Source organism: Staurois parvus, unplaced genomic scaffold (assembly GCF_062004578.1).
Source record: "Staurois parvus isolate SC_StPar_1 unplaced genomic scaffold, SC_StPar_1.0 ptg000257l, whole genome shotgun sequence".
Classification (NCBI taxonomy): Eukaryota; Metazoa; Chordata; class Amphibia; order Anura; family Ranidae; genus Staurois; species Staurois parvus.
The window spans coordinates 1,180,341-1,757,056 of record NW_028318053.1 but is presented as its reverse complement, the minus strand read 5'-3'; the positions used below and the strand labels follow the sequence as shown (position 1 = coordinate 1,757,056).

Sequence of the window (576,716 nt, the reverse complement as noted above, 5' to 3'; positions counted from 1 at the left end):
ATCCTTGTGATGAAAAGCACAACCATCCACATATACACACAGCAGCTGTTTACAGTATTCTTCATCATAAACCTTGTAGGGAGAGAACAGTTGTTCTTCCAGAAAGTCAGTGTCCGGGGCCTCCATAGCAGGTGTAGCTGCGGCGCAATCATGGAGCTCGGCTAGGCCCTGGGCTACTGGACTTTCCTTGTTCTGTTTGTACCGAATTTCAAGAGGCCACCCTTGCAAAGACAAAGTCCAAGCAGTGATGCGACTATTAGACACATTTCCTCCCTTGATACGTTCACTCTTTAAATACTGTAAAGGCTGGTGTGCCGTTTCAACAATGATTCTCTCTCCCTGAATGTAACTGCGAAAATTCTGTAATGCCCACACGGTGGACAATAGAGCTTTTTCACAGTCACTGAACTTTACTTCAACCGGGGACAAAGTTTTACTGGCATAGGCAATCACCTTACTGACATCATCACGTTTCTGGTAAAGAACGGAACTCATACTTACCTGCGTAAACCCTGTCTCTAGATAGAAATTTTTACCCCCTTCGGGATATCCTAGACACGGCGCTTGTGTGAGACGTTCCTTTAACTCCTTCATGGCGTCCTCCTGTTTCTTACCCCACGACCATCCGACATCTTTCTTCAGTAGGTGAAGCAACGGCTTGCTTATCTCGGCGTAATTATCAATAAACTTACGCGAGTAGTTTACCATACCTAGGAATGATCTCAATTCTTTAAGGTTAGTAGGGACCTTACAGTTCAGAACCGCCTCAACCTTCTTCTTTTGTGGGTTCAAACCTTCAGCAGTAACTTCATGGCCTAGGAAGTTCACCTTCGTGCGACACCACTGGGCTTTTTGTAAGGACAGTTTAACTCCTGCTGATTTCAATTGGCCCAAAACATGCCGAAGTTCTGTAATGTGTTTGGCCATATCAGTACTTTTGATCAGGATATCGTCCACATATGCCAACGTCCCCCTTTCGAAGGCGTCTGGCATGGCCTTGTGCATGAACACAGCAAATTCATGTCCGGAATTTATGAATCCGAAAGGCATTCTCACCCAACAATATTGTCGATTCCCAAAACTGAAAGCCAATTTGTATTGGTCTTCCTCACTCACCTTAATGGTCCAATACCCCTGTGCACAATCCAAGGCTGTAAAAACCTGGGATCCTTGGAGCTGGGCTAGACACTGGTCTATGTATGGGACCGGCCATCCTGACATGTACACACGTTTGTTCAGCTGACGGAGGTCAGCGCACAAACGCCATTGTCCATTGGGTTTTAAAATACCCAGGATCGGGTGGTTATAGGAGCTGTGGATGGGCCTAATTATACCCCTTTCATGTAACTTCCTGATAATCTCAGCTAGAGATTCATAGGAAGCTAATGGTAACCTATACTGTCTTACGAATACTGGTGGGGCATCTGGATCTGTTTGGATCCTAGCGATGTGTAGGTCAGTAGTCCCACAATCGTAAGAATCCTTGGCAAAGATCTCTTGGAATTCAAGGAGAAGCTCTCGGAGCAATTGTCGGTCGAGATCACTGGAACACGCATCGGCGAGGGCCACCATCTCTTCCACTAACTCCTTGAATCCAGGAAAGCTTTCCGGCTGACCTATCTCATATGCCTCTTCAAGTTTTGTGGTGAGGTCATTGGGTATGTGATGTGTGTGTGTGTTCTCCTGCCATCCAGGTTCTTTGGGGTACTCTTGTTCTTTGATTGGGTGATCAAAGACAATTGATGTCTCTTCGATTCGACAGGTGCCATCTTTAGAATCGAATGGATAAATGGACTCTATGGTGAAAATACCCTCTGGTAATGAATGGAATGTTTGTTCAATTAATTGTTCCTCCGACAAATATTCATCGGGGATGAGTCCAATCACCTGGTTAGTGACCCCAAAGGTGTAATATTCAGTCTCTACCGCTAGACCAATAAGGGTCTCTTTGGGTAAGACGATGTCCTGATTGGACAGATTATGTATGTAAATGTACATCGGGGATTGATGTGTGTTGACTAGGGGCGTGTGTGTAATGTTCAGTCCCTCCCCCTGCATTTTATGGGAGAGGCATACTAATGCATCTGACCCCTTCAGTCTATGTCCCTTTTTAACTTGGATGGGGAGTATGAAATTATTTATGCCCTTAGGAATTGTAATCTTTTGGGCTACCTGGACTTCAACAGCATAAGGCATCTGTTGCTGGAATTTTAAAGCTAAGTCCAGATTTTGGTATTTTTCGGGGTCCCCCTTTAGTCGACTCCATAAACAGTCATTAATTAGGTCAACTTGCATTGCAAATCGATGTAACACATCGTTGCCAAAATAAATTTTAGTTTGGGGATTATCCAAGACTAGGAACACATGGGTGGCTGTTTTGTTTCCTACAGTGACGTTTAAGAGACACCTAGCCATTGAATTGTGATCATCAGAGTCATCAATGGAGTCTGAAATCCAATGACGCTGAGGTGTGGAGAAACAGATCATTTCCATTTCGGTCAGGTGTTTTATCAGCCCATGGCTTACAAAGCTGTGTTCCTGTCTCAAATCTAGTTTGGCATACTTTGACCTATTAAGACCATTTATCCGGATAGGGATAAACAAGTCGCTGTTAACCCTTTCAATACCTGTCAAGAATTGGGTGTGATCTCCCCCTTTTCTTGGTTTATCCTCCTGATGAAAAGATATCGTAAGGATGTCATCTTGGAGGGAAATATCTTTTATTTTGTCTTATTTATTTTGGAATTCTAAAAATGTGTTTCTCATCTCTTCTGATAGGGTTATAGTCATCAGGTTTGATAACCGTTACATCAGGAAGTTGACTGTTCCTGAAATGGATTTCTAATGATCCAGGCCTTTCTTCCACCAGGTGGCAGTGTTGTCGGGAATGGGGAGTTTTAAGTTTCCCATATTTAATCGGGGTATTTACCTGTGACCACAGTACTTGGTTCACACAGTCAACTATTGTGTTCAGCCTTTTTAGGAAGTCCATCCCAATTATCATGTGGTGCTGGGAGATGCTGGCAATGATTATGGGGTGTCTCAGTTCCTTATTACCCAGTTTCAGTTTAAGCCAGGCGGTACCCATGACTTGTAAAGGGTCTCCACCTACACCAATCAATGAGCTGTCAAAACTTTTAAGTCTCGGCTTGGTGGGCATGACATTCGCCACTTTATCAAAATGTTCCTGTGACATGATGGTTGCTTGGGATCCAGTGTCTATTAGGCCGACAATAGAAAGATCACTGGCATCCTGCACCTGTACTGTGGCATAATATCTCCCATCAGATTCAGTCAGCTCACACATGAAATTGGTGTGGTTGAAGATCTGTGGGCCCTTCAATGACATATGACTGGTTCTTATCTCACCGCATGTGGTGGACACATCACCCTTATCCTCCCTGGTGGGATTCTTGGACTGTCTCAAGACAGAAGCACAACTAGAAGTTGGTGCTCCGTCTGGCTTGTCAATCCCGACGACTTCCGATGCCGCGACTATATTAGGGGCAATAGATGGACACTGAAAAACAGGAGAATCGTTAATAACCAACAACTGGTCCCCCTTTGCCTGAGAACTAGATTCTCTATTGGTAGGCGTGTCAGGGACGGTACACACATCTCCTGTCATTTGACTCAGTGTTCTCCCCTGTTGGTGTAAGTCTTGGTTGCCTGTTAATTCTGTGACCCTTGGTTGGTCACAGGAGCTGCTCCTAAAAAAGGATTGGATGGAAATTGAGTGACAAGCCTGTCCATTTGTTCAGCCATTTTGCTGACCTGTGCCTCTATTTGCCCAATACGCTCAGAGGAGTCATTTTGTTGATTCTCCCTCTTCCTATACTTACGCTTGTATTTTGGACGGGACTGGTAATGAGACTCAGAGTCAGAACTACTGCTCTGGTCCCGACGCCATTGTTCTCTCTGAGGTTTTGGGGTCTCCCTGTCATTAAGGGGAGCCTGGGGTACTGTATCCCCCCTTTGAGCTTGAGGGTGTTCTTGGCGTGGAGGAAATCTTTGGAAGTCGGAGTTCTTATTAAAATTGGGATTCTTATTGTAATTATGGTTCCTATTGAAATTGGGGTTCCCATAAAAATTCCCATGTTGGTTTTGGCGAGGATAATAGAACCTCCGAGGATACCATGGCCCCCTTTGATTCTCATCACTGTACTGGCCCTTACCATACTTTTTATTCTTCTCACTTCCACTACCGTAGTTCCCTGGCTTTTGTCTATCCTTTCTCACCCACTGGTTTTGGGGTGCAAAGTTATGGACCTCCTTCACTTGCTGGGTTTGAGGTACAAATCTAGGGGAACCATTGGTTTTACCCCCACGGACTACTTCCGCATATGATTTCTTCTCTGCCTGCAAATTTGGATTCGGAGGGGAAACGGTAGTGGTTGCTACTATCTTGGGGCTATTTTTGGGTTCTCTTTTTATCCCGCCCTCACTAGACTGTTGGATTGAGAATAAATAGTCACTCTCTCTCACCAACCAATCAAGAGAGCATCCCTTTCTGTAATCCTTTGCAAGTCCCAATTTTATGTAAGCAGGTAATGCTTCATAGAATAGGGTCTTGAATTCTGGCTGGTTAGGATTGGGATCCTTTTCAGCCAGGAAATAGGCATTTCTGAGGACAGCCAAAAATTCTGCAGGGCTTTGGTGAGGACCACACTTTAAATTGTAGGCCGCAGCCTTGGCAGAGGTGACAGTTTTATAAGGCCCAAATTCCATGTGGCACTTATGTTTAACCTCTCTCCAGGACTGATTGGAATAGGCCCTCAAAGTATCAAAGAATTGCCGGTATTTCTCTTCAAATACCCATGGCAGCAATTCTATCTTGGTGTGGTCATCTCTAATGCCCAGAATTTCTAACGTCGATTCATATGTTTTCATGTGTTCAGTGATCTCAAGGGACCCTTTCTTAGTAAACATAGGAACAGTGTCCTTCAGGAACTTAATGACCTTTGGGGTGTCATATCTCCTGAATGACCCCTGGGATTTCCCTTCCTGCCTATATGAAACCTCATACTTTTCTTCTGAGCGCTCTGGAGTGTATCTTAGAAGCCTAGGAGGCGACCTATATTCTGACCCTGCCTCACTATCAGATACTTCGCTGTGATGCGGGTATCTCCGCTCATCAGCCTCCGGCTTGACTGGGTTGGTCCGGTTTTGGACCCCAGAATTTATTTGGGCCATCAACCTCATAATCTGCTCCTCCAGAGTTTTCTGCTCAGATTTTATCAAGGTAAGTTCTGACTGGTCATGCTTATCCCCTGGGTGAACTTTAATTTTAACAGGAGATAACCTTTCTGATCTGAAGTACTCCACCTCATCTTTTAAGTCCTGATACTTCTCTTGAAGTTGTTTTAATTCCTGAAAATTTCTTTCATACAGGTCCTGAGCACTTCGAAAGTCTCTGACCAATCTATCATAATTAGAGATGAGCGAAGAAATGAAAAATTCGATTCGACTGATTCGGCGAATTCGTGGACAATATTCGATTCGAGTCGAATAAATTCGCTGTGAATTTAACTTAAAAAAGGGTGTTTCTAGGCTTCAGAGAGACTTAATATTAGTGCAGAACACTGTACCTTTAATTTAAATGCCCTTGGAGTCTGCTGGGGAAGAGAAATAATACTGTCTGTCAGTATGACATGCAGATGAGTGCCGTCGATCTTAGAATCACTGCACACTTCACTCCTTTGGCCAGTCACGGGGCCAAAACCAGTGTTTGGAGCCACAGTGTGGCGGTGGAGGCAGCAGCAATGGGAGGCCATACAGCAACCTATGACAAAATGGAAACCAGCAGGAGCGTGAGGAGACCTGAAAGTGGCACATGGCAGAGTGGGAGCAATGGGAGGCGGTACAGGGACCCAGGTCACACTGTGGGCCCAGCAGCAGCGTGACCAGGCGGTACGGGGGCCCATGGCCGATATGGGGCTTGGTGGCACCTATGGAAGGCCTGTAATCTGCCAGCAACCTATGACAAAATGGACAACCGCAGGAGTGTGAGGAGATTTCAAAGTGGCACATGGCAGAGTGGAAGCAATGGGAGGCCGTACAGGGACCCAGGTCACACTGTGGGCTCAGCAGCAGCGTGACCAGGAGGTACGGGGGCCCATGGTCGATATGGGGCCTGGCGGCACCTATGGAAGGCCGCTAATCTGCCAGCAACCTATGACAAAATGGACAACCGCAGGAGTGTGAGGAGATTTCAAAGAGGTACATGGCAGAGTGGAAGCAATGGGAGGCCGTACAGGGACCCAGGTCACACTGTGGGACCAGCATCAGCGTGAACAGGCGGTACGGGGGCCCATGGCCGATTTGACCTCATTCATCCCATAGTCCTGCCGACTCACGAATAGCGTGGCCTCCTCAAAGGGCCTGAGCAAGCGCAGGTGTCACACATGAGCTGACAATGGCTGACATCTAAGTTACACAGGGAGTACCTTTATCCGCTTTTAACATCAGGAAATCTGTGATGGCCTTTAGCTGTTCGTAAAGGCGGTCTAACATATGTAGGGTTGAATTACACCTTGTTGCAACGTCACAGCATGAGGAGTCGGTACGGGGGCCCATGGCAGATTACATGTCTGGCAGCAGCAATGGGAGGCCCGTAATCTGCCAGCACCCTATGTCAAAAAATTAAACACACCAGCAGTGTGAAGAGACCTGAAAGTGGCACATGGCAGCAGAGTGTGGCGATGGAGACAGCAGCAATGGGAGGCCGTACAGGGACCCATGAGAGACTCTGGACTTGGCAGCAGCATGAGGAGGCGGTATATAGGGGCCCATGGCAGATTAGGGGCCTGGCAGCAGCTATGTGAGGCCCGTAATCTGCCTGCACCCTATGTCAAAAAATTAAACACACCAGCAGTGTGAAGAGACCTGAAAGTGGCACATGGCAGCAGAGTGTGGCGATGGAGACAGCAGCAATGGGAGGCCGTACAGGGACCCATGAGAGACTCTAGACTTGGCAGCAGCATGAGGAGGCGGTATATAGGGGCCCATGGCAGATTAGGGGCCTGGCAGCAGCTATGTGAGGCCCGTAATCTGCCTGCACCCTATGTCAAAAAATTAAACACACCAGCAGTGTGAAGAGACCTGAAAGTGGCACATGGCAGCAGAGTGTGGAGATGGAGACAGCAGCAATGGGAGGCCGTACAGGGACCCATGAGAGACTCTAGACTTGGCAGCAGCATGAGGAGGCGGTATATAGGGGCCCATGGCAGATTAGGGGCCTGGCAGCAGCTATGTGAGGCCCGTAATCTGCCTGCACCCTATGTCAAAAAATTTAACACACCAGCAGTGTGAAGAGACCTGAAAGTGGCACATGGCAGCAGAGTGTGGCGATGGAGACAGCAGCAATGGGAGGCCGTACAGGGACCCATGAGAGACTCTGGACTTGGCAGCAGCATGAGGAGGCGGTATATAGGGGCCCATGGCAGATTAGGGGCCTGGCAGCAGCTATGTGAGGCCCGTAATCTGCCTGCACCCTATGTCAAAAAATTAAACACACCAGCAGTGTGAAGAGACCTGAAAGTGGCACATGGCAGCAGAGTGTGGCGATGGAGACAGCAGCAATGGGAGGCCGTACAGGGACCCATGAGAGACTCTAGACTTGGCAGCAGCATGAGGAGGCGGTATATAGGGGCCCATGGCAGATTAGGGGCCTGGCAGCAGCTATGTGAGGCCCGTAATCTGCCTGCACCCTATGTCAAAAAATTAAACACACCAGCAGTGTGAAGAGACCTGAAAGTGGCACATGGCAGCAGAGTGTGGCGATGGAGACAGCAGCAATGGGAGGCCGTACAGGGACCCATGAGAGACTCTGGACTTGGCAGCAGCATGAGGAGGCGGTATATAGGGGCCCATGGCAGATTAGGGGCCTGGCAGCAGCTATGTGAGGCCCGTAATCTGCCTGCACCCTATGTCAAAAAATTAAACACACCAGCAGTGTGAAGAGACCTGAAAGTGGCACATGGCAGCAGAGTGTGGCGATGGAGACAGCAGCAATGGGAGGCCGTACAGGGACCCATGAGAGACTCTAGACTTGGCAGCAGCATGAGGAGGCGGTATATAGGGGCCCATGGCAGATTAGGGGCCTGGCAGCAGCTATGTGAGGCCCGTAATCTGCCTGCACCCTATGTCAAAAAATTAAACACACCAGCAGTGTGAAGAGACCTGAAAGTGGCACATGGCAGCAGAGTGTGGCGATGGAGACAGCAGCAATGGGAGGCCATACAGGGACCCATGAGAGACTCTGGACTTGGCAGCAGCATGAGGAGGCGGTATATAGGGGCCCATGGCAGATTAGGGGCCTGGCAGCAGCTATGTGAGGCCCGTAATCTGCCTGCACCCTATGTCAAAAAATTAAACACACCAGCAGTGTGAAGAGACCTGAAAGTGGCACATGGCAGCAGAGTGTGGCGATGGAGACAGCAGCAATGGGAGGCCGTACAGGGACCCATGAGAGACTCTGGACTTGGCAGCAGCATGAGGAGGCGGTATATAGGGGCCCATGGCAGATTAGGGGCCTGGCAGCAGCTATGTGAGGCCCGTAATCTGCCTGCACCCTATGTCAAAAAATTAAACACACCAGCAGTGTGAAGAGACCTGAAAGTGGCACATGGCAGCAGAGTGTGGCGATGGAGACAGCAGCAATGGGAGGCCGTACAGGGACCCATGAGAGACTCTGGACTTGGCAGCAGCATGAGGAGGCGGTATATAGGGGCCCATGGCAGATTAGGGGCCTGGCAGCAGCTATGTGAGGCCCGTAATCTGCCTGCACCCTATGTCAAAAAATTAAACACACCAGCAGTGTGAAGAGACCTGAAAGTGGCACATGGCAGCAGAGTGTGGCGATGGAGACAGCAGCAATGGGAGGCCGTACAGGGACCCATGAGAGACTCTGGACTTGGCAGCAGCATGAGGAGGCGGTATATAGGGGCCCATGGCAGATTAGGGGCCTGGCAGCAGCTATGTGAGGCCCGTAATCTGCCTGCACCCTATGTCAAAAAATTAAACACACCAGCAGTGTGAAGAGACCTGAAAGTGGCACATGGCAGCAGAGTGTGGCGATGGAGACAGCAGCAATGGGAGGCCGTACAGGGACCCATGAGAGACTCTGGACTTGGCAGCAGCATGAGGAGGCGGTATATAGGGGCCCATGGCAGATTAGGGGCCTGGCAGCAGCTATGTGAGGCCCGTAATCTGCCTGCACCCTATGTCAAAAAATTAAACACACCAGCAGTGTGAAGAGACCTGAAAGTGGCACATGGCAGCAGAGTGTGGCGATGGAGACAGCAGCAATGGGAGGCCGTACAGGGACCCATGAGAGACTCTGGACTTGGCAGCAGCATGAGGAGGCGGTATATAGGGGCCCATGGCAGATTAGGGGCCTGGCAGCAGCTATGTGAGGCCCGTAATCTGCCTGCACCCTATGTCAAAAAATTAAACACACCAGCAGTGTGAAGAGACCTGAAAGTGGCACATGGCAGCAGAGTGTGGCGATGGAGACAGCAGCAATGGGAGGCCGTACAGGGACCCATGAGAGACTCTGGACCTAGCAGCAGCATGAGGAGGCGGTATATAGGGGCCTATGGCAGATTAGGGGCCTGGCAGCAGCTATAGGAGGCCCGTAATCTGCCAGCACCCTATGTCAAAAAATTAAACACACCAGCAGTGTGAGGAGACCTGAAAGTGGCACATGTTTGAGGCATGATTCATGGCGGATTTAGTCAGTTGTGTCAGGAACTGGTGGTTTGAAATCCAGACTAATCCACGCCTGATTCATTTTCACAAACGTGAGTCTCTCCACACTTTGGGTGGACAGTCGTGTCCTCCGCGGAGTTACAATACCTCCTGCCGCACTAAACACGCGCTCCGATGCCACGCTACTGGCCGGGCATGACAGCCTTTCAAGGGCAAATTCAGCTAGTTGGGGCCAAAGGTCAAGTTTCGTTGCCCAGTAGTCAAGGGGATTGTCTACCTCGGTTGGCAGGGTGCTGTCCAAGTAGGCCCAAGCCTGTTGTTTGAGCTCCTGCTCCAGGTCCACCTGATGCTGCTGCTGCTGCGGCTGGTTAGTAGTTTCCTCACTGCGCTGGTGAAGAAAGCTACTCATCATCGACTGCAGACTGAGGCAGCCGCTGCTGGTGGAGCTGCCACTGCTCCTACCACCCCACCCCTCCCCTGCTGCCATGCCAGCGGAACGCGAGCGCACAGGGCCCACAGTGTCTGAGGATGGACGTTGGCGGAGAAAGGCAGAGACCAACTGACTACATAGGTGGTTTTTATAGTACGTAATTTTGGCCTCCCTCTCAGCAGGTGTGAAAAAGGCCACCATTTTGGACCGGTAGCGAGGGTCCAACAAGGTGGACAGCCAAAAGTCATCCCTCTGTCTGATGGTTATTATTCGGCTGTCGCTACGCAAGCAACCGAGCATGCTATGGGCCATTTGTGCCAAGGAATGCGAGGGACTCCCTGCCTCCATCTCCACAGCATACTGCCACGGTGCGTCTGGGTCCTCTGTCTCCTCCTCCTCCTCCTCTACCAGATGCTCCTGCTCCTCCACTCCTGTCCGCTGAGTGGAAAAACCACCCATTTCACTCAATAATTCCTGAGCACAAATGTCCTCCTCTACCTCCTCCTCTTCTTCCTGTCCTGCCCCCACAGGGGTCATGTGGCGTTGAGATCTGTGCGCCACGTCTACCGCACCCTGACCAGCCATTGTTAACAGCATTTGTTCCAGGACGTGCAACAGAGGAATGACGTCGTTCATCCCATAGTCCTGCCGACTCACGAATAGCGTGGCCTCCTCAAAGGGCCTGAGCAAGCGGCAGGTGTCACGCATGAGCTGCCAATGGCTGACATCTAAGTTACACAGGGGAGTACCTTTATCCGCTTGTAACATCAGGAAATCGGTGATGGCCTTTCGCTGCTCGTAAAGGCGGTCTAACATGTGTAGGGTTGAATTCCACCTTGTTGCAACGTCGCAGATCAGGCGATGCTGTGGAATTCCGTTCTGCCGCTGCAGCTCAATGAGGGTGTTCTTTGCGGTGTAGGAATGGCTGAAATGCATGCACAGTTTACGTGACATTTTAAGGATGTCTTGCAGTGGGATGGTGGATTTTAGGAACCGCTTGACAACCAGATTGAACACGTGAGCCATGCATGGCGCATGGCACAACCTTCCTTGACGCAGAGCAGACACCATGTTCTTTCCGTTGTCAGTCAACATGGTTCCAATTTTTAGTTTGCGCGGAGACAGCCATCTGTCGATTTCTCTGTTCATTACACTCAGCAGTTCCTCCCCTGTGTGACTACGTTCGCCAAGGCATACCAGGTGCAGCACAGCGTGACACCGTTGCGCCCTGCACATGTGATATGCCGGTCGGGTAATGGGACTTGGCACGGGGGTGGCGGCTGAGGACACGGCGGAAAAAGAGGTGGTAGAGGCGGACATGCTTGCTGGACCAAGGACGTGCAAACGTGGAGGCAAAAGCGTCGTGACCTGTCCAAGTTGCTGGTGCGGCTGTGCCGGCACCACGTTCACCCAGTGGGCCGTAAATGACATGTACTGTCCCTGACCGTAGTTACAGCTCCACACGTCGGCGCTGCCGTGCACTTTGGCAGAGACCGACATGCTCAAAGACTGGCCCACCATCTCTTCTACATGTGAATGCAGGGCTGGCACTGCCTTTTGGGCAAAGAAATGACGGCTTGGCACTCTCCACCGTGGCGCGGCACAAGCCATCATTTCTCGGAAAGGTGCTGAGTCCACCAGTTGGAAAGGGAGGGACTGCAGCACCAGCAACTTGGACAGGAGGACGTTCAGCTTTTGCACCGTCGGGTGCGTGCTCGCAAACTGTTGTCTCTTGGATACGGATTCCAAGAAAGACTGTTGACGGAATCCGAGAAGAGGAGTAGCAGGAGAAGGAGCATCTGAACGAGCGGAAGATGCCAACGAGCGACAACTCCCCTCAGCAGAGGTGTTGGAGCCTTGACTGGCTGATAGAGGGCGATTGACGACGTCGGGTGATGGAGCAAGTAACGGAGCGGGTGATGGAGCGGGGGCTGGGGCAGGCAGAACCGCCGTATGTTTATCACGGTTTTCCCAGGCCACCGAATGGTGACGCTGCATATGCTGACGCAACGCTGTAGTCCCAACATGGGCCCCCTGGCCACGCTTGCATTTCTGGCCACATAGTCGACATACGGCTACGTTTACTTCCTCGGGCGGCTTGAGGAAAAATTGCCACACCACCGAGTAGGAAACTTTGCCCCCGCTACTCTTCACTGGCTGACTGCTACTTCCTCCGTGCGCACCGGCACCACTACTGGCCGTGGTGGTAGGCTGCAGTGGAGCTGGTGCTCTACTCCGTGGACGTTTGGCTCCACTGACACTGATGCGACCCTGCTGCTGTCTCCTGGGCAACCCACCGACTGTTTTGCTCGCTGCCAAGCTGCCACCCTCTTCTCCTGATGATGCGGAAGAAATTGCCTGATGATGACGAGGCTGCCAAGTGCGATCAACCTCCTCATCATCAAGTAGGGTCTCCGCCTCACTACTAGCCCCCTCGGCTGCGTCTGGGTCAGGAGACAGACCTGTCTCTAGACCGGCTACCGAGCCACTCTCCTTGCCAGTACTTGTTCGCTTGGCTGCTGAAAAGGCCGATGTCTCCCCCCGTTCCTGACCGCCCTCTGTTAGCTCTTCCTCACTGTACAGTGGGGCTGAGCCCACAGCATGCGATACTTCGCTTGGTGAGGGAACAGCAAAGGACAGGGGCAGGTAGAGGACACGTGATTTCAGTGGGCTTGCTCCCGGGCCATGCCAACTAACGGTTGTGTCTGACGTACCCACCGACCGTTGGCTGTAGGTGTCAGAGGTGACCTGGGAAGAGGAAGACGACCGAGCCAACCAATCAATGACGGCAGGGTTGTCGGTGGAGACACGACCGCTGGATGACACCGGGAGCACTGGCCTCTGGCTGCGAATACTGCTGCCTCGACCCCTTCCTCTGCTGCCACGTCTGCTCGCTCCTAAAACATTGCCTCCTCTGCCACTCCTCTGCATGTTGTCTGACATACTATTTAATTCAACGATTAGGTGTCCCTGAGTAACAATTCTCTGGCACTCAGTAACAATTCTGTCTGTCCCTGAGTATGAATTCTGTGGCCCTGAGTAACAATTCTGTGTCTGTGCGAGTAACAATTCTGTGTCTGTGCGAGTAACAATTCTGTGTCTGTGCAAGTAACAATTTTGTGTCTGTGCGAGTAACAATTCTCTGGCACTCAGTAACAATTCTGTCTGTCCCTGAGTAACAATTCTCTGGCACTCAGTAACAATTCTGTCTGTCCCTGAGTAACAATTCTCTGGCACTCAGTAACAATTCTGTCTGTCCCTGAGTATGAATTCTGTGGCCCTGAGTAACAATTCTGTGTCTGTGCGAGTAACAATTCTGTGTCTGTGCAAGTAACAATTTTGTGTCTGTGCGAGTAACAATTCTCTGGCACTCAGTAACAATTCTGTCTGTCCCTGAGTAACAATTCTCTGGCACTCAGTAACAATTCTGTCTGTCCCTGAGTATGATTTCTGTGGCCCTGAGTAACAATTCTGTGTCTGTGCGAGTAACAATTCTGTGTCTGTGCAAGTAACAATTTTGTGTCTGTGCGAGTAACAATTCTCTGGCACTCAGTAACAATTCTGTCTGTCCCTGAGTAACAATTCTCTGGCACTCAGTAACAATTCTGTCTGTCCCTGAGTAACAATTCTCTGGCACTCAGTAACAATTCTGTCTGTCCCTGAGTAACAATTCTCTGGCACTCAGTAACAATTCTGTCTGTCCCTGAGTATGAATTCTGTGGCCCTGAGTAACAATTCTGTGTCTGTGCGAGTAACAATTCTGTGTCTGTGCAAGTAACAATTTTGTGTCTGTGCGAGTAACAATTCTCTGGCACTCAGTAACAATTCTGTCTGTCCCTGAGTAACAATTCTCTGGCACTCAGTAACAATTCTGTCTGTCCCTGAGTAACAATTCTCTGGCACTCAGTAACAATTCTGTCTGTCCCTGAGTATGAATTCTGTGGCCCTGAGTAACAATTCTGTGTCTGTGCGAGTAACAATTCTGTGTCTGTGCAAGTAACAATTTTGTGTCTGTGCGAGTAACAATTCTCTGGCACTCAGTAACAATTCTGTCTGTCCCTGAGTAACAATTCTCTGGCACTCAGTAACAATTCTGTCTGTCCCTAAGTAACAATTCTCTGGCACTCAGTAACAATTCTGTCTGTCCCTGAGTATGAATTCTGTGGCCCTGAGTAACAATTCTGTGTCTGTGCGAGTAACAATTCTGTGTCTGTGCAAGTAACAATTTTGTGTCTGTGCGAGTAACAATTCTCTGGCACTCAGTAACAATTCTGTCTGTCCCTGAGTAACAATTCTCTGGCACTCAGTAACAATTCTGTCTGTCCCTGAGTAACAATTCTCTGGCACTCAGTAACAATTCTGTCTGTCCCTGAGTATGAATTCTGTGGCCCTGAGTAACAATTCTGTGTCTGTGCGAGTAACAATTCTGTGTCTGTGCAAGTAACAATTTTGTGTCTGTGCGAGTAACAATTCTCTGGCACTCAGTAACAATTCTGTCTGTCCCTGAGTAACAATTCTCTGGCACTCAGTAACAATTCTGTCTGTCCCTGAGTAACAATTCTCTGGCACTCAGTAACAATTCTGTGTCTGTGCGAGTAACAATTCTGTGTCTGTGCAAGTAACAATTTTGTGTCTGTGCGAGTAACAATTCTCTGGCACTCAGTAACAATTCTGTCTGTCCCTGAGTAACAATTCTCTGGCACTCAGTAACAATTCTGTCTGTCCCTGAGTAACAATTCTCTGGCACTCAGTAACAATTCTGTCTGTCCCTGAGTATGAATTCTGTGGCCCTGAGTAACAATTCTGTGTCTGTGCGAGTAACAATTCTGTGTCTGTGCAAGTAACAATTTTGTGTCTGTGCGAGTAACAATTCTCTGGCACTCAGTAACAATTCTGTCTGTCCCTGAGTAACAATTCTCTGGCACTCAGTAACAATTCTGTCTGTCCCTGAGTAACAATTCTCTGGCACTCAGTAACAATTCTGTCTGTCCCTGAGTATGAATTCTGTGGCCCTGAGTAACAATTCTGTGTCTGTGCGAGTAACAATTCTGTGTCTGTGCAAGTAACAATTTTGTGTCTGTGCGAGTAACAATTCTCTGGCACTCAGTAACAATTCTGTCTGTCCCTGAGTAACAATTCTCTGGCACTCAGTAACAATTCTGTCTGTCCCTGAGTAACAATTCTCTGGCACTCAGTAACAATTCTGTCTGTCCCTGAGTAACAATTCTCTGGCACTCAGTAACAATTCTGTCTGTCCCTGAGTATGAATTCTGTGGCCCTGAGTAACAATTCTGTCTGTGCGAGTAACAATTCTGTGTCTGTGCAAGTAACAATTTTGTGTCTGTGCGAGTAACAATTCTCTGGCACTCAGTAACAATTCTGTCTGTCCCTGAGTAACAATTCTCTGGCACTCAGTAACAATTCTGTCTGTCCCTGAGTAACAATTCTCTGGCACTCAGTAACAATTCTGTCTGTCCCTGAGTAACAATTCTCTGGCACTCAGTAACAATTCTGTCTGTCCCTGAGTAACAATTCTGTCTGTCCCTGAGTATGAATTCTGTGGCCCTGAGTAAGAATTCTCTGGCACTCAGTAACAATTCTGTCTGTCCCTGAGTAACAATTCTCTGGCACTCAGTAACAATTCTGTCTGTCCCTGAGTAAAAATTCTGTGGCCCTAATAACGTTTCTGTGGCCCTAAGTAACAATTCTCTGGCACTGAGTGAAAATTCTGTCTGTCCCTGAGTATGAATTCTGTGGCCCTAACTAGCGTTTCTTTGTCCCTAAATAACGATTCTGTGGCCCTCATTAACAAGTCTGTGTCCCTGAGTAATGGTTCTCTGTCCCTAAGTAACTTCTCTCTGTCCCCAATTCTCGTTTCTGTGGCCCTAACTCTGTCCCTGTCCCTAGTACAGAGCGGTCTGCCTCTGTTCAATGACTGCAGGCAAATGAAGATTTCCAAAATGGCCGCTATATATACCTCGACCATTACACAGTGCTGGCTGGCTGGCTGCTGATTGGCTGATGCGATCACATGTCGTTGAGGAATGCATTATGGGGCAGCGCGCCTTGTCTGCGCGCCTTCCCCGACATCCCCGCTCCGTCGCCGCACATGTCAGCCGCCATTTTCGGAAAAATTTCGATTCGCGCGTCCGAATTAGGCTGTTTTTCGGATTCGGCACGAATCGAAATTTTTCCAATATTCGACTCGAATTCCACTTCGGATACTTCGATTCGCTCATCTCTAATCATAATATTTCTGGGATTCGTCTAAACGAATACCGGCATGACCAAGCTTCCCTTTCAAAGACTCAATGTCCTGATTTCTGCTTTCTAACAAGAAGCGGGCTTCTGATAACTCTTCCCTTAAAGTTATGGTTCGCTGGGCAGCTCCAGCGGTCATGAACCATAACATGGGCCAAGCTTCTAGGAGAAGTCTGTCACGGCTTTTATCACTTTCTGCTCCAGCAAATGCTATTAAAAACCCAACAACCTGGCCCTTTTGGTTGAACAGGTCCTCAAAGGTGCTCATAGCCTGTTTTTTCTCTTCATCCACAAATTCATTATTGCTATCCCCCAAACTTAATCTCTTGCAGAGGTAATCTATTACTCCACATTCAACATACTTCTGCCAAGCACCGGCAGCTTTCCAAGCTGGCTTCGGAGTTTCTTCCTCAATACCTTGAGCCGCCATATTTTCCTCGTTATGCTTGGAAGAGGTGGATCCGTGATTACTGGATGCCATTTTGATATAAAATATATGTTTGACAAAGTGTACAAATATACAATCACCAGTGTGTTTTGTATTATGGTACGATTTCTATGGATCTCAGCAGTGCCTCAAAATTTATCCTGTGGTGGTTTATGTAAGGATATATTCTACTTATAAAGGGCGTGTCCCTTTCCCTTAGATGAAATATTACAGTGCCTCCAGCCGTTAAAATACGGCAAATATTTAGTAAACCAATCATTTGGACACCTTGATAATTTGATCACCACTTATTATTATACCTTGAATTCTTTTAGCCAGTATGATTTCGTACCATACACACAAAATTTGCCTTATAATAGATAAATATAAAAATTTATTTATGTACAAAAATTATATATATATTAACACAAAACGCAAAAGACTGGTGATAAATGAATATTGGTACACACAATCAAAGATATACCCTACCAATGTAATACACAATAATAAGGTTTCTAACTAATTACATCAATATCACAATTTCTAAATGATCTGATTAAAATTAAATTTATTAATAACTAATAACTTCGAGTATCTCAAAGGTTATATTCTCACAAACTGTGGCCATAGGATTGAAAGAAGATATTCTCTGATAAAATATACTCTAATTATTAATATTTAATAAATTATGAAATATGAAAAAAAATTATAATATGGCACCAAACAATTTTTAACAGTAAAACAGGATCTCTTTACATATATATAACTACCCAATATAGTTGTAATACGCTAAGGTAATTCTATGACTCTACACAACGGAGAAAATAGGCAATGCGAAATTAAATTAATAGTCTCACCACACCCGGAATTCAGACTATGAAACTCTCCCGTGGATCAGCTGGCAATGGAACGCCTTTAGAAATGATATTATAGGGCAAGTGATAGATATTTAGTATGGGAGAATGTAGGAAGTTAGGAGTACAGAGGTTTAGCAATTTAGTAAAGTTTGGAAGTTTGAAAGGATGGAAGAGGGGTTATAGAGAGGTCTCTTCAGATGTCTTCAGATTCTTCTCATGAGGTCTTTCTTCAGTCAGGGTTTTCTTTTGATGAGGTTTTTCTTTTGATGAGCCTTTTTTTTTTTCTTAAAGGTACAAGGGCTTTTATACCAACTAATCCATTGTTCTAAGATACCTTCCCACCAGGCTTCTTGATTGGCTAGTTGAGAAATGTGTGTACATAAGCTATTTCTCACCTGCCCGCCAGATGGCAGTCTTGTACCATAGAACAATTTGAGTATTTGAGATGACTCATACCTCGGGTGGAATTTTAAGGTAATTTCAGGGATTAAATATACGTCTTTTTCCAGATATATAAGTGATCATACCTATAGTGTTCTAAATAAGAACCATGGAATATATGTGTATATTCAGTTATTCCTCCCTGAAATACAAGCTTGTGTGAAAGCATCTATTTCCTGATGAGACATACCACTGATGCTAACTCACCATATATCTTACTTTTTATCATCTCAATACTCAAATTAGTGATATACAATTCCCATTGCTGAATATTTGGTGTTGTGTGAAACCTTTTCTTTATAACATCTTTAGATACTATGCTTTTGTAGTAATATCTTTGTAGTTAGATACATTCAATTTTTAGTCTTAAATGTCCTGAATTTAACTTCTTTGTTTTAGAACCACATTTTCTATGGGTAGGGAAAAACTCTCTGTTTGCCTGGCTCTTGTATTGGAGTCACAGTAAACAACTATTAATACTTTCACCCTTGGTGGACAATAGCATATTGTGATAGTTTGAGAGTTCTGTTGGTTTATCACACTCTGCAAGGTTTGGGTAAGCTCTCAGGCAATCAGTTGGGTTCCTCTATTGTCATGTCCAGACCTTGTATATGTTTACCTGCTATTGAAGTCTGAATAATGGTGTTTGACCACCTGTAGAACTTCAAATAGTATATTGTCTCTAGGAGGAAAAAAAAATCCCTTCACCCATCGTTTACATTTCTCTAGCTAGATGGTCATTCGACTTTCCAACCAAGACAAATTAACCCCTTAACATCCGGCTATGCTGAGTTGATGTTATGTAGGATTACGTCTTGATAAAATCATGTTTTTGAGACATAATTTCAAAAGCCCACAACAAAAGACTGGTTACCACAAAGCTAATAAGGGGAGAGTCATCAAGTTGGTACAATAAGGTAATTTTAGCTTCCAAATGAAAGGATAGGGGGTTGTGTGTTCTTTCTTCCATCATTAACCACTTGCCCTCCAGAGGATTTACCCCGCTTCCTTAGCAGGCCATTTTTTGCTGTTCTGCACTGCGCTATTTCAACTGGTAATTGCATGGTCGTGTAATGCTGTACCCAAATGAAATTTTATGTCCTTTTTTCATACAAATAGAGCTTTCTTTTGGTGATATTTGATCACCTCTGCAGTTTTTATTTTTTTGCACTATAAACAAAAAATTACCAAACATTTTGAAAAAAAACAATATTTTTCACTTTTGGTTATAAAAAATATCTAATAAACTCAGTTAGTCATAAATGTAGGCCAAAATGTATTCTGTTACATGTCTTTGGTAAAAGAAAATCTCAATACATGTATATTAATTGGTTTGTGTGAAAGTTAGAGTCTACAAACTATGGTGTATATATATATTGGAATTTATGTAGCTTTTACTTTCTGACTGCCTATCACATTTCTTGAGGTGCTAAAATGGCAGGGCAGTACAACCCCCCCCCTCCCCAAATTACTCCTTTTTGGAAAGTAGACACCCAAGGATTTTGCTGGAGAGGCATGTTGAATCCATGGAACATTTTATTTTTTACCACACATTTTTTGAATGACAATTTTTCTTTTTTTTTACACAAAGTTGTCACTTTAATGATATATTGCTCATGCATGCCATGGGTATATGTGGAATAACAACCCAAAACATACTTCTTCCGAGTATGAGGATACCACGTGAGAGACTTTAGCAACCTAGCTACATACAAGCCCCCAAAATCCAATGACCACCTCCAGGCTTTCAAAGGGCCTATTTCCTCGTATCACTTTCCCACTACCTATGAGTTTTGGAGGCTCTAAAATGCCAGGATAGTACAAACAACACCAAATGACCCCTTTTGGGAAAGTAGACACCCCAAGGAATTTGATAAGAGGCATGGTGAGTATTTTACAGATATTTTTGTCACAGGGTTTTGAAAACGAAAAAAAGAAAAAAAAATTTTTTTGTTTTCTTTCTTCGTTTTCCAAAAACATGTGGCAACAAATGAGATCTGCAAAACACTCACCATGCCTCTTAGCAAATACTTTGGAGTGTCTACTTTCCAAAAAGGGTCATTTGGAGGGGTTGCTTCTACTATCCTGGCATTTCAGGGCCAACATTAGAAGCTTATGCCACACATCACCCACTCTTGAAGACCAAGCCTTTTCTGACACTTTTTGTTCACATGAAAAAACAATTTTTTTTGCTAGAAAATTACTTTGAATCCCCAAACATTATATATTTTTTTTTAAAGCGAAGGCCCTAGAGAATAAAACGGTGGGTGTTTGAAATTTTTTATGTTACATAGTATTTGCGCAGCAAATTTTCAAATGCAAATCTTTTGGGAAAAGTACAGTTTTTAGAATTTTGATGCACAAAAACACAAAATATTGCCCAACTGTTTGATAAAATATAAAAGATGATATTACGCTGAGTAAATAGATACCAAACATGACATGCTTTAAAACTACGTATGCCCGTGCATTCACAACAAAATACATACATAAGGTGATGCTTTAAAAGCCTATACAGGTCATCAATTTATATTTACACAGCACTCTAGATATCTCCTCTCTGAGAATGCAGCCGGAAGTTCTGCTTGCTGACCATAGAGCTGGTCAGAGACCAGAATAACTCCAATCATCGCTATAGTCTAATAAATCGGAAAACTACAAGCATTTCATCACTACAGTTTCGCAGGATATAAACAGAGCCATTTGTAAATTGGGAAAGCATCTGATCATACTGACCTTGGTGAGATTAGATAATGTCCTTACATGACATTGACAGAGGATCTCACTGCCACTCATGCCACCTCCATGTCAGATGTACAACGCTCCATGTCAGCTCTGGTGGCTAAAGCAGATGATGCAGAAAATAGACTCTGCAGCAATAACGTCAGAATCCTGGCACTCCCAGCAGGTGAGAGGCCAGCAGAGTTTGCATAATCTTTTTTTAAGGATCTGCTGGATCCGCTTACTATTTCATCAACCTATGTGGTGGAGAGGGCTCATCGGGTGCCCACTGGGCGCAACATCCCAGGGAATAATCCTTGTCCCTTCATGTTATGCTTCCTGAATTACCGGGATAGAGATACTATCCTGTCTGTGGCCAGACAGCACCCTGTACTACAATTTGGTAATGCCTCAATCCTGTTATTCCCAGATTTTTCAGCTGACTTGCAGAGGAAGAGGAAAACTTTTACAGATGTTCACAGATTGTGAGAAAAATATCAAGTACAGTATGATCTACCCCAGCCGCCTTCGTGTCCAGTATGAAGGGTCATCCCGCTTTTTTGATTCACCTGTGGAAGCAGATGGCTGGTTGTCTACCTTGTGGTGAGCTCAGTGGTCCCCTAATTTAAGCTGCTTGTCTACTTGATCACCTCAAACTCTGCCAGGGCTCCCTGGACTTCCTTGCTTTCTCCTTCCATTGAGAATATGGTTTTCTTTCCGAGCGGGTTTTTCCAGCAAATCGTTCTGCTCCTATCGAGATCCGGATGGTGGTCTCCGGTGGTCTGCCCACTGCTGTGGGCAGCAAGTGTTTGTTATGCTAAACAATAAAATCAAGCGGTCTTTAATGTTTAGGTTCCTTCAATCTCAGAAACTGCATGTCTTTTTTTGCAGGAGACCCATTTCTTAGGCAATAAGATCTTGTCTCTCTGGAGGGGTTGGATGCAACAGGCTTTCCACGCCATGTAATCTAGTTACGCGAGTGGAGTCACTGTGCTGAGATACTGTACAAGGTACAGGAGAAGTTGGCACTGTTACAAGTTGCTGAGGTTATTATTGCTGGGGACTTTAATATGGTACTCATTGTCTCCTTAGACTCAAACCCTAGAAGGACCACTGGTCCTGATTTGGAGATTTGGTCTCAGACCTTTTGGTTTGACTGAATTGTGGAGATTTCAACATCCGGGGGACCGTTATTATTCCTGTTTCTCGGCAACTCATAAGTCAGCCTCCCAAATAGACTTGGCTTTGGGCTCCAGTTCATTATTGGGGCTGATGCACAGGGTCAGATATCTCTCGGCAGGCATTTCGGACCATTTTCCATTAGAGCTTACCTTGGAACTGGGGGGAGGGAGACATCCAGGATGCAGGAGATTGGATCCTAAATGGATTCGTAGATTCAGAGTTATTGTCTGAGTCCCTGACCCAGTTTTGGGAAGTTAATGATTAGTCTGCCTCCCCTTTTAGTGTGGGACATGTTCAAAGCTTTTATGCGTGGCCAATATATATTGGCTATTCAAACAGCGAGGAAAGAGTTTGCTATGGGTATCACAATGGCAAAACTTGGGGTCACTACAGCGGTTTCGGAATTTGTAAATTCTCCCACAGAGGATAATTATGCTAAATTAGCAGGGACTCGTAGGGATTCGGTGCATCATCTCACATCTCTGGCCCACACTGATGCAGCTGCCCTTACGGGCACATTGTTTGAATCCGGCGACACAAATGGCAGACTGCTGGCGAACCTAGTGGCGGACTTTACACGTTAATTCCACAACTGCTGTCCTCTACTAGCGAACTCCTCTTGGAACACTCTTGTATACTGCAGGAATTTAGGCTTTATTTCCATTCTCTTTATAGCCCCTGCCCTTCTCCAGTTCCTTCCACTTTAGTGGACAGGCTGCTGAGTCTCTCATTACCCCAGTTGTCAGAGGAGGAGGCCATGCTCTCGATGGAGAAATTTCGGTCTCTGAAATTGAATCTGCTATTCATTCTTTCCCTTCCAACAAAACCCCAGGGCCTGACGGTTTGCCTGGGGACTGGTATAAATTACATGTTACTGATCTGGCACAACATCTCTGTAAAGTCTTCAAGGAAAGTTATACCCAACGGGCCCTTCCACCATCTATGTATCAGGCACATATTGTATTGATCCTGAAGCCTGGCAAGGATCTCCTGCGCTGTTCCTCCTATTGGATCTCTCTTTTGAACTATGATCTCAAAATTTTGACTAAGGCCCTAGCGTGGCGCCTGATGAAGCTCCTTCCTTCCCTTATTAGCATCGACCAAACAGGGTTTGTCCCCAGAAAATCGACTGATATTACCCTACGACGGGTTTTGAAACATATCCAATTCCCTTCAACAGAGTCATCCTCTCATGTCTTAGTGCTGTTAGACGTAGAAAAAGCGTTTAACTCTGTTGACTGAACTTACATGTCTACTGTACTGGAGGTGATGGGATTTGGCCAGTACTTCTGTTCTTGGATAAACATTTTGTATAGTTCTCCCCTAGCACAAATAAAACTAGGTGGTGATCTTTCAGACTCCTTTCCTATAGGCAGGGGAATGAGACAGGGGTGCCCTCTCTCACCTACCCTCTTTGCTTTGGTCATGGAGCCCTTAGCACAGGCCTTACATATGTCCTCTGAGATTAAAGGAATATGGGTGGGTAATATTATTGAGAAAGTAGCTCTATACGCGGATGAGTTAGTGTTGTTTCTTCATGATCCAGGATTGTCTCCTAACTAGCCTTCAGGGCACTTATACCCCCTTCCTGCCCAGGCCAATTTCCAGCTTTCAGCGCTGTCACACTTTGAATGACAATTGCGCGGTCATGCAACATTGTACCCATATGAAATTTTTAGAATTATTTTGAGACAGCTTTCTTTTGGTGGTATTTAATCACCTCTGGGATTTTTTTTTTCAACAAACCAAAAACCACTGAAAATTTTGAAAAAAAAATGTTTTTTCTTAGTTTTTGTTGTACAATTTTGTAAATAAGTGATTTTTCTCCTTCACTGATGTGCGCTAATGAGGCTGCAGTGATGGGCACTGATAGGCTGCACTGATGGACACTGATAGGTGGCACTGATGGGCACTGATGAGGAGGCACTGGTAGGTTGCACTGATAGGCATTGACAGGCATTGACAGGCATCATTGATAGGCACTGAAAGGCAGCACTGATACATGACACTGGTATATGGCACTGATGGGCGGCACTGATAGGCAGCACTGACTTGCGCTGTTAGGCGGCACTGACTGGCACTGTTAGGCGGCACTGACTGGCACTGATAGGCGGCACTGACTGGCAGCACTGATAGGTGGCACTGATTGGCATTGATAGGTGGCACTGACTGGCACTGATGGGTGACATTGAAAGGCATCTCATATGGGCACTGATATGTGGCATTGATGTGCACTGGTATGCACTGATATGTGGCACTGATGTGCACTGGCACGTGGCATTGATGGGCATTGGCACTGATGAGCACTGACAGGTGGCACTTCTGGGGCCACACTGATCATCAGTGCCCCGATGATCAGTGTACATGTCCCCTCCGCAGAAAGCCGATTACCAGCTCTCCTCTCCTCACGCTGACAGCTCGAGAGGAGAGAAATGCCGATAACCAGCATTTCTGTGTTTACATGTGATCAGCTGTGATTGGACACAGCTGATCACATGACCGAGCCGACATCTTCGGCTCTTTCCGTGGTCCGCTGTGTCCGAGGGACAGAGAGGACCAGCGATCGCCGCGCTGCTCGCTCCCTGAGCATGCGCAGTGAGAATGGTAGGACGTCATATGATGTCCTATCAGAACCAGAGAACCACCTTGCGCCCGTCATTGTACTATAGGGCGGGCAGAAGGTGGTTAAAGAGGCCTTGTCCTTGGTTTCCGACTTCTACCAGTTGTTGGGACTGAGAGTCAACAGATAAATCTCTTATCTTGCCCATTGACAAGGATGCTAGGGCCCTGGCTGATCCTGACATTCCATTGCAGTGGGCTTCAGAAGTAAAATATCTAGGTATTATGATCTCATCGAACCCCTTGGATTTCTGTAGGCTCAACCTCTCGCTGTTACTGTTGACGGCGAAACAGTGTATGGCTGCTTGGACCAATCTCATGCTTTCCTTAAAATTAATTTAATCATAATGAAGCTGCTTCCCTCCTTGCTTTATATGCTCCGCCATACTCCGGTTTGGATCCCGCAGAAATATTTTAAACAATTTGATGCAGTAATTGTTTCTTTTTTGTGGGACTTAAGGCAACCGAGATTTAAATTAAAGGTGCTACAAAGGCCATGGACCGGAGGGGCTGGCTTGTCCGGATTTGTACACATACTATATTGTAGCAATGCTCTCCCATGCTCATAACTGGATATTGGCAGATGAGACTAACACTGCTGTGGTTTTGGAAACGGCTTTCCTGGGCTTTTATGAAGCTCTACGTAATCTTTTGTATAGGGGCCTGTCACGATCCGCCTGGCGGCGTCTCTATCGGTCCACAGTGCGGAGTTCCTCAGGGCGCGAGGTCTAAGTCCCAATCTGCTTATTCACCAGGGCCCCTGATGGTGGGGATGGACTTGGAGCAGACTGAGACCAGGTCGCGACCCCTGAGTACGTCCGACAATGGTAGAGAGCACCGTCAGAGGAGTGCGGGGTAAGGAGTCTGATGTGAAGAGGCTGGCAGACCTGGTAACCAGGAACGATCCCTGCGGGATGGATGGATAGTCTGGGTGGCTGGAAGCGTAGTCGGGCAGGCCAGGTCAGCAACGTGAGGGCAGCGAGGTACCGGAGGAGAAGGCAGAGAATGGTCGGGGTCACAAGCCGGGTTCAGTAACTAGCGGACAGCGCGGTACAAGGAGTCAGGCAGAAGGATGGTCAGGCAAGCCAAGGGTTAAGTAGGATACAATCAGCAGGGTCAGGTACAATGCAGAGGTCGGCAACGGAGTAACACAGGATCAGGTATCAGGAACAGAGCACAAAAGACCAAACGGCAATTTGACATACCTCTAGTCCCATTTAAATAGCCCGCCCTGCACTGTCATTGGTGCCAGGCGCGCATCCACGATTGCGAGTGCGCATGCGCAGCCATCGCGATCGCCCAGGTCTTGCTGCTCGCTGGTTAGGACGCATCGGTGTCCTGCGCATGCGCCGCCCGGCGCATCACGGCAGGGACACCGATCCCTGACAGGGCCATTTGGCCCCATTCCCTATCACAATGTTCATGAGGGCACTCCTTAAGGCATGGCATTTGCAATTCCCTCCTGAGCCCCTGGTTTGGTCTCTCCATGCCCCTGTAAGGGACCGCCCGGCGGTACCACTAGCACTCCACTGGTCGGATGTTCCCAGCGCACGGAGTCTAAGCCCCAGGGTACTTGTTCACCAGGGCCCCTGATGGTGGGGATGGACTTGGAGTACCCCAGGACCAGGTCGTGACTACTGAGGACACCCGTCAGTGGTAGGGGTATTCGCCAGGGGCTCCCACGGGAGAGAGCCAGGTATGAGGAGGTCTGGAGACCCCGTAGAGAGGGACGGATGGATGGATGGATGGATGGCTGAGCAGGAGCAGGGTCATACAAGCCGGGTCGGTAACTATGGGGACGGTGCGGTACAGAGCAGCGGGCAGAGAATAGTCGGGTCACACGCCAGGTCAGCAACAGCAGGTCAGATCCAATAGGGGGCATACAGGAGAGAGGTCAGGCAAGCAAGGGTCAAAACAGGAGAAAACAGCAAGGTCAGGGCACAATCCGGGTCAGCAACTTACTTCAGACAGGTTCACAGGTTCACAGGATACAAAAGACCAAAAGGCACTGAATGACAGCTCAGGGCCGTTTAAATATCCCGCCCTGCGCTGTCATTGGTGCCAGGCGCGCGCCCGCGGTCACTACTGCGCATGCGCGAACCTGATTGCCGCGGTCGGCCAAGTCCCGGCGCTCGCGTACAGGGAGGTGTACTGCGCCTGCGCCGGGACCAGCGGCGCGACGATCCCCGACATTGCCCCCCCCCTACGGGCAACCTCCGGATGCCCACCCGATCTCTCCACCACGGGTGATCACGAAGAAACTCCCGGACTAGTCTAGGTGCGTGGACATTATGAGCCGGTTCCCAGGAGTTGTCCTCAGGACCATAGCCCTTCCACTTAATTAGGAATTGGGTCTGGCCCCCCCTTCTTCGGCACTTAAGGATCGTTTCCACCTCAAATTCCTCTTGTCCTTCGACCGTTATGGCATCAGGGGGTCTGGATTCTCGTTCTGGGAAGGCATCTGGGATCACTGGCTTCAGCAGAGATACATGGAAAACTGGATGAATTCTGAATGTGGCCGGAAGGATCAGCTCATATGCCACTTCGTTGACCATCCGCTTTACCTGAAAAGGCCCCACAAATTTAGGTCCCAATTTTTTCGAAGGACAAAGCATCTTTAAGTTGGTTGTGGCCAACCACACCTTCTGCCCAGGCCGCAACGCCAAATCCCCTCTTCGTTTCTTGTTAAACTCCTTCTTATTGTCCTCTTGGGCCCGAGCGATGGCTTCCTGGAGTAATTTGTTATTGACGGAGAAGAAGGTCAACGCATCCTGCGTGGCTGGAACTGGGCATTCAGAGACCAAGTCAGGGAGAAAGACAGGGTGAAACCCATAATTCGAAAAGAATGGGGACTGCCCCGTTGCCGAATGGCTTGCGTTGTTATAAGCGAACTCCGCCAGGGGTAAAAGAGACAGCCAATCATCCTGCAGGAAAGACGTGTAGCAACGCAAGTATTGCTCCAGGGTCTGGTTCGTCCTCTCGGTCTGACCGTTGGTCTGAGGGTGGAACGCGGAGGAGAGGGACAACTTGATGTCCAGGGCCTTGCACAGAGCCCTCCAAAACTTAGATGTAAACTGGACCCCTCGATCAGAGACGATGTCCTCGGGTACTCCATGAAGTCTAACGATCTCCCGGATAAATATTCGCGCCGTCTCAGTTGCTGACGGAGTCTTTCGTAGTGGCACGAAGTGAGCCATCTTGGATAGGCGATCAATAACCACCAGAATTGCTGTGTGGTCTTGTGACGGTGGGAGCTCGACTATGAAGTCCATCGCGATCTTCTGCCAAGGCCGTTCGGGAATCGGCAAAGGTCGCAACAGCCCCCAAGCTTTGCTCCTTGACGGTTTGCTCTTCTGGCAGATGGTACAGGATCTCACGTAGCGCTTGCAATCCTTAGCCATGTTTGGCCACCAAAACGAGCGCCGGAGAAGCTCCAGAGTCTTGACTGGGCCAAAGTGACCCGCCAGCGGGTGATCGTGGCAATGCCCCAAAACCAGGGTCCGGACTTCCTCAGGTACCATGATAGAATCCTCCTTCCACAGGAGTCCCCCTTTGTTCTGGAGGGATACCCCAACTGGGGTTGGTGTGGCCGTAGATGCTTCTATTAACTTGGAGCGAAGGTCCGACTGGAGCGCCAAGAAGTTCCCTGAGGACAAGATAGTGTCGGGTACCAGTTCTTCTTCGGAGTCCTCAAACATACGAGATAGCGCGTCAGGCTTCGTATTTTTAGATCCGGGCCTGTAAGTAATATGAAAATTGAATCTGGAAAAGAACAGGGCCCATCTTGCCTGCCGTGGGCGTAGACGCTTGGCAGTCCTCAGATATTCCAGATTCTTGTGGTCTGTGAAAATCAATATAGGGTGTGAGGCACCTTCCAGCAGGTATCTCCATTCTTCTAGCGCTGCTTTGATAGCCAGCAGCTCTCGATCCCCGATATCGTAATTCTTCTCTGCTGGGGTGAGTTTCCTCGAGAAGAATGCTACGGGATGGAGTAACTCTTTGGTGCCTTTCCGCTGAGACAGGATGGATCCTACCGCATTCTCCGATGCATCTACCTCCAAGATGTAGGGCAGGGCCGCGTCCGGGTGGCCCAGGATGGGTGCCGAGGTAAACAGCTTTTTCAGAGCTTCGAAAGCTTTTTGAGCCTCTGGTGTCCATTTGAACCGGGTTCCAAGTTTGGTTAGTTGGGTAATGGGGGAGACCAGACCCGAGAAGTTTTTGATGAACTTCCGATAAAAGTTCGCGAACCCTATAAACCGTTGGACACCTTTTTTGTCCGTGGGTTCAGGCCAATCTAAAATTGCAGAGACCTTCTGGGGGTCCATCGCGACCCCCGCAGTGGAGATAATCAGGCCTAGGAACGTGATGCTAGATTGCTCAAAGCAACATTTCTCCGCCTTAGCATATAACCCATGCTGCCGCAATCGCCCCAAAACTTTCGCCACATGTATCCTATGATCCTCTAGAGAGGGTGAAAAAATTAGTATGTCGTCCAAGTAGACGATAACGAAGACATCCAAAAAATCCCTGAAGATGTCGTTCACAAAGTGTTGGAAGGTGGCTGGTGCATTGCACAGCCCAAATGGCATGACCAAGTATTCAAAGTGGCCAAACCGGGTACGGAAAGCAGTTTTCCACTCGTCCCCCTCTCTTATGCGTACCAGGTTATAGGCCCCCCTTAAATCAAGTTTTGTGAATATGACTGCAGCCTTTAGGCTCTGAAACAGTTCTGGTACCAATGGCAATGGGTAACGATTTTTTATCGTGACCCTGTTCAGCTCCCGGTAGTCAATACAAGGTCTCAGGGTTTTGTCTTTTTTCTCCACGAAGAAGATTCCCGCTCCTGCTGGAGAAGTGGAGGGGCGGATGAATCCCTTCTGGAGGCTGTCCTCGATATATTCCTTCAGGGCCCCCAATTCAAGCTCAGATAGGGGGAAAATACGCCCAAAAGGGATTTCAGAGCCTGGTAACAGGTCGATTGGACAGTCATACGGGCGGTGGGGGGGCAGAGTGTCGGCTCCCCGCTTACTGAACACATCCAGGAACCCATGATAGGCTGCGGGAATAACCTGTTTCAAGTCGGAGTCTCCTTCGGAGCAAAGGAGAACTCGGGGCCCCGCGGGGCCCGAAGTGCGACAATGTTCCCGACAGTATGGGGAAGGGAACGAGATTGACCCGGTCTCCCAGTCAATCTGGGGGTTATGGGCCCGTAACCATGGGAGCCCCAGAATGACTGGGAAAAGAGGTGATGCAATAGCGTCCAGGCGGAGGAACTCCTGGTGCTGGTTGGCAATGATAGTGGCAATGGGGGGAGTTTCCTGATTAACTACCCCCGATTTTATCTGGGAGCCATCAGCCAAAAAGATGTTGAAGCCCTTCTGTCTGTGTTGGAGAGGGATACCCTGTTGGTGAGCAAACTCTAGATCCAGGAAACAGCTGCATGCCCCCGAATCAACTATGGCTGTCACCTCCACGATCTTTCCTGGGAGCTGAAAGGAGAGGGGCACTACTAAGTATTGCGAAGGACAGGTATTGCTAACAGACAAGGAAGAAAAACGGGTGCACTTACTCATTTTTTGAGGGCAGGATCGCACCATATGACCAGCTTCACCGCAGTAAAGGCAGAGGTTCTGGGCTCGTCTGCGCTGGCGTTCCTCCGGTGATAATTTAGGCCGTGCCAGACCTAGCTGCATAGGTTCCGGAACATCTCCTGGTGGTGGGTTCTGGATGCTTTGTCGGGTTGGTGGGCTGGGGCCTAGGAATGGACCCCAGGTATTTCCGCGACCCTGGCCGGACCTCTCAAGCCTGCGTTCCCGCAGTCTTCGGTCAATCTTAATTGTCAGGGCAATAAGGTCTTCTAGAGACTCGGGAACCTCCACCCGGGCCAGCTCATCTTTCAAGGGATCGGAGAGTCCCATACGGAACTGGTGCAAAAGAGCGAACTCATTCCAGCGTGTGTCCCCCATCCACCGCCTGAAATCAGAGGCGTATTCCTCTGCCGCCCGCCGGCCCTGTCGGAGCGCATATAAGATCGCTTCGGCAGAGGCTGCCCGCTGTGGGTCATCATACAAGATGGCCATTGCTTCAAAGAAACTATTGACCGATCCCAGGTGAGGATCATTGTTTCCCCTTAGCCGGTGGGCCCAATCCTGGGGTTCACCCTGTAGTAGTGAAATAATGAATCCTACCTTCACGTTTTCGGTCAGGAAGGTACGGGGTTGTAGCTCAAAGAACAAGAGACAGGAGTCGCGGAATGACCGGAAGCGTGTGCGGTCCCCGTGAAAACGCTCCGGTAGGGGTACTCGGGGTTCTACCATAGGGAGCGGGGCGGAAGCCCCTGAGGCTGGCTCCTGAGCTACCAGGGCCGGGGGTGCAGAAACCGGGGCCTGTGGGGCAGGATCAGACATAGAGCCAGTCTGGATGCGATTCTCCAGCTGCATGCATCTGTCCTGCAGGACCGTTACGGCCTGCGTCAAAGTAGCTAGGTGCCTGCAAATTTCCTCTAACGGGGAGGGCCCTCCTCTAGGCTCAGTCATGGCCTTTTGGTACTGTAAGGGACCGCCCGGCGGTACCACTAGCACTCCACTGGTCGGATGTTCCCAGCGCACGGAGTCTAAGCCCCAGGGTACTTGTTCACCAGGGCCCCTGATGGTGGGGATGGACTTGGAGTACCCCAGGACCAGGTCGTGACTACTGAGGACACCCGTCAGTGGTAGGGGTATTCGCCAGGGGCTCCCACGGGAGAGAGCCAGGTATGAGGAGGTCTGGAGACCCCGTAGAGAGGGACGGATGGATGGATGGATGGATGGCTGAGCAGGAGCAGGGTCATACAAGCCGGGTCGGTAACTATGGGGACGGTGCGGTACAGAGCAGCGGGCAGAGAATAGTCGGGTCACACGCCAGGTCAGCAACAGCAGGTCAGATCCAATAGGGGGCATACAGGAGAGAGGTCAGGCAAGCAAGGGTCAAAACAGGAGAAAACAGCAAGGTCAGGGCACAATCCGGGTCAGCAACTTACTTCAGACAGGTTCACAGGTTCACAGGATACAAAAGACCAAAAGGCACTGAATGACAGCTCAGGGCCGTTTAAATATCCCGCCCTGCGCTGTCATTGGTGCCAGGCGCGCGCCCGCGGTCACTACTGCGCATGCGCGAACCTGATTGCCGCGGTCGGCCAAGTCCCGGCGCTCGCGTACAGGGAGGCGTACTGCGCCTGCGCCGGGACCAGCGGCGCGACGATCCCCGACAGCCCCATTGTGGTTAAATCCTTCCTTGTCAGAATTTTTTCTCTTCCCGGACTCCTCAGTTTGGGCCTCTAAGGGCATTAAGTATTTACACCAGATATGTGAGGGAGGTGTGCTTAGAACGTTTGATTCCTTTAAAACTCAGTATGCTCTTCCCAACTTGTATTCCGATAAATCCAACTACACCATGCCTTTCGCCAGCAGTTTCAAGGTCATCCGCTTCAGCTAGTGGTGGCTGGAGTTGAATCTCTGCTATGGGATGAATCTCTGGTTAAACCGCTCTCCTCTATATATGGGGCCTTAAGACCATCTATTCATGAAGGTCTGGATAGACTTCTCTCCACATGGCGTGCCGAGGTAGCGGAGCTAGATTCAGAGGATTGGGAGGACATTTGGGAATGTCCTATGCATCAATTGGTCTCCACTTGGGACTGATTGATTCAGTTTAAGCTACTTCATAGAATCTATTATACCCCCCCAGAGGTTGCATAGGATATTTCTGGAGCCGCGTGGACCCAGCATCCTTTTTGCATGTTTTATGGAATTGTCCTATTATTCAGATTTTTTGGACATAAGTGGTTGATAGTATTTCCTCCATAACTATGATCTCAGTACCATTGTCTATTGAGGTTTGTCTATTAGGTTTGGTTCAGGCATTGGCCATCTCTCGTGCAATGCAAACCTTGATTAGCTTCTTCTATGCTCGTAAAGCTATTGTCTTGGAATGGAAGTCCCCCCCGGGCCCCTAACTCTGGTTTTTGGAAACATTTGGTTAATAAGGCCCTCCCACTTTATAAACACACCTATGAATCTAGGGGGTGTCCTTCAAAATTGTGTAGAACATCTGGACGGAATCCGGAGATTCTGTCCACTCTACCTCAGATTAGAGCTTATCAGTGTTGCTCCTTCTTCCCATAAGGGGTCCCCTGCTAGCTTTGTCATCTTATCTTCATGTCTCCCACTGAATGAGATGCATTACTGCTGGTTATATGTCCTGGGAATTTTTTGGGTGGAGTAGCCTATTGTTGGTTGGTTGTTGTGTGTGTTATTTTCTGTTTTCTCTTTTTGTTTTTTTCTTTTGTTGTGTCTTGGTTCTAAGTCTGGGTATGCCCAATAGGCTTTGTTTTGTATTATTTTTTAACCCAAACTTTTCAATAAAAGAGAATTTGCAAAAAAAAATTATGTAAGGGACGGGGTCACCTGGGGACATCACGCATGTGACCCCACCCCATGTGACATCAATGATGTCAGATGGGACGGAGTCACTCAGATGATGTCCCCGGGTGGCCCCGCCCCTTACATATTTAAGAACTGTCAAACCACTGGAGCAGGCAGAAGGCTGGAAGCCATCGTCGGAAGTGGAGCCTTTTTTTTTAAATTATTTTTTCGAGTCGCCGGCGGTCATCATGATTGACGTTGGATCTGCTGCAGGGGACATTCTTTTAGTTTTTTATTTTAATAAAGGACTTGTCAAAGACTATGTCCTGTCTTTTTTTCACACTACACTTTTTGTTTTTTTGTGAATGAGTAGCAGTACCATGTACCCCATACTCATTCACATGGGGGGGGCTGGGATCTGGGGGCCCCTTTGTTAAAAGGGGCTTCCAGATTCTGATAAACCCCCTGCCCGCAGACCCCCACTGGCCAAGGTTGTGGGGAAGAGGCCCTTGTCCCCCCTGCCCCAAAGCACCCCCCCCATATTGAGGGCATGTGGCCTGGTATAGTTCGGGGGGGAAGCTCACACTCACTCGCCCACCCCTTTCCTGACCTGCCAGGCTGCATGCTCGGATAAGGGACTGGTATGGATTTTGGGGGGAGGGGGACCCCACACCATTTTTTTTTTTTTAATTTTGGTGTGGGAGTTCCCCTAAAAATCCATACCAGACCTGAAGGGCATGGTATGGATGGGAGGGGGGGCCCCATGCCATTTTTTTTATTTATCATGGTGCCGGTTTTTAAATGTAATTGCCACTTTTTTTTTTTCTTCACTATAGCTCAGAAATTCAACTGTCACTTTCCCCCCAGCTAAAAAGTTTTCTTTTAGTTTATTTCCCCGAGTTAAGAGAAACAATGTTTCCTTTTAGTTTCTTAAAAGAAACAAAGTTTCCGTTAACTCTGGGGAAAGTGACAGCTAATTCTGTGAGCTATAGTGAAGAATTAAAAAAAAAAGCCGGCAATTGCATGTAAAAATCAGCACTGACATACACTTCGTATTGCAAAACAAAATTGTAAAAAATTTGTAACCAAGGCATTTATTTTCAAAGGATTTGCATTCGTAAACCGAAAATGACATTAACTGAGACATTTGTAAACTGAGGTATTACTGTACTCAGTTTAGAGGACTAACTACTGTCATTCAACTACTTACTTATTTAGGTGAGCAACTCTAAGCTAAAAGTTAGCTATATTTTGAATACTTGCTGAATTATTGATACAGTATCTCTAGTTTGGAGGACTTACCACTCTTTGCTATTTCCAGTATCCCTTGCCAGGATTAACCTGCAGCTACTCTTACATCATGATTAGTGGTAGAATGCATGGTTTTGTGTGAGCCCAGGCTGTGTTTTACAATTGACACTGATTCCACTTTTTTTTTTTTTTATGGTGGGCTTTAGGTATACTCCTATTACCCCCTTCCTTTTTGTACAACTACACTCAGTTCATGGGAGGTGTAGATTTGAATGACCAAATTATGATGCACTACCTAGCAACCAGTTGAACCAATCACTGGTATAAAAAAAAAAAAAAGTGCTCATCTACTTATTCCAATTGGCCACTCATAACACCTATGTCCTTTTACAGAGCCACAGGAAGACATGGCTCTTTCCTAAAATGCCAAGAAGAGGTTATAACAGCCCTTATTTATCAGCAAGCCCCGAGACCTGAAAACCTTTGTTCTTATGCAGTCAGCAGGCTGCATGAGAGACACTTCCCTGCCATTATCCCTCCTATTACATCAGGCCAAACAACCCCCAAAAAAATTTTGCATATGCACCAAATATGGAGTAAGGCATAACACACATTACCATTGTCCCCAATGTCCCTCGCAACTTGGCCTCTGCATAGTAGAATGCCTCCATTACTACTATACCTCACTACGATGTTAGTGAAGGTATAGTAAAGGTGTTTCTTCTACGCCTGACTATGCATTTTCTGTATCTGATGTCCTTGTGCCGACAATTTGCCTGATTTCTCAGCCACTTTTCTACCTGCTGCCTGGACCAACCATTTGCTTGCATACTGACCATGCCTGTACCTGCCTCCTGAACTGGCCCTGGCCTGTTTAATGATCATGTTTCTGCCTGCCATCTGGACTGTTCCTTTGGCTATTTGCTGACATGTCTCTGCCTGAAGCCTGCCTGTACTGACCATGGCCTGTTTATCGACCAGGTTTCTGCCTGCTGCCTGCTGCCTAGACCTATTCTTTGCATGTTTGCTCACCATGTCACTGCCTGCCTGACATGGTCAGCAAACTATCAGCAAAGTCAGGTCAGCAAAGCACTAGTCCAACCCATCCTCTACAGACAAATGCACTAGTGGAACCAGGGCTGGGAGGAGGCATGGGCGGAAGGTACAAGTGCCCAGTCTTGTAAGTGGGGTACTGGATTACGGGCTGCATTATGCTCAGTACCCCCTGATTAAACAAGCACAATCAGTGCTCAAGTCCACAGTGAATAATAATTTCACAAAGCAGGTGAATGGATGGCTGGAAAGGTGGATGAGAGAAACACACTCTATCCAGCAGCTCCTAGCTAGTAGATCTGGGTAATCCCTCACAAGCATACAAAGGAAACAGAGCAGGGCGCTAGATTTACTCTATATTAGACATTATGTTTAATTTTTTTTTTTACAACGCAATTACACATAAGACACTTTACTACTACCAACAATTACAATATGGTTGTGATTGTCTCTGGCTATCATAATAACTACCATACACACCTAATACATTATAAACAAAATATATACATTTAAAACAAAAAAAAATCATATATTATATCTCATTAAGTTTAAACATTCCCTCATTCTTCTAATTATACTATCGATACCTCTGTATATGACCAACACCATTTCCCCTATAACCATATTAACACTTTTGACCTAAATATAATTTTGCGCTTTATTCAGGTATTACTAATATACCATATTTTATTATCCCATACCTAGTAACCTCTCTGTAACTAATTGTAGAGGAACATCTCTGTAGTATTCAACCAATTGTCTCATATTTTTATACATTTGCCTGGGTTGCCTCTACGTTGGTATACCATATGTTCTTTTTGTATGACTTTGTTTACTAGGTTAACCCACAGGGAGTGAGTTGGGGGGGATCTTGGATATCCATCTTTGCTCAATAAGTTTTTGTGCTATAAACAGGTGAATAATCGCTGTGCAAACCTGGCTGTCACACCAACCCATGCCCTAAATTCTGCTACAGCCCACACACTGAGTTGAGGTTGTCCCTGTGCACACTGCACTCTTCTCTGCAGGTGCAGTCACACCAATGTCTAGACAGGAAAAGAACGATACTTCTCAGGTTTGACTGCTGTCAAAGTCTGCCTGGCTGGATCAAGGCTTGCACGGTCTGAGCAGCAATAGAGGTGGGGAGAGCGGGAAGGGAAAATTGTTCACTCTGCAGCGCCGATCATTGTCTTGCCTAGCAGTAACCAGAGACCAGGCCAGTTCAGAGCAGCTCACAAGCTCTTGATTCAAACCATGGAACCTGCCATTAAGGTACAAAATGTATTTGTACAACAGGGTGAATCAAAAATACCAGATTTTTTAAACTTCCTGTTTGTCTTAGTCTGTAACTGGTGCCTGCAGATTACAGATTTGTTATCAGTATCCAGTAATTTGGATGAGATCATTAAAAGATACCAAACAAGTTTTACAGGATATCCAAAACATAGCTATTAATCCCAACACATTTTTGGTCACAGCAGACATGGCTTCTCTGTACAGCAAAATCAAACATGATGATGGTTTGGAAGCTGTCAGGTATTACCATCCATCAAGACAAACAACACTACCATCAGTCCCACCCCTCAAGCCAGAGTACTAGGTGTCAGCCTAGACTCCAATCTGTCCTTGCAGCCTCAGGTCCAATCGCTGACAAACTCATGTAGACTTCACCTCCGCAACATCTCCAAAATATGAATGTTCCTAACCCCGGAAACCACTAAGCAACTCCCTTATTATATCACTCCTCAACTACTGTAACTCCCTTTTCATCGGCTTACCTCACCGCAGGCTATCTCTGCTTCAGTCTATCTAGAATGCTGAGGCCAGACTCATCCACCTTACTAACCGCTCCTTGTCTGCCACCCCCCCCTGCCAATCCCTCCACTGGCTCCCGATTGCCCAACGGATAAAATTTAAAACGCTAACACTGATGTATAAAGCTGTTCATAATACTGCCCCAAACTACATCACCGATCTTGTCTCCAAATACCACCCAAAACGTACTCTCTGCTCCTCAAAAGACCTCCTACTCTCTAGCTTCCTGGTCTCCTCCTCCCATGCTCATCTCCAGGACTTCTCCAGGGCTTCCCCCATCCTCTGGAACTCCCTACCCCAATCCATCAGACTATCACCTACTCTGCTCACCTTTAGGCGCACTCTAAAAACCTATCTCTTCAGGGAAGCCTACCCCGCCCTCAGCTAATTACTGATCTCCTCCTCTCTTCCTACCACTCCATCCCCCACAGCTATTTCCTCCTGTACCACTATCCCCTCCCTCCTAGATTGTAAGCTCCAAGGAGCAGGGCTCTCGAATCCCTCGTGTATTGAATCATATTGTTACTGTACTGTCTCATGTACTGTCTCCCACCATAATGTAAAGTGCTGAGCAAACTGTCGGCGCTATATAAATCCTGTATAATAATAAAAATAATTACCTCCGTGATATGGAAGAGCTTAGAGACCCTCATAAATCATTTATACTTAAGTTATTGGATATGGCTTTGTCACATAACTATTTCTGGTTTAATAAACAATTTTATCTACAAACCAGAGGATTAGCCATGGTGGCTAAATTTGTCCCCAGTTTGGTTAATCTTTTTATGGCCCAGTGGGAAGAAGACCTTTTATATAAGCAAGAGACTGGCCTGAATTAACGTTTTACAGGAAGTATATTGATGATATCCTCTTTCTCTGACAGGGAGATAAGGAATCCCTAGTCAATTTTATTAGCACTTTTAAATAACAATGCTTTGAATATTAGTCTTACCCACACTGCCAGCCGTGATGAAATCAACTTTTTAGACCTAACACTTATAAAGAATGGGGCTAATATAGTAACTAGATCTTTTTCAAGCCTACCGACAGAAACCGCTACATACCTACAGACAGCTGTCACCACCCACTTTGGTTGAAGAATATTCCCAAAGGACAATTTATTAGGATTATTTGTAACTGTCATAACCTATCTGACTTCCACCTACAGGCCAACATCCTAAAAAACAGGTTTCTGGAAAAAGGATATGCTAGTCACATTCTAGAGCACACCATCTCTCAAGTAGCAAAGGTTGGATAGGGCTTCCCTCTTCAACAAACAGACAACTAAATCACCAGGTCAAAACCATTATGTCCAAACATTGGAGAATCTTAAAGAGCGACCCCATACTGAAAGATTTCCTCCCACCCAAGCCAGAGGTTACTTCAGCAGAGCTCCATCTTTGAGAGACAAAATCTCACCAAATGTAGTCAATCTCCCACAGCAGATTTTTTTGTTTAAAGACCTGAAAGGCTTTTTTCCATGCAACCAATGCATGATCTGCCAACTAGATGGAGGGAGGCAATCTAAAATCACCTAATTTACCTCTAAAGTTACTGGTAGGACCTATAACATAACATCAATTCCTTCATCTCATGCAATAGTCTGTACATTGTATACCTTTTGGAATGTACCTGTAGTAAGCAATACATTAGAAGGACCTAAATAATAATGGTGTGAACCTCCTGCACTCCTAACTCAATACTGATGACATAAAAGACTCCTAATAGGAGGAAGCTGCTACCATCTGATCATATACCTTATGACAGCGAAATAACCAAAAATATAAATTGATGCAGCGCTACCTAAAATATTACTATAAATCATAAGTGAATAAGAATAATTAAATATACATACATATACTTATGAGTGATAATCATAACATAATATAAAGTGCTACCAATACATGTGTAAAACGTGACGTGATCCTCTAGGGATCCAATGAAAGAGAAAGAAAGTGTATATAGATCCACTAAGGGATCTAATGTAATATCAATAGCAAGAAAGTGTATCCACACATAAAGAAGAAACAATAATGTGAACGTGAACTGATCCACTCAATTGATCTACTAGTGATAATCTGATAAGTGATAATTTCAACCAATAAGTGAGAACATAAAAAACTAGTCCAAATGGGACTATATAATGAGCACCGTCACAAACAAACTGAAGACTGAAGGAACTACACAGATTTCAATGAAAAAAACTCCTTAATTGGATGTAAGCAGTCACATCACGCGAAAAAAACACGAAAAAAACACAAACGCACATACAAAATGTGTGACCTAAAAAAACATAGTGAAATTCAATAAATACCACCTGACAAAAAAAACAAAACACGGTAATGAACTGACCCACCGTGCTACACTAAATCCAAATAGATGTGCACATATAATAAACACATAAAAATAGGAATACAATGAAATGCATAAATCAAAGAAATTCAGCAAATAGTCCAAATTGATGTTGAACCACCATGTACTCCAACATATAAATCACTCGTGCAGGGGAAAAAAAGATGTGCGTGACCACGAAAAAAATCCACAAACGGCTGAAATGCCCGCTCACCTCCTTGCTGCGACCCCCAAGGGCCAAAACACCTGTAGGATCACCCAATTGGATCCTTCATGTATATGACTCCTCTGCCACTGCAAGCTTCTCCCTGCAGCAAAATCCCCTCCAGGTGTATGCGTTTGGATAGCAAGATCCTCTCCAGATAGGTTAAGTGTAGTATGGCCAATTACCCATTAAAAGACATAAACAGAATCTTCCATACTGTAGTTGGAAGGACCACTAGACGCATGAGGGACAGAATGAGAGAACATGTGCAACATCAAAAAAGGTTTTAAGGAACACTCATTGTCTAGACACTTTAGAGAGTGTCACCACAGAGATCCACAGGGCATTAAATTCACAGGGATTGACATTTTAAGCCCCCATTGGAGGGGGTGTAATAAGATAAGAGCAGTATCTCAACTTGAAACCATGTGGATATACTAATTATACTCCCTGATGCCCATGGGCCTCAGTGTAGAAATTGATTTGAATTGTTTTATTGATAATAGCTGAATTTATTAGATAATGTGTCTCTGCATGAAATCACCTGCTTTTTAAGTTGATCGATTTTTTTATTTATTCTGTTCAATTCTTACTTATTCTATTCATTTAACTAGTTTACCCATTTTATACATTCCTGTTTTCCTTTGTCACCATTTTTATAGTATGGGATCCACTCATGCATATTTTTGATCCCTTTTTTTTTATTTTGTGACATTGACATTCATTTTATACCCCATATAAGTTCTCATCCGGGTCGGATTTATCACCTTGTTCACACTCTCACAAAATCCCCCTTCTTTTTATAAAGCATATTTTGGTAATATGTTTTCTTTATATGCCTCTTTGTAGAGAATGATTCTGCCCCTTTTAGTACTTTTTTATAATGATCGTTTGTTCACAGCAGTTTTCTCCCTGTTTATATCGCTCTTTAGCAGTACATATGTCATCAAGTTTGTACTACGGGACCATGGCTCCTGCTATTCTGTGATCACTTCCTGTTTCCAACAAAATGGCGCTCACCAATTTAGATGGTGCCCTGTAGGATTTTTAAACAGAGTCTATCCATGATGTTGGCTAGTAAGTGTGCCCCTAAAGACATGCATGAGCACGAAACGTGTTAGGTGGAGCCTTATGTGCTGTCACGCCAGAGCTCGGGGCATTTTGGTATGCTTTTATGCATTTTACTCTTTGCTGTATCCACGTGGATTGCTTTTAACTATTTACAATAAATACTACAGTACATTGCCAAACCTTCGGTTCCTGTGTTGAGCTTCTCCCTCTAGGAGGATCCTTTGCTGGTTTTGTATAGCCCTGACCCTGAAGAAGTCCGGTCCCTATTTATGGCTTCCTGAGACCCCCCATAAGGATCAGCATTAATGCTATTATACTGGATCAGCATATAACGCTATTATACTGGATCAGCATATAACGCTATTATACTGGATAAGCATATAACGCTATTATTCTGGTGAGTGCACATCCATATAAGGTGGTAAATTCCTATGTTGGATCATGAGGATTCTTGAGCATCCTAGCTGGTATTGCTGCACCTTGTAATTCCACGAACACCTGGCATTGCTGTGACCTGTAGTGCCATGGACTATTTATAATCACCATTATTGCTAAATAAGCACACAGATATCACTTGGCACAGTGCCATGGACTATCCACTATTTATATTCAGAATTTGAGTTTTTTATGATTCTATGTGATCTGATTTATTTCACTAGAATATTGTATGAACACTTCTATTCACATAAGCACTTTATGATTGCATTTGTCACTTATGCTTTAGCGCTGAACTTACATTTGAATTGATTACTGTGGGTTTGTTACCTTGCCTTTTGTGCTAGCGGCTACCATATTATCTGCGCTCACCTCATATCTTGTGTTATATCTTTGATTTTGGGTAACAGGCTGCGTTTTAGTATACATAATGGATATTTTTGAAATGCGTTCTAAACATCCTGCTATTACGGATGACATATTCACTAAAGATGAAGTTGTAGATAACCTACATGGCTTGTTTTTGCACCTTCAGAATTTAACCACTTCAGAGATTCGCACTTTATGGGACATCTCCTTCCTTGAGAAATACATTAAGGAAGAGGTGGACCCACACTCTCTACACTGGGAAGTCCCACCAGAGAGAGATGGCAATAACGATATCGTATGGTATCTGTTTTTTAATAATGCAGGCTTAGATTTGCTTACATTTTTAATCTTACACAAAAAGAAAAAGCTGATGTATCTAGACATGGAGATTAACAAAACCTGAGAATCTTCTCCCTTTTGTAGAGAATAAGGATTATAAAGTTGTCTGACAAACTGCAACAGATGCTCACTAATACAGAGAATGAACAAAAGACTAAAAAGAGAGAAGTATTTATGGGATATTAAGGATTATATGGACACAGTCTTCAAGTGGCAGATACTGTCATGGCAATTTTGGGCCTACAGTAATTTTCACCTTCATGAAGGTTATTTGTGACAGTGGGGGATTAAACTGCAAAAGACTCAATGGAGCTGAGGGGGATGGAAGGCAACTGGAATTTCCTGTTCTTTCTTTTAATTAAACTGACCATTGCCCACTCATTGGAGGTTAAGATAAAGGTGTGAATTTAGTTGGGTGGGTGGGTCTAGGGATGGTCTTTTGGAAAGTGCATAAAACAGCTTTTGCATGGGAGACACGTTCTCTTTGTCCTTTTGTGCCTTCCGGAACCAGACCTCAGAAACATCAAGGTGTCTGTGTGTATCACATTGTCTTTTTCCTGCAACGTTCTTGTAGTTTTTCTTTGTATTGGTAACATTCGGTATTTGCATTGTAATATTAATACTTTTAAAGTTATACCGGCTATTTTTTATTTTGTCATAATTGATTAGTAGTCAGCTTCTTTTCTGTGTAAATAAATTAGATCTTTATTTTTGCACAGTTGTTTTTCCTTTGCTATTAACATTATTGGTAATAGCCACATCAGGATTGGCTAAATTCAGGTATAGACTCACTTATAATCACTTATTACAAATATAATCTGTATAGAACCAAGTAAATAAGTGTGGGGAGAGAAACCGCCAAAACAATACCTACTGACATGAATGTGGAGACTAACAAAAACACATAGGCCCTGATTTATGTAGTGACTTTTGGGGGACTATTTATTAAGAAATGATATTAATCCAAAATTGTGAATCCTGGCTGACTGTTATGAGTTAACATTCTTGGTTGAAATTCAAATGACCTTCTAGGAGGTTACAAAAACCAGTGAGTGGAAGAAACTTGTTTAAAAGACAATGAGACAAACACCACTATTTGAATTTCTACAGGTGATCAAACAAGAGTACCAGAAAAAGACAATGGTGGGATCTGATTCTGGTGATTCAAAGACCTTGCAAAAGTGTCATATAAACAGGTACCATTGTCTATGGGAAGCTAGAAGATACTTTGATAGCAGACTTAATTACAGGTGGTCAAACACCATTATTTGAATTTTTACAAGTGAACATATACAAGGTCTGAAAGCTCACACAAAACCTTGGAAAATGTGATGAACAAACCGTCTCCTTGAAATGTAACCATATGCTATTGAACTAAGGTTTTAACTACAGGCCAGTCTATTTACCTTAATTACTCAACAATGGACAAGGTTCTCCGTCACATTCCCATGAACTGTACATTCAGCCCAAGGTAAAATCTGGGTCAACTAAGATACAAAGAAAAATGTAGTTTATATCAATGGGATCTTATAAAGGGTATGTTTCTACACACCAAAATATATTCCACAAAGTTGGGTATTGCATACCACTCAATTAAGTGTGAGATGATGAATAATAAGATGATTTATGAATTGGTGTCAATTGTACATTTCCAAAGAAATCAAACATCTCAAAACAGTTTAAATCTCAGGGAAATGAGAAACCGAATGTATGTATATCTGTCTATGGTCCTTATCCAAGAATTAGTATTGAAATCAACTATACTTGGATAAGACATATATATTTAATGCCTAAAGACATTTTGGTTTCAATCAAAGCATGAGTCATTAAAACACAAATTTCTTTGGATGCCTAGCTGTCCCCAGTGGACAGGTAAGATATATCTTTATGTACACACACTTCTCGACCGGCCAATCAACAAGCCTGTTGGGAGGGTCTCTTGAAACAAAGGATTGTATGGTATAAAAAGGCCATACACCTCACACTTGAGGAAGCTGAAAAATCTACAATCTGAAACTTCTGCTAAACTTCTGAACCTCTGAACTTCTACACTTCTACACTTCTTCTATAACACTACAATCCAGGCTGCTATAACTTCCAATATATATCATCTATCCTATTGCTAACACCCACTGCATTATCCCTCACGTGCTACCTGCGGCCATTTTGCTGAAGGAGTCCAGCTGCTATTTTGTCTTGAAGACCATTTGAAGGCCCAACTGCATCCCACTGGGGAGGCCTCAAAATCAAGGTTCTAGGAGTGGTGAGACTGCTAGGATATTGTATTTTATTTGATATTTCCAATTTTCCAAAGACTTATAGCATTTGTATTGTGTGTTTAGGAATATTAAGATTATATACATAATTATCACTAAAAATTATTTGATTTGGTATTGAGAGTATATATTGCATATTTAACTGATTGGTAGTTTTGTTGTAGTGCAATTTATCAGAGATACTTTTCTTTTTTCTCTATGGCCACGAGAAATTTTAAATAATTTCTGAAGCACTAAAACGTTACAACTTATACCTAAATTTGATTTTTCCTCTATTTACTATTATCTATAAGCATCTATTGTTTGATACATAGAAATTAGCATATCATATTTTTGATTGTATGTACAAGTATACATTTATCACCAGTATTTTGCGTTTGTATTAATATATATATAAATTTTGTACATAAATAAATTTATTTATTTATCAAAAGGGCAATTTTTGTGTATATGGTACGAAATCATACTGGCTAAAAGGACTCAAGGTATATTATTAAGTGGTGATCAAATTATTAAGGTGTCCAAATTATTGGTTCATTAAACATTTGCCGTATTTTAACGGCTGGAGGCACTGCGATATTTTTTCTAAGGGAGAAGACACCGCCCTACGTATTTAGAATAAATTCTTACATAAACCACCACAGGATAAATTTGGAGGCACTGCTGAGAGCCAAAGAAATACCATAATACAAAACGCACTGGTGATTATATATTTGTACACATTATCAAAAGTATATTCTGTATAAAAATGGCATCCAGTAACCACGGATCCACCTCTTCCAAGCATAGTGGGGAAAAGGTAGCTGTTCAGAATGTTGAGGAGGAAACTCCTCAGAGAACTAGAAAATCCTGCGATGCTTTTCAAAGGTATACAGAATGTGCGGTAATAGATTATCTACGCCAAAGATTAGATTTAGGGAATAACATTGAGGAATTAGTAGCAGAAGAGAAAAAGCAAGCTATGAGCACCTCTAAAGGACCTGTTTAACCAAGAGGGTCGGTTTGTCATGTTTTTATTCGCATTTGCTGAAGCAGAAAATAATAAAAGCCGTGACAGACTTCTAGAAGCATGGCCCATGTTATGGTTTATGAGCAGTGAAGCTGCCCAGCAAACACCAGCTTTAAAGGAGGACTTGTCAGGAGCCCGTCACCTTTTGAAAAACAGAGATCAGGAAATTGAGTCTTTGAGGGAGAAGCTTGATCATGCATGTGTTCGTCTCAACGAATCCAAGGAACATCAAGCTAGCTTGGTCAAAGACATTCAATATGCTCAAGGCTTATATGAGGAAAGTTTTCAGGAACTAAAACAGTTTAAAAAGAAATACCAAAATTTCAAACAAGAAGTAGAGTTCTTTAGATCAGGAAGGATATCTCCTATTGAAATTAAAGTTCATCCAGGGGATAAGAATGACCAATCAGAACTTGCTTTTGTAAGATCTGAGCAAAAAACACTGGAGGAGCAGATTGTCAGATTAAATGCCCAGATAAATGCTGGGGTCCGGATCCGGACCAGCCCAGTTAAGCAGGAGGCTGATGAACGAGAATACCCATATCACAGTGAAGTACCTGATAGTGAGGCAGAGACAGAATATAGGTCGCCCCCTAGGCTCCCAAGATATACCCCAGAGCATGCAGAGGAAGAGTATGAGGCTTCATATAGGCAGGAAGGGAAGTCCCGGGGGTCATTCAAAAGATATGACACCCCAAAGGTCATTAAGTTTTTGAAAGACACTATTCCCATCTTCACAAAGAAAGGGTCCCTAGCAATTATCGAGCATATGAAAACATATGAACAAACCTTAGAAATTCTAGGCATTAGGGATGACCGCACCAAAATTGAATTATTGCCATGGGTATTTGAAGAGAAATACCGGCAATTCTTTGATACCTTGAAGGCCTTTTCCAATCAGTCCTGGAGAGAGGTAAAACATAGGTGCCACATGGAATTCTGGCCTTATAGAACTGTTACCTCTGCCAAGGCTGCGGCCTACAATTTAAAGTGTGGTCCTAACCAAAGCCCTGCAGAATTTCTGGCCGTCCTCAGAATTGCATATTTCCTGGCTGAGAAGGATCCCAATCCTGACCAGCCAGAATTCAAGACTCTATTTTATGAAGCATTACCTGCTTACATAAAATTGGGACTTGCCCAGGATTACAGGAAGGGACGCTCTCTTGATTGGCTGGTGAAAGAAAGTGACTATCTGTTCTCGATCCAACAGTCCAGTGAGAGCGGGATAAAAAGAGAACCCAAGAATAGTCCCAAGATAGTGGCAGCCACTACCGTTTCCCCTCCAAATCTAAATTTGCAGGCGGAGAAGAAATCTTATGCGGAAGTAGTCCATGGGGGTAAACCTAGTGGTTCCCCTAGATTTGCACCTCAAACCCAGCAAGTGAAGGAGGCCCCTAGCTTTGCCCCTCAAACCCAGTGGGTGAGGAAGGATAGACAAAAGCCAGGGAACTACGGTAGTGGAAGTGAAAAGAATAAAAAGGTATGAAAATGCCCAGTATAGTGATGAGAACCAAAGGGGTCAATGGTATCCTCGGAGGTTCTACTATCCTCGCCAGAACCAACAGAGAAATTTTTATAGAAACAACAATTTTAATAAGAACCCTAATTACAATAGGAACCCCAATTTTAATAGGAACTCTGACTTCCAAAGATTCCTTCAACACCAAGAACACCCTCAAGCTCAAAAGGTGCATACAGTACCCCAGGTTCCCCTCAATTACAGGGAGAACCCAAAACCTCAGAGAGCAAGGCCATGGCGTCGGGACCGGAGCAGCAGTTCTGACTCCGGGTCTCCTAGCCAATCCCGTCCGCAGTACAACCGCAAGTACAGGAAAAGGGAGAATCACCAGAATGCCTCCTCTAAGCGCATTGAGCAAATAGAGGCGCAGATCAGCAAAATGGCTGAACAAATGGACAGGCTTGTCACTAATCATTCTTCCAATCCTTTTTTAGGAGCAGCTTCTGTGACCAACCAAGGGTCACAGAACTGATAAGTAACCAAGCCTTAAACCAACAGGGAAGAACACTGAATGAGACGAAAGCAGATGTGTGTCCCGTCCTTGACACGCCCACTAATGGAGAATCTAGTTCTTGGGCCAAGGGGGACCAGTTGTTGGTTATTAATTCCTCTCCTGTTTTTCAGTGTCCATCTATTTCCCCTAATACAGTCGCGGTGTCGGAAGTCGTCGTGATTGACAAGCCAGATGGAACGCCAACTTCTAGTTGTGCTTCCGTCTTGAAACAGTCCAAGAGTCCCGCCAGGAAGGATAAGGGTGATGTGTCTGCAACATGCGGTGAGATAAGAGCAAATCACATGTCATTGAAGGAACCACAGATCTTCAACCACGCTAATTTCATGTGTGAGCTGACTGAATCTGATGGAAGATATTATGCCACAGTGCAGGTGCAGGATGCCAGTGATCTTTCTATTGTCGACCTAATAGACACTGGATCCTAGGCTACCATTATGTCACAGGAACATTTTAATAAAGTGGTAAATGTCATACCCAATAAGCCAAAACTTAAAAGTTTTGAGAGCTCACTGATTGGTGTAGGTGGAGACCCTTTACAAGTCATGGGTACTGCCTGGCTTAAACTTAAACTGGGTAATAAGGAACTTAGACACCTCATTATCATTGCCAATCTCTCAAAGCACCACATGATAATTGGGATGGACTTCCTTAAAAGGCTGAACACAATAGTTGACTGTGTGAACCAAGTACTGTGGTCACAAGTAAATACCCCGATTAAATATGGGAAACTTAAAACTCCCCATTCCCGGCAACACTGCCACCTGGTGGAAGAAAGGCCTGGTTCCTTGGAAATCCATTTCAGGAATAGTCAACTTCCTGATGTCACGGTTATCCAACCTGATGACCATAACCCTACCAGAAGTGATGAGGATCACATTTTTAAAATACCCCGAAATAAAATAAAAGATATTTCCCTCCAAGATGATATCCTTACTATATCTTTTCATCAGGAGGATAAACCAAGAAAAGGGGGAAATCACGCCCAATTCTTGACAGCTTTGAAAGGGTTAACAGTGATTTATTTATCCCTATCCGGATAAATGGTCTTAATAGGTCAAAAAATGCCAAACTAGATTTGAGACAGGAACACAGCTTTGTAAGACATGGGCTGATAAAACACCTGCCCGAGACGGAAATGATCCGTTTCTCCACACCTCAGCATCATTGGATTTCAGACTCCATTGATGATTCTGATGATTATAATTAAATCGCTAGGTGTCTCTTAAACGTCACTATAGGGAATACAGTTGTGACCAAAATTATTCAACCCCCAATGCTGTAAAGGGGTTTAGGGACTATAGTGTACATTTGGAATTGTATTCAGAATCAAATCCTACAAGGACGTTGTAACTACCCAAATGCAACTAAAATGACATCAATTGTTTATGTAATACAGTAGTAAATGGTTCTTATGTGGTTTCTTCATTGCCACAATTATTCAACCCCTTAAAGACTACCACTCTGAAGAACAGAGGTTCATACAGGTGCTTTCCATCAGGTATTGAAAACACCTGTGGATGTCACCGAGCAGCAATCAAGCATAATAAGCACCAATTAGGCAGCTTTAAAATGACTGTGATACTCAGCTCCTTCTAGACATTTACTGGTGTGGTTACAAACATGGTGAAGGCAAGAGAATGGTCCAGGAAGACAAGAGAAGAGGTGATTTCTCTTCACAGGAAGGGCAATGGCTATAAGAAGATTGCAAAGATGTTAAACATACCAAGAGACACCTTAGGAAGCATCATTCGCAAATTCAAGGCAAAGGGCACTGTTGAAACGCTACCTGGTCGTGGCAGAAAGAAGATGCTGACTTCGACTGCTGTGCGCTACCTGAAGCGTAGAGTGGAGAGAAGTCCCCGTGTGACTGCTGAGGAACTGAGAAAAGATTTGTCAGATGTGGGTACAGAAGTTTCAGCCCAGACAATAAGACGCACACTGCGTAATGAAGGCCTCCGTGCCAGAACTCCCAGGCGTACCCCCTTGCTGTCTCCAAAGAATAAGAAGAGTCGACTGCAGTATGCCAAAAGCCATGTGGACAAACCACAAAAGTTGTGGGATAGTGTTCTGTGGACTGATGAAACAAAATTAGAACTGTTTGGGCCCATGGATCAACGCTATGTTTGGAGGAGGAAGAACAAGGCCTATGATGAAAAGAACACCTTGCCTACTGTGAAGCATGGTGGAGGGTCAATCATGCTTTGGGGCTGTTTTGCTTCTGCAGGTACAGGGAAGCTTCAGCGTGTGCAAGGTACCATGAATTCTCTTCAGTACCAGGAGATATTGGATGGAAACGTGATGCAGTCCGTCACACACCTGAGGCTTGGGAGACGTTGGACCTTTCAACAGGACAATGATCCCAAGCATACCTCCAAGTCCACTAGAGCATGGTTGCAGAGGAAAGGCTGGAACATTTTGGAGTGGCCATCGCAGTCACCAGACTTAAATCCGATTGAGAACCTCTGGTGGGACTTAAAGAAAGCAGTTGCAGTGCGCAAGCCTAAGAATGTGACTGAACTGGAGGCCTTTGCCCATGAAGAATGGGCGAAGATACCCGTAGATCGCTGCAAGACACTTGTGTCAAGCTATGCTTCACGTTTAAAAGCTGTTATAACTGTAAAAGGATGCTGTACTAAGTACTAAGATTGAATGTCACTTGGGGGTTGAATAAAACTGATAATGCTGTGAGCACAGAAAAGACATTTGTGGTTATTTCATTATAACTGTTATGTTATATTTGTCTGACCTACAAGTGCCTCTTTAATGTAAATGTAAGCAAGATGACTGAATGATCAAAAGCAATGTCAAACTGGCCAAAACACTCAATTTCAGTGGGGGTTGAATAATTTTGGTCACAACTGTAAGACAGCCACCCATGTGTTCCTAGTCTTGGATAATCCCCAAACTAAAATTTATTTTGGCAACGATGTGTTACATCGCTTTGCAACCCAAGTCGACCTAATTAATGACTGCTTATACAGTCGACTAAAGGGGGACCCCGAGAAATACCAAAATCTGGACTTAGCATTAAAATTCCAGCAACAGATGCCTTATGCTGTTGAAGTCCAGGCAGCCCAAAGAATTACAATTCCTAAGGGCATAAATAATTTCATACTCCCCATCCAAGTTAAAAAGGGACATAAACTGAAGGGGTCAGATGCGTTAGTATGCCTCTCCCATAAAATGCAGGGGGAAGGACTGAACATTACACATACGTCCCTAGTCAACACACATCAGTACCCGATGTACATTTACGTACATAATCTGTCCAATCAGGACATCGTCTTACCCAAGGAGACCCTTATTGGTCTAGTGGTAGAGACCGAATATCACACTTTTGGGGTCACTAACCAGGTGATTGGACTAATCATCGAATATTTATCGGAGGAAATATTAATTGAACAATCATTCCATTCATTACCAGAGGGTATCTTCACTGTAGAGTCCATTTATCCCTTCGATTCTAAAGATGGTACCTGTAGAATTGAAGAGACATCAATTGTCTTTGATCAACCAATCAGAACAAGAGTACCCCAAGGGACCTGGATGGCAGGAGAACACACATCACATGCTCAATGACCTCACCACAAAACTTGAAGAAGCATATGAGATAGGACAGCCGGAAAGCTTTCCTGGATTCAAGGAGTTAGTCGAAGAGATGGTAGCCCTCGCCGATGCGTGTTTCAATGATCTCGACCGATAATTGCTCCGAGAGCTTCTCCTTGAATTCCAAGAGATCTTTGCCAAGGATTCTTATGACTGTGGGACTACTGACCTACACATCGCTAGGATCCAAACAGACCCAGATGCCCCACCAGTATTCGTAAGACAGTATAGGTTGCCGTTAGCTTCCTATGAATCTCTAGCTGAGATTATCAGGAAGTTACATGAAAGGGGTATAATTAAGCCCATCCACAGCTCCTATAACCACCCGATCCTGGGCATTTTAAAACCCAACGGACAATGGCGTTTGTGCGCTGACCTCCGTCAGCTAAACAAGCGTGTATACATGTCAGGATGGCCTGTCCCATACATAGACCAATGTCTAGCCCAACTCCAAGGGTCCCGAGTTTTTACAGCCTTGGATTGTGCCCAGGGATATTGGACCATTAAGGTGAGTGAGGAAGACCAATACAAACTGGCTTTCAGTTTTGGAAACCGACAGTACTGTTGGGTGCGTATGCCTTTTGGATTTATAAATTCCGGACATGAGTTTGCTGTGTTTATGCACAGGGCCATGCCAGATGCCCTCGAGCGGGGGACGTTGGCATATGTGGATGATATCCTGATTAAAAGTACTGATATGGCTAAGCATATTACGGAACTTCGACACGTTTTGGGCCAACTAAAAGCAGCAGGGGTTAAACTATCTTTACAAAAAGCCCAATGGTGTCGCACAAAGGTAAATTTCCTAGGCCACGAAGTGACCACTGAAGGGTTGAACCCACAAAAGAAGAAGGTTGAGGTGGTTCTAAACTGTAAAGTCTCTACTAACCTTAAAGAATTGAGATCATTCCTAGGTATGGTAAATTACTCTCGTAAATTCATCAATAATTACGCCGAGTTAAGCAAGCCATTGCTTCACCTACTAAAGAAAGATGTCGAATGGTCGTGGGGTAAGAAACAGGAAGACGCCATGAAGGAGTTGAAGGAACGTCACACACAGGCCCCATGTCTCGTGTATCCAGAGGGAGGTAAAAACTTCTAGAGACAGGGTTCACGCAGGTAAGTATGAGTTCTGTTCTTTACCAAAACAAGATAATGTCAGTAAGGTAATTGCCTATGCTAGTAAAACATTGTCCCCGATAGAAATAAAATTCAGTGACTGTGAAAAAGCTCTATTACCCACCGCAGCTATATTCAAGGAGAGAGAATCATTATTGAAACGGCACACCAGCCTTTACAGTATTAAAAAGTGAACGTATCTCGGGAGGAAATGTGTCTAATAGCCGCATCACTGCTTGGACTTTGTCTTTGCAAGGGTGGCCTGTTGAAATTCGTTATAAACAGAACAAGAAAAGTCCAGTAGCCCAGGGCCTAGCTTAGCTCCATGATTGTTCTGCAACTACGCCTGCTACGAAGGCCCCGGACACTGACTTTTTGGAAGAACAACTGTTATCTCCCTACAAGGTTTATGATGAAGAATACTGTAAACAGCTGCCGTGTGTTTATGTAGATGGTTGTGCTTTCCATCACAAGGATGAAGAACAGCTCCAACTAGTGGCAGGTATTGGAATCGTTTGGACCCAAGGTGTCACCCCGATTTCTGTGGGATACAAACTTGGAACAAAAAGCAGTCAGGTTGCTGAACTCACTGCAATCCTAAGAGCAGTTGAGATGGCTATAGAGTTCAACATTAAAGAATGTGCCATCATAACTGATTCCAATTATGTCAGGAATAGTTTTGTGGAATATTTCCCCAGGTGGAAACGAAACAACATGACCAAGAGCAATAATAAACCCTTCAAACATGGTAAGCTCTTTTGTCAGATCGATGAGCTGGTAAGGTCCAATGAATTAACCCTTTATTTCAAAAAGACCAAAGGCCACTCCAAGGTCCTAGGTGCTGAAAAAGAAGGGAACGATTTGGCTGATTCACTAGCCAAAGAAGGAGCAATCACCATTGACTTACTAGACATAGATCATCTTTTAGGTACCGTACAGATTGAAGCTATCACCAGGCAACAGGCCAGAACAGCTGGTGATCCTAATGTATTACAGTGGAGTCACGATTCTCCTAGTAAGGATTTAATTACTGCCCAAAAAGAAGAACCAATAATTGGCTTATTCTATAGATACAACCAAAATCCCATTAATCAGGAAATATGTATGTGGAAAGAGGATTTACGTATTTTAATGAAATCCAAATCCCAATTCGCTTTGTACCAGGGATTGTTGATACGAACCTCAAAGGGTGGTATCCAACAATGGGTCGTCCCACTTAAATTTAGAGGTCTAATGTTACAGCATGCCCATAATGCTCCTACTTCCGGGCATCGCGGAGAGAAAATCACATATGAGATCCTGAGATTATGCCTACTGGCCTCATATGTTACGTGATGGGAAGGCATACTGCCAAGGTTGCCTAATATGTCCCCAGTTTCAACCTACTAAACCAACTCATAGAGCACCTCTCCAGAAAAGGGGGATATGTATGCCTTGGTCAGACCTTCAGATGGATTTTATTGGGCCCGTAACAAAATATTCACGAGGAAATCGATATATCTTAACAGTTACTTGTTTATTTACCAAGTATGTTGAATGTATTCCAGCACCAAATAACAGCTCCGAGACATGTGCCGCATTGTTAATAAATCATGTCTTTTCACGTTTTGGTCTCCCACAAAGGATAGAATCTGACAGAGGATCGCACTTCACTAGCGAAGTGATGGCCAAACTGTGGAAAATTTGGGGGGTTAAAAGGAAATTGCATATCGCCTATCGGCCAGCCTCTAGTGGTGGAGTAGAACAATACAATCAGACCATCATTAACGTCCTTAAGAAATTTGTTAAGGAAACAGGTAAGGACTGGGTTATAAAACTTCCACTGGTCCTGATGGCTTTGAGGGCTACTCCGAATACAGTCACAAAAATGTCATCCTTTGAACTGATGACAGGTAGACGGATGGTACTGCCACAACACTTATTGTATCGCACTACAGATCAAAATTTGATCAATGCCACCACCACACACCAATACATAGAGGATTTACGTAAACATTTGCAATATGCTTTCGCCTTTGCCCAGCGAAATTTGGAAAAAGCTGCAACTAGTGCTAAGACATACTATGATCTCAAAACCTCCAAGAAGGAATATGAGATTGGTGACAAGGTCTATCTATACAACTTTGCAAGAGACCAGATCAAGGAGCGGAAATTCCTTCCATCTTGGAAAGGTCCATTCTCCATTGTTGACAAGATTTCCCCAGTGGCATATAAATTACATATTCCCCGGAATGGTGAAATCAGTGAGAGATGGGTGCACATCAATCAATTACGTGCTTGCCATCCAAAGTCTCAATTGCAGTTGTTGGAAGACTAACCCACCAGTTCCTACCTGGAGATATTGAAATCATTATTGAATTTCCTCTAAATTTTCAGTCACCTTTTGCTTTACAGGATCCAGTCATATAATATTCTGTGTATCCAGTACTGAAACTGTCCGTTTTCCATAATTTAGTAATGAAGGCCCAGACGATGACCAGCCCGGCGATCAGAGGTGGCAATGACCAGACCCTAGAAGGAAGCTCAGGTAGCTACCTGATGTCCTGTGGGAAAGACCAGATGCCAGAGATCGATCCGGAGATGACAACCTGATGTCCCAGGCCACTAAGGGCCAGTCCAGAGGAAGAAACCCGCCTATTAGACCGTCCCAAAGACCCGTCGTGCTGAGGATCCTATGGACCCTGATGTGGGTGTGCCCGCCAGGCCGGCCTCATCGCAAGACCAGGACCGTCATCAGGAGTGTTCGTCTGAGAAGCGCCCAAGTTCCATTCAAAGATCAACCCAGCATTGCTACTGCCATTTCCTTATTGAAAGACCAACGATCCCTCTAATCAAAAGTCCCACTCACAGTTTGCGATACAGACACCCATCTATACATGTCCGTACCTCAAAAAAGGGGGGTCTGTAGTGACTTTTGGGGGACTATGTATTAAGAAATGATGTATATGGGGAGCCATGATATTAGGGGCTGTGATGAGAATGGGGGGGACTCTGTGATATGAAGGTTTGTGGGGGGGAGTCTGTCACAGTCCCTATATATACAGTTGTGTTCAAAATAATAGCAGTCAGACATCACTAACCTGATCAATCACTGTGTTTGGTAGAAATTATATTTCTACATGCCAAATAATTTACTATCAGGTGTAGTAGGGTAATAGAAATCCAACAGACCCAACAGTCATAACATGCATGCTGCTGATTCTGTATAATTGAATCATTAATTGAAAGGGGCATGTTCAAAATAATAGCAGTGTGGAGTTCTATTAGTGAGGTCATTCATTCTGTGAAAAACAGGTGGCAATTATTGCCCTTATTTAAGGAAGGAAGGCAGCAAATGTTGTACATGCTGGTTACACTGCATTTCTCTCTGAAATTCTGAGGAAAATGGGTCGTTCCAGACACTGTTCAGAAGAACAGCGTACCATGATTAAAAAGTTGATTGGAGAGGGGAAAACATATAAAGAAGTGCAGAAAATGATAGGCTGCTCAGCTAAAAATGATCGCAAATGCTTTAAAATGGCAACCAAAACCTGAAAGATGTGGAAGAAAGCGAAAAACTACCATTCGAATGGATAGAAAAATAGCCAAAATGACAAGGGCTCAGCCAACAATCAGCTCCAGGAAGATCAAAGAAGGTCTAAAGTTACCTGTGAGTACTGTTACAATTAGAAGGCGCCTATGTGAAGCCAAGCTATCTGCAAGAAGCCCCCGCAAAGTCCCACTGTTGAAAAAAAGACGTGCTGAAGAGGTTACAAGTTGCCAAAGAGCACATTGACTGGCCTAAAGAGAAATGGCGCAACATTTTGTGGACTGATGAAAGTAAGATTGTTCTTTTTGGGTCTAGCGGCCGGAGACAGTTTGTCAGACGACCCCCAAACACTGAATTCAAGCCACAGTACACTGTGAAGACAGTGAAGCATGGTGGTGCAAGCATCATGATATGGGGATGTTTCTCATACTACGGTGTTGGGCCTATTTATCGCATACCAGGGATCATGGATCAGTTTGAATACATCAGAATACTTGAAGAGGTCATGCTGCCTTATGCTGAAGAGGAAATGCCCTTGAAATGGGTGTTCCAACAAGACAACGACCCCAAACACACCAGTAAACGTGCAACATCTTGGTTCCAGACCAACAAGATTGACGTTATGGAGTGGCCAGCCCAATCCCCGGATCTTAACCCAATAGAAAACTTGTGGGGTGACATAAAAAATGCAGTTTCTGAGGCAAAACCAAGAAATAGAGAAGAACTGTGGAATGTAGTCCAATCATCCTGGGCTGGAATACTTGTTCACAGGTGCCAGAAGTTGGTTGACTCCATGCAACACAGATGTACAGCAGTTCTCAGAAACAGTGCTTTTCAACTAAATATTAATTAAGTCATTCAAAGGAAATCAAAATGTTTTTTGAACAGTCTAATATTCACTTTTCTTCAATTTTTTTAGAGGAACAACACAAATTTGATATATTTTTCTTCATGTTTTGATTTGGAATAGAATGTGTAGTGTTCCCAATGCATTTGTGTGTATGGAAATAAAAGCTATTAGAAGGATTTTGAGCTTTATTCACTTTTTTCAACACAATGCTATTATTTTGAACACAACTGTATATGATAGAAAGTACCATCTGGAAGAACACATGGCAATTCCATTACACAGGAGGTAATGAGGGTAGTAATTATGTACATTCTAATCCATAGCACCATAGAATTAGTGGACAAAAACAATAAAATACTACTACAATATCTGTACTTTCTGCGATTCTGCATTGTTAAAAAGTGGTCCCAGCGGTGGATTCAGTCATTTACAAGCTTTCCGGAGTCATCAGTAAGCCCGGAACCAATTCAATGTGGCTGATGGCAAGGCAGAAAGTTGAAAATGCCTCCACTCTATACCTTGGAGGACTGGAGCAACGCCTGCCATCACTTCCATCTCTCAGGCTTAAAGAGATTATTTTTTTTTGGGGGGGGGGGGTTAAAGTCAGTTTCATTTTTTTTTTTTTTTGCTTTTCAGAGTAAATGAGAGATCTCCGGTATTTTTGACACCAGAGATCTCTCAATAAAGAGGACCTGTCATGCTTATTTACAGTTGTGTCCAAAATTATTCAACCCCCACTGAAATTGAGTGTTTTGGCCAGTTTGACATTGCTTTTGATCATTCAGTCATCTTGCTTACATTTACATTAAAGAGGCACTTGTAGGTCAGACAAATATAACATAACAGTTATAATGAAATAACCACAAATGTCTTTTCTGTGCTCACAGCATTATCAGTTTTATTCAACCCCCAAGTGACATTCAATCTTAGTACTTAGTACAGCATCCTTTTACAGTTATAACAGCTTTTAAACGTGAAGCATAGCTTGACACAAGTGTCTTGCAGCGATCTACGGGTATCTTCGCCCATTCTTCATGGGCAAAGGCCTCCAGTTCAGTCACATTCTTAGGCTTGCGCACTGCAACTGCTTTCTTTAAGTCCCACCAGAGGTTCTCAATCGGATTTAAGTCTGGTGACTGCGATGGCCACTCCAAAATGTTCCAGCCTTTCCTCTGCAACCATGCTCTAGTGGACTTGGAGGTATGCTTGGGATCATTGTCCTGTTGAAAGGTCCAACGTCTCCCAAGCCTCAGGTGTGTGACGGACTGCATCACGTTTCCATCCAATATCTCCTGGTACTGAAGAGAATTCATGGTACCTTGCACACGCTGAAGCTTCCCTGTACCTGCAGAAGCAAAACAGCCCCAAAGCATGATTGACCCTCCACCATGCTTCACAGTAGGCAAGGTGTTCTTTTCATCATAGGCCTTGTTCTTCCTCCTCCAAACATAGCGTTGATCCATGGGCCCAAACAGTTCTAATTTTGTTTCATCAGTCCACAGAACACTATCCCACAACTTTTGTGGTTTGTCCACATGGCTTTTGGCATACTGCAGTCGACTCTTCTTATTCTTTGGAGACAGCAAGGGGGTACGCCTGGGAGTTCTGGCACGGAGGCCTTCATTACGCAGTGTGCGTCTTATTGTCTGGGCTGAAACTTCTGTACCCACATCTGACAAATCTTTTCTCAGTTCCTCAGCAGTCACACGGGGACTTCTCTCCACTCTACGCTTCAGGTAGCGCACAGCAGTCGAAGTCAGCATCTTCTTTCTGCCACGACCAGGTAGCGTTTCAACAGTGCCCTTTGCCTTGAATTTGCGAATTATGCTTCCTAAGGTGTCTCTTGGTATGTTTAACATCTTTGCAATCTTCTTATAGCCATTGCCCTTCCTGTGAAGAGAAATCACCTCTTCTCTTGTCTTCCTGGACCATTCTCTTGCCTTCACCATGTTTGTAACCACACCAGTAAATGTCTAGAAGGAGCTGAGTATCACAGTCATTTTAAAGCTGCCTAATTGGTGCTTATTATGCTTGATTGCTGCTCGGTGACATCCACAGGTGTTTTCAATACCTGATGGAAAGCACCTGTATGAACCTCTGTTCTTCAGAGTGGTAGTCTTTAAGGGGTTGAATAATTGTGGCAATGAAGAAACCACATAAGAACCATTTACTACTGTATTACATAAACAATTGATGTCATTTTAGTTGCATTTGGGTAGTTACAACGTCCTTGTAGGATTTGATTCTGAATACAATTCCAAATGTACACTATAGTCCCTAAACCCCTTTACAGCATTGGGGGTTGAATAATTTTGGACACAACTGTATAGTACAAGGGATGTGTACATTCCTTGCAAAAGGAACAAGAGTGATAAAAAAAATAAAGGGACAGTAAAAAAAATCTGAATTTTGTTTTTATCACACTCCATCCTATGCAGAAGTGGAGGCATATGTAAGTCACACCCACATATGGAAACAGTGTTCACACCACACATGTGAGGGAGGCATCACCACGATTGTTTGAGTGAGAACAATAATTCAAGCCCAAGACCTTATCTGTAACTCTAAACAAGTAGCCTGTAAACATTTTTAAAGTGTTGCCTATGGAGATTTTTAAGTACCGTAGTTTGTCGCCATTTCACGAGCATGCACAATTTTAAAAGCATGACAGGTGAGGTATCTATTTACTTGGTGTAACATCATCTTTCACATTATACAAAAAACATTTTTTTAATTTCATTAAAGTGTATTTTTCCCAAAAAATTGTGCTTGAAAGACCGCTGCACAAATATCGTGCAATATAAAATATTGCAAAAATCACCATGTTATTCTCTAGGGCAGTAGTTCTCAACCTTCCTAATGCCGCGACCCTTTGATACAGTTCCTCATGTTGTGGTGACCCCCCAACCATAAAATTATTTTTGTTGCTACTTCATAACTGTAATTTTGCTACTATTATGAATCGTAATGTAAAGATCTGATATGCAGAATGTATTTTCATTGTTACAAATTGAATATAATTAAAGCATAGTGATTAATCACAAAAACAATATGTAATTATATATTGTGAAAATTTTTTATCACCCCCATAAAAATACATCTGCCCCCAATAATGATGATTACCCCACCCCCCCTCTATAATGACCTATCACTCCCATAAAAATACATCTGCCCAGGGGTGGACTGACAACTCATGGGGCCCCCGGGCAATAGGGGATCATGGGGTCCCTGTGTCCTTGCCCACACTCAAACCACACCCACAAAAGCCTATGAAAGGTATTAGGGGCATCTCATGGGGCCCCCTTCTTATCCCGGGCCCTTGGGCAGTGCCCGAGTTCCCAAATGGTCAGTCCACCCCTGCATCTGCCCCCCGATAATGATGATTACTCCACCCCCCTCTAGAATGACCTCTCACCCTCATAAAAATACATCTGCCCCCAATAATGATGATTACCCCCCCACATAATACCCTATCACCCCCATAAGAATACATCTGCTTCCAATAATGATGATTACCCCCCCACATAATACCCTATCACCCCCATAAGAATACATCTGCTTCCAATAATGATGATTACCCCCCCCCACATAATACCCTATCACCCCCATAAAAATACATCTGCCCCCAAATAATCTATTCCTATAAAAATGCCCCCCCAAATGATAATTTGTCTGCCCTTCTCCCCCTCTATAATAATTTATCTCCCCCAAAATTTATATATCTGCCCCCCATAATAATTTATCTGGGGGGGTACAATGAGAGCCCCTTCCACTGTACGATGGGGTAGGCACTAACCTGGATTTGCCCCCTGATCTTGTTGTGTGATCCAGGCATGACATCGGCCACTTTCAGGCAGTTCATGGGGTCGATCGGTCGGTCAGGGCCGGAAACTTCGGAATGATCGGAGCGGCGGGAGATCTCCGCACAAATCCTCCGCTTCAAACAGCTGCGCACGTCCCGGCACAAAGCCCGACCAATCAGGGACGGACCTTTTCTACCAATCAGCAAAGGCAGAGGGAGTTAAATCCCCCTCCCCAGAGAGGGGGGCATGCCTGGGAGTGATTGACACGTATCTGACAGCTGCAGATTGTATAGATTCTGGAGACGGATAGCAAAGCGGTGTCTCGGTTCCTAAGACCATCGAAAATATGTGTTTTCCAATGGTCTTAGGCGACCCCTGTGAAGGGGTCGTTCGACCCCCAAAGGGGTCCCGACCCACAGGTTGAGAACCGCTGCTCTAGGGGCTCTGTTGGGGCTCTAAGTAATTTTCTAGCAAAAAATACTGATTTAAACTGGTAAACAAAAAGTTCCAGAAAAGGCCTGGTCAGCAAGTGGGTAGGGTTGTATAGAAAAGTTGTTTGTCAATATGAAGTTCTATATACACCTATTTTCTCCTACTTGGGTGGGCAGATTGCTTAAGGTAAAGCTATTAAAAGAGGTTTAAAATTGATAATAAATGCAATGTATATATAGAAATTGCCTGTGTAGAATTTAAGTGCTGTATGTATTTCCTATATTTACTTGTTTCAGGGGATGTCTCTTCGTGCCTGCTCAAAGTTTCCAAAAAAAGTTTTCTACTTTGTATATCAGAATATTATTGTTTTTTTTTTTTTTAAATATTCAGTAATTGTATCAAAGATTACAATAATTAAATCAGTATATACACTCAAAGACAGAAAGTAAATCTCATCACATGTTATGAAAAATCCTTTTCAAGATTCTTCCTACATTTTGACTTTGCAGGCTTTGCATGTGTAATTCTTTATTGGTAAAGTGCCAGAATCATCTGTAAACTTTGCACATTGCTGATCAAACCTTTGTTGGCACAATTCACAGTTGAACATGTTGGATTATGAAATCATCAGGATCCTTTGGATGTTCCAACGCACTGCATGATGCCTCAAGATTTTTTTCTTGATTTAGTGAAATTTCTAGTTTTTCTAAAATGTTGGCTGAACTTTCCTCAATAACAGATAATTCACACTTTGACAAATGTTCTTTGTAGCCTAAGAGTCTATCAACATACGTTTGTAGAGTTTTTTTCTGGAGTCTAGACCGTTTACTTCTTTGTAGCTCAAATTTGTACAGCATGGAGTATATCCATGCTCTTGCTCTTGTACAGTTTACAGTGTTAAGTGAAAAGTTGCCAACAATTGCACATCCATAAAGGATAACGTAGACACCACAATCATGGCTGTTTCTTTGTTGGGGTGCATCGTTCACTGCAATTATCTTCCACTCTTCCACATCAGATACTTTTCCTGCTACAGTGTAGATGCATTCAATGATTTTCATCAGTCCCCAAGTAGCTTTCATTGCATTTTCTTTGCTGTAAACAGAATTAAAAATGAGCAATTATTTCTCATGCATGTCTCCTACAGCAAGAATCCAGTGATTTCCAGAACCTACAACATCTGTGTTGAAAGGAATGAGAATGACTTCATAGCTAAATATTCTGTTTGCTGCAATGAATTGTAACACTGGGCCAAATGCATTGTTTGGAGCTAGCTGGTAAATATATGTTGGCACACATAAACAAGTGAAAATATGCAGCGCCATAATGATAATGATGAGCAAAAATATGCATGTATGAATATATAAGAAAGTTGGTAAGTGAAACAATGGTATTCAAAACTGGCGTTTAACAATGCTAAAAGGTAAAAAGACCAGTCTTAGGTAAAATCCCATAAGGTGCATATAGTGACAATTGTGCTCTAGTCCGTATGATAAATATTGCGAATATCCGTGATTGCAGTGGCTGTGAGAATAGGTGTACAATGCACTAACCAGACAGCACAAATGATTGTGCGTTGGAGTATATAAGACCTACTCCTTGGTACTCAGGGAATGGAACCTTTACACACGGATGAAGTCGTCAAGGCAGGAACCAACCACCAGGTGTCATCCATCCAGGACAGGTTACCAGTCTCCAGTAGCACAGATCTCAGCCATCTGGACAGGTTAGCAGTCTCCTGCAATACAGATCTCAGCCATCAGGGGGATCATGCAAATATGCATAGATCAGGTATGAAGAAGCACATAAATCAATCCAATATTTATCATACGGACTAGAGCACAATTGTCACTATATGCACCTTATGGCATTTTACCTAAGACTGGTCTTTTTACCTTTTAGTGTTGTTAAACGCCAGTTTTGAATACCATTGTTTCATTTACCAACTTTCTTATATATTCATACACGCATGTTTATTGCTCATCATTATCATTATAGCGCTGCATATTTTCACTTGTTTATATTTTCACTGGAGGATTTTGAGGTTTCCCTCTTTATGCTGGCAGCTACCCACCCATACCGCAACCCAGCGCTCAGATAGCTTGTTCTTATATGTTGGCACACATGTCACACTGTGGGTTTTTTTTAAATGTGGATGAATGCAAGTAAAGATTGGTCAATGATCACATCTTCTAACCAAACTCTAGGAGAAAGGCTTTTGTATGTTTCTGGAATTGTTGACCACTCTGGAATACACACATCAGGACACAACCAAGGAGGAACTTTTTCTATTTTACATAATGCTGTACCAATATGTGACAGATCATCTGTGCTTTGGGCCACTTCATTATCAAATTCACTGGTTGAATCACAGGATGAAAGTGTAACATCTTGCGGGTTACTCAAAATTTCAGTCAAAGACTGCAAGGAATCGGAGGCCGGGGTGACAGAATAATCATAATCCTTTGCTCTTGGCTTTTTCCTTCCAGATTTACTTTCTTTCCCTCTAGCCCTTTTTCTCATCTGTGAAAGGCTGTATGTTTTCCTTGTGGAAGAGGTATATTTGTTGCCATCCTGTGCATTTTCCTGTGCTTGGACAAGAACACACCACCCCTTTGGATGTGTGTTTCACAACATACACATATTCATTGATCACACTTCTGACTAAAAAAACTTTTAATTGTGCATTAAAGCTAACAAGATCCATTTCTACAGAGCTGCATGCTAAAGATTTCTGGCTCATTTGCAAGCTTTGTGTTTTTTCGACAGTGCATGGATTTTCAACTGTTTGACTTTTCACACGTTTAACAATATCTTCAAGGGGAATGAAGGGTGCAATTTCTTTTTGTCTACTATTTTAGATAAAGGATGGCCTTTTTCAATTGTAATTACCCAATCCACAATTTGCTCTTTCAAATTCATTCCGAAAAAAAATTCTGCATGTAGTAAAGTGACAGAACCATTGCATCCACAGGGAGCTCTTTCCATTCATTTTGGGTTTTTATAATTTTGTTCATACTTTCACTGATGTCATTTGTTGCACATTTTCCTTTAAAAGCAGCAACGTTGTGAGTGATATAGGACACTAAGTGATATTGGATATCATTTTTCAAGTGTATGTCAAAATAATATTTGAATCTTTCAGTTCAGGATTTGCTGAATCTTTCATAATTATCATTGAATTCAATAGAAGTTTGTGAATCAATCAGTTGTTCGACATGGTCTTTTAAAACTGACATCATCTCGTCCACCCTTTTGATTTTTCACCCAATATTCAACATCTTTCAGCATGTGAACACGGCAAAGAATAATACTAAGATACTTAAAATAAGTTCTTTTTTAAAAGCCTTTATAGTGCCCTTTTCTCTGTCAACAATAATTGGAATTTTTTTTATATCTGTCTGAATTCATGCCTAATCTTCTCAACGCCTCTTGCAAAAATCTTTCATGATGGGTCGTGAATTTCCATTCATACAACATAAAGGTTACAGGGTAAATTTTCCTGGACTGTATTCCTTTGAACTAAAAAACTGACAGAAGTCACCCAGCTGAAATGTAGTGTCATAACTTACCAGCTGTGGATGGTTATGTTTTATTGACATTTCCAGCACAGAAGAAGACAAAGCTATAATGTCTGGTAGTCCAAGAAACACCATGTCTGGAAAAGTGGTAATGTTCCAAATGAGTCCATCAAGTTGAAAGGCAAGCTCGTGCAAACTGAATATCTCATCCCTGGAATATCTCAAACCAAGAGGCATGCGTTTTTGGTATTCATCACTTCCCTTTTGGATCAGTATTGTTTTATATATATTGATTGCATTATGTCCTGTATCATTTTAACTGATATAAATAAATACAGATTTTTTAGTAGGTAGGTAAGGCTTGGCAGTTTTAGAATTCCCATGTTTTGCACCAGTAAAGATCTTTTCATTTCCAAGGTAATGTATTAAGTAGTACTCTGACATAGTTTCACTTCTGTTTTTGTATGATAATACTTTTTTAAAACACTGTCTCCATATTTGCAAAGATTATGCATGTTTGATCCCTTTTGTTTCCAAGTATATTGGTCAAAATGAAAATCCATATTAGTTATGTCAGAGGCTGGTGCCTTGTATGTATCCCCTGATCCAGCAATATTACCAAAAGCAAATCAATTATATATCTACATATATAATTGATTTTGTTCTTGGTAATATTGCTGGATCAGTGGATACATATTCTTTATGTTCTTCAATGCATCTTAACATTGCTTTTGTTTCCTTCAGTGTAAAATCAGTACATCTTTCTCTAAACAATGACATTTTGTAGCTGCTGTTAAGTACAAACCTATAATAAAACTGTACAGGTGATTATCTGATTCTCTAGAAATGAGTGACCAGATGCAGTTCTTCAGACATCTCTCTAGCCCACAATGCAATACCCTGCTGGTAACAGTTTCATTTTCACTTTAGACTCAAATTTTTTAAAGGGGTAGAAAGTAAAATACATTAGTTACATAGAAAGTTTATTTTCTGATTTCCTTCTTGTAATTTATTCTGATCTCCATGTAAGCATTTAGAAATAAAAACAAAATACCGTATTTTCCGGCATAGAAGACCACTTTTTAACCCATGAAAATCTTCTCAAAAGTCGGGGGTCGTATTATACGTTGGTATACGGCGTACTGACACTTCTGAGCCGGTGTCAGGGCGGCACATTTTAGGAGGGTGGCGCTGCCGCCCCCCCCCTTCCAACAGAAGGGACACTAAGTACAGGGGTGAGCAGGGAGCTGCTGTTTCTTACCTGGCTCCGGTCCCAGTCCCACGACAATCCAGTCCAGGAAGCGCGGCTGCTCCTTCATTCAGTTCGGCTGTTCGATGTTCGCATGGCCGCTCGGCTCCGCCTCCTCACCAGTGATTGGGCACCAGAACTGTAGCTCAGGAAAGGCATTCCAGTACCAGATACAGTTGCAAGAAAAAGTATGTGAACCCCTTGGGATTCCGTGGAGTTTTGCATGAATTGGGCATTAAATGTGCTCTGAACATCATTGTAGTCACAACAAGAGAAGAACACAGTCTGCTGAATATAATACTACACAAACATTAGATGTTGCCATGGTTTAATTGCACATAACATGTAAACATTCACAGTGCAGGGAGGAAAAAGTATGTGAACCTTTGGAATTAATAACTGGTTGACCCTCCTTTGGCAGCAATAACCTCAACCAAACGTTTCCTGTAGTTGCAGATCAGACCTGCACAACGATCTGGAGTAATTTTGGACCACTCCTCTTCACAAAACTGTTTCAGTGTAGCAATATTCTTGGGATGTCTGGTGTGAATCGCTCTCTTAAGGTCATGCCAAAGCATTTCAATCGGGTTGAGGTCAGGACTATGACTGGGCCACTCCAGAAGGCGTATTCTGTGCTGTTGCAGCCATTGTTTTGTTGAATTACTTGTATGCTTTGGGTCATTGTCCTGTTGCATCACCCATCCTCTGCAGAGCTTCAGTTGGCGGACAGATGGTCGTACGTTTTCCTGCAAAATGTCTTGATAAACTCTGGATTTCATTTTCCCATCAATGACAACAATCCGTCCAGGCCCTGAGGCAGCAAAGCAGCCCCAAACCATGATGCTCCCTCCGCCATGTTTTACAGTGGGGATGAGGTTTTGATGTTGGTGTGCTGTGCCTTTTTTTCTCCACACATAGTGTTGTGTGTTCTTCCCAAACAACTCAATCTTGGTTTCATCTGTCCACAGTATATTTTGCCAGTAGTGCTGTGAAACATCCAGGTGCTCTTTTGCAAACTTCAAATGTGCTGCAATATTCTTTTTGGACAGCAATGGCTTCCTCCGTGGTGTCCTCCCATGTACTCCATTCTTGTTTAATGTTTTCCTTATTGTAGATGTGTCAACAAAAATGTTAGCATGTGCCAGAGATTTCTGTAGGTCTTTAGCTGACACTCTGGGATTCTTCTTTACCTCATGCAGCATTCTGCGCTGTGCTCTTGCAGTCATTTTTACAGGACGACCACGCCTAGGGAGAGTAGCAACAGTGCTAAACTTTCTCCATTTGTAGACCATCTGTCTTACCGTGGACACATAAACATCAAGGCTTTTGGAGATACTTTTGTAACCCTTTCCAGCTTCATGCAAGTCAACAATTCTTGATCGTAGGTCTTCTGAGAGCTCTTTTCTGCGAGGCATGGTTCACATCAGGCAGTGCTTCTTGAAACCAGTAAACCCAAAACAGGTGTGTGTTTTTTAAGGGCAGGACAGCTGTCAGCAACACATCCAATATCATCACACTGATTGGAGTCAAGGTTGGCTCACTCCTGGCTCCAATTAGCTCTGGGAGAAGTCATTAAGCTAGGGCCTCACAGACTTTTTCCTCCCTGCACTGTGAATGTTTACATGTTATGTGCAATTAAACCATGGCAACATCTAATGTTTGTGTAGTATTATGTTCAGCAGAATGTGTTCTTCTATTGTTGTGACTTAGATGACGTTCGGAGCACATTTTATGCCCAATTCATGCAAAACTCCATGTAATCCCAAGGGGTTCACATACTTTTTCTTGTAACTGTATATATATATATATATATATATATATATATATATATATATATATATTTGCGCTCCCATGGTTTTCACGCCCCTCCCAGATAGTGTCAGATTCCCCGTCAGTACACCACTAATCACATTTAACCCCTTGATTGCCAGGAACATGCTCATACACAATAAACCTCAATTGCTAGTATACTGTCTGAACGGATCAATATCTTTGATCAGATCAGCACTATACCAGCGTTCACGTTAGTATAGTGTCCACAAAAACACAGCGTTAGCGGGATCAGCCCCAGCACCTTCCAGCACCTGCATTTATCCCCTATGCTTACCCCTCTTCTCCCCCAGCAAGTGCAGTGTCAGTAGGTCACTGTCACTTGATGCATTGCACACAAAACCGCAGTGTTCGCAGAATCAGGCCTGATCTCTGTTAGCACTTGCTGGTAAATTTTGATGACTCTCCCATGCAGCAGAGTGCCAGTACTAGTGCCACTCTACCTTTTGGTGAGCTGACGAGCACCAGCGGCCTAGTACATCTTGGTCTTTCACATACCAACACTTTAGTATTGCTTGGTGACGTGGCGAGTCCCATAAGTGCAGTACAAGCTGGTGCAGTGGTGAGAACAAGTATTGTCCCACAATTACCAAGAATTTGCACACAGGCCCGTAGAGCCCCTAGTATCCTTCCGGATGCGCTTGCAAATCCCGATTGGCAGCCCACAAATTCTGCAGCACCCGTATTTCCCAATTTGCTAATTAGCTGCAGGATTGCTTTTACAAGTAGCGGAAGATGATGCCCCCCCTCCTCACTGCCTTCCACGGTCTTCTCGGGCAGTCCCTTGCCATCAGGGGAACCTGAGAATGCAGCCGGTGTTTCTGTCAGCTGACCATAAAGCTGATTGGAGACTGGAATGGTGCCAATCATCTCAATAGTCTTGACAAAGCTCTCAAGTCTTGACAAAGCGCATGCGCGCGAAACATATTGTTCCAGCAACCGGCCTCTTCCTTCTAAAGCTGCGGCTCCAGCAAGAGTTCCCCCCCTCCGTCTCTCCACATCGTGGTGACGTCATCCAGGACGCTGGGACGTCGGGTAAACGTGGTCCCTGCACTGACAGGCATTCTACTCCACTGCTTCCCTATGAGCGGACGGGCCGTCCATCTTGGAACCTGGCTTCCTAAAGCCACAGGCTGGTTATTTATTATTGTTTTACCATATGACTTATTAAAGGCACACCTCCATACAAGGTGTATTATTTCTATCACAAAACTACACAGCGCCTGGCTCCTGTTCATACCTCACATATATGGTATCCCCATACTCGGTACAAGTAGAAGAATGTATTTTGGGGTGTAATTCCACATATACCCATGGCTTGTGCAAGAAATATATAATTTAAATGACAACTTTGTGTAAAAAAAAAAGAAAAATTCTATTTTCCAAAAGCTTGTGGAAAAAAATAAATCTTCCATGGACTCAATATGCCTCTAAGCAGATAGCTTAGGGTGTCTACTTTCCGAAAAGTGGACATTTGGGGGTGTTTGTACAGTCCTGGTGTTTTAGAACGTCAAGAAATGTGATAGGCAGTCAGAAAGTAAGCTGTGTAAATTCCATTATCTATGCCATAGTTTGTAGACTCTAAAACTGCTTTAACTTTCACACAAAGCAATCAAACACTTATTTGGATTTTGTTAACCAAAAACATGTAGCAGAATAAATTTTGGTCTAAATTTATGAAGAAATTGTAGTTTTTTGGATATTTTTGATGACAGAAACGAAAAAATATCATTTTTTTTCAAAAAGTTTTTTTTTTCCAAAAATTTTTTGTTTATAGCAACAAAAATGAAAGGTGCAGAGGTGATAAAATACCACTGAAAGAAAGCTCTATTTGTGTGAAAAAAGGACATAAATTTCATTTATGTACCATATTGCATGACCGCGCAATTGTCAGTTAAACTAGTGCAACGCTGTATAGCAAAAACATGGTATAAATTGCAGTATCTATACTATAGTTTGTAGATGCTATAACGTGCATAAGATGCAATCAATATACGCTTATTGGGATTTTTTGCCAAAAACATGTAGCAGAATACATTTTGACTTAAATTTATGACTAACTTTGAGTTTACCACATATTTTCTATAGCCAAAAGTAAAAAATATTGTTTTTCTTCAACATTTTTTGCCTTTTTTTGTGCATAGCGCGAAAATATAAAAAGCGCACAGGTGATCAAATACCACCGAAAGAAAGCTCTGTGTGGAAAAAGTACGTAAATTTTGTTTGGGTACAGCATTACATGACCGTGCAATTATCAGTTGAAATAGTGCAGCACCGAACAGCAAAAAGAGGCCTGGTCATTAAGGGGGGTAAATCCTCAGGATAGCAAGTGGTTAATTACTTTTAGGATTTTTAATGACAATCATTGTTGTATTTACTTTTAGGGATAAAAACAGGCAATTTCTTATTTTTTTATAATAGCTTTGTGCTTTTATTTATTTTCCCTTTACACGGTTTCATAGTATCTGCTCGGGTTTGAGTATATAAAGAGGTAACTAATGTGGACAGGTTTTTGGTACACCCCGAAACATGTTGTCATGACAACCAGCTTGTAAAACACCTCTTCATACATGTCAGGCCAACCACTGGGACCTCTCAGTTGTACTCCCTTCAGTGGAGCTCCATCCAAGTTCTTCCACCAGTTTGTGCTGTCACATCTGGTTAGACGACTGCATCACTTCTGGCCCAAACATATTCTCATTGTGAGACTCGGGCAGCTACCAGAACTTATTGTATCTACATCCCAGATTGGGGCACTCTGCTGTTGCAACTCAACAACCCCTGGGACCGGGAATTGCGTACACCTAGTGCACATCTACTGTTGGGGCACCTGATATCTGAGTGAGTCCTGTGTTAACAGTCAGCTGTTGAATATTTTATCAAAAAATTTATTAAAACATATGTATTTTATATACTCTTGTTTTTTGGATGAATAAACTGTGGTTTCTAACAATCTTATCTGTATTGCCTGGTGATCTCCAATGGTGAAGCCTCTATACTATAGGTTTGTGGAATATGTGTGCACTCCTTACTGGATTCTATTTTGTAATGGCTTTAAAGTGTCACCTATGGATAGTAAAAGTATATGAAGTTTGTCACAGTTGTGCATAATTGTAAATCACCACATCTTGTATCTAATTACACAGCATAACATTAACTTTTATATTTTAACAAATGTTTGGGTATTATACTGTGTTTTTGTTGAATAAGATTCAAAAAGTGTAATTTTGCCCAAAAATTACACCCACCATTTTATTCTCTAGTGCCTCTGCTTAAAAAAAAACATGTTTGGGGGTTCTAAGTCATTTTCTAATTCAAATACTGATTTTTACATGTGAACAAAAAAGTGTCAGAAAAGGACTGGTTTTAACGTGGTTAGAGATTCTTTTTGGTGCAGAATTGTGCACCGTGCTGTACCCTAGACTAATACTCCACTAGTGTGTGGTAGCAATGGAAGCAGTCCTTGCAACAGATGCAAGTTGGCTAAGACAGGTGGGAAAAACATGTGTCACATCTCATTCCAAGTTTATTATAGACACAACATCTTTTTTTGGTGTGACTTTTGTGTTGAGGTACCTGGATGAACATCTGGAAAATGGCTCTCATGCATCTGGCTAACTGCATTTGGATTTGAGCTTTGGGACATAGTGCTTTCTGGATACAAAAGTGCTGAGATGATAGCTTCCTGAAATTTTAGGAAGGATCCACTTCTTCCAGCTGCTTTGTAAATAACAAAAGCATTGTATACAACCAATTGAAATAAACACACTGACATTTTTTATGCCAGTGTCTAACTCTGTTCTGTGAGTAACTTCACGGCTTCATCATCTGCTTGTTGAAGTTTACACTTCCCATATAAAGATTAAAGTCATGGGCACAGAGAGGCTATTTAATGGCACCAGATACTATGTTAAATTGGACTGTCATGTCTGCGTGAATGGAAGACAGGATGAGTACATCCCATTTGTCCTTCTGCTTCACTGCAAATAGTTGATCATTTTGTAAGCAGGCTTTCTCCCCCTTTCTAAGAGGGTTGTTAATGAGCCATTGGGGGAAGCCCCTGTTATTAGATTGCATGGTGCCACAGCAGCCAATTCCTAGATTGAACAAATGTCTAAAAATGGCATGCTCGCATAAAAGTTGTCCATGGACAAATATTACCCTTTACTGAACAAGTGTGACACTAAGCCCTAAACTATCTTGCCACTGTTCCCCATGTAGTCTTGGCATCCAGGGGGCTCCACTTATCGGTCTTTCACCTCATAAACTCTACATTTGTTTGTATAGCCTGTTGCTCTCTCACAGAGCTATACATTTTGACCAAATAACTGGCTAGCTTGCTGGGGAGAGATTGTTTTATTGCAAGCCTGCCAGTAAAATGTATGAGGAACTCGTCTATGCAGATGTTTTGTTAGGATATATATATCTGTGAACTTCTAGGAGAAGTAGTTTATGAGGGGCAGAATTTTGTGGAGCCAATCATAGTCAGGGTCACCCCAAGGATGACAGAGGGTATTGTTATTCAAATGCATAAAACGCGTTATATTCTCATATCTTTTCCTGGAGTTTTCCCAGAGAACATAGACATATGATGAATTGGGTCTGTGGACCAATATGACCACAATTCATTCTTTTTTGTAATGTCCATATTAATGTATAACTAAGGGAAAACTTTTTTTTTAAATTTTTGGACACAGTGGGAGAGATTAAAACACCGGTCAGTTTTTATGGTCTGTGCCTCCCATTAAAGAGATTCACCCTCTCTAGCCATGTTTATTGTTATCATTGAAGGTGTCCCCAGAAAAGTAATAGGGGAGAAATCTTCCAATGGGAACGCTACTTCTGGTGACCTCAGGGTCCCCAAGGAATTCCCTTAATTTGCAAGGATTACTTCTCACTTCCTGTTTGGCTGTGGTACAGGAAGTGAAGGGAAACCTATATAAGGATTAGGCCTAGAAAAGATTTACATTCGGAAACCACGATAGGTTTCCACTTGAATGGCCTAGCAAAAACTGAATTTGGGTTGGCGGTGATGTACTGTTGATCCTCAGTGAAAAACAGCTAAACAAAAATTAAAGGGCATTGTTAAGTTTGAAATTTCCACCTGAACCCCCTGCTGGGCTATGAATGGGGGGATATCGGCTGCTGAATCTGGGGGCAGCCTATTAGGGTTTGCTGTGCTTGAATTCTTGTTGGCTGCAGTTGCATAATGCTATGAGTGCTGGCCACTTAACCAGCTTGTACTGCACTTCTGGTGTCTGCCACTTTGCCATGAGATACTACAGTGCTGGTGTCTAAAAGGCCAGGATGTACTAGGCCACTGGTGCTTGCCAGATCACCAAAATGTAGTACTTTCACCCTGCTGCATATGAGCATAATTATGAGTTTCTAACACTTCAGCAACCTGGGGCCAGGTACGCCTGATCTTAGCAGGGACTTCTTCATCATCTGAGCTACCTGTCAGGGTGCCGCTGCTTCCTGCAGGTTCATATTCTGAGCTGGATTCTGACAGTCAAGGTTTTCCATTTGCTCTCATCTAACATGCTTAGGATCCTGTATGTCTGTTCACTAGTGTACCTTTTTTTGGACATTTTGGGTGCTAAATTTATAGGTATCTAGTGTGACTATGGAGAAAAAGAGCCCCTGGCTGTCAGAGACAGCCATTTTAAGATGAGATGCAATACAAATCAGATGGTTCCAAATTAATGACTTATCTACCTAAAGTGTGCAGACTAAGTCTTGAGAACCTACATTAACTACTTGCCGACCGCAGATAGCCGAATGACGGCGTAACTGCGGCTGGCCAGTTCTGGGAGGGCGTCATATGACGTCCTCCCAGAACACGCTCTCCTGCGCGCCCCGGCGATCTCCATAATCACTGTGTCCTATGGACACAGCTGATTACGTGATATGGTAAAAGGCCAATCACAGCGGCCTTTTACCACGTGATCAGCCATGTTCAATGACACACTGATCACTGGGAAATGCAATTGCCGGTTATCGGCTGCATTTTCCTCATGCTGCCACAGCGTGAGGAGAGTACTGCCGAGAACCAGCAGTTGTCAGAGGAGGGATCGGCACCGATCACTGATGATCAGTGCCCTGAGGATCGTTGCCCTGCAGTGCCACCCACAAGAGCCCAGCAATGCCACTAAACTCTGCCCAGTAGTGCCACCCACCTGTGCCCAGCAATGCCACCCACCAGTGCCCAGCAGTGTCACTCACCTGTGCCCATTAGTGCAGCCCAGCAGTGTCATCCTTCAGTGCCGCCCATCAGTGTCCAGCAGTGTCGCCAGTCAGTGCCCATCAGTGCCACATATCAGTGCTTATCATCAGTGCCAGCTCATCAGTGCGTCTATCAGTGCTGCCCATCAGTGCTGCCCATCAGTGCCACCTATCAGTGTCCATCAGTGCTGCCCATCAGTGCAGCCTCATCAACGCACATCAGTGAAAGAGAAAAATTACCTGTTTGCAAAATTGTATATTAGAAACAAAGAAAAACTTTCTTTTATTTCACATTTTTTGCTCTTTTTTTGTTTATAGCGCAAAAAATAAAACACCCAGCGGCGAGTAAATACCACCAAAAGAAAGCTCTATTGTGTGAAAAAATGATAAAAATTTCATATGGGTACAATGTTGTATGACCGTGCAATTGTCATGACAGCGCTGAAAGCTGAAAATTGGCCTGGTAAGGAAGGGGGTATAAGTGCCCTGTAGGCAAGTGGTTAATACAAAAAAAATCTTGGATTTGGGCCTAAGGCCCCTTTCACACATGCAGACCGTTGACCGTTGTCCATGAAAACGGACATCAATGCATCTCTATGGAAAAACGGATGTAAAATTCGTTTACATCAGCATCTGTCAAGACCTTTTTTTCTAAATGGATCAAAGCCCAGTTTTTGTTTCGTGAAAAAAATGGAATGGACACAAAACAGATGTAAACGGACAAATAATTCATTTTTGCATCCGTTTTTGCATTGGTAGTGGATGTAAAAAACCTGGGAAATTGTGTACAGCTGTGTGATGCTTCTGAATGTGCCATTAATCCAGGAACCATCCATGTGAATCCGTGCTTCCTTCATCTATTCCCTCCCTCGCTAGTTTACTTCCTTCCATCCTTCCTCCCTTTCTTGCTTCCTCCATCCATTCCCTCTCTCCCTTTTCTTCCTTCCTTTTTCCTTCCTTCCTCCATGCTTTCCCTCTTTGCCTTCTCTTCCTTCTTTCCATCCTCCCTCCTTTTCTGCCTTGTCTTCCTTCTTTCCATCCTCCCTCCTTTTCTTTCTTCCTTCCTTCCTCTTTCTTCTCTGCCTTCCTCCATCCATTCACTCCCTCCCTTGTCTTCCTTCGTTCCCTCCCTCCATCCATTCACTCCTCCCTTGTCTTCCTTCGTTCCCTCCCATCACTCTCTCCTTTCCTCCCTCACTCTCTCCTTCCATCCATTCCCTCCTTCCCTTGTCATCCTTCCTTCCTTCTATCCTACCCCCCTTCTTCCTTCTCCCATCCATTCCCCTCCTCCTTCCTTTTTCTTCCTTCCTTCCTTCCTTCCATCCTCCATCCATTCCCTCCCTCGTCTTCCTTCCTTCCATCCTCTCTTACTTTCTTCCTTCCTTCATCCATTCCCCCCCTTTTCTTCCATCCTTTTTTTATTCTTTCGTTCATCTTCCTTCTTTCCATCCTCCCTCCCTTTCTTTCTTCCTTCCTCCTCCTTTCTTCCCTTCCTTCCTCCATCCATTCACTCCCTCCTTTGTCTTCCAACCTTCCCTCCCTCCATCTCTCCTTCTTCCATCCATTCCCTCCTTCCCTTGTCATCTTCCTTCTTCTTTCCTTCCTTACTTCCATCCTACCCCTCTTTTTTCCTTCCCCCATCCATTCTCCTTCCCTCCCTTTTTCTTCCTTCCTTCCTTCCTTCCTTCCATCCCCGCCCTCATTTGTCTTCATTCATTCAATTCTCTCTCCCTTTCTTCCTTCCTTCATCCATTCTCTCCATCCCTTTTCTTCCATCCTTTTTTCATTCTTTCCTTCCTTCATCCCTGCACTCCCTCATCATCCTTCTTTCCATCCTCCCTTCCGCCCTCTTTCTTCCCTTCTTTCCTACATCCATTCACTCCCTCCCTCTCTCATTCTTCCATTTATTCCCTCCTTCCCTTGTCATCCTTCCTTCCTTCCTTCCATCCTACCCCTCTTTCTTCCTCCCCCATCCATTCCCCCCTCCCTCCCTCCCTTTTCTTCCTTCCTTCCTTCCTTCCCTCCCTTGTCTTCCTTCCATCCTCTCTCCCTTTCATTCCCTACATCCCTTTTTTTTCCTTCCTTCCTTACTCCCTCCTTCCTACCTCCCTCCCTTGTCTTCCTTCCATCCCTCCCTCACTCCCTCCTTCTTCCATCCATTCACTCCCCCCCTTGTCTTCCTTCCTTCCTTCCATCCTCTCTCCCTTTCTTCCTTCTTTAATCCATTCCCTTCCTCCCTTTTCTTCCATCCTTTTTTCATTCATTCTTTCCTTCCTCCATTCCTTCACTCCCTCATCTTCCTTCTTTACATCCTCCCTCCCTCCCTCCTTTCCTTCCTCCATCCATTCACTCCCTCCCTTGTCTTCCTTCCTTCCTTCCTTCACTTGCACCTTCTTCTATCCATTCCCTCCTTCCCTTGTCACCCTTCCTTCCTTCCACCCTACCCCTCTTTCTTCCTCCCCCATCCATTTCCCCCTCACACCCTTTTCTTCCTTTATTCCTTTTTTCCTTCCTTCCATTCTATCCTTCCCTTGTCTTCCTTCCTTCCCTCCCTTTCTCCCATCCTTCATTCATTCATTCCCTCCCTCCCTTTCCTTCCTTCCTCCATACCTGCCCTCCTTTGTCTTCCTTCCTCCATCCATTCCCCCCTCCCCTCTTTTCCTTCCTCCCTTCTTCCCTTTCTTCCTTCCTTCATCTATTCCCTCCCTCCCTTTTATTCCTTATTTTTTTCCTTCTTTTCGCATCCATTCCCTCCTTCCTTCCTCCATCCATTCCCTCCTTCCCTTTCTTACTTCCTCCATCCATTCCCTCCTTCTCCTTCCTTCCCTTTTTCCTTCCTCCCTTTCTTCTTCCATCCATTCCCTCCCTCGTCTGTGATGGGAGTCACTTTGGGTGGCGGGCTCATGGAACCCAGCTTAGTTTGCAGAGGTTGGGAGACCCCTGTCTCAGCTCCTCATATCCCTCTTATGTGCAAGTCACCCTGTGTCTCTTAGGGGCACAGGGTGACTAATGGATGCTGAGAATGCAGTTAGGATTACTTCAGATGGGACAGTAATATTTATCAGCCATATGAAGACTATTCCTGATTGCTGATTCTGAACTAGACATGTGAATTGAAGGAGCCGGACAGTCTGCTCTGCAGTGAGATCCTAATTCAGCAAACCATGGTCTAGGTGTGAATTCCCATTCACCTTTTGTTTCGGCCACCCAGCTAACTAACCTAATTAACTTTAGAGTGTTAAATCTATTTCTGTATATAGCTGCTTTTGCACATGATCATGTGATCAGTCTCAGTGTGTATTGTATAAAAAGCCCATTTGAGTTTAAAATAAAGAGTCCCATGTTCAGACAGACTGGTGTCGTCTAGTCTTGTATGGTTGGCTGTGGTGTCTGTTGTCAGTGTTCGGACGGGGAAGCGGTATTCTAACGGAAGTACTCAAGTGCAGTCTGGGTCAGTTCCTTCCTTCCATCCATCCATCCATCCATCCATCCTCCCTCCCTTTCTTCCTTCCTCCATTCAATCCCTCCCCTGTCTTCCTTCTTTCTTTCCTTCATCCATTCCCTCCCTCCCTTTTCATCCTTCCTTCCTCCATCCATTCCCTCCCTCCTTTGTCTTCCTTCCTTCCTTCCATCCTCGCCTCGCTTTCTTCCTTCCTCCATCCATTCCCTCCCTCCCTTTTCTTCCTTCCTCCATCCATTCTCTCACTCCCTATTCTTCTTCCCTTCCTTCCCTCCCTCCTTCCTCCATCCATTCCTGCCATTCTCTCTTTCCTTCCTTCCTTCCACCCTTCCCTCTCTCCTTCCCTCCTTCCTCCATCCATTTTTATCACTTTTCTTCCTTACTTCTTTCCTCCATCCATTCTCTCCACCCCTCCCTTCCTTCCTCCCTTCCTCCTTTTCTTCCTTCTTCCACCCATTCCCTCCCTCCCTTTTCTGCCTTCCTTCTTTCCTCCCTCCCCTCATTTCCTTCCTTCCTTCCCTCCTTCCTCCATCTATTCCTTCCCTCCTTTTTCTTCCTTCCTTTTTTCCTTCCTTCCTTATCCATTCCCTTCCTCCCTTCAGTTTCTCACTATTTCCTTCCTCCCTTCCTTCTTCCATCCATTCCCTCCCTCCCTTGTCTTCCTTCCTTCCATCCTCTCTTTCTTCCTTCCTCCATCCATTTCGTCCCTTCTTTTCTCCCTCCCTCCTCCGTTCCTTCTTCCATTCATTCCTCCCTCTCTTTCTTCCTTCCTTCATCCATTCCCTCCCTTCCTTCCCTGTTACCTCCTCCTTTCCTTTCTCAATCCATTCCATCCCTTGTCTTACTTCCATTCTCCGTTCCTTTCTTCCCATCTCCTTCCATTCCATCCCTCCCTTGTATTCATTCCTTCCTCCCTCCCTTTCTTCCATCCTCTATCCATTCCCTCCCATTTCTTCCTTCCTTTTTTCCTTCCTTCCCTCCCTCACTCCCTCTTTCCTCCCTCCCTTTTTTTCTTCCTTTGTTCCTCTCTTCCTTCCTCCCTCCATTCCCTCCCTCCCTTTTCTTTCTTCCTAAATAAATTTCCTCCCTCCTTTTTCTTCCTTCTTTTTTTCCTTCCTACCTCCATTCATTCCCTTCCTTTCTTTTTTTCCTTCCTTCCTTCCCTCCCTCCCTCACTCCTTCCTTCTTCCCTCCCTTTTCTTCCTTCCTTTTTTCTGCCCTTCCTTCCTCCATTCATTCCCTTCCTCTCTTGTCTTCCTTCCTTCACTCACTCCCTCCTTTCTTCCTTCCTCCATCCATTCCCCCCATTTTCTTCCATTCTTTTTTCCTTCCCTCCGTCACTCTGTCTTTCCTCCCTCCCTTTTCTTTCTTTTTTCCTCCCTTCCTTCCTTCCTTCCTCCATCAATTCCCTCCCTCCCTTGTCTTCCTTCCTCCATCCATTCCCTTCCTTTTCTTCCTTCTTTTTTCCTTCATTCCCTCCCTCAATCCTTCCTTTTTCCCTCCCTTTTCTTCCTTACTTTTTTCCTGCATTCCTTCTTCCATTCATTCCCTTCCTCTCTTGCCTTCCTTCCTTCCCTCCCTTAATCCCTCCTTCTTTCCTTCCTCCATCTATCCATTACCTACCTCATTTGTCTACCTTCCTTCCTTCCTCCATCCATTCCCTTGTTTCCTTTTCTTCCTCCCTTGTCTTTCTTCCTCCATCAATTCCCTCCTTCCATTTTCCTCCTTCTTTCCTTCCTTCCTTCCATCCTTCCTACCTCCTCCTTTCCTTCCTCCATCCATTTCCTCCCTCCCTTTCTTTCTTCCTTCCTCCATCCATTCACTCCCTTCCTTTTTTTCTTCTTTCCTCCCTCCTTTCTCCTTCCATTCCATCCCTCCTTTGTATTCCTTCCTTTCTTCCCTCACTCCCTCCTTCCTCCATCCATTCCCTACCTCCCTTGTCTTCCTTCCTTTCTTCCCTCACTCCCTCCTTCCTTCATCCATTCCCTCTCTCCCTTGTTTTCCTTCCTTTTCCCTTCCTTCCTCAATCCTTTCCCTCTCTCCCTTGTCTTCCATCCTTCCTTCTTCCATCCATTTCCTCCCTCCCTTGTCTTCCTTCCTTCACTCCCTCCTTCTTCCACCCATTCCCTCCCTCCCTTGTCTTCCTTCCTTCGGTCCATGCTCCCTTTCTTTCTTCTTTCCTCCATCCATTTCCGCCCTCCCTCTTCTTCCTTCCTTACCTCACTCATTCCTTCCTCCCTTCTTTACTCCATCCATTTCTTCCCTCCCTTGTCTTCCTTCCTTACATCCTCCCTCCCTTTCTTCCTTCCTCCATACATACCCTCCTTCCCTTGTCTTTCTTCCTTTTTCCATTCCTGTCTTCCTCCATTCATTCCCTCCCTCCCTTGCCTTCCTTCCATCCTCCCTTTCTTCCTTTCTCCCTTCCTTCCATCCTCCCTCACTTTCTTCCTCCCTCCATTCATTCCCTCCCACCATTTTCTTCCTTCCTTTTTTCCTTCCTTATTACCATCCTCCCTTGCTTTCTTCCTTCCTCCATCCATTCCCTTTTCTGCCTTCCTTCCCTCCATCACTCCCTCTTTCTCTCCTCCCTTTTCTTCCTTCCTTTTTCCTTCCCTCCCTCATTCCCTCTTTCCTCCCTCCCTTTTCTTTCTTCCTTTTTCCCTCCCTTCCTAACTTCCTCTCTCCCTCCATTCCCTCCCTCCCTTGTCTTCCTTCCTAAATCAATACCCTCCCTCCCTTTTCTTACTTCCTTTCTTCCATCCTTCCTTCCTCTCTCCATCCATTCCCTCCCTCCCTGACCTTCCTTCCTAAATCAATTCCCTCCCTTGCTTTTCTTCCATCCTCCCTTCCTTCCTCCATTCCTTCCTACCTCCTCCTTTCCTTCTTCCATCAATTCCCTCCCTCCCTTGTCTTCCTTCCTAAATCAATACCCTCCCTCCCTTTTCTTCCTTCCTTTCTTCCATTCTTCCTTCCTCTCTCCCTCCATTCCCTCCCTCCCTCCCTCCCTGGCCTTCCTTCCTAAATCAATTCCCTCCCTTGCTTTTCTTCCATCCTTCCTCCATTCCTTCCTACCTCCTCCTTTCCTTCTTCCATCCATTCCCTCCCTCCCTTGTCTTCCTTCCTAAATCAATACCCTCCCTCCCTTTTCTTCCTTCCTTTCTTCCATTCTTCCTTCCTCTCTCCCTCCATTCCCTCCCTCCCTCCCTGGCCTTCCTTCCTAAATCAATTCCCTCCCTTGCTTTTCTTCCTTCCTTTCTTCCATCCTGCCTTCCTTCCTTCCTCCATTCCTTCCTACCTCCTCCTTTCCTTCTTCCATCCATTCCCTCCCTCCCTTGTCTTCCTTCCTTCTTTCCCACACTCCGTCCCTAGTTCCTTCCCTCCCTCACTCCCTCCTTCCTTCTTCCATCCATTCCCTCCCTCCTTTTATCTTCCTTCCTTTCTTCCTTCCTCCATCCATTTCCTCCCTTTTCTTCCTTCCTTTTTTCCCTCCTTCTTCCATCCATTCCCTCTCTCCTTTGTCATCCTCCCTTTCTTCCTCTCTCCCTTCCTTCCTTTCATCCTCACTGCCTTCCTTGACTTCCTTCATTCCATCCTCCCTTGTTTTCTTTTTTCCTCCATCCCTTCCCTCCCTTTCTTCCATCCTCCTTTGCTTTATTCCTTCCTCCATTCATTCCCTTCCTTTTTTCCTTGCTTCCCTCCCTCAATCCCTCTTTCCTCCCTCCCTTTTCTTTCGTTCTTTTTTCCTCCCTTCCATCCTCCATTCATTCCCTCCCTCCATTGTCTTCCTTCCTTCCATCCTTCCTCCCTTTCTTCCTTCCTCCATCCATTCCCTATGCCCATTTTTTTCCTTCCTTTCTCTCTCCTTCCTCAATTCATTCCTCCCTCCCTCCATTCCCTCCCTCCCCTTGTCTTCCTTCCTTCCATCCTCCCTCTCTTCCTTCCTTCCTTCCTTCCCTCACTCCTCTCTCCCTTCCTTCCTCCATACATTTCCTCCCTCCCTTGTCTTCCTTCTATCCTCCCTCCCTTTCTTCCTTAATTCATCCATTCCCTCCCTCCCTAGTCTTCCTTCCTTCCATCCGTCCTCCCTCCCTTTCTTCCTACCTCCATCTATTACCTACCTCCCTTTTTTCCTTCCTTTTTCTCTTCCTTCCTTACTCCTTCCTTCCTCCATCCTTTTCCTCCCTCCCTTGTCTTCCTTCCATCCCACCCTCACTCCCTCCTTCTTCCATCCATTCCCTCCCTCCCTCTTGTCTTCCTTCCATCCTCCCTCTCTTTTTTCCTTCTTCCATCCATTCCCTCCCCCCTAGTTTACTGCCTTCGTTTTTCCTTCTTTCCTTCCTTCCCTCACTCACTCCTCTCTCCCTCCCTTCCTCCATCCATTTTCTCCCTCCCTTGTCTTCCTTACTTCCTTCCTTCTATCCTCCCTCCTTTTCTTCCTTCCTCCATCTGTTCTCTCTCTTCCTCCCTTTTTCTTTTTTCTTCTTTTCTACCTTCATCCATTCCCTCCCTTCCTTGTCTTCCTTCCTTCCTTCCCTCCCTCCCCCCTTCTTTCCTCCTTCCTACCTTCATCCACTCCCTCCCTTCCGTCTCTCCTTCCCTGCTTCCTCCATCCATTTCTTCCATTTTATCCCTTTCCTTTCTTCCTCCCTCCGTCCATTCTCTCCCTTTTCTTCCTTCCCTTTTCCTTCCTTATTTCCTTCATCCTCTTCCTTCCTACTTTCCTCCCTCCCCTCTTTTCCTTCTTTCCCTCCTCCCTTTCTTCCTCCATCTATTCCCTCCCTCCCTTTCTTCCTCCATCTATTCCCTTCCTCCCTTTTCTTCCTTCCTTCCTCATCCATTTTGTCCCTCCCTCCTTTCTATTCTTTCCTTCATCCATTCACTCCCCTCTTTCTTTTTCTTTCCTTCCTTCCCCTCCATTCCTTTCTCCCTCCCTCTCTCTCTTCCTTCATCCAATTCTTCCCTTTTCTCCCTTCCTTCCTCCATTTTTTCCCTTCCTTCCTTCATTTCCTCCCTCCCTTTTCTTCCTCCCTCCATTTCCTCCCTCCCTTTTCTTCCTTTCCTGCCTCCATCCACTCCCTCTCTATCTTCTTTCCTCCCTCCCCTCCGTCACTTTTCTTCCATCCTTCTTTTCCTTCCTTCGTCTATTCCCTCCCTCCCCTTCCTTCCTCCCTTCTTGTCTCGTTTCCTTCCTCCATTCATTCCCTGCCTCCCCTTTCTTCCTTCCTCCATCCCCTCCTCTCTCCTCCTTTCCTTCCTTCCTTCCCTCCCCTTCCTTCCTTCTTCCATTCATTTCTTCCCTACTTTCCTTTTCTTCCTTCCCTCCCTCCTTCATCCCTTTCTTCCTTCCCTTCCTCCTTTTCTTCCTTCCCTTCTTTCTTTCCTCCCCTTTCTTTCTTCCCTTCCTCCCTTGCCTCCCTTCCTCCATCCATTCCTTCCTTCCCTTCCTCTATCCCCTTACTTCCTTCCTCCCTTCTTCCCTTTCTGCCTTCCTCCCTCCCCATCCTTCCCTTGCCTCCCTTCCTCCATTCATCCATTCCCTCTCTCCTTTTCTTCCCCCAAATTTCTATCCTTCCTCTCCTCCTCTTTCCTATTTTGTCCTCCAGCAATAGCATTAATGAGTGCTGAGTTCTGATGTAAGGGGGACTGTGATATGGACGCATGATATAAGAAGGTATGGGTTCTGTTTATTCATCCCAATCTAATGACAGCCCAATATATACTAGTGCTCCCTGTTCACTCCCTACTGACACTATCCACTGCCCCCACAAAATCTTTGTGAAAAAATATTAGAAAAATAAATTGTAAAAAATAATAAACAAATTATATCAAAAAATAAAAAAATTCTGGCACCCACTCCATTGCTCTACTGACACCATCCACTGGCCACCCAAATGCAGATTGAAAAAATGATAAAAATAATAAAACATTACATTGTAAAAAAATAATAAAAGTGAAAAAAATAATAACAAAAATAAAAGGACCACTAACACCATCCACTGCCCTACTGACACCATCCTGCACATACTAGCCACCGCCATACACTCCTCTCCCTGTACATACTACCCACCGCCATACACTCCACGCTGTACATACCACATTCTGCACTAGGTAAGTCATCCCAGGCACTATTTAACCACACCCGTTTTAAGCCTCATCCAGTTTTAAGCACAATTTACACTTCTCCCACATTTCACATTTTTTCTTTATCACTGCCTAAGGCCCACTTTTCATCTTGCACAGGGGTCCTCTGATTTCATGATATACCTCTGCCCCACACTATTACATCACCACCACCTGCCTGAACCAATAATACAAGGCAGGATGGATCTATGCTTTCATGTTGTTTACGCCAAATTCAGACCCTACCATCTGAATGCCACAGCAACCAGTCTGCCCATTCTCCTTTTGACCTCCTGATTTTAACAAGACATTGTCATTCACGCAACTGCCGCTCACTTTTTTGGACCACTTTCTGTAAACCCTAGAGTTGGTTGTGTGCCAAAATTCCTGTAGATCAGCAGTTTTTGAAATGCTCAGACTAGTCCATCTGGCAGCAACAACCGTGCCATGTTAAAAGTCACTTTAATCCCCTTTCTTCCCCATTCTGATGCTCGATTTGAACTTCAGCAAGTCATCTTAACCACATCTACATGCGTAAATGCAATGCTTTGCTACCATGTGATTGGTCGGATTACCAATTTGTGTTACCAAGCAATTTAATGGCTTACCTAATAAAGTGGCCGGTGAGTGTAGATACCTAACATGTCATGTCTAAAAATTGCACACGCTCGTGGAATAGCACCAAACTACAGTACTTAAAAATCTCTATAGGTGACGCTTTAAAAATTTGTACAGTTTAGAGTTACAGAGGAGGTCTAGTGCTAGAATTATTGCTCTAGTGATAATTTTTGTGGCAATACTTCATGTGTGGTGCGAACACTGTTTAAATATGCGGGCACAACCTACATATTGTAATTGTAAAAAATGGCATTGTTTATATCCGCCATAAACAGGAAGTGACATTATGATGTCTCTTCCGACCTCCTAGATCATAGAGGTGACCAGGTCTCTCTTACCTCTATGGGCAGCCGTGCGAACTGCTTTTTGAAAAATGAGCTTTGTCGGTTGAAAATTTTAATGGGTTATGGCTGATAGATGCAACCATAACCCTGGTAAACTAATTCAAACCCACAACATATATGTACATTAGCGGGTCTGCAAGTAGCTAGACAAGCAATTTCCTGAGTACAAATTCAGTGCTATGAGCTAGTATTACATTAACTTTGAACATATTAGCTATGGTGACAGATTATGTTTAGGACTTGTGTAAGCAACAACTCCATTAACCACTTGCCAACCGCGCTATAGCAGAATGATGGCTACAGCGCGGTTGTCCATTTCTGAGTGGGCTTCATATGACGTCCTCCCAGAACGTGCCCTCCCGCATGCCCCTGGGGGCGCACACCCAGCAATCTCCATGAACGCTGTGCCCTATGAATAAAGCTGATCATGTAATGTGGTAAAAGGCTAATGGCTAGCCTTTTACCATGTGATCAGCTGTGTCCAATAACACAGATCACCGGTAAATACAGTTGCCGGTTATCGGCTGCACTTTCTTCACACTGCAGTATGAGGAAGGTACTGCTGATAGCCGGCAATTGTCAGGGGACGGATTGGCACAGATCATCAGGGCACTCATGATCAGTGCCCAGCAGTGCCACCCACCTGTGCCCAGCAATGTTGCCCACAAGTGCCCAGCAGTGCCACCCACCTGTGCCCATCAGTGCCTAGTATTGCCACCCAGCTTTGCCCAGCAGTGCCACCCACCAGTGCCCAGCAGTGCCGCCAGTCAGTGCTGTCAGTCAGTGCCACCTATCATTGCCCATCAGTGCTGCCTATCAGTGACCATCTTTGTTGCATATCAGTGCCAGCTTATCAGTGCCACCTATCAGTGCCCTTCAGTGCTGCCTATCTGTGCCACCCCATCAGTGCCACTTATCAGTGCTTCCTATCAGTGCCCATCAGTGCTGCCTATCAGTGCAGCCTCATCAATGTACATCAGTGAAGGAGAAAAATTACCTGTTTGAAAAATTTTATAATAGAAACAAAGACTTTTTTTTTTTCAAATTTCTTGCTCTTTTCTTGTTTATAGCTCAAAAAATAAAACACCCAGTGGCAATTAAATACCACCAAAAGAAAGCTCTATTTGTGTGAAAAAAATTATAACAATTTCATATGGGTACAGTGTTGCATGACCATGCAATTGTTATTCAAAGTGCGACAGCGCTGAAAGCTGAAAATTGGCCTTTGCAGGAAGGGGGTATAGGTGACCGATAGGCAAGTGGTTTTTTAAGAAAAAAAGTTGGATACATTGCAATTTGCTGCTCTGAATATCTAAGCCTAGTACATCCTTTTGGCTGTGGTAAAGAACTCTAGAATGTTCAAAGTACATCCTTTGTCCTTAAAGTGATATTAAACTGAAAAGCAAACATTTTTCTACATTGCAGCTTACGATATCTTCGATGTGGTGGCTGCATTCATTTGAAAATGTTAGGCTTTCTTTCTTCTGTTTTCATCTGGTGTAAGTCTGTTGTTTTTTAAAAGAACAAGCTCTCCAGCAGAATGTATTCATTACAGATATTGAACAAACCATTTAACACTGACAGGGGTGTTTAAAATGATCAGCATTTATTTATGTAAAACCTGTATCCCAAAAGGAAAAAAATGTTTGCTGTAACTGCTCATATTATTATTATACATGATTTATATAGCGCCAACGGTTTGCTGCCCTGCTCCTTGGAGCTTACAATCTAGGAGGGAGGGGTGAATGGTACAGTAGGTAGTAACTGTGGGGGATGGAGTGGTTGGAAGAGTAGAGGATTCCAGAATTAGCAGAGGGTGGGATAGGCTTCTCTGAAGAGATAGGTTTTCAGTGATCGTCTAAAGGCAAGTAGAGTAGGTGAGAGTCTGATAGATTGGGGTAGAGAGTTCCAGAGGATGGGTGACGTCCTGGAGAAGTCTTGGAGACGAGCATGGGAGGAGGAGATAAGGGAGCAAGAGAGTAGGAGGTCTTGCGAGGAGTGTACGGTTTGGGTGGTATTTCGAGATAAGATCGGTTATGTAAATTGGGGCAGTGTTGTGGATGGCTTTATATGTCATTGTTAGTGTTTTGAATTTTATCCGTTGGGCAACTGGGAGCCAGTGCAGGGATTAGCAGAGAGGGGTGGCGGATACAGAACGGTTCATGAGGTGGATGAGTCTGGCAGCGGCGTTCATGATAGACTGGAGGGGGGATAGCCTGCGATGAGGTAGGCCAATGAGGAGGGAGTTAAAGTAGTCAAGGCGTGATATGACAAGGGAGTGAATAAGTTGCTTAGCGGTTTCTGGGGTTTAATCATAAAGTATTAGCTGTAATTTGGCTTCAATTTGTTAGTGTATTTTATCAGCTAATACATCCAACACTCCCCTACTAGGCTGAATGCTGCTGTCCAAAAGTGACCCCTGTGCTCATTCATCCAGTGTGGGGGCGCTCTTATACAGAAGTAGAGTTACTGGCCAGATCACCAGATGAAAACAGAAGGAAAAAGGGCATAAGAAAAGCAAAACAGATTCAGCCACCACATCGAATGATTGGTAGGCTGCAATATATTACGTTTTGGGTTTACCACTTTAGCTGTTTGCACGTATTTAGATGCTGATGTGTGTAGAAAAATTGATGATAATGGGATACAAATGATCCTTTACTGTAGTGGTCTCCAAACGGAGGCCCTTTGTTTGCCTTTGCCCAGCCCTTCCTGCCACCAACACCAACAATGGGGTATAATTCCTGCCACTGACAACAAAAATGGAGAATTATTTCTTCAACGGACATCAACTATTTCTCCCTCTATTACCAAAAAAATCAGGCATTGTTTACTGCCACTGGACACAGTCTGGCCCCCCTGTAAACTGATCCTTGATTTAGAGAGTTTGGAGACCCCTGCTTTACTGGCTAACTGAATGCAACTATTCAAAATTTTTCAATTGGCTGAACCCAGTCTGACTAAATATGCAACAAAAACTCACAAGGTTTCTTTCTGGAAAATGCCTGAACAGTGAGAAATGTGCATTTTTGAGCATTTTTTCAATCGTTTTTCTCAAGCCTTTTTCAGATTAAACAGCAGCTCCCCTCCCCTTTTCTAGCATCACTGCACACCTTATAAACACACGTCTGGTGTTCAAAAATGGAGGAGAGCTTGCTGCTGGAAGCTGAGACCTTCATGGTCTAATTCATGGCTACCCCTGCATCTTTGATCCCAGGGATCACCTGAAAACGCAGAGCAGTTCTGCCACGTTTGTCGTGCAATAAATCGTGCTGCAATCGCCTCAAACCACATAGCAAGAAGCATGTTGCCCAAAAGAAGTTCAGGAACTTATTTTGGGTGAGACATTTCACGCGATGCAGCGCAATTTATCACTCGTCAATGATGGCAGAACCACACCGTGTTTTCAGGTGGCATTAAAATGAATGGCACCTGAACATGCAGTTCCGGGATTTGTCATTTTAGCAGAGCGGTTTGAAAATTTCCACAATTCAAAACACTCACATGTGAATGCAGCCAAACAGCTACACTGCTCCCCAGATAAAGGAGAAAGATACAGAACTTCTGTATACAGCAGCCATGTGCTTGATTCTGGTTTTCCTGTTGTATGTGCCTAGGACTTTTCTACAGCATTCCTTGCAGGCATGTCAGTCAGGCGTGATTTCCCACTGTTTTTAACTTCATATCTTGCTCTAGAACAGTTATGCAAACTTGCAGCTGTATTCTTTTCCAGAAGTGTGATCCAACCATGTGATCAGTCTTCTCCATCCTGTGTTGCCTGTGTAAAATCTGCCTAGAAGTGTTTTGCAACATTTCAGCAGCATGTTTTCCAGAAAGCAGAGCAACGTTATGTACTTGCACACTATGTTCATCCTCATCTTATGGCATGTGTATTGACACATATACACAGTTGTGCTTTTTTTCAGCAGCCCCTGAACTCTCCTTTATATTTTCCTATGTGTCTATGTACACATACTGTAGTAGTTTACAGTAGTGGTTGAGGTTACAGGCATTTTTTTGAAAACACAAAAATCACGTTCAGGAGTAGAGTTTACAGGCGTGTTTGCATTTAGACGTGTTTTTTGGGCTGGTCCATGTCCAGTGCCTTTTTTCTTCATCAAAAATGCATGTATTTCCATGTATTCAAATGGACCGAGTACACCAGTGCAGTCAGTTCCAGGTTTCACGTGCAGGAAAAAATGGTAGAACATGCTGCATTATGCTCATGATGGGATCCATAGTGAATACAACCAGAAAAGACAGGTAATCTCAAAACATACTGCTCTCCCTATTTTTCACAAAATGTCCTAAGGTTATCTTTTAAAAATTCTTCTAACCTCAACCACGCATAAACGCAATAGGTAAACGCGGCTAAACTGCCGTTTTTAATCTACGTTTTCTAGCATTCAGTTTCCAGCAGTCAGAAAACTTTTTCAAACGCCCCGTGTACATGAGTCCTTAGCTCAAGTGTGAATGTAGCCACATGATAACAACATGGTGCAACATTCTACTAAACAAATGTATCTACATTGTTACTTTTTCAAATATATAAGTCAAGAGAAAAGTTATATAATTTTATTGAAAATTTTTCAGTATGAATAATACAGATGGTAATTTGCAAATCTATAATTTCAGATATTAAACAAATGTTTACAAATACTTGTGATTATATTTATCAAGTGTTTAACCTTTTTAAGGTTATTTATTCAGCTCCTTGATTCATAAGAGGATGACTAGTAATAAAAATCAGTTCATTTTAAACTAAATCTATAAACAAAGAACCTTAACATACGCTTCTACAAATAGTACATTCATGTATGCTTTGTTTAGATGCACTCAGGGGTTGTCATGGTACTGCTTACCTTTTAATTGTTTAAAAACATATGAAATTAGGAGTCAGTGATGGCCTCTAGAGTATCATTTAGCTTAAAGGATAAGTTCACCTTTGGAACATGTTCCATACATTTTTAGGGTGGCACATGTAACATGTTCCCATAGCTGCAGCCGTGCTTGCAGCCCCCCTCCCTCTGACAGATAGTACGGTGAAATGTCTCCCCGTACTATCTGTCAGATTTGAAAACAGCATGGCCATGTGGTACTCTGCCCAGTGGCCGCATCACTCATTCACAGTGTGAATGAGTGCCTACAAGTCCCGACAGCCTTAGCGGCTATGGACTTGTAGTTTTCAATGAACTGCCACAGTGCTGTGGAGCGCCGTGGTAGTTTATTGAAGCTTCCTCTCAGTATATCTGCTTGCTCATACATCCCGTACGGCAAGCAGATATTCTGACAGGTCTGCAGGAGACCTGCATGGCATCAGTGATCTACTGATCGCTGGTGCAATGCTTTCCAGGCTCCTGTAGACAAAAATAATAAATGCTAATTTTTTTACCTGCAAAAAAAATGTGCATTTATGATTTTTGTCCAAAAGGTGAACTTATCCTTTAAAGCCAGGTGGCTGTCTAAATAATTATTAAATGTAGACTTACTTTTTTTTTTTTTTAAAGGAAATACAGAAAAGCTAATCCACAGCCCTCAAAATCATACTAATAAATATTTTGTGTCTGTGGTCTTCCTCTTTGTTCAGAAAAAAGTTTACCAATTTAATTAAAGTGAATTTAAAGCAGGGGTAGGCAACCTTAGAGAGGTTGAGATCTACCTGAACAACATGGGAGAAGTCCTAGATCTCCAGGCACAGTGTCCTGTTGTCAGGGCCAGTTCATAATGCGGTGCAGGGTAGGCACGTTCAATGTATGTTTCCTGCACCGCATTGAAACTCACTGCCTTTGCAGACAAAAAAAAAAAACCAGGCGAACTCAATGGACCATTCTCTTTTTTCTGCTGTCATTTTTCTATGTTTCTACGCAATCTGCTGTGAGTACCAATACATTGTTAACAGCACCCCAAATGCAGACTGCAAACGCAGTGCATTCGTCTGCACCAGATCATATGGTACCATAGTACCATGCAATATGGTCTGGTGTTATTTGCAGCCCATTTAAATAAATGGGCTGCAAAATCACACCTCACTGAATCACACAGGAATGCAGACCAGGCTCCTCTGAAAAGTGATCTACACTTGGATTGCATTACAGAGGTGTTTGACAGGTGGTGAGAAGGCGATATGTCATCTCCTCATTGCCTGATTTAAACCTATAATTGCCATACTGCCAAGCAATATTGCCTCCTCACCACCTGATGAGTTTGGGGGTGGTAAAACCATGTGATTGAGACATGCTTTTACTGCCCCAATCCTACCCTTTCAGTTGCAGAGGTAGCGACCAAAGTTGTACACATGTTGCGGCAGGAGTTATATCCGCTGTCACTTTTCTCAGACACTACCGACCACTGAGCACGAGCAATTTAAGTAAATGTGGCCACTCTGCAAGTGTCCTGCAACTGCATTCAATGCACCTGGTTGTGGGGTCCAAAGGGTAAAAGCAGGTGGTGAGGCAGCTGATACAACCTCTCCTCACCGTTTGCTTTAACCCTTGGTTGCTGTACTGAACAAGGTTGCAGGGTGCTTGCACAGCAGCCCCATTCACTTCACTTGAATGGGACATGCTTGGTGGGTGTCCCAATATTGAAAAGCACTGCACTAAGTGAAATGTACTGACCTAAACAAAATATAATAGAGTACACCACAAACCAGGGCTCTTCTCTGTTTCTGTCCATTACAACTGCTGCTATTGCTGCCCCAATCCTAACCAGTCCTAACTGCCAAACCAGGCTGTGTGCATCCATAGACACACACAGTGCTGACAAGCAATAGCTCAGCTCCCTGCTCACAGGAGTTTGACAGACAGCAGTGGAAACCTTGTGCTCTCAGTGTCTCTTGTGAGACCAGGAAGTGAGGGGAGCAGTGCTACAGCCAAGACAGGGGCAGTGACAGGAGTCAGGTAAATGTTTAGGGGTGGGTAGAACAGGTAGTGGGACATTTTTTACCTTGCTGCAAGGAATGCATTAAGGTAAAAATGGTTTGACTTTGGAATCACTTTAAAATAGCATAATTAATGTTTTTTGGCCAATTTCAGTACAAATCCTATTTGTTGGCTCTTTTTCTGAAATTAGAGTTTTTTTGGGGGGGCAACTATTTGGGTATATAAACTATTTGTGAATTTGCAACACACTAAAGAGTTTTCCAAGACATAAAGGAGTACATCCCATGTTAAAAATATAAGATTCTGTTAAAGGATACACAAGAGTTACGCCCATCCACTTCTAAGTAGAGTTTGAGAAGGCATTGAATAGAAACAATGTTCAGTTTGGCAAGTCAAAAATTTTCAAAGACTACCATTACTGTCTAGAAAAGTAGCCCTACAAAATTATGGATGGTAGGACCTGCCCTATGAACTGTATCAGGTTATTTTGACACCCTTTTTTCTCATTCCCGAGTGTTTTTTCTTGTTTCAGATTTCCAAAGCTAAAAAAGCAAACTACATTAATAAAGCACATAGTAATACCTTATAAATGTGCTGCAGGAAATGATATTAGTTATCCTGTAAATAAGAGTAGTTGTATGACCATTGTAAGGCACTATTCTATGCCAAGCAGATGGAGGAATCTCCTGCTACAGCTATTGTATTTTTACAGCTGGCCCTGCCCAGCTCAGCTCCTTTGATTTTTCAATTGAGGGATGACAGGTGAGAGGCAGCTGACCACGCCACCCACTGAGACAATTTCAGCCAAATCCTCATGAACTGGATGAAATTTGTAAAGTGTATGGCCAGCCTAAATCTTTCAAATGTTTGCAAGTTTTTACCAAGGATCGTTTTGCCAGCAAATTCTTAATCACATTATCTATGGGTATTCTAAAAACAACACATAATATGCAAATACTTTTTTGCTGCTGCATATACTTTTTATACAGACCCAAATTATGCACATCAATAGCAACAAAGTCATGTGAAAATTACTAACTTTTGTAAAATATTTGAAAAAGCATTAAAAGTGTCTACAGACAGAGGTGATATACTTGAACAAATAACAAGTAAAAATGGCATAATGTATTCATTCTCATAATCTAAATCAGTGGCTCCAAACTGTGGACTGTGCAGATGTGGCCCCTTGCTTGCCTTTTTCTGTCCCTTAGGGCACCATTTCATCCACTCACATCAATGATGGGGCACCATTGCTTCCACTAACACCAATTATGGGGCACCATTCCTCCCACAGACGTCAATTATGGGGCACTATTCCTCCCTTGAAAACAAACAATGGGGCATTATTCCTACCACTATAACCATGGATGGGGCAATTTTTACTCCCACTGAAGTGGGGCATTTTTTACCCCCACTGGCCACAGTCTGGTCCCCCTGAAGGACAGTACACTGGCCCTTTGTTTAAAATTTTTCGAGACCCCTGATCTAAATCAACAAAAATGCAGTAGCTACCCGAAATTATTTAAAATTATACATTTTACTGTGGAATTCAAATGAGTAGTCATTTTCCATGACTGGCCAGCCCAGAAAATTCAGTCCAAGTGCTGACCATTTGATGCTAATAGAGGTCTACAAGAACTCCAAAATGTCATTGTGGGATCTGCAGGTAGCTCTTGCAACAGTTGGAGTCATGCATCTATCAGAAAGGGATTGCACTAATTTAACTTGAAAGGAAGATGTGCTGTCTAAAAAAAGAAAAAAAAAAGAAGGAACACAAAAACAAAACTACAGTTTGCTATTGATTAGGCATCAGAAACAATGTGCTGTGGATAGATGAATTAGAGAGTTGTTTGGTCACAATAACAAACCTGTTTGGGATAAACTGAACACTGCATTTTAGGAGAAGAACCTCACGCCAACTGTGACACAAGGGGTGGAGGATGTTATACTTTGGGAATTCTCTGCTGGTTCCAGGCCTGGGAAACTTTCAGTCCTATGAAATCTGCAGCATCAAAGTGTATGAGAACGTGAGGTCATCAGTCCAAAAATGTAACTTAAGCTGAAAAAAATGGACCTTTTTAACAAACCAGGAAATCCATCAAGGAATGTCCCAAAAAGGAAGAAACAAAGGGTTATGGACGGTCCTAGCAAAACTTTAATCCCATTGCATTAATTAGGGGTGGGGATTTCAAATGGGCAGTTCATGCAAGGAAATCCACAAACATCTTAGAATTGAAGACATTTTGCATTGAGGAGAGGTCCAAATATTTTTAAGGAAATGCTGCTAAACTTTGTCTGGGTGTCTATATTTCAAAATCTCTGGTCACTAAAGGGTAAAGGACATTTGTTTCACTGCAAATGACCTCAAATGTATTTTTTTTATATTTATATCTGCTTTGGCCAATAGATATTTTTGCTATTCAGTTCATGAATAATTTCAGATCTTCAGATATAACATAACTTGTTAAATTCACATCAGAGGTGTTGCATTTGGAGTTCATTCATTGTATACAGACGTTTTTTTTTGTTTAGCTTCCAGTGATGAGTAGTTTAAAGTTCAAGCTGCTGAAGAGAAGACATTTTTTTCTATAGTATATAAGGTATATTATCTTGCTTTGTCATGTACCCAGATTGCCAGAGTCTTCACATTTGGGTGCTTGCATGTTAATAGTCATACAGTCACCTGTTCAACAAATTAATACAAAATTAACAAAGCATAATAAATTTGAGCACAATTCTGATGTACATGTACAGGTTGCAATTATGTTCATCCCATGTCTGGGTTCCTGATTCTAATATAAAGACCCTAAAATTTACTGCATTGCTAGGTTATTTTGTTGTTTTTTTTTTGTTTTGTAATTCCACCCAAACTAATATATCTATTTTGGTAGATGCTGGATAATTAAAAGGGAAGTATGGCTTTTTTGAAAAAAAAAAAAAAATTATATATATATATATATATATATATATATATATATATATATATATATATATATACATATACACACACTCATCTAGGTGGGTGAGCCCTCTGGCTCTGGACTGGGAACTGAGTGATCAAACACTGCTGATCGCTGAGCAGAGAACCGTGACTGTCCGCCTCCATCTCTCTTCTCTACCCCTCCAGCACTCACTGGAGCGCTGGGCTGTGGAGGGGCCAGGAGGGGCTGGCCCAGGCTCGTCAGATCGCTGAGAGGATGAGCAAGATGCCGATCCAGGCTTTGCGGTATTCCCAACCTTATGGCTGGGATCTTTCCAGGAGGGAGAAGAGAGAGCAGAGGGAAGGGGCCCCGCACTAAATATGCCAACTAATGGACTGCAGGTTGACAATGGCAATCATTCAGAATGAATCAGCGTCCAGGTGATTCCAAGATGGCCATCGTTGCCTCAAAGGGCAGTGAGCAGGAGCAAAGTCAGGAAGTTTGGCAGTCTCACAGGCCACCACACAAGCATGCACATGCCCGCGCATGCCCAGAAGCTGGCATCAAACCACTGAGGAGATGGAGTGTCACAGAGGCCCCTGGGAGCTGGAGGAGCACACGCTCCTGGCAAAACCGAGGCATGCGCTCAAATGCCTTCACATAGAGCTCCAAAGGAGCACGTTTGCTGGGGCTGGAGTCTACCCCCCACCCTACTAGCCATCACAAAGTTCACACCGGGCCTCCAGTAGGATGATGATGATAATTGCTTCAAAAGAAAAAAAGGAAAAAGAGATTATATAATGTACCTACATGAATGCAAATAACACCAATAAACAAGGAAAAAAAATGAAGGGGCAGAAAATAAATATAAACCCTACAGTATGGACCATACCAATGACCTACCAACCAGGATGGGTGCACTGTATGATCAAACATAGCCCCCATAGGGTGGGGATAAACATAACTATTGCATCTCCACCCTATGAGGGCTATGTTTGTTCCTTATTATTATTAGTATTATTATACAGGATTTATATAGCGCCAACAGTTTGTGCAGCGCTTTACAATATAACACATAGACAGTACAATTACAATACATTTCAGTACAGAAGGAATGTGAGGGCCCTGCTCATGGAGCTTACAATCTAAAGGAAGGAGGAGATGATACAAAATGTGATAGCTGCGGGGGATGATCTGGTGGAGGTGATTCAAGTACAGCTCATAGGTGGAGGTGGGGTAGCCTTCCCTGAAGAAGTTTTCAAAGATCGCCTAAAGGCAGACAGGGTGGGGGCTGACCAGACATGCTGTGGTAGGGAGTTCCAGAGGATGGGAGAGGCTCTGGAGAAGTCCTGGAGGCAAGCGTGGGAGGTGATGAGGGAGCTAGAGAGGAAGATAACATGGGAGGAGCAGAGTGGGCGATTTGGCCGATATCTTTGGATGAGGTCGGTGATGTAGCTAGGGGCAGTGTTGTGGATGGCTTTGTAGGCTGTGGTTAGTATTTTGAATTTTATACGTTGGGTTATTGGAAGCCAGTGAAGGGATTGGCAGAGAGGGGCAGCAGATACTGATCGGTTGGTAAGGTGTATGAGTCTAGCAGCAGCATTCATAATAGACTGAAGGGGGGATAGCCTGTGTAACGGTAGACCAGTGAGGAGGGAGTTGCAGTAATTGAGTCGGGATATAACCAAGGCGTGAATAAGTTGTTTTGTGGTGTCATTGGTCAGGAAGGGGTGGATTTTAGAAATGTTCCGGAGGTTGAGGCAGCAGGATTGAGCCAGTGAGTGGATGTGGAGCCCAAAGGAGAGGTCAGAATCTAGGATTACGCCTAGCACCCTGGCATGAGGGGAAGGACCAGTGGTTGTGCTGTTGATCTTAATGGTAGAGTCGTGAGTGGGGGATTGGGGAGGAGGAAATATTACAAGCTCAGTTTTTGAAAGATTGAGTTTGAGGTAGTGATGTGACATCCATGCTGATATGTCGCTTAGTAGATTTGTGATACGTGAGGAGATTGAAGGGGTGAGCTGGGGAGTGGAGAGATAGATTTGGGTGTCATCAGCATAGAGGTGGTATTGGAAGCCATGAGAGGTTATCAGTTGGCCCAGGGAGGAGGTATAGAGAGAGAAAAAGAGGGGCCCAAGAACAGAACCTTGGGGTACCCCAACAGAAAGGGGAAGAGGAGCGGAGGAGTTGTATGTGACACTGAAAGTGCGCTGAGAAAGGTAAAAGGAGAACCAGGAGAGAGCAGAGTCATGGAGGTCGATGGAGTGGAGTTTACTGAGGAGGAACGGGTGGTCGACTGTGTCAAAGGCAGCGGAAAGGTCAAGGGGTATGAGTATGGAGTAATGGCCGTTGGTTTTAGCAGTTAGTAGGTCATTAGTGAGTTTTAGTAGGGCAGTTTCTGTGGAATGTTATGGGCGGAAGCCAGACTGTCGAGGATCAGGAAGGTTGTTGTCAGTGAGGTAGCAGTTCATACGGTTGTGAACAAGGCACTCAAGAAGCTTGGAGGCAAACGGGAGCAGGGAAATGGGTCTTAAGTTATTCAAACATGTGGGGTTCAGCGAGGGTTTTTTGAGAATGGGGGTAACCAGTGCATGTTTGAGTGGGGAGGGAAAGGTGCCCATGGAGAGTGAGAGGTTGAAGATGTGGGTTAGAGAGTTTAGGATAGAGCAGGAAGGAGGCTGCAACAGTCATGAGGGGACAGGATCCAGGGGACAGGTGGTGAAGTGGGCCTTGGAAAGGAGATCAGTAACTTCCTTGGAGGTAACAGGGTCGAAGGAGGAGAGTGTTGAGTTTGGTGTTGGGCCTGGTATGTTGGTTAGAGGAGGAAGCTTGACACTGGAGATCTCATCACGAATTGTGTCGATCTTCTTCTTGAAGTGACTGGCAATCTCCTGTGCAGTAAGTAAGTTGGTGGGTGGAGGCAGTGGGGGGTGGAGTAAGGAATTAAGGGTAGAGAAGAGTTGACGAGGATTGGATGAGAGGGTCTTGATGAGAGTGTTATAGTAGGTTTGCTTAGCAGCATGGAGGCTGGAGTTGTATTTAAGAAGAGCGGATTTGTAGAGGGTAAAGTCTTTTAGGGATTTAGTTTTATGCCATGCTCACTCAAGAGTGCGGCTGCATCTCTTGAGACTTCTGGTGTCATCTGTTTGCCAGGGTTGAGACAGGCGAGGCCTGGTTCTGCATGTAGAAACAGGAGCAAGAGCATCTAGGGAGGATGATAGATAGTTGTTGTAGGCAGATGTGGCCAGCTCTGGGCAGGACAGGGGTGCAATTTCATCATAGTGGCGCTCAGTAGCGGAGTGAAGAAGGTCAGGGCTGAGGTGATGGAGGTTTCTACAGGTGACAGTTTGCTGGTTGGAGGCATGGGGGGTAGGAGGCAGGGAGAGTGTGAAGCTGATAAATTTGTGGTCAGAGAGAGGAAAAGGGGTGTTAGAGAGGTTACAGGGAGTGCATAGGTGGGTGAATACAAGGTCAAAGGTATTGCCATTGCAGTGGGTGGTGGATTGTGACCATTGCGTTAGGTTAAAAGAGGAAGTTAGGTTGAGTAGTTGAGAGGTGGCAGAGGTGTGAACATTTACTGGGATGTTAAAGGATGATGCAGGCACCTCAGAGGAGAGAACGTACGTTAGCCATGCTGAAAAGTCATCGAGAAAGCGTGATACTGGGCCTGGGGGCCAGTAGATACTGCGATCCTCAGACAAACGGCAGAAAAGACACGAATACAGTGCACTTAGAAAGAGCATGTGGACAGAGATGGGGGGGCAGGAAGAACCTGGAACGTGCATTGTGGGGAAAGACGAAGTCCGACTCTGCCCCCTTTTTGTCCACTGGTCCTGGGCGAGTGAGTCCAGAGGAGGCCGCCATGGGAGAGTGCAGCTGAGTAGGCAGAGTCAGAATCCTGGAGCCAGGTTTCAGTGATAGCAAGAAGGTTGAGGGAGTGGGAGAGGAAGAGGTCACTGATAGTAGAGAGTTTGTTAGAGGCTGAGCGGGCATTCCAGAGGGCACATAGGAGGAAGGGGTTGGTGCATGGAAGTAGGGGAATTGAGATGAGAGAGTGAGGGTTGCGGCTGTGGCCAGAGAGGGGAGGCTGCTGCTTCTGTGCGTTGGAGTTTGATGGTGGAGGGCCAGGGTTTGGAGCAATGTCTCCAGAAGTTAGTAGTAGTAGGAGGGTGAGGGAGGTGAGGTGAGATTTATATGAGGGCAATTGCCGCAGTGCTTTTGAAGCGGTGACATTATGTGGACCAAGAGAGAGCAGGAGATAAGTGCAGTTATATTGAGAGGGCAGGAGTGAGGGTGATATGTACAGGTTGTGTGGTGGGGAGGAGGGGTAAACAAGAGAGAGTTTGAGAAGAGAGGGTATTATAGCAACAAAGAGGGTTAGCAAGAGCATGCTGGAGAGAGGAGAGATAACAAAGGAAGGCTGACAGAGAGAGATAAGAGAGGAAAGAGCACATGCAATCAACTTGGGGTGCAGCACTATTGTTTGTACTTGCCTTAGTTAAAGTGCCGTGTTTAAAGTGCCAGATACTTAGCGCCGTAATGCGTACTTTGTGCAAGGAATGCCAGCCTGTCCCCTCGCCAGCCATCCACGGGAATGATATGAATAAATACTTGGATGGATAGGGGGAGGTTAGGCAATACAGTGCATACAGTGGGCCCATCCTGGTTGGTGATTTATTGGTTTGGTCTGCCGCTTCCTTCCTTCTTTCTTTTTTTCTTGTTCATTGGAGTTATTTGCATTCATGCAGGTATATTATATAATATATGTTTCCTTTTTTTTTTCTTTTGCAGTAATTATCATTATCCCACTAGAAGCCCAGCGTGCACTTTTGAGGGGTAGGCTTGGTGAGGTGGGCTGTTTGGTGCCCAGGGGCCACTGTGATGCTCCATCTCCTCGATGGTCCATTGCTGACTTCTGGACATGCTCGGGTGTGCGTGCTTGTGTGATGGCCGGTGCGGCTGCCCGACTTCCGGGCTTCGCGTCCGCGTCTTCATTTCAGTGCTTATTCAGTCCGGGTTATTTCCCTTGTCACCTGTGGCCCATTAGTGGGTTTATTTAGTGCAGGGCCCCTTCCCTCTGCTCTACCTCCCTCTGAAGTTTTGGCAGTGGCGGTTATACTATAGACAAGGTGAGCATACAAGCTAGGTCATGGGGTAGGAACTCTGCCAGAATGATGTATTTTTTGCTTTTAGAATGATAGATTATAGCTTTATGAAACTGTGTGTTTGTAGGACGATGGCGTGGCTCTGCTGAAGATTGTTTGCAATAGATTTTGGATATCTTCACAGAAACTAGAGAGAAGTTGGTGGCACAATTCCTTTTATGACAGGAGATCTCTTGCAATTTAAGGTAGGCTATATTGAGAAAGTTTCCCACTGGTTAATATATATATACAGTTCTTATATTATATTTATGCATCTATATTATAGCCCCCTTGGAGGGGAAAAGTATTACTCTACTTATGAATCTGCTGCTTTGGACCAAGATATAGTTACAGTATATACAAAGCCTTGAGCCTTCAGGTGGATTCTTTGAGTCTTGAAGGTAGGCTGGGTTCAGACAACTTCTCAAGTAGTATACTCAAGAGGAGAGGAGATTTGAGGACTCATCACTATGTTTCTTACATTTTAGATTTCTACAAGCATAGGATGATACTCTATTATTTTTCCTCTTTTGTCCCTCTGGAGAGTTACTGTATCTGTACATGGTAGCCACTGTCCCTACTCCACTGGCAGATTGACGGATGTTTTTTCAGGTAATGAATTTGAATAAGCCCTTCTATGAGTGTGAATATCTCAAAACAAATAGTACTACCAGTTACTTGGCTTAAGAGATAACGATAGCCTTAATTTACTTGCAATACACCAGTCCCGCAGGGGAGTATATGGGTGGGGGGTTTCCAGGTACTGTGGACCTTCACTAGGTGCCCCGCTTTTGTTCTGTTATCCCCCCTCCTTTTCCTCTTGGATGTCCCCTGGGTTTCCGTCTCCTCTCTTATATCGTCTATAGTGGAGTGCTGATTACACATTATTCTGTAAACTTGTATTAATTTTGAACATTGTTACAATTTTAGAATATTGGTGCATACATTGGCTCCCGAAAAAGTGGACTTTGTCCAAGAAGCATTGGGAGATTTTTTTGTATATTGTTGCTTGAATCTGATACACCATATGAATATCTTTTTATTGTGTAACGCTGTTGCAACATTTTATATGTATTTGATTATGTATTTTGCCTAACTACCTATTTTTTTTTAATATACGGATGAAATAAAATTGTATCTTTTATGAATAATGGTGTGACTCAAAAGTCCATTCTACTATTTTTTTGCATATTATTATAGCCTTAGGGAGGGATGTGGCAGTGGCATTTTTATTTTATATCTTAGATGGATATAAATATATATATATATATATATATATATATATATATATATACACACAGTGAGGAACAGACGTATTTGAACACCCTTGCAATTTTTGAAAGTTCTCCCACTTAGAAATCATGGAGGGGTCTGAAATTCACATTGTAGGTGCATTCCCACTCTGAGAGACAGAATTTAAAAAAAAAAATTCAGAAAATCACATTGTATGATTTTTAAAGAATGTATTTGTCTTGCACTGCTGAATATAAGTATTTGAAAACCTGAGAAAATCAGTGTTAATATTTGGTACAGAAGCCTTTGTTTGCAATTACAGAGGTCAAACGTTTCCTGTACTTCTTGACCAGGTTTGCACACACTGCAACAGGGATTTTGGCCCACTCCTCCACATAGATCTCCTCTAGATCTGTCAGGTTTTGGGGCTGTCGCTGAGCAACACGGAGTTTCAGCTCCCTCCAAAGATGTTCTATTGGATTTAGGTCTGGAGACTGGCTAGGCCACTCCAGAACCTTGATATGCTTCTTACGGAGCCACTCCCTGGTTATCCTGGCTGTGTGCTTCGGGTCGGTGTCATGTTGGAAGACCCAGCCATGACCCATCTTCAATGCTCTGACTGAGGGAAGGAGGTTGTTGCTCAAAATCTCACAATAAATGGCCCCATTCATCCTCTCCTTAATACAGTGCAGTCGTCCTGTCCCCTTTGCAGAAAAGCACCCCCAAAGCATGATGTTACCACCCCCATGCTTCACAGTAGGGATGGTGTTCTTGGGATGCAACTCATCCTTTTTCCTCCAAACACGACGAGTGAAGTTTAGACCAAAAAGTTCTACTTTGGTCTCTTCTGACCACATGACTTTCTCCCATGCCTCCTCTGGATCATCCAGATGGTCATTGGCAAACTTCAGACGCGCCTGGACATGTGATGACTTGAGCAGGGGAACCTTCCGTGCAATCCATGATTTGAAACCATGACAACGTAGTGTTCTACCGACAGTGACCTTTGAAACAGTGGTCCCAGCTCTCTTCATGTCATTGACCAGCTCCTCCCTTGTAGTTCTGGGCTGATTCCTCACCTTTCTTATCATCAATGATACCCCACAAGGTGAGATCTTGCATGGAGCCCCAGTCCGAGGGAGACTAACAGTGCATTTTAAATTGATGTGCATTTTAAATTGTTTTTTAAAACATGAACTTATCCTTTAATGTGTGCCAAGGACCTTTCCCTTTTTTGCTAATTACAAACAGATCAAAGCAGCTATTTTTGCTTCACTACTTGTGAAGTTTTTGTGTTTTTTTGTTTTGTTTTTTCTCTTTGATACAACATCTGAATGTATCTCGTCCAGTTTTATGACAAAGGGATAAAAAAATAAACCTTATTGGCACAAGATCATTACACGGACTGATGGACAGTCAATTTTGATGATTATTTCTCTACGAGATATACAGTGGGGCAAAAAAGTATTTAGTCAGCCACCAATTGTGCAAGTTCTCCCACTTAAAAAGATGAGAGAGGCCTGTAATTGGCATCATAGGTAGACCTCAACTATGAGCAACAAAATGAGAAAAAAAATCCAAACAATCACATTGGCTGATTTGGAAAGAATTTATTTGCAAATTATGGTGCAAAATAAGTATTTGGTCAATATCAAAAGTTCATCTCAATACTTTGTTATATATCCTTTGTTGGCAATGACAGAGGTCAGATGTTTCCTGTAAGTCTTCACAAGGTTGGCACACACTGTTGTTGGTATGTTGGCCCATTCCTCCATGCAGATCTCCTCTAGAGCAGTGATGTTTTGGGGCTGTCGCTGGGCAACATGGACTTTCAACTCCCTCCAAAGATTTTCTATGGGGTTGAGACCTAGGCCACTCCAGGACCTTGAAACGCTTCTTACGAAGCCACTCCTTTGTTGCCCGGGCAGTATGTTTGGGATCATGGTCATGTTGGAAGACCCAGCCACGTTTCATCTTCAATGCCCTTGCTGATGGAAGTAGGTTTGCACTCAAAATCTCATGATACATGGCCCCATTCATTCTGTTCTGTACATGGATCAGTCGTACTGGTCCCTTTGCGGAGAAACAGCCCCAAAGCATGATGTTGCCACCCCCATGCTTCACAGTAGGTATGGTGTTCTTTGGATGCAACTCAGCATTCTCTCTCCTCCAAACACGACGAGTTGTGTTTCTACCAAACAGTTCTATTTTGGTTTCATCTGACCATATGACATTCTCCCAATCCTCTTCTGGATCATCCAAATGCTCTCTAGCAAACTTCAGACGGGCCAGGACATGTACTGGCTTAAGCAGGGGGACACGTTTGGCACTGCAGGATCTGAGTCCCTGGCGGCGTAGTGTGTTACTGATGGTAGCCTTTGTTACGTTGGTTCCAGCTCTCTGCAGGTCATTCACTAGGTCCCCCTGTGTGGTCCTGGAATTTTTACTCACCGTTCTTGTGATCATTTTGACCCCACAGGGTGATATCTTGCGTGGAGCCCCAGATCGAGGGAGATTATCAGTGGTCTTGTATGTCTTCCATTTTCTAATTATTGCTCCTAAAGTTGATTTGTTCACACCAAGCTGCTTGCCTATTGCAGATTCAGTCTTCCCAGCCTGGTGCAGGTCTACAATTTTGTTTCTGGTGTCCTTCGACAGCTCTTTAGTCTTCACCATAGTGGAGTTTGGAGTGTGACTGTTTGAGGTTGTGGACAGGTGTCTTTTATACTGATAACAAGTTCAAACAGGTGCCATTGATACAGGTAATGAGTGCAGGACAGAGAAGCCTCTTAAAGAAGAAGGTACAGGTCTGTGAGAGCCAGAAATCTTGCTTGTTTGTAGGTGACCAAATACTTATTTCCCACCATAATTTGCAAATAAATTCTTTCCAAATCAGCCAATGTGATTGTCTGGATTTTTTTTCTCATTTTGTCTCTCATAGTTGAGGTCTACCTATGATGCCAATTACAGGCCTCTCTCATCTTTTTAAGTGGGAGAACTTGTACAATTGGTGGCTGACTAAATACTTTTTTGCCCCACTGTATATATATATAATCGAAAGAAATAAGTGTTCAATCCCCTGCTGATTTTGAATGTTTGCCCACTCACAAAGAAATGATCAGTCTAAAAATCGAATGGTTGGTGTATGGTAACAATGAGACAGAATAGCAACAAGAAATTCAAAATAAATGCATTACTAACAAATTATGCACTGATTTGCATGTTCATGAGGGAAATAAGTATTTGATCCCCTATTATTCAGCGGGATTTCTGGCTACCAGGTGTCTTTCATACAGGTAACAAGCTGAGATTAGAAACAGTCTCTTAAAGGGAGTGCTGCTAATCTCATTTTGTTACCTGTATAAAAGACACCTGTCCACAGGAGCAATCAATCAGATTCCAAACTCTCCACCATGGCAAAGACCAAAGAGCAGTCCAAGGATGTCAGGGACAAGATTGTAGACCTACACAAGGCTGGACTGGGCTACCAAACTATCGCCAAGCAGCTTGGTGAGAAGGTGACAACAGTTGGTGCAATCATTCGCAAATGGAAGAAACACAAAACAACTGTCAGTCTCCCTAGGTCTGGTGCACCATGAAAGATCTCACTTCATGGAGTGTCAATGACCATGAGAACAGTGAGGAATCATCACAGAACTACCACAGTCACCAAGAAACACCAAAAAAACAATTGGTAACACACTACGCCGACAATGATTGAAATCCTGCAGTGCTTGCAAGGTCCCTCTGCTTAAGAAAGCACATGTCCAGGCCTGTCTGAAGCCTGCCACTGAACATCTGAATGATGCAGAGGAGGACTGGTTGAAAGTGTTGTGGTCAGATGAGACCAAAATTGAGCTCTTTGGCATCAACTCAACTTACCATGTTTGGAAGAGGAGGAATGCTGCCTATGACCCCAAGAACATCATCCCAACTGTCAAGCATGGTGGTGGAAACATTCTGCTTTTGGGGTGTTTTTTCTGCTAAGGGGACAGGACAACTGCACCGCATCAGAAACGATGAACGGGGCAATGTTTCGTCAAATCTTGGGTGAGAACCTTCTTCCCTCAGCCAGGGCATTGAAAATGGGTCGTGGATGGGTGTTCCAGCATGACGATGACTCAAAACACGCAGCCAAGGCAACAAAAGAGTGGCTCAAGAAGAAGCGCATTAAGGTCCTGGAGTGGCCTAGCTAGTCTCAGGACCTTAATCCAAATAAAAATCTGTGGAGGGAGCTGAAAGTTCGAGTTACCAAACGTCAGCCACCACCTAATGACTTGGCAAGAATCTGCCAAGAGGAGTGGGCCAAAATCCCTCCTGAGATGTGTGAAAACCTGGTGGCCAACTACAAGTAATATCTGACCTCTGTGATTGCCAACAAGGGATTTGCCACCAAGTATAAGTCATGTTTTGTGAAGGGGATCAAATACTTATTTCCCTCATGAACATGCAAATCAGTGCATAATTTGTTAGCAACACAAAATTCAAAACAAATGCATGTCTATTCTGTCTCAGTGTTACAATACACCTACCATTCGATTTTTAGACTGATCATTTCTTTTTGAGTGGGTAAACATTAAAAATCAGCAGGGGAATATCTATCTATCTATCTATCTATCTAATTTCTATCTATCTATCTAATTTCTATCATATTTCAAACTGATTTTGTCTTAATACACAGCTTGATATTTTATTTAACATGTATTAACATTCTACTGTTGTAACAAACTAATAGTAATAATTTTGTAGGTAGCTAAAAATGGTGATTCTGGTCTAAAAATATCTGTTTTAAATAAAGAACTTAATATCAAATATTACATGTTCGTCTCTGGAAGGAAAGATCTGGGCCGCTCCTCTGCACCATCTGCAATCAAAAAGGAATCAACTGATCTGTTGCTGATACGTAATGGGGTGAGTCTTCTGAAGTTGTTTGGCGAATATGGTATCTGTACTTGTGCTCTTTGGGATGGGACTACTGTATCTTCACTGTACAGCCATTGTCCAAACTTCATAGGGAAATTTTGCTCCTCATCAGACGAAAATACTGGATTATCAAACCCTAAAATTTTAAATTGGAAAGTGTTTTGTTTAATAAGCCCAAGGACACAACATACTTATAATAAAACACATGTTACTTGCTATGCAGCTCTTTTTATAAAGTTAAGATCGTTAACAAATAGCAATTTTTTACTTTAAGCTTAATGTGTTTTGCTCTTCAGAAACTATAAACATACATAGGGGATAAGTTATGCTAGCTATACATGCATGAATTTCTCTCGTTCAGCCCCGTGGGCTGACCAGGGGCATCAGTCAGCTTCCTCAACCATGCTAAATATAGCATAGGTGGGGGAATCTGCACTGCTGGCTATTGTATCCAGAAAGCTGCAGAACTCATGGCTGCCTGAATACGCCCAATGCCCCACCCTACGCATTTCATCATCTGACATCCTCCAGGGGTGGATATGTCAGATGAGAAATGTGTAGGGAAGAGTATTGGACGTGACGGCACCACACACACTACTCATGGCCTGCCAGTTGAGACATGGTTGAATGCAAGTGTTTTGGTGTGCTATTATTGAATAAATGCTCCTAGATTGTAAGCTCGAAAGAGCAGGGCCCTCGTGTATTGTATTGTTACTGTCTTGTCTCATGTTCTGTCCCCCCTGCTACTGTACAGCGCTGAGCATACCCTTTGGCGCTGTATAATAATAATAACAAATGCATGAATGGTTTTACGCTATGAGAGGCTTTTTTCTCCTCCTTCAGATTATGTGTATGCAGTTGAACATTATGGAGCGCCAGTATGGAGAGTTCTTGAGAGAGACCTGTTAAACTGAGAGAAGGTGCAGATTCTGAGATTCTTACGCACTGTATGCTAGTTTTATACAATCACCAGCATCTTTCAATGTTGAGTTAATTTGGTGCATTTGGTGGTGGAATAAGGTGGAAAGGTGGAATAAGCGCTGAAAGGTGGAATAAGGAAGAAAAAAAAAGTTGTCTTTGAGAACTTACTATTTTTCTGTTTGCACGGGACTTTTTCTATATATGGGGCACGTTATGTATATAGATGACAACTGAACACTTTTTATTGGAATTTTTTAACATTACAGTTGCAATATTGTACTTCACTATACTTCACTAGCAAAGGTGATATATTTGTGTGTTTGATGTTTATGCACTTTACTGCTGGTTATATTATGCACATTTGCACTTTATGATATATGAAAACTATTTTTGCACTATAGTACCTTCAAACAGGAAGTAGTAGCGCTGTTCACTTCATATTCATTTTTCTTGATGCTTGCATCAATAGAATAGCAGCTGCTTAATAATTGTCCCTTAGAGAAACTGTGACACAGTTCTAATTGTTTGCTTATACTATCGTCATCCATGGGAGAATAGGAATCCTCAAAAATTGGAATACATTAAGCACTTTTCTTATGCAGGAAATTTATAGTAATCAAGTGGATAATACCCTTCCTTTTTCCACTGACCCCACCCAACAGCTTTCGAATGGATAAATAATGTAACTTGTATGTATGCCTTAAAACTGGAGTGACTAACCTATCAGCAAAGAGTATTTTTTTTTTTTAATCTGGGCAGGGTCGCTAACTACTCCTAAGCCTGAAACTTCAAGAATGGCTGCTTTTTAAGGTGCTGATGATTGTGGGCTAGCTTTTTAATGACATGTCACAAAACATAAAATTAAACACCCAGATTTCAACAAGGCATTTGATTCAGAATTTTTAGTTTATGGCCAAAATGCTGACTTTTGAGTACTGATCTTCAGTAGATAAGTGTTGAAAAAGTTTAAATATGAATAATGCTAGTTTATATATGTGAAGCCAGCTATGTATGATTTGTGGTAATGTTAACCTCTCCCACCGACTGCTGCGGGTATACAGGACATTCAGGATGGAGAGCTGGAAAAGGGGCTGGTAAATGTAATTTATCGACCCCTTCCTTTAGTGAATGAACACAGTGAGTGATTGGTACCGATTGCTCCTGTGTCCATTCATACAGTAACTAAAGCATAATAAACTGTGTTTACTATGCTTCAGTTTATGAATGTACAGGAGCCTCTGTCTTCTGTTCATTCATCTTCAGAGCTAATACGGTGTGAATGAGCAGTTTTTTTGTGTATCTGGAGCTGTCTGCATTACGAGAATGCATCAGCTGTATAAACACAGCCACAGGTCCTATTTTGATATATGTGCAGGTGTAGATAATTGGCCCCAAATACACACTGTCATTGTTTGGAGGCCATATACCTGCATTCACACGCCTGTCAAATTAGGAATTGCGGCTGTGTTCATACAGCTGCTGCATCCCCTTAGCGTAACATAGGCCGCCTGCACACATCACTAGCCACAGTTTAATAAAAAAAAAACACAATTCACATGCCACCACAGGCCATAGTATCTATATGAATGAGCCCCAAAACCTCATTTATATGTCATTTGCGGATTTCTATATTTTAGATTTAGCAGGAATTATTTAGGTTATGGCATGTTTGTGTCCGCTAATAATGATTTTAGTGTATTTTTAGTGAACATATCAGGTAGGCTTTATGGGCCCCCTGATTTCTAACAGCAGCCCTGCTTCTGAGTGTCCCTAGTTTTCAGTGATGCTGCTTATCACAGCAAAGGACCAGTAGAGGTAAGCCTGGATTCTACAGAAATAGTGAAGGTTGGCACACAATTTTATTTGCCTATATACCTCATCTCTGGGTCATTTTGATGTGCAGTTTTACGGAAGGTGAACTCTGCATATGCAATATTTGAATTGCATAAGATGCTAATTTTTAGCATTTTTGACAGATTCATTTTAAAACATTATACATGATGTCCTGCCTTATTGGTTTAAACAATATGATCGTTATTTTGAATTGGTCTGTAATCAGATTTATCCTAAGATATTTGACCTAAGTTCTGTTCTAAGTGTACCCTGTATTTACATGTGCTTTCTCCCCATTCCAATGTGCTAACATAGTCATGTATGAGCTTGATTTGTTCTGTATGATATTCTCTATTCAAGTATATACCTAATATTAATGTGCCCTATTCCTTTTGAATTCTATGAATTGTGACATGTGGAATAGACATTTTATTGCACATCTGCATTCCTAGAACCTTAATGGCCTTACAGGTCATGTGTGACTGCTTGACTGAGTTATTTTTTACGATAGGGCACAGGAAAGTGTTATTTCCTGGCAAGACCAATTAGCTGTTTACATCCTGGCCAGCTCTATGTTTTACTTAAGATAAAAGGTTCTTTTGAAGTTCATTAAAAGTTACAGCTACAAATTCCATAGCTTTCAGGAGGGAGGGGAGGAAGATCATCTCTCATGAAAAACAACAATGCGGAGACCTTAACAAGATAGCATGTCGTGTACAGCTCAATGTCTGTGTTGCGCACAATTGTTATACTGGGTTAATTTTTTTGTGCTATAAACAAAGACCGAAAAAATAATAATTTTTACTTTCGGTTATAAAAAATACATAGTAAAGTTAGTCATCAATTTAGACCAAAATGTATTCTGCTATGTCTTTGGTAAAAATAAAAATTCCAATAAGTGTATATTAACTAATTTGTGTGAAAGTTATAGCATCTACAAACTGTGGTATAGATACTGCAATTTAAGTCATTATTTGCTATACAGCTCGCTAGTTTAACTGACAATTGTGCAGTCATGCAATACTGTACATAAATAAAATTTGTCCTTTTTTCACACAAATAGAGCTTTCTTTTGGTGGTGTTTGATCTACTCTGGGTTTTTTTTTTTTTGCGCTATAGACAGACCAAAAATTTTGAAAAAAATTTTATTTTCTCATTTCTGTCATAAAAAATATCCAGTAAACTCAAATTTCATCATAAATTTAGACCAAAATGTATTTTGCTACATGTCTTTGGTAAAAAAAAATCCCAATAAGTGTAAATTAATATATAGAGTAAATAAGCGAGAGCTAAAAAATATTATGAATAGTTAATTACGGATAAAAAAATAGCTTCTGGAACTCAGGATATACAGTCCCAATGTAAATGTATCTGATAAAAGTGCAGCGCTATAAACGCATGAGACATAAATATCTTAAATCATATGAAATCAATAAAGTGCAAAGAAGTGCATAAATAGTGCAACTGAATGAATCAATAAAAGTCCGTGACGACCATATGTATCACAAAGCAGGCAGTAAAATCTGCTAATGTCCTTTATAATATGGCAATTAATCCAAGTGCAAACGTGCAATTATTCATGAAGGGAATCCACCGCCTTGGACGGATGTACACTCACCAGACAGCAAACAAAATAGCGCATCTGTTTATATCAAACATATGGGGGTGCAGTGGTATAATGACAGCTCCGGATTTATTCATGCAGCTCCATCCATCCACCAGTTGGAGCAGGTCCCCTTTAATTCTGGGGGTAATCAGCTCAGCCACAGGAGCCAGAAAGTGCTTATATAGTGTAGTATTTATTGATAAGCTTATATAACAATAAAATCATCCACGTGGAGTAAGTAAAATCACATTCATATACCAAGATGGCTGCTACTCCTTGGTAGCGGCGGCGTGACGTCAGCAATGTAGGCTACACCCAACGTGTTTCGTGCAACAGCACGTCAGCACGGCCCATTGCCGACGTCCAGTATTAGTCTCATTTAAATAGCCCACAAGGTGCGAACCGTGGAGATGCCGCCGCCATATTGTCGGCGATATTGCGGTCATGTGACAACCCGTGGCCATCTTGCCAAAGTATGGGCCGTAATCCCGCCCGTAATAGCAGCCATTTTAATGTAGCCTAAGTCGCAGTTGATCCGAACAGCTTAAACTGCGATGGGAAAAAAAATTTACAGATGGAGACTACTTATATAATTATTATTGTGATGATAACTGAATGTTTCTTAATGTAATACTTAGTGGGAAATATCACCATTGGGGTACATATATATAAGATATACATTACTTACCATATATTGGATTTATGTATATGTACCATATAATGTAAAACATTTATCTAAAAAATTCAATAGCAAATTTATTAAAAAAATCTATTTAAAATGAAAAAATATAAAATATGTTTAGCACCTTGCGGGATATGCAAATAAGTCAATGGAACATAGTTATCAAATACCGTGAATATCATGTGTTAATCACTCTGTACAAATAGCCTTATAAATACACAAAAATATACGAACTAATAAAAATATATAAATCTAAAATTACTACATGGTGTATAAATGTTTGAATAGATATATAATTTAATTATATCCTATTATCATTTTACCTAATATTTTGATCTATTACCATATAATGAACAAAGTTTATATAACTAGTGCAGATCTAACTAGTACAAATCTATTTAAGAAATATCCTTAATGCAAGTTGTAGTTGGAAATACCAAATACCGTGAATATCATGTGTTAATCACTCTGTACAAATAGCCTTATAATGTATCACAAAGCAGGCAGTAAAAACTGCCAATGTCCTTTAATTCTAAATCCTTTAATCCAAGTGCCAACGTGCAATTATTCATGAAGGGAATCCACCGCCTTGGACGGATGTACACTCACCAGACAGCAAACAAGATAGTGCATCTGTTTATATCAAACACCTGGGGGTGCAGTGGTATAATGACAGCTCCAGATTTAATCATGCAGCTCCATCCATCCACCAGTTGGAGCAGGTCTCCTTTAATTCTGGGGGTAATCAGCTCAGCTACAGGAGCCAGAAAGTGCTTATATAGTGTAGTATTTATTGGTAAGCAATAATAAAATCATCCTCGTGGAGTAAGTAAGTAAAATCACAAATTCATATGCCAAGATGGCTGCCGCTGCTCGGTAGTGGTGGCGTGACAGTCAGCAATGTAGGCTCCACCCAACGCGTTTCGTGAAACAGCACGTCTTCAGGGGTTCGCCCATTGCCGACGTCCAGTATCAGTCTCATTTAAATAGCCCGCAAGGCGCGAACCATGGAGATGCTGCCGCCATATTGTCGGACTATATTGCGGTCATGTGACAACCCGCGGCAATCTTGCCGAAGTCCGGGCTGGGATTAATAGCGGCCATTTTAATGTAGCCTGAGTCGCAGTTGATCTGAATGGCTTAAATAAACATACTATGTCCTTCAACTGCGATGGGAAAAAAAATTACCAATGGAGACTACTTATATAATTATCATTGTGGTGATAACTGAATGTTTTCTAATGTATTATTTAGTGTGAAATATGTGATTATTGGGAAAATAATGTGATATATAATAACAGTATGTGAATAAATCAGAACGATCATAAAAATACCTGCTGTATATATTAAAAACATATGTGTGGCATACTATCAAAAACCCACCATTGGGGTATATATACAGTACATGATATACATAAATCCAATATATGGTAAGTAATGTATATGTACCATATAATGTAAAAAACTAATACCATAAAAAATTCAATAGCAAATTTATTAAAAAATCTATTTAAAATTAAAAAATAAAAAATAAAATATATGTTTAGCACCTTGCGGGATATGCAAATAAGTCTCCTATGTGTAGGTTTGGAGGGGTGCGGAATAGGGTTAGCATTTTCAAAATGGACCCCTTGTTTCAAAACATCTGACTTATTAGTGTTATATGTTTGCCATTTGAATACTTTGCCCTCTTTATAATCATTAACATTCCGTTTTATTTTTTCTTCTTTTTCAATTCTTGTTCTTTCTCAGTAGTTTCCAGGATCTGTTGTAATCTGTCAGATTCAGTTTTATAGTCTTTAATAAAAGTTTTAGTTTTTTGGCGAACTTAAAGGCTTCTATCCCTGCAACAAATGTCCTATCTGTGTCTGGAGTGGTAGACTTCCCAAGATCACTTCCTTCCAGGGCACTCATGGGGCCCCCAGGCAATAGGGGATCATGGGACCCCTGTATCCTTGCCCAAACTCAAAAAAACCTATGAAAAAGGTACCGAAGGGGCATCTTATGGGGCCCCCTACTGACCCCGGGCCCTCGGACAGTGCCCGAGTTTCCAAATGGTCAGTCCGCCCCTGCTTCCTTCACCTCGTGTGTCACCAACAAAACGTATCAAATAGAGGCATTAATTACCTGTAACAGCAAACATGTAGTATATCTCATGGAATGTTCATGTCAAAAACAATAGATTGGGAGAACTACTAGGCGAATGAGATATAGAATGCAAGAGCATATCTACAACATAAAAAGGATACAAAGATCATTCTCTATCTAAACATTTTAGAGATGTTCACCATAGAGTTCCACATGAGATTAAATGTGTTGGTGTATATATATACTCAACCCACATTAGAGAGGATGCAGTAAAAGGATGATCTCTCAACTCGAAACTAAATGTATATATGAGATGAAATCACTTACTCCCCGAGGTCATAACGTAGATATTGACATCAATTGTTTTATTGACAAAAGCTAAGGTCATTTATACACATCAGGGATACTGGATAATTAGGGACCAGTAATATATATTTTTTAATATATATATTTTTTAATATATCCTTTTTTATACTATATGTGGAATTTTATTATTTTACATATTAGTTTACATATATATTGGGAATTTTATATATTGGTAATTCAGTGATACCTCTATTTATATATTTGAAATTTTTTTACACCATATATTTCCAACTACAACTTGCATTAAGGATATTTCTTAAATAGATTTGTACTAGTTAGATCTGCACTAGTTATATAAACTTTGTTCATTATATGGTAATAGATCAAAATATTAGGTAAAATGATAATAGGATATAATTAAATTATATATCTATTCAAACATTTATATACCATGTAGTAATTTTAGATTTATATATTTTTATTAGTTTGTATATTTTTGTGTATTTATAAGGCTATTTGTACAAAGTGATTAACACATGATATTCACGGTATTTGATAACTATGTTCCATTGACTTATTTGCATATCCCGCAAGGTGCTAAACATATTTTATATTTTTTAATTTTAAATTGATTTTTTTAATTAATTTGCTATTGAATTTTTTAGATAAATGTTTTACATTATATGGTACATATACATAAATCCAATATATGGTAAGTAATGTATATCTTATATATATGTACCCCAATGGTGATATTTCCCACTAAGTATTACATTAGGAAACATTCAGTTATCATCACAATAATAATTATATAAGTAGTCTCCATCGGTAAGTTTTTTTTTCCCATTGCAGTCGAAGGACATAGTATGTTGCTTATTTAAGCTGTTCGGATCAACTGCGACTTAGGCTACATTAAAATGGCTGCTATTACGGGCGGGATTACGGCCCATACTTTGGCAAGATGGCCGCGGGTTGTCACATGACCGCAATATTGCCGACAATATGGCGGCGGCATCTCCGTGGTTCGCACCTTACAGGCTATTTAAATGAGAACCCCTGAAGACGTGCTGTCGCACGAAACACGTTGGGTGTAGCCTACATTGCTGACGTCACGCTGCCGCTACCGAGGAATGGCAGCCATCTTGGTATATGAATGTGATTTTACTTACTCCACGTGGATGATTTTATTATTGCTTACCAATAAATACTACACTATATAAGCACTTTCTGGCTCCTGTGGCTGAGCTGATTACCCCCAGAATTAAAGGAGACCTGCTCCAACTGGTGGATGGATGGAGCTGCATGATTAAATCCGGAGCTGTCATTATACCACTGCACCCCCATATGTTTGATATAAACAGATGCGCTATTTTGTTTGCTGTTTGGTGAGTGTACATCCATCCAAGACGGTGGATTCCCTTCATGAATAATTGCACGTTTGCACTTGGATTAATTGCCATATTATAAAGGACATTAGCAGATTTTACTGCCTGCTTTGTGATACATATGGTCGTCACGGACTTTTATTGATTCATTCAGTTGCACTATTTATGCACTTTTTTGCACTTTATTGATTTAATATGATTTAAGATATTTATGTCTCATGCGTTGCATTTTTATCAGATATGTGTATTATTTATTGCTTAGTGTGAAAGTTATAGCGTCTACAAATGGCGGTATAGATATTGCAATTTACGTCATTGTGACGTCAAATTACATCACTTTGGATGGGGGCCCATGGAACCCAGCTCACTTTGGAGAGGTGGAGAGACCCCTATCTCAGCTCCCCATATCCCTCTTATGCGTAAATCACCCTGTGCCTGTTAGGGGTACAGGGTGATCTGTCCTAATATTGTGTGGGCTTTGTCGCAGACTGTGTAGACATGTTTAGGAGACAGGTGGGGGGGGTGTCTCCAGCAGCCCTCCCTCCTGATGGGACTGTCTGCTGGTGTGAAGTTTGAATACCAGTGTGTCTCTTGTTACTAAATGTAGATTGCCCCACCCTGTGTCATTATGCAGGGAGGGGGGATTGTCCCCTGAGTGTATATATCTTGTATCTGTGTTCAAACAAAAATAGTCTACCTCCTGGTTTACTTCAAGACTGGTGTCTAGTCTTGTATGGTCGGCTGTGGTGTCTGTTGTCCGTGTTCGGATGGGGAAGCAGTATTCTAACGGAAGTACTCAAGGGCAGTCTGGATTGGTTCCGTTACAGTCATTTTTTGCTATACGGTGTTGCGCTAGTTTCACTGACAATTGTGCAATACTGTACATAAGTTAAATTTATGTCTTTTTTTCACACAAATAGAGATTTATTTTGGTGGTATTTGATCACCTCTGGGTTTTATTTAGGCCAAAAAATGTATTTTACTACATGTCTTTGGTAAACAAAATCCCAATAACTGCATATTAATTGGTGAAGGTTATAGCGTCTATGGTATAGATGCTGGAATTTTACACAGCTTTTACTTTCTGACTGGCTGCATTTCTTGAGGTGCTAAAATACCAGGGCAGTACAACCACCCCCAAATGATCCCTTCTCTGAAAGTAGACAACCTAAACGATCTGCTGAGAGGCATGTTGAGTCCAGAGAAGATTTATTTTTTTTCAACAAGTTTTTGGAAAATTGCAAACTTTTTTTAACACAAAGTTGTCCCTTAAATTATATATTGCTCACACATGCCATGGGTATATGTGGAATTACACCCCAAAATACATTCTGCTACTTCTACAGAGTATGGAGATACCACGCGTGAGACTTTTTGGGAGCCTAGCTACATACAGGAGCCCAAAATCCAATGGCCACTTTGAAAGCCTGAAGGTGCGTAAATACCTATTACAGTTTCGGAGGCCCTGAAATGCCAGGATAGCACCAAAAAAACCCCAAATGACCATTTTTTCTGGAAAGTAGACACCCCAAGGAATTTTAAAAGATGCATAGTGAGTATTTTTTTTTTCTCACAAGGTTTTGAAAAATAAAGGAGAAGTAGAAATATGTTTTTGTTTTCTTTCTTTACTTTCCAGAATCATTGGCAACAAATGAGCTACAAAATACTCACCATGCTTCTTATCAAATTTCTTGGGATGTCTACTTTCCAATTTTGGGGGGGGGGTGTACTATTCTGTCAGTTCAGGGCCTGCGAAACTGTGATAGGTAGTCAGGAAGTGTAATTAGGAAATAAAGCCCTTTAAAAGCCTGAAGGTGCTTACTGGATTTTGGGATCCTGTACGTGGCTAGACTGCCAAAAAGTCTCTCACATGTGGTACCCCCATACTTGGGAGAAGTAGCAGAATGTATTTTGGGGAGTAATTTCACATATACCCAAGTCATGTGTGAGCAACATATCATTTAAGCGATAACTTTGAGTAAAAAAAAATATATATTTCCTGTCATTTTCCAAAAACTTGTAATTAAATAAACTCTATGAACTCAACATGCCTCTCCGCAAACAGTTTGGGGTGTCTACTTTCCAAAAAGGGGTCATTTGAGGGGGGCATTTTATGTCACACTTTTGTACTCCGTTTCTCTCCGTGTCAATATTTCAGTGCATTTGTTATGTCCTTCATCAACAGAACTGTACACCTTACTTTTTTTTGTCAATGAGCTTGTCTCTGACTGTTACTTTGTTGTTGTGCTGTCTATAATAAAATTCATTGTAAAAGAAGTTTATGCCACACATAACTCACTCTTCTAACCACCTGAAAACCAAGCCTTTGCTGACACTTTTTGTTCACATGAAAAAAAAATTGGTTTTTTTTTTTTCTTTCAAACGCAAATTTCTTGAGGAAAAAAACTTTTTTTTTTTTTTAACTTTTAATCCACAAAAACACAATATATTGGCCAATTGTTTGGTAAAATACCAACCACTGTTTACATACTGGCATGGGGTCAACGCTCGTGCACGCAGTTGCGAGCGCGGAGCAAGGGGGGGCGAGGGTGCTTTTTTTTTTTTTTGGATCACTTTTATTGCTATCACAGGGAATGTAAATATCCCCAGTGACTGCAATAGGCATTAACAGGAATACTTTGAGAAATCTGGGGTCTATTAGACACAATATATCTCCTCTGTCCTTACATCATCTGATCTCACTAAGATCGGAGTAATCAGATGCTTTCCCAATTTAAAAATGGCGCTGTTTATAACTTGCAAAACTGAGGTAGCTTCCGATTTTCTTATACTATAAATATTGGAGGCATTACAGTCTCCAATCAGCTCTATGGTCAGCTGGCAGAAACACCGTCTGCATTCTCCGGTTCCCCCGATGGCACAGGAGAGAAGGCAGCGGGGGAGGGGGGCATCTTCTCCCACTGCTTGTAAAAGTAATCCTGCAGCTAATTAGCCACTAGGATTGCTTTTACATGAAAGCCAATCGCCGGCTGCAGGTGCATCTGCAGGCATCATCCTGGTATAACCGCTCAAAGTCCAGTGATGTACAGGTACATCGCTGGTCCTTGTTGGGTATATATGCTATGGGTTTGTTTATGCAGCCTGTGAGCTGAATGAAGAAAAAAATCTCTGCCAGAAAGTGCGTGGTGTGCCCATCATTAGAATATACCACCCTGCATCCACCCACCTCTAATGGTGGGCACACACGAAAAGTTCTTTTTTTGTCGTTCAGCCCTAACCGATTCTATTCACATTGATAGATGTGGATAAAGAATTCTCTGCCAACAAAACTTTTTTAAAAATGCCGAAGTATAGGGGCCATCCACCCGCTGGTTACCACAGGCCCCCATGCTTGGGCATATATGCTCTTTTTTAACTGCAGATGAAAAATCTCATCCAACAGTGCTGCACACACTTATTTATGTATATTCTCAGAGCAAGACCCTGTTGCTGTGAGAATAAACAGATCGTATAATAAACAATATGATGTGTGATAGGCCAGGGATCAAGCAACAGATCCAGGTCGAACATCACTGGCCTGAATGTGTTGATTGATCTCTTGGGCAGCAAATTACTGTATTACTGCTATAGGGTGGACCTTAAACGGCTAAGAGTATTGTATGTCCACACACTGACATACCTTTTTGAAGTTTAAAGCTTATTTCCACCTTTACAGCCAGTTGAATATCACCTACTTTATTTTTGTTGCCTGTTGCCATTAACATAGCAAAAAAAAACCCCAAACACCTTGCCACTTAAATCTTTAGTTGTGCTTTTTACTTAAAAATACTACTTCGCTTTCCCCAGCTTTGTACTATTTAGGAGGGGGCTAAGGGGTTATGTTTAACATACAGTAAATAGCCCTGCCCTTACTGTGCTGCAGATCTCATCAACCAGCCTGACGGATTTCACATGCAACTGTTGCTAGCGGCTGTTATAGCCACTAGCAAAAATCACCGATTTCTCCCAACGGGGATGGGTTCCCCTGGCCACCCCGCCAACCTGCCAGGAGGGATTTCGCTGTCAACACTGTCTGTGTTGATAGAGAATTGAGCGATTATCTTTCCTGCAATCTGTCTATGGCCAGCCTAAGCTTTTTTTTTTTCTTTTCAGACAAGTATAGTCAAAATACAAAAAGGATAGCAAAAACATAACACAATACATTAACTGATAAGTACATGTTATATTTATAAATATTACCTGATGCAGGATCTACATTCCCTTTATTCTCTGTCAAGGAACTTAAAAACGTAATGCTGTGATCAAGCTGAGTGTCATATTCCATAGTTTCTTCTGGATCTAAATCTTTTTCTATATGGATAAAGCTTGCATTAAAGTTTGTAGTTAAAGTGTATGAAAACCCAATGAACTTATTTACATGCTTTTGATTAAATATACCACTGAAAACATTTTATAGCTGTTTGATATCTGATATCTGTTTTGATAAAGAGTTAATTTAGCCCTCCTAGTTGTTATCTTGGACGACATAAAGACTAGCTTTAGGATTTAGAGATCAGAGAATAGTTTATCAAAAAGACAATAGGTAGAGCTGACACTATTCAGTCCAGAAAAATCCTATAGGGCTTAAAGTGGTATTAAACCCAAATCCAAAATTGTATTATATTGCAGCTTACCAATCATTATATGATTACAATCTAGTGTCACACTTCACTAACAATAAAAAAACAACTTAAAACATCTGCAAATAAGTGTCCATGCATAAATATACTCTGTAGTTGTATATATTCACTGATGTATGAAGATTAAATGCTTCTTAGTACACCTCCTGCAATATATTATTTCAAGCCAATGTGTGAACCTCCACAAGTTGTGCTCTCACCTGGTGTATATGACCAAACCGCTAAGTGAGGTCATATATAGCGTGTGTCCCTTTAGTGGACTATGGTAGGATGGTTATGATGTTCAGTGGGTCTGGGACTCCTTCACTGTCCTCCGTAATCCTCCTTTATTCTTCGGCATGTCAGAGCGGCTGAATCAGGTTCTCTGGTGGGGGATGAGCTCACTGATCTCGTCTGTCTTGTAACTTGCTTCACCAAACACTCCAAACCGACCAGAACGACGATATCAGTGAGCTCATCCCCCGCCCGGGAACCTGATTCAGCTGCTCTGACAGCTTTGCACCATGCAGAAGAATAAAAGAGGATAACTAGGACAGTGAAGGAGGCCCAGACGCACTGGACATTATAACCATCCTACAATAGTCCACTAAAGGGACACATGCTATACAGTATATGACCTCACTTGGCGGTTTAGTCATATACACCAGATGAGAGCACAATCAGTGGAGGTGCACACACACTGGCTTGAAGTAATATATTGCACGAGGTGTACCAAGAAGCATTTAATCTTCATCAGTGGATATATACAACTACAGAGTATATTTATTTGTATATATATTTATTTTATTTATTTTATATTTATACAATTATTTGCAGACGTTTTAAGTTTTGTTTTTTGGTGAAGAGCGACACTAGATTGTAATCCTATTTTTTTTTTTTTTTATAATCAATCTTTCTTAACATTTTTGTATAATCTGAAAATGTAATCAAATACATTCACATTGGCCAGGCAAACAGACAAAAAATTAAGGCATTAGATATAAAAAAGAAATGTGGACCATAGGCCGTACATAAGCTGGGTACCAATGTTACCCAGGAACTCATTACTTAAAAAAAAAAGGGGGAGAAAAGAAAGGGAAAGTAAAAACAAACCCCCTGCCCAAAAAACAAACATCCAGGTGGGTATAAACAACAACATAGGGGTATACTATATATCAAATCTACAGAAAAATCTGGTATCTGTTATCTCTGAGGAATAGTACATCCATCCCTGACATTCGGTTTTACATTTCTTCCTTTGATTCCTAACCATTTTCACCCATTGCTCAGCTTCCATAATTGCATCCACTTCCAGTCAGAAAGTGTTGGGCAAGCAGATTGTTTCCAAAACCTAGGAATTAAGGATTTAGTTGCGTTCAGTAGATGGGGAGTGAATCTTTTTTTTTATGCAACTTCCTAGAAGATGAGGTCACGTGAAAGAGGAGGCAGAGGGGAGATCTTTCTATATGTCTTAATGTCAGTTTCTGGATCCAAGGAGTGATTGCGTCCCAAAAGACCACAATTTTGGGGCAGATCCACCAAAGGTGAAGAAATGTACCACATTGATCGCAGCCTCTCCAGCAATGAGCATTGGCAGTAGGGAATATCTGTGCTAAATTGGATGGGGTTTTATACCATCAAGTGAAAAATGTATAAGAAGACTCCTGGGTACAGGAACTGATGGAGGAGGTATGCGTCAATTTAATAATCATATGTATCTGAGGAGGGGTGAGTTCCAAGTCCAGTTCCTTCTCCCATTCCCGTATGTAATACGGAACAAACGTTGAATGCAAACTCAGCACTAGTTTATACATTTGGAATAATAAAAGTCTAGAGTTTTTGAGTCTAGTGCACATAGCTTTGTATGGCGTAAGAGCACATCTAGGTCGTAACTTAGGGTTCAACCCAGTTAAGAAATTAGCCAGTTGACAGTACCTCTAATCCGCAAGTGGGAAAGTCCAATACGTAGATTGTAAGGCATGGATAGGTGGGGGGGTACCCTGAGGGGCAAATTTAGCACAGGAAAAATCTCCATCCACTTCCCAGGAGTGAAAGAATCCAAGATCCTCTCCTGGAGGGAACCAAGGGTAACCCCCAGTGGAGCTAGTGGGAATGTCCCAGGAGCATACAAGCCGGACCCATTCAATCTATCCCAGACTGCCAACGTGGTACGAGTCAGGGGTGAAGTCCAGTCAGACAGTCCTCTGTAAGCAATTGTGATCCAAGGGGCACCTGTTATATTCCTCCCAGCCATTGTTTTCTCCAAGGAAACCCACAGATTAGTCAGGACATCATGCTGCCAGTTGAGAATATGCACCAGAGCCATGGCTCTATAATATAAAGCCACGTCAGGGAGTCCCACTCCACTATCCATCTTATGTCTACGTAAGATGTCGCATGCCAATTTAAGGTGTTTGTCATGCCAGATAAAAGTCACAAATGCTCTATGGAGTCACTTAAAGAATGTGTGAAGCATTTAATAGGTGTAGTATATAAAAAGTATATAATCCTTGGTAGGATCGTCATTTTTAAGACATTCACCCTACCAAACCAGGTCAAGGGGTGGATCCGCCATTGCTGTAAGTCTTTTAATATGCCAGTCAGCAAGTTGAGGTCATATAAAAGTTTTAGGTTGGGAGAAATATGAGTCCCCAAGTCCGATATAGAGTCCCTCCACCACATGAAGGGGAAAGACAGTTGCAGCGATTCAGCGAGCAGTACCATTCTGGGCCCAATGTAATATATGTAAAGCCCGGATTGAATTATCTCTGGCCTCAAGGCCCACCAGGAAACCAGTCTGATCAGGGTGAACTAGGTCCACAACAGGTCCCTGTAGGCGAACTGCCAGAATTTTGGCCAACAGCTTAGTATCAGAATTGAATAAAGAAATGGGCCTATAGTTAGCACAATATTGAGGGTCCTTGTCTGGCTTTGGCAATATGGTGATATGGGCCAGGAGAGCCTCTGTAGGCACTGGGTTGTTACTGGTGAGAGTTAAGATAACTACAAGAGTTAAGATAACTACAGAGTGGGCTGGCTAAGATTGAAAAGAATTTCTTATAATATTGACTAGTGAAGCCATCTGGCTCCTATGGAAGAAAACTATATTTGAAATATATTTTAAAAATATTCTTCCCAAATATATTGACATATATTTGAAATGCTACAATTTTGGCCATATTAAATATATTTCAAGATATATTTCAATAAATATATATATATATATATATATATATATATACACATACACACTGTATGTTCAAATGCATTTTGCAAAGTATACAAAACATATTTTTTTTAAATATATTTTAAATATATTGTATGTCTTTAAAAATACAAATCTACATTTTTGGAATGCATTTACAAATATGTTAAAATTACTTTTTTATATGTTAAAAAAAATCTGAAGAATATATTGTAGCGATACCCCCGAAGAGGCTGCTTACGTTTGTTCACTCCGTTACTCTGCTTCTCAACCCCAAGAATTGTCTCAGCCCCAACTGACACACCTGGCAATAGTGTAAGTGCAAGGACCAATGAAAAGCACACATGTTCTAATAAAACACAGAGCTCAGCTTTACTGCAAGACCTCTATGGAAAGTAAAACACTAACAACAGGTATAAGGTGAATCAAGAGAACAGCAAATACTGAGAACGAAAGCAATATAACTCACTTTTACACTCAGGCTGCTTTCAGGGAATTTCAACCGTGAATAACCCCAAGAGCAGAGTAAACATTTCAATGGCAACCTCAAAGTGGGTTTAACTCCTCTACATAAATTTGGCTCTATGATGTCCAAGCAGGAGGAGAGCAGTAGAATGACTCTCTGTTGTGTCAGACTTCTTCCGCCTAACCCCCGACACCACAAGCCCAATAGGCAAACACTGTGCACAACTGATGCTTAATAGCTACTTTCCAAGGTAAAGCTATTCCCTCACACACCATGCAATATAGAGGCCTGAATACGCATGCACGTGGTAAAATAATATTTGTAATCCTGTGGCAGTATTTGTATAGCAAAGCAAATATTGTGTCTGTTTAGCAGGGCCATCTACACAACCCAGTGCCTGGTGAGTATGGGCGAAGTGTAATGTATCTGTGCAGTGTTCTCATCATCTGCCAGTGGGCAAAATCCCTCTCACCAGATCCTGTGACTAAGGCCCAAACGATTGTCCTGGAAATGACAGGCTCCTCTAGTCACCTCACGATGAGCGCTTCACATTGTCAGTGTAGGCACTGTGTCAGTGTAGGCCACGTGTCTCAGTTTGGATGTTCCCCTGACTGATGCAGATAACTAAACATGCAGTGAACTGACCCTTGCTAGATCCAGACTGTTTCCTGCCACATGCAGTTTGCCTCCCCTCAGGAAAAACAAGATGGAGTCCTTCACTCTGCTCTCACTAAGCATGATGGTCTCTGTAGTTCCATTCCTCATATAAGCCTATCAGGCAGTTTCTGTTCAAGACTGCATATGCCACAATGCTTTGCAGCTGCATATCCTGCTTGAGAAAGTACCTGTCATTGGTTCCTTTAATGGCTCTTCTGATTGGCTCTCTCTCTATTACAGCCTGAGAGAAGAAGGGAGGGGCTGAAATCCCTCACTGCCTAAGTCTGTGCCCAGTGCAAGTGTCAGATTTCACAGGAGATGCAAGTCAGCAGGTTACAGCAGGCAAAGATAGGATTAATTTCCTTCGCTACACACTCCCCCCACCAAAGAACCTTTGGTCCTCCAAAGGCAGTAACAATCCTTGACCTGGTACATGCTTGATATATACACGCGGAAAAAAAACAAGTTAGTACACACAGGAAACCAAACAATTTACATTTTCATAAAACATTGGCAGTGGAACCTCCCACCAGTTAGCATAGGAGGGAAGCCACCTTAATTGGAATGGCCCAGCCGGGTGAGTCAGAATTGTTGACCATCAAATCTGCGGTGGAAGGATTAGGTGCTTCAAGAGTCCTTTTTGCAGTGAGAATGACCTCTTCAGAGCTCTCACCCATAGTATCATATGTTAGTCTCTTTGGCGGGTGAATAACCCTACGCTCTTGCTGTTCTTTAGGCTCTGGGGTTGCAAGCACACTGGTCTCTTCTTCATCCACCACCTTCTCATCTTCCTGCATTTTAGCTTCATCCCTAACTTTCTCTTCAATGAAGGATGGGAAGTCTGCAGGGCCTGCTGTCAGAAAAGAGGATTGAGAGTCTTCCAGCTCTTCAAATTAGTGGAATCTGAGGCACAAGCTCAGGAGCTTCTGGCCTTAGTAGCCCGGTGTCCGTCACCATGAAAGCAGAAGGAGGGATAGCAGATTCAGGCATCTGAGACGACCACAGCCAATTAATTGCCATCTCTTCATTTTCGCTGTCCCTATTTTCTGCAGGCTGGAGCATGGACTGAGACCGAGTCACTGGCCGACATCTCTGGGGGGCCCTGCATGATATAGTGGCACACAAACTGCTTCAACTGCCGGATCTGGTACACTGGGAGCCCCGGCAGCTGTTTGCAGACAACATAGGGCTGCGATTTCCACCGGTCAGCCAATTTATGTTTTCCAGGGACACCCAGGTTTCTCAGCAGTACCTTGTCACCCGGCTGTAAGTGCTGCACTCGCACCCTGAGGTCAAAGTTTCTTTTGTTTCTCTGTCCTCGTGCATCTGAGGCAGCTTGGGCCTTGTCATAGGCAGCCTTCAGACTTTTCCGCAGGTGGTCCACATATCCTCTGTGTGAGGTTGCAGAGGTACGATCTATGGATGTGCTGAAAGCCACATCTACTGGCAGCCGGGCCTCCCGCCCAAACATCAGACGATAGGGAGAGTATCCTGTGACATTGTTTGTGGTGCATTATAAGCATGCACAATAGCTGATATGTGTTTGCTCCAGTGCTGCTTTTTCTCAGAAGTAAGAGTCCCAAGCATATCCAAGAGGGTTCTGTTGAATTGAAGTCTCTCCCTTGATCACAATGGATGCATTGAGGTAGACCATAGTGTACAAAGAATTTCTACACCAAGATCTTGGCCAACGTGGATGCTTGTTTGTCTCTCATTTGAAAAGCCTGGGCATATCTAGTGAAGTGATTAGTTACTACTACGATATTTCCCTGTCCACTCAAATTGGGCTCCAAGCTCAGAAAATCAATGCGCACCAGCTCCATGGGTCCCTGACTCTGAAGGTTGCCCACTGGGGCAGCTCGGTGAGGCAAAGTCTTCCTTTGCATGCACCTAAAGCAGGAGTGACAGTAACCCTGAACTTCAGCCCGCATGCAGGGCCAGTAGAATCTGTCCCTCACCAGCTGGAAGGTCCTGTCAGGTCCTAAGTGACCATGACTATCGTGCAAGGCAGTTAATACTGTCTTTCTGTGTTTTTCTGGCAGGAACAACTGCCATATTTCTTCAGGATCACTAGAAGGGCATCTTCGGTAGACCACCCCTTGATGCAACTGCAACCGATCCAACTCCCGGTGTAGTAGACTAGCTTCCTTAAGGGAGTCAGTGAGGAGCAAGTCAGAGCGTTGGCTCTCAATGCCAAGCTACAGAGAGGGTCTTCCAACTGATCCCTTCGCAAGCCTTTCTTGGAGAGTTTTGGCAGGCCTTCATCCCCTACTTGGGTGACATTGCAGTAACATCTTGGAACACCAGCGGCTGACACTCCAATGTCTTCGGCCCTGGATCCTCCTCCAGCTTGGTGTTCTGCTCCTTGACATAAGGCTCGTACTCCTTTTGGGAGTCAGCTGAACCCATTCTTCAGGATAGTTCCTGGGACAATGGGGCATTCTTGACAATGCATCCGCATCTTTGTTTCCACCTCCCAGTCGATATTTCAGACTGAAAGTGAATTCAGATAGAACAGCCAGCCATCTGTGACCTGTGGCATCTAACTTCGCCGTAGTGAGGATATAAGTGAGAGGGTTATTGTCGGTCTTGATCACGAATTCAGCCATGTACAAGTAATCTCTCAGCTTATCCACTACTGCCCAATTTAGACCCAGAAATTCGAGCTTGTGTGTGGGATAGTTCTCAGTGGGTGCCAAGCTCCGACTCTCATAGACAACAGGCCGAAGGTGCCCATCATGCTCTTGATACAGCACCCTACCTAACCCGTCTCTGCTAGCATCAACATGCAGCTCGTATGGCTTGGTTGGGTCTGCATAGGCTAGAACTGGAGCAGTGGTTAGACTCCACTTCAGCTGTCTGAAAGCCTCTTCACACTAAGCAGTCCACTCTTCTTGAATGGACTCTCTGGTTTAGTCAGATCTGGGTCATTGTCTTCATCTTTGCTCTTCAGTAGTTCGTGGAGTGGGTGAGCTATTTTAGTGAATCCCTCGACTAATCTTCTGTAGTAGGAACAGAATCCCAGAAATGACCTAAGCTTGGTCACATTAGTAGGCCTTGGCCGGGAAGTGATGGCCTCCAGCTTCTGGGGGTCGGTGGCCACTCCATCAGCAGACACAGTGTGGCCAAGGTAGTTAACCAAGGGTTGATAGAACTGACACTTCTCCAGGGATAACTTCAACCCCTTGTCATGGAGTCTCTTCAGTACCTTCTCTAGATGCTCTTCGTGCTCTTCAAGAGTCTTGCAAAAGACAATGATATTTTCTAGGTACACCAATACCTCTATCAGGTTTCTGTCTCCCACCGTCTTCTCCATTAACCTCTGGAAAGTGGCTGGGGCACCGGACATGCCTTGTGGCATGAGGTCGAATTCAAAGAACCTCACCAGGGTAGTGAAAGCGGTCTTCTCCAGGTCTTCAGGGTGCATGGGGATTTGGTAGCATCCGTTCTTCAAATCCAACACGCTAAACCACTTGGCTCCTGATAGACTCTGCAAGGCATCTTCTATTCTTGGGGTGGTGTATTGGTCAGGAATGGTCCTCCTGTTCAGCGTCAGATAATCAATACACAGCCTCAATGCCCCATTCTTCTTCCGTACCACCACTATTGGAGAAGTGTATGGACTCCGGGACTCTCGGATGATACCTGCCCCTTTCAACTCTGCCAGTTGCTCACACAGGTCTTCCAAGTCCCCTAAAGGAATCCATCAAACTCTATCACTGAATGGCTTATCCTTCTTAAGATGGATTCAGTGTTTGGCACATTTTGCACATCCCACATTGAATTCATTCTTGGAGAATGCGACCTTCCATCCCTGAAGCTGAGCCTTGGCCCTTTCCTTCCATTCAGGTGGAAGTGGAGTACTTTTCAGATAGAATTCCTTGACAGGGATCCCATCTTTCTCTTCCCCTACCAAATCAGATAGTGAGAATGGGGTGGCTGGGTTAACTTGTCCCAACAACATCCAAGCTGGCATCTTCACAGGCAAGGGTGTTATTTTGTGGCCACTAACTGAGATTTTTCCATGACTTCTTTGTAACGCTTTAGTTGAAACAACTTCAGGAATTATCTCTACTCCCAAACTTTTTCTCTGGCCATCTGCTTCGATGATGATGAAAGGGCCTTGTTGTTTCCAGTTCAATTTGACGGAAGCTTGTAAACAAGCCACTTCACCAGGCTGTAACACCTTCTCTCTTTGGTCCAGACGCCAGATCTTCCCCACTCCCTCAGCTGGAGCCTTCTGTTCTTGTACCAGGAGCTGATAGACCTGTCTCAACATGGGGTGCACACTTATAGTTTGAAGTGCCTGACTCCAGAACAACAGGCGTCAAAAATCTTCTGACCAGATCAGTATTGTTCCTATGATGAGGGAACTCGTACTGACCCCTGGTGGGTGAGGACAGACCACTGCTAATGTGTCAAGTCTCAATTTTCCCAGCCACCGAGGTATCAAAAGTCAGCCTGACAGGTAAATAACCATCATAGGGGAAGTTCTGAGTTCTGATGTTCCTTATCTCCAGCTCTTCAAACTTCTACAAGAGCAGGTTCTTGTCATAGAAGTCTCAGTAGAGAAGGATCACTTGAGCTCCAGTATCCAAAAGGGCCTTAGTGTAGATTTCCTTGAAAACAACAGGATAAGGTCCCACCAGCTTGTCTGGAAGCTTGGGGGCGATGGGAATCTGAGTCTGTTTGGTGGCCTGAATCCGCACTAGTTCCTTGCGGAAATTCTGATCTGGTTTAATTTCCTTTGAGTACCGGGTATCTGGTGTGCATTGATCCTCCTCTGCTAGGCCGTATGTGCGGAAGTAAACAGGGCACTGGGTCACTCTGAGGCAACAATGGGAGCCCTCTGCAAAGGTTTGGACTTCCGCTGCTGTCTCCTCACGTCGTTTTTTAGGTAGCTCACTACCTCAGATGGGCACCCGGTTTGCTCCTTCACCTGGGCCTCCTGAAGTTTTCCAGGCGACTTTCCAAGAGACAACTTGCTCTCACCACCTCTGTTGTAAGGTCTGTCAGGTTTTCTTCATTTGGGCAACGAGCGATGAAATGTCCTACCTCGCCACAGCGATAACACTTCTTATCGGTAGAGGAGACAACACCCCTTCCTCCCTTAGTTAGGGTGGACACCATCTGCTTCACTTCCTTGAATGATTGTTGCATATCGGCATGGGCTTCCATCACTTGTCCTACTGTTTTCTGAATTCCACAGAATGTTTGCTGTAGAGTAGTTTGTGCCTGTGTCAACTGACCTATAGCTTGCATCAAAGTGCCCTCCATCTGAGCTGGTCTCCGATGCAGACCCGGATTGTATGATGTAAGCCGTAGCGCCATATTTAAGCCCCTCTGCAAGTCAGCAGGTTATAGCAGGCACAGATAGGATTAATTTCCTCCGCTACAATATTTAAATAATATATATTTTTAAAGAGATTTTTTTAAAAATATATTCCTCAGATTTTCTTTTACATATATTTTTACATATATTTGTAAATGCATTGCAAAAATGTAGATTTGTATTTTTAAAGACAAACAGTATATTTGAAATGTATTTTTAAAAATATTTTTCATATATCTTGTAATAAAACTCATTTCAACATACAGGCATTTTTGTTCCTCAATAATATGAGGGGAGTGCAGGGAAAGCAGAGTCCTGGATGTAAGTCTGTATAGTAGTAGTCTGAGTCACCTTATCCACAGTAGGGGGAGTGGTTGGGAAGTTGTAAAGAGAGGCATAGAACTGTTTAAACAGCCCAGGATAACATGAGTGTCCTCCACCCGTCCAGTCTGTATTGTCAAGCCATGAATATGACGTAAGGCCTGCTGTTTCTTTAATTGTCTAGCCAGGAGGCGACCACATTTGTTCCCATGTTCATAGAAGCGGTGGGCATAAAATTTAAGTTTGTCCCTGGCTCTACGGTCCAAGCACTGAAAGAGTGTGGTGCGTAAGGTTTATAGTGCCTGAACATCCGAAGGGTCAAAGTGTGTTTTATGTTTAATTTCTAGGGTATGAATTTTATCCAACAATTCCACAATCTCCCTCTGTTTTTCCTTTTAAATTTGAGAGCCATGGGCTATCGGTTCACCCCTGATCACAGCTTTGTGACCTTCCCAATTCACCTGTGTGGACACATCTCCAGAGGAATTTGTTTCGAAGTAAAATTGTAGGGAGCGAGAGACCGCTTCAAAAACAGCTGGGTCATCCAGCAGGTTCTCATTAAGTCTCCACTTCCTCAGGGTATATAGGATATACTCTGAGGAAGTCACGTTATCATGACGCAACGCGTCGGTACGCCAGTTCCGGTGACGCACTTCCGGTTGGATGCCATTTTGGATATGTTCTGAAGACTCATGCAGTACACCCATACTAAGCGGTGGCAATGCTGTTTTAACCAGTTTTTATGTGAGTGGGCAATTTTACTTTTATTATTTGAAGTTTAATAAACATATTACGCTACGAAGGATGTTTTTTTTTGCTTATGTTTCTGACGATATGGATCTGATGGGGCTGTGACCTGAGAGTATTATCGGGAAGGATCTTATGCAACATCTCTGCTTGGACGAGGCCTGTTTCTCTGGGATCGTGGTGAGATTTACAAAGCGAGTTGGCCCTTGTGGTCTCCGCTTGGAGGTGAGGAGGCATTTCTGCCATTTAGGATTCATGTCACCTGTTTTGAAGATCACCTTAACGCGAGCACCAGTATGTTGGCTTTCAGTTGTTAGCCTGTGTTGTTTGGACATTTTTATTGATTACATGCACCCGTGTGGTGGCATTTTGAGTGTTTGGTCATTCATTTCTTTGATTTTATGCATGTGTATGAATTTATTTGTATTTTGAGTTATTCACTACTGGCACTTGTCAAATTGTGTCGTGTTGTCACCCCCTGAGGGGTCACGCAATATTGATTATTAGTCCTCTGTGTGGACGGGGGGAGGTTATTGTTTTTTGTGTATTTTTTCCATCAGTAAAAGGGTTCACATTTTTTATTGCTACAGGTTTCACCTGTTCACTTTGTTAGATCCAACTGGATCATTACACTGAGTGTTCTTTGTACTGTCACGTCACGTGTCACACACATTTATTTGTTTATATGCTTCTATTTATAAGTCACCATTTTTTGTGTTCTTCACCTATTATTTATAGCGCTTCACCATTTTTTCTATCACTCTCTCAATCAACACTGACTATTTTTAATCCTTTTTCCACTAGCATTAGTAAATAGATAGGAAAGTATATCATATTTACCAGTTTTAAACTTTTTATTTTACATTTCTTCAGTTACTTGGTTTCCAGGCCTAGGCAAATGATGCCATACACCCCTGGAGTTTTCAGAAGGGGAGGAGGGTTTTCTTCAGTTAAGCGCACCCTCCTACTTGTATGCCTGGGTTAAGTGCAGATGGATTCCAGGAAGTTAATGCTACATGAGTCATCTTCCCTTATTAACAAAGGCCATGGCCAGAAATGCTAGCGTTGTGTTTTTTTGGAAAGTGAATTTGCAGCAAAATAAAGCATGGAGAAACAGGTAGATGGGCGAGTATTAAAAATTAATTAAACAATATTTTAGGTTTGTGGTGCTCAGATGCAGTGCAGTTCCACTGTAAGCAGTCTATCCCAAGAGAAATGTAAAGTGTCAGTAGATCTCATATGCAGAGTGAGCATACTACATATGTAGCAAGTGGTGAGACAAACTATAAAGTATTTAAAGTGGCAGCAGACCTCATACCATCCAAGCTGCAGGTTGAGAATACTACATATACGTGATGGAAGGCACATTGTTGAAACACATTATAATACCATTTAAAGTGGTAGTAATTCATAGAGCTCAAGGTACGGAAGCTTACGGAAGAATATTGTGCTATATATATACTGAATATATAAATTGTTATCTAACCCTCTATTATCTAGAGGACCATACAACAGGGTGAGCATTTTTCTATTAGACTTGGTGACTGTCTTTATGCATGCAAGTTAAACTGAAGGTGGCACATTATCATGAGTTTGTGGAAGCTTATGGACATATGCGGAAAACGTTTGGTAAAAGAAAGGATATATACATTTGTTGGTGTGGAACTAACATTAAGGAGAAACACTTGGATGAGCACTGTTATTATTTGGGGCTGCATTAAGGCCTTTATGTTATCTGTTTTTGTTGGATTGTTTTCAGTTTTTGGTTTTCATTTGTGTATACAGTAGAAGTAGGATTTAAATTTAGCGCTGCACCAATTATATGTTTGCTAGATAGTAGGAGGTGTTCACATTACCCAGACAGAAGCATGAGCACCCGAAAGAATATAGAAGACTAAGGACTAAGGAGCTTTCAACCTAGGTTTTTTTTTTTTTTAAATTTAGTTAAGGTGCAGCTACACTTTAAAAGTGAATTATCATCTTGGAGACGTGTGTAATAAATAGTTTTATTGTGAGTAAAATTAGCATATCTTACCATATACTTTGCTTTCATCTGGAATGCTTCCATTCTGCAACATATAAATACTGCTATTTCTCTGGTAAAGAAAAAAAAATAGGTGATGTTTGTATGGTTTCAAATGACATATATTTTAATTCTGTAAATCTTTGTATATTACAAGTGCACAATATATAACCTAATATCCAAATACAGCTACAACATTTCATTTTGTTTTGAATAGTGCAGAAAAGGTTAAAGCCTCTGTTAGATTTTATTGCTGTGTCCCTATGGGGGAAAAGGTTAGGAATGTCTAAAAAATATTTTATTGCTGTCTGGGACTTATTTTTTTTTTATAGCTACATACCACACATGTTGTACTGGACATGAGATAAAATTCCTCCACTGGAGTCACAGCAAAATCTAAAAGCTTGACTAAACAAAAGCACCTCTTCCCCATACTATGCAAAAACTGAACAAAAAAAATTATTTTTGATCAGGCTTTAAACATACTGATATCAAACTGAAGTAGGGTTGATAAGAGAAGGAAATACAATCCCCTTCATGTTCAGAGAATTATCGGATTTTGTCTAATTCCAATCCTTTTTTACCCATACAAACTTTGAAGCCTTGTTAATAGGCCTTCTTTATATTTATGAAAACTATATACTTTGAGAGCTGTAAGCAGTGCATACAATATTGTTAATGATATGTGTAACTTGAGAAGTGTGTGATGGGCAAAAAAAGTAACACAATAGTCATAATTGTTACAGCAATTGCTGCTTATTAATAAACAAATCATATGGTCTTACTCTTTGTCCTCGATCTCTTTTATAATTTTTATTTATATGTTTTGCTTGCTTGCGGCCAAATTTTGTTGACTTGAAAGACTCTAAGCGCTTCTTCATTGTTCTTTGAAATATCTCCTTAGTTTGTGTTTTATCTTCATCTATTGTAAGTTCATGACGACTATAAAGGTGTTTTTGCTGCAATTAAAAAAAAAATACATTGAAACCAAACTTTCTCACAAATTTTTACCAAACTCATGTTTCTGTAAAGCCTTATGGAAAAGAGCAGTAAGTAAATGAGTAATGGAAATATTTATAGTTCTTTTTGTAAAACAGTGTAACAGTAATCCGCTAAATATAAATCATTTTGTCTATAAAGGTTAATGCTTGAAAGACTATTTTTTCAATGTAGAATTTATTAATATATGCACATGTAGCCATGCATTTTTTGCTTCACAGTACTAAAAAATTCAGTCAGGTTTGACTTGACTGGAAACAACTAGTTACAATAGGGCTAACAGAGATCATTTGACCAGTTTTTAAAGAGGTAGTACTCAATTTAATCCCATAGTCTTGGCTGATATCAGACACTATGGGGGAGAAATTTATTAAAAAATGGAGCACTCAGAATCTGGAGCAGCTGTGCATGGTAGCCAATCAGCTTCTATCTTTAACTTATTCAATTAAGCTTTGACAAAAAACTTGGAAGCTGATTAGTTTCTTTGCAGAGCTGCACCAGATTCTGAGTACTCTAGTTTTAGCAAATCACCCCTATGGGAAGGGATTATGTCACTCCTGTATCGTGACAATACTTGGGCCTAGCAGCTGCTGCTAGATCTCAGTGATGTCATATGGGAGCAGGTCACCTACTCTACTTTTTCAAAGTGGCTAACTATGTAAGATCTTATAAGTCAGAGTGAAGCCAGCACTCTTGATCTTTTTACTTCCAAAATCAAAAAAGTGCACTGCTAAAATACCACTAATCATGTGATAATGAGTGCATCCTCTAAACAGATCAAATAAAGACATTTAAGTCTGAATATACTTAAATAAGCCACAAATTGTATAATTATGATAGGCTGATACCTCAATATCGTATTGGGGGTCACTTGGCTCTGGTAAGCACCTGCCTTCCTCACATGGGTGGTGTGTGACATTTTATTTTTAGGGAGTAAAATGCTTTCTGTGACCTTCATCTGCTGCCTTTTTGAAGGATCACTCATTTCTTCATTGATCTTCACTGGGACTCATGGGGGTTGATTTACTAAAGCACCTTGTCAGCAAATGGTCACAGTTCCTATTCAGTCGGTGCACTGCCCCGTCATATCTGCTTGCCATCATGGCAGAGAACCACAAGATTGTACCCAGAGGAAGTGCCTCGAGGAGATGAGCGGCGTGGGCAGGCGTGGAGCAGAGTGTGCTGAAGAGCAGAGGCTTGGAGGTCACCTTTGATGTCTGACAATGCATGCATTGATGGTCAATACAGAGTGGGTGAACGTATGTTTGAGCCATATTTGTGTTATGGAGAAGGTCTGATTGGCTGTTAATCGTCATCTTTGACCACTCTATAAGCTGATGGTCAAATATAGCTGGTAAGTCTTTATTTGAGCATGTAGTAAAGAAAATATATACGAGCGCACCTACAACAGTAGAATAGCAGCTGTGCACCAGGTAACCATAAACCCCATAAAACAATATAAATCAGAAGATGCAGCGCTAAAAAGAGAAATACTATAAATCAATGAATAAATAAGTATATGCAACAGTTCATATGGTGATATCAAGGTGACTTCAAGTGCTCTGATCTATTCATATCCTCCTGACAGTAAGGTGCTGTGCGGTATAGTGCTGAAGAAATGCACACTCACCAGAACGCACAGTTTATTGGGCGTTTGTAAATATAAATTTCCCTTGGGTTCGTCAGCTGATCAAGGTAAGGTCTGCGATGCGATAGCCTCCCTCCAGTGCTCCTGGATATTACTATTGGGACATCAGGGTGATCCCTTGGATGGTGGCCTGTGGACTGCTCCTTAGTAATAGTATGCGTTCCTTCCCCAGCAATGAGATGAATGACTGTGAATTGGTACTCCACAAAGGGAGTCACAACAGAGACATATCCATAGTGTAGTAGTTTTAAGTGGTTTATTTCAAATAAAACGAAGGTAATAAAAACAGCAGTATGCGAGAAAATACATGGACTAACCGTCCAATGTTAGAGATGGCCGCCGGAGCTCCACGATGCTCCGGCGGCGTGACGTCACGGCGTTCCTGGCTCCTCCAAGGGAGGAGCCAAGGGAGGCTCCTCCATAGTTAGCCACTTTGAAAAAAACAAGTCCATCCAGTTCAATGAACTTCATGCTTCCTTCCGGTCTTAAAATATTGAAACCAGAAACTGCCAGGCAACATTAATTTTCAGAAGAAAGTCAATAACGGCAACCTCTATATTTATCTTAGTAGACATTTATTTTATATGAATAGATCAGAGCACTTGAAGTCACCTTGATATCACCATATGAACTGTTGCATATACTTATTTATTCATTGATTTATAGTATTTCTCTTTTTAGCGCTGCATCTTCTGATTTATATTTATTTGAGCATGGAGTGGGGTGACATTTGGTCATCTAGCAATTGAAGATTCACGTTTGCACTTCTGATTTATTTTTTGGAATTGGGACTCACATTTAAGAACTTTTAGCACATTTATTTTTTACAGCATTGTATATATCCTTGTGATATTGATATGTAGTTTGATTATCATCACATTGAGTTTCACATGGCAATAGATAGAATTCCACATCCACATATCTTTCTTTTTTAGCGCTACACACACATTTATTTATATATATATATATATATATATATATATATATATATATATATATATATATATATATACACACACACATATACACATATATATATATATATATATATATATATATACATACATATAAATAAAATAAATGTATTCTACACAAAAGGAAATCTATTTGCATGTGTGGGAGCCAATGATCACGCAGAAAAATTAGTTATCACACAAATGGTGTCAGGACCAGCTCTCGGACAGGAATTGTGTCATCACATTTGAGAAAGTACGTTTGCTTTTGGCCAAGGAACTGACATTTCTTGGTCTATGGGTGCATGCAAACACACAGCAGCTGGAGGCAGGTGACAGTTGCCAAACTCAAAAACACAGGAACACCAAACAGGTTTTAACTGTGTGTATTTATTTATGCCAACAACCACTTCTGTAGCACTTTTTGCAATCATGGCTGAAGAAGAGGAAGTGCTGTAGCTGGAACTGGCTATGTTTGCAAGAGCCTTCTGCAAAGCAGAGAGGAGGCATGCAACCAAGTACCTTCACCAGCCACAGCTTTTTTTGCACCACATGTATACTTGGAAAACTTGTGGGACTCTTATGTCCATTACAGGTTTTGCTTAGGGAATAGACAATTATACACCTCTATGAGCTCATCCTTGCCCTCAAGGAGCTCATATTCATACCAGTGTCAACTAACCTACCAGCATGTCTTTGGAGTGTGGGTTAGAAACAGTCACAGGGAAAACATGCAAGCTCCAGGCACGTGGTGGCATGGTTGGGATTTGAACCAATTATTCTAGTGTTGCACACTAGACAGAAGTGCTAACCGCTATGCCACTATGTTGCTTTTAACATTAAGTAGAACCATGATTCAAGAATTAAGATATATAATAAATATATCATTCTAAGTACGTATTCTAAACAAAATTGAATTAGACAAAAATTGTTTGCCATATAACTGTCATGGATTTGAAGGGGAAACTCAGGACCAAAAAAAAAAAAAGTGTGGCTCCAGCCCAAAATCATTAACACACCCTTATCTGAGCACAATGAGCATTCAGTCCTGCAGGCCAGGAAACAGGGGTGGAAGAGCAAACCCTCCCCCCCCACACACACAAACAAAATTAGTTCAGGTACTTATATAGCGTTGTCAATTTACACAGTGCTTTGAATGTATATTTTACATACACATCAGGTCCTGCTTTCTAGGAGCATACAATCTAGAGTTCTGAATTTATATTCATATACTAGAGACAATTTAGACAGGAGCCAAAACAACTGCCAGCATGTCTATGAAGTGTTGGAGGAAACCCACACAGGCAGAACATGCAAACTCCATGCATTTAGTACCGTGGTTGGGATTTGAACAAATAACCCTAGCACTTCTAGGCAGAAGTGCTAACCCACAATGCTGACCATACTGTGGAGTATATAGTAGTACCATTATTCAACAGTTAAGATATATAATTATAAGTAGATATTAGAAGAAAATTCAAATTAGACATTAACAATTGAGTACTGTCCGTGAAATTTTTCTTATTTGCAGTTAGTACAAATAAAAAAAGTATCACAGACAGTACTCAATTGTTTCTGTCGCAAATGCACTAATACGGCTACAATCCCCTCAAGCAAATTAGACATTACAAATTGTTCGTCATATAACAGAGATATAACTGTAATTTTTAGATATATATTTAAAATTAGAAAATAGTATGCATTACTCTGTAACATTCATTAAAAAAAGCATTTTGTTTCCAGAACATGTAAAAACACTACAAAAGAAGAGAGTTGTTAATAGAATTAGCATCAAAAGAAGCCAAACAACATATCACAACTGCTAATTGTTTTACGCACGCACACACGCACACGCTCAATCTTGGCTTAATCCTGCACTCCAACACCCTCTAGAGACCAAGTTTAGCACTACCTACTATGTAAACACGACTGTGCTGATTCGATATTTACTAAAAGGCATTTTCCTATGTGAAGACGCTTTTCCGTTCATCACGGCAAGGTCTTAATTGTTTCAGTAAGGCGAAGTTTGGTATCTAACATCTATTGCTTCACCATATTCTTAGTAAATCAACCCATTGGTGTTTTCAATAACACGATTGCTATATATTATATATTTACCGCAATAGTTTTTTTACCACTATATTTTAATTTTGCAGAATTTACTAATATGTTTGCCTGTTTATACATACACACACACATACTTTCTGCACAGTGCTTATTCTCTTGCACTTTGATATACTGACATGTCAGCCTATCATAATTATACAAATGTTGGCTTATTTAAGTATATTCAATCTTAAAATGTTGGTATTTGGTCTGTTTAGGGGGTGCACTCATTATCCCTAGTTCTGATTTATATTATTTTAGTGCTGTACTTTTTTGGTTTTGGAATTGTGGTACTTTGTATCTGAGTGCCAGCTGCTTATATGTTTCTTAATGTGGGCCCTAGAGTGCTTTTTTTTCCTTTTGATCTTTTTACTTGTCTTAACTAAGACAGAAAGTACTGAAGCCACTGGATCAGCAACACAACCTTGGAACTAGTATTTCCAGGAGACATCAGTAATGTCATCCTTTTCTCATCACTACAGGTTTCCTTTAAAGCCTAACTGAACTTTCTTTTTGTTAAATTTAAACCAGCGAAATTTGTGGAAGCAGTGGTCTTTCTGCATAGGTCTGACACATCTTTTGATTAGTTAGAACTACAGCTCTCCAATCATCAGGAGGCATGAGTTATAATTCAGACTTAACAGAGTGCATGTTGGACCTCTGCAAAGAGACCACTGCTTCCACACAGAGAGCAAGTTTCATTCTTTATCGCATAATAGCAAAGAGGCTGTACTAAGCAAGGGGCTGTTTTCTAAAGAAAATAAACATTTGCTTTGATGCACCTGGAATATATTTAGCTGGCTTAAACTGAGAGTTCAGTTAGCCTTTAAAGAGACACGGTTCATTCATGGCCAAGTGACAATGTATTTCTAAATGCCTTGCCTCAGTTCTCTTCCATTACCAGTGATTCTGCACTGTTCCTGGTGAAATCATCCCTCTGTAATGTGACAATGTTGAAGTCTAGCAAATAACTGCTAGACCTGTACACTGTGGATGAAAAGAGGTCACAAACACCCTATACCAGGCTTTCTGTTCAGTAGCAGGAGAGGCCTAGAATCAAGGGTAATGTGAGTATAACTGAAGGAGAGGATATTAGAAACACACAGTTACTTTGATTTACAAAGACTGTGTCTCTTTAAAATGCACATGTGCCAAGGCAATGGGCATTAAAGTATTTTCAGACAGTCAGGTCCATAAATATTGGGACATCGACACAATTCTAACATTTTTGGCTCTATACACCACCACAATGGATTTGAAATGAAACAAGCAAGACGTGCTTTAACTGCAAACTGTCAGCTTTAATTTGAGGGTATTTACATCCAAATCAGGTGAACGGTGTAGGAATTACAACAGTTTGCATATGTGCCTCCCACATTTTAAGGGACCAAAAGTAATGGGACAGAATAATAAACATAAATCAAACTTTCACTTTTTAATACTTGGTTGCAAATCCTTTGCAGTCAATTACAGCCTGAAGTCTGGAATGCATAGACATCACCAGATGCTGGGTTTCATCCCTGGTGATGCTCTGCCAGGCCTCTACTGCAACTGTCTTCAGTTCCTGTTTGTTCTTGGGGCATTTTCCCTTCAGTTTTGTCTTCAGCAAGTGAAATGCATGCTCAATCGGATTCAGGTCAGGTGATTGACTTGGCCATTGCATAACATTCCACTTCTTTCCCTTAAAAAACTCTTTGGTTGCTTTTGCAGTATGTTTTGGGTCATTGTCCATCTGCACTGTGAAGCGGCGTCCAATGAGTTCTGAAGCATTTGGCTGAATATGAGCAGATAATATTGCCTGAAACACTTCAGAATTCCCCCTGCTGCTTTTGTCAGCAGTCACATCATCAATAAATACAAGAGAACCAGTTCCATTGGCAGCCATACATGCCCACACCATGACACTACCACCACCATGCTTCACTGATGAGGTGGTATGCTTAGGATCATGAGCAGTTCCTTTCCTTCTCCATACTCTTTTCTTCCCATCACTTCTGGTACAAGTTGATCTTGGTCTCATCTGTCCATAGGATGTTGTTCCAGAACTGTGAAGGCTTTTTTAGACGTCGTTTGGCAAACTCTAACCTGGCCTTCCTGTTTTTTAGGCTCACCAATGGTTTACATCTTGTGGTGAACCCTCTGTATTCACTCTGGTGAAGTCTTCTTTTGATTGTTGACTTTGACACACATACACCTACCTCCTGGAGAGTGTTCTTGATCTGGCCAACTGTTGTGAAGGGTGTTTTCTTCACCAGGGAAAGAATTCTTCGGTCATCCGCTACAGTTGTTTTCCGTGGTCTTCCGGGTCTTTTGGTATTGCTGAGCTCACAGGTGCGTTGCTTATTTTTAAGAATGTTCCAAACATTTTTTGTTTGACAGTATCTAAACTCTCCAGTAGGCAGCAGTATAACACAACAGTCTCTGAACTCCTGTGTGTTTTAATGAATGAGAAAGAAATACTTTATTGTCCATAGTCTGGGCAGAGGTGCACATAGGAACAAGTGGCTAAGAAGCACATGTGCGACAGCAACCATGATGGATGTGTGGTGCTGGAGCTACTCTATGAGCTCACTCATTCTGCCTCTCTGTCTGCTGCCACTAGTATCAAACAACCCAGGAGGCCCTTGCTTGGTCTGCCTGTAATGTTAGCCTTCTCTGTGGATAACATTGGGAAGCAGAAAACCTTCATCTCCCCACTACTGGAAAGGTGGCCTACTAGGAATCACAGCTGATGAATCCAATGTGAAACCCTCCTTTGGCCCTTCTGGAAGGACAAAATAGAGAATCTGATTGCCTGTCCGTGACAGTTAATTTCAGACACATCTTGATAGTCTGAACCACATCTAAAGTGTAGTGGTTGAAATGGAAGGCCAAAACAACTTCAGCAAAAACGATGGTTGAGGTTGAAGAACCACCTTATCATGATGAAGTACCATAAATGGCTCCCTGCAAGAAAGAATCACCAGTTCTAATACCTTTTTACTGGAAGTATTGGCAACCAGGAACACAACCTTTTGTTTCAAAAAAACTAAAGAAAGTCCTGTCCTTTTTTCAAAAGGCGATTTTCTGTAAAACTGACACCAAATTGGGATCCCACAGAGTTAAAGATGACCGGGCCAGAGGAACAATATGCTTGACAACCTGTACAAAAGGTAGGCACCAAAGGATGAGAAGCAATTGGCCTCTGAAAGAGAACTGCCAAAGCCAAAATCTGCCCCTTGATCATACTCAAGGCCAGTCGCATATTAACCCTCGACTGAAGAAAATTATTATTATTATACAGGATTTATATAGCGCCAACAGTTTGCTCAGCGCTTTACAATATAATGGGAAATAATACAGTTCAATACAAGAGGAATAGGAGGGCCCTGCTCCTTGGAGCTTACAATCTAAGAGGAGCCAAAAGTATTGCCCACAACATGCTTGTGAAGATGAAACTCACACAAGGCCACATAGGAAGTCCAGGTACTGTGGTAAATATTTCTTGTAGTAGCCTATCTGTCTCTCAAAAGGATTGGTAAAACTGCATAAGATACCCCTCTGTCCTTCAGGACCTTGGCTTCAATAGTCATACTGTCCAAGCCAGCGACCATAAAGAAGGATGGAAGATCAGACCTTCAGAAGAGGTCTGAGCGAGTTGGAAGAGTCCAAAGATCATCCACTAGCATGTTCATGATGTTCAGAATCACTATCATTCCCTCCACCTGAATCCTGAGGAGTAGATGCAGATTAATCTGTAATGGCGCTACTGGGTATCTGTCAGGGTCCGCCGCGGCTCCGTCCCCGGCGCATGCGCGATAGCGGCGGCTCACGCCGGGACACAGGCACCAGATCCCGGCGGGCCGCGGCTGACAGGAGGCCGCGCATGCGCAGTAGGAGCCGCGGGCGCGCCTCGGGCAACCAATGACAGCCCGGGGGCGCGTCCTGGGCGGCCAATGGCAGTGCAGGGCGCGATATTTAAAGATGCCCTGCACTGTCATAAATCGCCGCAAGGTCTGATCTGATACCTGTGTTTCCTGTGATTGTGACCCGGATTGTTTGACGTTCTGCCTGCTCCTGCCCTGACCCGGATTATCTGACTACGCTGCCTTCCCCTGTGATTGACCCGGATTGTCCCTGACTACGCTGCCTTCTCCTGTCCCGACCCCCGGCTTGTTTGACCATTCTGCGGACTGACCCCGGAACTGACCCAGCGTGCGACCTGACCACTCTCTGCCTACTGTCTCGGTACCACGCCATTTCCCACGGTGACAACCGCCGGTTTATCCTGCCAGGTCCTGCCGGCCTCCTCACATCTGACTCTACTCTGTCCTACTTCTATCCACGGAGGCTCCCTCTGCCACGGGTGGTATTGCTCGGAGGTCGTGACCTGGTCCCGGTTCTGCTCCAAGTCCATCCCCACCATCAGGGGCCCTGGTGAAAACGCAGACCGGGACTTAGACCCCACGCTCCGGGTGATTCCGCCTAGTGGGCTGCCAGAGGTGCCACCTGGCGGATCCGTAACAGTATCTACTGCAAGTGCTTAAGGATCCCCGGTACCAAAAACAAACTTGTCCAGTGTCACCTGAACCTGGACACCAACAAATCCACATGCACCATGTCCCACAGACAGTCAGACAGACAGAATGCTCTGAACACCTCAGGATGAACAGCCCACTACCCTGGTGACAACAATCAGCTGCTAAAGGAAGTCCGCCTGCCAATTTTTCATTCCCAGAATCTGACCTGTGGACAAAGCAGAGATACCACAATCCACCCAAGACAAGTTAAGGTCCACCTCCTCCTGGATAGCTCAGCTCCTGGTGCCCCCTTGACTATTTACATATGCCGTGGCTTTGGTGTTGCCCTACTGAAACCTTACCAGGAGACCAGCAGCTGACTTGACCAATGCAGGAGAGTCGGACAGACCGCATGTGCAGTTTAGGCACATTTAAACATTTAAAGGCAGAGACCTCTCTTGCGGAGACCAAGCTCGCTGCACCACATGGTGATCCAAAACTCCCCCAACCTGTCAAGCTGACGTCCATTGTCAGCACCTTCAAAAAATGTGAAGAAAAGACTTCCCTGCCTCTAAGAAACAGCATGCAGGGTACACACCGCTCAAGGCTGACCTGCCAGAGATCCCATGCTGCTGGATGTGTCTGTGTGCCTGCTTGGTCCACAACCGCAGTCAGTGAATATGAAGAAAGGAAGTAGAGGCACTCCAATGTACAAACAGCAGAGTTCTGTATTATTCAATCCATGAAGATAAAAAGACAGCAATACATGGCTCTGGGAACATGAGTAGACCCATTTCACACTCCTTTAGTTCATTACTGAAAGCTCCATGAACACTCCCTGTCCCTAATGTTTGTAGAGCTAATCACCAGTCTAAGAAATGAAAAGTGCTGGGATGCAAGGTCATTAGAAAGCAACAACAGTGTCCCTCTGCCTCATGACATCAGAACTTTCCATTGCAGGGGGTCAGAATGGAATAGAGCAAAGGGAACCGCGAATGAGGAAACCATCTTTCTCAAAACTCTCATGCAGAGACGAACTGAAGGATACCTCTGGGTCTTGAGACAAGTCACAGGATTTATTAATGCAAGGCACTCCTCTAGAGGGAGAACCACCTTTTCCTGGATAACGTACAGGAGTGGATCCAGATATTCCAACTGCTGGACTGGAACCAGTGCAGATTTATGGAGATTGAGGACCCAGACAAATCTCTTCAGAGTGCGTACTATGAAAGATACACTGCTCCAGACAATGAACAGATTGTTCCCTGAGATGCAGATCATCAAGGTACCCCAGAACAAACACCTCCTGGGTCATTAGGAGGTCCAAAATTGAGGCCAGAACCTTTCTGAACACTCAGAGGCCATGATTAGTCCAAAACCAGGCCACAAATTGAAAAGAATGGTCATCCACCACAACCTTAAAAACATCTGAAGAGGAGGAAAAATTGGGACCCATAGATAAGCATCTTTTATGCTCACTGATGCCAGGAAATTCCCTGGATGGAACAAAGCTACCACCATACATAGTGATTCCATTCAAAAAGTCCATACCCAGAGACACTTGTTGAGATCCAATACAGGACTAACATCACCATTCAGCTTTTGATCCTTAAAGAGGTTTGAATAAAAACCTTTTGTCCCCTGGAAAGAGAATGATCACTCCTTGAGACAGAATATAATCAAGAGTTTGCAAAAGCAATCTTTTTGGGGGGGATTCATAGAAACATTTGAAAGCATAAAGTGTAGGGAAAGATATTGTCATTCCAACCTGAAGGAGTGGGGGTTCCCCTTCATTCAGAGAGAATCCAATTTTGCTGGCAGGGAGGACTGGGACTTCTTACGGAACTGGGGTTGAGGTTTTGCTCTGGAGATAGAGGCCCAAGAGCACCAAAAAGACTGCCTCATGGAAGAAGGAGTAGAAGTAGTAGAGGGAGGGTGCTTACCCTGCTCCAAAGTGGTACAAATAGCTTTTACAACCTGGAATTTTCTGGAGAAATTTATTAAGGTCTGGCCCAAACAACCATTCCCCATGAAAAGTAAAAATTAGCTGACAGCTTCTTGCAGGGTAATTCTGCAGACCAACATTTGAAAGAGTCTTTGAATATGTATGCACAAAAGTCCCAAGCAGAAATTTGCCCTCACCTAGATCAGCCTAACTGCCTGGACAGACATCTTACTCCAACCTTAAATCAGTATAAAACCCAAAAAGAAAAACATACCATTTCTTAGTTGTGATGTATGCATTAGTTTTCCTTTTTTAGGCTTTCTTTTCTTTATTTTCAACCTGGTGATCCAGCCAATAAACCTGAGGCAAACCATGTAACACTGACAGTGGGGTTTACAGTAGTCAGCTTTTATTTATTTATATAAAACCTTTATCCCAAAAATGAACTGTAACTGCTTAAAAAGTTTTAGCTGGAGTTTGGCTTCAGTTTATTAATGTATCTAATTCTAATAGTGCATTACTCATTCATCCAGAGTGAAGCCACTCTAGGGCAGGGAGTGTGTTACTGGCAGGATCACCAGGAGGAACAAAAGCATAAAAAAGAAAACTAATGTAAGCACCACAGTGTTAATTGGTATTCTGAAATATTTAACATTTTAATTTTGGGTTTAATACAGCATTAAGCCATGTACAGTATGTTACTTATATGACATACTGTATGTTTGTTTTTTAAGATTATTGTCGCCATCTTACCTGCATGTGCTTCTTTGAAAAACTGTACTTTGTTCAAAAAGATACATTGATGAACATCAGCATATGCAAGATTATTTGTGATGCACACTACGTAATAATGGTGTAAATTCTCTTTCTATAGTCTCAACAAAGAATGTCAAAGATCCCCCTTCAATAAAAACTGAGATGCTGTTATTTGTGCTAATATTTATGTTAGTATTTGCATAACACAAACCATTTGCTGCATTGTTAAAGTGGTTGTAAATGATTTTTTTTAATTGCAAATATGTCTATACCTTACCTGCTCTATGCAATGAAATTGCACAGAGACCCCGAAACCTCCTCTTCTTGGGTACCCCACTGGCGCTCCTGGCTCCTGCTCTATGGCTCCCCAATAGGAAGCCACTTCCCATGGGGGTACTCGTGCGGGTCCGCTTCTGAGTCTCCTAACACAGACGGTGGGATTCGGCACTGGCCCCCTATGCCTTGTCACTGGCTTTGATTGACAGCAGTAGGAGCAGTTGGATTGACAGCCAATGGCTCCCGCTGCCTCAGCGAAAGTGAGTGGAGAGAAGAGCTGCAGACGTGCACAACACTGGATCAAATGGGGGCTTAGGTAAGTAAAACGGGGGGGGAGGTGCCAATACTGATGCTTAAACATTTTTTATCTTCATGCAGGGGATGCATTAAGGTAAAAAATGTTTAGGCTTTAAAAACTACTTTAACTTCAATAACGTCTCACAACTCCTTTTAATGCTTTTTTAAAGTATGAACCTATAGCTGAAACACAGGCAGTTAATAAAGACACAAATTGCTGCAACTCTAAAAATCCTTAATACACCATTAAATGCATTTTTTTCCAGCAGTGTACCTCAATCTGACCTGGTACGATCTTCTTCCAGTCCATGTATAGCAGAACTGGAGTGTGAGAGGAAGCAGTATAAGGAGCTAATTAGTTCATACCGACATAAGAAATCTGATGGGATTTAAAAGCAGATACAGTAAATACACTTATTATAGTGCTGCCTCTTCTTTGATCCAGTCAAAAGCTAAATCATGTTCATGACAGCCTGGGCTCAAAGGAAGTGGGCTGAATGATGCTGGTGTTCAGATTGAGTACATCTAACAGTACAGAAGAGATACTGCATGGGATAGCTCTGGATTCAGAGTGTAATTTGCAGCAAAAGTGTTTAATTTTATTTTGCAATATTAATTTTATCTTGTTATATTTGGCTAGAGTTCTGCTTTCATGGGCATGAATCTTTTTTTTCTATGTAACCATTCCAATATTGAAATACTGTAATCAAATAAGGTACAGAATATATAAAAACATTCACTTACCTGTTTTCTTGGTTTGTATAAATATTGTTGCAGAGTGTGGTGACTTACAATGTCTTCCAAGTCTCTTACACTTTTTCTACGTTGCTCCAGTGCTTGCATATCTAAGCAGACTGCACTAGCATTTTCTCTTCTGAAAAGCAGAGAGATTTAGAGATGTGCATGACAGAAAAATTAGTTTAGATTTAGTTTCATTCATTAAGTAAATCATTTCGTCCTAATCATTATGTCAGAATGATTCATTTTCAGAACAATTTGTTATTTTGGGAGAGTATATATTTGTTCTTCCTAATCAATTTTGTATTTTCGGAAGTTCTGTAATTCTTTTGTTATTTCGGAAGATTGGCTTTATTCATTTTAACGAGCTGCTGTCTGCCCTATAAAAAGATTCACTGTTACAGGAAGGACTTCCAGTGCAAAATTACATATATAAACATGATCACCGCTCCCAATGTGTTCACAGGCAGGGGGCGCGCGCCCCTGCCAGCACTGTGGTTTGGTACAGCACCGATCACTTACCAGATCCAGGCCAATGATGTTTGGGATTGATCTTCCTATCTTGTTGTACCGAATCAAAATCATCCTGTGCCTGTGTTTAGAGAACACAGGCACAGGAAATAGTTAGATAGTAATGTATTGTGATATATTCTTTCATAGTTACATAATTAGTCTGGCTGAAAGACAAAAGTCCATCCAGTTCAACCATTAAAAAAAAAAAGTTATAATCCTATACCCAAAGTTGATCCAGAGGAAGGCAAAAAAACCCAGCAAAACATGATTCAATTTGCTCCTGCAGGGAAAAAAATTCCTTCCTGATCTCCCGAGAGGCAATCAGATATTCCCTAAATCAACTTTACCTATAAATGTTAGTATCTAGTTATATTCTGTGTATCTAAGAAATAATCCAGGCCTTTTTTAAAGCAATCCACTGAGCTGGCTAGAACCAACTCTTGAGGGAGTCTATTCCACATTTTCACAGTTCTCACTGTGAAGAAACCTTTCAGTGTTTGGAGATTTAAATCTATTTTCCTCCAGATGAGTTGTTGCAATCTTCTCTCTCTGGAGCACATTCCACTCCAGAGAGAGAAGAAAGCAGATCCACGTGAGTCAAATAAGCACACTGACACCGTAAAAGCACAGTTAGGTGACATTTAACCCCCTGATCACCCCCAGTTAACTGCCCTGTCACCAGACAGATTTTTTTACTGATAACTCTATTGGTGTCACAGGCGACTTCAGATAGCATTTTAGCATCCCTTCCAGGTAGCATCAGATTGCCTGCCACTACATTATTATCACATTTAACCCTTTGATTGCCAGGAATGCACTCATGTACACACTATAATCTTCCATTGCTAGTATAGTGTCTGAACGGATCAATATCTTTGATCTGATCAGCACTATACCAGCGTTCAGAATAGTGTAGTGTCCCCAAAAATGCAGCGTTAGCAGGATCAGTGCCGACACCTGCCACCACCTGCGTTTAGCCCCTCTGACCCCCTTTCCCCCCTAGCAAGTGCAGTGGCGGTAGATCCCTGTCACCTGATACATTACACACAAAACTTCAGCGTTAGCAAGATCAGGCCTGATTTCTGCTAGCACTAACAGGTAAATTTTTTTTGTAGCGGTTCAAGCAGTGCCTGACAGCCAGGTGCTCTTTTTCCTGTGAGTCGCTCTAGGTACCTATAAAATTTAGTGGCCAAAATATCCAACGAAAGGTACACTAGTGAAAAGGTCTACAGGATTCTGAGCGTGTGAGATGAGAGTGAAGGAGAAGCCTCACTGACAGAATCTGCCTCAGAATAAAGACCTGTAGAGAGTAGCGGCACCCTGACAGATAACTGAGATGATGGAGTAGAGGTCCCTGCTAAGGTGTTAGAATTGCATGATGATTCTCATTAGCAGCAGAGTGCTAATACTAGTGCCGCACTACCTTTTAGTGAACTGGCGAGCACCACCTAGTACATCCTGCTCTTTTACATACCAGCACTGCAGCATTACTTGGTTACGGGGCGAGTCCCATAAGTGCAGTACAAGCTGGTGCAGTGGCTAGCACAAGTAGTGTCCCACAGGCCCCAAGAATTCAAACACAGGCCTGTAGAGCCCATAGTGTCCTTCCAGATGTGCTTGCCAAACCTGAATGGTAGCCCTCAAATTCTGCAGCACCTGTTCTTCCCCCATTTACTGCCCAACCCAGAATTCAGGCAGAAACAGCAAATGTATCTAAATTTTATATATATATGTGACTTGCGAGCCAAACCTACTAAATTAATTAAATGGATCGCCAACATTAAACACATAACTTCAACTGTGAAAATTAAATAATATACCTCTGAATGTAGCGCTCCTTATTACCAAAATACCAAAATAATATATCCCTCCTTTGATATACCACACCATAAAAAATCAATAATAACTAGTGATAGTGTTATATAATCAAAATATTGTGCCGTAAAATCAATTTGAAATTTTTTATATAAATAATATTAGTCCCATCAATCCAAAGTAGTCCAATATTAGTGATAAGGTGATCATTAGTCATCAACTTGTGACTTTCCGTGAATCCTCCAATTGATAAAGATGTATGCTCACCTCCTTTAATGCCTACAATTAGGCTATACACACTTGTGGTTCACCCTCCTTGGAACCTGCCAGAGTTATCTCTATATGAAGTAGTTGTAAGGTCCTTCCTTATGGATTAGTGCAGTTATCCTGTGTCAGCTGCTTATCCCTGCAGGGATTGATCCCTCCTTCAGCTGTTAAATATCACCTACTAATCCTCTTTATTCGTTCCTCAGCATGCAGAAAGAGAATGGAAACATGGTGCTTTATCCTTAAAACAATTTATTCCCACAATCCAGGTAATACACTCACATTAAAAATGTATAAAAAGCGCTCAGTGTCATGAAAGCCTGTGCTAGCCGCCGCAGCATGTACTTGCCGTCTGCCGTTTGCTCTCTCTCCTTCCGAGTAACGTTGCAGCCCCACCCCTATGCATTACGCCAATTTATCCATAAATTAAATGTCACTAATAAAACATGAAAGGTCAAAATCATTGTTCAATCCTCCTGGTGCTAAACTCCCCAGTTCATAAATCCAAAATGATTCTTTTTTGCTTATTTCTCAAATTAAATTATCACCTCTCCAATGTGGAGTATGTTTAACTATACCCCAAAATTCGATCTTTTCTACTTCTCGGTTATGATGTAGCCTAAAATGTAGTGGTAGATGATGATATTTGTAACCAATACTAATATTATGTATATGCTCCTTTATACTCTCTTTTAAACTTCTCTTTGTTCGACCTATATATAACAGGTTACATGAACATTTTAAGGCGTATACTACACCCTTAGTATCACAAGATATGAATTGATCTATTTTATACTGTTTACTGTTTGTCGGGTTAACAATTTCTTGTCTATATTTTGGGTTAGCAAAAGTTCTCCTGCAGCTATAACAACGACCACATTTATAAAAACCAGTGCCTTTAAAGAAACTTAGAGTGCTTGTAGGTGTAGGTAGGTAGGTGAAGGTATATATAACCTAAGTGGAATTCCATTAACTGAAGAGGAAATAAAAGTACTAGATAGAGGCCTGAAATTTGCACGTGCAAAAAAGCTGAATAAATTTGAAACTTATGTTAGCCTGCAGAAACTTGTGAGAAATTTAAATTTAAAGAAATATTTCATACAGAATCCCATTAAAGAAAGCAGTCATAGTATTGATAATATCCAACATAGTACATTAAAGAATAGATCATTGTTCAATCCTAAAAATCAGGATAATACATATATTAATATATAGAGCGTATAAAGGAGCATATACATAATATTAGTATTGGTTACAAATATCATCATCTACCATTACATTTTAGGTACATCATAACCGAGAAGTAGAAAAGATCGAATTTTGGGGTATAGTTAAACATACTCCACATTGGAGAGGTGATAATTTAATTTGAGAAATAAGCAAAAAAGAATCATTTTGGATTTATGAACTGGGGAGTTTAGCACCAGGAGGATTGAACAACAATTTTGACCTTTCATGTTTTATTAGTGACATTTAATTTATGGATAATATATCAAAAAATTTGACTGCATAATATTTGGGATTCTATGTATAATATGATTAGATATTTATTTTATTATATTTTTAATTTATGTTATTTTTATTAAAAAAGTCCTTTTGTTATAGTAATTTTATGGTACTTTTATTTTTAATATTTTTATTATTTGTCTGTTATGGATTTATTTGTATTTCTTTATTTTTTATATATATATCTGTATTTCTTATATATATTTGCATTTTTATATATATTTGTATTTTAAAAGTATAGAGTATTCAGGAGGGGTCTTTTAAGCCTGTGCAGACTGCGGAGCTATGTTACAATCTATCTTTCCGGGATGAGCGTAGTTATTCAGTAAGTTGAAATAAATGTGTCAAAGTGTGAGGAGAGACTGGCCGTATTTGACCCCAAAAACATGGCCGCCTCCTAGGAGTCTCCGGGAAAATGGCGGAGATGACATATATAAGCCAGCATTAGCGTAGAGACTGTCCTATCACAATCCCCTGATGAAGCCACGTGACCTATGGCGTAATGCGTAGGGGTGGGGCTACGACATCACTCGGAAGGAGAGAGAGCAAACGGCAGACGGCAAGTACATGCTGCGGCGGCTGGCACAGACTTTCATGACACTGAGCGCTTTTTATACATTTTTAATGTGAGTGTATTACCTGTATTGTGGGAGTAAATTGTTTTAAGGATAAAGCACCATGTTTCCATTCTCTTTTTGCATGCTGAGGAACGAATAAAGAGGATTAGTAGGTGATATTTAACAGCTGAAGGAGGGATCAATCCCTGCAGGGATAAGCAGCTGACACAGGATAACTGCACTAATGCATAAGGAAGGACCTTACAACTACTTCATATAGAGATAACTCTGGCAGGTTCCAAGGAGGGTGAACCACAAGTGTGTATAGCCTAATTGTAGGCATTAAAGGAGGTGAGCATACATCTTTATCAATTGGAAGATTCACGGAAAGTCACAAGTTGATGACTAATGATCACCTTATCACTAATGTTGGACTACTTTGGATTGATGGGACTAATATTATTTATATAAAAAATTTCAAATTGATTTTATGGCACAATATTTTGATTATATAACACTGTCACTAGTTATTATTGATTTTTTATGGTGTGGAATATCAAAGGAGGGATATATTATTTTGGTAATAAGGAGCGCTACATTCAGAGGTATATCAGCAAATGTATCTACTCCCACCTCTCCCACCCCACACGCCAAAGTCCTGGATGTCACCCTGGACTCCCACCTCTCCTTCCTACCCCACATCCAACTGCTATCTAGATCTTGCAGGCTCCACCTTCGCAACTTCTCCAAGATACGCACATTCCTCACCCCAGACACCACCAAACAACTCGTACACTCCCTCATCATCTCACACCTGGACTATTGCAACTCCCTTCTCACTGGGCTACCCAAACGAACGCTATCCCCACTCCAGTTGATCCTAAACTCAGCGGCCAGACTCATCCACCTCACCAAGCGCTCCACATCTGCCTCCCCCCTCTGCCAATCCCTTCATTGGCTCCCGATTGCCCAACGTATCAAGTTCAAGCTCCTAACCCTGACCTACAAGGCCACTTACAATGCCGCCCCGAACTACATAACTGACCTGATACCCAGATACTACCCTACCCGTGCCCTCCGCTCCTCACAGGACCTCCTGCTCTCTAGCTCCCTGGTCTCCTCCTCCCACGCCCAATTGCAGGACTTCTCTAGGACCTACCCATCCTCTGGAACTCCCTACCCCAATCCATCAGAATGTCACCTACCCTCCTCACCTTCAGGCGCACCCTGAAAACCCTTCTCTTCAGGGAAGCCTACCCCAACCTCCCCTAACACCCGACCTCACCTAACAATCAACCTCCTCCACTCCACCCACCACTCCATCCCCCACAGCCATCTCCTCCTGTGCCACCTTCCCCTCCCTCCTAGATTGTAAGCTCGAAAGAGCAGGGCCCTCGAACCCCTCGTGTAGTGTATTGTTACTGTCTTGTCTCATGTTATGTCCCCCTGCTACTGTACAGCGCTGAGCATACCCTTTGGCGCTATATAAATACTGTATAATAATAATAATACTCCCCTTGATTTTTGGAGCTGTTTTTCATGGAAGATCTGTATGGATTGATTGTGGACCAAAGCAATTTATACGCACATCAATTTATCATCGCCAACCCAAATTAATCCCTTGCCAGACAATTTGCATGGAAACATATTATGGTTTCCAAATTTAAAGTTTTTTGGGACCTAACCGTCAACATGAACATTGCTAAAAAGAATATGTTATATTGGTCCACAGACCCGATTCATCATATGCTTGTGTTTTCTGCTGTCATGGCCAGGCATAGATATGAGAATATAATGCTATTTATGCATTTCAGTGACAATACACTCTTTCATCTTCAGGGTGACCCTGAATATAATAGGCTCCACAAAATTCAGCCCCTCGTAAATCACCTTAACCAGAAATTTTCAGATGTACAGTATATAGGCCCCAACTAAACATCTGTGTTGATGAGTCCCTCATTAATTTTCCTGTCTGCCTTGCATTCAGTGTCTCTCCAGCAAGTGTACCAGATATGGGGTCAAAATATAAAGCTTATGCTCTGTGAGAGGGCAACAGGCTATAATGAAATTTTCAGATTTACAAGGGAAAAGATAGTCATGTGGTACTCCTCGGATGCCTAGACTACATGGGGAGCAGTGGCAAGATAGTTTAGAACTTGGTGTCACCATTTTCCATATGGGGTACCACTTATATGTGGACAATTTTCATACAAGTGTGCCACTATTTAAACATTTGTACAACCTTGGAATTGGCTCATGTGGTACTGTGAGACATAATCACCAGAGATTCCCCCAATAAATATCCGACTTAGGGGGAGAAAACCTGGTTGAAAAATGATGAATTGCTCGCAGTGAACTGGATGGACAAATGGTTACTGTTTTATTGTTACCCGTTGTTTTTTTTGCAGGAACATCATTGTTGCAGCACGGATCTGTTTATTGTGACAGCAACAGGGTGTGCTCTCAGAATATACATCAGTGCATGCAGATTTATCATCCGCAGTTAAAAAAAAGAACATATACTGTATTTCCAAGCACAGGGGCCTGGGTGGTTAGTGGGTGGATCGCTCCTATGCTTCGGCATATATTTTTTTTCTTTTGTATGGCAGAGAATTCTTCATCCACATCGATCATTGTGAATGGAGGAATCTGTTAGGTTCTTTATTTTCATTCAGCCCAGGGGCTGAATGAAAAAAAACATTTCATGTATGCCAACATTAGAAGTTGGTGGATGCAGGGTGGTATATTCCAATGGTGGCCATACCACACACTTTTTCTAGCAGATATTTCTTCCCACAAGCAGCATAAAAAAAGACCAACATATATGCCCAACAAGGACCAGTGACGTACTAGCACATCACTGGACTATGAGTGGTTATGCCAGGATGATGCCTGCAGCTACAGGCATCATCCTGGTATTGTTTTCTTCAGGCGGCGGTCAGCTTTCATGTAAAAGCAATTGAAATTGCTTTTACAAGCAGTGGGAGGGGATGCCCCCCTCCCATTGCCTTCCATGGCTTTCTCGGGCTGTCCCATCCCATCCGAGAACCTGAGAATGCAGCCGGCGTTTCCGCCAGCTGACCATAGAGCTGATCGGAAACCAGAATGGCTCCGATGATCTCTATAATCTAAGAAACCAGAACCTAAGAGCATTTAAATCCCTTCAGTTTCGCCAGATATAAACAGCGCCATTTTTAAATTGGGAAGGCTTCTGATCACACCGATCTTGGTGTGGTCAGATAATTTACATAAGGGCAGATTAGATATATAGGGTCTAATAGACCCCAGATTTCTCAGAAAAGAGTACCTGTCACTGCCTATTGCTATCACAGGGGATATTTACATTGCCGCGAACATCAGATCAAGGGCAGTAATTATTGCACTAGACTTCCTGTGTAAATCTAATGTGGTAGCCTGTAAACGCTTTTAAAGCGTCACCTATGGATATTAAAAATGTATGTACAGTTGCAAGAAAAAGTATGTGAACCCCTTGGGATTACGTGGAGTTTTGCATGAATTGGGCATAAAATGTGCTCTGAACGTCATCTAAGTCACAAGAGAAGAACACAGTCTGCCAAAAAATAGTACTACACAAACATTAGATGTTGCCATGGTTTAATTGCACATAACATGTAAACAGTGCAGGGAGGAAAAAGTATGTAAGGCCCTAGTCTAATGACTTCTCCCAGAACTAATTGGAGCCAGGAGTGAGCCAACCTTGACTCCAATCAGTGTGATGATATTGGATGTGTTGCTGACAGCTGTCCTGCCCTTAAAAAACACACACCTGTTTTGGGTTTACTGGTTTCAAGAAGCACTGTCTGATGTGAACCATGCCTCGCAGAAAAGAGCTCTCAGAAGACTTACGATCAAGAATTGTTGACTTGCATGAAGCTGGAAAGGGTTACAAAAGTATCTCCAAAAGCCTTGATGTTCATGTGTCCATGGTAAGACAGACTGTCTACAAATGGAGAAAGTCTAGCACTGTTGCTACTCTCCCTAGGCGTGGTCGTCCTGTAAAAATGACTGCAAGAGCACAGCGCAGAATGCTGCATGAGGTAAAGAGGAATCCCAGAGTGTCAGCTAAGGACCTACAGAAATCTCTGGCACATGCTAACATTTTTGTTGACACATCTACAATAAGGAAAACATTAAACAAGAATGGAGTACATGGGAGGACACCACGGAGGAAGCCATTGCTGTCCAAAAAGAATATTGCAGCACGTTTGAAGTTTGCAAAAGAGCACCTGGATGTTCCACAGCACTACTGCAAAATATACTGTGGACAGATGAAACCAAGATTGAGTTGTTTGGGAAGAACACACTACACTATGTGTGGAGAAAAAAAGGCACAGCACACCAATATCAAAACCTCATCCCCACTGTAAAACATGGCAGAGGGAGCATCATGGTTTGGGGCTGCTTTGCTGCCTCAGGGCCTGGACAGATTGTTGTCATTGATGGGAAAATTAATTCCAGAGTTTATCAAGACATTTTGCAGGAAAACGTACAACCATCTGTCCGCCAACTGAAGCTCCGCAGAGGATGGGTGATGCAACAGGACAATGACCCAAAGCATACAAGTAATTCAACAAAACAATGGCTGCAACAGCACAGAATACACCTTCTGGAGTGGCCCAGTCAGAGTCCTGACCTCAACCCGATTGAAATGCTGTGGCATGACCTTAAGAGAGTGATTCACACCGGACATCCCAAGAATATTGCTACACTGAAACAGTTTTGTGAAGAGGAGTGGTCCAAAATTACTCCAGATCGTTGTGCAGGTCTGATCTGCAACTACAGGAAACGTTTGGTTGAGGTTATTGCTGCCAAAGGAGGGTCAACCAGTTATTAAGTCCAAAGGTTCACATACTTTTTCCTCCCTACACTGTGAATGTTTACATGTTATGTGCAATTAAACCATGGTAACATCTAATGTTTGTGTAGTATTATGTTCAGCAGACTGTGTTCTTCTATTGTTGTGACTTAGATACGTTCAGAGCACATTTTATGCCCAATTCATGCAAAACTCCACGTAATCCCAAGGGGTTCACATACTTTTTCTTGCAACTGTATATTACATTTTTCTTTTTGGGTTTAATACTTCTTTAAATGTTACATACAGTATGTAAAGCCCTATATACATTGTAGGCGCTATATAAATACCTGCAAAAAAACCTAATATGTTAATGATATGCTTCTTGTAGAACCACACCCATTTAAAATATTACATACAGTATGTAAAGCCCTACATACAGTGAATATAAAAAGTCTACACAACCCTGTTAAAATGTCAGGTTTCTGTGATGTAAATAAAAATGTGACAAAGATAAATAATTTCAGAACGGTTTCCACCTTTAATGTGACCTATAAACTGCACACCTCAATTGAAGAACAAACTGAAATCTTTTGGGAAGAAGGGGAGGGAGAAGTAAACATAAAAACTAAAATTATGTGGTTGCATAAGTGTGCACACCCTCTTATACCTGAGGATGTAGCTGTGTTCAGAATTAAGCAATCACATTCAAAAGCATGTTAAATAGGACTCAGTACACACCTGCCATCATTTAAAGTGCCTCTGCTTAACCCCAAATAAAGTTCAGCTGTTCTAGTAGGTCTTTCCTGATATTTTCTTAGTCACATCCTACAGCAAATGCCATGGTCCACAGAGGGTTTTCAAAGCGCCAGAGAGATCTCATTGTTAAAAGGTATCAGTCAGGAGAAGGGTACAAAAGAATTTCCAAGGCATTAGATATATAATGTTACACAGTGAAGACAGTCATCATCAAGTTGAGAAAATATGGTGCAACAGTGACATTACCAATAACTGGACGTCCCTCCAAAATTGATTAAAAGACAAGAAAAAAACTGGTCTGGGAGGCTGCCAAGAGGCCTACAGCAACATTAAAGGAGCTACAGGAATATCTAGAAAGGACTGGCAGTGTGGTACGTGACAACAATCTCCCATGTTCTTCATATGTCTGGGTTATGGGGTAGAGAGGCAAGATGGAAGCCTTTTCTTACGAAGAAAAACATCCAAGCCCGGCTAAATTGTGCAAAAACACATCTGAAGTCTCCCAAAAGCATGTGGAAAATGTGTTATGGTCTGATGAAACCAAGGTTGAACTTTTTGGCCATAATTCCAAAAGATATTTTTGGTGCAAAAACAACACTGCACATCACTAAAAGAACACCATACCCACAGTGAAGCATGGTGGTGGCAGCATCATGTTTTGGGGCTGTTTTTCTTCAGCTGGAACTGGGGCCTTAGTCAGGGTAGAAGGAATTATGAACAGTTCCAAATACCAGTCAATATTGGCACAAAACCTTCAGGCTTCTGCTAGAAAGCTGAACATGAAGAGGAACTTCATCTTTCAGCATGACAATGACCCAAAGCATACATCCAAATCAACAAACGAATGACTTCACCAGAAGAAGATTAAAGTTTTGGAATGGACCAGCCAGTGACCAGACCTGAATCTGATCAAAAATCTGTGAGGTGATCTGAATAGGGCTGTGCACAGGAGATGCACAGAATCTTACAGATTTGGAGTGTTTTTGCAAGGAAGAATGGGCAAATATTGCCAAGTCAAGATGTGCCATGCTTATAGACTCATACCAAAGCAGACTGAGTGCTGTACTAAAATCAAAAGGTGATTCAACAAAGTATTAGTTTAAGGGTGTGCACACTTATGCAACCATATTATTTTAGTTTTTTTTTTTTTACTTCCCTTTACCTAAAAGATTTCAGTTTGTTGTTCAACTGAGTTGAACTGAAACCTGACATTTTAACAGGGGTGTTTAGACTTTTTTTTTTATATCCAGTTTACATTGTATGTGCTATGTATACTGTATGCCTACAAAAAAAATGAATAAGTTAATGATATGATTCCTGTAAAACCATGCCATTGTTAAATGAATGTCCTGCCCCTAATTAAATACATTCCCCACCTACAATGGCTTGCTGGACACATAGCAAAAAAAAAAAAAGGTGTCCCTGAAAACTTTTTGGAAATGTTGGCAACTATGCATATACAATGCAGTTATTCAGTCAAACCACACACAGTGCACACCTGGATGGATCTATTTACATTAAGCATATCACTGAAAATAATCAACTTACAAAAAATAGGACACAGATGGCTCTGACACAGATGGCTCTGACACAGAGGGACGAGGACTACTAAAATCAACGTTTGCCATGTTTTCCATGCTTGGTGAACGAATAAATGCCAAAGAACCTCTTCGTTCTCCCTAAAAAGAATAAAAGGAAATTACATAGGAGTTACTCAAAATGTTAAAATTTTTTAATTACATTGTTATCTTTTAATTCTGAAATGATTTTCAATAGTAGAAGATAGATAAATTGTAATTGTAAAAATTTTAACTTTTCTAACTATTGTAATTTTTTATGTAACAGAATGTATAGAAAAACGTGGACATTTAAGGGCTAGTTTACACTAGCAGTTGAAGGGCAGTAAAACCCTGTGGTTGGGCCATGATTTACCTCCTCCAATTCACTTCCGCATTATTTGTAGAGGCAGAGCATGGTGATGTACACATGCCTTGGCAGTGATGCTTTGCTTCACGGCCACAGCATAAACTATACTCCCTTTGCTTACAGCAGGCTTAGTGCCCACCAAACACGACCCATGTAAATTATACCACTCTGCAAGTGCAAGTGTGGAATTCAAGAAGGAGAAGATATAATGCCTGCTCACAACCTGTCAAACGCTCTCTGGGAGCGATCCAAATGCAGATTGCTCTTCAGAGATCAAAGCTAGTGTGAACAAGCCCTAAGCCTAGATTGATACTATTGTGGCTCTGTGTGGGGTGCATTTGTGTGGCCACAGCAGTCCATTCATTTGAATGGGCTGCTGTACCTGCAGGAAATGCATGGAAAAGGTCCCTGACCCTTTTTTCAAAATGCACCTTAAGTCCTCATGCACACTGGACATTTTTACAGCTGCTGTTTTTGGCTTTTGACGTTTTTTTCTACAGCTAGTAAACCCCCAGCACGTTATCCTAGGTATCCATGCACACATAGGCTGTAATCAATGTTTTTTGGCAGGGATGTTTTTTGGCTGGGAAAAAAACCCAGGATTAGTGGGTTTCTAGAGTAGTTTTTTAGATGTAAAAATGCTCTAAACTCAGAACTGGAAGGCTTACTATGTCTTGTCACACTTTGGATGCCACTTCTCTTGCGGAATTTTTCAAACCACCCTCTACTGGCTTTAAATTCTTCGCTTGCTGCTTGCTCTGCACATTCTGGTAACCTTCATTACCACTCTGCACTTTTTTAACAACATGCTTGCTCTGCACATTCTTGTCCCCTTTATTACTGCTCTGCACGTTCTGGTCACCTTCCTTACCACTCTGCACTTTCTTTTCAACAACATGCTTGCTCTGCACATTCTTGTCACCTTCATTACTGCTCTGCACTTTCTCCTTACCACCATGCTTGCTCTGAATTTTCTTTGGAGCCATACTGGATGTCCGGTACAGTACGTGCTAAAAAGCACACAAAAAAGCTTTACAGCAAGTGTGCACAGGGATGTTCAGTACTGTACAGTATGTGCTAAAAAGCTCACCAAAAAGCTTCTCAGTATTGTAAGTGTCTTCACAGTACACTTTCAGTGTCTGTCTGTGACTGCAATCTCGCCTACAGGAAGCCACGACCACGTGTCAGAGCTGGGAAGAGGGCCATGGCTCGTGTTCGTCAACCAAAGCAGAGTTCATGAACCAAAGCAAATTTTTGCAAACTCTTCTGTTCAAGAACCAGGTTGTTCGTGAACAGAAACGTTCATGAACCGAGATATCACTGTACAACGGACAACTAATCCTCTACAGTTTACCACAGAGCAGCAAGAACCACAAACAACTATTTGCATAAAACACAACATTCCTTCTCCTCACAGCCATGGAGGTTATTGCTGACACTGTTAACTGCATGTGAAGAGACTGCCTACAAGTTACATAACTCCTTTGTTGGTGTCAGGAAGCCTGCATGAATATGTCTAAAAGATTTTTACAAGTTTGCCATTGTTAAAATTCTGAATGACATTGTGTCTACTTATGCAGCAATTACAGTAAGAACATCCACTGCATTGCCGTAGCTTTGCGACTAATGGGTAGAGGTTTTTTTTTAAATGAATGTATAATATTTTATTAATTTTAATTAGCAAGCACAGCAATGGTCTATAGCAGTGATCGTCTGCTGCAGGAGGAGGCAAAACAGAGTTGTTCTGGCCTTTGGATTAATAGTAGGACATGTCCTGATATCTCATATATAATTTTCTATGAAAATACAATGTGGAAGCATTGTTCTCCATTGTGTTTACATTGATCTGCTACTTCATGTACTAAATGCAGAAGCTTTTTTTCATTTTACTATTTTATCATGTTGTTTAAATATTGACAGGTAAGAGAATACCAAGCATTTTATTGTTAAGGTCTTTTCCAAATTTCTAAGTTATTTCAGAGATACTAATAGACGTGCTGAGAGATAATGTGAATTGCCTGTTTGCCTTTAATTTCAATATTTTCTGAGAAATATAGTAAAAAAAAAAACCCTAATCCACTGATGTGGTTACCAATACCTGAGTAATGGTTTGCTGCATTTTTGAGGGACCTTAGCCAATCCCCAAAAAAAGGCTTGTCAAAGGGGTGGACTCCCTTAAAAGTGTTAGAGCCTCCTCAGTAGCAAGAGTGTGGTGGTGGGTGATGAGTGAGAAGCAGGAAGATGTGAGGCTGGAGGAGAAAAACTGCCTGTGAGCCTGGAGCTGGAAAGGAGGAAAACTCAGGACTCACTGGCCCTCTGAGAGAGGACCACCTGTATGGCAAGAAAGGAGCAGCCCTGCTGATAGGCCTGGTAGCAGCAGCCAGACTGCAATGGGTACAGGACACCCCTTGAGGGGATAAGTTAAGGAGCACTCTTATGGGAAACTAGATTAGCCCTCTGCTAGTGACTGTTACCCATTTAAAGGAACAGGAACCAGATCCCCTGCTCAGGAAGAAAGTCTCCAGATTGCAGGGTGAAGAGGAGTTCATCTAGGGTCTGGGGTAATACAACTGGAGCTGCTGGCTAGAACTCCAACAGAGACTGTGACAGAGAAGAGAAGCTGTGAATAATTCAGGAAGTTGTTCTCAGATTTTGGTTCCCTTGGGAATCCTATGCACCCCTTACCCTGTCCAAGTTTACTTCCCTCAATAAAATAACAAAAACAATGTTTGAGTCCTGATTTCTGTCTATGGATGAGAGCTTGTGTGGAAAATGCTAACTGACTGGCTGTGCAGGACTATAGAGGGACCCAAATTCAACAGCAACCCTTAAGGGGCTAATGCTACACATACCAAGCCACTTCTTCAGTTCATGCCTTAGGATACCTAAAGCCAATCACCATAGAATGTGGAAATATTGACTGTCCAAGAGGAAGATTGGAGGAGTGAAAATTGTTGTGCCATTCTGTCAAGTCACATAACACCTCTGTCGCCATCAAGAAGCCTGCAGAGCCATTAGTATGTTATTTTTTCCAAAATCCTGACACCAACAACAGGGTTTTGTAACTAGGTCAAGATGGCACAACAACTTTGGCACCTCTTATCCTGCTCTTGGAAATCAACATTTACACTGTGGTTGAATTAAGGTGGATGTCCTAAGATGTAAATATAAATGATGTGGTACTTACTGGAGAAGTGGCTTGGTAAATTATGAATTTCCTTCAACATTACAGAATAAGTCCAGTTGAAAATGACTAAATGACTAGATATACAAAGGACCTGGATAAATGAGAGCCTTTACAGACCAACAATGTTTATGTCAAACTTTAATTGTAACATTAGTTGTACGTGTGTTGTGATGATATTAATTTTAAATAGCACTCTAATGCTCTAATACAGTGCATCCAGAAAGTATTCACAGAGTTTAACTTTTGCCACATTTTGTTATGTTACAGCCTTATTCCAAAATGGATTAAATTCATTTTTTTCCTCAACATTCTACAAACAATACCCCATAAGGACAACGTGAAAGAAGTTCGTTTTGAAATCTTTGCAATTTATTCAAATACACAAAAAAAAAACCACATGTACATGCTGTAAGCCTTTGCTCAATACTTTGTGGAAGCCCCTTTAGCACCAATTACAGCCTCAAGTCGTTTTGAGTATGATACTACAAGCTTGGAACACCTATTTTTGGTCAATTTCTCCCATTCTTCTTTGCAGTACCTCTCAAACTCCGTCAGGTTGGATGGGGAGAGTCTGTGCATAGCCATTTTCAGATCTCTCCAGAGATGTTCAAGTCTGGGCCCTGGCTGGGCCAATCCAGGACATTTACAGAGTTGGCCCGTAGCCACTCCTTTGTTATGTGGGCTGTGTGCTTAGGGTCGTTGTCCTGTTGAAAGATGAACCGTCACCCCATTCTAAGCTCCAGAGCGTTCTGGAACAGGTTTTCATCAAGGATGTCTCTGTACTTTGCTGCATTCATCTTTCCTTTGATACTGACTAGTCTCCCAGTTCCTGCCACTGAAAAACATCCCCACAGCATGATGCTGCCACCACCATGCTTCACTGTAGGGATGCTATTGGCCAGGTGGTGAGCGGTGCCTGGTTTCCTCCAGCTGTATAATGGCATGCAAACATGCTGTGTGTTCTGTTGTATTAAGTAATTAATTTTAAGTGCCTTAAGGTGTTCAGTTAGCCCATTCAAGACGAATAAACTGCCTTAATGCAGCACACATTACCCTTTTAATGCCACCAACATACAGCATGTGTTGGCAGCAGTGGGGGGTTTACACACATTCCTGGCTGCCACAGTAGCTGAGAGTGTGTGTGAATATGAAAAGTCAACTATTGGCTTTCAGGTAGAAGTAATCGGGCGGCAAGGCAAGCTATACAGTAGAGCACTGCGTTAGTGCACGTGCATTAACGAAACACATAGGGGTTGATTTACTAAAACTGGAGAGTGCAAAATCTGGTAAAGCTGTGCATGGTAGCCAATCAGCATCTAACTTAAACTTGTTCAATTAAGCTTTAATAAAAAACCTGGAAACTGATCGCTTCCTACGCAGAACTGCACCAGAATCACCAAATCTTTTAGTAGAACAACCCCATAGTGTAAACTGGCCACTTTCAAAAGATCTAGTTGGATTTGCATCAACATCAAATGAACACTTCTGAAACATTTTCACATAGCAGTGATCTTTGACTGCAGGGAGAGGCAGAACAGAGCTGTTCTGGCCTTTGGATTAATAGATGTGTCCAGATATCTAATATGATATAATTTTTTCATATTTCTTTTGAATACACAGTGTAGAAGCATTGTTCTCCATTGTGTTTACAGTTATCTGCTACTTAGTGTACTGTAGCAAAAAGTAGAAGCCCAGGATCTCAATTGGACACTGACAGCTAGGGGTTCCAGAGCTGAGGTCCATCAGAGTCACTATTAATCAATGTACAACCTGCTGCATGCCAGACCTGAATTAGAATCTGGAGTGGAACATACATTGATTGCTGGGGAAAGAGGATGGAAGGGGTGATTGTTTAGCACCAGGGCCTCAGACCACTTAACATGTAATGTCAAGCCTGTGTATACTATTAATGACTTGCAAAATCCAATGTCAAGTTGGTATTTCAGTGGATGTGCCTTGTTGCCTCATAGAGGCAGAATAAGGGTCCTAGCTATTTTTACCAGAGAAAAAGTGCAATACTTAAAGTATACTGTATAATATGAGAACTACAAGAAAAGGTGTGTAGGCAGGTGCAGTCTGTGCTCCCCACTATAGGTGGCGCTGTGCTATAGTGGCAATATAGTGGGGGGGTTTGAGGGAAAATTATTTCCTTTATGATTTCCATGGGCACAGCTATCCAATTGGACAGGGTGCCCTGCGTGACCCTTAGGCAGGTCAGAGTTTGGCACACATGGTATGAGTGGGTAGTGTAGGGACAGAGTTCCCCTCTGTTAGGGACAGCACTAGTAGCAGGGAAAGGTTCCAGAGGAATAGAAAAAGCACAGGGACTACGCTATCGCCATTAAGGTAGGCCACATTCCTGCTCCTCGTTGCAGAAGCTGTCTGCATTGTTCAAGCTACTGCATTGCTACTGTGCATTCTGTGGCTCTGGGTGGACGTGTTCACCCGCCAGGCCTGCTTGCACTTTGTTGGAACATTTACAATACACATTTCATATTACTCGGCTTCTGTGTGATCTCTGGTGATGACACACCATACTGCACCCTGCTCACAAGTGTGACAGACATGTGACATGTGACAGACATGCCTTTAAGGACAGTAAAATGCACATTTTGGAAAAAGGCAAAGGTTTATTGGTGAATATTAATTTTGTTGCCACCAGGTCTCTGGGATAGGGATGTCATAAATCTGCTAGTAAAAAGCAATAATCAACTGATATTTTGGACCATATTGCTTCTAATAATAAAGTTCTTTTTGCAGTGATATTGTGTTTTCAAAAACACCTGAGACTCACTACAGTATGGCTATATTGAACCTTGCGTGTGCACAGAATGCAATAAAATTCACATAGAGAAGAACTGTGCAACAGAACTCATATGAGGAAATGCTCTTAGATTCAAAGAACCATTTCGATAACTGTGATAACAGTCTTATGATAGTACCGCATCTTCATGTCCTGCTGAGGCACGCTCTGGTATAGTAGTATTGAAACATACTGTATCCATTCACATAACGAAACTTGTTCCACTAAGCTTATGCCAAGGAATATTCTCAGATTCACAGAAGCACATAAACAGCTGTGGTGTAAAGGTGGATATTACCCTCATATCCCAGGTGTCTGTACTGGTGTTTCAGTGGATATATAGCAAAGAATGCTACAGTATTGTTACTCTCCGTGGTGCCCCACCAGGGTGGTCAGTTGGCTCAGACAGGATTCAAATGGCATACATGGACGATGCATTTCACCCCAAAGTTTTTCATCGGGACTGCCAAGTTTGTGTGCAACTTGCTCTGCTCTAAACTAAGATAAAGCTCGACCCCTTGCTTGCACCAATGCACAGATGGCTTTTGGGTTGACAGATGCCTGGAAACATAAGCCAGTGTGCCAGAAGGATCTAGGCTCAGAAAAATGTCAAGGCTGTATCAGAAATACAAGGCACACTACACGTAAAACAGGGGGCCAGTTCACTGACCTTCACACTGTTGGGGGCCAGACTATAGTTTGAAATACATAAGAACAAATTCCTATGCACAGCGCACATATCTTATTTGTTATGCCCAAATACTGGAAACACCATACAATATTTACAATGCACTGTAAGGCCCTGTACACTGTAATGCACTGGACACCAAAATGCACTGTACTCTGTAATGCAGTGGACACTGTAATGCACTGGACACCAAAATGCACTGTACTCTGTTGAATGCAGCACCGAATAGCAAAAAAAAAGGCCTGGTCAGGAAGGGGGGTAAATCCTCAGGAGGGTAAGTGGTTAATTTGTTTATATACCAGTCAGGCTGAGTGTTGTTCTGTCCTGCCCAGTGTCCATACCAGGTGCTATTTCCTATCCTCACCCCATGTCTAATAACCTTGATTCCATATGCACAATGATATCTGAACACTGAGTGGTACTCAGTGTACAGATGTCAGTGATATATAGGGAAAGGCACTCAGTGTACAGATAAAAGTGTTATATACAGTATAGGGAACAGCAGTCAGTGTGTACACATATTAACATATCAGTGTTATAGAACACGGATATCTGTACATTTAGTGTTATTCCCTATATAGAACACTCATATCAGTACATGGAGTGCTTTTCCCTACATATATCACTGACATCTGTACACTGAGTGCCACTCAGAGTTCAGATATCAGTGTTATATATAGGGAATAGCAGTCAGTGTACACATATCAGTGTTCTAAATATAAAGGAATAGCAGTTAGTGTACAGATATCAGTGTAGAGATATCAATGTTAAATGTAGAGAATAGCAGTTAGTGTACAGATATCAGTGTTATATAACACTGATAGGTGTACACTGACTGCTATTCCCTATATGTAACACTGATAGGAGTACACTGACTGCTATTCCCTATATGTAACACTGATAGGTGTACACTAAGTGGCACTGAATGTACAGATGTCAGTGTTTATATTTATATAAATATAGAGAGAGAGAGAGAGTGAAGGAAATAAGTATTTGATCCCCTGCTGATTTTGAATGTTTGCCCACTCACAAAGAAATGCTCAGTCTAAAAATCGAATGGTAGGTGTATTGTAACACAGAGACAGAATAGCAACAAACAATTCAAAAGAAATGCATGTCTAACAAATGATGACTGATTTGCATGTTCATGGAGGGAAATAAGCATTTGATCCTCTATCATTCAGCAGAATTTCTGGCTACCAGGTGTCTTTCATACAGGTAACAAGCTGAGATTAGAAGCAGTCTCTTAAAGGGAGTGCTGCTAATCTCATTTTGTTAACTGTATAAAAGACAGCTGTCCACAGGAGCAATCAAACAATCAGATTCCAAACTCTCCACCATTGCAAAGACCTGAACAAAGATGTCAGGGACAAGATTGTTGACCTGCACAAGGCTGGACCTTGCTAAGCTATTGCCAAGCATCTTGTTGAGAAGGTGACAACAGTTGGTGCAATTATTTTCAAATGTAAGAAACACAAAACAACTGTCAGTCTCCCTAGGTCTGGTGCACCATGCAAGATCTCACCTCGTGGAGTGCCAATGATCATGAAAACAGTGAGGAATCATCCCAGAACTACATGTGAGGATCTTGTCAATGATCTCCAGGCAGCTGTGACCACAGTCACCAAGAAAACAATTGGTAACACACTACGCCGACAAGGATTCAAATCCTGCAGTGCCCGCAGGGTCCCACTGCTCAGAAACGCCTATGTCCAGGCCCATCTGAAGTTTGCCACTGAACATCTGAATAATGCAGAGGAGGACTGGTTGCAAATGTTGTAGTCGAGGAGGAATGTTGCCTATGACCCCAAGAACACCATCCCAACTGTCAAACATGGTGGTGGAAACATTCTGCTTTGGGGGTGTTTTTCTGCTAAGGGGACAGGACAACTGTACCGCATCAAAGGGACGATGGACGGAGCAATGTACCGTCAAATCTTGGGTGAGAACCTTCTTCCCTCAACCAGGGCATTGAAAATCCGTTTACATCCACTAGTCCATAGAAATACATGGGTGTCTGTTTTTCATCCATAAAAGGACAGATGAAAAAAACAGACCCCCAATGTCTTTCACTAGGCCCCTTTCATAGAGGCGTTCCATATGTCTAATAGAACCTGTCACCTGCCCATGATATCTTGATGAGGCTTGAGTGTGGGCGGGGACACAGGGGGCCCCATGAGTTGTTATTGCGCTCCTGGTCCAAGGACAGAATGGCAACCACCTTCCAATCTTCCAAGAGACTCTCTCTCCAGTGATACAAGACAGATCTTTGGCAGACCGCTCCCCTCAGTCACCTTACTGTAGAACCAGGGTCACTCTTCATAACTTCAAGCCCTCAGGTTGCCCATCTGAGGTCCACATGGCAGCAAGTGCCAGGTGAGGCAAGCCTGCCTCCACCATGGCTTGATCCAATCCTCTCCAGGGGAAGCTATGTGCCCACAGAACATAAATACCACTCCGAGCATGCAATGGGCCCACCCTGCCCTGCAATTGGCCAGGACCGTATCCATATTCATGCTGCTCACCTGCATAGTTCCCTCCCAGGTTCTGGAAGGCTCTCATAGCTTCCGGAAGGTGGGCAGAACTCAAGGCAAACTCAGCAGCATCAGAGCATCACGCACAGATCTGTCTAATCCATCACAGCACTCACAGCACTGTTAAGCAGAGAGCCCAATGAGATGTTCCTAACAGTCTCTCTGTTAAGCAGAGAAACACAGCTATTCTTATCCTAGCTGTACCAATCCTAGCACCTAAAAAGGGGGTGTTACATATATTTGAGGCATTCAGACGCACACTACACATGAAAAACACCCTCATTCAGCTCATGTGGAAAGCATGAATTAAGACAAAATATCCATCTCGCCTCAGTTTTTAACAGGATTGTAACTAAATCTCATTTTCTCCTGTTAAAAACTGAGGTGAGATGGATATGTATTATTTATTTATTTATTACATGTACTTTGAAACTTTGAAAACACATCTTTCCTCAATGGGGAAAGATATCATGCTGGATATATATACTGATATGGACTGGGTAATGTGTTAGGAACATAAGAATTCTCCATCATTTGATGGAAATGAAACTTATCAACCTACAGAGGGCTGAATTCAAAGACACCTGAAAATCAAAGTGAAAAAACGATGAAGACTGCTAGTTCATTTTTCTGAAATTTCATTGCAGCAACTCAAAATGGTACTCAGTAGTTTGTTTGGCCCCCTCGTGCTTGTATGCATGCCTGACTATGTTGGGACATGCTCCTAATGAGATGAAGGATGGTGTCCTGGGGTATTTCCTCCCAGATCTAGACCAGGGCATCACTGAGCTCCTGGACAGTCTGAAGTGCAACCTGGTGGCATCAGATGGACCGAAGCATGATATCCCAGAGCTGTTCTTTCGGATTTAGGTCAGGTGAGCGTGGTGGCCCTTCAGTGGTATCAATTCCGTCATCCTCTGCGAACTGCCTGCATACTCTCACTACATGAGGCCAGGCACTGTCATGCACCAGGAGGAACCCAGGACCCACTGCACCCACTGACAATGGGTTCAAGGATTTCATCCCGATACCTAATGGCCGTTAGGGGTGCTATTGTCTAGCCTTGTAGAGGTATGTGCGTCCCTCGATGGATATGCCTCCCCAGACCATGGCACCAGTGGCGGACCTGCCAATTCTGCTGTTCAATGGCAAATGATAATCAAGCTCTATGGTGCCAGGCAGTGAGCACAGGGCCCACTAGAGGACATCGGGCCCTCAGGCCACCCTCATAAAGTCTGTTTCTGATTGTTTGGTCAGAGACATTCACACCAGTGGTTTGCTGCAGATCATTTTTTATGGCTCTGTCAGTGCTCATCCTGTTCCTCCTTGCACAAAGGAGCAGATACCAGTCATTCTGATGGGTTAAGGTCCTTCTACAGCCCTGTCCAGCTCTCCTAGAGTAACTGCCTGTCTCCCGGAATCTCCTTCATGCTCTTGAGACTGTGCTGGGAGACACAGCAAACCTTCTGGCAATGGCACGTATTGATGTGCCATCCTGGAGGTGTTAGACTGCCTGTGTAACCTCTGTAGGGTCTAGGTATCGCCTTGTGCTACCAGTAGTGACGCTGCCCTAGCCAAATGCAAAACTAATGAAAAACAGTCAGAAAAGATGAGTATGGAAAAAAATGTCAGTGGCCTCCACCTGTAAAACCATTCCTGTTTGGGGGGTGTCTCATTTTTGCTCATTTAGTGCACCTGTTAATTTCATTAACACCATAGCAGCTAAAACTGATTAACAACCACCTTTGCTACTTAACTGGTCAGATCAATATCCCAGGAGTTTAATTGACTTGATGCTATACTCTGATTAAAAAGTGTTCCTTTACTTTTTTTGAGCAGTGTATATTGTACATTCACATGAGTATATTTTGTCTCACGCTCTGCACATGTGCTGAATGAGGGCTTTACATATCTGCCATTTGTGCATGAGTAGTAATCTGTAGAGTGCATACACATATATACTGGTTGTGTATATAACAGGAGGCAGAGATGGTGATTTGGAGCATGGAGCAGCTAACAAGGTAATATAAAGGTTGGCAGAATAAAACTGGGCTTCTATGGGTCACTGGAAACATTTTAAAATGACAAGTAATCAAAGTGAAAAAATGATGCAGATGGCTAGTCCATTTTTCTGAAATTTCAGCAACTCAAAATGGTACTCAGTAGTTTGTACGGCCCCCTCGTTCTTGTATGCATGCCTGACAATGTCGGGGAATGGTCATAATGAGACGACGCATGGTGTCCTGGGGTATTTACTCCCAGATCTGGACCAGGGCATCACTGAGCTCCTGGACAGTCTGAGGTGCAACCTGGCGGCGTTGGATGGACCGAAACATGACATCCGAGAGGTGATCTATTGGATTTAGGTCAGTCGAGCGTGGGGGCCATTATAAATACTACCATACATTCACTTTTTTCCCCATCTAGAGAACCTGCCTTCTATCTTCCCTCCACAAGATGGCGATAATACAAAAGTATGTTCTTCCAGAGTGGTAGCCATCTTGGAAAAATATTATAAATAGATGGCCAGAGGGGGAAGAAGCCATTTTTATCATGTGGGAATAGTTTATCCCACCCTTATTTTTCTCTTACACTTTATGTTGGTGTTTTTGGCGGGCAGAGAATGGTTAGGTCACACGCCAGGTCAGCAACAGCAGGTCAAATCCAATAGGGGCATCCAGGAGAGAGGTCAGGCAAAGCAAGGGTCAGGATATGAGAAATTAGCAAGGTCAGGTACAATCCGGGTCAATAACTTACAGGGTACAGGTTCGCAGATTCACAGGATGCAGGAAAGACCAGAAGGCACTGAATGACAGCTCAGGGCCATTTAAATATCCCGCCCTGCGCTGCCATTGGTGCCCAGTGGACGGCCGCGGCTTCTACTGCGCATGCGCGAACTCGAACGCCGCGCCTGCGCCGGGACCATCGCGGCGGGGATCGAGGAGATCCCTGGCACCAGGAAAGGTGAGCAGAGAGATCCAGTACCACCAGACGAACCTGGATGTTGCCACGAGTGTCATCAGCTCCTGTACCTCCTTCACCTGCCAACATACCCACGCCCTCCGATTCAGAACAAATGCAGCTGGGACTCATACATACACTGCTCACCAGGGAGGAGAAACTGCATAGATGCCGGAATAACCTGTGCCTTTACTGTGGGGAAGCAGGCTACTACTTCCAAATCTGTCCTGTGAGGCTCTCTGTAAGTATTTTGCCAACTGCTCTGTGGGAAATCGAGAGAGGTGCAAGTGTGCTGACAGCTGGAGTGTTGGACCAGGCCGCGGGGCTAGAGACAGAGAGGGAGGAGGAGCAGAAAGTCTGCTAATCGTCAGTCTTGCCACACTGCACAGTGAGCCAATCTGCAAGCAGGAGACCAGACGAGACACCGAATCAAGGCCAGAGTCTGTGAGGGCCCCCATCTGCAGGAAAAGACAGAGCGCTAAGACCTGCCAGACACCATTAATCGGGTGAGAGAGTCCCATACAGCCACTAACTAAGAGAACATTGACAATCTATCTATGTGCTATCTACCTGCACATAGTTGCAGGCATCACACATAATTACCCCAGTTTGCAGCCTAGTTCTCTCAGCTGTCATTGTTGGAACACATTTGCAATACAGTCTTATCATCCAAGCTGACCGCAGGACATACAGTTGCAGGCCAGAATACAGCTGTCAGGGATCTCCTCGATCCCCGCCGCGATGGGCTCGGCGCAGGCGCACTGCTCCACCCAGCGCACGGGCACTAGGTCCGGGCCGGCCGCGGCGTTCAAGTTCGCGCATGCGCAGTAGAAGCCGCGGCCGCCCGCTGGGCACCAATGGCAGCGCAGGGCGGGATATTTAAAGGTCCCTGAGCTGTCATTTCGTTGCCTTCTGGTCTTACCTGCTTCCTGTGTTCCTGTACCTGTGCCTAGTAAGTTATTGACCCGGATTGCCTTTGACCTTGCTGATTTCTCCTGCCCAGACCCTTGCTTGCCTGACCTCTCTCCCTGGATGCCCCTTATTAGATCTGACCTCCTGCTGCTGACCTGGCGTGTGACCCGACGATTCTCTGCCTGCTCCCTTGTACCTTACCGTCCTCTACAATACCGACTCGGCCTGTCTGACTACGCACTTGCTCAGCCATCCATCCATCCATCCCATCGGGGTCACCCGACCTCCTCACATCTGGCTCTCCCTGGTTGGAGCCCCTGGCGAACAGCACTACCACTGACAGGTGTGCTCAGCAGAGGCGACCTGGTCTCGGGGTACTACAAGTCCATCCCCACCATCAGGGGCCCTGGTGAACAAGTACCCTGGGGCTTAGACTCCGCGCTCTGGGCACGCCTGACCAGTGGAGTGCTAGTGGTGCCGCTCGGCGGTCCCTCACAGTACCAGAAGGCCATGACTGAGCCTCGAGGAGGACTCTCCCCGTTGGACGAGGTTTGCAGGCACCTGGCTACCCTGACGCAAGCTGTAAACACATTACAGGACAGATGTCTGCAGATCGAGAATCGGTTTCAGGCCTGCACCATCTCTGTTCCTGTTTCACAGGCCCCGGCTCCTGCACCACCGGTCGCAGCAGTCCATGAGCCGGCTCCTGGGCCTCCCACATCACTCCCTATGGCGGAACCCCGAGTACCCTTACCCGAGCGCTTCCATGGGGATCGCACACGCTTTCGGTCATTCCGTGACTCCTGTCTGCTCTATTTTGAACTGCAGCCACGGACCTTTTTGACGGAATCAGTGAAAGTGGGGTTTGTTGTCTCCCTGTTGCAGGGTGAACCCCAAGACTGGGCCCACCGACTAAGGGGAAACAATGACCCTCACCTGGTTACGATCGACAGCTTCTTTAACGCTATGGCCATCTTATATGATGACCCACAACGGGCAGCCTCGGCCGAGGCCACATTATACGCACTCCGACAAGGTCGGCGGGTGGCTGAGGAATACGCCTCTGACTTTAGGCGCTGGATGGGTGACACTCGTTGGAACGAGTTCGCACTCTTGCACCAGTTTCGTATGGGCCTATCAGAGGCTCTGAAAGACGAGCTCGCCCGGGTGGAGGTGCCCGAGACATTAGAGGACCTGATTGCACTCACTATCAAAATTGACCGTAGACTACGGGAGCGCAGATTGGAGAGGTCTGGTCAGGGTCGCGGAAATCCCTGGGGGTCATTTCAGGGATCCAGTCAACATACTAGGCCAAGCACCCAGAACCTGCCGTTTGAAGATGCTCCCGAACCCATGCAGCTAGGCCTGGCTCGGCCTAAACTATCGCCTGAGGAACGCCAGCGCAGACGCTCCCAGAATCTGTGCCTGTACTGCGGCGAAGCTGGTCACATGGTGCGTTCCTGCCCGCAGAAACTGAGTAAGTTCACCTCATCTTCTTTATCTGTTGGCAATATGAACCCGTCCCAGTACTTAGTTGTTCCCCTCTCCTTTCAGCTTTCAGAAAGGACCGTGGAGGTGACGGCCATAGTTGATTCGGGGGCATGCAGCTGTTTTGTGGATATCAATTTTGCTCACCAGCAGGGTATTCCCCTCCGCCCAAAGGAGAAGGGGTTTCACATCTTTTTGGCTGATGGTTCCCGGATAAAGTCAGGGGTGGTTAACCAGGAGACCCCTTCCATTGTGACTTCCATTGCCGGTCAGCACCGGGAACTCCTCCGCCTGGATGCTATTGCATCACCCCTTTTCCCAGTCATTCTGGGGCTCCCTTGGTTGCGGGCCCATAACCCCCAAATTGACTGGGAAACTGGGGTTGTCTCGTTCCCTTCCCCATATTGTCGGGAACTGTGTCGAACTTCGGGCCCGGAGGTCCCCCAGGTCCTCCTGTGCTCTGAAGGGGATGACAGCCTAAAACAAGTGATCCCTGCAGCCTACCATGAGTTTCTTGATGTGTTCAGTGAACGGGGAGCAGATGCTCTACCCCCCCACCGCCCATATGACTGTCCTATTGATCTGTTGCCCGGTTCGGAAATTCCGTTCGGGCGAATTTTTCCCCTTTCTGAGCTAGAATTAGGGGCCCTGAAGGACTATATTGAGGATAGCCTCCGAAAGGGATTTATCCGTCCCTCCACTTCCCCAGCAGGTGCAGGGATCTTCTTTGTAGAAAAGAAGGACAAGACTTTGAGGCCATGCATTGACTATCGGGAGCTGAATAGGGTCACCGTTAAAAATCGTTACCCATTACCACTGGTACCTGAATTATTCCAGAGCCTAAAAACTGCAGTAGTGTTTACCAAGTTGGACTTAAGGGGAGCCTACAATTTGGTTCGCATAAGGGAGGGGGATGAGTGGAAGACGGCCTTCCGCACCCGTTTCGGCCATTTTGAGTACCTGGTCATGCCTTTCGGGTTGTGCAATGCGCCAGCCACCTTCCAACACTTTGTGAACGACATCTTTAGGGACTTCCTGGACATCTTTGTCATCGTCTACTTAGACGACATTTTAATTTTTTCATCCTCCCTGGGGGAGCACAGGGTACATGTATCAAAGGTGTTGGGGCGGTTGCGGCAGCACGGGTTGTACGCTAAAGCAGAGAAATGCTGCTTTGAACAGGCTAGCGTTACATTTCTGGGTCTGATCATCTCCACCACGGGGGTCGCAATGGACCCTCAGAAGGTCTCAGCGATCCTAGATTGGCCTGAACCCACGGACAGGAAAAGTGTCCAACGTTTTATTGGGTTCGCAAATTTTTACCGGAAGTTCATCAAGAACTTCTCGGGTCTGGTCTCCCCCATCTCTCAGTTAACCAAGCTTGGGACGCGATTCAGATGGACGCCCGAGGCACAGGAAGCTTTTGAAGCATTAAAAAGGTTATTTACCTCGGCACCCATTCTGGGCCATCCCGACGCCTCCCTGCCCTACATCTTAGAAGTAGATGCATCTGAAAACGCGGTTGGCTCCAGCCTTTCCCAGCGGAAGGGCGCCAAGGAATTACTCCACCCAGTAGCATTCTTTTCACGGAAACTTACCCCTGCGGAGAGGAACTACGACATTGGGGATCGCGAGCTACTGGCTATCAAAACCGCTTTAGAAGAATGGAGGTACCTGCTGGAAGGTGCCTCCCACCCCATCCTGATATTCACGGACCACAAGAACCTGGAATATCTGAGGACGGCCAAACGTCTACGCCCACGACAAGCAAGATGGGCATTGTTTTTCTCGAGGTTCCAGTTCCACATCACATACAGGCCCGGCTCGAAAAACACGAAGCCTGACGCGTTGTCACGCATGTACGAGGACACCAAGGAGATTCCAGTGCCCGACACTATTCTTCCTGCAGGAAATTTCTTGGCCCTTCAGACAAACCTTCACTCCGAGATCCTGAGAGCGTCCACAGCAATGTCCACCTCCGATGGGGCCCCCCTCCAGAACAAGGAGGGACTCCTATGGAGGGAGGACCGGATTGTGGTGCCAGAGGATGCCCGAACCTTAGTCTTGGGACATTGCCATGACCATCCACTGGCAGGACATTTTGGGCCGGTCAAGACCCTGGAACTTCTCCGACGTTCCTTCTGGTGGCCGGACATGGCCAAGGATTGTAAGAACTACGTGGGCTCCTGTGCCATCTGCCAGCGGAACAAGCCTTCAAGGAATAAGGCGTGGGGCCTGCTACGTCCATTGCCCATCCCTGAACGACCCTGGCAGAAAATCTCCATGGACTTCATAGTCGAGCTTCCACCTTCACTGAACCACACAGCAATTCTCGTGGTCGTGGACCGCTTGTCCAAGATGGCCCATTTCATCCCTTTACGGAAAACCCCATCAGCAGCCGAGACGGCGCAAGTCTTCATCCGAGAGATCGTTAGACTGCATGGGGTTCCCGAAGACATCGTCTCGGACCGTGGGGTGCAGTTTACCTCGCGGTTTTGGAGGGCATTGTGCAAAGCCCTGGATATCAAGCTGTCCCTTTCCTCGGCTTTTCACCCTCAGACCAATGGCCAGACCGAAAGGACCAATCAGACCCTGGAGCAATACCTTCGATGCTACACATCATTCTCTCAGGACGACTGGGTGCCACTCCTCCCTTTGGCGGAATTCGCGTACAACAACGCTTGCCATTCAGCAACTGGACAGTCCCCGTTCTTCGCGAACTATGGGTTTCATCCTGTCTTCCTCCCGGACTTGGTCCCGGAATGCCCGATTCCAGCGACACAGGATGCACTGACCTTCTTCACCTCCAACAATAGGAAACTACAGGAAGCCATCCGTCAAGCCCAAGAGGACTACAAGAGGGCTTTTAATAGGAAGCGAAGAGGGGATCTGGTGTTGCAGCCCGGAGAGAAGGTTTGGCTGGCTACGTCGAACTTGAGGTTGCTCTGCCCGTCAAAGAAGTTGGGACCTAAATTTATAGGCCCTTTTTGCATCAAACGAATGGTCAATGAGGTGGCCTATGAACTTGTTCTCCCTGAGACACTCAAGGTCCACCCTGTCTTCCACGTGTCCCTGTTGAAACCAGTAGTCCCTGATGCCTTCCCAGAACGGGAATCCAGGCCCCCGGAGGCCGTAACGGTTGAAGAGGAAGAAGAACTCGAGGTGGAGGCAATCCTGAAGTGCCGACGAAGGGGGGGCCAGACCCAATTTCTCATCAAGTGGAAGGGCTACGGCCCTGAGGACAATTCGTGGGAGCCAGCCCATAATGTCCATGCACCTAGGCTTGTCCGGGGGTTTCTTCGTGATCACCCGTGGTGGAGAGATCGGGTGGGCATCCGGAGGTTGCCCGTAGGGGGGGGGCAATGTCAGGGATCTCCTCGATCCCCGCCGCGATGGGCTCGGCGCAGGCGCACTGCTCCACCCAGCGCACGGGCACTAGGTCCGGGCCGGCCGCGGCGTTCGAGTTCGCGCATGCGCAGTAGAAGCCGCGGCCGCCCGCTGGGCACCAATGGCAGCGCAGGGCGGGATATTTAAAGGTCCCTGAGCTGTCATTTCGTTGCCTTCTGGTCTTACCTGCTTCCTGTGTTCCTGTACCTGTGCCTAGTAAGTTATTGACCCGGATTGCCTTTGACCTTGCTGATTTCTCCTGCCCAGACCCTTGCTTGCCTGACCTCTCTCCCTGGATGCCCCTTATTAGATCTGACCTCCTGCTGCTGACCTGGCGTGTGACCCGACGATTCTCTGCCTGCTCCCTTGTACCTTACCGTCCTCTACAATACCGACTCGGCCTGTCTGACTACGCACTTGCTCAGCCATCCATCCATCCATCCCATCGGGGTCACCCGACCTCCTCACATCTGGCTCTCCCTGGTTGGAGCCCCTGGCGAACACCACTACCACTGACAGGTGTGCTCAGCAGAGGCGACCTGGTCTCGGGGTACTACAAGTCCATCCCCACCATCAGGGGCCCTGGTGAACAAGTACCCTGGGGCTTAGACTCCGCGCTCTGGGCACGCCTGACCAGTGGAGTGCTAGTGGTGCCGCTCGGCGGTCCCTCACAACAGCAGTGCCAAATGAAACAATAAGTTCCTTTTTCAGCCTAGCGGGATGCCTCCTACTGTTGCCTTTGGCCTTTGACATCCAGAGGGAGTTGTCCTTGCCTATAAACATGTATGCCAGTTGTTACCCTTCACGATTTCAAGTCTGCCTTTTATCGACTGCCTTAAAGGAGACCCTGCACTAATTCACTACCAGCAAAAGGAAAAGTGTTAAGTCCTTCCCTTTTTCCTCATTATCTTTTTGTTACTGATTTGAGGAATTATCATCTATACCTTAGATTATCTTCACATCAATTTGGCACCAACTAGCGAGCATAACACTTCATATTTTTATTAAAGGGACATTGGTTGAATATAAATGAAAGCTCTTTCCATTTTTAAATGTACTCCTTGCCATAAGGTTCTGAGGAACAGCAGTGAGATTACCTGTTTGATAGTATTTCTTGCTCACTGGGGATTCAACAGTCTCCTCAGATTGGAGGCATTGGATTATTTCTGTAAGCAGGCCCACTTACAGTTACAGGTATTTCACTGTGAATGCTGTTACTTTTACTTAAAATTGACAAGAGTAATTATCTTTGCTTCATATACCCATATTATGCTGTTCTTTTTGACCAAGTTACATCCAATGCCAATATAAACTTCATATCGGTTCATACTACCCAGGAGCAGACTGACCATTTGGGAACTGGGTCAGTATGGGGCCCCATGAGATGCCCCTGGTACCTTTTCATAGGCTTTTTTGGGTGTGGTTTGATTGTGGCCAAGGGCACAGGGGCCCCATGATCCCCTATTGCCCGGGGCCCCATAAGTTGTCAGTCCGCCCCTGATACTACCTTGTGTGTGAGTCAATTTTACATTGGTGACTTATTTGGGTCACAAGAGTGTGGTGGTGTCAGCAGAGTTTAGGCTTTCGGAGAGAGGTCCAGACTGAAAGGGAACCCCAAAAAATTGCTAAGCAACCCTGAAGGGCATAGTGCTACACTGGTAAACTACGATGTGAGCATATACATGTGTACAGGCACGGATGTATTCACCTGAACACACCTACATCGGCGACTGTATGCAACAACTGTGACTTCTAAGCATAAAAGCACACCTGTTTTTTTTACTGTGTAGGGCAGTATGTATTCAGGTCCATGAGCCCTAAAAATCTTTGTGCTCTCTTTTTCTATATAGCTCTTGATCCTCAAAGAAAAGATCATGTGATATATCATATGTTGACAGTCTTCCTCTAAAATGACACTTTCTGGCAAATTGAAGCAAGTTCGCTGTATATACTGGTAATAATACAGCGGTGCAAACACTTTTTAATAATACAGCGGCGCAAACACTTTTTATACTTTTGTGTAATATGTTCCACATACCTCTGCGACATAAGTTATAGCATCCTTCATATTTAGCTCATGGAAAACACTGAGAATTCGATCTTGTGTTTTTTGGGCTGATTTTCTCATGAAAAGTTTGCTGAGATATTTTGCATCAAATTTTGCGAACCTAAGCAAAAATAGATCAAGGTTAAATATATTTGATCAAATGACACCATTTTCACAAAATGTAAAAATAATGATCCAAAAACTCAGTGAATACCTTGTAGCATAACAAACCTATAAAGAAATATTTACAAAGTATGAGAAACACGAAAACCACACAAACCCAAAAGTAAATATTTTGACAAAAAAAAACCAGAATACTGATTTTACCATGCATGTATGCTAGTGTATGGACATTTAGTAAAAGCTGTCTACTTGGTTTTGAAAGTTACAGGGCCAGTTCACAACGGAAATCACACAGGAATGTAATTCTGTAAGGTGCAATTTTAGTCCATTAATTTTGAATGAGCTGAAATCACACTGAAACGTGCATAGAACGCAGATTGCACCCCATTCTGGTGTGAACCAGCCCACATAGTCCAGTTGAAAACAGACATAAGTCTACTTAGTTCAGTCAACAGAAAAAAATTAAACAGAGAAAACCTCCATATACATAATCATCCACCGACAGTTGATCCAGAGGAAGGCAACTCCCCCACAATAAAACACGGTTCAATTTTTTCCAGCTTGGGGAAAAAAATTACTTCCTGATCGCCAAAGAGGCGATCACATCTTCTGAATCAACAATATCTAGTGTTATTACCTATAAGGTCTCATGCGCACAGGGCGATTGGTCTCTTCTGAACACATTTTGTTCCTTCCTGGCAAGAAAAAGCTGCATAAAAAATGCGCCTAAAGCTGCGTGTTGCACACATGTTTATGCACATTTAGGCACGTCCAAGCATTTGAGCGTTAATAGATTCCATTGGCCAGAATATTAATGTATGAATGCACGCTCAAGCACGCAACCCTCCCACCCCCACATCTGCTGAACACAGCAGAATGAGAATCCTAGTAACCGGGGCCCGGTCATCACTATGTGATCACATAATCACAATGACAACAAAGCTTGTATGAAGCAAAATCTTTGCTTCTGTTCCTGGAGAGCTGTGATTGGTCCACAGCTCTCACATGACACACAGGGCCAATCACAGCACCCTGCACCATGTGACAAACTTCAGCCAATCATAGATCACTTTTATGTTGAACTGTCACAACCTTAACTCATTAGTGACAGTTCAAAGCAAGCTTGATGTTCATTGCTCATGCAATGCAAAGTTTAAAAAAATAAAAAAATTAAAAATCCCTGATTACCCCCCCCCCCCAGAGTAGTACAATAATAGTAGTATGGTAACATTGCATTACTCTGATGAAAGTATTTTTTTTTAAATTGTAAAAAAGAGAAAAATAATTTAAAAAAAAAACATTTTTAAAAAACTGATTGAAATATTTTTTTTTTAACTACTTGCCACCTGCCAACAATGTGCGGGCAAGTGGCAGTTCTGGGCAAAGCGACATAATCTTACGTTGCTTTCTATTTCCGGGAGTGCGTGCGCAGGCATTCGCCCATTGCTGCCTCCTATGATGTCCAGGGAGAGAAGAACAAACACGGCACCGAGTAAAAGCACTACATTTTACACACACACGTTAGATTACCACATTTAACTCTTATATGTAGAATTCATCACTGTATCACTGCCACTAGCGACATCAGATAACGTCAGGGTCATTTAGCACCCCTCCCAGCCAGGGTCAACTAGCATTAGCTTGCTGGTTGCTGATAGTATAAGTTGCTAATCACTGCCATTACTAGTATAGGGTTTGTACGAATCAATATAATGATCACAAACAGAACTATACTAGTACCTCCTTTGTATAGTGTCCTCAAAAATGTAGTGTTAGCAGGATCAGCCCTGTTCACTGCAATACATGGCTGCCCACCCAAATTCAGCTCTTGTCAGACAATTCGCATGGAAACATATCACAGTTTCTGAATTTAAAACTTTTTTTGTTCTTACCCTCAACATTAGCATTACCAGAAAGAATGAATTGCGGTCATATTGGTCCACAGACCCGATTCATCATATGGCCATGTTCTCTGCTGTTACTTATATGCCCAACATGGACCAGTAACATACTGGTACTTCACTGCATTTGAGTGGTTATACCGGGATGATGCCTGCAGATACAGGCATCATCCTGGTATCATTTTTTTCAGCTGGTGGTCAGCTTTTATGTAAAAACAATCCTAGCCACTAATTAACTGCTGAATTGCTTTTACAAGCAGTGGGAAGAGACTCCCCCACCCCTTTCACCTCCTTTCAAGGTTTTCTTGGACTCTCCCATTCCACCGGGGAACCCAAAAATGCAGCCGGCAGTTCCACTGACTGACAATAGAGCTGATTGGAGACTGGAATGCCTCCAATCATCTCTATGGTCTAAGAGATCAGAAGCTGCAGGCATTTCAACATTTCCATTTCGCCAGATATAAACAGCACCTTTTAAAATTGGGAAAGCATCTGATCACACCGATCTTGGTGTGATCAGATGCTTTAAGAGCAGAGGAGAGATCTAGAGTCTAAAAGACCCCATATTTCTCAGAAAAGAATACCTGTCACTGCTTATTGCCTATATGATATTTTCATTCCCTGTGATAACAATAAAAGTGACTGAAGAAAAAAAAATTCACCCCACCCCTATGTTCGTGCGCAAAGGCAAATGCAAGTGGTGGTTCCATGGCAGTATGTAAACAGAGATTGCACCATCCATGTGAGGTATCACTGCAAAAGTCAGATTGAGGGCAGTCATTCTAGCACTAGACCTCATGTGTAAATATAAAGTGGTGACCTGTAAAGGCTTTTAAAGAGTCACCTATGGATATTACAAATTTACAGCATTTGAAACCGTTGCACAGGTGTGCGCAATTTTAAAGCATGTCATGTTTGGTATCCATTTACATGGTGTAACATCATCTTTTATATTTTACCAAACAATTTGACAATATATTGTGTTTTTGTCTATTAAAATTCTAGAAAATACAAGGTATTTGCTAACAAGCATGGTGAGTATTTTGCACATTTCATTTGTTGACACAAGTTTTGGGAAAAAGGAAAAAAGAAAACAAAAATGTATTTTTTATTTTATTTTATTCTTTTTCAAAACCCTGTGACAAAAATGATAACTGATAGGGTTCAATATTGAGTTGACCCACCCTTCTGCAACTATAAAAGCTTTAACTCTTCTGGGAAGGCTGTCCACAAGGTTTATGACTGTGTCTATAGGCATGTTTGACCATTCTTCCATAAGCACATTTGTGAGGTCAAGCAGTGATATCAGATGAGGCCTGCCTCACAGTCTCCACTCTAATTCCTTCCAAAGGTGTTCTATCTGGCTGAGGTCAGGACTCTGTGCAGGCCAGTCAAGTTCCTACACCACAAACTCGCTCATCCATGTCTTTATGGACTTTGCTTTGTGAATTGGTGTGCAGTCATGTTGAAACAGGAAGGGGCCATCCCCAAACTGTTCCCACAGAGTTGAGAGCATAAAATTGTACAAAATGTCTTGGTATGCTGATGCCTTAAGAGTTCCCTTCACTGGAACTAAGGGGCCAAACCCAACCCTTGAAAAACAAGCCCACACCATAATCCCCCTTCCACCAAACATTACACTTGGCACAATGCAGTCAGGCAAAATACTGTTCTCTGTCTGGCAATCCGATGGAACGTGTCTGGGTTTTGCAGTTGCCAGGAGAAGTGTGATTTGTCACTCCAGAGAACATGTCTACAATGCTCTAGAGTCCACTGGCAGCGTGCTTTACACCACTGCATCTGATGCTTTGTACTGAACTTAGCGATGTAAGGCTTGGATACAGCTGCTCAGCCATTGAAACCCATTCCATGAAGCTCTCTATGCACTGTTATTGTGCTAATCTGAAGGCCATGTGAAGTTTGGAGGTCTTTTGCTATTGACTCTGCAGACAGTTGGCGACTTCTGCGCACTTTGCGCTTCAGCATGCGCTGACCTCACTCTGTCATTTTACGTGGCCTACCACTTCATGGTTGCTGTTGTTCCCAGTTGCTTCCACTTTGTTATAATACCACTAACAGTTGACTGTGGAGTATTTAGTAGCAAGGAAATTTCACAGATGGACTTATTGCACAGGTGGCAACCTATCACGGTACCACACTTTAAATTCACTGAGCTCCTGAGAGCGACCCATTCTTTCAGAAGTGTTTGTAGAAGCAGTCTGCAGGCATAGGTGCTTTATTTTATATATCTGTGGCCTTGGAGGTGATTAAAACACCTGAATCCAGGCCCGGACTGACCATAGGGCCCACTGGGCATTTTCCCGGTGGGCTGGGGCGGCCGGGCAGCACATAGAGGAACTGGACTGTGCATTTCTCAGTTCCTCTATGTGCTGCCCGGCCGCCCTTCCTATCCATCTCCTGCATGCCGTGAGCTCTTGTATGCTTCCCCCGTGGCCACCCCCTTCCCTCATCTCCTGCAGCGCTGCCGCCAGGTTCCTCCCTCCCTGCAGCTGCTGCGGGGGATCAGTCTGCATTTACTTATATAAAACATCAAACAGCGCAAATAAAATATAATATATATTAAATGAAAGAAATAAACCAATAAAAACTTATATTGCATAAAAGTTCAAAATAAAGACAAAATTCTAAATTAAATAGAATAGTCCCACTCCAAATTATTTCACACAAAGCAATAAATATACACTTCCTGGGATGGTATAGGGCCAAGCACCACCTTCCATGTGAAAGATGTTCCTTATTGCTGCCACACTAGTCCCCAGTGTCACCAGATCAGTGTAGCCAGCAACAATGTTCCTGAGTACCGCCACACCAGTACAGTGTTGCCTCTGTCTGCCACTTGTAATGACCCTGGTCTGTTGACCCCATTTATGTCTGTTGCCTGGACCGATCTTCTCTTTGTTGTGTCTGCTGACCATGTCTCTCCCTGTGGCCTGAACTGACCCATCTGCACTTCTGACTAACTATGTTCCTGTAAGACAACAGAACCAGCCATTCCCTGTGGACAACTGCACTACTGGAACCACAGGAACTCTTATGTTCTTCCTTTCTTCAACCTCCTGTATTTCCTGGGCTTGCTTGGCTTATGGGCACTGAGAATGGTATAGGTGATATATGTCACTAAGCTATATTCTCTGACCACTCATATAGAAGCAACCATTACAGTTTTTTTTATACAATTGGTTGATTTGTGTGATACACAAGATACAATGTCTCGTGTATAATCAGCCTAGACAGTGAAAAAGTCTCACACATGTGGTATCGCCATACTCAGAAAGAGTAGCAGAATGTGTTCTGTGATGTAATTCTAAGTATGCCCATGCTGTGTGTAAGAAATATCTTATTGACAAATTGACAATGTGTAAAAAAAAAAAATAATAATTTTCTTTCTGCATTCTCCAAAAACTTGTGGCAAGGAAACAAATCTTCAAAAGACTAATCATGCCTCTTAAAACATACCTTGGGGAGTTTGCTTTCTGAAATGTGGTAATTTTGTGAATGTTTGCACTGTCTTGGTGAAATATGATAGGCAATCAGGAAATTAGATTTTGTAATTTATCTCCCTACAATGCCTGAAGGTGCTCCTTGGATTTTGGGCCCCTCCATGTGGCTACACTTTGAAAAATTCTCACACATGTGGTATCACCATACACAAGAAGGAGTAGCAGAATGTGTAACCTTTTGTAGTATTTTCATTTTCTTTCCTGAATTTTCCAAAAACCTTTGGCAAAAAATTACATTTTCAAAACTATTCCTTTCAGAAAATACCTTTTAGAGTTTTTGCTTTCCAAAATGGGGTCATTTTATGGGTGTCGCCACTGTCCTGGTGCTCCAGGGCCTCCTAAAATGTGATAGGTAGTCAGGAAATTAAATGTGTAATTTATGCTCCTTGAAAGCCCAAAAGTGTTCTTTGGATTTGAGGCCTCTATGCGTCTAGGCTGTAAAAAAAAGTCTCACACATACTCCATACTCAGGAGACATAGCAGAATATGTTTTGGGGTGTAATTATACATATGCCTATGCTGTGTGTGAGAAATAAATTGTTAAAATGACAACTTTGTAAAAAAAAAGAAAACAAAAAAAAAACCACACACTTTAATTTCTTAATTTTTCCAAAAAAATTGTAACAAAAAAAAATTACAACTTCAAACTCCCCGTGACTCTTACTAAATGTACCTTGGACTGTCTATTTTCCAAATAGGGGTCGTTTTGGGGGTGCTTTACTGTCTCAGCATTTTAGGGTTTCATGAAATGGGATAAGCAGTCAGTACATCAGGACTGATCAACTTTCAAATATATATACCATATATACCATAGTTTGTAAAGTCTATACCTTTCACACAGACTAAATAATAAATTCCGATTTGTGTTATTTTTTACCAAAAAAATTTAGCAGATTACATTTTGGCCTAAATTTATGAAGAAAGGTTATTTATTTGCAAAATTTTATAACAGAAACAAAGAAACAGTTTTTAAACAAATGTTCGGTATCTTTCGGCTTATATCGCAAACAATAAAAAAACAAACCAATGGTGATGAACCACTTGCCCTCCGGAAGATGTACCCACCTTAATGACCAGGCCATTTTTTGCTATTTGTCACTGCGCTATTTGAACTGGTAATTTTACGGTCATGCAATGCTGTACCCAAACCAAATTTATGTCCTTTTTAGAGTGTGAGTGGAGCGCACGCTGGCGTTCGGCGCTCTCAGGGGCCATCTTGCTTGAGGGTGATTCTTATGCTGTCATCTGTTGCTGACTGTGAGATCCTACAAAACCCTGGTGATGTGATGTTTTGGCTCCATTTAAAACAATAATTGCTGATTATATCTTTTGACAATGTGAGTGCTTTGATATTTAGAAATTTATCCTGTCTGAGTTTTGCAGTATTACACTATATATTTTTTTTTTCTCTACATTAATCATATCCTTTTTGGCAAGTGATTTCTGTTGATCCTGGAGGTTGGAGGCTGGTTTATATCATGGTTTGGAGGGCTAAGGCTTATATCCTACCTGGAGTAGGGGAAGTCCACGTTAAACCTAGTGATTGGAGGCTGTATTGATTGGGTCTAGAATCCCCAAAAAAACCTAAAAAGGCGTTTTTTTCACCAATATCTGGTGAGTGCGGTATGTTATCTGAGCACTAACACGGTGTTAACACGGGTCAAAGGCTCTTTGGAGAAGGACTTTTCAATTATATTTCATTCACCTTATTCTACAAACTATGGTATAGATAATGGCATTTACACAGCTTTTACTTTCTGACTGCTCATCACATTTCTTGAGATGCTAAAATACCAGGATAGTACAAACACCCTCAAATGACCACTTTTTGGGAAGTAGACACCCTAAGCTATCTGCTGAGAGGCATATTGAGTCCATGTAAGATTTATTTTTTTTTCCACAAGTTTCTGCAAAATGACAAAAACATTTTTTTTTTTTACACAAAGTTGTCATTTAAATGATTTATTTCATGCAAAAGCCATGGGTATATGTGGAATTACACCCCAAAATACATTCTGCTACTTCTACCGAGTATGGGGATACCACATGTGTGAGACTTTTTGGGAGCCTAGCAACATACAGGAGCCTGAAATCAAATGACCACTTTGAAAGCCTGAAGGTGCATAACTTCCTCATTTCACTTCCTCAATACCTATCACAGTTTTGAAGGCCCTGACATGCCAGGATAGCACCAAACCCCCCAATTTACCCCTTTCTGGAAAGTAGACACCCCAAGGAATTTAAAAAGAGGCATGGTGAGCAGGGGCGGACTGACAACTCATGGGCAATAGGGGATCATGGGGCCCCTGTGTCCTTGCCCAAACTCAAAAAAGCCTATGAAAAAGGTACCAGGGGCATCTCATGGGGCCCCCTACTGACCCCAGGCCCTCGGACAGTGCCCGATTCCAAATGGTGAGTCCACCCCTGATGGTGAGTATTTTGCAGATCAAATTTTTTCTCACAAGGTTTTGAAATATAAAAAAGAATAGAAAAAATATGTTTTGTTTTCTTTCTTCATTTTCCAAAAACTTGTGGCAACAAATGAAATCTGCAAAATACTTACCGTGCTTTTTATCAAATTCTTTGGGGCGTCTACTTTCCAAAAAGGGGTCATTTGGGGGGGTTAGGTGCTATCCTGGCATTTCAAGGCCTCCGAAACTGTGTTAGGTAGTCTGGAAGTGTAATGAGGAAATAAAGTCCTTTAAAAGCCTGAAGGTGCTTATTGGATTTTGGGGTCCTGTACTTGGCTAGACTGCCAAAACATGTGGTACGCCCATACTCAGGAGAAGTAGCAGAATGTATTTTGAGGGGTAATTCCACATATACCCATGGCATGTATGAGCAGTAAATCATTTAAGAGACAATTTTGTGTAAAAAAAAAAAAAACATTTGTCATTTTCCAAAAACTTGTGGTAAAAAAATAAATTCTTCTATTGATTCAACATGCCTCTCAGTAATTAGTTTGGGGTGTCTACTTTCCAAAAAGGGGTCGTTTTGGGGGGCAGGGTTGGTTTATGCCCAGCATTGGAAGTTTATGCCACACATCACTCACTCTTCTAACCACCTGAAGATCAAGACTTTTCTGACACTTTTTGCTCACATGAAAACAATCTGTATTTTTTGCTAGGAAATTAATTTAAACCCCCAAACATTATATATTTTTTTGACGCAGACACCCTAGTGAATAAAATGGTGGGTACTACAATTTTTTATGGCACGTAGTACTCGCGCAGCAATTTTTCAAAAGCAATTTTTAAAAAAAAAATACACTTTTTTTTACTTTTAATGTACAAAAACACAATATATTGGCCAATTATTTGGTAAGATATAAAAAATGATGGTATGCCGAGTAAATAGATACCAAACATGACATGCTTTAAAACTGCGCATGCCCCGTGCAATGGCGACAAACTGCATACATTTTAATATCCATAGGCAATGCTTTAAAAGCCTTTAAAAGCTACTATTTTAGATTTACAGAGGAGGTCTAGTGTTAGAATTACTGCCCTTGATCTGACGTTCATGGCGATACCTCACATGTATGCTGCAACCGCTGTTTACATACCGACACAGGGTCAACGCTTGTGCACACAGGTGTGCACGCATGGGAGGGGCGATTTTTTTTTTTTTTAAGTTATTTTGATTTTTTAAATTATTTTTACACTGTACCTTTCTTTTTTTTTATCACTTTTAATGCTATCACAGGGAATGCAAATATCCCCTATAACTTCAATGGGCATTGTCATATATTCTTTTTATTTATTTATTTCAGGTACTTATATAGCGCCGTCAATTTATGCAGCACTTTACATATATATTGTACATTCACATCAGTCCTTAACCCTCAAGGGGTGTACAATCTAAAGTCCCTAACTCACATTCATATACAAGGGCCAACTTAGACAGGATCCACTTAACCTACCAGCAGGTTTTTAGAGTGTGGGAGGAAACTGGCGTACCCGGAGGAAACCCACACAGGCACAGGGAGAACATGCAAACTCCAGGCAGGAGGTGCCGTGGCTGGGATTCGAACCAATGACCCTATATTCTTTTTTGAGAAATCTGGGGTCTATCAGGCTTTAGATATCTCCTCTGCCCTTACATTATCTAATCAAACCAAAATCAGTGTGATCAGATGCTTTCCCAATTTACAAATGGTGCGGTTTATATCCTGCGAAACTGAAGTGATGAAATGCTCGTAGCTTCCAAATTCTTAGACTATAGAGATGATGGCACCACTCTGGTCTCCAATCAGCTCTATGGTCAGCTGGCAGAAACACCGGCTGCATTCTCAGGTTCCCCCGATGGCACGGGACTGCCCGAGAAGGCCGTGGAAGGCAGTGGGGGAGGGGGGGGGCATCAAATCCAGCTGCTTGTAAAAGCAATCCTGCAACTAATTAGCCATTAGGATTGCTTTTACATGAAAGCCGATCGCCGGCTGAAAAAAACGATACCAGGATAATGCCTGCAGCTGTAGGCATCATCCTGGTATAACCATTCAAAGTCCAGTTATGTACCAGTACGTCGCTGGTTCTTGTTGGATGTATATGCTATGTTCTTTTTTTTTTTTTTGCAGCCTGTGGACTGAATGAAAAAAAGAGAAGAAATCTCTGCCAGAAAAAGTGTGTGGTATGCCCACCATTGGAATATACCGCCCTGCATCCACCCACTTCTAATGGTGGGCACACATTACGTCACACTTTGCCACAAGTGCCAGTTCCAAGATTGTACAAATGTCTAAATAGTGGCACGCTTGAATAAAAATTGTCCACGTATAAGTGGTACCCCATATGGAAAAAGGATGACACCAAGTCTCAAACTGTCTTGACACTGCTCCCCATGTAGTCTGGGCATCCGGGGGGCTCCACGTGACTATTCTATTCCCTCGTAAATTCGAAATTTAAAGTCTAGCCTGTTGTCCTCTCACAGGTCTTCTGCATCTTGACCCCATATCTGGCACGCTTGCTGGGGAGAAATTGCTTGAATGCAAGGCGGCCAGAAAAATTTATGAGGGACTCATCAACGCAGATCTTTTGCTGGGGAGTATAGACATCTGCAAATTTTTGGTTAAGGTGATTTGCGAGGGGCTGAATTTTGTGCAGACGGTCAAATTCAGGGTCACCCTGAGGATGACAGAGTGTTTTGTCATTGAAATGCATAAAACACATTATACTCTCATATCTATGCCTGGCTATGACAGCAGAGAACACGGGCATATGATGAATCGGGTCTGCGGACCAATACAACTGCAATTCATTTCTTTTAGTAATGCCCATGTTGAGGGTTAGGCCCAAAAAAAATGTAAATTCGGAAACTGTAATGAGTTTCCATGCGACTGGTCTGACAAGGTTTGAATTTGGTTTGGTGGCGATAAATTGTTGTGCATATAAATTGCTTTGATCCACAATCAATGCATACAGATATTCAGTGAAAAACAGCTCAAAAAATCAAGGAGGTATGTGAATGACCACGATGTACTAGAACGCTGGTACTTGCCAGTTCACCAAAAGGTAGCGTGGCACTAGCACTGGCACTCTGCTGCATATGAGAGTCATCAAAATTTACCAGCAAGTGCTAACAGAGATTAGGCCAGATACTGCGAACACTGCGGTTTTGTGTGCAATGTATCAAGTGACAGTGGCCTACTAACACTGCACTTGCTGGGGGAGAAAGGGGGGTAAGCGTAGAGGCTAAACGCAGGTGCTGGCAGGTGTCGGGGCTGATCCCGCTAACGCTGCGTTTTTGGGGACGCTATACTGTGAACGCTGGTATAGTGCTGATCTGATCAAAGATATTGATCTGTTCAGACACTATACTAGCAATGGAGGTTTATTGTGCATGAGTGTGCACTCAATCAATGGCAATCAATGGGTAATGTGATGACTGGTGTACTGACAGGCAATCTGACGCTATTTGGGAGGGGCGTGAAAACCAGGGGAGCACAAAGCATGTATGTGTATATATATACACACATACATGTGATTTTGTGCACCCGTGCTGCCCTGTAGCAGTATTTCTGCTATAGGGCGGTCAGGAAGCGGTTACAGAAGCGTTTGTGTTACGTTGATTTAACTGACAAATGCGCGGTCATGCAACAATGCACCCAAATTAAATTTACGTCCCTTTTTTCCCACGAATTGAGCTTTCTTTTGGTGGTATTTGATCGCCTGTGTGTTTTTTATTTTTTGCGCTATAAAAAAAAGGCTGACAATTTTGAGAAAAAAAAACAATATTTTGGACTTTTTGCTATAAAACATGTCCAGTAAAAAAATTTAAAAATCAAATTTTGTCATAAATTCCAGCCAAAATGTATTCTGCGACATGGCTTTGCTAAGAAAAAATCCCAATACGTGTAAATTAATTGGTTTACGTGAAAGTTATAGCGTTTACAAATGGCGGGAAAGATACTGGGATTTTTTTTTTATACTAATAATGGCAGCGATCAGCGACTTATGGCGGTGATCAGCAATTTATGACAGTGATCAGCGACGACTTATGGCAGGACTGCAGAGAACATTTTGACACTGGGGGGGAACTGACTTGGGGTCACTGACATCCCCAGTGATACCATTACAGTGATCAGTGCAAAAAAAACACTGACACTGTACTAATGGCACTGGGGAGGCGGGACTGCGGAGGACATTTTGATACTGGGGGGGAACTGACTTGGGGTCACTGACATCCCCAGTGATACCAATACAGTGATCAGTGCAAAAAAACCACTGACACTGTACTAATGGCACTGGGGAGGAAAGGGTTAACTTTGTTTAGGCAATTAAATGGTTAACTGTGTGAGGGGAGTGTTTTACTAGTAGGCGGGGGGGGGGGGTGTACTTCACAGGAACATGCTGATCCAGAGAGCTAAACTCCGCTCTCAGGAACAGCATGTTAGTACCTGACAGGAGCAGAGCTGCATTGTAAACAATGCAGCTGTGCTCTGTGTCACTGTTTGCCGGCAATCGTCGGGACCCGGCGGGTAAAGACCGGCCGGGACCTGGTGATTGACACCCGCGGCCGCGATCGGCGGCACTGGTAGGGCGGTCGCACGCCTCGTGCGTTCCCCCTACCTGTTTTGCAAAATGACATTTTGAAACATGATTTTGTGCAGCGGTGCCGCCCTGCAGCCATTTTTCTACAGTGGCTGGTCGGCAAGTGGTTAACTAAATTATACACCAAACTTTTTTGAGGTTTTTATCTGATTAATCAAAACAATAATCGGCCAACTAATCAATTATGAAATCAATTGTTAGTTGCAGCCCTACATTGTATTTCCTCGGGGAGAACTATTTGACCCATGGAGATGCATCCATTCTACAGAAAGAGACTATGCTTTCTTTTCCAAAGTTCATAAATCATACTCTAGAATAGACTATTTTTTAGCTGACAAATTCTTACTGCAAAAGGTTACTGATGCTCGCATACACAATACTACATGATCAGACCATGCTCCCATCACTCCAGACATTAAGCTTGGGCAATTGTACTTTAAGACCAACTTCTGAGAAGATTTCACACTAAACTCAGATGACTCAAAGGATGGTTTTAATGTATGGTGTGCCCATAAAGCCTACATAAGAAGAATATTACTTCAATTAGCTTCTCGTGAAAAAAGAATAACAGATTTGAGGAAGAGCATAAGAAAAGCCCTCAGGAAACTTTGCTGAAACAACTCAATAATAATAGACAGGATATGGGAGAAACCTTAAAGTGTTACTAAACCCACAACAGTAAAAAGAAGTCTGTGTATGCAGTAAAGCATGCTTGTCATACTCACGGTGGAACCTAAGGCGTTAATCCTCTGCATTGTGCAAAAAGGCAGTTTGATCCTGACTTCTCTGATCCTCCCCTTCTTCCAGTGCCCCCTCTTATCTCCTGATAAGACATATCACGTGGAGTCACTCTGCACATGCTAAGTTTGGTGTGTATTGCTTGAGTTTTTTTTTTTGTATCCTTGGGAGAGTGCATGTGATCAGCATAGGGCCAATCAGCACTGTCCAGACAGAGGTCAGGGGTTCTGCATCCTCCTAGTGCAGAATGAAAACTGCTCCTACAAGCTTTAACCAATGCTCGGCTGGACACTGATAGAAGTAACAAAACTGCTCTAACTGGTGATTAGAAAAGGTATTTAGCAGTTTATATTTACTAAAACAATTGCACTTCCATGTTCTGTGTACCGTGGGAGACCAGATATAGTGAATGCAGGGTTCTGGGTTTAGTAACGCTTTAATAAAATGAACATGATCATTACATTAAAAAAATTAAAACTCAATTTTTATTCTCAGGGTAACAGAGCAGGCAAATTATTAGCATCACAACTTCGTCAACATAGAGTTAAGTACATTATTACTAAAATGTCAAAGCACAAATCCAGCAAAATAGCCAGCAACCCTCAAGAAATAGCTGATATTTTTGGGGATTATTATGAATCCCTGTATAATTTAAAAACAGATTACACAACCTTTCAACCTAATTCTCAAATCATATCTGACTTTCTTGAAAAGATAAACCTACCCAAAAAAAGATAATACTTTGAATCAATTAAATAGCCCAATATCTCCCAAAGAAATTTTAAAAGTTATCAAGTCCTTGCCTAATCATTTATCTCCCAGTGAAGATGGATTATCAGGAGAATATTACAGAAATAACGCTGAAATAGTAATCCCACATCTAACTAAAATATACAACTTTGCACCAACAACTAGTACTTTTCCAAAAGAAATGCTCCAAGCCATAATTAATACCCTGCCAAGACCGAGAAAATACATTACTCAAGCCCAAAACTTTAGGCCCATTTCCCTTTTAAATTCAGACCTCAACATTTTTGCAAAAATATTAGCAATGCGTCTTTTGGAAATAACACCTATTTGATAGCTCCTGATTAAGTAGGAACTAGTAGGAGACAGGCTCCTGATACTACTAGAAGAATAGTAACTTGATCCAATGTGTGGAAATGAATAGAATGCCTTCTTTGCTCCTTGCTTTGGATGCCGAGAAAGCGTTCGATAAGATACATTGGGAATATACACTGCTCAAAAAAATTTAAGTAACACTTTTTAATCAGAGTATAGCATCAAGTCAATTAAACTCCTGGGATATTGATCTGGTCAGTTAAGTAGCAGAGGGGCTTGTTAATCAGTTTCAGCTGCTTTGGTGTTAATGAAATTAAACTAGATGGGCAACAATGAGATGACCCCCAAAACAGGAATGGTTTTACAGGTAGAGGCCACTGACATTTCTTTCCCTACTCATCTTTTCTGACTAGTTCATTAGTTTTTCATTTGGCTAGGGTCAGTGTCACTACTGGTTGCATGAGGCGATACCTGGACCCTACAGAGGTTTCACAGGCAGTCCAACTCCTCCAGGATGGCACATCAATACGTACCATTGTCAGAAGGTTTGCTGTGTCTCCCAGCACAGTCTCAAGAGCATGAAGGAGATTTCAGTAGACAGGCAGTTATTCTAGGAGAGCTGGACAGGTCCGTAGAAGGTTCTTAACCCATCAGCAGGACCAGTATCTGCTCCTTTGTGCAAGGAGGATCACGATGAGCCCTACAAAATGACCTCCAGCAGGCCACTGGTGTGAATGTCTTTGACCAAACAATCAGAAACAAACTTCAAGAGGGTGACCTGAGGTCCCGACGCCCTCTAATGGGCCCTGTACTCACTGCTCGGCACCATAGAGTTCGATTGGCATTGGCCACTGAACACCAGAACTGGCAGACGCACCACTAGTGCCCTGTGCTTTTGACAGATAAGGGCAGGTTCACCCTGAGCACATGTGACAGACATGACAGGGTCTGGAGAAGCCATGGAGAATGTTATGCTGCCTGTAACATTGTCCAGTATGACCATTTTGGTGGTGGGTCAGTGATGGTCTGGGGAGGCATATCCATGGAGGGACACACAGACTTCTACAGGCTAAACAATGGAATCCTGACTGCCAAGTTAGTTATAGGGATGAAATCCTTGGACCCATTGTTAGACCCTACGCTGGTGCAGTGGGCCCTGGGTTTCTCCTGGTGCACGACACATTCCTAGCCTCATGTGGCAAGAGTATGCAGGCAGTTCCTGGAGGATGAAGGAGTTGATACCACCGAATGACCCCTACGCTCGCCTGACCTAAATCCAAAAGAACACCTTTGGGATATCATGTTTCGGTCCATCTGAAGCTGCCAGGTTGCACTTCGGACTGTCCAGGAGCTCAGTGATGCCCTGGTCCAGATCTGAAAGAAAATACTCCAGGACACCATCCACCTTCTCATCAGGAGCATGTCCCGACATTGTCAGGCATGCATATAAACCTGGGGACCATACAAACTACTGAGTACCATTTTGAGTTGCTGAAATGAAATTTCAACAAAATGGACTAGCCTGCTGCATTATTTTTTCACTTTGATTTTTGGGATGTCATTGAATTCAGTTCTCTGTAGGTTGATAATTTTTATTTGCATCAAACGATGGGGCATCCTTATGTTCCTAACACATTACCCAGTCCATATCAGTATAGATATCCAGCATGATTTATTTCCCCATTGAGATCTGATGTGTTTTCAAAGTGTTCCTTTAATTTTTTTGAGCAGTGTATTTACCAAACCCTAACACATTTTTTAATTTAAACTAGCCCCACCCTCCCCCCAACCCATTTTCCCCATCCAGATCCTCCTTACTAATCTATATCTTCTATCAAAATTATCTATCTATATCTGACACTACTCTCTCTCAGATTCTCCATTAAGGCTCTCTCCTGACTTCTACTTCCCCCTCAACAAGTTCTGTGTATCTTTCAGAGGTTTTAAATTTTAACCAACTACACCACATTTTCCTAAATGTTTCCATTTTATTCTCCTCTATGTGATATAGCTCTTCCATCTTATAGATATTTTCAACTCTATTTATCCATTCGTTAATTCTTGGTGTTTCAGGAACCTGCCAAAACTTGGGAATCAGACCCTTAGCTGCACTAATTAAGTGATAAAGTACCCTATTTTTGTATAATTCCACTGAGGGCTCAAAATTATAAAATAAACACCTCCACAGGTCTCTCTGTACAGTCATCCCACATATTTCCTGAATATCCTGAATTGTTTCCCTCCAGTAATCCTGTATTTTCAGGCAATCCCATCATATATGTGCCATTGTATCCCTTTCTCCAACATCCTCTCCAGCACAAAGGTGAATATCTACTTGTTGTTTGTGAGCTACGTTTGGTGTAATATACCATCTAGCTAAGCATTTATAATTAATTTCTACTGTACTCATATTTGTCACCTTGTCTGTTAATTTAAAAAAATTATTCCTTTGTTGTGTATTTAATTCTGTTCCAAGTTCCTTTTCCCATTTTTCCAAGAAGGATCAGTTCCTTCCATAGCTATAAGGATCTTATAAATCCTAGAGGTGACTCGTTTTAGGGCTATTTTTTCATTTAATAATTTTTTAAATGGATACATGTCCTCCGACGTCCTCAATGGTTGTGGGAGCCTTGAAACAAAATGGTTTAATTGACAATACCGCCACTCATCAAATGTGATAAATAAATCTTTTTTCTACTTTAAATTTGAAAAGTGTGCATTTTCCCTTCATTCAATATATCCTTCAATAGTGCATTCTTTTCCTTTATCCATTTCCCAGAAATATTATCCTTCCCCAGGAAATACTCCGATCCCACCAAGGGAGTCAATATTGAATTATATTTCCATCCTTTTTGATTATACATTCTATCTCGTATACTCAAAACTTTCCTTGCCAGTGGACTAATGTTGACATCCAATGTGCGTAACTTGTGTGGTATCCATACAATCTTCTCTAACTGTGCCTTACTTGAAATCCCATCCATATTTACCATTCCCTTCCCTTGTGAATTAAATGTCCAGTCTACTATTTGTGATAAAATCACTGCTAGATAGTAATTACTCACATTAGGCAAACCCAAACCACCATTCCCTTTTACTCTACTCGGGGCCTTTTAACTGATTCTCGGTTTCCTATTTGCCCATATAAAAAATTGAGAATCATCTTCTTTATTATTTAAAAAAAAAGATCCTGGAATCCAGAGGTCCGTCGCCTGTCATCACAATCCGCTGTCATCCTGGCGGCAGAAGATTGATTAAGAGCACCAGGGGTCCTGCTGTCTCTTTTTATCATCAGAGGAGGTGAGCTGAGTGGCTCCGGCCCCTCTCTGGAGCATCACTGCCTACTGCGGCCTGGTGCGGCCTCGGTCTTTTCTGGTGCCGGAGACAGCCTGGGCTCCACCGCTCCGCTCCCGGCCCGCCTGGTGTACTGGTGGTCGGGTGAGGCTCTAGTGGACTGCCTGGTCCCCCGGTTGACCTATTGGGACGAAGCCTGGGAGCTCCATCTGGGGTGATACAGCCCCCACAAGATCCAAGGCCTACTTCTGGTTGCGACCACCAGGGCCTACTATGGCCACAGATGCACCTGGGGGTGGGAGTCCTGGTGACCCACAACCCTCCCACAGGACTCTGGCACTGGGGTCAGGATAGTGGCGGCTCCTGTGTCCTTTCCTTCACTGCGGCAGAGGCTGATTCTTTTCTAGAGTCCACAATTGAGCTAATAGGGCTCCCTAAACACCCTCTGGAGGGATCTGAAGTCAACACCCAGAGGATTCCATACAATACTGACCCTTGTGCCCTATCTGACCCTAAGATAGGGGTTGGTGCCTGCATCTAGATCTCTGGCCTTTAATGAGAGTGCCTACCACAGATTATATGCACCCCCCGCTCCACATGTTGATAATAATTTTTACAATATATAGATTATGTGGAGACGCCTGATCGCACCTATGTACCTATAACCCTACACTGCACTGGGCTCTATAGGTCCCCCGAGGTTATTATCATCCTTGGCTACACAAAAGTCAGTTGATCACCCCCAGGAGACTTCCTATATGCCGTCCACCAAGAAGAAAAGTAAGGGTAATGCTCAAAAATCCCTTACAACATATTTAATGAAAACGCACGAGTTTTGCAACATGTTTCAAGATAATACAGACCGAGCATCCCCATCCAGTCTCACGCAGGATACCGCAGCACACCCATCAGCTCAGGATAGTAAGTATGCACAGCAACTTACAAAGGGGGACTTGGAATCTTGTTTGGAGGCTATGTGCACCACGTTAGCTGCTAAATTCCAGTCAGAACTCCACAAGAGCACAAACATCCTCTTTCAGGAAATCGCTGCGCTGGGCTCCAGAACTAACCATTTAGAAACAAAACATGATGAGCTCAGCTTAGCTTATGGCAAGCTCTCCAGAGATCACGATCATCTACAAAAACGGCCTTTACGCAGTTGCAGGCACAGGTTGAGGATCTTGACAATCGCAACTGCGGGAATAATCTCCGAGTTCGGGGAGACTGTGACTGACCTTTCACAAGCCACAACCAAAGTATTCCAGTCTCTCCTTCCGGACCACGATGTTAGGTCCTTTGTTTGGGACCGCATCCATAGAGCTCTGCGTCCAAAACCTCCTAATGATAAACCGCCTCGGGACATTGCTCTATGTATGAAATATTTCCTGACCAAAGAAGACATACTCAGAGCTGCTCGTAATACCCCAACGATCACTTTTGAAGGTTCAACTTTGCAAATATTTCTGGATATATCTCTGGCTACGTTGGAGAAATGCAGAAAAATGAAGGAAAGCACATCTGCCCTTTTCTCAGCTCGTATCCGCTACAAATGGGGCTTTCACTTTAAACTGATAGTTCCCCACAATGGTAGCACATACATAGCCACACCTCTTCCCAAAGGCCGAGAAATCCTGGCTAAATTAGGCCTGGCAGACGCTCCCTTACCTCAACATCCGCCTTCCACTCCCCGGGTATCTCCCATTTGGCATGCTCCATCTCCACGAAGGGAAAGGAGGAGAGTCAGACAAGATCTAGGATGAAAGGGTTTTGCTCACTTGTATATTAGACACTGTAAAATGGGGGTACAGCGCTAAAAACGCAGTAAATAAACTATATCTCCAATAAATAGTTCATAAATAAATGATAGTTCATAAAGTGACTCTTGTGCTGTTATTATTTCTGGAACCGGTGTCCGTGCAGTGATATTGTAAGTAATGCGCACCGAACGCGCATATAAAATGTGCCTTTACATCAATATTCCAGATGTAATCAAATTGGGTCAGGAACTAGGTGGCCTTCCCTCTAAGGGATGATAGGTCATCAGACAGGATCCTGGGGCTTTATGAATGATCCACGTCCTCCAGAGTTCCCCTTAAGGGGTTAAACTGGTATTGCTCCCTGGGTGGCAGATTCCTTCTCTGGATACAGGGGTCCGTCCTGAGGCAGTATATCTGAGGATTGAAGACTCCCCCCAGGGGGTTAAAACAAAGGTACGCCCATAGTGTAGTAGGGTTTGATAAATTTAACGAGGCAAGTAATAAAATAGGATAAAATGATGCATCAAATGGTGGTTGTCATCTGCATGTATCCAGCATTGGGAAAATGTTCACAAAATCTTGAACAAGTAGTATTTAACCCCTATAGGCTATCTAAGATGTTTCCATCTTGTGATCCTTGCTAGAGATGTGAATGCCAAACAGAAACCCTTTACATTTTTACAACTCCAAAAAATATGACAGAGTTTCTGGAATTCTGTATCAACACTTATCGCTTCACTTATGGGTATCATAACCCCTCTTACTCTAGCAATGGCCCTATTTAATCCTAAATTTAGAATCATATCCTTTACAATTTAGAACTATTGTTATACAAGCACTTGCTGCTGCTGCTGCTGCTAGGCAATAGCTAGTTTGTGGAGGTCTAACATTATTCCTAATCTTTCCAAGGTTATAGATAGATTGAATATGCAAGATAATTCTGAAATAATGTTCAGGTTGATATAGCAAATATGGATTTCTCACCCCAAAGCCTCAAAACAAATTAGAGAGGTTTGCAAAATGTGTGATATTTCTTTATTTTCGTCCTATTTCAGATGGTAAATCTACTACCTCTAGTATATTTCCTTTAGTAAGTGTGACACCTTTTGTTCTTGTTTTACTATTCTTAATAATAGACCTATATGTTACAGTGTGTGCCCATATGGGGTTAGGGGTAGTTATAGTATTTGATCTTTGTTAGATCTTCCTTGGCAACTGTGTTTACAATTGCTTTTGGATGGTTTGATACTTGTTTGTTATAAAAAAAAAAAAACTTAATGAAATTGTTGCACCCTCTTAGTGCTGCAGGCCAGGCCTTGCCAGGTCCTCTGGTGTTTTCCCTTGCTCTGAGGATTTCGGAGGAGGGCCTTGGAGGCAGTGAGTGGATCTGAGGAGTAGCTGGCTGCACTCTTTAGAGGGACCTCAGCCAATCCCCAACAGAAGACTTGACAATGGGCTGGGACTCCCTTAAAAGTGTAAGAGCCTGGTTAGTACCCGGAGCATGGTGGTGGGAGAGGAGTGTGGAGCAGGAAGATGTGAGGCTGGAGGAGGAAGGCTGCCAGGAGTCCTGGTGAGATGAAGCTTGCCTGCGAGACTGGAGCTGGAAAGAAGGAAAACTTGGGACTCACTGGCCCCCTGAGCGAGGACCACCTGTATGGCAGGGAAGGAGAAGCCCAGCTGATAGGACTGGTAGAAGCAGCCATTGCTCAAGCAGTACAGGAGTGGATCTGAGTGGGAAACCAGACTAGCCCCCTGCTAGGGACAGTGCACCTTATTTAAAGGAACGGGAGCCAGAGCCCTGCTCAGGAAGGAAGTCTCCAGATTGCTGGGTGAAGAGGTGTTCATCTAGGGTCTGGGGTAGTACAACTGGAGCTGCTGGCTAGAACTTCACTAGAGACTGATTTGCTGAAGAAGAGAAGCTTGTGAATAGTTCAGGAAGTTGTCCTCAGATATCGGTTCCCTTGGGCATCCTATACCCCCCTTACTCTAAGTTCTAATCCTCTCAATAGATACTAAAACCAAAGCTCAAGGACTGGTTTCTGTCATCGGATAAAAATTTGTTTGGAAAATGCTCATTGTCTGGCTGTGCAGGACTATAGGGGGACTCAAATTTATCAGCAATCCCTAAGGGAGTAGTGCTACATGTGGGGGCTCATCTGGAATTCACCTATAGCAACCTACTGCCATCACCCCTAGCAACAAACGAGTCTGAAGAAGAAAGTATAATGGTTAAAAAAAAAATTGGAGAAAGAAGTACTAAATCATATTTAAAGTGATACTAAACCCAGGACCCTGCATTTAGTATATCTAGTCTCCCACAGTACACAGAACATTAGAATGCAATTATTTTAGTAAATATAAACTGCTAAATGTCATTTCTCATCAGCAGTCTTGTGTCTAGCAGAGCACTGGTTAAAGCTTGTAGGAGGAGTTTTCATTCTCCCCTGACTTTCCTATGAGGCTGCGGGACCCCTGACCCTTTGTCCAGAAAGAGTTGATTGGCCCTGTACTGATCACATGCACTCTCCCAAGAAAAAAAAAAAACTATCTAGCAATACACACCAAACTGAGCATGTGCAGCTTGCCCCCAAGGCTCTGTTCTATCAGGAGATGGATTGGGGACAGTAGAAGAAGAGGAGGATCAGAGAAGATAGGATCAAACATCCTTTTTACACAATTTGGAAGATTAACTCCTTAGATTCCACAGTGAGTATAACAAGCATGCTTTACTGCACATACAGAGTGATTTTACTGTTGTGGGTCTAGTAAATACTTTAAATGTTACAACTACTACTAGTGACTAAAAACCAGCAACATTAGAAACAATAGCAGACTGAACTGACAACAGATAAGCTGTTTTGATATTAACCCCATTTGATATTATTTCCCAATCACATAACACATATAGTATTTGCGGCAGCAGGAAAAGTGGACTTTAACACCCAGCCGCCGCACATACGCAACCACATAGCCCGAGGTTGTGTCTTGAGAGCACGCTCACTACTTCTGATCAGAAGCCAGTGGAAGAGACTCCCTGTGATGGGACCGCTGTGAAAGCCAATCACAGGACACAGGACACAGCAAGTTGCTCTGCCTCACAGCATGAAAACCCACTTAAGGGACCACAATGAGGTGGCGTGAATGGATAACTTATAAGTAAACCCGAACAATAAATGTACAGTATCTTATTTGCATCTTTTTATGTTAAATACACTATTTTCATTTTTTGTTACATCTGTTCAATAACTGCAATAAATAAATACATAAAAACTCTTAACTATTGAGCTTGCAAGTTTCTATGCACTCTAGAGATTTATTTCAAGAAGTCTTTTCAACCTTGTCCAGTTACCCACTGCAAACTACAAACACCTCCCCCATTATAAGAAGTTTAGGAATAAAGCGTTCTTCTATAATCCTTGCGCTATCTATCTTAGGGTGACAATGCTGCTCCTCTATAGATATAGAAATATAGTAAATAGGCTTATGAGGATAGGAAGTGTTTTACCGAGAAGATCACCAATGTAAACAAGGTAAGAAACTAATACAGCCACTACATCTAATAAACTGACAAACTGCAATGTTACATGTGTGTTCTAAAATTGACTTTTTTTTTTCTACTTACTTTTCCCTCATATAGTTGTGCCCAATTTGTCCAGAGACATCTTCAATTGCAGAGCAAATGTGATCAAATGCCTTTAGAAATACAAGCAAATATGCATTTACAAAATGTATCATGTCTGCTTTTAAAAATGTTCATATATTTATAAATTATTGGTTACATTTGGTTGGTTAAAGTAGAAGTATGGGGTTAGGTAAAAAAAAACATCCATACTCACATGTCACTCACGTGTCACATGTCCCATGTCAGGTCTTTGACTGAGTGATCACATGATCGCTGATTGCTCAGCTCTTGGTCTACTCAGAGCAGAGAGTGGTGGCTGGAGTGCTGAGCTGGGGAGAGGGCAGGAGTGACTGGCTCTAGCTGAAGCCAGCTGTTAAGCAGCCGGATGGATCCTGCAAATATTGTCAGGATTTTTCCACACCCTGGAGCTGCTCAGCCTCATCAGCTGATAGTGAGCAATAGCTCTGGGTCAGAGGAGAACAAAAGTAAGGTCATGCCTGTGACCCCCAAGAGAAGTATGGCCAAAAAAGCTTTCCACATTTCATTTATGAATGATATAGAGTTTGGGATAAAAGTACCATTTCTGTGTTTTCAGATTAAACCAAGATCCGTAGTGGAATAACATCCTTACAAGATTATAATACTGTGCAAACAGCATCAATAGATTAAAAAAGTCCACATAAAAAGTAATTTTATGCCACAGTTGCTAACTGTATGGCTTCAATAAAGTGTCTGTGCAATTATTTCCATGCAAGTGCTTTTGTGCAATCTTCAAAGACACAATCATGGCATATTAGTGGTTTAAGGTTACTTTTTATGTGGACACTTCATTTATTTATGTTGTTTGCACAGTATTATAATTTTGTTTAGCATTACACATAGCGCTGTAAAAATGTTTTGGTGTTAGGTTTAAGTATGCAATTAGAACTTTGATTACAGCTGCTTTAGTGTGTTTATGGTCTTTTTTGCCTTTATCCCAATGCTGGTGCAATAATATTTTGATCCTTAAAAGATGTCTACAACTTAAAAGCAAAACTTCTTGCACAATTTTAATTGGAAGAGCAAGGGGTAAAAACATGCAAGCATCATACAATCAAGGAGGACTACAACTGGGGGAGTCAGTGGTCAAGAAGGATTTGGGTTTTCTGGTAGATCACACACCTAATAATAGTATGCATAATAATAGAATGCAATGCCAAGCTGTAGCTTCTAAGGCAGGCAAAATACTTCATTGTATTAAAAACAGTGATAGACTCCAGAAAGAAAGACATCATTTTGCCCCTGTAAAGACCTTGTCTCTAATATGCAGTTCAGTTTTGGACACCAGTTCACAGAAAAGGATAATGGGGAACTGGAGAAAGTTCAGTCAAGGGCAACTAGACTGATAAGAGCCATGGAGATCCTTGGAGATCCTTGGCTATGGAGTGTAGGTTGGCTGAACTATATTTATTCTCTCTTAACCTCCTCAGCGCTATGATTCTTTCTGATTTTTTGTGCTGTAGTTTTTTATTGTAGGCTGTAATTTTTAGGAATAACTCACTGAAATCTGTACGAACAAGAGTCTAGTAAACATTCCGGATATGATAAAACTTGAAACACGAAATCATAAATTATAATTTAATAAATAGTCATAAAAAATAATAATATAATAATAATAAATTTAATTCAATAATATAATCAAACCAAAAACACTGAAATTTGAAATACAGAGGCAAATTCACACATCGTTGAGCAAAGTTGCAATATCGTTTTCAGTGTCTGATGACGAATTTCCCCCACGAATCATTATCACTCAATTCTGCAAGTGGTTCTGATTTACTATCGCTGTTCTAAAACCACTTTTGACGTAAAGGGACGCTTTTTGGACGCCATGGACTTTTCTAAGTTTCCAGGCAGAAAGAACAGTCAAAATGCAGGCAGGACACAGGACAAAGCAGTAGGGACAAAATATATGTGAAATGCATTGAAACAGCAATGACAGCAAAAATGACATTTTTTAAAAATTTCAAATTTCCCGCTGGTTCCGGCACCCGTACGTCCCGACGTCACAGGGACCGGAACATGAAAGCCGGATGCCGGCGTCGGCCGGAGGAGATGGCCGGGGACGCTGCAGGGGACACATCGCGGGAGCGAAGGACAAGGTAAGTGCTGCAGGGACCACCTGAGCAACGCCGCATGGTAAGCCCGAGTGTAGCTAGGGGTTACCGCTCTTGGTATTGAAATTTTACCCCGAGCTACACTCGGGAAAACCGCTAGGGAGGTTAAGAATGGATGATTAACAGGGGACATGACCACCATATATATATTCAGGGTCCATCTAGTGAACTTGGTGCAGAGCTATTCACTTAAAAATCATTAGAAAGAACAAGGACCTTTTCGGTCTGGAGGAAAAGAGATTTAACCCCCATATATGGAAAGGCTTCTTCATAATAGCTTAGTAAAAAAAATCAGCCTTTAAATTTCAGAATTAGCAGTGAAAGTTTACTAGGACGTATGCCATTACACACTAAATTTTGATATATACTCATTTATGTACCGCACCCCAAAACTTACAATTAATTAATTCTAATCCATATCTGAATTCATAAAATACCTTTGTAATAATATATTAGTGTAAAAATTCACCATATATAATATATTCAAATTAAATTTATAATAATATACCAATTTTATAATCTATATACATATACCTATAACGCTGCCACCTCCCCCTCACCCCCCCTCTCTGTTGGGGTCCCCCAAGGTTCTGTCCTCGGGCCCCTTCTCTTCTCCATCTACACCTCCTCCCTTGGTCAACTGATACACTCCCACGGCTTCAACTACCATCTCTATGTCGATGACACTCAAATCTATCTTTCTACCCCTCGCCTCACTCCTTCAGTCTCCGCCCGAATCACTAGCCTTCTGAATGACATATCAGACTGGACGTCACTCCACTTCCTCAAATTAAACCTTGCCAAAACCGAGCTCCTAGTTTTCTCTCCAGCCCGTACCCCCCCCGACCTCTCCATCATGACCAACAACGCCGCCATCAGCCCCACCCAGCAAGCCAGAGTACTATGTGTCATTCTAGACTCCAATCTGTCTTTCCAGCCCAGATCCAATCGCTGACAAATTCATGCAGACTCCACCTCCGCAACATCTCCAAAATACGCACGTTCCTAACTCCAGAAACTACAAAGCAACTCATTCACTCCCTTATCATATCACGACTTGACTACTGCAACTCCCTCCTCGCCGGATTACCCCAACACAGGCTATCCCCGCTTCAGTCTATCCTGAATTCTGCGGCCAGACTCATCCACCTTGCCAACCGCTCCATATCCGCCACCCCCCTCTGCCAATCCCTCCACTGGCTTCCGATTGCCCAACGCATAAAATTCAAAATATTAACAATGACGTACAAAGCTATTCATAACACTGCCCCAAACTACATCACCGACCTGATATCCATCTACCACCCAAAACGTACTCTCCGTTCCTCACAAGACCTCCTACTCTCCAGTTCCCTGGTCTCCTCCTCCCATGCCCATCTCCAGGGCTTCTCCAGGGCTTCCCCCATCCTCTGGAACTCACTACTCCAATCCATCAGACTGTCACCTACCCTCTTCACCTTTAGGCGCACCCTGAAAACCCACCTTTTCAGAGAAGCCTACCCCGCCCTCACCTAATTGCTTATCTCTTCCGCTCTTCCCGCCACTCCATCCCTCACAGCTATTTCTTCCTGTACCACTCTCCCCTCTCTCCTAGATTGTAAGCTCTAAGGAGCAGGGCCCTCGAACCCCTCATGTATTGTATTGTTACTGTACTGTCTCATGTACTGTCTCCCATTATAATGTACAGCACTGAGCAAACTGTTGACGCTATATAAATACTGTATAATAATAATAATCTGCTGTGATCCACTGTGCCTTAATTATTTACGTGCAATAATTACCGTGAAATAAAAAAAAATATATATCAATGTGAACAATAAAATATATACTGTATAAATAATATATAAATAAATATATATAAAGTGTGATCACATCCCCCTGAGGAAGCCACGTGACCCTGTGGCGCAACGCGTAGGGGAGGGGCTCCGACGTCACCACGTACCCGACATCAGACAGCGAGTATAGTCTGTGTGTGTGAGACACACAAAGGAGGCTCTCCTACTGATTCACAAAACGGCTGTATATTCTAACAAAGCATATTTTTATTGTACACATTGTGAGTGCATCTGCATATGGGGCACTAAATAAACATACATTTTATAAAAACGATAAGGCACTATGTATGTTTTTCTTTTTCATTGTTTAAATGAGGATCAATTGGAATAAGGAGCAAAGGGACGGAGAGAAACCCTGCAGGGCAGGGAGGGAGATATCCCAGCACCAGCATACAATAAAAGCCTTACTGAGGAATACATAGAGGTCATCCGAAGCTCATCCCATCCTGAAGGATTTGATTACATTATCCAGCAAATCACCTCTAACTGGAATATAAAGTTATATCAGCCTTTAATTAGGCTAATAAGGAGGTGAGCATATATGAATGGTATTTTTTGGAAGAACAGAGTGAAACAACACGTAAAGTAATTTAATCACATTGGGACAATTATATATATATAAATTAACTTTTGGCACTTTATATATATTTATTTATATATTATTTATATATATTCTATTGTTCACATTGATATATATATTTTTTTATTTCACGGTAATTATTGCACGTAAATAATTAAGGCACAGTGGATCACAACAGATTATAAAATTGGTATATTATTATAAATTTCATTTGAATATATTATATATGGTGAAGTGAATTTTTACACTAATATATTATTACCAAGGTATTTTATAAATTCAGATATGGATTAGAATTAATTAATTGTAAGTTTTGGGATGCGGTATTTGTTATCACTTGGATGTTACATATTTGCACATATACAGTATCTCACGGAAGTGAGTACACCCCTCGCATTTTTGTAAATATTTTATTATATCTTTTCATGTGACAACACTGAAGAAATGACACTTTGCGACAATGTAAAATAGTGAGTGTACAGCTTGTATAACAGTGTAAATTTGCTGTGCCCTCAAAATAACTCAACACACAGCCATTAATATCTAAACCGCTGGCAACAAAAGTGAGTACACCCCTAAGTGAAAATGTCCATATTGGGCCCAATTAGCCATTTTCCCTTCCTGGTGTCATGTGACTCATTAATGTTACAAGGTCTCAGGTGTGAATGGGGAGCAGGCGTGTTAAATTTGGTGTTATCGCTCTCATTCTCTCATACTGGTCACTGGAAGTTCAACATGGCATCTCATGGCAAAGAACTCTCTGAGGATCTGAAAAAAAGAATTGTTGCTCTACATAAAGATGGCCTAGGCTATAAGAAGAATACCAAGATCCTGAAACTGAGCTGCAGCTTGGTGGCCAAGACTATACAGCAATTTAACAGGGCAGGTTCTGCTCAGAACAGGCCTCACCATGGTCGATCAAAGAAGTTGAGTGCACGTTTTCAGCGTCATATCCAGAGGGTGTCTTTGGGAAATAGACGTATGAATGCTGTCAGCATTGCTGCAGAGGATGAAGGGGTGGAGGGTCAGCCTGTCAGTGCTCAGACCATACGCCGCACACTGCATCAATTTGGTCTGCATGGCCGTCATCCCAGAAGGAAGCCTCTTCTAAAGATGATGCACAAGAAAGCCCTCAAACAGTTTGCTGAAGACAAGCAGACTAAGGACATGGATTACTGGAACCACGTCCTGTGGTCTGATGAGACCAAGATAAACTGATTTGGTTCAGATGGTGTCAAGCGTGTGTGGCGGCAACCAGGTGAGGAGTACAAAGACAAATGTGTCTTGCCTACAGTCAAGCATGGTGGTGGGAGTGTTATGGTCTGGGGCTGCATGAGTGATTCCAGCACTGGGGAGCTACAGTTCATTGAGGGAACCATAAATGCTGACATGTACTGTGATATACTGAAGCAAAACATGATCCTCTCCCTTTGGAGACTGGGCCGCAGGGCAGTATTCCAACATCATAATGACCCCAAACACACCTCCAAGACGACCATTGCCTTGCTAAAGAAGCTGAGGGTAAAGGTGATTGACTGGTCAAGCATGTCTCCAGACCTAAACCCTATTGAGCATCTGTGAGGCATCCTCAAATGGAAGGTGGAGGAGCACAAGGTCTCTAACATCCCCCAGCTCCGTGATGTTGTCATGGAAGAGTGCAAGAGGACTCCAGTGGCAACCTGTGAAGCTCTGGTGAACTCCATGCCCAAGAGGGTTAAGGTAGTGCTGGAAAATAATGGTGGCCACACAAAATATTGACATTTTGGGCATTTTCGCTTAGGGGTGTACTCACTTTTGTTGCCAGTGGTTTAGACATAATGGCTGTGTGTTGAGTTATTTTGAGGGGACAGCAAATTTACACTGTTATACAAGCTGTACACTCACTACGTCACATTGTAGCAAACTGTCATTTCTTCAGTGTTGTCACATGAAAAGATATAATAAAATACTTACAAAAATTTGAGGGGTGTACTCACTTCTGTGAGATACTGTATAGGAGGATGTGACTGAATACCAGCGAACCATTTAGTTAAATTAGTCTTTTTGTTGATAAATTAGTGGCTCACAAGTAAATACATATAACTTACTCATTTATGTAATAGGGTTTTGGAAATTCTTACAGCATGGCTTACTACCAAAAACACAAATCAAAGCATAGTTTGCAAGCATGCGGTTTTAGTAAATGTAAAAAAAAAAAAGCAGTGCTCTCTGACAAATACATATAAAAAAGCTTGTATTTAATACACCATTGCCTGGTTCATTGCTTTCCAATTAGTGACTTGAGACTCACATGTGTCAATGCCATTACATTAATCTGTGTTAAAGGATAAGTTCACCTTTTAGACAAAAATAATAAACACGCATTTTTTTTGCAGGTAAAAAAATGTGCATTTATTATTTTTGTCTACAAGAGCCTGAAAAGAATTGCACCAACGATCAGTAGATCGCTGATGCCATGCAGGTCTCGTGCAGACCTGTCAGAATATCTGCTTGCTGCACGGGATGCACGAGCAAGCATATATTTTGACAGGAAGCGTCAATAAAACATGGGGTGGAACATGTAACATGTTCCCAAAGCTGAACTTTTCCTTTAGAAGGTAGCACAAAGAAACTGTAATATTAGTACACAATGAAAAATTTGGCTTATAACAAATGTTGCAAAACAAAGAGATTTAACAAAATGTGGACCTTACTCTGCCATGAAGCTTTTCATTGAGTTTTTTTTCCCGATGTTCACTTTTCTTCACTTTTAACCATTGCACCAAAGGCTTAATAGTTAATCCCTATTCAAGCAAACATAAATGTACAGTGTGACATTGGAATAGAAATAAATCATACAAACAAAACAAATTATTTGAAGAAAACCTTTGGCCAATATATTTTATTTTGGGTGAAAAGTAATAAGAGCACATGTTAGCAAAATATTATTGTAAACTGCCTAGACCTGATTTGAAGATTCAGCGCTGTGATTTTTTTCTGCTTTGTTTTTTATGTTGCTGCTGAATTTTAATGACACTTATGTGTCATTAAAATTCAAATAAAAGGTCAAATGTTCAGAACCACAGCACTTCTGGCCTGCAGGTGAGGACTGGAATTACTCTATCTTCTCCAATATAAAGAATAGTTTGGCTGCTTTCCACTTTAAAGCAGAACTCCAGGCAAAAACTTATTTACATGTCCTTGTTGCTGATTTACTACCTTCACTGAATATGTCATGTCATCCAAGACTCTCAGACACATTCAACATGTACAGGCCTAGTGTACCCTCACACATTCATTACAATTCATTGTGGTTGATGGGAACTGTAGTTTCCTTCTACTGCAGAGAGAGAGAGAGAGAGAGGAGAGGATATGATGTAATGCCTGCTACAGGGTTTATGATATCTTTTGAATTACAGAGATGAGGTCATGAAAATTTAGATTTTTCTCCTAAATGGTAGGGATTTTCAACATTTTATTAACTAGTGTTTTGTGTAGGGGGGTGTTCTAATGGGTGATTTTTTTTGCCTATCTTGGAGTTCTTTAAGACCAGGCCTTTTCTGACACTTTTTGTTTACATGTGAAAACCAGGGTTTTTTTGGTAGATAATTACCTAAAACCAACCACACATTATATTTTTTTAAATCAGAGACCCTACAAAATAAAATGGAGGGTGTTGTAATTTTGTATGTCACATGGTATTTGCACAGCTGTTTTTCTAAAGCAATTATTTAGGAAAAAATACACTTTTTTTGAATTTTAATGTACGTAAACACAATATAATACCCAACTGTTTGGTAAAATTTAAAGAAAACTGTTAGGCCGAGTGAATAGATACCAAACAGGTCATGCTTTAAAATGAGCACAGAGCACACCCGTGTAATGGCGACAAACAACATAAATTTTATTATCCATAGGCAATGCTTTAAAAGCCTTTACAGGTTACCACTTTAGACTGAGCACCTCTATAACAAATTCGCATACCTGTCCTGCCCCAACCTAGCCACTTCCATCCTCAATACTTCACTGTCATCCTCTCTGGACACACTGGCCCCACCCACTCCACTCAGAATCAGGCCTCGACCCCTACAACCCTGGCAAACAAATGACACCAGATGTCTGAAAAATGTAGCCATGCTCTTAATCACCTGTGGTGTAAGACTAAGTCTCAGAAAGATTTCAACCAATATAAATCTGCCCTCCAAAAATACAATTCTCACTGCCAAGCAGACTTATTTTGTAATTCTTATTAACAACTTATCATTTCCCGTTAACCCTTCTCTACTTTTAATGCTCTACTTTGTCCTCCACTACCTCCACCCACTAACTCACTCACTGCCCTGAAGATCATCAATCACTTAAAAAATAACAGTGATACAATTTGTGAGGAGATCTCCACTGTACAGATACCTTCCCCACTTGTCCACAGGTACAATCATGACTTCCCTCATTCAACGCTGCCACTATAGACATGGTTATTAAACCTTTTTCTAACGTCCACCTAACCACCTGCCCCCTTGACCCTATTCCCTCGCAAATGCTACAGTCACCCTCTAACTCTCATGCTTAAAAAGACCTCGCTGGACCACACCAATCTTAACAACCTATACCCCTCATTGCTTCTCTTTTTCTCCAAACTCCTTGAATGTCTAGTCTACAACCAACTGATCGACCACCTCACTGAGAATAACCTTCTTGATCCCCTTCAGTCTGGATTTCACCATCAACACTACACAGAAACTGCTCTCCTAAAACTCGCAAATAATCTTCTAATGGCCAACTTCAATGAACGCTAGTCTGTACTCCTACTGCTGGACCTCTTTGCTGCCTTTAACACTGTGGACCACTCCTTCCTCCTCAAAAAACCCCATGCTGTTAGTCTCCAGGACTATACTCTTCGCTGGTTTTCATCCTACTTATCCAAATGCACCTTTAGCATTACTTACATTCTATTTCCTCCACTCATCTAACTTTTTCTGTCGGGGTCCCCCAAGATTCTGTTCTTGGACCTCTCCTATTCTCGATCTACACCTCCTCCCTGGGTGAGTTAATAGCTTCCTAAATTTATCTCTCTACCCCTCAGCTTACTCATTCAGTCTCCTCGTGCATCACAAATTTACTAACAGACATATCAACCTGGATGTCACACCAATTCCTCAAACTGAGCTTATAATATTTCCTCCCCCACGTGCCTCTTCCCCTGGTTTCAGTCAATGGCACAACTATCAACCCATCCCCATATGCCAAGGTTCTAGGTGTAATCCTGGACTCTTAACTATCCTTTTGGACCCCACATCCAATCACTGTCCAAATCTTGCTGCCTCAACATACACAACATCTCCAAAATATGCCCCTTCCAAACCAATGACACCACAAAGCTCCTAGTTCATTCCCTGGTCATCTCTTGCCTTGACTACTGCACCTCCCTCCTCACTGGATTACATTTACATAGGCTATCCCCCTTTAGTCCATGATGAATGCTGCTGCCAGGCTCATCCACCTTACCAGCCATTCAGTGTCTGCTATGCTTCTCTGTCAATCCCTCCACTAGCTTCTGCTCACCCAACGAATTACATTAAAAATAGCCATCAACAATTTGGCCCCCAGCTACTGTACATCACTAACCTAGTCTCAAAATACCAACCAAATAGTTCTCTTCACTCCTCCCAAGACCTCCTGCTCTCCAGCACCCTCATCACCTCTTCTCTTTCTTGCCTCCAGGACTTTTCCCATTCCCATGGATCTCGCTACCCCAATCTGTCCAACTATCTCCTACTCTGTTTGCTTTTAGACGCTGAAAACCCTTCTCTTTGGTGAAACCTATTTTGCCCCAACCTAACAACTGTACTTTTATTTTCTCCATCAGCTCATCCCCTACAGCTAGTACCTTTTGTATCGCTTGACCCTCCCTCCTAGATTGTAAGCCCTAACAAGCAGGGCCATCTGATTCCTTCTGTATTAAATTGTATTGTAACTGTACTCTCTGCCCTCATGTTGTAAAGTGCTGCCCAAACTGTTGGTGCTATATAAATCCTGTATAATAAATAATAATAATAACTGAATCACAATGTCCAGTGACAGACTGAATTTCTCCTATGATGTGAGAATCTTCCACCAGGTGCTTTAGTGGAAATGAGAAAACAAAAAGGTGAATACCACGGACCCGGACCCGTCCACTTGCATACAGCTCCTCATGGACTGTTAATGCTGGGACTGAAGTTTAAGAACTTGGCTCTTGGTTTTGTCAACTTCTCCCAGGATAGAAAAACCTTGATTCAAGGTGTATCCAAAAGAAGGCCTAAGTACTCCAAACGTTGTGATGAAATTAGAAATGAAATTCAGGAACTATTCAAAGGCATTTAGGGTCCAAAACATGAATAAGACATGAAAGTTCAGGGGTAGGGAGGTCTGCTCTCACAGGAACAGATTGTTCAAGCATCTGATAATTGTAATACCTCTGAGATGAAAAAAGGAAGAGAATTGTTGTGAGGGCTTTTGTGAAACTCAGGCCAAAGCAAGGCCAAGTAAAGGGCATCAAATTCATATTGATTGCCATACACAGAAAAGCAAAGAAATCCTAAAGATCTAGAATAATAGGAATGTGAAAATATGCAACCATTACAGACGCTGAGAAGAACTCCCTGAGTCTGAAGTGTAGGAAGTCTTGTGGTCCAGGAACTGGAACCTGACATAGAGGAAGGAAAGAGACATTTAATGCAGGATAAGAGACATTTAATGCAGGATAAGAGGGTGTTGATCTGTGCCACTAATCCTTAGCTTAGAGAAGCTAGGATAAGCTTGTACTCTTATCCCTATTGCCTTTTTAATGATTTCTTCCAGCAAAGAGCCAAAAAAATAACTTGATTCAGTTAACCTCAGGTCACATAGCTCAACAGCAGACACTCTTAAAATATTAAGTTTGTGAAATTCATTTAACCTCACACTGCCAGCTTTTCTGGATCCCTTAAAACCCTAGTAGGATTAGCTGGTTCATTCCTGCCTCTGGAAAACATTACACCCCTCAGTATCCCACTCCCATCCTGAGCCTACTAACCCACTCACTCTCCCCCATAGCCATGACCACACTTCAACAGAAGAACAGGCAAGTGCTCCTGGATGCCTTAACAGGAAAGATACACCACATATTAGAAGCAGCACATAAGAAGTCACGAGTGGATAGTAATTTTCAATTACTTAAGGCTAGAACAGATTTCCTGGATGAACTTTCACAGATCACTAAACGAAAAAATATATCCTAACAAAAAATAGTTTTATGAACAGGGAAATAAAAGTAGTAAGGTCCTAGCAAGAGCCTTGCAGTCCAAACGAGCAGCTGCCACAGTCTGACACATAAAAACCACAAATGGTCACCTCTGCGCATCCACAGAAGGCATAGCCACTCAATTTGTACAATATTACACAGGCCTTTACAACTTGTGACCAGCCCACCGTACTGAACCAAGCCCTGTTGACCAACACTTATAGCTGAATTCCTTGCACAATGCAGCCCCAAACCCCTGTCCAAATCTGACTCTCTGAAGCTAGATCAACCAATTACCTCAGAGGAACTGACCCTATCCCTGAAGCAACTGAAGACAGGGAAAGGTCCAGGCCCTGATTGTCTATCCGCAGCATGCTACAAAACATTTGTGGAAGTACTGACCACACCATTTTTAACCACTTTCAACTCTCTGGCTTCTCAACCGTATAGCCTCCATATTCTCTTAGAAGCCTACATATCTGTAATCCCTAAAGAAGGGAAAGACCCTACCTAGGTCATCAACTACGGACCTACAGTTGTGGCCAAAATTATTCAACCCCCAATGCTGTAAAGGGGTTTAGGGACTATAGTGTACATTTGGAATTGTATTCAGAATCAAATCCTACAAGGACGTTGTAACTACCCAAATGCAACTAAAATGACATCAATTGTTTATGTAATACAGTAGTAAATGGTTCTTATGTGGTTTCTTCATTGCCACAATTATTCAACCCCTTAAAGACTACCACTCTGAAGAACAGAGGTTCATACAGGTGCTTTCCATCAGGTATTGAAAACACCTGTGGATGTCACCGAGCAGCAATCAAGCATAATAAGCACCAATTAGGCAGCTTTAAAATGACTGTGATACTCAGCTCCTTCTAGACATTTACTGGTGTGGTTACAAACATGGTGAAGGCAAGAGAATGGTCCAGGAAGACAAGAGAAGAGGTGATTTCTCTTCACAGGAAGGGCAATGGCTATAAGAAGATTGCAAAGATGTTAAACATACCAAGAGACACCTTAGGAAGCATCATTCGCAAATTCAAGGCAAAGGGCACTGTTGAAACGCTACCTGGTCGTGGCAGAAAGAAGATGCTGACTTCGACTGCTGTGCGCTACCTGAAGCGTAGAGTGGAGAGAAGTCCCCGTGTGACTGCTGAGGAACTGAGAAAAGATTTGTCAGATGTGGGTACAGAAGTTTCAGCCCAGACAATAAGACGCACACTGCGTAATGAAGGCCTCCGTGCCAGAACTCCCAGGCGTACCCCCTTGCTGTCTCCAAAGAATAAGAAGAGTCGACTGCAGTATGCCAAAAGCCATGTGGACAAACCACAAAAGTTGTGGGATAGTGTTCTGTGGACTGATGAAACAAAATTAGAACTGTTTGGGCCCATGGATCAACGCTATGTTTGGAGGAGGAAGAACAAGGCCTATGATGAAAAGAACACCTTGCCTACTGTGAAGCATGGTGGAGGGTCAATCATGCTTTGGGGCTGTTTTGCTTCTGCAGGTACAGGGAAGCTTCAGCGTGTGCAAGGTACCATGAATTCTCTTCAGTACCAGGAGATATTGGATGGAAACGTGATGCAGTCCGTCACACACCTGAGGCTTGGGAGACGTTGGACCTTTCAACAGGACAATGATCCCAAGCATACCTCCAAGTCCACTAGAGCATGGTTGCAGAGGAAAGGCTGGAACATTTTGGAGTGGCCATCGCAGTCACCAGACTTAAATCCGATTGAGAACCTCTGGTGGGACTTAAAGAAAGCAGTTGCAGTGCGCAAGCCTAAGAATGTGACTGAACTGGAGGCCTTTGCCCATGAAGAATGGGCGAAGATACCCGTAGATCGCTGCAAGACACTTGTGTCAAGCTATGCTTCACGTTTAAAAGCTGTTATAACTGTAAAAGGATGCTGTACTAAGTACTAAGATTGAATGTCACTTGGGGGTTGAATAAAACTGATAATGCTGTGAGCACAGAAAAGACATTTGTGGTTATTTCATTATAACTGTTATGTTATATTTGTCTGACCTACAAGTGCCTCTTTAATGTAAATGTAAGCAAGATGACTGAATGATCAAAAGCAATGTCAAACTGGCCAAAACACTCAATTTCAGTGGGGGTTGAATAATTTTGGCCACAACTGTATCTCACTCCTTAATGTGGATCTCAAACTTTTTGCAAAAATAATAGCTAACCTATTGTGAACACTGTTACCCTCTCTCATCTCCACAGACCAAGTTGGCTTCATTCAAGGCAGGGAGGCCAGAAGACTACACCCTTAAATCCCTGAGTCTACAACATTGGCTGACCTCCAACAAACAAAGAGGGTTCTTCCTATCTCTAGATGCAGAGAAGGCATTTTACAGGGTGGAGTGGAACTACATGAAAGAAGTACTAGAAAAGATTGACATACAGAACAATATACTTAATTATATTCTAGCTCTATATTCTAAGCTGATTGCCAGGATAAAAGTCAACGGTCACCTCTCAAATGCATTCTCCATATCAAAACGGCACCAGGCAGGGATGCCCACTATCTCCATTCTTGTTTGTTCTCACATTGGAACCATTACTACGACTCATGAGAGCCAATCCCAATATCAAAGGAAATGGAAGCCTCCGGACATACCTATAAAATAGTGTGAAGAGGACATCCTCCTTTTCCTCTCCAATCAACAGCTCACCATCCCCAACATTCTGAGCGATTTTGCTCACTACAAACTCCTTTCCAGTTTGCAAATGAACTTCTCTAAATCCTTTGCCCTAAATGTCTTCCTAACATCATCAGAAGTGACTAAATGCAAATCACAATTTCCCTTTATTTGGCAAAGGAACTCCATAACGTATTTGGGAATTCAATTCCCAACATGCCCCTCCGATCTATACACACTAAACGGTCTACCCTTACTCTGCAATATCCACTAATATCTTCAAACATGGCACAAGGGAAGTATGTTAATAAAAATTAACATACTTCCTCATATCCTATTATGTGTTGCAGACACTCCCTCTTAAGGTTCCCTCAGCATTCATTACAGCTTACCGCAGAGCTTGTACCCTCTTTATATGGGGATGAAAATGCCCTCAACTTAGCTACGCTTTACTGACATTACCCAAACTTAAAAGTATAGGCCTCCCATACATCCATAAATTATTATCTAGCACTTAACAAGACTAGCTGCCTGGCACATACATAAAAAAAGACAAAAGGCCTGGGTCTGCCTAGAGAATGCAGGATCGACAATACCTTTAAATGTACTTCCCTGCTTACCTGCCCATCGCACTCCGCGAGAATGTAAGGAACACCCAATTGTGAGCCCTTCTCTACATTGCTTTCGACAGGCTTGTAAAGCTTTCGACTTCCCATCTGGGACCTCTTACTGCTCTCCGACATAATCCTGAATTCCTTCCAGGCAAGATCTGGCCACATAAACCAGTACATGCAGAGCACTTTTTCCATAGGGGATGCCTCTTACCATATGAACAGCTACAGGCCAAAATGCTGCACCCATAATTTCCTTTCTAGATTTATGTGCAATTACGACATTTTTTCAATCACCCCAAAACTTCATCAGACTGCTTGCGCCCCCAAACCCCACTTGAAGCTAAATACTCTAGGAACACACTGCAATATGTAATATCCTTAATGTACATGCTTCTCTATTCCAAGCACACGCCACAAACCAACAAAATGAATCAGAAATGGGAGAAACAGTTAGAATTCTCCCTCGCAAAAGAGGATTGGGACAGAATCTTAACCCATCTACATAAGGGCACAATAAATGTAACAACACAAGAAACAATATAAAACTGCTTTCCGGATAGTAGACAACACCTACACAGCTTCACAAATTCTTCCCCTCCACCTCCCCACTATTCTGGAGATGCAGATCGGACTCCGGTTCCCTATTGCACATATGGTGGCCATGCTCTAATGTGCAAACCTTCTGGAAAGGAAATTAAGATAACCTCCTATACTCTCGACTTCACTCCCACACAATATCTGCTTCATCACTCCTCACTTCCAAAATCCACCTACCATGGATCTTTAGCCATGCACCTTGCAAATACAGCTAGATGCTGCATCCCTGCCAAATGGGACACCTCAATATCTTCACCACTTAAAGAATGGCACCACCGTGTACGACAGACAGCCAAAATGGTGGAGTTAATCAGTATCACAAGGGACAACCCTTCTAAATTCACTTAGACTTGGGCTTGCTGGTTTCACTGCCAAAACTGTATGAATCCTATGACAACCCAGAGTATACCTGTTTAAAACAATAGAATTTAGTTAGACAGCTGGACTGTACAGACTATGAGGGAGAAGAGTTAAAATACTGCACCCCTTCCTACCCCCAGGACATTTACCACCCCTAATCACCTCCCTTCCCCTTTATATCTTATTATTACTCCCCCCCCCCTCGTGTGTATGTGTGTGTATATACAGTCAGGTCCATAAATATTGGGACATCGACACAATTCTAACATGTTTGGCTCTATACACCACCACAATAGATTTTAAATGAAATGAACAAGATGTGCTTTAACTGCAGACTGTCAGCTTTTTTTGAGGGTATTTACATCCAAATCAGGTGAATGGTGTAGGAATTACAACAGTTTTCATGTGTGCCTCCCACTTGTTAAGGGACCAAAAGTAATGGGACAGAATAATAATCATAAATCAAACTTTCACTTTTTAATACTTGGTTGCAAATCCTTTGCAGTCAATTACAGCCTAAGTCTAGAACGCATAGACTTCACCAGACCCTGGGTTTCATCCCTGGTGATGCTCTGCCAGGCCTCTACTGCAACTGTCTTCAGTTCCTGCTTGTTCTTGGGGCATTTTCCCTTCAGTTTTGTCTTCAGCAAGTGAAATGCATGGTCAATCGGATTCAGGTCAGGTGATTGACTTTGCCATTGCATAACATTCCACTTCTTTCCCTTAAAAAACTCTTTGGTTGCTTTTGCAGTATGCTTTGGGTCATTGTCCATCTGCACTGTGAAGCAGCGTCCAGTGAGTTCTGAAGCATTTGGCTGAATATGAGCAGATAATATTGCCCCAAACACTTCAGAATTCATCCTGCTGCTTTTGTCAGCAGTCACATCATCAATAAATACGAGAGAACCAGTTCCATTGGCAGCGATACATGCCCACGCCACGACAGTACCACCACCATGCTTCACTGATGAGGTGGTATGCTTAGGATCATGAGCAGTTCCTTTCCTTCTCCATACTCTTCTCTTCCCATCACTCTGTTACAAGTTGATCTTGGTCTCATCTGTCCATAGGATGTTGTTCCAGAACTGTGAAGGCTTTTTTAGATGTTGTTTGGCAAACTCTAATCTGGCCTTCCTGTTTTTGAGGCTCACCAATGGTTTACATCTGTATTTACATCTGAACCCTCTGTATTCACTCTGGTGAAGTCTTCTCTTGATTGTTGACTTTGACACACATACACCTACCTCCTGGAGAGTGTTCTTGATCTGCCCAACTGTTGTGAAGGGTGTTTTCTTCACCAGGGAAAGAATTCTTCGGTCATCCACCACAGTTGTTTTCCATGGTCTTCCGGGTCTTTTGGTGTTGCTGATCTCACCGGTGCGTTCCTTCTTTTTAAGGATGTTCCAAACAGTTGTTTTGGCCACGCCTAATGTTTTTGCTATCTCTCTGATGGGTTTTTGTTTTTTCAGCCTAATGATGGCTTGCTTCACTGATAGTGACAGCTCTTTGGATCTCATCTTGAGAGTTGACAGCAACAGATTCCAAATGCAAATAGCACACTTGAAATGAACTCTGGACCTTTTATCAGCTCATTGTAATTGGGATAATGAGGGAATAACACACACCTGGCCATGGAACAGCTGAGAAGCCAATTGTCCCATTACTTTTGGTCCCTTAACAAGTGGGAGGCACATATGCAAACTGTTGTAATTCCTACACTGTTTACCTGATTTGGATGTAAATACCCTCAAATTAAAGCTGACAGTCTGCAGTTAAAGCACATCTTGTTCATTTCATTTCAAATCCATTGTGGTGGTGTATAGAGCCAAAAATGTTAGAATTGTGTTGATGTCCCAATATTTATGGACTTGACTGTACACTGCTCAAAAAAAATAAAGGAGCACCTTGAAAACACATCAGATCTCAATGGGGAAAAATGTCATGCTGGATATCTATACTTATATGGACTGGGTAATGTGTTAGGAATGTAAGAATGCCCCCTCATTTGATGGAAATGAAAATTATCAATCTACAGAGGACTGACTCAAAGACACCCTGAAAATCAAAGTGAAAAAATTATGCAGCAGGCTAATCTATTTTGTTGAAATTTTATTGCAGAAACTCAAAATTGTACTCAGTTTTTGCATGGCCCCCACATGCTTGCCTGACAATGTAAGGGCATGCTCCTAATGAGATGATGGATGGTGTCCTGGGATATTTCCTCCCAGATCTGGACCAGGGTATCACGGAGCTCCTGGACAGTCTGCAGTGCAACCTGGCGGCGTCGGATGGACTGAAACATGATATCCCAGAGGTGTTCTTTTGGATTTAGGTCAGGCAAGCATGGGGGCTATTCAATAGTATCAATTCCTTCATCCTCCAGGAACTGCCTGCATACTCTCGCCACATGAGGCCGGGCATTGTCGTGTACCAGGAGGAACCCAGGACCCACTGCACCAGCGTAGGGTCTGACAATGCGTCCAAGGATTTCTTCCTGATACCAAATGGCAGTCAGGGTGTCATTGTCTAGCCTGTAGAGGTCTGTGTGTCCCTCAATGGATATGCCTCCCTAGACCATCACTGACCCACCACAAAAACGGTCATGCTGAACAACGTTGCAGGCAGCATAATGTTCTCCATGGCTTCTCCAGACCCTTTCATGTCTGTCACATGTGCTCAGGGTGAACCTGCTCTCATCTGTGAAAAGCACAGGGTGCCAGTGGCAGACCTGCCAATGCTGGTGTTCAATGACAAATGCTAATCGAGCTCTATGGTGTCGGGCAGTGAGCACAGGGCCCACTAGAGGATGTCAGGCCCTCAGGCCACCCTTATGAAGTCTGTTTCTGATTGTTTGGTCAGAGACAGACATTCACACCAGTGGCCTGCTGGAGGTCATTTTGTAGGGCTCTGGCAGTGCTCATCCTGTTCTTCCTTGCACAAAGGAGCAGATACAGGTCCTGCTGATTGGTTAAGGACCTTCTATGGCCCTGTCCAGCTCTCCTAGAGTAAGTTCCTGTCTCCTGGAATCTCCTTCATGCACTTGAGACTGTGCTGGGAGACACAGCAAACCTTATTGATGTGCCATCCGGGAGGAGTTGGGCTGCCTGTGCAACCTCTGTAGGGTCCAGGTTTCGCCTCATGCTACCAGTAGTGACACTGGCCCTAGCCAAATGCAAAATAGTAAAAAAAGAAGATAAGAATAAAAGATAAGTAGGAAAAAAATGTCAGTTGCCTCCACCCGTAAAACCATTCCTGTTTTGGGGGCCGTCTCATTGTTGCCCATCTAGTGCTCCTGTTGTCAATTTCATTAACACCAAAGCAGCTGAAACTGATTAACAACCCCTTTGCTACTTAACTGACCAGGTCAATATCCCAGGAGTCTAATTGACTTGATGCTATACTCTTTTTGAGCAGTGTGTGTGTGTATATCCAGGGGTAAGTGTTTGATAGAGAGGAAAGTGGCTTTTCACTTTCCTCATTTGTTTGTAAGGTCCATTTTGGGACCTGGAGCCTGGAGATTTCAAAGCGATTTGGGAGGGATGAAATCTCCAATCCTGGGACCAGGTTTTGGGAATGGCCAGGATACTGATTGCTCAGGTGTGCATGGCTCTTTTGTAGAGTCAGGACCAGGGTTCTGGGCTCCACCCTGGCAGACAGGAGGTCACTGCCTTGAAGTCAGGTGGGCTTCACCTAGGAGAGGTGGAAGTCAAAAGCTGCAAGGGGCTGCTCAGGAGTAGCTGTGTGCTAGTGGCTAGCTGTGTGCGAGAGCCATTTTTGAAGTTGTCTGCAGGAGACAGACATAAGCCTGAAGAGAAAGGCCAGAGGAAGATTGTTTATATCTGAGAGCCAGGAGGCTGAATCTTCTTGTTTATATTGATGATAGATACCCCTGCGTGGGAAACCTCTTATGTTACTGAACTGTCATTTAAATAAAAGTGGGCTGAAATGGCCCTTAAAAAAAGCAAGCGAGTTGCTGTGTGCGTTACAAAAGCTCTACCATTTGAAGCGAGGTCCCACATATGGGAGATCCCTGCGATGAAGTAAGTTCATTTGTTATATGAACTGTGTTTGGTGCATAAGTCTGCACTATCTGTGTGCAGGTGAGGAGAACCTGCTAGAGAAAAGGACTTGGCCTTAAAGAGACAGTGTTCCATGGTGTTGCTGAACTGTGTAACACACTGCTGTGTGCGTGACTGCAAAGATGGGGCGGTCAAAACAGAAAAAGGAGGCAATGTTTGCTGAAGCGAGAGATAGAGCCCTGTGGCTAGGGTGTTATATACCGTATGCCCCAGCCAAGCCGGGAAATTTAAATGTGGGTGAATCTGCTGTGGACTGGTGCAAGCAGCACCTGGCAGCATTGAACCAACCTACAGAGGAAAGCAAGCCAACCTTCAGTGCAAGGAGAGAGCTGCAGGATGTCCGTACCTGGGAGAGGGGTTTTGTCACCCATGGCAACGCTGCTGTAGTTAGCCACTTCCATACCGGGCACTTTTACCCCCTTCCTGCCCAGGCCATTTTTCAGGTTTCAGCGCTCTCCCACTTTGAATGACAATTGCGCGGTCATACAACATTGTACCAAAGCTAAAATTTTATAATTTTCTTTACGCAACTAGAGCTTTCTTTTGGTGGTATTTAATCAAAAAAAGACTGAAAATTTTGAAAAAAAAATGTTTTTCTTTGTTTCTGTTATAAAAGTTTGCAAATAAATAATTGCTCTTCATAAATTTAGGCCAAGATGTATTCTGCTACATGTCTTTGGTGAAAATAACCCAAATTAGGATGTATTATTTAGTTTGTAGGAAAGTTATAGAGTTCACAAACTATGGTATAGATCTGAATATTGATCAATCCTGAAGTACTGACGGCCAATCTAATTTCTTGAGGTCCAAGAATGTAAGAACAGTACAGCTATCCCCCAAATGACCCCTTTTTACAAAGTAGACAGTTCGACGTACTTCATAAGAGGCATGGCGAGTTTTTTGAAGTTGTATTTTTTTTTGTCATCATTTTTCGGAAAATGGAAAAATTTAAAAAAAAAATATTTTCAGTTTTTTTTTTTTTTTTTTAATACTGTCACCAGTGCAGTACAGTGTCATCATATACCTGGCATGGCGGTGATCAGGGACACTGACTGGTGACAGTATGAAAAAAAATATATATATTTTTATTTTTTTTAATTTTTTATTACATTTTTTTTCTTTTTCTTTTTTTTCATATTTCACTATGTCCAAAATAGTACAATGTTACCATAGTAACATAGTACTACTTTGGGGAAGTGATCAGTATTTTTTGTTACACAATTTGCTCATAGCAAAAAATTACTTTGCTATAAGCAAGCATTTACGTGAATGACATCGATTCATTCAGGGTTTTTTTTTTTTTTTTGTGCTTAGCTGTGATTTGGCCACAGCTAATCATATGACATGTGCATGTGATTGCTGTGACCAGTCACAGCTAGACACTAAAATACAATGGATGGCATGAATGAAGCCATCCATTGTATACAACTGTCATGTGACCTGCTGTGATTGGTCACAGCAGGTCACATGGTACCGGTAACGGGGGCCGGTACTCAGATCTGTCATTGGCCGTGTCCGAGGTACATGGCCAGTGATAGATCGTGCCGCTGCGCGGCTCTGCAAGCACGAAAACTGCGCATGCCCGGGAGGACGCCATATGGCGTCCACCCGGAAATCTACAGCATTTTGCTGGCCGCCAAACAGCTATTGGCCGGGTGGCTATTGGTTAAACCAGTAGCTGTTGTGAAAAATGTGAATGTGTCATGGCTTGAGAGTTGGTCCAGCAGAGAGAAGCCCATGCTATGTGCAAGGAGAGGGGCTGACAAGAGGCCAGGACCGAGAGTGATTGCCCATAGCAACACAGAGGAGGCCAGTCGGGCTGTCTGTGTACGGGGGGGCTATGTCATACAAGGATCATGGCAAGTGGCATCAAGAGGAGCCAATACAGGATGTTGGAAAGAGCCACCAAAGTTCTGCTTGGAGAGTGCAATCTCCCATGGCGACCAGAGAAAAAATATTGCCTGGAAGGAGGAGCTGCATTGGAGATGTGGCTCAGTATCCCAATAAAGATAAGAGTGGAAATGTACCTTGCCTGGAATGTGGTCAGTGGGGGCATGGGATCTTTTACTGTCCCAGACTCTGGAATACCGCTGATACTGGGCAAATGTCTTCAACTGCAAGCCCAGATTCTTGTTTTAAAATGTTGGCAGCCACCTCTGGTAACAGGGAGGAAGTACCTGTTGGGCCTGCAGGGGGTGCCAGAGAGTTCATGGAGTTCATGAGGGCGTCTGTTGCTTCACCTTGGACCAAGGGAAAAGTTGCCAAGGACAGTGCAGTTGAGGATGCATTTATGAGACGACGCATTGAAATGAAGATGGCGACACCTACTACTGTGGTGGGTAAGACTGTGTGTGATAAAATCATGGCTGGGACTGCTAATGTCATGTTGAGAAGGACTAGTTATAAGACTGTCCATTCTGATGTAGGAGTGACCCCAGTTAGTTGGGCCACTGAATGTGCTTTTGAGAGTGACTTTTCCCTGTGCAGTGCCTTGTACAGCGGTGAGGTAGGGGTTAAAGTAAAACCTGTGCATGGTTCTCAAAAAGAAAGTGATGTCACTAATGTGTGCCAGCCACAGGCTGGTAGTGGGCTAGTACAGCCCACAAGAGCTAAAAATGCTGATAATGTTGGTGATGAGAAATGTACTGCTGTTTGGGAAAACAACCGAACCGGATATCGTATGTACTCTCCAGCGCCTCAAGATATGCACAGCCAAAAGGGAAGCCAAGGGTATCAGGACAGCGAAAACCAAAGGAAATGCTTCGGGGGTGCGGCCCTCCTCAGACGGGGAAATCAGCCACTGGATAAAGAGAAAACAGGTGGCGCACACACAAACGAAGCATGTATCTAAAAAGCATAGAAAAATGACGATGGCCACAACGGCAGGCAAGGTGTCCTCACTGTCAGTGCGGTCAAATGGCTGATGCGTTTTGGGGACGAATCCCTTTCCTCAGAGCTAATGACCAGCCTCTGATGCAGATGTGTAATGGATGAAAAGTGGGAGCCTTGCTGGTGGTGGTTCTCAAAAATAAAATGATGTCACTAATGTGTGCCAATCACAGGCTGGTAGTGGGCTAGTACAGCCCACAAGAGCTAAAAATGCTGACAATGTTGGTGATGAGAAATGTACTGCTGTTGGGAAAACCCTGAGCTCTTGCAGTGCAAAAGCTATAATTAAAGATGGGTTATTTCCCATAGCAGCTGGTGGTAAGACGGCACAGCTGTCTTTAGACATCTCCAGTGAACTCCGTGTATTGGAGCCGGAGGGTGCCCTGGACAACTGCGATGTCACTCTGGTGGAGCAGAGTGGAACTGCACCTTGTCATAGGAGTGTGTGGGTGCAGTCTGATAATATTGAAAGTGTTCAGGTAAACAGCGGGTTAATACAGCCTGGCAAAAATGCAAATGTGTGGGTAATTCAGGAAGCACCACCAGAGCAAAGTGGTGGATGTGAGGTATTGCAACCTGCAGTTGGAAAACAGGTGTTACCCAAGTCAGACGTGATCCAGAGTGATTTGTGCAATGGATCTGCAACTAAGCCCGTCTATTCTTATGTGTCTTCTTGGGCGGATGGATCGGTGCTGAGGAGCACTGGCGAATGGAGCACATATACAATGGATTGGGATAGTTGGGGTAAAAGGCTAATCTTATTGATAGATGAGGCTTTTATGCAAAAAAATAAGGTGGACACTGTTTCTGCTGTGCCAGCAGGAGGGTCTACAAAACAGCCTATAGATAAGAGTGTGCATACAGCAGAGACTTTGTCTGTGACCCACAAATGTGATGTTGGCATGGAGTGTCAAAATGAGGTTGTCACTGGGAATGATCAGGGGTCAGCTTATGGATGCTGAGTCTGAGATGTTGAGAGTGAGCCCAGCACCTGGCAGCGCTCTGGTGGAGCACCAAGCTGTCGTTACCTCCAGTTGGGAGGAGGTCCCTTTAAAAGTTTCAACTTCTCAAGTCTCAGCAGGTGAGTCTCTCAGCATTCTGAGTGTCCTAAATATCATCAGGAAGGTCTTGGGTCTAGAGTCAAGTGGTTGGGTTGTAACCAAAGTATTAAAGGAGATGCTTGAACTTTGGAATGTACAACCAATGTATACTGTGGTGTCTCCTCCACAGTCAGATGGTCTGGTACTGCGGAGTACCACTAGGTGGAGCACCGAATGGCTGGCTGTATAGATCAAATGTGAACAAGAAAGTGGTTTATTTCTGAATTTGTTGATGGTGTTAAAAGTTGTATCAGGGTATGCCGCTGGATTACCTGTAAATGTGATATATGAGAGAGGTTTTGGAGAAATGAAAAATGAGTCAAAAAAGGTTTCACCTCCTAACAGCCAGGTGGGAAGCATTTCTGCTGCTATGGTCCAGGATGGTGCTGGTCAGTTGTCAGTTGTTTACTGCACCAGTGGACAAACCACATGAGATGGAAGGGCCGAGCATGGACCAGAGAACAACAGAGATCCTGGCCAGGGCTCAAACGGATGTGCATAAAGAAATCAGGGTCATTGGGCCAAAAAGAGGTTTATGTAGCAGGTCTGATGAGACACCTGAAATACAGGGACAAATGGTATGTGAAAACTGGCAAAAGGGATCAGAAGAGAGCTCATCTGTTCAGGATTTGGATACAGATCCAAGTGGTGCAGGAAAAGGTAAAATGGTGGGACAGCCAGCTGCAGAGTACATGACACCAGGTGAAGTGGCATCTTGTGTGGTTCCCGTGGGTGATGGCTGCCCTATGGTGTGTGTGCCCTCTGCAGACACTGTCCTAACAAATGCTGGAAAAGATATTGAGAGGTGTAATATTGACTGGAATATATCTGTTCATGGTAAACTGAATGCTGTGGTGATGAGTCATGCAGGTTTAATATCCAAAGGTACCAGAAATAAGAGGGGTGGTCCAAGTACAGTAGAAATAGGTCCCCTACAGCCTTGGGACAGTAATACTGAGAGTGGTATTAGGAAACCTTGGAACCTGAAGCAAAGAGGCAGAAAGGTCGATAGAAAGGCCAGGGGGACCCCGTTAAGATTTCAAGAGAGAAAGTGTTTATGGAAGTGCACCTGGAAAAAGAGAAGGGAAGGTCTGATTAGAGCCCATAGCAGAGTGACAATGGGGCTTGGGGAGAGACACCAAAGGAGTCATTGGGTAGAGTTCCCCTATGGTCAGACCAGATTGGACCCCTGTAAGTGAGAGCTGGCACAGAGGTGCCAGAAGATGTAAGTTGTGTGTTCTGCCCCCTGCGGGGTCCAAACAAAGGGGGGGGGGGTATGTGACAGTGTGGCAATCTGTCACAACGTTGAAAGGTTATTTCACCCAGGATTCTCAACAAGGCAGGTTGAGGGGCTCCAGGGTAGGTGTTTGATACAGAGGAAAGTGGCTTTTCACTTTCCTCATTTGTTTGTAAGGTCCATTTTGGGACTTGGAGATTTCAAAGCGATTTGAGAGGGATGAAATCTCCAATCCTGGGACCAGGTTTTGGGAATGGCCAGGATACTGATTGCTCAGGTGTGCATGGCTCTTTTGTAGAGTCAGGACCAGGATTCTGGGCTCCACCCCGGCAGACAGGAGTCAGGAGGGCTCCACCCCGGCAGACAGGAGTCAGGAGGGCTCCACCCTGGTAGACAGGAGGTCACTGCCTTGAAGTCAGGTGGGCTTCACCTAGGAGAGGTGGAAGCCAAAAGCAGCAAGGGGCTGCTCGGGAGTAGCTGTGTGCTAGTGGCTAGCTGTGTGCAAGAGCCATTTTTGAAGGAGTCTGCAGGAGACAGGGGTAAGCCTGAAGAGAAAGACCAGAGGAAGATTGTTTATATCTGAGAGAGCCAGGAGACTGAATCTTTTCATTTATATTGATAATAGATACCCCTGCGTGGGAAACCTCTTATGTTATTGAACTGTCATTTAAATAAAAGTGGGCTGAACGACCCTCCAAAAAAGCAAGCTAGTCGCTGTGTGCGTTACAAAAGCTCTACCATTTGAAGCGAGGTCCCACTATATATATATATATATATATATATATATATACACACACAGTATCTAACAGAAGTGAGTACACCCCTCACAATTTTGTAAGTATTTTATTATATCTTTTCATGTGACAACACTGAAGAAATTACACTTTGCTACAATGTGAAGAAATGAGTGTACAGCTTGTATAACAGTGTAAATTTGCTGTCCCCTCAAAATAACTCAACACACAGCCATTAATGTCTAAACTGCTGGCAACAAAAGTGAGTATTCTCCTAAGTGAAAATGTCCAAATTGGGCCCAAAGTGTCAATATTTTGTGTGGCCACCATTATTTTCCAGCACTGCCTTAACCCTCTTGGGCATGAAGTTCTCCAGAGCTTCGTAGGTTGCCACTGGAGTCTGACATCACGGAGCTGGTCTTTCCAAAACTGAGCTCTTAGTATTCCTTCCAGCCCATGCCCCCTCCCCTGACTTCTCCATCAAGATCAATAACACAACCATCAGTTCCTCCCCTCATGCCAGGGTGCTAGGTGTAATCCTAGACTCCCATCTGTCCTTCCAGTCCCAAATCCAATCACTGTCCAAATCTTGTAGACTTCACCTCCGCAACATCTCCAAGATATGCCCATTCTTCACCTCTGAAACTTCTAAGCAACTTATTTACTCCCTGGTTATCTCTCGCCTTGACTATTGTAACTCCTTCCTCATTGGCCTAACTCATCACAAGCAATCCCCTCTTCAGTCTATCATGAATGCTGCTGCCAGACTCATCCACCTTACTAACCATTCCATATCTGCCACCCCTCTCTGCCAAACCCTCCACTGGCTTCCCATTGCCCAACGGATAAAATTCAAAACATTAACAATAACATATAAAGCCATTTATAACTCTGCCCCAAATTACATCACCAATCTTGTCTACATATATAACCCAAACCGTATTCTCCGCTCGTCACAGGATTTCCTGCTCTCTAGCTCCCTTGTCTCCTCCTCCCATGCTCGTCTCCAGGACTTCTCCAGAGCTTCCCCCATCCTCTGGAACACTCTACCCCAATTTATCAGACTATCGCCTACTCTGTCCACTTTTAGGCGATCTCTGAAAACCTATCATGTACCTGATAGGAGACTGAGTTGACGAGGTCAGCCTCACTTGTGTCCCTAGCCCTGACCCCACTGAGGTTGAAACAGCGGGAGTCTAGGGACCAGGGGGACAAGAGCGCCAGGAGTTGTCCTGGCATTGCAAATTTTCAAGTCTGGAGGAGCACAATTAAATTATTTATTCATATATTCATTTTCAGGTGAAGCCAGTAGGAAAGAAGTTCATGATCACAGCTGACCAGGGTTTGCAGTTCAGTAAACATGCACACTAAATAGGTGCTTCATTTGCCTGCTGAAGTGAATCTCCACCTACAGCTGGAAGGCATTCGTTTAGTGGCACTAATTTTACTTTACTATTACTAACACCACAAAATGACAACTCCTGGCTGTGTGGGCCACAGGTATCCTCCTGCCTCCTAGCAACCAAGGATGCTGTGTGGGCTAGCCGCCCACATCCGAACAACAGAAAATGTCAAACAAAGGGGGATCCCACACAAGAAAAAAAAAACATCCTGGGGTTTCCTCCAAAATATGTGTCAGGCCACATGCTCTCAACAAGAAGATGAAGATGAGGACAAGGGCCTCTTACTTACATCCCTGGCCCAGTACATGTGGGGGTCTTGTTGAGGAGAGCTTAGCAGAATCTGGAAGCCCCTTTTAAAAAAAAAAAAAAAAAGGGGAGGACCCCCAGATAACAGCCACTCCCATGTAAATTAAAGTCCTTTCATTAAAAAAGAAAAAAAAATCCCACAGTGTAAATCTATTGTGATGTAGATAAATGACAATGATGATGAACTATCCTGACAACCCACCAAAACAAAACACATGCTCTTGACAGAATCCTTCCCATGGATGATACTTCCTAGCCCATCAGCTGAATGTAAATAAGGGGACACGGTATCTTGAGTGATATTACTAACCAAATATTGTCATCGCCATATTTAGTCAATGAGGTTATCCTGCCCCTTTGTTTACATTTTGCTAATAGGTAGGAAAATGTCAAACATCTTGAAGTGGCTATTGGAAGCCAACATGTCTGTGGGTCAGCAGGTTTTGCTTTGGTGGGTTGTGTGGATCATCATTAATCATGATTACTGTGGATCTACATCTTGGGATGACTTTGATTGACAATGGATTTACACTGACATGTTTTTAGGCTTTTGAACAGGGCTTGTTTAAACGTGTGGTATTTTATAGACTTTTCAAATTCTACTGGATACCTGGGACTTCCAGATTTTGATAATTTCCCCTCCCCCTCTCCTTACCAACATCTGCCTGGCCAGAGATGTGTGGGAGAAGCCTGTGTCTTCATCAAAATACAGAAAGGGTGTTTTGCTAGGAGTAACCCCCCCCCCCCCCCCCCGACAAGGTATCCTCTAGCCATTCATAGGTGGCTTGTATTTTTGTGAATTGATATAAGGCTTCCTTTGATTGGTTAAGGTGCATGGGTGGGTGGACGACATCACAATCTACATTTTATCCAATGAGTGGTAGTGTATTCATTGGTCTCTATAGCACTGTTGTCACCCTGCGCTCCCCAGAAAATACACACACAGAACACAAACATTTATTCACAACAGAAATGCTGCATATTCAGTCACAGTACTCAGATGGCACTGCATATCCATTCATAACACACAGACTGAGTACTCAGATCACACTTTTAATACATGGCACTTTTGGGTTCCTAAACTCAGGGTACTGGTGCTCCAAGTCAGCTCAGAGCCAGATCAGTAACAAGGGTCTAATGGACATCTGGGGGTTTATTTACTAAAGCTGGAGAGTCCAAAATCAGACTCCCTTCTGCATAGAAACCAATCAGCTTCCAGGTTTCATTGCCAAAGCTTCATTGAACAAGCTGAGGTTAGAAGCTGATTGGTTTCTATGCAGAAGGGAGTCTGATTTTGGACTCTCCAGCTTTAGTAAATAAACCCCCTGATGTCACCCTAAAGAGAACCTATCACCACACCATAAGTTATTAAAAACGTGTGCTCTATCTTCCCACCCTTTTCACATGTCTAACATGCCCTGTCTGTAGATTTTGTGCTTGGTCATAGCCTTCTCTTCCCCACCATCTTTCCCAAACACTTTAGCATTATTTTTAATATCTTCAATATTAATCTAGAATGGGCATTCTTTTTCTAGTTCTACATTAAAAGATACTAGTGGGCACTGAGTTCTAATTTCTAATCTAACCCAAAACATTTAGGCTGGAATATGTAATGGGCCATACCAAATGGCTAACAAGCAAACAATCACACGGGAGGTCATTTTCAACAAATCTTTCTACAACCTCCAACTCTGCGCTGTTAAAAAAATAAACTTATTAAAAATAAAGATAAACCAAAAAGTGTAATAATCAAATGTGTACAAAAAATAAAAAAAATTATATAGAGATGAAAAATTAAAATATATAAATATAAAATAGTGTATTATTTCACTGCTGCCACTATATACCCCCTACTTATATTAAAAAGTGCAACACATAATAGTCACTAGTAGTGCTGTGATATGTACCCAAACTCCTAAAATAAATATTAAACAAACAGTTCTCCTAAAGCACCCTTGTGAACTTAGGGAGTCCATTAATATAAATAAAAGGTCCAACACAAATATGCTTCTCCCACCACACCAGTCTTGATATCACATGCACAGATTCCTTCTCTCAATATCAGTAAGACAGTTTAATGCCTGGCCTTTTGGCCTTTTTCAGATTGGCAATAAAAGCTCAAAGCAGAGATCCATACGCTCTCTCTTTTTCTCAATGTGTTCTGCTCCAACTCCGCTCAACTCCCTAACAAAGGTAAATGACCAGGGATCATATAAAAAGAGAAACACTCCACAGTGCAATAAAATCCCAATAAAATATTTATTCCACTAGAAAATCTCACTAAAAAACTTTCTTGCATTTAGACACATCACTATTGTTTGTATAGCTCGATCGCCAACACACAGAGATAATGCCAAACAAAGGATCGCCATTAGGCTCTCACCACCGCATTCGGCCTCCAGTATGTCGTCAGTTCCGGTCTCATTACTAATGTCAATCTCTCTTCCTGTTCACAACCCAACATATTTCGTCATTTCTGACTTTTTCAAGGTATCTTGAAAAACTGGTGTTGCGGAAGAAGCATATTTGTGTTGGACTGTTTAGTTATTTTGATGGACTCACTGAATTCACAACGGTGCTTTAAGAGAACTGAGAAATGTTAAATATTTACTTTATGAGTTTTGGTACGCAGCACAGTGTTACTAGTGACAATTATTTGCTGCACATTGCCAACAAATGTGAACACTTCTTTGCCATATAAAGTGGGTAAATTTCCATGAAAGCCAGTTTGTTTATACAACTTACCTGAAAGATCACGGTAAAATACACAACAATTATTGTTGTGCTGACAAATAAATTTTTTGCTTTCACCCGTTCTCCGTCTAATAAAGCAACTAAAGCAAAGGCAACAGCACCCCTCAAGCCACCATATGACATCACAACTTGATCAATAATTTCCAGTTGTACCATTCTATACCGATTTAAAATCCAAGTTTGAACAACAACACCTAAAAGAAAGAAAAAAATATGATGCAAAAAATTTGTTCAGTATATTTAAACATTACTTATATCAATACACTACAAAAACAAAAATGCAGGAAAACTATAGTGGCAAAAAACACCCCCAAAAACTGTTCAGTTTTTATCAGACTGTTATGCACAGATAAATTAAAGATAGCAAAAAACTGGATTAAAATCAGGTATTACAGTATATCTTAGACCTTCAAAATATGGCATACCAGTGTAATGATTGCTTGTCAACAGAGTTCCTAATGTAGTGCCCTTAAGTTAGAGGATACAAAAACATCTTAAATGTAGCTTTTTGTTTTATTATAAGAGGATATGGAAAATGTATATGTGTTTATAAACCACAGTCACATTTGCATTATCCACCCTCCTTTTTGCCCAACTCTTCCCCTGATCAAACCAACAATGCCCGAGTGGGATATAATAGTTATATCAGTTTCATTATTACAAAATTTTAAACATGTCTAATAAGTGACAATAAATAGGAATAAGGAAAATACAGAAATACAGACAACAAATGTCAAATCAGGGCAAATTATTTTTTGCTTCTACTCCATTTGATAGGACACTGCCTCAGGGACAATTACACAGACATACAAGGGTATACATACCTCAGTCCCAAGTTCACCTCAACTGGACCATATGAAAGAGGGACATGTACCTCACAAGGATCCCATACAATCCCAATTTCCACCAACATGATAGTCTTCAAAGAGCCTGTAACCCACCATTTTTTGCGTGACTTTCAAACTCAGCCTATAAACAGTATTATTCAGGGACAAGGACAGAGGCGTACCAACCATGGGTACAATGTGTGCAGTGCTCATGGGCCCTGAGGGGGGTGGGGCCCACTGTGTTCTGACACACAATGCATCTATGGAGGGGAATAGTGATTTATAAAAATGACAGCCGTGCTGCATGTCCCTTACATGTTTATACCCTGCAGCCGCACCTGTCCCTGCCCGCTGCCTGTGCCCCTGCTGCTTGTTGCAGTCAGCTGTCAACTCTGGCGATGGGATTGGCATCACAGGGGAGCAGACGCTGATGTCATCCTGAGTCCTGGAGGAACAAAAATTTTACATTCCGCTAGGTCTGCCTGGGGTCTGTTAGGGAGGTGGAAGGATTGTACTGGGAGATAAACTGACTCTACTAAGTGACAGACTGACATAGGGGGATAATTAGACTGGGGGGTAGATGGACCTAGAGGGGGTGTTTGTGCTGGGGGTCAGACTGACCTTGGGGGGTGATTGTGCTCAGAGACAGACAGACTGTAATGGGGGGCGGATTGACCTGGGGGGTGATTGTGCTGGGAAATAGACTGACCTGAGGGGGATTATACTGGGAGACAGACTCAGTCTGTCCCCAAGTATAATTTCCCCAGGTCAGTCTGATACCCAGTACAATCCCACAAAGGATTAGGATAGATTGTAATGGAGGAAAGACTGACTTTGGTGAAGGGGGGGGGGGTTGTACTGGGGGACAGATTAACCTGGGGGATTGTCCTACAGAACAGACAATGTCGCAGCAGGAGGGATACACTGTATTGGACATTACACACTTCTGCACTATATACTGTACCTTACAGACTCCTTCACAATATACACTATATTATACATTGTACGACAGCGCCTGCCCCCCCTTGTGATGCCAAACCTGTCCCCAGAGTTGACTCCTGCGTGATATACACTATGTTGTACATTACACGCTCCTGCACTATATACAGTATATTGTACATAACATATTCCTGGACTATATACACTATATTGTACATTACATCCTACTGCACTATATACAATATATTGTACATTATACACACCTGAACTTTACATACTATATTGTACATTACAGACTCATGCACTATATACACTATATTGTACATTACAGACTCATGCACTATATACACTATATTGTACATTACACACTTCTGCATGATATAGACTATATTGTACATTACACACTCCTGCACTACTGTATATACACTATGTAGGAGGTAGTGAAGTGATGGACAACACCTATATTTTCTTGTTTTACCCAGGCCATTCCAATTTGATTATGGTGGGAAGAGAGGCTCTGAAAAGCGGTTTCTTTTACCTCCTGAATGGCTCTTAACATAAAAGATAATGAAGTGGCTAACTCTTTCTTATTTTACTTTTCTCAGACACAAAGCAGCCAGTTGTTTGTAAGTGTTCCTAATGCACCACTATTGCCCCATGTCATGAAGTGCCCGTGCCTCCCCCACCCCCCTTGTGCCTGCTGTCCCCACTGTGTCACCTCACCCTCCTTCCCCCCCCGTCAGGTCCTCGCATCCTGCAGGGTGAGAGGTGTCACCTCGCCCTCCTTCCCCCCTTTGTCAGGTCCTCTCATCCTGCCGCAGCCTTTGAAGACGGGCTGCGCAGGATGGGAGGAAAGTGACCCCTGCGGCGGGAATCACACCTCTCCCGGCCATATAGCCGGAAGAGGGGTGACCCCCCGCCAGGTCCGGAGACAAAGGCCGCGCTCCCTGAGCATGGCCTGAGTGCGGGGGGCATGCCTCGTTGCCCCAGCAACCCGGCGCTGGGCCGGCCGTTGCTGGGGCAACCGGGAAGTTTCCTGCGCCGGCTTAAGAAGGCCGGCGCGGGACCCGGCCTGTGGTTTGCCCCCTCTCAGGACAGGGTGCTGTACGGGGTCTGAGCTGAGACTAAACCACACAGCCAAGACCCTGCCAAGTCCCTGCAAGCCTGCTGTGTCCCTGACAAGCTGACCGCTGTTTTGGTCCCCTGCACGAGAGAGAGAGAACAGCTGTTGGGAGGTCTGAGCTGAGGTCAGACCCCACAGCCAAGACCCCGCTGAGTCCCCGTGAGCCTGCTGTTGTCCCTGGAAAGCTGCCCCCTGTCTGCTGATCGAGTGTCCCTGGAAGCGGCCTGCTGCTGAGTGTCTGCAAGCCGCCGACCGTGAGTGTCCCTACAAGCCGCCTGCTGCTGAGTGTCTGCAAGCCGCCTACCGTGAGTGTCCCTACAAGCCGCATGTTGCGGAGTGCCCTGAACTGCCCCTATTGTGTGCCCAGATTACCCTTGCCTGAACTGCCCCTATTGTGTGCCCAGATTACCCTTACCTGAACTGCCCCATTGAGGGCCTGGATTATTGCTACCTGAACTGCCCCACTGAGTGCCCGGATCAGTGCTGCCTGAACTGCCCCTATTGTGTGCCGGGATTAATACTTGCTCGGACTGCCTATTACGTGTCTGGAGTACCGTAGCTACCTAGATTGCCCTATTGGAGGCTGGATCACAATTATTTTGGGCTCTTCTCCTTTTTGGGTACCTGGACACTACCTTCCTACCCTGATTGAGTGCCTTCCATAGTTCAATAAAGCTCTGTGTGTTCTGTTCCACCTACGCTTTCGTCACACCCCACAAATTGGCTATGAGAAATCAGAGAAATTACAAGCCATGGCTATCCCTAGGGGCAGTCAACAGAGCTCTGCGGACACAACCTTAGGCAAGAACCAGAAACCAGAATTAAAACTGCCAGCTCAGACAGTGAATTGGCTTGAACGATGGCTACAAACAATATCTACTTGTGGGTGTGAATAGAGAAACAAATGTCTCTAGTGATTAAAAAGGCAATTCTGCTCAGCAGTGATCCGGGAGCAGGAGATGGCAACTGCAGAGGAGATGGGGACGGTGAGAGCATCCCTGTGACATCCATGTGACTTACCAGGGGACAGCCCATGTGATGGAAGGTGGTAATTTTGAATAAATGACAAGCAATTTCAAAAACCCAGGAAAGTGATGTGGCTTCACAGCTGAAGAAGAGGCAGAACTTTAAAAGCGATTCATTAAGGACCGGGATAGCAGCCTTGGGAGACCCTGAGACACCCCAGATGTTAAAGAAACATAGACCCTTCATTAATTTATCTAACCTATCTAACCCCATTGGGAGTCGGGCTCGATGGTAACAGCTGGGATGGTGTGCGCCCTGTGAGGACGAGATATGAATCTGCCGATATGAAAGGGGGTGGTGAATTGCCGTGAGCAACGGCAGGACTTTCTCTATTGTGATTCATCTCTGTTAATGTTATAGTCTAAATGCACTCCTGAGTATTAGGGGGGTCAGAGAACTGTATTCGGGGGATTCTCAGTGGTGTTGGAATCAGTCAGATCACTCCTGCTCCCAAAGTAATTAGGAGGGAAAGTCTTCCCTGGGGACAGATAATGCAGCAGCCGTGTATCAATAGCAAACTCAGTGGCAAAGCTTAAAGAGATGAGGAGTACATCCGTCTAAGGGGGGGTGGGGGTAGTAAAAAACCCCCAAGCATGTGCGAATACTAGGACAATAAGGAAACACCTACCCCTGCAGGAGAAAAGCCCAGAGAAATAACCCGAGAAACAAAAGGAGAGAACTAGGAAAGGGGTGGAAGACCATGCAAGAATGTCACTAGGGATACAAGACGCGCACCAGTCCTATTACCCAATAAATGGTTCCTTTTTCTCAGGGGAAAGTTACAAGGTTTGGAATTTACATTAGCTAATATATTAACAGGTTAACAGATCGCTCTCATGGTTTTACAGAATGTATAATGGTATTAGGCAAGGATGCCCTCTCTCTCCCTTGCCATTTGTACTGTTTTTGGAACCTGTTCTGGCGAGGGTAAGGAAGTGTGTAGATATAGCGGGAATAAACTTAGGTGAAGTGGAGCATAAAATAGCCGCATATGCAGATGATATGTTGTTCTATATTGTGAAACCTAAAATAACGTTGCCTAATTTAACAAATAAGAACAGTAAAGGTGAGTAAAGTAAAGTAAAAAACAGTAAGGTGAGCTTTCAAATTTGAAAATAAACCCGGTAAAATCAGAAATATTAAATATCAATATTCCAATGTCAGAGAAGTTGAGTCTACAAAAAGAGTTCCCATTTATTTGGAGGGAAAAGGAAATAGGATACTTGGGAGTAAAATTTACCCCCTCAATAAAGGTTATATATCATGCATTTTATATCCCCCTAATAGATGAAATTAAGGAAGAACTAAAGAGACTTTCAAAGGGAGATGCTTCTTGGATAGGACGTATAAATCTGGTAAAGATGGTGATAATGCCAAAAATTCTGTATAAGTTCCATATGCTTCTGGTTCACCTCCCAGGATTGTTTTTCGGGATGATAAAGAAGATGATTATTAAATTTATATGGGCAAATAGGAAACCATGAATTAGTTATGAGGTCCTGAGTAGAGAAAAAGGGAAAGGGGGTTTGGGCTTACCTAATGTAAGGAATTATTATTTAGCAGTAATTGTATCACGAATAGTGGATTGGACATTTAACTCACAAGGGAAAGGATGGGTGAAGATGGAAGGGATCTTAAGTAAGACTGTCAGGGTTCCCCGCAGCGCTGGTCCCGGCGCAGGTCCTGGCGCAGGCACAGTGCGCCACTCTGTGCAGGGACGCGGGCACCAGGTCCTGGCCGACCGCAGCATTCAGGTTCGCGCATGCGCAGTAGGAACCGCGGTCGCGCGCCGGGCACCAATGACAGCGCAGGGCGCGATATTTAAACAGCCCTGAGCTGTCATTCAGTGCCTTCTGGTCTCTTCTGCATACCTGTACCTGTGATCCTGTTCTCTGTAAGTTACTGACCCGGATTGGACCTGACCTTGCTGTATTCTCCTACCCTGACCTCTGGCTTGCCTGACCTCTCTCCTGGATGCCCCTTATTAGATCTGACCTCCTGTTGCTGACCTGGCGTGTGACCCGACTATTCTCTGCCCGCTGCTTTGTACCGCACCGACCCCACTGTTACTGACCCGGCTTGTCTGACCTTGCATCTGCTCATCCGTCCATCCATCCATCCCAATGGGGTCTCCCGACCTCCTCACATCAGGCTCTTCACCGTGGGAGGCCCTAGTGAATACCCCTACCACTGACAGGTATACTCAGGAGCCACGACCTGGACTCAGGGTACTCCAAGTCCATCCCCACCATCAGGGGCTCTGGTGAACAAGTACTCTGGGGCTTAGATTCCGTGCTCTGGGGACGCCTAATCAGTGGAGTGCTGGTGGTACCGCCAGGCGGTCCCTTACAGTGGCACAGTTAGAAAAGATTGGATGGATTCCACATAAGTTTCGCACATTGGATGTTAATATTAGTTCACTGACAAGGAAAGTTTTGAGTGTAAGGGATAGAATGTATAGTCAAAAAGGTTGGAAATGTAATTCAATATTGACTCCTTTGGAGGGAACAGAGTATTTCCCTCTGGGGAAGGATAATATTTTTGGGAAATGGTTGAAGGATAAGAATGCACGTTTGAAGGATATATTGAATGGATATATTGAGTTTTATAAGGGAAATTGTACACTTTTCAAAACTTAAAGAAGAAAAAAAGATTTATCACATTTGATGAGTGGCAGTATTATCAACTAAATCATTCTGTTTCAAGTCTCCCTCAACCACTGAGGACATAGGAGAATATGTATCCATTTGAAAAACTGTTAAATGAAAAAATAACTCCAAAACATGTTACTTCTAGTTTTTACAAGATCCTAATGGCTATGGAAAGAACTGATCCTCCGGGATTTTGGGAAAAATGGGAAAAGGAGCTTGGAACAGAATTGAATGTGCAACAATGGAATAAGGTTTTCAAATTAACACGAGGTGACAAATATGAGCACAGCTGAGATGAATTATAAATGTTTAACTAGATGGTATATTACACCAAACGTAGCTCATGGGCAACAAGTAGATACATCACCTTTGTGCTGGAGAGGATGTGGAGAAATGGGTACAATGGCACATATATAGTGGGGTTGCACAAAATTACAGGATTACTGGAGAGAAATAATTCAATATATTCAGGAGATATGCAGGATAACTGTACAGAGAGATCCCTGGTGGTGTTTATTCTATAACTTTGAGCCCTCAGCGAAACTATACAAAAACAGGGTACTTTATCATCTAATTAGTGTGGCTAAGGGTCTGATTCCCAAGTTCTGGCAGGTTCCTGAAGCACTAAAAATGAACGAATGGATAAATAGAGTTGAAAATATTTATAGGATGCAGGAGCTATGTCATATGGAGAATAAAATGGAAAAACTCAGGAAAATATGGTGTAGTTGGTTGAAATTAAAATCCTCTGAAAGATATATGGAATTGGTGGGAGTTGTGGGAGAAATTTAGGAGTCAGGAGAGAGCCTTAATTGTGATTTTGAGGGAGAGCAGCGCTTGAGATAAATAGATAAACATGAGAGCAGATATAGGTCAGGAAGAGGATGTGGATGGGGAAAAGGGGAGGGGGGGGTATAATGGAATGTGTATACGTGAATTATTTTTATAAACAGGTTGTTCTTTTTATACTGGAAAATCAAATAAAAGTTAAATTTAAAAAAAAAGGCAATTCTGAAGCGCACAGTGAACCAGATTCAAATCACAAGGGACTGCAATGCAAACTAAAAAAAATTATTGCAGCTTGGAATTGGACCCAACTGGAATTTGTGAGTCTGAAACATTTGGTGGAATATGCATTTTTATTGGGCCCTCATTATGCTATTTCTGTCAGTCTTTCTTCATGGACAAAATCAGATGGATATGCAGCAGCAAAACTTAAACTTTTTCAGATCCGTTGACATTCGTTACTATGCCCATTCTTAGGTTTGTATACATCCGAATTGCTGAATATCAATTTGTTACAAAATAAAAACGCACATATCTACTTTTTAAACATATGCTCATGCAGGTTCACCTGCCATGAATGTTTGGTGAATGTCAGGCTAACTGCTTTATAAATATGCTCCACACCTAGTGATTTTGTGACCTAATAAAGTGATTTTTAACCATCAACCCAGTTTAAAATAGAAATAAAAGGCAAATCGTTTTGTATAGATATATATAAATTAATACCTTTTTTTCTCTTTATTATATGTGATCACATTCCCTATGTTTTCAGCTGCATAAGAGCTGGGGGAGGAGAAACACCAGAACACTGATATTTCCAGTGAAAGGCTGTCAAGGGGGGTGTGTCCAGACAAGACTGAGTTCCCAGCATAGCTAGAGAACTAACCACTGTGTGCTCTAATGTTTAGTGTGGTCAATTTTTAATAGGAAAACAGAGGGACTGTCAAGAACACCAGAGATTTCACACAAAGAAAAGCAATACAAAGGCAACAGGATACTTTTTCACACAAGTACATGGTACAGCAAGAACGTATCAGGAATATGAAATAGTAGGTATGCATATACTTTAAAGCATACAATCCTATAGCCATAGGCTACCTGCCTTTTACCAGAATGATGCCATGAAGCTCAAAGTATCTGCAGTAACAACCTTCCCATGTCAGGTTTGTTTCTGGAGCAGAAAAAAAAGGCCCCAAACTCCCTATACACCAAGTGCATGTATAACAGCTTGGTACTTCTATTGTAAATACCAGCTAGCAAAGTTAGCCCCCATCCTGTAGGTCATGCCCTGGGCACATGGTCCCAACATTTTCCAGATTTCCATCACTATTGTTCTGTTTTTACACTATTTAAAGATTTATGTGTTTTTAACAATTTTATTTTTTTCTGCTTGTAATGAAATGCTTACAAACATTCATATTAATGAACTACTGGGTGTCAAGGATGTACCGCTTGCTGGAAGTGGCCCAATATCTGTTTGAAGTACTAGCTTGCCTGGCTTCACGTGTCATTTCAGAGAAGGTCTTAAGCACAGCGGGAGATTTGTGACTGAGAAGCTATGTTTTAATAAAATGAATCAGGCCTTAATTGAAAGAGCAACCTGCAGAGATTACTGATAAGATACCCACTGCAGAGGTTACTGATAAAATCAATACATTTTTATTTTATATACATTTAACTAAGAAAATATTTGGTAGGAGGTTGTGCTGCATCTGGGGTGAGGGTGTGTGGGGTTTCAGCTGCACAGTACAGTGAGGTGCAGTAAAAAAAGGCAACTCTTGAATTGTCTGTCAGCAACGCATGCCCTATGTGCTCTATTTAACCCAAGTTAAAATGTATAATCTAAAAAAAGGAGTAAACCCCTATTAATAGAAAAAAAATATATTGACAGTTGAAGATCTAACTATCAGTTAGTTGTTGCAGACAGACCTATGTGGAACTACACTGCACCTGAGCACCAGAAACCAAAAATGGTATCTATTTAACAAACTCACCCATCCATCCATGTCTCCACGAAAAACACCCGCCTAGCATTTCTGACTGGCCATCTTGAGTAAGGGCAGATGATTAATGTAGCATTTACTTCCTGGTATCTATCTGTCCTTAGCACAGGCATGCAGGCAGGAGGGTGTGCTTAGCTAAGAAAACACCTCCTCCTGTTCTGAAGTCTCATAATTTGCCTAGGCCTGGAAACCAGAAATTAAAAAAAAAGTTAAAAAATGAGTGAATAGGGTATACTTTCTGCCATAATCTCTTATCTGAAATCACTCTGTAAACCGAAACAAAAACGAGAAGCGCACCAACCTTGCGCATTACCTCAGTAACCAAAATTTATTATTTACAAAATGATACTCACAAACAGCGAATAAAATCAGACATGTAAGTCCTCAGATTGACTTGAAAGATAAGGAGCCAGCGCGAATCCCATCATGGGGATAGACAGTACAGCTGATGCGTTTCGACTGGCATCCCTTCTTCATCAGAGCTACTCACTCTGTCACATGATCTCCTAAAGGAAACTATAAGCTTCTGCGCAGATACTCATTGCCCAAGTATATTTCACTTTTGTTACGGTTTAAGGCAGTCCATTGAAAGGACCCACCCTTCAAAGTCAAAGCACTTTTAAACAACCCATGGTGGCCCTGAACCTCATCCCTAGCACTGATATGTCTCTCCTTTCAAGTCCAAGTCACATAGTTATATAGTACATAGTTATATAGTTAGTCAGGTTGAAAAAAAGATACTGGTCCATCTAGTTCTACCAATAAAGTCCTGATTTCTCGACAAATCTTGCCATCATTTTGTTTATTTTTATACTAGCCTTATTAGGATTTCTACCACCTGGTTCCCTAATACACGAGTGCCACAATATCAAACCAAGCCAGTGATAGCTCCTCAAAAAAAAAAAAAAAATAATAATAATAATACAACTAATGTGCAGCCTAGGAATGGTCAAATTAATATTTGGGGATATTCAAAATTCCCACCTCATAAATTTCCATGTTGAATTACAAACAATAAATGCAAAGCTTTGAAATCTATCGTAATAAATATAGATGAATGTACAACAGATATCAGCTCAATTCCAAACTACCAATGTGGGCAGAGTAACCTGCCACAGACAAACACTTGTTAAGACTGTAAACCGACAGCAAACCAAAAGTGGAATAAGGCATGAATTAACAGGCAAACCTGTTCTGAGTGGAATTTAAGATGTTTCTTTACTGTCCTTACTGGGCATGACAGAAAACCATCTACTGTAAAAACTTTGCTATAATAAATCCATATTTTGACCAATGTTTAACTATGCTGCATGTCACCTTCCTGTAAGCCTCCCCCTTCCTGTTTGTTGGTGCTAACACATTTGCTGATTAACATAGTCATAAAGAATGCAAAAGAATAAAGTTTTTTCACAAGGTGAGGAAAAGACAGAATCCTTTATTTTCATTAAACCAAGCAAAATGTCAAGTGGCACTTGTCAGGGAAATCCTTCAGCATTTGGGAGACCACAAACAGCTTGCTAAAGTCTTCTGCATCTAATGTTTTTATTTTATTTGCCACTGAATGGGACATCCCTTGTTCAAAGTTATGACCAATGAAATAGATCATTGATGTAATCCTTTCTTTGTCCATATGATTACTGGCCACCTCACTTACCTCAAAAAGCTTCCTAGATCAATCTTTCTCTTACTTAAAGCAATAGACAAGTGAGCTGCCAGCAATACACCTCCTTTTGTTTTGTTGCCAGCTGTCTTGAAAAGGAAGCACTACCAGACCCTTCTTTAAATAACTGAAAATGTCAGGGAATTCCTATTAGACAGCTGTCTCAGAAATGTGTGTGTGTGCATATCTATGCTTGCAGTTCTGCACGTAGGGTCATGGCTAGGTGTGGGCTTGCTTGCCTTCTTCATCTTGGTTTCCTATAACATACATGACAGGCTGGATGATGTTATCAAACAGGATGATATTATCAGCTTCATCCAGAAGCTGATGTCCATGTGATTTTACCAAATTGTTGGACAAACAGCCTTCTATTGAATCTTTGCCATACTGCAACCTTGCTATCCCCACATACACCCTTTTCCATATCCAGCCTGACTACGCCTGTGTTCCTGAAGCCTGCTACTTCCCTGTGTCAGTCCACACATTTCTGGTCATACCCGGATCCCTAACAATCACATTACAATGTGTGTCGTAAAAGGGAGCTCATCTTCTTTCAGCTGTCAGTTTTTAAACTTTTGGTGCAAAATGCACAGTAGTGATGGTCAGCACACTACTTTGTTCAATGTTATCCCACGCAAGAAAAAACTCAAGAAACCTGCGAGAGGGTCGCCGTGATTTTAACTGCCTAGGGACCTCCACAGAGTTTAATCCAGCACTGATGCAGAGACCTGTGAAAGAAAATTATAAGGCGACTGTACAGAAACTGAAAAAGTTTGCTTGAACTCCTGCTACGAGCTATATACATCTACTGTGGCTACTGAGAACGCTGTTCCTGAGTGCTTGGAGGGAAAAAAAACAATTCATTTTAAAGAATCTTAGCTGATCAACACCTTCGGCAGATACAGCATTACTTTGTTATTCATGATAGAATGTGCTCATAGGGTTTTGGTGCACTTTCCAGCTCCTGAGAACTCACCAAGACCTTTCCTCCTCAAATTCCACAAATCCTGCTATGAGCTACATACATCTGCTGTGGCTTCTGAGAACGCTATTCATCCTGTAGCTGTGATTGAAGCAATCCATAATATCTACAATACACCCCTGCATTACCTTGTTGTCCTGCTTAACCATAGAATTGAGCGATATTAAAGGTGGAGATCTCTCTGGTGAGTCATGACATGCAGAAGCTGCAGAAAAGCACCTCTGCTTTGGAGAGCCGTGACTTGAAGGATAATGTGGTGCCCCTCCATAGTGGCATTCACCATGGTCAATCTGTTATGTTTGATCATGATGCCTACTTAGATGCTATAGAAAACAGATTATGCAGGAACAATGTACAGGTTAGCAATATTCCTGAGTGCTTGGAGGGAAAAAAACTATTACACTCACCCAGACCTTTCCTCCTTAAATTTCACAACTACAAAGATAGAGACATTGCACTCAATAAAGTAAGCAATATGGGGAAGATTGAGATTAATGGCTCTAAAATATCACTGCCAATTTCTTAGCAGATGTGCAATGCAAGATGACTGAGGATTGCTGGGAGTTCAATGGGGTTATAAGGGCTGTCCCACAGTTATTTTTACCAGTGTCCAATCACTTGAAGGTGTCTGCACATAACCTTGTGCTTTAAGATTTAGAAAAATCACTGTAATTTGACCAGCCTCCCTCTAATCACAAAGTTTTCTCAGCAGAAATATACAATGAAAACTCCAGAGGGCACCAAAGGATCCACTCTGCATCTTGCATGTTATGAGTTACTCATAACATGTAGACAAAATGTTAAGTAAATGATAACGATATCTCTTCTCTATTTTATTTCTGCAGCAAAACATATACGATGAGAGTTTATGCTTTCAGTTACCTACTGATGCTAGTTTAAAGTGCTGATTTTGTATTGTGTGCACATCAGATTATGTATGACTGTTATATTCAAATCTATAGGCAGTTTTACACAGGTTTGCTTAAAGCCTATTCAATAGTGGCTAACATAGTCCACAGTTTAATGCAGATTTGTATATGAAAGTAGCCATCTACAAAATCTTGTCTGATGTCAGCAGTTACAGTCTGCTGTTACTAAAGCAATAAGTATGAACCGCCTGCAAAAAACTGGGAAAACACAGGATATATTATTGGCATTATGCCCAACAAGAACCCCAATGGCTCAATACTGATATGATCCAGAAACATTTAGAAAAAATAAAACGTGACTAGAGCACCTGGACCAGGTGGCATACACCCAAGTATACTCAAAGACTTGAGCTCTGTTGTTTCAAAGCCATTGTTTCTAATTTTTAGAGACTCTTTAACCACTTGCCCTCCAGAGGATTTACCCCCCATTCCTTACCAGGCCATTTTTGCATTATGGCGCTGTTTTATTTTAACTGACAATTGTGGCCATGCAAACCTGCACCCAAATGAAATTTACGTCCCTTTTTTCCCCACAAATAGAGCTTTCTTTCGGTGGTAATTGATTGCCTGTGTGTTTTTTATTGTTTGCGCTATATAAAAAAAAAGTCTGACAATTTTGAGACAAACTATATTTTGACTTTTTGCTATTAAACACGCCCAGTCAAAATTTTTTAAAAAAATCAAATTTTGTCATACATTTAGGCCAAAATGTATTCTGCTACATGTCTTTGCTAAAAAAAAAGTGCCAATACGTGTAAATTAGTTGGTTTACGTGAAACTTATAGCATTTACAAATGGCGGTATATATCCTAGGATTTTTTTAAATTTTCCTAGTAATAGTGTTGATTAGAGATGAGCGAATCGAACCAGGCGAAGTAGAATTCGTTTCGAATTTCAGGAAAAATTAAATTCGCGTCAAATCCGAATATTTGCATAATTCGGGTGCGCGAATCGGATTTTTCCCGATCAGCCGGCAAAAGTGTCCCTGCAGAGAGCTCCGCTATTTCTGACAGTTCTCTGACAGTTCCTTCACATGTACAGCGGTTGAAACATTGTATCTATTTGTTTCCATTTAGGATACAGATGTTTTTATTCGGAAATAAATAGATACAATGTTTCAACCGCTGTCAACCACTGGAACTGTCAGAGAACTGTCAGAAATAGCGGAGCTCTCTGCAGATACACTTTTTGCTGTACTGGAATACTTCTTTTCATTCTTCTCATTCTTCTTTTCATTCTTCTTTTCATTCTTCTTCTCATTCTTCTTTTCATTCTTCTTCTTCTTTTCATTCTTCTTTTCATTCTTCTCATTCTTCTTTTCTTCTTCATGAAAAGAAGAATGAGAAGAAGAATGAAAAGAAGAATGAAAAGAAGAATGAGAAGAATGAAAAGAAGAAGAAGAATGAAAAGAAGAATGAGAAGAAGAATGAAAAGAAGAATGAGAAGAAGAATGAGAAGAATGAAAAGAAGAATGAGAAGAATGAAAAGAAGAATGAGAAGAATGAAAAGAAGAATGAAAAGAAGAAGAAGAAGAATCTTTTCATTCTTCTCATTCTTCTTTTCATTCTTCTTTTCATTCTTCTTCTTCTTCTTTTCATTCTTCTTCTTCTTTTCATTCTTCTTTTCATTCTTCTTCTTCTTCTTTTCATTCTTCTTTTCATTCTTCTTCTTCTTCTTCTTTTCATTCTTTTCATTCTTCTTTTCATTCTTCTTTTCATTCTTCTTCCTCTTCTTTTCATTCTACTTCTTCTTTTCATTCTTCTTTTCATTCTCCTTCTTCTTCTTTTCATTCTTCTTCTTCTTCTTTTCATTCTTCTTTTCATTCTTCTTCTTCTTTTCATTCTTCTTCTTCTTCTTTTCATTCTTCTTTTCATTCTTCTCATTCTTCTTTTCATTCTTCTCATTCTTCTTTTCATTCTTCTTTTCATTCTTCTTCTCATTCTTCTTTTCATTCTTCTTCTTTTCATTCTTCTTTTCATTCTTTTCATTCTTCTTTTCTTCTTCATGAAAAGAAGAATGAGAAGAAGAATGAAAAGAAGAATGAAAAGAAGAAGAAGAATGAGAAGAAGAATGAAAAGAAGAATGAAAAGAAGAATGAGAAGAATGAAAAGAAGAATGAAAAGAAGAAGAAGAATGAAAAGAAGAATGAGAAGAAGAATGAAAAGAAGAATGAGAAGAAGAATGAGAAGAATGAAAAGAAGAATGAAAAGAAGAAGAAGAAGAATGAAAAGAAGAAGAAGAATGAAAAGAAGAATGAAAAGAAGAATAAGAAGAATCTTTTCATTCTTCTCATTCTTCTTTTCATTCTTCTTTTCATTCTTCTTCTTCTTTTCATTCTTCTTCTTCTTTTCATTCTTCTTTTCATTCTTCTTCTTCTTTTCATTCTTCTTTTCATTCTTCTTCTTCTTCTTTTCATTCTTCTTCTTCTTTTCATTCTTCTTTTCATTCTTCTCATTCTTCTTTTCATTCTTCTCATTCTTCTTTTCATTCTTCTTTTCATTCTTCTTCTCATTCTTCTTTTCATTCTTCTCATTCTTCTTTTCTTCTTCATGAAAAGAAGAATGAGAAGAAGAATGAAAAGAAGAATGAGAAGAATGAGAAGAATGAAAAGAAGAATGAGAAGAATGAAAAGAAGAATGAAAAGAAGAAGAAGAAGAATGAAAAGAAGAAGAAGAAGAATGAAAAGAAGAATGAGAAGAAGAATGAAAAGAAGAATGAAAAGAAGAATGAGAAGAATGAAAAGAAGAAGAAGAATGAAAAGAAGAATGAGAAGAATAATGAAAAGAAGAATGAGAAGAAGAATGAGAAGAATGAAAAGAAGAATGAGAAGAATGAAAAGAAGAATGAAAAGAAGAATGAAAAGAAGAGGAAGAAGAAGAATGAAAAGAAGAAGAAGAATGAAAAGAAGAATGAAAAGAAGAAGAAGAAGAATCTTTTCATTCTTCTCATTCTTCTTTTCATTCTTCTTCTTCTTCTTTTCATTCTTCTTCTTCTTTTCATCGTACTTCTTCTTCTTCATCCTCATCCTCATCCTCTTCTTCTTCTTCTGAGGATGAGGATGAAGAAGAAGAAGAAGAAGTAGGATGAAAATAAGAAGAATTCCAAGCCAGCAAAAAGTGTATCTGCAGAGCTCCTCTATTCTGCAGATACACTTAGAGGAGCTCTGCAGATACACTTTTTGCCGGTTTGGAATTCTTCTTATTTTCATCCTACTTCTTCTTCTTCTTCTTCATCCTCATCCTCAGAAGAAGAAGAGGATGAGGATGAGGATGAAGAAGAAGAAGAAGTAGGATGAAAATAAGAAGAATTCCAAGCCGGCAAAAAGTGTATCTGCAGAGCTCCTCTATTTCTGACAGTTCTCTGACATTCACTCCATACAGCGGTTGAAACATTGTATCTATTTGTTTCCATTTATGGAAACAAATAGATACAATGTTTCAACCGCTGTATGGAGTGAATGTCAGAGAACTGTCAGAAATAGGCTATTTCTGACAGTTCTCTGACATTCAATACTCCATACAGCGGTTGAGGAGTGAATGTCAGAGAACTGTCAGAAATAGCCTATTTCTGACAGTTCTCTGACATTCACTCCATACAGCGGTTGAAACATTGTATCTATTTGTTTCCATAAATGGAAACAAATAGATACAATGTTTCAACCACTGAGCTCTGCAGATACACTTAGCGGAGCTCTGCAGATACACTTAGCGGAGCTCTGCAGATACACTTTTTGCCGGCTTGGAATTCTTCTTATTTTCATCCTACTTCTTCTTCATCCTCATCCTCTTCTTCTGAGGATGAGGATGAGGATGAAGAAGAAGAAGAAGAAGAAGAAGAAGTAGGATGAAAATAAGAAGAATTCCAAGCCGGCAAAAAGTGTATCTGCAGAGCTCCTCTAAGTGTATCTGCAGAATAGAGGAGCTCTGCAGATACACTTTTTGCCGGCTTGGAATTTTTCTTATTTTCATCCTACTTCTTCTTCTTCTTCTTCTTCATCCTCATCCTCATCCTCTTCTTCTTCTTCTGAGGATGAGGATGAAGAAGAAGAAGAAGTAGGATGAAAATAAGAAGAATTCCAAGCCGGCAAAAAGTGTATCTGCAGAGCTCCTCTAAGTGTATCTGCAGAATAGAGGAGCTCTGCAGATACACTTTTTGCCGGCTTGGAATTCTTCTTATTTTCATCCTACTTCTTCTTCTTTTTCTTCTTCATCCTCATCCTCATCCTCTTCTTCTTCTTCTGAGGATGAGGATGAGGATGAAGAAGAAGAAGAAGAAGAAGTAGGATGAAAATAAGAAGAATTCCAAGCCGGCAAAAAGTGTATCTGCAGAGCTCCTCTAAGTGTATCTGCAGAATAGAGGAGCTCTGCAGATACACTTTTTGCCGGCTTGGAATTCTTCGTATTTTCATCCTACTTCTTCTTCTTCTTCTTCATCCTCATCCTCATCCTCTTCTTCTTCTTCTGAGGATGAGGATGAAGAAGAAGAAGAAGAAGAAGAAGAAGAAGAAAAAGAGGAAGTAGGATGAAAATAAGAAGAATTCCAAGCCGGCAAAAAGTGTATCTGCAGAGCTCCTCTAAGTGTATCTGCAGAATAGAGGAGCTCTGCAGATACACTTTTTGCCGGCTTGGAATTCTTCTTATTTTCATCCTACTTCTTCTTCTTCTTCTTCTTCTTCTTCCTCTTCATCCTCATCCTCATCCTCTTCTTCTTCTTCTTCTGAGGATGAGGATGAAGAAGAAGAAGAAGTAGGATGAAAATAAGAAGAATTCCAAGCCGGCAAAAAGTGTATCTGCAGAGCTCCGCTAAGTGTATCTGCAGAGCTCCGCTAAGTGTATCTGCAGAGCTCAGCGGTTGAAACATTGTATCTATTTGTTTCCATTTATGGAAACAAATAGATACAATGTTTCAACCGCTGTATGGAGTGAATGTCAGAGAACTGTCAGAAATAGGCTATTTCTGACAGTTCTCTGACATTCACTCCTCAACCGCTGTATGGAGTATTGAATGTCAGAGAACTGTCAGAAATAGCCTATTTCTGACAGTTCTCTGACATTCACTCCATACAGCGGTTGAAACATTGTATCTATTTGTTTCCATAAATGGAAACAAATAGATACAATGTTTCAACCGCTGTATGGAGTGAATGTCAGAGAACTATTTCTGACAGTTCTCTGACATTCAATACTCCATACAGCGGTTGAGGAGTGAATGTCAGAGAACTGTCAGAAATAGCCTATTTCTGACAGTTCTCTGACATTCACTCCATACAGTGGTTGAAACATTGTATCTATTTGTTTCCATTTATGGAAACAAATAGATACAATGTTTCAACCGCTGTATGGAGTGAATGTCAGAGAACTGTCAGAAATAGCGGAGCTCTGCAGATACACTTAGTGGAGCTCTGCAGATACACTTTTTGCCGGCTTGGAATTCTTCTTATTTTCATCCTACTTCTTCTTCTTCTTCATCCTCATCCTCTTCTTCTTCTGAGGATGAGGATGAAGAAGAAGAAGAAGAAGTAGGATGAAAATAAGAAGAATTCCAAGCCGGCAAAAAGTGTATCTGCAGAGCTCCTCTAAGTGTATCTGCAGAATAGAGGAGCTCTGCAGATACACTTTTTGCCGGCTTGGAATTCTTCTTATTTTCATCCTACTTCTTCTTCTTCTTCCTCTTCATCCTCATCCTCATCCTCTTCTTCTTCTTCTGAGGATGAGGATGAGGATGAAGAAGAAGAAGAAGAAGTAGGATGAAAATAAGAAGAATTCCAAGCCGGCAAAAAGTGTATCTGCAGAGCTCCGCTAAGTGTATCTGCAGAGCTCCGCTAAGTGTATCTGCAGAGCTCCGCTAAGTGTATCTGCAGAGCTCCGCTAAGAAATAGCGGAGCTCTGCAGATACACTTTTTGCTTGGAATTCTCCTTCTTCTCATCCTTCTTCTTCTTCTCATCCTTCTTCTTCTTCTCATCCTTCTCCTTCTTCTCATCCTTCTTCTTCTTCTCATCCTTCTTCTTCTTCTCATCCTTCTCCTTCTTCTCATCCTTCTCCTTCTTCTCATCCTTCTCCTTCTTCTCATCCTTCTTCTTCTTCTCATCCTTCTTCTTCTTCTCATCCTTCTCCTTCTTCTCATCCTTCTCCTTCTTCTCATCCTTCTCCTTCTTCTCATCCTTCTTCTTCTTCTCATCCTTCTTCTTCTTCTCATCCTTCTCCTTCTTCTCATCCTTCTTCTTCTTCTCATCCTTCTTCTTCTCATCCTTCTCCTTCTTCTCATCCTTCTTCTCATCCTTCTTCTCATCCTTCTCCTTCTTCTCATCCTTCTTCTCATCCTTCTCCTTCTTCTCATCCTTCTCCTTCTTCTCATCCTTCTTCTTCTCATCCTTCTCCTTCTCCTTCTTCTCATCCTTCTCCTTCTCCTTCTTCTCATCCTTCTCCTTCTCCTTCTTCTCATCCTTCTCCTTCTTCTCATCCTTCTCCTTCTCCTTCTTCTCATCCTTCTCCTTCTCCTTCTTCTCATCCTTCTCCTTCTTCTCATCCTTCTCCTTCTTCTCATCCTTCTCCTTCTTCTCATCCTTCTCCTTCTCCTTCTTCTCATCCTTCTCCTTCTCCTTCTTCTCATCCTTCTCCTTCTCCTTCTCCTTCTCCTTCCTCATCTCCAAGGGCATTTAAATTAAAGGTACAGTGTTCTGCACTAATTTAAAGGCTCTCTGAAGCCTAGAAAGCCTTTTTATAAGTTGAATTCGTAGCGAATAAATTCGCATCGAATCGAATTTCTTCCTCAAATTCGGCGAATCAGCCGAATCGAATTTTTGAATAATTCGCTCATCTCTAGTGTTGATCATCGACTTATAGCAGGACTGCGGCAGGCATTCTGACACTGGGGGGGAACTGACTTGGTGTCACTGACATCCAATACAGTGATCAGTACTAATAAAAAGCACTGACACTGTTCTTGAAAATAGTTGGTATATACCTCCTGCGCTTTAGAAGTGGAAATCAAATCAAAACAATGGCTGCTGACTCCCACAACTTAATACCCATAAGTGAATAATGCTAAACATGTAAAAATTTGTGTAGCGCTCATACATACCATATATATATATGAACAAATAATCAGATATTAATGATCATAAAACAAATATAAATAGTGATATATGAATAGTGACCTGATCCCCACTGGGATCTCAAAGTGACAAAACAGTGGGTGAAAAATGAAAATATTGTGGTCCCAAATTGGACCCAATGTGGTAAAACATACACACAAAGTGCTCACAAATACCCAAATCCCTAATTGGGATCAGTGGCTGAACACAGCCTAGCAATCAACAAAAATAAATGACACATACAAGTGAATCCCTGCACTGGGGAATATATCTTCTAATTACAGTGAATAGTGCTCAGTGACCAAAAACACTCCAAAAAGATTCCCACATAACATAGGAAATCACAACCTCCTCCCCATTAGATATACCTCAAAATTAAAACCCAAAATATATCCTAAAAATCGTATAAAAGAAAAAAAAAAAAATCGCCAATTGCTCACTCATTTGGTATCAATGGAAAAAAAGCATTTCAACCTCATGCTATGGGTGTAATTTGCATGGGTTCGTTTTGGAGTACCGAGATGGCGTCCACGCTGGATATTGCGTCACCACGTCACCTACCCGTTGCGTCATGGCACACGTGACTTCATCAGGACCCTTTCGGGGTGTCACTAACAATTAACGGCACCTCAAGCGTGATGTGCATTTGCAGCATGCTTTTTGAGCACCAAAACGTGCATTTCTATGTGTTTCGACATGTGTTCAGGATCATTCCTTGAACGGGAATTTTCGTACCATTTTCTTATCGTGTGTATGGGCTTTAAAGTCTATTCAGCTTAGAAAATTCAATTCGTAAATGGGTAGAAATCTGACAAAAAGACCGTATTGGCCGTTATGAGTGGTGTACCCCAAGGTTCAGTGTTGTACACATACTTTTTAACATTATTATTATAATACAGTATTTATATAGCGCCAAAAAGTTTGCTCAGCGCTGTACAATATAGTGGAGGACAGTACATGAGACAGTAACAAAACAAAAACACGAGGGGTTCAAGGGCCCTGCTCTTTCAAGCTTACAATCTAACATATTTATAAATATATAGGGTTTGGGATTGAGAGTACTATTCCTGTGTTTGCAGATGACACCAAGTTATGTAGTGGAATAATGTCATTACAGGATGTCCCTAAATTACAAGCAGAGTTTAATGCACTGATTGAGCAACTATGTGGGAAATAAGGATTAATGTTAATAAATGTGAATGTATGCACATGGAGGCTAAAAATATGCACGCATCATACATTCTAGGAGAGCAACTGAGGGAGTTGTCAAGGGTCAAGAAGGATCTGGGTGTCCTGGTAGATCATAGACTTATAAACATGCAAAGCAAAGCTGCAGTTTTTAAAGCAAGCTAAATGTTGCATTAACAGAAGTATAAACTCCAGAAAAAGACATAATTTTGCCCCTGTAACAAAGTAAGACCTCAATTGAAATATTGAGTTCAGTTTTTGGCATGGGTTCACAAAATAGATATAGGGAAACTGGAGTGCAGAAAAGGGCAACAAACAAACCCCAGATTTGCTGAAATGAGCTTGTGCTGTTACACTTGCTGTGTAAAAATATAATACAATGCATAGTCATGGTTAATGTTCATATTACTGTGAATAGAGAATTTATATAGGTACTTAAGCAGAGTTCCACCCGAAAAAAATTAAAATAAAAGTCAGCAGCTACAAAAACTGTAGTTTCTGACTTTTAAAATACAGACACTTATCTGTCCCTCAGCCCAGTGGTGTCCTCCCCACCGCTGATTTCACTGGCCATCTTCTCTCGCTGGCCCCGGCATCTCTAGTGTGGGCAATTTAGCTGTGACAGGTTGCGGTTTCACAGCCGGGTGTCCACTGCGCATGCGTGAGAAGTGCTGCACTTTGTGAATGGCCCTGTAGTTTTCTGAGACTTGTCACGTGTCCCAGAAGACTACGGGGAGAGGGGGGGAGGACAACTTCCGCTTCTGATCGTCTAGGCTCCCCAAAGGTGCCAATCCTTAATGGGGAGCGGGGGACAAAGGCTTAAAGTGGAACTTTCCTTTTTGGGTGGAGCTCCGCTTTAAGCCATTGTTTATTAGCCTCAATATAGTTAGGTAAGATACTGCAATCTTGTGGATATTTTGGTTATTGCACCATCTTTTTCTGTCTTCCCTCCCATTTTTGTGTTGTAGTTCCTTTTCCATTTATTCCTTTTATTTTTATTGGGATGAATATGGCTGCTAGTCTCTAGGCTAGATGTAATCTGCTCACATTCGGGAACACATTACCATGTTTTGACCTGCAAATACCATCTCTTCAATCATCTGCCGCATCTGTTGTCTGCTATTAACCTGCTACATGCACTAAAGATTTTGTGGATGAGAAAACAAGTGTTTGGGGAGCTCAGCTATCTGATAAAGACTGTCTGCTGTGATTGTATCTGCTTATAAAAGGCCAAGCATAGAGGTCTTAGCAAGGGATAAGTCACTAATACAACAGAGACAGAATAGAGTTTATCTTGAGAAAAGATGATCAGGATATGATCATCATGTATAAATACACTGTGGTTTATATAGTGAACTTGGTGTAGAGTTATTCATTTAAAAGTCATTACAAAAGGACAAGGGGCACTCTTTATGTCTGGAGGAAAAGCGATTTAATCTCCACATATGGAAATGTTCTTCACAGTAAGAGCTGTGAAAAGTTGTAATAACCTCCCTCAATAAATAGTTCTGACCAGCTCAGTAGACTGTTTTAAAGCAATGTGTATGCATTATTAAATGCTCAAAATATAGCTGGATAATAACACTTATTGGTGTTAACATTCAGAGATTGTTGTCCCAGAGAACAATGGATTGCCTTCAAGGGGCTCAGAAAGGATTTTTTTCACCTGATAGAGCAAATTGCACTATGCTTTATAGGGTTTTTTTTTGCCTTCCTCTGGATCGGCTCTGAGCATAGGTATGAAGGTTTGTAACTAACTAACTATGTAAAACTGGCCAGCGGCAGAACAGCTCACAGGTGAGTATTTTCAATGAAGAAATAGCATATTGCAGATGATAAAGCAGTGTAAAACGACCCAGTGACAGGACAAATACAATCATGGATAACAGGCCTAACCCATGTGTGTCTAACTTTTATTTTCAATATGGGGATTATGGGTCATGGCTTGCATGTGAGCTAGTTTATGTGCATACTTTTTTTACACTTAGTTTTTTTTTTTTGTCTTTAAAACAATGCAACGGCGCAGCTTCAACTCATTCACCACAAAAAAAGGATAACAGCTCACCCACTCAGTCCAACTGCAACTTTGGACTTTACTATGTACAGTTTGCTGGACTTTAACATGTTTTTCCATAGTCATAAATCCAAAATACCAGACCTGCAATTGACTTGGGTACAATCAGCCTGCCCATACATGGATCAAAATTCGAACCATGTATGGCCGGCTTTACTGTGAATTTCTTCTTCCCATTCTTCTGGCCTCCTTCCCTCCCATCTTACCCCCACTCCTCTCACCTACTCACCTCGCCCCTTGGTTCCCAGCATCTCTCATCCACCTTGCTTCCAGCAACTCCCTCCAACCCACTAAAATATGCCTGCTTAATGCATTTCATACCCACTTTGTCCCCTTTTAAATTCTGAAAATAAATAGTTACTGTGCATTGGTAAAATCAAAAATTATGTAAACCTAACATGTCATATTCTTGATATGTGCCTGTTGTACCGAGTAGTTGTATGAAAAAGTATCCTCTTTTTCAAATTCTTTTTATTACTTCCTTTGTTTCAAATCCCTGGTGTTCCTGCCAGTTCCTCTGCTTTCCTATTAAAAACGGCCCACACTATGCAGGAGAGCACAGCATGGTCAGTGTTGTAGCAGCTGAGAACAGAGATTATGTGATCACTTATAAAAAAAAGGTTTGAATTTATATTTACTAAAGTTTTGCCTTTCATTTCTTTTTTAAACTGAATGGGTTCTTTTACACTGTGAGGGTTTACATATACTTAAACCAATATGGTTTGCTGGTACTCTGTAAAGGTTATGTAACCTTTTATTTAAAAAAGCAACAAAATTAGGCATGGAGCAGCATGCAATAATTAATGCACTCTTGTATCATGTATTATTATGCATTTCTTTTTGCATTGTCTGGAGGAAAAAAATCTAATTTTGGTAGCCGAATTCTCCTGTCATAGCCTACCAGATCAATGAGCATGTAATTCATATTCCTTGTGTTAGGATATTCAGTAGTGGTTAACAACTAGTGGTTGGTTTCAATTAGCAGTTCACTGCTAACTGTTAAGTGGAAAAAACCCTAAAATGAATGCTTTTGAAAGGATCTAGATTAACAAAAGCACATAATACTTTGCTAGGAACATATGATGTTTCATTCTCTTTTGATTGTTTACAGATATGCACAGGAAATAAATGAAAAATTAGCAACCACTTTTATTTGAGTTGGCTTTCACATAAAATGTAGATTATAAGATAGTCATACTTCAACAATAATACTTTTACAAGGTCACTTAAGTATTATGTTTTATTTTACCTGCAAAGCTTGATGTAGTAAATGCCAAACAGCATAAACCCTATTTGACATTTGTTTTAATGCAGTGTTTGCCAACATTTAGTAAAAGTTGTTCAGATTACGCCCAGTAAGACTATTTTTACCTGAGATGTGATGTCAACTACATCACTGATCCACAGATTAGTGTATTTAGTGCAGTTATAAGTGTATTTCTAGCCCTTGACTGCAAATGTACATAATTTATTGTAAATGTGTGCTGTTTTTTGCCAGAGGCTTTAGTTATGTAGTATGTACACCAACTCACTTAAAGCGGTAGTAAACCGCAGTAAAGGGGAGAAAAGAAAAAGTTCCCTGTAAGGTAATGTCATAATGTGCTAGTATGCATCGCATACTAGCACATTATGCAAAACTTACCTTAACACAAGGCCCTCCAGCGGCAGGCTCTCACCTCTGTAGAAGCTTCCATCTTCACCCGTCTTCTTTCCAGGTTCGTGAGCTCCGGCCGTCTAGCAGGCCAGACCATAATGACGTCACTCCCTCCTTGTGCGATGGAGTCCCGAGCCACGGCACACAGCTCTGAAGGAATGGCACGCATATGCTGTTCCTTCAGAGCGCATGCACCAGCTTAAAACAAAAGGGTGAATATCTCTGAAACGGTGCATGTTTAGGAGATATTAATTTTACCTACAGGTAAGCTTTATTATAAGCTTACGTGTAGGTAAAATAAAAAATGAAAGAGTTTACTACCACTTTAAAGTTGCTAGAACAAAAATCTGAATGGAACTAGAAATACGTATGTATGTTACTGTATATGCATTTGCTAGAGTGTTTAATAAAGTGAACTAAAATGCTGCCCCACCCTGTTCCCTAACAGATAAATTTAACAAGCCCTTTATACTTACTAGCTACTGGGAAGTGGTCTTTTTCCTGGGTTTGATAACCTGATAATTCCTGTATTCTGGGTCTGACCATAGGGAGGCATGGGCTCTGTGTTAGGCAGAGTTACCATTTGCCTACTCTGGCAGAGAAACACAGGAACAGTTTACTAATGCAACTTCTGGACAAAATGAGAGACAATAGAAATTTTAAGATGGGGTTGCTCTCTGAACAATAATTTCAACTTTTACATTTCTGCATATATCTGTTTTCTATTGTATACTATTCATACTGGCTACAATTCTTCCTAAAAAGGCTCCTACACTTCCACAGATGATGAAAATATATTTATCTGTTTAAAGGATAAATTCACTTTTAGAGACATGTTATATGTTACACCTGTGAGATGGGGAAACAGCTCTCATTGTTTGAACACTGTGTGGAAGTAAATTAATGTTTTGACTGACATTCTGTGGTTTAGCCACAAGATGTCACTGTTTTTCTAACACAGCCTCAGACTGCATAGATATTTCTATATTCATGAAGAAGTGGGCTTTGCACTCAGAGTTTGGAGTTTAGTGAACAGGAAGAGGAGACTGCAGCCATGTTTTGGACGATGCTGAATGAAGGGGCCGTGTGAGCTGAGAATCTGATGACATCCAGCTGTGCATGCGTCCCTCAGTAACCAGACCTACAGCTGAGTGAAGCTGATGAGTTTGCTGCCAGGAAGCTGATGAGACCAGAGGAACTAAGCAACATATACGGCAAGATCGCATGCTTGTTGGAGAGACATTTGTTCTGTTCAGAGTCACCAGCAGATGCAAAGCAGACCTGGGTCGGTAAGATCGTGCAAGCACCTCATTTCAGTGTTGGCACCTGGAGACTGAGTTCAGGCCTATAGTTAGTTAGTTAGGGTCTCTGTGTCAGGCCACAAGTGTTGTTACTGATTATTGGAAGGACTCCACAACTTAAAGTGACATTTCACATTGGAGAGCTGAAAAAATCCTACAAACTCAAGCCAGTCTGGCGTTTTGCTCAGAAGGAATACTCAGGCACGTGCTACAGGACCAGTTATGGGAGAGGGAATACTGTAGATGTGTGTAAGATTGTAAGCTGTTGTGCTGCACCACAGGCTAGCCCCCACCATACACCCATACACTGATTCCTGCTCTTTTAGGGTAATAACAGGTAAGGTGTGGCAGCTTATTTGTGCCCGCCAGTAGGTAAACTACTTCACTTTCTACCTTCATCCATCAGAAGGCACCGTGCTGTGCAGCGCAAGGGTCCCAGCCTTTGTGCTGGGTGTATGTAAATTTATTGTATGTTTCCAGCATTTGTGGTTGTGTTTATTTGCCACATCTAAGTAAACTTCTGTTGTGGCAAAAGCTGGTGTTGGGGTTGCTTTCCTCGTTCGTGACTTCACGTATCCTGGGGAGCCCACCCCAGTACACGGCTTACACACCCATATTCAGGGTGTAACATGTAACATGTTACTACGGCACCTGCCCACACCATAATGTGACAAAGGATCCTCTCCCTGCCCCAGTTGTTGCAATTCAAAAACAGTGCAGCTCTGCCCACACAGCCGTGTCATTCATTCACAGAGTTCTGCAAAAAATGTGCATTTATTATTTTGTTACGTGAACTTATTTTTAAGGTCTCAAAACTACACATATAGGGGGGATGTGCAAATTAATATATATATATATTTTTTATCTTTTTTCTCCTATTCTTATTTTTTCTCCTTTCCTTAATATATATATATATTTTTTATCTTTTTTCTCCTATTCTTATTTTTTCTCCTTTCCTTTATATCATACTATACAAAAATGCAAGGGCGAGGTGAGTGGGAGAGAGGAGGTGTGAGCTGAGTGGCGGTAAGGTGGGAGGGAAGGAGGCCAGAAGAATGGGAAGAAGAAATTCACAGTAAATCCGGCCATACATGGTTCGAATTTCGATCCATGTATGGGCAGGCTGATCATACCCAAGTCAATCGCAGATCTGGTATTTTGGATTTATGGAAAAACATGTTAAAAGTCCAGCAAACTGTACATAGTAAAGTCCAAAGTTGCAGTTGGACTGAGTGGGTGAGCTGTTATCCTTTTTTTGTGGTCAGCAATGAGTTAAAGCTGCGCCGTTGCATTGTTTGAAAGACAAAAAAAAACTAAGTGTAAAAAAAAGTATGCACATAAACTAGCTCATGTGCAAGCAATGCCCCACAATCCCCATATTGAAAATAAAGGTTAGGCCTGTTATTCATGGTTGTATTTGTCCTGTCACTGGGTATTTTACACTGCTTTATCATCTGCAATATACTATTTCTTCATTGTGAGCTGTGTCTCTGGCACATTTTGACCTAGTCATACTTGTTAAAAATTGTCCTGCCGCTGGCCAGTTTTACATAGTTAGTTAGTTACAAACCTTCATACCTATGCTCAGAGCCGATCCAGAGGAAGGCAAAAAAAACCCTATAAAAGCATAGTGCAATTTGCTCTATCAGGTGAAAAAAAATCCTTTCTGAGCCCCCTGAAGGCAATCCAATGTTCTCTGGGACAACAATCTCTGAATGTTAACACCTATAAGTGTTATTATCCAGCTATATTTTGTGCATTTAAGAATGCATACACATTGCTTTTAAAACAGTCTACTGAGTTGGCCAGATCTATTTATTGAGGGAGGTTATTACAACTTTTCACAGCTCTTACTGTGAAGAAGCATTTCCATATGTGGAGATTAAATCGCTTTTCTTCCAGACATAAAGAGTGCCCCTTGTCCTTTGTAATGACTTTTAAATGAATAACTCTATACCAAGTTCACTATATAAACCACAGTGTATTTATACATGATGATCATATCCTAATCATCTTTTCTCAAGATAAACTCTATTCTGACTCTGTCTTCTCATCCACAAAATTTTTAGTGCATGCAGCAGGTTAATAGCAGACACTTGCCTACAGGGCACTTTTACCCCCTTTGTGCCCAATTGTCAGCTTTCAGCGCTATCGCACTTTGAATGGCGATTGCGTGGTCATGCAACACTGTACCCATATGAGAATCGCCACTGGGTGTTTTATTTTTTGCACTATAAACAAAAAAAGAGCAAAAAATTAGAAAAAAAGAAAGTTTTTGTTTCTGGTATAAAATTTAGCAACAGGTAATTTTTCTCCTTCACTGATGTGCGTTGATGAGGCTGCACTGATAGGCAGCACTGATGTGCATTGATAGGCAGCACTGATGTGGTGGCATGGATAAACAGAACTGATGGGCACGGATAGGCTGCACTGATGAGATGGCACTGGTGGGCATTGATGATCAGGAATGCTAGCGTTAAGGGTGTCATGTGCCGGTTCGGACAGTGCGGGGAACTTCAGGTCACGAAAGATGGATTCCACTTGGTCCAGAGGGAATGGGCCAGGTTTAGTTTAGAGCTACGAAAGGTAGTCTGCAAAGCCGGACACGATCTGTTGGAGGTTGAAGGTACAGCCTCCTTTTGATAGCTGCAGTCGGAGCACCCTGTAGCAATATGTTATATGCTGTGTATGGCCTCTAGGGGTCTCACTACTTAGATACTGGTACAACTGTGTTATTGCCTCTCTTTGGTTGTAGTTCTGAAAGCAGACACATGTTTAATGGCAGCTATGAGCACCTAATAAAATGTCTGCTACTAACTACAGTGTGTGAGCATCTGAGCAGGATCGACTAACAGAACATGGTGGCAGCTGGGCACTGGACCTCTGAATAGCAAGTCTTCTGTCTACAAATACAGATTGTGTGACACTAGAACTGTACAGAGAATCAGCAACTGTAAGTACAGAGTCCCTATCAGACTGCACTATGGAGAGTGACCTGAAACCCCCTCAGAGATGGATGTCACTTCTTCCAATCTCTCACAGACATGGAGACACTGAAAGGAAGAGTTTACTCTGTATGTGGACCTGACAGTGGCACCCAGAGATGAGCAGAGGGAAGTAAAGCTGTTTTATTACTTGATTGGGGAAAAAGGCAGAGAACTAGCCGAGACCCTGCTCACAGACAGCATGGCACTGACAGACATACTGCAAGCATTTGATAAGCACTGTGACCCCAAAAAGAATGAGACAGTGGAGAGATACAAGTTCTTCTCAAGGAATCAGGAGATTGGGGACAGTGTGGACAGATATGTGACAGAGCTGAGGAGACTGGCTGCAACCTGTGGATTTGGGGACATCAGGGACTCCCTTATCCAAGACAGGATAGTGTGTGGCATCAGAGACTCTCACCTCAGAGAAAGATTACTGAGGGAGGAAGAGCTGGCTTTGGAGAAATGTATACAAATCTGCAGGGCTGCTGAGCTGACTAAAGACAGGCTGAAGATGATGGAGGGCACCAGTGATGCCTCAGTACATGCAGTATCTGTGAAAGGCAGAGCAAGGTCCAGGCTCCCTGTGAGCTCAGTCTAGTGTAAATACTGTGGCAAAAGACATGAAAGAGACAAAGAAAAATGTCCAGCGTATGGGGAGTCCTGCAGGACGTGTGGCAAGATGAACCACTTTTCAGCTGTGTGCAGATTCAAAACCAGCAAACAGTACAGACAAGTCCACACAGTGACCCAGGACACAGACGAGGACAGCACAGAGGGCATCACATGGCTGCAGCTGCAGTCTGCAACAGAGAACGTCAATGTAGTCAAACAGCCAGTAGCCAATGATGCAAAGCAGCTCTTTGCCATATTTATGGTGAATGAACAGCCCATAAGATTTCAGCTGGATTGTGGAGCAAGCTGCAATGTCATTCCATTTACTCTGCTTAACAAACAGGTTCCCATTGAGCCCACTGATAAGGTACTGGTCATGTACAACAAAAGTGTTCTGAAACCCATGGGAACATGCAAGCTAAAATTAAGAAATCCACGTAACAGAAAGAGCTACAGAGTGGAGTTTACTGTGTTGCAGGAAGACGATCACATTCCTTTGCTGGGAGTTAAAGCAGTTCAGGCTATGGACTTAATAAAGGTGCAGTCCCATAACATCATGGCTCTGGAAGTTTCTGAGAATACTCAAAATCCTAAACAAAAGGCAGAATACATTTTGGATTTTCACCACATAAAAACAGAGTATGCTGATTTATTTGAAGGTGATGGGTGCCTGGAAGGTAAATACAAACTAGAAATTGATCATACAATACAGCCTACCAGACTGCCTACAAGAAGAGTACCTGTAGCCTTAATGCAACCGCTTAAAGAGGAACTGCAGGATTTGCACAGCAGAGGTATGATAGCACCAGTACAGGAAAGCACAGACTGGATAAGCAGTTTGGTGGTAGTGAAAAAACCATCAGGCAAGTTAAGAATATGCATTGATCCTAAGCCACTGAACAAGGCCCTTAAAAGAAATCACTATCCAATGCCAACAATAGAAGATATTCTACCAGATCTATCAAAGGCTAAAATATTTTCGGTATGTGATGTGAAAAATGGGTTCTGGCACGTGGAACTGGATAAAGAATCAAGTTTATTAATAGCATTTTCTTCCCCATTTGGACGCTATAAGTGGCTGAGAATGCCAATGGGATTAAGCCCGGCTCCAGAAGTGTTCCAACAAAAATTGATGCAAGCTTTGGAAGGACTGTCTGGAGTAAAAATAATAGCAGACGATATACTAATAGTTGGGGAAGGTGATGATCTAGAATCCGCAACAAAGGATCACGATAAAAAGATGATACAATTCTTAGACAGATGTAGAAAAAAACAAATCAAACTGAACCTGGCAAAATTCAAACTAAAAATGACAGAAGTACCATATATTGGACATCTTCTTACCTCAAATGGTGTTAAAGTCGATCCAGAGAAGGTGAGGGCAATACAGGACATGCCGACACCTACAGATATACGTGGAGTACAACGATTCCTGGGCATGGTGAATTATCTTTCCAAATTTTGCAAGCATTTATCAGACATGTGTGAGCCACTGAGACAGCTAACTCACAAAGACGTACTCTGTGAATGGACAGAAAGCCATGAAACTGCTTTTCAGTCAGTAAAAAATGCTATTGCAGACGCAGCAACGCTAAAATATTTTGATCCAGATCAAGCAGTGGTAGTACAATGTGATGCCTCAGAAACCGGCCTTGGAGCCACACTAAGCAGGATAAACAGCCAATCACATATGCAAGCAGAGCGTTAACTCTAACAGAGCAAGGATATGCTCAAATCGAGAAGGAACTACTAGCGGTAGTATTTGGGTTAGAGAAATTTCACCAGTACACCTACGGTCGACAAGTGGTGGTGCATTCAGATCACAAGCCTTTAGAAAGTATTACAAAGAAGCCACTACTGAATGCCCCAAAAAAGACTGCAGCGTATGCTGTTAAGGCTTCAGAAATATGATTTTAACATTTGTTACTGTCCAGGGAAGGATTTACTGATTGCAGATGCCCTAAGCAGAGCTTACTTACCCATCACAAATGAAGAAGAAAAAGACATTGAAAGCATCAATATGTGTGAATATCTGTCTGTCTCAAAAGACAGACTGAAACAAATACAGACCTGCACAGCGGAAGATATAACTCTACAGATCCTAAAGACTGTCATCTTGAAGGGATGGCCAAAACACAAGCAGCATGCTCCAATGGAGGTTTCTCCATTTTTTCACATAAGAGAAGAACTCTCTGTGCAGCATGGAATCATCTTTAAAGGAGAAAGGGCTGTTATACCAAAATCCCTTAGAAGAGACATTATAGAAAGATTGCACTCGACTCACTTAGGTGTAGAAAGATGTCTACATCTTGCACGAGAATATGTTTATTGGCCTGGAATGAATGACCACATAAAAAACTTTATAGCACAGTGTGAAATATGTGCATCGTGCAATGATAAGCAACCGAAAGAGACATTGCAACCACATACAATTCCAAACAGACCATGGTCAAAAGTAGGAACAGATCTGTTCATGTGGAACGACAAGGAATATCTGGTAACTGTGGACTATTTTTCCAACTTCTGGGAGATAGACTACTTACAGGACACAAGGGCCACAATAGTAATTAAAAAACTCAAGGCCCATTTTGCCAGATATGGCATTCCGGATATTGTGTTCTCTGACAACGCTGCTCAATTTACATCGGAAGAATTCAAAAAATTCAGGGAGAGGTGGGAATTTGAGCACCAGACATCATCTCCTGGATATCCACAGAGTAATGGTAAAGCGGAGTCAGCAGTGAAAACAGCCACAAGACTCATGCAAAAGGCAAAACAGGCAGGTACAGAGATATACCTGTCTATACTGGACCACAGAAACACACCCACACAAGGCCTAGACACCAGTCCAGCACAGCGGCTTATGAGTAGACGTACAAGGACTCTCTTACCAACTGCAGGTCAACTACTAAAGCCAAAGCTTGTGGGCAATGTTAAAGCCAAACTAACGAAGAATCAAGATAGGCAAGCTTTCTATTATAATAAATCTGCAAAAGATCTGCCTGTTCTCCAGAGCAATGAAAATGTATGGATTCAGCCAATAGGCAAATATGACAAACACTGGCAAAAAGCGAAGGTGATACAGAAATTGGGACCACGGTCCTATGAAATTATAACAGAGGAAAGAAGAAGATGGAGGAGAAATCGGAGACATCTGAGAAAAACACAAGCAGGAGATGATACAGGGCCCTGGGAACAGTATATGGACACTCAAAGCGATGAGACTATGAATACCAGCAACAAAGAAACAGGGACTGCTGAGGAGCATAGGGAGGTCTCTAGGCAGAGAGAGACAGTCCCAGAAAATAGACTGCCAGAATCAGAAGAACACCAAGATTTCTGTGAAGAAACCTCATATGTTACGCGAGCTGGCAGAACAATCAGAAAGCCGGCTCACCTCAAGGATTATACTTAACTTATAGCTATGTTCTACTTCACCATTTTGTGTTTGTTATATTTCATTGTTCTTTTATTTAAAAGAGAAAGGATGTAGCAATATTTATATGCTGTGTATGGCCTCTAGGGGTCTCGCTACTTAGATACTGGTACAACTGTGTTATTGCCTCTCTTTGGTTGTAGTTCTAATGCAGACACATGTTTAATGGCAGCTAGGAGCACCTAATAAAATGTCTCCTACTAACTACAGTGTGTGAGCATCTGAGCAGGATCTACTAACAGAACAGCGAGGTTCAAAAGCAAGTAGATCAAGTAATGTAGGCGCATGTTCCTATGTAGAAGGCCATGTCAGAAATGGAACAAATGATGTAGGCAATGGCAGCCAGTCAGGGGGAATCAGGCCATGGGTACCCCAGGCAATGTTTCCAATGTGGAGAACCAGGACACTTTTGGGCCCAATACCCACAAACTGAGTCAATGACAGACCTCACGGTTGAAGTAGTACAAGCAGTAAAGAAATTGTTCTTCCCAAAGATGGCGGAAAACTTCCGGGGGCCTCAGTGAAGGAGCCAACTGAGGGCCCGGAGAAAATTCTCAGGGAACACAGACATTAGAGACCATGCAGACAACCGCTGTTCGTTGTCCCCTAGAGCCAATTCAGCTCACAACTCTGTTGACTGGGACTAAAACACAGGGAATTGATACACACTACTCCAGAAAGCTGGGAAAGCCAACTCCTAAGAGCGAACAACTCAACCTAAGAAAGCTCAGATCAGAAGCGTTAAGCCTCAGTGGTCTCCATTCAAGTGGAGGGAGTTTACACTAAAGCTTTGCTGGATACTGGAGCCCAAGTGACCCTAATGTATAAAAATTTCTACGACAAGTACATACCCCTAAGGAAGCTAGAAGAGCAAGAGGTTTGGGGAATCGGTACCCAGAAATGTCCAGAAATCCTGGTTTTCAACCCAACCTTAACAGGGAGAACCAAGACTTTTGATACTCTGGCAATAGTCTGTCCCAGGCCTTGGGGGATAAAGCAGTGCTCCCTACTAATTGGGACCAATACCAACCTAGTGCGCAGGCTCCTTACTTCACTGGCCGAGCAGAACACTGCACCCATAGAAAGCATCGACCAACAACTACGCCAAGTTTATCAAAGAGTTGATACAGGGGCTCAAGAAGAGGAAGTGGGGAAGGTTTGGAAGAATGGGCCTGAAGAAGAAGTGCTCCAGCCAGAGGCAGTCACTAGAGATGAGCGAATCGAACTAGGCGAACCGGAATTCGAGTCGAATTTCAGGAAATATTCGATTCGTGTCGAAACCGAAATTTTGCCTACTTCGGGTGCGCGAATCGAACATTTCCCGATCAGCCGGCAAAAGTGTCCCTGCAGTGAGCTCCGCTATTTCTGACAGTTCTCTGACAGAAGGAACACATGTTTAGCGGTTGAAACATTGTATCTATTAGTTTACATTTAGGATACAGATGTTTCAACCACTGTACATGTGAAGAAGTTGTGAGAGAACTGTCAGAAATAGAGGAACTCTGCACATACACTTTTTGCCGGCTTGGAATTATTCTTCTTTTCATTCTTCTTCTTCTTCCTCATCCTCATCCTCATCCTCATCCTCTTCTTCTGAGGATGAGGATGAAGAAGAAGAAGAAGAAGAAGTAGGATGAAAAGAAGAATAATTCCAAGCCGGCAAAAAGTGTATGTGCAGAGTTCCTCTATTCTGCAGATACACTTAGAGGAGCTCTGCAGATACACTTAGAGGAGCTCTGCACATACACTTTTTGCCGGCTTGGAATTAATCTTATTTTCATCCTACTTCTTCTTCTTCTTCTTCTTCTTCTTCATCCTCATCCTCAGAAGAAGAAGAGGATGAGGATGAGGATGAAGAAGAAGAAGAAGAAGTAGGATGAAAATAAGAATAATTCCAAACCGGAAAAAAGTGTATGTGCAGAGCTCCTCTAAGTGTATCTGCAGAGCTCCTCTAAGTGTATCTGCAGAATAGAGGAACTCTGCACATACACTTTTTGCCGGAAACCGCTGTATGGAGTGAATGTCCCAGAACTGTCAGAAATAGACTATTTATGACAGTTCTGGGACATTCACTGCATACAGCTGTTTTAACCGCTGTATGGAGGGAATGTCATGGAACTGTCAGAAATAGACTATTAATGACAGTTCTGGGACTGTCCTTCAATGCAGCGGTTGAAACATTGTATGTATTTGTTTCCATAAATGGATCCATTTATGGAAACAAATACATACAATGTTTCAACCGCTGTATGGAAGGACAGTCCCAGAACTGTCATTAATAGTCTATTTCTGACAGTTCCATGACATTCCCTCCATACAGCGGTTAAAACAGCTGTATGGAGTGAATGTCCCAGATCTATCAGAAATAGACTATTTATGACAGTTCTGGGACATTCACTGCATACAGCTGTTTTAACCGCTGTATGGAGGGAATGTCATGGAACTGTCAGAAATAGACTATTAATGACAGTTCTGGGACTGTCCTTCCATGCAGCGGTTGAAACATTGTATGTATTTGTTTCCATAAATGGATCCATTTATGGAAACAAATACATACAATGTTTCAACCGCTGTATGGAAGGACAGTCCCACAACTGTCATTAATAGTCTATTTCTGACAGTTCCATGACATTCCCTCCATACAGCGGTTAAAACAGCTGTATGGAGTGAATGTCCCAGATCTATCAGAAATAGACTATTTATGACAGTTCTGGGACATTCACTGCATACAGCTGTTTTAACCGCTGTATGGAGGGAATGTCATGGAACTGTCAGAAATAGACTATTAATGACAGTTCTGGGACTGTCCTTCAATGCAGCGGTTGAAACATTGTATGTATTTGTTTCCATAAATGGATCCATTTATGGAAACAAATACATACAATGTTTCAACCGCTGCATGGAAGGACAGTCCCAGAACTGTCATTAATAGTCTATTTCTGACAGTTCCATGACATTCCCTCCATACAGCGGTTAAAACAGCTGTATGGAGTGAATGTCCCAGATCTATCAGAAATAGACTATTTATGACAGTTCTGGGACATTCACTGCATACAGCTGTTTTAACCGCTGTATGGAGGGAATGTCATGGAACTGTCAGAAATAGACTATTAATGACAGTTCTGGGACTGTCCTTCCATGCAGCGGTTGAAACATTGTATGTATTTGTTTCCATAAATGGATCCATTTATGGAAACAAATACATACAATGTTTCAACCGCTGTATGGAAGGACAGTCCCACAACTGTCATTAATAGTCTATTTCTGACAGTTCCATGACATTCCCTCCATACAGCGGTTAAAACAGCTGTATGGAGTGAATGTCCCAGATCTATCAGAAATAGACTATTTATGACAGTTCTGGGACATTCACTGCATACAGCTGTTTTAACCGCTGTATGGAGGGAATGTCATGGAACTGTCAGAAATAGACTATTAATGACAGTTCTGGGACTGTCCTTCAATGCAGCGGTTGAAACATTGTATGTATTTGTTTCCATAAATGGATCCATTTATGGAAACAAATACATACAATGTTTCAACCGCTGTATGGAAGGACAGTCCCACAACTGTCATTAATAGTCTATTTCTGACAGTTCCATGACATTCCCTCCATACAGCGGTTAAAACAGCTGTATGGAGTGAATGTCCCAGATCTATCAGAAATAGACTATTTATGACAGTTCTGGGACATTCACTGCATACAGCTGTTTTAACCGCTGTATGGAGGGAATGTCATGGAACTGTCAGAAATAGACTATTAATGACAGTTCTGGGACTGTCCTTCAATGCAGCGGTTGAAACATTGTATGTATTTGTTTCCATAAATGGATCCATTTATGGAAACAAATACATACAATGTTTCAACCGCTGCATGGAAGGACAGTCCCAGAACTGTCATTAATAGTCTATTTCTGACAGTTCCATGACATTCCCTCCATACAGCGGTTAAAACAGCTGTATGGAGTGAATGTCCCAGATCTATCAGAAATAGACTATTTATGACAGTTCTGGGACATTCACTGCATACAGCTGTTTTAACCGCTGTATGGAGGGAATGTCATGGAACTGTCAGAAATAGACTATTAATGACAGTTCTGGGACTGTCCTTCCATGCAGCGGTTGAAACATTGTATGTATTTGTTTCCATAAATGGATCCATTTATGGAAACAAATACATACAATGTTTCAACCGCTGTATGGAAGGACAGTCCCACAACTGTCATTAATAGTCTATTTCTGACAGTTCCATGACATTCCCTCCATACAGCGGTTAAAACAGCTGTATGGAGTGAATGTCCCAGATCTATCAGAAATAGACTATTTATGACAGTTCTGGGACATTCACTGCATACAGCTGTTTTAACCGCTGTATGGAGGGAATGTCATGGAACTGTCAGAAATAGACTATTAATGACAGTTCTGGGACTGTCCTTCAATGCAGCGGTTGAAACATTGTATGTATTTGTTTCCATAAATGGATCCATTTATGGAAACAAATACATACAATGTTTCAACCGCTGCATGGAAGGACAGTCCCAGAACTGTCATTAATAGTCTATTTCTGACAGTTCCATGACATTCCCTCCATACAGCGGTTAAAACAGCTGTATGGAGTGAATGTCCCAGATCTATCAGAAATAGACTATTTATGACAGTTCTGGGACATTCACTGCATACAGCTGTTTTAACCGCTGTATGGAGGGAATGTCATGGAACTGTCAGAAATAGACTATTAATGACAGTTCTGGGACTGTCCTTCCATGCAGCGGTTGAAACATTGTATGTATTTGTTTCCATAAATGGATCCATTTATGGAAACAAATACATACAATGTTTCAACCGCTGTATGGAAGGACAGTCCCACAACTGTCATTAATAGTCTATTTCTGACAGTTCCATGACATTCCCTCCATACAGCGGTTAAAACAGCTGTATGGAGTGAATGTCCCAGATCTATCAGAAATAGACTATTTATGACAGTTCTGGGACATTCACTGCATACAGCTGTTTTAACCGCTGTATGGAGGGAATGTCATGGAACTGTCAGAAATAGACTATTAATGACAGTTCTGGGACTGTCCTTCAATGCAGCGGTTGAAACATTGTATGTATTTGTTTCCATAAATGGATCCATTTATGGAAACAAATACATACAATGTTTCAACCGCTGCATGGAAGGACAGTCCCAGAACTGTCATTAATAGTCTATTTCTGACAGTTCCATGACATTCCCTCCATACAGCGGTTAAAACAGCTGTATGGAGTGAATGTCCCAGATCTATCAGAAATAGACTATTTATGACAGTTCTGGGACATTCACTGCATACAGCTGTTTTAACCGCTGTATGGAGGGAATGTCATGGAACTGTCAGAAATAGACTATTAATGACAGTTCTGGGACTGTCCTTCCATGCAGCGGTTGAAACATTGTATGTATTTGTTTCCATAAATGGATCCATTTATGGAAACAAATACATACAATGTTTCAACCGCTGTATGGAAGGACAGTCCCACAACTGTCATTAATAGTCTATTTCTGACAGTTCCATGACATTCCCTCCATACAGCGGTTAAAACAGCTGTATGGAGTGAATGTCCCAGATCTATCAGAAATAGACTATTTATGACAGTTCTGGGACATTCACTGCATACAGCTGTTTTAACCGCTGTATGGAGGGAATGTCATGGAACTGTCAGAAATAGACTATTAATGACAGTTCTGGGACTGTCCTTCAATGCAGCGGTTGAAACATTGTATGTATTTGTTTCCATAAATGGATCCATTTATGGAAACAAATACATACAATGTTTCAACCGCTGCATGGAAGGACAGTCCCAGAACTGTCATTAATAGTCTATTTCTGACAGTTCCATGACATTCCCTCCATACAGCGGTTAAAACAGCTGTATGGAGTGAATGTCCCAGATCTATCAGAAATAGACTATTTATGACAGTTCTGGGACATTCACTGCATACAGCTGTTTTAACCGCTGTATGGAGGGAATGTCATGGAACTGTCAGAAATAGACTATTAATGACAGTTCTGGGACTGTCCTTCCATGCAGCGGTTGAAACATTGTATGTATTTGTTTCCATAAATGGATCCATTTATGGAAACAAATACATACAATGTTTCAACCGCTGTATGGAAGGACAGTCCCAGAACTGTCATTAATAGTCTATTTCTGACAGTTCCATGACATTCCCTCCATACAGCGGTTAAAACAGCTGTATGGAGTGAATGTCCCAGATCTATCAGAAATAGACTATTTATGACAGTTCTGGGACATTCACTGCATACAGCTGTTTTAACCGCTGTATGGAGGGAATGTCATGGAACTGTCAGAAATAGACTATTAATGACAGTTCTGGGACTGTCCTTCAATGCAGCGGTTGAAACATTGTATGTATTTGTTTCCATAAATGGATCCATTTATGGAAACAAATACATACAATGTTTCAACCGCTGCATGGAAGGACAGTCCCAGAACTGTCATTAATAGTCTATTTCTGACAGTTCCATGACATTCCCTCCATACAGCGGTTAAAACAGCTGTATGGAGTGAATGTCCCAGATCTATCAGAAATAGACTATTTATGACAGTTCTGGGACATTCACTGCATACAGCTGTTTTAACCGCTGTATGGAGGGAATGTCATGGAACTGTCAGAAATAGACTATTAATGACAGTTCTGGGACTGTCCTTCAATGCAGCGGTTGAAACATTGTATGTATTTGTTTCCATAAATGGATCCATTTATGGAAACAAATACATACAATGTTTCAACCGCTGTATGGAAGGACAGTCCCACAACTGTCATTAATAGTCTATTTCTGACAGTTCCATGACATTCCCTCCATACAGCGGTTAAAACAGCTGTATGGAGTGAATGTCCCAGATCTATCAGAAATAGACTATTTATGACAGTTCTGGGACATTCACTGCATACAGCTGTTTTAACCGCTGTATGGAGGGAATGTCATGGAACTGTCAGAAATAGACTATTAATGACAGTTCTGGGACTGTCCTTCAATGCAGCGGTTGAAACATTGTATGTATTTGTTTCCATAAATGGATCCATTTATGGAAACAAATACATACAATGTTTCAACCGCTGCATGGAAGGACAGTCCCAGAACTGTCATTAATAGTCTATTTCTGACAGTTCCATGACATTCCCTCCATACAGCGGTTAAAACAGCTGTATGGAGTGAATGTCCCAGATCTATCAGAAATAGACTATTTATGACAGTTCTGGGACATTCACTGCATACAGCTGTTTTAACCGCTGTATGGAGGGAATGTCATGGAACTGTCAGAAATAGACTATTAATGACAGTTCTGGGACTGTCCTTCCATGCAGCGGTTGAAACATTGTATGTATTTGTTTCCATAAATGGATCCATTTATGGAAACAAATACATACAATGTTTCAACCGCTGTATGGAAGGACAGTCCCACAACTGTCATTAATAGTCTATTTCTGACAGTTCCATGACATTCCCTCCATACAGCGGTTAAAACAGCTGTATGGAGTGAATGTCCCAGATCTATCAGAAATAGACTATTTATGACAGTTCTGGGACATTCACTGCATACAGCTGTTTTAACCGCTGTATGGAGGGAATGTCATGGAACTGTCAGAAATAGACTATTAATGACAGTTCTGGGACTGTCCTTCAATGCAGCGGTTGAAACATTGTATGTATTTGTTTCCATAAATGGATCCATTTATGGAAACAAATACATACAATGTTTCAACCGCTGCATGGAAGGACAGTCCCAGAACTGTCATTAATAGTCTATTTCTGACAGTTCCATGACATTCCCTCCATACAGCGGTTAAAACAGCTGTATGGAGTGAATGTCCCAGATCTATCAGAAATAGACTATTTATGACAGTTCTGGGACATTCACTGCATACAGCTGTTTTAACCGCTGTATGGAGGGAATGTCATGGAACTGTCAGAAATAGACTATTAATGACAGTTCTGGGACTGTCCTTCCATGCAGCGGTTGAAACATTGTATGTATTTGTTTCCATAAATGGATCCATTTATGGAAACAAATACATACAATGTTTCAACCGCTGTATGGAAGGACAGTCCCACAACTGTCATTAATAGTCTATTTCTGACAGTTCCATGACATTCCCTCCATACAGCGGTTAAAACAGCTGTATGGAGTGAATGTCCCAGATCTATCAGAAATAGACTATTTATGACAGTTCTGGGACATTCACTGCATACAGCTGTTTTAACCGCTGTATGGAGGGAATGTCATGGAACTGTCAGAAATAGACTATTAATGACAGTTCTGGGACTGTCCTTCAATGCAGCGGTTGAAACATTGTATGTATTTGTTTCCATAAATGGATCCATTTATGGAAACAAATACATACAATGTTTCAACCGCTGCATGGAAGGACAGTCCCAGAACTGTCATTAATAGTCTATTTCTGACAGTTCCATGACATTCCCTCCATACAGCGGTTAAAACAGCTGTATGGAGTGAATGTCCCAGATCTATCAGAAATAGACTATTTATGACAGTTCTGGGACATTCACTGCATACAGCTGTTTTAACCGCTGTATGGAGGGAATGTCATGGAACTGTCAGAAATAGACTATTAATGACAGTTCTGGGACTGTCCTTCCATGCAGCGGTTGAAACATTGTATGTATTTGTTTCCATAAATGGATCCATTTATGGAAACAAATACATACAATGTTTCAACCGCTGTATGGAAGGACAGTCCCACAACTGTCATTAATAGTCTATTTCTGACAGTTCCATGACATTCCCTCCATACAGCGGTTAAAACAGCTGTATGGAGTGAATGTCCCAGATCTATCAGAAATAGACTATTTATGACAGTTCTGGGACATTCACTGCATACAGCTGTTTTAACCGCTGTATGGAGGGAATGTCATGGAACTGTCAGAAATAGACTATTAATGACAGTTCTGGGACTGTCCTTCAATGCAGCGGTTGAAACATTGTATGTATTTGTTTCCATAAATGGATCCATTTATGGAAACAAATACATACAATGTTTCAACCGCTGCATGGAAGGACAGTCCCAGAACTGTCATTAATAGTCTATTTCTGACAGTTCCATGACATTCCCTCCATACAGCGGTTAAAACAGCTGTATGGAGTGAATGTCCCAGATCTATCAGAAATAGACTATTTATGACAGTTCTGGGACATTCACTGCATACAGCTGTTTTAACCGCTGTATGGAGGGAATGTCATGGAACTGTCAGAAATAGACTATTAATGACAGTTCTGGGACTGTCCTTCCATGCAGCGGTTGAAACATTGTATGTATTTGTTTCCATAAATGGATCCATTTATGGAAACAAATACATACAATGTTTCAACCGCTGTATGGAAGGACAGTCCCACAACTGTCATTAATAGTCTATTTCTGACAGTTCCATGACATTCCCTCCATACAGCGGTTAAAACAGCTGTATGGAGTGAATGTCCCAGATCTATCAGAAATAGACTATTTATGACAGTTCTGGGACATTCACTGCATACAGCTGTTTTAACCGCTGTATGGAGGGAATGTCATGGAACTGTCAGAAATAGACTATTAATGACAGTTCTGGGACTGTCCTTCAATGCAGCGGTTGAAACATTGTATGTATTTGTTTCCATAAATGGATCCATTTATGGAAACAAATACATACAATGTTTCAACCGCTGCATGGAAGGACAGTCCCAGAACTGTCATTAATAGTCTATTTCTGACAGTTCCATGACATTCCCTCCATACAGCGGTTAAAACAGCTGTATGGAGTGAATGTCCCAGATCTATCAGAAATAGACTATTTATGACAGTTCTGGGACATTCACTGCATACAGCTGTTTTAACCGCTGTATGGAGGGAATGTCATGGAACTGTCAGAAATAGACTATTAATGACAGTTCTGGGACTGTCCTTCAATGCAGCGGTTGAAACATTGTATGTATTTGTTTCCATAAATGGATCCATTTATGGAAACAAATACATACAATGTTTCAACCGCTGCATGGAAGGACAGTCCCAGAACTGTCATTAATAGTCTATTTCTGACAGTTCCATGACATTCCCTCCATACAGCGGTTAAAACAGCTGTATGGAGTGAATGTCCCAGATCTATCAGAAATAGACTATTTATGACAGTTCTGGGACATTCACTGCATACAGCTGTTTTAACCGCTGTATGGAGGGAATGTCATGGAACTGTCAGAAATAGACTATTAATGACAGTTCTGGGACTGTCCTTCAATGCAGCGGTTGAAACATTGTATGTATTTGTTTCCATAAATGGATCCATTTATGGAAACAAATACATACAATGTTTCAACCGCTGCATGGAAGGACAGTCCCAGAACTGTCATTAATAGTCTATTTCTGACAGTTCCATGACATTCCCTCCATACAGCGGTTAAAACAGCTGTATGGAGTGAATGTCCCAGATCTATCAGAAATAGACTATTTATGACAGTTCTGGGACATTCACTGCATACAGCTGTTTTAACCGCTGTATGGAGGGAATGTCATGGAACTGTCAGAAATAGACTATTAATGACAGTTCTGGGACTGTCCTTCCATGCAGCGGTTGAAACATTGTATGTATTTGTTTCCATAAATGGATCCATTTATGGAAACAAATACATACAATGTTTCAACCGCTGTATGGAAGGACAGTCCCACAACTGTCATTAATAGTCTATTTCTGACAGTTCCATGACATTCCCTCCATACAGCGGTTAAAACAGCTGTATGGAGTGAATGTCCCAGATCTATCAGAAATAGACTATTTATGACAGTTCTGGGACATTCACTGCATACAGCTGTTTTAACCGCTGTATGGAGGGAATGTCATGGAACTGTCAGAAATAGACTATTAATGACAGTTCTGGGACTGTCCTTCAATGCAGCGGTTGAAACATTGTATGTATTTGTTTCCATAAATGGATCCATTTATGGAAACAAATACATACAATGTTTCAACCGCTGCATGGAAGGACAGTCCCAGAACTGTCATTAATAGTCTATTTCTGACAGTTCCATGACATTCCCTCCATACAGCGGTTAAAACAGCTGTATGGAGTGAATGTCCCAGATCTATCAGAAATAGACTATTTATGACAGTTCTGGGACATTCACTGCATACAGCTGTTTTAACCGCTGTATGGAGGGAATGTCATGGAACTGTCAGAAATAGACTATTAATGACAGTTCTGGGACTGTCCTTCCATGCAGCGGTTGAAACATTGTATGTATTTGTTTCCATAAATGGATCCATTTATGGAAACAAATACATACAATGTTTCAACCGCTGCATGGAAGGACAGTCCCAGAACTGTCATTAATAGTCTATTTCTGACAGTTCTATAACATTCCCTCCATACAGCGGTTGAAACCGCTGTATGGAGTGAATGTCCCAGAACTGTCAGAAATAGACAGAAACTGTCACAGAACTGTCCTTCTTCTCATCCTTCTCCTTCTTCTCATCCTTCTTCTCATCCTTCTTCTCATCCTTCTCCTTCTTCTCATCCTTCTCCTTCTTCTCATCCTTCTCCTTCTGCTCATCCTTCTTCTCATCCTTCTCCTTCTTCTCATCCTTCTCCTTCTCCTTCTTCTCATCCTTCTTCTCATCCTTCTCCTTCTCATCCTTCTCCTTCTTCTCATCCTTCTCCTTCTCCTTCTCATCCTTCTCCTTCTTCTCATCCTTCTCCTTCTCCTTCTCATCCTTCTCCTTCTTCTCATCCTTCTCCTTCTCCTCATCCTTTTTCTTCTCATCCTTCTCCTTCTCCTTCTTCTCATCCTTCTCCTTCTTCTCATCCTTCTCCTTCTTCTCATCCTTCTCCTTCTTCTCATCCTTCTCCTTCTTCTCCTTCTTCTCATCATTCTCCTTCTTCTCATCCTTCTCCTTCTCCTTCTTCTCATCCTTCTCCTTCTCCTTCTTCTCATCCTTCTCCTTCTCATCCTTCTCCTTCTCCTTCTCATCCTTCTCCTTCTTCTCATCCTTCTCCTTCTTCTCATCCTTCTCCTTCTCCTTCTTCTCATCCTTCTCCTTCTCCTTCTTCTCTTCCTTCTCCTTCTTCTCATCCTTCTCCTTCTTCTCATCCTTCTTCTTCTCATCCTTCTCCTCCTTCTTCTCATCCTTCTTCTCATCCTTCTTCTTCTCATCCTTCTCCTTCTTCTCATCCTTCTCCTTCTCCTTCTTCTCATCCTTCTCCTTCTTCTCATCCTTCTCCTTCTTCTCATCCTTCTCCTTCTTCTCATCCTTCTCCTTCTTCTCATCCTTCTCCTTCTCCTTCTTCTCTTCCTTCTCCTTCTTATCATCCTTCTCCTTCTTCTCATCATTCTCCTTCTTCTCATCCTTCTCCTTCTTCTCATCCTTCTTCTTCTCATCCTTTTCCTTCTTCTCATCCTTCTTCTTCTCATCCTTCTTCTTCTCATCCTTCTCCTTCTCATCCTTCTCTTTCTTCTCATCCTTCTCCTTCTCCTTCTTCTCATCCTTCTCCTTCTTCTCATCCTTCTCCTTCTCCTTCTTCTCATCCTTCTCCTTATTCTCAGCCTTCTTCTTCTCATCCTTCTCCTTCTCATCCTTCTCCTTCTCATCCTTCTCCTTCTTCTCATCCTTCTCCTTCTCCTTCTTCTCATCCTTCTCCTTCTCCTTCTTCTCATCCTTCTCCTTCTCCTTCTTCTCATCCTTCTCCTTCTTCTCATCCTTCTTCTCATCCTTCTCCTTCTCCTTCTTCTCATCCTTCTCCTTCTCCTTCTTCTCATCCTTCTCCTTCTCCTTCTCCTTCCTCATCTCCAAGGGCATTTAAATTAAAGGTACAGTGTTCTGCACTAATTTAAAGGCTCTCTGAAGCCTAGAAACCCTTTAAATAAGTCATCTTCGTAGCGGAGAAATTCGCATCGAATCGAATTTCACACTGGAATTCGCCGAATCAGCCGAATCGAATTTTTCATTTCTTCGCTCATCTCTAGCAGTCACCTGTTTGAAAGCCCGATTCAAACTGAGCTGGGACCAGCCAGGGCCCTTTATGGTGCTGCAAACAGAGAACAAAGGAGGGATAGATGGGGTAGAGATCAGTCCAGAATTGATCACTACCAAGGTTCTGCAGTGCAACAGGGGTAATGCCGTTGCTCAAGTCTGTAACAACATAGCAGATCCCATACCCCTAATTATCAGGGCTCTGTTGGGGTAAGTGGATGTAGCCCCCCCAGTCAGTATTCCCTAGTCACCAGACGACCCCATCATGGGAGGGTTTGGCCTTCAAGCCTCTCCTCTGTCAGAGGAGTGGAAGGAAAGAGCAAGAGATACGCTGACAAGCTGCGAGTGAGTGTTTTTCAGGAACGACTATGATGTTGGGTGTGCCAAGAGTGCTCAGCATTGAATTTGACTCAAGGAAGACAAGTCGTTTCAGGAGGGATTTGCCAAGCCAGCTGTGCCTCTCACTGACCTTCAGGAGGGATTTGCCAAGTCAGCGCTGCCTCTCACTGACCTTCTGAAGAATATGGAAGGAGAGACCAGGAGGGCCACTAAGACCTCATGAACACATGAGGGCCAATGGACACAGCAGTGTGAGCAGGCTTTTATCAAGCTAAAACAATGTTTAATGCAAGCTCCAGTGTTGGCCTACGTAGTCCCCTCCAAGCCTTATGAACTCCATGTAGATGCCAGCTGAGAGGGGCTTTGGGCAGTACTGTACCAGGAACATGCTGGGTTGTTATGGCCAGTAACATTTGTAAACCAGAGCCTCTCTTCCAAGTTGGAATTCCATGCTTTGAAATGGTGGATAAATTGAAGGATTATCTCTATGGGGCTGAGTTCACTACAGCTACAGCTGAGCTAGGCGCCACTGGACATCAGTGGTTGGCTGCTCTGTCTGGATTTCATTTCAGCTTAAAATACAGACCTAGAGCAGGGAATAAAGATGTGGATGTTCTATCTAGAAGACCTCATGGCTGCCGTGCCATTGAATCAAACTGGTTGCAAGTATGCCCAGAAGAGGTGCAGGCCACACGAGTCATAGTGCTGAGTATATAGCCAAAGGAGTAGCTTATGCTGAGGTGGTGGGAGCCCGATGGTCCTGCATCCTGTCATACTCCTGCAAAGTGCCCCAGCTGAAAGGTGAGGAGTTACCACAACTTTGCACCTCCTGCACCAAGGATATGCAGGAGGCTCAGGATCAAGATCCGCTCTGTCAATTAACACAAAGAGCCCTCATGGAGGAGTGACTTGACCTACTTTGGGTGGAAGATCCCCCAGATGCCAAGGTTTTCCATAGAGAGTGGGATAGACTGGAACTGAGGAACGGGGTTGTATGCTGAAGGGGCCCCGTGGATCGAAGTGACGATCTATCGCAACTCTTCTTGCCCGCCCAGTTCAGAAGAATGGTGTTTAGGTCAGAGATTGATGAACATGGGTACCTAGGGCACGAGAGGACCTACTTGCTGGTGAGGGATTGATTCTACTGGCCACGGATGAGGTCAGAGGTGGAAGAGTACTGTTGCACCAGTTTAAGCTGCATAAAGAGAAAGACCCTACCTAAACAAGCAGCTTCCTTGGGCCACCATCAGAGCCAGGGACCAAAGGAGTTATTGTATATTGATTTCTTGTGCCTGGAAACAGATTCTAGCAGACGGGCGAATGTCTTAGTAGTGAGAGATCATTTCACTAGATATGCTCAGGCATTCCCCACAAAGAACCAGGAGGCGTCCACGGTAGCCAAAGCTGATGATGTGATTGACTCCTCACTTCACAATTATGTACCACTTTGTGTTGGTCTATCACATAAAATCCCAATAAAATACATTTATTGAAAGCAGTTGCTGGGATGTAATCACAATTGGAGCTTGGAACGATACATTTTCAAGGCCAAGGTGTTCTTCAAAATGGCTGGTCACGGAACTCAAGAATGGTCCATTAATAACTTTGAAGCCAAAGAAAGAATGGTCCAGGTTCCAAAACCCCACTTTTACAAGCAATAGAGTCTCTGCCTGCCTTCTGTCACTGTATGCTGACTGTTAGGCAAAGTCCTCAAACATAAAACAGGCTAAGAGGGTGTGGAAAGGGGTGGCAAACTGATCCTATTTCAACATGAGAATTTGCCTTCTCAGGCTATATACTGCCCCTCTGTCTTTGTTACAGTCAGGCAGATTTTCTTGTACAAAATGACCAAGAGGAGCAGAGTCACAGGACTGTGACTAAGAAAAATAAGGAGTCTGTATGGACTGTTTCTTTGTTCTGGTTGTACCTACTTTTTTTTTAGCTTAGATTGGATAATATTATTTCTACTTTCTTACAGGACAGAAGAGGTTACAAACTACAGCATACCAGTAACAGACGATATACAGTATGTCTAGGTGCACCATTTCCCTTTCAAAGCTAGGTGGTGGTAAATGTAACTACACTGATGAATTCTATGACCAGTCAAATTCTATTGCCATATAATGTCACGCAAAGCCAATGCACTGAAGTGTCAGTCACAATGGATAGGGGCTTCAGAATGTATGCAAAGTTAGCAATTTTGCCTGGTTTTTGTTCTTGTACAGATAAAAATCTGCACAAATAATCAGATCTCTGTAATTATACATCTGTGTAGGAGGAGGGTGAGATCAATTAGCTTGAGGAAAAGGGGCAAAAAGTGCACTTTGTTTTAAACTGGACTTATCCTTACTGTACTTTTTTTTTAAAGGCATAATATCTAGGGGGGAAATTCTGTGATGCCCCCTTCCCTTGGTAGAACAGAAGGGAAAGAAGGCGTTCTAAGTGCAGTACATCCACATGTCTATTGGTAAAAATGGTTAAAAACACTTACAAAAGGATGATAATGCTCAGGCATGGCATATAGAACGTCAATGCAGGGCTCCTGTCACTGTTTCCTGGAGCTCACTGTGCCGTCCAATAGCAGCAGGGGGAGCTCAGGTGCAACTACAAGATGGCCGCTGCTCTTCCTGGGCCACCATGGAATGCACGCTGTCTGCGTGGAGTGCATATACTGTTTCACAGCGGCCCAGGAAGAGCAGCAGCCATCTTGTAGTTGCACCTGAGCTCAACCTGATGCTGCTGGACAGTGCAGTGAGCTCCAGGAAACAGTGACAGGAGCCCTTCACTGACTTTCTATATCCCTGAGCCTTATCAACCTTTGTAAGTGGTTTTAACCGTTTTTACCAATAAACATGTGGATGTACTGCACTTAGAAGCTCCTTCTTTCTCTTCTGCCCTGCGCAGAGTCTGCTTCTACTCCTGGAAGTGCTGCTCTAGTGCCTATTCCCACTGTCTCCCTCCATTGGTCTCCAAGGCAAGATGCACCCTAAGAACGACTTTCCCCTTCCCTTGGTGCACATATTAATTTTGCTTAATGGGTAATCTAGCCCTGAATGTAGTAAGAGTGTAATTTCAATTGCACAGGCTGACAACTAGGCTGACCAAGTCAACAGTACACAGATAACATACCTACTCTATATATGTCACATTTTGCTGACATTTAAGTAGACACCATTTTCAAAGACAATATTGATCTATAAAATGTAAAACATTAGCAATTAAAAAGCATGTGCTGTAAAATTTCCACTTACCTATGATTCTATAAACAGAGATAAAAAGCAATGTCAAAAGTATAAAAGCTGTATTCCACACCCAAATGTTTGGATCAACAGCAGATATTCCCAGAAACATGAAGATAATAGTTTCAGCTCCACTTGCCAACATCTTCATAGTGTATCTCACAGTAGTAGCAGATTGTTCAGAAATATTGGCTTTTACATATTTTTGGCAAAAAATTCCACAAAATGTAATCCTGAGATGAAAAAGAAGTTTTAGTTAAGGACACTTCATACACGGCTAGATCAACACGTGTTCTCTGTATGCAATAAAATTGTTTGTTCTAAGCCTAAAAAGTGAAAACTCGTGCAACTACATCTAAGGACTAGTAAGCTGTAATATAATACTTTTTTTTTCTTGGGTTTAGATGTATTTTAAATGTAATCTCATGTTTGTTATGTAAAATAAGTTCTTCAGAAATCAATTACAAAACTTGTCGTCTAGATTTGCTGGTCCTTTTCAACTCAAATAAATAGATATGGCTTCCAATTATGGCATTCACCACTATGGAATTCATGGTCACATTGAATAAAACAGTGTTGCATTATTGGGATTTTTACATTGGAGGATAATTTTACAAAAAAACGCTCTGAATATTTGTAAGGACACCAAGCAACTTTGCAAATATAACTTGCTACTTCTGTCTTTTCATTCCCTGTTCTTTGAGAGCAGTTGTCACAGGTCCATCCTAGAGAAAGCTTTGCTTTGTTTACGTTCAGTCTGTCTGCAATGTGTATTGATCAACAGTATAATAAAGTGAGGCTGCTTGTTTGAATCAGTGTCTTCAGGATGAGGAACAACGAGTGATCCTAATCAGCACTGCACTAACCATAATTTAAGAAACAGTTAATGAAAATGGCCTACATAAGTTTGACTATGTCCCCATATCCCTACTCCTAATATTTAGAGCATTGATTTCTAGCAATTTTTTACTCTCCTGCAGCATGTCCCCTGTCTCTAACAACTCCACAGGACCCGACTTTCTAGCGGCTCCTGTGGGGGTAGTGCTATGCATGTGTAGCGCTACCCCCACAGGAGCCACTAGAAAGTTGGGTCCTCTGTTATTACTCTGACAACTCAGGTTACCCCGTCTTAGATAAAGTGAGTTTGCAACTTCACTGTACCTTGAGATCACCCTGAAAGTAAACTCGAGGCTGTATAACTAGATAACTGTATATGTTATCTCTCAAAAAGCAGATAAAACAGGATATCACAGCACAGTATATAATAACACAAGCAAAACACTGGCAATGTGCACATAAATACAATGAATGGAGCTTTTGACCTTAGCAACATAAATTGTAGCTTTCCCCACTTAATGTGCGGTAACAGGTGGTTAGTATTAGCAAACGTATAAGGCTTAATGTGCGACCTAGGCTTCTACTGCAAACAGATCAGTGCAGACAGCTGAACTGGATACGGTGTATATAGTCCCCAGTGGTAGTCTTCTGCCGGCTATGGTGGGACCCTTTGTGTGCTTGATGAAGGTTGACAACCCTACACACAGTGAGATGGAAGTTATGCACTAGTATGTTACTGTGCAGATTAACAAATTGGGCCAAATGTAAGTTAAAATTGGAAACAGGCAACTGACCAGGTAGGACAAAAATAAGTGTGAAAATTCAGAGTTTGTGCAGAGTGAATAAGACTTAACTCTCTTCATGGTGTATGCTGTGTCAGCAATAGAACGATGATGGGTTTATGACATGCTCAATAACTCCTTGGAGTCAGGCTGACAGACTCTGGTGGTGGAGGGGCCCCTCTGATGAATAGCAAGCGTAGATCTCTCTGAAGCAGCTCGGCAGTAGTATGGCAAGACCATCACAGTAGACTGATGGTGCAGGATCACTTGGAAGAACCTGGAAGCAGGTCTAAACTGTTGGCTGATGGTGTTGTGCTTTCCGTGACAGGCTGAAAGCATCAGAGTGAGACTGGTACAGTAGGCTGATGGTGCTTTGTCTCCCCTGGCAACCTGAAGGCAGCAGAGTGGGACCAGTACAGTAGGCTGATGGCACTGTGTCTCCCCTGGCAACCTGAAGGCAGCAGAGTGGGACCAGTACAGTAGGTTGATGGCACTGTGTCTCCCCTGGCAACCTGAAGGCAGCAGAGTGGGACCAGTACAGTAGGCTGGTGGCACTGTGTCTCCCCTGGCAACCTGAAGGCAGCAGAGTGGGACCAGTACAGTAGGTTGATGGCACTGTGTCTCCCCTGGCAACCTGAAGGCAGCAGAGTGGGACCAGTACAGTAGGCTGATGGCACTGTGTTTCCCCTGGCAACCTGAAGGCAGCAGAGTGGGACCAGTACAGTAGGCTGATGGCACTGTGTTTCCCCTGGCAACTTGAAGGCAGCAGAGTGGGACCGGTACAGTAGGCTGATGGCACTGTGTTTCCCTTGGCAACCTGAAGGCAGCAGAGCAGAATCAGTACAGAAGGCCAATGGCACTGTTTCAGCACAGGAGTTTGGTACCGCTCCTTCCTAAGACCCACGCCTGACAGCAACTCCTCCTTCCTGCGGGCCTTTCTATATGGCATATAAAAATATGCCATCCTTGTAACTCTACCTGTGCCTCTGGGAAATGCAGTTGAATCTCAACAAATACAGTGTTTGGATGCTGCTCAATGGACTACACTTCCTAGTGTTCCTTGTGTTCAAAGACGGTTCAGGAAAAAAGGTCAGCACCTTCAGATTGCCATCTTGTGGTCAAAAAGAGGAATTGCATGACTAATAATATTACATTATAGTCTGTGGATGTCCTGCATAGCTCAGTGACAGCGTGCCTGTTACACATGTGCAGTCTCCAGGGGTGCCATGGCAAGATAACACATAGCCCTTTACAGTCACAAAAGGGTTACTTTTTGTTAAAGTCTGTGTAGAGAGGAGGTAGAGAGCACGCCCTGTGACCACACCCTGGAAACTGATTACATCAATGGTTGCTAAGGACAGACCTGACAGGTTGCACAGCTTTCAGTTTTGCCGGCAAGCGTACAGAGAGGAGGAGCGAGCTGTACGGAGCTGCGGGGTGTGCTCCGTCCTTCCTCTCTGTACACAGACTTTAATAAAGTAACCCTTTTATGATCTGACTGTAGGTCTTGATTACCACCCCCATCTCCTTTCAGCCTGCTCATGTCCCATGGGTGGGTGCAGTAATTTAACTCTGCAGAGTCCTGTACAAAACCTTCTCATGCAGGGAATGAGGGGATTTATGCTAACAGGGGGATTTGCATCCTACAGACCACTTACAAATTACATTTTAGGGCTTTTTCACACTGCAGAAATGTGTATGACATTGAGCATTTTCTTGCACTGCACAAAAATTAGTTGCGTTTTGCAGATACATGGGGGTGCAATTAATTCTTATGTACATTTGTGCCCACTAAAATGCAAGGTACCACAGTACCATGCATTTTGGTGGGGCGCATTTTAAAAACCATGCCAGCACCTTTTTTTTGCATGTTTCACAAGCTTAGAGCAGCCTATTAAAAAAAAATGCAACATGTGGGAACGTACAAAAAAAGTACTCCCGCTTGGACATACCTCCTTGTGTGACCGAGCCCTTAGACTGGTGTGCCCCATGATTGTGCACAGTTCTAAAAGGTGCTTTGACTGAGAAAAAGTTGAAAAACATTGCTCCAATAAACCAGCTGTAGTATGCCCATAGCTTCTGATCATCTCCTGTTGCATGCCTGCAGTCACTGACAGCTTTATGCATATCAAGTAAATTGATCACTGCTAATTTATTGCTTAAACATGCCTGAATTTTTACACAGTTGGAGAATTAAAAATACTTACGCAAGGATTGCAGAAAGGGAAAGCATCTCTGATGTGAGATAAGACAGATATGAAATGACAAAAACAAATCCAGGTTCAATTATCCTCACATGTTTGGTAAATCGAGTAACCAAGCTCAGAATGTATGCAAATATTATTCCAACTAATGTTCCCCCGATGCTTACAACAAAGAAAGATACTGAAAAAGAGAAAACAAGAATAGTTGCAGTACTAAAGCATAAAATACAGTCTTGCAGTATAGATGTAAATTTAAAGTGTATGTAAACATTAAATCTATGTTTTCATTTATGTTTTGCATCATGTTTCACTGTATTTTTAAGTAAGCCTGGGTTCACACTGATGTGGTGCGGAATTCGCAGCATCTTCTGTGCAAATTCCGCACCACATCACAATCGCACCCCATTCATGTGAACTGCTGTGGGTGTGTATGGTAAATTAACAATACCCGAAATCGGTCCGCAAAACGTAGTACGATGTGCAGAAGTGCATCACATGGGTGTAAATACCCATGCAATCTGATTCTAGTGCAGACCAATAAAAGGGTTCTGCACCTTTTTGGTGTGGATGCGGTGCGATTTGAGCCATACAAAATGTATGGCTCCAATCGCACCACACACAATTCGCATTTGATTTGCACAGAAATGCGGTGCGGTTCCAGTGCAAATCACATGTGATATAGCGCACCGAATATGTGTGAACCCAGCCTAACCATTTTTGGCAATCGGTTGCGAAGTTTCTTTCCCAGAGATCCTGCCAATAACAGAAATTCATTTTGTGTTATCCTGCAGCAGGATGTGCTGTTACTGGCAGGATCTTCTGATAAGAAATATTTCAAGAGATTCATAAAAAGGTATTTACTTATGAAAACTGTATAGTACAATATGGGGCCAGCCACACTGAAAAATAAATGTAGGTTTTACATACACTTTAATTCCTAAATAGGTTCACATTTAAAACTAAATATATGCAATGTTTTCTGTGTTGATTGCATGACAAATCTTTATAGAGCCTAATTTGCAAAAATGCATTTTTTGCTCTCCAAATAGAAGAAAAAAACAAAAAAAATAGACACAAGCCCAGGCATTCTGAAGTAACAACTTTCATCTACTTTGAATATGAACACTGAAAAAAGTTCTTCCCCTTTTATGTCAGCAGTTATCTTCCCAAGTACTGTTTACTTTCCCTATTTAAAAGATACATAGCTCTACTCCCTCCAACTGCTTTGTATTTTCAGCAAGATCAACAGATATTTTCTGTATTTGCTGAACATGTTCTTCGATTAAAAAAAAAAAGAAAACAAATGCAGCCACCACATTTAAGAACCGTAAGCTGCAACATATTGCATTTTTATTTCTTGGGTTTAGTTTTCCTATGATTATATGGGGGAAAATACTTAACCTGTTTGTGTCCCAACTTCCTCACCTTGATTTGCACCTCTCCCTACTAACCTTCTTTACCACACGTTTCAATTTGATAATACAATCTCCAAATCTACCAAAAATTCTGTATTGCAAGGGCCCAACTGAACAGATACAAATTGAGTAGTTAACCACCTCAATACTGGGCACTTTTACCCCCTTCCTGCCCAGACTAATTTTCAGCTTTCAGTGCTCTCACACTTTGAATGCTAATTACTCCTCATGCAACACTGTACCCAAATTAAATTTTTGTCCTTTTTTTCACACAAATAGAGCTTTATTTTCATGGTATTTAATTAGCACTGGGTTTTTTTTATTGTTTGCGCTGTAAAGTAAAAAAAAGACTGAAAAATTTGAAAATAAAAACACATTTTTCTTTGTTTCTGTTATAAAATTTTCCAAATAAGTAATTTTTCTTCATAAATTTGGGCCACAATGTATACTGCTACATTGCTTTGGTAAAAATAATCCCAATCGGTGTGTACTATTTGGTCTGTGTGGAAGTTATAGAGTCTACAAGCTATGGCACCAACCATTGAGAACTGAACACACCTGATCAAACCTGATGTACTGACTGCCTATCTCATTTCTTGAGACACTAACAAGCCAGGACAGTACAAATACCCCCCAAATGACCCCTTTTTGGAAAGTAGACATTCCAAGGTATTTAGTAAGATGCATGGTGAGTTTTTGAACCTGTAATTTTTTTCCCACAATTCTTTGGAAAATGAAGAAAGTAAATAAAATTAGTTTTTTTTTCACACAACAGGATATTCCTCTCACACAGCGTATGCATACTTGCAGCTTCACCCCAAAATACATTCTGCTATTCCTCCTGAGTATGGGGATACCACATGTGTAAGACTTTTCCACAGCCTAGCCACATACAATGGTCCAACATCCAAGTAGCAGCTACAGGTGTTCTGGAGGCATAAATTACAAATCTCATTTCCTGACTACCTATCACATTTTAAAGGCCCCTGGAGCACCACAACAATGGAATTACCCACAAAATGACCCCATTTTGGAAAGAAAACACCCCAATGTATATTCTACGAGGAATAATGAGTCTTTTGAACATGTCATTTTTTCCCACAAGTTTTCAGAAAATGTGGAAAGAAAATGAAAATGTATTTTTTTTTTACACAAAGTTGTCCATTTATAAGACATTTCTAACACATATCATGTACATACCAAAAATGACACCCCAAAATACATTCTGGTACTCCTCCTGAGTATGGGAAAACCACATGTGTAAGACTTTTCCACAGCCTGGCCACATACAGAGGCCCAACATCCAAGTAGGACCTGCAGGTATTCTTGGGGCCTAAATTACACATCCCAATTCCTGACTACCTATCAAAATTTTCAAGGCCCTGGAGCACCAGGACAATGGAACTACCTGTAGCAGGCTCCTTGTACAAGAGAATTCAGAAGGAATCACATGGTCTGCAGTCGGTCCTCCCTCTCCCTCCCCTATTGTAAAACCTGGGCATTCTGCCAAGCTCGTGACTCATCCACTTCACAGCAAAGGGCTCTCAGCAAAGGACGCTGGGAAGGGGAGGAAGCAGGAAGTGAAGGGGAGAACGGAGAGACACACGAGGCTGGAGAAAGACAGGGACACGTGGAGCCCGTCCAAGGAGAGGAGGAGGCACTACAGCACTCAGCGCGGATAGAGGGACCCTGCTGTGTGTTCGGAGTCTGGTGAGCTGTCCCACTGGGAGAAAGTAAGACACACCATTTACACTTTGCATATAGACTGGGACATCCGCACCCCACTGCTGGGATCTCACCCATCCGGGGCCCTGTGCAAGCCACAGATCCCCCTGCCTGCTTTGCCCCTCACCACCAGTGTAATTGAGACTGTCTGCCCCGGGGACTGACACATACTGGGAGATTGCATCCTGCGACTGCTCCTGGTCTTGGGGTGCTTTGTGTTGCTTCTAGACACTGAGGTTGGATCCTCTCAGCCCAGAAACCTAGTGAAATCTGATGTAACCCACACCAGCTGAAACTCCAAAGAGGCCTTCAGCTGCTATTTACTTCATTGTAAGGACTAAACGTGCACCAACTAGAGCTCCACCGTTACAAGGACTGAAGTGGGGGAATCTGGCTTAGTAGCCTTATTAGAGGTACCTCTTTATTGCATTCTGTTCTGACTCTGAGGTGATTTTTGGCTAACGCCCCTCAGAAGCAAAATCATACACCGGTGTGGGTAATACATTTCATTGATAGAGCATAAGTAAGTTTATTTGTTTGATATCAGTTGTATTCTGCTTAAAGTGCGGCTCTGCCATCCGGAGACTCTTGGCTGTGAAGCCCTCTAGTGGCAGACTAAATTTACCGCATTGCACAAAGAAGAAAAGTAAGTTTTGAAGTTGAAAGGGGAACCCCACCCCTCTACACTGCATTTCATTCTCCATAAAATTGTTCTTGTTTCATTTAACTCTGTGTCTGCAAATTTCTTGGTGGTGTATTTGCTATTATTACCAGTTGTGCCAGAGGGATTGGGTTTGCTTAGGGTTGGATCTATTGAGCGCAGGACCCATAATATATTCCAGCTTGTCCCAAGGGGCAGTGCTACATACCTTTAGATGCCTGCCTATCTTCTGGGAGTGCTGCGCTGCTTGTACTCACCACTGCGCTACTGGTGGATGCCTGCTCCTCCTCAGATCTCCTGAACCTCTTTGTTTGGACTCTCTCCTCCTCAGAATCCGTTGCTGATCCACTGCTTTCAATTGGCTCATACTCAGAATCTGAGTCTGACAGAGAGCTCCCCCCTACTCTCATCTGTCATACTCAGTATCTGGAAAGCCTCCTCTCTGGTGCATAATTTTTTAGACATTTTGATGTTCACTGGTACAGATGTTTACCACTGGTACAGATGTTGATTTGACACAGATGTGAATTTTACACTGGTACACGTGACAGATGTGGATCACTGGCATAGATGTTGATCACTGGTAGAGATGTGGATGACTACTATTACACCGTGATGGATGTGGATCACTGATACTGTGTGATAGATGTGGATCACGGGCACTGTGACAGATGTCGATCACTGGCACTGTGACAGATGTGGCTCATGGTTACTGTGACAGATGTGGATCAAAGATGTGGATCACGGGTACGGTGACAGATGTGGATCACGGGTACTGTGACAGATGTAGATCACTGGCACTATAACAGATGTGGATCACGGGTACTGTGACATATGTGGATCACTGGCACTGTAACAGATGTGGATCACAAGCTCTGTGTGAGGAGAGGCAGAGCTGTTCAACTGAATGGCGGCCTTGTTGACATCACATGATGGCTGTGATTGACACAGCCGTCATGTGATAAGAAGGGCCAATCAGAAGGCCCTTCTGCAGAGCGGTGTTACACTGTGTCCAAGGGACACAGGCACACCGAGAGGCCGCGCTTGTGCGCATGTTCTTAAGGATGTTCCTGAACATCCACTCAGAACGACGAAGCTCCCACCTGGCCGTTTATGTGCAGTGGCCGGGTGGGAAGCGGTTAAAGTAGGTGCTCATATCACATAGTTTTAGTAAATCTAAAGTTTAATCACATAGATTGTATTGTCAGATGTCACATGTATGGTGAATCTTAATCTGTTCCTTTCCTCACCTGATCAAGACTGGAGTCCTGAGGTATCCCTTATCGCTTGCCGCTGCAACCAGGTTCAGCCTCGCCTGGGTGGAAATCCTTCCTGTACAACACCTAAATTAGTCATATGGTTGGAGCCCCATTCTGGTGGTGCAGGCCTGTCAATGAAAGCTTTAAACAAGCTGTGGAGTAAGTGGAAGCATTTACCCTTTGTTTTTCTTTTCTCTGTGTTTTTTTTTTTTCCTGCACTTGTTTGTGTTGTGGGCTTTTGCCATCTCCAAGATGGCGAGTATACTCTGAACATTGCACAACAGGAAGTGATGAGGCCACTGTGGGCAGTTTTTCTGTGGGCTTGACCTTTTCCAAAATGGTGCTGGGATCTGAGCATGCTCGGGCATTAATATCATCACTGATGGCCATGGGTGCCAGTCAAAAATGGATTAAGACATTTTTGGGCAACAAATGGTGGTGTCTTCTCACACATGCTGGATGCTTATCTCAAGCTCCTTCTCTATGCTCACGGATCACAGTGTAATGCTGTTTTCACTTCAATCTGTTGCTCTACCCTGTCTCTATGTAAGGGCAGGGAAAGAGGCAATTTCATGGAGTGAAGTGGGGAAAACTCTCCTCAAGCTTAGAAAGTACTTCTCAAATCTCCCATTTATCTTCATTGAGTGACTGGAACGCTGGGCTGTGGAAGGGGCGAGAGCAGCTGTCTCAGGCTCTCAGTGGTTTGCTGGCAGGCTAAGCCAGGTGCTGATCCAGGCTCCTGGGTGGATCCCGACAATATGGTCAGAATCTTTTTCCAGCCTTGACTGGCTCAGTGATGTCATCCTACTGTCAGATGAAAACACACCACAGGAGTGCAGAATGAACTGCACTCCTGTGATCCACAGGAGAAGTACAGCCAAATGAGCTTTTTTGGTATTCACTCTTTTACATAAGGGCAAGGAATAAGAGTTGTACTGTGCCTAAACAAGAAGATGGTAGTTACATACATACAGTGAGGAACAGAAGTATTTGAACACCCTGTGATTTTGCAAGTTCTCCCAAAAAAAGAATTTATTTGTCTTGCCCTTCTGAACATAAGTATTTGAACACCTAAGAAACAGCAAGAATTCTGGCTCTCAAAGACCTGTTACTGTGCCTTTAAGAAGTCCACCTCTACTCCACTCATTAATCTAACTTAGTAGCACCTGTCTGAGCTCTTTAAAGACACCTGTCCACCCCACAGTCAGTCAGATGCCAACTACTACCATGGGCAAGACAAAATTGTGGAACTCCACAAGGCTGGAAAGGGCTACGGGGCAATTGCCAAGCAGCTTGGTGAAAATAGATCAACTGTTGGAGCAATTGTTAGAAAATGGAAGAGGCTAAAGATGACTGTCAGTCTCCCTCGGACTGGGGCTCCATGCAAGATCTCACCTCGTGGGGTATCACTGATGATAAGAAAGGTGAGGAATCAGCACTACAAGGGAGGAGCTGGTCAATGACATGAAGAGAGCTGGGACCACAGTTTCAAAGGTCACTGTCGGTAGAACACTACACAGTCATGGTTTCAAATCATGCATTGCACGGAAGGTTCCCCTGCTCAAGTCATCACATGTCCAGACCCGTCTGAAGTTTGCCAATGACCATCTGGATGATCCAGAGGAGGCATGGGAGAAAGTCATGTGGTCAGATGAGACCAAAGTAGAACTTTTTGGTCTAAACTTCACTCATCGTCTTTGGAGGAAAAAGAAGGATGGGTTGCATCCCAAGAACACCATCCCTACTGTGAAGCATGGGGGATGTAACATCATGCTTTGGGGGTGCTTTTCTGCGAAGGGGACAGGACGACTGCACTGTATTAAGGAGAGGATGAATGGGGCCATTTATTGTGAGATTTTGAGCAACAACCTCCTTCCCTCAGTCAGAGCATTGAAGATGGGTCGTGGCTGAGTCTTCCAACATGATAACGACCCAAAGCACACAGCCAGGATAACCAAGGAGTGGCTCCGTAAGAAGCATATCAAGGTTCTGGAGTGGCCTAGCCAGTCTCCAGACCTAAATCCAATAGAATATCTTCGGAGGGAGCTGAAACTCCGTGTTGCTCAGCGACAGTCCCGAAACCTGACAGATCTAGAGGAAATCTATGTGGAGGAGTGGGCCTAAATCCCTGTTGCAGTGTGTGCAAACCTGGTCGAGAACTACAGGAAACGTTTGACCTCTGTAATTGCAAACAAAGGCTTCTGTACCAAATATTAACACTGATTTTCTCAGGTGTTCAAATACTTATGTTCAGCAGTGCAAGACAAATAAATTCTTTAAATCTCATACAATGTGATTTCCTGAATTTGTTTTTTTTAATTCTGTCTCTCAGAGTGGGAATGCACCTACAATGTGAATTTCAGACCCCTCCATGATTTCTAAGTGGGAGAACTTGCAAAATCGCAGGGTGTTCAAATACCTCTGTTCCTCACTGTATATATATTTATATATATATATATTATATATATATATATATAGGCAGGGGGAAATGAGGAGTTGAACCCAACTCTGAAGGGGGGATCTCCCCAGGCGGATCTAGCAACAACTCATTATAATACAAAATGTGGCAGATACCTAGCAAGAGCACCATGCCCAGCAGTTGAAGGGTAGACTTCTTAAATTGCCAGTGGAACTTCCAGTATCAATGACTGCAATTATACCATTTTGGCAGAGGATGCTCTGGTTTCCGTCTCTCCTACAGTTGAATATTGAGTCACCACTGCCTCTGCCAGTGAGGCTGGATCATTTGATGGCATGGAAGTTGAGAGGCAGAGCCTCACCTAACATTCTACCCTGACCCTACCCTCAGACCACTTTTATCCCTAAGGTGTCTTCCTCCTTCCACTTTAACCAGAAAGTCAGCTCACAACAATAGAATTTAAAAAATTTCTTGTGCAGGCGCATACTTACAATACTGATAAAACAAAACCTATCTGGTGATTTAGTTCCATTGTATGCTGCCATGATTGATGCGCCAGGAAAATGGAAAAATTGTATACTGCCATGGTCTTCATGGCAGCATATAATGGGTTTTGGCTCCACCCCCACAATCTGATAGGACTAGTTAAATATAAATCAATGACAGACCCAGCTCACAGCATTATCTGTAACTCTCACTATTTGGGTAGAAATCTGTATGCTGCTATGAAGATGCACCAGGGAAAGGAAAATTATGGAAAGGTGAGTAAACAATTTTCCTTTTTTGCAGCATATTTATTAAAGAGCATGCAAAAAAGCTTATATGTCCATTTTTTTTTTAATATTAGGTAGGTAAATAACTTATAGCACTATAGTCATGTAAACTGATGCATATTAATTCTGCTACATTTGGTTTGGATATCTAGGTTTTCAATTACCTCTGTCATAAACTGGTTAAACGGATGTAATATAATATTTCAGAAATATTGCAAAATTACCTACGCCAATTCGATATTAAATAAATTTGCCTGTGTTACTAGAGAGGAAATAAATAAGATATAGTAAGTTGCAAACTATGCCATTATGTCTTGACAAGTGTACAGAAAACAAAAAAAAAATGGGAAAAGTGTTTTCATTTGGATTGAAATCAATATTTTAAATAAACATACATATGACTGATTGTTGCATCATCATGATTTGCGCAAGCATAAGAATGTAGCATTGTTTGACTATGGCTAGGAACAAGTGAGGTCAACTCTATGCTTTGTGTATTCTCAAGCCCTCCTTTGTTTGAGTTGTAAAGCAGAGACAAAGCAACTACATCAAATGATTAGTGAGTTGCTCAATGTACTCAGTGGTATCTAGTTTACAGTGAAGCTTTGTAAATGTACATTAATCATACTCCAGATTTAAAATAGGCTGCTTATCCATTAAATGCAAACTACTATAAATATATTTTTCCTTCTATGCTGTATGGTCAACCGGATGAAGAAGCAGCATGAATGCTAAGTTTATACTTGCAATTGCAAGTGGCAAGAATTACTCTGTTACGTTTGGCAAATATCCATCACCTATTCAAGTGAATAGGGGCTATGCCGCAACTGTATACATTGCACATGGCTGCAGTATGCTGAAGCAGGCTTTTAGGGGTTAAAACAGTGAGGGACAAGGTGACATAACATCTAGCAACCTGTTAAATGCTCCCTGAGAAGTGATCCACATTGTATATGAACCCTTAGTTCATGATATCTTAAACTTATCTTCTATTTTCCATATTTTACCTTGTGCATGCACAAATGTCAGAAATGTTACAATGACAATCATTGAAAGATATTCCTTCCTATTCTGACACCCCATGTTAACGAGTAGATTCTTTTAGATACATTCATGCTTATTTAAGTATGTGTTTATCATTCAATAAATACCAGAGTCTCTCAATTCATTTACAGACAGAAAATGTACCCCTTTTTAAAAACCTAGGAGATTTATTTAATTAACTAGTTAAGTAACTGCATGCCCACAAACATATTTTAGACCTTTGATATACTATGTATTCCCAGGCCTGAGAGACAAGCACTTTGACCAGACCACTTCTAAGAGGAAAAGTGAGTGGATCTCTGGGGTGCATAATGAGATGAGGATTGAACAAGCTTGGGGCTTGTATACCCCAAGCTTGAAAATGATTCCCTGCTTGGGAAACCTGCTGTACAAGAACTATGCAGGCCATACATTATACATGTTTTTGTTCACCAGCAGGTTGAAAGAAAAAATGTGCCTATTCCTTCATCCACACATTCGAAGTGGATGAGGGACTCACTCTCTCAGAGCATTTGTGTTCTGGCAGAGAAATATATACAGTTGTGACCAAAATTATTCAACCCCCACTGAAATTGAGTGTTTTGGCCAGTTTGACATTGCTTTTGATCATTCAGTCATCTTGCTTACATTTACATTAAAGAGGCACTTGTAGGTCAGACAAATATAACATAACAGTTATAATGAAATAACCACAAATGTCTTTTCTGTGCTCACAGCATTATCAGTTTTATTCAACCCCCAAGTGACATTCAATCTTAGTACTTAGTACAGCATCCTTTTACAGTTATAACAGCTTTTAAACGTGAAGCATAGCTTGACACAAGTGTCTTGCAGCGATCTACGGGTATCTTCGCCCATTCTTCATGGGCAAAGGCCTCCAGTTCAGTCACATTCTTAGGCTTGCGCACTGCAACTGCTTTCTTTAAGTCCCACCAGAGGTTCTCAATCGGATTTAAGTCTGGTGACTGCGATGGCCACTCCAAAATGTTCCAGCCTTTCCTCTGCAACCATGCTCTAGTGGACTTGGAGGTATGCTTGGGATCATTGTCCTGTTGAAAGGTCCAACGTCTCCCAAGCCTCAGGTGTGTGACGGACTGCATCACGTTTCCATCCAATATCTCCTGGTACTGAAGAGAATTCATGGTACCTTGCACACGCTGAAGCTTCCCTGTACCTGCAGAAGCAAAACAGCCCCAAAGCATGATTGACCCTCCACCATGCTTCACAGTAGGCAAGGTGTTCTTTTCATCATAGGCCTTGTTCTTCCTCCTCCAAACATAGCGTTGATCCATGGGCCCAAACAGTTCTAATTTTGTTTCATCAGTCCACAGAACACTATCCCACAACTTTTGTGGTTTGTCCACATGGCTTTTGGCATACTGCAGTCGACTCTTCTTATTCTTTGGAGACAGCAAGGGGGTACGCCTGGGAGTTCTGGCACGGAGGCCTTCATTACGCAGTGTGCGTCTTATTGTCTGGGCTGAAACTTCTGTACCCACATCTGACAAATCTTTTCTCAGTTCCTCAGCAGTCACACGGGGACTTCTCTCCACTCTACGCTTCAGGTAGCGCACAGCAGTCGAAGTCAGCATCTTCTTTCTGCCACGACCAGGTAGCGTTTCAACAGTGCCCTTTGCCTTGAATTTGCGAATGATGCTTCCTAAGGTGTCTCTTGGTATGTTTAACATCTTTGCAATCTTCTTATAGCCATTGCCCTTCCTGTGAAGAGAAATCACCTCTTCTCTTGTCTTCCTGGACCATTCTCTTGCCTTCACCATGTTTGTAACCACACCAGTAAATGTCTAGAAGGAGCTGAGTATCACAGTCATTTTAAAGCTGCCTAATTGGTGCTTATTATGCTTGATTGCTGCTCGGTGACATCCACAGGTGTTTTCAATACCTGATGGAAAGCACCTGTATGAACCTCTGTTCTTCAGAGTGGTAGTCTTTAAGGGGTTGAATAATTGTGGCAATGAAGAAACCACATAAGAACCATTTACTACTGTATTACATAAACAATTGATGTCATTTTAGTTGCATTTGGGTAGTTACAACGTCCTTGTAGGATTTGATTCTGAATACAATTCCAAATGTACACTATAGTCCCTAAACCCCTTTACAGCATTGGGGGTTGAATAATTTTGGTCACAACTGTACGTTGTAAGCCTACTTCTGAGTTTGGGCTGTGCGTGTGAGACTCACTCCTGACCCTTACTGCAGTTGGACACAGTAGGATTTTGTCACCAGGTCCCAGCCAATGATTTATAGCTGAGACCTACTTATCGGCTGTGTCCAATTACAAACAACACTCTGTACAATCTGTACACAGATCAACTATCTGGCTGTTTCTTTTCCCTGCAAAGCAGGAAGAAAAAAACAGTCAGATCTCTTAGTAAAACAGCACATATCACACATTACACTTGTTAGGCACACAGTGAACCCTTTTATTGTCCTTTGATGCTGAACCCCTCCCATCCAGTGTCATTAGTACAATGACCGTGTACAGTATTAGCACTGATCACTATTGGTGTCAGTCAGTTAGTGTACCTCTCAGCTAGCGTCAGCTAGTGCCTGATTTCCCGCAACACTATCATTGTCCCTCTATAAGTCACCAATCACTGCTATTACTAGTATAGCATCATAGCTGCAGAAATTTCAGTATATACACCATAGTTTGTAGACGCTATAACTTAGTGTTACTAAACCCACAACAGTAAAATCAGTCTGTATATGTAGTAAAGTATGCTTGTTATACTCACTGTGGAACCTAAGGGGTTAATAATCTGCATTGTGCAAAATGTCTGTTTGACCTTTTTTTCTCTGCCCCTCCTCTTGTTGAAATGTCCACCTGATAAGACAGACTGAACCTATAGTCACATACACATGATGAGTTTAGTGTGTATGGCTATAAAGGTTTTTTTTTCTTGGGAGAGTGCATGTGATCAGCACAGGGCCAATCAGCACTGTCCAGACAGAGGGTCAAAGGTTCTACATCCTCCTAGATCAGAAAGAAAACTCCTCCTACAAGCTTTAACCAGTGCTCTGCTGAAGTCACAAGACTGCTCTAACTGCTGATGAGAAAAAGGTATTTACCAGTTTATATTTACTAAAATAATTTCATTTCCATGTTTTGTGTACCGTGGGAGGCCAGATATAGTGAATGCAGGGTCCTGGGTTTAGTAACACTTTAATATTCACTTATTGGTAATTTTTTCACCAAAGACATTTAGCAGAATACATTTTGACCTAAATGTATAAAGAAATTAGAATTTTTTTATGGGATGTTTTATAACAGAAAGTAGAAAATGTTGTTATTTTGTTTATATAATAAAAAATAAAAAAAACTGTGGTGATCAAATACTGCAAAAACAAAGCTCTATTTGTGTGAAAATTATAAAAATTTTAATTTGGGTAGAGTGTTGCATGACCGAGCAATTGCCAGTTAAATTAGTGCATTGTGGAATAGCAAAAACTGCCCTGGTTGTGAAGGGGGTAAAACCTTTTAGAGGTCAAGTGCTTAAGATGCAAGTTGGTTAGTGTTCTGAGCACTTTAAAGCTCTAAAGCTCTACACTTCAAGATAGTTCCCTATACAGTACATACAGTGTATGTATATATGTGTGTGTGTGTGTGTATATATATATATATATATATATATATATATATATATACTGTATATAGACCTTTGGTATATAGCAGTACAAAAGTGTTTATACTCTGCCATCAAACTCATCGCCACAAATAAATAATGAATTACAGTATCTCACAGAGGTGAGTACACCCCCCATATTTTTGTAAATATTTTATTATATCTTTTCATATGACAGCACTGAAGAAATGACACTTTGCTACAAAGCTTGTATAACAGTGTACATTTGCTGTCCCCTCAAAATAACTCAACAAACAGCCATTAATGTCTAAACCACTGGCATCAAAAGTGAGTACACCCCTAAGTGCAAATGTCCAAATTGGGCACAAAAGTGTCAATATTTTGTGTGGCCTCCATTATTTTCCAGCACTGCCTTAACCCTCTTGGGCATGGAGTTCACCAGAGCTTCACAGGTTGCCACTGGAGTCCTCTTCCACTCCTCCATGACGACATCATGGAGCTAGTGGATGTTAGAGACCTTGTGCTTCTCCACCTTACGTTTCAGGATGCCCCACAGATGCTCAGTAGGGTTTAGGTTTGGAGACATGCTTGGCCAGTCCATCACCTTTACGCTCAGCTTCTTAAGCTAGGCAGTGTTCATCTTGGATGTGTGTTTGGGGTTGTTATCATGTTGGAATACTGCCCTGCGGCCCAGTCTCCGAATGGAGGGGATTATTATTATTATTATTATACAGGATTTATATAGCGCTTTACATTATAGACAATACAGCAACAATACAATTCAATACTTAGGAGGGTTAGGAGGGCCCTGCTCCTTGGAGCTTACAATCTAAGAGGGAGGGGCTAATGGTACAAAAGTTAGTAACTGTGGGGTATGGACTGGTAGAAGGAGTAGAAGATTCCATTATTAGCTGAGGGCAGGATAGGCTTCCCTGAAGAGATAGGTTTTCAGAGATCGCCTAAAAGTGAGCACAGTAGGCGATAGTCTGATAAACTGGGGTAGAGAGTTGTAGAGGATGGGGGAAGCTCTGGAGAAGTCCTGGAGATGAGTATGAGAGGAGGAGACAAGGGAGCTAGAGAACAGGATGTCGTGCGAGGAGCAGAGAGTATGGTTTGGGTGATATTTGTAGACAAGATTGGTGATGTAATTTGGGGCAGAGTTATAAATGGCTTTATACGTTATTGTTAATGTTTTGAATTTTATCCGTTGGGCAATGGGAAGCCAGTGGAGGGATTGGCAGAGAGGGGTGGCAGATACGGAATGGTTAGTAAGGTGGATGAGTCTGCCAGCAGCATTCATGATAGACTGAAGAGGGGATAGTGTAATGTTTCACATGACTGTCATATGCCTTTTAAGTGTTCTTTGTATTTTGTCTCTGCTCCTCCCTTTCCTTTGGTTTAGTTCATGCTGTATAGATAGCCCACCCTTTTTCCCAGTAATGCATTTCAGCTTCAAGCCTCATGTCCTATTGAACCAGATCACATTATGATCTTTTGACCTATCCAATGTTCATTGTTGTAAGATTCTCTCAGTTTATGGAATAAACTTCAAAAGATCTACAAGGTGTCGTCTGGATTGATTCACTGCCTGTGTTATTCAACTAAGATTGGAGTTATCGCTATCTCATCACAACTGTAAGTTACAGAGATCGCACTTTAAATGCTTAGATTGGAGAGACAGAACAGTCAAAATATCAGTGAAATATCTTCATAGGATCCTTGCTAGCTTTGGATAAACAGTGAGATGTTATATGGACACTGGATATAGCAGCTAACAGAGTGAAGCCATCTCTACACAAGCCTGTACATGTCTGCAAGTATATCTCAGCATAACACTCATCAGAGTCAGTACAAATTATTGATATGAATGTCTTACAACTGCAAGTTTATACACTGCATCTGTATGCATTAGCACATGGCTTGTCTGTGAAATCTTATAAGGAAGTGAAAGAAAACTTTTCTGCAACCATTGCCTAGGAAACCTGAGCTCATCCACAGAACAACTGATACATTTATCTGTAAACTTTCTATCAACCCCTCTCCTTGCTAACATGTTTCAAGAAAGTAATATACAGTCTGGGGAAACTAACACACAACCAGTTCAGGACTTAAACCTTAAATCAGACAAAAGAAAAAAAACGCTTAACAAAACCAACCTGGAAGGTGCAAAAGAATCTTAATGCTAACAAGCAAGAACTACTCTCTAATATCAATGACGTATGGTCTAATACTGCTAAATGCATGTCTGCTCTCTCCCAACAATCTCATGAGCCAATACAACTAGAGGGTGATATCCAGCAATTGAATGTTGCTTATGAGAATTATCAAAGACTGTGTGTTAAATATATTGCTCTCTTAAAGCGGTACAACACTCAAGGGTCATTGGAAGAATTAATGAGTTTTGAGACACTCAATCTTAAAAAAGACAATTTAGTGGTGCGAACAAAGACAAAGGCAGAAGTGAGAACACAGCTCCATGAATCCAGATCCTATCGCTCTGCATCTACTAGATGCTCCTCAAGATCTTCCAAATCCCTACAATCAAGGTCTTCTACACTCAGTCAACAACTAATAAAAGCCCTTGCTGATGCTGAAGCTTCTAAAATTCAGGCAGCTTTCGCCCAAAAGAAAGCAGAAATAGAGGCTTAGGCCGCATTTAGGAAAGCAAAAATGGAGGCTCAGGCCGCATATAATATTATGAGCTCAGTTTGGGATAGATTGAGTTTTAGGAAGTGGTGTGACATCCAGTCTGATATGTCTGTTAGTAAATCGGTGATACGTGAGGAAACTGATGGGGTGAGCTGAGGAGTAGAGAGATAGATTTGTGTGTCATCAGCATAGAAATGGTATTGGCGTAGGAGAGGAAAGTAGAGTTGTGACACTGAAGGTGCGGTGAGATAGGTAAGATTAAAACCAATGGAGAGTACAGTCACAGAGACCCAGTAAATAGAGTTTTTTGAGGAGGGGGGGGGTGGTCAACTGTGTCAAAGGCAGCGGAGAGGTCCAAGAGCAAGGGTACGGAATAGTGACCATTGATTTTAGCTGTTAGTAAGTTGTTTGTGAGTTTTAGGAGAGCAGTTTCTGTGGAGTGTTGTGGGCGAAATCCAGACTGAAGGGGATCAAGAAGGTTATTTTCAATAAGGTGGCAGCTCAGCCGGTTGTAGACTAGACGTTCAAGAAGTTTGGAGGCAAAAGGGAGTAAGGAGATGGGTCTTAGATTGCTAAGATTGGCAGGGTACAGTGTGGGTTTTTTAAGTATGGGGGTGACTAGCACATGTTTTAGAGAGTTGGAGAAGATGCCAGTAGAAAGGGAGAGATTGAAGATATGAGTTAAAGAATGAAGGATAGAGCCAGAGGGTGACCGTAGTATTTGTGAGGGAACAGGGTCCAGGGGGCAGGTGGTTAGGTGGGCTTTAGAAAACAGTTTACCAGCCTCCTCTATAGTAGCTGGGTTAAACAAGGGAAGTATAGATTGTGCAGGTGGACAAGGAGTGTAGGGTGAGGGAGTTATCGGTACAGTGGAGATCTCGTTACGAATTGTATCATTCTTATTTTTTAAGTGATTAGCTATCTCCTGGGCAGTGAGTGAGTTAGTGGGTGGAGGTAAAGAAGTATGAAGTAGAGAGTTAAAGGTAGAAAAGTGTTGATGGGGATTGCGTGAGAGGGTGTTAATGAGAGTGATAAAAGAGGTCTGTTTGGCAGTGTGGAGACAAGATTTGTATTTTTGAAGGGCAGATTTAAATTGGTCGAAGTCTTGCTGGGCTCTAGTCTTAAGCCATAAATGCTCCAGAGCACGGCTACGTTTTTTGAGGCATCTGGTATTGTCTGTTTGCCAGGGCTGTAGCGGTCAGGGCCTAATTCTGTGTGTAGTGAGGGGGGCCAATGTGTCCAGGGTGGATGACAGTGAACTACTGTAGACAGAAGTGGCCAGGTTGGGGCAGGACAGGGCTGAGATTTTGTCATAGAGACAATCTGTTGCTGAAAAAAGAAGAGAAGGGTTAAGATAAGGAAGGTGTCTACGGGTAACTGTTTGATAGTTGGATGACAAGGAGGAGGAAGCCAAGGAGAGAGTGAAGCTAATAAGGGAGAGATCAGAGAGAGGAAGAGGAAAGTTGGTGATATTGATAAATTATATGTGGTAAAATCAAAGAGACAATTATGGATACACATAGGTGAACAGTTTAGAGACATTAAAAGTAAACCCAAAGTGGAGGGAAAAGAAAAAGAGAAGCCGCTAGCACAACACTTTAGAGAGATGCACAATGGACAAAAAGAGGGCCTTAAAGTCAAAGGTATTTTTGCTCCCAACTTACCACCCTGAAGGGGTGACTTTGATACAATGTTACTCTGCAAAGAGAAATACTGGATTTACAAGTTGGGGACATTAGTGCCCAATGGACTAAATACCAAGCTGAATGTTAAGATTTTCTTAGACTGATATAACGTTTCCTCCCCTCTTCTTGTTTCTTGTCCTTTTCCCTCTTCTTTCTTTTGTTTTTCTTGCTTTCCCCTTTTTATGTGCTAGTTCCTTGACCTTATTATTAAGTAGGGAATTCTTGGCTGTTATAGAAATGGATTGTTTTTCCGGAGGATCTCCACCCCATATCCTCTTCAATTGCTTTCATTATAAATAATGACATGTAAACCATTGACTATTACTAATCTATTGTAGTGATGACATCTTAACACTAGCAGATGCTGCTACCTGATAAGCGTGTACATAGAAAGGTATTTAAACAGCTAGACTGTCTCCTCCTTGTTCTGAAGAAGTTTGCAGTGACTGGCGAATGAAATGCATCAACATGATGACGTCATCACATACGGATGTGGCGTCCACGGGTGTCCCCCTGTTGAATTGGTGATAGCCGGCTGGAGTCAACACCACTGTCTGATGACCAAGGAATTCCCCACACAGTGGATGTACCCTATGTAAGGCATTATCCTATGTAACACAGCGGCAGATGATTGGCACAAAGAGGAATCAGCGGGCTAACAACTCTTTTGAGATTTGGAGAGATTGCACAGTTTTGATCACTGTGAAGGAAGCAGTAAGTGGCTTATGCACTTGTACATAAACTGCACTAAAATTATACATAGCTTTTGTTTGCTTTGTGCCTCTCTCTTTTTCTGCTTGATAGACTCTATACCTACTATGGTGCTTGTATGTTGATCTTGTCAACAAGTGGATGGCACTATTTAAAGTGCACTTAATCTACCTCATTACATGTGAAACGAATACTAAGCACAATTGAAATCTAAGTGTGCTGAATGTTACCACTGAATATATATTTGACTCTGCCTGCCTGTACTATTCCTGAACATTCCAGCCTGAGCTTTTTCTAGCATACAACTGTTGACAATTTGTAACTACTTCTGTCCTCCTATGGGACAGCTTACTAACAGCATTGCTTATTATACTAACCTCTAACATCATCTTTGATTACTAAACTGCAGTTTATGCACTGGCTTTAAGTGGACATTATTATAACTCTTTTTTTGCAGCTGTATTGTTTACACCGAGGACTTAATTTATATATTTTAATGTTTCCATAATAATAGACATCATTTTGATTGTGTATATTGTTTAGCCATTAGGGCCAATCTTGATTTTGCCCAGGATCATATGCCTGTACTATTGGGGACATCTTACATGCGTATTGAACACAAATGCATTTTAAATCATACTTAGTAGCATTTGTCTCCATTGAGGCCTCTTCGACATGTGTTATTGACCATGCTTGTCGCAGCAATCCGTATTGCTTATTTAATGATATAGGGCTGACATTTAAGGTCACACTGCTTTTGGAAGTTACAAGTACACACATTTTTTTCTAGATTTGTAAACTTTTTATGTCTGAAGTTCATAAAATGTTGAACATTTTTTACTTTTTGCCACATTTTGCTTGGGTGCTTGAATATTACCTACTTTTTACTCTGTCCAGTACTTGTGGTAATGAAACAGATACAATAAAAGCAGCAGAAAATACAGAATTGAAATAATATTTTTTTTAAACCTATACATACCGACACCTTTGACGCAATCCACACCTGTCACATTTTCACCTCCAATAGCAACAAAGGCATCAAAAACGTTGTATAATACCTACAAAAAGATAGATATTAGATTATAATTTTTCTGTGCTTAAAAAAAATTTACTTATTTTCTTGGAATGTGTCTCATTTTCTTGGAAAGTGTGTTGCTATCCAGAGATCACACACAGGCTATTCAATTGTGTGATTCTACATCACTTGTTCTTTTGCTCTTAGATCAACAAATGAATCTTAGCGAATATTTTTTTAAAATGATATTTCAATGAAAATTCAGGTTTTGATCATGTAATTTTAATGAACTGTTAATGCCTTTCTGCTATTACTCCTCCCTCATGTACCAAGGTATAGGGATCATCACTATTTGCATATCATATGTCACAGACATAGGCAGATAGCAAAGAGGCCTTTATGCAAGAACACATTTTGGACCTTTCCATTCATCTAGTGATGAGTATATACACTCAAAGTAGGGATGACTCAATACAAGAGTTTTCATTGTCTACATATTTTGTTGAAAATTGGGAGATTTCCATAAACCTTTGTAAAGCATTGTTGTAAATTGAAAAGGTGAATGGAAATTTCTTGTGATTTTTAAAGGTGCAATCAGCTTTAACACATTTATTGCTGAAGCCATTTTTTCCCATTTTGAGCACATATCTTTTTATTAACATTTAAAACCCCAAAGCAGGATATATGTTCTGAAAAAGAGAGCCTGTAGAAAAAAAACAGAGCATAGGGATTTGATAGCTCCAAACCTGAAAGTGCTCAGAACTGAATGCTTTTGAGTTCATATTTCACAGGGAAGATCAGCAAATATTCACTGAACTCCCACCTCTCTCCATCCTGACACCTGCCATGATGGTCTTGGGCATATATAAGTGTAGTACAAAATATAAACAGAACATGAATAACAATTGGCCTAAAACAAAAAATATTAAGAACCCCTTCAAAGACACATGTTCTAAATAAAGAAAATAAAAGGAAATTTGGGTGGGGGGATTTAAACATGTTTTACCTGCGTGAATCTTACACTTATTTCTAGTGAAGACTGGCCTTGAATCCCAAACACTCTCATTGTCTACACTGTACATCTGGGGTCAGACAATAAACACATTATTCACTTTCTAGTAGTAGTTACATAAATTCAACTGGACTAGAGAGAGCAGCCATCCTAATGTATTTGATGGCACTGAAAGGCAGACCAAGAAACTAAAAAACTGCAGTCGGTGCTGAAACACTAGTAGGTAATCGTAGAAAGAACTGTTGGTTCTCAAACTGTTGATACAGGGCGGTACACAAGAAAATATATCTCTCCAATTTAGCACAATGTAGCACTGTATAGCACAATGCAATACTAAGCCTCTATTTGGGAGAAAGGCATAGCATGAGTAGGAGAGGGATAAGGAGATGGCAACATATAGCAACTATTAGAGACACTGATGGCAGGCTGCTGACTGATCCGGAAGTTATCAATGCCTGTTTTGCAAATTATTATGCCACACTTTATTCCTCTACCTCTGCTCCTGATTTTGAGAGGCTGAACTCCTTTCTAGAGGGTATTGAATTCCCTGTTCTTTCAGATCAATCACAGCAATTGCTTGATGCCCTGATTACCCTGAAGGAGATACAAAGGGTCATAGGCTCTATGCAGACAGGAAAAACCCCTGGAGATCAGGGTTTACTCTCTGAGTTTTTTTTAAATTTATAGTGACCCTCTGGTGGTAAAACTCCAAGAGGTCTTAATGTCTTCCCTAGATGCTGCCTCCCTTCCAGCATCTATGCTGCGGGCCATAATAGCAGTGCTGCCAAATAAGAATCCATAACTTTGCTCTTCTTATAGGCCAATCTCCCTTCTGAACGTAGATGCCAAAATATTTACCAAGGTACTAGCCCAGGGGTGGGCAAACTTTTTGACTTGAGGGCCGCAATGGGTTCATATATTGGACCCGGGGGCCGGACTAGCTGCTGGCCAGCCCAGCCACTACCATGCCATCCATAGTAAGTATAGTAATATTCCCCCATAGTAAGCATAGTAATTAATCCCCCATATAGTAATTCATCCCCATAGTAATTCATCCCCCATATAGTAATTCATCCCCCATAGTAATTCATCCCCCATATAGTAATTCATCCCCCCTATAGTAATTAATCCCCCATATAGTAATTCATCCCCCATAGTAATTCATCCCCCATAGTAATTCACCCCCCATATAGTAATTCATCCCCCATAGTAATTCATCCCCCATAGTAATTCATCCCCCATATAGTAATTCATCCCCCATAGTAATTCATCCCCCATAGTAATTCATCCCCCATATAGTAATTCATCCCCCATATAGTAATTCACCCCCCATAATAATTCATCCCCCATAGTGTAATTCATCCCCCCTATAGTAATTAATCCCCCCTATAGTAATTCATCCCCCATAGTAATTCATCCCCCATAGTAATTCATCCCCCATATAGTAATTCATCCCCCATAGTAATTAATCCCCCATATAGTAATTCATCCCCCCTATAGTAATTCATTCCCCATATTGTGTCAATTCACTTACCTTTGCTCCGCACGTTCCTCTCGCCGTGTTCCCGCGCCGTTCCGGTCTTCAGGGCGGACTGTGAGAGGAGAGGAGTTCGTCACGCTGCCCCGCCTACATCCTGACAGCCAATGTTTCCCACGTTCCGCGGGCCGGATTAAAAGGTCCGCCGTAGTTTGCCCATTGCTGTACTAGCCTCACGCCTTAATAAAGTCATCCTTTCCCTGATCCATAGAGATAAAACTGATTTCATGCCTGGCAAGGAGACAGATATCAATCTGCGTATGCTGTCCATCATTATTGCCTATGCTGGGAGCTCTGGGAACCCGGGGGCCTCCCTTGACGCTGAAAAGGCCTTCAACTTGGTGGAGTGGGAAAACCTATGGATGGTGATGCGTAAATTTGGTATTGGCCTGAATTTTATCTCTTGCATCCAACTTTTATACTCTACTTTCACTGCTAGAGTACAGATAAATAACATCCTATCCAAGTCCTTCAGCTCCGAGGGGTTCCCCCTCTCCCTGGGCCTCTTTGCCCTAGCAAATGAGCCTTTGGTGCTATTCATAAGAGCATCTTCTTTGGTCCAAGGCATACTGGTTGAACCTCTGATGGAAAAGGTGTCCTTCTATGCGGATGATGCCCTCCTATATTTGCTGGATGTCCAACAGTCATTGGCTGTGGTCCTATATATTATTAATACCTTCGGTACTTATTTAAGCATTAGAATAATTTAGGAAAAATCAGTGCTGTTTCCCTTAACTTCATCAGCAACCCCTTTGACTCTGCCGACTCCACTTGCATGGGTATCCCAGTTCAAATACTTAGGTGTACAAGTTCAAAGGGATTTGTCTAAATACTTGACCGATAATCTGTATCCAATCCTACATCAGTTTGTACAAAAATGTTTGGTCTAGAAATCATTGCCCTTCACTCTGGTTGGGAAGGTGAACCTTATTAAGATGACTTACCTTTGGAAATTTTTGTATATTTTTCGACATATTCCAGTGCCCATAAATAATGCCTTCTTTTTGAAAATAGAACAAGCTATCACTTCCTTTGCATGGGCAGGCTCCACCCTGAGAATAGCTAGGACCACCCTGCAGCTCCCTCTGGCTGGAGGGGGGTTAGTCCTGCCTTATTTTAAAAAGTACTATTGGGCTGCGGTGCTGGTAACAGTGTGTTGGTGGTCAGCTCAGATTAAGTCTAACCCAGTAGTAAATTTGGAGGCAGCGCTTTTGGGATCTTATTCAGAGTTTAGTAATCTAGTGTACAGGGGCCCTCGGTCCAACCCTAATATCACCGCCCCTATGAAGACTACTGTTTTTGTCTGGAAACAAGCCACTATGGCTAAGAATGAACCAATGACTATCTCCCCTCACACCCCACTTTGGGGTAACCCTACTTTGATTAATCTGCGGTCTGTGTTGGACTCGCAGGTCTGGGTTAGGTATGGCGTTATATCATGCCTGAAGGGCATTTCCTTTCCTTTGATGAGCTGAAACGTCATCCTTCCTGGATGTTCTTCAGGTTTTTACAGCTTTGGCATGCTGTACAAGCGCAATTCCCTGACCCCATCACCCTGACTTCTCTTTCGGTAGAGAGAGACTCTTAATTGCCCAAAATATTGATAGACCATTGTCTTCCATATATCTTAGACTTACAGTTGGAGACAGTACCACATTTACTAAACTATACAATGTGACCTGCCTACCTTAACTAGTGAAGACTGAAATGAAGGGGTCCAGCAGTATCTTCCTCTGATGGTCTCAGCCAATGATCACCTAGTCCAGCTTACGTTTCTTCATAAAGTGTATTACACTCCCCACAGACTGTCAGCCATTTATCTCACCACCCATGTAAATTGTCCTAAATGTCAAACTGAAGTGGCGAACTTTATTCACATGGTCTGGTCCTGCGTGTATATTCATATATTCAAAACTTTTAGCTGGTGATGGTTGCTGACATTAATGTAATTAACACTGCAACTATTACTTTAAACCCTTAATATCAATGCTTGGTATAACGGATAATCTCCATGCTTCCACCAATCAGACGCTGTTTAGATTTTATTCTGAATACTATGCTAGAAAAACGATTTTCTCTAAGTGACAAATGGCAGACACCCCGACTGTGTCAGCATGGAGGTCTATGGTTAATGCCGTTCTTCCCCTTAATCGGTTCATGTATATGGGTTGTAATTGTCCCCAAAAATTTGATGAGATCTGGTCAGCTTTGGTGAATGCTAGGAAGTTTACTTTTGATTAGGCTTCCCTCTCCCCAACCCCCCTTCACCAGCTCCTGGTCATTTGTACCTCATCCTTGCCCCCTCCCCTTCCCCCCCCCTCACTTCTGCCATTCTTTTATGTAAAACAATTTTCTCTTGGATGATTAATGCCACGGTACAGGTAGCCATGCCTCCTGCTTTAGCCCTGGGTTAGATGATGAGATGCTCTGTATAATCCCTTGGTGATGCTACTTGTTGATGTCTAATTAAGAACTGCAGTCAACTATTGTATGGGCTTGTCTTATATTGTTCAACCTGCTTATTGCCTACTTGTGTAACTTTGGATGGGATTATGAAACTAGTACAAGGTAGTTCCACAGTTTTCACAAATCCAATCCTGTCCTTAAACAATGACATCTGCCTTTCCATGGTAATTGAATTGAGCTGTTGGTGCTACCTGTTTGGATTTAAATACTGGGGTATTTTCTTTACACATTAGAACTGTGGCTTTGTCAAACTACAAAATGTCTTCAACTTTTCAATGTGAATAACTACTACTAGATTTATGATCTATGCTATACCAAGCCCAACTGCCATATTTTGCTCATAAAGCCATCCCTGTCCTCCACCAGAATTTGGAATGTAAATTGTCTGTGTCGCTGTACAACACTGTCAGTGGCAGTACGCTTTACCATGGATATGTGGTCCAGCAAGCACGGGCAGGGAAGCTACATGTGCACTTTTCAATTTTCTGATGGCTGGGAATGATGTTGAAAAGGACCCACCACTGGAGATGGTGCTACTGCCCTATGTACATTGGTAATAGCTCAATACCCTGTACCCCTCCTTCTCACTGGATTCTCCAAAGCATTTGCAATGTCCCAAGCTGAACAAACGCTGTTTTGCAGTTTAGAGGCCTGGAGAAAAGGAGCAACAATGAGCCAGTAGTTTCAGCAGCTCTTCAGACGCAGACTGAGAGGTGGCTGACTCCATGCCATCTTTATCCAGGCAAGGTCATGTATGACAATGGCACTAATCTCCTGGCTTCGATTGTACCTGTGAAAATTGACAAATAAATCTTGTCTGTCCTCAGCTTGGTGGAACAGCAGATCCTCATTAAGCACCTAGGCTTGCAGGAGGTCCTTCACCAAACCAAAAGAGTTTGAAGCCACTATAGGCATTCATACCCTCCCAGTGTTTGCCTAAAAGAAATGCAGCAGCAACATAGGATGCCTGTAAACTGAATGACCACATGATGCAACTCAACTTTGGCCATGATTCAGAGGCTGCACCAGCAGCTTCGTGCCGTCAACAAGTACCAATATAATTACAGTATGAGAGCAGGTTCCGGGGAGCTGGAGTTCTTTTTGCTGTATCAGTGGCTCATCATTAAGAAGACCTGAAGCATTTTGGCACCTTTTTAAAAAGGTGGCTAGAATAGTGAACCATGGTAAAGTAGGAATTAGTGATACAATCCCTAAATGTGTTCCTCACAGAAAACAAACACACTCTGTGGCTTGATAGACCAGCACTGATGACACAGCAGCAGGAAGAAAAGGAAAACTTGCTTTTGGCCAGCTGCTCTTATTGGCTGGGGTGAGAGGACATCACTTCCATGCATATGGTGGAGTTCTGTCAGCTTCAGCATTGACAAGTCTGTGCAGTGATCTGTGCTTGTGTAGCTCACTGTACAGGGGTGGACAAGCAGGTAAGAAACTTTAATGCAGAAGAGACAAAGCATGTCTCTACTGCATTAAAATCCTGCCTGTCTGCTCCTTTTGATTTCCTAGCATACATTTCCACTTTAATCATGATTAATGTCTACATTGGGCTGATGTGGACACTCTTACAAAGAGGACCCCATAAAGTATGGGTATCCAAGCTGGACTACTGGCTGGAAGCTGAACAGTAGAAGTTGGAGCTTCAAGCTTGCCCTGCAGTTAGTGTGCTGTGTAAGACGGCCTTCAACACAACAGGAGATTTTGTTACAGAGAATCAAATATGTCTGTTCCCCGGTGGTGTGGACCAGCTCACCTCCATTAAAGTGAACAGTCTTGAATTACCAATGAGTACAAAATTACAGCTAGTATTGTAACAGACTAAAATTTTCACTGTCATTCAGCCCAAAATATTGATCACTCATGCGAGCTCATCAAGGGCGGACTGACTATTCGAGCATTCAGGCACTGCCCAAGGGCCCGGGGTCAGTAGGAAATGCCCCTGTTACCTTTTTATAGGCTTTTTTGGGTGTGCTTTGAGTGTTGGCAAGGACACAGGGGCCCCATGATTCTCTATTGCCCGAGGGCCCCATGAGTTGTCAGTCCACCCCTGGAGCTCATCTCAGATAATACACTTCAAGAAAAATCCTGCCTAATCTCTCCCTCTTACATTTTGGCCTAACTGAACTGCCTACATACAGTCCAGTGACTGTACAGTATTTTGCCTATTGTCTCTCAGATAACACACTCTCATATTTACTTCAACATCAAACCTGCTTCATCTCTCCTCCTTACACTGTGGCCTTACCAAGTTGCTCACATGCTGTTAAGCCACTGTAAAATATTTGTGTGTTTGTCTTTCAAATTAGACATTCCAAGATTTATTTTAAGATAAAATCTTTTCCATCTTACACTGCAGTTTAACCAAGCTGTTTACATACTGTCCAGCCACTGAAAAATATTTGTGGCTATTTTCTCTCAGATAATGCACACAATTGTTACTGCAAGATAAAACCTGCATTGTCTCTTTTTATTTGCGGTCTTTTCAAGTGATGCTGTCCTGATGTCCGTTCTTCCTGAGATCTATACTTATAATTTTTTGGAAAAAATTGGGGATACAGGAATAGAAGGGGTTTGGGGAATGTAGAGTTGTGGTTTTGAAGTGTTTTTGTGCTCTCTGTTTTTACATTTTTAAATAAAGTATTTGTAAATCCTAAAATGAAAAGCCCATATATGCTTTCAATTATACCTACTGTTTTGTGAGTGTTGCCTGTAACGTCTTTTATTATTCTTTATTACTTCTTTATTATTACAGGAGGTTAGGAAGGACTGCAGACTGGCCAGTGTCAGTGGAAAAGACAAGGAAACTCGGGCAGATACGCCAATGTTCAATATGGCCGCGCCAATTTACGCAAAGAACTGCGCATACGCATAGGCGGGCGGCATGTAATCACGCATTCCTGTACACAAAAATGCACCGGAACACGTAGGGTGCACTAATTGCTGACACTCAGTGGCCTTTATAAGGACTACAGCTCTACTCAGTGATTGCTGGATTATCATCAGCCCCTCCCGTTCCTGTGGTCCTGTGTTCCTGAGTTTACTGCTGATTACTCATTACAGACACGGCTTGATCCTGACCTTGTTATTGTTTGCTGCTCTGTGTATGACCCTGGCTTGCTCCTGACCTTGTTCCTGTCTGCTGCTCTGTACTTGACCCCAGCTTGATCCTGACCTTGCTCCTGTCCGCTGCTCAGTGTATGACCCCAGCTTGATGCTGACATTGCTCCATATTGACCCTGGCTCTGGCTACTGACTATACCCATCCTCCGGGATCCACGTGTTCTCTGGAGAAACTCCTCTTGCAACCGGAGCACCCACGGGTTCCATCTCATCAAGCATCTCCAAGCAGCAACACCACTGGCAATCCGTGCTTCTTTGGGCACTGCACCTCCTGTTTCCACCTCCAGGGGCGCACTGCACTTATCCATAAGGGGAGCCCTCTCTCTATTGCAGCCTCCAGTCAGGTACGTGACAGCCAGGCTCTCAGCTGGAGGTGGAGGTTGACTGCAGGACTTGAAGAAAGAGCTGAATTTGAGGTGATTGAAGATGGGGGAGGGCTGCAAACTATCATCAGAACTGGGGCACTGTGTGTGGTGGAGATCGGCTGCAGGCCAGGAGAGAGGAGCTGGCCAGAGGATGATTGTAGATGGGAGAGAGCTGTGTAATGCAGGCCATAGACGGTTCGTTTATTGACCGGTTTTTCATCCGAAAGAATGATCGGCCGATTTTCGCACTGTTAGTGGAGTAATGGCATCGGCCGATTTTCGTGGTTCCTCCTCGTTTCGTTTATCAGTCATGCTGGAAAATTAGTGAAAAACGGGCAATTTTCAAAATCATTGGTGGCAAGACAAACGATGTTTCATTTTTTGGATGAAAAATCGTCCGATAAACAAACCGTCTATGGCCTACATAAGTCAGGAATACAGATACCGGACTGCTATGCACACAGATAGGGAATGTACGCTACCTGACCACTTAGTAGGACACGCCTCCTCTAGAGTGAGAGGGAACTGAAGGAGGTCTATGCAGTCACATGGTCACAGAATAAAACCTCAAAGGGGTCAAAAGGTAAAAAACTTTTATTTTTCACACAGCTACATTTCATTATTGTTAGCAAATGTTATTTCCTACATTAAAATGTACCATGGTTGTACTTTACTTATTTTTTACATTTTAAAGGCAAAGTGCTCTGGTACTATGAAAAAAGAAGTTAAAAACTATACTAATAAACTGTTGTGCCACTCAGGGTCGGATTAACATACGGGCAATTGGAGCTGAAGCTCCAGGCCCCAGCTTAATATAGGCCCTGCCGCCCAAAAACCTCCCCCTTTTTTTCATATAATAAACAAGTCCTTTCAGCTAGCACCGAGCCACCACTAACTACCACAGTCCAGTGTCCACGTTGTGAAAAATTTTGGTTGCTAGGAACACCTACCATCCTAGCAACCAATCAAGTGCAAGCACAGACCCAGGCTGCTCCGCCTCCGAGTGGCCCACCTCCCAGCTTACACCCTGCAGACAACGGAGAGCTGCCTGGAGTCAGGATTTAAAACATGTCAGTGTCTGGTAAGGAGAGAGTGGGAGAGGAAGGGCACAGACTTTGGCAGTGTGTGTGGGTCACTGCAGCAGCCAGGGAGAGATGGTGTTCTCTCATGCAGTACTACTCAGTCATCCTGTGTGTGGGGCACTGGAGTACAGCTGACACATGGGATCCTAGTCTGCCATGCTGGGATTTGTAGGGAGGGCAATGCTCATACATACTGGGGAAGGAAGGGGGGCTGGTCATATAGGGAGAAAGACTCTGTGCTGTGAGGGGGGCTGCCATGGCTGACCTGCCCCCCTTCTACAAATGCTGGTCAGGCACACTGGTTTAAAGAGAAACTCTGCAGACTCTGGGTTAAAGGGGAACTCTGATGTACAGTAAGTGGGATCTCTGTGATAACCAGAGGCCCCTTCACATCAGAGGCCCCCCTTACATCACAGTCCGTAGAGAACCCCTTATTTCAAAGTCCCCCCTTACAGCGTATATAAAGGGGAACTCTGATGTAAGGGGGGTCTCTGGTCATCTGAGTCCCCCCTTACAGTGTATATGAAGGGAAACTCTGTGGACTGTGATATAAGAGGGAATGCTGGGAACTCTAATGTAGGGGGGGCTCTGCTGATGAGTTACCCTTTACACCAGAGTCCACAGTGTTTTTTACATCAGATTTCCCAGTATAAAGTGGAACTCTGGAGACTCTGTGGGAGCGCTGATTTAAGGGGGGAACTCTGATATAAGATGTAATGCTGTGGCCTCTGATGTAAAGGAGGTCTCTGATGTCAGTGGGGCTCTGTAGACTCTGATGTAAGAAGGGAATGCTGGGGGAATCTGGGGACTCAGATGTAAGGAGAAACTACACTCTATATGTTTTGTATGTTTCTTATCCTGACCCCTACACTCTGTACATTATGCTGACCCTGATGTTCATTGTATCAACAGATACTAGTTTTAATAAAGTTCAGGGCTACAACTTTTTCATAATTGATTAGGTGGCCGATTTATTGTTTTGATTAATTGGACAAAAACCTCAAAAGTTTGGTGTATAATTTAGTTAATATGTAAAGTAATCTATTCTTGAATATCTATATGCATTGCATATACTATTAGAGGTCGTATTTTACATATCATCATACCGAGATCAAAATTTTTATTTAAAGCGGAGTTCCACCCAAAAGGGGAAGTTCCGCTTTAAAGATTGGTCCCCCGCTCCCCATTAAGGATTGGCACCTTTGGGGTGCGGGGGGAGAATTTGACAGGTACCCGCTCCCACTTCTGCTATGATCACCTAGGTGATCAGAAGTGGAAGGTGTCCTCTCTTCCTCCCTCCCCATAGTCTTTGAGACACGTTATAGGTCCCAGAAGACTACAGGACCATTCAGGAAGCGCAGCGCTACACGCGCATGCGCAGTGGGTACCCGGCTGTGAAGCCGCAAGCTATTCCAGCCAGGTGCCCACACTGAAGATGCCGGCGCCCAGTGAGGTAAAACGAGCTGCAGGGGACACACAGCGAGATCGAGGGACAGGTGAGTGTGTGTTTTTTAAAAGTCAGCAGCTACAGTTTTTGTAGCTGCTGACATTTATTTTTTGACAGCGTGAGTGGAACCCTGCTTTAACCACTTGCACTCCTGAGGATTTCCCCCCTTAATGACCAGGCCTCTTTTTGCTACTCGGCGCTGCACTAATTCAACTGATAATTGCACGGTCATGCAATGCTGCTTCCAAACGAAATTTACGTCCTTTTTTTCACACAAATAGAGCTTTCTTTCAGTGGTATTTGATCACCTGTGTGCTTTTTATTTTTCACGCTATAGACAAAAAAAGACCAAAAATTTTGAGGAAAAACGATATTTTTTACTTTCAGCTATAAAAAATATATAGTAAACTCAAAGTTAGTTATAAATTTAGGCCAAAATGTATTCTGCTACATGTTTTTGGTAAAAAAATCCCAATAAGTGTATATTGATTGCTTTTTGTGAAAGTTATAGCGTCTACAAACTATGGTATAGATACTGCAATTTACGCCATTTTTTTGCTATACAGCGCTGCACTAGTTTAACGGACAATTGTACGGTCATGCAATACGGTACATAAATGAAATATACATCCTTTTTTTTCCCACAAATTGAGCTTTCTTTTGGTGATATTTGATCGCCTGTGCGTTTTTTATTTTTTGTGCTATAAAAAAAAGGCTGACAATTTTGAGGAAAAAAAACAATATTTTGGACTTTTTGCTAAAAAACATGTCCAGTAAAAAAAAAATTAAAAATCAAATTTAGTCATAAATTTCTGCCAAAATGCATTCTGCAACATGTCTTTGCTACAAAAAACCCAATACGTGTAAATTAATTGGTTTACGTGAAAGTTATAGCGTTTACAAATGGCGGGAAAGATACTGGGATTTAAAAAAAAAATTTATACTAATAATGGCGGCGATCAGTGACTTATGGCGGCGATCAGCGACTTATGGCGGGACTGTGGGACTGCGGCGGACATTCTGACACTGGGGGGAAACTGACTTGGGGTCACTGACATCCCCAGTGACACCAATACAGTGATCAGTGCAAAAAAAAAACACTGACACTGTACTAATGGCACTGGGGAAGAAGGGGTTAACTTTATTATTCAGTGAAAGGGTTAACTGTGTGAGGGGAGTGTTTTACTAGGGGGCGGGGGTGTGTACTGCAGGGAACACCGCTGATCGGGACAGATAAACTCTTCTGTCCCGATCAGCGTGTCAGGAGCTGTCAAGGAACTGACACTGCCGCTAATCGACGGGACATAGCTGGTAACGACCGGCTGTGACCCGGCGACTGACATCCGCGGCCGTGATTGGCGAGACAGGTAGGGCCCCCTACCTGTTTTGAAAACACACGTTTTAAAACGTGGTTTTGCCCAGCCATGCCGCCCTGCCGCCGTATTTCTACAGTGGCTGGGCAGCATGTGGTTAAAGAAAAAAAAGATTAAAAAGACCTAAAACACAGTTTTGCAGATTTTCAGACAGGACTGTAATATAATATTATTTATGACAGATTCCCTTGGCATAGGCAGGAAACTTGATACAAGATCCCTGCGACTGTTGTCACCCTTGCTGGCCATACACAAACAAAATTTTTGTTCGAAAAGTTTTTTTTCGTGTATTCGTGCTGCACTGTATTTTCTGATATGTAAATAAATAATGCATTCTGTATGCAGGACAACTAATTGGCTGACCAACTAATTGATTATGAAGATAGTTGACAACTACTTTCATAATTGATTAAGTCAATTAGTTGTTTCAGCGCTAATGAAGTTCTTTAAGGTTGGCTCAGTCAGTCAGTCCTTTTTGTGTGCATGAAAGCATATGTAATGGAAATGCAAATTTAACCACCTCCCGCCCGCCATATAGTAATATGATGGGCGCAAGGTGGTTCTCTCGTTCTGGGAGGACGTCATATGATGACCTCCCATTCTCACTGCGCATGCGCGGCTCAGGGAGCGTGCAGCGCGGCGATCGGCGGTGCGCTGTGTCCCTCGGACACAGCGGATCACCGATCAGGGAAAGAGCCAAAGATGTCGGCTTGGTCATGTGATCAGCTGTGTCCAATCACAGCTGATCACATGTAAATAGGGAAATGCCGGTTATTGGCATTTCTCTCCTCTCAAGCTGTCACGCTGACAGCTCGAGAGGAGAGGAGAGCCGGTAATCGGCTTTCCGCAGAGGGGACATGTACACTGATCATCAGAGCACTGATGATCAGTGTGCCCTGATGATCAGTGTAGCCACAGCAGTGCCACCTGTCAGTGTCCATCAGTGCCCTATGTCAGTGCTCATCAGTGCCTCGTGCCAGTGCCCATCAGTGCCACATATCAGTGCCTACCAGTGCACATCAATGCCACATATCAGTGCCCATCTGAGCTGCCTTTCAGTGTCACCCATCAGTGCCAGTCAGTGCCAGTCAGTGCCACCTATCAATGCCAATCAGTGCTGCCAATCAGTGCCACCTATCAGTGCCAGTCAGTGCCGCCTATCAGTGCCAGTCAGTGCTGTCTATCAGTGTGCATCAGTGCCGCCTAACAGTGCCAGTCAGTGCCACCTAACAGTGTCAGTCAGTGCCGCCTATCAGTGTCAGTCAGTGCCGCCTATTAGTGCCAGTCAGTGCCGCCTATCAGTGCTGCCTATCAGTGCCATGTATCAGTGCTGCCTTTCAGTGCCCATCAGTGATGCCTGTCAATGCCCATCAGTGCCACCTACCAGTGCCTGATCATCAGTGCCCATCAGTGTCACCTATCAGTGTCCATCAATGCAGCCTATCAGTGCCATCAGTGCAGCCTCATTACGCACATCAGCGAAGGAGAAAAATCACTTATTTACAAAATTTTATTACAAAAACTAAGAAAAAACTTTTTTTTTTCAAAATTTTCAGTGGTTTTTGGTTTGTTTAAGAAAAAATAAAAAATCCAGAGGTGATTAAATACCACTTTTGTAAGAACCGGTGGGTTTGCATTTTAATTGTGCCATAAAAAGGCCCACCAAATTCCTTAGCACAAGGCTCATGATGCTGTTAATCTGGCCCTGGTGCCAATGACTATTTTTTAGCTTTATTTTTTATGTTTTTTTTCAAGTTTTTAGCTTTATTTTTTTAAGAGTACACTTTCCTACAGCTAGATCTTCCTTTCTGCAAATCCTTGTTTAATTCAGGCCTATTACCATTAAATAAAAATCTGCAGTGACAGCCAAAACTACCAAAAAAAAGCTTATTTTTTCCCTAAATTGAAATTAATCAGATTGGGGTATTTAAAACTAAACGTAAAAGTTGAAAAATCAGATACACATCCAAAATACAGTATATTGCCAAAAGTATTGGGACAACCCTCCAAATCATGCAGGTGTTCAAATCACCTCCTTGGCCACAGGTGTACAAAATCAAGCACCTAGGAATGCAGACTGCTTCTACCTATGCAATAAGTCCATTTGTGAAATTTCCTTGCTACTAAATATTCCACAGTCAAATGTTAGTGGTATTATAGCAAAGTGGAAGTGACTGGTAACAACAGCAACTCAGCCACAAAATGGTAGGTCATGTAAAATGACAGAGCAGGGTCAGTGCATGCTGAAGTGCACTGTAGTCACCAACTGTCTGCAGAGTCAATATCTAAAGACCTCCAAACTTTGTGTGGCTTTCAGATTAGCACAACAGTAGTGCGTAGAGAGCTTCATGAAATTGTTTTTTATGGCTGAGCAGCTGCATCCAAGCCTTACATCACCAAGTGCAATGCAAGCATTGGATGCAGTGGTGTAAAGCATGCCACCACTGGACTCTAAAGCAGAGGAGACGTGTTCTCTTGAGTGATGAATCACGCTTCTCTGTCTGGCAATCCGATGGATGTGTCTGGGTTTGGCGGTTGCCAGGAGAAAGGTACTTGCCTGACTGCATTGTGCCAAGTGTAAAGTTTGGTGGAGGGGGGATAATGGTGTGGGGTTGTTTTTCAGCGGTTGGGCTTGGCCCCTTAGTTCCAGTGAAGGAAACTCTTAAGGTGTCAGCACACCAAGACATTTTGGACAATTTCATGCTGCTAAGTTTATGGGAACAGTTTGGGGATCTCCCCTTCCTGTACCAACATGACTGTGCACCGTAGTCCATAGTCTACTCACCCTAGGGCAGGACCACCATATATTTGCCATCTACCCTGGCTGCGAACAACCATGAAAACAGGTCAATGGATAAGATGGAAAAGAACAGGCAAACGAGCTGGTGTATAGTACCATCTATACAAAATTCTATACGCAAAGAGTTTATTCTTAGAGCTCTTAGATAATGCCAGGGTCATAATCTGCCAGTCTGCCGGATCCAAACTCATCCCTAACTCACTCTCCCATTGATAATGGAAAGGGATTTAAAAATTCCCCTCACCCCTAACTAATACCACATTGATCCTGCCAAACAAAGACAATGGAAAGTGACTCTAGGAAGACAGCAGTTCAGTCAATTTCTTACACAAAGGAGGGAAATTAACTTGATAAAGGTCCTCATAGGTGGAAGATAATAGAATCCCCAAGTCAAAGAAGTAAGTCACTGAAAAGGGAAAGATCATTTCAAATCTTCTAGCGTGTGGGCCAAGAGGGTCATGGACAACGCCATAGACTTGGAAGGATTAAAACACAAAGGCAAAAGTGTCCAGAACAGACAACAGATTGGGCAGTGAAACTCTAGGGGATGTCAGAGTCAGGAGTATATAGTCGGCAAATAATGAGATTTTATGAGAGGATCCAGCAACATCAATGCCTATGACATCGGATTGTCTCCACCTTTTGTTCTAGAGCCAAAATAAATTGCAGTGGTGAAAGAGGCAGACCTGTTGAGTACCCCTATGAATTGGAAAAATGTCAGATTCACAACCATAACATTTAAGTTTTGCTTGAAGGGACTTATACAAGACCGCCATCCAGCTCAGAAAAGATGGACCAAAACCATATTGGTGGAGGACTGTAGTGAGATAAGGCCAGGAGAGCATGTCCAATGATAGAAGCATGGTTTCCAAAGAGCATCGATGGGCAAGATGAACAATTGCAAAATGCAACGAATAACGTTTCCCGCCTGGCACTGGCACAAAACTGACTTGATTTTTCCTGGTAATAAAGAATTGAGTTGGATGGGCAAAATTTTTGTAAAGATTTTCATGTCAATATTGATAAGGGAAATTGGCCTGTAATTAGCCCAGGAGGTATGGTCCCCAAAAACACAAAAGCATAGATTCAGCCTCCTGGCGTATATATGCAACATTGTCACTATGGTCTTTCACTTTAGGCCCTTGTCTGTCTCCTACAAGTCGTTTTCTCACCAATACTTGTCCACATAGCTAGCAGCTCCTTGCTATTCTGGCCCACAAGCTTGGGTCTGTGTCTATCGGAGTGCACACATGCACCTCTATGGCTTCTCCCTTGCACACCTGGACTCCTCAGAAGGATGGAGCCCAGAACCATGGTCAGGTCTCTACAAAAACACCAGCACACACCTGACCAATTGGTTTGCTGGTGCTACTGAAAACCAGATGGATCTCTAAGAAATCTCTGGGCTCCAGGTTCCAAAATGGATTTTTCTAAACAATGAGGAAACTTAAAAGCCAGTTTACTCCTAATTAAGCAAACCCCCTGGAGCCCCTCAATCTGTCTGGTTGAGATTCCTGGGTTAATATCACCCTGGTGTGGCATTGCACTACCACATATCCCCCGCCCCCTTGTTTCGACCCATGGGGCAAAACACACCAATAAATCCTTTTCACTTTGACATGACTGTGCCAGGTACCACTCTCATAGGCCAAATCCTGTTTTATCAGGTAACTATCCCTGTGTCCCCCTGCTGCACTCACTTGAACTCTACAAATACACCTCCATGCCTTTTTACGGGTATGTTTCCAAAAGCGTCTTCTGCCTATTTTCCTTGGGACTACACTAGCCATCTTACTTTTAGGGAGTTTGCAAATCTTGGTATCTTTCTATGCAAGAGATTGGCACCTGAATTTTAGTTGTCGGCTACTAATAAAGCTACAAACACTTCCTCCAACCCTCTTCCCTTTACTTTTGAAGGGGTCATGCTTTTAATCACAATAATTGTGAGCTCTTTTATTGGGATTACGCTGGTCCTTTTCTGCATTCTATGTAAGGGCACTTTCTGATCCTAGCTTTGTTTGTTTCTCCATGTACCCTGCATACTTCATTCTGTTCTTTCCATCCACATTTCCATAGGACCACAGCAGTGCTCTACTCTTTTTATGAAGAATAGACCAATTGTCTTGCCCTTCAGATGTTTTTAAGTCAGGGGAATATTTCAACTCCTTGAAGTTTTCCCTCTGGACAGATAAGCTGCTGAATGGATCTAATTATACTGCACCATTTACCTCTACTGTCTCTGTCATACCATTACCAAACTAACTTTTCTGCAGGGATCTCCAGTTCTGCCCGCACCCAAGCACTATTTGTAACATAATCTAGCTCAAGTATAGTGCTCGCCAGAGAGTACAGTCCATGCCAGAAATTGTCATTTAAGGCCTTGTTGGCCCATTTGTATTAAAGAAAAAATCAAAAAAAAGTTTAAAGTTTCCCATGAAGATGGTTTCCACTATCTACACAAAATAATATGATTAGGGAAATGGGACTGTATTTAGCCCAGGAGGTATGGTCCCCATCAACACAGAAAAGGATAGGTTCAGCTTTCTGGCTTACACATGCAACATTACCACTTTGACCTTTCACTTTGGGGTGTTGTCTCTCTCCTAAAGACCATTTTCTCACCGATACTTGTCCACATAGCTAACAGCCCCTTGATGCTCTGGCCTTCAGGTTTGGGTTTCTGTCTTTTCCAGTGCACACATGCTACCCTCTGGGTTCTCCTTTGGTCAGGTCATGGCTTACCATGTTCAGGTCTCTACAGAAAAAAACAGCATGCACCTAACCAATTAGTGTGCTGGTGGTGCTGAAAACCAGGACCCAGGACTAGAAATTTCATCCCACTCGGATCTCTAAGATCTCTCCGGGCTCCAGGTTCCAAAACTGATTTTTCTAAACAATGAGGATACATAAAAGCCAGTTTCCTTCAGTTAAGCAAACCCCTTGGAGAACTTCAACCTGCCTGGTTGAGAATCCTGGGTTAACATCACCCTGATAGGGCATCACGCTGCCACTATATATATATATATATATATATATATATATATATATATGTAAATATACTGTACATATACTGAATATATATAGACGTGCGTATATGAGTGTTTTCTTGTAAATTTTATATTTAGGTACTAGCAGGCAAATCATAAAACTTTATGTTTTTTTGTAAAACTGTAACTTGAACAAAATGATCTTCTTTAAAAATAAGTACGTTAACTTTACAGACAAGGTCATAGGAATTTCAACAACTTTTTCAGAGAACAAATGTGAAACTCCATTAAAGCAGTTTTATTGATGCCCATAAAAAATATCACAATTCCTTCTGAATCTAGCAATTATATCTAGATCGGATGACTCTAAGTTGGTGTAGGCTTCATAATTAAAAATAGAAGAGTATATTTTTTATAGGGGTTAGGTTCAAATTTCATGGAGGATATGGCCACAATAAATGAAAAGTAAGGTCAGGGTGCCTATATGGAAAGAAAGTATTACTATGACTGATCTCGAAGTGTATATTTATTGGTTATAATAGCAAGTAAATCAAACTGTCAATGTGTTTCATAGTTCCCAGATGGTCACTTTCTCAGGACATAGGTATACAATACACTTTAAAGTGTTACTAAACCCAGGACCCTGAATTCACTATATTCGCTCTTCCACAGTATACAGAACATGGAAATGCAATGATTTTAGCAAATGTAAACTGCTAAATACCTTTTCTCATCAGCAGTTAGAGCAGTCTTGTAACTTATATCAGTGTCCAGCAGAGCACAGGTTAAAGCTTATAGGAGGAGTTTTCATTCTCCTCTCACTGTCCAATGAGACTTCAGGACCCCTGACCCTTTGTCTGGACAGTGCTGATTGGCCCGGTGCTGATCACATGCAGTCTCCCAAGAAAAAAATAACTCTCTAGCAATACACACCAAACCGAGCACGTGTAGCTTGCCCCCAAGGCTCTGTTCTATCAGGAGATGAATCAGGGACAGTGGAACACAATGCAGAGGATTAATCCCTTAGGTTCCACAGTGAGTATAGCAAGCATGTTTTAATGTTTTACTGCATATACAAGAGAGAAAAGAGATGGGAAGAGGTGCCAAGCCGCCAACAGTGTAGAAAATGTTATTGAATAAAACAGAGTATAAAATGCAATAATTATGCACTCACAGACATCACTGGTAATGAGCATTGAATCAAGCTCCAAATGGAGACACAAATCCAGAGTCCAGTCCCCACTGGTGCCACTGTCAGGAGTGCCGTGAAGCCAAAGCAGGGATCCAAGCAAGCTGCCCGGAGAGCCCCAGCTGCAAACCAGATCTGTTGGAGAGCTGTTTAAGGAGCTGTCAAACATCCAGAACATCAGAGTGCATTTTGGAGACAAAATCATGCCTCCTTCACCAGCCTGACATTTATCCTAACCTCCAGGGGTTATATACACACTGTCATTAACCCTATAGTGCCCAAAGCAATATGGCATAGGCACATTGATGGAGCCAACAATTGCCCATGCCAACAATTGCTTTGGGCACTATAGGGTTATTGGCAGTGAGTATATAATTCCTGGAGGTTAGGGTAAATGTCAGGCTGATGAAGGAGGTGTGATATGGCCTCTGAAATGTGTCTTATTGATCACAGCACCCTGGACATTTAACAGCTTCCTGGACAGCTCTCCAACAGATCTGGTCTCCAGCTGGGGCTCCTCGTGCGGTTTGCTTGGATCCCAGCTTTGGCTTCACAGCGCTCCTGACAGTGGCACTGATGTTGACTGGACTCTGGACTGATGTCTCCACTTGGAGCTTGATTCAGTGCTCAGTACCAGTGATGTCTGTGAGTGCATAATTATTTCATTTAATACCCTTTTTTATTCAATAAAATTTGCTACACTATTGGCGGCTTGGCGCCTCTCTTCCCATCCCTTTTTTTTCTCTTTTGCAGCACTTGGGTTCCCAGCCCACTCAGAAGGCAGCCTTCCCCAGACAGCGGTGTTGGCAACAAACTAATTAATTAATTAGTGCTGGAGAACTGGTAGCATCTCTCAACAAAATAAAGGTGAATAAAGCACCTGGATCTTGCACCCATACTGTATGTGGTTTGTGCCTACATATACTCAAAATTGAGCTCTGTTATTTCAAAGCTATTGTTTCTAACTTTAGGAGATTCTTTAATGATGTGCATGGTACCACTGGATTGGCACAACACAGTGTATATTTAAAAGGAACCAAAGTCCTTACCATGTAAATACCAGTTAGTTTAACTTCTATAGTCAGGTAGATACTGGAGAGTTAAAAAAAAAAATAATAGAAAGCATGGGTTCATGAAAAACAGTAGTTGTCCAACAAATAAGGTTTCTTTTTATGAGGAAGAAAACAAAAAATTATGCTAGCCATAGATAGCTGTAAGCCTACAGATTCCCCCACCCACACAAAGTTATGTACTTGGGGGCTAAAAACATGCATGCATCATACATCCTAGGAGTAGAACAGCTGGGGAAGTCAGTGGTTGAAAAGGACCTGGGCATTCTGGTAGATCATAGACTTAAAGTGATTCTAAAGGCTCATAGTCTTTTACCTTTATGTATTCTATGCATAAAGGTAAAAAAAAGTCTGTGTGCAGTCCCCACCCCAATACTTACCTGAGCCCCCTTCAATCCAGCGATGTTCACAATAGCCTCGACTGTATGGGAACTCTTCCTTCCTCATTGGTTCCCACTGCTGTCAGTCACAGCCAGTGAGCCAATGAGGAGAGGGGGGGGGGCTGAGCCTTGGCTTCTCGGCTCTATGTGTTTTATGCATAGAGCAGCAGCTCAGGATCATGCACGCAATGGTGCCCCAGGGCAAGCTGCCAGCACCTGTAGTAGTGAGCCCTTGTAGATAGTTAACTTGGGGTTCCCCAGGGCGTGGAGTCTAAGCCCCAGCCTGCTCCTTCACCAGAGCCCCTGATGGTGGGGATGGACTTGCAGCAAGCTGGGACCAAGTCGCGGCCCCCAGGTACGCCCAGCTGAGGTCGGTACACGAGTAGTCAATGCAGGATACAGGAGATAGCAACACACAGGAGCTCAGACAACTAGGAAGTTGTTCAGGCAAAGTGGCCTAAACTGAGCATGTCTTATATAGGCAGGCAAACAAGGAGGCAGGCCAGGAAGTGATGGAAGGGAAGGAAATAAAACCCAGAGAACAGCAGACGATGCCCATAGGTGAGCACAGACAAACACACATGTGAAAGGGATCAGGAAAAGCACTGCAGCAAGGAGGTAATAATACACAAACAAGAAACTGCAGGCTAACGTGTGACAGTACCCTCCCCCCCCCTTATGAAGTCTCTCCACTTTTTTAGGGCCAGGCTTAAGGGGAAACTTCTGATGAAAAAATTCCACCAGACGGGGTGCAGAAACATCAGTAGAAGGAATCCAACACCTCTCCTCAGGACCATATCCTTGACCATATCATCTGAAGTATTCACTATTGGGGAAGGATGCGATGAGGATGGAAAAACCTGTTGATGATGTACGGTCTCAGAAGAGAAACATGGAAAACATTAAGGATTCTCAGATGTGAAGGGAGGCGAAGTTTGAAAGCAACAGGATTGACCTGGCAGAGGATGGTAAATGGACCAATAAAATGAGGAGCAAATTTCATAGAGGGTACTTGTAGACGGATATTCTTGGTAGAGAGCCAAATCTTGTCACCAGGGAAAAATTTGGCACTTACCCAGCGATGACAATCTGCAGCTACTTTGTACTTGGAAGCTGACAGATGTAAATTCTTGGAAACATTTGCCTCAGAAGGAGTAAGAATGGGAGAACAGAAGACAGGATGCTGGGCTGGAGCAGACACCAATAACCAGGATGAATGATCTGGTGAGGAGGCTGCCAGGGAGGACACAGGAGTAGGTGTGAAGGCTTTGATTTGTACAGTGGGCAAGACAGGCTGTGCAGAACAGGAACCTGGGGTAATACAGGGGACAGAGGACACAGTAGGGTGTATGGGGGAAGGACAGGGGACAGAAGGCACAGTAGCTACTAATGTGGAAACCACAGCTGGATCCAAAGCAGCTGAAGGGAGTTTTGGGGTCTCAGCAGGCAGGGCACACGAAGCTGGGAACTCAGATGGTACAGAGTTCACAGATGTTGGGGCCTCCACCCATCCAGAAAGTAGTGAAATAGGAGCTCTGAGCTGCACAGTATGTAAAGGGACCGATGGTTTGGGCAGCAAAGAGGATAAGGAACTAGAAGTGGACAGCACTGGAAGGGGGCCTGCAATAGGAGTAGGCAGGGGAGCAGCTTTACTACAAAAAACATCTTGGAAGGCCTGTCAATGTTGAGGAAGCATCAAAGAGGTGGTGGCCTCAGGCACGGGTACAGTGCAAGGTGGGAGAACCTTAGAGAGACAAGTCTGATTGCATTTTGACCCCCAAGACAATACTTGGCCAGAGTTCTAGTCAAGATTGGGTGAGTGTTTCTGCAACTATGGAAGTCCAAGAATGATGGGACTTGAAGACTTAGAGAGGATCAGGAAGGAGATTTCCTCACAATGAAGAGCGCCAACATGCATAGTTATGGAGGTGGTTCGGAAGTGTAGAGGTCCTAAGGCCAAAGTAGAGCCATCAACTGTAGATATTGATCGGGGTGTCATCACGGGGACAAGAGGAATGCCCAAATCAGTGGCCAAAGATTGCTCGATGAAGTTCCCGGCTGCCCCAGAGTCCACATAAGCAGAAACCTGGTACGAGTTCAGGGCCCAATAAATGGAGACAGGTGTGATAAATTGAGGGAAGGTGGTGGAATTCAGGTTCTGGTCTAGATCACCTCCCTCAGAGTGACCTAGACCCGAGAGTTTCCCGGCTGGACAGAACATGACTTAATTATATGACCTTCAGCCCCACAGTAAAGGCATAGACCAAATCTTAGGCGACGCAATCACTCTTGTGGAGTGAGGCAAGTTCGGCCTAACTGCATAGGCTCTTCAGTACGGTTGCAGAGGTAAGTTGATCAGGGGCTTTCTGGAAAACAGGAGAAATTGAACTCAATGGGGGGGTGACGTGGATGAGCCCTTTCCAGATCTTGCTGCTGGAAGCGGATATCGATTTGGATGCTAAGAGCAATCAAGTCATCCAGGGTGGTGGGTATGGTTCTTCCAGCTAGTTCATCCTTAATTCGGTCTGCTATACCCTGCCAAAAGGTTGCAGAAAGGGTCTCATTATTCCATGCCAGTTCCGAAGCTAAGGTGCTAAACTGAACTGCATATTGTGCAACAGTCATGCTACAATGATGAAGCTGAAGATGTGCTCCTGCGGCAGATGAAGTCCTATCGGGCCCATCAAAGGTTTTACGGAAAGCTTGCAGGAAGGCTGAGGAGCTGCAAATAGTTGGATCTTGATGCTCCCACAGTGGTGAGGCCCAAGCCAGTGCTTCACCAGAAAGGAGGTAAATCATGTACGCCACCTTGGAACGGTCAGTAGAAAAATGGTGGGCTGCTAGCTCGAAGTGAATTGAGCACTGATTGATGAAACCCTGACAAGCTTTAGGATCACCAGAGAAGCGAGGCGGTGGAGGCAGCTGGAGTTTTTAAGGGCTGTGTTCCACTGGAGGAACAGCGGGGGTTGGAGCAGCAGGAACAGGAGCAGGAGCCGAAACAGAGGGTGAGGAAGGGGACACAACCTGCAGCTGATCCAACCGGGAGGAATGTTCCTGCAGACACTGCATAATACGTTCCTGATAGGCCTGCTGGATATCGACTCTCTGCGCCAAACACTGGAGTTGTTCCAGGAGAGGCTGCGGGGTCTCCGAGGAGCTCATGGCCTGAGCAAACTGTCAGCACCTGTAGTAGTGAGCCCTTGTAGATAGTCAGCTTGGGGTTCCCTCAGGGCGCGGAGTGTAAGCCCCAGCCTGCAACTTCACCAGAGCCCCTGATGGTGGGGATGGACTTGCAGCAAGTTGGGACCAGGTCGCGGCCCCCAGGTACACCCAGCTGAGGATGAGCAGACCGCTCGCAGGAGCAGAGTACAATGGAAGGAGGCAAATGGAAATTCGATAGATTAGCCGAGGTCAGAACAGGCGGAAAAAAAGCACAGTCAGAGAACGAAGCTGGGGTCGGTACACGAGTAGTCAATGCAGGATACAGGAGACAGCAACACACAGGAGCTCAGACAGCTAGGAAGTTGCTCAGGCAAAGTGGCTTAGACTGAGCATGTCTAATATAGGCAGGCAAACAAGGAGGCAGGCCAGGAAGTGATGGAAGGAAAGGAAATAAAACCCAGAGAATAGCAGAAGATGCCCATAGGTGAGCACGGACAAACACACATGTGAAAAGGATCAGTAACAGCACTAAAGCAAGGAGGTAAGAATACACAAACAAGAAACTGCAGGCTAACTTGTGACACAAGCGGCTTTCTCTGGGGGCACTGCTCAATGGGGAGGAGCCAGGAGAGCCGGCAGGGACCCTAAAAGAAGAGAATTGGGGCTCCTCTGCGCAAAACTACTACACAGAGAAGGTAAGTATGACATGTTTGTTATTTTATAAAAAAAAAAAAAAAGAAAAAAAGCTTTAGTATCACTTTAATAATTGCATAAAATGCCAAGCTGAAGTTTCTAAAGCAGACAAAATATTTCTTGTATTAAAAGAGTATAGACTCCAGATTTTGCCCCTGTAAAAATTATTAGTAAGATCTCCTCTGGAATATACAGTTCTGTTTTGGGCACCAGTTCACAAAAGGATATTGGAGAGCTGGAGAAAGCGCAGAGAAGGGCAACCAGTCTGATAAGAGGCATGGAGGAGCTCAACTATAAGGAAAGATAAGTTGAACAATATTTATGTTATCTATCTCTCTCACTACATACTACTCACTTACCTACCTGCCACCATACAATGCTCTTTGACTACCCTACCACTACATACTACTCACTGCTCTGTCACTACATACTGCTCTACCCTGCCACTAGATGCTGCTCTTTGACTGACCTGCCAATATATGCTCCTTGTTGATTGCCTTACCATTACATACTGTTCATTGACTGCCCTGCCACCTTATGCAGTTTTCTGAATACCCTGCATTTTCCTTACATTATGTTACATGGCTGAAAAAAAAACATCTAATTCAACTATTAAAGAAAAAAAAAAAAATCCTATACCCACAGTTGATCCAGAGGAAGGCAAAAAAGACTCCCAGCAAAGCATGATCCAATTTGCTCCTGCAGGGGAAAAAATTCCTTCCTGATCCCCCAAGAGGCAATTGGATATTTTCCTGGATCAACTTTACCTATAAATGTTAGTATCCAGTTGTATTATGTGTATCTAGGAGAGAATCCAGGCCTTTTTTAAAGCAACCTACTGAGCTGGCCAGAACCAATTCTTCAGGGAGTCTATTCCACATTTTCACAGCTCTTACTGTGAAGAAACCTCTCCGTATTTGGAGATTAAATATCTTTTCCTCCAGACGTAAAGAGTACCCTGTTGTCCTTTGTCATCACAAAGGACAAGGATCACTCCTACTGCTATACACTCCACCACTCGCTACAACTTGCCAACTTGCCATTTCTTACTGCTTATTGCTGCCCTGGATACTAATCATTGCACTTTTCTTTGTAATGCTCTGTGCTGACACAATCGCACCAAGCAGGAAAAAAAGGGGACCAGTCAGGTAGGCCTATGGGGCTCCATTATTTCTAAAGACGAGCCTGGTAACATGTTGCTAAACAAACTCTCTGGTAATAGAATTCCGGGGATCTTATCCCCCTCATTCGGTGCAACAGCCCAAATCTTTGCCTGCACAACCATGTCATTCATTCAGAGATCTGAATCACGCCACCACAACAGATGGATTTGTAGTTCTCAGCAAATAAAGCAGACCAGTACATCAAAATAGAATAACAACTGAAAATTCCAATCAAATATTAAAATATCAATAAAAATGCATGCACGTAAAAAATTCAAGAATAAATATTTTTATCATACACATTAAACTCCTTCAAAATTTTATAAAATGAAAGTTCCACTGGTATGTAGTTCAATGGGGGCAGGAACCTGCTTTTTGGTCAAAATTAACTGTTTCTTTATCAAACATCTTTTTTTACACAAGAAAATTAAATGGTCTTCATTGGAAATTATTTATCACACCTAATAGATGAAACTAATGAATTATTGATATATTATAAAATAAAAGAGTAGGCTCAATAGTATTGAATATTATTAAATACTGTACATTGCATAATACTCTACACATTTATTATTACACTATGTTAGAATTGTGTGAATAGAAAATTTAATTTTGTATTTGTACAGTAAAATGTTAAACTTTAATAGAAAACATCCTAAAGGCACCTATAAAATCCAGAGGGGCAGTACAGTTTAATCTGTACAGTAGTGCATAATTCAAGCAAAAATATTATGCTCATATATTTGCTGTGTATAATCATGTGCATAGTCCACTAGCCTCGCATCATACATACTTAAAAACTACAAACAGAAATTTATATGAAGCTGTAACAAACAATTGTTGACTTTATATACTGGAAAATGGAAATGATAACACAGGGAATACAGAGAAATACTACTATAGGGTCCTATTTGTATAAAGATCAGTAAAATATTTTTTTTTATGCTTTCCATACAATGGACCATAAAGTGACATGAAAAGATATTATGTCAAAGTACAGTCTAAATAAATTGTGAACAGTAGTAGAATAGAATATAAAAAGGAAAACATAGATGCTTCAACAATACCGAACATCACCATGGATAGTAGCTCTTTAAAAAGGTAAAACCACTGCTATTATTTTTCCATTAACAAGCAGCAATTTTTAATTTTCCACCTTTTGTGAAAAGGATGTGAGTCTTATACAACCAGTACATTTTACACAATATGTAGACATTTGATATTCCTGTTGTGAAGGAAAACATTTAAAATGCTAATGCTATCTTGTCAGAAATATGTCAAATTATATTAAATATTCCTAGTTGTACATGGTTTGAATAAATAATATGGTCTTACCACTGTAACGGCATCGTTCAGAAGAGATTCTCCAAAAACAATGATAAATAAGACATCATTGACATGAACTTCCTCAAATACAGCTAGAACAGCAACTGGATCCACTGCAGCAATGAGGCTTCCAAAAAGCAGGAACTCCAAAACACCAATCTGTAAATCACCTTTAGAAAAAAAATATTTTTTAACATTTTAATGTCTTTTTTTCTTTGCAACATGTCATAGAACTTTCGTACATTAAATATCCTCAAGTTCTTCACTAGTAGACAAAGTAAATCTTGTGTAACAGTAATCATTTTAATACTGGTAATTGACATACAAATCAACCTTTTAAGTTGATTTGACAAGCTTTTATTTATTTCCTACCAGGATTTGCATGAATGGGGTTTGTTTGATTGAGGTTCTGGCTTCGCATAAGCACAGCAATAATGTGATGGTTATATATTTGCTATGAGTGACCAACTGTTGTAACATAGAAGAGAGTAGAACCATTCAAAACTCTGATGCATTTGGGCCAATTTTAATCGGTTTATGATTGCAAAAATAGCTCATGGCAACCCACCAATACTGCCATATTATTCCAAGCATTTCCCATTTATTGATGGCTAGCATAGTACAAACATTACAACTGCCATTTAATTATAAATATATAAACTGTTGGGCTCCATTTACTCTAGGGCATTTCAAAGTACAGGCGGAATCACTGTGATTCTGCCCACGATTTGAAAATGCGCTGTGAAAATTAAAAAATGCGCATTCCCATGGTCAGTTGTCATTCATTTCAATGGGCGCAGGGCATTTTTGCCCCGATCACAAACAAAAATGTGGGACACTTGACACCTAAAAAGGGTTCCAGAACCATTATTGGGTGTTGTAGGTCCTGCGATTTTGTTTATGCGATCGCGGCACATTTGTCACACAGAAAAATGCACTGCGATCGCAGCAAAAATGCCCCATGTTTTCAGGTGCCATTGAAATGAATGGCACCTGAACACTCGAATGCACATTTTCATAGCGCACTTTAAAATCACGGGCAGAATCACAGCAATTCCGCCTGAAATTTGAAATGCCCTAGTGTGAATGGAGCCTAACAATTTTTGCACTCAAAAGATGGTTAAAAATGGTTGAAATTGCTATAAAATTCTTATGTTCAACCTGCAATATATGATGAAAAATGCTATTACAGAGATACAGTATCATTCCAATAATTTTAATTAGGAACTTTGCAATATATCCTTTCCATAGTAATCTGTATCTATTTGTGGCTTGTGCAATTGAAACTTGCAATATTTTTAAATAAATCTACTCTGCAGTATAGCACACTAAGCAGGGCATAACTATCATCAACTGAAAAAGACCAGTTAGATGCCATCTGTCATTTTTTTGGAATATTAGCTGCCTGGATCTTGGCTCTTTTCTATTTCTATATGATATAATAGTGTCTGGAGTAGTAGCTGAAAAGAAACACTTTAAAAATATGAAGACAGAAGGGGAAAATTAGATTGCTGCTTTAAATAATACACAATTAATTTACTTCCTGAATGGATTTATGGTATTTCCAAATGTAGCATCTCTAGCTGTTTATATTATGTCATTTTCCTTAAGCCATGTGGGACCTTGCCTGAATGAACAGGTGGCTGCCTAGTAGGCCTTCAGAGTTAGCTCATCATTCAGGGGATGTGGTTTTCCCACTTTATCAACAAAAGGATGGTAAATTGACCTTCTTGTTAAAGTGGTTAGGACTACTCTAACAAGAAGGTCAATTTACCATCCTTTTTACCATCCTTTTACCATCCTTTTACCATCCTTTTTACCATCAATTTACCATCCTTTTACCATCCTTTTCCAACCAAACAAAGTGGTTAGGACTACTCTGTTTGGTTAAAATGTTAGATGAGGCTCCTTGAGTACAAAGGCCTGCAGTTCTGCAACACTTTTCACAGATGTTATGGTGACCAGAAATAGGGTTATATTCCAGAGTGTAGCCATTTCTGTAGGATAGAAAGAAGGCCTTGATAGAGCTTCAAGGACTGTAGGCAAGTCCCGCTTAGGGAACAATGTTTCCATAGAGGTCCTAACTTCATGCAAACCTTTAAGAATTGCATCACTAAAGGATTAACGGCTCATTGAATCCATGTAAGTGTAGAAAAGGCTGAAACTTGAACTTATAAAGTATTTGAATCTAGGCCCTTTTCCAGCCCCCATTTCTAAGGACTTCAGAACCTGAGCTGGTTCTGGCAATAAAGGATTCCAGGTTTTCCTTCCACAATATCTACACATTTTGCCCATATTCTCTGGTCAGTCTTATTCATGGAGACCTTTCTGGCTTGAAACAAGGTAGCCACTAACGCCACTGAGCACCCTTGGCTAAGTAGCCTTCATCTCTCAACTTCCATGCCATCAAATGTAGTCTCTTAGGGCTGGATGGCAAAACTAGCCTTGAGAAAGCAGATACGGCATCACTGGCAGAGGCAGTGGTGAATCAATGCTCAACTGTAAGAGAGACAGAAACCAGGGCCTTCTTGGCCAAAACAATACCTTGTGAGCTGAATGCCCAACAACCTTGAGCAGCTTGCTCTTTGAACTTAGCCCCCCCCCCCCCAACCTTTCTGGCTGGCATCTGATGTGATAATGTTCCATTCGAAAACAACAATTGGTAGATATCTCTTCAGAGTTTGCAGAGTCCACCACTATCTGATAATCTTCCCTACCCTGGGAATGTGTATTTGTTGGCACAGAGATATTCCATCCCACTGCTTGAGAAAGGAAATCTGGAACATGTATAGATAACACAGTTGACTGGAGGCTCTCCTTCTTGAATGACTCCAACTTTAAGTGCTTGTTGAGTTTTTTTTGTAATCTAGCACTGGGTGCACATCGATTGTTTATTTATTTATGTTTTACTAAAACAAAAAAATATATATATATTTTGCAGCCAGGTGTGTGTGTGAAAAGCTTCACTCTTGCTCCCACAGGCACCCCCTGGACAGACACACCCTCAAAAGGACTCCTATTTTTCTCCCAAGACAAGTGCCTTCGATTTTATAAGCTTCAACAATGAAGACAGACTGGATACCTCTCTAGTTCCTTTGTAATCTTTTCCCGTTTTGTTTATTTGCATCTATCTGGGAGTTGTCACCTGTATTGCTGGACCTCTCTGACTCTTATATATTTTTCAAATGGTGTCAGCCCTGATCTGCTACCGGTCACTCTCTAGATGGCTGAATCCAGCTTATTCCCAAACATATTGGAGCCATCGTATGGTAACTTGCACCAATTTGATTTTGATTTTGAGGAGGGGTCCACTGACCATGGCTTAAGTGAAAATGTCCTCCTTGCAGATAAGGTTCTTGCAGAACACCTAGTGACATCTATTGATGCTGCCACCACAAAGTCCCTAGCCAATTTCAGTTCTTGCAAAGCTGTTACTACCTTATCTCTCTCCACTTCCTCCAGAAGGGCTTTTTTAATGTTATTCATCCAACTCTATATCACCATGCCTACCACTGCTAATGTTATTGCTGGTCTGCAGGTACCTCCAAATGCTACATAAGATTGCTTTAGATCTAGATGTAATTTTCAGTCTAGAGCGTCCTTGAATGTAACTTCATCCACCATTGGCAGGGTGATGTGTCTTACCAGTCGCATTAATGATGCATCCACCATTGGAGGTGACAGCATCAGACAGACTTTTGGCTCTTTCTGTGGATACAGTTTTGACAGAAACTGTTTTTCATACAGGCCTTTCTCTCTTCAGCCAGATCTATCTTGATTTATAGTTAACCAGTCAAGTTGTGGGGGTCTGGCCACAACCCATTGCATGCTGCCAAGATGCACCAGGAAAGTTAGGTTTATTAAAAAAATTTTATTGTTAAGCGCACCACAAAATGTAGATTTAACATTTAACTGCTTGATTGCTATTATTTTGTAATGCCAAAAGTGGGAGTCCAGACAAAACCTTTTTATTTTTAGTTGTAAATGGGGTGGGCAAATCTGTATGCCCATTGGGAAATATCCTCTCCTCCCTTGTGCAAAATGGAGTTTTTTTATTTGTGGGTTTTTTGTTATAATCAATGTTTGCTTTCTCTAGAAGTGTATTGTTTCTAATCTTTGTAAACTGAAAACTTTATGTGCTATCCATTTTGTGAACATCTTTGAGAGATATCAGTCTTACAGTACCTGGACAATAAATGCACTGTTCTTGGAAACACTATTGAGGATCCAATGGATTGATTGCCTCTTCAAACTAAACTAATTGGTCAAAGTGGCCCATGGACAGCACAATAAGTGCAAAAGACTGTCACCAAGAAAGCTTTGCTATGTTTCTGTATATCAAAATGAACAAGACATGTGTAGACAGATGCAGTCTGTTTTCTCCACTGCAGGTGGTACCAACCGAGTGGTACCACAGCCTGGAGAAGAAGTCAAGAAAAACCTGGGTTCACTGTGGTTTCCTAGGTCATGGAGCAGCGTTCCTGATTGGTTACGCTGCATCCTGGCAGCCATCTTTGGTTAGAAGAGCCTTTATAAGTTCCTGTCACTGGTTTTTGGCATGCATTTTTGTGAAGTGGGTAGAGTAAGGAGAGAGACACCATCTGACAGGGAAAGTGACTAACGGGAGGGAAAGGTTCATGACAAGTAGGGACAAGCTAAGGATTCGCCATCCTCAAGGAAGTCTTCCTTTGGGATCGGATCGGCCAGGCCGGACTCAGTCCTCTGAAACAGAGGCTGTCAGTGCATCTCTTCCCGCTGCATTTCTGCATTTGAACTGAACTGTGAGTGTTTTTCCCAAGTGCTCTCCCGCTGGGCTGTTTTTAGTTTGGCATTAAAGTTCTAAGTTTTGCTACAACCGGACTCTGTATCTTTACTGCCGCTGCACCACACTGCACCTCCCCACACATAGATAAGCTAAACCTTTCTAAGACGGTTGCACAGATTTATGTCTGAATAGAACACTAATAATAATTTTCAGTTTACAGTAGTAATCATCAGTATTGGAAAGTTTACAGTGACAAAGTTTTTAGAACTATACAATAGTATATTTATTTATTAATAATTTTTTTATGTGACATCAGCTTTTATACATATATTGAGGGTTGGTTATGACAGTGTATGGGAATACTCTTCATATGTACATGTATACATTGTCTGCATCTTTGTAGGTACATGTGTTTTTATTTACTTTTTTTTTAAATATATATGAATGTGTGCACAGATTATATCAGGACCCTACATGTGATGCAGGCAATTGTTTCCTATATGCTTCTTCTCTACAATTTGGGTTATTCATAAAGTTTTATATGATACATACATTTTTTTATATCAGTTTTAGTGTTGTTCAGACAAATCTGCTCAAATTGGTCTTAAACTGCACTGATTAGTAATAATAAATTTGTACAAAGTCCCCATGACCCACATAAATAGAAATGCTTACATGAAAGCCCTTGGGTCTAATAATTTAGCATAATATGTATATTATAAGATCAGATTCTACTTTATTTCAATACTATTTTTTCATCCTTCTGTTACTATGTTAGCTCCGGCACTCTGCCTCTTGTTACAATTGCCAGATGATTTTATGTAGTCATGGTAAATTTACATTGTGTCACTGCCTTATGGGATATAGAGAATGTCATGTTCACCTCTGGCCACTTGGGACTTCAGCCAGTAAACGCATCAGCTCTCAAGTTGTTTATGCGTTCCACGCTGGAGCGCATTACTGAAGGGCTGAGACTGGAACAGTCCTTGAAGCATGGTTTTTAAAGAGAAAGGGCTCTGCAAATGGCAGAGTAACACATATTAGAGCCCCCTTCCTCACCACTAGAGCTAGCTACATCTGCAAAGCGCAGCCAGATTGTGGCGCACTTGCTGGAAATCACAGAGAACCCGCACTTTCGGGTTAGCGGTATAGGCGTGCGTTCCAGCTGATGACAGGAGAACCATGGAGTGAATAAAATGAAGCTCAGGGGCCAACATGGGCAATACATCTTAAAGGAATTATCACGGGAGAAGTGGGTAAAGCCAGGGGCACATTTGCCACAAGGCAAACAAGGAGTTTGCCTAGGGCGTCACTTTTCAGGGGGGTGGCAGTCGCCGCCGCCCCCCCCCACCCACAGAAGTGACACTTAGGACAGGGGATGTTATGTATCTTGCCTGTGTCCCACTTCAATCCAGTCCACGAAGGCACTGCTGGAGGAGGGGTAGAGAGGGTATCTGGTGTCCTCATTTCCTGGGTGGATGAGCATAGATCACAGATGACAACATGATGTGGGCAGAAATTTTCCTTCTGGGTGACATGCCAACCCGCCACTCTTATCTGGCCACACCCCGGGATCACTGGGCAGCCTATGGCAGCCTGTTCCTCCCTCTGCAAGCTCCTCCTCCTCTCCAGTGATTCGCCACAGGATCTATAGCCCAGGGAAAGCATACAAGCAGAGAGGAGGAGCTGAGCGGCAGCACAAGGAAGCTGATCAGAGCGAGGGAGCGGCCGGAGCTGGTCAAGAGGAGGTGAGTGGCTGGACAAGGAAGACAGCTGACAGCTGGTAAGTGTCTGTGCTGTGCAACTGGGATCTGGGGAGTGCAGACGGTGCTGCTGCAGCCAAGTATGCTGGCTGTGGATGAGAGAGGGAGTGAGCCGGGGCTGGAGGAGGGGTCAGCAATGTAAACATCATTGGTGTCAGTGGGAGGAATAATGCCCTATCATTAGTGTCAGTGTGAGAGGAATAGTCCCCCATCATTGGTGTCACTGACACCAATGATGGGGCACTATTCCTCCCATTGACACCAATGATGTGGCACTATTCCTCCCACTCACAAAGATGACAGTGCACTATTCCTCCCACTGACACCAATGATAGGGCACTATTCCTCCCACTGATACCAATGAAAGTGCATTATTCCTCCCACTGACACCAATGACAGTGCACTATTCCTTCCACTGACGCCAATGACGGGACATTATTTTGCCCACTGACACCAATGACGGGGCACTATTCCTCCCACTGACACCAATGATGGGACACTATTCCTCCCACTGATACCAATGACTGGGCACTATTCCTCCCATTGTTACCAATGATGGGACACTATTCCTCCCACTGACACCAATGATGGGACACTATTTCTCCCACTGACACCAATGATGGGCACTATTCCTCCCACTGACACCAGTAATGGGGCACTATTCCTCCAAATGACACTGATAATGGAATAAAATAAGAGGTGGAGCTCTAACAGGAAGAGGTGGGGCTTAAAGAGAAAGGGGTGGACCTTAAACAAGAAGGGGTGGGGCACATTTAGATGCTGGGGGGTGCCGATTTTAGTCTTGCCTAGGGCAGCACAAAACCAAAATACACTACTGGGTAAAACAAGTCTTATAATAATAATAATAACTTTGATCAGCATCTTCTACTTGTATGATGTTTGGGGTATTTAATGTGGATTCTGCTGCCACATGTGGTTTTACTCATGTGCTATGGACAGTGTTAAAAACTTATATATTGCATATCATTTGTGCAAACCCTCCTTATAAAGTGCATGTTACAACCAATGTGCAGATATCACATATACAATTTAGTCATCTTGCAATATTTCACTCTCAAGTGACTATTCAAATACAAATTCAAATGAATTATGCAAAGTCCTCATTGTTTAAAAAGTCAATATATTCTCATAGATAGATATTCATGCACATTCCTGCCTGTTGAAAATCAGCCCTGTGCATTCCTCCTCCACCAACACACATATATACTCTCACCTCCTGTATTTGGCCTATATGTATTTAGGTCAAATAGCGCTTTTCCCTTATAACCCAGGGAGGTGTGATTTCCTTTTTCTCTCCAGCCTCTTATCTCCTCCACAATCTAATCTAGATCAATCCTCCTATTTTTTATACAGCGTATCATAAGAAGTGCACGACTGGGACACTGCAGTGTCTGTATTCACTTTCCAAGTCCAGCGTTCTTTGGTCACTCACAAGATGGCTTGACATCATCGGCCCACCCTATGCGTTACGTCACAACATGTCTTCCCCTGCAGTGTGTCTGCGCACACAGGCTCCTTATCTGGGACTGGCAAAGTCTCCTCTAGCCCTCTGTCTGCAGGTAGTCTACAGCTCACTCTGGCTAGTGGCGCAGAACTGTTTGTTGAAGTTTATCTGTATATGTGGGAACATATGTAGTGTCAGCAGCAGCATAATATTGGAGGAGGGATTGCTTCATTAGTATAATTGCACTGAAGTATATTGTGTCCACATGTGGCTTTATACACATTATCTATCTTTAAGTTCTTACCTGCACATCTATACGATATAAATAATAAGTTTGATGTTAGGGATCATATACAGTGCTTCTTATAACCAATTTGGTTGATGTACAAAAGATGTCTTTTGGTATTATAATTAGAGATGAGCGAAGTATTCAAAAATTCGATTCGGCTGATTCGGCGAATTCGAGGAATAAATTTGATTTGAGGCGAATATATTCGCTGCGAAATTAACTTATAAAAAGGGTGTTTCTAGGCTTCAGAGAGCCTTTATATTAGTGCAGAACACTGTACCCTTAATTTAAATGCCCTTGGAGTCTGCTGGGGAAGAGAAATAATACTGTCAGTCAGTATGACATGCAGATGAGTGCCGTCGATCTTAGAATCACCGCACACTTCACTCATTTGGGCAGTCACGGGGCCAAAACCAGAGTGTGGAGCCACAGTGTGGCGGTGGAGGCAGCAGCAATGGGAGGCCATACAGCACCCTATGACAAAATGGAACCCACCAGCAGTGTGAGGAGACCTGAAAGTGGCACATGGCAGAGTGTGGCGATGGAGACAGCAGCAATGGGAGGCCGTACAGGGACCCATGAGACACTCTGGACCTGGCAGCAGCATGAGGAGGCGGTACAGGGGCCCATGACAGATTACGGGCCTGGCAGCAGCATGAGGAGTCGGTACGGGGGCCCATGGCAGATTACGGGCCTGGCAGCAGCAATGGGAGGCCCGTAATCTGCCAGCACCCTATGACAAAATGAAACCCACCAGCAGTGTGAGGAGACCTGAAAGTGGCACATGGCAGAGTGTGGCGATGGAGACAGCAGCAATGGGAGGCCGTACAGGGACCCATGAGACACTCTGGACCTGGCAGCAGCATGAGGAGGCGGTACAGGGGCCCATGACAGATTACGGGCCTGGCAGCAGCATGAGGAGTCGGTACGGGGGCCCATGGCAGATTACGGGCCTGGCAGCAGCAATGGGAGGCCCGTAATCTGCCAGCACCCTATGACAAAATGGAACCCACCAGCAGTGTGAGGAGACCTGAAAGTGGCACATGGCAGAGTGTGGCGATGGAGACAGCAGCAATGGGAGGCCGTACAGGGACCCATGAGACACTCTGGACCTGGCAGCAGCATGAGGAGGCGGTACAGGGGCCCATGACAGATTACGGGCCTGGCAGCAGCATGAGGAGTCGGTACGGGGGCCCATGGCAGATTACGGGCCTGGCAGCAGCAATGGGAGGCCCGTAATCTGCCAGCACCCTATGACAAAATGGAACCCACCAGCAGTGTGAGGAGACCTGAAAGTGGCACATGGCAGAGTGTGGCGATGGAGACAGCAGCAATGGGAGGCCGTACAGGGACCCATGAGACACTCTGGACCTGGCAGCAGCATGAGGAGGCGGTACGGGGGCCCATGGCAGATTACGGGCCTGGCAGCAGCAATGGGAGGCCCGTAATCTGCCAGCACCCTATGACAAAATGGAACCCACCAGCAGTGTGAGGAGACCTGAAAGTGGCACATGGCAGAGTGTGGCGATGGAGACAGCAGCAATGGGAGGCCGTACAGGGACCCATGAGACACTCTGGACCTGGCAGCAGCATGAGGAGGCGGTACGGGGGCCCATGGCAGATTACGGGCCTGGCAGCAGCAATGGGAGGCCCGTAATCTGCCAGCACCCTATGACAAAATGGAACCCACCAGCAGTGTGAGGAGACCTGAAAGTGGCACATGGCAGAGTGTGGCGATGGAGACAGCAGCAATGGGAGGCCGTACAGGGACCCATGACACACTCTGGACCTGGCAGCAGCATGAGGAGGCAGTACGGGGGCCCATGGCAGATTACGGGCCTGGCAGCAGCAATGGGAGGCCCGTAATCTGCCAGCACCCTATGACAAAATGGAACCCACCAGCAGTGTGAGGAGACCTGAAAGTGGCACATGGCAGAGTGTGGCGATGGAGACAGCAGCAATGGGAGGCCGTACAGGGACCCATGAGACACTCTGGACCTGGCAGCAGCATGAGGAGGCAGGACGAGGGCCCATGGCAGATTACGGGCCTGGCAGCAGCAATGGGAGGCCCGTAATCTGCCAGCACCCTATGACAAAATGGAACCCACCAGCAGTGTGAGGAGACCTGAAAGTGGCACATGGCTGAGTGTGGCGATGGAGACAGCAGCAATGGGAGGCCGTACAGGGACCCATGAGACACTCTGGACCTGGCAGCAGCATGAGGAGGCGGTACAGGGGCCCATGACAGATTACGGGCCTGGCAGCAGCATGAGGAGTCGGTACGGGGGCCCATGGCAGATTACGGGCCTGGCAGCAGCAATGGGAAGCCCGTAATCTGCCAGCACCCTATGACAAAATGGAACCCACCAGCAGTGTGAGGAGACCTGAAAGTGGCACATGGCAGAGTGTGGCGATGGAGACAGCAGCAATGGGAGGCCGTACAGGGACCCATGAGACACTCTGGACCTGGCAGCAGCATGAGGAGGCGGTACGGGGGCCCATGGCAGATTACGGGCCTGGCAGCAGCAATGGGAGGCCCGTAATCTGCCAGCACCCTATGACAAAATGGAACCCACCAGCAGTGTGAGGAGACCTGAAAGTGGCACATGGCAGAGTGTGGCGATGGAGACAGCAGCAATGGGAGGCCGTACAGGGACCCATGACACACTCTGGACCTGGCAGCAGCATGAGGAGGCGGTATAGGGGCCCATGGCAGAGTGGCGAAGCGTAAGCAGCTTAAATTGAAGGCCATACAGAGGCCTATGTTAAAAATAATAACATGTTTGGGGCATGATTCATGGCGGATTTAGTCAGTTGTGTCAGGAACTGGTGGTTTGAAATCCAGACTAATCCACGCCTGATTCATTTTCACAAACGTGAGTCTCTCCACACTTTGGGTGGACAGTCGTGTCCTCCGCGGAGTTACAATACCTCCTGCCGCACTAAACACGCGCTCCGATGCCACGCTACTGGCCGGGCATGACAGCCTTTCAAGGGCAAATTCAGCTAGTTGGGGCCAAAGGTCAAGTTTCGTTGCCCAGTAGTCAAGGGGATTGTCTACCTCGGTTGGCAGGGTGCTGTCCAAGTAGGCCCGAGCCTGTTGTTTGAGGACCTGCTCCAGGTCCACCTGATGCTGCTGCTGCTGCGGCTGGTTAGTAGTTTCCTCACTGCGCTGGTGAAGAAAGCTACTCATCATCGACTGCAGACTGAGGCAGCCGCTGCTGGTGGAGCTGCCACTGCTCCTACCACCCCACCCCTCCCTTGCTGCCATGGCAGCGGAACGCGAGCGCACAGGGCCCACAGTGTCTGAGGATGGACGTTGGCGGAGAAAGGCAGAGACCAACTGACTACATAGGTGGTTTTTATAGTACGTTATTTTGGCCTCCCTCTCAGCAGGTGTGAAAAAGGCCACCATTTTTGAACGGTAGCGAGGGTCCAACAAGGTGGACAGCCAAAAGTCATGCCTCTGTCTGATGGTTATTATTCGGCTGTCGCTACGCAAGCAACCGAGCATGCTATGGGCCATTTGTGCCAAGGAATGCGAGGGACTCCCTGCCTCCATCTCCACAGCATACTGCCACGGTGCGTCTGGGTCCTCTGTCTCCTCCTCCTCCTCCTCTACCAGATGCTCCTGCTCCTCCACTCCTGTCCGCTGAGTGGAAAAACCACCCATTTCACTCAATAATTCCTGAGCTCCAATGTCCTCCTCTACCTCCTCCTCTTCTTCCTGTCCTGCCCCCACAGGGGTCATGTGGCGTTGAGATCTGTGCGCCACGTCTACCGCACCCTGACCAGCCATTGTTAACAGCATTTGTTCCAGGACGTGCAACAGAGGAATGACGTCGTTCATCCCATAGTCCTGCCGACTCACGAATAGCGTGGCCTCCTCAAAGGGTCTGAGCAAGCGGCAGGTGTCACGCATGAGCTGCCAATGGCTGACATCTAAGTTACACAGGGGAGTACCTTTATCCGCTTGTAACATCAGGAAATCGGTGATGGCCTTTCGCTGTTCGTAAAGGCGGTCTAACATATGTAGGGTTGAATTCCACCTTGTAGCAACGTCACAGCATGAGGAGTCGGTACGGGGGCCCATGGCAGATTACGGGCCTGGCAGCAGCAATGGGAGGCCCGTAATCTGCCAGCACCCTATGACAAAATGGAACACACCAGCAGTGTGAAGAGACCTGAAAGTGGCACATGGCAGAGTGTGGCGATGGAGACAGCAGCAATGGGAGGCCGTACAGGGACCCATGAGAGACTCTGGACCTGGCAGCAGCATGAGGAGGCGGTACGGGGGCCCATGGCAGATTACGGGCCTGGCAGCAGCAATGGGAGGCCCGTAATCTGCCAGCACCCTATGACAAAATGGAACCCACCAGCAGTGTGAGGAGACCTGAAAGTGGCACATGGCAGAGTGTGGCGATGGAGACAGCAGCAATGGGAGGCTGTACAGGGACCCATGACAGATTACGGGCCTGGCAGCAGCATGAGGAGGCGGTACAGGGGCCCATGGCAGATTACGGGCCTGGCAGCAGCAATGGGAGGCCCGTAATCTGCCAGAACCCTATGACAAAATGGAACCCACCAGCAGTGTGAGGAGACCTGAAAGTGGCACATGGCAGAGTGTGGCGATGGAGACAGCAGCAATGGGAGGCCGTACAGGGACCCATGACACACTCTGGACCTGGCCCAACATGGGCCCCCTGGCCACGCTTGACTTTCTGGCCACATAGTCGACATACGGCTACGTTTACTTCCTCGGGCGGCTTGACAAAAAATTGCCACACCGCCGAGTAGGAAACTTTGCCCCCGCTACTCCTCACTGGCTGACTGCTACTTCCTCCGTGCACACCGGCACCACTACTGGCCGTGGTGGTAGGCTGCAGTGGAGCTGGTGCTCTACTCCGTGGCCGTTTGCCTCCACTGACACTGCTGCGACCCTGCTGCCTCCTGGGCAACCCACCGACTGTTTTGCTCGCTGCCAAGCTGGCACCCTCTTCTCCTGATGATGCGGAAGCAATAGCCTGATGACGACGAGGCTGCCAAGTGCGATCAGCCTCATCATCATCAATTAGGGTCTCCGCCTCACTACTAGCCCCCTCGGCTGCGTGTGGGTCAGGAGACAGACCTGTCTCTAGACCGGCTACCGAGCCACTCTCCTCGCCTGGCTGCTGAAGAGGCGGATGTCTCCCCCCGTTCCTGACCGCCCTCTGTTAGCTCTTCCTCACTGTACAGTGGGGCTGAGCCCACAGCATGCGATACTTCGCTTGGTGAGGGAACACCAAAGGACAGGGGCAGGTCGAGGACACGTGATTTCAGTGGGCTTGCTCCCGGGCCATGCCAACTAACGGTTGTGTCTGACGTACCCACCGACCGTTGGCTGTAGGTGTCAGAGGTGACCTGGGAAGAGGAAGACGACCGAGCCAACCAATCGATGACGGCAGGGTTGTTGGTGGAGACACGACCGCTGGATGACACCGGGAGCACTGGCCTCTGGCTGCGACTAGTGCTGCCTCGACCCCTTCCTCTGCTGCCACGTCTGCTCGCTCCTGAAACATTGCCTCCTCTGCCACTCCTCTGCGTGTTGTCTGACATACTCTTTAATTCAACGATTCTGTGTCCCTGAGTAACGATTCTGTGTCCCTGAGTAACAATTCTGTGTCTGTCCCTGAGTAACAATTCTGTGTCCCTCAGTAACAATTCTGTGTCTGTCCCTGAGTAACAATTCTGTGTCCCTGAGTAACAGTTCTGTGTCCCTGAGTAACAATTCTGTGTCCCTGAGTAACAGTTCTGTGTCCCTGAGTAACAATTCTGTGTCCCTCAGTAACAATTCTGTGTCCCTCAGTAACAATTCTGTGTTCCTCAGTAACAATTCTGTGTCCCTGAGTAACAATTCTGTGTCCCTCAGTAACAATTCTGTGTCTGTCCCTGAGTAACAATTCTGTGTCCCTCAGTAACAATTCTGTGTCCCTCAGTAACAATTCTGTGTCTGTCCCTGAGTAACAATTCTGTGTCCCTGAGTAACAGTTCTGTGTCCCTGAGTAACAATTCTGTGTCCCTGAGTAACAATTCTGTGTCCCTAAGTAACGATTCTGTGGCCCTAAAGTCTCTTTGGCCCTAACTCTGTCCCTAATACAGAGAGGTCTGTCTCTCTTGAATGACCGGAGGCTAATGGAGAATTCTAAGATGGCCGCAATTTATAGCTCGACCATTACACAGTGCTGGCTGGCTGGCTGCTGATTGGCTAATGCAATCACATGTCATGAATGAATGCATTATGGGTCAGCGCGCCTTGTCTGCGCGCCTTCCCAGAGATCCCCGCTCCGTCGCCACACATGTCACCGCCATTTTTGGAAAATTTCGATTCGCGCATTATTTGAAACGCATTCCACTTCGCCATGTTCGATTCGCTCATCTCTAATTATAATAACCGTGGCATGTCCCACCCACTGGGAGGGTTGGCAACATGTGCCCAACAGTCATAGCACCATGTATATAAGATAAGGTGTAAGCAACAGTCTTGTTGGCTCTAAGGAAGAAGCTAGTCCCTGAAACGCGTCAGCCTATTGGAGGTCCTATCTGCCCTGTCGAGTGACATGATGAGTCGTGGATTGGACTGAGCTTTTTTTGTACGCTGGGCTTGTGAAAATTGCTGTCATGTGAATATAATACTTACCACTTTTAAATAATATATACATGTTTTAAATATAATACACTAGGCTGGTGCACCCTTTGTCTTGTTTTATGGTTAAGCACACCCTCCTGCCTGTATGCTTGCTAAAGGCAAATGGATTCCAGGAAGTAAATGCTATATGAATCATCTGCCCTTACAAGAAGGCCACAGCCAAAAAAGTGATTTCTCAGCAAAATAAAGCATGGAGACATGAATGGATGGGGGCTTTTGCTTTGAGTATTAAAATTATTTAAATAGTGTATATGGTTTGTGCTGCTCAGATGCAGTGTAGTAATGCTTTAATCTGTCTGTGTCTGTTTGTCCCACCTTCTTCACTTCAGTCAGCAGTCCCCTGCCAGTCATTATACAACAACCCTTTATTTTATGTAAGACTTCTTTAAATGTCCAAATTAACATATTTTTTTCTTATTACCTAACAGATCTTTGGCTAGAATTGCCTTACAGAATTACCCAACACAGAATGCACTTAGAAATATAACAGTAAGAAAACAAAGAAAATTCAGCTTACCCATTATTCCTGTTAGGTAAACACCATACAGTGATAGTCCAGTTGTGGCAGCATTCCAGACTGTTCCTATTACAGCATAAAGAAGAATAGTTCCAAGATTTCCAAAGAAAAGCCTGTTTGGCATGAAGTATCCAGCATCTAGTACAATAGGTGGCAATAGGTAAAAGAAGAATACTGTTGGTGTTAGTGTAAAAGAAGCAATGTGATCTGCGGCCCATACTATTCCACCTAGAAGCAGACCAAGCACAATCAAAAGACAGCTCTCTGGCACAAATGTAGTCACTTTATGCGATATGTGAAAACCTGTAATTAGAAAGAAGATATATTAGTAATATTTCAGGACAGTTCCAAAGTATGTGATTATGTTGACCCAATTTTCAAAGCATTGCTGAAGTCAGTATTTAAAGTGTTAATAAACCTGGGCCCTGCATTCACTGTATCTGGTCTCCCACAGTACACTGAACATGGAAATGCAATTATTTTAGTAAATGTAAACTGCTTAATATCTTTTCTCATCAGCAATATATAGCAGTCTTGTGACTTCTGTCAGTGTCCTGCTGAGCACTGGTTAAAGCTTGTAGTAGGAGTTTTCATTCTCCTCTCACTATCCTATCAGTCTGCATGACCCCTGACCCTCTGTCTGGACAGTGCTGATTGGCCCCTGTGCCAATCACATGCACCCTCCCAGAAAAAAAAATAACTCTCTAGCAGTACACACACTGGTGAGCATGTGCAGAGTGCCTTCTAGGGTTCTGCACTATCAGCAGATGGATTGGTGACTGCAGAAGAAGGGGAGGATTAGAGAAGAAAGGATCAAACAGCCTTTTTACACAATGCAGAGGATTAACCCCTTAGGTTCAACAGTGAATATAATAAGCATGCTTTACTGCATATACAGACTGATTTTCCTGTTGTGGGTTTAGAAACACTTTAATTATGAGAACACAGGAAACAATTTCATAGTACCTGAAGGCACCTTAAATTCTAACTTGGGAATATGAAGGAAAAGTAAAATGTGACTTATATTGCTATTTGAATCCTGATGTGATAAACTGACTACTGGATCTGTTTTTAATACACATTTTTATTTAAGATTTATAGAAATATAGATGTAGAGATACAAAGATATAAAACAGGTAGAACATTTTCAAGGAGTTATTCTGCATTTTCAGATTACCAACATTTAAAAATGATAGGTCATTGCAACATCAATAGTGTCAGGATATTTTGAAGCAGAGAGTAAAATTGAAATGTTGGTTTTAGTGTGTTGCTATGTATATGCTAAAAAAGGTGAAAGGGGAAGAACATTGTGGTTGGAAAACAGAAGGAAAAAAAATTGTGTTTCTGATTTATTTTTGTAAGTTCTGAACAAATTGGGGGGAATTAACAAAGCATGGTACAAGTGTGAGATGGGGAAACAGCTCCCATTGTGAATTAAATGTTTTGAAATGTTTTACTGACATTCTGCGATTTAGCCACAAGATGTCACTGTTTTTCTAACACAGCCTCAGACTGCATAGATATTTATATATTCAGGAAGGGGTGGGGTTTTACACATGAGAGCTCAGTGAACAGGAAGAGAGACTGCAGCCATGTTTTGATGATGGGGAAGGAAAAGAGCCATGTGAGCAGAGAATCCGTTGGCATCCTGGTGTGAGAACTGCAGCTAGTGAAGCTGATGGTGTTCAAGACGCTGATCATGTTCAGAGAAAGGAAGATCGTTGCCAGGAAGACTGATGAGATTGCATGCTTGTTGGAGAGACATTTGTTCTGTTCTGAGTCACCAGCGGATGCAAGGCAGACCCGGGTCGGTAAGATCGTGCAAGCACCTCATTTCAGTGTTGGCGCCTCCAGAGACTGAGACAGGCCTATAGTTAGTTAGTTAGGGTCTCTGTTTGTGTCAGGCCACAAGTGTTGTTACTGATCATTGGAAGGACTCCACAACTTAAAGTGACATTTCACATTGGAGAGCTGATAAAATCCTACAAACGCAAGCCAGACTGGCATTTTGCTCAGAAGGAGTACTCAGCCACATGCTATAGGACCAGTTATGGGAGGGGGAATACTGTAGATTTGTGTAAGATTGTAAGCTGTTGTGCTGCACCGCAGGCTAGCCCATACCATACACCCATATACTGATTCTTGCTCTTTTAGGGTAATAACAGGTAAGGTGTGGCAGGTTATTTGTGCCCGCCAGTAGGTAAATTACTTCGCTTTCTACCGTCATCCATCAGAAGGCGCCGTGCTGTGCAGCACAAGGGTCTCAGCCTTTGAGCTGGGTGTATGTAAATGTATTGTATGTTCCCAGCATTTGTGGTTGTGTTTATTTGCCACATCTAAGTAAAATTCTGTTGTGGCAAAACCTGGTTTTGGGGTTGCCTTCCTCGTTCGTGACTTCACTGTATCCTGGGGAGCCCACCCGGGTACACGGCTTACACAAGCTTAATGCTTGTACTCAAGTATCTTTTGGATAAATAACCATTTGAAAAGAGACCCATTGTTTATCATTGTTTAATCTAGTACGCAGGTTAACAGAGCTGCTCTGTGATATAAGGTAAGATCTGGAAGGCCAGTTTAGCCATCCTCTTTTTGTAACATTGAAGTAGAGGGCCAAACTCAAAGTCGGTTGTGATGTCAAATAAAGCTATTGATAAACTGTTGAAGCTTTTGTAATTTGGCTTAAATAGATTAGGATAGTTAGGTAATTGAAAGTCTAGGTATTTTAGAGATATTTCTTGCCATTTGAATAAAAAGATATTTTGTAGGGAGTCAGTTTGAGCAGGGAGGGAGATATTGAGAAGTTTAGATATATAAAGATTAACTTTGAAGTTACTCAGGGTTCCAAGTGTTTTGGATTCCGTAAGTATGTCAGGAAGGCCTGTTTCTAGAGTGGTCACACATCATAAAAATTCATCAGCATATAAAGCAAGCTTATATTCCTCCAGCCCAAGCTTAAGGCTTTGGATATATAGATTAATCCTAAGGATAGTTGTCAGGTGTTCCAATGTGAGAACATAGAAAGTAGAGAAAGTGAACAACCCTGGCAGGTCCCATTTGCAATTGTGAAGCTAGAAGAGAGAAAGCTTTATGTCCTGACTTTAGCATGAGGGAAGGTACTGTCAGGGCAGGAGCCGAGGAACGGACAGGCAGGCCTAACAATGTAACGCACTGGCTGACGACAACCACCACCCACAGACCGAAGTCCCTCAGGGCGCGGAGTCTAAGTCCCAGGCTGCCCTTCACCAGGGCCCCTGATGGTGGGGATGGACTTGACGCAGCCAGGAACCAGGTCACGGCCCCCGAGACACCTCAGCTGCGGTAATGGCCGCCGCCAATGGCGTGTAGCTGGTGGAAGAGACAAAAGAGTAGTCAGACAGGCCGGGGTCAACAACAACAGGACAAAACAGTACAGGACAGCAGACGAGAATCACAGGTCACGAGCCGGGTTCAGCAACAGAGGGTCAGATCAAAGGAGAATACAAAGAATAGTCAAGTCACAAGCCGAATCAGATACCAGGAGAGTCACGAGAGTCAGAACAGAGTAATAGCAACACAAAGACACAAGACACAAGTGCAAAGAGCATGTGTGGGCCACAGGCTTATATGTCATCAGCCACGCCCCTCTGGGGGGTGGACCTCAGAGACCTGAAGACATAAAAGGATTCCCACCATGCACAGCAGAATCCAAGATGGACGCCAGCACATGGAGTAACATAACCTCAGGGAAAAGGTAGGACCTTGACAGGTACTGTATATAGGGCGGAAATTTTAGATATGAATTTCACAAGACTGAGGTTCATGAAAGTCAATCTAAAAAAGTCAGAATCTACCCTATTGAAAGCTTTTCTAGTGTTGATAGATAATAGGCAGAGTGGGACCTTATTTTTCTTGGCATGACTGATCAGATGTATTGTCCCTATATGATACAAACCCCACCTGATTGGAATGTATAAGAGATGGAAGCAAGGGTTTCAGATGGTTGCACAGCATTTTGGGATTTACATTAATATATTCATTTAAAAGCAAAGTGGGATGATAACTACAGTAACTTTTCACACTTTTTTGGAAATGATTGAGAAATGTATCTCTAAATACAGATGGGGAAGGCACATTCTGTTGATGTTGCATTGCATGATTTCACTAGAAAAAGAGCTAGTTCAGGTCGACATTGTTTATAAAATCTATTTGTGAGGCCATCTGAGACTGAAGCCTTGCCAGTGGAGGATTGTTTAATAGTAAATAATAGTTCCTCCTCTGAAAAAGGAGCATTAAGGGGGTGACTAATCCTCAGGTGGAAGAGTGGCCAATTAAGTGATATTCAAATAATCAGATATTTTATCTACCCTATTATTGTTGAAGTGAGGGCCGTATGTTTTGGTTTTACAGCTTGGAGTAATATTCTTGGAAAATATCAAGGACATCTGAATTCATATGATATATTTGCCAATTTGAGTGACTGTTGTGGCCAGTCCAATTTGAGTAGTGGACATCATCCCACTACTGGATCTGATCCTAGTGCTACATCACCTGTACTTTTGTGAGTATAATATTTGCGTTTGGTTCTTGTCACAAATGCGCGCATCCGAGATGGACGCGGTTCAACCATTTTGGTTTCAGACTCCATCTTGCTAAGGGTATCCATTTCACCCTCATCCTCCTCCTTCCCCCTCCCTTCCTGAGAGGCACAGTGCCAGATGTGTGTGTAATGGTTATGGGTCAATGGCAGGCCAAGGCACCTAGTTCGGTGCTTAGCAGTCTGTGAAAGTGTAGCCTTTCTCACCTAGGCCAGGATAACTCAGCTGTCCTAAGAGAATTGGAGACTCACTGTCCCAGAAGCTATAACATTTCACACCTCATAAGGAGATAAGGCAGCTCTCCCAGGAATTGAAAGAATTGTAACCTCATAAAACCTAGCTCAGCGTAGGTGGCAGGATCAGATAACTTCTGGTAAAATCAGTTTTCACCCTATGTTTCATATCTTGAAATATGGAAGACTTACATAAAAACCGGGCACCTCGTCAGATGGCCAATGCGCAGACGAACATTTTGATGGGTCACTCGTCCACCTCAGATCATCAGGGGAGCCAAAACATAGAACTCGTACACCGTGTAACGTACAATTTCATAATTCATATAGACATGATCCTTAGACTTATCTGCATAATAAAATACCCGCGGAGAGATTGTCGCTTGTGCAGCTGGGAAGTTATAGGCCAGAATATGAATTATGAAAGATGCTGGTTCTAATTTTGGGTTCGGCCTGACAATCCCTCCCTAAACAGAGTATTGGTCAGTTACTCAGAGCCACCCCCCCCCCTGCTGGGGGACTTTAAAAAACAGGCTAGCAGGCCTAAAGAAGTAAGTTGAAGACATCTCCTGGATGTCGCTCCACTTCCTCAAACTGAACCTCTCCAAAACCGAGTTTCTTGTCTTCCCCCCAGCCCGGACACCACCCCCCATTGACTTCTCTATCACATCCAACAACGCTACCATCAAACCCGCCCCGCAGACCAGAGTACTTGGTGTCATTCTGGACTCCAACCTATCCTTCCAGCCCCAAGTCCAATCTTTAACAAACTCGTGCAGACTCCACCTCCGCAACATCGCCAAAATACGCACGTTCCTAACTTCAGAAACCACTAAACAGCTCATCCACTCCCTCATCATATCACGACTCGTCTACTGCAACTCCCTCCTCACTGGCCTGCCTCGCCGCTGGCTATCCCCGCTTCAGTCGATCCTGAATACGGCTGCCAGACTCATTCACCTTTCCAACCGCTCCGTCTCCGCCACCCCCCTCTGCCAATCCCTCCACTGGCTTCCGATTGCGCAACAGATCAAATTCAAAATCCTAACGCTGACGTACAAAGCTGTCCACCATACTGGCCCGAAGTACATCACTGACCTAATATCCAAGTACCGCCCAGCACGCACACTCCGCTCCTCACAAGACCTCCTTCTCTCTAGTTCCCTGGTCTCCTCCTCCCATGCCCGCCTCCAGGACTTCTCCAGGGTGTCACCCATCCTCTGGAACTCCCTGCCCCAACCCATCAGATTATCACCTACTCTCCTCTCCTTTAGGCGCACCCTGAAAACCCATCTCTTCAGGGAAGCCTACCCCACCCCCTGCTAACTTGCCGACCTCCTCCACTCTTCCTACCACTCCACCCCCCACAGCTATCTCCTCCTGTGCCACCATCCCCTCCCTCCTAGATTGTAAGCTCGAAAGAGCAGGGCCCTCAATCCCCTCATGTTTTGCATTGTATTGGTATTGTTCTGTCACATGTTCTGTCCCCCTCTGTAATGTACAGCGCTGAGCGAACTATTGGAGCTTTATAAATACTGTATAATAATAATAATAATAATCTCCTATCTTTCCATCGTAACATATGGAGATCAAATCCCACTTCTGCTCTGCAACTTGGATCTGCTGACCCAGGACTTTGGGCAAGTACTTTTACTCTTCCCTTTCTCTCTGATATCTCTTTGCTGTGCTATGGTTCTTTGTGTGTATATATATACAGTTGCAAGAAAAAGTATGTGAACCCCTTGGGATTACGTGGAGTTTTGCATGAATTGGGCATAAAATGTGCTCTGAATGTCATCTAAGTCACAACAATAAAAGAACACAGTCTGCTGAACATAATACTACACAAACATTAGATGTTGCCATGGTTTAATTGCACATAACATGTAAACATTCACAGTGCAGGGAGGAAAAAGTATGTGAGGCCCTAGCTTAATGACTTCTCCCAGAGCTAATTGGAGCCAGGAGTGAGCCAACCTTGACTCCAATCAGTGTGATGATATTGGATGTGTTGCTGACAGCTGTCCTGCCCTTAAAAAACACACACCTGTTTTGGGTTTACTGGTTTCAAGAAGCACTGTCTGATGTGAACCATGCCTCGCAGAAAAGAGCTCTCAGAAGACCTACGATCAAGAATTGTTGACTTGCATGAAGCTGGAAAGGGTTACAAAAGTATCTCCAAAAGCCTTGATGTTCATGTGTCCACGGTAAGACAGACTGTCTACAAATGGAGAAAGTTTAGCACTGTTGCTACTCTCCCTAGGCGTGGTCATCCTGTAAAAATGACTGCAAGAGCACAGCGCAGAATGCTGCATGAGGTAAAGAAGAATCCCAGAGTGTCAGCTAAAGACCTACAGAAATCTCTGGCACATGCTAACATTTTTGTTGACACATCTACAATAAGGAAAACATTAAACAAGAATGGAGTACATGGGAGGACACCACGGAGGAAGCCATTGCTGTCCAAAAAGAATATTGCGGCACGTTTGAAGTTTGCAAAAGAGCACCTGGATGTTCCACAGCACTACTGGCAAAATATACTGTGAAGAGATGAAACCAAGATTGAGTTGTTTGGGAAGAACACACAACACTATGTGTGGAGAAAAAAAGGCACAGCACAACAACATCAAAACCTCATCCCCACTGTGAAACATGGCGGAGGGAGCATCATGGTTTGGGGCTGCTTTGCTGCCTCAGGGCCTGGACGGATTGTCATTGATGGGAAAATGAATTCCAGAGTTTATCAAGACATTTTGCAGGAAAACGTACGACCATCTGTCCGCCAACTGAAGCTCCGCAGAGGATGGGTGATGCAACAGGACAATGACCCAAAGCATACAATTCAACAAAACAATGGCTGCAACAGCACAGAATACGCCTTCTGGAGTGGCCCAGTCAGAGTCCTGACCTCAACCCGATTGAAATGCTGTGGCATGACCTTAAGAGAGCGATTCACACCAGACATCCCAAGAATATTGCTACACTGAAACAGTTTTGTGAAGAGGAGTGGTCCAAAATTACTCCAGATTGTTGTGCAGGTCTGATCTGCAACTACAGGAAATGTTTGGTTGAGGTTATTGCTGTCAAAGGAGGGTCAACCAGTTATTAAGTCCAAAGGTTCAAATACATTTTCCACCCTGCACTGTGAATGTTTACATGTTATGTGCAATTAAACCATGGCAACATCTAATGTTTGTGTAGTATTATGTTCAGCAGACTGTGTTCTTCTATTGTTGCAACTTAGATGACGTTCAAAGCACATTTTATGCCCAATTCATGCAAAACTCCACGTAATCCCAAGGGGTTCACATACTTTTTCTTGCAACTGTATATATATATATATATATATATATATCTTAGTTACATCTTTTTTTTTGTAAATATTTTTATTGCACCCTGTTTGACCTTTTAGTAATAAATCTTCCTTTCTGAAAGTGTTGAACTGTTTCTATAGCTTTTAATTGCAATTTACGAATCCCTGCCTTTAAAGAGACGCTACTTTTTGTTTAACCCTCTGTATAAAAGACCTGTGTTATGACCGTTTTATACAGACGATTATATCGACCATTATAGTGTCATAGCTGAAGCCGAGTTTCCTCTTTCTCTGTACCAAAAAGGAGGTGGTGGCAGTGAATGGTTAATTGTGTGATTAACCTGACCCAGTAACAAGCGCATTCAGGCTGCAGGCACAGATTGTAGTCCATTCGCTGGAAAATCGCTGTGCAGGGTGCAGCTGGGTGTGGCATTGTTACGCACGTCACATCGCAATTTCTGATTGGCCAGTCCTTCGGTCACGAATTTGGTGAGAAGGTCTGGGGTCTGACGCCGCGATCATGACAGTTCTCAGTTAAGATTTTTGGCAAATTATAACTTTGGATATAATCCGTACCAGACTCAATGTGGATGTTTCAAAGATCTACAATATTGCACATAGCCTGAGCACACATGCATATATTTAAAAAAATAAATAAATAAACGCATGTATCTGCAAAGATGCAGACAATGTATACATGTACACATGAAGAGTATTCCCATACACGGTCATAACCAACCCTCAATATATGTATAAAAAATGATGTCACATAAATTATTCATAAATAAATATTACACTATTGTATAGTTCTAAAACATAAATCTTATGAAAAATCGTCTTAGAATGTCTTAGGTTATCTATGTGTGGGGAGATGCAGTGTGGTGCAGCGGCAGTAAAGATGCAGAATCCGGTTGTAGTAAAACTTAGAACTTTATTGCCAAACTACAAAAAGCCCAGTGGGAGAGCACTTGGGTTTTCCCAAGTGCTCACATTTCAGTTCAAATGCAGAAATGCAGTGGGAAGAGATGCACTGACAGCCTCTGTTTTAGTGGACGGAGTCCAGCCTGACCAATCCGATCCCAAAGGGAAGGCTTGTCATAAGTTTCACTGTCCAACATGAAGCCTGCTTGTTGTGAAGGCATTAAAGTTTGTAAAGTATATTTCAGTCTTGGTGGTATTATTTATTGAATATCTTGAGGTCCTTATTTAAGTGCTAGATAGGTCTGAAGCTCCAGCATCGCTGGGTATCAGGAGGCATCTTTGCTGATTTTGCTAATGTAGTTGACCATTTAAAGAATGAGTAAGTGTTAAATTTTTTTCAAAATATTCTATGGTTATCCCATATTGACCAGGGGATTTCCCATTGAGGAAAGACATAACTGTCTTGTAAATTTCTTGACTAGTAACATTAGTTTTTTTGGGGGTTTTTTTATCAGTGGTGAGCTTAGTGTAATATCCTTCAGATATTTTAGGATTTTTTTGTTTCCTGTGGTTTACAGAATTGAAGGAATCTGTTGGTCTTTAATTTTATAATGTCTTGTATTATTCTTCAAATGTTATTGCAGTTCCTTCTGTTGAGTATATAATACCCTCTTTTTTGCCTTTTTTTAATATGATGTATATTTGATTGGTTGGTAAATATTTCATAGGAATTTTGTGAAGTGGCATTGATATACATTCAATTTTTTTCTTTTATTGATGAGTTTTTTTTTAGTTTTCGCTAATTTGTGTTATTTTGACCACTGATGTTTTATGTTTTTAACAAAAATAACCATATTTAGGGCATTCTATAGTGTTGGAGATACTTGTGTCACATAGTCTAAAAGTTTGCGAGAGTATTTTTCAGTTCTTTATTATACTCATCTTAAAGAAACCTTGTAAAAATGCAGGTAAAAAGCATAAGAAAAAGAAAGTATTTTAATTGGTTACTTGAAGAGTTTTTTCATTTCCATGTATTTTTATTCACTTGCAATATGTCTTTGAACCTGATAGAAAATTTGGCTACTGCACAACCTCCTAATTGCACATCAGTAGAGCTCTCGCCTTCTGGAAAAGTCTAATTATTCCTCCATCTCTCCCCTCTCCTCATTACTTTTTATGTAGCTGTGATGGCAGAAGTTAAGGGTAATACTACAAAATTTCACATGAGTGACAGCTCTAAGTCTGCTGGGGCTATTGACACTACATCTAAGATGGTGGCACCCAGCAGCAGCTTCAGGGCTTTTGGGTGTCTACATAAGGGAGGCTTTTATAGGCAAATTAAAAGTCTAAAATATTTTAAATGCGCATATAATCTTATGGAAAGATTTGGTTGACATGAATGTTCTGACAACAAGGTTATCTTTAAGTAATAGTGAGTTTATAGATTTGCATTTTTAGAGGTTTGGGAGATTTTGCACAAATTAGGAGTGAGCAAAAGAAGAGAATGATCTGAATAGAGAACGCTCCTAATACTATTGTTTACTACTTAACTGATATGTGCAGCTATTAACAATTCTTTTTTTACAGATTATTTGAGGTAAAAAATGGTAAAGTTGGTGATCATAGGGTCTTGTAGATCTTTTTGGGAATTATATTTATGTTAATATTTCTGACACATCAGAGGAGAGATGACTTCTACTTGCATGAATGTTCAGGATGGGGTTTAACCACTTGAGCTCCTGAGGATTTACCCCCCTTAATGACCAGGCCTCTTTTTGCTACTCGGCGCTGCACTAATTCAACTGATAATTGTGCAGTCATGCAATGCTGTTCCCAAATGAAATTTATGTCCTTTTTTTCACACAAATAGAGCTTTCTTTTGGTGGTATTTGATCACCTGTGCGCTTTTTTATTTTTCACGCTATAAACAAAAAAAGACCAAATATTTTGAAGAAAAACGATATGTTTTACTTTCAGCTATAATAAATATATAGTAAACTCAAAGTTACCGTATTTTCCGGCGTATAAGACGACATTTTAACCCCTGGAAATCGTCTACAAAGTCGGGGGTCGTCTTATACGCCGGGTGCTGTGCTGAAACCTTACCGTACTTCCGGGTTGACGCTACTGCGCATGTCTTCGGCAGCAGTAGACGATCGCGGATCACCGTAGCTCGCAGAACTGCATGAGACGTCGGATGCAGCAGTGCTCGATTGAGCTTGACTGAAACTGTGATATGCAGAGAAGGGATACACAGTGATTCTGCGCATGTCACAGTTTCAGTCACGATCAATCGAGCACTGAACGGCTGCATCCGACGTCTCATGCAGTTCTGCGAGGAATGGTGATCAGTGATCGTCTACTGCTGCCCTAGACATGTGCAGAAGTGTCAGCTCGGAAGTACCGGTATGGTACTGCTGCATCCGACCTTGTCCCCTTAACTGCTATGAGATACGGTAATTATTAATATTATAATGTCTGTGGCAGTTCTGTGCAATTTATGGTATCTTGGAGACAGTCAGGGCTGGGCAGGCAGGGAGAGCTGACCCACCCAATCCAAGCAGGCTTTGTATGCAGTGTGCACAGTGTGCACAGAAAATACTGGTACATTGCTTGCCGTGATTGGTTGGAAGAGGGGGGTAGTCTTATACGGCGAGTATAGCCCAAACCCTATATTTTAACAGGAAACGTAGGGGGGTCGTCTTATACGCCCAGTCGTCCTATACGCCGGAAAATACGGTAGTTATAAATTTAGGCCAAAATGTATTCTGCTACATGTCTTTGGTAAAAAAAATCCCAATATGTGTATATTGATTGCTTTGTGTGAAAGTTATAGCGTCTACAAACTATGGTATAGATACTGCAATTTACGCCATTTTTTTCCTATACATCGCTAGTTTAACGGACAATTGCGTGGTCATGCAATACGGTACATAAATGAAATGTATGTCCTTTTTTTAACCTCAAATAGAGCATTCTTTTGGTGGTATTTGATCACCTGTGCACTTTTTATTTTTGGAGCTATAACCAGAAAAACTTTTGAAGAAAACATTTTTTTTTTTAAAAAAACAATATTTTCTCATTTTGGTCATAAAAAATATCTAAAAAAACTACAATTTCGTCATAAATTTAGGCCAAAATGTATTCTGCTACATGTTTTTGGTTAAAAAAATCCCAATAAGTGTATATTGATTGCTTTTTGTGAAAGTTATAAGGTCTACAAACTATGGTATAGATAATGGAATTTACATAGCTTTTACTTTCTGACTGCCCATCACATTTCTTGAGGTGCTAAAATACCAGGATAGTACAAACACCCTCAAATGACCCTTTTTCGGAAATTAGACACCCTAAGCTATCTGCTGAGAGGCATACTGAGTCCATGGAAGATTTATTTCTTTTCCACAAGTTTCTGGAAAATGACAAAAACTTTTTTTTTTTTACACAAAGTTGTCATTTAAATGATTTATTTCTCGCACAGGCCATGGGTATATGTGGAATTACACCCCAAAATACATTCTGCTACTTCTACTGAGTATGGGGATACCACATGTGTGAGACTTTTTGGGAGCCTAGCCACATACAGGAGCCTGAAATCCAATGACCACTTTGAAAGCCTGAAGGTGCGTAACTTCCTCATTACACATCCTCATTACCTATCACAGTTTCGAAGGCCCTGACATGCCAGGATAGCCCCAAACCCCCCCCCCCCCCAAATGACCCCTTTTCTGGAAAGTAGACACCCCAAGGAATTTAAAAAGAGGCATGGTGAGTATTTTTCAGATCTCATTTTTTCTCACAATTTTTTGAAATATAAAAAAAATAGAAAAAATATGTTTTGTTTTTTTTCCTCATATTCCAAAAACTTGTGGCAACAAATGAGATCTGCAAAATACTTACCGTGCTTTTTATCAAATTCCTTGGGGCGTCTACTTTCCAAAAAGGGGTAATTTTGGGGGGTTAGGTGCTATCCTGGCATTTCAGGGCCTCCGAAACTGTGATAGGTAGTCTGGAAGTGTAATGAGGAATTAAAGCCCTTTAAAAGCCTGAAGGTGCTTATTGGATTTTGGGGTCCTGTACTTGGCTAGACTGCCAAAACGTCTCTCACATGTGGTACCTCCATACTCGGGAGAAGTAGCAGAATGTATTTTGGGGAGTAATTCCACATATAACCATGGCATGTGTGAGCAGTAAATCATTTAAGTGACAATTTTGAGAAAAAAAAATATCTATATTTATTTTTGTCATTTTCCAAAAACTTGTGGTAAAAAAATAAATTCTTCTATTGATTCAACATGCCTCTCAGCAAATAGTTTGGGGTGACAACTTTCCAAAAAGGGGTCGTTTTGGGGGTCGGGGCGTTTTATTCCCAGCATTAGAAGTTTATGCCACACATCATTCACTCTTCTAACCACCTGAAGACCAAGCCTTTTTGTTCACATGAAAAAAAAATGTTCACATGTATTTTTTGCTAGGAAATTAATTTAAACCCCCAAACATTATATATTTTTTTAAAGCAGACACCCTAGTGAATAAAATGGTGGGTACTACAATTTTTTATGGCACATAGTACTCGCGCAGCGATTTTTCAAACGCAAATTTAAAAAAAAAAAATACACTTTTTGTACTTTTAATGCACACAAACACAATATATTGGCCAATTGTTTGGTAAAATATGAAAGATAATGGTATGCCGAGTAAATAGATACCAAACATGACATGCTTTAAAACTGTGCATGCCCCGTGCAATGGCGACAAACTGCAAACATTTTTAATATCCATAGGCAGCGCTTTAAAAGCCTTTATAAGCTACCATTTTAGATTTACAGAGGAGGTCTAGTGTTAGAATTACTGCCCTTGATCTGACGTTCACGGCAATACCTCACAGGCATGGTGCAACCGCTGTTTACATAACGGCACAGGGTCAAGGCTTGTGCACACAGGTGTGCGCGCATGGGAGGGGCATTTTTTTAGTTATTTTGATTTTTTTTATTATTTTTACATTGTACCTTTCATTTTTTTTTTTAGCACTTTTAATGCTATAACAGGGAATGCAAATAACCCCTATAACTTCAATGGGCATTGTCATATATTCTTTTTTGAGAAATCTGGGGTCTATCAGACTCTAGATATCTCCTCTGCCCTTACATTATCTAATCAAACCAAAATGGGTGTGATCAGATGCTTTCCCAATTTACAAATGGTGCTGTTTATATCCTGCGAAACTGAAGTGATGAAATGCTTGTAGCTTCCGAATTCTTAGACTATAGAGATGATTGGCACCATTCTGGTCTCCAATCAGCTCTATGGTCAGCTGGCAGAAACACCGGCTGCATTCTCAGGTTCCCCTGATGGCACGAGACTGCCCGAGAAGGCCGTGGAAGGCAGCGGGGGAGGGGGGATATCATCTCCCACTGCTTGTAAAAGCAATCTTGCAGCTAATTAGCCACTAGGATTGCTTTTACATGAAAGCTGATCACCGGCTGAAAAAAACGAAACCAGGATGATGCCTGCAGATGTAGGCATCATCCTGGTATAACCATTCAAATCCAGTGATGTACCAGTACGTCGCTGGTCCTTGTTGTTTTTTGTATGCAGCCAGTGGAATGAATGAAAAAATGAGAAGAAATCTCTGCCAGAAAAAGTGTGTGGTATGCCCACCATTAGAATATACCGTCCTGCATCCACCCACTTCTAATGGTGGGCACACATTAGGTCACACTTTGCCACAAGTGCCAGTTCCAAGATTGAATAAATGTCTAAATAGTGTCACGCTTGAATAAAAATTGTCCACGTATAAGTTGTACCCCGTATGGAAAAAGGATGACATCAAGTCCCAAACTATCTTGCCACTGCTCATCATGTAGTCTGGGCATCCGGGGGCTCCACGTGACTATCTTTTCCCTCGTAAATCCAAAACTTAGTATAGCCTGTTGTCCTCTCACGGGTCTTCTACATCTTGACCCCATATCTGGCATGCTTGCAGGGGAGACATTGTTTGAATGCAAGGCGGCCAGAAAAATTAATGACAAAATAAATTAAGGACTCCTCAACGCAGATGTTTTGCTGGGGAGTATAGACATCTGCAAATTTTAGGCTAAGGTGATTTGCGAGGGGCTGAATTTTGTGGAGCCGGTCAAATTCAGGGTCACCCCGAGGATGACAGAGTGTATTGTCGCTGAAATGCATAAAACACATTATACTCATATCTATGCCTGGCCATGGCAGCAGAGAACACGGCATATGATGAATCGGGTCTGCAGGACCAATACAACCGCAATTCATTTCTTTTAGTAATGCCCATGTTGAGGGTTAGGCCCAAAAAAATTGTAAATTTGAAAACCATAATGAGTTTCCATGCGAATGGTCTGGCAAGGTTTGAATTTGGGTTGGCGGCGATAAATTGTTGTGGATATAAATTGCTTTGATCCACAATCAACGCATACAGATATTCCGTGAAAAACAGCTCCAAAAACCAAGGAGGTATGTGAAAGACCATGATGTACTAGACCGCTGGTACTTGCCAGTTCACCAAAAGGTAGAGCGGCACTAGTACTGGCACTCTGCTGCATATGAGAGTCATCAAAATTTACCGGCAAGTGCTAACAGAGATCAGGCCTGATTCTGCAAATACTGCGGTTTTGTGTGCAATGTATCAAGTGACAGTGACCTACTGACACTGCACTTGCTGGGGGAGAAGGGGGGGGGGGTAAGCGTAGGGGCTAAACTCAGGTGCTGGCAGGTGCCGGGGCTATATTAATGTGAACGCTGGTATAGTGCTGACCTGATCAAAGATATTGACCAGTTCAGACGCTATACTAGCATTGGAGGATTATTGTACATGAGCGTGTTCCTGGCAATCAAGGGGTTAAATGTGATGACTGGTGTACTGACGGGCAATCTGACGCTATCTGGGAGGGGTGTGAAAACCACGGGAGCACGAATCACATGTATATATATATATATATATATATATATATATATATATATATATGTGATTTTGCGTACCCATGCCGCCCTGTAGCAGTATTTCTGCTGTAGGGTGGTCAGGAAACGGTTACAGAAGAGGTTTGTGTTATAGCACTGCGTTACTTTAACTGACAATTGCGTGGTCATGCAACACTGCACCCAAATTAAATTTACATCCTTTTTTCCCACGAATTGAGCTTTCTTTCTGTGGTATTTGATCACCTGTGCGGTTTTAATTTTTTGCGCTATAAAAAAAAGGCTGACAATTTTGAGAAAAAAAACAATATTTTGGACTTTTTGCTATAAAACATGTCCAATTAAAAAATCAAATTTTGTCACAAATTTCATCCAAAATGCATTCTGCGACATGTCTTTGCTAAAAAAAATCCCAATACGTGTAAATTAATTGGTTTACATGAAAGTTATAGCGTTTACAAATGGCGGGAAAGATACTGGGATTTTTAATTTTTTTTTATACTAATAATGGCGGTGATCAGCGACATATGGCGGTGATCAGCGACTTATGGCAGGACTGCGGGACTGCGGCGGACATTTTGACACTGGGGGGGAACTGACTTGGGGTCTCTGACATCCCCAGTGACACCAATACAGTGATCAGTGAAAAAAAAACCCACTGACGCTGTACTAATGGCACTGGGGAGGAAGGGGTTAACATTTTTATTCACTGAAAGGGTTAACTGTGTGAGGGGAGTGTTTTACTAGGGGTCGAGGGGTGTGCTGGACGGGTACAGGCTGATCCGGAGAGATAAACTCTTCTCTCCGTTTCAGCTTGTCAGGAGCTGACAGGCAACTGACAGAGAGCAGGGCTGTGTGTAAACAATGCAGCCCTGCTCTCTGTCAGCGATTGCCGCTAATCGCCGGGAAATGGCTGGTAATGACCGGCCGTGACCTGGCAGCTGAGACCCGCTGCTGACACCCGCGGGACAGGTAGGGCGGGCGCCTCTCGCGCGCCTCCTACCTGTTTTGCAAAACCACGTTTTAAAACGTGGTTTTGCGCAGCCCTGCAAACGTTTTAATGCAGTGGCTTGGGCTCAAGTGGTTTAAGAGCTCTTTAAATTTCCATCTAAACATAACATATATTTTTGTGTTTTTCCAGTTTGTTTAATTTTTTTGTTTAAGGTATCAAACTGCTCCTAAGTAAGATAAAATATGTAAAGGTTTGTCAGTTTTACATGTTAGACATAGGAAACAGCCATATTTGTCCCTGACTGTGAAAATGTCTAATACTTTGAAAGAGCCGAAAAAAGACATTGATACTCCTTTTGGTTTTGATACAGTTTGAAAGCATGGAAATACTGGTTCAATCTTTCTTTAAGGAGCGTAGGTATGTAGCAATCCGAAGTGAGTTTTTTTGTAATAGGTGTAATAGGATTTTCTATTTTTATGAATGTGCAAAATTTAAGATTTAGGGCAAAAGATAGTAAATCTGAACACTCACTTTATCATTTCAGTAGTATAAGATATGTTTTTCATGGTAGGATTACTGGGGTTGATTAAAAATAGTAATAAATAATTTACTATATCAATTGTTTGCTAAGTTGCTTTGCTTTAAACTCACAAACTTGATTAAGGATGAGGTATATTTTACCGGGTATGTAATTAGAGTGGCCACAAGGTGGCGCCAAAATGTTTTTGGTTAGAATAAGTATATGTATATCTTGCCATCTTGGATTCCTGGTTGAGATGGAATTGGAAGAAAAAAAAACCTGAAATCCTAAGCCTAAATTTACACTTGTGGCTGTCATTGCTGGATCTATGCACGATATATATCCTCTCTGCCAATCCTTTCACTGGCTTCCACTAGCCTCATGTATACAATCCAAAATACTAACCACAACATACAAAGTGAAAAGTTAACCTTATGGCACCAAAGCCATCCACCACACTGCCCCAGCTACATCAACAAACTCATCTGCAGATATTGCCTAAATCCTCCTCTTCGCTTCTCCCACGACTTGCTCTCTAGCTCCCTTGCTACCTTCTCCCATGCTTGCCTCCATGACTTTTACAGAACCTTTCCTATCCTCTGGAACTCCCTACCCCAGTATGTTAGGCTAGTTCCTACCCTGTCCACCTTTCAGGCCATCCTTGAAAACTCACTTATTCATGGAAACCTACCCCACTTCCACCTAAAAACTGTACTTAGATCCCCTTCAACCACCTGTTTTTACCATCCCCAGACCGCATGTGTAAATGAGCCCAAACAAGCTCTTGTGTTTTGTTTTCTTTGGGAGGTTTATTAACCGCTTGCCGCCCGCCCACCGTCAATGTATTGTGGACGGGCAGCAGCTACAGGCAGAGCGACATGCAGGTATGCCGCTCTGGCTGTACTAACACAGGGGAGCCCCACCCATGACCACTGTGTCCGCCGGACATAGTGAGATGAAGATCCTGGTGAACGGGACCCGGTGATCATGTGACCGCTATGTGATCACATGGTCACACTGTTAGCAATACAAAAGGGATAACAGGCGCATGGTGTGCATTCCATGTATGTTTGATGAGTTCCAAATGGGCAGGGGTAAATGTAGTCCAGTAGGCACTAAGGGCAAGCTGCGTAGGAGCGAAGCATAACCCTGCAGAAGGGAAACAAAGAAACACAGCGCCTCTAAGTGTGTGCTGTGAAGGTATTTAATAGAAAGATACGTAGTAACTCACATCATAGAATTAAAAAACAGGCTCATGGGTAAGAGGGTGAGACATCTGTAGCCAGATGTAGTTGTGTGACTGATCCAGAGAGGAGGTCGATTGAGTCCGCCAGCAGGTGGTGCTGTGCATGTGAAACATGGATGGTAAACCTGGTGGAATCTCCAAGGTGTCTGCCAGCAGATGGTGCTGTGCATATGCAGCATAGATGGTAAAGCCTGGCAGAGTCTCCAAGATGTCCGGGATCAGCACATGTGGCGTCTGACGTCATCAAAATGTGACGTGTTTCTGAGCATGAGCAGGGCGAGATGGCACGCTCCAGGCATGCTCTTTCATCAGGCAGGGAGGAGCTGTGGGTGAGGGAGCCTTATGTAGAGCAAGGGGAGGATGATGGGCAGGGCCAGGGGCGGGGAAAGAAGGGGGATATTGTCACAGAACAGCAGACAAGCTGTCTGTGAACAGGAAGATTAATGACACTGGTGGAGGGATAATATACTTATATAAACATATCATAAAACGTGGGTTTAACATAAAAGCAACATCAGCACAATATAAAAGGAAATAAATAGTGAATGTTGTTAAAAATAGGAGACACTTAGGGGTAATGTTAAAAAGCATGGCATTGGGGAAAAAAAATAATAATCTGAAGAAATAAAGAAAAAAAAAATTGGAAAAAAAAATTGGAAAAAATTTCAAAAAGCAAACAGAAAAAAAATTACACATATAAATATATATATAATAAATAGATATCTATTAAAAAATATATATGTGTGTATATATACCCATATAAAAAGGACAGAATTGGTAGAGGATAACCCTGCATAAGAAAATAGTTTTGGTATAGGTTCCTAGCATGGAAAGGAAATTAGGGGATGTCAAAAGGGGCAAAGGGTGATAAATGAATTGCATAATTTATGGTAGCCCCAGCTATGCAATGAATATGTGGCAACCATACGTAGATAACAAGGCATGCTGTAACGGAGGTGCATGCGTATATGATTAGGTGAAAGGACAGGTTAATTTGGTATGTAGTGATAGTGCGGTGATGACGCGTGCATATATGGTTGTGTCAAAAAAACAGGTTAATTAGGTCTGTGATGATAGTGTGGCAATGACGACCAGCATGACCGGAAGTGGTGTAAACGCATGTCTAACCGTCAGAGCCCAGGGGGGAGAATGAACAATGTAGGATGACTCACATTGGTTAACAATGCAGATGGTGGTTATAATATGGTGGCAATTTCCAACTCCTCATTGAGGCCAGTGGGGGATAGGGTGTGAAGGGCATGTATGCAAAATGTCTTCCTATGACAGAGTTTATGGAAGCGCTCCGCCTCAGGGAGACCAATGGGCATTACCTCGACCACCCAAACCCAAATTCCCACCGTGGATTTGTTATGGGTATCCAAAAAATGGCAGGGGACATTGTGCTCATCCTTTCCACCTTCAATTAGGCAACGGTGTTCTCCAAACCTGCAACGCAGGTTACGTGTGGTATGTCCCACGTACAAGAGACCACAGGGAAAACTGAGGCAGTAGACAACAAATGTTGATGAGCAATTGCAGAATTCAGTGAATTTGTAATATTTCCCTTTGTGTTGAAAGCCCTTTTGGCCATGTTGGATTAATTGGCATGTTTTACAGTGAGCTTACGACATTGAAACATGCCTATGATGGTGGTGGAGAATAGGGAGGGTACATGCTGGGGCTGAACAGATTTTAATTTGCTGGGGGCTACTTTGTTCTTTAGATTGGGGGCTTTTTTGTATGTGATGATGGGTTTGAGGGGAATAACATCTCTTAAATGGGGATCTTGTAGCAAGATGTTCCAATGTTTTCTGAAAACGTTTCTCATTTTTTGGTGTCTCCCATGGAATCTGGTGGTGAATCAGACAGGTAGGAAGCATATGCTTCATCTACCAATTTGTTGGGATACCCTTTTTCAGCAAAATTTTTCTTGAGGGTGACACTGAGTTCTTTGTAATCTGTTAATTTGGTGCAGTAATGGCGGAAGCTACAGAATTGACTTTTTTGAATATTGTTTATCCAGGTGGGGTAGTGACAACTCTGATAATGAAGATAGGAGTTTCCTGAGGTGGGTTTGGTGGAGTTTTGGTAATGATCTGACCATTGTCGTGACTAAGTTCTAGGTCTAAAAATGAAAGATGGTCTTGGCTTCTTTCAGATGTAAATTGTAGGCCAAAGGGATTGTTGTTGCAATGCGTGACAAATTCATCAATAAGGGACAGGGACCCGTCCCAGATGATGATAATGTCATCTATGTATCTGCCATAAAAGGTGAGATGTGCCGCAAATGGGTTATTTTTCCAAATGTACAGATGTTCCTAATAAGCCATGGCTAAGTTGGCATAGGAAGGTGCAAAATTGGCACCCATAGCAGTCCCTTGTAGTTGAAGAAAGATGTTATCATCAAAACTAAAATATTTGTGTGTCAGGCAGAATTTGGTTGCTTCTAATATGAAATCTGCTTGTTTAGGGTTGATCAAGGGGTCTTCAGATAGAAAATGTTTTAGTGCTATGAGTCCCAATTGATGGGGGATAGATGTGTAGAGTGAGCTGATGTCTAAAGAGACCCAACAATATGTAGCAGTCCAAGTGTACTCGTCCTGCACATGCTCAGAAACCCATGAGCCTATTTTTAAATTCTAAGATGTGAGTTACTACTTATCTTTCTATTAAATACCTTTACAGTACACACTTAGAGGCGCTGTGTTTCTTTGTTTCACACTGTTAGCAAAGCTGTTATGAATCAGTCTGATTCATAACAACTCTGCTTCTCTTCCTGGTGAGCTGTGAATAACCTACAGCTCTCATATGATATATGAGGCTAATCACAGCACCCTGTGACCAGCTCTAGCCAATCACAAATCACTATTATATTGAACTGTCATTAATTTAACTCATTCATGACAGATAAAAGCAAGCTTTGCATTGTAGAGCAATAATCTCTATTTGCTCTTGCAAAGCAAAGTGGAAAAAAAAATCCCTGATCACCCCCCCCCCCCCCCCAGAGTAGTACAATGTTACTATGGTAACATTGCACTACTCTGATAGAGTTATTAAAAAAATAATAATAATGAAAAAAATTTTAATTAAGTAAAAACTACTGTATTGAGATTTAAAAAAAAAAAAGTTAAGAGTTTTTTTTTAACTGCTTGCTGACTGCCTGCCCACATTGCGCTGGCAAGCGTCGGCTCTGGGCAAAGTGATGTAACCTTACGTTGCTTTCTATTGCAGATTGTGAACACAACTATGCCCCCTGCTGCCCCCCATGTCGGTCCAGGGAGAGTAAAAGCACTACATTTTACACGCACACATTAGATTAGCACATTTTACCCTTTGACCACCCCATCACCCAGCCAGTGCCATTAGTACAGTGTCAGTAAATAGAATTTTTTACTGAGCACTGTATTACTGCAACTAGGGACATCAGATAGTGTCAGGGTCAGTTAGCGCCCCTCCCAGCCAGGGTCAGCTAGCATTAGATTGCCTTCACAATATCGCACTCACACTATAGGTCACTGATTACCACCATTACTAGTATAGTGTTTGTACAGATCAATATATTGATCACAAACAGAACTATACTAGTGCCTCCTTTGTATAGTGTCCCCAAAAATGCAGTGTTTGCAGGATCAGCCCCGTTCGCTGCCAGCAGTAGCTTTTAGCCCCTCCGCTGTTTTTCACTGAAGATTTGTATGAATTGATTATTATATAGTTACATAGTTAGTCTGGCTGAAAAAAGACAAAGGTCCATCCAGTTCAACCATAAAAAAAAAAAGGTTATAATCCTGCACCCACAGTTGATCCAGAGGAAGGCAAAAAACCCAGCAAAGCATGATCCAATTTGCTCCTGCAGGGGAAAAAAATTCCTTCCTGATCACTCGAGAGGCAATCAAATATTCTCTGGAGCAGCTTTACCTATAAATGTTAGTAACAGGAGGAGCCATACGCGGTGACATCACGCCAACGCCGAGACCACGAGGAGGTCCGACGGCCATCTTTAATACTGTACTTGGTCAGTGCTGATTCCTTCTGCTATTCATACTGAGTTGCTATACTTTGAATAAACGTTTTGGATGTTAAAATACTACACTATGGGCATTCTTCTTTCTGGCCCTTTATGAGCCAACACCATCGCAGAGCCCATTCCTGGAGGATGATAGCTGTGGGGCAGAGTACCAGGGAGGAAGGAGAGTTCTTGGACCTGACCAGGCTGACCAGGTGGTCTTAAGGGGGACCTCCGGTTTTATCTTACATACCATGCTCTACATGATCTTTCTTCTGGTGAGTGTACATTTTTAACATCCCTTTGACACACCACCTGTTTGATCGTCTGAGAAGCATGGATTACTCACTATCGATTACCTTGGAGCACATTAGTCACTTTTTATGTGTGGACTGTTCACATTTTTTACGATTTATTGATGCATATTTATGTCACATGCACGGCATCGGAGCATATGTATACAATATAATTTTGTCATCTCATCTGGACATTTTAGCAGTTTTAGCATATATTTCACATATTTAGGCGCTGCACCTTTTGTATTGGATTTAGTGTTTTTGTATACTCTATTGCTCTTCCTGGTGGAACTACAGTACATGGTATATATATTTATATGTATAAGGTAATTTCCTGCCTCTGTGATCCTATAGTTTTCCTGCTGTTTTCCAGTAAATCAAAGAGAGCTTAGCACAGAATTATCTTAACTGGAAATAGTCATATCTCCAGCAGCTTTCCAACAAAAGGGGGGAACATATGCATTTTAGATGAAGTAAACACAAATATAATTTTGCCCATTTTTTTTTAACTGTACCTAATTTTTGTCAATTTACACTTTAGGAAATTGGATCCACAATGTATTATTTTATGTAAGGGTGCTAAAATGTGTGGAATCTAAGCCTAATTTACTAATTGGTAATGTTAAATGATTTGAAATTTGCACTCCTGTTCACTTTTCCTAATATGTATGAGTCGTTATAACTGCATTTTTAATTTTATAAAAACTAGAAAATTATAATTTCACAAACACACATTTCATATAGGTGATGAATGTATGTCTTTTCACATAGGATTGATATTTAACAATTAAAAGTCTCTGTGAATCTTTATTTTTTAATCTCATTAGTTAATATTTTTTCTAGACCTCAAATGGCTCCTTCTCCTGCTTTTCTCAATAGATACTTCATAAAGTCTCACAAAAATCTTTATGCAGAAACTAAATGAATGATAACCTTAGTAAGAAAACATTTGAATAAACTTGTACATTTTAGGCATATTTGGTATACTGTATATACTAATAACATGAGGTTACCCCTTACTGAAATTAGGAATGCATTAATGAAAGTGTACACAGAAAGCATGTTTTTTTTACTTTTCCCCAAGGGGGGTTGTTGGTGGACCCATTTTTACAAAGTAAAAGAAAAAACTAAGGCAAAACCAAAATATGTTCTATTCAATGCTTCTGTCCATAGAAAATGTGAGGAATGATAATTGTGTCAATTAATTAAATGCATGTAATTAAACGTGGGCTTACACAAACAGGTTAACATGAAGACGCTGACTCAAACATTAATTGCATAGTAATGAACACTAAATAGTTGCCCTTGTAATTACAGAAAAGTTGGGTTGTGAACTTACGATTAATGATTGCCTTTGGGAATATAATTGTGTTCCTCATTTTGCACTGTGTATTACAAGAAATCATTTAGGTAATTGTTTCCTATTATTTTAAAGTATGCCAAGCCAATTAACCTTGACTAAAACACAAGCACACTTTTACGACAAATGTTTCAGTAGTTTAACCTTACTTAAAATGTGCCTTAAACTGGTCTGAGTTAGGTTTTACCAAGCTTTCCAAGGCTAAATCAGCTGGTAATTAGCACTTAAAATTCACATACACAAACCTTAACAAGTTTGCACTGTCTCTCTTTGTTGATTATTTATTACTTTTTTGTTTGTGACTTTTAAAACATTAGGGTTGAATATATCAAACAAGGTGCATTGAAAAGCATTATGAAGATAAGTAGTTTTTGTAAACTTTACAAATATTCATTGTTTAATTAGTAGGTAGTAAATTATGTTCTAATGATTAGAATTAGCACTGTGTTACTATAAAACATGCTGATGAGTTGTTATCTGTGCTCTTATTTTATGAGAAAAATTGTAAATGTAAAAATTTGATACAAATGTAAGGAATGTAAAGAGAATGATTACAGTCTGTCAATGATTACAGTCAGGGTTTGATTTACCCAAGGCAAATAGACTGTTCATTTGCAAGAGAATGTTCCATTAGCTTAGTGAATGTGGAGATAATTCACTTTGCAAAGAATAATTAATTATGTGCAAGGAAAATGAAAAAAAAACCTATTTTTTCTTGCACATGAAAGGATGATAGAAGTCAGCAAGCCTATTTGACTTTAGTAAATCAACCCCATTGTGTTAACACACAAGCAAAACTGCTGCAAACAGCTTGCAAATGAGACAAGAAACTTCACAAGATTTACTGAAGAAAACAAATATCTAAGTACATAGACATGCAGATTCTGTAATGCACACATGCACATAGCAAAAGCTATACCTATATTTACTTTAGTAGTCAGCTACTATTTCTAAAGTATCTTTTGGAGCATTTTTTTCCTTCACCTCCTGGAGCATATCAGCACATGCTCATACAGTATTCTTCAATGGGTACATATGCGTAGCACTAGCCTTATCAAAAATTCACTAATCCCTACGATATTTTCTAAAGGATCCATTAAAGCATCTTAACCTTTACAACTGATGTAGCTTTCTGTAATCTGATAAACATGTATTTCAAAGTTCAATTTAATGTAGAAATTTGCAATTCAAATTCTTTGTTGTATTTTTTTAATAGTAGTATTATTTTAATCTTATTGACTTGTAACAATAGGATATGAATTACAATTGAATAAGCTTGATAACTATCACAGATATGTAGAGTGTGTATAACTGATTTAAAAGTCTCAGCACCAGTAAGACGTGATTTCTGAAGTTCTGTGTATGCAACCAGCTGTGTTCATAGTAAACTACCAAAGATAAACAGAAAAAAGCAGAACTTCATTCAAAAAGTGAAATCCCAGTGGTTCATTCACTATTTCAGCCTAAAAGCATTGAGGTCTAAAGTATCTTTTCATTGGCAAGATGGTGCACTCCCTCACTTGCCAATGTTCCCATCTAGAAAGTGACTGCAGAGCTGTATTTGAGAGCCTACTCCCCACTCTGCTACAAATGTGCTCTAATCACCTAGGAATGGTTACCATGGCAGTACTTTTCAGGGGTCTGTGAAGTGTGCCCTTCTGGACAATACTATGGGCATTTACTGTATAAGGACTACGTAGATGGACTTTTATTAGTACCTAGTTCCTAGTATGTGTCAGGATCTACTCCCCCTTTACGTGCACTAGGATGCACCCCCTGACTCTTGAACCCGAGAAGAGGAAGATCGGGGCCATTCTGTGCAATACCATTGCACAGAGCAGGTAGGTATAAAATGTTTGTTACTTTAATTTAAAAATATATACTTTAGTAACACTTAAACTGCTGAAAGGAGACAGGGAAAGGGGGGTTGTTTCTTCCAGACTTTGCTCTTGTCTGCTTGGCAGCTAGAAGCAAGTAGATGGCTAGTTTCTGCGAACAAACATCTCAGTTGTAGCAATAGATCACGAGTAGAAATTATGGATGGATCATGGATCATTGGTGGTGTACAGATAATACAGTTGTGTCCAAAATTATTCAACCCCCAATGCTGTAAAGGGGTTTAGGGACTATAGTGTACATTTGGAATTGTATTCAGAATCAAATCCTACAAGGACGTTGTAACTACCCAAATGCAACTAAAATGACATCAATTGTTTATGTAATACAGTAGTAAATGGTTCTTATGTGGTTTCTTCATTGCCACAATTATTCAACCCCTTAAAGACTACCACTCTGAAGAACAGAGGTTCATACAGGTGCTTTCCATCAGGTATTGAAAACACCTGTGGATGTCACCGAGCAGCAATCAAGCATAATAAGCACCAATTAGGCAGCTTTAAAATGACTGTGATACTCAGCTCCTTCTAGACATTTACTGGTGTGGTTACAAACATGGTGAAGGCAAGAGAATGGTCCAGGAAGACAAGAGAAGAGGTGATTTCTCTTCACAGGAAGGGCAATGGCTATAAGAAGATTGCAAAGATGTTAAACATACCAAGAGACACCTTAGGAAGCATCATTCGCAAATTCAAGGCAAAGGGCACTGTTGAAACGCTACCTGGTCGTGGCAGAAAGAAGATGCTGACTTCGACTGCTGTGCGCTACCTGAAGCGTAGAGTGGAGAGAAGTCCCCGTGTGACTGCTGAGGAACTGAGAAAAGATTTGTCAGATGTGGGTACAGAAGTTTCAGCCCAGACAATAAGACGCACACTGCGTAATGAAGGCCTCCGTGCCAGAACTCCCAGGCGTACCCCCTTGCTGTCTCCAAAGAATAAGAAGAGTCGACTGCAGTATGCCAAAAGCCATGTGGACAAACCACAAAAGTTGTGGGATAGTGTTCTGTGGACTGATGAAACAAAATTAGAACTGTTTGGGCCCATGGATCAACGCTATGTTTGGAGGAGGAAGAACAAGGCCTATGATGAAAAGAACACCTTGCCTACTGTGAAGCATGGTGGAGGGTCAATCATGCTTTGGGGCTGTTTTGCTTCTGCAGGTACAGGGAAGCTTCAGCGTGTGCAAGGTACCATGAATTCTCTTCAGTACCAGGAGATATTGGATGGAAACGTGATGCAGTCCGTCACACACCTGAGGCTTGGGAGACGTTGGACCTTTCAACAGGACAATGATCCCAAGCATACCTCCAAGTCCACTAGAGCATGGTTGCAGAGGAAAGGCTGGAACATTTTGGAGTGGCCATCGCAGTCACCAGACTTAAATCCGATTGAGAACCTCTGGTGGGACTTAAAGAAAGCAGTTGCAGTGCGCAAGCCTAAGAATGTGACTGAACTGGAGGCCTTTGCCCATGAAGAATGGGCGAAGATACCCGTAGATCGCTGCAAGACACTTGTGTCAAGCTATGCTTCACGTTTAAAAGCTGTTATAACTGTAAAAGGATGCTGTACTAAGTACTAAGATTGAATGTCACTTGGGGGTTGAATAAAACTGATAATGCTGTGAGCACAGAAAAGACATTTGTGGTTATTTCATTATAACTGTTATGTTATATTTGTCTGACCTACAAGTGCCTCTTTAATGTAAATGTAAGCAAGATGACTGAATGATCAAAAGCAATGTCAAACTGGCCAAAACACTCAATTTCAGTGGGGGTTGAATAATTTTGGACACAACTGTAGAGCAACTGGGATATTAAACTATCAAGTATTTTAACTTAACTATTAGAGCAGACTTGAATTCATAAATAAATAAGTCAATAATATCACTTCAACCCAAAGTCCAAAATAAAGTCCAAAAATACTTGTATGTAAATCCACAATGACTCAGATCCTAGGAGAGGTCGATGGTGAAATTCCAGAAAATCTTCATATACCTCAAAAAAAAACAAAACCTAAACATAGTGTATTATCTTAAGGTCTCATAATTGTGCCACACGTGTCACATGCAAACACTAAGGTGCCACAGCAATCGTGAAATATTAAAAGCAGTGCAATAAGTAAACCCACTGCACACAATACAGTAAAAGTGCATAATTACCCTAAGGTAAAGTAAACCAGCAGTCATTCAACTCTAACGGAGAGCCAGGTGGTAAATGGAAGTCCCAGGGATATGAACGACCGCGTCCGGGGTACGTGACGTAGTGACGCATTGACGTTTCCGGAAGTGCCTTGGTGGCCATTTTGGGTTCTGGAACACGTGGTCGTTCATATCCCTGGGACTTCCATTTACCACCCGGCTCTCCGTTAGAGTTGAATGACCACTGCTTTGGAGCTACCGTTGAGTATTGATGCTGTCTATATTGTTTCATGATATGGAAGCTGATTTCATAGTTTCTTGATGTAAGTTGCTACAATAAAATTGTGTGTTATCTGATTCAAATGCTGACCCCTGGTCTATTTATGAGGTTTATGGGAAGTATCTGGAGAAGATGATGTCATTTGGAGGAATTCCCATTCTTACTATGGATCCTATGCTGGTTTACTTTACCTTAGGGTAATTCTGCACTTTTACTGTATTGTGTGCAGTGGGTTTACTTATTGCACTGCTTTTAATATTTCACGATTGCTGTGGCACCTTAGTGTTTGCATGTGACACGTGTGGCACAATTATGAGACCTTAAGATAATACACTATGTTTAGGTTTTATTTTTTTTGAGGTATATGAAGATTTTCTGGAATTTCACCATCGACCTCTCCTAGGATCTGAGTCACTGTGAATTTACCTACAAGTATTTTGGACTTTATTTTGGACTTTGGGTTGAAGTGATAATATTGACTTATTTATTTATGAATTCAAGTCTGCTCTAATATTTATTTTTGTAATTCAGGGGAAGGATTGTTAAAGTGACTTGATTGGGTTGTGTATTGGGTTGTGGTGGGTGTGTGCTGTCTTATTGTTATTTTTGTTTTAAAGTATTTTAACTTACCGTATATTGCGCAACAGATATACTTCATGTCAATAATACAACCAGAAGGAGTATTGGTTTCCCTTATACTTTTGATTGCTGCTTATTTTGATTTAGAAGGAGGGACTGAAGAGACCCCAAGTACGTTTCTCGGTTCAAACCTAGTCAACTATTTGGTGAATTGTTGTAGAATTTTATGGTGTCATAAAATTATATGAATATCAATTTCCTCTGAAATGTGTATAGGGCAATCAGAAATTTAAATGCATTAAATAAAACCAAGGACAAAAGAAAGACCTGTACTGATTACACAGAAGGCCTTTAAAGAAAATACATCAATAATAAGTATTCTTTTTCCAATTTCAGGCTACACAGAAAAGCCTTCAGTAGACGTTTAATTCAGATTGGCCCAATAACCACTACCAATGAAAAGGCCATAGCAATTGATAACATTGCATTACAAATATTAGAGAAAGTGTACAAAATTAAATGAACCAATTTTATTATTGATTACAAGAAAACTTCTGACTATATCGACTATATACAAATTCAGGACTGCTAGCAAATGGGTGTGCTTGAACATCTCGTTGTTCTCCAAAATAACCTCTGTGCTGGTACAGAAGCCAGAATTATGTGAAAATGTGAACACAGACTGGCTCCCAAAAAGGAAGGAAATTAGACAAGACTGAATTTTCTCAGCAAACATACTGAGAGTGACAGGGCTGAATAAAAGAAGATGAAATAAGTTTCAAGATTGGCTGAAGATAGCCTTGGACATGCTGCTGACACTCATAGGTGAAATGCAGAAGACCCCAACAACCTCTAAGAGAAAGTTAAAAAAAAGAGGAAAAATATGGCACCTAAAGTAACACTAGACTGGTTTAATAAAATCTATTCAAGTATGTATCCTTAACTAAAAAACATACCTTCTTCTTTCCCAGCCTCCCCCAAATCTCCAAATGTTTTTTTTTTGTTGCTGTGATCTGATTTCCTGTTAGCAGGTGGCTACGTTTATTCTCCATGGTCCCACTGTATGTAGGAACATAGCCAACCTTACTTGCTCACTGCTAAGATGGATTAGGGGCTATTGGGGATTTTGTAGTTTGCATAGAGCAGTACACATGGCTACAACTGACATGTAGTATTCGTTCCAAACAAACAGAAGCAAGTGGAAAAATGAGAGATTCAGGAGCTCACAGGAAGGCAGAAAAACACAGTAAGAAACAATTTAAAATGTAACTTTATTCACAAAATTAAGTCTTGCTATATCACTGGCCACTTTTGCAGGTATAACTATGTAAAACATTAAAAATAAATGCTTACTGTATGCTGTTTAAAATCCAGTAATACACGTTCTCACCCTGCTCTGCACATGCTCAGTTGCAATCTATTTTCGTGCCGAAAATGTAAAGGCTGATCTACTGACAGCATAAAGATTACTGCTGCTCTGGACTTCAGCAAAATGGCAGCCGCCAGCAAAAATATACAGGAATAATGCTGCAGGCAATTTACATCACACACTAATTTTGGTAGTATAATTATTATGTGGAATATATGTTCATTGCTTATGTTCATTGCTAAGAAACATTTTTTATCAAGTTGTTATGGCTAAAGTTCCACTTCAATGAAAAATAGATTAGAGGGGCATTAGGTAGAGCAAGCATATTCATTACTTTTGAAGAAGAAGAATATTGATTAATGTCACTTTCATTCAAATACCAAGAAAACTAAGGTTACAAAAATAAAAGAAAGACCGCTAACTTTAGAGTTGATAGCAAAGTAATTGATGTAGTAAACAGCTTTTGTCTCCTTGAATCAATTATTAACACAGAAGGATTCAACAGTGAAGAATTACAATACAGTCTGCCACTCGAAATAGCAAGGATAACAGACCTAGAGAAGATTTTTGAAATTACCAATGTGGCTTTAAGAACAAGAATAATAATTGTCCAGGCTATGGTGTTCTTTGTCACTGTTTGCGGATGTGAAATTAGACAGTAAAACAAGATAAGAAAACTAGCAGCGTCTTTGAACTTTGGTGTTGAAGATGAATCTAAAGCTCGCCATGGACTGCTTTTTTGATCAGCTAGCCAGCTAGACTCCTCCACTACCAGAATACACTGATCATCACTGCAGCTGTTTGGCTGTGTTGATTGAGTGAAAATATACCAACCCAATTGGGACAACCATAATGTACATGGATCAAAATTTGTCAGGTTCCTACTGAACCAGCTGAATTTCGATCCATGTTTGGAAAGTTTTACACATGTACAGTACAGGTATGAAAGAATGTTGTAAATTAAGAATGCTTTCAGAAACAGAAGTGCTAATAGTTAAAGAAACCTTAAAAGTAAAAAAAAAAATAATCTCCTATTTAATCCATTATTAACCCTAATCAGCTCCAATTAACTTTTTCATATGTAAATATTATATACTGTATATACACTATATTGCCAAATACATTGGGACATCTGCTTCTATATGCACATGAACTTTAATGGCATCTCAGTCTTAGTCCGTATGGTTTAATATTGAGTTGTAACAAGAAAAAGAGAGGAAGGCGCCTCTAAGTGCAGTATTGACAGAGGTCTGAAGAAGGAGCCTATTGAGCATGCTCTGAAATGCATTACCGCCCCCTTCACCTGCTACATCTGACTCTGCTCTCCAAGCTTCATTTTTGATGCACAGGCACATCCTGGTCTCTACTTCCTGATCCTATAGGCATAGTTTGCTGCTGGACGGCTGGATGTCCCACCTGGATCTAATTACCACACGATGAGCCTTTTTAACCGTTTATCTTGTAAGTGCAAATTTTCCATTGTTTACTGAATAAATTGTAAATACTGCACTTAGAGGCGCCTTCCTCTCTTTTTCTTGTTACTGCATTAGAGCCTTGCTTCCACTTTAAGAAGAGCTGCCTAAGTGTTACTGCTCCCATCCATCCATCCCTGATATCCATCTGGCACCTTTATCTTACAGCTACAGAGGTTGGGCTCCAACAAGCGCGCCCTATACAATATACATTTTTTAATATTGAGTTGGCCCACCCTTTGCAGCTATAACAGCTTCAACTCTTCTTGGAAGGCTGTCCACAAGGTTTAGGAGTGTGTCTATGAGAATGTCTGACCATTCTTCCAGAAGCGCATTTGTGAGGTCAGGCACTGATGTCAGACGAGAAGGCCTGGCTCGCAGTCTCAGCTCTAATTTATCCCAGAGGTGTTTTACTGGGTTGAGGTCAGGAATCTGTGTAGGCCAGTCAAATTCCTCCACCCTAAACTCACTCATCCATGTCTTTATGGACCTTTCTTTGTGCACTGGTATGCAGTCATGTTGGAACAATTAGGGGCCATCCCCAAGCTGTCCCCACAAAGTTGGGAGCATGAAATTGTCCAAAATGTCTTGGTATGCTGATGCCTTAAGAGTTCCCTTCACTGGGAGTAAGGGGCCAAGCCCAACCCCTGCAAAACAATCCCACACCATAATCCCCCCTTCACCAAACTTTACACCTGGCACAATGCAGTCAGGCAAGTACCGTTCTTCTGGCAACTGCCAAACCCAGAAATGTCCATCAGATTGCCAGGCAGAGAAGCGTGACTCATCACTCCAGAGAACATGTCTCAACTGCTCTAGAATCCAGTGGTGGCGTGCTTTACACCACTGCATTCAACGCTTTGCATTGCACTTGGTGATGTAAGGTTTAGGTCAGCTGATCAGCCATGGAAACCCAGTCCATGAAGCTCTCTACACACTGTTGTGCTAATCTGAAGGCCACATGAAGTTTGAAGGTCTTTAGCTATTCACTCTGCAGACAGTTGGTGACTTTTGAGCACTGTATGCTTCAGCATGCACTGACCCCGCTCTGTTATTTTTCTTGGCCTACCACTTCGCGGCTGGGTTGCTGTTGTTCCCAGCTGCTTCCACTTTGTTACAACACCACTAACTGTTGACCGTGGAATATTTAGTAGCAAGGAAATTTCATGGATGGACTTATTGCACAGGTGGCGACCGATCATGGTACAGGGTTTGAATTCACTGAGTTCCTGAGAGCGAACCATTCTTTCACAAATGTTTGTAGAAACAGTTTGCATGCCTAGGTGCTTGATTTTATACACCTGTGGCCATGGAGGTGATTGGAACAAAATCCAGTGATTTGGAAGGGTGTCCCAATACTTTTGGCAATATACTGTGTATATATACATTGCTAAAAAAAATTAAAGAAACACTTTTTATTCTGGGTAAATCATCAATTCATTTAAACACTTTGGATATTGATCTGGTCAGTTAAGTAGCAGAGGGGATTGTTAATCAGTTTTAGATGCTTTAATGCATTTAGAGGTGGAGGCCACTGACATTTTTTTTACTACTCATCTTTTCTGACTGTTTTTCACTAGTATTGCATTTGGCTATGGTCAGTGTCACTGCTGGTAACATGAGGTGATACCTGGTCCCTACAGAGTTTGCACAGGCAGTCCAACTCCTCCAGGATAGCACATTAATACATGCCATTGCCAGAAGGTTTGCTGTGTCTCCCAGCACAGTCTCAAGAGCATGGAAGAGATTTCAGGAGGCAGCAGTTACTCTAGGAGAGCTTGACAGGGCTGAAAAGGGTCCTTAACCCATCAGCAGGACCAGTATCTGCTCTTTTGTGCAAGGAGGAATAGGATAAGAACCACCAGAGCCCTAAAAAACGACCTCCAGCAGGCCACTGGTGTGAATGTCTCTGACCAAGCAATCAGAAACAGACTTTATGAGGGTGGCCTGAGGGCCCGACATCCTCTAGTGGGCCCTGTGCTCACTGCCCACCACCATAGAGCTTGATTGGCAGTTGCCATTGAACATCAGAATTGGCAGGTCCGCCACTGGCACCCTGTGCTTTTCACAGACGAGAGCAGGTTTAACCTGAGCACATGTGAAAGACATGAAAGGGTCTGGAGAAACCATGGAGAACATTATGCTGCCTGTAACATCATTCAGCCTGACCGTTTTGGTAGTGGGTCAGTGATGGTCTGGGAGGCATATTCATGGAGGGACACACAGACTTCTGCAGGCTAAACAATGGCACCCTGACTGCCATTAGGTATTGGGATGAAATCCTTGGACCCATTGTCAGACCCTACTCTGGTGCAGTGGGCCCTCCATGTGGCGAGAGTATGCAGGCTGTAGCTAGAGGATGAATGAATTGATACCATTAAATGGCCCCCATGTTCGCCTGACCTAAATCCAATAGAACACCTCTGAGATATCATGATTCAGTCCATGCAATGCCACTGGGTTGCACCTCAAACTGTCCAGGAGCTCAGTGATGACCTGGTCCAGATCTGAGAGGAAACCAATCCGTTGTCTCATTAGGAGCATGCCTTGATGTTGTCAGGCATGCATACAAGCACGTGGGGGTCATACAAACTACTGAGTACCATTTTGAGTTGCTGCAATGAAATGAACCTCTGTAGGTTAATCATTTTCATTTCCATCAAATGATGGGGCAACCTTATGTTCCTAGCACATTACCCAGTCCTTATCAGTAAACATATCCAGCATACTTTTCCCCATTGAGATCTGATGTGTTTTCAAGGTGTTCCTTTAATTTTTTTTAACAGTATATATATATATATATATATATATATATATATATATATACACACACACTGCAGTGTTACATCAAAACATGTGCAAACCTGAAAAAAAGAACCATTTTTCATTTGAAAATAACTTTGCCCTGCCCAGAAACATCATATCATCATATTAGCATAATTTTAATTGGGAAAAAATTATAGAGTAAAATATATACTTTTTATTTACAGTAAACAAACAGATATTTGAAATTTGAACAAAGGCTATATTAAAAAAAATCTTGGTAATCATTTTAGCTTAAAGTGCACCTATGACTAGGCTATGGACACTTACATTTTTAAATATTCTTTAACAAGCAGTAAAAGAGCTGTAAAACAAGTCATCCTTTCCCTCTCTTGCTGTATGCACTGTAGAGTATTTTTTTTCTTGTGATCTCCAACGATCACAAACCGATTTGAAAGTTGGGTTTAAGCCAGTTTTATCCAGCTCAGAAACACCTGCTGTACTTTTACATTAGATGGCTGACAGGAAGTCAGAATTCTGCTTTATTTCAGTGCTTCTGTTGAGACATTTGCAAAGGGATTTCTCCACAACGCTTATAACCACAGAGGCAAATGTCTACTGCCTGTATTTCTTGAGCAGAACATGTAAATACGTTACTAGTATAGTCTGAGGACAGGTTTAATTAAAACTTTTTAGATGAGTTATGCAAATCAGCTCTTTATTTATATTGTACATTAAAGATAATCATTATATTTAAAATTAAGAAATTAATTATGTTTATGCACATAAAATGAAAGGTTGTGCATGTGACAGAAAATAGCAACTCTATGCTCTTCATAGCTGAACAACATCTGTAGTAAATCGCTGACTCTTTCAATCTTTCCCTTTGACATTCTTTTACCTAAATAGTTTTGTGCATGTATGCTTTTATATAATCATGGATGTGCTGTGGTGAGTCTTTTCACCCTTGCCAGTGACAAGCTGACATTGTCAGTAAATTGGACTCAAATATATTAGACCATAATAATGATTTAATAAAACAGTATCACTGTTCTCGGTTAACAATGGTTCTTATAGAATCCAACAATGAATGGGAAATGTAAACTGAGCTTTAGCCAAAGTTTGCTTTTAACCTTGGATAATCTAGGAAAGAGAGAGTGTAATTAAAATCTATTTCTGAATTTCTAGTCTTGGTAAGCATGTATGTAGAAGACAACAAGGTAGTCAAAGCACAGGAATTAGTAAAAACATAATTTATTAGAAAGCAAATATCCTTGAATGCAGGGGTGGACTGACCATTTGGAAACTCGGCCACTGTCTTTCCCCTCCCTGTCCAAGCACCTCTATTACTTGAATGTACTGTAAGTGTGGTTATTTGTTTTCTAATAAATGATACAATGTGTTTACCAATTCCTGTGCTTTGACTAACTTGTCTTCTACTTGTTACAGAGGAACCTTCCCAGATCTGATGTGCCTAGCTGCGGAACATTTTTGAGCCTTCAATCCATCCATCCTCTCATCCATCTATTCCTGATCTTCAGCCTGTACTGACTGTCACCATGGATGTTGACCATTTACACCCACCATTTCAAGCCAAGAGTCCACCCTATTGCCACCTTTGGAGCCACCCCATTTGGAATAAGTACTTTTCACATTCATGTGATTTTTTTCTGCATTTACTACTATTGCTTTATTTTACTTGTGACTCAGATGGAAATTGCTGATAGACCCTTTTCTTTTTTGTTAAGCATGTAAAATTTTCTAAATCTTTAAAATTCTAAAATAGAAATTGGGCAAATGTAGTATTCCCTTACTAGCCAACGTAATATATTTAGAGTCTAAATTAATGCTAATGTATAAAGTTAACTGAAATTTTGAATAATTCTCTGCAGCATGTAGGCACAGAACAGTGTCCAGGGATCTTATTACCAATTAGTTTAGGATTCTCAGCTTTCCCAGCATTCTCATTCTGTTAGGCTGATTGACATTTTCCTCTGCAAGATTAAAGAATATGTAAACTCAACATTTCATATTCCTGATATGTGCCTGCATGTGATTGTATGAAAAAGTTTCCGGTTTTCTTTGTATTACTTCCTTTGTGTGAAATTCCTGGTGTTCTTGCCATTCGCTGTTAAACACTGTGCTGTGAACTCCTCCAATGATCAGACTTCTGCTGATACACTTCCCTGCACATCCTTTCCCTGGGAAGATCAGTATGATGCTGTTTCTTCTCCCATAGCTCTTATGCAGCTGAGACCAAAGGGTATATAATCACTTTAACCACCTCCCATCCGCCTTTGTATAGAAACAGCCGGACGGTGGCAGTGCAGGGTTGGGTGGCCGTTTATGGGAACGCGCAGCATCACGATTCGGTAGCCCGCTGTGTCCTCCGGACACAGTGGAACACCAATCATCATACGGGACCTCTCTGCAAGGTCAATCAGTGATCACATGCAGAGTAGTAAGCAAGATGTCACTTCTGTCATTATTGCTTACTACGTGTGAAATCTGTGAATGATCACAGAGGTCACATGGTACAAGGCTATTCACAACAGCCTTGTACCATGTGACAAGCTGTGACCAATCACAGCTCACTTACTAGTTCTCAATGGCTGCAAGAATGCAGCCAGAGAGAAGGAGAAATGATTGCTTTTACAGCCTTTATGGGTGTAAAAGCAATCAGTGTAAAAAAAAAAAAAATCTTCATCACCCCCCACAAGTAGTACAGTGTCACCGTGGTGACACTGTAATGCTAGGGTGACAGTATGTTAAAAAAAAAACAATTAATAATGTAAAAAAATAAACTAAAAATGTGAAAAATGTTTTTAAAAATTATAATTTTTGGTTATAAACTAATTTCAGTTATTTTTTTTTTTTACTAAAAAGATAACGGAATAAATTTTGGCCAAGATTTATGATGAAATATTATTTATTTGCAAAATTTTATAAGAAAAACACTTTTTTTCAAAATTTTTGGACATTTCATTTACATAGCAAAAGAAATAAAAATCCCAGTGGTGAATAAATACCACCAAAATAAAGCTTTATCTGTCTCAAAAAAATGCTAAAACATTCATATGGGTACAGTGTTGCATGACCACGCAATTGTCACTCAAAGTGTGATAGCACTGAAAGCTGAAAATTGGCCTGGACAGGAAGGGGGTAAAAGTGTCCAGACTTGAAGTGGTAAAAAGGGAAAAAAGCCTTCCCCGCCGCCCTAAAGCAGAAATACTGCTACAGGGCGGAAGAGCTGCACAAAATCACATATATATATACACGATTTTACATTTCCTGGTAGGGGTGGCGCACGCACGCCATCCTACCCACACCACCATTGTGGCTACAGAGGTCGATCACCGGGTACCGGCCAGAGATTCTCCGCCGTCACCTGGTGATTGCTGAACAACACTGACAGGGTAGAGACCTGTGTGTAAACAACACAGGTTTCTCTCCTGTCAGCAATAACATGCTGCTGAGTATTTCTCTGCACAGCAGAGAAATACACAGCAGCATATTGCCCTAGTAAAACACACACAGCATATAGAGTAAAACAGCACACAGTTAACCCTTTGATCGCCCCAGATGTTGACCCCTTCCTGCCCAGAGTCAGTAGTACAGTGGCAGTGATTTTTAATAGCATTGATCACTGTATTAGTGTCATTGGGATGTCAATGGAAGTTCCCCCCCGAGTGTCAGAATGCCCGCAACAGTCCCGATATAAGTCATTGATCCGCCATTACTAGTACAAAATAATAAAAATTAAAGCTTGGAATGGCAGCATGACCTCCAGCAATGTGCCACAACCCAATGTTGTTTAGCGCAATAGTGTGTCCTCAGGGGTTTCCAATCAATAATAACAGCGACCATAATTATGTAGCCTATCTATAGAAGCGGCGAGCCATCACTCCCAGTCTCGGATTCATATTTTGGTAGTCTAGGAGAACCTTAGAACGTCACTTCTGGTATCTGCGCCTTTTTTTGTAGTCTAAAAAGACTATAAATAGGGGCTGCCATAATCTTGAAGATCACATAGTGCTTCCTGACGAAAAATCCAAATAATATAATTTTATATTATAAATCCGGAAGCGCAAAATTATAAATATTAGAATTTTAACTAAAAACCAATAATCCAAATAGGCTACATGTCCATTACAATAAATTTAGCGACAACTAATACACATTCCAAATATCCTAAAACATCAAAACCCTGGCACTGACATCGTTTCATTGGGATGATGTCGCATGAAAGTGTGATAGTAGGAAAAAAGGAAAATGGCAACATGGAAAATGTATTAAATTTTTGAATTTGTGTTTATGAGCCAAAAGTCTTTGGAAATACTAATGTAGCCACAAGCCTCAAAAGCTACTTGTAGTTTTGGCCTATTTCCCCCTATACTGCACCCGCAGCTGCGCACATGGCATTTTCAGCATCCTTCCATAGGCTCAATAATCAGTCTAGGTGTTTGGGGGGGGGGGGGGGTTGTTTTTTTTATTTGGGACTTATGAACTTGGATAGGGATGGGAGCATGGGATATCCTGAACTGTAAAATTGAGGATTGCTAAACTTCTGGTTGCTCTGCACAGGTTACAAGCTGTATTGCACAACTTGGGCTGAAGTGTACTTTTCCTTAGCTAGTAGTTTCTGAAATATGATGTGCCTCTGGTTGACTTGGCCCTGACTTGTAGTGTGAAACATCCCACAGTCACTTCTCCTTTGAGTAACTGGATCAAGTACTCACTCACCCAGGAAAATAGAGCCTCCTCACTCTATAATTCCTGGCTCTTCGATTTAACACTGACCCAGTCTGTCTCTCTCGCTTTCCTATCTCTGGTAAGGTCCCCAGCTAAACCTAGCTGAATTATTTACCTAGCTGAACCTTTATAGTAAACCTCTTGTCGGTAGGCCTATTTGAGAGCACCTCTGCTGAATTATTTGGTAGTTGTCTGCATGAATACTGGATAGATAGTATTTGCCTTAAATTTAATTTTTGAAGATAAAAGTGAACAAACTAATAGTAAACTTCGCCCAAATTAAAGAACTCCATTCTCACTTGGAGCTCTGGTACACACTCCCTTCTATGCTATCCAATGACCCAATGTAAATAATGCTTCAACTTGTGTTTATGGGATAGGTGGCAGATGGGGAGGGGAGGTTATCACAGTCACAGAAAAAGTTTCTTTTCAGTTGATCACATCTGTCTGGTAGACTTGCACTAACAGAGTTAAACAATAGCAAAATCATTTGTCAACATTACCAAGGCCAAATTTATATTATTTTTTCTCCTAAGCACACATTTTCCAGGGCACACATGCACAGTAGGGAGCTGGCTTTATTCCTCAGGAAGTCACAGCTGGCCCCCAAATCCAAGGTGGCGGTGCATGGGACCTGCAGGGGTAAGATCTGGCTGTGTACAGTAATGGACTCCAGGCACTGGTAAATACCTTGATTTAAAATTTTTTGCAACTGCAGTATTTGTAGCAGACAGACGAGCCAAAAAAATATAGAGAATTGTAAGACTTAGGGTTATAGAAAAGTCTAAAAGTAAATATTGTAGCCCTATAGTCCAAGCCAGATGGATCCTAAAGGTTTTGCAACAACTTACAGGAACACAATAAAGTGTTAGACTTTGACATTTACGCCATGCCCTTGCTTTATGAACTAACTGAGAGTTTGGGTCCAGCCAGGCATAGGCACCCTTGATCTCACTAGGGGATATTAGCAATACCCCCTGACAGATGAAGCAAAAGAAAAGATGGCCTTCACTGCCCCAGATTGTTATGGAAGTATGCTACATTCCAGGGCATGATGGATGCAATTCTTAACCCATATCAGCACTGTGCAGAGGCTTATCTAGATGATGTTGTTATTTGAAGCACAGACTGGGAATGTTACCTACCTAAACTGCGGGCTGCCCTGAATTCCACTGGAGAAGCACGCTTAACAGCAAACCCCAAAAAAGTGTGTCATAGGGTAAGAAAAGGCCTGGTATCTAGGATACACCATTGGGCAGGAGCCTAATAAAACCACAAATCTATGAGGTAGAAGCCTTTTGGGTTTGGCCTGGCTCCTGTAACCAAGAAACAAATGAGAAACGTCCTTAGCATGGCCTTTGTAACCTTCTGGACCTTCTTTTGCTGAAGAACCTTTTCAAAGTATGATGCAGACTCTGTGTAGACAGCTGGTGCTGGTAGCCCCAGATTTCAACAAAGAGTTTATGGTCCAGACTGATGCCTCAAGTGTAGAACTGGGGACTTTGCTGTTCCAAGTGGCAGATGGAGAGGAGCACCTGGTGATCAGAAGCTGAATCTGGCAGAGATTTGATTCAAGTTCTAATGTTTGGCGGTTCAGATCTAGTAAAAGTCAACAATCTCCATGGATTGTACTTTCTTTTGACATGACTGTATATAATATATAGGTATACAATATATAACCTTAAATTAAATGATATGGAAGCACAGTATTTTTAACTAAGTTCAACTAAACTATGGTAGGAGGGATATGGGAAGTGAAAATATTTTGGTTCTAATTTCACCTTGTCCAGCCAAATTGGGAAAAGTGTATGATGGAAAATTCTGAAAGAAAAGGTGCTAACTCTTTTTTGAAGCAAACAGAACCTACCCAGTAAGTGAAGATTCCAGGTAAACCGTGTAAGGCTGTTCAGGGTAAAGGTTCCTTAAAAGTAGAATAACTGTCCCCAAATTCCCCAAATGTGTCAAAAGGTTGCTATGGACTGACCAAAGCATAAAAAGAGAATAATACTAGATAATAATAGAAATAAATAATAGAAATATTTTAAAAATAAATAAGAATAAAAAAAAAAGCAACAATGAATGAGGCTAATTGGCCCAAGAAGTTGCAATCAGAATTAAAGTATAGTTTACTAACTAATGCTGGACCAATTCTTATTCCTTTTCCTGCAGCAGCTTCCAATACTATGACTGCTTTGTGCCCCCCCCCCCCCCCCCGCCTTTTAATTATGAGATCACATTATTGGCCATTCTAAGGCAGCTGACCAAAGTTCAAAGACCCACCCTGTGCATTATCATTACAGTTAAAGGATATGGGAGTGAATTGCTCCCTCCATTGACAGTAAATATACCATTTCTTCTAGGTATTATAAGAAAAGAAAAATAAGGTAAAGCAAATAGATGGAATGTCCTCATAATGTGAAAAAATAGTGCTATGAATGTTGGAGTGCCTTGTCAGATTGTTGTAACTGAGCAATGAAGCATTGACAAACATCGTAAATACATGTTAGATTTAAAATGTTTTGGTCCTCCTTCCAATAAAATCTAACAAAAAATGAATGTGTCAATTTTATCATGTACTACTTTGAAGCAGTGTCATTTAACAGGAGTACAGCTTTTTAAAACTGAACTCCAGGCAGAGATAAGACACATTAATGTAACTCTGTTATCATTGCTACATTATGAAATGTACTTTAAGCAGTGTAAGTACTTGAATGTGACCTGGTACCAGCCTTGTGTAGTCCACTGTACAGTCTGTAGAGCAGGGCTTAGAGAGGGTGGGGGAAAAAAGCACGCGGAACCAATTAGATGCACTGCAGTGCACAGAGGATGCTGATAAGAGGAAAGAGCTCATTAGTTTGCTGCTTCTCCTTCACAGTCAATTCACAGGGTGGGATGAAGACCTGTAAGTGAAAGTGCAAATGCAAAAAGATCAGGTCCCCTCCCCTACTAGACATGGCTGTGATGATGGGCAGAGATGTGTAAATCTAGGGAATGGATAAACAGAAATATAAAGTAAACCCCTTACAAATAAAATCTCTCTCCTATATGCATTTCATCATTGTATTTAGTTATTTGCTTAGAGTTTAACTTTAATTAATAGCATGTAAAGCGCTTTTGAAAAAAGTATACTGTTGCTGTAAATTGAAAAACATTTGTGTAGAGCAAATGTGAAACCAATTTACAATAAGGTTTTAAATGCATACCAGGAAACTACAGACCAGTCAGCCTAACCTCAATGATATTTAAGGTATTTGACAGTATGGCTAGGGACTCTAAATAGAAAATTTTATGTGTCCCCTATGTGATGGAAAAAAGTTAAGCAAAAAACAATGTTACCCTTCTTCCACCAATAAAAAAATGAAGAAGGATATTTATATGTGTGTGTTTTTAATACTATTTTCATTCAATACTTGACATTTATAAAGATAATTTCTTATTTACTTAAAATATAACTAAAGGAAATACAATTATTTTAGTTTTGGATAGGGAGGAGTTGTATTAGAACACCTAATTTATTGCTGTCTGTGTCCCCATTCAGGAGATTCATTAAACGTGAAATTAAAAGAAAATCCCAAATTTTGGGTTGTCCCCAGAAAAGTAATAGAGGGGAAATCTTGCATTCTGGTGACCTGGAGGCCCCAATGGATTCCCTTAATTTGCAAAAATTTCCTCTCACTTCCTGTTTTGGCAATGGGACAGGAAAAGAAGGGAAATCTTCCCAATGGGACAGAGATGGCAAAAAAACTGACAGGTTTTTTTGCCATCTGTACTCTATCTAAAATGAAACATAAAGTTTTGTCTCACAAGTGTAATAAAAGCTCCACACCCTTAATACTTTAAAGCAGCAATTCCACCTCAAAGAAACCAAATAAATTTCTTAGTGCTATAATTTAAATAAAGGAATGCGCTAAAACCACAAACTATTCCTAATTTAGTGTAGAAACATTAGTGCAAAAGATATATATATCTATTCTCAATTAATATCAAAAAATATCAAAATTATGTGCAAAACTATTTTTTAGTGCATAAGTAATTTAAATAATTAAATTTGTGAATATAAAAAATTGTCCAATTCTGAAATTCTTCAAATGTCCAAACAAATCCTTTTCAAATTCAGGTGCTCTCAAAGAAATTGTGCCAAAATCCACCACCAAAGTAAAGTTGGGTAACTCACCAGAGCTCCATGCTGATCAATCTCTAGATCAGCAAAAAACGCTTTTTGCTCTGGGAGCAGATGCAATAAATCAACTTCTCAGGTGTGATGATCAATAGCTACACAATCATCCATAAGGTAGGTATCCACCACTCAATATAATGGTTCCAGGAGCATTATATCACTCTCTCTTTTTATATCTCTCCACTGAGGTCATGTTTGGGAATGAAAGTGAAAATCATGGTGCAGCCAGTTTTTTTATAAAAGTATCCAACAATTTAATAAAGATTTACACTCACAAAAAGGGTGTCTTCACCGACACCAGTATAACAGCATAAAACAGCAAATGGTATAACAGTCTCCTGTTCCCCGCACACTCACTACAGCGCTCGTGACTCAATCTTCTCCACAGATGTCAGCAGCCAAGCCCTACTAGTTTCGTCATGAATGACGTCTTCAAGGGGCGGTAAGGGGCGTCTTCAAGACGTCATTCATGACGAAACTAGTAGGGCTTGGCTTTCTGGATGCTGACGTCTGTGGAGAAGATTGAGTCACGAGCGCTGTAGTGAGTGTGCGGGGAGCAGGAGACTGTTATACCATTTGCTGTTTTATGCTGTTATACTGGTGTCGGTGAAGACACCCTTTTTGTGAGTGTAAATCTTTATTAAATTGTTGGATACTTTTATAAAAAAACTGGCTGCACCATGATTTTCTCTTTCATTCCCAAACATGACCTCGGTGGAGAGATATAAAAAGAGAGAGTGATATAATGCTCCTGGAACCATTATATTGAGTGGTGGATACCTACCTTATGGATGATTGTGTAGCTATTGATCATCACACCTGAGAAGTTGATTTATTGCATCTGCTCCCAGAGCAAAAAGCGTTTTTTGCTGATCTAGAGATTGATCAGCATGGAGCTCTGGTGAGTTACCCAACTTTACTTTGGTGGTGGATTTTGGCACAATTTCTTTGAGAGCACCTGAATTTGAAAAGGATTTGTTTGGACATTTGAAGAATTTCAGAATTGGACAATTTTTTATATTCACAAATTTAATTATTTAAATTACTTATGCACTAAAAAATAGTTTTGCACATAATTTTGATATTTTTTGATATTAATTGAGAATAGATATATATATCTTTTGCACTAATGTTTCTACACTAAATTAGGAATAGTTTGTGGTTTTAGCGCATTCCTTTATTTAAGATAAAGTTTTGTCTACAGTGGGGAAAACAATTATTTGATTCCCTGCAGATTTTGTAAGCTTGCCCACTTACAAAGAAATGAAGGGTCTATAATTTTTATCATAGGTGTATTTTAAATGACAGAGACAGAATATCAAACAAAAATCCAGAAAAAACAGATGATACAAATGTTATGAATTGAGTTGCAGTTCAGTCAGTAAAATAAGCATTTGATCCCCTACCAACCAACAATAATTATGGCTCCCACAGACTAGCTATGTGCTCATGTGGTAAACAGATTAATCCTGTCAATTTAAGAAGGTGCTCCTAACGACAACTCAATATGTGTATAAAAGACACAGTCCACAGAATCTCTTTCTTGGGAACCATTATGGGCAATACCAAAGAGCTGTCTCAAAGGACCTTAGGACATCAGAGACAAGATTGTAGACCTGCACAAAGCTGGAATGGGCTACAAAACCATCAGCTAGAAGCTTGGTGAGAAGGAGACAACTGTTGGAGCGATTATTTGCAAATGGAAGAAATAGAAAATAACCATCAATCACCCTCGATCTTGAGCTCCATGCAAGATTTCGCTTCATGGGGTAAGGGTGATCAAGAGAAAAGTGAGGGATCAGCCCAGAACTACATGGGAGGAGCTTGTGAATGATCTCATGGAACCCCCCCCCCCCCCAATAAAACCATTGGTAACACAATATGCCACCATGGATTGCAATTTCAGAGAAGGATTGGGAGAAACTGCTGTGGTCAGCTGAGACCAAAATTGAGCTCTTTGGCATTAACTCAACTCACCATGTTTGGAGGAAGAAAAATGTTGACTATGAACCTAAGAACATCATCCCTATAGTCAAGCACAGAGGTGGAAACATTATGCTTTGGGTCTGTTTCTCTGCTAAAGGTACAGGCTGACTTTGCCCCATTGAGAGGCCAATGGACGGGGCCATGTCTTGTAAAATGTTGGATGAGAACCTTCTTCCCTCAGCAGAACACTGAGGATAGGTTGTGGATGGGTCTTCCATCAAATCCCAAAACAAACCACCAAGGCAACAAAGGAGTGGATCAAGAAGAAACACATTAAGGTCATGAAGTGGCCTAGCCAGTCTCCAGACCTTAATCCTATAGAAAACTAATGAAGGGAGCTGAAACTTTGAGTTGCCAAGCGACAGTCAAGGAACCTTAAGGATTTAGAGAAGATCTGTAAAGAAGAGTGGACCAAAATCCCTCCTGAGATGTGTGCAAACCTGGTAACCAACTACAAGAAACATCTTATCTCTGTGCTTGCCAACAAGTACTAAATCATGTTTTGCTTTTTTATGGATTTTTGTTTGATATTCAGTCTCTATCATTTAAAATACACCTATGCTAAAAACTATAGACCCTTCATTTCTTTGTAAGTGGGCAAAGTTACAAAATCTGCAGGATCAAATAATTATTTTCCCCACTGTATAGTTACACTTTAAAGCAGCCTTTCTCAATGTTTTCAACACAGAGGAACCCTTGAAATAACATTCCAGACTCAAAGGAACCCCGTCTAAAAATTACTATATCTACAACTCATGATTAGAGATGAGCGAATTTTTCAAAAATTTGATTCGGCTGATTCGGCGAATTCCAGGAAGAAATTTGATTCGATGCGAATTAATTCGCTACAAAGTTAACTTATAAAAAGGGTTTCTAGGCTTCAGAGAGCCTTTAAATTAGTGCAGAACACTGTACCTTTAATTTAAATGCCCTTGGAGATGAGGAAGGAGAAGGAGAAGGATGAGAAGAAGGAGAAGGAGAAGGATGAGAAGAAGGAGAAGGATGAGAAGAAGGAGAAGGAGAAGGATGAGAAGAAGGAGAAGGATGAGAAGAAGGAGAAGGAGAAGGAGAAGGAGGAGAAGGAGAAGGATGAGAAGAAATAGAAGGAGAAGGATGAGAAGAAGGAGAAGGAGAAGGATGAGAAGAAGGAGAAGGAGAAGGATGAGAAGAAGGAGAAGGATGAGAAGAAGGAGAAGGAGAAGGATGAGAAGAAGGAGAAGGATGAGAAGAAGGAGAAGGATGAGAAGAAGGATGAGAAGAAGGAGATGGATGAGAAGAAGGAGAAGGATGAGAAGAAGGATGAGAAGAAGGAGAAGGATGAGAAGAAGGATGAGAAGAAGGAGAAGGATGAGAAGAAGGATGAGAAGAAGGAGAAGGATGAGAAGAAGGAGAAGCAGAAGGATGAGAAGAAGGAGAAGGATGAGAAGAAGGAGAAGGATGAGAAGAAGGACAGTTCTGTGACAGTTTCTGTCTATTTCTGACAGTTCTGTGACATTCACTCCATACAGCGGTTTCAACCGCTGTATGGAGGGAATGTCCCAGAACTGTCAGAAATAGTCTATTTCTGACAGTTCTGGGACATGTATGGAGTGAATGTCCCAGAACTGTCAGAAATAGTCTATTTCTGACAGTTCTGGGACATTCACTCCATACAGCGGTTTCAACCGCTGTATGGAGGGAATGTCACAGAACTGTCATAAATAGTCTATTTCTGACAGTTCTGGGACATTCACTCCATACAGCGGTTGAAACATTGTATCTATTTATTTCCATAAATGGATCCATTTATGGAAACAAATAGATACAATGTTTCAACCGCTGTATGGAGGGAATGTCCCAGAACTGTCACAAATAGTCTATTTCTGACAGTTCTGGGACATTCACTCCATACAGCGGTTTCAACCGAATGTCCCAGAACTGTCAGAAATAGTCTATATCTAAAATGCAGTTTTGGGGTATAGAGAAATACAAAAAGCACTGGAGAGGCAGCAACAAGATAAAAAAACTAAGCCAAGCTGAGTCACGCTGGATACATGACATGAGAACGCTAGTCCCGAGAGGCTTAAATGTTGAGTTTGATCTCAATTCTTTTATTAATGATTATTAATTTGCTAGGTTGATGGATTTTAAGCTATGACTGGTTACTTTTATATATATATTTTTTATTGTAACTTATGGGGAAACTGTACACTCAGGTAGTTCTTTCATGTTTGATTAGTTGTTCAAGTGAGAAGAGTATATTGTGCATTATTATTATATTATTAAATTTTTAAGATGGTTTTATTTAATCAAGTACTTATATTTACCCACATCTTATTATATTAACTATATGTTACGTAGAGAGATGTGTTGTGGTTTACAGATTTTTTACTATTTTTATGCATTCCGATAATTTTGAGCCTTTAGTATAGGAGTCACTCTTTAATATACAGCTGGGCTATAGACTAGATGGGGAGACCAGGGTGGATTATGGGTCTCTCATGTAGTCTCATGTTATGGGTATTTTTATAATCTTTTATTTTTTATTATATAGTCTAAAGGTATTTTAATTATTTATTTATTGTGAATAAAGAGATTTGTACTTAGATCTGTGATGTAGTGGCTAGTCTTGAGTAGAAAGCCTGTAAATGTTTTAGTTTTCGATCATAGGATTAATAAGAGGATATTCATAGTAGTAGAGTATTACCTTATATGTCCCTGTAAATTGGGCTCCAAGAAAATGTCGGCCGTAATTAGAATGGGGATTAAAGGGCGGGATAGTTTGTTCCACCGTACTATAAAAGAAGACAGCGTCTCCATAGCGATACCCAGAAGAAGTCACGAGGTACATGACGTAACGCGTAGGCAAAACGTAGACGCTACTTCCGGTATCCGGAGTGTCGCACTTCCGGTGTGGGACGCCATTTTCCTGGTTATCAGGAAGTTACTATCAGAGGTTGCAGTTTACCCAGAGAGGGACGCACTAAGACTGAACAACCGTATGTAAGTCACTTTTTGTTGCTATTTATGAATAAACCCTACTGATTGGAAATACTACACAATGGAGGATCTGTTTTTTCACTCACTATCTTTGTGAGAGAGAGCATGCAGACAACCGTTGGTGAGGAACCTGGGAGGCATAGCAGTGAAGGAGTGGAGGAGGCCTGACAGGAGGAATATCAGGAAGGCGCCAAAACCAGGAATCTTGAGGATCCAGGGTGATCCTAAAGGCTTGTGGGCCCCTTGGGGTCGCAGGAAGGAGGTGAGCAGGCATTGCAGCCGAAGTGGATAGAAGTGTGTTGGTTCACGAGTGGCACTATCTACATACACTATGCATGGTTATAAAGAACACTTTGAATAGATGGATGTCAATAGGAATATTGGACATTGAATGAAGTTGAAGTGGCACCGTCACCCGTTATTTATTTATTTATTTATTGTTTGAAGTGACACTATCACCAAATATTTTTTGATTGATGATCTCATTTCTAATTGAGTGTCATTTAGTGGTATAAGAGAAGATCACAGCACTTGTCACAAATATTATTATTAGTATTATACTATTTAGGGTTTTTGTTTCATTTGTTTTAAGTGCTAATAGTGGTATAAGAGCACTGAGAAGATCACAGCACGAGTCACATTTATTATTATTATATATTTTATTATTAACGGTTTTGTTTTATTTATAATTAAGCGCTACACTAAATATTCGGATTTGCCGCGAATCGAATTTTTCCTGAAATTTGTATCGAATTCCGGTTCGCCTGGTTCGATTCGCTCATCTCTACTCATGATACATTAGTGAGATGGTCATTGGGAAGAATGCTCCCTACACTTGTGGTCATTGGGAAGAATTACCCCCTTACAGATACTGTAGCTAAAAAGATCAATAGTGTTAGTGGGAACTTACCTGAGAGGCAGAAATTGCTCATTGCTCAAAGAACCCCTGGTAACCTCTGGAGGGATAATGTAAAAGCAAAAATATATATAGTCCCCTGCGCTCAAAAGTGGTATATTAGGAAGGACATGTATCAGGTCCTTCATGTGTCCATTACCAGCACAGGCCCTGCTGCCCTCTAAGGGCTGGGGGAGGAACCTGAGGACAATAGGTGTAAAAACAAGGGGAAAAGGGAGCACCAGCCTTGTGTATTACCTAGGATGATAGCTTTATTAAATCCAAATTTAAAATATATGCACAAACACTGTGGTAACAAAGGCGTACCAATTACAAAGCAACCAATACACAGGATCAGTTCCCAATCTTGTGAGGAGCCTCTTGTGGCTGACGTGTTTTGAGGAGCCATGGCTCTGAGGAAGAGGAGACTGCTCCTTGAAATGCATCAACCTCTGTAGGAACCCTGGTTGAGAAACCCTGCTTTAAAGTATTGTTTGCTGTGATATTTGCTATATGTTTGGACAGGTCTGTTTTGTCTTGTTAGAGAATAGTCATAGTCTTGATAGTGTCACTCTGGTATCCATCTGTTAAACCTTCAAATTGATGACAGTCCTCTCCTATCAGCTCTATTCCTAATCTGATTCTGCCTTGCATATATTTGAGCCAAAGAGATCTCTAAAAATAATTGTGAAAAAGTAAAGTATCCCCCCTACATATAACATATAGTATGTTCTAACAAGGGATTATACCAGGGGTGCTCAACCTCTTGAAGAACAAGGGCCACTTAAGTGATCTGGTAACTAGTCGTGGGCCACAACGAAATGAAATTGTTCAGAATTTCAATTTTTGAATAGCATAATTAACATTTTCCTCCTGCAGGTAGAGGAGGAAAAGCTGGCTTTCAGCAGTTGCAGGAGAGAAATGGAGAGGATTGGTTCATGTATATGCTGCCCACCACTGCCCCTCCTGTCCACACAGGACGTTAAAAAAAAACTCTCCTAGAAACTGTCCTAGCAGCAGCGCTTTTGTAAAAAAAAAAACGCCTGACACTTGTAAAAGTATCTAACGCTTTTACAAGCGTTTAGACACGTTTACAAGTGTAAAACGCTTGGGTTTTAATTAATTTCATTGTCCAGAATGCTAATCTATTCTGGCCATTGAAATGAATTACTACTCAAGCGCTAAATGCGCTTAGCGTTCAGGCACATTTAGGTGTGTTTAGCTGCGTAAAGCATTTTTTCTGCCAAAACACTGTAGCTCCAGGACGCACTGGCCCTGGGTTTTCTTTCCTGCTGGTAAACACTACTGCTACTAAAAGCTTCTAAAAGTCTACGTGTGCATGGACACAAAGTGTAACATAGAGGGCCATTTGGAAGCAGTAAAAAATGCCTAACTCCCCTAAAAGTGGCTGCAAAAATGCCCCGTGTGCATGAGGCCTAAAACATAATGTGAGCGGGAGGCCGCACGGGCCCCCTGGAGCTAGGGTGGGGAACCCCTGAAGCTACACCAGTGGTTGGGGTGTGTGGTAAAAACACATCTAAATGATGGGGTTTTCCCACCCCCTAAAACCTCAAATGTAAATTAGCTCTTACTGTCCTGAGCCTGTATAAGGCTGCTCTCACACTGATGCGTTGTGGTTTATCCATAACACGGGTGTAGTGCAGTGCACCTGTGGATTTCCAGTGGCTTAGCTTGCCTATGCCATAGACTTCCATTATATCTTGTAGGTGCAGTGCATTTTCTGAAAGCACACCAAAACTCCTGCAATTAGGAGTTTTGGTGCACTTTCAGAAAGCTCTCAAACTCTCAGGATAATAGAAGTCTATGGCTGAGTGCGATGCACCCGCGGATCAGTGTGAAATCAGCCTAATAGTTGTTAACCCTTTTATAGGTGCTAATATGCCCATTGCAAAAGCTATTACACCCAGTATGTGTTTTGTTTAATACACTGACCTTCTTTTTCTTCCTCCAGCTTCTGCTGGCATCGCTCTCCAGGCTGCTAGAAAGATCTCAGGTGAAGTGCACTTGGTATCGCTCTACCTGGGACAGGAGTTGGCGCTTATGCGGCTCCCGCTCTCTCCGCAGCCACCTGTTTCCTTCACTGCTGACTCAGGCTCAATGCACTCTGATGCTTTGGGATGGCGGGTCGGCAAGTCCTGACACCTTCAACAGGTTGCTGACCACGGGCATGCACTTCCCTGGTTTAAGGACGAGCGCTTGAGCACGCCCTGGATTAGACCATTGTGATATGAATGTACAATGTATTATGTTTGGAGTGTTTGGGAGGTTTTTGTGCAGCAAATGATGTATATGCTTGTACTGTATATACACAAAAAAAATTCTCTGAAAATCTGTCAAAATGATGGAAGAATATAGACATATTTTACAACATGAAATCGGGTGGATTTACTATACGTATTGGGTTGGATTTAATAAAGGCACACAAATTGAGCACTTTGCAAGTGCAGTTGCTCTAGAGCTTAGTAAGGGGAAGCTCTATTGACTTGCATCATCCAATTATGTGCAAGTAAAAATGCAGTTTTTTAAATTTCCCTTGCATGTGATTGGATATCCTTTGTAAAGTGAAGCTATACCGTATTTACTAAGCTCTGGAGCAACTTGCAAAGTGCACAGTCTATTTGCCTTAAAGTAAAACTATAGGCACAACATTTTTTTTTTTTCATTTTTGGATAGATTAAGGGAGGGTTATAACCCCTGTCTTTTTTGCCATTTGTGTCCCATTGGGGATATATCCCTTCACTTCCTGTCTCATAGCCAAAACAGGAAAAGAGAGGAAATCAATACAAATTAAAGGACTACTTTGGAATCCCTTGGTCACCGGAACCAGTGTCCCCGTTAGAATATTTTCCAGTGGGAAATATTTAGTTTGCAAAATAATTACCTCTAAAACTATACTAGCAGTCAATAAGATTTCTGGTAAACCCAAAAAATACCAGTTTTAAAATGTACCACTCATTGAATATCCTGAGGTGAGAGAGATTTCATAACTAAGAAATATTCTTTGAGATAGGATATACAAGATTTTCAAGACAGTTCACTTTATTTTGTTACAATAAGATTTTCATAAGGTTGGATAAGCTTCAAATATGTTTCAAACTCAGTATGAAGTGGTCAGGTGACAGGTGAAGTTTTATATTTGGCATTTCACCCTAAATTCTGAAAATCAGGAGATTTGGTTGAAATGTTGCATTGGGCTGAAATGCAGTAACATCAATGAAGAAGATTAAATTAAGGTTTCTTTGTGGTCTTTGAGGATGCAATACTTTTAATGGCTCCTGAAGGTTATGGAAGCTCCTTGTAACTATTCTGAAACTGTTCTTGTGGCAAAAAAAAGACTTCTCATAGATATTTTTTTCACATATTTCACTTAACGTGTTACTAAACCCAGGACCCTGCATTCACTATATCTGGTCTCCCACAGTACACAGAACATGGAAATGCAAATATTTTAGTAAATATAAGCTGGTAAATACCTTTTTTCATCAGCAGTATATAGCAGTCTTATGACTTATATCAGTGTCCTGCCAAGCAGCAAGGCTGATTGGCCCTGTGCTGGTCACATGCACCCCCCCCCCCAAAAAAAAATGTTCTCTAGCAATACACATTAAACTAAGTATGTGCAGAGTGCCTCCTAGGACTCTGTACTATCAGCAAATGGATTGGGGACTGTGGAAGAAGGGGAGGATGAGAGAAGCCTCACCCTTTTTTGAACAATGTGGAGGATTACCTACCGTTTCATAATTATATATCTGCAGTGTAAGATCTAAGACACAACTGTCCTTGGCTGCTAGTCTCAGTACATTTAGAATGAGATCCGGCAATGTCACTGGAGGCTGTGACATATAGAAGTAAAACCCTGCCTCCACCAAGATGGCTGCCACCACCCAATAAGCATCAGCTGTGGGAGACCATAGGCAATAGTGATGACTAGTTATTTGCCTTCTGACTGCCTTTTTGGGCACAGTTTCCAGAGTTCAGTTGCTCTTGAACTCTTCCTATTGCTTGCAGTAATAAAAACACAAACCTATCGATACTTCAATTATCAAATCACAATAAAAAGCATCTGTACATGATTGGGTATTGAAAGTGAACAGGTATTTGCTTTACACATGATCAGATAGTAATTGACATGACTATTAACACAAGAAGTAAAATGAGGATTCTCAACTTTAGTAAATTAGCCTCAAAATGAGTATTCCTTGGAAAGATTTTCCTGCCTGATTTGTCACAGGTTTAATCTTAACTTTATGTTATATATAATACCTGTCAAAATACAGAAATTAGGTAATCTATATGAATATTTTTTTTTTAATTGAACTGGTTTTTACACTAGTCACTTACTGGTTTTATGCAGAGAAATCCGTGATTACGTCACTCCCGTGCATGTCCACAGGAATCATGGCTGTGGCAAAGTTCTCTCAATAGATAGCATGCCGTCCATTGAGAGCGCAGTGCGCATGCAACAGTGATGTCACCGGCTACTACTAAAGTAAATACAGTATCTCCTAAACAGTGCACATTTAGGAGGTATTTACTATACCTTTAGGTTAGCCTTATTATAGGATTACCTATAGATACACTATATTGACAAAAGTATTGCGCCACCCCTCCAAATCATTAGATTCAGGTGTTCCAATCGCCTCCATGGCCACAGGTGTATAAAATCAAGCACCTAGGCATGCAGACTGCTTCTACAAACATTTGTGAAAGAATGGGTCGCTCTCAGGATCTCAGTGAATTCAAGCATAGTGCCGCAATGGCGCCATGCTGTAGCACAAAGTGCGCAGAAGTCGCCAATTGTCTGCAGAGTCAATAGCTAAAGATCTCCAAACTTCATGTGGCCTTCACACTAGCACAACAACAGTGTGTACAGAGTTTCATGGAATGGGTTTCCATGGCTGAGCTGCTGCATCCAAGCCTTACATCACCGAGTGCAATACACAGCATCGGACGCAGTGGTGTATCGTACGCAGGAGCAGTGGAGACATGTTCTCCTGAGTAACAAATCACGCTTCTCTTGTCTGGCAATCCGATGGACGTGTCTGCGTTTGGTGATTGCCAGGAGAACGATACTTGCCTGACTGCATTGTGCCAAGTGTAAAGTTTGGTGGAGGGGGGATTATGGTGTGGGGTTGTTTTTTAGGGGTTGGGCTTGACCCCTTAGTTCCACAGAATCCTGACCTCAACCTGATAGAACACCGTTGGGATGAATTAGAGTGGAGACTGTGAGCCAGGCCTTCTCATCCGACATCAGTGCCTGAACTCACAAATGCGCTTCAGGAAGAATGGTCAAACATTCCCATAGAAATACTCCTAAACCTTGTGTACAGCCTTCCAAGAAGAGTTGAAGCTGTTATATCTACAAAGGGTGGGCCAACACAATATTGAACCCTACGGACTAAGACTAGGATGCCATTAAAGTTCATGTGCGTGTAAAGGCAGGTGTCCCAATACTTTTGGCAATACAGTGTATATATAATAAAGTGGACTTTACTACCACTTTAATAGACATCACGTACCAAGAAGAATACATAAACATAAATAAATAAGCAGCCAACCCACATCTCATTTCCTCCAATTCACAGATCCAAGGAAATAACAGTAAATGGTACTTGTATACATATTTTGCTTGTTTTTTGTTTACATTTTCATACACGTATTGACCATTGGTGATTCACTACAACCATAAGGAAATTAAAAATGCTGTTCAATTGTTAAAGGACAAAAGAGAGAGATCTAATAATTAACCACTTGACCTCCAGGAGATTTTAACCCCTTCATGACCGGGGCATTTTATGCTATTCAGACTGTGTTACTTTAACTGACAATTGCTTGGTCATGCAACACTGTACCCAAATGCAGTTTAGATCATTTTTTTCACACAAAAAAAATATTTTCTTTTGGTGGTATTTCATCACCACTGAAAAAATACCACATTAAAAGAAAAAACACACATTTTTCTTGGTTTCTGTAATAACATTTTGCAAGCAAATAATCTTTTTTCAGAAATTTAGGCTAAAATGTAGTCTGCTACATTTCTTTGGTAGAAAAATAACAAATCAGTGTATATTATTTAGTTTGTGTGAAAGTTAGAAAGTCTATAACCTATGGCATATACAGTGTATTTGAAAATTGATCAATCGTGATGTACTGACAGCCTATCTTGTTTCCTAAGGCCCTAAAATGCCAGAACAGTACATATACCCCTCCCCCATGACCCTTTTGGGAAAGTAAACAGTCCAAGTTCAGTCATCAGTGCAGTACAGCTTCATCATAGGACAGGTGTGGTGGTGATCAGGGATACTGACTGGTGACAGTATATTAAAAAAAATCAATTTTAATAGACACTTCTTTTTTTTTGTACTATTATTTTTTTACCATACTGTCATCAGAATAGTTTAGTGTCACCACAGTGACACTGTACTACTCTGGGGGGGGGGGGGGATGATTACGGTTGTTTTTGTTTTCTTTACACAGTTATTGCTTATAATGATGATCACTGTTATATATAATAGTCAACTGTCATGAATGGCTTTCCATTCATAACAGATTGCTTACTGTTGACATGTTGTGATTGGTTACAGCTAATTACATGGTACAGGGTGCCAAGTAACATGTTATAGCTGTGGGCCAATCAAAACAGTAAGCAAGCTGGTCATGAATGAAAACCGTTCATGACAGTTTTCGTAGATAAATATCATGTGATCACTATGATTGGTCATAACAATCACATGACACCCCGGCCGCTCACAGCAGCTGTATACCGAGCACAGTGATCTGCTGTGTCATGAGATTATGCTGCTGCAAGCCCAGGGGGCATGCTAGTGCACATGTGCTGGGTGACATATGGGTGTGTCACCTAGCCTGACTGTGCAACCTGCCTGAAGTAAAAGTACTGTGAGGGGGTGACTGGTGGTCAAACTAATAGAGAAGGGTTTTAAGATTGTGCCTTTGATCAAAGATTGATGAATTTGTGTTGTAATAATGTTAAATGTTTCATCTTTAGATAAAAATTCAATTCCAGAAATGTATTTGCTGAAGTCTATGTGTTCCTTCTGTTCTACCTTAAAGTAACCTGTCACTCCAGGGTCACTTATACAGAATGTTAAGGCTATTAAAGAACAGGCTGTATACAAACCTTTCCTGCAGCCCTTGAGTTGGAAAACAGTACTTCTGATATTCCACACTTCCAAATATTCAGCGTGGTTCCTCCTGCTGGCTTGTATGTCACTACCAGACATACTGTATGAGCTGGTAACTACAGCATATATTGGGACTAAAAAGTAACTGACACATTGGAAGAGTCATACTTCTGCTGGGGTCAGGGAACAGCAAATCAGTGGTGTTTCAACACACAGGTTGCCAAAAAGGTAGGTATGGCACCTGTTCTTTTCAAGCTTAAGCATTGTGTGTGAGTCATTTAGGGTCATTTTAAGGGATATCTAATTCCAAGAACAAAAATTTATTATATTGCAGTTTTCCTGTTCTTAGATGTGATGGTTGCATTATTTTTCAGTCTAAGTACATTTTCTGCATGTTCAGAAAAATACCTGTTGATCCTACCAGAAATCCAGTGTCCTTGTAACTTCCTGTGCACTCTGAAATCTCAAACAATGTTATCAGTCTTCCATGCCGTCTTCTGTAAACTAAAGAACATCCCATCACCAGGGGCGGACTGACAACTCATGGGGCTCCCGGGCAATAGAGGATCATGGGGCCCCTGTGTCCTCACCCACACTCAAACCACACCCAAAAAAAGCCTATGAAAGGTACTAGGGGCATCTCATGGGGCCCCCTACTGAACCTGGGCCCTCGGGCACTGCCCGAGTGCCCAAATGGTCAGTTTGCCCCTGCCCACCACTATGTTACTGAGAAGAGGAGGTATTTGTGTAGTCCTGTCCTAGGGTGACAACACTGCTCCTCCATAGATACTGTACAGTAAATTAACATTGTCACACTAAAGTGAAAATTAAGGAAAAGAAGGCTAAAACAAAAAAAGGAAATTAAGGCAGTCACTACATCTAAGGACTGGTAAAATGCAATATATTAATTTTTTGCTTTTGTGTTTAGATATGCATTAATAGAGAATAGGATAAAATATGATTTTAGCAAACACATTTTGGGAGTTTGAAATATATCTAAAGCCAAAACTTTTTTTTTTTTAAGATAAAATAGGAGATAGTTACAATCCATGTCAATATTTTTGCTGTGTCTCTTTTACAAAATTTTCTTTCACCTCCTGTCTCAGAGACATAGCAAGAAGCTTGAAGAGGTTTCCTCTAATGAAAATCTTCTAAAAGATAAGTTGTCACTAAAACAAGAGTCCTCAAAAGGAAAATGTCCTGCTATTCATTTTCCATTGACAACTTAAAGTGGCTGTAAAGCCTAAAAATGTTTTACCTTTAAGCAGTTCTAAAGGCTCTAGGTTTTTTACCTTCATGCATTCTATGCATGAGGGTAAAAAACCTTCTGTGTACAGCATCCCCCTCTAATACTCACCTAAGTCCCCTCTCGATCCAGCGATGTACACTGGAGTTTCGGCTATCCCGGGACTCCCTCCTTTCATTGGCTGAGACAGAAGCGGGAGTCATTGGCTCCCACTGCTGTCAGTCAGCCAGTGAGCCAATGAGAAGAGAGAAGGAGTAGGGTCGAGCTGTGGCTCCATGTGTGAATTGACCCACAGAACAGTGGGTGCCCCCATAGCAATCTGACTGCTGCGGTGGTACCCGACAGGAGGGAGGGGCCAGGAGAGCCTGCGGGGGACCCAACAAGAGGAGGAGTTGGGCTGCTCTGTGCAAAACCACTGCACACAGCAAGTATAGACATGTTTGTTATTTTTTCTTTTAAAAAAATAAGCCTTTAGATTCCCTGTATTAAAGTAAAAAAATGTTTTGGTATGTGTATTTCCTCCTCACCCTCCCTTATACTTACCTGAGCCAGATCTTTATCCAGTGCTGTGCCCATCTGTAGCGGCTCTCTCCTCTTCTCTCTGCTCTCACAAGCATTTCTGAGAGCAGCGGGAGCCATTGCCTTTTGCCATACATAGGGGTTAATTTACAAAAGGCTTAAATGTTAGCATAGCCCAATTACAGCTGTAATATTTTAAAGGATAATTCTGCTTTCATAGAGTTAAAGGGATTAATAGCAGCGTACGTAGAATGCCTCTAAAGGAACAGCACTGATTTTACAACCAAAAAATGTGAACTCTGACAATATAGAGACAACAATTGAGCAATCATTACAGTAAACAAGTAATTCTGACAGGACATGAGCAATAAAACCACAATAGTAACAATGTACATACATTAAATAAGCAAACAGGACAATATACAATGACTAAATGGGTATTCATTGCAAACTATAGGCAGGAAATAGGCTATCAGGACAATTTGTAGGCAACAAACAGATAAATTAAAGCGCCCATTACTTATTTTTGCACAACTATTGGTTTTAGAGGTTGAAGTAAGACAAACCTGATAAACAGCAACATAAAACTGCACACCAATGTAGGGATTTTCAGTTCATTTAAAAACCAGTTAGGATTAAGTACAGTGTTTTATTATTAGCTTTATTTAAATGTATATTATTTAGCTCTTCATAGTATGTATGTGTGCATACTGTTTTTTAACTTGAGATTATTTTTATGATTGTGTGTAGTAGTTATAATTTTAAATTAAACAGATGGTATATTGATTTGTCTAATAATCTTCATCATTTACATCCCATTGAAAGGGAATTTCTATTTTTTATTACCTAAAATGTGTAAAATTATTGGAGAATTTGAAGTACCATCATAAATTGGAACATAGTTTTACATTATGAATTGTTTATGGTTGTACTCTGTAATAGACTACAATTTAAGTAACAGAAATATGCGTAGAGAGATTTAAGATTATGTTCAGAGAAAATGAGAATATGGAAGAGGTGACATGCATTCAGCAGTGTTGGAGTAGTTTGCAGTTCCACTAATTTTGAACCCCCAATATCTTTCACAAATTGAAAACCTTCTACACTATTAGATGTTCTCCTTCTCCTTCACTGCTTGTCGCAAGCAATCTGAGAACTGTGATTAGGAGTTTACCGCTGTGAAGTGCATTTGGTCATCTCTCCAACTAGTAGTGCAGAGCAGCAAGGAGAGAGAATAACTCCATCTGGACATGCATAGACGCTGAGTGGCTTTCCTGAGTGAAACACTGATTGGACTGTTTACCATTAGAGTCTGGTAAGTGTTCTTCAGCTATACTGCTGTGCTCCCCGTGATTTATATTAAATAAATTGAATATACGCTTTTTTTGAACATTGCAATTATACTATATATACAGTGTGTACTGAAGTACAGACATGATCTATTTTAAAACAATTTTTAAAAATTAAGAGTGTTTAGGAGAGATCATAGGCAAAGATTATTCTTTTAGATAGGCCCCCCCATTAACATGTATGTAGGCTCTCATAATTCAGAAAAGTGCATTTAAACTTTGGAGGGATTAGATGATGGGTAAAATGCAATAATCTGAAATATTTAAAAATAATGCTAACAAAATTTGGTAATATATAAGGCTAGCTATCCTAGTTCTATTCCTGTATTTTTTAAACTAGATTGCATGATGTAACATTTCTTTGGGATATGTGGCATACCCACTGATCTGTTCAAGGTTAACTTACATAAATTGCTATATAGTACTTACAAATGACTAATGCAGGCCATGAACAGAGCAATTTTTGTAACTTCAACTAACGTTCAATTAGGAACCACCAAGTAGATCAGGACAAACTACAATTTTATATTTTGATGGTTTCTATAGAAACTATTAGTTGTAGGTTCTATTGATCCCTTTGGTCAATTTTGCAACCAAAATACAGCTTTAAAAAGCCATGTATACAGCCAATAATTGCTCTCTAGCTTCCAATGACCAAATCACAAATAGGGTGTAAATCTATTGAATCTACCTCAGTGCTACTTAAAAAGGCATTATTCAATTTCCACCACAGTTTTTATCCTTTGCTTCCTTAAAACCAGGGTACATTTGCAATTTAAAAGCTGAAAAAAAGCTGCAAAGCTGTCACGTGTAAGGGTGGTATTAGTGTGGCACAGTGAAGATTATGATCATATTAATTTGTTAAATTCTTAAGCAATGAAATTATAAAAAAATGAAAGAAAACCTTTTCAAGTGGTATTGAGGTGGTTTCACCTTAACCTTGTTGAAAATTACAGAATTGCCTAGCCTGTGGCCAGAGTAAAAAATAAATAAAGGATTATTAAGCATCAATCATAGACATTGGCAATAACCTTGCTGTAACATATATTCTGATGTTTATAGATAGATAAATAGCCTTATATGTTAAGTCACTTACCAATTTTAGCCAAACTTGCCACAAGAATCCAGACTGCAATAATATATGGATCCTGCACATGATGCCATTTAAAGGTGACTATCTGTAGACTGGTCGGTGATTCAGAAGTATGACCTCCACCCTCAGTGGAAGATCTACTTTTGTTAGCTCCTAATACAGGGGTGACAACTAGACACAGCACTGTAATTGCTGAAAAAAAGTAAGCTTTCTCCATTCTTATTATGTCTGAGATCACTCTTCCTGTGCCAGCTGTGATCTTTAGATTTAGCTTCAAGATTCTTTGAAATGTGCTATTCCATAGTTCTAAAAGAATACGATTCTAAATTTGCATCTCTAGATCAATATTAGTTGTTTCACCAGTCGATTGCTAGTCCTATGCAATGGAATCAACCCAGTGTTATCAGTTCTGGCTTTCTCGCATATTGCTTCTCAAGTAACTCTTTAGTGTACTTTAGCAAAGATCAGTTACCCACAAAAATAAATAAATAAAAGTGCAGAGATGCTTCAGGTAGCACTGGCATGTTTCTAGTGCATGTGCTTTTATGCCAACTAATGGGAGAGTTTTACCAGCCTACATACTCCCCCTCCTAGCTCTCAGGTACAAGGCACCGCCTTTTAGTTACTGCAAACTAAGTCATTAAATGCTAACCACAAGTAAATAGTGATTGTGTACATCAACTTCTAATTAAAAAAGTTTCACTTTCTCATTTACATGTCTATGCATATGCTGATCATACTAAGCCATAGATACTGGACAGTTTAGTAATTTTCATTCAGGTCATTGTTTTGAGTTCTCACAGAAATAATGAATACTTTCCAGTCTTTAGGTGTATTATGTATAATGAGGAGACAGGATGTTGTTTTAACAAACTACAAGGTTTCCTTAATAAATATATATAGACTGTTGCAGCACAGCACTACAATAGAACTGGGGATATGTACTATAACTGTGCAGATTATTTACCTGGTTTTAGGCTATTTATACTGACTGATTACATTCTTAGACTGGTGCAAGCTTAAAAAGGTCACATTCGCTGTGAATATATTTTAATGTATTCCAAATCTCAGCCATTATTAGTCTGATACTTGTATGTATGTGACTTGCTGTTCCAGCACCTTTGGTATGATTTAGAAACAAAAGGACATTCTAATTCATGGTAATTCAATAAGCAGGACTGTTAAGTGAATGTTTACTAAATTTGATAAGCCAGGTTTCATTTGTTCAACACCCTAGATCTGACACAGTAAGTAAGCTTAAATAGCACAATGTCATAATGGGTATGATAAATCCTTAAAGGGCAACAACAATCTTCCTTAGGAGTACTATACCAATTGAAAATGATATTCTAATAAATATATTTGTGCAGCTTTTGCTAGTTTGATCCTCATAACTATGCAAAGAAATTGAAGACTCTTCCGCTGCACAATATTGTAAGGAAGTTTAGTCTTAATGTCTACTAGAACAGAGTAGGAGCTCGTTTGTTGCACATTCTTATACTGTCTAATGGATGCAAGGAATACAGATCTGCAAGTGGCCCCAATACTACATTCGAATACTAATTAATTTAATACGAATGTCATTTAAGGTAATTAATAAATTGCAGGATGTATCAAATGTGCCAAATGGCTAGTTTTATCTAATGAATGACAATTCAGACTTTTCCTCTTGAAAGTGTAAAAACTGCTCCGTGCACAATATATTGCCAAAAGTATTGGGACGCCTGTCTGTACATGCACATGAACTTTAATGGCATCCCAGTCTTAGTCCATAGGGTTCAATATTGCGTTGCCCCCCCCCCCCCCCTTTGCAGCAATAACAGCTTCAACGCTTCTTTGAAAACTGTTCACAAGGTTTGGGAGTGTTTCTATAGGAATGTTTGAACATTTTTCCAGAAGCGCATTTGTGAGGTCAGGCACTGATGTCAGACGAGAAGGCCTGGCTTGCAGTCTCCGCTCTAATTCATCCCAACGGTGTTCTGTTGGGTTGAGGTCAGGATTCTGTGAAGGCCAGTTCCTCCACCCCAAATTTGCTCAGTCATGTTTTTATGGACCTTGTTTTGTGCACTAGTGCGCAGTCATGTTGGAACAGGAAAGGACCATCCCCAAACTGTTCCCACAGAGTTGGGAGCATGAGATTGTACAAAATATCTTAGTATGCTGATGCCTTAACAGTTCCCTTCACTGGAACTAAAGGGCCAAACCTAACCTCTGAAGAACAACCCCACACCATAATCCTCCCTCCACCAAACTTTACACTTGGCACAATGCAGTCAGGCAAGTGCCATTCTCCTGGCAACCGCTAAACTCAGACACATCCATCAGATTGCCAGACAGAGGAGCATGATTCTTCACTCCAGGGAACACGTCTCCATTGCTCTTAAGTCCAGTGGCGGCATGCTTTTCACCACTGCATCTGCCGCTTTGCATTGCACTTGGTGAAGTAAGGCTTGGATGTAGCCGCTCAGCCATGGAAACCCATTCCATGAAGCTTTATACGCACTGTTGTTGTGCTAATCTGAAGGCCACACGAAGTTTGGTGGTCTTTAGCTATTGACTCTGCAGACAGTTGGCGACTTTTGCCCACTGTGCTCTTTAGAATGCGCTGACCCCGCTCTGTCATTTTACGTGGCCTACCACTTTGTGGCTGAGTTGCTGTTGTTCCCAGTTGCTTCCACTTTGTTATAATACCATTAACAGTTGACCATGGAATATATAGTAGCAAGGAAATTTCAGGGATGGAATTAATGCACAGATGGCAACCTATCATGGTACCACGCTTGAATTTACACAGCTCCTGAGAGTGACCCATTCTTTCACAAATGTTTGTGGAAGCAGTCTGCATACCTAGGTGCTTGATTTTATACACCTGTGGCCATAGAGGTGATTGGAACACCTGAATCCAATGATTGGGAGGGGTTTCCCAATACTTTTGCCAATATAGTGTATATTTGGTCCGCCCAAGGATAAATGTTGCATTATTTTTCAGCATCATAAAGATTCCCCTCTAGCAAGCATATAGTGGTTCCACTATACAAAAGACAGGTGGAAAAAGTATGTAATGACCGTGATGCCAATTCATTTCAAGTGTATGTAAACTTGATAACTAAAAGCTTATATAATTTTTAAAACGTTATTGCAATTTGAAAACTTATTTTTATTTTTTTCTTAAATCTCTAGCTTTCATTAATATAATACATAGTAATCCTGTCATGAAGGTCTTTGTTCTCCCAATTTCTGTGTTAAATTGTCACCCTGCCAAATGGACATCCAATGGAGACTGCAAGCATCTGTGCTGCCACTTCATGCAGACAAGTTCCGCCATGACCAACAGAAGGAAGCCTGCCCTGAGCAATATCATGCAACCTCTGCAGTGTTTTTGTATACATTAAGTGGCTGCAAAGAGGCTGAAGGAGGTCAACAGCACTGGGGTGAAAAAAGTAACAACAGTACATGGGAGTCATTTAGGATTCACAGGACAGTAGCATGCTAAATGTCATCCATTTAGGGTGTAGCTATACTTTATGTGTATGTTCTCTTTTTAAGTGATGATTATAATCTCAACTTTTGTTTTAAATCTTGTGCATTCACTGTCACAGATGGGGGTTTGTCTCCACTAATTGGCAGAATGGCTAAGTAGGATTTGGTTATAGTACGTGGAACTGGTAGTGACGTAAGCCATGAGGGAGACACAAAACGCTTTGAGGAATCCTGGAGTGAGCTCAGCATGCCTACTCATTCAGGAGAGAAGTCTCTCTAGAACAAACCACAAGGGGTGATGAGTTTTGCTGCTGACTTATCCAAGGTTGTGTCCCTTTGACTCACCCAAGGACAGGATTAGGTATGCAGGAAGAGTGTCTTGCAGCGCAGAATTGATGGGATCACAGGTCAGTAGGGAATAAAAGAGCTGTGATTCAGGTTGGAGGCGGGAACACATAGGGATACCCTAAAGGTCACTGAAAGGAAAACACTGGAGATTACAGGAGCAAGACACTGAAAAGAATATCAGTATAGAATAACACAGGGGAGATCACTGGGAGTACCAGGGTGACCAGTGTCTACACTAAGAAACATGTGCACTGGCCCATGAATTTTGTGTCAGAAAGCGGATTGGCTGCGTAGTTGGTGGTGACTGGTTTGCTACAATTGGCTGGATCCAGGCAGAAGGAAAAAGCTGGCACTAGAGGATGACACAGGCAGTAGTGTGATCAGGGGTGGACTGACAACTTCCCCCCCCCCCGTAATAGGAGATCATGGGGCCCATGTCTCTGCCCACAGTCAAGCCACACCCACACAAAGCCCCACCTGCATATTGCACAGCCCACAGTACATGTGTTCATCACAGAATCTATCTACATTATGTTCAAGATAAATGTTTTTTAAATGATATTTTACAATTTAATGTTTTATTATTTATTGCAATTTTTTTTATCAGCCCTGCTGAGGGTCTTTGGTGAGTTGTCAGGGGGACCCAGAGAGCAGGGGGATTCTGATGGACAGTCAGGGCTGAAAGCTATAGGAGGGAGAGGAGGAGAAGCGGCTTACACTTTGCTTCATGGTAAGCCATACAGGGATATTGATGCTTGTAACTGTCTCTGCCCCACTACACTGATCAGCCCCAGCTGTCACATTACTCCTGCTGCAGAAGTGGCCTCTTACTGGCCTCGGGTCTTTAGGCAGTGCCATCTGTTGGGCAGTCTGTCCCTGGCACTTACTAAGTGCTGTTCCCTATATATATATATATATATAACACATCTCTATACAATGAATGCTAGTACCTATATATAACGCTGATATCTGCACACTGAGTGGCACTCAAAGTACAGATATCAGTACTATACCCTATATTCTATGCCCTATATAGGGCATAGAACTCAATGTACACATATCAGTGCTATATATAGGGAATAGCACTCACTGATCTGTGAGCAGATCCCCTGCTGATCGGAAAGGAGTCTGTCCCATGTGAAAGGGGCCTAAGGCTCCCCTTTACAAAATAGTAGACTTTTGTATATGGGTGGTATTTTGGGGTGTTCATTTCTTTTTTGAATTGTTTTTACTTTTATTTAATAATCTTGGGAGCTAAAGGGTAGCTCTGCTAGTATAGCATATACAATTGTGACTCAAGTCATATTGTAATTGAATGTTATTAAAAATTACCTTTCCTTTTCAAACTGAAGCACTGTAATTTTCTGCAAAATGCAATGCAATATGGCTATCTGGAGATGTTCTGTAAACAGATGGTGTACAGAATGCCCCCTGAGAATGTAATTTCCTGCTGATTGGCTTACTGATTTTCCCAGAAGCCTGCATTAAGTTACAAGTCAGATTTTTAGCATCCCCTGTAACAAAAATGTCATTTTTGGTGAGATACTCACAATGGGAAATCACATCTAAAGGAATATAGACCTTGCAAATTTCCTCATTAGAGCCCTGCAGGTGTAGCTGCTGCATGATAATTGTAAAACCACTCCCATATAGATTCACTCTGCACATGGACACAGACAAAGCCATTTCTTCAGAATAACAAAATTTAGGAATCTGCAACAATTGTTGTTAAAATCCTTGCAATGTACATAGATCATGCAGTGGGGATTTTTTATCCTCTATAAAAGTGGAATTACCCTTTAAAATTCAGCATTCAGTTGTTACTATCTGTTCTTAAAGCTCCTTTTGTTTTTAGCACACCCCTGCAATGCTTAACTACTTGCCATCCAGAGGATTTACCCCTCTTCCTGACCAGGGCATTTTTTGCGATAACAATAACAATTGTCAGTTGTTATTTCAACTGACAATTGCGTGGTTATGCAACACTGTACATAAATGAAATTTATGTCCTTTTTTACCCACAAATAGAGCTTTCTTTGAAAAAAAGAACAATGTGTTTGATTTTTTGCTATAAAACGTATCCAGTAAAAAAAATTAAAAAAATCAAATTTCTTCATAAATTTAGGCCAAAATGTATTCTGCTATAAATACCGTCTTTGCTAAAAAAAATCCCAGTACATGTAAATGAATTGGATTATGTGAAGGTTATAGCGTCTACAAATGGCGGTATAGATACTGGAATTATTTTTTTTTATACTAGTAATGGCAGCGATCAGTGACTTATAGCGGGACTGCAGCGGGCATTCCGACACTGGGGGGGAATTGAATAACTGCCACTGACATCCCCAGTGACACTAATACAGTGACCAGTGCTAATAAAAAGCACTGACACTGTACTAATGACATTGGGCAGGAAGGGGTTAACATCTGGGGCAATCAAAGGGAAATTGTGAGCTTGCCTTTGCACTGGTTTCCCATTGCCACCTGTGCCCTCGGCCACCTCTATATTAAATCACCTCCTGCCACTGGGCTACAGCCTTGCCTTCCACCCTCCTCAGTGGAGAAAGGGCTAATCATACCGCAGTGAAAGAATCAATCCACCAGTGAAAGGCTGTGAGCAGCCTCAGCTGGCCACCACTGATCAGCAGTGCAAATTGTAGGGTAGCTTTAGCCACCTGCGCCCGAAATTAAAAAAAAAAAAAAACTGATGGGGCCCAGGGAAAATATAACGAATGTTACAGCAGAGCCAGCTGTCCTGCCCTATCGGTGGCCCTGGCTGCTCCTTAAGCTGCAATGTGCCCTGGATGGCTGCCTAGTTCGCCTAGTGGTAGCGCTGGCCCTGCCTGCAGGTATAGTATCTTTTTCTAGAAACTGTCTATCAGGAACATTTTAGCATGTATCTTTTCCACATCTTTAATTCCCAGTGCATGAAACAAGTCTAGTACAAGCAGGTTGGCTCCACTCTCAGTGGCAAATAATGGAAAACTGCCCCAATGGTTGCTTGGTGTGTGACAGTTAATGTTACCATACCCAACACTGAAGTTTGAGCATTACTGTGGCCCATTAGGTAGTAAGTGTCTCCTGGAGTGGGCAGTAAAGAAAATGGGCATTGTAACTTGCTGCATTCAGAATGGAAACCGTTGCTCCTGTGTCTTACACCAGTTTTTATAGTGAGAACCTCTGGCCCACCTCTCATGCACATCACTTGCCTAGGATTTGCCTGCTGTGTCTCCTGGGATATGTGATGTACATACATCAGATATCCCAGGAGACATAGTCATTCATAGAGAAAGAGAAAGGGGGGTGGGATCGATTACAGCATGGAAGAAGGCACGGGACCAGAACGGGGGGGGGTAATGACAGAAAAGAAGTGGATCTCACCAGGACAACGCTGGATCCACTGGGCTGGTGGGTATGTTAAATGTGCAGGACCTGCAACCAGGTAAGCAAGGGATTAAAAAAAGCCCTTCCCTCAATTTTGGATTTGTACTGTAAACGTTTTAAAAAAAATAATCGTATTCATCATGTAAGGGTTCAAATCTGCAGAGTGCTGCTAACTATCTCAACTCAGCAACATAGTGGTGAATGGATTCTCCCTCACCCTGGGAGCATCTGTGAAAACCAACTCTGGTCATTACAGTATTTGTCGCTGGTTTAAAACAGTGTTCCAGGACTTGTACTGTATTTGTGTAGGAAAAATCAACTCCCATGGTCGAGAAAATCCTATAGCATTCTGAACCTAATCAGTTAATCAGCTAGACCCTCTGTCTCTCAGGGGATGCCCTGCACAGGCCAGATGCTAGTAACTACTGTAGATAGAAAATTGTTCATACCAGAGACTTTTGGCTGACCTAAATGTTGTAGAAATGTTTCTGGCGGCTGCATATAGGTTTTACGTGTCCTTGTTGCCATTGCTGCGTCTCAGAAGTACGGACAGATCGTTAACAGGTCACCATCTTTATTAATGACACAAACTTCCTGCTCCAACTCCTCCTGCTATCTCTTAAAATGGTATTAAACCCAAAAGCAAACATTTATTATATTTCAGCTTACCAATTCCTAGATGTTGTAACAGTATTAATTTTCTTTTTTAAGATTTCTTTCTTTTACTTTTACCTAGTGATCCTGCCAGTAAGTATGTTGTACAACCTGATGTACAGGTTAGATGGCTGAGACAGACCATTTACCAGTGATATTTAAGCTCAGCCAATCATCTCGGCTCATTTTTCCTTTTCTGCCAGGGCTTGACAGAGCATAGGGAGAGGTGAGGAATGGTAGGACTTTGATTGGGAGACCAGGTCCTGGGAAACAGGGAACAGACCATGCAACAGAGAGGAAACAAGGGGAGACATGAGGTGGCTGTACAATTGTGAGAATGCCTAAGAAGGAATACTTTAGGTCTGCCATGCAGGGAGAACCCCAAGACATGAGCCAGAGGAAGGTGCAAGCTGGAAAGGCAGACCAAGTCCATTGTGGGCCTCCTCCCACCTGACCCCCACCTTAGAAGTGAGTAAGCAGAACAATGGCTTACTCTTCATCTGCCTGCATCCTGTCTGAAGGAGCATTCATCCGAGGTCACACTGCAACCAGAAGGACATCTGCTGGTCATCAGAGTGGTGAGCAGTCTTTTGCCTCCCTGTCTGCAGATAAATTGTGTATACACCTGTTGGGGACATTAATGCATGTAGCAAAGCTCATATAAAGGGCATTGCTTCATCTGTTACTGTTCATTACTTTAGAACACTGCAAAGATATCCTTTTTGCCTGTGGATGACAGATACCTTCTTGTGGAGGTTGGGAGCTGCTACATAAAGTTTTAAAAGCCCCAAAGCCGGCAGATTGTGTCCATATTTCCCAATGGCAGTTACATAGTTAGTAAGGTTGAATAAAGACACCAATCCATCCAGTTCAACCTGCGTAACCTGAGTGTGAGTGTGTGGCTACAATTTTCCATGTCCCTGTACATTGTGTTCCCTAAGAAACTGTCAGGGTACTGTCCACAGCAGGGGCTAACGAAGACCAGGCGTTCCTGCCAGTGCCTTACATGACCGCATAAATTCTCACTGGCGTGCCGGTCCACGCATGCACTCTGGTGCACAGCCATGTACACTCCCAGCCTGAATTCACACCAAACGGCCTTTATAAGGGAGCCAGCCACCCTTTGTGATTGCTATTTAATCTCTCCATTTAATTTGTTCCTGTGATAACCTTGCATCTGTGGATACCTGTTACCGACTTGGCTTGCACCTGGTCTGCCTGCCTCCTGATTTGCCCTTGACTTGTTTAATGGACTGTCTTACTCTGCTCTCCTGTGTATGACCCTGGATATCCTCCTGACAACACTTGCTCTCATCCACACCCAGTACCTGACCTAGGCTTTGAACTTTGAACTTAGACCTGCTACTTCGCATGGGCGCCACCTGTCAACAGTCACTACCCTGGTGGCTCAGCTGAATACTTGGATGTATCATCTGACAGCACTCCAGTCAGAGCATCTCTGCAAATTCCAGCAGGCGAACTATTCTTCTTTGAGTCTGACTCCTCCTTCAGGGGAGTCTGCAGTTTAGCTGCAAGGAAAGCCCTATCACCATTGACCTTCAGCACCTGGTATGTGATAGAAACAAATCTAAACTTTTTTTTATTTTATCTACACTCCCTGCTGACACCACCAACTGTGGAAAGGAGTTCCACATCCTTACCACTTTGATAATAAAGAACCTGTTATGCAATTTAAGATTACAATTTAAGATTACATTTAATTTTTGTTATAATTCGTCATAACTGTCATCCAGCCCCCTTATGAATGTTGTTGCCCTTCTCTAGACTAGTCTAGTTCAAAGACATGCTTCCTGCAGACTGGTGACCAAAACTGTACTACATACTCAAGATGTGGCTGAACCAGGGCCTCTGGTGAAGAAGCAGGCTGAGGCTTAGACCCCGTGCCCTGGGCAACCCTGAGTTGGCGACCTACAAGGGCTCACTACCACAGATGCTTCACAGTTTGCTCAGGCCATGAGCTCCTCAGAGACACTGCAGCCTCTTCCGGAACAACTTCAGTGTTTGGTGCAGAGAGTTGATGTCCAGCAGGTCTATCATGAACAAATGATGCAGTATGTGTAGGAACTTTCCTCCCGTTTGGATCAGCTGCAGGTTGTGTCCACTTCCGCAGCCTCTGTTCCGGCTCCTGTTGCTCCGGCTCCCGTTGCTCCGGCTCCCGCTGTTCCTCCAGTGGAAAACAGTCCTTCAAAACTCCAGCTGCCTCTGCCGCCTCGCTTTTCTGGTGATCCTAAAGCTTTTCGGGGCTTTATCAATCAGTGCTCAATTCACTTTGAGCTAGCAGCCCACCATTTTCCTACTGATCGTTCCAAGGTGGCATACATGATATCACTCCTTTCTGGTGAAGCTCTGGCTTGGGCCTCACCACTGTGAGAGTGTCAAGATTCTGCTATTTCCAGTCTCTCTGCCTTCCAGCAAGCTTTCCATAAAACCTTCAATGTGGCTGTCAAGATGTCAACTGCTGCGGGAGCTCTTCTTCAGCTTCATCAAGGAAGCATGACTGTTGGTCAATATGCAGTTCAGTTTTGCACCTTAGCTTTGGAACTGGTTTGGAATAATGAGGCCCTTACCACAACCTTTTGGCAGGGTCTAGCAGATCATATTAAGGACAAACTAGCTGGAAGAACCATAATCAACACTCTGGCTGACTTGATTGACCTTAGCATCCAAATTGATGTCCGTTTTCAAGAAGAGAGATCTGGAGAGGGCTGGTCCATGTCATCCCCCAGTGGGTTGTTTAGCTCCTGTTTTCCAGAAATCTCCTAAACAACCTACCTCTGCAACTATACTGGCATCTGACATGACTTATGTCTTTACTGCGGGGATGAAGGTCATATAATAAGGTCCTGTTCTGTCCATCTGGGAAACTCTCGGGTCTAGGTCACTCTGAGGGAGATGATCTAGACCAGAACCTGAATTCTGCCACCTTCTCTCAATCATACCATGCCCTCCACTTGTATCAGGTTTCTGCATATGTGGATTTTGGGGCAGCTGGGAACTTCATTGAGCAATCCTTGGCCTCTGAATTGGGCATTCCTCTCATTTCCTTGGTGATGCCCCTATCAGTATCTGCAATGGATTGCTCTACCTTGGCCTTAGGACCCCTACGGTTCCGAACTAACTCTATAACAATGCATGTTGGTATTTTTCATCGTGAGGAAATCTCCTTCCTCATCCTTCCTAAGTCTTCAAGTCCCATCATATTTGGACTTCCATGGTTGCAGAAACATTCACCTTATTTACAATGAAATTCTGGCCAAGTGTTGTCACAATGCCATTAGATTTGTCTCCCTAAGGTGTTCCCACGTCTTTGTGTACCCGTAGCTGAGATCACCACCTCTCCAATGCTCCCTCCGCATTATCAGGCCTTCCAACATGTCTTCTGTAAGAAAGATGCTGACTGTTTACCTCCTCATCGTCCCTATAATTGTGCTATTGACCTTCAACCTGGTACTACACCACCTTGAGGTAAAGTCTACCTTCTCTCCATTCCTGAGACTCAAGCCATATCTGAGTACGTACGGGAAAATCCGCAGAAAGGATTTATCCATAAGTCTAATTCTCCTGCTGGGGCTGGCTTCTTTGTGGAGAAAAAAGATGATACGCTATGGCCCTGCATTGATTATAAAGGTCTCAATGCCATCACCATTAAAAATCGGTACCCGCTACCTTTTATTTCTGAACATTTTGACAGGCTTCGGGATGTTCGAATTTTCACAAAGCTAGACCTCCATGGAGCATACAATCTGATTAGGATTTGTGAGGGTGATAAGTGAAAAACCGCTTTCAATACCAGAGACGGGCATTATGAATATCTTGTAATGCCCTTTGGCTTGTGTAATGCCCCAGCCATCTTCCAGAACTTTGTTAATTACATTTTTTGTAATCTCCTATACGTTTGTGTCATTGTCTATCTGGACACCATACTTATCTTTTCTCCAGATCTGAACACTCATCGTCAGAGTGTATGTACTGTTCTTCTATGTTTTCGGTACCACCATCTGTATGCAAAGTTGGAGAAGTGCCTCTTTGAGCAAACTCAGGTTCATTTCCTAGGCTATATAGTCATGGCTAAAGGGCTGCTTATGGATCCTGCCAAACTTCAAGCCAACTACAACTTCCCCTGAGCCCTCTGGTCTGAAAGCCACACAGCACTTGTTGGGATTCACCAATTTCTATCGTCAGTTCATTCCTGACTATTCCTCCCTGGTGGCCCTAATAACTTCTTTGACTCAGAAGGGCGCCAACATTTAGAACCTGGCCTCCTGAGGCAGTCGAGGCTTTCCACAAACTCAAATCCACCTCTCTCTCTCTCTCTCTTCATCTATTCTTGCACATCCGGACATTTTTAAGCCTTTCTTCTTGGAGGTAAATGCTTCATCTTTGGGAGTGGGGGCTGTCCTTCTCCAAATGCATGATGGTAAGCTCTGTCCTTGTGTCTTCTTCTCTGCTGAAAGCAATTACACCATCAGGGATTGGGCACTGCTGGCTATAAAGCTGGCACTGCAAGAATGGCGACATCTGCTAGAGGATTCTCCACATCATATCCTGATTTATGCCAGTCATAAGAACCACCAGTATCTGCAATCCTCCTGGTGTTTGAATCCCAGACAAGAGCGATGAGTTCTCTTCTTTGCCAGATTTAAATTTGGCATTACTTTCTGGCCTGGTTCCAGAAATGCCCACGCAGATGCCTTGTCCAGATCATTTGACATTGCTGACTGAGTGTCTTGTTGAACTGGAACCTATTATTTCTGCCAATCATATCCTGGCCACCACTTGTCTTCAGTCTTCACGTATCTCACCCGGAAAGACCTTTTTGGTCCCCACTCTTCGCTCCAAGCTACTCAAATGGGCACATGACTCTAAACTCTCTTGACATCCTGGTGTGCAATGCACTTATGCCTTCCTGTAGCGTTATTATTGGTGGCCCTCACTTCGGAATGATGTTGAAGAATATGTTCAGGCTTGCTCCATTTGTGTGCAGACTAAGTCCTACATGTCTGCTCCAGCAGGCCTCCTTTTACCTCTACCTGTTCCAGATGAACCTTGGCATTGCATTCCAATGGACTTTATCTCTGAACTACCCACCTCAGTGGGCTCCATCATTATCTGGGTGGTTGTGGACAGGTTTTCTAAAATGTGCCACTTAACTCCACTTCCAGGACTTCCTTCTGCTGTCACTTTGGCTTATGTCTTCAATAAGGAAATCTTTTGTCTTCATGGCATGTCCTCGCACATTGTCTCTGATAGAGGTGTTCAGTTTATAGCTCGCTTCTGGAGGGCTTTGGCCACATAATTTGGAATCAATTTGGACTTCTTAGCCTTTCATTCGCAGTCTAATAGCCATACTGAAAGAGCCAACCAGAATGTTAAAAGGTATTCTTCATACCTTCATTTGAGCCCATTAGGATGATTGGGTAGACCTTCTACCTTGGGCAGAGTTTGCCCTTAATAACCATGCTAATGCCAGTGCCAGCACTGGTGAGTCTCCCATTTTCACTGTGTATGGTCATCATCCTTCTGTACCATTTACCGTTCCCATTTCTTCTGCGGTGCCTGCGGCTCAACGATTGTTCAGTCTTATGTGGGCAGAGGTTTCCAAGAATTTACATCTGACAGCTTCCAAGTACAAAGTATCTGCAGATGGTCATCACCGTGTGAATCCAAAATGTCTCCCTGGTGACAAGGTTTTGCTCTCTACCAAGAATATCTGTTTCTGAGTACCCTCTATGATATTTGCTCCTTGTTTCATTGGTCCCTTTACCATCCTCTGCCAGGTTATTCCTGTTGCTTTCAAACTCCACCTCCCTTCACATTTAAATATCCCTAATGTTTTCCATGTTTCTCTTCTGAGACAGTACATCATCAACAGGTTTTTCCGTCCTCTTTGTCATCTTTCTCCAACAGTGAGTACCATGGATCAGCATGAAATCAAGCAAATCTTGGATTCCACATTCTCCAGAGGGAAGCTTTTGTATCTAATTGACTGAAAGGGATATGGTCCTAAGCAGATGTGTTGGATTCCTTCTATTGATGTTTCTATCCCCCATTTGGTGAAACGTTTTCATCAGATGTTCCTCTTAAGCCTGGCTCTAAACTACTGGGGAGACCTCGTAAGAGGTGTGTATGTGGGGGGGGGGGGGTACTGTCACAAGTTGGCCTTGCTTGTGTATGCTTACCTCCTTGCTGCAGTGATTTTCCTACCCTGATTCCTTTCACATGTGTGGTTTGACTGTGCTCCTTTATGGGCGTTGCCTGCTAAACTCTGGGTTTTATTTCCTTCCCTTTCATCACTTCCTGTCCTGCCTCCTAGTTCCCTTGCCTATGTAAGACATGCTTAGTCTAGCCCACATTGCCTGAGCAACTTCACAGTTCTCTGAGCACCCGGTTACTTGTTACTTGTGTATCCTGTGCCAGACTACCTGTGTACAGACCCCGGATTCTGTCTGTGCTTGTTTGCTGCCCGCCCTGACATCGGCTTGTCTCCTGGATTTCCTCTGTCTTTACCCTGCACACGCGAGTGAGCTCTGCATCCACAGTTGGGCGTACGTGAGGGCCGCGACCTGGTTTTACCTTGCTGCAAGTCCATCCCCACCATCAGGGGCTCTGGTGGGAAGCAGATTCCACACACTTGGGAACCCCGAGTTGGCGATCTACAAGGGATCACTACCACGGATGCTTGAAAAAAAAAAACATTCACCTCCTTTGGCTATTATGTTCTACTGCTGGTTTTGAACCACTGTATTTGAATATTGTCAGTCCTGTTAATCACTTCCTTCAATAGAAGAACCCATCATTTACCAACAGCTTCGGTGGAACTCAGTGCTACACATTTAAAAGGGTTTATGTAGAAAACAATGTAAATGTTGCAAAACAGCTATATTTACAGAAATGTAATATACCTGCAAAGTTCACAAATGGTAAGGGTTGGGAAAAATGTTAGTAAGGATGATGAATCACTGTGAAATAAATATTGTACTGTTGTCTAGAAGGAAGGTGGTTCTATCTATAGAGGGCAAATACCTCAACAATCCACTAAATACTTGCTGTAAGGTGTGGTATATAATGTTTTTTATATAGTGGCATAAACCTTCTTAATTGTTCTATAAAGAAAGGCAAACAGGGAAATATGTTACAATGTATACTAACAACACATTCTGTATTTTTATGGTTTCTTTAAACCAGAAGACTGATCGTGCTGAATTTAGCAGGAGAAAACCAAATTGCTGGAAAAGGAATGTGATTTTTTTTAATCCCCCAATTTAGTCTCTGCAATTATATGCACAATGAATGGACTGTTTCTGTAATTTTCCTAGTTTAGTAGAATTTTTACTGAGATCAGAGACTTGCAGACAGTGAATTCTACTGTAGTAAGTACTTGCTGTACTTCACTAGGTGAACTATTTTCCACTGAACACACATGTGGCTTGGCCCAGGTAATCTCTGAATGTTAATGATGTGAATTATCAATGATAGAAAAGCAGATTTTCAAGAGCAAAACTTTAGAAAATTAGCGTGTAGTATATGTGAAAACTATAGCTAAACAATTAGCAGAAGAAAATACCCATAAAAAAATGATACCCACTTAGTATTTAAAAGACCAACATCAATTTGGGACAAATTGGTCAGTAGCCATTACCTAGGTGCTGATCGAGATTACCCCTGCAGGGAAAAGGGGACAAATAAGTGTGGCAATTGCAGATAATGTCCCTGAGCGAGAGAAGGGAGAGATGTGATTTTGCCTAATGGCAAGATTTAAGACCCAGTCATTTTGCCTCATGTAAAACCATGGGAATTATTTACGGTACCTGATACAGCATTCTAATTTGCAGCGGGTCATTTGGGGAAACCAAACAGGAATTTCGAAAATGGATATACAATCATATTTACCTTATCAGCAACATTAAAATTACCCCCACCCCAGAAGCAGACATGTACTGTAGGTCCCCAAGATAATTTTGATACAAGCTGATTTAAGTTCCTGCCTTTACGTTGGGCTATGTCCACCAGTATTCTTGTTATTCCAAATTGAACCAGAATAAAATTGTCATGAACATTTAACTGTGATTGTTAGGATAAACTGACAAGAGTTGTGTGTGATTTTTATTTGTAATAATTCTTATGCTATATCATATTTTGCGTGATTATATATTTTTTTTTTTGTAAACTGCAGGCGTGCTCCCTTGGACTGTATTTGACTCCTCTCTGTTATACATTTAGAGGGGGCATCCTATGCATGCATCACATGGGGAAATTATCCCCATTCTGCATCTGGGGATGATGGTGAGCCCCACTTCAGTGCCTGGCTTCTCTTTCTGTCCTATGTAACTTCCCCCCACATCTTTGTTGTTCCCATGTTGCTCCCTCTCTCAGTCCTTGCCTTTGACATCTGTAATCTATGTCTACTTGGGCTTTTTGGTTGCCTGAACAGATACTTGAAGGAGGTGCTTCACTAAGCTTGCAGTGAGTGATGTACAGTAGGCAAGTGTGCTGGGTGTGTACACTGGATTTTGACATCATGTGATGTTTGCACACAGGATTTTGGCAGTGTTTCACATGACGGATATGATGTCCAACACATGCTTGTGTACATCAATCTTGCAGTGGAGATATAAAGGGAAAGGATGAACGTTTTCAAGCACTATCTGGGAGTCTTTCTTCCCTACACCATAGGAAGGGACGTAGATGGGGACCACTTCGTTAGAACTGGTAAGTGTAGATGTTTGACTACCCCTTAAGGCAAGTCAATACTATTTACTAACAACCTATGCCCCACCTCCTTGCTCTCCTTTTCCTCCAGACTCCTTGAACGTCTGGTTTACAATCGACCGAGCAAGCCTCTCCCATCCTATGGAACTCCGTACCCCAGTCTGTCCAACTATCTCCTACCCCACTATTAGGCAATCCCTGAAAGCCCTTCTCTTCAGAGAAGCCTATCTTGCCACCACCTAACAACTCAAGTTTAAGTTCCTGTATTGTAATTGTACTGTCTGCCCTCATGTTGTAAATGCACAGTGCAAACTCTTGGTGCTACATAAATCCTGTATAATAATAACAATATTATTAATATTGATGGAGTTCTATTTTATGTACTATTATAATTTCAGGCTCAGTAACAATACTGTTAGCCACACCATTGCCAATTAATGGACATAGTATAATACACTATATGCCAAAAGTATTGGGACACCCCTCCAAGTCATTGCATTCAGGTGTTCCAATCATCTCCATTGCCACAGGTGTACAAAATCAAGCACCTATGCATGCAGACTGCTTCTACAACCATTTATGAAATAATGGGTTGCTCTCAGGAGCTCAGTGAATTAAATCATGGTACCGTGATAGGTTGCCACCTGTACAATAAGTCCGTCTGTGAAATTTCCTTACTACTAAATATTACACGGTCAACTGTTAGTGGTATTATAACTACCATATTTTTTGCTCCATAAGACGCACTTTTTCCCGCCAAAAAAATGGGGGTAAATGTCTGTGCATCTTATGGAGCGAATATGGAGCGCTGGCCCGGCCTTCCCCCCATCGCACCACCTTGTTATAATGCCGGGGCGTTCGCTAGGCTCTTCTGTGGCAAAAAAAAAAGGTCAGCAGCTATAAACACTGTAGCTGCTGACTTTTAAAATACAGCCACTTACATGTTCCTTAGTCCAGCGGTGTCCTCACCACTGCTTTTTTTCACCAGCCGTCTTCTCTCCCTGGTGCCGGCATCTTTAGTGTGAGCACCCAGCTGTGACAGCTTGCGGCTTCAGAGCTGGGTGTCCACTGCGCATGCGCGATAAGTGCTACGCTTTGTGAATGGCCCTGTAGTGTTCTGAGACCTGTCATGTGTCCCAAAAGACTACAGGGAGGGAGGACAACTTCTGCTTCCAATCACCTAGGCCAGGGGTAGGCAACCTGCGGCTCTCCAGCTGTTGCAGGACTACAAGTTCCATCATGCCTCTGCAAGTCATAGCTGTAACTGTTTTGTAATGTTGCAATGCCTCATGGGAAATGTAGTTCCACAACAGCTAGAGAGCTGCAGGTTGCCTACCCCTGGCCTAGGCGATGACAGAGGAAGTGAGAGTGGGCACCTGTTGAATTCGGGTACCTGCCTCCCCTCCGCTCCCCAAAAGGTCTGCAGTCTCTGATCATCTCTTGTACTATAACTGCAGTCTCTGGTCATCTCCTGTTGTATGTCAGCAGATTCTGGTCATCTCCTGTACTATGTCTGCAGATTCTGGTCATCTCCTGTAGTACATCCGCAGTCTCTGTTCATTTCCTGTACTATGTCTGCAGTCCATTGGTTCAGAATATTTTTTTTCTTGTTTTCCTCCTCTAAAACCTAGGTGCGTCTTATTGACAGGTGCATCATATAGAGCGAAAAATACAGTAAATGGAAGCAACTGGGTACAACAGCAACTCAGTCACAAATTGGTAGGCCACGTAAAAGGACAGAGTGGGGTCAGCACTTGCTGAAGTGCACAGAAGCTGCCAACTGTCTGCAGAGTCAACAGCTAAAGACCTCCAAACTTTGTGTGGCCTTCAGATCTGCACAAGAGTGCATAGCAAGCTTCATGGAATGGGTTTCCATGGCCGAGCAGCTGCATTCAAGCCTTACATCACCAAGTGCAATGCAAAGCGCCGGATGCAATGAATGGTGTAAAGCACTCCACCACTGACTCTAGAGCCATGGAGACATGTTCTCTGGAGTGATAAATCACACTTCTCTGTCTGGCAATTCGATGGACATGTCTGGGTTTGGCGGTTACCAGGAGAATGGTACTTGCTGACTGCATTATGCCACGTGTAAAGTTTGGTAGGGGGGGGTCATGGTGTGGGTTTGATTTTCAGGAACTGGGCTTGGCCCCTTAGTTGCAGTGCAGGGAACTCTTAAGATGTCAGCATACCACACAATTTCATTTTGGACAATTTCATGCTCCCAACTTTGTGGGAACAGTTTGGGGATGGCCCCTTCCTGTTCCAACATGACTGTGCACCAGTGCACAAAGCTAGGTCCATAAAGACATGGATGGGTGAGTTTTGGGTGGAGGAACTTGACGGGCCTGCACAGAGTCCTGACCTCAACACGACAGAACACCTTTGGGATGAATTAGCGGAGACTAATACCTCACAAATGAGCTTATGGAAAACACACTCTTCACAAAAGACTTGAAGCTGTTATAAGTGAAAAGGGTTGGCCAACTCAATATTGAACCCTACAGACTAAGACTAAGACAAAGTTGGGAGCATGAAATTGTCAAAATGTCTTGGTATACTGATGCCTTAAGAGTTTCCTTCACTGAAACGAAGGGGCCAAGCCCAACCCCTGAACAACAACCCTGCACCATAGTCCTCCCTCCACCAAACTTTTCACTTGGCACAATGCAGTCAGGCAAGTACCTGTCTCCTAGCAATCCCAGACAAGTCCATCAGATTGCCGGACAGAGAAGTGTGATTTGTCACTCCAGAGAACATCTCAACTGCTCTAGAGTCCAGTGGCAGCATGCTGTACACCAAAGCATTGGACTCTTTTCATTACACTTGATGATGCAAGGCTTGGATGCAGCTGCTTGGCCATGGAAACCCATTCCATGAAGCTCTCTATGCACTGTTGTGCTAATCTGAAGGCCGCATGATGTTTTTAGCTATTGACTCTGCAGACAGTTGGCGACTTCTGCACACTGTGCGCTTCAGCATGCGCTGATCCCTCTGTCTTTTACGTGGCCTATCACTTCTGATGGCTGACTTACGTGGCTGACTTGCTGTTGTTCCCAGTTGCTTCCACTTTGTTATAATACCACTAACAGTTGACTGTGGAATATTTACTGGCAAGGAAATTTCACAGATGGACTTATTGGACTATCACGGTACCACACTTGAATTCACTGAACTCCTGAGAGTGACCTATTCTTTCACAAAGGTTTGTAGAGCTGTCTTCATGCCTAGGTGCTTGTGGCCATGGTATGAAGTGATTGTAATACCTGAATCCAATGATTTGGAGGGGTGTCCCAATACTTTTGGCAATATAGTGTATGTTGAAAATGTTTATGTCTTCATGATGAAGATGGCTGTGTAGCCTGAAAACATGTTGCCTCATTGAAAGAACCAGTTTTAAATAGACTAATTATCATTCAAATGGAAAACTGAACCTTTGGGTATTTGAGGATATGGTCTGTGGAAACTTTTATCTTTTAGATTAACAATAATAACTTAAGGAACAGTAAAAGGTATGTAAAAGGTTACCCTGCAAGAGAAGCACCCTTATATTCACCTCTCCATCAGCTTGTGTATGCTACTTTGCCCTCTGTTCCAGAACTGCAAAATTTGTCAGTGTGTTCAACATTTAACACTTCCGGAAGTGTTGATGCCTGTGCCCAATGCACCAGTAGGTATTACAGAAATGTAGGGGTTGGAGGATGGAACCAAAGTACGGAAGGGGCCATGGGCATTTGACAAGTATCAGGCATCAAATGTTGAAGACATTTTTGGAGGCTGCAGTGATGGAACAGAGGGGAAGTAGGATATGCATACCATGGCAGAGGTGAGTAGAAGATCTCTTTTCTTGAAGGGCACATTTATTTGTTTTATTTGGATTATCTCCTCCCTTGACATGGTCATTTTAATTGTTAGGTCCACAATGAACTAGGGTGGCCTGCAAGCCCTTTTCATTAAGGATTTTTAAAGTGCATATGTGCAGTAACTCAGGTCAATTGTGCCAACCCAACCCCATTAGCGACCATTCACAGTTTCTGGCATCTAAAATGCTTGTTATTTTTAGGTTGCTTATAGCCACACAATGTATAGGTCTTGAAGGAATTCAGAAATGACTCATGTGTTCAATCTGTTAGAAATTCGTAGTATGTAAAAAACAAGCCAGGGGCACCTCAGAGGCCTATTCAGGCCATTTATAGGCAACTTTAATGCATTTTGAGATATACTCTGTTTATTCACTGTCCAGGTGGTAGAATATTGATTTACTTCAATGCTTAAAGGATACAGGAAGTCTGAGGCTCACACTTAAAAGCAAGAGGTGTTAATTGGTGCACATAATAGAATACAGAATTTGATCTTATTGCAAAATAGTTTTGAGTCAGACACAGATTAGAATACAATACGGGGCACTTTAGGCACACAAAGGTTTTAAAACACTGAACAAACCAGAAAACAGATACTAGAGATCATTCTGTTTACAGTCTTTCACAATTATTTTTTTCAAGATGTGTTTTAAACTATTTTAAATATGAGAACACAAACTAATCCACTAAATATGTAAGAACATAATTGTTAATATGAAAATAAACTTAGATAAAGGCATGTTTAAAATGTTTTCTTAGTACAGGTGAAACACATTGGAGGAAAAATTCAGTAATAATAGTAATTATTTTCAAGTGGCCAGAATGGTTACTGCTGTCCTGTGACTTTTTGTGCGGTTGCATTAGCCTCATAGGAAGCTAGTACTTGTGACTCAGAAAATGTTGAAGCCAAAGCTTCACCACAACAGCCAAGAAATCAACAGTTTCAAAAGAAGAATTAGCAATGACAACTAACATCATTCTCTTCTGACAGGAGCACTTTAAAGTGACTTTGTACTTTGCCAAACAAGACTAAAACTGGTACACATGGATTGAAATTTAGCCAGTTCAGCAGGGACCAGTCAGTTTTGTTCTGTGTGTGGCCTTCCCTGACCTGCAAAAGCCAACTGGTAGATCAATTTCTGTCAAACAAGGCTGCTGAAAAACTTTAATTCGATCAGCCACTGCAGCCAATCAGCTGTACTGCTACTCAGTGTATTCTGGCAGAAGAGGAGTTATGCTGTCAGAACACAGTAGTACGGCGGTAAGGATTCCTCCAACCACCTCGCTTAAGGGAATGTGAATTCATTTTTTTTTTTGTTTAGCTAACCAGCTGAACAAAAAAAAAAAAAGAAACTGTTGATGCAAATCCAGCTTAAGTAACAGGTTCACTCATAGCCCACTTACATTGATTACTTTTTGTTTTTACCTTTACTTTTTTAAAAGCAAAAAGCAGCATTTTTGCTACAATAGCGTTCAACTGAGAAGCTACTGAAATGCATGGTAGTGCATTTTTGCCACGTTTGAATTTTTATTCTGCCCAGCAAAAAAATTACACTTTAACACAAAGAAAAAGAACTGAACAAAATGCAAAACTCGGTAAAAACTCATCAAAAATACATCAAAAACGCTTGTACAAAAACACAAAACAAACTAAAAAAAGCCCTGCAAAACAGACAAAAAAGCAAACTGCATAGGTGTGAAGGGAGCCTAAAGGACCTTTCCCCCACTCCTCATAATATCAATCAAGCTTCATGATTGACTGCGTAGGCACCCAACACTATGTCTTTTGAGAGCGCATGCTTTAAGGAGGAGCAAAAGGGGCAGCTACCCTTGGTCCAGTCATTATTGTGGGGCCCAAAGCAGCTGCTCCATACTTACCAACTGTCCCAGTTTACATTCCCTTGTCCCTTGAAGTCTTCATCCCATGCTGTGTCCCGATATCTCAGTGTGAAATGCTGTCACTTATGCTGTCCACCTCTGCCCTATTGCCATGATGCACATGCAGACTGTCTCAGCATTCACATGTAAAAAAACAGCATTCATATGTACAGTCAGATCCATAAATATTGGGACAACGACACAATTGTAACATTTTTGGCTCTATACACCACCACAATGGATTTGAAATGAAATAAACAAGATGTGCTTTAACTGTAGACTGCCAGCATTAATTTGAGGGTATTTACATCCAAATCAGGTGAACGGTGTAGGAATTACAACAGTTTGCATATGTGCCTCCCACTTGTTAAGGGGCCAAAAGTAATGGGACAGAATAATAATCATAAATCAAACTTTCACTTTTTAATACTTGGTTGCAAATCCTTTGCAGTCAATTACAGCCTGAAGTCTGGAATGCACAGACATCACCAGACGCTGGGTTTCATCCCTGGTGACGCTCTGCCAGGCCTCTACTACAACTGTCTTCAGTTCCTGCTTGTTCTTGGGGCATTTTCCCTTCAGTTTTGTCTTCAGCAAGTGAAATGCATGCTCAATCGGATTCAGGTCAGGTGATTGACTTGGCCATTGCATAACATTCCACTTCTTTCCCTTAAAAAACTCTTTGGTTGCTTTTGCAATATGCTTTGGGTTATTGTCCATCTGCACTGTGAAGCGGCGCCCAATGAGTTCTGAAGCATTTGGCTGAATATGAGCAGATAATATTGCCCGAAACACTTCAGTATTCATCCTGCTGCTTTTGTCAGCAGTCACATCATCAATAAATACAAGAGAACCAGTTCCATTGGCAGCCATACATGCCCACGCCATGACACTACCACCACCATGCTTCACTGATGAGGTGGTATGCTTAGGATCATGAGCAGTTCCTTTCCTTCTCCATACTCTTCTCCTCCCATCACTCTGGTACAAGTTGATCTTGGTCTCATCTGTCCATAGGATGTTGTTCCAGAACTGTGAAGGCTTTTTTAGATGTCGTTTGGCAAACTCTAATCTGGCCTTCCTGTTTTTGAGGCTCACCAATGGTTTCCATCTTGTGGTGAACCCTCTGTATTCACTCTGGTGAAGTCTTCTCTTGATTGTTGACTTTGACACACATACACCTACCTCCTGGAGAGTGTTCTTGATCTGGCCAACTGTTGTGAAGGGTGTTTTCTTCACCAGGGAAAGAATTCTTCGGTCATCCACCACAGTTGTTTTCCGTGGTCTTCCGGGTCTTTTGGTGTTGCTGAGCTCACCAGTGCGTTCCTTCTTTTTAAGAATGTTCCAAACAGTTGTTTTGGCCACGCCTAATGTTTTTACTATCTCTCTGATGGGTTTGTTTTGTTTTTTTCAGCCTAATGATGGCTTGCTTCACTGATAGTAACAGCTCTTTGGATCTCATCTTGAGAGTTGACAGCAACAGATTCCAAATGCAAATAGCACACTTCAAATGAACTCTGGACCTTTTATCTGTTCATTGTAATTGGAATAATGAGGGAATAACACACACCTGGCCATAGAACAGCTGAGAAGCCAATTGTCCCATTACTTTTGGTCCCTTAACAAGTGGGAGGCACATATGTAAACTGTTGCAATTCCTACACCGTTCACCTGATTTGGATGTAAATACCCTCAAATTAAAGCTGACAGTCTGCAGTTAAAGCACATCTTGTTCGTTTCATTTCAAATCCATTGTGGTGGTGTATAGAGCCAAAAATTTTAGAATTGTGTCGATGTCCCAATATTTATGGACCTGACTGTAAATAGTGGTGGGCCACCTCTAAGGCTGGTCACAGAGGGATGGGAATGACTGAGGCTGTCTCACAGTGCAGCTCTGACAGCTTGACCAGGACAGCAACCGTGGTAATCCAGGAGAGGTGGCCATGTTACATCTTGAAGTGTCCATTATTCTTACCAGTTCATGTGAATATATTGAATTCAGCTTTTAAGTAATTTTGTTTAAATAAACGGTGTTACACTAGGACAGCTTGGCGCTCTCTTTTTGTCATTTTTTGCCAGATCTATCCTGCCCCATCGGCGGATGTCCAGAGCGCTGCAGCAACCTGTGTCTCAGTTAAACTGTTTTCTACTATTCAACTCTATACATCAGCCACATTTGGGCAGTGAGGATCAGCACAACTGCGAGTTCATTGGTTTTCTTGTGGTTTAAATGTTTCAGTTACATTAGTGGTCAGTGTACAGTATATCTTCTCATTACATTGGGGCTTGGTGTAGAATCCTTTTATTCACACTAGTGGCCAGTGTGAATGTCCCCCTTACATTGGTGGTCAGTGTAAATCTCTCCTCACATTGGTGGTCACTATGAATAGTCCTATTATATTAGTGGTAAGTGTAATTCCCCTTACAGTGATAGTAAATAAAAAATCCTAACTTGCATTTGTGGTCAGTGTATAATCCTCCGTTACAATGATGGTCCATGTAGAAGCCCCCCTTAAATCGGTGGTCAGTGTAAATTCCCCCTTACATTGGTGGCCAGTGTAAAAATGTATTGGTTGTTGGTGTAAAATCCCACATTACATTGGTTGTCAGTGTAAATTTTTCATTACATTGGTCGTCACTGCAAATTCCCCATTACGTTGGTGGTCAGTGTAAATTTCCATTTACATTGGTGGTAAGTGCAGAATTGCCCTTACACTGGTGGTCAATGTGAATCCCCCCTTACATTGGTGGGATGTAGAAATGTCACATCCCATCCTCATCCAGCACTGCCACTGATCCCATCCATGTCAAGCACTGCCACTGATCCCATCCCTCCAAGTATTGCCATTGACCCCATCCCCCCAAGTATTGCCACTGATCCCATCCCCGCACCAACACAGTCACTAATCCCACCCCCTCAGCACTGCCCCTTATCCCTTCCCCCCATCACCACTACCACTGATCCAATCCCCCCACCACTGCCACTGATTCCAGGAGTCCTAGAATTCCTAGGCGTTTTCTGTTTATTTGTGGGTCTTTTCACCTTCCCAGTCCATAGCATGCAGGCAGGGAGGAGATGATGTGCTGTAACCTTCAGCAACCAATCAATGAGCTGTAATGATGTGCTGTAACCTCTAGCAATCAATAAGTGGTAATGATTTACAGTAACCAATAGCAACCAATCAGTAAACAGTAATAATGTGCAGTAACCTCTAGCAACCAGTGAGTGGTAATGATGTGTAGTAACCTCTAGCAACCAATCATTGAACAGTAGTGATCTGCTGTAATCTCTAGCAACCAATCAGTGAGTAGAAAATGATGTGCAGTAACCGCTAGCAACCAATCAGTGAACAGTAATGATGTGCAATAACCTCTAGCAGACAATTAGTGAGTGGTAGTGATGTGGAATAACCTCTGGCAGTCAATCATTGAGCGATAATGATGTACAATAACCTCTAGCAACCATTCATTGAGTGGTAATGATGTGCAGTAACCTCTAGCAACCTATCAGTGAGCAGTAATGATGTGCAATAACCTCTAGCAGCCAATTAGTGAGTGGTAGTGATGTGCAGTAACCTCTAGCAGCCAGTGAGTGGTAGTAATGTGCAGTAACTTCTAGCAGCCAATCAGTGAGTGGTAAGGATGTGCAGCAACCAATGGGTGAGCAGTAATGATGTATAGTAATCTCTAGCAGCCAATCAGTGAGCGGTAATAATGTGCAGTAATCTAAAAATGCACAATAACCAATAGCAACCAGTGAGCAGTAATAATGTGCAGTAATCTCCAGCAACCAGTGAGTGATAATTGTGTGTAGTAACCTCTTGTCACGGCTATGGCGGGTAGCTCTCTAGACCCACAGCTTAGGTTTTCCCAGGGCACGGGGTCTAAGCCCCAGTCTGCTTGTTCACCAGAGCCCCTGATGGTGGGGATGGACTTGGAGCAGGCTGGGACCAGGTCGCAGCCCCCGGGTACACCCAGCTGAGGTAGAGGAGACCGCTAGCAGAAGCAGGATACAGGGTGACTATTACATACCGGATTGGGGAGCCTGAAATAGAGAGAAGGTGTCCTCTTATGACTCCCGCTCGGAGTCCCTGAAGGTGTAAGCAAGGGTGCAGAGCCAGGAGTGGTAGGAGTGCCGTGCGGATATTGCAGCTGTCAGTAGGTAGCTGGGAACTCAGGAGATCCGGACACAAGCCAGGTGCGGGTGCAGGAACGTAGGTGCAGCAGCAGGCAGGTGTGGCGGTAGTCTGGATGCAGAACCGTGAGTGCAGCGGTAGGTAGGCAAGACACATGTCAGGTGCGGTTGCAGGCAGAATCATACAGCAGAGTCAGGCAGGCCGGGTCGGTAACAAGCGGGCAGATAAGTAGAAGAGGAACAGGCAGGCATAGCCGGGGTCGGTGCAGGTGGAGTTCTTTCTTAGGCGAGTATACAGAATAGCAGGCATCAGGATCAGAATCAGGGATTTGAGCACAGGAACATATCTAGACCAGAAGGCAGTGATTCTTCATTGAAGCAGGTTTAAATAGCGCGCCTGCCGTGACGTGGGCGCTTACTGTGCATGCGTGAGCTTTCCGCGCTACCGCACATGCGTGGCTGCACGCTCCCACGCCTGCGCACTCACACCTCTGCTACTCGAGGGGATCCGTTGACGTCGCACTGCTGCACGGCGACAGGATCCCTGACAGCTCTAGCAACCAATCAGTAAACAGTAGTGATCTGCTGTAATCTCTAGCAACTAATCAGTGAGCAATAATGATGTGCAGTAACCTCTAGCAACCAGTGAGCAGTAATGATGTGCAATAACCTCTAGCAGCCAATCAGTGAGTAGTAAGGATGTGCAGTAACCTCTAGCAACCAATGGGTGGGCAGTAATGATGTGCAGTAATCTCTAGTAGCCAATTAGTGAGCAGTAATAATGCACAGTAACCTTTAGCAATCAATCACTGACCAGTAATGATGTACAATAACATCTAGCAACTAATCAGCAAGCAGAAATTATGTGCTGTAACCTCTAGCAACTAATCAGTGAGCCGTAATGTCTGCTGTACTGTCTATCAACCAGTCAGGGTGCTGTAATCATATGCTGTAACTTCCGGCAACCAATTGCAATTGCTGCCTGATTTGAGTCTAGCTGCTATTTTTTTGTATGTCTCAGAGCAGGTGGAGAATGAAATTGCATGGGGGGCCCAAGAAAATGTTTGCCCAGAATCCAATCAATATTAAAGATGGCCCTGCATGCTCCCCCCATACCCAGAAGTGCTGGATACCAAATTTAATGCCCAAACAGGCCACAAGGAAGTATGTATAAGTGTAAGGTTGGCCATACGCACACTATTTTTTGTTCTGCCTACAGGCTGAATGAAAAAACAAACCAAATAGCATGCTGGAAGGACTTGGGATATGCACAGGATGCTAGAAACCAATGTAACCTACTGCAGCAAGCTAAAAAGGGACGCCAAGTGAGAGGATGTAGGGAACAAGCGTAAAGCGCAGAAAAGTGAAGGATGCTGAGCAATGGTGCAGAGAGAGAGCCAGGCAAGCTGGAAAGGGCTGCAGGGCAAACAACAACAAGAAACAATGCTGAGAAGGACACACACAGAAACAGATAATGAAGGGATCCACAGATAGAAACCAAAGGGAATACCTGTATAACTGCACAATCAGAGGGAAAACACTGAGAACAAACACAGGATAAAAACACACAGAATATGGGAATACTCAAGTGGCGAACACCACAGGAACTAGAGGGGTCCAGCTTCCACGTGAAGACACATTGCTTGAACACTAACAGACAGATGCAAAGGCTTAATAATACCTAGGTTCATGGTGGGTAGACAAGAACCCAAGCAACTCATACAGGAGGCAAAACCCGACACCAGTTCGATGTGCACGGAAGCATGACATTACTCCCCCTTTTTACGAGGTCTTCCCGACTGCCAGGGTCAAGGAAAAGCAAAGGTGGATTCTTTTTACCAGGCTAGGTCATCAGGATCTTTTCTCTGGGCCAAAGGCCGTTCAATCAATCAAGTACTGGAGTTTACCACAGGAGACTTTAGAATCTAAGATTTGATTAACTTCATATTCTTGAAAGGGATTGGTAGAAGGGGTTGCCAGCATTGAGGAACAAGAAAACTTATTCAAAACCAATGGCTTGAGTAGAGATACATGAAAGGAATTGGAATCTTAAGACGAGAGTGTAAACTGAGTTTATAGCAAACCGGATTGATTTAAGCAGAGATGACATAAGGTCCAATATAATGAGGGGCAAACTTCATGGATGGAACCTTTAGGCAGACATTCTTAGTAGCCAAACAAACCCTCTCCCCAGGCTGAAATAGAGGAACACTTTGGCGGTGTCGATCTTTTGTATCTGTTGGCTGCTCACTGAAGTAGGGTCCGGACTTGGGACCAGATCTGATTCATATTCTTCTGCATAGCATCCAAGGCAGGGATCTCAGAAGTACAGGTTATCAGCAGAGGAAGGTATGGGTGTTTACCAAAAACTGGAGAGAAAAATGGAGATTCCTGGGTGCTAGCATTAGGATGATTATTGTGAGTGAATTCAGGTTAAGGCAGAAGAGCACACCAATCATCTTGGTGGGTTGAGAAAAAGGCCCAAAGGAACTGCTCCAAGGACTGGTTTGTTCTTTCAGACTGCCCATTTAACTGTGGATGGTAGGCTGAAGAAAACTGCAATGATACTTCCAAGGATTTACAAAGAGCCCTCCAGAATCTGGAAGTAATTCAAACCTCGTGGTTAGAAACTATACTAAAAGGCATCCCGCGGAGTCTAAAAATCTCATGAATGAAGACCAGCACTAATTCTGCTGCAGATGGTAGTGAAGAAAGAGGTACAAAGTGTGCCATTTTAGAAAATCGGTCTGCCACAACCCACAATACAGTACAACCCTCATACGAGGGAAGGTCAGTTTAAAAATCCATAGCAATTTGTCCCCATGGCTCCTCGGTGGTAGGCAATGGGAGAAGAGGTCCAGCCGAAGATTGGTGAGGAGAGTTGATATGGTCACAGACCAGACAGGTGAAGTCTTTGATGACATCCTTGTGGAGGTCCAGCCACCAGTAGAGACAAGAGAGGAACGTTGGGGTCCTGTGAATAATGAGCCAAAAGTAACAGCTTCATCCTAGAATTTGTTGGCATGGAAGTTTTCCCCAGTGGCATAGAGTCCTGAACTGAGGTGAGAGCAATTACAAACTCTATTTCCCTGAAGGTTCCAGAATCCTGTGAGTGAAAGAAGTGCGATAGCACATCCAGTCTGGAGATGGCCTGCCCTGGTTTGAAGGTGCTGACAAAATTAAAACGTAAGAACAGCTACCCTGTAGGGAATTCAAGCAACGGCAGAATGGAAGTACTGCAAATTTTTATGATCCATGTAGTGATCTGATGAGCTGAACCCTCCAGAAGGCACCACCATTCTGGCAAGGTTAATTTTACAGCAAGAAGTTCACAATCTCCTATGGAGTAATTTCCCTCTACTGGAGAGAACTTCTTCCAGAAAGCGGCAGACAGACGTTTAGCCCCACTAGGTACTTGGAAAGGAATGGCCCCAACTCCTACAGAGGAGTCATCCACTTTTATAGAGAAGAGCTTGGAGACATCAGGCCTTAAGAGAGCAGGGCCAGAAAGAAAAACCTGCTTCATGCCACTGTGTAGTTCATGAAGCTCATGAAGCCCAGAAAGCGCTGGATAACCTTCAGTCCGCCAGGCCAGGGCCAATTGGAGATAATAGCAACCTTTTCAGTCTCCATTGTGAGACTGTCTCTGGAGACAATGTAGCCCAGAAAGGGTACTTGAGATTGTTCAAAGAGGCATTCCTCTGCTTTTAGCATAAAGCATATTCTCACAAAGGCGTTAGAGTACTGTACAGACGTGAAGTCTGTGTGTAGAGTACTGTACAGACATGAAGTCTGTGTGTAGGGAGATCTGGGGAAAAAAAAATAAGAATGTCATCCAGATAGACTACTACACAGACATAGAGGAGTTTACTGAAAATCTAATTGATGAAGTGCTGAAAAAACACCAGGGCATTAGAGGCCAAATGTCATCACTAGATATTGGGATGATTTTGAGTTATCTAGCTCATTTGATAGCACCAAACAGTTTATTCCATGCAAGAAATATTTTTCAGGGCTTTTTCTAACTGGGCTTTTTTAAAACAAACAAAAGTTCACCAAAAAGGTTTCCTACGTCCTTCCAGCAGCATTCTAGCTCCATTGTTCTTCATGGACGGTCTTCTATATTCAGAGGCTTGTGCCACAAACTGTTCTGACTTCGACAGGTCGGTGCGTAGCAGCACCTCTCACAGTTCCCTTCACACACAGACCCCCTCGGGAGGATGGGGCCGTAGCTCTGATCCCAGCTCCACTATGAAGGAAGCACATACCTGGCTCATTAAGGTGTTTGTTTCCTCCAAATATGGCCTAATCTGCCTAATCACACAGTGGCATAGCCTTGTACTGCCACATACTGTATCCCCCCACCTTATTTCGCAATGGAGAAAGAAACACATCACTTCACCCAGGCACCTCTATGCCAACTATCAAGGGGTCCAAACCTGTCTGACCTTCTCCCTAAAAGGGCACCCTACCCATCTTTTTCCTGGTGTGGTCTCTCTGCCACCCCTTATACCGTCGAGCCTTGGGTTCCTGTGTTTCTTTTTACCATCCCTGGAGCTATTCTCCCAGAACTGTAGGGGGCCTATTCCTATGGTATCTGTCAGGGAACCACCCCTCTCACTACCTGTATCAACCTCAACCACCAACCTCTGTTTTTCAGGTTCGCTAAGACATTTGGCAAACCAGTCATCTGAAATGAATACCACATTTTCCTGTTTAACATCAGTAGCCACATTCCACAATGTATTACTCAGCTCATTATTGACAATGTCATCAGGAGCGCTTTTCCCATTGCTTGCTAGGACAGTATCTGAAGAGGGACCATGTACAGGCAAATGGTTACTCCCTATGGGACCTTCCCAAAATTTCACATCGCTCCTGTTGTCCAACACTTCAATAGTGACTGTCCTACCAAAAAACGTTTCCAACACAATCTTTGTTCAGATCAGTTACACCAATCCTCTTACCTATTTGTGTTACCTCTGGTACTTTTAGTACCTCTGACCTGTCCAACAGTGCTCCAGAGTGCTTCTCATACACAACATCAGTAATGAAGCAATCCTGCACACTGTGAGACAACTTTCAACATTAACACAAATTGGCTATCCTTATTTAGTACAGCCTGCCATATCCAGCTCCAATCAGCAGTACCCCGTGGTACAAGTTCTTCTGACCCAGGAGAGAATGGCAAGATACATACCGGCTGTATACTCCATGATTCTAACATTTCTTTTAGCATGTCTGTCATCACAAGACACACTACACCATCAACTCTTATGCGCTGTGAGCAAAACTCCTGCTGTGCGTTCACGCTCACTTGGACCTTCAGTCATAAGAGAGTTAACTTCTGCAGCCAACACACCCTGTAGTATCAACTGCTCTGCAGACTTCTCCTAACACAACAGCAATAGTGTTCACCTCAGCATTACCTATGGATACACTGTCCCAGGGGCGGACTGACCATTTGGAAACTCGGGCACTGCCTGAGGGCCCGGAATCAGTAGGGGGCACCATGAGATGCCCCTGGTACTATTTTCATAGGCTTTTTTGAGTTTGGGCAAGGACACAGGGGCCCCATGATCCCCTGGGGTCAGTAGGGGGTCCCATGAGATGCTCCTGGTACCTTTTTCATAGGCTTTTTTGAGTTTGAGCAAGGACACAGGGGCCCCATGATCCCCTATTGCCCAGCACCCCATGAGTTGTCAGTCCGCCTCTGCACTGTCCAACAATGAAAGCACTTCCTTGCGCCACTCAGCCTAGTCCATGCTCCACTCGCAGGTGCTTTGCAGCCCTGCATCCACCCAAAGAGACACAGACAGACCAAGGGGCTCAACAGCATCTGACACATTACACTTGTCAGTTTTACCATTACATAGCATTAACACATTTTCAGACATCATTGGTTGCAATACCACATTTTCACCACTTTGCACTGGCAGTGTTTCATTCCCAACACAGGAATTTGTATTTTCAACCTGAGCATTCATTATTTACTTGAACACTTTCGGTGTTAGAAAATTGCACCAACACAATCCCATTATAAGGCGCAGTTCCGCTCTGCCCCACCAGAGTGTCATCACAGTTGTCCAGGGCAACCTCTGGCTCCAACACATGGAGTTCCCTAGAGATTTCTAGGGACAATTGTGCTGTCTTACCACCAGTTACTATGGTAAACAGGCCATCTTTAATCGCAGCTTGTGTTGTGCAAGAACCCGGGGTTTTCTCAGCAGCAACCTTTTCATTACCTTCAACATTATCAGTGTTGTTAACTTCATTAGTAAGCAACACATTATATCCAGTTTTACCAGCTGTCTCTCTGCTGCACATGAAGACAAAGCCACATCAGTCCTCAATCTCCCTGCGGGTCGACATTAACCCGTGGTTCCCCACTACAGAGCAGCAAGTCTCACTTGGAAGTAGATCTCCTCACCGGATTTGGCACCACTAACCGGTATTAAACTCGAAAACAGTCTCTTTCACATTTCTATCAGGAAAAATATTACGAGTCCACTTGGCACTTCTCTGTGTGTCTCCCCACGCAGCCAACGGATGAAACCACAGACACCATTCTAGATGGCACAAGCTCTCAGATATCCCAGCCCTTTTTGTGGGGATGATGAGCCACCTCTTCTTTGCTGCTCCACCATCCATATGACACCTCTTCTCTTGTTGCCATGGGAGACAGCAGTCTCCCGGGAGGACTTTTCCAGCACTCTCCAACTGGCTGTACTGGCTCCACTTGACCCCACCAGCCACGATTCTCATCACCAACACTCCACCATGATCCATAGGTCTCTCAATTGACCTTACAGCTGTTCCTCCAGGCAACAGCCTCCATTCATCCAGTCATGCACAGAACAGACACAGTTCCTCAGAAAACAATTTGGTGTACTGTCTCTAAGTCTTGAAAGATAATACACATTTCTTTGCTCATGCATCAATAGCAACACAGACAGTCTCTGGCACTCACTGTTTTTGGTATGCGAGGATCTGGAAATGTGCCATCTTTTGCCCTCCAGCATTCCTCCAATTGTGATGATTTAGCTCATTTGGTAGCACCAAACAGTGAGTTTACTTTACGCCAGAAGTATTTTTGAGGGCTTTTTCTGAACACTTTTATGTAAAACAAATGAAAGTTCACCAAAAAGGTTTCCCATGCAGGGGTTCTCACCATCAATATGATACAGAAAACAACATTCAGCCTAGTGGCTCTCCTTGCAGCTTTACTGCACCATTCTCAGTAATTGTGGTTTTCTTGACCATTTAACACATTCAATGCTTGTGCACTAACTGCTGTACAACAGCACTTTGTCCTTTCAACAGCATCCCAGCTGCTCTGTCCCTCATGGCGGTCCATGTGCAGAAGCTCGTGCCTTAAACTGTCTTAACCTGGACAGGTCGGTATGTAGCAGCACCTCTCACAGTTCCCTTCATACACTGACCCCCTTGGAAGGGTGGGTGGGGCTCTCATTCCAGCTCCACTATGATGGAAGCTCACACCCGGATCATTAAGGTGCTTGTTTCCTCCAAATCTGGCCTAATCTGCCTAATCACACAGTGGCATGGATTCGCACTGTCACAATATAATAATAATAGTATTCAAAGTGGTCATCCCTGGTGTTGAAATCAGTCTTCCAATCATCTCCCTCTTTAATTTGAATTAAATTATATGCTCCTCTTAAATCGTGAAAACTTGCACCCCACGAAGTCGAACAAACAACTCAGTAACAAGTGGCAGCGTATAACTTTTTTTAACTGTAATGGCATTTATTTTCTCCGGTAGTCAATACAAGGGTGAAGGGAACTGTCTTTTTTTCTTGACAAAGAAGAACCCCTCTCCGGCAAGAGAGGGGGATTTCCAGATAAATCATTTTTTGCAATGTACATGGCCTTAGTCTCATGGAGACTGAGGGGATATACCCAGCCCCTAAGAATGCTGGAACCTGGGACTAGGTCTATGGCACAATTGTAGGATCTGTGGGGAAGAAGTTGGTCCACTTTGCATTTGGAAAACACATCCAGAAATTTCAAGTAGTGCATTAGTACCAGGGAAGAAATCTCAACAGATGCCATTGGAAGGGTTTTGACTGGCACCACCTTGCCTAGATATCTGGTGTGACAGGTGGGCCCCTAGGATAACAAATAAGGATCAGACCAGTCGATTACTGGGCAATGTTGTTGAAACCAAGAAAGACCCAGGACTAACTTAAAGGTGGGCAGTGGTAACACCAAAAAGGGGATGGATTCCTGGTGAAGCACTCCCACTGACATCTTGATGGAAGTTGTGCAGGAACAAATAGGACCAAGGCCATAATGGTTCCATAAATGGCCAAAACTTGAAAGATCTGAGAAAGGGGTTCTGTGGTCCAAGCAAATTCCTTTACCAGGGACAAAGATGAAATTGTCCGCTGCACCAGAGTCAACGAATGCTTCCATTAAGACAGTGGAAGTGGGAAAGTGCAGCTGAACAGTAATAGTTGGACATGAACTTAAGGGGCAAGAATTGCAGTCTAGCATACCCCAATTTAGGTATACTAGCATTGGAAGTTTCCTAGCCGCTGTGGGCACTCTTTCAAGAAATGTCCCTTTTGTCCACAGTAGATGCACAGTCCCTGAGTCTGATGACAGCTCTTTTCCTCAGTGGATAGGCATGAATGGCTCAGTTGCATAGTGGAGGGAGAGGAGTCATTGGGAGGTACTAAGGGGTGTTCTTGCCAGGCGAGAAGCCAAGAATTTGTGCTGCTGAGCCCTTTCCTGGGAGAGTTCTGGTTGGAAAAAGAAATTAGATTTTCCAGGATGGTAGGAATTTCTCGACCTACCAACTTGTCTTTGATATGTTCCACTAAACCTTGCCAGAAGGCCACCATAAGTGCTTCATTGTTCCAGGATTGTTAAGCTGCAAGGGTGTGGAACTGAATGGTGTACTGTCCAACAGTAAGGTTGCCTTGATGGAGGTGAAGAAGTGTGCCTGCAGCAAAGGACACGCCTGACTCATCAAAAATCTTTTTAAAGAGAGAGAGAGAAATGCTGTAATATCGTTTGTTACTGGATCAACCTTTTCCCACAGCGGATAGGCCCATGCCAAAGCCCCTCCAGAAAGCAGGGAAATCACATATGAGATCTTGGCCTGATCAGAAGGAAAATTCTGTGAATGTTACGTTGGTTAAAAAACCCATGGCAGGCCTTAGCATCTCCTGAGAATTGCAGCAGGTCCGGAAGATGAAGAGTGGACACCAACACCAAAGCGGTTTGCTTCATAGGGGCTGGCTGAGGTACAGTATATCTGCAGACGCCAGAAGCAAAGCTTGGAGTTGATCCAAACAAGTGGTTAGAGTCTGGAGATGACAAGTAACTTGAACTTGACTAGATTCTTGAGCACTGAGCCTTTGGAGAAGTCGCTCATTGAAATCTGCAGGTGATGGGGATTTGTCTGTCATGGTTCTAGAAAACTGTCATGATCAGAGGATAAAATCACCTGGGACTCAAGATCTAATGGGAAAGTAGAAATAACTAAACAGGTGTACCTGGGTACTGGTCCTCACATATGCAAGAGCAGTGTAACTGCAAGCAAACGGTAATGTGTCAGAGTTGCAGGATCTAAGGAGCCACCTGGTCTTCAACAGAGCCACTGGAGGTGTGGATGTGGGACAGACTAAAACATTTAATATGAAAATGGCTTAATGTAGCTTAACGTGTAATAAACTGTCTAAATCTTAATCAATTGACTTGAAACTTTGCACAGCCCAAGTTCTCAATGTCCCAAACATGTCCTAGAAGTTTCATAGATTTTGAACTTCCACAAAGAAAATGGGGGACATTAAGCTTGTTTTTTGGGGAACTTAATGTAGCTTAACGTACAAAAAACAGCTTAGATGTTGACCAATCTCCCCCAAACTTCACACATTAGAAGACCCTATCTATGGCAACATATTCTGAAAATTGCAGGTCATTTGGTAAATCACACCAAAAGTTATTCACATTAAGCTATATTTTACAGTGCTAAAACATTTAATGTGAACAGCTTAATGTAAAAAGAGCTTAACGTACCATAATGTGTCTAAACCTCAAACAATTGACTTGAAACTTTGCACAGCCCAAGTTCTCAACATCCCAAACATGTCCTAGAAGTTTCATAGATGTCAGCCTTCCACAAAGAAAATGGGGGACATTAAGCTTGTTTTTTGGGGAGCTTAATGTAGCTTAATGTACAAAAAAGAGCTTAGATGTTGACCAATTTTCCCCAAACTTTATACATTAGAAGACCCTATCTATGGCAACATATTCTGAAAATTTCAGATCATTTGGTAAATCACACCAAACGTTATTCACATTAAGCTATATTTTACAGTGCTAAAACATTTAATGTGAAGAGCTTAATGTAAAAAGAGCTTAACGTTCCATAATGTGCCTAAACCTCAATCAATTGACTTGATACTTAGCACAGCCCAAGTTCTCAACGTCCCAAACATGTCCTAGAAGTATCATAAATTTCAGCCTTCCAGAAAGAAAATGGGGGACATTAAGCTTGTTTTTTGGGGAGCTTAATGTAGCTTAACATACAAAAAAGAGCTTAGATGTTGATCAATCTCCCCCCAAACTTCACACATTAGAAGACCCTATCTATGGCAACAAATTCTGAAAATTGACCTCAATCAATTGACTTGAAACTTTGCACATCCCAAGTTCTCAACTTCCCAAACATTTCCTAGAAGATTCATAGATTTTGAACTTCCACAAAGCAAGTGAGTGACATTAAACTTGTGTAGCCCCTACCACCTTGTGTAGTGGCCATAGCGTGGGACAGCCAATGGGGGAATATTATGAGTGTGTGTTTGTAGCTCACCAGCCAATCACTGGGGATTTCTGGCTTGTGGTGCATGCTTGGGAAGTGCATTCTTCCAAGTTCCAAATACCAGTCAATATTGGCACAAAACCTTTAGGCTTCTGCTAGAAAGCTGAACATGAAGAGGAACTTCATCTTTCAGCATGACAACGACCCAAGCATACATCGAAATCAACAAAGGAATGGCTTCACCAGAAGATGATTAAAGTTTTAGAATGGCCCAGCCAGAGCCCAGACCTGAATCTGATTGAAAATCTGTGGGGTGATCTGAAGAGGGCTGTGTACAGGAGATGCCTTCGCAATCTGACAGAGTTGAAGAGTTTTTGCAAGGAAGAGTGGGCAAATATTGCAAAGTCAAGATGTGCCATGCTGATAGACTCATACCCAAAAAGACAGAGTGATGTAATACCATGAAAAGGTGCTTCAACAAAGTATTAGTTTAAGGGGGTGCACACTTATGTAACCATATTATTTTAGTCTTTTATTTTTACTTCCCTCCACCAAAAAGATTTCAATGAGTTGTACAGTTTATAGGTCACATTAAAGGTAGAAATTTTTCTGAAATTATTTTTCTTTGTCTCATTTTCTTACATCACAGAAACCTGACTTTTTTAATAGTGGTATGTCGACTTTTTATATCCACTGTATATATTCATGAGAATTGCTATGTGCTCAATCTTAGTACAGTCTACCTCCAGGCTTGGCCTGGGGAGGTAATGCTTATGTGCGGGAAAGGTTTGACTAGGCCTCAAGCCTAGAAGGGGCCTCACATGCTGATTGAGGAGGAGAATGAGAGAAGCTGGATGGCTACTGGAGGTACCTGGAACTAGAATGGACCTAAGGGGCAAGTCTGTCTGACCTATTGAAGATCACATGACTATCCATATTTAGCTGTTCCTCTAATAACCAGTGCCGGCTTGTGCTCCTATTGATTCTGCACTGTGAAATACTGAAAGGGTCTGGTAAGTCTGAAGTTCTTTTCTAATATAGTTTTGACATGAATGTTCTAAACTCTATGTCCTATCTCCCAGTTATGAAGTTCCCCAATAAAGAATTCAAAGATGTACTTAAACTGACTAACTTTTCTTTGATCGCACATCCCTTCACAGGCCTAGGATCTGCACGAAAACAAGATGTCATCCTTCCCTGCCTTTGAGGGTCCACGCTACGCCTCTGGGGGTCAAAGGGGTGCTGTACTTATTTTTAGGGGAACTAATTGTGGCTTAAAGTACAAAAGAGAGCTTGGATGTTATCCAATTTCCTCAAAATGTATACAATAGAAGACTCTATCTATGCCAACATATTATAAAAAATCTCAGGTTGTTTGGTAATACAGACTAAAGATTATTAACATTTAAAGGAGAACTCTGGGCAAAATCTTTTTTTACATGTTCTTGTTGCTTATCTCCTGCCTTCCCTGAATATGTAATCCATATTCTTGTTATCTGAGTAGTTGTTCTAGTAAGACCGATCACTGCTATGCCTCCTATTCCCACAGACACCGGTCTTGGTACATCCCATCTGTAGTTCTGTTCTCCAGCAAGCAGGGATGTATTTCCATCCCTGCTTATTGCAGTGGGCGGACCAGGATACACAGACCGCCGGTCTGTACCGTCCATGGAGGTGGTGTCCTAGGAATGACAGCCCCCCTGGGCTGCTCTGAAGGCTGCATCCAAGGGAGTCTGTAACCCTTGCTGCCTGCACATTGGGGTAGCATAACAGCTGGCTCAAAATCCTCTGTTTGCTGTACCATCCAAAGACCAGCTTTCGGAAGACCAGCTTTCTGGTTCTGGTAGCCGCTGCCCAATGTCCCCCAGTGAAATCACTGGTTGCTAGGACCGCCTGGTATCTAGCAACCAGTGATGTATATGCAAAGCCACAGAATTCACAGCCAGGAGGCTCCAACTTTATTCTATTGAGCTGCTCCACCTCCTCCATTGTCTGCCCTGCTTACCATGACTATGGAAGAGTCTGAGAGCTGTGAGTGTTTAGGGGAGCCAGGAATAGAGAGACAGAGGATGGCATTCTGTGCTGGAGGAACAAGAGAGCGTAACTAGAGATGGGTGGGGGGGGGCAGAGCAAGCAGCTGGAGAAAGCAGCTGAACATCCTACACTGGCAGACCTGCAATATCCTCCGTGAAAATTCTGCCTCCACTGCTGTTCTGCACCAACAGCCCTTCTCTGCCTTTACTGACAACTGAGAGTACGGGAAAGGCTGACGGGCTTTAGTGATCACTTTGCTTCGTCTCCTTGTGCTGTGAGCTGAGCAATTGGAGCCAGTCAAGCCTTGATATGTAGTGGCATTGAGAGTCTTGTCCCCCCCCCCTTCTTTCTCTCTCCCTCTCCCTCCCTCTCTGAATAACTTTTGGCATGTTTTATGAAACAACCTGAAATTTTCACAATTTGTTGGTACATGTAGAGCAGGTTTCACTAAATGGCGGACTGCGGTCTGTACACAGATAGTTCAGTCTGGACCTCAGCCGTACCACCCAGCAGCCTGAGCGGACTCATTTCCTCCCACCACTGCAGATGTTAAGGATTACTGTCCTGCAGAGGGTGGGAGAAATGGCAAGGTGGACGGGGACCTGGACCCCCCATGCACCCGCCCACCGCAGCAGAGCGGGCGGAAGGAATGGACCCCCCATGCACCCGCCCACCGCAGCAGAGCGGGCAGAAGGAATGGAAGGTCTACAGGGGGAGCAGCAGTTGCCTGACCCCTCCCCCTGAATACACTTGTCGCCACTGAACCCACAGCAAGAAGAACCTGAATCCCCTCCCCCCCACATTCACTCACCTGCCACCGCTGTTGAAGTCACAGCAGAGTGGGCTGGAGGAAAGTAAGGTGTCAGGCTCCGCCCAACGGGATCTCTAGTGGTCCACGGCACGGGGTTTCCCAGGACGCGGAGTCTAAGTCCCAGTCTGCCTTTTCACCAGGGCCCCTGATGGTGGGGATGGACTTGGTGCAAGACTGAAACCAGGTCGCGTCCCTGGGCACCCCCGGCGGTGGCAGAGGGGTCCCGCTGAGGGTATGTGCCCGGGTAGAGCCTGCTGTGAAGGGGATGACAGATCCCGATCCGAGCGGGATGGATGGGATGACAGATCCTGATCCGAGCGGGATGGATGGGCAGCTATCAGGAGTAGGCGAGGTCAGACTAGTCGGGTCGGTATTGTGCGGGCAGCGTGGTACGGGGGGAGTAAGCGGAGAATGGTCGGGGTCACAAGCCAGGTTCAGCAGGTAGCGGGCAGCGCGGTGCAGGAGGTCAGGCAGAAGGATGGTCAGGGACGAGCCGGGGTCAGAGCAGGAGAAGGTCAGCATAAACAGGACAGGCAGAGTTTGGCAACAAGGAGCGTACTTACAGGAACAGGAACGAGACCTTGCGGCAACTTGGAGATGCACAGGCAGCTTTAAATAGAGCGCCCTGCTCTCCCATTGGTGCGGCCGCGATCGCTACTGCGCATGCGCGGCCGCCGCGATCGCCGAGGATTCTGCGCTCGCCGGCTGGGACGGATCGGCGGTCTGCGCATGCGCGCGCCGCCGAGGACCAGGGATCCCTGACATTGCCCCCCCCCCACGGGCAACCTCCGGATGCCCAACCGACCCCTACTCAACGGCTGGTTCCGAAAAAATTCCCGCACAAGCCTTGGGGCGTGCACATTTTGGGCCGGCTCCCATGAATTTTCCTCCGCCCCATATCCTTTCCATTTAACCAGAAACTGAGTTTGGCCTCCCCTCTTCCTGCAATCTAAGATAGCTTCAACTTCAAATTCCTCCTCCCCATCCACGTCTACTGCCTCCGGTGGCTTAGACCTTCGATCCGGGAAGGGGTCTGGAGTCGCCGGTTTCAACAGGGACACATGGAAGACCGGATGAACCTTCATAGATTCGGGCAGTGCCAGCTCGTATGCCACCTCGTTGACCTTACGTTTGACCCGGAAAGGCCCCAAGAACTTGGGAGCCAATTTCTTTGAAGGGCAGGACATTTTTAAATTTGCGATGGACAACCAAACCTGGTCCTCTGGCCGCAAACTCAATTCCCCTCTTCTCTTCCTACCAAACGCCCTCTTGTTGTCATCCTGGGCCTTTGCCATTGCTTCCTGCAATACCTTGCTATTGGTTGACAGAAAGGTCAACATATCCTGCGTGGCTGGGACTGCGACCTCTGGGATTAGATCTGGCAGGAATACAGGGTGGAACCCATAGTTTGCGAAAAACGGGGATTGTCTAGTAGCAGAGTGACTTGCATTATTATATGCGAATTCCGCAAGCGGCAGGAGAGTAACCCAGTCATCTTGGAGGAAGGTGGTATAGCACCTGAGGTACTGCTCTAGGGTCTGGTTTGTACGCTCTGTCTGGCCATTGGTCTGTGGGTGATAAGCAGAAGAGAACGATAACTTAATCCCCAGGGTTTCACATAGAGCTTTCCAGAACCTGGACGTAAACTGAACCCCTCTGTCAGATACAATGTCCCTGGGAATTCCGTGGAGTCTTACTACTTCCTTAATAAACACACGTGCTGTTTCAAGGGCCGTAGGTGTGTCCTTTAAAGGTACAAAATGGGCCATCTTGGACAGGCGGTCCACAATCACGAAGATTGCTGTGTGGTCCTGAGAAGGTGGAAGTTCCACGATAAAGTCAATGGAAATCATGGTCCATGGCCTGTCGGGAATGGGTAATGGGCGCAAGAGACCCCAAGCTTTATTCCTAGTGGGTTTGTTTCTCTGACACACGGGACAGGTCTTAATGTAGGTTTCGCACTCCCTGGCCATATTAGGCCACCAGAAAGTACGCTGCAGCAGCTCCAAGGTCTTACGTACCCTGAAGTGCCCGGCCAGCGGGTGATCGTGGCAGTATCCTAATACCAATGTACGGGCCTCCTCAGGGACCACAATCTGATCCTCCTTCCAAAAAAGTCCTTCCCTATTTAGTAAGGGAACCCCAGGTGGACCTTGCATTCCTACGGACGCGGTCTGCAGTTGAGAATGGAGCTCCGATTGGAGAACTAAGAAATTTTCTGGGGACAGGATAGTGTCTGGCTTGGGGTTCTCTTCGGGATCCCCAAACATGCGGGAGAGCGCGTCTGGTTTTGTGTTCCTAGACCCTGGCCTATAGGTTATATGGAAAAAGAACCGTGAAAAGAACAGCGCCCACCTGGCTTGACGTGGCCTCAGACGTTTAGCTGTCCTCAGATACTCTAGGTTCTTATGATCCGTAAAAATCAATATTGGGTGTACCGCCCCTTCTAACAAGTATCTCCATTCCTCTAGTGCCACCTTAATCGCCAAGAGCTCCCGATCCCCGATATCATAATTCCTCTCCGCAGGAGTCAGTTTCCTGGAGAAGAAAGCCACTGGGTGCATGAGTTCTTTGATGCCCTTCCTCTGGGACAGGATCGCCCCGACCGCATTCTCGGATGCGTCCACCTCCAAGATATATGGCAAGGACGAATCAGGGTGGCTCAGAATAGGAGCCGCCGTAAACAATTCCTTCAAGGCTTCGAAAGCCCTCTGTGCCTCGGGTGTCCATTGGAAGCGAACCCCCTGCCTGGTCAGCTGGGTGATTGGGGACACTAGGCCCGAAAAGTTCTTAATGAACTTTCTGTAGAAATTCGCGAAGCCGATGAAGCGTTGGACCGCTTTCTTATCGGCGGGGGCTGGCCAATCTAAAATGGCCGAAACCTTTTGAGGATCCATGGCTATTCCCGTGGGAGAGATGGTTAGACCCAGAAACGAAATGCTACTCTGTTCAAAGCAGCACTTGTCTGCCTTGGCATATAAGCTGTGTTGGCGGAGCCGTTCTTACACGCGCCTCACGTGACCTCTATGGTCCTCCAAGGTTGGGGAAAAGACAAGGATATCGTCCAGGTATACAATGACGAAGATATCTAGGTAGTCCCTGAACACATCGTTTATGAAATGTTGGAAGGTGGCAGGGGCGTTGCATAGGCCGAAGGGCATAACCAAGTATTCAAAGTGTCCGAATCTGGTACGGAATGCTGTCTTCCACTCGTCCCCCTCTCTGATACGAACTAAATTATAGGCACCTCTCAAGTCTAGTTTAGTGAAGACAGATGCTGACTTCAGCCTCTGAAACAGCTCGGGGACGAGTGGTAGCGGGTAACGGTTTTTTACTGTGACCTTATTCAAGTCCCGGTAATCTACGCAGGGCCGGAGGGACTTGTCTTTTTTCTCCACAAAGAAAATGCCCGCCCCGGCTGGTGACGTGGAGGGTCTAATAAACCCCTTATGGAGGTTTTCATCTATATACTCCTTTAGTACCCCTAACTCCCGCTCGGATAAGGGGAATATCCGCCCAAATGGGATTTCCGACCCTGGGAGGAGATCAATTGGGCAGTCATAAGCTCGGTGCGGAGGGAGAATGTCCGCCCCCCGTTTGCTAAACACGTCCAGAAAATTATGGTAAACTGACGGAATGACTTGCGCCAGCTCTGCATCTGTCTCTAGACACAACAAAGTCGGTGGAATCGGGGAGATCTTAGGGAGGCAATGCTGCTGGCAGTATGGGGAGAGGAACTGCATAGAACCCGCCTTCCAGTCCACCTGGGGATTATGGGCTCGTAACCACGGGAGCCCCAAAATAATTGGAAATAGTGGGGATGCTATGGCGTCCAACCGAAGGAGTTCTTCATGATGGGTCGATATGGTAGTACGGATAGGTGGGGTCTCGTGGTCCACCACCCCTGACTTAATACGTGATCCATCTGCTAGAAAAATATTCAATCCCACCTCCTTGGTTTGTAGGGGAATTTGTTGCTGAACTGCAAAGTCTAAATCTATGAAGCAACTACACGCCCCAGAATCCACAATAGCCGTGGTCACCACTGTTCTCCCCGGCAGCTGAAGTGACACAGGTACCGCCAGATAACTAGTATTGCCCACACTGTTAGAAGTGACTGTAGAGAAAACAGCGGAACACTTACCCCTCTTGGCTGGACAGGTACGTACCACATGGCCTGCTCCCCCACAGTAGAGGCAGAGATGGTTGGCAAGACGCCTCTGGCGTTCCTCAGGCGTAAGTGTCGTCGGATCCTTCCCGATGGCCCGGTCTCGGGTGAATCCATGGCAACCTGATTCTGGCCTGCCGGCTGTAACTGGGTTGAGGCCTGAGGGGGTGTTCCAGTTGATCCTTGTCCTTGGTTGCATCTTCCCTGCCTGTGCTCCCGTAACCGGCGGTCAATTCGAATAGTCAAAGCTATCAAGGCCTCCAAAGTGCTAGGTATGTCTATTCGGGCCAATTCGTCCTTCAGGGGTTCAGCTAACCCTACGCGGAACTGGTGGTGCAGAGCCGCCTCGTTCCATTGGCAGTCACTATGCCAACGCCTGAATTCGGCGGCATAGTCCTCCACTGTCCGGTGACCCTGCCTGAGTGTATATAGGGCCCTCTCGGCCGTTGCGGTGCGCAGCGGGTCGTCATACAAGAGGGCCATAGCCTCAAAAAATACCGTCACTGACTGCAATAGTGGGTCTTGCTTCTCTCGGAGATGGTGGGCCCAGTCTTGGGGTCCCCCCTGTAGTAGGGAAATAATGAACCCTACCCTCACTGATTCGGAGGAAAAGGTCTGAGGCTGGAGGTCAAAGTATAACTGACAGGAGTTACGAAAGGCCCTGAATCTACTTCGGTCTCCGGAAAAACGTTCCGGTGTGGGGACACGGGGTTCTGGTGCGGGTAACAACACCGGAGTCTTCCTAATGGGTTCCCCAGACCCCCTGGTAGGGGTAGCTAAGGTCTGCGTGCGTCTGTCCAATACCGTATAACCTTCCTGTAGGCCCCTAATTCCCAGTGTAAGGGTCTCCATCTGTTGACAGATGTCGTCCAGAGGGGAAGTTCCCCTTCCAGGCTCAGTCATGGCCGCAAGGTACTGTCAGGCTCCGCCCAACGGGATCTCTAGTGGTCCACGGCACGGGGTTTCCCAGGACGCGGAGTCTAAGTCCCAGTCTGCCTTTTCACCAGGGCCCCTGATGGTGGGGTTGGACTTGGTGCAAGACTGAAATCAGGTCGCGTCCCTGGGCACCCCCGGCGGTGGCAGAGGGGTCCCGCTGAGGGTATGTGCCCGGGTAGAGCCTGCTGTGAAGGGGATGACAGATCCCGATCCGAGCGGGATGGATGGGATGACAGATCCTGATCCGAGCGGGATGGATGGGCAGCTATCAGGAGTAGGCGAGGTCAGACTAGCCGGGTCGGTATTGTGCGGGCAGCGTGGTACGGGGGGAGTAAGCGGAGAATGGTCGGGGTCACAAGCCAGGTTCAGCAGGTAGCGGGCAGCGCGGTGCAGGAGGTCAGGCAGAAGGATGGTCAGGGACGAGCCGGGGTCAGAGCAGGAGAAGGTCAGCATAAACAGGACAGGCAGAGTTTGGCAACAAGGAGCGTACTTACAGGAACAGGAACGAGACCTTGCGGCAACTTGGAGATGCACAGGCAGCTTTAAATAGAGCGCCCTGCTCTCCCATTGGTGCGGCCGCGATCGCTACTGCGCATGCGCGGCCGCCGCGATCGCCGAGGATTCTGCGCTCGCCGGCTGGGACGGATCGGCGGTCTGCGCATGCGCGCGCCGCCGAGGACCCGGGATCCCTGACATAAGGTCTACAGGAGTATGCCCAACCTATTCCCCCCAATGCACTCGTCCACCACTGAACCCACAGTAAGGAGGAGGGCAGGAGACACGGAGCCTAGTGGCAGGAGCAGGAGAGGCACCCAGAAGAGGAGTCTAACTTGCCACTCTCCCAGCCCTCCACAACACTGAGTTAAGCTAGAGGGAGATTATGGGGGGGTCTGTGATGTCAGAGAGGGAGCTGTGATATGTGGGGCTGGGAAGTGAGAGGAGGGAGCTGTGAGGGGTGAGCTCTGATATGAGTGGCTGTGAGAGAGGGGAATTGTAATACTTGGGGAGCTGTGATGTGATAGGGAGAATCTGTGATAAGGGGGGCTGTGATGTGAGAATGGGGAGCCGTGATATAAGGGGCTGTGATGAGAATGGGGGGGTGCTGTAATATAAAGTTTTGTGAGAGTGAGGCAATAATGTGAGAGGGAGAAGCTGTGGTATGGGGGGCTGTGATGTGAGAAGGGCAAGCTGTGATGCGGGAGGGAGAGCTGTGATATGCCGGGCTGTGATGTGAGAAGGGGAAGCTGTGATGCGGGAGGGGGAGCTGTGATATGCCGGGCTGTGATGTGAGAAGGGGGAGCTTTGATGCGAGATGTGGAGCTGTGATATGGCGGGCTGTGATGTGAGAAGGGGGAGCTGTATTATGGGTGGACTGTGATGTGATGTGGGTGGCTGTAATGTGAAAGGGGGGCTGTGATATGAAGGGTTTGTGATGTGAGGAGGAGGGCTGTGATGTCAAGAGGGGGTGAGCTGTTATGTGGGGGGTTGTGATTGCAAAGGCGACTGTGATGTGAGGGAGGGGTCTATGATTGCAAGGGGATGTGATGTAAGTGTGGCTGTAATGTTGGGGGCTCTGATGTGAAAGGGAGTTGTGATATATAGAGGGGTGTGATTGGAAAAGGGGGACTGAGGCAATTAATTGAAAAGGGGCTGTGACGTTAATGACCTGAGTCATAGAATAAAAATGAGATTCGGAACTCTGCAGAAAAAAAGGATTAAAAACTGGACCTCCAGGAATTTTAATTCAGTACCCGTGATGTAGATTCTTGTATTTTGTGAAGTTTGGGGGAGATTGGTAAACATCTAAGCTCTTTTTTGGACATTAAGCCACATTAAGCCCCCCCAAAAAAAAGCTTAATGTCCCCCATTTTCTTTGTGGAAGTCCAAAATCTATGAAACTTCTAGGACCTGTTTGGGATGTTGAGAACTTGGGCTGTGCAAAGTTTCAAGTCAATTGATTGAGATTTAGGCACATTATGGTACGTTAAGCTCTTTTTACATTAAGCTATTCACATTAAATGTTTTAGCACTGTAAAATATAGCTTAATGTGAATAACTTTTGGTGTGATTTACCAAATGATCTGAAATTTTCAGAATATGTTGCTATAGATAGGGTCTTCTAATGTATAAAGTTTGGGGGAAATTGGTCAACATCTAAGCTCTTTTTTGTACATTAAGCTACATTAAGTTCCCCAAAAAACAAGCTTAATGTCCCCCATTTTCTTTGTGGAAGGCTGGAATCTATGACACTTCTAGGACATGTTTGGGACATTGAGAACTTGGGCTGTGCTAAGTGTCAAGTCAATTGATTGAGGTTTAGGCACATTATGGTACGTTAAGCTCTTTTTACATTAAGCTCTTCACATTAAATGTTTTAGCACTGTAAAATATACTTTTTTTTTTCCAAAAAGAAAGCCTTTATTAATAAAATACATAATGGTACAAAAGACATGTACAGGGTGCCTAAGCGAAACAGCAGGCACAATCTACAGCGACACAGCAGTAACTCAAACAAGAAAATACAGATAATGCAATGATACAAAACCCGAGTACAATGTAAAATATACTTTAATGTGAATAACTTTAAGTGTGATTTACCAAATGACCTGAAAATTTCAGAATATGTTGCCATAGATAGAGTCTTCTACTGTGTGAAGTTTGGGGGAGATTGGTAAACATCTAAGCTGTTTTTTGTACGTTAAGCTACATTAAGCACCCCCCAAAAAAAGCTTACTGTCCTCCATTTTCTTTGTGGAAGTTCAAAATCTATGAAACTTCTTGGACATGTTTGGGATGTTGAGAACTTGGGCTGTGCAAAGTTTCAAGTCAATTGATTGAGGTTTAGGCACTTTATGGTACGTTACGCTCTTTTTACATTAAGCGGTTCACATTAAATGTTTTAGCACTGTAAAATATAGCTTAATGTGAATAACTTTTGGTATGATTTACCAAATGATCTGCAATTTTCAGAATATGTTGCCATAGATAGAGTCTTCTAATGTTTGAGGTTTGGGGGAAATTGGTCAACATCTAAGCTCTTTTTTGTACGTTAAGCCACATTAAGCTCCCCAAAAAACAAGCTTAATGTCCCCCATTTTCTTTGTGGAAGTCCAAAATCTATGAAACTTCTAGGACATGTTTGGGACGTTGAGAACTTGGGCTGTGCAAAGTTTCAAGTCAATTGATTGAGATTTAGGCACATTATGGTACGTTAAGCTACATTAAGCCATTTTCACATTAAATGTTTTAGTCTGTCCCTGTGGATGTTGCTCTGCAAGGCATCCCCAAGGTTGTGGCTCTCTAACACACCCATGTGGGCACAGTGCAACCAAATAACTGCACAGCCAGAGAGAAAACACTGAATCAAACAACACACAGAATATGGGAATACTCAAGCGGCGGCGAACACCACAGGAACTAGAGTGGTCTGGCTTCCCCATAAAGAAACATTGCTTGAACATTAACACACAGGTGCAAAGGCTTAATAATACTTAGGTTCATGGTGGAATGGAGGAATTCAAGCAACTCAGACAGAATAGATGCGCACGGCAGCATCACAGTCATATTGGATGCAGCTGTTTTTCATCCAAGAATTTTTCACTAAACACTTTTTTCAGTCAAAGAATGTTGGGCAGGAGGGTGCCAACAGGGCCACTCACAGACCGAATTTCAGCTCATTTTATGGGCAGCGAAGGGGATAATACTAGAAGTGTGGTGAGGGGTAAGCTTTCTCATTCTTTCTATTTGTAATCTGGCATGTTTTTCTCATGGTGAGCTCTGTTAACTCTCTAAATATATCCCGCATGTCACAGCACCTGATCTATGAGATTGTCAGAACTGCTGTTAATGAAACAGAGAAAAGGAGACTGCACATTGCATACAGTATACAGTATGTCTAGTATATGTAAACCCAATCACTTAAATCTCTTATATGTTTTTCACATGTTAAAGTATTTTCAAAAGCCATTTTCAATATGTTTATTAAAAATAAAACTTAACCGGGGGTGTGTCCAAGATGGCGACTGAGACAGATGTCTAACTGAAGAGCTCTGCTGCCATAGGGAAGTTTTTATCCTGATTAGTTGCCCTGTCCCTCCTTTGAACCCAGAGGACACTTACTCAGACTCCTCCATGGATAATGACCAGAGACCGGCAGCATTTGGAGCCCTGGCGACACAATACAGCAGTTGCTACCTCTACTGGGGCGGGAGCCCACATGGTGCGAGTAGGCAATATGATGACACAGATGAAAGACCCTGACCCGGCTCTCACTGAACAAGCCAACTTTGCGGCGCTCATGCAGGTCATTACGGGCTGCCAGAATGCCCTGACCATCAAGATAAACTCCCTGCAGATAGATGTTGGCTTTCTATGGAGAAACCTTGACAAGATTCAGGGTCGCATCATGGAAGCGGAGCAATTGATTGGCGACTCTGAAGACGTCCTCAGAGATCATACGGCCTACCTGCATATCCTCCAAACCAAAGTGAAGACGCTTGAATCTAGAATGGAAGATACTGAATCGCAACTGCCACAAAAACCTCTGTATTCTGGGGCTGCTGGAGTGCACAGAAGGCCTTGATCTCTGTTCCCGCAGGCCACCTTCTCTGCCTTCTTTGCGGTGGAAAAGGCTCACTGGAAGCTATTTAGTAGAGGCCCTCCTGGAACACTGTCTCGCACCTTTATTTTTCGCCTGCTGAACTTTCATGATAGAGACTTGGTGTTCCGAAAGGTCCGCAAGCTGGATGTCATCTGGTTTGAGGCGACTAAACTCATGATCTTCTTGGACTTCTCCGTGGACACCCAAAAACTCTGCAAGTTCTTTGAATCAGTGAAGCAGTCTCTCCGCCAAAGGGGTGTGAAATACAGCATGCTATTCCTGGCCTGCTTGAGTGTCCATGATGGTGAGTCTGTTCGATTTTTTACTAGACAAGAGGTTGCCTCGCACTGTCTTAACACCTTTCCGAGAGTATGATTCTCTGCTTGTCCTCTGTTCCACCACTGTTCTGTGAGATATCAGAGCCTTATGGTGCACCTTGAGCGGGCAGGCCTCCACGCTTCCTGTGGCTGTTCTTCTTCTAATGGCCTCTGGAATCCTCAGTCGCTGTACATGGTGTTCCTCAGGGACTACCATTCTCCACGGCCTTAGTCACCAGCCTGTGTCTTGTCTTTCCTCTCCTGGATTGGCTGCTGCCTTTGGGCTCTGAGGCGGCTGAACATTTGATGGTTTTTGTTGCCTATCCTGTTGTGGCCCAATGTCCTACCACTGATGCTACAACTGTCTGAAATTATTGAGATCACTGGAGAACTCTGGACCCTGTTTACCCATAGCTTGGATGAGCTTATGCTCCATGCCATATGTTTGAAGGATACCGGGCAGCAATTTTATTGCTTTTATTATTGGAACTTGATCCTGTTCATACCCAAGTTTGTGCCCCTGAACCTAGGTCGGGTGATAGTGAAGACTATGTGTTTCCCCCTCCCTTTCACAGCATCTCTTTGAGGTGCAACTGGACTTGCATTTGATTAGTTGTTCACTGTTCACAACCTTGTTTGGTTATTGACCATGTTTAGTTCTTGGAGCAAAATGTGGCATGGTTTTGATGTCCACAAAGGATCAGAGTGGGATGGGGAGTTTTATTTTTGTTTGCTTCCTGTTTTTGTTTTTCCCTGGACTATGGTCCCTTGTGAACTGTTACTATGAAGATGGTCTCTGTACTACTAATACGCACTGTAGATGATTTACTGTTGCGTATGATGCATGGTTATGCTCGCAGAGGTCCAGATTTTCTCCATTGTTGGATTAAGTCATTTCTCTCTAACTATTCTCTCTTGGAATGTCCCGGGTCTTAATTCAAAAATCAAACACCCCCTAATGTTTAATTATTTAAAGACCTATCAGCCAGATATTTATATGTTTCAAGAGACCCATCTGACTGGGAGCAGAATACTTAAAAAACCTTGGGTAGCTCATTATTACCACACCACATATTATTCCTATGTGCAGGGGGTGAGTGTTCTAGTTTGTAAGTCTGTATCCTTCATGCTTTTGGACCTGCATCTGGACCCTGAAGGTAAATTTGTATTGCTACATGATACGTGATTTGAACATGACTCCATGTCTGCATCTAGATAAATTTGCTCCTAATGCAGCCATGGATTCCCTTTTGTCTAAATGGGCCTGACAAATGTGTTGAGCCTATAACATCTGGAGGACTACTGGCTGAGCAACCAAAACGCAGCTGGCCTGGGGGTGGCTTATGTTCGTGGCCACTACCAGACCACTATTGGCATTGTTCACAGGCAATCCAAAGCAACTCTGGCTGATGCTGAGAACTGATCTAGGTGTCAGGAATGGACTGGCCAGCAATGGTGGGACTCACCTGCCTTTTGATCTGCAGTACCAGGGCTGGCCAGCGGATGCTCCCAGCAATCAGAGACTCAACTTTGCAGCCAGCTAACACCTGGAACTGATTATGCTGGGGTATTTAAGGGATGGCCAGACCCACAGACTCTGCCTTGGTGTTGTGTTTGTCCTGGGCCCTGTATCCTGTTTCTGTCCTGCATCCTGTTTCTGAACCGCTGCTGACTTCTCCTGCTCTGATCCCGGCTCGCTCCTGACCATCCCTCTGCCTGACCCTCTGTACCACGCTGCTTGCTACCTGTTCTGATCCCTGGCTTGTGACCCTGACCATCCCTCTGCCTGACCCTCTGTACAACGCTGCTTGCTACCTGCTGAACCTGGCCTGTGACCCCGACCAATCTCCGCTTGCTCCCCCTGTACCTACCTGCCCTATTGATATTGACCCGGCCTGCCTGACGACGCTTGCTTGTATGTACTGTTATCTGTGGGTGGTTGGTTTGGTTTGGTTGCACTGTATTATGTTTTAGTATTGCACTGCGTTTATGTTTGTATTGTTAGTGTTAATAAATTATATTGTTTATAACATATCTGAGGTCTGCGTTTCCCTGCGTCAGCCACACACCTCTGGTCACACCTGGGAGCCCTGACATTACACCAAGGCCAATCCTGACCAGAAGTGGCTGCACAGGGAAGCCATCTTGGTTTGCTGATGGGAAGGATGGATCTGGATGAGGTTGTGTATTTATATCTGCTAGTGTTTGATGACAGGGAGTATGCGTATCAAACTCTGAAGGAGTATCCCAGGGATCAACTACTAGAATGTATACGGCTCGCTCATGTTCTAGTAGATCAGGGCACAGAGTTCTCTGAGGTGCAGCCTTTGATTGAGGTTTGTGCTGAGTTGGTTTCATCTGGTTCCCCCGAATGCAGGGATGAATTTTTGCCACCATTTAGTGCAGACCAGGTAGAGTCCCTGGTGTGGTTATTAGAGGATGATGTGGGTTACTTTCTGGAGCGTTATTCCACATGTTCACCACAGACACTAAGAGATTGTATAAACGCAGTGCAGTCATTGACCAGACAGGCTTTGTGTAAGCTCAGCTTTGTTCAACCCCTACTGCAGACATGGACAGACTTGTTGCACCCAGCCTCAGTCAGCTTACAAAAACCCAGTCCTGCTTCTAACTCTACTCCTGTATTCCCACCAGCTCCTCCAGTTACAGCCCAGTATACTTGGCTATCTACCGCATGTCAGTACCCTGTTCCCACTCGCTGCACCTATCCTGCCTTTAACCCTGTAAAAAAGCCCTCTGTAGCAACTGCTCCCTCTCCTGTTCCATCCTCCAGTTTTTCTCTGTCTCCAGCTGCTCCATTCGTTTGCAGACCTGCGTTTACTTGCAGTGCTCCAGTAGTTAAAACCAGAAAAAAGCGAAAATTCTTTCCAACCAATACCATCCTGCCAGTATCCAAACCGGTGAACCTGCCTTCCGTGACTCAGCCTGAAGCCTCTACTCAGCCTGAAGCCTCTCTTCAGCCTGATGCCTCTCTTCAGCCTGATGCCTCTACTCAGCCTGAAGCCTCTACTCAGCCTGAAGCCTCTACTCAGCCTGATGCCTGCATTCAGCCTGATGCCGCTACTCAGCATGATGAACTGATCCAGCCCGACGATCCTATTAGGCCAGTTGACTCGATGCCCGCTGTTGATCCAGATGATCCGGTACCTGATCCAGTGCCCGCTGTCGTGCCAATTGACTCAGAGCCCGCTGTCGTACCTGGTGACCCGATGCCCGCTGTCGAGCCAGACAATCCGATACCTGATGACCCGGTGCCCACTGTCGTGCCTGTTGACTCGGAGCCCACTGTCTTGCCAGACGACTCGGTGCCCGCTGTTCCGCCAGTCGACTCGGTGCCCGCAGTCTTGCCAGACGACTCGGTGCCCGCAGTCTTGCCAGACGACTCGGTGCCCGCAGTCTTGCCAGACGACTCGGTGCCCGCAGTCTTGCCAGACGACTCGGTGCCCGCAGTCTTGCCAGTTGACTCTATGCCCGCTGTTCCGCCAGTTGACTCTATGCCCGCTGTTCCGCCAGTTGACTCGATGCCCGCTGTTCCGCCAGTTGACTCGGTGTCCGCAGTCTTGCCAGACGACTCGGTGCCCGCAGTCTTGCCAGACGACTCGGTGCCCGCAGTCTTGCCAGGCGACTCGTGCCCGCAGTCTTGCCAGACGACTCGGTGCCCGCTGTTCCGCCAGTTGACTCGATGCCCGCAGTCTTGCCAGACGACTCGGTGCCCGCAGTCTTGCCAGACAACTCGGTGCCCGCAGTCTTGCCAGACGACTCGGTGCCCGCAGTCTTGCCAGACGACTCGGTGCCCGCAGTCTTGCCAGTCGACTCGGTGCCCGCAGTCTTGCCAGACGACTCGGTGCCCGCAGTCTTGCCAGACGACTCGGTGCCCGCAGTCTTGCCAGACGACTCGGTGCCCGCAGTTCCGCCAGTTGACTCGATGCCCGCTGTTCCGCCAGTTGACTCGGTGCCCGCAGTCTTGCCAGACGACTCGGTGCCCACTGTCGTGCCTGGTGACTCGGTGCCCGCCGCTTCGCCTGGGGGCCCGAGACCTGCTGCTCCGCCTGAGGGCCCGAGACCTGTCGCTCCATCTGGGGGTCCGGCGCCCGCCGCTCCGCCTGAGGGCCCGAGACCTGTAGCCCCGCCTGGGGGTCTGGCGCCCGCCGCTCCGCCTGGGGGCCCGAGGCCTGTTGCCCCGCCTGGGGGCCCGAGGCCTGCCGCCCCGCCTGGGGGCCCGAGGCCTGCCGCCCCGCCCGGGGGCCCGGTGCCTGCCGCCCCGCCCGGGGGCCCGGTGCCTGCCGCCCCGCCCGGGGGCCCGGTGCCTGCCGCTCCGCCTGGTGGCCCGCTGCCTGCTGCTTCTCCTGGTAGCCCGATGTGCCTCTGCCCGGAGTCCTGCCTGATGTGCCTCTGCCCGGAGTCCAGCCTGATGTGCCTCTGCCCGATGTGCCTCTGCCCGATGTGCCTCTGCCCGGTGTGCCTCTGCCCGGAGTCCAGCCCGATGTGCCTCTGCCCGGAGTCCAGCCCGATGTGCCTCTGCCCGGAGTCCAGCCTGATGTGCCTCTGCCCGGAGTCCAGCCCGATGTGCCTCTGCCCGGAGTCCAGCCCGATGTGCCTCTGCCCGGAGTCCAGCCCGATGTGCCTCTGCCCGGAGTCCAGCCCGATGTGCCTCTGCCCGGAGTCCAGCCCGATGTGCCTCTGCCCGGAGTCCAGCCCGATGTGCCTCTGCCCGGTGTGCCTCTGCCCGGAGTCCAGCCCGGTGTGCCTCTGCCCGGAGTCCAGCCCGATGTGCCTCTGCCCGGTGTGCCTCTGCCCAGTGTGCCTCTGCCCGGAGTCCAGCCCGATGTGCCTCTGCCCGGTGTACCGCTGCCCGGAGTCCTGCCCGGTGTGCCAGTCTTTGATATCCCGCCAGTTACCAGACCCGGGCGGTGGAACATTTTTCCCAGCTAGGACTGTTTGGAGCGTCCTGAGGCCGCTCCTTGAGGGGGGGGTACTGTCAGGAATGGACTGGCCAGCAATGGTGGGACTCACCTGCCTTTTGATCTGCAGTACCAGGGCTGGCCAGCGGATGCTCCCAGCAATCAGAGACTCAACTTTGCAGCCAGCTAACACCTGGAACTGATTATGCTGGGGTATTTAAGGGATGGCCAGACCCACAGACTCTGCCTTGGTGTTGTGTTTGTCCTGGGCCCTGTATCCTGTTTCTGTCCTGCATCCTGTTTCTGAACCGCTGCTGACTTCTCCTGCTCTGATCCCGGCTCGCTCCTGACCATCCCTCTGCCTGACCCTCTGTACCACGCTGCTTGCTACCTGTTCTGATCCCTGGCTTGTGACCCTGACCATCCCTCTGCCTGACCCTCTGTACAACGCTGCTTGCTACCTGCTGAACCTGGCCTGTGACCCCGACCAATCTCCGCTTGCTCCCCCTGTACCTACCTGCCCTATTGATATTGACCCGGCCTGCCTGACGACGCTTGCTTGTATGTACTGTTATCTGTGGGTGGTTGGTTTGGTTTGGTTGCACTGTATTATGTTTTAGTATTGCACTGCGTTTATGTTTGTATTGTTAGTGTTAATAAATTATATTGTTTATAACATATCTGAGGTCTGCGTTTCCCTGCGTCAGCCACACACCTCTGGTCACACCTGGGAGCCCTGACATTACACCAAGGCCAATCCTGACCAGAAGTGGCTGCACAGGGAAGCCATCTTGGTTTGCTGATGGGAAGGATGGATCTGGATGAGGTTGTGTATTTATATCTGCTAGTGTTTGATGACAGGGAGTATGCGTATCAAACTCTGAAGGAGTATCCCAGGGATCAACTACTAGAATGTATACGGCTCGCTCATGTTCTAGTAGATCAGGGCACAGAGTTCTCTGAGGTGCAGCCTTTGATTGAGGTTTGTGCTGAGTTGGTTTCATCTGGTTCCCCCGAATGCAGGGATGAATTTTTGCCACCATTTAGTGCAGACCAGGTAGAGTCCCTGGTGTGGTTATTAGAGGATGATGTGGGTTACTTTCTGGAGCGTTATTCCACATGTTCACCACAGACACTAAGAGATTGTATAAACGCAGTGCAGTCATTGACCAGACAGGCTTTGTGTAAGCTCAGCTTTGTTCAACCCCTACTGCAGACATGGACAGACTTGTTGCACCCAGCCTCAGTCAGCTTACAAAAACCCAGTCCTGCTTCTAACTCTACTCCTGTATTCCCACCAGCTCCTCCAGTTACAGCCCAGTATACTTGGCTATCTACCGCATGTCAGTACCCTGTTCCCACTCGCTGCACCTATCCTGCCTTTAACCCTGTAAAAAAGCCCTCTGTAGCAACTGCTCCCTCTCCTGTTCCATCCTCCAGTTTTTCTCTGTCTCCAGCTGCTCCATTCGTTTGCAAACCTGCGTTTACTTGCAGTGCTCCAGTAGTTAAAACCAGAAAAAAGCGAAAATTCTTTCCAACCAATACCATCCTGCCAGTATCCAAACCGGTGAACCTGCCTTCCGTGACTCAGCCTGAAGCCTCTACTCAGCCTGAAGCCTCTCTTCAGCCTGATGCCTCTACTCAGCCTGAAGCCTCTACTCAGCCTGAAGCCTCTACTCAGCCTGATGCCTGCATTCAGCCTGATGCCGCTACTCAGCATGATGAACTGATCCAGCCCGACGATCCTATTAGGCCAGTTGACTCGATGCCCGCTGTTGATCCAGATGATCCGGTACCTGATCCAGTGCCCGCTGTCGTGCCAATTGACTCAGAGCCCGCTGTCGTACCTGGTGACCCGATGCCCGCTGTCGAGCCAGACAATCCGATACCTGATGACCCGGTGCCCACTGTCGTGCCTGTTGACTCGGAGCCCACTGTCTTGCCAGACGACTCGGTGCCCGCTGTTCCGCCAGTCGACTCGGTGCCCGCAGTCTTGCCAGACGACTCGGTGCCCGCAGTCTTGCCAGACGACTCGGTGCCCGCAGTCTTGCCAGACGACTCGGTGCCCGCAGTCTTGCCAGACGACTCGGTGCCCGCAGTCTTGCCAGTTGACTCTATGCCCGCTGTTCCGCCAGTTGACTCTATGCCCGCTGTTCCGCCAGTTGACTCGATGCCCGCTGTTCCGCCAGTTGACTCGGTGTCCGCAGTCTTGCCAGACGACTCGGTGCCCGCAGTCTTGCCAGACGACTCGGTGCCCGCAGTCTTGCCAGGCGACTCGTGCCCGCAGTCTTGCCAGACGACTCGGTGCCCGCTGTTCCGCCAGTTGACTCGATGCCCGCAGTCTTGCCAGACGACTCGGTGCCCGCAGTCTTGCCAGACAACTCGGTGCCCGCAGTCTTGCCAGACGACTCGGTGCCCGCAGTCTTGCCAGACGACTCGGTGCCCGCAGTCTTGCCAGTCGACTCGGTGCCCGCAGTCTTGCCAGACGACTCGGTGCCCGCAGTCTTGCCAGACGACTCGGTGCCCGCAGTCTTGCCAGACGACTCGGTGCCCGCAGTTCCGCCAGTTGACTCGATGCCCGCTGTTCCGCCAGTTGACTCGGTGCCCGCAGTCTTGCCAGACGACTCGGTGCCCACTGTCGTGCCTGGTGACTCGGTGCCCGCCGCTTCGCCTGGGGGCCCGAGACCTGCTGCTCCGCCTGAGGGCCCGAGACCTGTCGCTCCATCTGGGGGTCCGGCGCCCGCCGCTCCGCCTGAGGGCCCGAGACCTGTAGCCCCGCCTGGGGGTCTGGCGCCCGCCGCTCCGCCTGGGGGCCCGAGGCCTGTTGCCCCGCCTGGGGGCCCGAGGCCTGCCGCCCCACCTGGGGGCCCGAGGCCTGCCGCCCCGCCCGGGGGCCCGGTGCCTGCCGCCCCGCCCGGGGGCCCGGTGCCTGCCGCCCCGCCCGGGGGCCCGGTGCCTGCCGCTCCGCCTGGTGGCCCGCTGCCTGCTGCTTCTCCTGGTAGCCCGATGTGCCTCTGCCCGGAGTCCTGCCTGATGTGCCTCTGCCCGGAGTCCAGCCCAATGTGCCTCTGCCCGATGTGCCTCTGCCCGATGTGCCTCTGCCCGGTGTGCCTCTGCCCGGAGTCCAGCCCGATGTGCCTCTGCCCGGAGTCCAGCCCGATGTGCCTCTGCCCGGAGTCCAGCCTGATGTGCCTCTGCCCGGAGTCCAGCCCGATGTGCCTCTGCCCGGAGTCCAGCCCGATGTGCCTCTGCCCGGAGTCCAGCCCGATGTGCCTCTGCCCGGAGTTCAGCCCGATGTGCCTCTGCCCGGAGTCCAGCCCGATGTGCCTCTGCCCGGAGTCCAGCCCGATGTGCCTCTGCCCGGTGTGCCTCTGCCCGGAGTCCAGCCCGGTGTGCCTCTGCCCGGAGTCCAGCCCGATGTGCCTCTGCCCGGTGTGCCTCTGCCCAGTGTGCCTCTGCCCGGAGTCCAGCCCGATGTGCCTCTGCCCGGTGTACCGCTGCCCGGAGTCCTGCCCGGTGTGCCAGTCTTTGATATCCCGCCAGTTACCAGACCCGGGCGGTGGAACATTTTTCCCAGCTAGGACTGTTTGGAGCGTCCTGAGGCCGCTCCTTGAGGGGGGGGTACTGTCAGGAATGGACTGGCCAGCAATGGTGGGACTCACCTGCCTTTTGATCTGCAGTACCAGGGCTGGCCAGCGGATGCTCCCAGCAATCAGAGACTCAACTTTGCAGCCAGCTAACACCTGGAACTGATTATGCTGGGGTATTTAAGGGATGGCCAGACCCACAGACTCTGCCTTGGTGTTGTGTTTGTCCTGGGCCCTGTATCCTGTTTCTGTCCTGCATCCTGTTTCTGAACCGCTGCTGACTTCTCCTGCTCTGATCCCGGCTCGCTCCTGACCATCCCTCTGCCTGACCCTCTGTACCACGCTGCTTGCTACCTGTTCTGATCCCTGGCTTGTGACCCTGACCATCCCTCTGCCTGACCCTCTGTACAACGCTGCTTGCTACCTGCTGAACCTGGCCTGTGACCCCGACCAATCTCCGCTTGCTCCCCCTGTACCTACCTGCCCTATTGATATTGACCCGGCCTGCCTGACGACGCTTGCTTGTATGTACTGTTATCTGTGGGTGGTTGGTTTGGTTTGGTTGCACTGTATTATGTTTTAGTATTGCACTGCGTTTATGTTTGTATTGTTAGTGTTAATAAATTATATTGTTTATAACATATCTGAGGTCTGCGTTTCCCTGCGTCAGCCACACACCTCTGGTCACACCTGGGAGCCCTGACACTAGGGAACTGGAGACAAGGTACACAGATAGTGGTGACAAGGGAGCATATGGGAACTTGCAGGCTGCACTGTGAGAGGTGATGCTCCTTCGGGTTGCTATGATAAAAAAGCAGCTGCTACATCAGTCTCAGAGGATCTTTAAGCAGGGAGAGAGATTAGGGCGACTATTGTCATGGCTGTCCAAGGAGCAATCCTCCTCTATGCATATTGCGGCCATGCAGAATGCGCTGGATGGCATTAATGCTCGCTTTGCGAACTATTATACTGCGAACTATTATACTGTATTATACTATTATACCTGTATTCATCTTTCTCTGCTCATGATCCCAAGAGGTTGCGCTATTTTTTGGATGAGACCAAGTTCCCTGTTCTTTGTGATAGCTCATGGCAGCTACTTGATGCTCCAATCACTGTGAAGGAGATTCAAAGGGCCTTGAGTTCTATGCAAACAGGAAAACCCCAGTAGATGATGGTTTCCGCTTAGAATTCTTTATAACCTACAGTGATCCTTTGGCAGTAAAGTTTCATGTCTGCCCTAGATGATGCCACTATCCCAGAGTCTATGCTGCAAGCCATCATAGTAGTAGTACCCAAGCCGGGTAAAGATCCAGAACTTTGTTCTTCTTACCAGTCCATATCTCTTCTGAATGTAGATGCAGAAATTATTACCAAGGTACTCGACTCAATAAAATGATTCTCTCCTTGATTCATAGAGATCAAATTGGTTTACTGTCTGCCAAAGGCACTGACATCAATTTACAGAGGTTAATTACTATTATTGCTCATGCTGATAACCCTGGGGCCCTGGGGGTGGTGGCCTCTCTTGACGCGAAAAAAGCTTTTGACTCGGTGGAGTGGGACTACTTGTGGTTGGTAATGCGTAAATTGGGATTGGCCCAACTTTCATCTCTTGGGTTCAACACCTATATTCTGCTCCTACAGCCAGAGTTTGGCAATTTCCTATCCGACTCCACCGAGGTATGAGACAAGGGTGCCCTCTCTCTCCAGGCCTCTTTGCCCTAGCTATTGCCCATGTCATTACTCCTGAGAGCATCTCCTTGGGTCCAGGGCATACTGGTCAAACCTGATGGAAAAAGTGTCCCTTTATGCGGACGACACTCTCCAGTCATTGGCTGCAGCCTTGGATATTATCAATACCTTTGGTGCTCTGTGGTTAGTAAATTGGGGCAAATCTGTACTGTTTCTTTTAACTCCTTCAGTGCCCCCTCCAACTCTACCAACATCAATTGCATGGGTGTGCCAGTTTAGGTCACCAAAGATCCATTATCTCCTGCGCTCAAGGACTCAGATCAAACAGGCGTTAGTGACAAGCAGCGTGTTGTGTATTCATCCACTGGTGATCAGAGGTTGTGCAGCTCTATCATGAAGCTGGGGAAGCTTAATAAAACTGTAGAGGAAGATGAAAGAAAGAGCGCACAAACCTTGCGCATTACCTCAATAAATAATGACTAATTTTATTAATAAGGAAATATACTCACAAAATGATTGTATAACAGGCATAAGTAACCATAATTCAAACAGGGTTACAGGTAAATAAAAAAGGGGGGGGGGGGGTGAAGGCTAACGCGTTTCGAAGGATGCTCCCTTCTTCATCAGAGCTGGGTTTGGCAGATAGAAACTTCAGTATGGCAGATTTCCCATGGCAAGGAGATATTCAGCCACTGAGTGTCAGTATTACAGCAGTTCAGCCTAAGTTAACTGATCTTGCAATCCATAGTGATCCACAGGATCAGCTTCAGCGATTTGCAGCCTCTAAGGGGTAAACTGTGGCAGCTCTGTGCTAAAGTCAGAGATCGTCTTCTTCGGCCTGAAACCGACACATACGCAGTTGCTTCAGGGGATACATATCTTCACAGGTCGGGATACTCATTTTACTGCTACACCGTTACCGCTCCTTCCTCTCTGGAGGGGTGACACCACTTGCTACCGCTCCGGTTGACACCAACCCTAGGGACGCCTTTGCCCCTAAGTAAATACTTTGTAGAACCACCTTTCACTGCAATTACAGCTGCAAGTCTTTTTGGGTATGTCTTTACCAGCTCTGCACATCTAGAGAGTGAAATTTTTGCCCATTCTTTGCAAAATAGCTCAAGCTCGTCAGATTGGATAGAGAGTATCTGTGAACAGCAATTTTCAAGTCTTGCCACAGATTCTCAAATGGATTTAGGTCTGGACTTTGACTGGGTCATTCTAACACATGAATATGCTTTGATCTAAACCATTCCATTGTAGCTCTGGCTGTATGTTCAGGATCATTGTCTTCCTGGAAGGTGAACCTCCGCCCCAGTCTCAAGTCATTTGCAGACTCTAACAGGTTTTCTTCTAAGATTGCCCTGTATTTGGCTCCGTCTATCTTCCTTTCAACTCAGACCAGCTTCCCTGTCCCTGCTTAAGAAAAGCATCCCCACAACATGATGCTGCCACCATCTTTTTAGGCCAAAAAGTTACGTTTTGGTCTCATCTGACCAGAGCACTTTCTTCCACATGTTTGCTGTATCTCCCACATGGCTTCTTGCAAACTGTAAACGGGACTTCTTATGGCTTTCTTTCAACAATGGCTTTCTTCTTGCAATTCTTCCATAAAGGCCAGATTTGTGGAGTGCAGGACTAATAGTTGTCCTGTGGACAAATTCTTCCACCTGAGCTGTGGATCTCTGCAGCTCCTCCAGAGTTACCATGGACCTCTTGGCTGCTTCTCTGAATAATGTTGTTTTTGCCTGGCCTGTCAGTTTAGGTGGACGGCCATGTCTTGGTAGGTTTGCAGTTGTGCCATACTCTTTCCATTTTTGGATGATGGCTTGAACAGTGCTCAAAGATGTTCAAAGCTTGGGAAATTTTTTAATAACTCTAAGATTGTAAGTGCCAAGGAGCAGGGCCCTCCTAACCCTCTTGTATTGAACTGTATTGTCTCCCTTTATATTGTAAAGTGCTGAGCAAACGCTGGCGCTATATAAATCCTGTATAATAATAATAATCTAACCCTGCTTTAACCACTTGCCCTCTAGAGGATTTACCCCCCTTAATGACCAGGCCTCTTTTTGCTATGCGGCGTTACACTAATTCAACTGATAATTGCGTGGTCATGCAATGCTGTACCCAAACAAAATTTATAGAGCTTTCTTTTGGTGGTATTTAATCACCTGTGCATGTTTTATTTTTCGTGCTATAAACTAAAAAAGACCGGACCGAAAATTTTGAAGAACAATATTTTTTACTTTCGGCTATAAAAAATATATAGTATAGTAAACTCAAAGTTAATTACAAATTTAGGCCAAAATTCTGCTACATGTTTTTGGTAAAACAAAATCCCAATAAGTATATATTGATTGCTTTGTGTGAAAGTTATAGCGTCTACAAACTATGGTTATAGATACTGCAATTAAGGCATTATTTTGCTATTCAGCACTGCACTAGATTAACTGACAATTGTGCGGTCATGCAATACAGAACATAAATGAAATTTGTCCTTTTTTTTACACAAATCGAGCTTTCTTTTGGTGGTATTTGATCACCTGTGCTATAAACAAAAAAATTTAGAAAAAAAAAGATATTTACTCATTTCTGTCATAAAAAAAAACCCTAAAATTTCATCATAAATTTAGGCCAAAATGTATTCTGCTACATGTTTTTGGTTAAAAAAAATCCCAATAAGTGTATATTTATTGCTTTGTATGAAAGTTATAGCATCTACAAACTATGGTATAGATAATGGAATTTACACAGCTTTTGCTTTCTGACTGCTCATCACATTTCTTGAGGTGCTAAAATACCAGGATAGTACAAACACCCCCAAATGACCCCTTTTCGGAAAGTAGACACCCTAAGCTATCTGCTGAGAGGCATATGGAGTCCATGGAAGATTTATTTTTTTCCACAAGTTTCTGGAAAATGACAAACGTATTTTTTTTTTTTTTTTACACAAAAGTTGTCATTTAAATTTTATATTTCTTACACAAGCCATGGGTATATGTAGAATTACACCGCAAAATACATTTTGCTACTTCTACCGAGTATGGGGGTACCACATGTGAGACTTTTTGGGAGCCTACCCACATACAGGAGCCTGAAATCCAATGACCACTTTGAAAGCCTGAAGGTGTGTAACTTCCTCATTTCACTTCCTCACTACCTATCACAGTTTTGGAGGCCCTGAAATGCCAGGATAGCACCAACCCCCCCCCCAATTACTCCTTTTTGGAAAGTAGACACCCCAAGGCATGGTGAGTATTTTGCAGATCTCATTTTTTCTCAAAAGGGTTTGAAATATAAAAAAAGAAAAGTAAAAAAAAGTTGTTTTTTTCTTAAATTTTCAAAAACTTGTGTCAACAAATGAGATCTGTAAAATACTCACCATGCTTCTGATCAAACTCCTTGGCGTGTCTACTTTCCAAAAAGTGGTCATTTGGGGGGGGGGGGGGTTGGTGCTATCCTGGCATTTCAGGGCCTCCGAAACTGTGATAGGTGGTCAGGAAGTGTAATGAGGAAAGTATACATGGCTAAACTGCCAAAACATCTCTCACTTGTGATACCTCCATACTCCGGAGAAGTAGCAGAATGTATTTTGGGGAGTAATTCTACATATACCCATGGCATGTGTGAGCAATAAATCATTTAAGTGACAATTTTGTGTAAAAAAATAAAAAAAATTTGTTTGTCATTTTCCAAAAACTTGTGGTAAAAAAATAAATTCTTCTATTGATTCAACATGCCTCTTAGCAAATAGTTTGGGGTGTCTACTTTCCAAAAAGGGGTCGTTTTGGGGGGTGGGTGCATTTTATGCCCAGGATTAGAAGTTTATGCCACACATTACTCACTCTTCTAACCACCTGAAGACCAATCCTTTTCTGACACTTTGTTCACATGAAAAAAAAAAAAAAATCAGTATTTTTTGCTAGGAAATTAATTTAAACCCCAGATATTATATAATTTTTCAAAGCAAACACCGTAGTGAATAAAATGGTGGGTGCTGCAATTTTTTATGTCACATAATACTCACACAGCGATTTTTCAAACGCAATTTTAAAAAAATACACTTATTTTACTTTTAATGCACAAAAACAGAAAATATTGGCCAATTATTTGGTAAATTCTAAAATATGATGGTATGCCGAGTAAATAGATCCCAAACATGACATGCTTTAAAACTGCGCATGCCCCGTGCAATGGCGACAAACTGCATATGTTTTTAATATCCATAGGCAAAGATTTAAAAGCCTTTACAAGCTACCATTTAAGATTTACAGAGGAGGTCTAGTGTTATAATTACTGCCCTTCATCTGACGTTCGTGGCGATACCTCACATGCATGGTGCAACCGCTGTTTCCATACTGGCACAGGGTCAACGCTCACGAACGCAGATGCGCGCGTGTGGGAGAGGGTACTTTTTTATTTAACTTTTTTTAAGTTATTTTAATTTTTAATTATTTTTACACTGTCCCCTTCATTTTTTTTAAATCACTTTTAATGCTATCACAGGGAATGCAAATATCCCCTATAACTTCAATGGGCATTGTCATATATTCTTTTTTGAGAAATCTGGGTTCTATCAGACTCTGGATATCTCCTCTGCTTTTACATTATCTAATCAAACCAAGATCGGTATGATCAGGTACTTTCCCAATTTACAAAATGGCGCTGTTTATATCCTGTGAAACTGAAGTGATGAAATGCTCGTAGCTTCTGATTTCTTAGGCTATAGAGATGATTGGCACCATTCTGGTCTCCAATTAGCTCTATGGTCAGCTGGCAGAAACACCGGCTGCATTCTTAGGTTGCCCCGATGGCACAGGACTGCCAGAGAAGGCCGTGGAAGGCAGTGGGGGAGAGGGGCATTATCTCCCACTGCTTGTAAAAGCAATCCTGCAGCTAATTAGCCACTAGGATTGCTTTTACATGAAAGCCAATCGCCAGCTGAAAAAACGATACCAGGATAATGCCTGCAGCTGTAGGCATCATCCTGGTATAACCGTTCAAAGTCCAGTGATGTACCAGTACTTCGGTTTACAAATTTAATTCGTTCTGCAAGACATTTTGTATAGCGAAAAATTCATAAATTGAAACACTGTTTCTCATAGGAAAGCATTGAAAACCAATTACGGTAATCTGTTCCGAAGATCAGAAAAACAGTTAAAGCTACTAAAATACTGCATCAGGTATTTTATTAACTCATGCGGTATTTTAGTAGTGACAACCATGTGTTAATGTTTCAGCTGTCAGCGGGGTTCCCTACTGACAGCTGAATGTTAAAGAATTGCTGGCAATAAAAAAAAAATATTTTACACTCAGCTGTCAGGTGCCAGTTTTTAAATGTAATTACCGTTTTTTTTTCTTCACTATATAGTAGTTCAAAAATTCAGCAGTCACTTTCCCTCTCCAGCCAGAAGAGAGAACGTTTCTTCTTGTTTTTCTTTTAACTTGGGGAAATAAACTAAGTTTCCTTTCAGTTTCTTAAAAGATACAAAGTATCCTTTAGCTCCAGGGAAACTGACAGCTAATGTTTTGAGCTATAGTGATGAAAAAAAAATACTGCAATTGCATTTAAAAATTAGCACTGACATACACTTCGTATTGTGAAAAAAATTTGTAAAAAAATTTGTAAACCGAGGCATTATTTTCAATGGATTTTCATTCGGAAACTGAAAATTACGTTAACAGAGTTATTCGTAAACCGAAGTAATACTGTATATGCTATGTTCTTTTTTTTTTTTTGTATGTAGCCTATGGACTGAATGAAAAAAAAAGAAATCTTTGCCAGCAAAAGTGTGTGGTATGCCCACCATTAGAATATACCATCCTGCATCCACCCACTTCTAATGGTGGGCACACATTAGGTCACACTTTGCCACATGCACCAGTTCCAAGATTGTATAAAAATTGTCCACGCTTGAATAAAAATTGTCCACGTATGTCTAAATAGTGGCACGCTTGAATAAAAATTGTCCACGTATCAGTGGTACCCCATATGGAAAAAGGATGACACCAAGTCCCAAACTATCTTGCCACTACTCCCCATGTAGTCTGGGCATCCGGGGGGCTCCACGTGACTATCTTTTCCCTCGTAAATCCAAAACTTATAAGTATAGCCTGTTGTCCTCTCACAGGTCTTCTACATCTTGACCCCATATCTGGCACGCTTGCTGGGGAGAAATTGTTTGAATGAAGGCGGCCTGAAAAATTAATGAGGGATTCATCAATGCAGATGTTTTGCTGGGGAGTATAGACATCTGCAAATTTTTAGTTAAGATGATTTGTGAGGAGCTGAATTTTGTGGAGCCGGTCAAATTCAGGGTCAACCCGAGGATGACAGAGTGTATTGTCGTTGAAATGCATAAAACACATTATACTCTCATATCTATGCCTGGCCATGGCAGCAGAGAACACGGGCATATGATGAATTGGGTCTGTGGACCAATAAAACCACAATTCATTTTTTTTAGTAATGCCCATGTTGAGGGTTAGGTCCAAAAAAAATTTAAATTTGGATACCGTAAGGAGTTTCCATGCGAATGGTCTGGCAAGGTTTGAATTTGGGTTGGCGGCAATAAATTGTTGTGCATATAAAATGCTTTGATCCACAATCAATGCGTACAGATCTTCCTGAAAAACAGCTCCAAAAAAATCAAGGTGCTTAGTTAAATTAGCTATTTCCACTTGAATTCCGGGTTGGGCAGTGATGGGGGAAGTACGGGTGCTGCAGAATTTTTGTTCTGCCAGTCGGGATTTGCAAGCACTTCCGGAATGATGCTTGGGGCTCTACAGGCCTGTGTGTGAATTCTTGGTGGCTGCGGGACAATACTTGTGCTCGCCATCGCACCAGCTTGTACTACACTTATGGAACTTGTCACGTCACCAAGTCTTACTACAGTGCTGGTATTATTATTATACAGGATTTATACAGTGCCAACAGTTTGCTCAGCGCTTTACAATATAACGGGAGACAATACAGCAACAATACAGTTCAATATAAGAGGGTTAGGAGGCCCCTGCCCCTTGGAGCTTACAATCTAAGGAGGTATGTGAAAGACCAGGATGTACTAGGCCACTAGTATTCGCCAGTTCACCAAAAGGTAGCATGGCACTAGTACTGGCACTCTGCTGCATATGAGAGTCATCAAAATTTACCGGCAAGTGCTAACAGAGATCAGGCCTGATTCTGCGAAAACTGCAAGTGACCTACTGACACTGCACTTGCTGGGGGAGAAGGGAGGGGTTAAGCGTAGGGGCTATGCGCAGGTGTTGGCAGTTGCCAGGGCTGATCCCATTAATGCTGCATTTTTGGGGACACTATACTAATGTGAACGCTGGTATAGTGCTGATCAAAGATATTGATCCATTCAGACACTATACTAGCAATGGAGGTTTATTGTGTATGAGCAATCAAGGGGTTAAAGGGGGGGACTGGTCTACTGACAGGCAATCTGATGCTATCTGGGAGGGGCGTGAAAACCACGGCAGCGCAAATCACGTAGTATTTATGCTATAGGGCGGTCAGGAAGTGGTTACATAAGCAGTTTGTCATGTTGCTGTGTCACTTTAACTGACAATTGCGCGGTCATGCAAAGCTGCACCAAAATGAAATTTACATCCTTTTTTCCCCATGAATTGGACTTTCTTTCAGTGGTATTTGATCACCTGTGCGTTTATGTTTTGTGCTATAAAGAAAAGAAAACAATATTTTGGATTTTTTGCTATAAAACATGTCCAGTAAAAAAAAATGTAAACATCAAATATCATCATAAATTTATGCCAAAATGTATTCTGAGACATGTCTTTGCTAAAAAAAAAAATCCTAATACGTGTAAATTAATTGCTTTACATAAAAGCTATAGGGTTTACAAATGGCGGTATAGATACTGGATTTTATTTTGTATACTAATAATAGCGGCGATCAGTGACTCATGGCTGTGATCAGCAACTTATGGCGGAACTGCGGCAGACATTCTGACACTGGATGGGGGGGGGGGGGGCTGACTTGGGGTCACTGCTATCCCCAGTGACACCAATACAGTGATCAGTGCAAAAAAAAAAAAACACTGACACTGGGGGGGGAAAGGGTTAAAATTTTTAGGCAATCAAAGGGTTAAGTCTGTGAGGGGAGTGCTTTACTAGTGGGCGGGGGGGGGGGGTGTTCTTCACAGGAACACTCTGTCCCAGAAAGCTAAGCTTTACTCTCCGGAACAGTGTACTGGAAACTAACAGGCAGCAGATCTGCATTGAAAACAATGCAGCTGTGCTCCGTGTCAGTGTTACCCGACGGACCCCTAGTGGTTAAACATTTATCCCTGACCTGTCTGGTGTGTTCCTGGGCCTTCATGATGCTGTTTGTTCACTAATGTTCTCTAACAAACCTCTTCACAGAACAGCTGTATTTATACTGAGATTAAATTACACACAGGTGAACTCTATTTACTAATTAGGTTACTTCTGAAGGCAATTAGTTTCACTAGATTTTAGTTAGAGGTATCAGAGTAAAGGAGGATAAATTCAAATGCACGCCACACTTTTCAGATAATTATTTGTAAAAAATGTTGAAAACCATTTAAAAAAAAAAAAAAGGCAGCACAGTGGATAAATGGTTAGCATTTCTGCCTGGCAGTACTAGGGTCATTGGTTTGAATCCCAACCATGGCACCACCTGCCTGGAGTTTGCATGTTCTCCCTGTGTCTGCTTGGGTTTCCTCTGGGTACTCCGGTTTCCTCCCACACGCCAAAGACATGCTGGTAGGTTAATTGGATCCTGTCTAAATTGGCCCTAGTATATGAATGTAGGTTAGGGACCTTAGACTGTACGCCCCTTGAGGGCTAGGGACTGATGTGAATGTAAAATCTATATGTGAAGCGCTGCATAAATTAACGGCGCTATATAAGTACCTGAAATAAATAAATTTATCATTTTTCTTTCACTTCACAATTATGTGCCACTTTGTGCTGATCTATCACAAAAAAATCCCAATAAAATACAATTACATTTTTGGTTGTAACATGACAAAAATGTGGAAAATTTCAAGGGGTATGAATAAGTTTTCAAGGCACTGTAGTTGTGCTTATAGATTAGCTATATGAAGTTTTACTAGCATATGTTCATATTTGTATTTGTTGTTGTATGGGTAACCCCACTATTGGGAAAGTTGTAAGTAGCTGGGAGGTTCTTTTGTGGAGAAAAAATGTTGATTTCTTTTTTGTAAACCATGTTAAAAACATAAAAGAACTATGGGTTTAAGTAAGAAAAAAAAAAAAATAAAATTATTCACCTAGGTGGACGCAGCATCGCTCTGATGCTGCATCTGTCCCCCCACTGCCTCTGAGAACTGAGTAATCAAACACTGCTGATCACACTGTCACTGGTTTCTGCTCCTCCAGCTATCAGCAGTGTGCTGAGCTGAGCAGGGGGCAGGGAACAACTGTTTCAGGATTTCAGCAGCTCGCTGAGAGGCAAAGCCAGCTGCTAGTCCAGGCATTTGGGTGAATCCTGACCATATGGATGGGATCTTTTCAGAACCTGGACCGACTCTGACGTCAGCCGACAGTGGGCTTTAGCCCGCTTTCGGCAGTAAACTGGTCACAGGAGTTCAGAACGAACTGCACTCTTGTGATTCAAAGGAGTACCATAAAAAAAGCTTTGGCTGTACTTCTCCTTTGATTAAAGTGTATCTGATTTAAAAAAAAAAAAAAAAAAAAAAAAGCGTATTCAGATTGAGTGGGTGAGGGATTTAAGTATACAGGGAAAAGACATCAAGGGATGCCCAAGAATAACACGAGTCCCTTAAATAATTTAGTAAACTTTCTAATAGATGTCCTGTTCTTCCCTCGCTGCATATTTCCCTGTGTGTGTAACTCGACATACAGCTAAACCCTCCTATACTGCAATACGCCAGACTGAATGTAATGTTGAAGCTTTATTAACAAAATAGGGTGGGGTGAAACTTATGAAAAAATACATACAATCAATTTAAGAATGTAAGAACATACAGAAAACACAATGGACAGTCAGGCTATAGATGGCAGAAGGTTCAAGCCTACCAGTGATGCTGCCTTTACAGGATGCAAAAAAATACAATAGTCTTGGTACAAAATGTATTTAATAGCTGGTTCCTATTCTCTGAGTGTCTAAGATAAAGTCTGTGCTTCCATAAGGCATCTTTTTGTTTCTTTTGTTCAGAATTATGTGAATTTTTTTATTAACTGTTAACTCTTATCTAAACAGTCTCTAGTTTCTGTAAAAAAAATAAATGTATTACTGGCTCCATCTAGTGGTCGAATTTAATATTGCAGAATTCATTTTCCCTGCTGGAGGCAAAGCACTCCCTGCCTGGTATCAACGGATACCACTATTTGAGTCCTCAGAAGAAAACAACAAGACCAGGTCAGAAACTGGTCTGAGAAATAACTTTGCTTCCTTGTTCCAATGAACTTAAACTTTCTGACTCTCCCATCCTCACTTGAAAGAGTTTTGATGACTTGGCCACTGTGATCAAGACATGGGTCAAGAATCTGTTAAATCTGTGGGATTTAAGCTGACTCTCAGAAGTTAAAATCTGCCCTGAGATCTCCACACTTCATATAGTAACATTTGAGTCTGGATCTATCACCTAACTCAATTGTGTCACTTTCAGGATGCAGCAAAAGCTCTTGTAGCTTGGTTTTCAGGGTTATGGTCAGTAGATACATAGTGCCATTGTGTAGGACAGGTGGATCTCCGAATCCTTAGCATGTAAACATATAATCATCTAGTCTCATTATAGCTGTAGCCTAACATCACCTTGCTGTCAGTGTAGAAATCTGCATCTTTAATGTCAATGTCCATTTCTGATGCAGAAAGCTCAGCTAGCTCAACAGCTAATACTTCAGCCCAAAGTTCCAGTCAAGGTATGGTGTGCTGAGGGTGTGGAGCCAGTTTTGCTTTGCCCATGACAAAGCCTATGCGGTGCTGTGCCATCTACAGTTTTTAAGTAGGCAACAGCAGCTATTGTCTTGACAAAGGCATGAAAGAATATGCAAAGTGTTTGGCTTTGTACTTTTGTAGAGGGTACAGCATATGAGTAGGGAAGAGCATATGGGTGTGGAACACACTGATCAGATAAAGCTGTCAGAGAGCTTTTCCACTCTACCCAAGAGTCTATTTTATCGGCGGGTAGTGGGACATCCCAGTCAGAGTTAAGTCACTAAGTAGCGCTTTACCTTGAATGGTGAAAAGGGCTGCAAATCCTAATGGACAAGGCTATTAATCATGGACAAGAGACCTCTGTGAGTAAAAGGTTTTCCCTCTATGCTTATTTGGAAAGTAAAGGAATCCAATTTCAAGTACCATAGCAGACCAAAACTGCATTGTATGGAGTCCATCCCTAGGTCTAAGTCTCTTACATCAGGAGTGGTCCTGAGAAGGGAAAGCTTTCATTATTTTACTGTTGAAAGCAATCTTGTGAAGTCTGAGACTGGAGCAGGATTACATTTGCTGTGCTCTTTTTAGTAGACCAATTGCAGACCCATTGGAAGGAAGAGATTTAAACAGTCATCTACATAAGATGTGTACTCTCATGCGGTACTCAGTGATATATCTTTAAAGGGGTCATTATCTCTAAACCAAAAAAATCTCAATAAGTTTCTGTCTTTGTCACTGACAAGGAAGCAATGGAACATCTGTTGGATGTCAGCTATGAGTCTCTGTAGAAATGTAAGAGCACCCCCAGAAGTTTGTTATTGAGGTCTGGACCCCTTGAAGTTGGCAATAGAATCAATCACTGCTCTGATCTGACCTGGCTTCTTGGGGTGGTATACTCCAAACATCGGCAGGTATTTCTGTATGACCATCCTCAAAGATGTTCTCTCTCTTTCATTTTATTATTATTATACAGTATTTATATAGCGCCAACAGTTTGCGCAGTGCTGTAAATTTGAATGGGAGACAGTACGCGAGACAGCACAGTAACAATACAATACACGAGGGGTTCGAGGGCCCTGCTCCTTGGAGCTTACAATCTAGGAGGGAGGGGATAGTGGTACAGGAGGAAATAGCTGTTGGGGATGGAGTGGTGGGAAGAGCGGAGGAGATCGGCAATTAGGTGAGGGCGGGGTAGGCTTCTCTGAAGAGATGGGTTTTTAGGGTGAGCCTAAAGGTGAGGAGGGTAGGTAACAGTTTGATGGATTGGGGTAGTGAGTTCCAGAGGATGGGGAAGCCCTGGAGAAGTCCTGGAGACGGGCATGGGAGGAGGAGACCAGGGAACTAGAGAGTAGGAGGTCTTGTGAGGAGCGGAGAGTGTGTTTTGGGTGGTAGATGGATATCAGGTCGGTGATGTAGTTTGGGGCAGTGTTATGAACAGCTTTGTACATCAATGTTAATAATTTGAATTTTATGTGTTGGGCAATCGGAAGCCAGTGGAGGGATTGGCAGAGGGGGGTGGCGGATATGGAGCGGTTAGTAAGGTGGATGAGTCTGGCAGCAGAATTCAGGATAGACTGAAGCGGGGATAGCCTGTGTTGAGGTAGCCTTAAGAAAGAAAAGAAGTGTTCTCTCATTTCTAACTTACTTTGAAAGTTACCTTGAAGAGAAGAGAAAAGCCTTTATATCTGTTCTCTTTTATAAGGTAGGTGTCGCCTCTGTGGTCTGAAGGTAAGAGGTGTGACCAAGCAGTTTGTGTCATCTTTGACTAGTCTCTGCTCCATAATTTCCAAGAATACTTTGTCCTCAATAGACATTCCCACCCAATTTTCCACTATTGTTCTTTGAAAGACGGTGCACCCTAAATACTCTTGGTCACTGTCACAGGCAAGGTTGTCACTAGAGGGGCATATGAAGGGACAAGGCAAGTTGGTAGTGTATAGCAATTCCTTTATGAGGAAGTGGTTGTAGCATGACTGAAAAAGGGAGGAACATCCAATTTCTAATGTACTTGTCTGCATGATGTTAACAGAGATACATTTGTGCATGTTTCCTGGACAGACATCACCTATAATAACTCATCCTAGGTCTAACTTGTGGGCATAGGGAGCATTGTGTTGACCATTAATGTGAGCTCTCACTTTATGAACTCACAAGATCTCTCCCAAGGAGTAGAACTACCTGAGCCTAGGGATCAAGTGTACGATGTGTTTCAAGTGTGAGTGATGAACTGTTGCATCTGGTGTAGGAATTTCCGATCTGTGATCAGGGATTTGATCGTATTTAATAAGAGTTGGTGAGGACAGGCATGTTTGTCCATCAATAGACTCGACTAGGTAGCCAGATGCTCTTCTCCCCACCGTCTCCACTATCCCTACACAAGTTCTTAAGGAGTAGGGAATGTTGGAGACTTTAATGCCGAATATGTCAAAGAAGGTTGAGCTGGCAAAAGAATTGTTACCTTGATCATCATGAATTGCTTAAAGCTGAATGGCTTTGTTTCTTTAGCCTGCTGAGTAAACTCTGACTAGAAAGATTTTGGAGCAGGACCTGCCACCTATGGTTCCTTTACAGACCTCTGTGCATTGTGAAGTGGTCTCTGATGTAGTTGTAGCAGTGTGTTCTTCCTCCCCGCCATGCTCACTAGTGATGTGAGTACATTGTAAAGTCCATGAAGCTGGTCCTGGGTGTAAAACTGTGTTGCAATCTGAACTGTCACATTCTGTGCATTTTACACTGACCTCACAATCCTTGGCAAAGTGAGATGTCAATGAATAGCACTTGTAGCAGATATTGATCTCCTTCAGGAAAGCTTTGTGATCCTCCATGAAGGCTAAGCATTTTAGAAGATGTGGTTCCGTTGCAAGGGACACTGCTTACCAGGATCTTAAACCTTTGTCTCTGAGTTAGAGGGGCTGGAAGACCTATGAAGAGAATCTGGAGGAGTCACATTAGTTTTGTGTACGGCTATTGGAGGTTTACGAGGGTTCAGTCCTGTAGGAGCAGCACATGACAATGTGAAGTCAAAACTAGGATCATTTCTTATTCTAGCTTGCTGACTTACATCGTCCACAAAATCAGAGAAAGGGGGAAATGGAACATTATGCGGTCTTATATATTTGCAGTCATGTGTTATCCACTGCTCTTGTAAGTTACAGGATAGTTTTTGTACAATGGGTTGACACCTCTAGCTGTATCAAGGAAAACAAGTCCTTGTAAGTCTTTGCTCAGAGCAGACCTGAGAACTGAGCGGTCATTGGCCTTAGATCACTAAATTCTTGGTTTAAAGCCAACGGGGGACAGTTGCAGCATTGGATCAATACTGCATCTACATAAGCGAGTATACAGTGGGGATGGAAAGTTTGGGCACCCCAGCTAAAAATTTGTATTAATGTGCATAAAGAAGCCAAGGAAAGTAGGAAAAATCTCCAAAAGGCATCAAATTACAGATTAGACATTCTTATATGTCAACAAAAGTTAGATTTTATTTCCATCATTTACACTTTCAAAATAACAGAAAACAAAAAAATGGCGTCTGCAAAAGTTTGGGCCCCCTGCAGAATTTATAGCATGCACTGCCCCCTTTGCCAAGCTGAGACCTGCCAGTGTCATGGATTGTTCTCAATCATCGTCTGGGAAGACCAGGTGATGTCAATCTCAAAGGTTTTAAATGCCCAGACTCATCTGACCTTGCCCCAACAATCAGCACCATGGGTTCTTCTAAGCAGTTGTCTAGAAAACTGAAAATGAAAATAGTTGACGCTCACAAAGCTGGAGAAGGCTATAAGAAGATAGCAAAGCGTTTTCAGATGTCAATATCCTCTGTTCGGAATGTAATTAAGAAATGGCAGTCATCAGGAACATGGAAGTTAAAGCAAGATCTGGAAGACCAAGAAAAATACCAGACAGAACAGCTCGCAGGATTGTGAGAAAAACAATTCAAAACCCACGTTTGACTGCACGATCCCTCCAGAAAGATCTGGCAGACACTGGAGTTGTGGTACACTATTCCACTATAAAGAGATACTTGTACAAATATGGTCTTCATGGAAGAGTCATCAGAAGAAAACCTCTTCTACGTCCTCACCACAAAAATCATCGTTTGAACTTTGCAAATGAACATATAGACAAGCCTGATGCATTTTGGAAACAAGTTCTGTGGACCGATGAGGTTAAAATTGAACTTTTTGGCCGGAATGAGCAAAGGTACGTTTGGAGAAGAAGGGGCACAGAATTTCATGAAAAGAACCTCTGTCCAACTGTGAAGCATGGGGTTGGATCAATCATGCTTTGGGGTTGTGTTGCAGCCAGTGGCACAGGGAACATCTCACGAGTAGAAGGAAAAATGGATTCAATAAAATTTCAGCAAATTTTGGATGGTAACTTGATGCCATCTGTGAAAAAGCTGAAGTTAAAGAGAGGATGGCTTCTACAAATGGATAATGATCCCAAACACACCTCGAAATCCACGGGGGATTACATCAAGAGGCGTAAACTGAAGGTTTTGCCATGGCCTTCACAATCTCCTGACCTCAACATCATTGAAAATCTATGGATAGACCTTAAAAGAGCCGTGCGTGACAGACAGCCCCGAAATCTCAAAGAACTGGAAGACTTTTGTAAGGAAGAATGGGCAAAGATACCTCAAACAAGAATTGAAAGACTCTTGGCTGGCTACAAAAAGCGTTTACAAGCTGTGATACTTGCCAAAGGGGGCAGTACAAGATATTAACTCTGCAGGGTGCCCAAACTTTTGCAGACGCCATTTTTTTGTTTTCGGTTATTTTGAAAGTGTAAATGATGGAAATAAAATCTAACTTTTGTTGACATATTATAAGAATGTCTAATCTGTAATGTGATGCCTTTTGGAGATTTTTCCATCTTTCCTTGGCTTCTTTATGCACATTAATACAAATTTTTAGCTGGGGTGCCCAAACTTTCGATCCCCACTGTAAATGTTTTTTTTTTTTTTTTAATTCATACTTCTTAACTTCAGTTGGGTTCAGATTAAAGTTGCAAATTTACAGTTTTTACAATGGATTTTGACAAACATTCCAAAAAAATGATTTACTCATCCCTACTCAGTACTAGTAAAGACTTTTTTTTTTGAGGGGAGGGGGTTCAAGTGTGTATCAAGTCAAAAGTTTTTTTTCTATTTTGGATGGAGTGGGAAGGGCATAGAACCCTGGTTTTGTCAGAGATCTTGTTTGTCTCTATGTTGCAGATTTGTCCTTACAGTCTATTAAAACATAGTTAGCAATACAGGTAGTTAGGAACAATCTTTTTTACGGAAACCCAGGATAGCAGTGAAAAACCGACAGGAAATCTTAACCTTCCCCACCCTGTTTAGAACTAATAACAAATATTATGGCTTGAAATACTCTTTCAGCTTTGTTTGTCCTCTACCTCCAAAGTTGTCTTTTAGAGATCATATTTTATTAGACATCTTCCTTTTAGATTTTATACATTTTAAACAGGTTTTGAGATTTGATGTACTATCTTTAGTGGCCATCAAATCAGGGGAATCAAGCGATTTTTTTGTCCCCCCCCCCCCCACAGCGCTTTTGTGGTATCGAATATCAGACAGTCCTTACTAAACCGGCAGAGATTCAATCCATCTATGGCCAATTAAGCAAAGCAAAATGATCACAAAGAGTTGACACAATCATTAGCAATCTTGGTGCAATAAATAATAGGTAGTCACTATCATGAAAACAAAGTGCCATAATCCCGCTAAGAGTTTTGCATCACAAACAGAGGAAAAAGTAAAAAAAAGAATATTACGATTATAGGAAGAGAACAACAACAAAAAAAAGGGGGAGTGAGCCTTATATTTGGCACTTATACGCAATCTTTTATGCTTCATCTTGCCAAACTTGGTCACTGGGGAAGCCGTACCATCTCAGCTGATTGCCACAGTGCACTATTTACGCTCCTTATTCTGATAACTTCTATTTGCAAGCAACTGCTGCCACCTTGCCCGGATTGACAACAGAGTCCTGCTTTCCATATTCCCTTCCTCCCCATCCTGTAATCTAAGATATCTGAGAATGGGTGGTGTTAACATTCTCAGCTTGTTAAAATTGCTCTGAGACGTTCTCATTTTCCCGTTTGCAATAGCCTTTTATTTTGTTGCTGTTGGACACAAAGACCTCCGTAGTACACCTTCCCTTACCCTTTTTGTATTTTATGTAAGCACCTGCACACCTGGCCGACTTCGGCAACCCCTACCATGTTTGTGTTCCCATACACTACCGATACTTGCTTAGGCAATTTATTGTTCAACTTTTTTCACCGTTGAAACTCGTTTTATTACATTCTTCTTCCTTTTCTAACTTTTGCTTCTTCCTGTTCTTTATGAGCGTCAGAGGACCCAGAACGGAGCCCTCTCCTATACTGCAGCCGTATGCCTTGTCTCCATGTTATATTTTCTTTCACTCCCCATGATGGCCTCCTCTAAATTTACCATACTGTCACACAATGTTCAGGGCTTAAAATACCCTAGGAAATATAAATGTGCCTTTAACTATTATGCTCCTGTAGCCCCTGGCCCTAAATTGGGGCTACTATGATTTCGTTTTTGACTGAGCTGTAGTTAGCTCAGACTATACAGTTTCTTATTTGGCTTTCCCCTAATCTCAGTTGGGTTGTGCATTTCTCACTGTTGCTAGTAGGTGTTACTGGTACCACAGGTCATAGTATGATAGTTCACACAGACTTAGTTATGAATACTTATATTTCTTCTAGCTAGCCCAGTAGGAGGTTCTATGCCACTGGTGCATGCTGGGAGAGGACATAAATATATGGGTGGGCCATGTGCTGCCTCTCTTGCCTCAGGCTGAGGCCTGAGGAGCTGCTGCTATGGAGAACTCCTGTCTGGGTCTACCTGCCTTGAAGTGGTCCTAGAGCTGTCCTGTCTGGAGTGGAGGAAGCCAGGCAAAGGTGAAAATATCCAGGGGAGGCCCTTTGCTGGAGAGAGCAAGTGTGACAGACCCATGCAGGACAGGGGTTTTTGGAGGGGACTAGGGGCTAGTCTTCTACCCACGGATTATGGCCCTTGGAAAGAGAAGATTCAACAACATGATGAATGCTGAGAGCAAGGATTGGATTAATTCTCTGAGTAAAGACAATACTGCTTCCCTTCTGGAGTGAATTGAAAGGTATAATAATCTTGTACAGTTTAAAGGTCAGAAGAAATATGGGGCCCTCTTGCAGACTGGGCTGGGTTCCTCAACTTGAAACAGAAATATGTATCAACACTCTCCCTCAAGAAATGTATGAAGATAAATTATTTCCACTTTTTCAGACTGTTGGAATATTGTATGAGTTTTGTCTTACGATGGACAGATTAAACAAGTGAAAGCAAACACCTGAAAGACAGCATGTGTAATGGATAGGGTTGGGCCTCATGCTCGAGTCGAACATGGGTTGTTCGTGTGTTTGCTGAACACACGATTGTCAGGGGCGTTTGGCAGGCTGTTCGCCAGGTGACCCCGTCCCCTTGTGATATCACAGTATTTAAGAACTGTAATCCTGGAGCAGCTATCAGACGGCAGGAGCTAGCGTTGAGAGCAGAGCATTTTTTTTTTCGGGTCGGCTGGCATTCTGATTGACGTTGGATCTACTGTACTTCGCAGGACATTTTTTAATTTTTGTTTTTAATAAAGGACTTGTCAAAGACTGTCTCCTGTCATTTTTATACCACACTTTTTTGTGAATGGGTAGCCGTACCATGTACCTCATAGTCTTTCACATGGGGGGTGGGATCTGGGGGCCCCCTTGTTAAAAGGGGCTCCGAGATTCTGATAATCCCCCCACCCGCAGACCCCCACAACCACCGGCCATGGTTGTGGAGAAGAGGCCCTTGTCCCCAAAGCACCCCCCCATGTTGAGGGCATGTGGCCTAGTATGGTTCAGGAGTGAGTGCCCCCCCTTTCCTAACCTGCCAGGCTGCATGCTCAGATAAGGATCTGGTATGGATTTCAGGGGGGGGGGGACTCCCACACCATTTTTTAAAAAATTTGGCATGGGGGTTCCCCTCAAAAGCCATACCAGACCCATGGGGCTTGATATAATTAGGGGGGGGCCCACACCATTTTTTTTAATTGCCGGGCAATGCCAGCATTTCTTTTTGCATTCAGCTGACAGCTGAAACATTAAAGAATGTCTTCACTACTAATATAACTCATGCAGTAATTTAGTAGCTGTGTGGTGTCCTTCCACACATACTCAGATGTGGTAAGATACCGCTTAGTGAATTGTTTCACCAGGTTCGAATGTTTGACCACAAACCAAACATGGGGGTGTTCGGCCCATCACTTGTAATGGACTGGTGTATTCAGAGTTGGAGGTGTCAGGCTGTCTGGAGTATGTTCCCTGGCTTGTCAGGGTGCTTGCCTGTTGATTAGCTTACTGTTATTTAGATCACTGTTAGCTGTACTGTTTATTATTTGCACTGTTTAAGATAATGTGATCAAGCTCTTACCTAATCAATGTGGGATGTTTATCTCAATGTTTAATATTTGGTTTTATTGTTCACGTGGGGACTGCCCCTATTTCTGAAGTGGTCTAGTGTCGCCTAGTCTCGGGTGCAACGTACAACTATAATACTATAATCCTGTGTCTCAGCAGCGAGAAAGCAGTTTTCTGATGGAATCACCCAATCGGGGGTGACAGGCGGCCTGTCACATTTGTTTGGCAGCAGCTGGATGCTTCCTGCAGTCTTCAACAGCCAAAACACTACCGGGATCTGAGGTCTGGTTAGCAGAAGGAGAGTTGCAGATTCCAGCCGCCATGGAAGAGGAGGGTGCAAAAGTAGCAGGTGCAGCACAGAAGACCAGTGCCAACTCTGGTCCTGCTGGGATGGTATGTCCTCCGGCAACTCTGAGAGGAAGAGCTAGACCTAGAGCAGCATCACCAGAGAAAAATTCTCCTCTCCATACAGGAAAGGTACTGTTGCAGTATGATTTGCAGGTGCAGTTATTGGGGGAACAACTGCACAAGAAGTGGATAGCTGAGTTAAGCAGGCTGGTCCGGGCAGAGACAAGAGCTACAGAGCCCTCTGCTGATATGTAGCCTAAGTGTGCCCTTGGGCAGCCTGATGGAAGGCTTTGTGTATGGTGGCTTGGGGCTGTTGTATGGGAGGCTAACGCTGGGACCCTGACTTTGGGAGTGATCTTGAGTGGCGTTTGGAGGAGATCATGGATTACAGATGTAGCACCCTCTAGTGTTCTACTAGAATAGTGTATAATGTTATAGGCAAAACCATTGTGGATGACTCATGATAGTTGTGTGAGTCATGTTATTGGGGCTGGGTTATTGCAGCTGGTTGACTCAACAGGTTGTGGCTCTAACGCTTCCTCCTGGCACTAGGGGAAAATAGAACCTTCCAGAAGTTGGTAAGAAGGAAGGGGTGGCCCACTCTGCATATTCATGGGGGTCCAGCCAATTCCAGGTTTAGAGGCCCTGGTAGAGTGGTGTACTGGCCTATACGTATGGGAGAGTCAGGCTGATAGGGGAGTTGGGTGGAAGACGGAGTGCTGAGGAGACTGTCGGTATCTAGGAGGGCCCCCTATGTCTGGGGGGGGCGGCCTCCAGGATGGGCTTGGGCTGGCTCAGGAAGATACATTCTGCGGAGAGGCATGGATGGGATCAAGTCCTGGAGCAGTAGGGAGCAAAGAGGACAGTGTGAGTACAGGTGTGCTACCTTGGGATCCACAATGGGAAAGACTGCCAAACTTAGTAAGCTTTCTAAGGACAGCATTGGGCTCAAACCTTTTTCCTTGTCCGGGGAGATCTTCTGAGAAGCCAGGAGGGCTGGTAGTGCTTGCAGGCTGTCGAGCTGGGAGCATCTCTGTAAGGGGGAGAGAAGATGTCTCTGTATGTAGCTACATAAAATAAAGTGATATTTGAAGGGCTGCTAGTCCCTCGTTGTAAGGGGCAGTTGCTGCTAACCCACAATGACTGACAGCTTTCAGGAAAAGAACAGTCCAGGATCTGCTTTGCACATAGGAAGTGAGTGTTCCCCTTCCCTTGTTTCAAGTCAAATTGGGCATCCCATAATCCCTATTCCCTATCCAAGTTGAATTCCCCTAATAAAACAACAAAAACCAAGTTCATGGACTGGTCACTATCTTTGGGTGCAAGTCTGTTTGAAAAATACCTGTTGGCTGGCTGTGCAGAAAGAATGATTAAAATACCCACAACACGGTGGCCCTCAGGAGGTTAGAGCTACAGAGAGACCAGATGCTGAATATTTTAGAACTGTGCTGGGCACAGGAAGATTTTGAGATTGTCAGATGGCTGCTAGGTGCTGCTCAGCAGCAGGGCTGGGATCCCTTTGCCTGGGACTATCAGGAAGTACCAGCCAACAGCTCTGAAATCCCGGCTGAAGTATCGGAAAAAGGGCAGAGTAACTGTGTGCTTTGCTCACCTTCATCCTCAACTATGGAAGCTGAACTCTTATGGCAGGTGCCGCAAGTGTTGACTCACCAACTTGATGAACCTGTTTCTGCACAGCACTAGCTTGCATGGAGGAATGTGTCAAACCCAGCAGTCAAATGAGGGTATGGAACATGGTGCAGCCGGCTAATCTTCCCAGCATCAGTTCAAGGACTCGGAAAAGAAGGAAGCTGCCCTCACTCCACAGCCACAGATACCAGAAACCATCAATTTAATTTACTTTTCATTGGAGGATGTAACATTTACTGAGCTTACAAGAGAAGTGCTGGCAACAGCTCTGAAAGCCTTTGCCCAGCACCAGTAATATTTCGTGGGTTACAGGGACCGGAGATAGTGAGGCTATCTTCAGCCACCAGCTCCAGAGACTGGGGATTTAATAAACCTTTCTGCTGAGGAGGAACAACCAGGCTCCAGTATGTGGCTAGGCTCCCAAAAAGTCTCACACATGTGGTATCCCCATACTTGGTAGAAGTAGCAGAATGTATTTTAGGGTGTAATTACACATATATACCCATGGCTTGTGCGAGAAATATATCATTTAATTGACAACTTTGTGTAAAAAAAAAAAGTCATTTTAAATCTTCTATGGACTCAATATGCCTCTCAGCAGATAGCCTAAGGTGTATACTTTCCGAAAAGGGGTCATTTGGGGGTGATTGTACTGTCCTGGTATTTTAGCACCTCAAGAAATGTGATGGGCAGTAAGAAAGTAAAAGCTGTGTAAATTCCATTATCTATATCAGAGTTTGTAGATACTATACCTTTCACACAAAGCAATCAATATACACTTATTTGGATTTTTTAACTGAAAACATGTAGCAGAATACATTTTGAACTAAATTTGACGAAATTTTAGTTTTTTTGGATATTTTGTATGACCAAAATGAGAAAATATTGTTTTTAAAATAAAAAACTATTTTTTCTCAAACCTTTTGTCTATAGCTCCAAAAATAAAGTGCACAGGTGATCAAATACCACCGAACGAAAGCTATATTTGTGTGAAAAGAAGGACATAAATTTCATTTATGTACCGTATTGCATGACCGCGCAATTGTCAGTTAAACCAGTGTAGCGCTGTATAGCAAAAAAATGGCTTAAATTGCAGTATCTATACCATAGTTTGTAGACGCTATAACTTTCTCAAAAAGCAATCAATATACACGTATTTGGATTTTTTTACCAAAAACGTAGCAAAATACATTTTGGCCAAAATTTATAACTAACTTTGAGTTTACTATATATTTTTTATAGCCAAAAGTCACAAAGATAGTTTTTCTTCACAATTTTTGGTCTTTTTTTGTTTATAGTGCAAAAAATAAGTGTACAGGTGATATATACAAATACCACCGAAAGAAAGCATTATTTGTGTGAAAAAAGGACGTAAATTTCATTTGGGTACAGCATTGCATGACCACGCAATTATCAGTTGAATTAGTGCAGCACTGAGTAGCAAAAAGAGGCCTGGTCATTAAGGGGGGTAAATCCTCTAGAGGGCAAGTGGTTAAAGGCAATATTTTCTTTTTCTTAAATAACAAACATGTTATACTTACCTTCTCTGTACATTGGTTTTGTCCAGAGCAGCCTCATTCCTGCTCTGGTCCTCTGCTGATGCTCCTGGTCCCTCCCTCCTGCCCCCTGACGAAGCAGCTTGTTATGGGGGCACCCAAGCAGGCATGCTCTTGAACTGCTGCTCTGTCTGTCCATTCAAACACAGAGCCCTTTCCCTCCTCCTTAGCTGTGATTGACTGTTTCAGCCAATGAGGAATCAGAGTCCCGGGAGAGCTGTGGCTCTCATGTACATCACTGGATTGCAATGAGGCTCAGGGGGCTGCTGCACAGAGGTTTTTTATCTTCCTACATAGAATGCATGAAGGTAAAAAACCTTGAGCCTTTACAACCACTTTAAACAGTACCTGAACATGGTACAGTATGCAACTGCGTGCATGAAAATGATAAAGTAACAGTCAGCTGTGAGTACCTACTGCAGTTTGTGAACATTCTTCTTGCAATGAGGAGGCTGCACTTTCCACAACTCAAAAAGTGTAACACATGGTAAAATGGTGGATAAGGGCCAGTCTGATAACTGCACCAGTAGAAGCTGGAAGGGTCACAATAGATTAGGGAGATCACCAAATCAATTAAAGGTAACCAATTTACCATCTTTGTGTGCAATCAACTAAAAAGGAAAAACTCAGCGATAGTTTATTTGGCATTCCTGTAGTAGGTCTAGACGTGTTTTCAAAACACTTTAGCAAAGCTAAAGGGTCTGTCTGGATAATTCAGATAAGTGATGGATCACCATTCTTTTACAGTGCATCTCATCTGAGTTTCTAGCTCTAGCTATTCTCGTAATTGCTTCTGTCATTTTATAGTAGTGTACTCTACGGTTAATGTCCCTTAGGTGACAGGGTTCAGTAGTGGGCCCTGTTGATTTCCAGTCTATCATCCTATGGGCATTCCAGTGGTTGGTTAAATATAGACCCAAGTATTGCAGACAGGTCAGTTGCCTCAGTCTCTGGGACACCTCACATTTTTATATAAATGAAATGCATAAGATTCTTCTGATTGTCTGTATACAAGAATAAATTAATTTGTGTAGCATGATGGGAGATCACTATGCAGTATTCCTCCAGCATAGAATGTATGCCCTTGTTAGATTTTTTCAAGTTCCTCAAATCCTGTGGATTTGATCTTGTTTCACAGATTGCAACTCTGTTTTTATGTGACTCTACAATCCTGGTAACACAACTATCCAGATCTGCTCTAAGTAGGGAGAGATCTATTGTAGGAGTCAGTGTCAGCATGTCTGAGTGCAGGAGAAAACTGAGACATTCACATTGGAGCAGTGGAGAGCAGCAGAAGAGCATCCAGCAGTGCAGGGCTGTGAGGAGGAGAAGTACACCCCGCATCCTGTGTTTCTTCCAGTGCCATGTGAGAGCAGGCAGCTAGTTCGGGCAGGGTCAGAGATAACTGGAAGAAATAATGCAGCTGTTTGGCTTTGGAGCTGCTGCAACAGGTATGGGCTTGGGGTTCTTCTTGAGACTCATTTAGCACTATGTGGGAGCCTCAAGGAAGACAACTAATCAGGCACTCCTTACTCTGTCAAAAGGCAGTCTACGCTCCCCAGTACCCTTTTTACATGTTTTCTTTTTCTTATTAGTAAACTTTCTGTTCTGTAGTATTGGTTTTAATTTTTTCCAAGATAGTATGATGTCGATTTATAAAACATCCACTGGGAAATTCACCCAGTGAATTCTGCACTGCTATTTACCTAAGCAACATTCAACAGTTTTGCTGGGTGTGCCACAGTCCCATTCACCCTATATATGTAGCACTACCACCTTAGAGATTGCTGATGAGTTGGGTCCCCCTATAGTCCTGCACAGCCAGTCATTCAGCATTTTCCACACAAGCTTTCATCCAGAGACAGATCAGTTCTTGATCGTTTGTTTTGTTATTTTATTGAGGGGATTAGAACTTGGATAGGGTAAGGGGGTATAGGATGTCCAAAGGAACCAAAATCTGAGGACAACTTCCTGAACTGATCACAAGCTCCTCTTCTCCAGCAACACAGTCTCTAGTGGAGTGCTAGCTAGCAGCTCCTAGTTGTGCCACCCCAGACCCTATATGAACTCCTCCTCACCCAGCAATTTGGAGACTTCTCCTCCTGAGCAGGGGATCTGGCTCGTGTCCCTTTTATATGAGGTGCACAGTCACTAGTAGGGGCTAATCTGGTTTCACACCAGAGTGCTCCTTCCTCTATCCACCCCGGTGGTGCAGGTGTACTCTCATGTGATCCTCTCCTGTACCGCTTGCAGGATGGCTGCTGCTACCAGTCCTATCAGCTGGGCTGCTCCTTCCCTGCTATACAGTTGGTCATTGCTCAGGGGGTCAGTGAGTCCTGAGTTTTCCTCCTTTCCAGCTCCAGGCTAGCAGGTAGGCCCCATACCACTAGGCCTCCTGGCAGCCTTTCACCTCCAGCCTCACATCTTCCTGCTACTCTCTACACCTCTCCCTCCACACTCCTGCTACTGAGCAGGTTCCAACACTTTTAAGGAGGTCCCAGCCCTTTGTCAAGCCTTCTGTTGGGGATTGTCTGAGATTCCTCAAGAGTGCAGACAGCCACTCCTCAGATCCACCCATTGCCCTCAAGGCTCTCCTCTGAAAGCTTCAGTGCAGGGGAGCATTCCAGCAGGGCTGGCCTGCAGTGTCTCAGTCCTGACCAGAATTTGACCCCTCTGACTATCTCACCTGAGCTACTAACCAGCTCCTGACTAATCATTAGGATCTAGGTCCCCCTAGCTAAACTAGGAGGGTGCTACATATATACTAGGGGGCACTAAGTGAATGTTACAAGGGATGCACAATTGTCACATGCCACTTTCACAGTAAGCTGTAAAAAACAGGATTTTTTTATTCGAGTTCCTTGTAGCACATGATTCAGAGACATTTGGATTATACTGCTGCCTACCAGAGTATTTTGACAATGGGAAACAAGAAAAAAAAAAGTGACAAGCTTTGCATAAACCCTTCCACCCCCAATATGCTTCAACTACGCAACATGCATTTTTCAGGTGCTGCCATGAAAAACTATGTCAGCAAATAGAACAATGTTCAGCTGTGAACGGGCCCATTAGGAATAATGAGATTCGTCGTGAGTTTTTTTATGCATTGTGAATTGCACAACAAAACACATTGGTGTGAATGGGAGCCTAATTAACTTGAAGAAAATTATTTAACTGTGAGTACAAAAAACCTGATTTCTGTTTTGTTCATTGAGGGACATAGGATTCATTTTGGAAAGTTCAACAGCATTCCAACTGAGGGATGGGCAACACAGAAAGCAAAGTGCCAACAAGCTCAAGTAGTAACTAACTGGGGACTGCTTGCAGCTCAAAAAGCCACTTAAGGTACCTTACACCCAAAACTGACAGAAGACCAGATGGCAACCCTGCAAATCTGGGAAACAGTTGCCTGATGCTGAAAAGCACATGAAGCACTTACAGACTTAGTAGAATGTAGCTTGACAGGAAAGGGTAGATACTTGATAAGCTTGAATGCTAATCTGTCTGAGCCAAATAGAAATGGTGGATCAAAGCTGTGTCTTCTTAATTGAGTCAGGGACTGCACAGAAGACAGTGTTAAGGGAAAGTGTGCCTTATAATGACAGGATATACTATACCTTGACATACTTTTTCTGCCTTTATTATAATTACTAGTGATTTTATAGACATTTAAGCTAGTTATTGAAACTTACATCTACTCTTACTTCTCCTTATGTTTAATGTACATATACATCAGAGTGTTGCAACAAATGAAAACACCTGTTCAATTCTGAAGATATTACATTATACATAAATCTAGACAGTGGGGGAAAATTCAGGAAAATTCCCAAAAGCTGTCTAAAAATACCACCAGTCCTCATTGACACCTGATTGTGATCAGTCATCATAAACATCTGACTGATGACCAAAAACCTAATGACTTGCATCATTTCTGTACTAAATACTTACATCAAATCTGTAATAAAATGTCAATTCCAACGTGCACTGTGTCCATTGCCTGATCTGCAGTTAGTGGGATATTTACTAAAATTGGAGCACTCAGAGTCTGGTGCAGCTGTGCATGGTAGATAATCAGCTTCAAACTTCAGCTTGATCAATTAAGCTGGTTTGGAAGCTGATTAGTTTCTATGCAGAGCTGCATTTGATTTGGGGTGCTCCAGTTTTAGTAAATCAACCCCTGTGTCTTCCAATTAGGTCTCACTGGCTAACTAGGTACAGGTAGCTGTACCCTGTACTTTCAAAGAAAATCTTCAACAACGGGTACAGCTCGAACAACATCCAGACAATCCATGTACATTTTCTTCAGATGTACTAGGGCCAAAAAGAAGGATGAAAGCACACTGTCCAGTGAAAGACCAAGATCACCTTGGGAAGGATGGAGGTTTTAGGTATTAATACCACCTTATCTCACCTTGGGACAAAGCTGCAAGGTCAGACACACATCTTGCAGAGCTGATAGCAACAGGGAAAACAACCTTGTGAAAAAGGTTATTACTTTTTGGATCCCTGATAAGTTCAAAGGGTGTTTTTGTGCCAAGAGAGCCAAAGTAAAATCCCAGGGATAACCAGGTGAGTGCACAGGAGGAGAAACACCCTGTACTCAGGTGTTACTCAAAGAATGACTGTCTTTAGAACAATAGAAAGTGCTGAGATATGACCCTTAATGGTACTTAGGACCAAGTGTTTACCCAGGCCTAAATATAAAAAAGATCAGTTTTCTTCCCACAGAGTGTTTTCTGGAATTAACACTTATTTCTTAGCACCAAGCAAAGCATGCCTTCCTGTGTGATGGTAGATTGTGCTGAGTTGGACTTTCTGGCTTTTAGCATTGTGGGGATCACTGGGTTGGAGAGGCCTTTATCCCATACGATCTGGGCTTCAACAGCCATGTCATTAAGGCACAGAATTTAAAGTAGGGTGGTAAATCATACCTTGAGACAGAAGATCTGCTCGCTCGGCTCTCCGGTGGGATGGGAGAGCACAAGAAAGCCACAGAAGGCAGCAGGACAGGGTGGGGGTATCCTCTCCCGCTGCTTGAAAAGGAATCCAGCAGTGAATTAGCCACTTGGATTGCTTTTACAAAAAAGCCAACTGAAAACGATACTGGAATGATGCCTGCAACTGCAGGAATCATCCTGGTTAAACCACCAAAAGTCCAGCGACATATGGGTATGTCACTGGAGCTGAAGTGGAAACCACAGCTGATCTTTAGATTATAAGTCCAAGGAAGTTTCAGTAAGGTGGGTGGTAGGGCGCGTCGGTGGACAATGCTGTGGAAGTATGGCAGGTGATGGATGGTGTGTAGGGAAACTGGTACTGAGCAGCACTTCTAAAGAGTGGAGACAAACTCTGTGCAGAAGAAGTTGAAACAGGAAGGCGCTTCTAAGTGCAGTATTCCAGGTCAACTTTAATAAAAAGCAGTTAAAAACACTTACAATGTAGTAGTACAAAACAGGCTCTAATGTGGCGGACTGACCATTCAAGCACTCAGGCGCTCCCTGAGAGCCTGGGGTCAGTAGCGGGCCCCATGAGATGCCCCTGGTACCTTTCATTGGCTTTTTCGGGTGTGGACGAGGACACAGGGGCCCTATGATCCCTTATTGCCCAGGGGCCCCATGAGTTGTCAGTGTAGCTGGCCAGCTAAGACCGGCCCTAGGTTGCTAATATGGTTCACATATATGTATACCAAACCTGCCAATAACCTCAGTACAGTGTATATGTGCATATGTTAAAGCCAAAAGCAGAATCATTGCTGTAATTTATGTCTTTGAATGTTATATGACATTTATATATTCATTGTGTTAGCAGAAGCAGAAAAGGAAAATATGCCTTTAAGAGTCAGTACAAGGTGAGCCAGTCACAGCCATCCACACACTGTACAGAGCCTTAACCAATCCCAGCCAGTTTCACATTTGTGCTTGTGTAAAACTCCCTGCTAGATTGTTCTAGAGTTACTTGCTCATCAGACAGAAGAGGAACCAGACAAAGTTCCAGTCAGAGAAGCTCTATGGAAGCAGAGAAGGCCAAATATGTATTTAATGCACTTGTGTGTTCCTCTGTTGTTTAACAGTGCAGGTAGATCTGTGTGTAAAATCTGTTGCATGTGTTTACTTGTAGTTCCACCGAAATAACCTATCGAAATAAGCTATCGAAATATACAGAACAAAATAAGTTATCGATATAATCCACCGAATCAAGTCACTGTAATACGAATTAAACCACTGTAATACGAAAGAAATAAGTCACTGTAAGATAAACGAAACAAGCCATTGTAAGCAGTGTTATATGAAGAAGATTGAAGTTATTAAAGAAGTTAATTAAAGTATTCGGTGTGCTCTTTAAACCTACTGCATCCATAGAGCGGCATTGGAGGAATTACAGAGTAAAGTCAGTCTAATCAAACAATGAAACAGCAATTGCATAATTTTTCTAATGCCACAGAGCACAAGGCACTACAAGGTGCTGCGCCTGCCACAGTCAGTCCACCCTTGGTACTATAGGATGGTATGGATTTCAAGGTCCTCATTCAGACCACCAGGAGATAGTACATCTAATGTGTAAATCCAATAGGTCTCCCTACAGCATAAGCGTTGGAATCTCTCGGCTCTCGGGAGGTCAGTGGGCATGGCTTCAATTACCCAAATTCTAAGACCCTTAGTGGATTTACTATGTTGTTCTGAGAAGTGTCGGGGGACACTGTGCTTGTCAATGCCGTGTTCAATAAGGCGGCCGTGTTCACCAAACCGTTTGCGTAGGGTACGGATGGTTCTTCCTACGTAATAAAGACCACAAGGACAAGCCAAACAATATACCATAAACTTAGAAGAACATGTGTAAAAGGCAGGGATCTTATATGTTTTACCTTTAATGTTAAAGTCTTTTTGGCCATGGAGGACAAATGGGCAGGTTAAACAGAGTGGTTTATTGCATCGGTACATGCCTGTAACGGGGAATAAACTTAGGGGGGCAGTGTCTGACTTGATTGATTTCAATTTGCTAGTAGCTAATTTGCTTTTAATTATACAAGCTTTTCGATAAGAGAACTTAGGTTTGGTAGGTATACTGTCAAGCAGGTGTGGATCTTCTGAAAGGATAGACCAGTGTTTATGCACTATCCTTTCCATGTGTGTGTCGATTATGGAACACTCTACAACACGGGACCCAATACCACGCATTCTCGCCCTGAAGATAATAATTCCACCATCAGATTTACCACTCAGTTCCATAATCGACACACACACATGGAAAGGATAGTGCGTAAACACTGGTCTTTCCTTTTACAAGATCCACACCTGCTTGACAGTATACCTACCAAACCTAAGTTCTCTTATCAAGTAAAATAGTAAAGTGAGACCTTTTAAAATAAGTAAGAACAGCAGCTTGCATAAGGATAACCCCTAAAATCCTACAACTTGAATAAATAATCAAAATGCAGCGCTCTATTAAATATTGTAGTGAAATTGTGATAAAAATTGTGCAAAGTTATGCGCTAGCAAGTGATACATATGTGGTGTCTTAATGAAGACAGTAATTAGTAAAAAGTGATATCAATTGTCAGGAATGGACTTGCCAATAACGGTGGGACTCACCTGCCTTGTGGGCTGCAGTACCAGGGCTGGCCAGCGGGTGCTCTCAGCAATCAGAGACTCACCCCTGCAGTCAGCCAAAACACCTGAAGCTGATTGCAGGGGTTGTATTTAAGGAATGACCAGACTCACAGTCAGGGCCTTGGTGTGTGTTTTTCCATGGGCCCCTGTATCTTGTAACCTGCATTCCTGTTCCTGTTTCTGCCTGACTTGTTGCCAACCCTGCCTCATCCTGACCTCTGCTGACTTCTCCTGTTTGATCCCTGGCTTGTGACCCTGACCATTCTCTCCGCCTGCTCCTCCTGTACCTACCTGCCCGATAGTTATCGACCCGGCCTGCCTGACTTTGTTGTGCTCTATATGTGTATGTACCTGTGTATCTATATCAGTTTAGCTTTGGGTTTGTTTCACCTTGTTGTATGTATTTGTGTTAGCTTGGGGTTTGGTGCACTGCATTTATATTTGTATTGTTAGTCTCAATAAATTATATTATTTACTATATCTGAAGCCTACGTTTCCCTGTGTCAATCCACACACTTCTGGTCACACCCGCATCCCTGACATCAATAATCATCTCATAATAACACTTAAAACATAAAATTAATATATAAATATATAAAAGTCCATAAATAATCCAAAGGTGTGTCAATATTCCCAAGTTTGGAAGGTATCCATCATTCCCATTAAACTTGCATCAATGGTAATAAAGTGCTTGTGACATCCGTGATATTGGAAAAAAAGGTGTGCTTGCACTCACTGGACGTATGATAATATTACGCATGTAGTACAAAGGGCACTAGTAGTCATCTGGAACCAGATAGGGATATGGCACTCCGGTGGTACTTGGTATACCCTGGGAAAGACCTCCAGACCTCTCAGTGGACCCTCTCAGTAAGTGGGAACTGCTCGTTGGTATTAATTACACCCGGCGAGCTCAGCAGGAGTTCCACCTAGTGTTTCTGTGCAGACAGTTCCTGAACAGACACTCCTGACAGACAGCACAGCCAGGTCCTTGACCTCAGCCATGCACTTATCAGCTGTATGGCTCCCCCCAGCCTTCTTGACGTACCGGGCCTTCTTTTATCTTCACCCACAAAGCTCGTATATCCTCCCATTCTACCCGAGGCTCCGAGCGGCCAACATCCCGTGCACCTTCTCACACAGTTCGTACTGACCGGCGGTCTAGCAAATTGACCTAGCAAATTGAAACCAATCAAGTCAGACACTGCCCCCTAAGTTTATTCCCCATTACAGGCATGTACCGATGCAATAAACCACTCTGTTTAACCACCTCCCGTTTGGCCGTTGAATATAAACAGCCAGACGGTGGCAGTGCAGGGTCGGGTGGCCATTTATAAACGGCCTCCCCGCCCCCAGCTTGTGCATGCTCCCTGGGAGCGCACAGCACCGCGAACCGATGATCTCTGCGAGGTCCCGATCATGTGATCACTGATTGGCCAATCAGTGATCACATGCAGAGTAGTAAGTAAGATGTCACTTCTGACATTGCTTACTATGTGTGAAATCTGTGAATGATCACAGAGGTCACATGGTACAAGGCTATTCACAACAGCCTTGTACCATGTGACAAGCTGTGATCACAGCTCACACAGTAGTTCTCAATGGCTGCAAGAATGCAGCCAGAGAGAAGGATAAATGATTGCTTTTACAGTCTTTATGGATGTAAAAGCAGTCAGTGTAAAAAAAAAAAATCTTTTTTTTTTACTAAAAAGATAACGGAATAAATTTTGGCCAAGATTTATGATCAAATATTATTTATTTGCAAAATTTTATAAGAAAAACACTTCAAAATGTTTGGACTTTTTCATTTACATACCAAAAAAAATAAAAATCTCAGCGGTGAATAAATACCACCAAAATAAAGCTTTATCTGTCTCAAACAAAATGCTAAAAAAATTCATATAGCACTGAAAGCTGAAAATTGGCCTGGACAGGAAGGGGGTAAAAGTGTCCTGACTTGAAGTGGTTAACCTGCCCATTTGTCCACCATGACCAAAAAGACTTTAACATTAAAGGTAAAACATATAAGATGCCTTTTACATATGTTCTTCTGAGTTTGTAATATATTGTTTGGCTTGTCCTTGTGGTCTTTATTACCTAGGAAGAACCATCCGTACCCTACGCAAACAGTTTGGCAAACACCGCCGCTTTATCGAACACGGCATCGACAAGCACAGTGTCCCCCGACACTTCTCAGAACAACATAGTAAATCCACTAAGGGTCTTAGAGTCTGGGTAATTGAAGCCATGCCCACTGACCTCCCAAGAGCCGAGAGATTCCAGCGCTTATGCCGCAGGGAGACCTATTGGATTTACACATTAGATGTACTATCTCCTAGTGGTTGAATGAGGACCTTGAAATCCATACCATCCTGTAGTACCATACAATTTGTTTTGTGCTAGGCATTATGCCTGCTTGTGCCAACGCATGTGAATGCATGTTTATATGGGGTTGTGCGTTTATGTGTGTGCATACACGTGCATGCTTTTATCCGTGTGCGTGCATCTATGCACATACATATATTGTTTCATCTGTGCCTGCCGCTACACACACGCGTTTATGTAGTTATCCTTTGTTTAGACTGTACTTATGTGCTGTGATTATGTTGTAACCTCTTGACTGTAATTTTTATATTTTATTTTTTATATTCTAATATGTCCAGGTTACCTATTTGTATCATTTGTCACACCACAGCAGATACCCGTTGGCACACTCTACCCCCCCCCCCCCCCTTCCTCTTCTTTTCCCTCTTATCCATCTCTCAATTGTAATTATAATTACATTATTATCTTTATTTGTATTATTGTTTTTATATATCTTCTTAGATAATGTTCAAATCCTGTTTTTTAACTATTCTTCAGTGTGCTATACACCCCCACTCAGTCCTTACAAACATAGTTCCGTTTTTATTTCTCTTTGTTTTCTATTTCTTGCTTTCCCAGTCTCCTATTGTTTCACACCAGTTTGCTCCGTATTTACATCCAGCTTGGTACCTTCCTTCCCACTGACCGCCCCTTTTCCCACCTCTTTACCCTATTTAACTGGCCCTCCCTAAGCATAGACATTGGTCTTGAAGAAGGAGCTCTGCTCATGCTTCGAAACGCGTCACCACTCCATGCTCGCGTCACTTCCGGTCCATGGACAGCGTGCGTTCCAGCGGTCCGAACAGAGCAGCGGCCATCTTTAACATCTCTCCTCAAGCTCCCCCTGCAGCTGCTGGCTGGCACAGCGGCTCCATCGCTCAGAGGACAGAGCCTTACTACTGATGGATTACATTAGAGCCTGTTTTGTACTACTACATTGTAAGTGGTTTTAACCGCTTTTTATTAAAGTTGACCTGGAATACTGCACTTAGAAGCGCCTTCCTGTTTCACCTTCCTTTTTAGATGATCAAACTTTTACATCAGATATTAAGGCACTAATAAACCATCTAACCTAAGCAGAATCTTTGGTTAAACTTCAGCTCCTTAGCACAAACATTCAGGTAAGACCTCCAAAAATGGGAAAAAGACTTCCACATGATTTGGCTGTAACCAGGGGCAGACTGACAACTCATGGGGCAATAGGGGATCATGGGGCCCCTGTGTCCTTGCCCAAACTCAAAAAAGCCTATGAAAAAGGTACCAGGGGCATCTCATGGGGCCCCCTACTGACCCCGGGCCCTCGGGCAGTGTCCGAGTTTCCAAATGGTCAGTCTGCCCCTGGCTGTAACAGTGTAATAAAAAAGAATATTATTTCTTGCCTGCACTACTTCCTTCAAATGCTTCCAGAAATCCTGCTCCAGGGCTTTCTCGCCAATCTGGGAGCTAGGTTTCTAGATTTTTTTTATCATACATGAACTTGCAAATAGCTAGACTTAAAGAAATATAAGATTAACATAACAATTACTCTTACACTCAAAAGTGCTATCTAGTTCCCAGATCCATTTTATAACCAAAGCATGAACATACACCACAAGCATACCCTATATCTGAATCTAATGAATATCTAACTTACAAATACCAAATGCTTTATTGTAAAAACAGTAACAATAATAAAAACTAGACAATGCTTCTGCTGCACTAGATGTGAAACTTGTCAAAGATGTAAAATAAAAATGCTGTGATATTGACTACGTCTAGAATTAGGGTCTCCAAACATTCTTAATAAAGGGCCAGTTTACTGTCCTTCAGGCTTTAGGGTAGCCGGACTGTGACCATTGGTAGTAGAAAATGCTCCTGCATCAATGGGGGTAGACGGTGTCTCAGGAAAGGGGTTCAGTAGAAGTTAAAAAAATACATAGTGGTTATGCCTGAAATTCCCTTGGATGTAAAATCCAAAGATGGCCTGTGGTTTTCACTTCAGCTCCAGCGACGTACCCATATGTCGCTGTACTTTTGTGATCAGTAGGGTGAAAGCAAGCGACCACCAGTATATTTCAAGGTTGTGCAGCTCCAAAACTGGGCTGGGGAAGCCCGATCGATACTGCAAAGTGAAACAAAAAACAAGAAGCGCACCAACCTTGCGCATTACCTCAGTAACAGAATTTATTAATAGAAGATAGGTACTCACAAACAGCGAATAAAATCAGGCATGTAGTCCTCAAAGGGACTTCAAAGTTAAGAAGCCAGCGCGAATCCCATCATGGGGGTAGACACTCAGTATACTGACGCGTTTCGAAGGCTATCTCTGAGGAAGAAGGCATAGCCTTCGAAGCGCGTCAGCTATACTGAGTGTCTACCCCCATGATGGGATTCGCGCTGGCTTCTTATCTTTGAAGTCCCTTTGAGGACTACATGCCTGATTTTATTCGCTGTTTGTGAGTACCTATCTTCTATTAATAAATTCCGTTACTGAGGTAATGCGCAAGGTTGGTGCACTTCTTGTTTTTTGTTTCACTTTGCCCTCAATTTTTGTGTCAGTGGTAGGATTTGTGCCTTGTATCAGTGAGATGAAGAGTGCCCCAGATAAAGTGAAGCAAAGGGACACATTCAACTCATGGACCACAGTTTGGAGACCACTGGTCTAGGACATTGTGCAAACGCTCTCTTTGTAACAATGTATATTGTATAATCATGTTTGAGACCACAAGTATGTTATGGTAAGTGTAATCATCATAACTGTGTACCAAAAAATGGAAAGAGGTGTACAAAAGAAAAAGATAACAAGACCAAGAGCAGGGGTCAGAGAACGCCAATACCAAGCAACATCACAACCCCAGACTAGCCGGGGGGAGTGAGGGAAAGGAATATTGCAACCACGGCTCCCATATTTTCAAGAATTTCCAGTGGGAGTCATTACAGATACTCGACATCTATTCATTGAGCATCATAGTGGTCCTATGGTCCCACCTCCCCTGAAGAGGGACAAACGGGCTCTTTCAGGCCTGAGCAATTGTTCTAGTGGCCGACAAAAACAAATAGAAAGCCGATTTCTGCTGGTGAGCCAAGAGGCCTGGTATAGGACAATGAAGCAAAGCATACCGAGCATACCGGCATATGGAGAGATTGAACAAAGTGAAAAGGAGGCCAAACACACAAGACCAAAAACAAAACAGTCGCGGGCATGACCACCAATACATTCCCATGATGGCCACAACCCCGAAAGCATTGGTCACTGCAGGCAGGGTTCACCTGGGCCAAACGAGCCGGAAGCCCAATACCAATGAAACAATACCTTGTTTGCCGCCTCCAGCATGGTCGTATTAAATGAACATTTAGCTATAAGTGACCAGGCCCTATTCCAGTCCTCCAAATCCACAACTGCCCCCAGGTCGTGCTCCCACTGAGCGACATATGAGAGAGAAGTATTCATCGAGCGTCTGTTCAAAGCCCCATAAAGAAGGGAAATAAGGCCGGGGCACCCGGACGCTGTTGGCAAAGCAGTTCAAAGGTAGATTTCTGGTACAGGAAATCAGAAGTGCCCCGCAGTGAGGTCAGCCAATGCCGCAATTGAAGGTAATGAAAAAATTCCACCTGAGGGACATCCTGTGACTCCCGAAGAGAGTTCCAAGTGGGGAAGGACCAAGAAGTCAAAAAGTGTCGAAAAACTGCGAAAAACTATTGGCCACCACCAAGAAAACACCCTTGGTTGATCTAAACCCGTTGGGAAGAGAGGGTTGTTAATAATTGGGAGCAAAGGTAGGAAAGGTGACATCAAGCCACTGGAGTAGCATACCGAGTCCCACACTTGTAAGCCCTGGAGCAAAATCGGACTCAGTGCCATAGGGTGCACGGCAGGGGGAAGCCATAGAAGCGTTGATGTCGTAATAGGGGCACAATTAGGTAGTTCCAGCAGGACCCAGAGAGGAACGTCTGAAGAAACATGCAACATAGACAGCGGGGCAATCTGGCTCACGTGATAATACTTAGTTACATTAGGCACTCCAAGACCACCCTGGAGTCTATGAACAAAAGCGTATTTCTGGAGACTCTGGGGCGCTTGACAGCTCAGATAAAATGCATAATCTTCGCCTGAATCAAACGAAAGAAATGAGGAGGAACCAGCACTGGGAGAATGCGAAAATAGTAAAACAATTTCAGCAAGATGGTCATTTTCACTGAATTAACCCATCCTATCCAAGACAGGTGCGGAAACTGCCAAGAGTGCATAAGAGAGGACACAGAACGAAGCAATGGATATCATTTGCAGCAAACAATGAGCCATAGGTAGGGGTAAAGCGAATGCCTAAGTATTCAAGAGAAGAGGAAGCCCATTTATAAGGGAAGTGGACTGTAGACGCGAAACCAAATCTGAGGCCAAAGTAATATTGAACGCGACAGTCTTATCCAAATTAATACGGAGACCTGAAATCAAAGAGAAGCGCACAAGAACCTGTTGCATCGTCCGCAAAAAAGGTTCAACTTGAACTCCTGTCCCATGTACGGATCACCCGATACATTACAATCGGTCCGGAGCACTAAAGCCAATGACTCAAGCACCAGGACAAAGAGTGCCAGGGGCAGGGGGCAGCCATGTATCGTCCCTCGCCAAATAGGAAAGGGATCTGAGAAATACCCAGTGTATTTAAAGGAAGCAGAAGGGGAAGAATAGATGGCCTGAATCCAAGAAAGAATAGAATCCCCAAAGCCCCAACGAGACAGCACAAACCGCAGATATTCCCAGGATAGAGATTCAAAGGCTTTATATATGTCTAAGGACAGTAAGAATCCAGGGATTTCCCGATGTTGTAGAAAATGTATAAGATGGACCACCTTACGAATGTTATCACCTGCCTGCCTCCCAGGGATGAAACCTACTTGGCCCCTGTGGACCAGACTACGCAAATATTTATTGATACGAAGACTAAGGATCTTGCCCAATATCTTTAGGTCTTTATTAAGGAGAGAAATGGGCCGGAAGGCTTGCGGTTCCTGCACATCATCGGTAGTTTTAGGAATCATGGAGATATGAGCGTCCGGAGAGGGCAAAGAGCCCTGTTGTAACTGTTGTAACTCATTGAAATAGTCAGCCAAGAAGGGCGCCAACAAGATTGCAAATTTCTTATATTAGAGACCGGAGAAGCGGTCGGGACCTGTGGCCGTGATGGACTGTAGAGATTTGATAGCTTGGAGCACTTCTGATACGGTGACACTGGCATTGAGGGCCATCTGCGCTGCCTCGGATAATCCAGGAAGTTGGAGATCTTGGAAGAGTGCTTCTGCCTGAGCCACAGGGAAGGGATCTGGTTTAGCGTAAAGGCGCAAAAGGAAGTCTGCAAAACGGGAAACAATCTGCTGGAAATTAGAAGTACAGCCACCCACGGGAAGTTGCAATCGGATCGGTTTATGGGGTTTCCCCACAGAATTGAGTTTCCTGGCCAGCATCGGACCCGGCTTATTAGCACAGGAATAAAATTTGTGTTTGGTCCAATGCAGGGCCCGCTCCGCCTCCGAAGAAGCAAGTAGGTCCAACTCTGCAGCCAGAGCGTCCCGTGCGCGTTTATGACTTCCAACAAGCATCCGTAGAAGCCAGTAGAGACATGACCCCACACCGTGGCTTTATGCGCCTCCCACAAGGGGAAGAGACAGATCCCGAGTTTTCCGTAAAGTATGTACGTAAGAAAGATTCTATTTGTTGGCAGGTGACCTGAGTGGTCAATAGAGAATCATTAATGTGCCAGTGAAAAGGCCTCTGTACCAACCCAAGAGGGCAAGGAGGAGTACCAGGGGATCATGGTCCGACCACGGTGAGGAGGGAATAGATATCCGCCTGACTAAGGGAAGCTGCTGGACATGCATGAATATATGGTCAATTCTACAAAAACTGTCATGACGATTGGAATAGAATGTAAAGTCGCGCTCAGTTGGCTGAAGTTCCCTCCAGACGTCCTCCAGGTCCGCTGTCTGCAAAAGAGAGTGCATACGTTCCTCTAGCACAAAGTCATGAGAAGGGGCCGCCCCCTCCTGAGCATGGCGTCTATCCAATGTGGAATCCAAGGTAACATCTCTCCCAAATCTCCCAAAAGAAGAAGACCCTTGGAGTGTCGGGAAACGATGGTGCAAAGACGAGAAAAAAATGTATGCTGAAAGCAATTGGGCGCATAATAAGAGACAAAGGGTCCCAGAGGGTGCCCTGCAGGAGTAAATACCTGCCCATGGGGTCCACTATATTCTGAGCACAGACAAAGGGGAGATTGCGTTTGAAAGCTATCAGTACACCCTGGCATTTCTCAGGAACCGGGGCCGTGTAAAAAGTGGGATAATGAGGCGAAAGATACCGTGGGGTGAAGGACTGAGAAAACCCGCTCTCCTGTAAACATACCACGTCAATTTGTTGCGATTTGAGGTGATGAAAAACTTTAGTCCGCTTCTGAGGCGAATTGAAGCCTTGAACATTTTGTGAATGTACTTTCAAAAGGGGCGAGGCCATGGCAGCATCAGCACAGCACGCTCAGCAGAAAAAGCATAAGTCAGCCATCATTTTCCACTCCCAATGGCGATCGGACCATGGCGTGCCGAAACACTGCATAAACCAAAAACAAAAAAAACAGAGAAGAAAAGAAAACAAGAAAAGAAAAAAAGAAAACGACACAAGAAGTATGTACAACAGTACAACCGTATCACGGCAATGGTGACGTGCATCCTACACTTGAAGGATACCAGTTGGGGGTGGCTCTACCACTGGACACATGGCTGCAAATGAAAACATCAAAAACATAAACCCTCAGGTGCAAAATGGCAATAAACACAATATAACGGGGTACCAAAGGTAATAAAAATATGAGTCCCAGAAGTGAGAACATCCGCAGTGACTTCCCCATGGAACCCCAGCTAAACTTGGGGGCTAACTCCCCCCAGGAGGACAACTACAGGCCGCCGTGGAACCCCACAACACAGCTCAAGTGGTCCCCCACCAACCTAAAAGTAGGACCGGCACCCGATCTGGGCCTACCCAGGCCAACCTCCCACCCCGGAGCCCGAGGGAACCATCAGCCTATTCCACCAACAGGAACCCGGACAACGTCACCTGGACCTGTGGTAGGCCGCAACAGCAAAAAGTCATAATCCTCAAGTCCAGGAGGTGACCTCCCCCCAACTCAAGGATGGAACCCAAGGGAACAGGCCAGATCAGGCCCAACCTGGAACACTAACAAACTGGGAATGCCCTAAGGGCCAAACTCAAGGTGAACACAACATGGAAGGCCCAAGATACATCTTCAGCCCGGAGAAGAGCAGGACGGACTTGAACGTAAAGGGGTCTGAGGGAGGACCCTCTTCCTGTTACACGACCGCTCCCAGAGGCGGTCCAGAGGAAACGGCCTCATCGGGGATCCGGATGAATAAGCTGGGCTCTGAGTAGTGCCTCCCGGCGGAAAAGAAGATGTAAAGATTCCAGGAGAGAGTGGGTCTCCTTCACCGTGACAACAGAGTGCCTGCGGCCCTGGTGGTTGAAAGTGAGGTGGGATGGAAAGCCACAGGCATATTTAATTCTGCGGTTCACCAGGGCCAAAGTGAAGGGCTTCAACTGGCGGCGCTTTTGAAGAGTGGTCTGGGAGAGGTCCGCGAAAATCTGGTAGCGATGCCCCTGGAATCTGAGGTCTGGGTTGTTTCTGGCCACCAAGAGGATAGTTTCCTTAGTGCGATAGTAAGTGAATTTGATGATAATGTCCCTCGGGGGCCCATCCGGTCGTCTGGAGCCCAATGCACGGGGTATGCAGTCAAATTCAAGTCGGTCAATGGGAATGGCAGTCATCAGCTCCTGAAACAGAGCAGTAGCGGTTGAGGTGAGATCTGTGACTGTTTCTGGGATACCCCTTAATCGCAAATTGCCACGGCAGGAACGGTTTTCGAAATCCTCAAGCCGGAACAGCGCGTCCGCCAATTCTTTCTTGAGGTCACACAAATCCTGTTTATGACTTTCAATGACCGTAGCCGCAGCGTCCCTTTTATCTTTGAGATCGTTCGTCCAATTGCCCAACTCCCAAATTTCTCGCAAAAGACGGTCGGCCAGCTTGGAAGTAGCAGAGGATAATTTGGACTGCAGCGTGGACCTCAGAGCTGGAGTGGGGGATCGCAGGGATGTCTCTGATGCCTGGTCATCATCACCGCTGGGATCTGGCCCACCCGTGGGTAGCAGCGGCGGGGGACCCAAAATCGAGGCTGGGGCTTCAGTTGCGGCCTCTGGCGTGGCCCGCTGAGTGCTGGAGGCGCGGGCGGCCTCTGACTTCTTGCCCATCGGGGCAGTGGAGGACAGGGGGCTAAGAGGGGCTGGAGAAAAGACCAGGAACCCCCCTGAGGGCTGGAAAATTGGCCATTCATTGGCTCACGAGCGCCCCCTCTACGTATCTTTTGGAAACATAGAACATTAGGACCATATTGTATGTTTTCATGAATGTGAATAAATGTGTTCATTTGAACTTTGAAGTTAAGCCACAGACATCTCATAATAGTAACCTTAGACATAATATTACATATAAAACAAGCTGGAGGAGAACCAGTAAATTATGCTACCTGTTGTGGCACATTCTGGTAAAGGAGAATATTTTGTATATTGTAGCAAAATAAAGGTACATACAAATGTAGCACCCTCCTAGTTAGGTGCTAAGATTTGTATAGTTAGGATAAGTATAGCTGTGTTTCTCCTCTTAACAGAGAGACTGTTAGGGAAATATATTTGGGATTTCTGCTTAACAGAGTGCTGTGATGGATTAGTCAGGTCTTCTCATGAGTTCTGCCCACCTTCAGAAAGCTATGAGAGTTTTCCAGAACCTGGAAAGGAACTAGGCAAATGAGCAGCATTAATACGGCTACAGCCCTAGCCAATTGCAGTGGAGGGTGGCCCCACTGCATACTGGGAGTGGTATTTATGTTTTGTGAACACATTGGTTTCAGCTTCTTTCCCTGGAGAGGATTGCACCAAGCCAGGCTGGAGGCAGGCTTGCTTCGCCTGGCACTTGCTGCCATGTGGGCCTCAGATGGGTGACCTGAGGGCCTGAAGTTAGAAAGAGTGACTCTGGTTCTACAGTAAGTTGACTACCAATGATCTATCTGGTATCACTGGAGAGAGTCACTTGGAAGATTGGAAGGAGGCTGCCAGAATGGCAAGATCCCCAAGATCTCTGTGTCTGTACTCACAGGTCCAAGAACAGAATGTTCTTGGACCTGTGAGTACAGACACTGAGAGATCTTTGGGACTCTGTGCGCTTGCTACCCCTCTGGTGTTTCATAGTCAGCTTGGGTCTGGAGAAAAGGGAACACTGACTGGTGTTCTGAAGAGCTTGTCCAACTGTTGCTACTGCAAAGGACTTTGCTCAGTTTCTATTACTGTTGGACTGCCACAGTCTGCCGTAGCAGGTCTATACCTGAGGAGCTCAGCCCTGCAACTACTACTACCGCTAAAAGGCCTTTGCTCACTCCTAAACTACTAGGTACTACAATTTAAAGAGATGTCTGCTATCTGCTTTCAGCCAGGACTTCAAAAATTGTCAACTAAGAGATCATCTAGCTTTCCTTGTTTGTGAATAGTTCTAATTTTTGCATATCCTACTAAATTCCCAATCTCTATCCCCAGTTCTACAATAAAACTCCAAAAACAAACATCCCCTAGACTGGTTATTGAAGACAATGAGCAAAATAGTGTGTGTACCTGGCTGTGGAAAATACTTTGTGCCTGGCTGTAGGGTGAAGTAAGGGGAGACCTGGGCAAAAATACAAGAGGCTCCTCCAGGGGTAGCGATACACATACATAAATCCATTCATACATATAAACACAACATGGGTCTCACACAGAAGACAAACAAAAGCTGAGAATGAGTCAGTACAAGCTTACCTGACCAACTCCATGTACCCATATGCAGGCCCTTATCCCAAATAAAATTAGTAATATGTGACATGTACCTAGCTAAACTAGAAATAATATACAATAATATACAATACAAAAGTAGGAAGAAATAAAAACCAAATCCCAACAAGCCTTCACCCGCTACAAATCTGCCTTCCACACCTACACCACCTCCCTCCACGCAGCCAAACAAGCCTACTCCCTGACCCTCATCAAGGCCCTCTCCTCCAATCCTCGCCAACTCTTCTCCACCTTCAACTCTCTACTCTCGCCACCCCCACCTCCACCCAGCACCTCACTCACTGCCCTTGAGATTGCCAATCACTTCAAAAACAAGAATTACACAATTCGCAAGGACATCGCCGCAACTCACACGTCCACTCAACCCATCCCCTCTCACATAGCTACCCCCTCATCCCCCCTCCCGCTCGACATAACCCGCAGGGACTTCGTCGCTGCTCAAACTCCCTCCAACCCTGTTCTCCCTCACTCAGCTACCCCCTCATCACCCCTCTCCCACGGCCCCACCACAGCTCTGACCACCCCACCCTACATTCGTCATACTGAAGCTCCCACAACACTCCGCACCTTTGACCTTACTACCATCGAGGAAGTCTCCAAGATCCTCTCTGATGCCCACCTCACCACCTGCCCCCTCGACCCTATCCCCTCACAACTCCTACGACCTCCCTCCCCCTCCATCCTACGCTCCCTCACCCACATCTTCAATCTCTCCCTCTCCTCCGGCACTTTCCCCTCCCCTCTGAAACATGCACACATCACCCCCATACTTAAAAAGCCCTCCCTGGACCCCAATGACCCGAACAACCTCAGACCCATCTCCCTGCTCCCATTTACATCTAAACTCCTCGAGCGCCTAGTCTACACCCGCCTATGCTCTCACCTCAACAACAACAACCTCCTCGATCCCCTACAGTCTGGCTTCCGTCCCCTACACTCCACCGAAACTGCCTTACTCAAACTCTCCAATGACCTGCTAACCGCCAAAGCTAATGGCCACTATTCAGTGCTCCTACTCCTTGACCTCTCTGCAGCTTTCAACACAGTCGACCACCCCCTCCTCAAAAAACTACACTCCCTCGGCCTCAAAAGAATCTGCTCTCTCCTGGCTCTCATCCTACCTGTCACTACGCTCTTTCAGCATTACCTATAATGCTACCACCTCCCCCTCACTCCCCCTCTCTGTTGGGGTCCCTCAAGGCTCTGTCCTCGGGCCCCTTCTCTTCTCCATCTACACATCCTCCCTTGGCCAACTCATACACTCTCATGGCTTCAACTACCACCTCTATGCCGACGACACACAAATCTATCTCTCAACCCCCCACCTCACCCCCTCGGTCTCCGCCCAAATCACACACCTACTGAGCGACATATCACACTGGATGTCGCTCCACTTCCTTAAACTGAATCTCTCCAAAACTGAGTTTCTTGCCTTCCCCCCCAGCCCGGACACCACCCCCCATTGACTTCTCCATCACATCCAACAACGCCACCATCAAACCCGCCCCGCAGGCCAGAGTACTTGGTGTCATTCTGGACTCCAACATATCCTTCCAGCCCCAAGTCCAATCTTTAACAAACTTGTGCAGACTCCACCTCCGCAACATCGCCAAAATACGCACGTTCCTAACTCCAGAAACCACTAAACAGCTCATCCACTCCCTCATCATATCACGACTCGACTACTGCAACTCCCTCCTCACTGGCCTGCCTTGCCGCTGGCTATCCCCGCTTCAGTCGATCCTGAATACGGCTGCCAGACTCATTCACCTTTCCAACCGCTCCGTTTCTGCCACCCCCCTCTGCCAATCCCTCCACTGGCTTCCGATTGCGCAACGGATCAAATTCAAAATCCTAACACTGACGTACAAAGCTGTCCACCATACTGCCCCGAACTACATCACTGACCTAATATCCAAGTACCGCCCAGCACGCACACTCCTCTCCTCACAAGACCTCCTTCTCTCTAGTTCCCTGGTCTCCTCCTCCCATGCCCGCCTCCAGGACTTCTCCAGGGTGTCACCCATCCTCTGGAACTCCCTGCCCCAACCCATCAGATTATCATCTACTCTCCTCTCCTTTAGGTGCACCCTGAAAACCCATCTCTTCAGGGAAGCCTACCCCATCCCCTGCTAACTTGCCGACCTCCTCCACTCTTCCTACCACTCCATCCCCCACAGCTATCTTCTCCTGTGCCACCATTCCCTCCCTCCTAGATTGTAAGCTCGAAAGAGCAGGGCCCTCAATCCCCTCATGTTTTGCATTGTATTGGTATTGTTCTGTCACATGTTCTGTCCTCCTTTGTAATGTACAGCGCTGAGCGAACTATAGGCGCTTTATAAATACTGTATAATAATAATAATATGGTAGTAACACATTACCAGATCCCAGATATAGAATAGAGGACAGACCTTGTGTTTTTAGGAAGAAAGTCATCTGTTTGAAAGTGGGTAGATATAAATTAAGTAGAATAAACTTCAGGCGGTCAAGTTAGTGCATGTGTTAGGTCATCCAGGAGGAAGCATATTGATCCAAGCTTGCACACTTTCAGGTGTGGTGAAAAAATGGGAGTGATCCTTGTACATCCCCCTCAATTTGGTGGTATGCAGCATTGTGTATTTGGAGGCTGAGGACATGCAGCTGTTGTTTTGCTGCTGAGAAGTGGGTGCGTTGCTTGTGAATATTTGGAGAGAAATGAGGGTACAGTGATACTGCTGTGTTTTCTATCCAGAGCTGACCTTTGGTCCTCACTGAACATAATATAGTGTTTATGCCCCCAGAATTTAGTAAATTCATCACAATCGGGTGAGGTATTTGAAAAATAAACGAGAAGATCCGTGAAAAACGGCCAACGATCTGGACCCGTCTATGGCCTGCATAGCAATGTAACACATCTAGAGAAAATTAAATCACATAAACAAACAACTAACTCAAGAACAATGGGTTCTTTTCTGGCACCTAACAGTCTGGACTCTGGAGTGATTATGTGAAGTTAGAGATTATCACCTAGAGTCAGGCACGCTAATCCCATTATTCACAAAACAGGAATTGGTCCCAAAAGTAACCCTCCAGAGGATTTGCCCCCCTTGATGACCAGGCAATTTTTTGCATTATTGCGCTACATTACTTTAACTGAGAATTGCGCGGTCATGCAACGCTGCATCCAAATTAAATTTAAATCTTTTTTTCCCCACAAATAGAGCTTTCCTTTGGTGGTATTTGATCACCAGTGTGTTTTTTATTTTTTGCGCTATAAAAAAAAAAGTCCACCAATTTTGAGAAAAAAACAATACTTTTGACTTTTTGCTATTAAACATGTCCAGTAAAAAAATTTAAAAAATCAAATTTCATCATAAATTTAGGCCAAAATGTATTCTGCTACACGTCTTTGCTAAAAAAAAACCAAATACATGTAAATTAATTGGTTTACATGAAAGTTATAGCCTTTAGAAATGGTGGTATATATACTGGGATTTTTTTTTTACTAGTAATGGCGAAGATTAGCGACTTATAGCGAGACTGCGGCGGGCATTCTGACACTGGGGGGAACTGACTTGGTGTCACTGACATCCCCAGTGACACCAATACAGTGATCAATGCTAATAAAAAAATAAAAAGCATTGACACTGTACTAATGGCACAGGGCAGGAAGGGGTTAACATGTGGGGCGTTCAAAGGGTTTGTGTTCTGTGTGCACTCTACTGTAAGCACACTGCTTTGTACAGCCATACAAAGCAGTGTGCAGGAGCTGACAGGGGAGAGAACTGTATTGTTTACAGACAGTCCCCCCTCCCCCCCATTGGAGATGCTTGCACACCCGTGCTGCCCTGCAGCAGTACTTCTGCTATAGGGCGGAGGGGCATAATGCCAGGGAAAAGCAGCAGAAATGTTCTTTATAACCCCAAAAGGTCTGAGGGGAACCTCCATAGTTGGTGGGAAGAAGGCTGGCCCCCAGGTGCCTCCAATGGCCCAGGTCATGGTAGTTCCCATGACTGTGGCCTTCCAGACTAGCTGCAGTAAACTGCAAAACTACCAGAGTCATGCTAGAGTGCTGCTATTCAAACTGTGTGCTAGACCAGTGGTCGGCAAGCCGCGGCTCGCGAGCCACATGCGGCTCTTTACCCACTCTAATGCGGCTCTTCTGTGCGCCCGCTCCGCTCCCTCCTCTCGGTCGGCCGCTCCCCTGCCTCCTCTCGGGTGGCCGCCCCAAAAATCCGCGCGGACCTTTTAATCCGGCCCGCGGATGTGGCTGTCAGGATGTGTGTAGGCGGGGCGGGGCAGCGTGACGAACGGAAGGGGAGGGGAGCTAGGCTCCTCTCACAGTCCGCCCTGAAGACCCGAACGGCGCGGGAAGACAGCGAGAGGAACGCGCGGATCAAAGGTAAGTGAATTGACACGGGGGACTTGGCTTACTAGAAGGGGGGGGAATAGTACTGTGGGGGATGAATTACTATATGAGGGGTGAAATACTATATGAGGGGTGAAATACTATATGAGGGGTGAATTACTATATGAGGGATGAATTACTATATGAGGGATGAAATACTATATGAGGGATGAATTACTATATGAGGGATGAAATACTATATGAGGGATGAATTACTATATGAGGGATGAAATACTATATGAGGGATGAATTACTATATGAGGGATGAAATACTATATGAGGGATGAATTACTATATGAGGGATGAAATACTATATGAGGGATGAAATACTATATGGGGGATGAATTACTATATGAGGGATGAAATACTATATGAGGGATGAATTACTATATGGGGGATGAATTACTATATGGGGGATGAAATACTATATGGGGGATGAATTACTATGGGGGATGAATTACTATGGGGGATGAATGGGGATGAGGGGGGAGAAATGTGACACGAGGGGGTGAAATGTGACATGAGGGGAGAAGTGTGACATGGAGGGACAGAAATGTGACATGAGGGGAGAAATGTGACATTGTGGGATTGACATAAAAAGGGTTGATGTGAAAAGGGGGGTGTGGACATAAAATTGCGGAATATTGTAATCTAGGAGCCAACAAAATAAGTTAGTGGCCAGGTTCTGAGGTCAATATATAACAGTACCAGTGAGGACTATTTGAGTGTGTTTTCACATACTTTTATATGTACTTTTTTAGTTGTATCTTGATTTTTATTTCATTTTATGTTGTCATTTTTTACTTTTATTCAACTTTATTCAGAGCCAGTGCAATGTGTGCATGCCTGTTTTATTACTTTTACTTCTTGCCTACTGTTTGGGTGTATCCATCAAGGTGGAGAACCCTGCTTAAAATATCCATGATGAGCCCCACTAATTTTATAATACTATTTACACACACATAAGATGCCATATATGCGTCATCCACAGATAAATACCAGTGCGTCATCCACAGATCCCCCATAACAGTGCATCATCCACAGATAAATAACAGTGCATCATCCACAGATCCCCCATAACAGTGCATCATCCACAGATAAATAACAGTGTGTCATCCAATATTACTTCTTTTATGTGATTAAGGATGCCGGTTTGGTGTTGGTGGCTTTATTTTAAAATGAAACATTTTTATAGGTGCCCTGTTTGACATGGCTACAAAGAAAAAACAACGAAAAACGGAAGACGAAAACCGTGAATTTAAAGTGGAATGGACCGAGACTTTCGCGTTTCAGAACGTAAATGGCTTTCCAACCTGTCTTATTTGTAAAGAAAAATTGGCACATAATAAAAAATCTAATTTGGAGAGACACTTTACAACAAAACACTTGTCCTTTAGTAATAAATATCCTGATGGTGATGCAAGGAAGAAAGCAGTTGAGGAACTTCTGAAGAGTCAAGAAAAATCAAGTTCTGCGTTTAATCAGTGGGTGCAGTCTTCCAACTATGTTAATTTTGCAAGTTTTGCGGTTAGTCAAGAGATTGCTAAGAGAGGCAAACCATATACAGATGGCGAATACATAAAACGTTGTTTTATAAGTGCATCAGAAGAGTTATTCAGGGATTTTAAGAACAAAGAAGAAATTCTAAAAAAAATTAAAGAGTTGCCATTGTCTGCTAAAACAGTGAAGGATAGAACAGCCAAAATGTCTTCCAATATAACCAACCAACAAGTTGATGATCTTAAAGTGGTTTCAGCTTTATCAATAGCAGTTGACGAGTCTTGTGACTTAAATGATACAGCTCAAGTTTCACTTTTTGTAAGATTTATGTCAGCTACAGGTCCTAAAGAAGAACTTTTAGGATTATTGCCACTGAAAGGTCAAACACGTGGAGAGGATATAGCAAATGCTGTAATTGGTTGCATTGAAAAATATCATATTCCACTTGATAAAATCGTCTCAATTGCAACAGACGGGGCAAAAAGTATGACCGGCATAAGAAATGGATTTGTTGCTATTATGAAAGAAAAAATTAGTCACGAGATACTTACATACCATTGCATCATACATCAAGAAGCACTTTGTGCGAAGACATTTCCAGAAGAAATGTGCAAAGTTATGGAATTGGTGACTAAGATGATCAACTCCATTGTAGCTAAAGCTCTTCATCATCGCCAATTTAAAGAATTTTTAGTTGAAATTGAGAGCGAGTACGCAGATCTTCTGCTGCATAACAGGGTACGTTGGTTATCAAGAGGAAACGTTTTGAAACGTTTTGCTTCCTTATTAGAAATCAATGCATTTTTCCTCGAGAAGGGTGTTCACTATCCAGAATTAACAAACGATCAGTGGACCCAAAAACTGTATTTCATGGTGGATGTTACTTCCTATCTAAATCAGCTTAATCATAAACTACAGGGGAAAGGAAACACCATTTTTTCGATGTTAGAAGAAGTTATTTCGTTTGAAAACAAATTATCTGGTTTTGCTCAAGATTTTGACAGAGAAACTTTGATTCACTTTCCAAGCCTGTTGAAACATCGCCAAGAAAATAATTCTGATATTGACATTACCTATTTTAAAACAGCACTTTTAAATATGAGGGAAGCTTTTCTCAAGAGGTTTCAGGAATTCAGAAACAGCAAAGCGACGTTGGCCTTTGTTAAAAAACCTCTGGATGCCACTGTAACGGAATTAAATTTTTCTCCCTTTAATATCGACATTGGCAACTTTGAAATGCAATTGCTGGATTTAAAAAACAAAGAACTGTGGAGCTCGAAATTTGAACGTCTTTGTACTGATTTAGAAAGATTGGAGAAAAACAAATGTGAACTTAGTTCACAGAACAAGTGGTCTGCTTTGAAAGACCTGGAGAAGGAAGATATGTTGATTTTTAACACCTGGAATAGTATTCCTGACTCATTTAATCAACTAAAAAAGCTAGCGTTTGCTGTTCTTTCCTTGTTCGGGTCTACATATTTATGTGAACAATCATTTTCAAGCATGAACCTTATCAAGAGTAAATTGAGAAATCGTCTCATCGATGAGAACCTGGAATCGTGCCTAAAATTAAAAACAACAACATACAAACCTGACTTACTCAAACTATCCAAGGAAATGCAAGGCCAATGTTCACATTAGTGGTTGTGACTTTGTCAGTCATTGTCAGGATGTAATTTTCTCTACATTGTAAGGCAAATTTTACAGAATTTAACGTTATCGATAAATAATATCGTTCTAAAGTTTTTGTTTTATTAGTTGTGTTATTTGTATCCTCCCGACCTATGTGGATACTTGCATGCAGAATATTCTCAATAAAAACTTATTGAAACTAAAAACAGTGTACCATCCTATGTATTTTCAGTTTTAAAAATGTGGCTCTCAAAATAAATTTCAATCGTGGTTTTGGCGAGATTTGGCTCAGTTGAAAAAAAAGGTTGCCCACCACTGTGCTAGACCACGCTTACATTTTTACTTGCTTAAAAATTCTATCTAACTTTCCCCTTCTATGTAAGAGGGGCTCAGGATTTATGTTTAACATAATTAACCTTTGCTGTACTGTAGTGACAGAAGAAAGAAACAAGTAGAAATAAATATTTTTTCAGTTAGTTTTAGGTAGGCTATTTGAATGGGAACTGTAATATTGGAGAGCCTGCGATCATCAGACAGACACAGTCATAAGCACTCTACCACTCTGTGAAGTGGAGTGTGTATCAGGACACATTGAGAAGTCAGACACCTGCTAATGGATTCCTGTTACACTTTAGGCCTCCTCTGCAGGTGGGTTAAACCCTTTCAGGGCCAAAGTCCCTGTAATTAGTATTTTGAGGCTTTTTCCTATCTTTTTGTAAAAAGTCTTTTTAAGCCTCCAAATTCCAGGTCCAAAATGAGGATTTAACAATCCTGAGAGCACAGTATGTTAGTCCTCTCTTCTCCAGCTGGACTACTCTAGAATGCCTCACCTTACATAGGTGAAAATCTATGAATACTTAAAAATTGCCTTCCTCTCATCCCGCCTAAAAGGACCATAACCCAAATAAAGTGGAAACGTATCCCCCATCCAGGACCTTTCCCTGGCGTCCTGTACAGAACAGATAATTTATAATGGGGGGGTTAAATTTGAAAAAGTGGAAAGAAACTTCAACCATGAACGGTCAATTCTGTATATACTCCCAGTCTGGCCTAGACTTTGATTTTTGAGAAGAGCCAAGTTTTACTTCTATATGAAATTAATCATATTTGAAAATATTATTTTCTAAAAACTAACATTCTTTAAATAATTATACCTAGACCAGTCATTAACAATCCTATACTTATCGGTCACCACCACAGGTGCACAATAGAACTCTATCTACCTCAAAAGGTGGGAGGACAAGTTGCGGACATAACTAACTAGGACTCATAAATAATTGATCTTTTGTAGATACCAAGAAGGCACATATAAATGCCTCACATGTTCAAAAATCCATAGAACTTGCACCAGTTACTTTGGGAAATGTAAAGCCCATGTTGCAATGCTAAGGACAACCCAGCAGCATTCTATTACATGGCACATCGATTTTATTAAATCTGAGTAGAAAAAAAAAACTTTTGATAAATCTGAACTCTGCCAAGGTGTGTACCTGCTATGTGGAAATAAGCTGAACTGCCAACGACAGAGTACTGGCTTGCATGCACTAATCAAATCAAACAAAAAACACACTTTTTTTGCTTTTTCTTCTTTCCTCTCCATGTTCCCCTATCCCACTTTTCTCACTCCCTCCCTTCATCCCTTCCTATTTCCACCTTTGCTTATTACCCATCTTACTGATATTTGTTCCCAGCTCTCTGCCCAACACCCTTACTTCCTTTCCTCTCTCTTTCAAGTTTCTACATTTGAATACAAAGCATATAAATATAATAAACAAGCTGGAAGATAAAGCTAAGTAAATCTCACAATGGCAGTGATAAAGTCAATATTAACCTTATACAAAAATAACAATGCTGGCAACAATTGTGTTCTTCTTGAACTGATGTGTTTGACTAACAAATGGTGTAGCAGATAAAACAGAATGATGAACACTCCACTGTAGAGACACCTGCTTTGTTTCAGTTCTATCTTGTCAAGTTTTCTCCTGTATATAAAGCACTTATTTAACTATTTTGTTACCAGAGCAATTTCTCATGTTCATGTTAAAATCTGCATTTTTAGCTAAAAAGTTATTTTAAAACACCAAAACATTATACATTGTACATTTTTTGCAAAGCAGAAGCCTTGCAAAATAAAAAAAAAATGGTAGTTGCAAGTTTTTACAATATATACTCAAATGTTTATCAAATTAATTTTATAAAATATACAATATTTGCAAAAATGTTTATCAAATGAATTTTACTGCCCACAAACACAATTTAATCTAATTTTTTGTACAATAAAATTTGAACCAGGTAAAAGCCCAGGTCCAGACGGACTTATAACCACATATAACAAATCCTTCATAGACATCCTCGCACACCAATTCCTAAAGGCTTTCAATTCACTAGATACCCCAGGACAGTCCATGCGCCATCTTTCTGAAGCCCACATCACGCTTACACCAAAAGAAAACACGGACCAGACATCGCCAGCTAACTATCATCCAATCTCCCTCCTGAACGTTGATCTAAAGATTTTCGCCAAAATATTAGCCAATCATTTACTATACATCATAGAACCCATTATTTCCAGTGACCAGGTGGGGTTTGTACCCGGTAGAGAGGCAAGAGACAATACGATCAGGGCGATAAATGTACATCATTGGTTGACACAGAATAAACAATCTGGCTTCTTCCTATCTCTAGAACAGGGGTCCTCAAACTATGGCTCGCGGGCCACATGCGGCCCGCCGAGGACATTTATCCGGCCCGCCGGGCAGGGGTGTATCTGCCGCGAGGCAAGAGACTAGGGTTTGGCAGGTCGGGAGAGCTCGGGCGGGAGGCAGGAGGGCGGGATCAGCAATTCTAGAACAGGGGAAGGTGGCCTCGGCTTATGAACCCGCAACACTCCCCTGGCTGATCAGTGCATGCAACCGTCACAGACGGAGGGCGGAGCCTAGAGCTGACTATGAAGAGGGGGAGCAAGAGAGGAGACTCCATCACTGCATGTCTGGTATCAAGGCCACGGACCCTAGATAAGTGCAATAGATGATCAATCTCCTCCCTCTCTCTTTCCCCCCTCTCTCCTCTCTCCCTCTCCCTCCCTCCTCCTCTCTCTCCCCCTTCCTCTCTCTCTCTCCCCTCCTCTCTCTCCCCCCTCTCTCTCTCCCTCTCTTCTCTCTCTCCCCTCCTTCTCTTTCTCTCCCCTCCTTCTCTCTCTTTACATTGTACACAGATCTGACCCAACAAGGTGTCCTGCATTTACCGTATATTTCACTCCATAAGACAAACTTGGGGGGAAATGTCTGTGCGTCTTATGGAGCAGCCGGCCCAGTATTCCCGCCGCCGTAGTATGTCCGCCGTCTCTGGTCATCTCATGTACTATGTCCACAGTCTCTGGTCATCTCCTGTACTGTGTCCGCATTTGTTCATAGTTTTTTTTTTAAACTATAGTCCGGCCCTCCAACGGTCTGAGGGACAGTGAACTGGCCCCCTGTTTAAAAAGTTTGAGGACCCCTGCTCTAGACACTGAGAAGGCCTTTGACAGATTGGCATGGGACTACACGGAGGCCGTTCTGACTGGCCTTGGGCTTCTTCCACGTCTCTTGAACTTTATCATATCTTTATATACAACAGACGCCTTCTCGATAAGCAGTGGGACCAGACAGGGATGTCCATTATCCCCCCTCCTATTCATTCTTACTTTGGAACCTTTTCTGAACTGCATTAAACAGAATGACAACATCAAAGGAATTTTAAACAATGGCAGAATTCACAAAATAGCTGCCTTTGCCGATGACAGCTTACTTTTCCTGACAGACCCACATATTGCACTACCTAACTTACTACACAATTTTAAATTATTCCAGTATTTGGCCAATTTTAAAATTAACTTCAATAAATCCCAGGCCCTCAATGTTTCCCTAACCCAAGATACGGTCAGACAGGTGAAAACGAACTTTCCTTTCACATGGCAGTCCGAGGTCATCACATACTTAGGAATCCAATTGCCGACTCACCTTACAGAACTCTATGCCAAAAACTTTTTACCCATTTTACGTAGCATCACCAAAGACATAGGACAAACCATTTTTCTCTTGGTTTGGCAGAGCAGCTATTCTTAAGATGAACGTGCTTCCCAGACTACTATACCTGATGCAAATGATTCCAATCAAACTGCCCAATTCCTTCTTTAAGTCCTATAAAACATTATGTACCTCGTTTCTATGGTGTAATAAATGCCCCAGAATTGGTTTTGAACAACTTACCATGCCTAAGACGGGCAGAGGTATTGGACTGCCTGATATCACCCGCTACTACAGAGCCTGTCACATGGCAAGAATAGTAGATTGGTCTACGAACCGCAACCGTAAGGCTTGGGTTAATTTGGAAGCTGCATTTTCGGGGACCCCACTCGCCACTTCCCCTTGGCTGAAAAATTCCCACATCCCGTCTGAGTTCAGGGAACACCTTCTTATAGGCCCTACTCTATCGTTTTATCATCTGATAAGTCAGAAAACAGGTTTTTCTTCAACACCTGGTCCACTCACTCCTATCAAAATGAACCCAGACTTCCTCCCTGGTATGTTTCATGCCTTTCTCGCCGGGTCTAGCCCCCCAGACAATTTGAATTTGCAGCAACTCTTCAAAGATGGGATATTCTTACTCAGAGACCACCTTTTGAACAAATGGCCATCCCTAACCCTCACGCCGTGGATGTACAGACTGCTCCACCACTTTATACATAGCTCCTCACACCTAAAAGACTATACTAGACCACTCACCCCATTTGAAAAACTCTGCTCCACAGACTCTACCCAGAGACATGTTATATCTAAGCTCTACACGTGCCTCGAAAACACCATTGACCTTCCATCTAGGAAAGCTTGCAAGGCCTGGAGCTCTGACTTACAATTCCAATTATCGCTAGAAGACTGGGATCACATTTACGTACATATACACAAAGGGTCCATATGTGTTTCCACACAAGAGAACAATTTTAAACTATATTCTAGATGGTACAGAGTTCCGTCCCTACTTCACAAATTTGACCCTAACATCTTAGATTCGTGTTGGAGATGTCACCAGGCGATGGTTACACTCTTGCATATCTGGTGGGACTGCCCATTGCTGCAACCTTTCTGGAGGAAAATCCAACCCATAATCACACAAGTAACTACGTACTCCCTAGACCTCTCCCCTGCACAATTCTTACTTCACCACTCCACACTTCCATTTAGGACGTACCGTAAATCACTCGCCATGCACACGGTAAACGCGGCAAAACAATGTGTCCCAGTCCACTGGCGCTCAACACATGTTCCCACTATTCGAGAATGGTTTGCTAGGATCAACAAAATTGAGGAAATGGAGGAATTGATTTCTGTAGCAAAAGACCATCCCGAGAGATTCAGAAAGACATGGGCTTGTTGGAGCCATTTCAAAACCACCACTACCTATCATCTATTATTGCAGGAACAGCCAACACCCCCTGATTAAATAATTGGACAATTTTATCTCAAAGGACACCCTATCCACCAGTGACGCATTTAATGCACATTTAGATGGATTGAGACTCAACATCATACCCTACCTTTCAGGTTCTTGACCCACATATTGCCCCATTAAATGATCTTGCACATATTAAATCCTAAGCTACATAGCTATCTTTCTGGCTCATATGATGTGATTTATTTTATCTGCAGCTACCCATTCTAACATCCCCTATACTCCTTACCCATTCTCCCCCTCCCCCATCCCCCCACCCCTCCTCCTCTCCCCCCCTTTTTTTTAACCTCATATTCCTCCCTACTACATCACTCTACATCTCCTCTTCTATCTATTCACCTCTCTGACTTTTCTTTATCTCACACCTTTTGTATGCTTTCATCATTCATATATCCCCAACAAAATATAGCATTTAATCTCTCATACAGGTGTGACTAATTTCACTTGGATCACACGCTCCCGAAATAGGCACACAAATCATAACGCACACATCACCATGTGCTATTCTTTCCCAGCACTTCACATTCCCTCCACATAAGAGCTTACAAGTAGATAGGCCAGTAAATAATATACCTATAACGATTTATCTATTACACTCTTTGTATCTGCTGGTTTGCTATACACCTTTGATATAAAGATATACCTCACCACAATTCAAACCCATAGCCCATCTGCGAAACGGGATGCTGCATATTGTGTCTTTGTTCAGACTGTAACCCATATTTGTATGCACATTGATCTGCCTTAACTTTCTCAATAAAAATTACTTTTTGGAAAAAAAAAAAAACTATAAAATTTGAGGTTGTGTTGAATGCTATACTATAGGGGAGATTTACTAAAACTGGAGCACTCAGAATCTGGTGCAGTTGTCCATGGTAGCCAATCCGGTTTTAATTTCTGCTTATTCAATTAAACTTTAGCAATAAAACCTGGAAGCTGATTGGTTTCTATGCTGAGTTGCACCATATTTTGTACCCTCCAGCTTTAGAAAATAACCCCTATATGTCCCTGAATAAAACTGTTCTGCTACTAGCTATATTTACACAGCTGTGACCCTTGAAGTCACACAAAAAATAAACTATCCTCATTGTATGCTATTTTAAAATATTTGCTTTGCATTGGCACATGTCCCCTGTAGCAGTGGTCACCTTTCCATAGCTTTTTTGACTGTAGTTTGCCTATTCGTAACAATTTGCAGAATTTAAGAACTAGATTTGTCCCCCATAAATCTCAATAGATTCAGCTCTTTGAATCACTCTGTTTGAGTTTGACAAACTTTGAACAATATTCACTGAACCCTTGGCAGATTGCACCTGGGCAGATTTGCCCATCCCTAGTCATTACCATGTAGCATGAAGGGCCACATATGCCACAATGTTCCTGCGGCTGAAGACCCACATTCCTTTGTGTCACTCAGCAAAGCCTTATCATTCGACTGTCATGTATAACAGCCCAGGTTTAAGGTGGTTAGAGTTCTCCCTGAAGCCTATACTACTTCCCCTTCTGTTACAGCCCCCAATTGTTTTCCTACTTATCCTCCTCCTTTCTTCATGCTGCCTCTGTGTCCTGGGGTAAGTAGTGGTGTAATAGCTTGTTCTAACTGTTCTCTGACCATTTTCCTGCTTACTGCACTCCATCCGTGTTGTCAAATGGTGGGCAGCTGGTTGCCATGGGAGACCTTCTGAGAAAAATAATGGTGACTGGGTATCTGCTGCGCAGGCAGATGATGGCTGCTTCTACTAGTTAGTATGGGTGTATTTGCAGTGGAAAGAGCTACACACATTTGTTCAGGATATAGAAGAAGTTAGTGAAGACTTTTGCTGAAGAGAGTGGAATGGGTGTTGGCATGAGCTGAGGTTCCAGCCTTTGTGTCATGATCCTCTATCTTGCCACCCTCACATTATTCAACAATTTAAAAAATTTACAGACCCCTTAGCCCCCTAGCAAAACATGTCTCCCTCTCACTAAATGCAACACAGGTACCTGCAAATGTGCTACAGATTGAAAGGGAGTGAGAGGAAATACAGCAAATGAGGATGGAGAAGGATGGGACTGTCTAGTATTCTGCAGGTTGCTGCCCTCACAAAGCTTTGTGTTGGAAATTCATGTGGTTTTACATGTAGGCCGTGCCCAAGTACTCACCTTTCTTGCCGTGGCTCATCCATTACTGACAGATGTTTTGGACAACAAGAACACTCTGCTGACCCTCATTTGAGCCAACACCATCCCCCTCTTGCATCTGTGAGCCTGTGCCATTAGATGCCCTTTTATGCCTGATTCTTGCTGTCTTCTGCCAAGTCTCCTGCTCTTGCTCTTTGACAACCTTGTCTCTCTTCTAGTACTTCATTGCTGTCTTATAGGGATGAGCTCAAGGTTCGGCCTGAGTAGATGTTTAGACCAACTTTAGCTGTTTGTAGCTTCACTCGTTCAGTGGGAGCCTATCAATATTCGCTAAGAAAGCAACAAGTGCAGGCACCCACTATGTTCTTAGCAACCGGTGCTCCATTTGTTTACTGACCAGGAATCCCCAGTTATGTAAACAAAGTGACAGTGATACTGTGACATCACTGATCAAATATGGCCACATGGAATGTTCTGAAGAAAGATTAGCTGAACTGAGTTTATTCTCCCTTGAGAAGAAATGATTAAGGGAGGAATGATCAGCATGTATAAATACATGAGTGGTCCATATAGTGAACTTGGTGTAGAGTTATTCACATATAGGTCAACACAGGACTAGGGGGCACACTTTACATCTAGAAAGAGATTTATCCTCTACATATGGAAAGGCTTCTTTACAGTAAGAGCTTTGAAATTGTGGAATAGACTCCCTCGAGAACTAGTTCTGACCAGCTCAGTAAATTGTTTTGAAAAGGAGCTGGGTGCAATCCTAAATGCACAAACAATAACTGGATATTAAAAACACTGAAAAATGGGGCCTTAACGAAAAGAAACTACTGGGGCTTTATTAGGCACCATACTGACAAAACTCCATACACAAATTGTAAAAAATGTATAGCTTTATTGAACATCATTAAAAGCGCTATTGTAATAGAAAATTTGAGCATAGATATAGTTCAATATATCAAAACATGTAGCCATTACATACTGTGACTATACAGAACATCAGGCTTGTTACAAAACACTCCAAAGGGTTGCCATACACAATACAGTGGGTGTATATACAACTCGTATGTAATGTCTTGGAAATTTTATCCAACGTGTTTTGCAGAACAAAAGCCTGCTTCCTCGGGGAGATTTAGCACACTGTTCTAAAATTATAAACAAAGCCATGATAACTAGATATTAACATTTATAGGTAATAACACTAGAGATTATTGATCCAGGGAATATCTGATTGTCTTTGGGGATCAGGAAGAATTTTTTTGCCCCTCAGTAGAAATTGAACCATGCTTTATAGGGTTTTTTTGTCTTCTTTTGGATCAGCTGTGGATATTAGATTCTGTATAAAAAGGTTTTCTATTTATTCATTCTATGTTTTATGTTTATGTTTTTCTGTTCATTTTTTTTCTGTTGGTTGAACTACATTGACTTGTGTCTGAGACCCTTGGACCAAAGCCCTTCCAGTCAATTAGATATAGGAGTACTGTATTTAGGTACTCTACTTAGATCACAGGATTTGCCTAAATTCATATTCATTCCATGGTATGGAGCATCGAGGAAGAGAGGCAATGGGAATTACAAAATCTGTGGATGAAAAGCATTCTTAGAAGGGAAATGTGGAAGGTAATGATGATCATTAAATGAGAAGGCAAGTGGACCTTGAAAGCAATAAACTTGGCCAATGACTGAAAAGGGCTTTTTAAAGTATGGGGCAAATTTCATTCAGGGTAGTCAAAGCTGGATGTGCCTGGTAGAAAGCCAAACCTTATGCCCAGGTAGTCATTTGGGAGCGACACGGTGATGACTGCTGGAAGCTGTTTTATACCTGGAAGCAGTCAGATGTAGATTCATTTAGATTTCTGCCTAAATAGAAAAGGTATTGAAGGATGGCGGCAGACATTATGTGGAAAGAAGATTTCTTTGTACTGGCATTGGACTAATTGTTTAGTCTACTTAGGGAAAAAGGTCAACCTAATCATGATGAGCTGAAATTTAAGCCAACTCAGGGCCTAAGTACCGCTCAACATTTTGATTAATTTTTTCATTATGCAAGGGCCAGGAGTGCATAATGCACAGTGTGCATCGGTCAGGAGTGTTTAACCATTTCAATACCGGGCAATTTTACACCTTCCTGCCCAGGCCATTTTTCATTTTTCAGCGCTCTCACACTTTGAATGACAATTGCGCGGTCATACAAGATTGTACCCAAACTAAAATTTTATCATTTTCTTCACACAACTAGAGCTTTCTTTTGGTGGTATTTAATCACCGCTGGGGTTTTTATTTTTTGCTAAATTAACAAAAAAAGACCAAAATGTTTGAAAAAAAAACACATTTTTCTTTGTTTCTGTTATAAAAGTTTACAAATAAATAATTGTTCTTCATAAATTTGGGCCAAGATGTATTCTGCTACATGTCTTTGGTGAAAATAACCCAAATTAGGATGTATTATTTAGTTTGTAGGAAAGTTATAGAGTTCACAAACTATGGTATAGATCTGAAAATTGATCAATCCTGAAGTACTGACAGCCAATCTGATTTCTTGAGGTCCAAGAATGTCAGAACAGTACAGATATCTCCCAAATCACCCCTTTTTGCAGAGTAGACAGTCGGACGTACTTCATAAGAGGAATGGCGAGTTTTTTGAAGTTGTATTTTTTTTGTCATAATTTTTTCGAAAAATGAAAAAATTTTAAAAATTATTTTCACTATTTTTTTTTTACATACTGTCACCAGTGCAGTACAGCGTCATCATATAACTGGCATGGCGGTGATCAGGGACACTGACTGGTGACAGTATGAAAAAAAGGTAAATGCTTGCATATCCAAAGTAATTCTTTGCTATAAGCAAATTGTGCAAAAAAAAAAAAAAAATACTGATCACTTCCCCAAAGTAGTACAATGTTACTATGGTAACATTGTACTACTTTGGTCATAGTAAAATATGAAAAAAAATCTTAAAAAAAATTAAACAAAATGTAATAAAAAATTAAAAATAATAAATGAATGAAATCGATTCATTCAGGGTTTTTTTCTGTTTTTTTTTTTTTTTGTGCTTAGCTGTGATTTTGCCACAGCTAATCACATGACATGTGCATGTGACCTGCTGTGAACATTCACAGCTAGGCACTAGTATACAATGGATGGCATGAATGAAGCCATCCATTGTATACAACTGTCATGTGACCTGCTGTGATTGGTCACAGCAGGTCACATGGTACCGGCGACGGGGGCCGGTACTCAGATCTGTCATCGGCCGTGTCTGAGGTACACGGCCGGTGACAGATCACGCCGCTGCGCGGCTCTGCAACCGCGCGAACTGCGCATGTGCGGGAGCACGCCAAATGGCGTGCACCTGGAAAGCTGATGCATTTTTGCCGCTGTCAAACGGCTATAGGCTGGGCGGCTAATGGTTAAAACACAGAATGCAGGGCTCAGGAGTGCATAATGCACAGATTTCAGGAGTGTGTATCACAACCACCGCAGGGCTCAGGATGTGCATTGCACAGAGTGCAGGAGTCAGGAGCTTATATTTTATAGAGTGCAGAGCTCAGAAATGCATAATGCACAGGATGCAGGAGTGGATATTTCAAAGAGTGCAGGGCTCAAGAGTGTGTATAGTACAGAGTGCAGGACTTTGGAGTGTATTTTGCACATGTTGCAATGTTTAGGAGTGTGTATTGCACAGAATGCTGGGCTTAGGAGTTGTTTTGGCACAGAGTGTAGGGTCAAGACTGCATTTCGCACAGAGTTCAGGGCCTAGGACAGCATAAAACACAGAGTGAAGGGGTAAGCAGTATGTAATGCATAGTCCTCAAGTGCGAGTCATAGCATACAGGGCTCAGGAGTTCATGATACACAAGGTATAGAAGTGTAAAACGTGCAGATTGCAGGACTCAGGAGTGCATATCACACCCAGTGTAGGTCTTATAAATGCATATCCCACAGAGTGCAGGAATTAAAACTGCAAATCACAATACTTGCTACCTATTCTTGTGTCCTGATGCTAGCCAATTTCTAGCAAACACATTTCTGACATCTAAAGGCAGTGCACAGTTGTTGCAGCAAACATTTTGAGACACATCCAATTTTTTTGATGTTAGGTGCATTGGCAGCCGTTACTGTCAATAGGCTACCCTAATGTACCGTAATGCTTGTTAACATGTGACATAGCACGTACATTAACGCATCATACAAAAGTAAATGAGCACTCAATAACTTTTTATTCTAAGAAGAGATGTGTTTACATATGGACTGTTCTCTGCCCTATACAATTCAATGTAAATGCAAAAGCAATTCAAAGTAGTTCAGGAAACAGTTAAAGTAATTCAAAAGAAACCTGAAGCAACAAGGAAATCAGAAGGAGCTCAGAAGTAAGCTGAAGAAACACAAAAACAAGGCATTATCTTGCAAACATACAATTAACTAGTATCTGTGTCAATATCCTGTGTATAAGGGCCCTAAAAATTATCATAAAATGTTGAAACAATACATGGTAATATCTCAGAAAAGTACCATCTCAAAAATCTGTAACAGTGAATTCCTTAATGATTTAAACAAGATATATTGTTATTTTATTGAACAACTTACCCAGTTTTCCAAGACCAGCCACCAAAATCCACAATGTTATGATGTAGGGAACGTGAACTTCCTCCCATTCGAAAGTAATAATTTGGAAGGTAGCTGTTGAATTATCATTTCCACTGCTTCTAATCAGCTTATTGTCTTCAAATTCCATGTTGCTGGTATTGGAATTACAATCGACTATTTTAGTTAGTGAACACAAAAGCAAAGAAAAAAATGCAGGTCTTTATGGTGTTTTTTGGAGTTTTCAATTTTCCACTAAATGAAACAATCTTTCTTCTTGTAATTTACTTTTAAAATGCAAGTATATTTTGGTACACTGTCCACCTTTCCTATGCAGGCAGTAGTTTGTCCCACATGGTGCTTCTATATTCTGAATATTTGTAGACTTGTATTACTGTATTGTACTCTGTAGACTTGTATTACTGTATTGTACTCTGTTAGCAAATGCCATAGCTATCTAATACTAAATTGCTTTCATTAGAAAATAGTTATAGATATATACACACATCATAGCTTATACACTGTTTGACAAGTGTTAAATGTTCCTTTGTTCTGGCAGTTAGGGTTATAGATAATGCTAATCTTATCATGCCCATAATTTATGACAGGCAATAAATGAAGGGTTTGGCAGAACAAATTCTGTGTTATTTTAATAATTAGAAAATCAATACTCAAAGGCAAAAGGGATAATGTTACAGGTATAGGTCCATTATATGTGGAAGATTTGTTACTTTTGCTCACACACAGCAATGTGCCTGGGGCCCTAGAAGGAGAAATGTGTTCTGAGACACTGTGCCACCTATTTAGATCCTCCACTAAACTAAAGCCGGCGATATACAGTTATGTTTTTTTTTTTCATTCACACAGCAGGCTGAAAAAAAAACAGATTCCTCTATCCACACAAACGAGATGTCCATCCCTTGCTGGGACATTGTATTATGACAGTGTCTGCTGCTGATGAGCAGATGCAGCCAATAGGCTGATCGAGAAAAGTTTTCCAACATACTCTTTTGACAGAAGGCGATCAAACGATTGACTTCTCTTGAGCAGTGATGGCCACACACTAATCAAAATGTTCCCACTCAAAGCACAGGGTATGTAGTCCAGCAGAAATGGCAGGTATGAGTCTTTATGTACAATAGGATGCAATGTGCTATGTCTATAACACCATGCGTTTACAAACAGAACAATACATCTGAAATTTCATTGCTTCTTCGTGCCCCCAGGCCATATGATACCTCTGTATAGATGTAGCTAAATTCCTAAGGCAATTGACCTTATTGTGTCAAGCCAGGGTGTATTGTATTTTTACTGAGCACACAATTTGGGCTATTAGGCACTATTCAGCTTAATATATATTTTTATATAACTTTTGCAATTCATATGCTTGCCTTATCATACTTTTGTTATGGGATTAACCCCTTATTTCCAAGCATATTAAAAATTTTGATGACCCAAATATATATTGAAATTTTGGTATGCAGCAGCATTACGGACAGGGCTTTGTATCCACTGAGATAAGGACAGTGTAAGTGATTTCAGGAGCATACCAGAGGGTAGAAAGGCTGCAGCGGGTACTGACAGTGGAGTGTATCAGGTCCAACTGTGGGGTGAGCCAGAGACTGCATGAAAGCACACGTGTCACAAAGGCCCACAGGGAGCACCAGGAGTCACTAGACAACAAACTGCTCTGCGGTGCACTGAAGTTTCGAGTGCACTAGGGTGACTGCTTGACACAAGATACTCTGGGGTTCACTGGAGTCACAGGCCACACAGGAACAATGTGGGAGTATGCTCTGGGACGTACTGCAATCAGTGAGTACACTGGACACACTGGAGTCATTGGGTGCATTGGAGTTACAGAGTACACAGTGCTCACTGCAGACACTAGGTGTGTTGTCAAAGTCAGGCATGGAAGACACATGGGTAAGTACTACCACAGGAGAGGGCTCAGCTGAAATGTAACAATTCTTTGCTCAAACACTGAGCCACACATTGCTTTGCAATTGAAAAAAAGAATATCACACAGACAGTTCCTTTTTCCAAAATAACCTTTTGTCCAGAAAACCAACGTATACAGAATATTACGTATTCCAATCCAAAATTTGTGCAGTGGTGGCCCTGTGGGCAGGCTGCCACCAGACATCCTTCAATCCGAAAATTAAAGGAACTCAGTGGATTATTCTTAGGTAGAACAGTGACTGGCTGCAGTATCTATTTGCCAGCACCCACTCTATTATGACAGCTGACAAAGCTGGCTGTCAGATTACAATACCCATTGCTATATAGCAGGGATGGAGGAATCTACTAGTGTGTGGTCAGCATTGCTCACACTTCCAGGGACCCTTGGTGATGCGTGCTATTTATGGCACATCTGCATCCCAAATCGGTTCCTGAAATCTCACATTAATTCTATTTCAGAATGCTACCCATGATCCCCTAGATGGCATCCAAAGCCCATGGCATAGGACACATTAGTTCTATGCTGGGCTCCCTGCCAGTAGTAAGTTCACACCTGATAGCCCTGTTTGCTACTGAAAGAAAAACAGAAAGTGACTTAGCAATCAAAGGATTGCTGTATCACTCCTTGGTACAGCTAACCCAATGGCGCAATGCCATTGCTCCCAGGGTATAGCAGAGGCCACACTCCACCCTGCCTGCTTACATTTTCCCCTGAGCTTAAACCCCTATTCGCACTAATGCAACTTGTCGTGCAATTTTACCGTTCAAATCGTATGGCAATTCTCATCCAATGATCAGCAATGGAACCGCTCTGATCAGTGCAACTTGAAAAATGTTCTTGCACTACTTTTGCTCATTTCAGATGCAACTTGCATAGACATCTGTGCATGAAGTCACAGAGGTCTATCAAGTCACACCTGAAGTCGCACTGCCATCTGACTTTGAAATTGTGTGACATCAAGTGACGTTGCACGATTTCAAATCTGGATCTAGTGTGAATCAGGGGGTAAGGAATGCAGTCTTTGGCCTGGCATTATATTACATAAACAGACCATATTTACAGTACATAATCAGAATACTCAGAAGGCATAAGACCTCAGGTAGACCACATGGAGAAGCGGTCATTACTGTCCAGTGTTTGTTAATTTTCATTAGAGGATAGTGGCCTCACTGGAATTTCAACAACTGGAGTCATGGCTTCTACCGAAGGTAGATACCATTCTTAAGGTACTTCTTCTAACTCAGAGTCTGTTGATTCTGGTGGAGACAGTACAGAGTCTGCAGTAAAGGCACAAGGATGAAGCAGATTCTGATGTAGCTGTAGATGAAGATTCCATAGATGAAGATTTCAAAGCTGTAATTACCTTTATTGCATTCTGCAGACATACACGGTGGCCATTTTGGAAGATTGCAATGAGGCTTGGTTGAATAAATAAGGATTGCCACATGGCATTGGGCAAAAGATGCCTGGAGTTTTCCATATTTGGTTTTGCAACTCCTCTTGGACTGTTCAGAAAGGTTGGTGTGTGTTTCATTGAGGCAATAACCGCCCCCTTCCAATCACTTATGGGTGTGTATAGTGTATCTTTTCTGTAGGTACACCATCATGTAGTCATGGAGGGTGTGTTCTCGGGAGGGACTACTTAATGGGCGGGATTATTATGTCTCTTTCACTTTCCTCTTGGCAGTACATTTTATGCGGAACTTGACTGATTGATGAGATAATTCCAAGTTTACTGGTATGTAATATGTAACTCTATTTAGGGTTCATATAAGAAGGTTGAGCTTTAGTTGCTCTGATTGGAACTATATCATCATCTTCTTTTACGCTCTGCAGGTAGACCTGCTGGCTATTTATATGACCTATAGCACTTCTGTTGTTTCAGTTATTGCTGTATGAGGGAACCCAGTAACATAAGGGTGGTTTTGGAGTGGGCAGACTGTCCTTTACAGCTTGTCACCTAAGTCATCCCAACAATTTAGATCTACGTTTGGCAGCGCTTGTTGGTAGATTTTGATGATTATCAGCCATATACATGCCAGTGAGTATGATAGGTGATATGCTTCTTGACAGAGTCTTTTTGATTTTGTGGGATTTATACTAATGTTATAATTTTAGCTTTAGAAAATCTTGAGACTTGGTTTACATCTCTCCCATTAATGGTCCCACTTTTTATACCTCCCTGCATCTTGGACAGATGTGACTGCATTTTGGACTGTTGCATGTTGGTTTTGTAAGTTTGCTGTTATGTAGTGTTTCTTTTTCTTTTCTTTCTCTTTCTTCTGATTTTTGTCCTCCTGCTTCTTTCTGTTGGGGTCAGGGTATATATATATACAAACAGGTTACCTCGTTGAAAATGAATACCTATGAATTTATGTACCGGTATGTTATAAATGTCTTTTCTAATTACAGACAAATAATGGATACCTGTTACATATGAGCAGTGTGTTCTGAAGAAGCAGTATGGGCCGTGAGATGCATCATAAACTAATGCTTGATTCTACATTATGTACAGTAAAAATAAGAAAAATTGATGTAGCGCTAAACAGATGCCACTAAGCATAAACATATGTACATAGATGGAACCTAAACTAATACATAGGGGTATATATACTTTCAGATATGACACAGATAATCATGCATACAAGGATAAAACCCCTTGCATATCCCCTAATAAGGAAAAATGTGACTATATGCTTGTGGTGGTTGCACACAAAATCATGCAAAAGGATGATACACTGCAGCAAGTGATAAAAATGAATATTGTACAGTCCACTTCAAACAAAAACTGTGATCCTTTAGGAACCGTGAGAGTGCCACTGGTGCCACAATCCTATAATGGTCTGAGTGCCTCCTCACCTCCCCGCACTGACCACAAGGGCCAATACACCTTTGTAACATATAGGGTGTATCCCTCAGATGTCAACCGGTTACAGGTCCACAGTTGATTCCACCTCAAGCGCTGTTATCCAAAAGCCACCTCCAGCTGCTGTATAATGGTGGTAGTATGCCACCAGATGATGCTCAAAGACATAAACAGAGACCTCCCATAGCGTGATACTGGAGTCCCAATATGGCGTGTACGTCGGAAGTGACGTCACCGCGTACCGGAAGTGTCGTCAGGGCGTACCCTGTCGTTTGGTACGCCCTGACGACACTTCCGGTACGCGGTGACGTCACTTCCGACGTACGCGCCATATTGGGACTCCAGTATCACGCTATGGGAGGTCTCTGTTTATGTCTCTGAGCATCATCTGGTGGCATACTACCACCATTATACAGCGGCTGGAGGTGGCTTTTGGATAACAGCGCTTGAGGTGGAATCAACTGTGGACCTGTAACCGGTTGACATCTGAGGGATACACCCTATATGTTACAAAGGCGTATTGGCCCTTGTGGTCAGTGCGGGGAGGTGAGGAGGCACTCAGACCATTATAGGATTGTGGCACCAGTGGCACTCTCATGGTTCCTAAAGGATCACAGTTTTTGTTTGAAGTGGACTGTATAATATTCACTTTTATCACTTGCTGCAGTGTATCATCCTTTTGCATGATTTTGTGTGCAACCACCACAAGCATATAGTCACGTTTTTCCTTATTAGGGGATATGCAAGGGGTTTTATCCTTGTATGCATGATTATCTGTGTCATATCTGAAAGTATATATACCCCTATGTATTAGTTTAGGTTCCATCTATGTACATATGTTTATGCATAGTGGCATCTGTTTAGCGCTACACCAATTTTTCTTATTTTTACTTATGCACTTTTTGGTTAAAAGGAGGGTGTTGGCAGCTTAGTGTTTTATTCATCTGAAGCGCAGGAGGTTTTAATATACATTATGTACAGTATATCCTGCAGATAATGTGTTCATAGTGAGATCTGTACTTTTAAGATATAAAATGTTATATGTGAATTGTACTATTTAAGAGTTCTTTGTTGCTATATGAATATATCAGTGGACCACCTTTAAAAACCCTCTTTTTTTCTTGAATTTGGTTTGCATTTTTGTAATGGGTTTGTGCCCCCAAAATAATCTATTGATTCCCCACTGTTGCTTTGTCAGCCTCACCTTTACACTTCCAATATGTTTGCGTTCTGCAGACCACAAACTTTTGCTGGCATAGGCAATTACTTTTTTGGTCCCATCTTGTTCTTAAACATTCCCAGCTCCAAAACCTTGCAAGCTGCAGTTTGTATATAATCAGAAAAGCTTCTGTTAATTAGCATATGCTAAAATTAGAGCAGATTTTAACTTCTCTTTCAATGTGTCAAATGCTTCCTGTTAGACAACTTGCCATTTGAAAATTCTGGAAGGTGAAGCTTTCCCTTTTGAATTTAGGAATGGCCACACAGCAGCTGAGTAAGTGGGTCACCAATCCTAGCAAAATCTTAAATATACAATCAATAGTAGCTCACTAACCCCAGAAAAAGGGGCATAATTCAGTTACAGTTTTCAGTGTCATCCAATGCTTGACAGCCTGAATTTTTGAGGGATCAGGGGACACCCCTTTGGCTTTAATGATATGTCCCAAGTATGTAATTAAATTCTGTATCAGATGCCATTTGCTGAGCTTGAGTCTAATATGACTCAGTCGGGAGAAAAACTAATGTGGATGTAGAAGGTGTTCTTGAAAGTTCTTGGAGAATACAATAATATCATGACTCAGGAGTCAAAAATTAAGGTCTGCCATTCAGTTTTCCATCAATCACTACTCATCACAGTACAGATCTCCCCTAACACCCCAAAACTCCTCAGTAAAGATTTCCTCCCACAGCCATAAATTCCCCCTGCACAGACCTCCCTCCCAGCCCCCCTCCCCCCAGCACAGACCTCCCTCTCAGTGCAGAGGCCAGGAGTCTGTAACATACAAAGTGCAGGGGTCAGAAGTATGTTTAGCAGAAAATGTAAAGTTCGAGTGCACAATACAGAGAGTTCAGGGGCCAGGAGTGCATACTGCAAAGAGATTGCAGAGGTTAATTTAGTTATTGTACAGAGTGAAGAGGTCAGTAATGCATAACAATGCAGATTGCAGGGGTCAGGAATGTGTAATGCATGGAGTGCAGAGGTTAGGAGTGCATACTGCACAGGCAAATGTAAAGAATGCAATAAAATCCCCCACACTACAGATCTCCTAACATTCCCAATCCCTCTCAGTACAGATCCCCCCTCACGGTCCTTAATCCCCCAGTACAGACCTCCCTCCCAGTACAGTCAGAAGAGCACAACACGGAAAGTGCAGGGGCCAATTTGGTTATCAAACAAAGTACAGAGGTCAGGAGTGATGTTGCGTACATGTATGAGGAGCTTCAGATGATGATGGACTCTCACACAATTACCATCACAAAACACTCTGGAAAATTGTGACAGATGCCAGGAAACTGGAAGCACAGCAGTGAGGGCAGAATACACCAAGTACAGTAGAGATTAGAGCTGTGTCACAAGTGTTTGGTAACAGCAGGATGGCACCAACTTGTGAGAGATCAAGGTCAGGGATGAGCACAGATATGCAACATGCAGGAAGCTAAGTACGGAATCAATAGGCAGAATCTTTGTCAAGAGTCCTTGCCAAAGTCGGTAACAAAGGTAAGCAGCAAACATAGATTGGCAAGGATTACCCAGAAGCAGGTCTGACAAAAGCTGAGAGACCATTCAGGTGACAGCATCTGTGGTGAATGTGCCTGCCCACACAAGCCCATCTAGTTCAACCTATAAAAAAAAATAAATGAACAGAATTAATCAATAGAAAACCTTAATATACAGAATTCATAACCCCACATTTGATCCACAGGAAGGCAAAAAAGCCCTACTGGCTGTCTTTAATACTATCCAGGGAGAAAGGCTGTTCATAATGTAGTTGATAAAAAGCAGTCTTGGACCCATTATCTTTCAAACAGCACACTGGCTGACCATTCATAACTACTGTTACACAAAAATCAGCCACTTTAGTTTCAAGTTGTGGGTTAAATAAGGTACTTTCTGAAGCTTTCCCCTTGCCACAGAAATCTCCACTTTAAAGATGTGCATTGCACTGTAGAACATTGGAGGCATGGACCTCCCTTACCCACAATTCCTAGTGATATGACCAAGTTGTCCACATTGCCAACATCCCCAGATGACCTATGCAAAGCCTGGGTGTTTTTATTGCTTAACAGCTATCACTTCTTGCCTAATGGAGGGTACGTGCGGGAGCTGCCATCTGTGTACACCCCGCTTTTCCTTTAAATGCTTGCAATAGGTTTTGTGAACCTTGTATCTATGTGAATGGCATTTTTCACACATGTTTATTTTAATAAAGCCTTACTACACTATGAGGAGTTCCTTGTTCCTTATCTTTTGAACACCTGTCCATCAGAGTGGAACGTAAAGGATTGTTCCTGAATGTGCCTGAAGAGACCTGTGGAAGCAGAGGACCCAGTAGAATTAATATTGAGTGCATGTTGATCTATTTTTTCTATGCGTCAACTGTTAAGGTGAGTGTGCATGCCTGAAGGTGGAAAAACACAATAGGTTTGCACACCTGTTGAAGTCACTGGTATATTACCTTAAATGTTGGAAGAAAGAGAATGTTATATCACTGTCATGTACCAGGCTAGGGAGCCTGGTGTGGAGAGGAGACGTCCTCTTACTACTCCCACTCAGAGCCACTGATAGTGGGAACAGAGGGCGCAGAGCCAGGAGTGGCACGAGTGCCGGGTGGGTCCGGAGCTGGTAGCAGAAAGGTGAAGACCCAGGAATTCCAGATGCAGGCCGGGAACGGACACAGGAGCTTGGATGTGGCAGCAGGCAGGTATGGTGGTAACCAGAATGCAGGCCAGGTGCAGGACCGTGGGTGCAGCAGCAGGTAGGTATGGCAGCAATCAGGATACAGGCCAGGTTCTGATACAGGTAAGTAGGTGCAGCAGAGTCAGACAAGCCAGGTCAGGATCAAACGAGCAAATCAAGTACAAGGAAGCAGGCAAGCGGATAGTCAGGGATAAGCCGGGGTCCATGCAGGCGGAGTTCTTTCTTAGTCAGGTCAGATCAGATACAGACAACAGAATCAGGTTATGGAGTGCAGAATGTTATAGACCAGAAGGCATTGTTTAAACTGTATTGCAGGTTTAAATAGCCCGCCTTGCGGTGACGTGTACGCTACTGCGCATGCACCCCCAAAGCAGAATGTTTCCACCACCATGTTTGACAGTTGGGATGGTGTTCTTGGGGTCATAGGCAGCATTCCTCCTCATCCAAACACAGCGAGTTGAGTTGATGCCAAAGAGCTTGATTTTGATCTCATCTGACCACTTTCAACCAGTCCTCCTCTGCATCATTCAGATGTTCAGTGGCAAACTTCAGACGGGCCTGGACATGTGCTTTCTTGAGCAGAGGGACCTTGCGGGCACTGCAGGATTTTAGGCCTAGTGTGTTACCAATTGTTTTCTTGGTGACTGTGGTCCCAGCTGCCTGGAGATCATTGACAAGATCCTCATGTGTAGTTCTGGGATGATTCCCCTGTTCTCATGATTATTGACACTCCACGAGGTGAGATCTTGCATGGTGCACCAGACCTAGGGAGATTGACAGTTGTTTTGTGTTTCTTCCATTTGTGAATGATTGCACCTTCTCACCAAGCTGCTTGACAATAGTTTTGTAGCCCAGTCCAGCCTTGTGTAGGTCTACAATCTTGTCCCTGACATCCTTGGACAGCTCTTTGGTCTTTGACATAGTGGAGAGTTTGGAATCTGATTGTTTGATTGCTCCTGTGAACAGGTGTCTTTTATACAGGTAACGAAATGAGATTAGCAGCACTCCCTTTAAGAGACTACTTCTAATCTCAGCTTGTTACCTGTATGAAAGACACCTGGTAGCCAGAAATCCTGCTGAATGATAGGGGATCAAATACTTATTTCCCTTATGAACATGAAAATCAGTGCATAATTTGTTAGACATGTATTTCCTTTGAATTTTTTGTTGCTATTCTGTCTCTCGGTGTTACAATACACCTACCATTCGATTTTTAGACTGATCATTTCTTTGTGAGTGGGCAAACATTCAAAATCAGCAGGGGATCAAATACAGTCAGGTCCATAAATATTGGGACATCGATACAATTCTAACATTTTTGGCTCTATACACCACCACAATGGATTTGAAATAAAACGAACAAGATGCCCTTTACCTGCAGACTGTCAGCTTTAATTTGAGGGTATTTACATCCAAATCAGGTGAATGGTGTAGGAATTACAACAGTTTGCATATGTGCCTCCCACTTGTTAAGGGACCAAAAGTAATGGGACAGAATAATAATCATAAATCAAACTTTCACTTTTTAATACTTGGTTGCAAATCCTTTGCAGTCAATTACAGCCTGAAGTCTGGAATGCATAGACATCACCAGATGCTGGGTTTCATCCCTGGTGATGCTCTGTCAGGCCTCTACTGCAACTGTCTTCAGTTCCTGCTTTTTCTTGAGGCATTTTCCCTTCAGTTTTGTCTTCAGCAAGTGAAATGCATGCTCAATCGGATTCAGGTCAGGTGATTGACTTGGCCATTGCATAACATTCCACTTCTTTCCCTTAAAAAACTCTTTGGTTTCTTTTGCAGTCTGCTTTGGGTCATTGTCCATCTGCACTGTGAAGCGGCATCCAATGAGTTCTGAAGCATTTGGCTAAATATGAGCAGATAATATTGCCCGAAACACTTCAGAATTCATCCTGCTGCTTTTGTCAGCAGTCACATCATCAAGAAATACAAGAGAACCAGTTCCATTGGCAGTCATACATGCCCACACCATGACACTATCACCACCATGCTTCACTGATGAGGTGGTATGCTTAGGATCATGAGCAGTTCCTTTCCTTCTCCATACTCTTCTCTTCCCATCACTCTGGTACAAGTTGATCTTAGTCTCATCTGTCCATAGGATGTTGTTCCAGAACTGTGAAGGCTTTTTTAGATGTCATTTGGCAAACTCTAATTTGGCCTTCCTGTTTTTGAGGCTCACCAATGGTTTACATCTTGTGGTGAACCCTCTGTATTCACTCTGGTGAAGTCTTCTCTTGATTGTTGACTTTGACACACATACACCTACCTCCTGGAGAGTGTTCTTGATCTGGCCAACTGTTGTGAAGGATGTTTCCTTCACCAGGGAAAGAATCCTTCGGTCATCCACCACAGTTGTTTTCCGTGGTCTTCCGGGTCTTTTGGTGTTGCCGAGCTCACCGTGCGTTCCTTCTTTTTAAGAATGTTCCAAACAGTTGTTTTGGCCACGCCTAATGTTTTTGCTATCTCTCTGATGGGTTTGTTTTGTTTTTTCAGCCTAATGATGGCTTGCTTCACTGATAGTGACAGCTCTTTGGATCTCATCTTGAGAGTTGACAGCAACAGATTCCAAATGCAAATAGCACACTTGAAATAAACTCTGGACCTTTTATTTGCTGATTGCAATTGGGATAATGAGGGAATAACACACACCTGGCCATGGAACAGCTATGTAGGATTTTCACTTCACACAGGAGCACACATGAAAACGCATGGCTGGAGTGACCATGCAGCAGTTTGAAAGTTTCATATGGACTTTTATGTGTTATTGTGGTTTGTTTTAAATACGGGTCATAGCAGGTATCACCTATGTGGTAGTTTTTATCCCTGTATAGGGATTCACTGTGGTTGTAATCATGTTCATTCCTGCTATAATCAATCCCTAGACGGGAAGGAAATTTATACCACCTATATACGTTCTATAGAACCTCTTACTCTGCACTGATTATCACTTGTGTATCACCGAATTAGATCCGACTAGAAAATTGTATTGTATGGTTTATCAGTTACTTACTATTATCCAATATATAGGGTGGGTATATCCACCAGCCAGCTGTATATTTAGCGCTGCATCATAGTGTCAATATTGTTTATATCCATCTTGAGGGGATGTTTGGCTGCTAGCTGCTCCCGTATAGATTTGTATAGCAGCGCAGGAGGACCCCCAATTATAAAATTCCGGCATAAGATCTTTCAATCTAGTTGCCAGGTCCTTTGCGTATAGTTTCGTATCCATATTTAACAGTGAGATAGGCCTGTAGCTAGCACATTGGGTCCAATATTTCCCCTCTTTCTGTGTTATTAAGTGTTCTTGCATGTCAAGACCACTTACGGTTATCTCACATATATATTCTTATTATTATAGCCAAATTTACCACCCTAACTCATCTTACAGTTTTTACACTACATACAGTCAGGTCCATAAATATTGGGACATCGACACAATTCTAACATTTTTGGCTCTATACACCACCATAATGGATTTGAAATGAAACGAACAAGATGTGCTTTAACTGCAGACTGTCAGCTTTAATTTGAGGGTATATACATCCAAATCAGGTGAAGGGTGTAGGAATTACAACAGTTTGCATATGTGCCTCCCACTTCTTAAGGGACCAAAAGTAATGGGACAATTGGCTTCTCAGCTGTTCCATGGCCAGATGCGTGTTATTCCCTCATTATCCCAATTACAATGAGCAGATAAAAGGTCCAGAGTTCATTTCAAGTGTGCTATTTGCATTTGGAATCTGTTGCTGTCAACTCTCAAGATGAGATCCAAAGAGCTGTCACTATCAGTGAAGCAAGCCATCATTAGACTGAAAAAACAAAACAAACCCATCAGAGAGATAGCAAAAACATTAGGCGTGGCCAAAACAACTGTTTGGAACATTCTTAAAAAGAAGGAACGCACCGGTGAGTTCAGCAACACCAAAAGACCCGGAAGACCACGGAAAACAACTGTGGTGGATGATCGAAGAATTCTTTCCCTGGTGAAGAAAACATCCCTCACAACAGTTGGCCAGATCAAGAACACTCTCCAGGAGGTAGGTGTATGTGTGTCAAAGTCAACAATCAAGAGAAGACTTCACCAGAGTGAATACAGAGGGTTCACCACAAGATGGAAACCATTGGTGAGCCTCAAAAACAGGAAGGCCAGATTAGAGTTTGCCAAATGACATCTAAAAAAGCCTTCACAGTTCTGGAACAACATCCTATGGACAGATGAGACCAAGATCAACTTGTACCAGAGTGATGGGAAGAGAAGAGTATGGAGAAGGAAAGGAACTGCTCATGATCCTAAGCGTACCACCTCATCAGTGAAGCATGGTGGTGGTAGTGTCATGGCGTGGGCATGTATGGCTGCCAATGGAACTGGTTATCTTGTATTTCTTGATGATGTGACTGCTGACAAAAGCAGCAGGATGAATTCTGAAGTGTTTCGGGCAATATTATCTGCTCATATTCAGCCAAATGCTTCAGAACTCATTGGATGCCGCTTCACAGTGCAGATGGACAATGACCCAAAGTATACTGCAAAAGCAACCAAAGAGTTTTTTAAGGGAAAGAAGTGGAATGTTATGCAATGGCCAAGTCAATCACCTGACCTGAATCTGATTGAGAATGCATTTCACTTGCTGAAGACAAAACTGAAGGGAAAATGCCCCAAGAACAAGCAGGAACTGAAGACAGTTGCAGTAGAGGCCTGGCAGAGCATCACCAGGGATGAAACCCAGCGTCTGGTGATGTCTATGCGTTCCAGACTTCAGGCTGTAATTGACTGCAAAGAATTTGCAACCAAGTATTAAAAAGTGAAAGTTTGATTTATGATTATTATTCTGTCCCATTACTTTTGGTCCCTTAACAAGTGGGAGGCACATATGCAAACTGTTGTAATTCCTACACCGTTCACCCGATTTGGATGTAAATACCCTCAAATTAAAGTGGACAGTCTGCAGTTAAAGCACATCTTGTTTTTTTCATTTCAAATCCATTGTGGTGGTGTATAAAGCCAAAAATGTTAGAATTGTGTTGATGTCCCAATATTTATGGACCTGACTGTAGACCGTAATATACCGAAATGTGCGGATTGTTCCCGATTGGTGTGCTATTACTTTGTGGAACGTTTTGCCGAATGGTTCATGAAATATCGGCGTTTTTGTGGTGAAATTGGTCCCCATAGGAATGAATGGCGGAATGTTCAAAACTAGAGTGGGAGCTGACAAAAGCTAGAGTGTGAGCAGAAAAATCAGGACATGATTTCTAAACTGCCATCACTCCCTCATTTTCAAGCCCACCTACACAAATCTTATATCAAAATTTTCAGCTATCCCTGCTGCCACTAAAAATGTCCACGGCTAAGCCATAGTCCTGATATTTTTCACAAATGACCATTTGTTTGCAACACACGCCGCCCATTGACATTAATTGAAACTCCACTCTAGCCACCTCAAATCTGAAGGGCAATTTCTAAACTGCGACTGTGCCTTCATTTTTAATATTTCAGAGACATACTATGCATCAAAATATAGGTCTGGCTCTTGTGATTCTCACAAAATAAAGGTCTTCAGTGTAGGATTTATAATTTTTAAAGTACAACCATTTGAAGATGGCAACTGCCAGTGAAGTGAGCAAGTTGGAGCAGTTTGTTTTTAACCGCTCTTTTCTGCCCTTGCTGTAGAGTGAGTTGCCATAGGACCCAGGTGTGTGAGCAGGCAGCAGAGTGACAAGCCACTCCACCCAGTTACTCCGCCCACTCCAGTTGTAGACTACTGGTGGAGGCAAGAACACTTCACACAATTTCCCCAGAAATTGTAGCTTTTCTAGTTGTAATATATGCTTGCAATGACTCCTCCCTCATGTCCATCCCATCCCCTAATGCATTCATATATACTCTCAGTTTGGGGATTGTTCTTTAAATTTTTTATAGTATCTCACACTGTACCTCTCTGGCCCTGGGCTCCTCCCTGCAACTGTACCCTGTGTCTCCTGGATTTCCTCCTTATTGATCTTTCTAGCCATATTAACCATTCTTCTCCCAATCTCGGTAATCCCGCCTCTCTTATGTACATCTGTCTCTTTCTAGTTTTTTCTTTTTCCCCCGTTAACTGTTTTGGGTTCACCTCATATAGTTTGCTATAATACTTTTTTAAATACATTAGCGATATCAGTTGTTGAGTAAACCAATTCTACTTTATCATCCTTGATTTTCTCTATGTAATTCCTTGATTTCTTCTTTCTCTGTGCTCTCATTAAATATTTATCAAGTTTATTTCCCCACTGATATCTCTCTCTCTTGCAATCATGTTGAATGTTTTCCTCATTTCTTCCTCCATTAGATTAGATCTCTTATTTATTTTATGCTGTATGTCTTTTGCTATTCTCTTTTTGTGTAACTGTTCTAGTTCATATCATTCCCTTAATAGCGTATTCATTTTCGTTTGCCGGTCATTTTTTTTTTCTTTACCCCAATCGCTATCAGAATTCCTCTGATATATGCCTTATGTGCCTCCCACACTGTGGCCATTGAAACTCCTTCAGTCTCATTTCTATCAAAATATTGTTTTATTTCTTTTTTTATTTTCACTTCCGTCTCCTGATCCTGAAGGAGTGTCTCATTTAGTTTCCATATATTTATCTTATTCTGCTCTCTCCCCCCAGATAGCTTCATTGTGACAGGTGCATGGTCCGATATTGTTGTAATTTATATTCTTGTAACCTATAATCTAATCTAGAATACGTTGCATGTGCCAGAGAGTAGAACGTATAGTCTTTATCTCTAGGATGCTTAATTCTCCAAACATCTATAAGTTGACACTGGTATAACATTCTTCATATAGCTTTCAGACATCTACCTCCCTCTCTCTGCACATGTGACGTCATGTCACTCTGAGGATCCATGCAAAAATTAAAATCCCCTGCCACAATTAATTTGCCCACTTTAAAATCCAGGAGCCTTGTCAATATTTTCTTCAGATAGGCCATTGGATTTCTATTAGGGTAGTAAATATTTGCCAGTGTACACTCTATTTCCTGTAATCTCCAGTTCAGGAACAGAAAACGACCCTCAGGATCCTCCAACTTATCTCCCACCTTAAATCTTAAATTTTTAGCTATACCAATTGCCACTCCTTTAGCACGCTTAGTTGGTGAATCTGCATAATACCAGGTTGGATAATGTCTGGAGTATAACTTCACATTTGTTTCCTGTAATACTGTAAATGAGTCTCCTGTAAAAACGCTATTGCAATCAATCGTTGTAATTCTCTAAGGATCTTATGCCTTTTCTCCAGACTATTTAGTCCATTAACATTATAGGTCATAAATCTAACCTCCTCCATTCCCTGTGTGTATATGTATATTTTTTTCTATCTTCCTTCCCTTGCTCTGTCCCTTCTTCCTCCTTTCTCTCCCTTTTCCTCCACCTAAATTCTTCCCAGCGAGAGTAACATCATCCATTTGAAGGAACAAGGGGCTATCCTCTACATAATTCTCCCTCCCCTTCCCTCCCCCTCTCCCACCCATTCCATATCCCCCCCTAAGCTCTTAACTTGCCTTAAAATCGTCTGTGGTCCTAATCCCACTATCAATTCCGAGCTAGGGTTGAGCTCTGACCACATACACCCATCCTGACCACATTCCCAAACCCTGGGCCGCATAACTGGATGTATGTGCGACTTCCTGTTTCCCACCTTTCTTCCAAACACTTTTTTGCCTTATTCAGGAGAAGAGGAGAAGGAAAAGATAAAAAAGAAAATCAACTATGGGCTTCCAATAATCTCCCTCCCATTCCTCCTCCTCTTCCCCACTTTATCTCTGGTGCATTTTCCTTTTGGGGGCCACCTGCCAACTCTCATTTTCTGATCCGCTATTCTCTTTTGCCCCCTCCTCCCATCCTGAAATATCTATCTGAAATAGATCAAGTCTCTCACAAAAGTCTCTCAAGTCTTCAAGAAATCTCAGTCTTGCAGAATGACCGTCTTTCCATCTGATTAGCATGCTGGAAACCCCCAACTGTATCGTACGTTTTGTTTTCTCATCTGTTCCAGTAATGGTTTCAGCGTTCTCCTGCTGGCCAATGTTTCCGATGATATATCAGTAAAAATTTGTAAATTTGCTTCTCCATATTTTATTACTGGTCTTCCTTTTGTCATCTTCCATAGCTCCACTTTACCTTTATAATGATGGAATCGTACAATCACATCTCTAGGGTTTCCGCTACCGCTTCCTTGGAGTCTTCCTGTTCTGTTTACTCTGTCGATCCTCAGATGCTCCATTGCTCATTGGTCCATTTACTGTGTCAAATATTTTCACCATTATCTCAATGAAATCTTCTCCTTGCGAGGTCTCAGGTAAACCTCGTATTCTCTGGTTACACCTTCTATCTCTGTTCTCCTGATCTTCCAGTTTTTATAGCAGATTCCTTTGCTCCATTCTCATTTCTTCCATCTGTTTTTCCAACTTTGTTATTACTTGGGCATGTTTATCCAGTTTCCCCTCAGTCTCCTCTACTTGTGACAAAACTTGCCCCAGATCTTTATGTATTATTGCCATCTCCTGTTTTATGGAGCAGTGCAACCTCATAAATATGTCTGCTATATCGGATTTAGTAAGCATCTGTGAGGTCCTCTCTTGCTCTTCAGGGGTCTCACTGACCAACTCATTCTCTATATCTGTTTTGACTGTTATTAGATACTCCCATTGACAATCTGTAACGATCACCATTAGCGTTTTCCACCTCCCTTCTTCCACTTACTCCTTGATGTCTCTCCGGGGTTTGTCCCTCTAAATGTTTTTCTTTTGAGGGTATATATCTTTTGATAGAACTTGTTTGGGATGTCTTTGGCCCTCCCCCTTTTGTAGCTTTACTTTTCATGATGTTAATATATTTTTCTAATTTTCCCTGGCAAAGTGGTTCCTTCCACTGAGCAAATTAAGGTTAAGGCCCTCCGAAGGTAGTGTCCCTTGAAAATGTTCTTTTCCTTTTCCTTCCTTCCCCTCACTAGGAGTCTCTGAGGTCTATTTCTCTCTTATGTCTCTGTGTCTGTTCCTTCTGGGCCCCCTGGGTGACCCCCCTTTTAAGCTTTAAACAGTACAAGTCCAATTTTAAATTTTAACTCACCATTCTCAGTAGCCCTTCATATACTTTCTCAATGCCACCTTTTTTTCTTTAGCTGGAGTGGCTACAGATGGTCTTCCTCCTCCCACAAGGATTTTCCCCACAGTACGGCGGTCGGACACCTCATCAGCGACGGTGACTGTTAGGGGGATCACCCTCTGTAGGGCTCCGCGGGCCTTGAGTAGTCCTGTGGCAGTGGGGTCAGGCTCTCCTCCATGCCTAGCTGGCTGGTGTCTTTGCCTCCAAGCACTCCTCTGCGGTGGCCACATGACCATCCGGCATCACCACTCCGACCTCCAGCGGGATCTGCCTTCTCTCCTGTCAGCTGGCTCCTCAAACTCGTCCTCTGCCCCACCACCACTACCATCACCAGGAACACAGGGGGCAACGCACCCCACTCAGACAACTTCCCCTAAGGAGCAGCCCTGAAGCCCTAGGTATGTCGCAGCCTCCTGGGCATCACTGTTTGGCGGTTTGCAGTAAGTGTTTACTGTCTGGGAGCTCTCACATCGAGCTCCCGATAGGTGACATGTTCAGGCTTGCTTATCATTTTTTATTGCACACTCTTTGTGAAAATCTAGCCCAGTTGAACACTTACTTAGTTCATCACCTATTGATAACATTGGGAGGGGCTGATTGCTCAGCCGAGCATTTGTTTTACAATAATTTAATACTATTTTTGTTGGTTTTCCCCCTTCAGCTCAGCCGGGTTTTTATCATAGCTATTGTGATCTTATGATCGTGTTTATTTCTGATATATGTTTCACATTTTTTTACTGTTCTTGTTCTTATTCTTCAGCTCAGTTTATTATAGGTTGGCCAGGTGTTTATTGCTACTTGATTATGGTTTATTTTTTATATGCTTCACATATCATTTGGATTTAGTTATTCAGCCAGTTTTCTTATTTACTATTGACTTTATTTGTTGCCCAGATTTATTAATTTACACATTGGGTTTGATGCTCAGGAAGGTATTTATTTATTATTAGTTTATTTTTTGGGTCACTAGGGGGCAGCGTAGCACTGTTCTTGAGGAATTTTATGCCAGGGCCCATGAACAATAGGCAAGAGGCTAGCCTGCAGTCTCCTCCAAAAGCCCCTGTCCTGTCACAAGTGAGTCTGAAGAACAATGAAGTGTTGGCTGTGAAGTGGAGAATGCATACATCCACCATCTACAATGACACCGTGGTGGAAATTCAAAGAAGACGCCTAAGCCTGAACTGTATCCATGATAATAATCAGTTAACGAGGGGGTGGATTTCAGTGATCAAATGCTACTGCCCTATTTATTAACAAGACTTTTCCATTTGGCCATTTATAATATGTATATCACCTATCTCAAGCCAATGGAAAGACCCACCACCTTTCTCAAATTTATAAAAAAAAGATGCCATCACTGCCCTGATCTACCAGCAAGTATCTCCACCAGAAAGCATTTGTTCTGATTTTGTAAGCAGACTTCATGAGCAACATTTTCCAGAGAATATTCCACCCACAGAAGCAGGCCAAAGACGCCAAAAAAAAAAAAAGTCTGGTATGCAGCAGAGCGAGAGTTAGGAGAGACACCAGCCTTCTTTGTCCCCAATGTCACTCCAAACCGTGCCTATGCATCGGAGACTACTTCCAATGTTATCAAATGTCCCTAAAATATTAGGTATTGTCAGGAATGGACTGGCCAGTAATGGTGGGACTCACCTGCCTTGTGGGCTGCAGTACCAGGGCTGGCCAGCGGGTGCTCCCAGCAATCAGAGACTCAACCCTGCAGCCAGCCAAACACCTGAAACTGCTTATGCAGGTGTATTTAAGTGATGGCCAGGCCTGCAGTCTTGGCCTTGGTGTGTGTGTTTTTCCTGGGCCCTGTATCTTGTAAACCTGCGTTCCTGTTCCTGTCTTGTTGCTGACCCTGCTTGATCCTGACCTCTGCTGACTTCTCCTGTTCTGATCCCTGGCTTGTGACCCTGACCATTCTCTCCGCCTGCTCCTCCTGTACCTACCTGCCCGATAGTTATCGACCCGGCCTGCCTGATCACGTTGTGCTCTATATGTGTATGTACCTGTGTATCTGTATCAGTTTAGGTTTGGGTTTGTTTCACCTTGTATGTATTTGTGTTAGCTTGGGGTTTGGTGCACTGCGTTTATGTTTGTATTGTTAGTCTTTAATAAATTATATTGTTTATAACATATCTGAAGTCTGCGTTTCCGTGTCACATACCTCTGGTCATACCCTGGAGCCCTGACATTACACCAAGGCCAATCCTGACCAGAAGTGGCTGCACAGGGAAGCCATCTTGGCTTGTTGCTGGGAAGGATGGATCTTGATGAGGTTGTATATTTGTCGCTGCTGGTTTTTGATGACAGAGAATATGCTTATCAGGCTCTGAGGGAGCATACCCGGGATCAACTGCTAGAATGTATACGGATCGCTCATGTTCTAGTAGATCAGGGCACAGAGTTCTCTGAGGTGCAACCTTTGATTCAGGTTTGTGTAGAGTTGGCTTCATCTGGTACCCCTGAAAGCAGGAATGACTTTTTGCCACCATTTAGTGCAGACCAGGTAGAGTCCCTGGTATGGTTATTAGAGGATGATGTGGATTGCTTCTTGGAGCATTATGCTGCATGTTCACCACAGGTATTAAGGGATTGTATAAACGCAGTGCAGTCTTTGACCAGACAGGCATTGTGTAAGCTCAGCTTTGTTCAACCCATACTGCAGACATGGACAGATTTGTTGCACCCAGCCTCAGTCAGCTTACAAAAACCCAGTCCTGCTTCTAATCTATTTGTTCAAAGCTCTATTCCTGCATTCCCAACAGCACCTCCAGTTACAGCCCAGTATACCCTGCTACCTACCGCATATCAGTCCCCTGTTCCCACTCGCGGCACCTATCCTGCCTTTAACCCTGTAAAGAAGCCCTCTGTAGCAACTGTTCCCTCCCCTGTTCCATCCTCCAGCTCTTCTCTGTCTCCAGCTGCTCCATTCGTTTGCAGACCTGCGTTTACTTGCAGTGCTCCAGTAGTTAAAACCAGAAAAAAGCGAAAATTCTTTCCAACCAATACCATCCTGCCAGTATCCAAACCGGTGAGCCTGCCGTCTGAGAACCTGCCTTCCGTGGTTCAGCCTGGTGCCTCGGCACCCGCACTTCAGCCTGATGTCTGTACCCAGCCTGATGAACTGATCCAGCCTGATGATCCTATCATGCCTGATGACCCGGTGCCCGCTGTCGTACCTGGTGACCCGATGCCCGCTGTCGAGCCAGACGATCCAGTACCTGATGACCCGGTGCCCGCTGTCATGCCTGGTGACCCGATGCCCGCTGTCGAGCCAGACGATCCAACGCCTGATGACCCTCTGCCCGCTGTCATACCTGGTGACCCGATGCCCGCTGTCGAGCCAAACGATCCAATGCCTGATGACCCAGTGCTCGCTGTCATGCCTGGTGACCCGATGCCCGCTGTCGAGCCAGACGATCCAGCGCCAGATGACCCGGTACCTGATGACCCAGTGCCTGCTGTCATGCCTGGTGACCCGATGCCCGCTGCCGAGCCAGACGATCCAACGCCAGATGACCCGGTGCCCGCTGTCGATCCAGACGATCCGGTACCTGATGACCCGATGCCCGCTGTCGAGCCAGACGATCCAATGCCTGATGACCCAGTGCCCGCTGTCATGCCTGGTGACCCGATGCCCGCTGTCGAGCCAGACGATCCAGCGCCAGATGACCCGGTGCCTGCTGTCGAGCCAGACGATCTGGTACCTGATGACCCGGTGCCCGCTGTCGTGCCAATTGACTCAGAGCCCACTGTTGTGCCTGGTGACTCGGTGCCCACTGCCTTGCCAGATGACGCGGTGCCCGCTGGCGAGCCAAATGACCTGATGCCTGGTGACCCAGTGCCCGCTGTCATACCTGGTGACCCGATGCCCGCTGTCGAGCCAGACAATCCAATGCCTGATGACCCAGTGCCCGCTGTCATGCCTGGTGACCTGGTGCCCGCTGTCGAGCCAAATGACCTGATGCCTGGTGACCCGATGCCCGCTGTCCAGCCAGATGATCCAATGTCTGACCCAGTGCCCGCGGTCATGCCAGTTGACTCGGAGCCCACTGTCGTGCCTGGTGACTCGGTGCCCACTGGCGAGCCAAATGACCTGATGCCTGGTGACTCGATGCCTGCTGTCGTGCCTGATGGCCCGGTGCCTGCCGCCCCGCCTGATGGCCCGGTGCCTGCCGCCCTGCCTGGGGGCCCGGTGCCTGTCGCCCCGCCTGGGGGCCCAGCGCCCGCCGCTCTGCCTGGGGGCCCGGCGCCCGCCGCTCAGCCTGGGGGCCCGAGACCTGTCGCTCCGCCTGGGGGCCCGATGCCTGTCGCTCCGCCTGGGGGCCCGATGCCTGTTGCCCCGTCTGGGGGCCCGATGCCTGTCGCCCCACCTGGGGGCCCGATGACTGTCGCCCCTCCTGGGGGCCCGGCGCCCGCCGCTCCGCCTGGGGGCCCGATGCCTATCGCCCCTCCTGGGGGCCCGATGCCTGTCGCCCCGCCTGGGGGCCCGATGCCTGTCGCCCCGCCTGGGGGCCCGATGCCTGTCGCCCCGCCTGGGGGCCCGCCGCTCCGCCAGGGAAGCCCAGCCTGATGAACTGATCCAGCCTGATGATCCTATCATGCCTGATGACCCGGTGCCCGCTGTCATACCTAGTGACCGGATGCCCGCTGTCGAGCCAGACGATCCGGTACCTGATGACCCGGTGCCCGCTGTCATGCCTGGTGACCCGATGCCCGCTATCGAGCCAGACGATCCAACGCCTGATGACCCAGTGCCCGCTGTCATACCTGGTGACCCGATGCCCGCTGTCGAGCCAGACGATCCAATGCCTGATGACCCAGTGCCCGCTGTCATGCCTGGTGACCCGATGCCCGCTGTCGAGCCAGACGATTCAGCGCCAGATGACCCGGTGCCCGCTGTTGATCCAGACGATCCGGTACCTGATGACCCAGTGCCTGCTGTCATGCCTGGTGACCCGATGCCCGCTGCCGAGCCAGACAATCCAACGCCAGATGACCCGGTGCCCGCTGTCGATCCAGACGATCCGGTACCTGATGACCCGATGCCCACTGTCGAGCCAGACGATCCAATGCCTGATGACCCAGTGCCCGCTGTCATGCCTGGTGACCCGATGCCCGCTGTTGAGCCAGACGATCCAGCGCCAGATGACCCGGTGCCTGCTGTCGAGCCAGACGATCTGGTACCTGATGACCCGGTGCCCGCTGTCGTGCCAATTGACTCAGAGCCCACTGTTGTGCCTGGTGACTCGGTGCCCACTGCCTTGCCAGATGACGCGGTGCCCGCTGGCGAGCCAAATTACCTGATGCCTGGTGACCCGATGCCCGCTGTCGAGCCAGACGATCCAATGTCTGACCCAGTGCCCGCGGTCATGCCTGGTGACTCGGTGCCCACTGCCTTGCCAGATGACGCGGTGCCCGCTGGCGAGCCAAATGACCTGATGCCTGGTGACCCAGTGCCCGCTGTCATACCTGGTGACCCGATGCCCGCTGTCGAGCCAGACAATCCAATGCCTGATGACCCAGTGCCCGCTGTCATGCCTGGTGACCCGGTGCCCGTTGTCGAGCCAAATGACCTGATGCCTGGTGACCCGATGCCCGCTGTCCAGCCAGATGATCCAATGTCTGACCCAGTGCCCGCGGTCATGCCAGTTGACTTGGAGCCCACTGTCGTGCCTGGTGACTCGGTGCCCACTGGCGAGCCAAATGACCTGATGCCTGGTGACTCGATGCCCGCTGTCGTGCCTGATGGCCCGGTGCCTGCCGCCCCGCTTGGGGGCCCGGTGCCTGTCGTCCCACCTGGGGGCCCGGCGCCCGCCGCTCTGCCTGGGAACCCGGCGCCCGCCGCTCCGCCTGGGGGCCCGGCGCCCGCCGCTCCTCCTGGGGGCCTGGCACCCGCCGCTCTGCCTGGGGGCCCGGCGCCCGCCGCTCCGCCTGGGGGCCCGGCGCCCGCCGCTCCGCCTGGGGGCCCGAGACCTGTCGCTCCGCCTGGGGGCCCGATGCCTGTCGCCCCGCCTGGGGGCCCGATGCCTGTCGCCCCTCCTGGGGGCCCGATGCCTGTCGCCCCGCCTGGGGGCCCGGCGCCCACCGGGGAGCCCGGGGCCCGCCGCCCTGCCTGGTGGCCCGGGGCCCGCCGCTCCGCCTGGTGGCCCGGTGCCTGCCGCTCCGCCTGGTGGCCCGGTGCCTGCTGCTCCGCCTGGTGATCCGGTGTCCAGCCCGGTGTGCCTCTGCCCGGTGTCCAGCCCGGTGTGCCTCTGCCTGGAGTCCAGCCCGGTGTGCCTCTGCCCGGAGTCCAGCCCGGTGTGCCTCTGCCCAGAGTCCAGCCCGGTGTGCCTCTGCCCGGAGTCCAGCCCGGTGTGCCTCTGCCCGGAGTCCAGCCCGGTGTGCCTCTGCCCGGAGTCCAGCCCGGTGTGCCTCTGCCCGGAGTCCAGCCCGGTGTGCCTCTGCCCGGAGTCCAGCCCGGTGTGCCTCTGCCCGGAGTCCAGCCCGGTTTGCCAGTCTTTGATATCCCGCCAGTTACCAGACCCGGGTGGTGGAACATTTTGCCCAGCTAGGACTGTTTGGAGCGTCCTGAGGCCGCTCCTTGGGGGGGGGGGGTACTGTCAGGAATGGACTGGCCAGTAATGGTGGGACTCACCTGCCTTGTGGGCTGCAGTACCAGGGCTGGCCAGCGGGTGCTCCCAGCAATCAGAGACTCAACCCTGCAGCCAGCCAAACACCTGAAACTGCTTATGCAGGTGTATTTAAGTGATGGCCAGACCTGCAGTCTTGGCCTTGGTGTGTGTGTTTTTCCTGGGCCCTGTATCTTGTAAACCTGCGTTCCTGTTCCTGTCTTGTTGCTGACCCTGCTTGATCCTGACCTCTGCTTACTTCTCCTGTTCTGATCCCTGGCTTGTGACCCTGACCATTCTCTCCGCCTGCTCCTCCTGTACCTACCTGCCCGATAGTTATCGACCCGGCCTGCCTGATCACGTTGTGCTCTATATGTGTATGTACCTGTGTATCTGTATCAGTTTAGGTTTGTTTCACCTTGTATGTATTTGTGTTAGCTTGGGGTTTGGTGCACTGCGTTTATGTTTGTATTGTTAGTCTTTAATAAATTATATTGTTTATAACATATCTGAAGTCTGCGTTTCCCTGCGTCAGTCACATACCTCTGGTCATACCCTGGAGCCCTGACAGGTATAGTGCCCATATTTCTAATAGCCTGACATTTTTTCCATTTCTAATATCTGTGCTGATCATTTGCCTGCTGCCTTGACTAACCATACCTCTGCCTTCTACCTTAACTGACCCTGGCCTGTTTATTGACAATGCCTCTGCCTGAGGTCTAGATTGTTTATCAACCATGTTTCTGCCTTCCAACTGAACTGACCCTGGCCTGTTTATCGACAATGCCACTGCCTGCTGTCTGGATTGTTTATCAACCACCTTTCTCCTTCCACCTGCACTGACCCCGGGCTGTTAATTGACCATGTTTTTTGCCTTCCGCTGAGGCTGTTTTTTTTTCCCTGCTACTGTACTCTAGTCGGATTCAAGATAACACAGGGGTCTCACATATGTGAGGGACTTTAGAGTAGCGTTCCAAGTAGAGAAAAACAGTTTTTGGATTTCTCTGGGTTTTGTAATTCCCATATCAGGGTCTGGAGTCCGGAGGCTTCAAAAAAGATTGGGTGGGAAGAAGCCTCTACCCCTGTGCCCAGGTCTTGCCTGATGTTCCTGCCTGCTGCCTGGACCAATACTTTGGCTGTGCTAACCATGTCTCTGCCTGCTACCTCTAATGATCCAGGACTTTTTATAAACCATGTTTCTGCCTGCTGCCTGGATGTCAGCCTGCTGCCTGTACTGACCCTTGCCTGTTTATGAACCATATTCCTGCCTGCTGCCTAGGCAATTTTTTTTGGCTGTTGCTGACCACAACTCTGCTTACTTCCTGGACCAATGTTCTAATTTTCAGACAAATGCTCTGCTAAAACCACAGGTAATCTTTTGTTTAGCCTTTGTTCAGCTAGGCTGTGAAAACTGCCATACTAGTAGCAAAATGTATTTTGGGTTGTGATATTTGGTACGTCTATGCTGTGTGTTAGAATATCTTATAAATTGACAACTTTGTGTAAGAAAAAAAGTACTTTTTCCACATTTTCCAAAACCTTGCAGAAAACAAAATTACATGTTCAAACGGCTTATTATGCCTTATAGAATATGAGTGTTTGCTTTCCAAAATGTGGTAATTGTGTAGGTATTTCCATTGTCTTGGTGCTTCAGGGCCCTCCAAAGTGTAATAGGTAGTCAGGAAATTAGATGTGTAACTTATGTCCCTAGAACACCTGAAGGTGCTCCATGGATGTTGGGCCTCTCTAGATGGCTAGGCTGTGAAAAAGTTTCACACATGTGGTATCGCCGGGAGGAATAGCAGAATATTTTAGAAGTATGCCTATGCTGTGTTAACTTGTTAATGTAAAAATTTTCTGGAAAAAAAAATGTAATTTCTTAAATTTCCAAAGAATTGTGGGGAAAAAATTACAACATCAAAAAAATTCATCATGCCTCTTAATAAATACCTTGGACTGTCTACTTTGCAAAAAGGGGTCATTTGGGGGGTATTTGTACTGTCCTGACAGTTTAGGGCCTGACAAAATGAGATAGCAGTCAGTATATCAGGGTTGATCAATTTTCAATAAGTACCATAGCTTGTAGACTCTATAACTTTAAAACAATCTACCATATTTTTCACTCCATAAGACGCACTTTTTTCCCCCAAAGCGAATATGGAGCGAATATGGAGCAGCCGGTCCGGTATTTCCACCGCCACCACCGTGTCAGAATACCGGGCCAGCCGCTCAGCTCTTTTCTGCATCAGAACCTTACCTGTTCCTCGGTCCAGTGCTGTACAGTTTTCCCGCGCCGGCATCTTTAGTTTGGGCAACCAGCTGTGAAAGCCGGGTGCCCACTGCGCATGCGCGAGAAGCGCTGCGCTTTGTGAATGGCCAGGCGTCTTCTGGGACATATGACAGGTCCCAGAAGACGCCGGGCCATTCACAAAGCGCGGCGCTTCTCACGCATGTGCAGTAGGCACACGGCTGTCAGCCAGGTGCCCACACTAAAGGGAGGACAACTCTGCGGAACTGGGAGTGGGTACCTGGCAAATTCAGGTACCCGCCCCCCCTCCCCAAAGGTCTGCAGTCTCTTGGTCATCCCCTGTACTGTCTGCAGTCTCTGGTCATCCCCTGTACTGTCTGCAGTCTCTTGGTCATCCCCTGTACTGTCTGCAGTCTCTTGGTCATCCCTTGTACTGTCTGCAGTCTCTTGGTCATCCCCTGTACTGTCTGCAGTCTCTTGGTCATCCCCTGTACTGTCTGCAGTCTCTTGGTCATCCCCTGTACTGTCTGCAGTCTCTTGGTCATCCCCTGTACTGTCTGCAGTCTCTTGGTCATCCCCTGTACTGTGTCCACAGTCTCTGCTCATCTCCTGTACTGTGTCCGCAGTCTCTGCTCATCTCCTGTACTGTGTCCGCAGTCTCTGCTCATCTCCTGTACTGTGTCCGCAGTCTCTGCTCATCTCCTGTACTGTGTCCGCAGTCTCTGCTCATCTCCTGTACTGTGTCCGCAGTCTCTGCTCATCTCCTGTACTGTGTCCGCAGTCTCTGCTCATCTCCTGTACTGTGTCCGCAGTCTCTGCTCATCTCCTGTACTGTGTCCGCAGTCTCTGCTCATCTCCTGTACTGTGTCCGCAGTCTCTGCTCATCTCCTGTACTGTGTCCGCAGTCTCTGGTCATTTCCTGTAGTAGGTCTGCAGTTTCTGGTCATCTCCTGTACTGTGTCTGCAGTCTCTGGTCATTTTCTGCAGTCCATTGGTTCAGAATATATTTTTAATTTTTTCTCACCTCTAAAACCTAGGCGCGTCTTATGGTCAGGTGCGTCTTATAGAGCAAAAAATACGGTAAATAATATACACTGATTTGGGTTATGTTTACAAAGAAATGTAGCAGTATAAATTCTGTCCTAAATTTATGAAGAAAAACTACTTATTTGCAATATTTTATAATAGAAACTAAGAAAAACATGGTTTCTGTCTAAAAAAAATTATAAAATTAGTTTGGGTACAATATTGCATGACTAGGTAATTGTCATTCAAAATGTGAGAGCGCTGAAAGCTGAAAATTGGCCTGGGCAGGAACGGGGTAAAAGTGCCTGGTATAGAAGTGGTTAATATAGAGGTCCAGTTCCTCTTTAATGAATGAGAAAGAAATAATTCTCCTGAAAGTGGTCCAACTTTTATATACTGACTTTAGAACAAGCCCATGCTATAAAATCATGCTTATTTAATACATATATTTTATTTATATGGTAGTTCCATGATGACAAGGCACAAGTGAAAAGTGAACTTTGAAATTAAAACATTTACTAATAATTGCTTTAAAAATTATGAAATAATGATGGTCATAAAATAAAAACATCTCCTTGATGGTGCATTGATTAATTAGCTTACCTAGTAATTATTGCACAAATTCATATCTGATCTTACGTCAAAAGTAGAAACAGAGTGTTTGTGTTCAACTGTAGTTGTGGTTTTCAAAATGAGTTATATGTCAGAATAACACTGATTTTCATTTGTTTCTTTTAAAGTCCTATTCTGGGCAAAAACTAGTTTTTTAACCACTCTCCTTTGCTCGCACCTCTAACCCACTGTGACAGTGCAAGCCTGTGCCATGGTATTAGTTTAGAAAATGGGTATGGAAATGACACAGGGTTCTCAAAGTTACAGTTTTAGAAGCTCCAGAGTACTGTATTTGTTGCAAGCAGAGAAATCTGTGTTTAAGCTTTGTCTGGATTTTGTAATCTTGGATCGGGCGGGGAGTTTGAAGGTTCCAATGTGTCTTGTGTGGGACAGAGCCTTCAGTCCTGTATACAAGTTTTATTAGAGGTCTGCAGCCTGTGTGAGCATGCAGGTTTATTATAAGCCAAGCCTAAGGATAGTTCAGAGCTCCCATTTTGGAGTCAGAGCCCTGGTAGGAGAGCTGTGTGTTCATACCAGACACTGCACCCTTTGTTGGGGGGAATTCCTTAACACAGGACTGGGAAAGTTGAGACCGCTATCAGGGTCTGAGAGACAAAGAGATGGTCTGGGAGGCCGAAAAGCTAAGGTGGCTAGCAAGCCCAGGGGCCTTGAGGGAGTAAAGAAATCTCTAGTAGAGTGAGCAAGCTCATGGGGGGGGGGGGAGGCTTAGAGACCAGCAGTAGGCCTATGCAGTGAGGTGCTGCATATAAGGCTGTCATGTTCTTCAACTGCAGTTCGGATTGACTCAATAAAAGCACATCTACCACAAGAGCTTAAAGTACTTGTAAAGTTCAGTAATCGCGTATACCTACTTACATCCATAAATGTATGCACTTCATAAATCCATCTTAATTTATTTTAAAACGTGCCAATACATTGTTTTCCGTCTTGCAAATGCAGGTGATTGCTGTTTATTCCAGAGTGATTCACAAACCTGCAGGTGGGAATGCATGAAACTTCTCCTCTTTGTGAAGCCACCGGCAAGCAATGGAGAATGAAGAGCTGGAGAACCTTATTTAGAAACCAGGAGTAAGTCTGTGCAGTGAAGTGCTGCAAATAAGGCTGAGTGAGCCTGAAGAGCCACAAGTTGGGAGCTAAGAGCAACAGTGATGGCCCCTTGATCATATAGGGAAAGGGAGCCTTGACTGCAGAGAATATGGCCTAGTTACAAAGGTGGTGCTAGTGGATAAGCCCCAAATGGCTGAAGGTGGTTGGTCAGTTAGTGGCAGAGACTGAGTGGGTGGTGCCTGAACTTATGTTGTGAGGTAAAATCTCACTCGCTGTTGAAGCAGCAGGAGGAAGAGTTGTGTCAGGTTTGTCTTTGTTCAGGATGGCTACTGAAGCGCTCGTTTCCAGGGTCCGAGAGCTGCTTGAGAGGGGTCAGGTAGAATGGCTTCTCCCCCTACTGTCAGTGGTGCCCTCTTCCCCGGCTGTGCCCCCCCCTTCCCCGGGCAAAGACTCCACAGGTATCCAGGCCGCATCTCCATGGGTGAGGAGACACTCCAGGCCCCCTTCCAGGTTCAACCCCAGTCAGACCCGGTCCAAGAGCAGCAACAGAACTACCTCTCAGGAAGCCACTGGCGCTGACAGCGCTGGCTCAGTCTATGCCTCCCCCTTGGTTTCCCGCCCTCCTACCAGTCCCTGCCGAGCTGTCATCCACGGTCCACCCACTCCTTTGGTACTCCCCACACTTCCAGGACACTGTGGACCCACATCTGCATCAGCCTCTATGTCAGCCGCCGCCCCATGTGCCTCTGCTGATGCTTCATGCCTGGTTGCTTAAGCGGTGCTTCTCCCTGCGCCCGGTGGAGCAGGAGCACTGAATGCACCTCACATCTCCTTAGCCCAGGCTCCATGATCACAGCTAGGATCCATTGGACAGAGTAAAGAGGGATTAGAATCCTTGTCAAGTTTTTTATCAATGGCTGCCTGTACCCGTTAGGGAGATTCACCATACCTATTTGTTCTCTTTACAATTATAATCAAAAGTGAAAGTAAAAGAAAATCCTAAATGGTTGTCCCCAGAAAAGTAACAGAGGGGAAATCTTCAAATGGGGATACTAGTTATGGTGACTTTGGGGACCCCAAGGGATTCTTTCACTTTGCAGGGAATTCCTCTCACTTCCTCTTTTGGCTATGGGACAAGAAGGTAAATCTCCCCAATAGGACACAGGTGGCAAAAAAGAAATTTACAGGGATTATAATCCTCCCTTACTCAATCCAAAATTAAAAGAAAAACTTTGCCTATAGTTCTAATTTAAGGTCCACTCCAGCTGGGGCTCTGGAAGGCCCTTGATCCATAGGTTATTCCTCTGGCTGTCGTTTTCTGCATATTATAGGATGAGGAAAATGAAGTTAAAGAGGTGGCGAGGCAAGGCACAGGTTTCTTCAAATGCAGTTAAGTGAGAGTTTATGGTATCACTAGATCCCTCTAGTGTCCTGGAAGTGTGGGGATCCCTCCAGGGTATCCACCCTGGCATCCAAGTGTCAGGAATGGACTTGCCAATAGTGGTGGGACTCACCTGCCTTGTGGGCTGCAGTACCAGGGCTGGCCAGCGGGTGCTCTCAACAACCAGAGGCTCACTTCGGCAATTAGCCATTACCTGGGGCTGATTGCAGGTGGTGTATTTAAGGGATGGCCAGACCTGCAGTCTGTGCCTTGTTGTACTGTTTGCTTGGCCCTGGTTTCCTGATCCTGTTTCTGCTGTCCTGACACTGCCTGAACTCTGCCTGTACTGACCTCGGCTAGTCCTGACCACTCTCCCGCCTGCTCCTGGTACTCCGTTTGCTACCGACCCGGCCCGCCTGACTACTCTTGTATCGTATGTTTGTTATCTGTTGGAGGTTTGGTTCAGTTTGTTTGCACTGTGTTATGTTTAGTTTTGCACTGCGTTTGTATTGTTAGTCTTAATAAATTATATTATCTGAAGCCTACGTTTCCCTGTGTCAGTCCACACACTTCTGGTCACACCCGCATCCCTGACATTACAACAAGGCCATCCTGACCAGAAGTGGCTGCACAGGGAAGCCATCTTGGCTTGTTGCTGGGAAGGATGGATCTTGATGAGGTTGTGTATTTGTCGCTGCTGGTTTTTGATGACAGAGAATATGCTTATCAGACTCTGAGGGAGTATACCCGGGATCAACTGCTAGAATGTATACGGATCGCTCATGTTCTAGTAGATCAGGGCACAGAGTTCTCTGAGGTGCAACCTTTGATTCAGGTTTGTGTAGAGTTGGCTTCATCTGGTACCCCTGAAAGCAGGAATGACTTTTTGCCACCATTTAGTGCAGACCAGGTAGAGTCCCTGGTATGGTTATTACAGGATGATGTGGATTGCTTCTTGGAGCATTATGCTGCATGTTCACCACAGATATTAAGGGATTGTATAAACGCAGTGCAGTCTTTGACCAGACAAGCTTTGTGTAAGCTGAGCTTTGTTCAACCCATACTGCAGACATGGTCAGACTTGTTGCACCCAGCCTCAGTCAGCTTGCAACGTCATTCCTCCGCTCAAGGCACTCTTCCTGCATTCCCGACAGCATCCCCAGTGATGGCCCAGTATACTCTGCTAACTACCACATATCAGTCCTCTGCTCCCACTTGCTGCACCTATCCTTTCTTTAATCCTGTAAAGAAGTCCTCTGTAGCAACTGCTCCCTCCTCTGTTCCATCCTCCAGCTCTTCTCTGTCTTCAGCTGCTCCATCCGTTTACAAACCTGCGCTTACTTACAGTGCTCCGGTAACTAAAACCAGGAAAAGGCGAAAATTCTTTCCAACCAATACCATCCTGCCAGTATCCAAACCGGTCAGCCTGCCATCTGAGAACCCGCCTTCTGTGGTGCAGCCTGGTGCCTCGACGCCCACAATTCAGCCTGATGTCTCTACCCAGTCTGATGTCTGTACCCAGCATGATGTCTCTACCCTGCCTGATGAACTGATCCAGCCTGATGATCCTATTATGCCAGATGACTCGATGCCCGCTGTCTTGCCAGATGACTCGGTGCCCGCAGTCTTGCCAGACAACTCGGTGCCCGCTGTTCCGCCAGATGACTCAGTGCCCGCTGTCTTGCCAGTTGACTCAGAGCCCGCTGTTGTGCCTGGTGACTCGGGGCCCCGGTCTTGATAGATGACTCGGAGCCCGCGGTCTTGATAGATGACTCGGAGACCGCGGTCTTGCCAGATGACTCGGTGCCCGCAGTCTTGCCAGATGACTCGGTGCCCGCGGTCTTGCCAGATGACTCGGTGCCCGCGGTCTTGCCAGATGACTCAGTGCCCGCGGTCTTGCCAGATGACTCGGTGCCCGCAGTCTTGCCAGACGATCCAATGCCTGATGACCCAGTGCCCGCTGTCATGCCTGGTGACCCGATGCCCGCTGTCGTGCCTGATGACTCGATGCCCGCTGTCGAGCCAGACGATCCAATGCCTGATGACCCAGTGCCCGCTGTCATACCTGGTGACCCGATGCCCGCTGTCGTGCCAGTTGACTCAGAGCCAGCTGTCATGCCTGGTGACTCGGTGCCCACTGCCTTGCCAGATGACTTGGTGCCCGCTGTCGAGCCAGATGACCTGATGCCTGGTGACCCGATGCCCGCTGTCGTGCCTGGTGACCCGATGCCCGCTGTTGAGCCAGATGACCTGGTGTCCGCGGTCGAGCAAGACGATCCAATGTCTGATGACCCGGTGCCCGCTGTTGTACCTGGTGACCCGATGCCCACTGTCGAGCCAGATGGCCCGGTGCCTGCCGCTCTGCCTGGGGGACCCGGTGCCTGCCGCTCCGCCTGGGGGCCCGGTGCCTGCCGCTCCGCCTGGTGCCCCGGTGCCCGCTGCTCTGCCTGGTGATCCGGAGCCCAGCCCGAAGTGCCTCCGCCCGGTGCCCAGCCCAAAGTGCCTCCGCCCGGTGCCCAGCCCGAAGTGCCAGTCTTTGATATCCCGCCAGTCACCGGACCCAGGCGGTGGAACATTTTGCCCAGCTAGAACTGTTTGGAGCGTCCTGAGGCCGCTCCTTGAGGGGGGGTACTGTCAGGAATGGACTTGCCAATAGTGGTGGGACTCACCTGCCTTGTGGGCTGCAGTACCAGGGCTGGCCAGCGGGTGCTCTCAACAACCTCACTTCGGCAATTAGCCATCACCTGGGGCTGATTGCAGGTGGTGTATTTAAGGGATGGCCAGACCTGCAGTCCGTGCCTTGTTGTACTGTTTGCTTGGCCCTGGTTTCCTGATCCTGTTTCTGCTGTCCTGACGCTGCCTGAACTCTGCCTGTACTGACCTCGGCTAGTCCTGACCACTCTCCCGTCTGCTCCTGGTACTCCGTTTGCCCGTTTGCTACCGACCCGGCCTGCCTGACTACTCTTGTATCATATGTTTGTTATCTGTTGGAGGTTTGGTTCAGTTTGTTTGCACTGTGTTATGTTTAGTTTTGCACTGCGTTTGTATTGTTAGTCTTAATAAATTATATTATTTACTATATCTGAAGCCTACGTTTCCCTGTGTCCGTCCACACACTTCTGGTCACACCCGCATCCCTGACACCAAGTTTTAGACCTTTTGCCTGACTATTTCTTTCTGGCCTCCCCTTTCTAAGGCCTCCTCAATTTCCTGCACCACTGTTTCTCGATTCAGCCATGTGGGGAGGGAATCCAGGTCTTGTCTGGTCAGCAGTGCACAAAGAATTCAAATACAAAAAATGCAGCGCTTGAGTGTATAATACAGGGAATTAGTATGAATAACAGATTTAAATGTTCATATTTCAACATGCACCAGATTCCACATTCTTAAATTGTTAAAACAATAATCAGATGAGTAATGAAGATCTATCCGTCTAATCAAGGTGCATATAGTGATGGTGATGCTAAAATCATAAGTTCTGTGATGTATCCAAAGAAATCCGTGACTTCCGTGATAGGGGAATGACTGTATAATGCACTAACCAGATAGCGCAAGTACATGCGCATTGGAGTATAATGACCAACTCCTGGTCACAGCCAGATGGTCCTCAGCGTGAAGCCCTCAAGGACACCAGTGCACCACTCTTGCCGTCTCCTACCACCAGGGGGGGTGCGCCTCTTTACAGTAACACGAAATCACTTTGTATCCTCTATCGCCAGGATTGGTGTACTTTCTTATCAGGAGATCATCTCAGGGGCTAAGTGCACAAAGAATAGCTTTAAGCTCTACGTCTGCAGCCCAGTGTTCGCAGCGGCTCCGCAGCGGCAATATAGTGTAAATATAAAAAAAAAACAAATAGAATTAAAACATATCAAAGCACCCCCATCACACGTGCTCGCTTACAAAAATGTAAACATCCCTTGTGATGCATGTGTCCGTCCTACGCACATACATAAACGGTGATCACACGATACAAGTATTGCCTCGAGTGTCAGAGCAAGAGCAATAATTCTAGCACCAAAATTAATACAATACATAGTAATATATATGTATACAGTATACATACCCAAAAATAGGTGCACACACACCCCCATGCACAAATACATACACACATATATAGTACATATATACTGGAAGATATATGTCCATGCATATATGTGCATGTACCTTCCAGTGTGTCCAACCACATACATGTGCATCTTACTTGGAAACGGGCGGACTGACCATTTGGAAACTCGGGCACTGCCCGAGGGCCCGGGGTCAGTAGGGGGCCCCATGAGATGCCCCTGGTACCTTTTTCATAGGCTATTTTGAGTTTAGGCAAGGACACAGGGGCCCCATGAGTTGTCAGTCCGCCCCTGCTTGGAAAGATGCTGATTGTGTCTTTCTGTGTCTGTTCCCTACTGCAGTAATTATTAATTTGGAACCACTAATCAGTATATAAGGTTGTTGTACAAGTGAAGATTGCTAAGCACATACACTATATTGCCAAACGTATTGGGACACCTGCCTTTACACGCACATGAACTTTAATGGCATCCCAGTCTTAGTCCATAGGGTTCAATATTGAGTTGGCCCACCTTTTGCAGCTATAACAGATTCAACTCTTCTGGACAGGGGCGGACTGACAACTCATGGGGCCCCTGGGCAATAGGGGATCATGGGGCCCCTGTGTCCATGCCCAAACTCAAAAAAGCCTATGAAAAAGGTACCAGGGGCATCTCATAGGGCCCCCTACTGACCCCGGGCCTTCGGGAAGTGCCTGAGTTTACAAATGGTCAGTCCGCCCCTGCTTCTGGGAACGCTCCAGAAGCACATTTGTCAGGCACTGATGTCGGACGAGAAGGCCTGGCTCGCAGTCTTCGCTCTAATTCATCCCAAAGGTGTTCTACTTGGGTTAACCTCTTCACACTAGCCAAATGATAATGTGCAGCCTCCCGGCGCCTGGGCCTAGATGCCGAGATGCTGCACATTTGCGTTCTACTAAAAAAGAACATGTGTGCTGAGAGCGCACACCTTGCGCGCTCCCAGCACACATGTCCGGTACTCACGAAAAGGTCGAGATCTCCTCTTTCGATTGGGACCTTTCCAGATCATGTGACCGCCGTGGCGCACATGACCCTAAACCCCACCCCACCTCCCGGCTTCTGAAACCCACAAAGGGCCGGGAGGCACCGGTGCAAAGGGGTTACGTTCAGGACTCTGTGCAGGCCAGTCAAGTTCCTCCACCCCAAACTCGCTCATCCATGTCTTTATGGACCTTGCTGTGCGCACTGCTGCTCGGTCATGTTGGAACAGGAAGGGGCCATCCCCAAACTGTTCCCACAAAGTTGGGAGCAGGAAATTGTCCAAAATGTCTTGGTATCCTGACGCCTTAAGAGTTCCCTTCACTGGACCTAAGAGGCCAAGCCCAACCCCTGAAAAACAACCCCACACCATAATCCCCCTTCCTCCAAACTTTATAATTGCCAAAATGTAGTCAGGCAAATACCATTTTCCTGGCAACCACCAAACCCAGACTTGTCCATTGGATTGCCAGACAGAGAAGCGTGATTCGTCACTACAGAGAACACGTCTCCACTGCTCTAGAGTCCAGTGGCAGTGTGCTTTACACCACTGCATGCGATGCTTTGCATTGCACTTGGTGCATTCCATGAAGCTCTCTAAGCACTGTTGTGCTAATATCTGAAAGCCACACGAAGTTTGGAGGTCTTTAGCTATTGACTCTCCAGACAGTTGGTGACTTCTGCGCACTGTGCGCTTCAGCATGCGCTGACCCCAGTCTGTCATTTTACGTGGCCTACCGCTTTGTGGCTGAGTTGCTTCCACTTTATTATAATACCACTAACAGTTGACCGTGGAATATTTAGTAGCAAGGACATTTCACAGATAGACTTCTTGCACAGGTGGCAACCTATCTCATTACCACGCTTGAATTCACTGAGCTCCTGAGCCCTGGTTCACACTAATAAGGTGTGGGAAATGCAGCAAATCTTTTGCATTTCCCGCACTGCATTGCAATCATATGGCATCCATGTGATCTGATACGAATGTCAATGTTAAATTAACGACACCCCGAAACAGATCGCAAAATGCAATGCAATTACCAGAATTCACATTGCATGAGTGTTGAACACCCATGCGATGCGAATCAGGTGCAGGAAAAAAAAAGGGTCCTGCACCTTTTTTGTGCGGATGCAATGCAATCTGAGCCATACAGAATGTATGGCTCAAATCGCACCACACAGACATCACATGTGATTTTCCCAGTGTTAGTGTTAACCAGGGCTGAGAGTGACTCACTCTTTCACAAATGTTTGTAGAAGAAGGCTGCATGCCTATGTGCTTGATGTTATACACCTGTAGCCATGGAGGTAATTGGAACACCTAAATCCAATGATTTGGATGGGTGTCCCAATACTTTTGGCAATATAGTGTATATCAGATGGATTTAGAGTGACATCTAGTGTTAAATTAGCAGAGCATCTGAGTTTTCCACTATATGTAGATAGATAGATAGATATATCCATATATAGAGGTAGGCACTTATATGTTTTCTTTGCTTTAGAAATACACACTTGATATATGCAGGGTTCATACTTCCTTTTTGTAACATAAGAGATAATTAAGTCTCTTTTTATATAATATATCTCTCCGTATATGTATTTACTTAGTCAGGGCCAGTACTCAATACATGGAAACTTGATTATACTCATGAGCAGGGCCAGATTAACATAGGGCTGTTGTAACTGCAGCTCCAGGCCCATACCTTAAAATATGCCCAGCCTAGTGGCATAAGACAGCCACTAATGCTGCCCAGCCCTGCTCTGTGTGCAGTGTGCACATGATTAATATGTAAATAGCACTACTCTCCTGCACATACCCACTGCCATACAGTCCGCACTTTTCTAATGCACATACTAACAGCCATCATATACTATGTATTCCTCTCCTATACATACTACCTGTATACTACCTGCCTCCATACACTCCGCACTCCTCTTCTGCACATACTCCCCACCACCATCCACTCTACGCTCCACTCCTGCACATACTACCCACCACCAGGGGCGGACTGACCATTCGAGCACTCGGGCACTGCCCGAGGGCCCGAGATAAGTAGGGGGCCCCATGAAATGCCCCTGGTACCTTTTTTATAGGCTTTTTTGAGTGTGGGCAAGGACACGGGCCCCATGAGCCCCTATTGCCCGGTGGGCCCCATGAGTTGTCAGTCCGCCCCTGCCCACCACCATATACTATGTACTGCTCTCTTATACACATTAACTGACACCATACCCTCCACACTTCACTCCTGCATATACTGGCCACCATTGCACCCTAATAACTCCTCTTCTATAGATACTACCCACTGTCATACACTCCATTACAGAGGGTATGTGTAGGACAGGAGTACGAAGTGAATGTCCCACACTCAAAGTCACATACTACAATGGCTTGTTGAATGCACAGCAAAAAAAGTGTCCCTGAAACTTTTTTGAAATGTTAGTAACTATGTTCTATGAGACTCACAGTATATACACTATATTGTATATTACACACTCCTGCACTATATACACTATATTGTAAGAAGGCTTTTGTTTTGTTTGACCATGACCTTTTTAAGCCCATTCTTACCTCATTGTGGAGCCACCCACAGTTTGCCGTGGCGGCACATTACTTCTCTACATAGGCTACCCAAAGGCGTTCACTCTCTCTCACCCCCCTCTCTTTCACTCCCCCCTCTCTCACCCCACCACTGTAATGGCTATTTTGGGCCTATAATCATTTTTACCTTCATGAACATTATGGTGAACTTTTGAGAGGTATCTGCTGTAAATTCTAAAGAAATTCCAGGAAATTGACATTTTGAGAACTGCTGTAATAAAAGGGGTAAGTGACAAATAACTGTGGGGGATGACACTTCAAAGGACTTGATTGAGGTGAGGGGAAGAAAGGCAGCTGGGACTTCCTGTCTTTTTTTAACAGTTGGTGACCTAAACTGACCAGTTTCTTAAGCCCACCCATTAGAGGTTAAGATATGTGGAAGGGTGTGACTTTACCTGGGTGGGTGAGTCTAGGAGTGGTCTTTCGCAAAGAGTATATAACACCAAAGCAAGACCCCCACTCTCTCTTTTGGAGCCAGGTGTCAGGATGTCTGTGTAACATACCACCATTATTCTATGTTTCTTTCCTGTAACTTTCTTTCCTGTAGTCATCTCTAAGTATGGGTAACATCAATAAAATAGGTGCAGCACTAAAACAAGGTAAAATACATTAATAAATTAATATAATTATAAAGCGCAAAGTGATCATCATCATCATATCCACATAAATAAATACATAAGTATAAAGTGCAAGGTATACATCATCACATGGTGATGGTAATAGTGATAAATTGTCCCAAAATTATATGAGAACGTGAGGATCTTGTAAGATTACAATCAGCGTGTGTCGGTAACTGATCCAGTGGTGACAGATGAAGTGATTGAATAAGCGAAGTGCGCACTCACCAGAAGCGTGCATTAAACACGCATTTGAGATTAATCCTGTCTCATAAGGTATAATCAGGTCATCTGCTCCCAGGTCAGGGCAGGTTCCTATACACCATTGGGTCCTTAGGCAGGTGTCACAGCATCTGGTCACATCTGTGTTAGACTCTCTGGGTTCCCTTGTTGTGTATCACCACGTTGGGCCACCTCTATGATAGGCTCTGCGAATGACGGCACTCACAGGGAGAGCCCAATGAAGGACACCACATAACGTAATACTGCATAAAGGGATGACTTTATTCCACAAAAACAGGTGTATAAAAATAGTAAAAAACACTGACCATATCGACGAGATACGCCTCTGCCCGCTGGACTATCGACAACCAAGCCTCCCACCACTCCTATCTGTCCTGCCAGGCACCTCCCCAAAATGCCTCTTCCACTACTCCTTCTCATTTTCCTCTCCTCCGTTCCCAAAATCCATTCACTATATCCCTCTGCTCCTCCCAAACAATTGTATATTGTGTCCTCACTGCTTCCTTCACCCCTCTACGGCACCCACCACCTCCTCCTATTACTCCACTCTCCCACTGACCCGAACACCTCCACTAGTAGTTTCTCACGCTCCTGCACATCCCGCTCCCATACCACCTTTCTCACCCTTCTCCTCCTCCTAACCGCGGGGGACATCTCCCTGAATCCTGGCCCTCCACCACCTCCCTCACCCGCACAACACCCTCCTGCCTCCACGTCCTGCCACAACCCCCGCAACTTAGTATCTGTCCCCCTGCTCCCTAAAATCTCCCCCCCCCCGTTTTCATGTGCACTCCTGAATGCCTGATCGGTGTGCAACAAGCTTACCGCCATCCACGACCTCTTTGTTTCCCACTCCCTCAACCTCCTAGCGATTTCGGAAACCTGGATCCAGGCCACTGACTCTACCTCCCCTGCTGCACTCTCCTACGGAGGTCTCACCTGGACCCACTCACCTAGGCCCAACGGTCGTAAAGGTGGTGAGGTTGGTCTGCTCCTGTCACTGCAGAGCACCTTCCAAGTCCTCCCAAACCTCCCCTCTCTATCCTTCTCCTCCTTCGAGGCCCACTGCGTCTGACTATTCTCCCCAACCCCCCTGAAGATTGCTGTGATATACCGGCCTCCTGGATCCATATCCCACTTCCTGGATGACTTTCCTCCTGGCTACCCTTCTTCCTCTCCTCTGAGCTACCCACCATCATCCTTCGGGATTTCAACATCCCTGTCAACCTCGACAACCCGGCCACATCCCATCTCCTCCACTTAACCTCCTCCTTTGCACTTGCAAATCCACCAATACAATCCACCACCCACTCTGACGGTAATATCCTTGATCTTGTCTTCTCCAACCGCTGCGCTCCCCACAACCTCACTAACACCCCCTTCTCTCTCTCTGACCACAACCTAATTACCTTCTCTATCTCCTCGTCCTCCAACGCCTACCCCTCCAAATGTCACGCTACTACCAGCCATAACCTCCGCAACCTTAACCCTGCCCCCCTCCACTCTGCAGCTGATCAACTCCACGACAGCATCCTCCCCCTGTCCTGCCCTGACTTGGCTATGATGGCCTACAACAACGCGCTGTCAACAGCCCTTGACTCACTAGCTCCTTTAACCACACGCAACGTCAGACCCCGACCGCTCCAGCCCTGGCAGACTGATCACACCAAAACCCTCAAACGACACAGTCGTGCCCTGGAGCGACTATGGCGCAAAACCAAATCCCAACAAGCCTTCACCCGCTACAGATCTGCCTTCCACACCTACACCTCCTCCCTCAACGCAGCCAAACAAGCCTACTGCCTGACCCTCATCAAGGCCCTCTCCTCCAATCCTCGCCGACTCTTCTCCACCTTCAGCTCTCTACTCTCACCACCCCCACCCAGCACCTCACTCACCGCCCTTGAGATTGCCAATCGCTTCAAAAACAAGATTGACACAATTTCGCAAGGACATCGCCGCAACTCACACTCCCTCTCAACCCGTCCCCTCTCACACAGCTACCCCCTCATCCCCCCTCTCCCTCGACATAACCCGCAGGGACTTCATCGCTGCTCAAACTCCCTCCAACCCCGTTCCCCCTCACTCAGCTACCCAGTCATCACCCCTCTCCCACGGCCCCACCACTGCTCTGACCTCCACTTCCACCCCACCCTACATTCCTCATACTGAAGCCCCCCCAACACTCCACACCTTTGACCTTACTACCATCGAGGAAGTCTCCAAGATCCTCTCTGATGCCCGCCTCACCACCTGCCCCCTCGACCCTATCCCCTCACAACTCCTACGACTTCCCTCCCCCTCCATCCTACGCTCCCTCACCCACATCGTTAATCTCTCCCTCTCCTCCGGCACTTTCCCCTCCCCTCTGAAACATACACACATCACCCCCATACTTAAAAAGCCCTCCCTGGACCCCAATGACCCGAACAACCTCAGACCCATCTCCCTGCTCCCATTTACATTCAAACTCCTCGAGCGTCTAGTCTACACCCGCCTAAGCTCTCACCTCACGACAACAACCTCCTTGATCCCCTACAGTCCGGCTTCCGTCCCCTACACTCCACCGAAACTGCTGTACTTAAACTCTCCAATGACCTGCTAACCGCCAAAGCTAATGGCCACTATTCAGTGTTCCTACTCCTTGACCTCTCTGCGGCCTTTGACACAGTCGACCACCCCCTCCTCCTCAAAAAACTACACTCCCTTGGCCTCAGAGATTCTGCTCTCTCCTGGCTCTCATCCTACCTGTCACAACGCTCTTTCAGCGTTACCTATAATGCTACCACCTCCCGCTCACTCCCCCTCTCTGTTGGGGTCCCTCAAGGCTCCGTCCTTGGGCCCCTTCTCTTCTCCATCTACACCTTCTCCCTTGGCCAACTCATACACTCTCACGGCTTCAACTACCACCTATATGCCGATGACACACAAATCTATCTCTCAACTCACCACCTCAGTCTCCGCCCGAATCACACACCTACTGAGCGACATATCAGACTGGATGTCACTCCACTTCCTTAAACTGAACCTCTCAAAAACCGAGTTTCTTGTCTTTCCCCCAGCCCCGACACCACCCCCCATTGACATCTCCATCACATCCAACAACGCCACCATCAAATCCGCACCGCAGGCCAGAGTACTTGGTGTAATTCTGGACTCCAACCTATCATTCCAGCCCCAAGTCCAATCTTTAACAAGCTCGTGCAGACTCCACCTCTGCAACATCACCAAAATACGCACGTTCCTAACCCCAGAAACCACTAAACCGCTCATCCACTCCCTCATCATATCACGACTCGATTATTGCAACTCCCTCCTTACTGGCCTGCCTCGCCGCTGCCTATCCCTGCTTCAGTCGATCCTGAATACGGCTGCCAGACTCATACACCTTTCCAACCGCTCCATTTCCGCCACCCCCCTCTGCCAATCCCTCCACTGGCTTCCGATTGCGCAACGGATCAAATTCAAAATCCTAACACTGACGTACAAAGCCGTCCACCATACTGCCCCAAACTACATCACTGACCTAATATCCAAGTACCGCCCAGCACGCACACTCCGCTCCTCACAAGACCTCCTACTCTCTAGTTCCCTGGTCTCCTCCTCCCATGCCCGCCTCCAGGACTTCTCCAGGGTGTCACCCATCCTCTGGAACTCCCTGCCCCATCCCATCAGATTATCACCTACTCTCCTCTCCTTTAGGCGCAGCCTGAAAACCCACCTCTTCAGGGAAGCCTACCCCACCCCCTGCTAACTTGCCAACCTCCTCCACTCTTCCTACTATCCCATCCCCCACAGCTATCTCCTCCTATGCCACCCTCCCCTCCCTCCTAGATTGTAAGCTTGAAAGAGCAGGGCCCTCGATCCCCTCATGTTTTGCATTGTATTGTTATTGTTCTGTCACATGTTCTGTCCCCCTTTGTAATGTACAGCGCAGAGCAAACTATCGGCGCTTTATAAATACTGTATAATAATAATAAGTAATTCAGGATGGTCACCAGTGGTGATGTGACATCTGGATGCTGTAGCCCCCCCTGATGCGTTTCGTGCTATGTACTTAATCATAGGGTGCAGGCTTACAGCAGGAGACATCTGTGTAGGCCTATTTATTTTAAAAAATGGCGCTCGCGCTTATCGCGCCCGCCATTTTGCCGACTATCGGCGCATGCCATTTTGCCGTGGACCAAAAAAGACAATTGCATATCTCTGTGTCTTTGGCGAATGTGCACGCGCCGTGGCGCCATTTTGTTGGCAGTACTCAGAAGCCAACAACTAAACTAGTTTACCAGATGATACAGATCTGTTATAAATCGTGAGGGCCAGGTGTAACAAGTACAGGATAAAATTCCAATTAAGCCATCCTGGGAAAGGGAATTATATGAGAGTGCCTTATTAGTATATACCCTTCATGAAGTACCGCAGATAGTGTAGTGCAGAATCCACCCATTACACATATAAATGAATCACCATATCATGATCATATATTGTATATGTGTAAAAAGTATATAAATAAAATAAAATGAATAATAAATTATATCCCCGATCATGACTTTAAAAATATGGATGTCAACTGTGAAAAACTTATACTGATAAACAAAAACTTACTAGATTCGATACTCATGTATATTCAAATCAATTGTGTCCAGTAAAATCATATGAGTCAGTGTAAAATTAATACATAACATACATTAAAATATCCAAATAAATTTAAAATAAAAATTCTCTATATGAGTTCAAATATCATAAAATACAGCAAACTAAACCCATATTAATGTGTGTAAAATAGTCTATATAAAAATGTGTATATATATATATAAAAATCACATATATATATAAAAAAATTCACAAATTTAAAAACGATGACAAAGAATAGCATATGTGCTCAGTTTGACGCAAATGATGGTAAAAATCAAGCTCTAATATCATAATATCAATTATATGAATAAAAACTCCTCACCCGTAAATATGTATCAAAGTAAAATTCACAGAATTGTATTAAATAGATAAAAGCCATAAGATTCCTAAAATTATTAACCGCTTGCCGCCCTGCCACTGTGTATATACACGTGCAGGGTGGCAGTGGAGCGCAAAACCACGTTTAAAAACGGGTTCCGCACTCCCGACACTTTCGCCGGCAGGGGGCGCGCGCGCGCGCTCCCGCCGACCCGCGGGTGACACTATTTGATCCAGGAGGGATCAATCATTAGATTTCAGCCAGTGATTTCTGGCTGAAATCACATGATCGGTCCCTGTCCTATCCTGTCCTGTGTTGACATACACACAGGGCAGGATATGATGTCATTCTTCTCTGCCTGGACACATTCCGTTCCAGACAGAGAAGAAGACATCCAAAAAGTGAGTACACAAGCACTACACTACAGTTAGAACACTCTAGGACACATTTAACCCCCTGATCGCCCCCCCCCCCCTCCAGTTAACCCTTCACTGCCCTGTCACCAGTGTTACTGATCAGTGAAGCGATTTTTACTGATCAGTGTCGCTGGCGACTTCCGATAGAGTTAGCGCCCCTCCCAGATAGCGCCAGATTGCCCGCCAGTACACCAGTAATCCTGTTTAACCCCTTGATCGCCCCCCCCCTCCAGTTAACCCCTTCACTGCCCTGTCACCCAGTGTCACTGATCAGTGAACCAATTTTTACTGATCACTGTATCAGTGTCGCTGGCGACTTCCGATAGAGTTAGCGCCCCTCCCAGATAGCGCCAGTTTGCCCGCCAGTACATCAGTAATCCCGTTTAACCCCTTGATCGCGCCCCCCCTCCAGTTAACCCCTTCACTGCCCTGTCACCCAGTGTCACTGATCAGTGAACCAATTTTTACAGATCACTGTATCAGTGTCGCTGGCGACTTCCGATAGAGTTAGCGCCCCTCCCAGATAGCGCCAGATTGCCCGCCAGTACACCAGTAATCCCGTTTAACCCCTTGATCGCCCCCCCCCCCCCTCCAGTTAAACCCTTCACTGCCCTGTCACCCAGTGTCACTGATCAGTGAACCAATTTTTACTGATCACTGTATCAGTGTTGCTGGCGACTTCCGATAGAGTTAGCGCCCCTCCCAGATAGCGCCAGTTTGCCCGCCAGTACACCAGTAATCCCGTTTAACCCCTTGATCGCCCCCCCCCCCTCCAGTTAACCCCTTCACTGCCCTGTCACCCAGTGTCACTGATCAGTGAACCAATTTTTACTGATCACTGTATCAGTGTCGCTGGCGACTTCCGATAGAGTTAGCGCCCCTCCCAGATAGCGCCAGATTGCCCGCCAGTACACCAGTAATCCCGTTTAACCCCTTGATCGCCCCCCCCCCCAGTTAAACCCTTCACTGCCCTGTCACCAGTGTCACTGATCAGTGAACCAATTTTTACTGATCACTGTATCAGTGTCGCTGGCGACTTCCGATAGAGTTAGCGCCCCTCCCAGATAGCGCCAGTTTGCCCGCCAGTACACCAGTAATCCCGTTTAATCCCTTGATCGCCCCCCCCCAGTTAACCCCTGCACTGCCCTGTCACCAGTGTCACTGATCAGTGAACCAATTTTTACTGATCACTGTATCAGTGTCGCTGGCGACTTCCGATAGAGTTAGCGCCCCTCCCAGATAGCGCCAGTTTGCCCGCCAGTACACCAGTAATCCCGTTTAACCCCTTGATCGCCCCCCCAGTTAACCCCTTCACTGCCCTGTCACCAGTGTCACTGATCAGTGAACCAATTTTTACTGATCACTGTATCAGTGTCGCTGGCGACTTCCGATAGTGTTAGCGCCCCTCCCAGATAGGGCCAGTTTGCCCGCCAGTACACCAGTAATCCCGTTTAACCCCTTGATCACCCCCCCCCCAGTTAA

At 43.3% G+C, this 576,716-nt stretch overlaps 1 protein-coding gene across 1 annotated transcript; it reads right to left on the bottom strand.

The window, feature by feature from the left end:
* Positions 1-104,821: 104,821 nt before the first annotated feature.
* Positions 104,822-547,543, bottom strand: SLC9A3 (solute carrier family 9 member A3). Its single transcript, XM_089681031.1, is given in 18 exon segments — positions 104,822-105,203; positions 118,089-118,199; positions 131,271-131,331; positions 132,044-132,217; positions 145,482-145,611; positions 157,257-157,387; positions 177,633-177,762; positions 200,709-200,779; positions 207,973-208,062; positions 231,242-231,444; positions 281,132-281,352; positions 284,946-285,123; positions 303,871-303,949; positions 331,103-331,263; positions 346,578-346,880; positions 530,468-530,675; positions 530,677-530,719; positions 547,449-547,543. Coding segments are annotated over 18 exon segments (2,634 nt in total). The 3' UTR covers positions 104,822-104,958.
* Positions 547,544-576,716: the final 29,173 nt, after the last annotated feature.